This window comes from Tenrec ecaudatus, chromosome 2, assembly GCF_050624435.1.
Source record: "Tenrec ecaudatus isolate mTenEca1 chromosome 2, mTenEca1.hap1, whole genome shotgun sequence".
NCBI classification, from domain to species: domain Eukaryota; kingdom Metazoa; phylum Chordata; class Mammalia; order Afrosoricida; family Tenrecidae; genus Tenrec; species Tenrec ecaudatus.
In genome coordinates, this window is record NC_134531.1 from 90,659,114 (window position 1) to 91,235,829 (window position 576,716).

The window sequence follows — 576,716 nt, forward strand, 5'->3', positions numbered from 1 at the left end:
TGCATCTGATAAGAGCTTAACATCCAGAACATCCAAAGGACGATAAGTAAACTACAAAAATACAGACAACCCAACTGAACTAGACAAAGGGCCAGCATAGACATTTTAGAGCAGCATAGACATTTCTCCACAGAATATATTACAAGAAGGATATAAGAAAAGGCTCAACATCTGTAATTATAAAACCAAAACCAAACTCAAGCTCACTACCATAAAGTTGTTTTTTTTGACTGATATTGACCCGACAGATGAGAGCAGAAATGTCCCATTTTGAGATTCTAATATTGAGTATTTTTACTGGAGCAGAGATCCATCTTTCTCCTGTGGTGCATCTGATGGATTTGAACCACCAACTTGGGGTTAGCATTCCTAGACTTCACCCACCATGCCACCAACCTGCGAATCGAAACTAGGCTGAAATTGTACTTCATACTCACTAAAATGATTCTTTAAAAAATTAGGGAAAATAAAATGTGTGGGAGAGGATATGGATAAAATTGAACCATTGTATATAGCTTTAAACTAATGTAAACTTTGTGGAAAGCAGTTTGATGATTTCTCAAAAAGTTATACATAGAATTACCATAGAATCCCATTGCTAGATATATACCTAAATGACAGAGGGGATTCAAATAAATTCCTGTACCCCAATGTCTTTAGTAGCAATACCAGGCGTTTAAAGGTGAAAACAATGTATCTATTGACGGAGGATAAAATAATATTGTGTATACATAAAATATTTTCAGTCATAAAAAGTTTGTAGTTCTATATATGTTAGGACATGGGTGAACCTTGAAAATGATTTTACATTTGTACTCTACATATGTCACTGAACTGCACACGTAAAATGAGTAAATAAGGAATTATATGTGAGATATATTTCACTTGCTTGGGAAGCTAGAGGGGCACTGAGCTGCAAGGACGTGCTCAAGCACAAGAACAACTGTGCGGACTGTGCAGGACCAGGCAGTGTGTCCTTCTGCTGTGCCCACAGTCGCTATGAGTGGAAACCAACTTGACAGCACCTAACAACAACATATATTACCACAGTAAAAAATTAATTGGTCCCATCTGGACAGTAATTTATTACAGTACTATTTTCTAAAGAGAGAAGATCTTGGATGTGTAAAATGGGCGTCTAACTGCATGTGTACGTGTACAAAATCCTGGTGGAGGTGGATTGGTTTGGTTAACTTATTTAGGAAATGTTTTTCTTTCTTAAGCATCCATTGGCCTTCTTGTCACTAGATGGCAGAAACACATCCCACTTACGTGGAGACATGAGAGTTCATTTTGCATTTGGGAAGGGCATAAAAAAACTTCCCACAGACAATGTTTACAAGCTTCCTTTATTTTGACATTTCCTCTGAATACATTAATGTTTTTGGAAACTCCTTGTTAGTTCCCCTGCAGGGGTATGCTGTGAACTGATCCTTGCCTTACACAGAAAATGAATGGCTTGCATTATGTATTTTGGGTTATAATTTTAAAATTGAAATACTGTTTTATTTAAGTTGGGGAGACTGGTGAGGGCTGGGGTTAAACACTGAGAAAAATCAAGGAACTCTCTGTCACATCACTAAAGCACTGCCGTCTTCTGAGTGCCTCAGCCCCGAGAGACCTTCATTATAATTCAGCATCTTTAGAAGAGGAGGAATGACAGTGGAGGTGTCAAATGTAAATCCATTCCAAAATTTTCTGTGTGTATTCCTGTACTGCAGAGTGATTTTACTTTCTTTTCTTTTTTCAAATTACTTATTGTTTCAAGTTCTATTAGATTCTTACAGAATTAAATGACTGTTACTCTGTTTATTTAGCAAAAATAAATCTGATTGTGGAGAGGCTATACACAAACAATAAATAGTTCCTTTTTGTCTAAGCAATCACTGATCTTGAGCTGCTTTATACATAAGTAGTTTTTGACCTTCCTTAAAATGCCTTAGTAAAGATATCTTAATTCATAGGGAGTCATTTAGTATATTGAGGCAGAAATTACAGATTAAAGTATATGTCATATGCATATGTCCCCATGTATCTTTGAAAACATTTTAAAAATAACCTTATTTCTTAAAAATACATTTTTGTTGCTCTCGAAACAATTTGTACTTCAATAAGAATTATATCTGGTCCATGGAAATGACAGTTTTAACATTGTATTTGTTTGCTAGAAATGCAATTATGAAATGTATGTTCCACTGCAGTTGTGGCTGTGGGAATCGCAAAGCCATAGGAAGAAATGCTTGGTGGATTCATTTGCATAGCAATACCCAGAATGCTTTTCCAGCTCACTGCTATTTAATCTAAGTCAGCTGGTGTTAGAATCCTGGGAACAAACGGAATGATTTTGACATGCTTCTCCGTGCATGTACTGAGTACTTTTTACAGTCCAAATACACAATGAAAACTGAAAAGTTCTTCTACAGCCTGGGTTTGCCTTGAAGGGCTTGTTCAATTTCCTTTAAGCCCAATTTATGAAACAGTGCTTTGATTATTATTGGGATAAAATCTTAATTAATAAGTGAATCAGGAACTGGAGATTACTGAAGATGCATGTTAACTAAAAAGCTTGGAATCCAGAACACGAATGGGAGACGTGGAAGACTCTTGCTTGCCGTAAACAAATAAAAAGGCAAGAGGAAAGGGCCTCATTTAGGGAAGATCGACAGGTTTGGTAGTTTGCAATTGACGGTATCTCCTGCAGATCGGTTTTCAATAGTTGTTTTTCACAGTACTAATCAGAGGGGAGTTGGGTTGGGAAATAAAGGTGTTTGGAACCCCTGTCGAGGGAAAGTCCGTTGCATTTTCCTCCCCACTACCTGCTTGAAGACAGTCAGCGTCCGGCTAACGGCAGGCCTGTTGTTGGCACTGCGGGTATTCTTTTTTTAAGAGCCTGATATATAAAGATACATATGAGCATATTTACAGATTCAAAGACATATCTTGAGTTTTCTCTAAACAAAATCATGGAAGAGGGGAATAAAATTGTTCATGTGTTGATAGTTGTTGAATTTGAGGACATGAAGATTCATTTTACTTCTTTTGTCTACTCCAGTAGCTGTTGAAGACATTTCATAGCAAAATGGTTCAAGGAGAAATAAAACACTAAATCGCACGGTACCTGCAAGTTGATGATTACACCTTCTTGTCCCAGAATGTTTTGATGTGTATTCATCATGTACATCCAAAATAATATTGTTTTCTCAATCAGTAAGAAAATAGAAGCCATGCAAATTTCCCTTAATTGATGGCCTCCTGTAAAATGCTCCAGTGGCCCTGGTGGCATAGATGTTTACAGGTTAGGCTGCTAACCACAAGGTCAGCAGTTCGAAATGACCAGCCTCCCTCTGGAGAAAGTTAAGGCATTCTACTCTCCTAAAGAGTTAGAATCTCAGAAGCACACAGAGCCAGTTCTACCCTACCCTCGAGGGTTGCTATGAGCTTGTCTGTAACACTTGTTTCCTCCTAGAGCCTACTCAGAGATACTAAAAGAATTCAGAGCCTCATAAAAATTGTTGTGCACCTCACATCATCATCTTCTTTCTACTGTCTTTAACAATGGTCTCCAAAGATTTTCTATAAATCCTGTATACCTCTCTAATGCCACCAGGGAGTCTTTGGAATGAATGAGTGAATGAATGAACGAATGAATTGCGCTCACTCAAATGGGGAAAAAGCAGTAACAAATACTCATGCACCATTTTCTATAAATAACAGAGCCCACGCTGGTGTTTAGACTTCCTTGTAAGGAGTTCTGGTGTCACAGTGGCTCTGTAAGCATTGTCCTGCTAACTGCAAGCTCTTCCATTGGAGAAGATGAGGCTTCTACTCCCCCTAATATTTAGTCTCAAAACCCTATCAAGTGGTTCTCCTCTGTCCTATAGGATCACAATGAATTGGGATGGATTTAATAGAAGTTGGAGCGGGGGCTTTAGTGTGCCTCCCATTAATCAAATCTCTTGTACCCTGTAGGGCATATAATACAAAAAGGTAAATCTATAGCGAACTTGTTGAGTTTCCAAGTTGCCACTCTGCATATCTAATCTGGAGTCTGAGTGGCATCAGCAGGCAAGCCCCTAGGTCGACACTCCGGTCCCACCAGTGGCTTTGCAGAAGAAACAGATAGAAGTCTGCTCAGTGAAGATTACACTACTAGAAACTCTGTGGACATATTATTCTCTTTTCTATAGGGTTGTTTTGACCCAGAATCAACTCAATAGAAATTTGTTCATGTATGACTTAACTTGTCAGAATGAGAATGTCTTATACCTTGAATCATTGCTCTTTATAACTATATTTTTTTGAGATCTAGCTATGTTGATATGGGAAATTATAGTTTATTTTATAACTCTAAAAGTATCCCATCATATTCACATATTGAAACATATGTACCTGTCTTGCTTTTGGTAGAAATTAAATTGCACTACCAGGTAATGCTGTCTTAGAAAAACTGCTGAAGCAGTGCACATGCTAGTGAGTGTGTACACAGATTTCTATGCAGCATTTCTGGGTCGCAGAACAGACCCAGATAAATTGTTTCCAAAGTGTGTGTCATAAGCAGAGTGCTTCAATACCAACGGTGTGCCTGTGCAGAAAGAGAAGGCTTTCCATTCCCACACAGAGCTCATCTCAGGAAATCTCAAGGACAGCCTCAGCGTGTGCTGTAGGATTCATTGCGTCTGAATCAGACGTGTGTTCGAGGTTTGAGTTAGAGGTGATTTTCTACCAGAGTCAATAGTTGGTGTGTCAAAGTGGAAAACTTTTGCCAATCTGGTGTGATTTTTTGTGAACAAAAAATTTAGTGTATTTCCTCACTTAACTAAACTAATGAAATTGAGCATCATTTCATTTATTTGTGAACTGAACAATTTTCCTACTGTGTGAATTACTTGTTACACATGTTTAACATTTTCCTATTTAGTTTATCTTTATTACATAGATACTTAGGAGTTTTCATTTTCCAGCCCATTCAATTCTATCTGTTTTACTATAATATCCATAAGGATGCATTTAAAAGTATCTATTGAGCAGATTGTCAAATGGACAATGTTTAGTCTTCATTTTACTTGATTTTTAAAAATTTATCAGTTCCATATAAAAATATCCTTTCAAAATAAATCAATAAATAAATCCCCCCTTTTCCCTTGACATTATACATTTTTGATTTCTCTCTTTTCTATTTTTCTTTTAAATCACTGCCTACTTCTCTTGTGCTCTCCTTCACTACTGAGTCCTTTCACTATTCCATTTATTTCTCTTTTTTTAAAAAAAGAGAAAAATTAGTAGCTAATGTGCTACCAAGCTCCAGTTTGAACCCCTTTCTCCTTTTGTTCTCCACACTCTCTACCTGAGTAATTCCATCTCTCAAAAATATAAAATATGCTTGATTTACTTTTCTGTGTAACTCTGTAACCTCCCAATCCGTCTCCAACCTTTGGCCCCGTCCAGTTCCCACTGGATTTAATACTCATTTAACACTGCATGTTAATGATTACATGGTCAGCTCCCTGGGAGATTGCCCCTGATCTTTCATAGCCTATTTTATATACTCTTTTGGTAGCCCATGTTTTTCCCATGCCTTCTACGTATCTAGTCACTGGGAATATTTTTCTCTTGACTACTCCCATTAAAATTTAAAATTCTCATATTGATTCCATGTTTGTTTTGTTTGCACCTGTATCACTGAGTCAAATGCAGTGTCTGAAATTTAACATTGAGTCGGTTTTGACTCATTGAGACTCTAACAGTGTAGAATGACCCCCGCAGATTTTTGAGACTATAAATCTCTGCCAGTGTAGACAACCTCATTTTTCTCTCATGAAATATTCTTTAATGAAAGCAGAAAACAACAAAACAACAACAAAAAAACCACTGCTATTACTTGGTGTAAGTGTATAGAAATACCAGTTAACAAAAAATGGCACTTATGGCTTTACATTAATTAAGGTTCTTCACAGACATAAAATTATACATATATCCCAGGGTGTCAGAAATGTTCAAATGCTTGACTGCTAGCTGAAGGATGATGGTTTGGACCCAGAGCTCTGTACATTTTCTTAGTAAAGATCACAGCTTGAAACTCTAGAGCGCACTTGTATTCTATACACATGAGGTCAATAGGACTGGAAATTGACTCAATAACAACTAATATATGTGTGTTATGTGTATGTTTTAAGTAAGTATCTCATGTGATTGTGGAGACCCCAATTGCTTAGATTAATTTGGTGAATGGAAATTTGGAAAAATATGGTATTACAGCTCTTAGACAGAATTCCTTCTTCTCCAGGAAACCTGTTCCTGCTCTTAAAGTCCTCAAATGATTGCACGGGGATGACTCAGAGCATTGAAGTTGAACTCGTTTACTTCACGTCCAATGATCATAGGTGTTAATCACATCTACAAAATATCTTCCCAGCAGCCTCCCTACCAAAGCGCTTGGCGGCATAGCTAAAGAATATTAATACAGGAAATTGACCACCACAGGAAAAATAAAAATCAGAGACAAGATAAAGACCTAGACAGAGTTTAAAGTGCCCATGAAACATTTTCTAGAAAATGGGCAGTATGAATTTCTTGATCTGCGGATCTGAAACCCAGGAGGTACGCAGGGGCTGGCCTGACCACTCTAGACATCATTTGCGGTCTTGTAAATGAGATCTTGTGGGAAGAAAGAGCCCAGGGAAGCATTAGCCTCAGTAAAAGGGAAGTGAACAGATGCCCATTTTCTTGCTCAGGGATAAGTTCTAATTAACTTGTTTCCTCCTTACTGAGAAGTAGATTCAATACCACACAAGGTAACAAATTATTTAAAAAATACTAATTTTTATTATGCTTCAAGGAGCGTGTTCCATATTTATAAACTATCTTAATTTGAATTCAGAAAAAATGGAAGTTGTCAACAATAAATGGAACACACAAAAATTGCTATTAATAAAGTGAAATGGATAATGGCCATTTTGAATCAGAATATGAGTATGAATTTGATAATATTGAATATGGTTTACTATATATGCCAGGAATGACAAATTCAGAAGAATAGTGTCACATTCATTACTAAAATGAACCTTTTTCAGAACTATTTTGAAATTCAATGTTATCAGTGACAGGATAATATCGATACAATACATGGAAATTCAGTTAAAGCAACTATTCAAAATTATGCACCAACCACTAAAGGTAGCTATAAAGAAATTGAAGACTTCTACAAATATCTTCAGTGTAAAATTAATCAAACAAGCAATCAAGCTTCATTGGTAATTATGGGAGATTAAAATGCAACATTGGGAAGCACAGAGGAAAGAGCAATAGTGGGGTGGGGGAGGGGGAGGTTGCTGAGAGCAAAACAACTAGAGATCCAAAGAGAGAATTCTGCAAAAACAATAGCTTCTTCGTGCAAACACCTGTCTTCAATGGCCTGACTGATGCCTCCGCATGTGGAAAGGAGCTGCGGTGGATGAGTGGGTTACTCTCTGGGCTGCTAAGCACGGTCAAACCAGTAGCTGTTCCACGGGAGAAACACGAGATCGTTTTCTTCCATGAGGACTTGCCATCTCAGAAACCCACGGGGACAGTTCTACTCTGTCCTGTCGGTTTGCCATGAGTCCAGATGGAGCTGACGGGAGTGACTCATTTGTGTTTATACATATGGACTTCTTCAGATGAATCTCACCGAAATCAAATTGACCACGTCTGTGGGAAGAGCTTATGGAGAAGTTTAATATCAACAGCCGAAAGGAAGGCAGAGGTTGACTGTGAAACAGACCGCCACTGTTCATTTGGAAATGGAAGGTGAAATTGAACACAAGTAAAACAATCCCACGGGGAGCCAAAACACTATCTTGAATATATACACCTACATTTAGAAAAAAGTCTGAAGAACAGATTTGCTGCATTGACCCCAATGTGAGAAGACCCGATGAGCTGGGGGAGGACATCAACAACATTCCACCCGAAGAAAGCAAAGGCCATTAAAAAGACAGGAAAGAGGGGAAAAAAGATCAAAGATGTTAGAAGAGACTCTGACTTGTTCTTTTTCATAGAGTACCTAAAATTTATGGAAGAAATAATGAGGTAAAAGAGCTGAGAAAAGAAGGAAGGCAGCCTGAGAAGACAACATAAAGGAAATGTGCTAACCAAAAGAAAACCACAGAGCTCAAACATGCTCAGCCTATCTTAAGCTGAATGAACCGAAGAAAAATTCTAGTCTATAGTTTCAATATTCAAGAACTCTGTGGGCAAAATACTGACAGCGATTTTGGAAGCATCCAAAGATGTGTAATGAATACACAGAGTCACTGTTACCAAAAAGAATGATTCGACATTCAACCATTTCAGGTACCATTTTATTAAACCAATATGTCAATAAAGGAATAAGTCCAACCTGCAATGAAGGTATTACCCAAGACAAGCTCCTGGTATTGAGAGAATACCAATAAAAATGTTCTTAAAAACTGGTTAAGCACTGGAACAACTCATTTTCTTATCCCATGAAATTTTAATGCACCACCTGATCAACAAACTGGAAAAGATTTTTTAAAATAAGTAACAAACAAGAATATGGAAATTATCAAACAATATCATTAATATCACATGCAAGTAAAATTTTGCTGAAGATCATTCCACAATGCTTGAAGCAGTGCATCAACAAGGAGCTACCAGAAGTTCAGTCTGGATTCTGAAGAGGATATGGGACATGGGGTGTCATGACTGAACTCTGAGGGGTCTTAGCTGAAAGCAGAGAATACCAGAAATATGTTGCCTTCTGTTTGACTGATTATGCAAAAGCTTTAGGGCATGTGGATCATAACAAACTGTGGGTAATCTTGAGAAGGATGAGGATTCGAGAATGTGCCACTTTGCTCCTGCAGAACCTGTACATGGATCAAGAGGCAGTTAGAATGATCAAGGGACTAGTATATGGTTTAAAATCAGGAAATGTGCATCAGGGTTGTATCTTTTAAACAACTTATTTAGTTGATATCCTGAGTAAATAATTTGAGAAGGTGCACTACATTAAGAAGAACTCAGAATTAGGATTGGTGGAAAGCTTATTAATAACCTTTGATATGAAGATGAAACAAGCTTGTTGGCTGAAAGGGAAGGAGACTTAAGGCAGTCACTCATGAGTGTCAACGGTCTCAGTCCCAGGGTGGACGACAACTCAAGATAAAGAAGACTAAAGCCTCTACTAGGTGACATGATAAAATGGATTGGGGTTGTCAAGGATTTCACCTTGCTTGGATCCACAGCTAATGCTCCTGAAAGGAGCAGTCAAGAAATCAAAGACTATGTTCTATTAGCTAAGTTTGCTCTACATAGAATGCATTAAAGTGTTAAAGAGCAAAAATGTCACTTTGAGGACTCAGATGTGCCTGACAAAAGCGATGATATTTGCAATGACCTCACATGCATGTGACCGTTAGAAGTTGAATCTGGGACACCAGAGGGGAAAGTGATGCATTTGAATGATGGTGCTGGCCAGGAATATTCAAAGCACCATGGACTGCCAAAAGAACAAGCAGTCCTGTTTGGGAAGAATTATAGCCAGAATACTCCTTAGAAGGAAGGATGTTAAGGCCTAGTCTCACATGTTAGGACATGTTTTAAGGAGAGAAGAGTCCCTGAAAAGGAAATCATACTTGGTAAACTAGAAGAGCAGGGTAAAAGAAGAAGACCCGCGCCAGCGGATGTGACCGTGTAACAACTGTGAGGACGGCATGTAGGAGGCAGGGGTGTCAATCGACTGTACACAGGTGACCATGAGTCAGAATGGGCTAGAAGCCAGCTACTAACAACAAAAGAAAGATGACAACAACACCACGTATCATGAATTGTCTGTGGTCTGTACAACAGAATGTGTTGTGCGTGTCTTTGTGTGTTTATTAGTTTTCATCATTTAATTTAGTCTCATAGCCACTAAACAGCTTTCCACATCACTCAGAATAAAAGCTAATGTCTTCATTATGACGCAGAAGGCCCTCGACTTCCTCCCAGCACATCCTCCTTATCTTCTACCTTGCTGCTTGCTCCTTTGGTTCTGACCGCCCTAGCTCCCTCAGTGTTCTCTGCAGATGTCAAGTGCATTCCTGCCAATGGGCATCTGCATTTAAGGTTTCTCCTAGTGAGAGTGAAGTCACTTCACATATCTGAATAATCTGTTTCCTCGTCAAGTGTCCCCAAATCTAAATGGCGCTGACCTACCTATGTGAAACAGCATTTTATTTTTCAGAGTGCTATACCTGTGCAGTACTGTAATGCTATTATTATGGAGAATGTTTATATATTTGAACACTCTGTTCCGACATCTCTTCCCTATTCCTTCCTAACTATAATTAGGTTAATATCAGTAGGAATCTTGTTTAACTCATTCCTATACTCTTTGCCATTAAAACTACTACATATGTGCTTATCGAATGATCAAGGGCTTTTAAAAAGGCAGCAGAAGGTTCATAAGAGATATGACAGTGATTAAGTGTAGGGATTTTGAAGTCAATCTGTTTTGCGTGATTTCATTATGAGCTAGGAAATACATCACTTCCCATCATCTCTCTCTCCTTATATTTAAACCAAGTACAATGTCCCACCTGTTGTGAGGATTAAATAAGATATTGCATGGACAACCCTTATCCTAACTGCCAGTGTCTATGTCTAGTACATAATAAGAACTCAATAACTATTTAACCCTTATTATTATTAACAGCCACAAATCAATTCAATTTATAGATTCACCATTTATGTAGAAATATTTATTGAGTACCACTGCATACTAGACATTTTGTTACAGAGTGGGGATAAAATGATTAATATGTTACAGAACCTGCCATAAAACTCTTCCATGGGACCAGAGTCTAAAAAAATATATTAATAATTTAAGTGATTTTGAACTAACTTCCCATTTATTATTCAATGTCTAACAAATGAAATACATTTTGAAGAATAGCTGTTTTTCTTTCTTTTTACCATATAAAACTGGAAATAGTAATACGACCTCCACCAATGCTGAGCAAGTAAATATTTACTAAAACTAACTCTGGCAAAATTCTTCTTTCAGCTCATATGCTATTGATCTTCAGTTCAATGAAAAGAAACATAAAAATCGCCCAATAATTATGCTCCCACTTCAAAAGCTGTGCCTTACAAGTATAGGAAGCAGTCTGTGATAGATTTAAGATACTGCCTCTGTTTCATTTATCTTACTTTAAATGTTATCCATTTCCAAATGTTTTGTTTCCACTCAGGAGTTGAGGCAGCAATGAGTTAGGATGGCTTATGGCTGAGAATAATCTGAATAGAACTGCTCAAACCCAACTTGTGTCCCCTCGTCTCTCCCCACTTCTGGCCCAGAGATTCAGGTAAGCACACAGACCTCCAGGAGACAAAGTTTTCGTAGTATCGTTACGTTTTGTTTTCAGGAGAAAATTCCTTTTAAAACCCTGTGATATAGCTTCTCACTTGCTTATCATCCTGTGAGTTCCATTCATTTGTGTTCATCAGTATATCATCTAATGATAATTTCCTCATCCTGAAAAATAAATTATTTTTAAAAGGGATCTAAAAGGCCATCTTCAAACTATTTTTATTTGTTTTCCAGGAAATTAGCAATACATCTGGTCTTCTGAGTAGTTGCTATAATTTAGACAGCACTAAGCAGTTTCTTCTTCTCACCCTATTCTGGCAAACAAAAATATTTCTATCCAGTCCCAGTCCCAGTCTAAAACACATTTGAATAGAGTTTCTCTGGTTCCTGAAAGTTCTTTTTATCCCCAGAGTTTTACATTTAAAGAAAAATGATAATAAACAGCAATCTTTTGCTACTCTATCATTCTAAGTAGACACTAAGTGGACCGTAAGATATGATCCATCAGCCTGGAGTGGTGGGAGATTCTGTGCTAGTGTGTTGGGAGGGGGATAAAGTAAGAAAAGGAGACACACAGTGATTGGAGGCAATGATAATGTAATGATATATAATTATACTTGTATAATGCCATAAATACAAGTAAAATATTTGACTTTCTCTTAGAACCTTCCATAAAAATAATCTGTGAATAATCACATAAAATGTGGTTATAATTCTAAAATGTAGGGAAACAGGGTAGATTGAGCTGTTTTGTTTTTTTTTTACATCAGAAACCCTTTTTTATTTTTTTTCAAAAATTTTAGTTACCAATTCCTCTCAACTTTAAAATTCGTGATACAAATAAACATGTGGGGTGTTCTTAATAAGCATACGAATCAGTTGTTCTAAATAATATCTTACATGTTCAATACCTTTAGTCACAGATAGCCTTCTATCATTATACATTTTTTTGCACTGATAGGCTTCAATCTATCCTAAAAGATTTTTCAGGTAAAGCCTAATTATTATTATTTTTAAACAGAAGCTCAATATTGTTTTTAGAAAGCTAGGTATGCTGCCCATTTATGAAAGTATTACAGAACCCCCAGAAATGAGGTGGGGATTTTAACGCATTCCTGAAATGAAGCAAAGGAAGTTGACTCAGTGTTGAAAAGGAATATGACATTTACCTGGGCACACTGATTAAATGAGTGCTATGGATCCGGCATCATGGTAGATAAAAAGGCAATAAGCTTAGAACCTTGTGCAAAAAAGATCCCTTAATAATATTCGCTGACTCTAAGTGAGCCCAAGAAACTCGCGGGGGTGCCATGGGTTTCAAGTGGAGCTGTTATCTGCAAGGTCAGCAAGTAAAACCACCAGCTGCTCCTCAGAAGAAAGACGTAGCTCTGCAGGCTCAGAAATCCACAGAGGCAATTTTACTCCATTCCATAGGGTTGCTATGAGTTGGAATTGACTCAATGGCAGTGAGTTTTGCTTTATATTTAAGAGGGGCCAAGGAAAGTCCCCCAGAAGGGCTTCTCAGTTGTATTCTCAATGTGGTAGCAGGGTTGGGGAGAAAGAAAGGAGCCACACAGCAAGAGTGAATAGTGGATGTTTTAGAAAAAAATCATGAGGTTTAAGAAGTTATGAAAGGAGCCCTCGCAGTTAGGCGCCCGGCTGCTAAGCTTGGACCTTGACTACTGACACCCACTGCTGCTCCCTGGGTAAAAGACGGGGCAATCTGATTCCATAAAAGATGACATCCTCAGAAACTCTCTGGCACAGTTCCAGTGTGTTCTCCATAGCAGTTCCAGTGTGTTCTCCATAACCACTATCACTTGGGATCAGCCCAATAGCCCACACCAAGAAGAAACCCGGCAGTCTAGTAAGGCAAATCAGAAAGATGCTGAAGCATGAGTCATACGGCTAGAAAAATAGGAGGCTTTGAAAAACCCAGGGATTAGCTAGTCACTCTTCAACGTTCAATTGTATTGTCAAAAGAATTCTGCTATTCATTCCAAGTTCATAGCATTAATGCAGTCTATTCTGTTTCGCAGGTAAAACCTAGTGGTTGCTTTAGGAGCCATCGAGTTGGTTTTGACCCATGGGAACCCTCTACACGGCAGAAGGAAACACTGATCCCACACGAGTGTCCCATGTGAGAGCCCATTGTTGCAGCCATGCTGTCAGTCCATCTCCTTGCGGGCCTTCCTCTTTGTTTATGCACTGAGATGTATCAAGCCCTGACTCCTTCTCTGGGAACTAGTCTTTCCTGACGAGATGTCCGAAGTTCGTGAGAGAAGTCTTGCCATCCTTACCTCTGGGGAGAACTCCGGCCATCCTTCTTCCAAGACAGGTTTCTTCGTCCTTTTAGCACTTGATGGTACTTGCAGTATTCTTCACCAGAACCGCACTTCAAATGCATCAGTTCTTTAGGCTTCTTCATTCTATGCACAACTTCCACCTGCATCTGAAGCCAGTGGAAATACCTGGGTGCTCCCAGTAACACCGTGGCTGCTCAATACTCTGAAGACATCTGGTGCAGCAGATTAACCCAATGCAGTGCATCTTTGATCTCTTGACTGCTGCTTCCATGAGCTTTTTTTGTGGATTCAAGAAAGACAATCCTTGACAATTTTCACTTTTCATAATGCTCTTTATTGGTCCGTTTGTGAGGATTTTGTTCCCCCTTATATTGAGGTGTAATCCATACTGGAGACTACAATCCTTGATCTTTATATACAAGTGCTTCAATGCCTCCTTACTTTCACCAAGCAAGGGTGTCGCATTTGCATTGCGCAGGTTGTTAATAAGCCTTTCTCCAATCCTGATGCCGCCTGCTTCTTCATATAATCTACATTCTCTGGTGATTTGCTCAGAGTATGGTGAGATTTTTTAGACCATCTGTTTACACAACTGTTCTGTTTACACAACTGCCTCTTGGGCCATGTACAAGCTCCAAATGAGCACAATGGAGTGTTCTGGAATTCCCATTCTTCTCAAGGTGATCCACAGTTTATTATGTTCTGTGCAGTCGAATGCTTTTGAATAGTTAATAAAACACAAGTCAACATCTTTCTGATATTCTCTGCTCTGAGCCAAGATCCATCCGACAGCAGCAGTGACGTCCCTTGTTCCTGTTCCCTTCTGAAACTGCTGCCACCGAGGTTGTATGCTCTTAAGCAACATCTTACTTATGTGTGATATTAACGATCTCATTCTACCGCTTGAGCATTCTGTTGGATCATCTTTTTGTGGAATGGGCACAAAGATGGAGATTTCAGTCATTTGAATCTATACATCCGTCAACAAGACATCCAGCAGTCCATTGCCCAGGGAGCTGTCCTCTAAAACTCCTGGTATAGATGAATGGGGCTATCAGTGCTTCTTCAGCTTTCTGAAACATTTTCATGTGTATTCCATCAATTCCTGGACCCCTGTTTTGGCTAATGCATTCGGTGCAGCTTGAACTTCTTTCTTCAGCATCACTGATTCTTGCTCATATGCTACCTCCTGAAATGGACTGCTGAGTCATTTTTGGTCCAGTGATTCTTTGTATTGGTTCCATTTACTCTCGATTCTTCCTGCAACACTCAATATTTTGCTTATAGAGTCTTTCATAGTCATTGTAAAGCCAGATTGGGAGAAATGACAACGATAAAGTAGAATGGCAATGAAAAAGAAGACTTGGGGGAAGGTAGACTGGCACAGAGGCAGCAACAGTGGGCTCAAACATAACAGTTGTGAGAATGGTGCAGGTCAGGGCAATATTTCCTTCTGTTGTTCCCAGTCACTGTGAGTTGTGACCAACTAAAGTACAACTATCAACAACAGCAACATCTTACGATTTTTGTTGTTATTTTAGAAGTTTGAAGATTTGGGACCTTTTGGAAAAGGGCAGTTGGATTTGAGGTAGTATTTGGAAAGAACATTCCTAACTGATAGAATTTTTTTTTTAAAAAAAGATCTTTAATATGCCTCCCCCTGAAACCGGGAGTGTAGATCAGAGGCTACAGGCAGTAATGTGCAAAGGAATGATTGCTGCCTAAGAAGGCTTATTTGGGACAGAACGTCAGGACTTTATTTTCTATTCTTGGAATAATGTGTGTTCTTGGAGTAATTTGCATTGCATTTATTTTTATTCCTTAAGAAAATAAGATTTCTTTAAAAAGAATATCTATGAAACAAATGCTTGCTCGTCTGTTGTTTAATTTCATAGAATTCATAATCCTACAACATCGTGAATGAGATAATAATAAACGACCCATAAATGAATCAAATGGTAGCGCTTATGTTTGGTGTGCATATTATCTTACCGTAGGCCACTAAGCCAGACATTCAGATGGGCCCCTACCTTTGTGCCATTCTCTGTGGGCCATTGCTCTGTCAAGCAATGCTCACCGGACAGCTGGCTCTGCCATGAGCCATCTGGAGTCCCGTCTCCCCAGCGAGGCCGATTACAGGACAGTTTCAAGTCCTCAAGTTCACCTTTAGGGAATCTATATATCATTTCATCCGACATGCAGCTGTATGTTTTCAAGATGATGTTGACCGTAAAAAGCATTTGGGAATTCTAACAGCATCCTCTCAAGATAAATAACCATAGGAGAACTATTGAATAAAGAGAGTTAGTTGTACTTACCCCCAGGACTGAGAACGTCCCATGTGCCGGGCATTGTGCTGGATGTCTGATTAGTATCCCCGTCCCCTGTGGTGATTATCGCACTGACTGGAGTAGGTGTTTGTGATTTATGTAGTTTAAGCAACTTTCCTAGTCAGGGGACAGCTGTGTGACCATTTTTTTCCATTCAACTTTTGTTCATGAAGTACCTGCTGTACTTAGGACGAGGTTCCGGGAAAAAGCATTTTTCTGGAGCTCTACCTGGGTTCTTTCAATCAAAATGCATCAAAACCCGTCTCTTGGCCAGAGGATAGCTTCAGACCTGATTTCTCAGTAAGACATGCCTGTTTTAGTTTAGTTAGAGTGCCTTCATTTAATAAAAGGTTCAATCAAAATCGTCCCCACAGGGTTCTGCTGAGATAAATGTATGGAAGAGAAGTCGATTCTGAAGGATACGGCAACTTTGTGTGTGTGTGTGTGGGGGGAATATCAAACAAGATGATATTGACAGATGTTCTGGTGTGACACAAGATGATCAAGGGGATTTATTATGAAGAGTTTTAAGAAAACTGAAAAGTGCGTTGATAAGAAAACTGCCAAGAGAGTCGCGATGGGGAAATGTTATGATTACTGACTGCCTACATGGTCATGTCTTGAGGGTAAGTAGGGGCTGCCTGTGACCATTTCACTGGGAAAGCTCACACCATTCACACGGTATCCTCGAGTTTACCCATTCCGACTTCTTTTTGTTCCCAAAACTTGAAGAACATTTAAGGGGAAAGCAAATGGAGTCCCTTGAGGATGTAAAACTGATATTTTGATCCGATATAAATTGAAGAAGGCAAATTACTTCAGGGAAGCATTAGAGATATTGAAATATCATTTTAGGAAACATATAATCCTAGAAGGACTTGTAGAAAAATAATAGTTTCTCATTTTAGCATTTCTATTCAATAAAGGAAACCTGCTGTTTAGTAGTTACGCGTTTGGCTCTCATCTGTAAGGTTAGCAGTTCAAAACCATCAGGTGCGTGGTGGGAGAAAGATGCGACTTTCTATTACCATCAACAGCTACCGTGCAAAAAATCACACACGCACTTCCACCTTGTCCTTTAGGTCGCTATGAGGGGGCCTTGACTCGCAGTGAGTTTTGGTTGACTTTTTAGAAAGGTTTCTATGATCTTTTTCCCACAATACTTTTAATTTCTTGTTGTTAGTTGCCTTCAAGACAATCCTGACTCAGGAAACACTGCCCAGTCCTGCGCTGTTCTCAGAATTGTTCTTATGTTTGAGCAGCTTGATTCTTCCACTGTGTCAATCCATCTTTCTGAAGTCTTCCTTTGTCTCATTGTCCTGCTACTTTGCTATCGTGTTGCTGTCAGGTGTCCCAAATTCAGTTCCGATCCATAGTGACTCGGTGTACAATAGAATCTAACACTACCTGATACTGCACAGTAGTTCCTGTTTGAGTGTGTTGTAGCCACTGTGTCAATCCATTTGTAGAAAGTTTCCTCTCCTTTGCTGCCCCCACCAAGCATGCTGTCCTTCTCCTGAAACTGGTCTCTCATAACAACATGTCCAAAGTATATGAGAAAAATCTTGCCATCTTTGCCTCTAAGGAGTAATCTGACTGTAGTTATTTTAAGAGATTTATTCATTCTTTTGTCAGTACATGGTGCTTTAAATATTCTTCACCAGTATCATAATTCAAATGTATCTACTACCCATCAGTCTTCTTTTTCAATGTCCAAAGAGCACATGCTTAGATGATGATTGAAAATACTATGACTTGGGTCAGGCGCACACTAATCTTCAAATTAATATCCTTTACTCTTCATATTGGATTTCCTCTAACATTGTTTTATATACAAGATAAATCTATTTATATAATGTTTATACATGAATGCATTTCAGGTACCCTGGAAGGGATGGTTCCTTGCCTACTTCATGTCAGTGCCAACAGTGAAAAATTGAGAAACCAAGGTATGAAGACCTTACCAGTTGCCAGTGAGCTTGCAGGGATGGAAGGCCTAGCCACATGGCACCCCTGTGTCCCATAGCCTGGATGCGTGAGGCAGGAGGCTGAGTCTTCCTCCTCACTTAAGGCTGGACCTGAACGCCCGGGTCCTAGGAGAAAAAAAGGGGGTCTGAGAGGCAAACGTTACGTCTAGCTAAAAACAGGCACATTACCCATTGTCTGTCTCTCCGTGGCACCCCCGTCACTGCCTGACCAGTGACCCTAATGCCCCACACCTGCACAACATCAGAGGGAATATCCAGAGAAGCCCTTAGTCTCCCAGGCACTCCCACCCAGAGCTCTTGGCAGGGAGAACCCTGGGCACCAGAGGGGAGGCTGAGCACAGCACAAAATGAGCCTCCTTGCCCCAAAGAGAAGGGCATCTTTAGGGAAGTGGTTACACAGGGTTTGATGCTTTGTTAAAATTCCATTTACAACAACAACAAAAAATACACAGATAGTTGTGTCTCAATCTCACACCCCACTGTTTCTTTTTCTTTGTATACTTTTCTGCTCTCCTTAAGGTATGTGTATGTGCATGTGTGTGTGTGTGTGTGTGTGTGTGAGTGTAACTGTTGTTATTGGTATAATAGAAATGCTTCGGGTGCAGTACACTATCCTAGCTCCATCTCTCTAAACTCTTGCAACACATAACCAACAACTGATCAGAGAAATGGCAAACATTGTCTGTATTCTCTGTGCACTTGGCAGGGATTTTTCATATTGTACATTATTGGCTCTGCTGTGTGATAGCACAACAGAGCCTTTGTAATGCTCTCAGCAGAGCTATTTATACACTGCGGCTCTACTAAGTACCCTTTCCTCTGCTGGTGTTCTTCCACAGGCTCAAAGAGAAAGCGATTCACCCAAATAAAAGAAGTATGGATTGACATTGCCCAGAGCACAGGATGGTGCTGTGAAGGCAAAGCGAGCCTTTGTAGAGCTCACATTAAGGGCCATTATTTTCACGTGAATGGCAAAATGAAGGTTAGTCCAAAAGGAAGTAAAAATATATATATATTTCTCTCTAGCAGGCCATGGTCATTCGAATGTGGCCATGCACTCCTGCTTGACATGAGCTGTTTCAAGGACCCCGTGACCATCTCACTAGCCATGATTTTGGCTGTTTGCACCAAATCTTTAAAAGGATGAATGTGAACAGGCACCCTGTCCCCCGAGTTCTCCTTTTTGAGGTGGTGACTGAAAAATCAAGTGTGTTGTCTCTGGTCTCATCACCAAGAGGAGCCTCAAAACAAACAAATACAAAGATCTGGTGAGCTCACTCTGATCGACTTGGAAAGCCTTTAGAGCAGTTGTGCTCTGCGCGTGTGGAGTCACAACGAGTCTGAGCCAATTTAATGGAAATCACAACAGCAATCCTACTTCCCAGGAGCTGCCTAAAACCAACAAGAAGAAAAGTAGGAATGGTTGCTCCTTCCTCACTCAAGCCAATGAATGACAAAGAATGTAAAACTGATGGTTGGATTTCCTAGGATGATAGAGTTATAATTTTCCATTATGTCTCATATTTAGATTGGCAGCGGTACTTACACAATGGAAGCTTTACTTCCTCCTCCAAACTAACCTGACACATTTATGTTTTCATGAACGAATTTTAAATTCGTCATTATGCTTGCACTTTTAGAAGGATACTTTTTTTGAGATGCCATTCCAGAATTAGATGGACATGAATGTGTTCTCTGCTATCAAACCAACCAACAAGGGCTTGCCTGCTATCTGACATTTGCATTCATATTAAAAGGTCTGATATTTGGATTTACTCATATTCAGTCATGACATGCTCAACAGCACGACTTTAAAAATAGCATAAAATGAATAAAATAATAAGGGAAAGATACTCGCAGAATGTGAGACTCCAGTTAATGTCACACTAACCGGAGGATACAGGAAATGTCAATTTTCAGTGGTTAAGGCAGACCACAGATATGAGTGCAGTCCCAGGAAGGAGTGATTACGCTAAAGAGTGATGATCTTTTATTAGCTATTTGTTCACTGCTTGCTTAGCATATGAAAAAGCAGGCAGATTTAGGAAGAGGAGCATGAGGATCCTTTCTTGCATAATGAGGAAAATCTTAGGAGTGAAAAAAGGAGAAAAAAATGAAACAGCTCTTTGATTTTTTTTTTAAAAGGGCTGGTCATGTACTTTTTAAAAGAATAATATAATGTTTGGGAACAAGGCAAATATTTCATGGTGCATTTTCTCTTCAAAGCTGACTCTATATTTATTTTCTTTCCTTTTTTGAGCAATTTTGTTTCTGTTGTTCATTTAATTTTCTACAATAACAATCCCGTTATTAGCTGGCTGTTTTAATATATGTGTGAGAAGAAAGCGATTGTGAGCACAAAAGTAACTTAGACTTAATATCAAACAAAAAGCATGGTAAGTTATGCAAACACATTATTGCATTAGAGAGTAAATGAAGACATGAAAGCTTGATTTTAATCAAATCAGTATTAGCTATATGATTTCCATTAAATTATTTCATTGTTTAACCTCAGTTTATTTTTAATCCTTTTTCTAAGGCCTTGCTGAACTGTAAAAAGTACCCTACTTTTCAGATTGTATGGATGTAGCAAAATACTTGTGATAAAATTACATCAAGAGGAAGCAACCTCAACTTGAAATCGAGATGATTTAGTGAAGTAACTTCGCATTACGTTTCTACTTTGATTCCTTAAGAGACCCTAGGGTTTTCTTGAAAAATAGTGATATGCTATCCTTAAAAGTATGGCACAGCCTTTGAAAAGGGTCTTTTGATCTGCCAAATGCAGCACAGAGCGTTTGGTTCTCCTTGAGAGGCGGAAGGACATCTGAGAGGAGAAATCCAGGCACAGATATGTGGGGGAAAATGCCACAGCACGTCTTGTGGCATACGAGGTGCTTTAAATGTTTTGGGGGAAAATTACAAACATACCTTTTCTTTCAAATATGTGTGTGAAAGTTTGCGTAAAATAACCACGTCTCAAGATTGTAAAGATAAACAGCAAAAGCTCTGCCAAGCTCCACAAACATGAAAACGGGTGACCTCTGTTTGACACTATGTTTCTAAATGGATCTGATCATGGAATCTGTTAGTAACACAACATTCACTAATATCGTAGTGAAAAAAGCATTCATGTAAGACATTTTAGGCAGGTCAACTGAGAAGGAACAGGTCCCACATTTTACCAATAAACTAGCTTCTGAGGAGGCCTGCGGCGGCAGTGGTTACCTGCCGGCCTGCGATCTGCAGGACAGGCGAATGGAAGCCACAAGCAACTCCGGGGGGGAAAGCCTGGGCTCTCTCCTCCAGGAAATCGTTGCAGTCACCAAAGCCCACCGGGCGCCCCTGTGAGTCAACATTGACAGATGGCAGCACGTTTGGCTTGGTTTCAGTCATTAAGTAATACGTATCACTACTTCCATTCACATTCACCGTAAGACGTTGTGGGAGCTATTTCTGTTGCAAAGACTATGAAACTCTGATTCAGAGGTTTAGTTATCTGCTTTGGTTATAGATACTACATCACCAGAATTGAAACCCAAGTTCAATTTCAAAGTCCATTTGGGGGCAAATCTCTCCTCTCTCCATGATGTAATTGGTTCAGTTTAATAAGCAAGTCATCCAGGGGGCAATAGCTCTAGGATCTAGAACCTTGTGGGAAAACATTTGATGGCTTCAGATTGATCTAGATTGCGCCGTGGCACGTAGCAGTGCTGTCACCCCGAAGAACTGCAAGGTATTGAATCCATCTTATTAGAGCCATATATAGCAAATATCTGGAGCATCTAAGAGATACACATCTTGTCTGCCTCGTTTTTTAACGCCTTTTACACCATGGAAGAGCGTTTCACATTTTTTCTCGACTTGAGATCCTTTGAAGAAGTCAGCTGAAGTGTATTTTATTTTAACCACGTTGTTATTAGAATTTGAATCCTTGGGTACACTTCCACCAGTTCACTGAAACTTGGAATTAAAATATAATGATACTTTTCTGTGAAGTTTTAAATTCCCTTGACACTGGATACATCTTGACAATGTTAAAATGGGCACCAGTCGTGGATACAAAGTTCTACTTTATTGGCGATTTTCTTGTCCTCTAGTCTTTGGATTTTTCTTCAGGCTGCACATCTGATGTGGGTCTGCATGTGATCCAAAGCCACCTGTAAAGAAGAGTTATTTCTTTCCTGCACTGAGAACTAAAATGGAATTCTGATGGAGGCAGAGGTGTGAACGGGGAAATCCATAGAAGGGGAACAAGAATCGTCATATTGGGAGTGGTGAGCCAATTGTTCCCGAAACTTACGGGGCCTTTATGCCCTGCTGAGCTTTACAATATGCAAGTATTTACTTTCATGATCAAGGGATGTTGTGTATATTGGGTGGAATTATTGGTTTCAGATAACATTAAACTTGTGGTTGGCAGGATGGACCACATGGCTTTTTGTCATTTAACCATGGAAAGGTATAATAAAAAGTCAAGGGATATTTTTTCAAAGACAACAGGTATGTGCAGAAAAGGATATATTTTTGAACAAAATTGGTAACATTTCAATTCTTGATAAAATTAACATGTATGATATTGTTTTCATTAAGAATTTATATAACTTTGCTTCTTCAATCCACCTTTAAGAATTGTTTTAATCAATATATTTTTTTTTATTTACTTCACTCTCAGGCAAGAAATCCTTTGGACTGCTTTACTAATCTAGACTGAACTTTGACTAAAAATAAAATGCTTCAATGAAGACACTATTTAATGACAAGCAATTTATGACTATTAAGAATTTTGGAGGTAAATTTAGCAATATGCAACGAGACTTAAGTAATCATATTAATAGAAAAAGAAGATACAGTTGACATAGCTTATTTAAGAAACTTACTTGAGCTATTATTTTGATTTTGTGTTCATTATAATATTATATATCATGAAAAATTTTAAGGACCCCAAATATGGGTACGGTATAATAAGCTGTAGTATATCTATGAAGTGGAGTCTGAAGGGGCAATTTAACGTGTCTTCTCTGTCAAATGCTGTGTAGTGACATAGAGTGAGGCACTAAATATGAAAGGGCTTCAAAAAGTATGCTAAAATGTCTATTATTTTAATTCCCTTTTTAGAAGAATTTTTATAGCCCTTCATCAAAATGAAAGTACTGGCAGGAAAAAATGTTAAAAAAAGAGAAATTTATGTTGTAAGAGAAATTCAATATCAGTATTATAAACATATACAAGGGAAATGTTCATAAAATATTAACTCTTTATGCTGATTAAGGTTTAATGAATTTCTTGTAGTTTTCTCTTTGCACCTGTCTGCAATGGATTAATTAACTACTACAGACTGCTGTTGTAATCCGAGAAAATAAACGATACTCTCTTTAGATTGCAAACATAAAATAGCATCCACTTTAAAATGACTAGAGCCAGTTAATCCAAATTCTAATGAAGATTATGCAGGAATTTGACCCCAGCAGTACCTGTCTCTGTAGTTCTCACCACAGACAGAATGGCTCCCTTAAAAATAGGTACGACTTTAGCATAAGTGTTGTAGCCTTGGAAGAGGCTACAATGGAGAAATCAAATTTATTTGGAAAATGAAATAGGAATAAGTAAACAAGATGTAAGCTGACCGTGGAAATACTTCATTAGAAAAAAAAATTGCCACTAGATACTTATCTTGAGTTTTGATAAAGACTGTGATTGTTCACCTCAGAAAATCAACGGCTTTGGCCACTGTGCAGATGCTACATCAAACACCTCTTTTCAACACGTGCACCGTTGAGGATCTGCCGCCTGTTGTGCAAGTGATGCTACATGCTACAGTTTTTGAGAACAGTTTATATCTCTGCCTCAAAATAATAAAATCACCTCTTCGTATTGAGTTTTATTTCTTTTTAAAATTAAACAGAGTACCAAGTTCAAACTCTACTCCTTGCTTATTTTCTTGTTTTTATGTGGTGGCATTTTCACTTTGGATGCACCATGGCTGTACCAGAAGTATCAAAAAGCCACGTTTCTCTGGTGACTTTACCCTTGGACGTATCCACCAGCCAGTTGGGAAATGTTTCTTCTCCTTGCAGGACTGCATTCCAGATACGTCAGGCCAAACTTCTATCTTGGCATTCCGGTGTGCCAGGGAGGTGGGAGGAGCACGTATTTGAGTGAATATGTGGGTGTGCATCCTAAACTTCAAATTACAGCTCAGTGTCCTCTTTAATCTTGGGCTAATAAGTTGCATCAATTTTCAGGAGCTCTGAAGAATGCGCTATATATTGCATAGGTATGAAGCAACAAGTGACTTCTTCATTCATCAAAAGTTTGTTGAAAGCGTGGTTAGCCAGTAGAACACAAGAACCTGGGGAGCAGACAAAGATTAATTATACCTGTACTCATGCAGCAATGTTTGTGTTCCAAACAAATTATATTTGCTTGTGTTTAAACGATGCATAAATCTGATGCGTGCAGATGAACGTGTGTTCAGGATGAGTGAGCACACTTGTTTGAATGTCATATTTATCCCTGTATTTTGTCAGAAAATTAACTTCTTTGGAGTTTGTGCTTGAGCTGAGCATATGGTTGTTGATCTCTAGAGATGACAGCCTATCTGAGCAATAGCTCCTTATGGCTCCAGCTCTCCTCGGCTGGCAGATGCTTTGGGCTTTTCTACAATTAAGTGGAGATCATCACTGTTTTCTTTGAGCACTGCTGTGCCTTGTACTCTGAAGTGTTTTGTTAATCACTGTCTGCCTTCGACAGAAGCTGCCAAAGCTCTCATTAAGTTTGAATTTTGAGATGTCATGCTCGAATGATGGAATTTTATCCTTTTTCTGCATGAATGGAATTGGCTATGGAAAGGTGCCAGGAAAAAAAAAAAAAGAAAGCCACTAAAGTATATATGCTTTATCTTTTGAAGATGAAACAAAAGGCAATATATGTCCATGGGGGAGTGGACGACAGGGGGCAGCTATGGTCCTGTAATTCGTCACCACTGAAGCACGTGGTTTCCTAGGTGCCATAACGGTTAGCTGCTCCCCTTGATGAAAAGTAATGGCTAGTCTACTAGGGATACCAACATCCAGTCGTTTCCCTGTTCACAAAGGGAACTTTGATTCTTTTCCTTGATACTGACTTTCAGTCTGTCACAACAGCAAGCAAGTTGTTCAGTAGTGAAGCAACTTCGTAAATAAGAAATTCTGTAAATGGGGGTATAAGAAAATTTCTGCTAGTAAAGGGGGAAATATTACCACTTTTGTCCTTTAAAATAATTGCTTGAATTATATAGACACTGGCAACTAAATGCATTTGTTGACTATTTTTAATGATTTGCTGCAGGAAACTAAATGCTATGGGAAATATGGTTTGAAAAGACATTACCCATTTCTCTTGGTGAAGCTAATTGTTTCAGTTGAATGAGTGAAAGTAGAAAGTAAGCCTTGAAGAAAAAAAAACACGTTTTAGAGTAATTAGCTGTAATGCTTAATGGCACGAGTCATAAAGCACTTGGAAATTTATTAAAGTTATCTATAAAAGTCGTGTACTTACAAAGAACAATAGCTCTTACTTTTGTCCTCTTCACAAACATCGAAGTCAAAATTGGTTTTATTTTACTGGGCCTGTGACTTCACTTACTTTAGTCAGCAACATGACTAAAGGATATTCGGCTATGACATTTCAATATCATTCAAGCAAATCAAAACTTATTCTTAATCCTTTGCTTCAGGAAGAAGACTAGTCTGGCTGCTGTAGCCTGCAGCCTCCGCACTTCTGGGTGAACACAGCACCCACCGAATGAATCTGAAAATGCAAATATTTGAGGAAAACATTGATCAGGATTGTTGAGGCTTCATATTAGTGAACGTTGTTTATGACTTTAATGAGAAGTGAAATTGGTATTACTCCCTATACCTTCGGGAGCACAGTCTAGGAAAAATGTTGCCTAACAATGGAAGATGGGAGCCATCCCATAGGAGAGAGGAACTCGTGTAATCTACAACCAATTTAGGTGCGGATATATACTCCAGTTTTAATATTTCATTCTGTTAAGATGAGAGGATCACCCATGTGATGCAGTTGAACTCATGTAATGACATCTCACTTCCCTGCCTGGATTTGAAGCATTGCCTTGAGAAAGTAATAACCAGTCTTTATTGAAACAAAAAATACTTTCTTGTTTTTCTTTTAATAAGAATCACTTCATCCCATGTAGTTCTCTGTGTCCCAGAAGAGAGGAAATTGTGGGAATAGGAGCACCTTTTCATAATGTTTGTGAAAATCTGAAATGGCTCTATAGTATGAGCTTATCCAAAAGTATTGGGACTAGGGTTCTAGATCACACAAGCTCAAGTTTATTTGAGCAAAGCATACGTAAGCATGGATCTCTGATCGGTGATGGCTATAGGCATGTTCCTGCCCTTGGTTCAGTCTTGTCAGACAGTCTTCTAAAGAGAGGCAAACAGAAGTGTGGCTTCCGCAGTGATGTGCCCTCACCCAGAGAGGCCGGCTCAGCAGAGTAGCAGCCCAGCTCCCAACCCACGACACCAGCAGGGCTCATCCAAAATGTCATGCAGACCAGGTTTTGGAAAAAAGGTAAGATTTTCCTGTATGGCACATGATAACCATGTGGGTTTATCAGAAGTTTTAAGAAAATTGAAAATTGTATCAGTGAGAAGAGTGCAAGGAACCTTGCACTCATATTTTAAAAAAATTTAGCTTGTTTTAATTTGGATTTCAATGAGATAGATATCTCAATTTTCTATCACTGATACAATGACCTCTCACTGACATTTTGATTATACCCTGCAATTGTAACTATGTGTTGTCTTTCTGAAAGAAAATTTGGTGAACTATGCTTTGATACATATATGTTAGTAATAGATTCACTTGTATATTAAAAGAAAGATGGTAAAAATATACTTCCCCACCAAAGCTCTATTGTACTTTAGCCAATCCCCTATACTACCCTCTCCATTTTTGCTCCCCATGCCTGCATCTCCTTCATTACTATCCTGTAGGAAAGCAATTGTAAAGGAGCCCTGGTGGCCTATGGGCTGCAAATGGCTGCTGAAAACAAGGTCACTGGTTTCAATCCATGAGGCACTTCATGGGAGAAAGATGAGAGAATTTTCTCCCTTTAAGGTTAAATATTCTCAGAATCCCAAAGAGGTAGTTCTATTTTGTCTATAGGTTGCTGTGTGTCAGAATTGACTCAATGGCAAATGAGTGAGAAAACAATATAGTTCAAAGCAGTTCAATACTTTGTAGTGGCCAGATCAAATAAAGGAAGGTAGTATAGTGGTTATGTGTTGGGTCGCTAATCAAAAGTTCAAGTTCATCAGTCATTTCATTGGAGAAAGATAATGCTCTCAGCTCCCGTAACCCCAAGGTGAAATCGATTTTGTCTTACAATGTCACAATTGAGCTGGAATCTACTCAGTGAGAGTGGGTTTGATTTTAAAGTCAAATAATGAATCTCCCTTCTTTGGCTAGCAATCCATTGGGTCCTTATGAGGTATAAAGTAGATGGATCAGTTTAAGTATTGACCAAAGCACCTAGCACATAGTACATGCTCAGGAAAATATTAGTATTTTTTCATTTCATGTTACTAATAAATTAACAAGGAAATTATATAATCCTAATAAATTTATGAGTGACATACACTAAATGTTAGGATAGTAAAATATTATAAATATTTCAAGTTATTTTATGTAAGGGTTTGTGATATTAAACATGGAAAATATTTCCATAAAAAGATCTGTTTTTCTAACCTGATAACATTAACCCAAAACAAAGCCACAGGAATTGTTGGTGTACAAATTGAAATGTTTAAACCCGCTGATGAAGCACTAGAAGCACTCCCTGGTCTATGCCAGGAAATTGGGAAGACACTTGACCAGCTGACTGGGAGAGCTTCATATTTGTACCCATTACAAAGAAACACAATTCAACAGAATGCTCAAGCTATCGAATGATATCACTGATATCAGACGCAAGCAAAATGTTACTGAAGATCCTTGAACAATATTTGCAGCAATACCTTATCAGGGGGATGCAGAGGGCCAAACAGGATACGGAGCAGGAGATAGCATTGGTGAGGTCAGCTGATCTTTGCTGAAAGCGGAGTCTAGAACAAAGATGTTTGCCTGCGTTTTTTTGACCTTGGAAAGACATTCAACTGTGTGGATCATAACAAACTATGGATAGCCTACAGCAGAATGGGAGTTCCAGAACACTTAGCTGTGCTCATGAAGAACTTGTATGTATCAAAAGGCAGTCGTGCTACCAGAACAAGGGAACATTGTATGGTTTGAACTCAGGGAAGGTGTGTATCATGGTTGTATCCACTCACCATGCTTAATTCAATCTGTGTGCCGAGGATAAAGCCAGAGAAACAGTTTATATGAAGAAGGATGTGACATCAGGATGGAAGGAATTCTTATTAATAAAGTTGGATATGCAGAAGACACAACCCTGGCATGCAGAAAGTTAGGAGGGCCTGAAGAACATGTTGATGAAGCTCATGGCTTGCAGCTCATAGTCTGAATTGCGACTCAATGTAAAGAAGACCAGAATCCTCACAACTGGATAAATAGATAGCATTATAGTAAATGGAGAAAAGCTGTAAGCTGTTAAAGATTATGTCCTGATGGGATCCACAATCAAGGAACGTGGGAGCAGTAGTCAACAAATCAAAAGGTACATCGCATTGAGTAAATCTGCCTCACAAGACCTCTAGAGTAACGAAAAGCAAATATATCCTTTTGACAACGAAGATGTGTCTGACTGAAGCCATGTTATTTTCAATTACCTGGTATCCATGTGAAAGTGGGACATTTGATAAAGCAGATTAAAGTAGAATCGATGTGTTTGAATGATAGTTCTGGAGAAGACTATTGAAAGCACTGCTAAATGGACAAAGACATCTGTCTCGGAAGAAGTGTGGTCTGAGTGCTTCTTAGAGGCAAGGATGGCCAGACATCATCGTACATCCTTTGGGCATGGTGTCAGGAGAGACCAGTCCCTGGCTAACATACTGTGCTTGGTAAAGTGGAGGGGCAGCGAGAAAGAGGCAGGCCCTCGAGGTGCTGGATTCACACAGGGCCCAAGCAATGACTCAAGCACAAGAACAATGGCGAGGGCGGTGCGGGACAGGCAGGGTTTCCTCCGTCATGCACAGGGTTGCTGTGTGTTGGAGCTTTTCCATGGCACCTAACAGTAACTAAATAGGCATGAAGTGGTAAGAATAAATTATTTAAGGAAAAATGCCATAGAAACTCTTCTTTGGGGACATAAGTGCATCATTAAGTACAGAGTTATCTAGAGCCATTTCATCCTTGACGAATTACTAGGTAAACAATTTAATCCAAATTGGTTTTGGATTAAAACAATCAGCTATTGTCAGGTGAATTTCTATTCATGGCAACCCCATGTGTTTCTCAGGATTGTTACTGGTTGATTTGTGTTTTTGAGAAGCAGATCCTCAGGCCTTCTTTAAGAATAGACAATATATAATGTTGAGAGCATTTTAAACTTTTTTATTGTGAATTAGGTGGAAATTGGCATATCAAATCATCACAAATCATGTTTGCATTGAACAACTTCAACAATTGATTAAACCTTCCAATGACTTGCCCTTGCTATCCAGCATCTGTTTTCCCATTTCACTCTTGGAGGATCGTATCTTCCCATTTACCAAAGTTAGCACCTGTTTACCTTATAGCCCATTCATGCCCCTTCCTTCCTTCCTCCATCCTCAAGTAACCAGCAAATCGGGTTCATTTTCAGGATGAAAACTTTTTGTTTTAGGAATTGAGATAATTTACCCAAAGCAGGTCCTTTTAAATCAGATTGCTCTCTTTGTACTTATTTTAAAACAATATTCTATTATTGTGCCAATTGCCAACAATCTTTGAAATGTTAATAACTTTTAAGATATCTGGATTTATTTAAAGAAATAATAGTAAATAAAAAAAATTTAAGGAGTGATTGAGTTGGTTGCTAACCATAGCAACTCCATGCACAACCGAGGAGAACACTGTCTAGTTCTTCACCACTCTGAAAGCTGTTCATTGGGTTGAGTCGATTGTTTCAGCCACTGTGTCAGTCCATCGCACTGAGGACATTCCTCTTGTTCTCTCTCTCTCTACATTACCAAGAATGATGTCTTTTCCAGGGATGGAATATGTCCAAAGTATGTAAGACAAACTCTCATCATGCTTGCCTCTAAGGAACAATCTAGTTATACTTCTTCCAAGACAGATTCATTTGTCCTTTTGGCAGTCCACAGAGCCCTTATTATTTTTGGCTAGCACCACAATTCAGACGCACTGATTCTTCTTTGGTCTTCCCTATACAATGTCCGACTTGCATACATACACGAAACCATTGAAAAGACCTGGGCTTGGGTCAGTCATACCTTAGTCTTCAAATAACTTTCCTACATTAAAAAATTGTACTCATATTTGAATGCCATATTATCTTTTTGAGAATTTCAAAATAATCACCTTGAAGAAATATGTTTCTTATTTGAAGAAAGATCTTTGGGTTCAGTATCTCATAGACATACTAAGGACCTGGGGTCTGCTACAAATAGGACTTGATTCACACCTTTGAAAAGTGGGTGAAGGGAGACAACAGACAGTGTAAGATATGACAAAATATAAATAATTTGTAAATTATCAAGGGTTCATGAGGGAGAGGGAGCGGGGAGGGAAGGGCCAAAATGAGAAGCTGATACCAAGGGTTCAAGCAGAAAGCAAATGTTTTGAGAGTGATAATGGCAACAATTGGACAAATGTGCTTGACACAATGGATGTATGTATGGATTGTGATAAGAGTTGAACGAACCCCCAATAAAATGATTTTTTAAAAAGAAAGAAAATGTGTGAAAAGGATGATCGCAACATCTGTAAAAATGTGCTTGACACAATGGATTTATGGATTGTTATAGGAGCTGCAAAAGCCCCCAATAAAATTATTTTAAAAGACAAAAAGTAAAAAGGGACATTGCACTGCTAGTCTTAAGAGAAAAACCTTATTTTGTGTGTAGTCACTAATATTGATATCAAATTTCATATATTAATTTATGAATTAGTAATCAAAGCAATACATACTTAATCAATTGAAGCCTAATTATAAAGAAATTGTTACTATCAATGCATATTATTTGAGGATGCCCTAAGCTTTAGATAAGGACATTTTAGCAAAAATAAGTTGAATTTAAGTATTAATATTCTGGATAAAATTAAGTTCCACAAATTATAAAGCATTGAAATGACAAACTGTGTGCGGCTTTGCAGGTGCATCCTGCCCACCCGAACCATTTACTTTGTACTTTTGTCATAGATGTCAGAAGGTAGATCAGCCTGTTCTCTCTCGATAATACTTCCCAGAATTATAATTTTTTATAATCAAGGAAATTAGGTGTGCTTTCTGAAGATTGCTACACAAGTAGTTCCCTTCAAATGAAGCCCAAATTTTGAATCTTGATGAATATAAAGAGCAACTTGTAATTTATAAATGATTTATTTGTCCTTTATTTTAAAGACATGATATGTGTCTCTTTTTAAATATATGTGAGTCCAATGTCACATAGGGAGCAAGATGACTTTTATTCTTATATTAATTCCCTTTCAAAATATTTCAAAAGTCACCTATAAAACAACAAGTGTTAATGACATGTGTCCTGGAGGTCCCTTCTAAGAGCCATGTAGAAGTGAGCGCCCTTGCCTTCTGTAGTCAAACGGATGACCCAGAGATGGATAATAATGAACATATTAAAGGCAAAATAGTTGACCAGTTATTATCACTAACTATGCCTCCTCTAAACCACATTGCCTCTAAACACACACATAAAACAAATATCTCACCACCATTGCAAAGATTTTAACTCACGGTGACTCTATAGGACTCCAGAGAATGGCCTCTGGGTTTCTGAGATGAACACTTGATGTGAATCAAAACCTCATATTTTTCCCATGGAGCAAGTTGTGGTTTCAGACTTCTGTCCCTGTGGTTAGTACACCCCTTAATCCGCTATGCGAAAGTCATTGAAAATCACTTATGCATTACCCCTTTTTCTCTCTCCCCTCATACACCCGGTCCCGTAATTAGAATGATAGCGCCATTTCATTAAATATCTCATTTGAAGGTATATGCTTTCAAAGTAACATTTTGTACTGCATTGATTAAGTCACCTAAATTTTTTTTCTTTAACCATTATTTTATTTAAAAGCATTTAAAACTAAAACTCCAAAACTTAGGCACATGATATTCAATCTTCAAGCTTACACTTGAATAGAAATAAAACAAAAATATTCCATGTATGATATGAATATAGAAGCAATATACCTTTGCATATTAAGTTTAATACTACTTTGCTATCTGGAATTTTAAAATATGTCCTTAATTCACCAAATGCCTGAGAAAAATATATGATATGAAAAATGAGGTGAGAAGAGCTTGGTTGATAATCAGCATCAAACACTTGAGAAAAAGTTTCCCAAATTTCCTCATCCTTCCATTTAGTATTTAGGCCAGGAGGCTTGTGTTATAGAGTTCTTCTCATAAGTAGAGGAAGTATATTTGCTCAATGTTTAGTCTTTCCCAGAAGTTAGTGTAACAAAGACAGTATATGATGTGACAGAAATGTCTTCCTTTATTAGTGCTCTTGTGAAGCATCATCTAGAATTGATTTATTAGAAGCTGTGACAAAAGGGAAGTGGGCTCACGTGGGTGAGGAGAGGAATGCGGCAGAGACTGTATCACTTCACATGGAAGTTTAGATGACCAGAACCCTTGGCCTTCGCTCGTTCAACACACCAGCTGCTACCAAGTTGCTTCTCCTCACAGTGACCTCAGCGGCGTCATATATGTCAGAGAACATTAACTCTGTAGGCGTTTCAATGGCTCTTCTTATCAGAAGTAGATTATTAAGCCTCTAATTAAGCCTATAATTTGAGGTGTAGTTGGATGGACTTAAACCTCAAACTATTTGGTTGCACCACTTGGGGACTGCAGGATGACATATAAGGGTCAAAAAAAGAGCAATTGGTACAGTGAGTATACAGAAGAGAGTGTATCACTGTCCTCAATATTGGCTTGCTCCTGGCATAGAAGTACAGATCTATAACAGTGGTGGCACGCAAAGAATTTAACAATTGATTTGTTGTACTGACCATTTTCAGTATATAAAAGGACTAAAAGGTAGTTTACTGTTTTATACAGTTACTACTTAAATAATAATAAAAGAGGAACACAAAACAAGAAATTTTAAAACATTAATGAAAAACTATTAACTAAAACCTGACAAAAATGATAAACCTGCTAGTTAAGATATGTCCATGTTGTTTCTTTGTGATGTCCTCACTTGCATTGTTCTCCGATTTTAAGGGAGCCTCAGTGGCTCTGGGATTTATGCTGAACCACTTTCTCACTGCAGGAGTAGGGTGCCATTTCTTAGCATCAATTTAGGAATTTCTTTGGGTATCCCAAGATGGAAGCTCTTACAGGAGTAGAAATCCTCATCTTTCTCCCGAGAGCAGTTGGTGGTTTTGAACTGCTAATTTTAGCAGCCCAACTTGTAAACACTGCAACACCTGGACACCTGTAAGCATCGCCTTAGATGGGCTTAATCAGTGTGGAAGCATTGCTTCTTTCAGAGAGACTGAGAGATCCGATGAGGTCATCCCATTACAGTCATGTACCTCAAGATCAGCTAGGCAAGATGAACCTATGGACTAAGAATAAAATGACATCAGTGATTGGAGACAAACACCATATCATCAAAGGACCCAACAGTCACTAATTTACATGATGTCCCAGACACCTGTGTTGTTCTTGGACTTCCTCGTAGAAAGAGAAACATGGACACTATTTAGCTAGTTTAAGTCATTACTTTATTGTTGTCATTAGGGGTTCTTCAGACAATTTAGACTCAGCAATTCCACGTGATAGACAAGAAAACCACACGGAGATGATGCAGTCTACTTCTAGAACATTTTACAGTCTGGGAAATCAACCAGAACAGTTCCACTCTGTCCTATAGGGTCAACGTGACTCAGAATTCACTAGAACACCATAGGGTTGTCTGAGGTGTAATTTTTTGGTAGCAGATGAACTGGTATTCCTGCAATGGGTTGTTTCTAACTGTCAAACTTTTGGTTCACTCCTGAGCATTCACCATTAAGTCAACATGATCCCTTCCACTTAGTCTTTTCACTGCCGTGGAGTCAGTTCTGCTCATAGTGACCCCATGTAAAGTTTCTCAGCCTGACGATCTTATCAAGAGTAGCAAGCCTCACATCCCACCCTGGGAAGGGGCAGCCATCCTGTGAATTCCGTTTAATGTCTTGGCCTTTATTGTTCTTTCTTTTGTTCTTGTTAATTAGCAAATTGTCAGGAGTTTGAAAGGTGAGCTCCAGAGAAATATTGATGTAGTTCTAAGTGAAGAAAATTGTTCCTTCTACATAATCATCTTGTGCGTTTATTTAAAATGAATAAAGGAGAACTGGTTGTGCTATTGGGTAAATGTTGGATCACTAGCCACCTCGAAGGTTGGTGGTTCAAACCCACCATCTGTATGAGAGAACGTTGAGATGATCTGGTCCACTAAATATATGTAGTACTTGGACGCCCTGTGGTCTATGCATTAGGCTGTAAACCATAAGATAAGCAGTTTGAAATCACCAGTTGCTCAATGGAAGAAAGATGAGGCTTTCTACTCCTCTAAGGATTTGTATACAGTCTGGGAAACTCATGTGGGAAATCTCCTTTGTCCTGTAGGGTGACTTTGAGTGAGGCTTCACTGGATGGCAGTGAGTTTGGATTTAATGAAAACGAGTCAGAATCAGCTAGATATAAGTGTCTGAACTTTTAAAAATTCAAAATGTCCATTGATCTTATGACATAAGAATTTACTTCCTGATTTTATTTGTCATTTCACTGTTAACAGTTCCAACTCCAGTGCTCACCAAGAGAAACTTGAGGCTATCTGCCTTGTGGCGTGTGCTGTAGGGGACTGCTAGGCAGTGGTTCAAGTCTTTCCTATAGGGTTGCTAAGACTGAATTGACTCACTGGTAGTGAGTGTGGTTGAGGGAGATTCAACCTCTCACATTCAAATAGAAGATAGTAATATGTTATTGCAAGGGTTTATAATAAAAAATAAACATCAACAAAGTAGATTGACACAGTGGCTGCAACAATGCACTTAAACATAGCAACGGTTGTGAGGTTGACAGAGGATGGGGTAGCAGATAAGATTGCTCACTGTACATTGGAAGGGACTTGCCTGCACCTAACACGCTGAGCAATGGAAACTTTCCTTTCAGATCGCTAATTTCCAGTCTATTGTTGTGAATGTTAAAGTCTTCAAATATAATCTATGCTTCATGCTTTTAGATTTCAAGAATTTACCTCTATGTATTTTTCATAATTCAGTGAAATATTTTGTCCAGATAATAGTGGCTCATTTTAGATTGAACCAGAATATAAATACAAGTGTTGGTTGTTGGTTTGTTTTTCGGGTGAGTAGATGCCTAAAACCTCCTAAGGTTCTAGATGACCTGAATAGATTTTATGTCTTTATCCACTTTCATTGCTATGACTACAAAGTAAGTTGCAGGTACTTCACTTTTCTGACAATTTTGGCAGATGAAAACCATAGCCATTAAGTCTGTTTATTGATAATATAGTATTACTCTAAGCAATACTTCACTGATACCAAAATTATCCTCGAGGATAACACCTGAAAGGTAAAATTGAGACAATTATTTCTTGAGAGAGCTACTTACCCTTATTGCCACAAATAAAATTTTCATCAGGACATTATTTTATTATCTAGGGTTACATTTTAATAAAAAAACATTTAATATTTGGAACAGATATATAGCCTTGCTTTGACTTCTGTGAGCATCATTTTATATATCCCTTGAAAATAATATTTATATAATCATATTTAAAATGCAAAATCATCCTTGCAGCACAGTAACTTTTTTTTTATCATTTCAGTGCAGGCTCTCGCAGTTAAATACATGAATTGTGTCAAGCACATTTGTATATATGTTGCCATCATCCTTTTCAAAACATTTTCTTTCTACTTGTCCCCTTGGTATCCGCACCTCATTTTCTCCTCCCTCCCTCATGAACCCTTGGTGATTTATAAGTTATTATTCTTTTTCATATTTTACACCAACCACCGTCTCCCTTCCCCCACATTTCTGTTGTTTGTCCGCCTTAGCAGGGGTTCAGAGGGGGGAAGTTATATCTAGATCACTGTAATAGGTTCCCCATTTCTACCACCACTTTCCCCACTCTCATGGTATTGCTACTCCCATTGTTGTTCCTGAGGGTTTATCTGTCCTGGATTCCCTGTGGCCAGAGCTCTTAGCTACACTAGTGTACATGCTCTGGTCTAGTCAGATTTGTAAGATAGAATTGGAGTCATTATAGTGGGGGGCAGGAAGCATTAAAGAAGTAGAGGAATAGGACCAGTAACATAAACTCTTTATAGGTCATTCAAAGTTCAATCTTCTTTGGAAATGAATGTATACTATAACAGTCTGGCAACAATGGCCAGCCTTATTAACACAATATTTTAAAACTCAATTTATATAAAAAGAAATCATATCTTGGTTCTCTGTTCTCCATGGACTTATTACTTTTCATTTAATAGCGACAATATGATGGTTCTATTTCTCGAGCTTTGACTTCCTCATGAAGAAGTAAAAAAAAAACAACAAAAAACCCACTTATTGCAAAACATCCTCTTGAATCATTTAAAACTCATACAGGTGTTTATATGAGCAAAAATCCTATTTGAGATTCCCCACCTCTCCAAAAACATCCAGTTAAATAATGGAGAATGTCCAGACGCATTTTAAATTTACCACTTTCTCTTAAGGAGCTGAAGATATGACCCCTTTTAACAAATAAATTTCATCAAACTTTTAAAGGCTTTCTTAAGTGAGTTACTGCAAAGTGACTTCATCTTTATGAGTATTGTTACTTACACATCCCACACAAGCTTATATTGTTTTATGGATACAGTACTATTGAGAAAAACTGAAGTATACTGTCTGGAAACTTTAATATTAAGAAAAATGATCTTCTTAATAAACCAGCATATCAATTATTAAAATTAAGCTAACAAATAGAAGTTTATTTTTATGTTCAAGCTCTAGGATTTATTAAAACAATTTTAGTTTCATTGAGTTCTTGTAGATAAGGCTTACTTTCACTAATATTATTGTTAAGGTCGTTTTCTACAATATTTCTCCCTTCGAGTTATCCAGAAGAAAATAGCCTATACACCATTTTAAATAATATACAATGATTAATAATAGTATAAACAGAGAGAAAGAGGGAGAGAGAGAGAGAGAGGAACTTAAATTTCTATCAGATGTCATGGGTTAAAAAAAAAACATTGAGTTAAAGTTACTACTTGAGAGTATTTTTGCATCTAAATGTCATTCCTCTGCATATTATCTTATTTACCATACTTGCATGACCCTTATCTTAAATATTTCCTCTATGTATAACCCAGTATAACTTAAGTATATATTTTTAGCATGAAATTCTTAAGCAATTTGAATGCTCTTTGATTAATGCCATCACCCTTGAAATGTTTATTTATTAGGCATTCTGCTCTATACATTCTCATCAGGCATTTAAATTAACTTTGAATGTTTAACTACCCAAGATTTAGTGTTGATCTGTGTATGAATGTGTTACCATGTATAAATACGCAGATAGAATTTCCTGTGACATATAGTATTGCGTGGATAAGATCTGCATAGAAATCACATGCATAGAATATTGGTCCGATTTCAGAGATAGTTGAAGCAAGAAGATGTTAGCTCAGCATAATGAATATGTCTGCCAGCCATTTTTATAATGACTTGCTGCAGTTTTTATTGTCTGACAATCCGTATGCTGTGCTTTCTTGTTCGACATAATCAAAACTGATGCGACATAGCCCTGGAAATCTAGCGGGATCAAAGGAAGGCAGCATACTGCTGCTTCTGCCAATAGTTTGATTGCATATTCTGTTGAATTTTTTTTTCAGTTGATGAATGCATAAATATCATCATTTAATATACATTGTTAATGATGTAGAGACTTTTTTCAGATATAGAGCTGTGTAACCAATTCATAACTAAATTTTCCTTACCCAGATTAAATAAACCACCTGGGTTAGATGTATCTAACCCTTTAAAATGAAAATATTTGCGTATACTTAGAAATCCAGGAAATAACTTCTTTCAATTTGTTAATTTATTTCATGTGGGGTAATGGTTTAGCTTTTTTTTTAATTTGGTCATCATGGAAACTGTTTCAAAAATATATTATAGTTGATTAACAGCAAAATACATCAATATTATTCTTAAGATATATATTTAGTGTGAGTGAATTCTTTCAATTTGCACTTCCCTCTATGTTAAAAGATCCGTGCTTCCTTTAATAAGAATGTATTAATATAAGGTCTATAAAGTATGCTGGACAGGAGTCCTGTACAATGGAACTGCATGGTATGTATATTCACTTTGGTGATAAATGCTTCATTCTTTCTTTAGAGGATTATTAAAAGCGATCTCTGGAGGAATAAAATGGTGGAAGTCACATATTTAATAGCTCAGGTACAAAGACTCAGATTGTGCCAGTTGGCAAAAGTTAGCAGGAAGCTGTCACAATAAATGGCAGCAGCTGCTCATAGTTCTAAAGAGTATGTCCCAGTCAGAACTGAAAACTGATGGCATCTACATTAATACTACCTTAATGGCCCATCTGCTGCTCCATAGGGTCCCTAGCTGCTGTATGGAGTCATAGGCATTTGACAGGCAGTCTCTGTATGCCAGACGCACATTGTGCCAAATGTTTTAGGCTGCTTCATCTCGTTCTGATCTGTCAAATTCTCCCTACTCATTTATCAGGCAAGGAGTTATGAGGGTTTTCTTTTATACACATCATTGGCTTTCAGCATTGGGGCAGTTAGGAATTTGGAAAGCAAACTATTTTGATTATTATTTTTTTCTAATTGGTGACACAGACAAATAGCGTCCGTCTTCTGATACACTGCTGTAGTAGATAGGTTAGCAAAGATTGTGACAAGCAAGCTGAATGGAGAAATCAGTGCAAGGCATTTTCAAATGCAATGCTGCATAAATATGTCTGTGATTGTGCTAAAGGAAGTAGTATATGTTTCTAGAGACTCTCTGGTATAGAGCCTCACCAACTGGAGAATGTTATGAGAGATTTTGCCTTCAAGTTCCTGAGATACGTAAGCCCCTCTGCTATCAATTCAGTTCCAACGCACAGCAACGCTCGCTAGTGGTTCCAAAGCTGCAGTCTTTCTGGGAACGGGTAGCCTCATACTCCTCTCATTGACTGGTTGATCGGTTTGAACCCTGGACCTTGCATTCACAGTCCATCAAGGTTGTTGAGGTGGAAAGTGCTGATATCAGATTGGAACATTGTTAGAATACTTTGATAAAATTAGAATATTAACATTTAAGAATATCTCTTAAGCTTCTATTTTTAAAACATAAAAAGTACTACATAGTAGAATCTTAGTACATATAAAATGGGATATTGTTTTGCAGCATCTAACTAAATTACGGACATAAATGATATTGCTCAATATTGTGAATTGAGTATTTTTACGTATTTAATATTTTGAGTGGTGGGAGGATACAAGCTTTCACTAACTGAGTACATAACATAATAAATAGCTCATGAGATACTTGGCATTTTTAGATCAAATTTGGAAAACTTTTTTCTAAAGAACCTCTAAACCAAAAGCATTTCTGATTTAGGCACTGTGGTAGTTCCTTAATATTGTCTCAACTTGAGGATATTAAGAGTGAAGGGGTGGAGTCTAGCTTGTCAATCAGAAAACAGCCTGATTATGCCTCCTTGTGGGAATGGCCTTCTCATAGGGATTCTGGGAAGTTCCTCTCTCTGTGTTTCACCTTCCTGTTGACAAGCCACATGGAGCCACACTGATGGCAGTCAGAGCCCTAGCGATGCTCCCACTACACTGGATCGACAAGATGTGTCACCCCCTGGCCTCTCATCTTCCTGCATCTAGCATTAGTGTGAGTTGCTACATGAGTCTGAAGAGGACTTCATGGACTTAAGAGGAATTTATTAGACCCTAAGTATTGGACTTAGGTCTAATATTGGACTGTGAACTTGATCTGGACTGGGCGGGGATGTTTTCTTAATATAGAATTACTCTTTGATATGAAGCACTTTTCTATATATATATGAATATCTTTGGATTTATTTCTCTAGTCATCCCGGACTAATACAGGAGCTCAGACACAAAGTGGCTACCAAATACATGTATTTGAGAAGACCTATCCCCTCCCAATGAAGGCAATTACACAGAGAAACCTGACTTATTCACAAACCTTCTACCCTGCCCAGTACTCTGCATATTTACAAAGCACAGCCCATATTGGAAAGAGTTCTTAAGTCAATATAAGAGTTTCTATGATGCCCTAGTCTCCTATAGTCATTTAATAAGTAGTCCCCATCTAAACTTACCAGTTCATTGAGTCTTATATGTTGGCTTTAATAATTAATGATATATGAAAACAACAAAACTATTTACTGGATATAATAAGCCAGACAGGCAGGTGGAATATAGTTTCTTTACTCCATATGCTGAGTATTTCTCAGTCATATCTAAGAAGCTGAATAATGGTTTTAAAATGTGTTGCTGTTTTTTTAGAAACATAACTAACATGTCTTTAAGAATATATCATGTTTACGTGGTGGAGTTTACTCTGTGTGTATGCGTGTGTGTGTGCGTGCATGTGTGTGTGCAGGTACTCATATAGGAAAGAATCGGGAATCTCTTCGATCATTTAAATGACTGGCTCAGAAAAGCAGTTGAGTTCTAGCTTCTCTTACACAGCACATCAGAGTCCAAGAATTAGGTTGATATGTGGTTTCAGGTAAGCAGACATAGAAATTTGTAAAATTAGAAAGAAAAAAGAAAACAGAACACAGGTCTAATAGAAAATCTAATGAGAAAGCTATAAACATGTAGGGTATCAGTGTAAAATTGCCGACATTTTTATAGAAAGTCTTGTGAACTAAGAGGCAGAGGGAAATAAATTTTTAGTCCTTGTCAGAATGAACTATTTTACAGTTACATTAGGTTGCAATATGAAAATATGGTGTGGTTTTTTGGTTTGGTTCCTCAAAGCAATAACTAGCATGTAGCAAACGTTCAAAGCAATGGGAAATCATTAATAATATTTCCCTCTAGATTTTTTAGCTAATGTTCTGAGTAAACACACATTTTGTCAGAAAAATAAAAGCAAACCACAACAAAAACAGAAGGAAACATGTTCTATCAGAAAGTCCCATCTGATACTTTATGATCTAGGGTCTTTATAGACACCTATCACTTGTTCAACAGAATCTCTGGTGACATAGTGGTTATGCATCAGGCTACTAGCCACAATGGTGGTAGTTCAAAACCAGCAGCCATTCAACTGGAGAAATATGAGACTGTCTGGTCTCAGAGATTTACAGCCTCAAAAGCCAGAAAAGGTGTTCTACTCTTCCCAGAAGGCAACTTTGACTCAGAATTGACTTAATGTCTGTTGGTCTTGTACCATGCTACTCATCTATAGTCCGCTATCGCTTCCTGAACTCCCCTTGTGGATGTTTCCACATATAAAACCACATCATCTGTGAATAACAGTAGTTTCACCTTTTCCTTCACCAGGCAAATATCTTTGATGTATTTTCTTTGCCTTATGTTGTTAGCTAGGACTTCCATACGATGTTAAGTAAGAGTGGGGACAAAGGGCATCCCTTTTTTCAGTGGGATTCTTTCAGTGTTTTCTCTATTGAGTATCATGTTGGCTATTGGTTTTTCATATATAGCTTATATTATATTGAGGAATTTTCCTTCCATTCCTATCTTCTTGAGTGTCTTAAACAGGAATTGGTACTGAATGCTGTTAAATGCTTTTCCCACATCGATCAATATTATCACATGATTCTTACAGTTTTTCATGTCAATGTGGCGAATAATACTAATGATCTTTTGTATGTTGAATTATCCCTGCATCCCAGGTATGAATCTTACTTGGTCATAGTGAATTATTTGTTTTTATATATTTTTGTATTCTATTGGCCAGTACCGTGCTAATTATTTTTGCATCAATGTTCATTAGTGATATTGGTCATTTGTTCTCAATTCTTGTGGGATCCATACTCAGTTTTGGTATCAGAGTTATACTAACTTCATAGAAAGAGGTCAGGAGTTTGCCATCTTTATCTATGTTCTGGAATAGTTTGTGTAGGATTGGTCTCAGTTCTTCCTTGAATACTTGTTAGAATTCTATGAAGTCATCTGGCCTGGGGGATTTTTAAAAAGTAATCTCTTGATAACGTTATCTATACCTTCTGATTTTTGAAATCTATTTGGGTTAGTGTAGGGAGGGATTGTTTTCCCAAGAATTTGTCCATGTCTTCCAAGTCGTTGGATTCATTGGAGTACAGGACTTTGTAGTACTGTGTAATTATCTTTTTGATTTCATTAGGGACTATTGTAATGTCCCCCTGTTTCATCCCTTGTCCTTGTTGTTGAGATTTGTTCAATCCTTTCTTTGGTTAGCTTTGTCAGTGGCCAGTCGATTCTGTTTATCAATTCAAAGAATTAAACTTGTAGCTGCATTAATTTTTTTCCATAGATTTCTTGTTTTACCTCCCATGAATCTAATCCCTGATTTTAATATTTTTTTGTAGGATTGTCCTGTTCACTCTTCTCTAATAACTGTAAGTTTTGGGTCAGCATATCAATCATGAATCTCTCTTCCTTTTTCCTTTGTGTATGTTTTGCTATCAAACTTCTTCTGATAACGGCCTTTTCTGTGTCCCAAAGGTTTTGATACATCATATTCTTATTCTTGTTGGTCTTGAGAACTTGTTAATTTCATCTCTGATCTGGGTCAGGACACACTCAATTGTTTTCCCTTGTTTCCTTCATCTTCCTTTTGTTGGTTTTCAGCAGCAAAGAAGTCTGTATGATCTCTATGTTATTGAATTTACATAGATTCGACTTGTGTCCCAGAGTGTGGTCTATCTTCAAGTTTGTGCGATGTGGACTCGAAAAGAATGTGAATATTTTTCGCTATGGTGGAGAGTTCTGAAAATATCTATCAGGTCAAACTGTCTAATTGTAATGTTTCCATCTGTACCCTTCTTGTTAAGCTTCTTTCCCTGTGATCTATCTACCTCGGAGGGTGGTTAATTAAAGTCACCTACTAGAATTGTTGAGCCCGTGATTTCTTTTTCATCTTTTGGAACATTTGATTGATGAATTTCAGAGGTTGCCCTTTGGGCGAGCATATATTTTTCATGCTTACTGGCTCTTTGTGTACCATTCCGTTGAGTATTATATAGTGTTCATCCTGTTGTTGTTGTTTTAAATCATTTTATTGGGGGCTCATACAGCTCTTATCACAATACTTCCATCCATCCATTGTGTCAAGAACATTTATACACTTGTTGCCATCATCATTTTCAAAAGATTTTCTTTCTACTTGAACCCTTAGTATCAGCTCCTCATTTTCCTCTCCCTTCCCCACCCTCCCTCCTTCATGAACACTTGATAATTTATAATTATTATTTTTTCATGTCTTCTACTGACCACTGTCTCCCTTCAACCACTTTTTGGTTGTCTGTCCCCCTGGTAGGGGATTATATATAGATCATTATAATTTGTTTCCCCTTTCTCCCCCCACCTTTCCTTTCCCCTCCTGGTATTGCTACTCTCATTATTGGTTCTAAGGGGTCTATCTGTCCTGTAATCCTTGTGTTTCCAGCTTTCATCCATACCAGTGTATATCCTCTGGTATAGCTGGATTTGTAAGGTAGAACTGGGATAATACTAATGGGGGTGGAGTGAGGGTAGTAGCATTAAAGAACTAGAGGAAAGTTGAATGTTTCATAAGTGCTATCCTGTAACCTGGCTGGTTTGTCTCTTCCTTGTGGTCTTTCTTTAAAGGGATATCCAATCTTCAACAGATGGGCTTTGAGTCTCTATTCTTCACTCTCCCTCATTCACATTGATATAATTTGTTATTCTGGGTCTTTGATGCCTGATTCCTGATCCTATTGACACCTCCTGATCACACAAGCTGATGTGGTTCTTCCATGTGGACTTTGTTGCTTCCTAGAAAGATGGATGCTTGTTTGACTTCAAGCCTTTAAGACCCCAGGTGGTATATATTTTGATAGCTGGGGACAATCATCTTTCTTCATTACATTTGCTATGCACCCATTTTGTCTTCAGCGATCATGTCAGGAGGGTAAGCATCAGGGAATGCCAGGTTATTAGAACAAAGTGTTCTTACTTTGAGGGAGTGCTTGAATAGAGGTCCAAGGTCCATCTGCTACCTTGATTCTTGACATATATATATATTTCACTATCATTAAATATAAATATATTATGTATATTGATTCCTTTATTTAGACCTCAATAAATGTCCTTTGCTTCCTAGTTCTTGCTTCTGTTTCCTTTTATTTTCCTCTTGTCCCACTATCATGTTCAACCTTCATTTGGATTTCAGTAATGCCTCTCAGTTACATTGGCCTTGACAAGCCCCACTAGGCACCCTATGCTCTTTTCACTATCGATTTTAAATCACTTACTATTCCCTTGTCCTTGGGTTTGTGGACATCCCCTTCCTTTCTCCTGCCTCCCCCTGTCCCTTGTTCCCTCCCCCGGAACCATAGGTCCCATTGTTTTCTCCCCTGGATTGTTTATCTTGTCGATCTTCTCTAGATAGAAATGCAGAAACAATGAAAACACAAAAATAAGACAGAGCAAAGTAAAACAGCAAAGGAAAACAAAACAACAACAAAAAAACAAGGACAAAAAAGCCTATAAATAATTCCAGGTCTGTTTGTTGATCTTTAAGTATGCTTTCCAGCTGAGTCTGATGGGGTGCCATGCCCTGGTCCTAGAGTCTATTTTTGGTATTCTCCAGGGTTTTCAATAGTTTGCTTCCCTTGCTAATCTGTTTTATGCCCTTAGAGTTTCACCCCAGTGTTGTAGGGTCAAATAGTTTGCCCCTCCTTATCTCTTGGTATGGCTTACTCCTCGAGATCAATTTGTCTCAGATTAGATTACAACCCCTGCTTCATTTGAATTGCCATTTTCTTGGTATATTTTTCTCCAGCCTTTGATTCTCAGCCATCTTTGTTTGTAATCTTGAGATGTGTCTCCTGCAGACAGCAGAATGATGGACTGTATTTTCTAAACCAATATGCTAGCCTCTATCTTTTGATGCCTGAGTTCACTCCATTGATATTCATGCTTATTATTTCATCTCTGGACTCTCTGATGTCATCTTGTACATTTTGTATTGGGTGCTTTCTTACCTCCCTTTCTTATCAGTGTATTATGTATGTGTGTGTGTGTGTGTGTGTGTATTTCATTCTTGCCTTCTTTCCACCATTGGATCAGTGCTATCTTGGGGGTTGTTTTCTCTCTGTTGCCCTTTTGATTAATATGTTCTTTGCAGCAGTCTTTTATTTGTGCTCGGTGAGTATTGTTCTTCTGTCCATACTAGTTTTATAAGGTTTTTATGTAGGTATGGGTTTCTTTTAACATATTTTTTTAGTTTTTCTTTGTCTGGGAAGACTCTTCTCCATCTATCTTGATAGATAATTTGGCAGAAGAGAATATTCTTGCGTTTGTGTTATTTCCCTTCAATTTTTGCAATATGTTACTCCACTCTCTCCTCTTCCTCATAGTGTCCTCTGATAGGTATGCTCATATTTTTATTTGCATGCCTTTATAGGTGACTGCTTGTTTTTCCCTAGAGGAAATTATATAATTATCTCCTTTTCCTCAAAGTGGGATAGTTTAACTATTATATGCCTTGGTGACTTATTCTTGGTATTCAGTCTAGCTGGTGTTCTTACTGACTCCTGAATGGTTACCTGGTTTTCATTCATTAAGCTGTAGAACTATTCCTCTAAGAATTTCTTCACTATTTTTGCTAAGAATTCCCTCACTATTATATTTCCCTCACTATTTTGACTTCCTTGGTGTGTCTTATTCTGGTAGTCCAATTATTCTAATGTTGTTCCTCTTCATAACATAAGACATGGATCTCAGGTTATCACCAGCTTTTCTGAATATCTTATTTGACTGTCTTTCCCGTTTATTGAAATCGGCCTGGTTATCCTCCAAGTCAATGGTGCGATTCTCTGCCTCCTCAAAACTGTTGAGGATGTCTGTGAATTTGCTACTGGCTTTTCTTTATCTCTTCCCATAGGTCTTATATTCTCTTTGGTGTGTCGCGTTTATCTCCTCTTTAGTTTAATCCCTTTCCTGTATCTCTTCCCTCATATTCTGTGTGATGCCAATCAGCATTCTGAAAATTTCTTTCTGTGACAGATCAACATCTGCTTCTTCTATGCACATCGTTTGAGTCAGGACTTTTTATGGCACTGCCTTTTGTTTCTTCTGTGTTTTGTTGTTGTTGCTGAGGTTGTTGGGGTTGTTTGCTGCTTGTATGTTGTTTTAGAGGAGCCTGGCACAATTTTCCAGAGAGTTGAAGAGCACTGGGCTTTCTTTTGGGGAACCGCGTAAGAATGTTTCTTCAAACTGTCTGCAGCTAACTTCACTGGAAGGTCAGGCTACCAATTTATCCTACTTTGTTTTCACTCTTTCCCTAGTCAACCAGTATTCTGTCATTTGGAGGGAAAGTTGGATTATCCTCTCAGTTGATGCTGGTTGGATTGAACTAGATGATCTTAGAAGAAACTGTGGAGGCATGGCCCATGGCAGCTTGGAATGCCTCAGAGGTCGTGTGGGGGTGCTGGCTGCAATTGGAGTGGCTCAGAAGGTGGGTGGGTATGCCTGCTTTGGTGTAGAGCACATCGGGTGGCAGGCAGAATTGCCTTCCTTGGCAAGATTGTCATGGATTTCTCTCAGCAGTGTGCAGTTCTGGAGAGGGCTGGCCATGTTGCCCTTGGGCATATGAAGCATTGTAGCAGGCTGGAAGAAGTCCCCTCAGCCATGTATGGGAAGTGGGTCCCCCAGGTGAGCTGAACACAACAAAATGTGAGCAGGAGTTCCCCAGCTGCTTAGAGGGCCTTGGATGGTAGGCGGGAGATCTCCCAACCATTTGAAGGGGAGATCCTCCTTGGGGTGTGGTGGAAGGCAGGCAGGATTTCTTTCCAAGCTGTGTGTCAGACTCTAGAGGGCTGGTGGGAGATTCCCAAGCTGGGTGGATGGTAGGCAAATTTGCCCTAAGTAGAACGGTGTGGCATAAAGGCCAGAATTGATGTGTGAAAGGAAAGGGGAAAAAACAAACAAACAAACAAATAATAGAGCCCATCAAGACTATGGCGGGAAAGAGAGAAGAATGAGAAAAAAGTAAAGAAATAGCTGAACCTTGATAGCCTCACCATGGGACTGAAGTGGTTTAAAGTCCACCTTTACGAGAATCTACACGTGACCTCCTCCCTGGGGGACAGACAACAGAAAAGTGGGTGAAGAGAGATGTCAGACAGGGAAAGATATAACAAAATAATAATTTATAAATTTTCAAGGGTTCATGAGGGAGGGGGCATGGGGAGGGAGGTGAAAAAATGAGGACCTGATACCATGGGCTTAAGTGGAGAGCAAATATTTTGAGAATGATGAGGGTCATGAATGTACAAATGTGCTTTATACAATTGATGTATGTATGGATTGTGAAAAGAGTTATATGAGCCCCTAATAAAACAATTAGAAAATATGAAGTCCACCTAAAGGCAGAAGCATGCTGTGGTTGTGTTGAAGTAAAGCTCTTGGTTTGGCCAAAATAGCCTGTTGCTGGTTGAAACTGTGATGAGGCTAAGGCTATACCCATCCAGTCGCCACAGCGGTAAGCCAACAATTCTTCAATACCTAGTGGATCTCTATCAACTTACTTTTATGATGGTCTTTCTGTTACCTGGATAAGTGGCATTTCCCTGGATGAGTGGCTCTCCTTTGCTGATTTCTGTGGCGATCATCTGGTGTGTGTTATTTTGTCACCATCTTGTTGGAACTCCAACATTTTGTTTATTATAAGAGTGGCTTTCTAACAAATTTGGATAATGATCAGACTAGATGTGGCCCCTCAGTAAATCTAGGGAAAATCCAACTGTATCCTAGGCCAATTATAAATGGACCCATTTCTTGCATGTTACACAAGTAGTTGGTAAACAAACCAATTACTTGCCATATATTGACTTGACCAGTCATTTTGGGATGATTTCCACAAATATCCCCTATTCAATTTTTAACTGATTCTATAGTCATTTGGTCACATTGTAATTTATTCTTTATTGCAGAGATAATTCTGTGGGATTTTGTTGTTCTTTTTCCTTTCCTGAGTTCAATCAATATTTACATCCCATTCTTTCTAGCTTATTCTATTTTTGTATTTAGTTTGTTAATTTTGATACCAGGCTTTTAAAAGCTTTATCACATTTTAAAGGCTTAATTGAGTATATTTAATCATATTTGAAGTACTAATTTGCATACAAATTTCATCTACTTTATTTCTATCTTTTTTGTGTCATTGATATGACATATATTTAATGATTTTTTTAAAAATTAACAGTTTATTTCTTTTCCTTAAAACATTTTATTAGAGACTCATACAACTCTTATCACAATCCATACATACATCAATTGTATAAAGCACATCTGTACATTCTTTGCCCTTATCATTTTCAAAGCATTTCCTCTCCACTTAAGCCCTTTGCATCACGTCCTCTTTTTAGCCCCCTCTCTCTCCACTCCCCCTCCCTCATGAACCCTTGATAATTTATAAGTTATTATTTTGTCACATCTTTCCCTGTCCGGTGTCTCCCTTCACCCACTTTTCTTTTGCACCCACCCCCCCCCCCCAGGGAGGAAGTCACATGTAGAACCTTGTAATCGGTTCCCTCTTTCCAACCATTTCTATCTTTTTGATGAGATTTTGCTCAGCTGATATGCAGGAAATATTTTCCTTGACTGTTGTATAAGTTTGATATGAATATTTAAAATACATTCTGTTCAAGTTTTGGCACTAGACTGTTTCAATAGGAATCCTGGTGGCGTAGTGGTTTAGGATTTGGATCTGATGTGAATGGTCTGCAGTTTGAAAACATCAGCATATCTGTTAGAGAAAGACTGCTTTCTACTCTTTTTTTTTTTTTGAGAATTAATTAATTAATTAATTTATTTTAACAATTTATTGGGGCTCATACAATTCTTTTCACAGTTCATACATATACATACATCAATTGTATAAAGCACATCTGTACAGTCTTTGCCTTAATCATTTTTTTCTCTTTTCTTCTTTTACATTTTATTAGGGACTCATACAACTCTTACCACAATCCATACATATACATAAATCAATTGTATAAAGCACATCCATACAGTTACAGTCTCAGAAACCAACAGGAAAGCTACTATGAGTCAACATTACTCAATGGCATTTGGTTGGTTGGTCTGAGGCTCTTTTAGAAGATGACCTAAGAAGATGACCTAGCTTAGTGAAATAATAAATAGACTTTTCACACTTTCTATTTGCCCTGGCGGCGTCGTGGGTTATGTTTTGGGATGTTAACCACAAGATTGAAAGTTCCAACCCACTTATCACTCTGAGAAAAAAGATGACGTTTATTCTCTTATAAAGGTATACACTTTTGGAAACTCAGGGTGACAATTCTACCCTGTTCTAAAAGGCTGTTATGAGTGGGAATTGAAAAAAATGAAGCTATTGATCACGATAAAATTTTGTAATAGCAACAAATTCTTCATCACAAATATTTTTTTGGAACCACACAATAGATGACTATATGCATGGACTTCCCTAGATTGAATACATAGAAATCAAATTTGCTACATTTGTGGTAATATACTATGGAAAATCTGAAAATCAACAGATAAAACCAAATTGACTGGAAGAGATCTGTGTTTGTACACTTTGAAAAGAAGGTTACCCAGGTTAATACAGAAATTATAAATAATTCATTGATATTGCATGCAAAAGACATTTTACAGACTGAAGCTCATCCAACCTTAATTTCACCAGTGAATTTACAGGGAGCTACAAGAAATTGTACAACAAGACTTTCATTGTTGATGTCTGATGGATCTTGGCTGAAAGCAGAGTATAAAATAAAGATATGTACTTATGTTTTATTGACTATTAAAAGAATTCAGCTGTGTGGGCCGTAGCAAAACATGAATATCTTTGAGAAGAACATAAATACCAGAACTCTTCATAAGGCTCATGCATAACCTGTACAGGGATCAAGGTGGTTGCATCTGCATGGACTGATAATCAAGAGGGGAGTGTGTCAGGGTTGTATTACCTCAACATAATTGTTTAAACTATATAATGTGCATGTAATCAGGGAAGCTGGATTATATACAGCAGAAGCTACTATCAGTGTTGAAAGACTGCTTATTAACAACATGGGATATGCAGATGGCACTACCAGGCTTGCTGACAGTGGGGAGGACTTACTTCAAATGTTAATAAAGATCAAGGATTGGAGCCTTTAGTATGGATTACAACTCAGCATAAAGAAAATTACATTCATTGCAGGTTTTAATTTGTTCAGCCTCATAGATTCTTCTGATAAAACTTCACAACAAATAATACATTGTAGTTTTGCAATTCCTGCTGTAATTATTGAGGTAAAATCATACTATAAAATTCCTCACTATGTTTTCTTTTCTTAATGTTCATTTCTACATGATCAATCATCATGGGATGGTTTACTAATTAAAATAATATATAACAATAGCTTTAATAATACAAAAGATGATATATGGCATAGTTCAGTCAATACAGTTCATTAAAGTTTCCTATGATTTACCATACTCGTTTTTTTTAAAAATACCTGTTACTATCACAAGGGGGCAGTCTTCACACCAATCACAGTTGAATGTAAAAAGACTGATCAGCATCCAGATTAAGTCCCCATGGTGTATGTGTGTTTATGTGTGTGTGTGTATGTATACATACATACATATATATATACATATATATATGTGTATATATATATGTATGTATATATATTGCAGTAGTTGATGACTTTACAGTACATAATTTTACATTTACCCAGTGATTATAATTCATGAAGTGTCATTTTACCTTCAGTACTTCTGCTTTCAACACAGAAACTGCTTTTAACAGAGTATCTGCTTTCAATATAGTAGTTGCTCTCTACACAGTAGCTGCTCTCTACACGTGTGACTATTCTGCATAAGTAAATGATAGTGCCAAACCTGTCACATACACCTGTATTTGAACAGCATGTATGTGGTGGGTTTGGTGGGATGATGTCATCTATTTGGGTACTCATATGTGGGCGCACCTACATGTGGGTGGACCGTCTGGAGATGGATAGAGGAGCAGTGTCTCATTTCCCAAGACCATCTGAAATGTGTGTTTTCCGATGGTCTTAGGTGACCCCTGTGTGAGGGTCGTTCAACACCCCCCCAAGGGGTCGCAACCCCCAGGTTGAAAACCACTGCCTTAGAACCTGAATGCTGTATTAAATTCTCTTGAAAAACTTGTAGAGGTATGTAAATGTGGTGGTGATAGAATCTGGTGTCAATTTGAGGATTAAGAGTGTAGGGATGGAGTCTAACCTATTACTCAGGTTATAGCCAATGAGGCCTCTGTGTGGGCATAGCCATCTCCTGAGGATTCTGGGAACTCCTGTATTTCATCCTTGGAGGTGGGCGACATTCTTTCTTTTAACTCACTCCCTGTGAGACTCTCTACTGACTCCCTGAAAGACATCGCAGCTCACAATATACATGGAATCATGCTAGTGCCCTGTGCTGCAGGAAGCCACGTGGAGAGCCCTGCCTAAGATGAGATGCACACACCTCTGGATCAACAAGACTCTCTGTGAGAGCATGCATCTAGCAGGATCATGTCATAAAATCAATAGTTCTTAGATTGGGACTAGAATTAAATGTGAGTCCCCAAATCCGTTTCTATAGCTATGGTGTATGTGCATCTTTGGTTCATTTTAGAGAGATCACTGCCATTTTATGATACAGAGCATTACAAATCACCTCCCTGAGGCATAATGTACATCTTATTGATAGTGTCATTAATTTAATCAATGCAAATAATTTAAAATACTACTGAGAAAAGGAATTCATGCATATAGGTCAGTTTCAGACCACATTACATGCATTGCTGACTTGTACAGATTAAACTCTTAAGTGGCTGGACATTTTGACTAAAAAAAAACAAAAGCGAGGTTGGTGAGAGGGGAAACTTTTCATTGACACTCATTAACAAAGGCTGAATCATCTTCATTGAATTGCGCATGCATAAAAAAATCAAGAGTTCAATAGTTTTTATATGATCCACAAAATCAAATGCCTTAGCGCACATATGGACATTTTCCAGTTGACTTTTTCAGGCACTGATCTTCCAGATTTCTGAGCATCAATAGCGAGTGCTTCCTGTGTTTTATCAGCTTATTGGAACATGTCAGTTGGCATTTCTTCAATTCTTGGAGCCTTAGTGTTCACTAATATTGTCAGTGCAGCTTGGACTTCATCCATTCTTGATCATGTCCTGCCTCTTAAGATGGTTAAAGGTCCACCCGTTCTTTTGGATCCAGGACATCTTTATATTCCTTTCACTCTCTTTTGGTGCTTCTTGGCAGTCCAATATTTTATACTTGAGATCTTTGAATATTGTATTTTGAGGATTTGTTGAGCATGTAGATTGAATAAGTATCGTGGAATGATAGACGGTTGATGCATTTTAAACCATGCTGCCCTCCTACTGCCTCTTGATAAGTTCCTCATGAGCACAAGGAAGTATTACAGAATTCCCACTCTTTTCAAGATTATCCACAGTATATTATGGTCCACACAGTGGAATGACTTTGCATAGTCAATGAAACACAAGAAAATATCTTTCTGGTTTTCTCTACTTTGAGCCAAGGTCCATCTTACATCTTCTGAATCTGGCCTAAAATTCAGACAATTGTCTGTCAATGTACTGCTGCGTTGTTGGATGATCTTAAGCAAACATTTACTTGTATGTGATATCAATGATATTATTCGATAGTTTGAGCATTTTGTTGGGTTACCTTTCTTTGGAATAGGTACATATATGAATCTCTTCCAGTCAGTTGGCCAGGTAGCTATCTTCCCAACTTCCTGTTGTGAAGACAAGCGAGTGCTTCCAGTGCTTCTTCGGCTTTCTGAAACACTCCAGTGGGTACTCTGTCTATTCCTGGGAACATGTTTTTGGATCATGCACCCATTGCAGTTTAAATGTCTTCATTTAGCATCTTTGGTTCTTGCTCATATTCTACCTCCTGAAACTGCTGACTGTTCCCTCTAGTACAGTGACTCAGTGTGTTCTTTCCATCTTCTCTTGATGCTTCCTGGATCATTCAATATTTTACATATCGAAGTTTACAAAATTAGCATTTGAGGCTTGATCTTTTTCTAGTTTTTAAGTAAGTAAGATATGCTGCGAATGTTCATATCTTTTGATTTTCTAATTCTAGGTCTGTGCACACTTTGTTATAATTTTTGGATTTATCTTCATGAGCTGATTTTTGAAATATTCTACTCAGTTCTTTGACTTCTTCCTTCTTCCATTTGATTTAGCTGTTTAATGCTTAATAGCAAGTTTCAGAGTCTCATTTGACACCTACTTTTATCTTTTCTTTCCTGTCTTCTTAATGACCTTTAATTTTCCTTTCTTTGGGCACTCGTACAACTCATCACAATCCATACATACATCGATTGTGTCAAGCACATTTGTACAATTGTTGCTCTTATCATTCTCAAAACATTTGCTTTCTGCTTGAACCCTTGATATCAGCTCCTCATTTCCCCCCCTTCCTTGCTACCACCTCCGTCATGAACCCTTGATAATTTATAAATTATTATTATTTTGTCATATCTTACACTGTCCAATGTCTCGCTTCACCCAATATTCAGTTGTTCACCCCCAGAGAGGAGAGTGTATGTAGATCCTTGTAATCAGTTTCCCCTTTCTACTCCACCTTCCTTCCACCCTCTAGGTATCACCATTCTCACCACTGGTCCCGAAAGGGATCATCTGTCCTGTTCCCTGTGTTTCCAGTTCCTATATGTACCAATGTACATCCTCTGGTCTACCCAGATTTGTGAGGTAGAATTTGGATCATGAAAGTGGGGGGAGGAATCATTTAAGAGCTAGAGGAAAGTTGTATGTTTTATCATTGCTACCGTGAATTCTGACTGGCTTGTCTCCCCCCCACAACCCTTCTGTAAGGGGGTGTCCAGTTGCCCACAGATGGGCTTGGCTCTCCACTCTGCACTCACCCACATTTACAATGATATGATTTTTTGTTCTTTCATGCCTGATACCTGATCACTTTGACACCATGTGGTCACACAGGCTGGTGTGCTTCTTCCATGTGGGCTTTGTTGCTTCTGAACTAGATGGCCGATTGTTTACCTGCAAGCCTTCAAGACCCCAGATGCTAAACCTTTGGTAGCCAGGCACCATTACCTTTCTTCATCACATTTGTCTTCAACTATCATATTGGGAAGGTGTGCCCTCATGGAATGCCAATTTAATAGAACAAAGTGTTTTTGCATTGAGTAAGTACTTGTATATAGGTCCAATGAATGACTTTTGATTTTCTTCATGAGTAATGATTGATGTCTTCCCATACCTCATCAGTTCTTTTGCCATTAGTATTCAATGTGTCAAATCTGTTCTTGAGATATTCTCAGAATCAGATGGGATAGAGTTAAGGTCTATTTTGGCTCGTGTGGATTTGTTTTAATTTTCTTCAGCTTTATTCTGAATTTACATATGAGAAATTTATGGTCTGGTCCACAGTCGGCCCTTCGTCTGTTGATTTTGGGCTTGTCCATTGTGTCTTCCCACAGATGTAGTCAATTTGATTTCTGTATCTTCTATCTGGGGAAGCCCATGTATGTAGCAAACTTTTGTTGTTGTTGTTGGTAAAAGATATTTGCTAGGAACACATAGATGTTTTTGCAAAATTCTATCAGGGGATCTCCAGGTTCATTTCTATCACCTAGTCCATATTTCGCAACTACTGTTCCTTCCTCTTTGTTTGCAACTTTTGCATTCCAATCACCAATAATTATCAATGAGTCTTGATTGAATGTTTGATCAATTTCTAGTTGAAGCTCTTGGTGAAATTCTTTAATATCTTTATCATTATTTTTTGTGGTTGGTGCATAAAGTTGAATAATAGTTGTGCTGATTGGGTTTCCTTGGGGGCACATAGATATATTCCAATCACAGATACAATTGTACTTCAGGATTGTTTCAGTAAGTTCATTTCTGACAATGAATGCCATGCTATTCCTCTGGATTGTATTTCTGGCATAGTAAATCATAAATGATTTTCTAATACAACATGGACTATTACAGTCCAGTTCAGCTCATTAATGCCCAATCTACTGATTTTCTTGTTTTCCATATCTGACCACTTCAAACTTTCCTAAAGTCATACTTTGCACATTTCAAATTCCTATCATTAGAAGGTTTCTGTAGTTGTCTCACTTTCCTTGTGCCATGCCTCATCAGCAAGTGAAGATCCTGAAGCCTCCCCTACCACAGGAATTACCCTACTCACGTCTCCATGGTGGACTGCCTTCCAAGAAATCAGCTCCTCTGCAGTCATGTTTCAGTTACCCTCTGAACTGAGGTGCCCATCTGCTGGCAGTATCTCCAACAATATTCTCCTTCTTTTGTTTAGGCTTTTGGTGTTTAACCATTCTTCAAAACTATGCATAAGATTTTCTTCCTTCAAAGTGGGGAGCTGAGTCCTTCTTCATTGTCTGTTTTTAGTCTGCCAGTTGTTGTGTCAGTTGGTTTGTGTGTTGCTGTGATGCTGGATGCGATGTCACTGGTGTTGCAAGTCCCAGCAGAATTATCCAAAGTGAAGAGGTTTCATTGGAGCTTCCAGACAAAGAACAGACAATGAAACAGCACCAAGAGCATATTTCTAACTACTTTTACTTTCTCTTTGTTTCTAACGTTCACATTATAATTTCTAATAATTATTAATGTATCCTGATTGTATCTTGATCAATTTCAGATTGAAAAAGTTGTTAGAAGTCTTCAATTTCTTCATATCTAACTTTAGTGGTTGATGTGTAAATTTGAATAGTTATATTAACTGGTTTTCTTTATAGATATATAGATGTTGTCCTATGACTTACAGTATTGTACTTCACTGTAGGTCTTCACATGTTATTTTTGACAATGAAAATAGGTTTCTTCCTCTTAAATTTTCTGGTACAGTAAACCATATGATTGTCAAGCTCAACACTGTAATGGCCAAGGGCAGTCCACTTCAGCTCACTGTTGCGTAAGATATCAATCTCTATGTGTTCAATTTCATTTTCAAAGATCTTCAAGTTATCCTAGATACCAACTTTTTATGCTCCATATTTTGATCATTATTGGATGTGTGTGGCTGTTTCTTTTCACTTTAGCTATGCGACATCAGCAAATGAAGGTCCTGAAATCCTTATTTCATCCGTATAATTAAGGTTTACTTCAGTATGAGGAGGCAGTTTTTCCACAGTCATATTTTGAGTGCTTTCCAAACTAAAGGACTCATTTTCTTGCACTATATTTTCAGTTTTCAGTGCCTGATACTTCAGAAGTGGAGAGCTTAGTGCTTCTTCATAATATATTCTTTAGGCTGGAAGGCCTAGTGACCCTTGTTCACCACCAGTAAACCTGCTGGCCATAAAATATCATTGGCACAGCTTCCTGCATCATGGCAACATGTAAGCCACCACCATGCAACAAACAGACACACAACTGCTCAGAGAGATTTCTAAGATTGATTCATGTAGAAATTTTCAACAAGAAAATCTATTTTGAGAAAATATTAAAATGTATAAATTTTGGAAAAATAAAGAAAGTAGCAAGCTAAGAAAATACATTTGTTGAAATGGTATTGTTTTACATGTGAAATTTAAACTTTATATTTAAAGGCTCTTAAATGTGACTGCATTAAGTTTAACTGCAACAATAGGATCAGGCATGGGAACAATTCAGAAATTAACTCTTTACACGAGTAAAAACTCTTTCTCCTGAGGAGCATCTGGCAGTGTCTAGCTGCTAACCTTGAGGTCAAAACAGAAATAAGAAAAACATAGTGTAGTTAAAAACTTTCAAATGAAGATGAAATCAAGGCAATAGCAAAGAGTAAAGGACTGTTTTCAATTGAAGAAGATAAAAATAAATTTCAAGGTAACCAAAAAGAAAGTTAAACTGTCTCATCAAAATAAGTAAGTTAAACTGACTCATCAAAAAACAAAAGATGGAGACTCAATAGATATAAAATCTACCACAAAAGAAAGAGAAAGGAATTCTATTAACAAAAGAATTCAGTACATATAAATAATCTGATAAAAGAACGTATTAGCACCACACACACATAACCAGCACAAGAAAATGAAAACAACAGATTCCTATATATTGATAATCACTAAATTCAAATGACTCAAATACACACATAAAACGTTTGAGGTGACACAATGTACTAAACAGGAAAACAAAACAAAAACTATTTCCCCTAGATATTCTGTCTATAAGAGACATAATTTACACACAAAGATATAAATAAGCTAATGCTAAAAATGCTGAAAATACTCAGATATCAAGTAAACATTAATGAAAAAGACCAAGAGTGGTGATATTTATCCCTGACAAAATACATTTTAAAGCAAAATACACCACAAAATATAGGAAGGGTATTATATAATGATCAGAGGTTCAATCCACAAAAAAAGACATAACAAAAAAAGGCGAAATGATGATGGAATACAAACCTTGCTCTGGACCTCCGTCATCATTCTGAAAGCATGAAAATGTTGACAAAATTAGTGTACTTGTGCTCAAAGACCAACACCATTGAAGAGATGCGGAAGTTATCTGGATTATCTTGGAGTGTGGTCAGTGAATTTTAATGGCAGATTTGGGGATGAGAAGATTCGCTACAAAATCTGTGCCTCCAATTCTGACTGATGAGGAAAAAGAGCACCAAGTGGAAACATGCTGGGTTTTGAAAGAACAGCTCTTAAGCATTCAGACTTTTTCCCAAAGGTCATGACGAGCGAAGAGATGTAGTGCTAGTTAATCAAGCTGGTGGAAGACTCCATTGTCACCACACTCCTCCAAAATGTGTCAAGTAAAATCAAAGATCAAGACTATGCTCATTTGTTTTCTGATGTGAGGGGGATAGTCCATTTGGACTTCCTTCCACCATTTCATATTGTTAATCAAGCTTTCTAATGGAGGCTCTGGAAAGACTGCATAACAGTGTGCGACAAAAAAGCCCTGGTGGGTGGCAGATGGGAGGCTGGTTTTGCCACCATGACAATGCACCTGCTCACACAGCCACCACAGTGTGCCAGTTTTGGGTAAAAAGAAAGCATGCCTCTCTTGCTTCATGCACCTTACACACCTGACCTCATTCCATGCCAACATTTTTTTTTTTGTTTCGATGAAATGAAGAGGGACAAGAAAGGACATTGATTTGATGAAGTAAAAGAGGTGAAGAACAAAATGAGAGAGGTGTAGTCCGTCATCGAAACAGATGGATTTGAAAAATGTTTCCAACAATGGAATCACAGATTTGACAGATGTATTCGGTGTAATGGAGAGTAATTTGCAGGTGATATGGTTGTGTAAGATATAATAATTATTTATAAACTATCAAGGGAGCAGGGGGAAGGGGGGAGCGGGGAGGGAGAAGGAGGGGGAAAAAAGGAAACCAGCTGATTCCAGGAACCCAAGTGGAAGGTGAATTTTGAAAATGATGAGTGCAACGAATGTATAAGGGTGCTTTGCTCAATTGATGTATGTACAGATTGTGATAAGAGTTGTATGAGCCCCAATAAAAAGATTTATTAATTTAAAAAATAAAAGAATTAAATACATAGCTTTAAATACAAATTCCGTTTTTTGGTACCCACCCCTCATATTCAACCATTGGCAGGAATTAAAAAAAACATGAAACATACACATTTAAAGTCAATGAACATCAGCGAAAAGGAAAAATAGTTTCTCAATAATACCGAGTCTTCAAACACTACGGTAAAAGAGAAAATAAGAAGTAAAATATAAAAAATACAGAAGATCAAAATGTCATAAAACAAAAGCTAAATTCATGCCATTACATCAATTACAACACATAGCAATACTATAGGACAGAGGATAACTTCTCTTGTTAGTTTCTGAAAAATGAAACATTTGATGGGAGAAGAATGCGTCATCTTTCTCCAGTGGAATATCGGTGGTTTTGAACAGCTAGCCATTTGGTCAGCAGTTCAACTTGTAACCTACTATAGCACCAGGGCTCTTGAAATGCCACAGTACAGAATAGTTCAATGCTATCAGTGGCCCATAGACATCATAACCTTCACAAAGTGCTGTCTTTGTAGCTTCCACCCAATGGTGCCATTGGATCATACAAAAGAGTGATGGAGGATTTCACTTCACGGGTTTGTCAAATTTGCCATTATACTAGTAAGAAATGTCAAAACAACAGCAACAGATAACCCCAGACTACCAAAAAGAGCAACCAAAGAGTTTGTGCAACATCTCTGTGAATTGGTGACTGCAGTAGGGGAACCGAGGACACATCATTGAGATGATGAGATGGAGCAGAGGCCTGTAAGAGGTAGAACAGATCAAGCAAAGCTGAGTGACTTCAAGGAGGCTGGCTTATTGCACTCTGCCCTTTGGGGCTTTATCAGGGCTTCAGGAAGTTTGCAGCACAGCAGGAAGACAGAGTCAGAGAGCTGTGTGGCTGAGAGGCAGAGGAGCAAAGAGGGGCGTACCTGCCAGTATTACTAAAGAGAGGCACCACAGAAAAAAGAACTGTATTCTTATAAACATTTTTGATCTTGCCTCTGATTTCTGTGTGGTCATTGCATTGGATTTTCAAACCCAGCTGAAGAGCAGAGTGCTGTGGGAACAATGGTTGATGTCAAAATAGGACAAAAATGGAGGATGGAATCATGTCTCATAGGAATCATGTTTTGGTTCTATGTGGAGTTGGGTAGTTGGTAGTGAGAGAAGGTCAAAAATGGCTCATGCCATTTCCTCACATACACGTACAGAACACTCCATGCAAGAGGAAAAATGTGTACATTCTTTTACAATGCATGTTGATCATTCTTCAAAAGAGATCATATTTTAGACAATGAAGAAAGCTTCAATAACATTTAAAGCATCAAAATACTGTAAAGCATTTTTTCTCTGATCAGACTATATAATTAGAAATCAATAGGAGGAAAAGGAAGGACAAAAATATAAAATCCCTGGATATTCAATAAGACTTTGCTTAAAAATGATTAAGTAATAGAAGTCAAACACAGTGTTAAACATTCTAGACTTAAATGACAATGAAAACTTTACATACCCAAATTATTGGACAAGGGAAAAGTGATCATCAGATGACAGTGTATGGCAATAAACATAGAGAAGGTGACAGAATAAAAATATTAATGATAAGCCACACAGAAAGAGAGCAGATACAGAAGCCCATGGTAATCCAGAACATCCATTCTGCTCATGTGGAACCTGTGCATGTATCAAGAGCCAGTTCTACGACCAGAACAATGAAAGCCATGTATTTTCAAGCCAGAAGTGTGCAGCAGCGCTTTATCCTCCTGCCATACTTTTAAAACTGTATGTTGAGCAATTAATCATGGAAGCTGGATTATATGAAGAAGAATGCAGCATGGGAGCCTTATGAATAACCTGCAATACGCAGATAACACAACATTGCTCGCTGAGAGTGAGGCAGACTCGATGCAATTGAGGAAGATCAAGGATTGCAGCCCTTTGTATGATTAAAGCTCATGTAAAGAGAAAAACTCGTCATAACTATACTAATGGGCAACACCTTGATAAGTGAAGAAAACATTGGAGATGTCAAGGACTTCATCCTGCTTGGATTCACAATCAATGCTCATCGAAGCAACAATCAAGACGTCAAAGGACATATTGCATGGGTCAATCTGCTTCACAGGACCTTTTTAAAGTGCTAAAAGTTAAGGTGTTACTTTAAAGATTAAGGTGCGCCTGACACAAACCATGGTACTTTTCATTGCCTTTTTTGTATGTGAATGTTGGACATTGAATAAGAAAAACAGAAGAAAACTATTCATTTGAATTATGGTGTTGGTGAAAATATTCAAAGTACCATGGACGGCCAAAAGAACAAACCATGGCTTCGGAGAAATACAGCCAGCATGCCCCTTAGAGGCAAGGATGACTAGACTTCGTCTTTTGTGTTGTTCTGTTGTACATAGAATTGCTCTGAGTGAGAACTGACGTGATGGTACCAAACAACAACAAATGAAATGGAAAGGATCATAACAGAATACTATGAAACTATATGCTATAGCAATTAAAAAAAACTAGAGGGAATGGAAACATTTCTAGAAACATTCTACTCATCCAAACCAATTTAAATGAATTAGAAAACTAAGCTAATTTAAACAGAACAGACCCATAACAAATGAAGAGATTGTAGAGGTGATTAAAAAAACCAACAACAATACAAAAAGCAGTAACTTGGAAGGCTTCACTGGCAAGTTCTAGTCATCAGTCACAGAAGCGCTCACACCAAGAATATTATTTCTAAGCATATAAAAGGGAGAAAGACTTCCAAATTCATTCTACGAAGATGACAGCATCCTGATCCAAAAACAATGACACAACAACAAATCACAGATTAGTATCCCTCACGAATATAGAGAAAAATTCCAATAAAATTATAGTCAGTAGAATTCAACGGCATATCCCAAACAAAAGCACATACAACGCGTCAAGTCTAAGGGGCCTTCATTCCAGACGCAGAGGCTTTTCAAACATTGTTTTGGAGTGACAATTTTACTGGTTGGATAATTATTGATGGCTAGTGATTCCCCCCAAGGATTTCTACGTGGCAATCTATTGCTTTTTTTGCCTGCATAGTTTCTCATGAAAAAAATCACCATTTAATTTTTGTTATGACCCTTTGCAAGAGAGTAATCCGGGTTGTATAGTGGGTAATATGTTGAACTGCTAACTACAGGGTTATCAGTTTGAAATGACTGGCTACTCCTTGCAAGAAAGATGAGGCTTTTAACTCCTTCAAGGAATTACTCTTCCAGAAACCTACAGGAGCAGTTCCACCTTGTGATCTGTCCCCCGTGATCTGTCCTCTGTTATCTGTCTCCTCTGATCAGTCCTCTGTGATCTGTCCCTTGTGATCTGTCCTCTGTGATCTGTCTCATGTGATCTGTCCTCCATGATCTGTTCTCTGTGATCTGTCCTCTATTATCTGTCTTCTGTGATCTGTCCCCTGTGGTCTATCCCCTGTCATCTGTCCTCTGAGATCTGTCCCCTGTCATCTGTCCCTTGTGATTTGTCCTCTGTGATCTGACCCCTGTGATCTGTCCTCTGTGATCTTTCCCCTTAGGTCTGTCCCCTGTCATCTGTCCTCCGTGATCTGTCCCCTGTGGTCTGTCCCTGTGATATGTCCCCCATGACCTGTTCCCTGTGATCTGTCCTCCATTATCTGTCCTCTGTGATCTGACCCCTGTGGTCTGTCCTCTGTGGTCTGTCCCTTGTGATCTGTCCCTTGTGATTTGTCCTCTGTGATCTGACCCCTGTGGTCTGTCCTCTGTGATCTGTCCCCTGTGATCTGTGCTCCGTGATCCGTCCCCTGTGATCTGTCCTCCGTGATCCATTCTCTGTGATCCGTCCTCTGTGGTCTGTCCTTTGTAGTCTTTCCCCTGTGATCTGTCTCCGTGATATCCTCTTTGGTCTGTCCCCTGTGATCTGTCTCCGTGATCTGTTCTCTCTGGTCTGTCCTCTGTGGTCTGTCCCCTGTGGTCTGTTCCCTGTGATCTGTCCTCCGTGATCTGTCCTCTCTGGTCTGTCCCCTGTGATCTGTCCTCCATTATCTGTCCTCTGTGATCTGTCCCCTGTGGTCTGTCTCCTGTGATCTGTCCTCCGTGATCTGTCCCCTGTGGTCTGTCCTCCATGCTTTGCAGTTGCTCAGTGGTAGTGAGTTTGTTTTGTCAGGGATATGTGAACTTTTACGACTGCTCTCAAAAATTGCTTTGTCTTTAAATTCATGAAATTTACTAATTTCTCCATTAATTTGTATTTTAGGGAATTTATCGAGGCCCTTCAGTGAAATTTTCTTTCATTGAATATTTTAGGACTGATCCCTGCCTGCATTTCTTTAAATATACAGTATTCTCTGTTCTTGTTGTCTTGCTTCTCCCCGAATTCTCATTGTGCACTCCTTTCCATGATATCCCAAATAATACTTTGGGTTTATTAGTTTCCTTCACTCTTTATGTTTGGTTATTCCTCAAATTCAGTAGTTTCAGAGGCATTGTCTGCTAATTTTCTGATCCCTTTTCCATTGTTTCAATTCTACTTTTGTGTTCATGCATCGAGTTTTTATTTCTATAATGATATTACTGAGCGTCAAGATTTCTAGTGGCTGAACTATGCAGATCATCATTATAAAGTATGGATACTATTGTAGAGTAAGAATTTCAGAATATTAGTGCTCATTTATCAAAATATAAGCTAAACGTTTTTCAAGATTTCAAAAACTGTGCATAAACCAGGAGACAATCCTTTGATCAGAACAAGAGGAAACTACCTAGCTTAAAATCAAGGAAGATGTGCAACATGATTCTATTATTTTTCCATATTATTGGATTTGTATGCCAAGCAAATAATTACAGAAGTTGGGCTATCTGAAGAAAAATGAAACATTCAGGTTGCAGGAAGACTCATTAATAATCTACTATATGTAGATGACACATTTTTGCTTAATGAGAGCAAAAACAACTTGATGAATTTTGATAAAGATCAAAGACTACATTTCTCAGCATGGATTGCACCTTAACATAAACAAATACCCTTACAAATAGAATAATAAGCAAAATCATGAAAAATAGAGAATAGTGTGAAAATCTCAAGGATTCTATTTTACTTGGATTGACAGTCAACACTCAAGGAAGCAGAAGTTCAGAAGTCTAATAATGTACCACACTGGGAAAAAATAGTGCAAAAGACCTATTAAAAGGTTTAAAAAGCAAAGATGTCACTTTAAGGACAGTTGTGAGGATTGGTTCGTGTGAAAATATATATATATATATATATATATATATATATATATATATATATATATATATATATATATATATTTTACATTGAGACCTAATCCATGCTTAAGGCTGCAGACAATCATGGATCTTCATCAGCAAATGCTTCAAGTCCTCCTCAATTTTCAGCAAGTGCAATCTTGAGAGTTGGGGCAAATCCTTTGCCCAGGCACAGGTAGGTGTTTCAGTGAGGGAGAAAGAGTAGCGGGTTTGTACCCATTGTCAATGGGGGGCCCTATGCCTCTGAGTCTTTCTGCTCATGCTGAGTTACAACCTGGAAAACTCCATTCAGAGTCACTAAGAGTGGTAACAGACTTGATGGCAGTGGGTATTCCCAGGAGTGGAAGACAAGCCGAATCGTTGGGAAGGTGTAGGATTGCAGCAGTCTTCCATACTTGAGCTGCTAGCCCGAAAGGTTGTCATACAGGTGAGATAGAGTGAACTAGTTGGGCAGAGGGAGGTGGTGCCAGGGGCCCTCTGGGCTTGCTCAGACTCTCCAGAGGGCTTCCACGAGTGGAAGTGGATTGGGGGAAGGCAGTTGACTCGTAGGGGAAAGATGGTGGTGTGCAATGCTTTATAGTCTAGAGGATGACCCAGGAGCAGGAGCATGGCACACAGGTACAGATAGGGGGACAAGGGTGGAAGAGTTTGGTGTGGTAACCCTGAGTATATGGTGAAGCAGGGAACTTTTAGATTAGATGGGGGTGGGAGATCAATATTGTAGGGATGAGGAAGTGGGAATTGCTGTGCTAATGACTTTTTTCTCGTGGGGTTCAAGCATTCTCTGTGTGTGGAAAATGTGTGAAAAATCTAGGTATCTCCATACGATGCACTACTCCGGCCAACTGGACCCGTGTATCCCTTCTTTACCTTCCCTTTGTCCCTCTCCAGTGTGTTCTTCCTGATTGATCTGTCTCCTACCCACAGCCCTTTAATCCTGCACCTATTTTTTCAGTAATTCCTTGGATGTTTCTTCCCTGTACTGATTTCTCACTCATCTGCCACGCACCAGCCAGTGTTCCACCAAATGTGGAAAGTGACATCGGTGGAGGAGTACATTCTTCCAGCCATTTCCAGGTGTTTATTTTCAACCGTGTCTCGGAATGCACTGAAAGCTCCAGAACATTGGTTAACTGCCTCAGGTGTTAGCCCTTTGCTAGACCAAGGGACTCTTCAAAGCTCCTGCCTCCAAATTCTGAGCTGCTCTGTGTGCATGAATTCATTTGCTTCTTCTTTGTACTGTTGCTCAGATATGGTGTTTTCCCTGATGATAAGCCAACAGTTGTTCACATCTTTTATCTTCTGTCATTTTATCCACAGTTCTCTTCCTTTTTATGTGTTCATACCAATTATTCCTTTATTTTTATGAACAGGAAATAAACTATTGTGCAGGAAGTTCAGTGGATTAAATGAAAATGATATTTTTCTGAATAAGAATCTCTTTTAAATCTCCAAGCAATAACTATAATACACAGTTAATATTTATTGAGCATTTGCTTTATATCTGACACTGTATTCAACATTACACAAATTACATCATGTAGTTCTCATTGTAGATAACCGAGATTTAATCTGATGGCTTGCAAGTCTCTTCTGAGTCATAGCAACTTGGTGGGACAAAGCAGAGCAACCCTGTTCAGTATTAACGGTTATGAATCCTTTCAGGGCAGAGGTCCACCTCTTTCTCCTACAGAGCATTTTGATATCTCCATAAGAGTTAGCTTACTGATTCATATGGGAACTCTGATGGCACAAAGCATGAAGTTAAGCTGTTAAGTGGAAGGTCACCAGTTCAAACCACCCGCCACTCTGTGGAAGCAAGATGAGGTTCTCTGCATCTATGAAGCTGGAGTCTCTGAAATCCACAGGGCAGCTCTCCTCTGTTCTGTTGGGTCTCTATGGGTCAGAAGCAACTTGATGGCAGGGCACTTGTTCTTAAAATGTTATGTGGACGTCTTTCAAACTTACACATATTGCCTCATTGCGTTCTCATTGTAACCTAAAGCACAATGCAATCAATATTTCAGATAACTGAGATTGAGACCTACTGCTGTCGAGTCTATGCTGACTCACAGAGCAAAGTTTCTGAAGTGATGGATGATTTTACAGTTCTCACGGCCTTGTTTAAGGGATGCAGTTTCTCCATACCTCCCTGTTACAGTTTTCTGATCTTTCTCTTCAGCTCTCCTAGTAGATGTAAAATGAATCTAATTTATATTGTGATCAAAGGAATATCTTTTATAAGTAATTTTTTACATTTATTGAGGTGAATTTCAGATTTTCCCTTAAGTTTCCAGTACAATGACATATTTCCTATGTAAAATCATTCTTATAGTCTAGTCAAGTCCCATAGTCTTAAAATAAACCCAAAGTGGTTATGTTTAAAAACACTTATAAAATTCTACTAGATTTGATTTTGTATTATTTCTCACAATTTTGAGATCTAATCTCTCTCTCTCTCTCTCTCACACACACACACACACACACACACACTTTACTGTTGACTGTCTTCCTTGTAATGTCAATATACTCCTGGCCTCATAGAATGGTTTATATGTTTCTTCCCCCTTCCTTCTACTCCCACACACAATCCTTTGGAAGAGTAAAGTCAAATTGGAATTTTCTTAGACAATTGACTAATGAAACATTTTAGCATATGATTGTATTAGTGAGTGGATAAGATGTTTCTACACAGCTTCAGTTCAGTAATGGAACAAAGACTAAAGTCTTCTGGGCTGATAATTAATATCAAGTTAAATGGAAAAAAGACAAAAGATGTCAGGATTCCATTTTGCTTGTATCCACAGTCAATGCCCATGGAAACAGAAGCTATGAAATCAAATGACCTTGGACAAATTGCCAAAGACATTTTTAAAATATCAAGGAGCAAAGATATCCCTTTGAAGAAGAAGGTGTTATGAATCCAAGTAATGGTATTTTAATTACCTCATTTGCATGGGAAAACTCTACAGTGAAAGAGGAAGCTGAAAATAATGATACTTTTGTATTATGATGTTAGTGAAGAATGTCAAAAACACCAGGGACTACCCAGAGGATCAACACATCTTTCTCAGAAGTACCACCAGGGTACTCCTGAGAGGCCAGGGCGGTAAGGTGTCACCAGCTGCACTTTGTACGTGTCATCAGGAGGTGCCAGTCGCAGAGAAGAACACTGCCTTTGATGAAGCAGAGGTCAGCACCAAGGAGGAAGGCCCTCCAGGGGTCTGGAAGGATGCTGCAGACCCCGACACCATTTTATTAGGATGTACAAAGCAATGCTATGCATAGGAAACAGTTCATCGATACTCAAAAACAAGATACATAAAAATATTCTAGGATTTCTTAAATTGTATTTTCAAATTAATTGACATACCATTGGTTATATAAGTTTTTCTTTCTTGTATGAAGGATAACATAATATAATTTTCTTAACTTGTGATACTAGTTACATATTTCTTTTTCTTTTTCATAAACATTTCTAAAACTTCTTACTTTTATGGCTTTTCAAATATACATTTAAAATTTTTCAATTTCTCTAATATTAATTTGTCCTTCACTCCATTAACCTCTAATTTTACTTAATTATTTCATTTCTCTACATCTTATGTGCTTAATTTTCTTTTCTTTACCAAACATCTTAAACTTGATATGTAGGTAAGTAATTTTCAGCTGTTCTTCTTTGCTAACATATGCATTAAGCTTAATACTTTCTCACTAAATTGCCTACAGAAACTTGATATGTAATATATTTAAATTAATTTCAAATTTCTTTTGGAATTTGTTCAATTACAAATTCCATTATTTGTTAAATTTCAAATAGCAATTAATTCACTTTGATATCATATCTGTTTAATAGATTATTAAAAGTCTACTAATTGGTTTTTAAACATTTGTGTGTTTTGTGGCTGAACTTTTAACAATTGATTTATATTTTTAACTCAATTTTACTGGGTTAAATATCCAAATATGTGTCTATGAGTATATATTGAAAAATTAGAAATTTATTGAGATGAGTTTCCTGGTGAAGCATATGTTAAATACATAGCCACATCTTGTTTTACTGTGGTAGCTTGCACATTGATTCAATTATGGGAGCTGTATCACTGGTATTTTAAATACCACCAAAATCACCCAAGGTGAACAGGGTTCAGTGAAGCTTAATAAGGGAGTAGGAAGAAGGATTATGTTGTCCAATTCTGAGGGGTTAACCACAGAAAATTGTATAAACAACATCAAAATATTATCTGATATACTGCTACAAGGTGACTCCCTCAGGTTGGAAGGCTCTCAAAATGCAACTGGAAAAGGGCTACCTTATTAAAGTCGAGTCAACCATATCATGTGGACAGAGTAAAGCTTTTTCAAAATGAGAGGAATCAGCTGAAATCATCCATTAAAAATCAGAAAATAGAATGCGTGAAGTAAGAACCTAGGATAATTGAAATTCTCCCAAAATAAAATGAAGCACATAAAGATTGGTATTTCGGCACTAGTGAGCTGAAGAAGACTGATATTTGGTGCTTCAGAATCAGAAAAATCATACGACTTTCTAGGCCATGGATGACAAATTTAAGAGGAATTTTGCTTGCTCTATTTTTATCAAAAAGAACATTTCAAGATGCACTTTGATGTGCTATGCTATTTATGATAGGATCATATCTATATATATATATATATATATACCTATAAGGAAGTAGAGTTAATATAACTATTTTAAAATGTATACCCCAACTCCTAAAGGTAGTGATAAATACATTGAAAAATTCTACCACTTGCTTCAGTGAAAATTTGATTAAACATGGAATCAAGATATATTGATAATTATTGGCAATTGGAATGAAAAATTGGAAGCCTAGTGAAAGATATGGTAATTGGAAAATAAGGCCTTGGTGGCTGAAATTCAGTTGGAGATTTCATGGAAGAATTTTGAAAGACCAACAACTTCTTCATTACAAATATAATTCTTTTGAACAACATAAATGGCAACCATAAACACAAACCTTCCTAGACTGAATGCATAGGAATCAAATGGATTATATTTTAGGAAGCATAATTTCAGCAGCCAAAGTGAGTTCAGTAGCAGAAAGTCAAAATATGAGCTTTGGTATATCTCACCTGAATTTTGAGACAGTCTCAAGAACAGTTTTGACACATTGAACTCTAATGACAGAAGACCTGTTGAGCTATGAGATGACATCATAAACATCAAAGTCCAAGTGTATGCCAGAAGAAACATTTATATTAGTTTTCATTGTGGGTAGCTAAAGCAAAAGAGAAAAAATGATCAAGCAAAAATCCTTAATACAAAACACGAAGGGACATTGGAGAAGCCAAAGTAAAGTGCTGTAATGAAACATACAAGGTCCTGAAAAGCAAAGGAAATTATTAGCATATCTCAAGCTGAAAGGACTGAAGAAAACCCAAGTGTCAAGGAGCAATATTGAAAGACACATTGATGATATTATAGAATGATGCATAAAGAACAAGGAGAAAAGAGCGGAACAGAAGGAATAACTGTGAGAAAAAGAATTAGCCAACATCCAACCTGTATAAGAGGTAGCATATGAAGAAGAACCAATGGTATTGAAGAGGTAGTTCAAGTTGCACTGAACAAATTAGAGGAAAAAAGACCCAGGGAATTGTCAGAATATCAATTGAAAATACGTTTTCACACTGATGCAGCAATGGCAGCACCCCTAGTCTAACAGATGTGTACGACAGCTACCTACCGGTAGTCGACCAATTGGAAGTGGTTCATATTTGTATCCACTCAGAAGAGAGATGACCAACAGTAGACTATAGAAATTATAATGAATATCATATAAGTAAAATTGTGCTGACGATATTTCAAAAATTGTTTGAAGCAGTGCATTGACTGAGAGTAGTCAGAATTTCAAGTCTGATTCAAATGAGGACATAGAATAAGGGATATCATTGTTGATGCCAGATAGACCTTGACTAAAAGCAGGACACACAAAAATTGTCTACTTCTGGTTACGAGAATACAAAGGCATTTGTATTGAGAATACAAATGTACAGATCATAACAAAGTATGAAAGTTATTGTGAAGAATGGGAATTCCAGAACATGCGATTTGGCTAATGCACACCTGTACATAGACAATGAGGCAACCCTTCAAACAGAGCAAAGGATACTGTGTGGTTTAAAATCAGGAAAGGTGTGCATCAGGGATTTATGCTTTCAAAACAATCATGCAACCTGTAGGCTATGCAATAACTGGAGAACATAAGCTATACAAAGACAAATGAACAGCAGGATTGAGGAAGGCTCATTAACAACCTATTATCTGAATATTATACAACTCTACTTCCTGAATGCTAAGAAAATTTGAAGCACTTTCTGATCAAGAATACAGCTTTTGATATTGTGTTAGGCTGAGTTATCTACAGAAGCAAAACTAATGATGTATACATATAAATTTATATCAAGAAAGTGGTCAACACAGCTGTAGAGTAGGTAGGTCCAGTCCATTTAAACTCTGTCAGTCAGATATTAAGATGGAGGCTTATCCTGACTTGTGTATCTACAAGATCTGATGAAACAGGAGGCAGGAACACAAAGCAAACAACAGGCTGGTGGATACAGAGTTGAATCCATCTAAGCTTGGAAAACTACTGATGGTTCTTGGGTTCAGCCAGCAATGTGGTAAGGCACTGGCTCAAGTCCAAAGGAGCATAGGTCAATGAATCAGATGCAGAATCCAGTTTAAACATTAATGAGTTAGCATCTCAAAATCCCTGTAAATCTTCCTTCCAATCGCATCAATGCTATGATTCAATTGCAAGAGTAGCCATTCGCAACAATCTTCCTCAAACTACATGACTATTTATAGCAGATCTCGTCATGGAGTTGTTTCCATAATGGTGGAGCTATCAGCTACCAAAATACTAAAAATCTTTGCCCAGCAATTTGACATAAAATTTAACTATCACAAGTGTTGTCAAATTGGTACCTGTACACATCTCCTTAAACTTCTGAAAAAAATACTATAGTAATACTTGAACCTAGAATGATACAACCAATATATGTACATTTAAATGCACACTAGCATCATTTATATTTTATAAATGAAAACATATATATATATATTTGATAAATATATACAAAGGACATAATCATAACACTACAGTCATCACAATGGATCATAGCACTTATTTAGAACTTCCTTCGTTCATCACTCATTCTATATTCCTTTTTCCCTCAGTATGTACCCCTGCCAGTCATGCCTCTTTGCTTGGTTGGGGGTGGGGGAACCAAACATTCATTTTTCAAAAATTTGGGCAATTAGTATTCATGGCAGGACTGGGTTGTTGTAGTTTAACATATGTTAATTGTAGGACATAATAATATTAAGGTGGATCCGAAGGTATCATCTAGATTCCAGATATTGTCTTCTTTATCTTTATTATGTAATATGTAATCAAATTCCACATAGGTAATCAGGATCAATCACACTATTTAATACAGTAACTCCCTTCTTTGTTCATTGATCAAAAAGTATGAGAAGTCCAAAATGGCCAGGATACATTCTAAACTTCTAGGTCAATTAATTCAATGCTGAAATCCAGGTAGAACTATATATCCCTTTGAAACTATGACTTCTAGACCCAAAGAACATAAAGTTGCAGGTAAAGGAAATATAAATGTTGTCACCTAGCTGCGACGGTAATTGTGTTTTCAGAAGGCCATTCTATCATTCTATCAAATCAGAATACAGAACACGGTAAGACCAATGGATTCCAGGAACATGGATCCTTTGCCACACATCATTGGTGATGAGATGCATCCCTTGATCCAGATTGATGTTGTGCAAAATGCTATATTAGTGGATAAGACAATATGTAAGTTCATGACCAGTTTTAGCAGCAACATTGACTAGTAGCAAAGGCAGTTTTATATCTAAAATGACTAACCCACTTTGTTAGGCAGTGTTCTCTAGAATAACAAAACCAGGACACTTATGATTTATATATAAATATATGTTTATACTCTGAGAAGGCATATAACAGCTAATTATTCCACACAACCAACAGTACAGAGGGCTCAGTTCAACTCACTTTCAGGGAACAGTTAATATACTGAGAGTCCTTCAAGGTCCAAGGTCAAGGAAGTAGACAGCAGAGTCTTCCCTCAGGCAAGACAGGCCAAGTTTGCCTGAAGGTCACAGACAGTAAGGTGGATCAGTAACAGTCAGTATCATAGGAGCTTAGGAAAGCAGACCCAGATGGGATCTCGAACTCAAGAGGTGACAGGATCCACCAGCATGGCAAGCAGGTCTAGAATGATCCTCAAACACTAGGGCACGATCCATGAGTTGGCTTGACCCACAGGTTGTGTAGCACACAGTTGAGGCAAAGAACTATCTCAAGTAGCAGCAAGTTGGTCTGAACACCAGGGAGGTAGAGAGAAATGGTGGACCTTGGAAAGCCATTTATCTTGTTGGCGTCCAATCGTCCAATCAAGCTGTGACATGATCAAACTCCGCCTACATGTTCCTATTTGCCTAGTTGGCACAATAAACCTAACTATCACACACACTAATCACAAAATGCTGCCCTTTTCATTAAGGAAACTGTCATATGTAATAAACTTGACACCAGTTTTTTGGTTGATTTCTATTAGGAAAAGTTCCATAATATGAACTCAGCCTTGTTCATGTTTTCTTCCAGATTAGATACTCAGTAGTACAAATAGCCAAGTTAGTCTTGGTCATTGGAAAGGAATGTTCCTGAATCCCTGCACAATGTCCATTTCTGCCATCATGGCCACACTTTCAAAAGTCCTTTGGTTAATGACAGGAGTGAGTGAGGATGGAGAATGACTGGTTTCCTAGATAATTGATTATTAAAATCCTGTTTTGCAAAGGTCACACTTTGTTGATAATTCACATGACACGCAAATATCTTCATTCTTTTGGCCCATTGAAGATGGTCTATCTGCATACCTCCAGATCATTTTGCAACAATTTCCAGTAACGTTCCTTCCAAGTCCCTGATTATACAGCCAAACCACTGGCCATAGCCTATGAACCAATATATAGGTTCACACCTGACCATTTCTGCTTCCAAGTGAACCACTAGGTACACTGCTTAAAGTTCTGCCCATTGGAAGGATTTCCCTTCATCACTGACCTACAGGGAGGTCTCTGGAAGTCTGTAGTGATGATGCTGTTCGCTTCAAAAGTGGACCTGAAGATAGTGCAGAATCATCTGCAAAACATGCATGAAGGTTGTCTTTGATTTTTTATTCAGTCAACTGATCGTAAGGAATACCAATGAGGCCGTACAGTCCTGGTTGTGTGGTGTAGTGGTTACATGTTGGACTGCGATTTACATAGTCTGCCTTTGAAAATGACCAGCAACTCTTGAGGAAGAAAGATTGGACTGTCTATGTGACCGTAAATAGTTACAGTCTCAGAAACCCAAAGGGAGTCATTATGAGTCAGCACTGACTTAATAACGTGAGGATGAGGGCACAGATGCAGATTGGAAGGATATTGTTATGACAGAACTGGATCCTCAGACAATCTGTCCGCTTGTTTAAGCAGTTACTTGTGCCTTTATGTCCTGCTCTAGCCCAGGTCTCTATGTGCTACTTCCATTTAATGATGGAATGCTGTTGCACACATCCAGCTCTAGGCAACTGTGGCTCATAAAATACCCAGTTTATGATTGTATTGAGGCCCTTCTTTTCAAATTCATCACATTATATTGAGGAACCATAATTCAATTAGGACAGTTCTCAATATCAAACCTAGATAACATAAAATCGCAATCACAACAGGCTTCACCGACACAGAGGCACCTTTTAAAACTTTCCCCTTACTATTTTAGTAAAAGGTATGTCCTTGGGATCAATGCGTGTCTATAGGTCTGGTCTAATGAATTCACTCTCACATATTAATGTCTCTAATGTTCAGATTCTTTCTTCTATGGTATATCAAGGTAGGTCTGACACTTCAACTTGACTTATTATAAGTCATCCTGCAATCCCTGCTTCAGTGAATCAACCAAACTACTATATCCTCCCCTAAACTCTTGAGTGGAAACATTGAATGAAGAATTCACATTGAGTGGGTCCATATTAGCAAGTACAGAATTATCTAGCCTTTTCCTTTGCAGCATTCTCCCACACCCTTAAGATCATTACCACATAGATTATCCAGGTTTCTACCCGTGCATATTAGAAAATTTCATAGTTCTTTAAGATTAAAGTACCTCTTTCACCTTTGGGGACTTGTTGAGATGTGAGCCCAATTATAGATCTAGAAGACTACAAATTGAACATGACACTGAGGTAGGAAGAAGGATAGCCTGAAGGCTGCGCAGGTAGAGCATGTCTTACTATCTGCCCAGGGGCTCCTTAAGGAGGGACCATCTTTCCTAGTGATTAGTGCCAAGCACCTGAAAACCTGACCAGGGTTCACTCTGAGAAACATGCATTTATTCCTGGGGAAACTGACTTACTGAGAGGGAGTACTGAGAACTTTGGACACTCTAAGGGGTAGGGCTTTGTGTGAACTCCCCTAGGAGCAAATAAGGGCTTTATACTGTTTGAAGTAAGGGATGGTGCGTGTCTGTCTGTGTGGTGAGCATCTGTTTGGTGAGCGTCTTTATGGTGAGCTTGCAGAAAGCTACACAGGCTGCAGCCCTGTCTTGTAGCGTTCTCCAAACAGTTCATCATGCAAGGTGGTTTTGCAATCATGTCCTTGGTGACAATGTGTTCTGGTGATCAGTCCTGACACTATTTTTTGAATGGTGGGGGCATTCTGAGAGAGGCCATAGATGGGCCTTGTTGTGGGGCTCCATGGCCCTACAATTACTCAACCCTGTCCCATGTTAAATGCTTAAGAAAGCAGTTAGTAGTAGGTAAACTCTTTCTTTCAACTTCTGGTTCTTTATATTGAAAAGTAAATAATAATGGAATTTCAATAAAGCCACCTTATATCATCATTCCTAGGCTACAAACCTTTCCCTGAATAGATATCCTCACCATTCACTTGCAGAATGGCTGGTGGGTTTGAAGTGATGACCTTTAGGTCAGCAGTCAAGTACTTAACCAACAGTGCCACTAAAGCCCTGTGTGTGTGTGTGTGTGTGTGCGTGTGTGTTTGTGTGTGTGTAGCAGGCCGATGATATATAATATAGCTTACTGCAAATTCCCTATATAAAGCCTGATAAAATAGTGGACATTATTTCATTTATAACTGAAGTTAACTATAACTACTTCTTCCCATAGTAGCAGATAGATTTCAAAATGTTTGAGAGTCTATTAAAACAATTTTCTACTAGCAAAGTTTGATCAGTTGCCATTCATTAGGAAAGTGCAGAAGTTATATTCCAATATTTGACAATTTTTCAAATATTGTATTTATTCTTTATTTACTTGATTGAATGTACTTTTAAAATTGATTTTCAAAATATGAAATAATGAAGCAAAATAAGATTTTTAAGATTTTCTCTATCTTGATATATTTTTATATAAAAGATTATGAGCAAAAAGATGAATTCATAAAAACTTCCCATTCTTAATAGCATCCTGGCTGCATACCACTTCAATAACAGAAAAAGCATCTTTGCAATATTTGAAGTGTCATTCTTTATTCAGACCTAATGTCGATGCTTGCTCTTAGTACCAGGTAACTTTGCCATGCCATCACGTATGTTTCTCTTCAAATAAAAATGGATCCATGAGAATTTCAGGAAAAACACTGACAGCAACCCCTCTTAACACCCGCCTCTTGACAGTCTTTGTCTTTGTTTTTTTCTGTACTTGTGATTGGAAATACATTTAATTTTGAAATAAATCATTTTATCTCATCTGAAAAGTAAAATATATTGCTTCCTTCACATAAAATGGTTACTTAAAGTAGTTTCATATAAAATATCTTCATAAAGGAAGAATACTTTGATTAAAATTATTTAATCATTATTCCTTTTACAAATCTGAAATGGATAAATGGTAGATGGATATGTTAATTTCTCCACTGCCTTTTTTCACTCCTTTCTTTGTAACAGTAGAAAACATGTTTCCACAGAGTCAAGTTCATGGTTATGGCTCTTAGGGTTGTCAATGCTTGCTTTGTCAGATTCAGTTCACCAGGCCATTCTTTCAACACGTTTCTGGGTGGACTCAAAACTCCACTTTTTCTTTGGATGAGTGTCCACACGTGTGGACACTATCTATGGCGTAAGAAAAAGCAGACTCACTGCGATGGAATTAATTCTGACTCTTAGTGATGCTAAAGGAAAGTACAGAACTGTACTGGAGGATGTGCCAAGATCTAATCTTTATGGAAAAAGCCTGGCACAACTTTTTCTGAAGACTGGCTGGTGAGCTTGGATCACCTACCTTTCTGAAAAGCAGCCCAGTACTTTAACCACCCACCCCATCACCAGTGCCCCTTAGAATCCCTGAACTGTCTGTAGTAACAAATTAGCAATCCCTGAACTCCTATTACATTTAGTCAGAAATATCGCTTTCTGAATGATGCATTATTTAGTATATTTTTAAATAATAGGAGAATCCTTGGTGAGGTAGGGGTTATGATCAGGACTGCTAACCCCATGGTCAGCAGTCTAATGAATGAGCCTTTCTCTGAAAGAAAGATGAGGCTGTCTGCTCCCTGAAGATTTACAGCCTTGGAAACTCAAAGAGACAGTTCTTCTCTGTTGTGTGGGGTCACTGTGAATTGATACAATGGCAGTAAGTATTTTTTGGTTGTTTGTTGGCTTGTTTTAGTTCTTCAAATAATTAGTATATTTTCTCCAATTTTTATTTTATAGTACTTTGTTTTGATTGACCTGTATCTTAGATACTAAAATACTTTTATGTAAATTTAATTAAGTGAATTTTCAAACTCTCTTTTGTTACTTCAATTATTCATTGATTACTAGCAGTTTTTGTTATCTTATTTAAGTACGAAAGCTAATATTAAGTTTTAGGAAGGCTTAGAGCTAAATTCCATTAATAATTTTGCTTTTATATTTATTATAGCAGTCTTAGCCCTTCCCATATTGATGTAATGGTTCTATAAATCAGTTTAAAAACAAAGAGAAGAAAAAGGTTAATATATGAAGTGTGAATACTTAAAATAAATGTTTTGCGTTACCTGGATACCATAGTATAGACATTAAACAATCTAATAAAAAGCTAATTTGTTTCTTTATGAAAATTGATTTCCCTAATTCTAATACAGTTATTCCAGTGACAATACTTTCAAGAAAACAAGATACTTCTTTCTTTATTTTGAGAAATTACTAAACTATATGCATATACATTAAATGATACTATACATTACATAGGTAAAAGTTATTTGCATACAGAGATAAAATTTCCTCAAATATTCCTGTAGCTAGCATAAAGTGCTTAAACTTGAAAGAATTTAATTCTGAATAATTGTCTTTGTCATTATTTCTCAATCTGTGAGCAACATTTACTGCTCTACAAACAAAGGCTTGCAGGCTATGCGAGCGAATCATTGATTACAAATAACAAGATGGAAAAATGAGTGGAAGTAATTTATTTTACAGATAATTTTGAAGCAGTTTATTTTATCTTGAGATTTATTTTCTTTCAAATTGCTATATAATTCAGTAGATCTAGTAATTTATTACTTTTTATCAATAACAGCAAACACTTTTCAGTATTAACACTAAAGAAAAACTCCCTTATTGTATAAATAGACACCAGATTTTATTTCTAAATAGCTTTTTCTGTGCCATAGAGAAAACTATCAGGCATTACATTATTCTCTGACACTGAGAACTATAGGGTAAAAAATATTTCTATAATTTAAGAGGAAAACATTGCATGGTCCTTTAAAATATAAATCATATACATCCCGAGTTCTCAAATGATAGTTGTGAAATGGTATATTTCTTCACTGATTATTAGTTTTAAGACAATGGTTTTCTGTTAGAATCTAGCTTTTTCTCAGAAATCACAAATACCTGTCATTTTACTTTTCTTTTATATTATTGTTCATATTTGTATAATGAATCCAAATTTTATTTGAATAAGTGCAAAATCCAGCATTTTTTGATTCACTAATTCGTATAATAAACAAATGTCTACTAATTATACCTTGAAGAGTATGCTCTTAATTTACAGCCTTAGGGTAGCCGGAGAATAGTTCTCATTTCTACATTCCTGATTCCATGCAAGATTCTTCATTTAGTTCATGACTTCTCCATGTACTTCAGGGATATACAGAAAAGTCATAGAAACTAGGGGATGCTAAGGTACATCTGGACGCTTAGCTAATAATACTTCAGAATTGTTTCCACAATTAATTTTAGAAGAAAACGTCAGATATTGATTTCATTAAATTAGAAAAATAGTATTTGATGATCTCACATAAAATGTAAAAAGGATATAACTTGCAAAAGTCTTTGTAAATTGTGCTTTTGTGGAACTTTCAAAGAATTGTGTTTTCAAATGTATGGAAGTAGAAAGCAATCAAGCACACTGCAAGAGCAAAGTTGCTGACATTTACAATGCCTCTAGAGGGCAGTGTGAAATTATGTGAGGCTGTGCCTGAGACTTTTCTCATGCAAATCACTCAGTATTTCAAGAGGTGACTGTGAAGTTGGAAGAGAGTAGTGTTCTTTTTTGTAATCGTATTCATGGATGCAAATGGCTATGAAATTCAAGTCTTCTGAGTTGAATCAACAAGTGTTATGGGAGGGAATTTTAATTGAGCTTTTGACCTGCTATTTAAGGATAAAACTTAGTTGCTCCTCTGAAGCTCTGTGACTATTACTGACACATTCAACATACATGAAGCTTAGAATGTAAAACTAGAGGTTTCTGTTTTCTAATGAGAATTATTTTCACGTAGTCCACTATACGATTCACAGTTGTAATCCGCTCATGTTATTTTCACATATGTGGGTCAAAGTATGGATTAAATAAACATATATTACTAATGGAGTTAATGATCACTCTGAAAATGTATCAGAGGCAACTGAAAATTTTATATGATGAGGAAGTCTCTGGCTCTAATTTCTCAGCATTTTTCTGAAATGAAATGATGCTGGATGAACAAATAATAAATAAACACATGAAATAAATGAAAGGGGGAATGAAACCCTGAAGCCCGAGTCACTTAATGTCAGCTTTTTATTCTCCGCCTACAGGAACCACGTCGCCACCATGGAAACATAAGATATTCCTGAGGCCAGGGTGAATTATTTGGCTTGCTCAAGTAGAGAAGTATAATTTACAGTTTTTCATTTCAGTTCTTTTCTTTGTAGATGTATCTTTCCGAAGTTATAAAGTCAATCTGATTTTTCCTGAATAATCATGTCACACCCTGAGGTGATGAAAGAAGATTCGAAGCCTCAGCTGCTTCCCTGTATTCAAAACTGGTTGAAAGCATTAAGGTTTTATTCCTCTTGTTGTTGATATAAAAGGTAGCATCAGCATGACTGCTTTACTCCTTCTTTTGGCATTCTCTTTGGGAGTGTAGAATATATTTTCTTTTATAGAATAGCTTTCCAAACTGAATACAGAATCTAAGGGAGGCTTTTACCTACTCAATATTTTTTTTTCTTAAGGGAATATTAAATTTGAAGAAGTCATGCTTAATTTAAACTTAAGCACCTAAGGAAATGTAGATTTCTTTAAAAACATATCTTTAAGATAGCTTATATATCTTGTATTTCTTATTTGTCTGTACTTGTACAGTATTGTGAATTATTTATGGAATGTTCTAGTGTCTAGGAAAGAGGTACACAATATTATTCTTTCTTTAGAAATGGAAACAGATTTAGAGTCAATAGTGACTTTTAAAAGGTTACATATTTATCAGTGTTGACATAAGCAACAAAGTTTTCTGATTCTGGTCTAAAATATTGTACTACAAATAAACATGTTCTGTATCAGAAGGCAGATTTTTATTTGGAAATAAAGAGGAACTAAAGTCCACTTGAAGATAGATCTTTACTCTTGTTTTGAGCACCGTGCAGCCTTTCTGTGGGGCCCTTGTGCCGACCAGGGATTCAGTCTGCACAAGATCCCTGCTATCCCTGCTGTTGCGTTCAAAAACAAGTTTGAAGTGATGTTTTTTGCCTCAGAATCATCTTTAAAATAAGTATGCTGATGTTCTCATTTTAAAATATATTGGATGTGATTGATATATTCATACCAAGAAAGTTTTTTTAATTTTAAACATACAACAAAAACCTCTCACCATTTCTAAATAAATTAACAAATAAACTCTGTCAGTAGCCATCTCTGCTCACCACACTGCCTCCAGTCAACCCATACCCACAGCGCAGAACCGAGCCCCACTTCCTGTACATGCGGAGTTCCACGGTGTTCTCCTCTGCTGTCTGTGTCTATAGTTCTAGACAGATAAGCACATCACACTCATCTGATACTTTTTACTGCTCAGCTCGCTCTCTGAAGCTCCAGATCCTCATATGTCCAGTGGCATCTCTTCTGGGATGTCCCTTACACACAGAAAACTTATCTTTTTGAAAACTTCACTCATCAGCTACAGACACAAATTTGGTGTTCTTTCTGGGCTTTGGAATCACAATGAAGAGCCTCATAATTCACCAGGTTGCTCCACTCTCACCCACAGTTTCTGATTAATTCTGAAGCCCTGAGGCTCTTTAAATGCACACATGTTCTCTTCTTTCTTTACTGGCACCACGGTTATCTCCTGTCTCGGTGATTCTAGTGTTCAGGTCCTGGAATGAATGGTGTTCCTCCAATATATGTGTCAACTTGACTAGATAATGGTTCTCAGGGTTTTAACAGTTGTCCGTGGTGTCATCCAGCAATTATGTGAAGAATCCTCGTGATATGATCAAACGTGACCCGTGAATCAATTGTAAAGAGGTTAGGGTGGGTTGTACCACCTTTACCCAGGGCATGGCCTTGAGTCAAATGGAGGGAGATTTCTAGAGGTGTGACTTAATGTATACATGGAGAAAGAGAATGTAGGGGGGGGGGTCCTCAGTACCACCAGGAAAGGAGACCTAGGGATGAAGGGCACCCTTTGGAGTATGACCTCTGCACTGTGAATGTCTTGTACCAATGGGAATATTGATGCCAAGACAGATGGAGACATATGAGTCCACAGATGTTGAAAAGAGACAAAGACCTTCCTATAGAGCTGGAAGGGGGGGAGAGGGGCAGGGAGAGAGAGAGAGAGAGAGAGAGAGAGAGAGAGAGAGAGAGCGAGCACACCTTCCTTTAGAACTGACACTGAATTCCAGCATGCAGCCTCCTCAAATATGAGAGAACACATCCCTGGTTGTAAAAGCTCATTCACCTGGGGAAGTATGTAGAAACCCCCCCTAATGTTTGCCAATATAGAACCACCCTTCCTGTACCCTATGAGTATGAGCTAGGAGACCGAACAGGGACACTATTGGAGCTCTGAAATGCGTGGGCTCTGAGGTGACATTTCATAGATTAGAAAACCATATCCGCAGCCTCGTCAGTGCTTGGTATGAAAATATGGAGAAATTAATTTCAATTTCATGGGATTCTCATTTTCATATGTGTAAAACTGGAGAAGAGCAGTGACAATATTTTATGATGGATGCAGACATTTAACATTTTATTAAAACTATGTAACTATGTATATAACTTAAAGGACATCATAAGCATTCTAAGATTATCTGTTTTGCATGTTATAAAGAAATGATACAGATATTATTATTATTTAAAAAGTCATTTTGTTGGGGTTCTTACAGCTCTTATAACATTGCATACATCAATTATATCAAGCATATTTGTACATATGTGTCCATAGGTTGCCATCATCATTTTCTAAACATCTACTTTCTATTTGAACTCATGGTATCAGCACCCATCCCACTACATGTTATTACTTACTAAAAACAAATAAACAAATAAATGAGAAGTACATTGTGTATCTATAGAAAGTACATCTAACGGAGTCATTGATTATTTCAAAATCATCTTATACACTCATAAACATGACTCTATAAAAAATTTACACTCACTTTTTGACATCTTTGCCATGTTGCATATTTTGCTAATAAAAACAACGGAAGTACATTGATTTTATATTGCCTCAATATAGCCTTAAGATCCTTAAGTTTTATGTATATGCAGATATATGCATTAAAATGATATGTGCTAGCCTTTCTTTAATTCAAGTCTATATATCTCTGAACAAAATCCTCTCTATATAATTTCCATAGAGAAACTATTTTCCTCATGTCAATTTACTCGGGTACCTGAGAAAGTGTTGGGAGGTGGTCTGTAGCTATGAGTTGCTAAGGAACATCTTAATCCCTGATGGACCAGTTTAATGAGGTGAGGTGGAGAGGTAGAGCTAGAGGAAAGAAATGGAGTCAGAAGAGTATACATTTCTCACTCACATTGTCCTCCAATTGACAACTCAGTACTTTTGTGCTAACAAGCTCTTTGGGGAATATCAGTAACCACCTGGAAGGCCAAACCCATGGCTCATTCATTCTTTTTTATCTGTTGTCTAAATCAGATGAACAGCTGACAGACTAGGGATTTTCTGAAACTTCTTCATCTTTCTCTCAATGTAAAAACACAGGGTTTTCTTCTGAGGAGTTCTAGGAGATGCCTCTGGTAAACGCGGGCATTTTCCTTCATTTATTTAAAATGGGCTACAACCAGGGGAAAGGATGCTACCCAAAATGGTCAGGCAGCGGGCGTCGTTTGTTTCTGAAACATTTTCTTTGTCAGGCCAAACTCGAATTGAGGCCTGATAGGCATCTACGGCATCATGACACGAAATGGAAGACAAGGATGTGTTCCCTGGGGTCAATCAGTCTCTTCTACCAAGATGAGATCAAGGGCGGGCTCATAACCCTAGACCTCGGGATTGCAATTTATCTCTCCAGACCTTCTTCATTATTCCCCAGAAATGTCCCTGCTCATCTACCCTGACGCTGCATGAACCCAAACTTGAATACACGTAGGCACAGACTATTTTACAAGACACTCTAACCTTTAATCTTCAGAAATACCAGCACCTGGGCTTATTCTGGTGTCTGCTTTTCTAGGAATCAGTTCTAAGCTTCTTAGTTTTGTTTTATTTATTTCTTATGGATCACGATTATGATCAAGAACAGCTAGAGTTAAGCTGGTAAATTTATGGGAGAATCATATGCAAAAACACAGCATACTAGCTACTAAAATGGTCTCATGAAGAAGTCAAATCCCTTTGGCTGATGTGACTTTAATTTCTCCCCTTGATAACAACAAGATGAAAATTATTGATTTATGGAGTATTACACTAATTTCTGAACCAGATTATATATAATGGTATGTCTCAGGTTATATCCATCAAGAAAATAAAATGGATGATTTTTAATTCATCTCAGTATAACACGGAGGAGAGGAGATGGTACAGCTTGCTTTGGTGCGGTTTAAGACACAGGCTCCTGAAGAGGACAGTTCTGTGAGTCTATGCTGCCTGACAGGGTCGCTGTGCGTCCAAATCAACTTGATGACAGTGGGTTTATGGTATATTACATTGTATGTTTGTCAGGAATTTCATAATCATTAGATATCAGAATCCTTATATTTAAAGTTGGATAATATTCTTTTTGAGATATTTTCTTTAATACCCAAATTATATTATGTTTAGACTGAAACATTTAAATGGAAGGAAAATAACCCAAATATATTCTTCATATTTTTACATTGTTCATTAAGGGGCTTTGCTATCAGCTTATCTTATGATAACGTATTAAAAATAGATTTTTTTTCTCAAAGCACATTCTTTGGGACTTTGGTGAAACAAATGCTACACTTAAAAAGATGTTTCTTCTAGATGTATATGAGCCAGAGTTTGTTGGTTTGATAATTTTTCTCAGTAAATAATGTAGTGACAAATAATTGCATTATTAGAAAAATATTTAGGCTAATAGATTCTTAACACATAGGAATAGATCCAGACTTATACTGTGACATGAGAATTTTCACTGATAATTAAAAAAATCCTATCTGTAATCAAATAATATGAATGAACACAAAATGTGGTGGAAAATAAAAAGTAAAATGAAAGAAGTCTTCACATCATCCTATCATTTACAAATTAAATACAATGCTTTGGGCGCCTAACTATACAGTAGTTAATACTACTAATGAGGCAACTGGTTCATGAACATATACAATATTCCTAGGCCGAATATTGTGTTTCTTTACTACTATTAATGAGTCATCCATCTGAGATAATTCTGTAGAAATTATATCTTATATAATAGTTAAAATGAAAAACAATTCTGAATTTAGATCTATCATAAATGTACCATTCTGCTATATGTGAGACGTATGATTTTATGTGTACTTATGAATGTAGGCTGAATCTGTTTTTCTACAGTGAAATCACAAAGACAGCTCCTACTCATTTAGCTCATCACTCAGTAACGTGGAGATGCTGTATTTGAACTTTACATTTCTCATGCAGGAATTCCAAGAATTCTCCCACAGATTCCCTTTGGCATCTGAGTAAATTTCTAGCGTCCTTTAAATTTTTATGCCTGTTTTTCCTCCTTTCTTATGCTAGAGGCAATGTTTCACTACTTTCACAATATCTCCATTTCTTTATTCCCCAGCCCCCAGCCCCCACAACCCACTCCACAATGTTGAATTAGCACCTGACTTATAGACGCTGTTGGTTTCCCTCTGGACAATTGCTTTCTGGTCCCTTCTCTCTCTGTTTTTTGTTGTTGTTGTTTCAACAGCATTTTTGCACTTAATTTGTAATCCATAAAAAATTCCCTGTATTCTTAAGGAGTTAGTTAAAATGGTCAAATATATGATACTCTGTAAATGAAAATAAAGGTGTATATGTGCATATATATGTACAATTACATTAACGCTTCTATTCATATTTCAATGTTGCACAAGTCCATATAATAAAACAAAATAATATAAATTTAGACCTTTTAAATGTGTTTTGACTTAGAATTAAGTTTTAAAAAATAGTTCATTATATAAGAAGGTGGCATACATTAATTTATTGTGTTTTTTTTTCTTCAAATTTGTTCATCATATAGGTCAGGCAGTTTTTATTAGCTTTAATTCTTTGAAAGACTTTGTAGTATGATTATTTTTTGATGAACTTACAGGTTATGCACCAAAGAACAGACAGATTTATGTTCTGTTAAAAATATTCATTTACAATTCAGAACAAATTGTATGGTGAACATTATCAATCCAATAGCTTTATATTTATATGTAGTATGGCACAGTGGTTAAAGTACTAGGGTGCTAATCAAAAGTTTGGGGGCAGAAAGATGTGGCAGTCTTTCCATAAAGATGGTTGTTATGTGCTACCAAGCCAGTTTCAACTCCAGGGGAAATTTTGCACGAGGGAGAGAACAGTGCTTCCTCCTCAGCCATCTGGACACCGTTGTAATATTTGAGCCCATTGACACAGCAGTGCTAGGTCAATCCATCTCTTCACAGGCACAAACTTCGTTGCTGGCCCTCTATTTTCTAAGCATGATGTCCTTTTCCAGGGATAGGTCTATCCTGATAAAATATTCACATATGTGAGACAAAGTCTTGCAATCCTCTATTCTGAGGTGCATTCTGGACTTACTTCTTCAATACAGAGAACAATCTTAAAAACCATATGGGTCTGTTGTACTTTGTTACATGTGTCAGAATCAAATAAATCACAATGGTTTTGATTTGTATATTATCATAAGATAAAATGAAGCAAGGATGGTCTTTTAAGTATACTATAAATAAGGTGGTTTGAATTATGTAAATTTATTTGGCAGAGTTTATTCTGCCAGTTCTTTAATTATCGTGGTAATCATGGAGCATTGATCACAAACACCCTATTACTTTAGAAAGTTTCTGTCTGGTATTGAGTAGTCATCTTGACTTAATATCTCACCCTCATGTCAAGATGACGAGTGTAGAGAGTCACCATATCTGAAACCTCAGCCTCACAAAGTTAAATATAAAATGTTGGTAAAGTCAAAAGATTTTTATTCTATCAGGGGTAACTTCTTTAACTTCTTAAGAAAAATAATCCCAGACTAAATCTAGGGGTACATATGGTAGCCAACTAAAAAGGAGGGGGGGAAGAGATGGGTGGTGGGGGACTAGGGCACTCACCCACCCAAGGGGAAGGTATTGTTTGTGTCTCCACAGGGTAAGAGATACCAAACTTAAATCCAGTGTTCTAGGATGCGAACGTAGCATGTTGGCAAGGAGTGAGGAGCCAGTGAAGGGGGCCTGAGAGCTCTGCCTCCATACCAGCTATGTGGACAACTGCCCTCCCCCAGAAGAATTTACTTTAGAGGACTTCACTGAAGTTGAAGCTAGAGGAGAGGGGCATGTCTGATCAGAGCACACAGGAGCATGAATGGGGAGGAAGAAAGAGTGGAGCACAACCTGGCCCACCATGTCTGGAGGACAATATCCCTGCTTTGAACAGCCCATACACAGAGTGGACCATATGACTGATCCCACTATGAGACACGCCATCTCTCGCTGGCCCAGGAACCAAGGGGACAACACCGAACTGACCCCGTGATATCGAGGCAAAACACTAAAGGCACGTGGCAGAGCAGGGAAATGCTGAGGGAGTCCAAAGGACCGACTCTGGGGCCCGAGCGTGGCACCCCATCGGACTCAACATACCTAGAGTTCAAAAATCAGACCTTTATCTATTTACAGATTTTTCTTTCTTCAAGTTTTTTTTTCTCTTAATTAATTAATTTCTTTATGGATCATAGGTTTTCTTTTTTGTTGTCATCACTGTGTTCTCATTTGTCACCTCTTTTGCTATGCCTTGTTTTTTGGTGCATATTATTATCTCTACAGATCTATCTGCGTAAGATAGGTTGGATGAACAGTCTGGAAGAGAAAACAATGGGACCAATGGTTCTTGGGGGACATAGGAGTAGGGGAGGCGGGGATAAGGGGGTGGTGTTGACCAACCCAAGGACAGCAGAGCAACAGGTGATCCAAAATTAGTGGCAAGGAGGGTCTGTGAGACCTGGTAGGGATTCAGCAACGGCAATGTAACCAAGAGAAATTACTGAAACCTAAATGATGGCTGAGTATGATAGTGGGACAAGAGGAAAATAAAAGGAAATAGAGGAAAAATCTAGGAGACAAAGGGTATTTATAGAGATCTAAATACAGACATGTACATATGTAAATATATTTATATAGGATGGTGGGGAAATAAATCTGCATGCATATATTGATAGGTTTAGTACTAAGGCAGCAGGTGGACATTGGACCTCCACTCAAGTATTTAATCAATGCAAGAATAAGTTCTGTTAAACTAGCATTGTGATGCACGCCTTCGTGACATGATCACTGAAGACAAATGTGTGCATAAGCAAATGTGGTGAAGAAAGTTGATGGTGCCCAGCTATCAAAAGGTATTACTTCTGGGGTCTTAAAGGCTTGAAGATAAACAAGCAGCCACCTAGCTCAGAAACAACAAAGTCCACATGGAAGAAGCCCACCAGCTTGTGTGACCACAAGATATCCAAGGGATCAAGTATCAGGCCTCAAAGAACAAAAAAAACCCAAAAACATATTATTGTAAATGAGGTGAGTGCAGAGTGGAGACTCAAAGACCACCTGTAGGCAACTGGACACCCCATACTGAGGGATTGTGGGGAGGAGATGAGCCAGTCAGTGTGCAGGGTAGCAACAATGAAACATATAACTTTCCTCTAGGTCTTAAATGTTTCCTCTCCCCAATATCATGACCCCAATTCTACCTTATAAATCTGAGTAGACAGAGGATGTACATTGGTACAGATAGTAACTGGAAACACAGGGAATACAGGACAGACGAACCCTTCAGGACCAGTGGTGGGTGTTGCCATAGTGGGAGGGGGGAGGGAGGGCGAGGTGGAAAGGGGGAGCCAATTATAAGGATCTACATATAGCCTCTTCCCTGGGGGATGGACAACAGGAAAGTGGGTGATAGGAGACGTTGGATGGTATAAGATATGACAAAATAATAATAATTTATAAATTATGAAGGGTTCATGAGGGAGGGGGCAGAGAAGAAGGGGAAAAATGAGGAGCTGATATTAAGGGCTCAAGTAGAAAGCAAATGTTTTGAGAATGATGATAGCAACAAATGTACAAATGTGCTTGACACAATGGATGTATGTATGGATTGTGATAAGAATTGTACAAGTCCCAATAAAATGATTTTTTTAAGAAGAGAATAATCACCATGATTTATGAATTAGTCTTAATTTAAAATGATAAGATTAATATTAAGGTAATTATTGAACCTTTAAAGAGATAAATCTGATGAATATACATATTTATTGATAGGTAGAAACTCCAATGTTCAACATTTTACTATGAAAAATTATGTGAATTTGAGTGTTTCTTGTGTTTACATTGGATTAAATACATGTTTCTAAATGTAGCAACCTCTTTCCTCTTTCTCTTGGTTCATTTTCAACTGTCAAAAGTCACAGCTTTTCCAAATGCATTATAAATAACATAAAACAAATGTAAATGAACACAAAATAAGAAAGGCAAATTCCCAAGTTTTGTTGGGGGGGGTGGCACGTTGAAAGAAGGAGAGGGTTGTGTAAGAAATCACACATGCGTCTATCCACACTTAAATTTGGATTTTCTCATTCCAAGAATCATAAAATTGTAATAAATCTTACAAATTTTCTTTTAGTGTTAGAAGTTAAAAAAAAATAAAATTATGTATCCTACTTCATTTTGCTCTCCCCCTCCTAGATCTAGTAGATAATGGGAATCATCAAAGGCTTGTTATTTTCACATTGAAATGCATGTCAAAATAAATTAGCTGTATTCTATCCATTTAGCAGGAACCTCATCCCTCAAGAAGATGTTAACACTAATTCCAAAAAATACATAATAATAGAATTGTGATCACTGCACAGGATATTTTTAATCTGATACTTAGGAATGTTTGCACTTGAGTCATGTATAATTATAGAGTATATTTTAAAACATACACCATCCAAATATATGATTCATGAATTGTGAATATATTTGTTATACAAATGAAAAACAAGCTTCTTGTGTAAACATGAGTGAGATTGTAATGAAATATAATTTACTTTGTCAAATATTATTTATCCTAAATGTTAACATATTTATATCTATATTTCTGTTTTTCTTGAGTTAAAGGAGATTCTTATAGAAGTAAAAGAACAAAACATTAGGAGTATTACAATTTATTATTCCTATAATTTCTAATTCACGACATATCTGGTAGGTATACCAATTGAAATAGGCAAAATTTCTTTTTCATTTTTTTATTAATAAAACACAGCCTATATTTAATTTAAAAAATGCATTAAGTAGCCTTAGAGCTAAATGCTATTCTGGAAATTGAGGCTATGTTACAGTTCACGTTAATATTCAGGCTATAATTATTGATAATTTGCTATATTATCATCTGTGTTTTAAAACGCTTAAAGCACTTTTTAAGGTTTCTCTGAATGCCTAAAATCACTTGACACCTCAAGCAGTGAGTGCTATCTTTGTTTACTGTCACCTTCCGTGATCTCAAGATCCTCCTCTGGAATCACACGACATCTGAGGCACGGCTAGGGCAGCTTGAATAGTGTAATATGTGCGGGTTATTGACTATAGATTTCATTTATTTATTTATCTATTTATCTATTTATCTTCAATCGTTTTCTTAGGGGCTCATACAATTCTTATCACAATCCATACATACATTAATTGTGCAAAGCACATTTGTACATCCATTGCACTCATCGTTCTCAAAACATTTCTCTCCACGTAAACCCCTGGCATTAGCTCCTCTTCTTCCCCCTCCCTCCCCGCTCCCCCCTCCCTCAAAAACCCTTGATAATTTGTAAATTACTATTTTGTTATATCTTGCTCTGTCTGACGACTACCTTCACCCACTTCTCTGTTGTCCCAGGGAGGAGGTTATATGTAGATCCTTGTAAACAGTACCCCTTTCCAACCCACCCTTCCTCCACCCTCCCAGTATAGCCACTCACACCCCTGGTCCTGAAGGTATCATCCACCCTGGATTCCCTATGTTTCTAGGTGCTATCTGTACACATCCTCCGGTGCAGCCAGACTTGCAAGGGAGAATTCGGATCATGATAGTGGCGGAGATGAGAGGAAGAGGAAGCAATTATGAACTAGAAGAAAGTTGTATTTTTCATCTTTGCTACATCACACTCTGACTGGCTGGTCTCCTCCCAGAGACGCCTCTGCCAGGGATGTCCAGTGGCCGACAAATGGGCTTTGGGTCTCCACTCCGCACTCCCCACCTCATTCAGTATGGTAAAATTTTTTGTTCTGATAATGCCTGACATCTGATCCCTTTGACACCTCGTGATTGCACAGGCTGGTGTGCTTCTTCCATGTGGGCTTTGTTGCTTCTGAGCTAGATAGCCACCTGTTTACTTGCAAGCCTTTAAGAGCCCAGACGCTACGTCTTTTGATATCTGGGCACCATTTTAAATACATTTCAAGGTTCTCCTTTATATAGCCTCATCATGCATCTAATTTAACTCTCAAAGCATGGTAACCTCTAAATTCCAAGAACGGATGTTCCAAAGGACAAATCTCCAAGTAGGGTTAGCTGTGGGATGACAGCAAGCACATCATACCTGAAGAAAGCGAGAGGGCATTCAAAGGACGGGAAAGAAAACATCAATGTGGATGTCAAACTCTTGCTTTGTGTGTTTGATATGAACTTGTTTGTCACTAAGGACTCTAAGTCTATTTCAATTTTACAATGGGGTCTCCCCCACAAAAAAGGAAAAAAGGTCCACTGGGCATATCTTTTGTAGTTTGCATTTTTTTCCTGCTAGGTAAGCATCTAGCAACTTGCTCTGAGTTAGGGCATCCAGTGGTCTTCCCTGGGAAGTTACTCTCTGGTCACAGTAAATATTTTCATAAAAATACTTTTGCTTGAACCTCATTTATTATGGTGGCCAATTTAAGAGAACAGCATAGAGCTGTGAAATTTTGTTTCCTGCTCCGGAAAAGTGTCACAGAAACTGTTGTGAGGTTGAACACAACAGCAGGGACACTGCTGTGGAAAAATCTCAAGTCTAAGAGTGTTTTCTCTTTTCAAATAAGGTGAAATGTCAATTGATAAACCTTGTTCTAGACATCTATCAATTTCCAGAGTGCACAAAAATGTCAACCCGTGGTATACATTTGGAGTTGGTTCCACCAGAACAGACTGTTAATCAAGCTTTCTATTTAGAGGTTCTGATAATATTGCATAACAGTATGCAACAGAAAAGTCCTGATTTGTGGCAGACAGGGGACTGGCTTTACCACCATGACAATGTACCTGCTCACACAGCCATCTCAGTGAGCCAGTTTTTGGCAAATAAAACCCCAAAATACAACAGCATGCTTCTCTTTTCCCTCATACCTTACTCATCTGACCTCACGCCATATGACTCTTTTTGATTCTGTGAATGCACATGAAAGGACAGGGATTTGATGACATAGAATAAGTGAAGAGAAAAAAAACAAAAACAAATGAGGAAGGTGCTGTCAGCCATCCACAGAGATGGGTTTGAAACGTTGTCACTCCCAAAGCCCATCTGTAGGCAATTGGACACCTCCATACTGAATGGTAGTAGGGAGGAGATGAGTCAGTCAGGGTGCAGGGTAGCAAAGATTAAACATACAACTTTCCTCTAGTTCTTAAATGACTCCTCCCCCCACTATCATGATGACAATTTATTTTACAAATCTGGCTACACCAGAGGATATACATCGATACAGATAGGAACTGGAAACACAGGAAATCCAAGACAGATGATCCCTTCAGGACCAGTGGTGAGAGTAGCAATACCTGGAGGGTAGAGGGAAGGTGTGATAGAAAGGGGGAGCCGATCACAAGGATCTACATATAACCCCCTTCCTGGAGGATGGACAACAGAAAAGTGGGTGAAGGGAGATGTCGGACGGTATAAGATGACAAAATAATAAAAATTTATAAATTATCAAGGGTTCATGAGAGAGGGGGGAGTAAGGAAGGAGAGGTCAATGAGGAACTGATATTAAGGGCTAAAGTAGAAAGTAAATGTTTTGAGAATGATGATGGCAACAAATGTACAAATGTGCTTGACACATGGATGTATGTATGGATTGTGATAAGAGTTGTACGAACCCCAATAAAATGATTTAAAAAGTATTTCCAAGAATGGAATAGCAGATTTTAAAAATGTATTAAATGTAACGCAAAGTACTTTTAAGGTGATTAGGTGGCTATGTAAAAAAGATTAAATATACAGCTATGGGGGGGAAATATCCAGTCTTTTTTGGATATCCCTTCATACTTTTTTCTATACACACACACATATATTGCTATACACATACATGTACACACAACTATCTCTATATAGCTTATTTTAAGAAATGAAATCAATCACGGTATTTGTTGATTTAAACCTGGAAAGCCTTCCTTTTGTTTTTGTCTACCCATCCCCCCTCTCTCCCTGTTCCCGCCCCTGTCCTGTCCCTCTCCTTTCCCTGTTCCTCCCCCACCCCTCCCCTCTACCTGTTCTGTTCCCATCTTTGACCTCATAATCCTCATGGTTTTGTTACTGATGTATAAAGCACGTTGAATCTTCTTAGTTTTTCCTTATAACAATGATAATATTAAATACTTATCTTTGTAAGTTTGACCGAGTTCTCTAGTTTTGAAACTGGCTCTCAATCATAGAGTACCAAAAGAAAATGTGGGGAAAATGATGAAATAAAATATGTGAACCCTAAATTTCAAAGGGCAGCTCTGGTAGACAAGGTAAAGTGTTATAATGATGTGTGCAAAAGCCTGGAGTTAGACACATACACACACACACACACACACACACACACAGAGGACCCCACACTCAAAATATCTGAAGCTGATAGAACTGAAGTAAAATTCTGGCCTCAGGTTGCAATTTTGAAGGATTTTATGGATAAAATATTGAGTGATGTGGGAAGCATCAAAAGGCGATGGAAGGATCTAAAACATTGCAGGCGAATTAGAAAGTCAAAACTCACTGCCCTTGGGTCAATGCTAACTCTTACCAAACCTACAGGGCAAAATAGAACTGCCTCTGCCGGCTTCCCACCATGTAAGTGTTTCCTGTAGTAGAAAGTCCCTCATTCTCCTGCTGTGGATCTGACTGCTTCAAACTGCTGTCTTTGTAGCCAGCAGCCAAACTCATACCCATGGCGGTATCAGTGCTTCTCTGAATTATATGACAATATAATTATATGGCAATAAAATTTTAAAAGAGGAGATAGAAGGAATACAGTCACTATGCCAATGAGACTTGGTAGATATTCTAATATTTCAAGTGGAACTATATAATAAAGAACCCGTGATGTTGAAGGAAGAAATTCAAGCTGCACTGAAGGCAATAAAAAGCACATTGCTCCAGGAATAGACAGAATGGCAATAGAAATACTTGAATAAACTGATAACACCTTGGAAGTACTCACTGGTCTATGCCCAGAAATTTGGAAGTGCAATAACTGGGCTATGGCCTGGCAGGGATCTACCTCCATGCCCGCTCCAAAGACACATGACCTAACCAAACACACAGATTATCGAACAGCAGCACTATCACATGCAAATGTTTTGCTGAAGATCACTTAACAGTACTTGCAGCAGCACATCGACATCGAGCTGCAGGAATTGAAGGTGGATCCAGAAGACAACTTAGTATGAAGGATTTCATGATGTCAGAACGATCTTGGCTGCAAACTGAGAATTCCAGAAAGATGTTTTCTGGTATTTTAAAGACAATTTTAAGGCATTCAACTATGTAACTCAGCAAAATTATGGAAATCATTTCGAAGAATGGAAAGTCCAAAGCACTTCCTGTGCTCTTGCTGAACCAGTCCCTGGAACAAGAGGTGGCCATTCCAAGAGAGCACAGGAATGCTGCATGGAGAAAATCAGAGAAGATGCGTGTCGTGGATGGTGCTTTCACTATACTTGTTCAGAGCAGGAAGCTTGACCAAGAAATAGTATGATTGGAGAAGGGTTTATTGGCAATATATTATATCCAGATGACCCAAATTTGCTTGCTGAAAATGAGGAGGACTTGAACACTTGCTGATGGAGATCAAGAGCTGCTTCCTTTAGTATAAATCACAACTCAATGTAAAAGAACCAAAAATCCTCCAACCAGGACAGTGTCACGACACGCAGAGAAAATTTCTAAATTTTCAAAGATATCATTTTTTGGACCATGATCAAGTCAAGAAATCAGACGACATATTGCACTGGTCAATCTGATGAGTGACATCTCATCGAAGTGTTGAAGATCAGTGGTGTCACTCTGAGGAACTCATGAGCCGGCAATTGTTTCACAGGGACACAAAGACCACAAAGGCATGGGTACAATTCCAGTATGCTTATGGTAAATGAGATAGTTCAGGTTTATTGTGCCAACCTGGCTGATCAACCCATGTGAAATGAATGAAGGATGGAGAGCGAAATGGCTTTGTGAGCCTTGCTCTTCTACTTCTTGGGTCTCTTGCTCTCTGATTGTCAGACCAGAGTGTAGCTGCCTTAGCCAGTTACCTGATTCAAGGCAAGGCTCACTTCCTGCAAGACATTCTTTAGGAGAAACCACATTGACCTCTCATGAAGCAGCTCTGGGTGCTGGAGCAGCCATGTGGAGGCCCTTGCCAGAGCCGAAATGCTTACAAGCTCACTGATCCAGCTTTCCTCCTGAATTTGGCATTATTGTGTGTGCTTTGTGAAATTGTGGAGGACTTTCTAAATAGATGTCAGACATCTGAGCTAGAGTTGGACTTATGGAGATGGGCAGCACTGGGTTGGGATGCTTTCTTAATGTACACTTACCATTTATATAAAACCCTCTCTTATATACATATGAGTTTCTGGGGATTTGTTTCTCTAATGTACCCACTCTAGCACAGTCAAGAATATTGAAAGTGCAGAGGATTTAACAAATCTGTCTTGGAATGTGGATAGCCAGGATGTGCCTTAGAATCATGGACACTTAGACTTTATCCCATGTACTTCAGACATGTTATTGGGAGAGACCAGTCTCTGGAAAAGGGCACCATGCTTGGTAACCTGGAAGGTCAGTAAAAGATAGACCATCAATGAGTTATATTGACATAAAAGCTATAGAAATGGGTTTGAACACCACAATTGTGAGAACGGCATACAATTGATAATATTTTTCTTCTGTTGAACAGAGGGTCCCTGTGTTTTGGTTGGAACTGACTCATGCCACTTAACAACAACACTCTTGTAAGAATTCTGTACACAGACAACCCATTCTAACTTCTTTTAGAGATTTTCAACTCCAAGTTCCTGTGTCAACATCACCTTCAACAGAAGTGTAGGGAAGTACACTCAATAGAAGAGTGGAACTGATATTCTAGTACACACACACTAATAATGTACCACAAGGAGGGCTTCAAAGAGTTAATTTGTAAAAAATAGAATATACTATATTATCTCTTAATTCAATTTTACTTGAATCTTGAAGCACATATAGGTATATGTCTATGTAAATGTGCATACAGCACATTTTTAAAATGCACATAAAAGAAAATAAAATTACAGAGCCATTGCTTTATGTCTTTCTAGATTTTATGCTTTATAATTCCTAGATGTTAAAATTATATACAAACTTAAATTATCATTGTGAACAACCATGGTGTTGATGGTGATCATTACATAACTTGCCTTTACGCAATGCTAGTTCAGGATTTGTTCAGTTAATTTATTTTTTATCACAAAATGCTTTCCAATTCATTTAACTATCTACATCATAATACCAGCTATTTTAGGAAAAATTTTCACATGCGTTTATTACATCACAGAGTCTGCCTGTTCACTTTCAATGCTAATTCATGTAAGATGAAAATTACAAACGTCACATCTCTATTGTCTTATGGAATGATTAGTAGAAAATTTGGTAACAGATGGTGCCCAAGTTTTACTAAATAAATCCTCAAGTCTGTAAATGTTTGGTTAATTTTAAAACTGGCCCTAAAACAAAATATGAAGATTATATATGTGTGTGTTATTCTGCACAAAGTGCAAAATCAATGGCAGACTTAAGAACTGAAGGGACATAATTTTAAAGTAGTTATTGATACGCTAAAAGTCATTTGTACCTGCCATGGAAGATAGATTGTGACACTATTAATTTAACCAACAGAGAGGATATTGCCATGTAAACCAGCAGTAACATAGCTGCCATGTAAACCAGTAGTCTGTATAAATTTATGCATATAAAATACAGATAGCTATACAGTATTTTGACAAGTTGAAATCAGTTTTAATCAGTCAATTTCAAAGTTTGTCACCAGAAAGTTCACCTGAAGGAGATTGTATGTTTAACTCATGTAAAATGCAAAACAATGGCAGTAGATAACACAAAATGCAAAAATTCTTAGAAAAATAAAGTTGTTTACCATAGTTATTATGCACTCCCAAGACATAATGCAATATTTTAAACGCACATCTTGTGAAAGCATAATGTCACATGCTGAAAGATGCATTTGCTTCTATAATGCATGTAGCAATGGCACTGAAACTTAAGCTGCTTTTCTCTGCAATCATTCCACAGGAACGTAAAACTACATAGACGGATAAAAGTGTTGTACTGCTGAATTCTCACTTTTAGTTCAATTTGGCAGAGCCTTGAAAATCGATTGAAAAATGAACCTTTCTCAGTGTCAATACCCTTTATTTTCTCATCATTTAAAGACATTTTATCATAGCAAGGGGTGGGCCTCTTTTGAAGACAAGTAATGTGTCTTTCTATGGTGTACTCTAAGGTAAACATTCCTTTGATAGTATTACATCTTCTCTTTTCTCTCTGCCACCGAACCTATTCCGGCTCATAGTGACTCTATAGGATAGAGTAGAGGTGCCTCTGTGGGCGTGTGTCTGGACTGTAACTTCTTAAAAATCATTTTATTGGGAGCTCATACAACTCTTACCACAATCCATACATCCATCCATTGTATGTCAAACACATTTGTACATTTGTGGGCCTCATCATTCCCAAAACATTTGCTTTCTACTTGAGCCGTTGGTACCAGATCCTCATTTTTTCCCCTCCCTCCCCACTCTCTCCTTCCTCATGAACCCTTGATGATTTATAAATTATTATTATTTTGTCATATCTTACATTGTCCGATGTCGACTGTAAATCTTAATGGAAGTAGAAAGTCTCATCTTTCTCCTGGGGAGCAGCTGGTGGCTTTGAACTGCTGACAGTGGGGTTAGCATTACAAAGGGTAATACACATGTTGATATTCAATTTGAAAATTTATCATTAGTAAATCAATTAATAGATATTAAAGTCAGAAGAGTAAACATTGGATGTGTTAATGACAACAGACACCGTTATGGAGTTGATCATATTGGGTTAGGCCACATCACAGAGGATTTATAGACCTTGACATAGGAACCACTGAGAATCTTTGGCCAGGTCAGTTGACGCAATAAAGATCACGTTAACAGCACAAAACATTGACAAATTCTATGGCCCCCTAGCAAGAGTTGGTATGTTTGACTTCACTATTGAAGCCATTGGCTCATCACATCAACTCAAGGCCTTTGCATTTTTCAACTACGTGTATTTTACCAAGCAAGATATCTTTCTCCAGGGATTGGCCCTTCCTGGTAATTGGCCACACTAAGTAAGATGAAGTATCACAATGCTGTCTATAATCTGATTGAGCTTCTTAAAACACAAGATATTTGCTCTGCTCTCAGTCTAGCTCAGTGGTTCTCAACCTTCCTAATACTGGGACCCTTTAATACAGTTCTTCCTGTTGTGGTGACCCCTCCACCATAAAATCATTTTTGTTGTTTCTTCATAACTGTTATTTTGCTAGTGTTATGAATGGGGTGACCCCTGTGAAAAGGTCATGTGACCACCAAAGGGGTCACAACCCACAGGTTGAGAATCACTGGTCTAAATGTTGTAGGAGTCATCAAATCAGTTACAACTTAAAATGACTGTGAGTCTGTTCACAGCTACCTAATGTACCACAGAAGAAAACATTATCTGAACCTGCACCAACCTCAAAGTCATATGTTTGAAACTATTGTTGCAACCACAGTGTCCATTCATCTTGTTGAAGTTCCTTTTCTTTCTCACTGTTCTTCTGATCATCATGTCCTTTTCCAGGAACTGGTTTCTCCTAAAAATATGTTCTAAGGAGCATTCCAGCTGTACTTCTTTCAAGGCACATCTGTTTAATATTTTGGAAGTTCATGGTGCTTTCAATATTCGTTGTTAGCACCTTAATTCAAAAGCAATGATTCTGTGTTGGTGTTCCTTATGCAATATTTAGCTTTCACATGCATGTAAGATTATGGAAAATACCATGGCTTGGATCAGGTGCACCTTAGTCCTCAAAGTAACATCCTGGCTCTTCAACACTTTAAAAACACCTCATTCATCATTTTTACGCAATGCAATGCAGCACTTGATTTCTTGACTGCTGCTTCCATGAGCATTGATTGTGGATCCAAGCAAGATGAATTACTTCAATTTATTTTTGTATTTATCATGATTTGGATTTTCTTTACATTGGCTTGCTATCCAAATCAAAGACTGCAATCTTTGATCTTGATCAGCAAATACTTTAAGTCCTCCTCATTTTCAGTGTGCAAGGCTGCATCATCTGCAGAGTAAAGGTTATAAAAAAAACTTCCTCTAACCCCGATGCTGTATTCTTCCTTGTATATCAGATAATTTGCTCAGCATACAGACTGACTAAGTATGGTGAGAGAATACAACACTGACACACACCTTTCTAGATTTCAGTCGTGCAGTATTTCCTTTGACACTGTTGGTGGGTTCATGGATCCAACCCATACAAGTTCGGGATGAGGACAGAGGAGCAGACTCCTATTATCGCAGTGTTGTTCATAGCTGGCCATGATCTATACAGCTGGTTGCCTTTGCATACTCAAGAAACACAAATAAGCATAGTTTCTGGTGTTTGCTGTTAGTGAGAGCCCTTGTTTCTTAACAGCATACACCTGGATTAGGATAATCCAGGTAACATTTCTGGCAGCTTCTGATTGTTGTACTGCCACAACTTGGTTGAATAGTCTTCAACAACATTTTATTTGCATGCAATATTAATAATACTGTTCAGTGCGTTTTGTTTGGTCATTTTTCTTTGACACGAGGATCTCTTTCATTCCTTTGGCTGGGTAGATATCTTCCAGCTTTCTTGGCATAGGTGAGTGAGCCTCATCAGTGTGCTGCAACATTTCAATTGGTCTTTCATCAAATCCTAAAAGCTTGTTTTAAGCTAATGCCTTAAGTATAGTAAGTCCAACTGTACTTTTTCCTACAGCACCATGGGTTCTTGATCATCTGACTTCTTGAAATTATTTATTTTCTTCAATATGTATGAGACCAAGCGTCCCTGGGCTGCTAAAATTAACTAGCAGATAGCGATAGATAAAAAACAACTTTACTTTGAGCAGGGTAATGACAAAATAATAATTAACAGCTATATTGTCATCTAAATCCTGCTGTACTTCTTGAAATTATTGAATGTTCATGAAGTCTTTATTGTTATGTAACTCCATGTAGTCCTCTCATCTTATCCTCATGCTTGCTGCCTTGTTCAATATTTCACCACAGATTATTTCAGTCTTGCACTGCTTGGCTTTTTCCTTCAGTTTGTTGAGTGCCCTGACATTTCCTTATAATCTTTTCTTTGTCTCTAGGAGTTGTCCTTATATTTTTCTGTTCAACTAATTTATATAATAAATTATTTCATTTGCTTTAGCTACTCCATGGTCAAGAGCAAGTTTCAGAGTCTCTTCTAACATCCACTTTGATCTTTTCTTGCTCCTGCCTTTAAAATTATATATATATAAACTTATATATATATAATTTGCTTTCTTCATGTGTGAAAATCTTCATCCCACAGTCCTGAAGCCTTTTGACATTAGTGTTCAATGGTTCAAATATGTTCTTGGGATGTTCTCTAAATTCTGGTGGGATATATGCAAAGTCATATTTTAGTTCTCATGGCCTTATTTCAATTTTCTTGAACTTCAACTTGAACTTGCTGTTGTTATTAGGTGTCATCAACAACTCATAGCAGTCCTATGCACAACAGAACAAAATACCACCCAGTACTTCAAAATCCTCAAAGTTGTTTTTTGTTTCAGCCAATTGTTGCAGCCACTGTGTCAATCCATCGAGCGGAGGGCTTTTCTTTTTCCTGCTGCCCCTCCACTTTACCAAGAATGAAAGCATGTAAGACGTCTCACCCTCCTTGCCTCTGAGCCGCCTTCGGGATGTAAGTCAGATCTGTTTGTTATTTTGGCAGTCCAAGGTACTTTCATCATTCTTTGCCAACATCATATAATACAAATTCATTGGTTTTTCTTTGGACTTGTTTATTCAATATCAAACTTTCACATGCATAGAAGGCAAATTCAGAATACCAAGGCTTTGGTTCGGAACATGTTAATACTCAAGTATCATCCTTGATTAAAAAAAGGTCGTGTGCAGCAGATTTACTTAATGAAAAGTGTCCTTATTTGATTTCTTGGCTGCTGCTTTTATGAACATTGATTGTGGAGTCAGGGCATAAAAAATTCTTGACAACTTCAATCCTTTCCCCATTTTTCAAGATGCTGCCTACTGATCCATTTGTGAGGAATTTGGTTTTCTTTACATTGATTTGTAATCCATACGCAGAGATGAGATCTCTGATATTCATCAACAGGTGCTTCAAGTACTCCAAATTTTCTGCAAAAAAGGTTTTGTCATATATATGTGGCAAGTTTTCAATAAGCCTTCTTCTGATCCTGAAACATTCTTTCTTCATAGAATCGTTTCTCTGATTATTCATTCAAGTTGAATTTATAAAAGTGTAGTTGATGGTTTCTTCCACAAGCTGCCCCATTTCAGTTTTTGCTGCAAATATGGAGCATCTTCATTGTCTCTCATCACAGGTGTAGTCCGTTTGATTTCTCTGTATTCGATTTGGTAAAGGGTACAGATGTTGCTGTTTGTGTGTGGAAACAGGTATTTGCCATGTTGACATCATTGGCCTTGCAAAATTCTGTCATGTGATCTAATGTCCTGTCTATCACTAAGTCCATATTTCTCAACTACTTTTCCTTCCTCTTCGTTTCCAACTTTCACATTCCATTTACCAATAACCATCAACGCATCTTGATTGCCGGTTTGAGCACTTTTAAAAGAAGTCGGTAAAATTCTTCTATGTCTCCATCAGTAGTTTTAGTGCTTGGTCTATCTATTGAAATAATAGCTGTATTGAGTGAATTTCCTTCCCTGAGTGTAGATGTTCTCCTATCACAGTCAACACTGGACTCCAAGTTGCATTTCAATGTTCTTTTGATAACGAATGGATCTCATTACTTCTGAATTTGTAAGTGTTGGTATAATAATCCACACGATTGTCTTATTCAAAATGGCAAATTCATGTCCATTTCAGCTCACTGAGGCATAAATGTCAATCTTTATGTGTTCCAATTTATTTTTGATGATGGGATTTGTTTTGGGTTCATACAGTCCAAGTTACAGTTGTTAATGGAAATGCACAACTGCTTCTGCTTATTCTGAATTGTACCCCATCAGCAAAGGAGAGTTCTGAATATTTAACTCCATCCACATTGTTACTTTCAACCCTCCTTTGAGAAGAGAGTTCTGCCTCATTCATACTCTGAGTGCTTTCCAGCCAAAGGGGCCCATCTTCCAGCATTACATATGACAATAACCTACTTATATTTTGGGGATTTTCAGTACCTGTCGATGTCCTTCAGCTATTTATTAGATTTCAATGATTAATTTCTCCAAAGTGGACAGCCTTCTTCATAGTTTGTTTTTAGTATTGATGATCTGCTTAAACCTCTCCACAAACTGACAGATAAATAAGTGCTGGCCAGTCCATAGGGTAGAGTTAGCACATTTTCTAGCTCTTTCATTCAACTGTATCACTGATTTTCGGTCTTCTATGCACATTGTGAAGTTTTCAAATGCATATGATGGCATTAAAAGTCCCATAACTTGTTTCAGGTGCACTTTATTCCTTAAAGTCATGTCTTTGATTCTTAAAACTTTAAAGAGATATTTTATAACTTATTTCCTTAAGGCAATATTTTGTTTGACATCATGACTGTTACTTCTACGGGGATTGGTTTTGGATCCAAGTAAATTAAAATCCTAAACAACTTCAATCCTTTTCTCTTTATTATAAAGTTAGTTATCAGTCTAGTTGTGAGGATTTGTTTTTTAATAGTCATGTTTCACACTAACGGTTTGATTTTTATCAGTAAGTGTTTAAAGTCCTCTTTGCTTTCAGCAAGCAAAGTTATAGCAACTGCATATCCCTGGTTGTTTACAGTCTTGTTCATCTCTAGTGTTATGTTCTTTTCAAATTATTCCAGTTTCTCAAAGTATTCGCTCTGCATACAGATTGAATAAGTGTGATGAAAGGATATAACACTGAACACATCTTTCCTGATTTTAAATCTTGCAGTATCCTCTTGTTCTGTTTGCACCAATGTCTGTTAGTCTACACTGATGTTCCACAGGAGCACAATAAAGTGTAATGAAATTCCTAATTTTTCCAATGTTGCATATAATTTTTATGAAGCCCATAGTCATATGCCTCAGCAGAGTGAATAACTGGTAGACATCTTGGTGGTACTCTTTGTCAACAACCAAAATCTATTTGACAACTGCAACGTTCTGGTCTTCTTCTGAAATGGCTTCGATTTCTGGCAGTGTTTTGGTCTTGATGCGCCTCTGCAAGTGGTTTTTAATTATTATCTTTGGAAAATGGTTTCCCATTGGTGATATTAACAATGTGGTTTGACAATTTCCACATTCTGTTGGATCACCTTTCTTTGTAATTGGCACAAATACAGATCTCCTCTAGTCAGTTGGCTAGGTGGCTGTCTTCCAAGTGTGTTGGAATAGACTAGTAACTGTTGCGTTACTACTGTTGCATCTGTTTGTTGAAATATCTCAGTTGGTATCCCATCAGTTCCTGAAAATTGTTTTTCCCTGATGCCTTCAGTACAGCTTGAACTTCTTTGTCCAGTACCATTGGTTCTTGATCATATGCCACGTCCAGAAACGGAAGAGTATCAACAGATAATTTTTGGTACTGTGTCTTCCATCTTATTTTGTGCCCCCTTTCCTGTAGAATTCTTCAATAGTAACCTGACCCTTAACTTTTTTCTTTCAGCTTGAGAAATGGCAGGAGTATTTGTTTCGCCAGATATATTCACATTTCACTACAATGCTCTACTTTTTCTTTTATAGCCACCCTCTCAAATCTTGTGCTTGGCTCTATTGCTTCCTAATTTATTCTACTTCCTTTAAATACTCTACATTCGAAAGCAAGTTTGAGTCTTTCATAATATATAGTTCTTAACTCTGGAATGTATTTATTCACTATACTTTGTTGTAACTGTGTAACCATTGAAAATAATTTTCTATTTTTAAAAAGGCAAATGAATATGTGTGGAATTTAATTTTCTTCAGAAAAATGCCTGAGCAATCATCTATATACAGCATGTATATTAACCGCCTGTTGCCCCCCCACCCCGTCTTTGTTCAGGAACTCTAGTAATTGTGAATAGAGCTTCCATTTAAAGACATAACATTATTATATTGAGTGAAAGTAATCCATTATTTTTACACAAGTAATCATCTTTCTAGTATTCTCAGTTTTCAGTGAAGATCTATATGAGAACAGCAATGATATCCCACAGTCCTTCTAAATCTGGCTTGAATATTATTATAAATACATAATTTATAATTATATATAAAACATACAAATATATACATATATATAGTTCAATGTTTACCTGAAATTCAAATGTATTTGCTAAATCAAAGAAAGGTATTTTTTGCTATCTCCTTCAGTACAAAAATCATTGAAACCAATGCAATACAAAAACCTGAGCAAAGTTTTGCTGAATGTTTAATTATCTTAAACTTTTAGACACTTGATAAAAAAATATCAAAGAACTACTTATATCTGGAGTTAGGTGCAGATATCTGAGCTGAGGATATTTTCATGTAATTTATCCAAAAATTACTCAAATTTTACATATTCTAAAGAAAGCAATATTTTCTTTATTAAAATAGCCACATTCTTTAGTTTCATTGTTGATACTTCCATTTTTCAAGTAAACACAAAAAGAAACTAATAATTAATGTTGTATTTCCTAGTACTTTGTCCTATTGATCTATTATGTTTCCAAGCATAAGAAATAATTTTACTGAGTTATCTAAAAAATAAGTATGATAGAGAAGAAACATAAAATATCAAGAATTTCATTCAACTTAGATCAATAATCACCACCTATAGAGGGAACATTAAGAAACAAATGAAAGGGAGAAATCTACTCCAAATAATTTCTTTTTTTCTTTTCTTTTTAAAAATCACTTTATTGGGGGATTATACAACTCATCACAATCCATAGATCCATCCAGTATGTCAAGCACATTTATACATTTGTTGCCCTCGTCATTCTCAAAACATTTTCTTTCTACTTGAGCCCTTGGTAACAACTCCTCATGTCTTCCCCTCCTTCCTCACACCCCTCTCTCATGAACTGTTGATATTTTATAAATTATTATTATTTTGTCATTTCTTTCACTGTCCAACATCTCCCTTCACCCACTTTTCTGTTCTTGGTCCACCAGAGAGGGGGTTATATGTAGATCCTTGTGATCAGTTCCCCCTTTCTACCCCACCTTCCCTCCACCCTGTGGTATCACCACTCTCACCACTGGTTCTGAAGGGATCATCTTCCTGGATTCCCTGTTTCCAGTTCCTATCTCTACCAGTGTACATCCTCTGGTTTAGTCAGATTTGTAAGGTAGAATTGGGATCATGATGGTGGGGCGGGGGAGGTGGGGAAGAGACAGAATTAAAGAACTAGAAGAAATTTGCATGGTTCATCATTGCTACACTGCGCCTGACTAGTTCATCTCCTCCCTGAGACTCTTTTGTAAGGGATGTCCAGACACTTACAGATAGGCTTTGGGTCTCCACTCCACACTCCCCTTTATTCATAATGATATGATTTTTTGTTCTTGATGTTTGATACCTGAATGGACACGACAACTTGCGACCATACAGGCTGGCGTGCTTCTACCATGTGGGTTTTGTTGCTTCTCAGCTAGTTGGCCACTTGTTTATCTTCAAGCCTTTAAGGCCCCATATGCTACATCTTTTAGCTTTGATGACTGAGGTGTCTGACTTATGATGGTCTTCACCATTACTTCAAATGCATGTATAACTGGACCATAGAAAATGAATAATTTGGATTAGAGTGCTGGTGAGGAATTTTATGTGTGTGTGGGTGTGTAGTAAAGTCCAGAAGATTGAACACATTAGTGTTTTAAGAAATAGATATGTCATAAAGAAAGATAATTGCATTCTATAATGCTTCACCTTCCCTACACAACCACTGAAGACAAAGTGGGTGAATAAGCATATGTGGTGAAGAAAGTTGATGGTGCCAAGCTATCAAAAGTTATAGCATTTGGGGTCTTAAAAGCTTGAAGGTAAACAAATGGCTAACCAGCTGAGAAGCAATAAAGAACACGTGCAAGAACACACCAGCCTGTGTGATTACGAGGTGCTGAAGGGATCAGTTATCAGACATCAAAGAATAAAAAATCATATCATTGGGTGCACACTGCCATGATAGGATTGCTGAAGACAAATGGGTGCATAAACAAATGTGGCAAAGAAAACTGATGGTGCCCAGCTATCAAAAGAGATAGTGTCTTGGGTCTTAAAGGTTTCAAGGTAAACAAGGGGCCATCTAGCTCAGAAGCAACAAAGCCCACATGGAAGAAACACACCAGCCTGTGTGATCATGAGGTGTTGAAGGGATCAGGTATAAGGCATTATCAGAACAAAAAAAATTTACCATAATGAATGAGGTAGGAATTGCAGAGTGGAGACCTAAAGACCATTTGTCAGCCATTGGAGATTCCCTTGTAGGGGATCTAGGGGAGGAGAGGAGCCAGTCAAGGTGCGATGTAGCACTGATGAAAAATACAACTTTCCTCTAGTTCGTAAATGCTTCCTTCCCCCCCACACACACAATTGTCATGATACGAATTCTACCTTGTAAGTCTGGCTAGACAAGAGGATGCACACTGGTACAGATAGGAACTGGAAACACGGGGAATCCAGGGCAGATGATCCCTTCAGGACCAGTGGTGTGAGTGTCGATACTGTTTGGGTAGAGGGATAGTGGGTTGGAAAGAGGGAGCCGATTACAAGGATATACATGTGACCTCCTCCCTGGGGGACAGACAACAGAAAAGTGCATGAAGGGAGACTTTGGACAGGGAAAGATATGACAAAATAATAATTTTTAAATTATCAAGGGCTCATGAGGGAGGGAGGAGCGGGGATGACAGGAAAAAAAGAGGACCTGATGCCGGGGGCTTAAGTGGAGAGCACATGTTTTGAGACTGATGAGGGAGGTGAATGTACAGATGTGCTTTACACAATTGATGTATGTATGGATTGTGATAAGAGTTGTATGAGCCCCTAATAACACAATTAAAAAAAAAGAAGGAAAAAGACTAATTGCTAGAGGGAGATCTTGTCTAAGTCAGTGAAATGAGGGATTTCTCCAAGATACGATAGCCTCCACAATGATTTCCAACATACCAATTAACACATAAATAATGCAGGTTCAGGTAAGGTTTCATTCTGTTATATGTAGGTCAGGAGACCTGGTGGTGAAATGGATTGGTTATTCATTGGGCTGGTACCCAAGGTCAGTGGTAAACTCACAACCACCCACTCCTCTGCTGGAGAGAGATGAGCCCATGTGCTCTCTTAAAGACTCGCAACCTCAGAAACCCGGTGGAGCCGCTCTAGCGTATCCCACAGTGTCACTCAGTCACTCAGTCAGAACCAACTCAAAGCAGTGCCACCCACATGGTCACAGAAAGCTGTAACCGACTAATGGTAACCAACAAAAACGATGCCCGAAACACAGCAGCCTTATGTTAATAGCGTTGGCACATTACCATTAGCCATGCACTGTGAACACAGACATGAGCAGTTTGTAAAGATAGGTCCCTTTAGAGGGGAAAAGCAAAGACAACCACAGCATGTAATAATAAGAACGAGGCATTCTTCACTTATCTTTCTATGATTGTCTTTAGTTGACAAAATGAGGGACTAGAGTTTACCCATTACCAAGTGCATATATTATCATGAATGCTGTTAGAATATGTTAATGAGAAATGCTTTTAGATTCTCGAACATACTATGATTAATCAGCTTATCACACACTCACTTGTCTGCAGGCAATATTCCTTTTTTGTTATTTCAAGTAGTTACAGCATTCTGCAACTCTCTGACAGGTAAATAAACTTATGCACAGGAAAGAAGGAGGCATGATCTAATAGAAAGCAGTAAGGTGATAGTCAAAAATATTTCTCAAGCTACCGAATCTTTATTGTTTGAGATTATCTATTCATTGTCTTACAGCTTGATATTTATGGAATCACTCTGTTTCTGAATCACTCTAAAGCTATTATCTTGTACTTTTCTCTTGCGGAGGTAATAACTCTGCTGCATGCTCTAAAGAATAGATTGGGACCGAAGAGTAGAGACTACTGAACAGGAGTAGTTTTTAACAGTGTGTCATGGAAAGCACTGAAAAAATGGTTTGAAGGAACTCATCTGTTTGGAAATAAATTTTCAAGAAAAATATGCCACTCTGACGATTACCATTGACAGCCATTTGAAACGGTTATTCTGCTGTGCCAGTGGCATGTTTCTCCTTTAGTGGGTTGGGGATGCCTTAGGTGGTTATGTAGTTAGGGGACAAGCGTGTGTGTGTGTGTGTGTGTGTGTGTGTGTGTGTGTGTGTGCTTCTCAAGGCAGTCTCAGACACGTATGAGAAGAAGGTAGAAACATCACCTGACTCATAATTTGGGATTGGCTCTGTGCACATCTCATCAAAACACAAGAGCCCTATTCCTATGGGCTGCCTGGCACCTTTGTAACAGTCATTGTTTTCCTCTTATACGTCAATTTTTCCTTTAAAAATCCCTGGCATTATCTTCGTCCAGTCTTTATTTCCCAATGGTTTCCCATCGAACTGAGCTGAACTCTTGTTTTACACCATCTCTTCCATAAATCCTTGCCTTTTCAGTTGACAGAATAAGGGAGACTTGGATCATTTGACACTGAGAAGCAAGAGAGAGAGAAAGAGAGAGAGAGAGAGAGAGAGAGAGAGAGAGAGAGAGAGAGAGAGAGAGAGAGAGAGAGAGAGAGAGAGAGAAACTCTCATTGCGCCACATTACCACAGTGTCTGCCACAATAAAGTCACACAGGCTAACCATCAAGAAGATGGTGCAGGAGGGGCCCGCATTGATTGTACGGTTGTCGAGAGTTGGAGCCTACTTCACAGAACCCAAAGCGGCCATCTTTCATTCAGATGCCACCACAAATGAGTCTTTCTCTCCTGCGACATACAAGCAGTGGTCTGACTGGGAGAGATCTCACAATAACTTGTAAGCCAGTGAAACGTTTTCTCCCTTGAACAAGTGTTAATCCCTCAAACTAGATTTGCACTTGTCCCTTTTATATTTGGAAATATTTAAACTTTCAATTCAAATTTTTGGTCGAAAAATATTTTTAAATTTAAATGCAACATTTAAATTTAAATTACATTCTGAATTTCCTTGAGAAATTTTATAAAAAGAAAACTGCTTTTCTTTATTCTTGAAACTTTTACCTTTTTAAACTTTTGCTTTCATAGGAAAACTATTCTATAAAGTAATACCATTCATACATTTTCACAGAAAATGGAACTAAAACATTGAAGGTTAGTGACCATGAATGAATCCTATTAGTAGTCCTGATATCAAATTGTCATAGAAGAGCTCCTTAAATTCACTCTTGTTGCCTATCAAAGTAGTTAGGGTGCTCAGCTAATACATAATAATAACCACAGTGAGGAAAGTATTTACAGTGAAGAATTTTGGAGTTAAGCAAGATTACAACATATTCAGTTATCTTGAATTGTAGTAGCTAAGTTTAGAGCCAAGAGAAGAAAACAAAATCCATTACTAAGGAAAGAAACATCATTATAGGAATATTACTTGAAGCATATTAATCATTCAAAGTGAATGAATTAGATGACACAGATTACAAATATTTTCTAAATCTTTTATGTCAATGAACATTATTTTTTCATTATCCTCCAAATTAAAAGTGTAAACATTGAAAACAATGTGAAATTATCAAGGATTCATGAGGGAGAGAGAATGGGGGAGGGAGGAAAATGAGCTGATACCGAGGGCTCAAGTAGAAAGGAATGTTCGAAAAGGATGATGGCAACAGATGTACAAATGTGCTTGACACAATGGATGGATGTATGGATTGTGATAAGAGCTGTATGAGCCCCTAATAAAATAATCTACAAACAAAACAAAACAAAAATGGAAAGTAGAATCTAGCTCACCACCTTAGACTGGCTCTCTAGGATAGCAAAGCCAGTGATGTTCATGTATGTATACGTATAGATAATTTTTATATCAAGAAAATGGTTTATTTCAGGGGTCAGATGTTAAGCTGGAGACTTCAAGGTTAAATGAACCCAAGTTGAGCAGGAAGACTACAGGGTGGTGACTACAGAAGAGGATTAATCCAAGATCAGGAGGTTAGACTGGTGTCTGGAGAGGCTAATGGATCCAAGGACTTCAGGTCAGATGACAGGTTGCTGATGGTCCTGGGATCAACAGTCATTAGGGCAGGTCATTAACTCTAGTCCAGAGAACCGGACCAGGATAACACCGAAGCAGGGAAACAAGCCAGCATTCATATCCCCAAGGAACACTATGACCTGAGTCAGGGGGCTGCACTCCACCCTAAACTCCTGATCAGCTGCTCACAACTCTCTTTACGGAGTCATTTATATTGAGTAAAGTCATATCATGGAGGGTTACCAGGCCTTAACTGCAAACCCACTTAGAATCCTGTCCCAGCCAAGTGGACACAAAATCTCACTATCCAATCATTCATCAAACTTTGGTCTCTGGACATTTTGCTTCAGTATTGTTTCCTTTCAGTTAATTTTAGTCATTCAGTTTTTCATAACTAATGCATTTACTCCATCATTCATCAAATATCTTTTGTTATTTTTTGCCATTTTTTTGGTTTAATATTGCAGGGCTGCAGCAGCAGACAGCGACAAGAGCCTCCTCTCAGTGTCAGAGATGAACATTTTTCCTGGGCCCCATTAAACCCACCACCAATAGGTGACTGTGATGCCTGGAACACTCTGTAGGTTTCTGAAGCAGACGGCTATGCTTCCTTACATCAGTGGCCATTGAGTTTGAACTTCTGGCCTTTTGGTTAATAACTGAACCTTTAACTCACAGTGCCAGCAGGCACATTGAGCCCAATCATCAGTTTTGACCCACAGTGTTCCCATAGGACACTTGTTTGGCTTTATAACTTTGTGATCATCTTTCTACTACTGAGGAACTGCTGAACCCCATCATAGACTGAGTCATCCGATGGGTGGATGAGCTCGCCGTTTTACCTTCTCAATCAAACACACAGAAACATGGTGAATAAGGATAACAACTGCTCTCAGTTCATCATTTTGGAGAAATTCACTGAAAAATGAAATTTTTTACCATCTATTTCACCGAAACTGCGTATTTTAAGTAAATGAAGGGCTCCCTTTACATATTTGCAAATACATACACCACCACCCCACACAGCTTCAGTTATCACAGAATGAATACTTGAACTATATAATAAATTTCCATGTGAACATTTGGTTTTAGCATTTGTTTGTAGGAATAGTTAACTGAATTTCTAAAACCTCTCCCATTTTCATAATTAATTTATTTTTATTCATATTTTCTCTCCTGATTATCATTGGAAATAGATTTGATTTATTAACGTGTTTTGAGTCTCAGCTATTGTTTTGTGGCTCATCAGTACTGTTTATATGTTTTAGATGATAAACGTTGGCCCAGTGGTCGCAGTTTCTTACAGTGATCCCATGCCATTATTTTCTACTGACACTGCTAACTACAGTTTAAGTCCCTTCTGCGATTTTCAACTACAATTCATGTCCCAGTCTCTTTCTTGTTTTCTAACCTGAGTCTTTCCTTTTGAATTATTTTTTTTTCTTTAGAATTATTTCTGAAGGTTGGATGAGGACCAATCTCTAACAATGTCTTTTTTAAAAAAATTTTAATGTGTCACCTGCTGGTAGTGGAAGGCCTAAGCCCCACACAGTCAATAGAGTTAGCAAAGTCACTGCCCCAAGATCAAGTGAGATTAATTTGCTTTGGCAGCTAACATGCCCCAAGAGATTTGGGAGCCCAGCCAACCTGAACTTGGAAGCAGTGATGAAGCTGTCCACTGCTGCCCAAGACTTCCTTCGCTTTGATTCAAGTAAACAGGGTGGCATAGGATCAAGTGATACCCAACTAGATACCTTTTCGAGTCCTTGATTTCATCCACAAAGTAGTAATACCCAATCCAAGCTACAAGGCAAGACATAACATAGCATAAGACAAAGCATCTTTGATAGAAAATACTTTAAATAATTAGAAATAGTATGTGAATTATACAGTGATTTATCTGCAGCTGCAGGTGACAAAGTGCAACAAAACATACTGTTAAGTACATTTTTAACAGCTTTACTTGATTGCATTTCATGACCCAACCCTCTTATGTTTTTGTTGATGCATATTCAAAAGGAATACGCTGAGAGTTCAGCCATTTAGTCGGATATTTCCTGTTAAATATGTGTTTGTCCTCCTACCACCGGAGCCACCAGTGCACGCCCCACTGTAGATTTCCATGAAATCCCTCAGGATGAAGTATTTCAAGTATGGCCGCGATGTCGCTAATTAACTTCAGAGCACGTAAGGGCGGCTAGCAATGTCTCAGTGCAGGACCACGCCAGTGATGTTCTTCACACCTGTCTATATGTGCCATTCCCATAGGAAATTTAATCATTTTAGCAAATGACAGAATCCTCAGTTCCAGCCTTCAGGGTGTAGAGAGAAAAATGGACAAGTATGACCAATGTAAACAAGAGGCAGATATACAAATACTAACATACGTGTAATGTTCAAAGCACTTCATTGAACTTGCCATGTTGGATCCCAATAATATCTGCGTGCTACCCAAAACGTGATGTATCTCTTCTGTTTTTCAATTAAATTGAAGACATTGAAAACTTCATTATTGACTGTCTGATACTTTAAGGGCATTTACAAAATAATTTATTTATATTTTCAAACTTTTATGATAAATGGCTCTTCCATATATTATTCAAGTTACCATAGTTTTCTTGACATTTAGGTCTTCTTTCGAAGCCAAGGCAGGAAAAGGAAATAGCAACATTCTTTGTTCTAATTTCTCTCCCCATTTATTTCTGTCGTCCTGTTGCTTGGCAGCTGCAAACCTAGCTCTTACCTCTAGGCAAGCAGGCAAACAAGCGTCTCTTTTCTGAACTAATGACCATGTCGCCCCATGGATTAATTGGCAAGTCAATGGTCCAGCCTGTGTGTAGTTTACCCAGGAGACCTGGTACCTCACATCAGCAACTTCCTGAATTCAGTTTGGCCTTAAGTTTGGTCCCAATTTTAACTCTTTCTAGCACCATTGGTATCAAATTAATGTCCATATTGAATTGACTTTTATGGAATTGGGCCATGTTTCAAGAAGATAGCTGAAAATGAAAGACACAAATTGGTTAATTGTAAAAATAGGGACAACACCCTTTGAAATAAGATGTTTCTTTTAAAATAAACTTTTGTTTTGACAATCTATATGCAGAAAGAACCCTTTGATTATATTAGAACAAATCATTTTGTTCATGAACTTTGCTGGATTATTTTGTGGCAACATATATATGTATATATAAATGTTATATATAGTTTTATTAATTACTCTATTTATACTCTACTTATTTTCCCTTTGCAAGACTAAATAAATTAGAAGTTTGAGTTGTTATTCCATATAAACTTTCTGAGTGATCTTGGTGAATTGACTGAACTAGCTCTCTTTAAAGAGCCCTGATGATGCCAGAACGGACAATTCTGCTGCTGACTGGAAGTCTGTGCTTTCGAACTAGCCTCACAGTCCCACGGCAGGAATCCTGGTGATCTGCGCCCTTCAGTTTTACAGCCTAGGCAACCAGTGAGCAGTGCTTTTCTTTTATATTGGACTGCTATTAATCAGAATGCAAATCAATGGCACCTGAAAACAATAGCAACAAGCTTGTCTTGTGTGTAAAATAAACAATTTGCAGAAGAAAAGATGTTTTCAAATACTAAAATTTCATATATATTATAAAATCCAGGCAATGATCCTAAATCTATTTGTAGAGATAAAGGTAGCACTTCAAATAGTGCTAAGTAGTGTTTAATGTTAACAACTTAAAAGGGGAGAAAGCATTAAAGGTCTAGAGGAATGTTGTGTGTTTCTTCAGTGCTGTACTGCACCCTGGCTTACTCATTCCTTCCTTGTGACTCTTCTGTAAGGGGTGTCCAATTGTCTACAGATTGGCTTTGGGTCTCCACTCTGTCCACCCTTGTTTTGGAGGCCTGATACCCTATCCCGTCAACAACTCGTGATCACACAGGCTGGTGTGCTTCTTCCATGTGGGTTTTGTTGCTTTCCTGCCATACAGCCACTTGTTCAACGTCAAATCTTTGAGACCCCAGATGTTATATCTTCTAATAGTTGGGCACTGTGTTAGTCCGGGTCGACTAGAGAAACAAATTCATAGACACTCATGTGTACAAGAAAGAGTTTTACATAAAAGAGCAGTTGAATATTGAGAAAACATTCCAGCGCAGTCCAGATCAAGTCCTAAGTCTGATATTAGCACATAGGTCTGATACCAATCTATAAAGTCCTCTTCAGACTCACACAGCTCATGCAATGATGCAGAATGCTGGAAGATCACAGGCCAGTGGGTGGGAGGTATTGTGGATCCAGTAGTGGTGGAAGCATCTCATCTCAGTGCTGACAGGAGTCTCCATGTGGTTCCTCCAGTTCCAGAGATCTGGATCCATCAGGGTAAGTAAATGTAGTTTGTCAAGAGGAATGTCTTGCAGGGAGACAAGCAGAGAGGGTATCTGGCCTCCAATAACCTATTTATCTCCTTCGTGTCTCCAAATGATATCATCAAGCTGCGACTTGATTGACAGACCAGACTCCACCTCTTTGCAAGTTGACAGGAGATTATGTAACTGGCACAGGAACCATCAGCTTTCTTCACCACATTAACTTATGCACCCTTATTGTCCTCAGCGACCTGATCTGCAAGTGAGCATCACAGAATGCCAGGTTTTTAGAACAGTGTTCTTACATTGAGGGAGGACTTGAGTAGAGGCATGATGTTCATGTGCTACCTTCATACTAGTGTAGCTTTTGTGGTATAGTGGTGAGCACAGCCACCTTCCATCTTCTTCTAATGCTTTCTCAAACATTCAACATTTTCGCCATAGAATCCTTCAATAATACAACCGAAGCTTTTTTTTTTTTCCTTTCATTCTCTCAGCTTAAGATATACTGAGTGTGTTCTTCTTTGTTGGCATTCTAACTGCAGGTCTTTTTACATTTCATTATACTAATTCAATGTGTCCTCTTAAGCTGCCTTTTAGAATTTTCTAATCACCTCTTTGACCTCATCCTTTCTTCTGGTTACCTTAGCTACTCAACTATTAAGAGCAAGTTTCAGAGTGTCTTCTGGCATGCACTTTTGTATTTTCTTTTTCTTGTCTTTTTAGTGACACTTGCTTCCCTTATGAAAGATATTCTTGATGTCCTTCCACAGCTCCTCAGGCTTTCTGGTATCAATGTTCAATGCATTAAATCTGTTCTCAATGTGTTCTTGAAATTCAGATAGGATAAAATCAAGGTCATATTTGATTCTTATAGACTTGCTTCAATTTTCTTCAGCTTTAACCTGAACTTACATATGAGCAATTGATGGTTTCTTCCACAGTTAGATACTGGTCTGATTTTAACTGCTGATATTAAGTTTTGCCATTATCTTTCCCCACAGAAGTAGTCAATTTGATTTATGTGCAATCCATCTGGAGAAGTTTATATGTATAGTAACGTTTTTGTTATTAAAAAAGGGATTTTCTATGGACAAGTTGTTCATGAGTTCTATCAGTGTTTTACACCTTAATTTCTATCACCCAAATCACATTTTACAACTACTCTTTCTTCCTGCTTATTTCCCACATTTGCAGTCAAATGGCCCATACTTATCAATGCATCATTTTTTTATGTTGGATGAATTTCTCGCTGTATATTTGGTAGAATACTTTAATTTAAGCATCACTAGCTTTTGTTGGTGGTGCATAAATTTGAATAATAGTTGTATTGAGTTGATTTCCTTGAAGGTGGACAGATATAATTCCATCACCGATAGTTTTACACTTCAAGATTGGTTTTACAATGGCCTTCTTAACAATAATTGCAATGCCATTCTTTTTTATTGTGTCATTCCTGAAATTGTAAATCATATTATTTTTCCAAATCAAAATTATCAACCAGTCCATTTCACATCATTTGTGCCTTGATATCCATCTCTATGCGCTCTATTTCATTTTTGACAACCGGATTTTTCCCACATTATACTTCTAAGTTTCAGTCATTGGAGAGTGTTTCTCCTTACCTTGAGTCCTGCCCCATCAGCAAATGACAATCTCAAGGCTTCGTTCCCACAAGCTTTCCTCTGTTCACGTCATCAGGGATGAATCCACTCTGAGAAAGCAGCCCTTCCTCAGTACCATTTCCAGCGCCCTCTGATCATGGGGTCTGTCCTTCGGCACTTTCTCAGGCATTGTTGTGTTTCCATTTGTTAGGCCTTCAATATCTGATAATGCTTAAAATTTGTCCATAAAGTTTTCAGTGGCTACATCCTTTGAAGTGGACAACGATCCTTTCTTCATTACCTGGTCTTAGGCTAGAATCTCCATGGAAACCGTTCCATGTTAGTGAGCCTGCTGGATTTGAAATACCAGTGACATAGCTTCCAGTATCAGAATAGCACACAAGCTACCACAGTGGGACAAATTGATAGACAAATGGAGGACTATAAAATACTAAGTATTATAAGGTATATTATAAATGTTCATATTAACATTAATACATGTATTATTAAGATACATATTATTAAACATATTGGGATGCTAGAAATCCAAAATTTACAATGAAATTTGAATTGAATGCATACTCAAAAACACTATTGTTGAATTGCAGCCATTTATATTAATTCATTATCAGCACTGTTCCCTGAGATAAGGATAGCTCTTTCAAAACCTTCTCTGCTACTGGATACCTGTGATGTATGGTTTCACTCTAAGAGCCTCCAATGCAGTTGCTTCTGGTTCTGCCATCTACTTGTCCAACACCAACCTGGTTCTGATTGCTTATACATGGCCAAAGTTCCTTAGCATCCCCAGAAACAGTTCTTCCTACAGATTGTTTAAGAGTTAACCTAAAAGTGCTGTTCCACGATCATTCATTTATCAATAGACATGAGTTATTCCAAAATACATGCTTACTCTTGTTGACATAAATTCTTAACCCTGACCCCCAATGTCAGAAAGAAACAAGCACAAAAATATGAATACACACTTTACAAGGCAACGTCTTTGAGTTTGAGATGTAAGATATAAAGTCATACCAGTCTGAATTTAATCTCTTCGATGAAACAATGTATGAAATTTCTGTGAGTCCGTTTACCAAAGAGCCTCAGGATCTGGGGGTAGATGGTACCTGGTTTGGCAAGAGCCTCTGCCTGTCTGGTTCTGGCCTTTCAAAGACTGCTGTTCTGTGTACTGTGACACTGGGAGGGTGAGCAGGCTATAATCGTGTAGTTCAGCATCTCAGAAAATAAAAAACATATGGTTTAGACATTTTTGTAATAGGAGCTAGTCTTTATTTGTTGTCGAGTGTACAGATTGTCATTAAAACGAAGAGAAACCAAGCAATTCCAACTCATAGTCACCTGATAAAGGGTTTCTGAGACTGCACATTTTCCAAGAGAACAGAGAGGTCACCTTTTCCCACAGAGTGCCTGGATTAGCAGCTCTATGCCTAGTCCCTAGCACCGAGTGTGTGAAATACACTGGAAAACAGCAATATAATTTTTTAAACTTTACATATCTTTTTATTTACAGATCAGAATTTTACTAATAAATGTTATAGTTTAAAATGTTGAATTATTCTTTTATAATTTTGATCTCTAGTAAGAAAAAGTATTTCTGTATTTTTATCTGTATTAATCCTTTCAAGTATGTTTCTCAATAACAAGATCAGAAGTATATGGAGTGTTCATATATGAGCAAGTTTAATTGAGTTAGTGTTCTACTTTTTAATACTTTAAAATATAAATGATATACACATGTACAGATTATGTTTAATGAACTAGTACCACCCTGCTGAGGCTTAACTATCAGTACATGCCTGTGCTAGGCCAGGTTTCACTTCTAGTTTATTTCAATTAAGTGTCTGTAATGTAATTACATGACACCGGAAGGATCTGTTGATGTTGTGAATTTGATTTTTAATAAGGTTACTCTAAACTATAATGTGCCTTTATAACTTTTAAAATTCCTGTTAGTAATTATCTTTCCATCAACTGTACAGAAAACCTTATTTACACATTTACTGGGAAGGTATCCTTTAAGGTGGATGGCCATGGCCAACGTATTAGAATCACTTGTTGGTTTATTAACTGTAAACTTTCTCAAGACACTTGAATCTTTTAGGATAAAAATAATTTCAAAATATACATAGAAAATAACACTCATTTAGAAAGAATATTTTTTATTTCCCTGTTGTTAAATTTTCTTTTTCTTATATTTTTCTCCCACTTTGAACTCTACACCCATATTTTCTTTCCCTTAGAATATCTATCCTTGTGTGATGCTGTGGATGCTGGCATTTCTTAATCAAATTGCCAATGAGTCCTTGGTGTGGGAATAATTGAAGGGCAGGAATTCTACTATAAGGTGTTTAGCGAGTTTCCTTCTTCTAGTCACAAGGATCCAGGAAATATTCTTCATAACAGTGAAGAAAGAACTGTAGAACGTGACCCTACTAATAGGGTATGTTTATGAAGTAAGAAATTCACAGTAATGGTATTATATTGCTTATATTATTCATTATATTTTGAACTACATAATTAGTACTACCAGTATTTTATTAACTATCCTTAACTGGTATTTTTTTCTGGAAGATTTTCTCAGCAAAACCTAAGCAAAATAATTTATTCTGAATTTATTGTATGTTTTGTTCAATTTAGGTGTTTACAAATTCTGAATTATCATACAATTTAGGTCATTTTTGTAATATTTTTTATTAAAGTCTAACTAAATAACCAATGAATTGAACATGTGTTAAATAAGCAAAATAAATGAATGGGTGTAAATTTGCTTTTATATGACAACTAATTTATCCTTTTATACCAATGAATAGTTTTCATCTTAAGAGTCCTCATTATTCAGCTATGTTAGAAGTCTGAAAATGATAAGTTCTACTTATACACTTTTCGGATCAATTATCTTCATGTTTTATTTTCCCTAATATTAAAATAATTTCCAATAAACATAAACAATCTAACAAAAGATAAACATGTCATAAGATAACTCTAGCTGTGGTTTGTGTTGATTTCCATTGAGTTGATTCCAGTTTATGGCTATGTCATGTATGTGTGCTTCTGACCTTCTGGAAACATATTACCCAACCTGTCTTCGGAAGAGCCTCTGGGTGGGTTTGAACCAACAACTTGGGATCACTGCCAAGTGCATAACCATTTCTGCCACCTTTGTGTCCAAACAGGATCAAATCCCATTATGAATAATAGCAAATTAGGAGAAGAGTAGATAAAATTCATTCAACAGGAACTTTCCTTGATTTTGTTTTTTTCTATTTAAAAAAAGTTAATTTAAAGATATAAAATACATACTTAAAATAAAAATATTTTATGTTGATATTTTTATTAAAACAGAAAATGTTAGTAAGGCAAATTTTAATTTACTTGACATTTTATTTTTACTGTGGCTTCTTTAAATAAGAATACTGGACATTTTTTATTTTACTGTGGCTTCTTTCAGTTTGACAATTGCTGTTCACGTCTCAGAAATGCCCCCAAAGAAGACTCTTGGCTGCAGTCTGACATTGGAACTGTCTGTAGTCTTTATCTGGGCCCTCTGAGAATCAAAGCTGCCACATTATGTGAATTATAGTCAGTTATATGCTATGCAGTTCTATCCACCAGGGATCCAGCTGAGACAGGCTAGGTTGCTATACTTCTGAACATTAATAGCTGTCTTGACATGAGTTGTTCAGCTTTTCCCCTTATTTTAATTGATGAATGCTTATTGGACCTCTTGAGAACTACAAATGATGCAGGTTAGTTGGTCCAGAATAGTAGGCTGAGTCACTAAATTTCAGTTCTTTAGTTTTTATACTTGGATGTAAAAATAAGAGATCAGCAGTTAACATTAATTCCTTTTTTCTCAATCTATTATTTTTCACACATAGTAGTACCACGTTGATTTTATTTTTACATGAATCAGTGGCCTAATCATTGCTGGTATTTTTAAAACACACCATAATCATAGAATGATTTAATGTTTTAATCTATACTGGTCTAGAGGAGGGAGAAAAGAAATATTTTTATTAAAATAATCTTTGGAAAGCTCAAAACTGCAACAAAAATGTGAAGTGATAATAGCCAAGGTTTATAGCCCATAATGGAGATTACAAATATTTCATGTGGAAGAGAAATGTTTTTCTGAAAATGTTAATTTTTCATCAGTAATTTTATCTTTATCTGAATGTACTAGCTATTTGGTTACTTGGTGGCAATGAACTCATAATGGTCTCTTCTCCATAAGGGGAAGAAAGTGCTCACAGCACAAGCCAATTCCCTAAGAAGGGTCTGCAATAAGCTAATGCTGGTAGCAGGCACAGCCACAGCGGCTGATGGATGGAAGAACCAGCCTGTATACGTAGTGTCTGTGGAACACCATCTATCTTATCACAGCCATGAAGAAAAAATAATAAATATCCCTAATATCATATAAGGTAGTTTAAAAATTTCTAAATTACAAGGGTGTAGGACTCCTTTTCAAAATGTGAAGGGTTTTAAGAAAAAACTTACAAGGGATTTTCTACTTAAGAAAAATCTATAACCATTAATCTTGTAGCATCACAGTCTATCAATATAATGAGACACATTTGGATATCTATTGATAAAAAGGCACAAATATTTTATGGGAAGTTATAACCATCCATCCTATTTTTGTTTTGCTTTTCTCAGGGGAGAGTGTGAATGTAGACCCCCACTACTGTAAATCACAAAGTCTCAATTCCCACATTTAGGGGAAATCACAAGGTTGGCATATCTGGAGTCCAATGGTTGAGCCTCGGCCTGGGAAAACACCTTAGTGATCATGTTATCTCCCCTGCCAGGTAAGTAAAAGGTAAGTATTCCCATCCTTTAAGATCACCTTCTAGAAAATGAAATGGCCTACATTTAGAATGTTGTCTAGCAAGAGAAGATAAACATTCCTGGAACTGTCATGTTATACATTTGCCTTCACTCATACATTCATTTATTCACTTAATTAATAGTTATTGAGGACTGGAGGTGATAGCATATAATAAGGAGCAAGGGAGTGACTATGAGGAGGATATAATAGAGATCGAATAGTCAGAAAAGTAAATGTTTTAAACATTTAGGTAGAGAAATATAAAAAAAATCATGGAGATTTCAGAACATATTGCAGGGCTAATAGAGCTAGTCTAGAACCTAAAATATTTTTACTTTTGTCGATATCTGAAAGATTATAAATGTAATCAAGAAGAAAGTGAAGACTATTTTGAGCAGACTGAATATGAGGGAGGTATCAAAAATGCCATAATTTTCTTTTCTCCCCAAAAGCTATATATTTATACTTTTTAACAAAACAACCTTATCACCTTCAAATTACTCTCCATTACACTTAATCCATTTGTCAAATATGCAACTCAATTCCTGAAAACATTTTCAAATGCATCGGTTTGGAAGGATGACAGCCCCTCCTCATTTTTTTCTTCACCTTGCTGTCCTTTCATGCCCCTCTGCAGTCACGGAAACAAAAAGAAGTCACACGGAACAGGTCAGGTGCATGGGGCCAGAGAGGCATGCTGTTTTTGCCCCAAACTGGTCCTTTGAGATGGCTATATGAGCAGGTGTATTGTCGTGGTGGCAAAACCAGTCTCCTGTCTGGCACAAATCAGTCTTTTTTATTTCGAGCACTGTTATGCTATCCTATCAGAACCTCTAAATAGAAGGCTTGATTAACAATCTGACTTGGTGGAATGAAGCCCAAATGCACTGCCCCCCAACCCCCCCAAATTCACAACAAACAAACAAGTGAGCATCATCTTGATCTTTGATTTCACTGGATGAGCTTTTTGGGGGCAAGGTGAAGATGAGATCTTTCATTGGCTTGACTGATGTGTCCTTTCAGGGTCCTAAGAACAGCATTCTTAGCACCAGTAATGACCTTGGAAAACATTGTCTGGGTTGCTTCAGAGCTGTTCCTTCAACGCACAGCATGTTCCCGATCAACACTCTCTTTGCTGGTCTGTCAGAATCCAAGGCACACATTTCACATTCCCAAATCTTCCTTTAAAATTTGCTGAACTGAGCTCCACAATAGTCCAGAAAATATCCCCAGCTCTTCAACGGCCCATTGCTAGTCTTAGAGCATAAGTGTATGAATTTTGTCAACATTTTTGTCTGTTCAGGAAGTTGATGGACATTCAGAACAAGGTTTGTCATCAATCAACATTTCACATGTTTTGAAACAAGAAAAGTATTTGTACACTTTAGTTTTTCCCATAGCACTGTCCTTAAAACCTGTATTCAACATCACAACCGTTTCTGAAAAAATTTTCTTGAGCGGGAAACAAAATTTCAAGGCCGCACACCATTTTCTTAAATCGAGTGTCACAAAAATGAGGTTTGAGTGAAACTGCTTTTATGAAAAATTCACTGTGACCAGAGAGAACCTTCCCAGGGTACACCACTGGGTGCCCTAACTCAGAGCGAGTTGCCTGATGCTTGCCTAATGGAAAAAAAGAAAATGCTTATTATGAAAGCTTGAGGCAGTGGAGTTTTCTCTGGTTTCATTTTGGCAGGGGGACCCCTTCGTAGTATATGCAGACAATACGAACCAGAAGAGAAAATGGTGCTCTTAAGAAACTGACCCTAGAATAGCGTAGTGAAGTGTTTGAAAAGTATTTTAAAATGAAAATGCTTCATACGCATTCATTTAGCTGAAGGGGAAGAGAAAACAATCTAGAGTTGTTGAAGGTAGTAAGTGACAGGCATGTGCAGGCTAGCGCAGGAAGAATCTTGCAGGCCATGGCGAAGGTTTGGATTCTATACAAAAGGAGGAGGAGATCACTGAAGAGATTTAAGTAAGCAATTTGCATTATTGATTTATTTTTCATTATTAAATCTTTCTGTTTCTGTAGAGATGTTGAAGTGGAGCAGTGGCGAATGCTATCAGGGCAGCCAGGAGATCCTTACAGTTAAGCTGACATTAATACATGGAATTAGTGGTAAATGGAAATGTAGGAATTCATTCAAGGAAAAAATGAGCAGCAAATTAAAAGAATCAAGTTATGGTTAGTTAAGCATAGAGAAAGGCAGATATAAACTTTGCAATTCTTTTCGTATTAAATACATGCTTATTATTGATAGGACTATTTTTCTCTACTCTATACATTTGGAAATTCACATTACACCCTTTTTTGGTCAGGACCACACATTAGTAAAGAATTCATAGAAGTGCAAACAAAGCTGCCTTCAATTTCCTAGAAAGGAGATGGAGCATTTCTAGATTTCAGTAATTCGGGTACTTTCAAATGTTCAGATTTCTTCAGCCATTCATTGTTGAAAACCAAGTTAATTCTGAATTTATAGTTCCCACAATCATGTTGAATTTGCTCCTTTCAGTGACTGGAGCGTTCTGTCATAAACTTTGGCTGGATCATATCAATATGATCTCATGAATGATTTCTTTAATTGCCTCCCTTTTTTTATATCAGATGATTGTAAATGTCTAAGTGATACCTCAACTTTCTAGTTTTCAATATCTAAAAGATAGGGAAAATTGAGAAGTATGTGAGAATATTGCTGAGTAGGGAGCTGAAGCATCCTGTTGCCGGAAAGTGCTGTGGATCATGTCATTTAAGACAGGGCCCTCACTCATGAACGAATGGAAAGAAGTCAGATGAATTATTGACTATCTAAGCATAAATTGGCTGAATTTTTAGAAGAGCATTCAAATAGAGATATTGAGTAGAACACTCTTAAAGAATTTCTCTGATTCTGGTATATGATTTGGACTGTTATGAATTTTAAAATCATTAGGACAGGGAGGGAGAGTCATAGACAAAGAACCATATTATTTATTCAAACTAGGATACTCCTGAAAGTGAAGTAAATATTGTTAATCATCATGATGTAAAAATAGACAACTTAAAATGTTCCAGAAATACCAGGATGTTTAAGTATGCTCACACCTAGCAGCACCAAAAATATCAGTGAAGAACATTGATTTCTATTAACATTGTGATATGTAAATACTTATTAATCTTAATTCGCTCAGGTGGGAAAATAACATTATCTTAAACTGAAGTAAGAAAAAAAGCTCTTCCTTTTTGATCGGGAGGAAAACAAATCAATGCCTCAGAGTCCTGCTTGGATTTTTTTCTCCGAATCTTACAAAGCTTATATCTAATCATAACCAAAAATGAAACTTTAGAGAGTTTATTGACATACAACTATAATACACGTATCATACAATAGTTCAATTACCTTACAAATTGTTTTGTAATGATTACCACAATAGACTTTAGAATATTTTCTCCTTCTTTTTATTTTACTCATTGTTATTAGGTCCCCATTTTCCTCAAGCCTCCCTTGTCACACACCCAAGAAACTATTAATTCCACGACAGCCCCACCATACTCATATTTACCTATCCTAGGTTTCATATGAAGAAAATATATAATTGCTTCCTACGACATAACAATTTCCCATTAATAATGTCTTTGATTAGTCCCTCATACTAATTTATTTGTTTATTTATTCTTGATGTACGTGCAATGACACCGAATGCAGGAAGATGACTGGCCAGTGGGAGGAAAGTCTTCTGGACTCAGTGGAGTTGTAAGCATCTCAGCACTGGTGTGGGTCTCCATGTGGCTTCTACAGCTCAGGGAACTAGTGTAGTTCCATTAAAAAAAATCATTTTATTAGGGGCTCATACAGCTCACATCACACTCCATACATACATCAGTTGTGTAATGCACATTTGTACATTCATTACCCTCATCATTATCAAAATATTTGCTCTCCACTTAAGCCCCTGGCTTCAGCTCATCATTTTTCTCCTCCCTCTCTACTCCTCCCTCCCTCATGAACCCTTGATAATTTATAAATTATTTTTGTCATGTTTTGCACTGTCGAACTTCTCCCTTTACCCACTTTTCTGTTGTCCATCCCCCAGGGAGGAGGTTATATGTAGATCCTTGTAATCGGTTCATACTAATTTCTTTTTTTTAAATTGTGTACATTTCTTTTTTTAAATCATTTTATTAGGGGCTCATATAACTCGTATCACAATCCATACATGTATCAATTGTGTAAAGCACAATTGTACATTCATCGCTGTCTTCATTCTCAAAATATTTGCTCTCCACTTAAGCCCCTGGCATCAGCTCCTCATTTTTGCCCTCCCTCCCTGGTCCCCTCTCCCTCTTGAATCCTTTATAATTTATAAATTGTTATTTTGTCATATCTTGCCCTGTCCAATGTCTCTCTTCACTCACTTTTATGTTGTCCATCCACCAGGGAGGAGGTAACATGTAGATCCCTGTAATCAGTTCCCCCTTTCCAACCCACCCTTCCTCTACCCTCCCAGTATCGTCACTCACACCACTGGACCTGAAAGGATCATCCACCTTGGAATTCCTGTGCTTCCTGTTCTTATCTGTACTATTTCACATCCTCTAGTCTAGTCAGACTTGCAAGATAGAATTGGGATCATGATAGTGGGGGTGGGGGGTAGGAAGCATTTAGGAACTAGAGAAAAGTTGTATATTTCATTGTTGCTACATCGCACCCTGACTGGCTTGTCTCCTCCCCGAAATCCTTCTGTAAGGGGGTGTCCAGTGAGGATGGGGAAACAGATCTATGTGCATAGATTTATAGGTTTAGTGTTAAGGTAGCTGAAGGACATTGGGCCTCCACTCAAGTAGTCCATCAATGCAATAATACTTTCTTCTATTAAATTGGCATTCTATGATGCTCACCTTCCAGACACAACCGCTGAAGACAAAGCGGGTGAATAAGTAAATGTGTTGAAGAAAGCTGATGGTGCCAGCTATCAAAAGATATAGTGTCTGGGGTCTTAAAGACTTGAGGTAAACAATCTGCCATCTAGCTCAGAAGCAACAAAGCCCACATGGAAGAAGCACACCACCCTGTATGATCACGAGGTGTTGAAGGGATCCGTTATCAGGCATCAAAGAACAAAAAATCATATCATTATGTGCTCACCTCCATGATGCAATCACTGAAGACAAATGGCTGCATAAGCAAATGTGGCGAAGAAAGCTGATGGTTCCCAGCTATCAAAAGATGTAGCATCCGTGGTCTTAAAGGCTTGTAGGCAAAAAAGCGACCATCTAGCTCAGAAGAAACACACCAGTCTGTGTGATCACAAAGTGTCGAAAGGTTCAGGTATCAGGCAACATCAGAACAAAAAAATCTTATCATAGTGAATGAGTGGGGAGTGCGGAGTGGAGACCCAAACCCATTTGTAGGCCACTAATTTCTTAAAGCCCTGTTGGGAGAGGGATATTGGGCCAATGTAGGGTAACTCGGGATATTGGGCCAATGTAGGCTAACTCCGCATTGCAGTTCCTGAGTTATTCACTTGAACAGAATCAATCCTTTCATGACTGGACACTATTTTCAATATTGTCAGGGAAATTGACAATAATAATCACTGAGAATGTCAGACACTGGTTTGCCAGAATAATATATAGGTGAATGCATCAGGGCATTGAGGTAGCAAGACCATGTTTGTCTGCCTACCAGCAGTTCAACAACCTTGGCACAGCTGTCTCCAACATCCTCAGACACCAGGTATTTTCCATCTTAAGTCGTCAGGTTACAAGGGTGTCTGAGGTAGAGTCCAATTCACCCAGTGCCGTTTCCATATCGGATCTCCCTGAGGCAGCCTCTGCAGTATGCCATGTGCATTGAAACTCCAAGATTCAGTGGCTCAGTGTTCCATAGCGCCCAGCTTTGGGTCCCCAGGATGCACCGAGAAGCCACTGTCAAAGACATACCATGAAAGACAATCCCCCCAAACGTGTTCAGTTATTCTTTCACAAAACTTACCAACCGACATGCATTTGCATTCCCCAGACATGTTTGACCCCTTCTGCTCCTCTTCTGACTTGCTTTTCCCATAAGTGTTCCTCATCCCTTTGATAGGGCTGTCTACCTGTCTGAGGGGACCTCATCATAGATTAACATGGCAGCCCAGTAGAGATCATCCCCTAGTCCTCCCTTGACCATTTGATCCCAGCTGAAATGAGGCATACTTACCTAGACCGGGTAGTGGATGGTTCATTAGCATCAGTCAGGATGTCTAACAGGAGTCTGGCACCCTTGATCTGCAGACTGGATATCTGCCCTACAAGCCTGAGTTTGTGCTGGTGTTTCTGCTTGTTCGTATTTTTCTCTGTTTTAATTTGCTATTGTCACCGAGTTTCAGTTTTGTTTCCTTTTGCTTTATTTTGTTTTTGTCTTTTTTTTCTGAATGAGAAAAAAACTGTTTTGAGAGACCACATCATGGTTTATGGCCACATTGCGTCTATGGACCATTCTTGCCATCGTTGCTTGTTGCTGCTGTCAGTGATGAACTTGATAGATGTAACAGATACTGTATTTCTCCATTACTCATCATGAATAGAAAATGAAAGAGAAGACCTTATCCAGTTATATTTAAAATCATATAACCAGGGGGATTTATCAGGTGCTTTCACTGTGCCTCATGTCTAATGTACAAATTTCCTAGTATTTTCCATTAATAAAAAGAGCTATTCCCCAACCTATTCTGTGCTCCATAGATGTTCTGGGGTTCATGGAATCTCAGACCCCCTGTTTTTACTCATCCAAAGTACTTATGTTTGTGGAATATGGTAAGTTAAGAAAAAGCATATTTTTAAGTTATATGCCTTTGTGTGCTTTCAAAGTAACGAAATCATCATCGATATTTGGGCTTTAACTAATAACTAATAACCTATCAAGTTAATTCTTGATTCCATTTATAGTATATTGCTGTCGTCTGATGCTGTCTCAAAGCGAATTAATTGTTTCTTTGTGCAAACTTACACAACAGAATGAGACACGGCCCGATCCTGTGCCATCCTCACAACGTTCTGTTTGAGCCCATTGTTGGCGCCACTGAGTCAGTTTATCTCTCAGAGGCTTTCCTCTTTTTTCACTGACTTGTTTGTTTATAATCATTGTGTCATTTTCCAGGGAGTGGTCTTTCCTGATAACATGTCCCAAGTATCCAAGAGGCAATCTTGCCCTAAGTATCATTCTGATCATACTACCAGACAGAGTAGCTTGTTTGTCTGACAGTCCAAGTTACTTTCAATATTCTTAGTCAACATCATATTTCACCTGCATTAATTCCTTTTCACTCTTTCTTATACATTGTCTAACACTCACAAAACAAATAAAATGCCTGAAAATACCATGGTTTAGAGTCTACATAGTGAAATCTTTAATTTTGAAAGCATCACTAAACAAGTCTTGTATAAAATAGTTACTCAGTGTAACAAATTATTAGAATTCTGATCTGCTGTTTGCAATGGCATTGATTGTAGACAAAGTCAAAAAAAATCTTTGACAACTACTATAATTTTGTTAGATTCTGGTCGGAAATTTGGAGACTCATTTTTATTCTGAACTTGAGAAACACCACGGTCTACATTCTAAGGTTTCTCTTCTGGGGGTTCCCATCCTAAATAGTAGAGATTTTCTTTTTTCTAACATTTCTGTATGTGAGTACTAATATTTGAGTAATTCATGAATTGCAATGAACTTTATAAGTGTGAAATAGCCTACATAGTTTGAGGAGTCTGGAGCAGCAATCTGCAGACCTGTGGGCTATATACACAATCTGGTAAACTGATGGTTTGAAAATTGAAAAAAAAATAAGTAATGAGCTTTAGAGCTTGAAGATACTTAGATATTTATTTTACACTTCTTATTTTGCAAATGAGAAAAATCAGTGCCTAGAGAAGCAGTAGTATGCCCTATTCTTGGTACAAAGCCAAATGCAAGAACCAGAATTAAAACCATTAGTGAGGGAACATACATCGTATCCCCAATATATTATACAGTCATACAATGACTGGGGTATATGTTTTTGAATAAATACATTGTTTAATTAATATCATTAATTTATTATTTTCTAAAAACTTCCCCCCTATATTTCTACAAATTTTTTCAGTAAGCTTAACTATTCTGATTTTAAGAAAATATGTTTGTCAGTCAGGTTTCTCTTTCACAATGATGAAAATCAATAATTTGACAGAATTCTTATTTATTTACCAAGAAACAATAGCTTGCATTGATTTTATTTATACGTTTTAAACAGTTATATAGTAGCGATTTTATCTTGTTAAATACAAAAAACTTCATGATTTACATATAATGATCTATACAATCAGAATAATATTTTAACAGAGATACGAGTGGCCAAAATGATATAATTGAGCATGGCTAAACAACTCCTGGTATAATATAGTTGCATATTTTTGTTCGTTTGGCTGCATGCTTTGGTTTGAGGGCACATGTGTGTATGTGCTGAAGTGGACATCATTTGTGTGTAAGATGTGGTCTTTCATTTAAAATAAACACTTGTAATGATTAGATCATGATCCCTGGTGGCGCTATGGGTTATTGGGCTATAACACTGGGCTACCATCCCAAGTTCTTCAGTTCCAAACCAACCTACCTGATGCTCCAAATTCTCACAATCACGGTGATATCTGAGCCCGGTCAATAAATGTGCTGGCTATCATTCCTCAACTGAGGAATTGGAAATATAACAATGAGTTTATAGACATAAAAGAAAATTAATATATACTTCAATATTTAAAATAGAACAACTAATGGATTTGGGGCGAGTGGCACTAATCTTAATCTTTCCAATTTTCATTTAAGGGGCCATTTCATATATTTTTCAAATCCTAGCCACAGTAGAAATAAACTGTACATGTTAACAGATGGGTTAATTAACCCCTATTGGTCATAATTTCTGAAGCATATTGATTTAATAGTTGCAAAGTCAATAGTACTCAATCTATCATTTAAATCAAATCACTCTATATTTTTGCTCTTGATGTACTTGATGCTCAAATGTTTGAATCAAAAATGATTTTCAAAGTGGTTTGACAGTGGTCAGATTTCTTTTATAATCAGATGTCAACACAATTATGCACACATCACATTTACAGAGACCTTCTTCTCAAAGAGCCATTTCTATAGTACTGGTTAGGGGAAAAAAAGAAAATAGACAAGATGTGAATTTGTGTACAGGTTCTCAAAAATGTGAAAAAGCTGGAATGTAATTGTAGGCCTTATTATGAACTCCAAGGCTGGCAACATTTCAGCATAAAAAAATTACAGTTATGGGAATGAGGACCCCTTTTTTTTAATCTTGAAAGAGCTTGTGTATGGATATTATAAGGGATTTTCCTGAGCCTTATTCTTAAACAGATTACACTATTCAAAGTCTCAAAGAATCAAAATCGTGCTCAGCTGGGGCAGTCAATGTGCAGTCTAAACATGTGACAGATGCAGCTGAAACTTCAAAGATGCCATCACAAATGCCTGTGGAGATATTTAAGGAGCCAGATGCTACTGTTTCATGTCTTGCGCAGCTCGGAATGTGTCCTGTGATCACCTTCCAAAGAGGAGGCATGGTTCAATATGGCGAGGAACAGAGCACCACGGAATCCTTCTGTTGTGGTTGGTTGTGTCCATTGTATTGCTGGGGTGTGTGGGGCTGGGAGCGGTGATTCTGACATGAAGGTTATGTAGGTTATTTTATATTCCATACAAAAATATGAAGGCACAACTGGAAAACATGTATAGATACACAAAATATATTTTGTGCATTACATGGCTATAGAGAATGCATTCTGTAAATGCTCTCCCATCTAAAAAGCCGGAGTTGCAGGAGGCTATCGTCCTGGAAGCACTTTCTTCCTTTCAACTTGTCAATTTTAAAAACATTAAAAGAACAAACATATAGGTTAATTATGGTGAATGTTAAATTTTCATTGCTTTGGTATTAAAAATCAATTTTGGGGTAAACATATTATTAAGTACATGGCTCATTTTCATCATTAGTGCATTCTGGACAAAAACTTCAATACATTTTTGAGATACACAAAAGTGTCAGATAAATATAAAGGTGGTGAGATTTATCTAACAATCTAAAAGTACTTTGCGATTTATTTCATAAAAAGTGCTGTTACTTTTGCTTTTTTCTATTTCATAATAGATGATGTAAGCATCCTACTCCAGCATGTTCCAAACACGATTTCCTAAGTTATTATTCCAAATGGAATACAAGGGAAAATGAAGACAACTGTGATGTAATGTGTAATATAGCATATAAAACAAATGAGAAATTTGAATCACTATTAAGGGCGGATTATTTCACTTTTGCTTTGGAAAAATGATCCTGTCCAAGTTTATTTTGATTTGTCATTAAAGGTATGATTTACCCTAGCCCATGCTCTTCAAATTCAAACCTGTGGAGAGACTATTTTATTAATATTGGAAAGAAAATTTGTGGCATATTGCAAAAATACAAAGTCTTACACGTAATTATCTACATGAAAGGGATGGTTATAAGTGGGAAATAAATTGCAAAGGATATTTTTCTTTCTAATGTAAACATCTGGCAGTAATCCTTGCTTACACAATTAATGGGCATTTAATTGGCAATGATCAGTTTATTGCTGCAATATGAAGTGAATGTTTCCCCAGGAACAAACAGCTGTTGCACGAATTTCACAGTGATTTAGCAAACACCAGGTGATAGCTGTCTCTAGAGCGAAGCGCTCCTCGCTCAGCAAACAGCAATGCACTGGGAAACCAAATTCAACCCAACCCAGCAAACTAGATTAAAAGTAACAGAGCTGGAAGTGCTACTGTTATTAATACTTGATTGTTTCTACCATTAATATCTATCTTAGAATTAAACTTAATAAAATGACAGGATAATCACGTTAGATGTTATCTATTCCTCAACTATAAGGAAAGGATACATTTCTCCAGGAAGCAAATAGTAAATTGGTAAGGAACTTATCTACATAAAATAGGTATTTCATATTGTTTTAGAGATATAATGGTTGAGAAAATATTTTTTATTTTAATATTTCATCCTTTTAAATGTCATGAAATTTGATAGCCTTGAATCTAAATTTTTATTAGAAAGTTATTAAAGTCACTCAATGCTTACTGACAATTACATTTTGCTTTAACAGATTTTATTCAACTGATTATAATTAAATGTACCACTTTTTAATTTGCATTGCTTGTGAACTAATTTTTCATTAAGTTTTAAGTAAAAATTTTTCACTTTTCATTATGCAGTGTTATTACTAATTTGATAAAATGATAATAGCTATGTAAACTTTACTACTCAGCTTTTGGAATGTATTAAATTATATTTTAAATGTAGCATGCTGTAAAACACTGTTATTTCCTTAAGCTGAGTTTAATTTGTGAAGAACCTAGGTTTGTTATAGCAAAAAAAAAAAAAGATTCCTTTCTACACTCTCTTAGTATTAGAGGCACCAAACAATGAACTTAAATGAACAAAACATCCAGGGTCAATTTATAGAACATGGCTATTGTTTTTTCAGGTATCCACCCTAAAAGAATTAATATCCATCACAAAAACAATCAATTGCCTCCTCCCCTTGTGCTTTTCTCAGTAAAATTACCATTCCTGAGAAGACAAGGAAAACTGCCTAAGTAACAGGAAGAGTTTTACTTGCTCAAACCAGTAAATTGGCCATACTGCAGAAAATTTTAGGCACAAATATGACAATGCAGCTCTGGGATTCCTGTAAAATTCTCCATCTAATATTAAAATTATTGCTAAGTAGCATTGTTCTTTTCCCTTCAAGAAAACAAGAAACAGGACAACATGTTAAAGATAAGCTTTCAAATGCTTTTGTGACAAATTTTCTACCCTAGGAGTATTGACTTGCTGTAATCTAACAACTATGCACATGTTGATAGAGCATGTATAACATTTTGGAAATAAACCTTTATATTTATATGTTCTAAAATTATATAACTCCAAGGTATTATAAAAAGTTATAATATCATGCAGGGTTGGGAGATTTAAGATTGTCTTATGATACTGATTTTAAAGTACAATATGTATGTCATAGGCAATTTTAAATATGCAAACTTATCCATATATTTCAAAAAATGAAATCTGTAAATATAATATAAATGTGATGACAACTTATGTTCAAAGGTTTGGGTCAAATTTGAAGGCAAGACCTTATATAGAAGGAGATACATTTTCTGCATAAATAGACTTTTATATTGGACTGGAATAAACATAATATTTCACATAAGAGTTTAAAAATGTTTTTTGGCCAAAGGACAGTGCAATACTGAGGTATCCATTTCATTATTATATAATTTACAGATATATATTTTTTCCTAAATGTCCATTAAAAAGTTCCTATGGGAATGTGGTAAAAAAAACATACAGATTAAAATATACATAGTTCCTATATGATCTACTAAAGTAACAGGTTAATTTAACATAATAATACTCATACCATTAACCATCCCAAAATGCAGATGACTTTAGAACCTCTGAAGACTTCCTTTAATTGTATTTTCATTTTTCTGAATTAATGAGGCCAGGCCATAACATGTTTTAAGAAAATGAAATCCTTTGCTACAGAAATGCAAATACAGTGTCTTTGTGTCTGAGATACTATACAGAAGGGAGGACTGTCAGAATACTTTTATTGTAATATACAGAACATCACAATGAGGTGTACATAACTCATAATTCACAATAATTTATAAACCTATCACTAAATTAAATTGTAAGTACTTTGTATTCATATTATAAGTTGTTCATAAATTTACAGTGTTAATCCACCATATCAATGAAATGGCACAGTACACCTGATGTTAGAGGAAATAAACATTTATAGTAGTATTTTTTAATTCAACTTTTATAAATAATTGCTATGAGGGTAAAAAAATAAAATATTCCCTTCAAACTGATCATTTCTACCATTTGTCACTCTATTTGGCATAAATTTGTGGATTGGATGTTTCTGAGATGCTAGAAGCTAGTTGTATCAATGGCACATCAACTACCAGAGGGATTTCCCAAAGTGAGCAGGTTTCAATTAGAGTGTCCAAGTGAGAACAGACAAAGAAGGACTCAGTTGCCTACTTCAGAGGAAGTGGCCTATGAAAACCTTATGCACAGAGTGGAAACAATGTCCGGTATTGAAGGCCTAATAAGTGGAAGCACAGAGTAGGCAGAAACAGTGTCAGAGACAGGCCTCTTAGGTGTGAAGGCACTGGAAATGACTCTGAGGAGGATTTGTTTTCTCAAAGTAGTTATCTGTGGTGCCTTGAAAGGATTAAAGCCTGTGGTTGTATAGCCTTCAGGATTTATTTACTGAAGGGACACAATCAAGGTTGGAAGAAAGAGCTGCAAATATCTACTAGTAATCAGATTTCAAAATGTATGAAGTATGACTCTAGAAAAATGATTAAAAACTGAAATGGAATGCATAAAGATAAGTGAACTGAAATAGACTAAAATTGGCCATTTTGATTAGGAAAAGAATAGGGTTCACTATGATGGAAATGACAAAATAAGGAGGAATAACACTGCATTCATTGTCAAAAAGGACATTTGAAAATCAATTATAAAGTACAATCCTGTCTGTGATAAGTTTATACCTATGTGCCCTCAGGAAAATTCAGTCAAGACAAATATTATTCAAATTTCTATGCAAGCACAGGAACTATTAATGAAGAAATTGAAGAATTCAGCCAACATCTCCAGTTGGAAACTAATCAACTATAAAATAAAGATGTATTGATCATTTTTGGCTTTTGGAATGTAAAAGTTGGGAACAAAGAGGAAGGACTAGTAGTTGGAAAATACGGGATTGGTGGTAGAAACAAGGCTGGAGATTGAATGTTAGAATTTTGCAAGACCAAGGACCTGTGTATAGCAAATAACCTTTTTCAACAACACAAAACATGACAAACACATGGACTTCTCCAGATGGAAGAACACAGAAATCAAATTGACTACATCTGTTGGAAGAGATCATGGAGAAACTCAATAACAGCAGCTCGGAACAGCCTGTGGAACAGACCATCAATTGCTCCTATGTAAATTCATATTGAATCTGAAAAATTCAAGCAAGTTCAATCTAGCCCATATATGACCTTGAGTCTACCACACCTGAATTCCTGAATCTCCAGAACATCTCGAAAGTAGATTTGACACAGTGAACATTATTTACAGAAGACTTGATGAGTTGTTGTAGGACCTCAACAACATCATCCACGCAAAAGTAAAAAAGGTCACTTAAAAGATAGAAAAGAAAGAAGAAACCAAATTGGATGCCAGAAAAGACTCTGAAACTTGCCCTAAAGTAAGTCGCAAAGGTAAAAGGAAGAAAGGATGTAGTTCAAAGGGATAATTAGAAAATTTGGAAGGGCAGCTTGAGAATACAAAATAAAATATTATACTCCAATGGGCAAAGATGAAAAACATATAGGGTCTATTTTAAACTGAGAAAAAGGAAGGAAAGAAAATTTCAAAGCTCGAGTTGTAATGCTGAAAGATTCAATGGACAAAATATTGAATGATGCAGGAAGAAATGAAAGAAGATGGAAAGAATTTAGAGTTGTTGTACCAAATTAAAAAAAAAACAAAAACAAAGGTCAACATTCCACCAGTACAAGAGATAGCATATGAGCAGGTACTAATAGTATTGAAGGAATAAATCCAAGCTTTACTGAAGGGATTAACCAAAAACAAACTTCCAGGAATTGATGAAATCCCCATTGAATATATTGAATATTTCCACAAGCTGATGAAGCACTGGGCGTACTGACTTGTCTATGCCAGGATATTTGGAAGAGAGCTACGTGACTAACTAATGGGAAGAGATCTACATTTGTACCCATTGCAAACATAGGCAACTCTTAGTGAGGCAGTTTATTGTGCCAGCCTGGGCGATAAACACATGTGGGATTAATTGAAGGGCGGAGAGATAATGGCTCGTCAAGCCTCACCTTTCTTTTCTCTCATTCTTTGATCATTGGACCAGTGTGCGCTGCCTTGCTTGTTCTGTGCCTCAATTTGTAAGCTACACTACCTGTGGGACACCTAACCTGTGGACTGTGTCACTGTAATTTGAGGTTCCTTCAAGGCCTGCTTCGCCTCACAATTGGAATTTACATCTCTTGAGGTGGGGACTGACTATCAGTGACCTGAGTGTTGGTGAGCTGGCTGACTTGGTGACCTGCTTTGCTGTTTGCTGCCTGTACCGGGAGAGCCTGAATCTGTCTACAGAGGACTACCTGGCAGCCCTCAAGACTTGAAGGAATGCCAGTGTCTCACAACTCTCTCACGGGAGTGAGTTGCACTGAGTCATTTGTACCGCTTTATAATTTAACTCTTCATTTCTTGTATTATATATCTGTATATAATTTAACTGTTCATTTCTTGTTATCTATCTATCATCTATCTATCTATCTATCTATCTATCTATCTATCTATCTATCTATCTATCTATATAAATTGTTAGCAATCTGGTTTTGTCTCTCTAGAGAGCCCTGTCTAACACAATTAGTATGAACAGATTATATATCAGACAGTATTGCTTATATCACAGGCCAGTAAAATTTTACTAAAGATCATTCAACCAGTGTTGAGCAGTCTATTTACAGCGAGCTGCCAGAGGTTCAGGTTGAATTATGAAGTGCATGTGGAACAAGGGACATCATCCCTGATGTCAGATAAATGTAGGCTGAAAGCACAGGATATGAGAAAGATGTCTTCTTATGATTTATTGACAATGTCATTAGACTGTGTGGATCATAATAATCTATGGATAACTTGGATAAGTGTAGAAATTCCAGAACACTTTATTGTACCATGTAGAACTTGTACATGGATCACGAGGCAGTTGTAGGTACAGGACAAGAGAGTATGTCATGACTTAAATCCGAAAAAATGTGCATCAGTCTGAAGAAAAATCCATGTGTTTGAATGGGGTGCTGGAGAAGAGTATTCAATGTGCCATGGATTTCTAAAAGAACAAACAAATCTGAATTGGAAGAAGTATAGCCAGAAGTCTCCTTAGAGGCAAGAATGTGGAGACTTCTCTTTACCTATTTGGGACATATTTTCAGCAGAGAACAGTCCCTAGAGAAGGACATCATGCTCGGTAAAATGAAGGGGCAAAGAAATGAGGAAGGCCTTCCATACTATGACCTAGCAGTGTCTGAAACAATGCGACCAAGCACAGGGATGCTTGTGAGAATGGCCAGGATCCAGCAGTGCTTCATTTTATTGTGTATAGAGATGCCATGAGTTGAAACCAATTTGATGGCACTTAGCAGCCACAACATCTAAACTTTTCATCCTACTATAAAATTGAATATCATGGACATTCCAATAAATAATAATTGACTCTAAATTGTTTTCTTTCATGTTTCTTTGTACTTTCCTAATGAATAACTTAAGTAAAATTGATTTTTGTTCCCAACCAGTGTGGTATAATGAGTCATGCACTACATTTTGCTTTGGAAAATCAAATCTTACTATAGTATCTGGATTACTGGTTCCAAGTTGTTGCCAATATTAGGGAAAATAAAATAAACTGTTTTCATCTCTTGTATAAGTCTTATCATGGACTTTTCATTTTTATCTCTTGTATAATCACTAAAGAAAAAACATAAGATGTAATTTAACAAGATAACACAATTTAACACCCCAAGACAGCAATTTTCATAATTTTTGAAGTGTTGTTTATCTTCATAGAGAAGCTAAATATTTTTACCAAAATTTCATTTTGGCCTGGGTCTCAAGGATCATAGAACTCTTGTGTTTACTTTGACTCCTCAGAACCACACAGGACAAAGTAGACTTGCTCTCCCTGTATTTCCAGGCTTTAGCCCTGGTGGTGTACTGGTGACAAATTAGACTGCTAACTTCAAGGTACATAATTTGATACCACCACAGCTTAGAGTGCGAAAGACAGGTTTTACACTCTTATACAAGGGTTACCATCTCAGAGACCCACATGGGCAGTTATTTCTACCCTGATCTACAGGGTCACTGTAAGGGGGCATCCACTCAATGGCTGTGAGAATATTACTGGAGCAACCAAGTGTTTTCTTTAGCAGAGCCTCTGGTCCACTTGACATGCTGAGCTACCAACCCCCAAAAGCACAGCTATTGTGGCACCAGGCATCCTTTGATCAGCTCTATTACTCAGTTGCTCTTTTCTCATGGCATCACACCCTCTCTTGCTCATATTTATCTCCTTTCTCCATTTGCTTCTTTCTATCCTTTGCTTTCTCTTATAGATCAGTTTCTATGTTTTAAAAGGGTTAGGTGCTGGATGACTAACTAAAAATTAGAGATTCAAAAGTAAGGGCAGGTGCTCATTTCCTAAAGGACATAGCCATTAAGCTACTAACAACTAACACAAATAACTTTAGCAACTTAGAACACTGACTGCCAAAACTTCATTACAATCATGATTTCGAGGTAGAATGGAGGACCCATTTCATTAATTCTTGGGCTTCTTGCTGCATTTTCTTTAAACACTATAGCTATTACTATGAAAATATCTGTGGAAAGCTATGTCTGCTTTCTCTGTGAATGTTAATATTTACTTTTAATAGGTTGTGTTAGTCTGGGTAGATGAGAGAAACAAATTCATAGAAGCATATTATGTGGATAAGAAAGAGATTTATATACAAGAAACATTGAATATGGTAAAAACATCCCAGCCCAGTCCATAAGTCTGATATTATTAGGCCATATGTCCACATCAATCTGCAAAGTCCACTTCAGGCTCACGAAACATATGCAATGGCGCCACATGTAGGAAGATCACAGGCCAGTGGGTGAAAATTTTGTGGATCCAGTGGCAGCATTGCAAGCATCTCAGTGCTGGCAGGGGTTTCCACCTGATGTTCCAGCTTAGGGCATCAGCATAGTTCCATGTGTTTTGTTAGCTGCAATGTCTCCCAGGGAGAGTGAGCTGAGATGATAGATTAGATAGATAGATAGATAGATAGATAGATAGATAGATAGATAGATAGATAGATAAAGAATCTCAGGGAGGAACACAAGAGTTCTCAGAATCCTCAGAAGGCCATGCCTACACAGTCTTCACTGGCTCTGACCTGAATGACAGGTTAGACTCCACCCCTTCACTCTTAATCCTCTCATGGACAAAACTATTATATAACTACCACATACGTTATCCCAGATGAAAATAAAATGAAATTAAAGTAAACAAACCTTTGTTTATTCATAAACAAAAATGAGTATATCTAAGTACTATTTTAAAAATCTCTTTAGAACCTCATTCAGAAGTGAATTCTTCTTCATTTTTCCCCTCTATGGTCACTATCTTTTTCCTGTCTGCTCAGTTTTTCCACAGTGTAGGACATTGTTCTAACAGTATGCTTCTTGAAAAAAACACATTTTGCAGAGTATATATTTTGCAACTGTATTCATTAAATAAAAAATCAGGTTGACCGTTTGACAATTCATGTTACACTCATGAGATTACTATATTGAGTGGTTCTCGGAATTGGTGTGCATCAGCTCTCCAGAGGGCTTGTTAGAACATGGCCTTCATTCAGTAAGGGGGTGTCTGTCACAGAGTTTGCATTTATAATAAATTCTTGGTGGTGGTTGCTCTCACATTCATTCACACTCATGGTGACCCTGTATGTGTCAGAGCAGAACTTGATCCACAGGATTTTTAAGGTTGTTACCTTTCATAAGCAAATCACCAGATCTGTCTTCCAAAGCAACTCAGAGATTGGTTCTAACTGCGAACCTTTCAGCTAATAATGGAGTGTGTACGTTTTTATACCACTTCAAAACAACAGCAAAATCCCTATCACCAAATCAACTTCAGCTAATTATGAACCTGTAGGACATAGAACCCTTTCACGAGTTTCTGAGACTGTAAAACTGTGGGGAGTAAAAGCATCATTTTTCTCCCACAGAGCCCTTTGTGGGTTCGAACTGCTGAACACGCTTTTAGCAGCATAACGCATAACCCACAACACCACCAGGATTTCTTGTACCTCCTAGGAACTCCTTAAGAATTTTCTAGGATATGTGATTACCAGTATGCTGGTGCAGGAAAGAAACTTTGAAAGCCATATCTACATAAATTGAGCTAAAAGATGTTAAGCTTTATCCTTTTGAATCTCTATAACCCAGTGAATGTATAATATCCAGTTGAGATTGCTTTTAAAAAGGTTCCCAAAGATTTAATTATTTCATAAAGCATAGACAGCATGCCATTTGCATTTAGACTCATCTAGTCTGTGACTTCTGGCTTATGTTGATGAAAACCAAACAACCTGAAAAGTTACATATTTTACTAGATGTTGTTGATAAAATCCCCCAAATCTTCTTGCCATTGAGTCAATATCACCTCAATTCCCCTCTGGATTCAAGGCTATAAATCTTTACTGAAACATACAGCATCATCTTTCAACGAAGGAGCAGCTATTGGGTTCCCACTGTTGACCTTGTAGTTACCCAACTGTTCCAACAGGGATCGCAGGTAGATTTTAAGGACTGCAATTTTTTAAAAAACATTTTATTAGGGGCTCATACAACTCTTATCACAGTCCATACATATACATACATCAATTTTATAAAGCACATCTGTACATTCTTTGCCCTAATCATTTTCAAAGCATTTGCTCTCCACTTAAACCCTTTGCATCAGGTCCTCTTTTTTTCCCCTCCCTCCCCGCTCCCCCCTCCCTCATGAGCCCTTGATAATTTATAGATTGTTATTTTGTCATATCTTGCTCTATCCAGAGTCTCCCTTCACCCCCTTCTCTGCTGTCCATCCCTCAGGGAGGAGGTCACATGTAGATTCTTGTAATCGGTTCCCCCTTTCCAACACACTCACCCTCTACTCTCCCAGTATCGCCCCTCACACCCCTGGTCCTGAAGGTATCATCCACCCTGGATTCCCTGTGCCTCCAGCTCCTATATGCACCAGCGTACAACCTCTGCTCTATCCAGGCTTGCAAGGTAGAATTTGGATCATGGTAGTTTGGGGGGAGGAAGCATCCAGGATCTGGGGGAAAGCTGTATTCTTCATTGGTACTACATCGCACCCTGACTGACCCATCTCCTCTCCTAAACCCCTCTGTTAGGGGATCTCCAGTGGCCGGCAGATGGGCTTTGGGTCTCTACTCTTTTTATGAGCCAGATTTTCCAATGATCTTGCTATAGAAAATTATCTGTCTTTACTTTTTTTCTTTAAGAAAGCCAGGATTTCTAATATCTGATCCCTCATTTGTCTCCCTTTTAATTAGATTCTATATCACATCAATTCACCCACTGTCTTACCAATTACCTCCTTCCCATTCTGTTCCAATTCTAAATCAACCCAATTGTTACCTTTCCATAGCCTATTATTTGGCATGGGTTGGGAGAATCAAAATCACCACAAGTCCATGATCTATTGTCTCAGCTGGATCGTCATGGCTCTCTGGCTAGTCTCTCTCCGCTGCTGGTTCCTTTTCCCAGGTATTGTGCCCAGTTTGAATCTCCAATTATTTGAAACATCTCATAGGCAACTTTATAAAATCTCTAAACCCTGCTCATTGTTTTAAATCATAATTACAGAAATATAGATGTAGAGTAGAACCACCCTGTGCTACTAAACCCCATCCTACCTATCTCACCCTCTGCAATCAATAAACCATGACCCTCATTCAAAGGTATAGACAGGCGTCTATCACATTCAATTTATGTATTTTTTTACTGCTCAAGACGCCTGTTTCTTAATCTTCACCCTTTCACTTTCCATCTCGGCATTACATCTCCCACATCTTCAATGTGTCTTCAGAGACGACCCTCTCTCCTTTATCAAAGCCCCTTTTGAAAGACTGCTCACTGTTCTATTTAAACATCAAGAAATGTGCCCTGTTGTTGGGACAAGTGATAGAAAAATCTGCTTGCACAAATTTCATCTTTTGGAATTAAAAAACAAAAACTTCCATGGAAGTGATTCTAACTCATTTATATCCAGATTAGAGTTGCTCCTTAAAACAAACAAACACCTCCCCCCCCAAATACCTCATTGATGTCTAGTGGAGTCTAACTCACAGTGAACCTACAGAACAGAGAACTGCCCCTGTGGTTTTTGAAGACTATAAATCTTTAAGGGAGGAGAAACTCTCTACATTCTCCCATGAGGCAGTTGGAGGTTTTGAACTTCTGACCCTATGGGTAGCCGTCCAACACGTCAAGCAGTATTCCATCAGGGCTCTAAAATTCTCCTTTAAAACAGAATAAAGCAAACAAACCCAAATGCACTGCTTCTGACTCAGACACACAATGGGCGGCGTAGAACCGCCCCTTTGCGTTTCTGAGACAGGAGATCGACAAGAGCAGACAGCTGTATTTTTCTACCTTGGAACAACTTTTTGGTTTTGAATGGCTGATCTTGCAGTTGGCCACAATACATAACCACTAGACCACTGAAACTGGGTCTTAGAGCTCCCAAACCTACAAAGCATCTCTGGAGCAGGTGATACCAACTTTCTCCCGCTGTGTGGATGGTCATTTTGAAACAAGTGAACCCAAAGCGTAACCCACTTTCCTTTGAGTTTCTTCTCAGATTCAAGCCAAATTCACCGCCTCATGTCAATGAAGACCCACAGCGGCCCCATCTGGGTGTCTGAGACGGTCACAGTGAACGTGAGTGGAAAGCCCGGCCGCAGGCTTTCTCCCATGCAGCTGCTAGTGGATTTGATCTGCTGATTACGCAGATCACAGGTCAACGCATAACCAGTACACTACTAGAGTTCCTTTTATAGGTTACTGTCATTCATAACGATAAGAATTTCAGTCCATGGCCTCCAATTCTTTCTTAGAAATAGGTATTTTATTCGGATTACTTTTTCTACTCTACCGTTTCTTTAAATAGTGTTTGCTTCTGGTTTTGTGCATCTTAATCTCATCTGAACACACAAACTTTGTGATGACATCAAATATAATTTTCAGTATAAATCACATTTCCAATCACAAACCTATGTATCTAAGACCAACTAGAAATATTTTCTTCTAAGTACCAGTCACCTCAACCACAATGTTTTCTAAATTAAACAAATTGCCTTTCTTAAGCGATGCACTTCTTATCTGTGGAATTTTTTCCATGATAAAGCAAGATGATAAAGAACATAATATTCTACTTGAAGTCAGCATGTGCTAAAGTACCACCCTGCCACTCTGTGCCTGGGTATTATTTATGCCACTGAATCTCCCGCTTCTTCTCCATAAAGTGAGCATGATAATGTATGCCTTACAGCGGCACAGTGAGACACACATGATTCAATGTGATGTGAAATACTCCAATTAAAATACAAAGCCTAATATAAATGTAAGTGTAGCACTGATAATCTTATCAGTGCTGTAATCCATACAAAATAGTAAAATTAAATAAATCCAGTTTCCTATCATTCGTCTCCAAAATAGGACACATTTCTATATTTTAAAAATCTTATGTAAAATAATATTTTTTGTTGTTTTAAGTGTTTTTAGAAAGCCTGATTACTATTGGTTTTATTGACTAATACTTTATTACAGGGAAAATTTTTTTAATCATACTAACCTTTTAAGTATTTTTCCATTATTATTATTTTTTTGCAGGGGCCAAGAGTTTCCCTACACATATATTACTTAATCAATTCTTGTTAGTTACTTTGAATACTATCTTTTCTTTCAAAATATTTAATTTATTTATTCATTTATTTATTATAAATAAATCATTTTATTGTGAACTTGTACAACTCACATCACAATCCATACATCCATCCATTGTATCAAACACATTTGTACATATGTTGCCATCATCATTTTCAAAACATTTTCTTTCTACTTGAGCTCTTGCTATCAGCTCATATTTCCCCTCCCCACCCACCCTCCCTCATGAACCCTGGATTCTTTATGATTATTATTTTCATGTCTTGCACTGACCAATTATGAGATTGTTGATAAAAGTTTTCACCCACCTGAAACAACATATTTGATTAACTAAAAAAAACCAAAATAATAAAGACTTCCATGCAAATCTCTTTGAAATTTGTATTTCAAGAAAGGTCCTATTACACACCCCTCCTATATCAGAGTCTAACAAATTTGTTTATATAAATTGAAACTTTATATCATTTTTACTCCATAATTTCTTTGAGAGAAGCCCTACTAGGATAGTGGATAATGCACTGGGCTGCTAATCACAATGTCGGCAGTTTGAAACTCATCTGGTGAAAGATGAAATTTTTACTTCATAGACTTGAAAACCCACAGGGGATTTCTACTTAGCCCTAGAGAATTTTTAGATTTAATGCTAAGCTTTGAACAAAACCAAACTAAACTCACTCCCATCGTGCCAGTTCCCACTTGTGAAGACCTTATACAACTGCTTATAGAAGACCTTATGTAACAGGATACAACTGCTTCTGTGGGCTTCTGAGACTGTAAATCTTACGGGAGTAGAAAGCATCATCTTTCTCCCATGGAGTACGGGGTAGTGGTCAGCAATGAAAGGCCGACTAATTCAGACCCTTTCTTTAGAAGTGTTGAGTTTTGTTGTAAAAACATTTTCTTAATTTTACTGGAATTTTGAAATGTTTAAATTTAGGCAGGATATTTTAAAATCCTTCCAATTTCTGCGTTCCATAAACTTCATATACATTAAATAATTTTCAACAACTGTATCCATGTACTCACATTATATAGCTTTGTATATAACTGGATTAAAAATATTAGAAAGCTTTATTAAAGATGCAGCTAAACCTTATAGCTAAACATAAAGATTGCTAAACAAAAAACAAACAAAATTTAATTAGAAAGTTAAAATGATAGCTTAAAAAAGAGCTATCAGGAGAAATAGTTTATTAGTGTTGCTGAAACAGAAATATCACAAGTGAGTGGCTTTAACAGATAGGAATTAATTTTCAAACAGTTTAAGATGCTAGTAATAATTCAGTGTACCCACATTTAAATCAAACTCATTGCCATGAAGTTTCTTCCAATTCATAATGGCTTATAGGACAGGGTAGAACCATTCCTGTTGGTTTCTGAGGCTGTAACTCTTTATGAGAGTCGTGTGTAAATTATATAATTTGTTGTCAATTTGAAACTATTGAGAGTGAAGGATTGGAGTTTGGCCTGTCAATCAGTTTGCAGCTGGATGACCTGATTTGGAGGTACTACAGAGATAAAATAGCTCACTGGAGGCAAGATACACACTAGAGTCCTGGACCTGGAGGAGTCACATGGAGACCCATGCCAGTGCTGAGATGCTTACACCACCACTGGATCCACAAGACTTGCCACCCACTGGCCTATGATCTTCCTACATTTGTCAACATTGCACATGTTTCCTGAGTCTGAAGAGGTATTTATAGATTGCTATGGGCATATGGGCTAATATGCACTTAATCTGAACTGTGCCGGGATGTTTTCTCAATATTCAATTGGTCTTGTATATGAAGCTTTTTCTTATCTATGTATGAGTGTCTATGAATTTTGTTTCTCCAGTCTACCTGGACTATCGCAAGTAGAAACTCATATCTTTCTCCTTTGAAATAGATTTTGGTTTTGAACTGCTGACCTTGTGTTTAGTAGCTCCACATGTAACCATGCACACTAGGAGAGGACTTTTTTCCTGTTTGTAGGCTCAAGGGGAAGATTCTTGATCTTTTTGCAAGTTGTGTTCCTTGGTTCCTTGGAAATCCTCGTGTAGAATGGCAACTGTGCTTCTCCATCTGTTCATCCTTGTTGATGCAAAATCTACTATTTTATATCTCAAAGAATTTGGCTTAACACATATCCTATCCTGGTATGGCCTCATTAGCATAAAATAGAAAATCAGATTCCCAATGGAATTTCATCCATAAGTAAGGGGTCTACACAACACATGATTTGAGGATGAGGGAACACACTTAAGTTCACAACATGAAATTAATACAAGTGCATTATTAATTATAGTGAGGGGAAAGCCATCTGCAAATGTTTTTTATAAATAGTAAGTTATTGATAACTTACAATAGTAACAGTTATATCTCTTTCCAAATCCACCTCTACTTCTTCATGAAGTGTAACTACAGCCAAATGTCTTTTCCCTTCTTTTGTTTGTGCTTTTTCCTGAGATCTATCTATCTATCTATCTATCTATCTGTCTGTCTGTCTGTCTATCTATCTATCTATCTATCTATCTATCTATCTATCTATCTATCATCTATCTACCTCAACGTTACCTTGATCAACCCCAATATCTGTAACATTCTTCCAATCCATGTCTAGGGAAACTTCACTCATTTTTTCATTAGTTACATCTGTTTGTCCCCTATTTGCAAAACAGGAGAGGTTAGTAATGTTGTCTCTTTTTTGTTTACATATTTATCTTTATTTACTTCTAAATAAACTTTTATTGAAGCTTGTGTTTCTTTCTTTTAAATCTATTTTTCAAAGATCACCCATGCCATTTACCTGGTAAATAGTTTTCCAAATGGGTATAACACTAGGATTAACTCCAAATGATGCAGATTCCTGGGCTCAGTAGAGCTTCTGAAAAGGGAACCTGTGGAGCATTAATTGGAATTTTATCATCAATGAATTTTGAGATATCTACATTTAAGTCATTCATGAAAAATATATTAAATGATTGAGTTCCTTGTTTAAACTTTTGGAGTTTCCTATTTCAGAACATTTACTCGATTTAATTTTATTTTTCTTCTGATTTTTCGGTTGTGAGATTTTCATCAGAAAATTTTGGACTGTAGGTTGTCCATATCAGAAAAAAAATCAACTGGTTTTATTGGTCAATTGATCGATTCATATGAATTATGTTTTTTAAAAAGACTATTCAATGCACCACGGATTTAAGAGCAATGAAAATATCTGTCGTGGAAGAAGCATAGTCAGAAAGCGTCTTCGATGTGATCATGTTAGACATCATCTATTCGTCTCGGGTCTGCCAGACATGTTGTAAGTAGGGAACAGTCCCTGGAGAAGGATGGGTTATTTGGTAAAGAAGAAAGTTAGTGAAAGAGAAGAGCTTAACATAGATAAATCGGCACAGTTGCTTCATGGTACAATGTTAGGGGATATATCTTCCGATTTGACATGGAGTCTCTGTGACTAAGTAATGATTGGATAACAAAGACAAGAATATTTTTAACATCCTGGTAAATCCTGAAACGAATGATTGTCTTTGAGTATCTTTTTCAGTTATTAGGCAGAAATTTAACCTAATATTGTAGTTCTTAAGGGAAAATTGCACTGAAGTGCGCCTACACTTCCTGAAGTCGTGGCAAGCATTCCCCCTAGAAAGACTTCGCCAAGACAGAACATATACCTGTGAAAGGTCCTGCTTGGAAGCCACCCTGGTTCATGCTTTATAGCTGTATGGCTCTATCTGTTATTGAAAGTCGTTTCACAACTCTGATTCATAATTTTCTCATCTGTAAAATGAGGAGGTTGAACTAGTTGATCTCTAAGGTCCTTTTTATCCCTCAATTTCATGTTTCTTTGATTCTTGTATGGTCTAAGATTTTCTTTGTGTGATTTCTTTCTTGCCTTTACAATTATAATTGAAGTTTGATTATTCATATGCAGTTCCATTATGGCTAGATCATAAAGATTTTTATTATCATATGTGGAAGATTAAGATGTATGAGTAGTAGAAGATTCAAATCTGTATAAAATATAATGATATAAAATCATATAATCATTTGATTTTTCATGTTTATAATATCTTGGTCTTTTATTGGGAAATAATTTAAGAGCAATCTAAATATTTAGCATTTCCATTTTGAATGAGGAAGTTACAGCTGAATTAAAATATACGCATGTATTTAGCATACTTACAGATAAATTTATGATAAATCATTTTTGGAAGTACTGAGCCATAGAAAATGATCTAGTATATTATGATTTACTGTGCTATATTATATCATTTGATGGATTAAAGCATGCCATGTTTTGATATATAAAATTTTAAGACAATTACAGATGTAAAGCACAAAAATTCACACACACTATTAAGTAAAAATTCATTTTTTTTCATTCTTCAAATTAATTTTAGGCATATAAAAGGACTGCATGTTTTGGCATAGCTCAATGTCAAGGCATTAGCTCTGTGAGTACATAATATGCATAGTAGTTTAATAGTAGAACTATTAATATAGGTCTGATGACAAGTTATTAAAGGTACAAATTGAAGGCATTCTAGAAATTATTCACATTGTGCACATAGTTAAATTTCTTAATATGATTCTTCCACTCACGATTCTATCACTCCCATCCAATGATTGGGTGCAAGTATGCAAATGGGCATGTGCTACATTTACAGAGAGGATGGTCAGTTTCAGTTACCAGCTACCCTGGCTGTAAGGATGAGCCACCTTTGAGGGAGGAGCTCTGAGGGAGATGCCTGAAGACCAGAGTAAGAGGGGGAGCTTCGGGATCTTGGTCTGAACTGGTGGCGACCAGAAAGAACAGAGGAGTGACAAGACTGTGGGACTGTGCGACAGGGTAGGGACTGGCTTCCTGTCCCACAGAGGCAGAATCCAAGAGAGCGCGTGGCTCAAAGTCTGAGAACTGGAGAGACATTTGACAACTGGTTGGAGAGAGACCCAGTGATTACATTTTTACTGTTTACTGGGCTGGAGACAGCCTGTTAACTCCAGAATAAACCTCCTGAATTGTGAGTCTTGTCCACGACTCTGTGTGACCAGTACCATGAATTATTGAACTCCAGATCGAAGCAGAGTGCCATGTAAACAAAGATGGAGAGTGAAGACCTGTCTGGCCCCTGGCTATTGGAATAGGGAGCCAGAGGGGGTGAGGTATGCCTCCCTCCACACCTGTGCCAATCACTGCACATTATATTTTATGTCAGCTCTGATTCTTCAGAACTGTGTCAAACATGCCTTTAAACACATAACTTCCATTTTAAGAGAAATAATCATGCCCTTTGTTTGGAGTATGTCTCGTCCCTGACCAAACTTCCTTTCACTTGAGCTTCTTCCTACTCTTCCTACAACTGCTTGGCTGTTCCCAGAAGATTCCATCAGGAAGTTGATTACATTATGCTAGGTCACATCATGAGTGAGGTCGCAACTTCCAAATGGTTGTGAATTCTGAGGAGAGTTGCTATAACTAACTATAACAGGGACTCAGAGGTATCAATCCACAATGAAGACAATTTAAAAGTAGATAGAATAATGTCAAGACAAAACATTTTAACAGAGAAGTCAAATAGATTTTAACACAGACTAATTTATTTTAAATATTGGAAGAAAATATAAATAACAATGTGATTGCAAAAAATGACAAGCCTCATCAAAATAAAAAAGAAGAAAATCACAAAGATGAAGTATGCAGTAAAATAACAAATGAAAATATAGACAAAAAACCAAAAACTCACAAATAAAGTGAACTTAGCACAAAAATTTATGAAGGTTGAAGACACCAACAATGAATTAATGCACACACACAAACACACCACAGATTGACAGCAACAAATGTATGCCAATTGATGATACTGAATGGCAAAGGATTAAATGCACCAGTCGAGAGAGAGAGAGAGAGAGAGAGAGAGAGAGAGAGAGAGAGAGAGAGAGAAAGCAGAATAAATAAGAAAGCAGAACCCATCAACATGCTGCACAGATCAAAATGCCTTGCAGACACAATGACATATATAGAATAAAAATCAAAGGATGGGAAAAATATCAAGCTAATGGCAAAAAAAGCACCACCAGGAAACAATAGCGGCAATATTAGTCTCTGATAAAATAGACTTTAAGACAAAATGAACAAAGAGAGACAAAATACGATACTACATAATGGTGAAAGCCAGTGTTAAACAAGAAGACACAATGACACTACATATCTATGTCCCCAGTGAAATACTCTTAAAATACATTAATTAAATCCATAGAATTGTTAGACAATAGGAAACTTCTATACCCCACTCTCTAGGAAGCAGGAAGTAACTAGAAAGAAACTAAACAACGCTATTAATCAACTTGATTTCTTAAACATGTACAGAACACCTCAACCAGCAATAGACTACAGCATACATTATTTCACAGTGTGCACAGAACATTTTTCAGAATAAAGCAATGCTAACACAGCACATCTTAATAAAGCATTAAGTCGGAGAGCGCTCACGCCTGGTCCTCTAAACCTCATGTACGTGGTGGTAGTCAAAACAGCTGGACACTGGGACAGTGAGGGATACAAAGTAGAGCAGAAGAGATTGAGAATCAAGAAATAGATCCATCCATTTATAAACGGACTTTTGACTAATATTCAAAACACATTCAATGGGGAAAGGATTGTATCTCCAACAACTGGTGCTGACAAAATTGGTTTTCCAACTGCGGAAGAATGGATCAGGACTCATTCCTCACTCTATACACAAAAATAAACTCAAGATGGATTAAGACTTAAATGGAAACCTTAGAATTCAAACGGGGACACTCTTAGAAGTCCCAATACATGACAACCCATATTATAAAACGATGAAAACCCACACACAACATAGGACAGAATAGATGATTGGGAACTCATAAAAATAAGAAATTTATATACATCAAAGGAGTTCATCAAAGGACCAAGGAAAGATTCCATAGACTTGGGAAAAAATGTTAGCAATGACGTAACAGACATTTGATTAATCTCTAAAATCTATAGAAAAAATTAACACTACTGTAAGAAAAAGACAAATAATTAACTTTTAAAAATAGACAGAATATGTGAAAAGACAGTTTGCCAAAGAAAATATTCAGGTGGCCAATAAATATAAGAGAAGTTCAAGATCACTAGTCATGAGAGATACCAATCAAAAGAGCCATGACGTTCTACCTCACTCCCGAATTGATAGCAAGGTTCAAATAGACAGAAAACAACAAATTCTGGAGGAAGTGAAAAGATTTAAACTTTCATCAACTTCTGGTACAACCATCAAACACTGTAACCGCCATGGAATGAGGTATGATGCTTCCACAAACAATTGGGAATGGAGTTAGCATCTAAATCAGTTTATCGCTATATCACGAACAGATCTAGACACACGCATGTCCATTGGAACACTTTTCATATGTGTAAGCCTAGAATTGATAAATAAACTAACACAAACATGCAATGGAATACTTTGCATTATTAATGAGTAATTTAAATGATGAAAGTATCCATTGCATGGATGAATTTGGGGAACATTACATGGGGTGAGGTTAGTCAAATTCAGAAAGACAAGTATCAAATCACTGGTATTAAGAAAAATTTAAAAAAATTGCATATAAAAAGAAACTGATTTTGATAGTTTATAAGTTGTGGGACAGTTAGGGGAAGCAATCATTTAGAGGGTCAATAGAGAATGTTGTTATCACAGCAGCTTATATGAGAAATGCTAGCATTTTCCAGGATCTCCTAGAAAAAGGCAGCATGTCCTGTCACTGTCATATGAACAGGGAGTCTGCATACATCCCACTCCACCCCTACCCTTCCTAATATATGGCACAGGAACTAACCACTCAGCTGAGCTGAGTGCAGCGTAAGTTGAATTTCCTGTTTCATGGAATAAAAGCAAGGACAAAAGATGATATTTGATAAAAAGATTAAAGTTGAAAGATGACTTTTTCTCTCAAATAAAAAGAAACTAACACAGCATACCGTATAAGCTGGGGGTTTTCTACTTCCATACAGAGTTTTATTTAGTCTTTGAAACACGTAGGGGCAGTTTACCCTTCCTATAGGTAGCTAGGAGTCAGCATACACTTAATGGCAATGTGTTAGGTTAGGATATCCATCTATAATCTCGTAGGACTATTTTAATAATATGCTTTTATGCTAGTTTTATAAGGAATATTCTTCTTACAATGCCCACATAATCAATATCCAGTATATCCAGTGTTTTATTAACATGTGTTATTACATTTTTGCATTTTCAAAAATGTCATGCAATTCAATAGTTCAATCACATTAAGATGAATTGTACAATTGTTGCCAAAATCAGTTTGAAAACCTTTCTCTTTTCTTGTACTCATAGTCACTGGTGCCCTTTTCCCCCAAATCCCCTGCTCTAACCCCAAGGAGCCATTGGCCCAGTTTATGTCTCTAGAGATTTACTTTTCCTGAATTTCTCATCCAGAAAAAATATTTTAAAATAAAAACAATAACAATGTAGACATACAATCCTCAGTACAAAAGAAAGCAGAACATACGAAAACCTAGCAGACATTTCAACGGTTCAGGAGAGAGATCAAATGACAGAGTGTTAAGTTGGAAGCCTGCTGCATCTTGGAGCAATCCACTTTCCCGAAAGCAGATAAATCTTTGCTGGATTTTCACCATGTATATATTTGTTCAAACATGTAGGTTTTGTAAATAATCATTTATCGCAAGATATTGCTACTTCCAGTTGATCTCCAGGACTATACCCACCCATTGCCATTGAGTTAACTTTGATGGCTAATTCAAGAGAGCACTGGGATCACAAAGTTTTCAACAGTTGCTTTTTCCAAAGTTGTTAGGTTCTGTCAAGGGAAGAGTTACTCATGCAGCCTCGTGTGATGCACAAGAGAGAACTTCTTCCTAGGATATTTTGGAACATACTCTTTACCAAGCATTTAGCCTTTCTTCCCATGGCCCCAGAGTGGGCTTACGCTCCTAGCCATGTAGCTTGCAGTGGGCTTGATCTTTTGACCCTTAAGGGCTTTTCTATTCATTTTCTTTGATAACTTGCACAGATTCTTGACAGCCTTGAAAGGATTATTTTTATTTTCTTGAATGATTACAAAAGGATTGAAATTCCTTCTAACCTGTTAAGTGACCTGTTATAGCCACTTGGCATTACTGTGACTGTTTTTTTGTTTTGTTTTTTGTTTCATTTTGGGGGAGAGGGATCTCAAATCTGCTTCTTCACTAGAAAAACTCAGCTTTTAGCCATGGAGTAGTATTTTTTCCAACTCATAACTTTTTTTTGTAGTTGGCAGATCATTTTGACATGATCACTTTATTTTAATTTTTATAAACATTTTTATTAGGGACTCATACAACTCTTATCACAATCCAAACATACATCAATTGTGTAAAGCACATCTGTACATTTTTTTGAGATTAAAATTTACATTAAATTTAGATGTTCATTTACTTAAAATATTGTGGATTTTATAGAATAATATAATATATGCTATTGACCATTGAAATAAAGATAGCAAAAATAATTATGATTTTCAAAATATAATTAATCTATATAATATATTTGAATTTGACTTTCAAATAAAAAATATTTAGAATAATTAAAGGGAACTTATATAGAACTTGACAATTAGTGATACTATGAATATATTTAACGTAGAATAAAAGAATCCCAATCTACAAAATTCAAAGGTAGATTTATAGATAAGCGTATGTCTGTCCTCAAAGATATATAGATATACACATACACACATATTGCTTTTTTAAGTTACAACTTGTACTCTGATTAAAATAAAATTGAGAAATATATTTAAAGAAATGCCACAATTCAATCTGGGGAGAGACTAAATTCTATGTGCTTAAATCTAGCAATCCAAAATGAGAATGCAGCAAGGAAAGCTTATAAGAGGACACCAAAGAACTAAAGTTTACTATTTAATAAGTAGCTACAAACTTAAATGATGATTGGTTGCATTATCCGATTGGTTGTTACAAAGTTAGATCCGTGTAAGAAAGGATTTCTTGTGACCAGGGCCACACAAGGTGGGACTTGCTGTGATGGGGACTCGGTAGGAATTGGAATAATAGGACAGTACCTGTCGACTGAATGTGGACTTCCAGTTTCCTGAGCTTAGAATAAATACATTTCTGTTTGATAAAGCAGCTGACTGTGGTATTTATGTTAATGTAGCACTAAAAATAAGATAGCAAGTGTGCTAGATATTATGTCACTTAATGCATTTGTGCAATTAAGACACAGCCTAATGAAGTCTTCTGGGGAAGGTGGCATATTTTCTGAGAGTATGTGATGGAGGCAGATGCTCTAAGGTGGAGGGAGATATATGTGAACGCCCCAGCTGGGTACTGGTACCCATTAAACTGTCATGGATACCAAGACTGAATTGATCAAAACCAATCAGATGTAAAGAAACATGTTTGATCACATGAGTTGGTGTACTTTGCTGACAGTCTTAATGAATGATTTACTCCAGTCTTGACTTTGCTTATGGATGCAGAAATCTCAAGCAGAATGAAAATTTTTCATATCAAAGAATGCTCTTATCTCCTCAGAGCACTGAGTTGACAAGAATGAACAATTTAGTAATTATATATCCCAAATTGGGGGAGATAAAGACATGAGTAATCTGGCCTATAAACTTTCCTAAGTGTCTTTAGTCCCAAATAAGTAGAAAAAGGTAGGATCCCAAAGGAATAGTTTTCTCTTTTTATAAAGAGCTTAGGGAAAAAAAGGGTGTGTGTGATGTGATTGTTAATACAATTTCAATTGTTAGTCATCAAATATTTTTGTTTTGTTCACTTAGAAAAAAATCATATGTAAATTAGGCTGCTACATTTTTTCAATTGTCCACATGTAATTTGCATCCTGTTAGGTACATGTGTGATTTTATTATTGTCTTTGGAGAACATGTATGATTAAAGAGTTGTGTACACGTGCCAAGGTGATAAGGGGTGGACTGATTAGATACATATAAATTTTCTGTCAACTTGGTGATATCTGTGTGAAGGCTGGGGTGGAATCCAGTCTCTCAAGTAAGACACACTCTAATGATGAGTCCTTGTTGGTGTGGCATAGTGGATGAAGGGCCCTGTGTATAACTTCTCTCTGTGGAGTCTGATGACGCTGGGAGCTGTCAGCACTCAGCCATGTTCCTGCTGATCTTTGATCCAGGTGACTGTACCGACTTCTCTGTGATCCCCATGTCAGCTTCCTGCTTCATTGACCTGAGATACCATGTGTCCCGATGACTTCCAATTAACAGACGACCCATGAACATGACTTGGGCTGGGCTGGCCTGTTTCTTGATACAAATTTCTTTCTTGATATGAAGGTTTTTTCCCATATATATGGAAAATATATTTTCTGCATATATTATTTTCATATTCATATTCATTATATATTATTTCCATATTTCCCCATATATATTATTTCCATATTTCCCCATATATAATATATATATAATTATATATAATATTAATATATAATATATATATAATATATATATAATATATAATATATAATATAATATATATATAATATATATATAATATATATATAATATAATATATATATATATATATAATTTTAGTGCCACTAGTTTTGTTGGTATAGAAAAGCCAACCTAACACAACAAATGAAAAGAAAGATACATATTTGACATATCATAGATATTATTTATCTAAAATTACTAATAAGCACCAACTTAGCATAAAGTATATGTTAGGTTACCCAGTAAGACTGCAGTGAACAACAATGAAAAAAAATCATATGCTATCACAGTCTGTATATTAAAATAATGTGGAGATAGGCTCAAACAAAGAGAAATAAAATTAAAATAAGGACAAGGAGAAAGAGGATGCAAGAGAAGAAGTATGGTATTTCACTCATTCATAGAGAGATCACGGACACATTGACTGAAAAGGTGAGACATGAACAAATACTTGAAGGAGGAGGGGAAGAAATTTCGCACCAGAAGAGAGAATGAAAGCTCTTATCTACGGCATGCATAGCATGTGTGAGAAAGACCAAGGTGGGCAGAGATATTCAGCCAAAGAGAGTGCGAGGGGCATTAGAGGACATAAAACTGGTATCAAAATTTATATCAGAAGAGACTAAGCTTTTCTCTTAATCATAGAGTAGCTAAGGTAAATGAAAGAATAACGAAATGCCAGGAATTTATGGGATCCTGATTGAAATGTTTCAACAAGTTGATGAAACACAGGAAGGTCTCTCATTTATGCCAGGATATTCGGAACATAGGTATTTGGCCAACTGGTTGGAAGAGATCCATATTTGTATCAATTCCAAAGAAAGATGATCAAAGAGAATGCTCAAATATAGAAGAATATTATTGATATAACATACAGATAAAATTTGTCAGGAGATCATTCATCAGTGTTAACATCAATACATTGACAGAGAACTGCCAGAAATGTATGCTGCCTTCAAAAGAGGATGTGGAACAAGGGACATCATTTCTGACGTCAGCTGGATATTAGCTGAAAGCAGAGAATATCTCAAATGTGTTTATTTGTGCTTATTAACAAAGAAAAGGCCATTGACTATGTGGATCATCACCAACTATAATAACCTTGAGATGAATGAAAGGTTATGAACACTTAATTTTGTTTATGCACGACCTATATAGGTATCAGGAAGCAATTATGTGAATAAAGCAAGAGGACCCTGCATGGTTTAAAATAATGAAAATCAATAGTCAAGGTTGTATTCTACTATAGCTATTCAATCTCTATGCTGATCACATAACCACAGAAGCCGGATTACATTAAGAAGAATATGGTAACAGTTCAGGGAAAATGGAGATAAAAGATAATGGATCTTTTGCCATCAATCTTTCAGAGCTCCATAATAGATGGTATTGTGGAAGTTGAAAAAATAGATGGGTTGGGGCAAACATAAAGCATTTAGATAAAAGAAAGAGAAACTGTTATACACAGTAAAGTATTTGAAAGACCTTTGTAAGGTTTCCAAACTCTAAATCGAACCAACTGCCATCAAATGGATCTTAACTCATAGCGAGTGTCGCACAGAGTAAAGCTTCCCTCCACGGGGCTTCTGAGGCTAAATGTGGAGGTGAAGCATTCAAGAAGCAATGGGTGGAGAGGCAGCAAGAACGGATCATTGCGACTAAAATAAAGACCATTTGGGGAAGAAGGAAAGAGGCAAAAATCTGAAAGAAAATAGTATGCTCACAGCTGGTTATCCTTGAGATCTTGAAAGATTATATAAGAGTGGTTAGGGCCAAAGGTCAATGCATTAGGATTTGAAAGAAGAGAGTTAGGAAAAATATAGCACGATCTTACCGTGGGAATATTAGTGGCACAGTGGATTATGTGTTGGGCTGAAACCATAGGGCAGTGGTTTGAAGATGCGAGTCTGCTCTTGTAACTATTTTAAGATTCAGAACCCCATGGGGCAGTTCTACTGTGTTTTAGGGGCACTATGAGCCGGAGTAGACTCGATGACAGTAATATCATATTTAAATTTTTATATTACCTCACTAGGCTTAATAATAACCTCTCAAATATATCTATTTCCCAATATCCAGAGCTTGTGGACCTGCTATTTTACATTCTAGATGTGAGATTGGGAGTTCGTCATGGATTATCTGAACTATTTCTATAGGACCAAAATAATCATAGTGAAAGAGTCATGAGTAGCATGAGGTGGGCCAATAAACTAGAAATTAAAGTGATTTAATTGCTGACATGGAAGACTGAAAAGAGCTGAGTCATGGGATGTGGGCATCCTCTGACTCACTGCCACTGAGTCTGATCTGACTCAGGAGACAAAGTAGAACTCTCCGTTTGTGTTGCCAAGTCTTTTGAACTTGACACGGCAAGACAGTCTCATCTGTCTCCCAAGGATCACTAGTGCGTTGACCACTGGCCTTTCAGTTAGTGGCTCAATGCATACCTCCCGACAAAACCATGGGGTCTGGGAAACCTCTAGAAGGTAGAAACCCTAGTGGGTGCTTCTATGTGAGAAAGATAAGTTCGCCACACATTGGTTAGCCCAGCATAACCCATTTTGGACTGCTGACCTCTAGAGCCAGAAGATAGTAGTTTTGCCTTGTTCAGAGTCACTACATTTGTGGTCGTTTGTTACATCAGGAATTAGTAACTAATACGCTGCATTTGGTTATAGAAAAAAAATAGAGTAGTTAGATGATAAGATAAAGCACAGGAATCTCTTTTCATTTATTTACATGGTCAGGTTCCAAAGACTGGGTGCTTACAGGAAAATTGGTGCTACTTGAAAATAAAGAATGACCATATTGTGTCACAAAATGGCAGAGGGAGGAACCCTTGCATACCTGCTAAACTGCATCATTGCGTTCATTACATACCAGCCAAATTTCATTAATACAAACCTCTGAGAATCAAAGCCCAGTCGAGTTGATACATAACCTGAATCATCACACCCAGTGTTGCTGTGCTCACATTTTTGCTACTCTGCAGATGTGTTGTCAATGCAAGAACTAGTAGGCTAGTACATACATAACGTATAGTAACTAGTGTACAGATCACAAGGGGTCTCTAAGTGAGAAGTACATGTAACAAGATGGCCTGAAGTGGGGAGTACATATAAAAAGCCAGAGAGACCACACTAAACATGCTCTTAACTATGCATCTCGATCACTGCCATCAAGTCAACACTGACTCCCAGTGACCCCTGTGGGTTCCTGAGACTGTAATGTTTTATGGGAGTAGAAAGTCCAGGCTTTCTCCCCAAGGGCTGCTGCTGGCTTCAAACTGCTGACCAGGTGAGTCAGAGCCCAAAGGACAACCATTACACTACTAGGGCCCCTTGGGAGTTTGAAATTTATGTAATGAGTTGATTTAATTCTATGAATGAAGATTCAATTTTGCTATGATGCTTTGACTCAGTTTCTCTCATCCAAACTTAGCAAACACTAAAGAAGCTGCTTTGACAGAAGTATATTTAGATACTTTTATATTTGTAAACTTTTATTATTTCCTTTTTATTCTCCTTTGTAGTTATTTTAATCTATGTGTTTTTTTGCATTCTTAGCTGTTCTTCAGAGTATCATTCATGATAATAATATTTTTCTGTTCTATTATTTTTACAATGGTAATAAAACAGTTTCTAACATAATGGGGAATCTGTGGAATTATTCAAATTTTCAATATGAATAGAAAATAATTTGATTTTTAGTAGCTCTGGATCTTTAATAATTTTCAGCTAATTCTACAGCAACAAAATCAAGGAAATAGCATGGAAAAGGTCTCAAAAGTTTTTATTGTCTGTCAAAAATATATGATGAAGAGAATAGGCCTTTAATTTAAAAGTCAAGTGATTAATATGAAACAAATCAATAAACTATGATTATATATTAATAATTAATAATAATTTAAAACATTCTCACTGTTCTCCTACCCACTCATTAGTTCAAACTTTTTCCATTATTTTAGATTGAATTCAATAATTATAATTTTTAACTATTTTAGATGAAATATGATTTCAGTATTCTCCTCTAAAAATTAGTCATTCTATACTAACCCAAAACATACCTTCTTCCCAAGACTATTGATGTTAAATTTAGTAAATCACACAGTCTCTGCAACCTCTTATAAATAAATGTAAGTCAAACTTACTTAAAGAGATTGAAATTCATATGTCAAGGGATCAGGCTAACCGGGTTTATTGCTTGTTAGCAGTTGCATTTGGCATTGCATAAATTTACTTGAAGTAAATGCTGTCCTAGCGAAAAACTCCCAGACTCCGTTAAAGCAAAATTAAAGGGATCTGTTGAAAGCTTAAGAGACATTATAATGATGGATAACCATGGAAACCACACCAAGCAAAGCCAGGAGTCCAAGGAGTGGAAGATGCTTCCTGACACAGAGCAGACCTGGAAACCCATGGAGCACAGAAAGTCATGCAGAATCTGTGATGGTGAAAAGAAAGGCAGAATTTAGTAAAGTGGGGGAAAAGGGGACTCTTACGATTGATTACATTACAGCTGGTATTTGGGGGTTGGAGAACACAGAATCAATATGTAGACTGTAAGAGTGCCCTGAGGAGAGGTTGTTAGGTGATCACAGGACGACCACAAAAAACATGTTCTAAGACCCGATTATTAAAATACATCTAGGATGTTTTACACAACAGAGTTCCAATTGCCATTTGAGTTTAGACAAACGCACAGAGCCTTGCACTATGTAGTTTAAATTCTGAGAAAACCACTTCTTTAGTGATATAGTTAGTTCTGTTACAAGATTAATAGCCTGTCAGCAACAAGCAAAAGTTAAGATGGAATATGAGAACAGGACGTAAATCAGCCATTTTCCTTGGGCTGAGTGTCCTCAATTTGAGGGGCTCCACGATAACATAAAGCTAGTTCTACAGCATTATGTGATCCTATTTTTCTCATTTAGTAGGATTTTTTTTCTCTTTCTAAAAAATGCGGATTTCATAGTAGAAGCGACTGTGCTGATTCTGCCATCAGCACGTAGCTACCTCCATCTTCTCTCCTCATCTCAACTCTACTTTGTGGGGTTTTTTGGTTGGTTTGCTTGGCCTGGTATTTATCTGACTTTGTCTTGTATTTCAATTTAAATATGGGACTTAAACATTAGCTGTTTGTGGACTGATTATCGCTTCACTGATTGTAGTGTCGTTTGCCCTGGTGGCACATTCCCTATACACTGGAGGAGTTCACAAGCTTCTCTGTAAGAGAAAGATGAGGCGGTGGACTTCATAAAGACGTACTGCCTTGGAAACCTGGTGAAGCAGTCTACTCTGCTCTGAAGGGTCACTATAACTGCCAACGGTGGCGGTTCGATGCTAGTTCAAACCCACCAGACATGCCACAGTTTCTGCCTGCTTCCAGAAATATGCATTGCCTTGCAACCGCGATGGTTAACTTTTATGTGAAATTGATGGTACCTCTGTAGAAGCAGGGGTGGAATCCAACCTATGAAGTCCTAGCCTGGTGATGTCTCCTTAGGTATGTGGCATTTTTATAAGAAACACACTGAACACTTCTCACGCTCTTGCCTCTCTTCACTTCCCTGCTGGGGTAGCGTGTCTAGCTCTGAGCTTGGTAGCCCACGATTCATGCCGAACCCGGGAGCTGTGGCACTCTGCCATGCTCGCCACGTCGGATGCACGTGACTCCGCACTCACAGACCCGTGATAGTCCACTTTGCCTTCCAGCTTCAACTGAAGGCAGCTTAGTGAGTTTGAGACTCTCCAGCTAACTTCTAGCCCATCATCTAAAATTAAAGTGGGCTGGGATGATTGCTTGATATAATAAAGTTCTTTGTTCAACATATGTGTTTTCTCTCTCTCCCTCTCTCTCTCAAATTAGCCTCACACAGAAAAGTTATGGAACAGTTCTCTGTCCTATAGGATCACTGTGAGTTGGAATCAATTCAGTGGCGATAGGTTTGCACCTTAGAGTACATGGAGGGGATCATTTCATGCATCTTTTGATTGGATGAACCCACAAACCTGTGGCCTGGACTTGTAATAGAGCAGAAAATCCATTCTGGCCAAGTGAAGAATATAGTTCTATTCTTTTCCCTGAATGTTTCCCTATTTTTAGAAATCAATTGTCTGAATATTCAAATCATTATTATGGACATCTCCATTTGTAATCATCATGACACATTTCAGGGTAACATCACTTATAAAAAGAGAATTTTGAGAAATCTCTTTAAATGGAGAAAGAGTATAAATCCTAGTTACTTATTGTTACTTAAAAATACTCAGGTATGCTTTCTAAGGCATCATATTATGATCACTGCCCATGTTAACTCTGCATGGATTTCACATTTCTATGGTGTTCTTTAATTTGTCAGAATAAATGAAATTTATTCTTTGCATGTAAAGTTTATGTGAAAATCTATAATGATGCTACGTATGCTTACACTCAAATCTTATGTCACATAAAATAATGTAGCTGCATATTTAATAGTTATCAACTAATTTGGTCATTACTAGTGCTCTATCGTGTGCATACAGCTATGGGTTTCAAGACGTAGCTGAAGACATTCAGGCATGTGGAGAGGTGAAGTAACACAGCTATATTATACCTGGTTAGGTGTAGAGTAGATGCTGGAACTCATGAATTGTAATGCTGAATCACAATATCACAATGTTTCTGTAGTCTCTTAGTACTTTTCCTGATTTTTCCAGCATAAGGTTCATGCCTCTCTTTTGGATGATTTTTATTGATTATTTTCTTTTGACTTGTATCTAGTTTATGAAATTTCCTGTAGCATTACATTCACCTTTTGTCTTGGTTCTCAGGACTTTGTTTACTTTGGTACTAGGGACAGAGACTTCATAATCCCTTTATCCTATGGCAAGTAAGTTCCACTTGGGGACTATAGTCTTCTCGTGCACAAAATGAAAATTACCATGCTCATTTCACAAGACAAATGAGGGTATTACTGAATGAAATCTGTAAGATATTCAATAATTTTAAGACAAAATCATTGACAAGAAATTACATTGTCCTCACTCCTTTAATCTGTACTTTTAAATTATAAGAATCATGATTTGTGTAGAAAAATCCACAATTTTCTTATTGGTGAAAATCTTTAAAGATCAAATGGCCTGCAGTTGGTGGGCAATAAGTAGATGAATGGATTCCCTAGTTCTTTTCCCTGCGGCCACACGAAGGCCTGTTCCTCTCCTCACTGAACATCTGCATTGGCCATTTACGGACCAAATGTGTGGGGCTCACTACTCACTAGTGGAGACTGATGGCAAGTGCGCTAGTGCCAATGAGTGAGATTGTGTGTTTGTGTGTGTGTGTGTATGTGTGTGTATACATACATACATGCAAATTCCAATGTGTCGTGACACAAGCACTTATATAAGGGTTGCGGTGAGAATTGGCTGACTGGCAGTGAAGACATATCTGAGGGGCTTCCAAAGTGTCAGTGAAGTTTAAAGGAGTGAGTAGCTCTTGCTTTGCATACAGTCTATATTCCTGTCTTGGTTTTTCCCATTTAAAAATAAAAGCCACTCTCATCCCTCCTAGTCGCTTGATGCAATGTCTATTTCTTCTTTTTCAACAGTAATACTTAATGATAGCGTTTGAGTTTTATAGATAAAATTTCATTTTTAATCATCTAATTTGCTTTGTAAAACCCAATCAATATTTGCAAATAGCAGTGCAAATATCATTAAAGTAGAAATCTTAGCAACATGTGTGTTGTCTGGTATGCTGTTGGTCTCTTACACCACTCATGGAGTCAATAAATTTCAGATCTCAGTGATGTCTGTGTACAGCGTGGATCCAACTGTAAGAAGATATACTTCATTCTTTCTCTGTGGTTGCTTGCTGGGAGACTTCCTCTGACATGTACCTCATAATGGTTCCTGTTGATTGATCTAATTAGATACACATGGCTTTATGGGAGCTTTGTGAATCTGGAGATACCGTGTTTGCTTAATGTTCTATAAGCACAATTCAAAACCCTTTAGGCTTACCAGGATTGTTCCCATAATCCTTAATTGAGAAAAGTAAACTTGAGAATTTTGAAATCCTCGGCCTAAATTAAGCTGGAGGCCACAATATTTTCCCTTTAGAAACTGGTTTTTAAACACACAATCTTGCCTTTTCTTTGAAAGATAAATATAGTTCATCTTTTTCCCTTCAATATATGTAATATGTTAGAATTTAATAAAGCATATCATGCATACAGATACATTTTCAGTTTATTTATTTATTCAAATACAAATAGTCTGGCCTTATGGTCCTTGATTTTCAAATTTACAGGAAAACTATTTTGCAAATAGTCTATCCAAAATAAAATCACATCATAATATTGAATAGATAATTTCAGTGTTAAGCTAATAATACTTAAATCACTACATACTAAGTACATGGATAAATATAGCATGATTCTATTAATTTTAATTTTAACAGAATTTAGTTGAAGACTCTTGAATAGTACATATTTTTCTATGAATCTTAGTTTTGTAATTAACGCCATTATAACCCAATGCTTCAGATAAGGAATTATACATAAAGTCTATAGTTATCATTTTTCTCTGCAATTTCAGTTATTTTTACATTTTTCCTTTGCATTACTTAAGGAACAGTTCTGAGAGGGAAAAAAAGTTGCTCTGTATTTTACCCACTCTAGCATTTCAGCACTTTGAGTGTCATTTTTAATAAATCTAGAGTTGACTGGAAATCCCTGGACAAACCTAAAAGTTTAGATACCTATTTCCAATAATCTATTAATTTAGTTCTTGACTTTTAATGAAGAAGTGAAATCTTGTGGACCACAACCAGCATCGCAGGAGATCTGGCCAAAGTATTTCCTAAAACCCCTCCTCCCGCACCACATTCCTGGATGCTTGGCAGCATTCCAAGGGGCTCTGTGTGGAGTGGTTAACAGCTGGGCTGCCATCCCGAAGGCCACCAGTTCAAAACCACCAGCCACTCGGCAGGAGAGACAGGGCTTTCTACTCCCATAAAGAATTCCAGTCTCAGAAACTAAAAGGACACTTCTTCCCTGTCCTGGAGGTTTGCTATGGAGTCCTGGTGGTGCAGACATTAAGGGCTGGACTGTTGTTCTATTACGATCAGCGATTCAAGATCACTAGAAGCTTCATAGCAGAAAGCCTGGGCTTTTGATCCCTGTAATCTCTGAAGCCCACAGGGGTCACTAGGAATCAGCACCAGCTGAAAGGCACTGGGGAGACAGGGTCGCTAGGCGTTGGCCTCCAATTGGTGGCAGTGAGTGAGCAGCATTAAGGTAGAGTCATAAGGTGGCTGAATGGGAGCTAAAGAATTAAGGGGGGAGATAAACTGAGTGACTTAAAAAATGAGGGGTCTGACAGATAATAATCACAACATTCAAAATCCATAAGCAGCTTTCTTTACTAATAGTTACTAATCTTGATTCAAGAAAAGATTTTTCTAGTCAACTTTTGGAACCTGAATTGGCTCAATAAACTCCTGAAGGAGGATAAATGGGCTCATTTGAAGCCTGAGATCAATGTATGCTGATGGATTTAGTAGAACTTCTAGGCGTTATATCATCTCAAAAGGGAAGGGAAGTTTGATCAATGAAATGAAAGTTTAAAAGGACTTTATGGTTCAGAAAGGGTCAGCAATCAAACAAAATGAGAATACTTAAGTGATGTTCTCCATTTCACAAAGCATGCATTTAATTAAGAACTATCTCTTTTCCTGAAAACACCTTATGATTGATTCATATTTTTCTGTTTATAATGTCCGCAGACATTTTTGAGTGTTTACTGTTAGACACTTCATTAAGCCCTTTCTTAATTAATTCTCTTAAGAACCCATGAGGATGAGAACAACCTGTATCCTCATCTTACAGATGCACAAACTGAGGCCCAAAGAAGCGAAACCATGCCCGTGGCCTAGGGTTAAAGGTGGGATTCAAGCCTGGGCATTTTGATTGTACTCTGAATCTCTAAGCATTACTGTCTAATTGTGAAATGCTTCAGAAATTCCTGAATGTTAAACAATTGGGACACATTGTCTTATGAAGACTACACCAAACCACGCTAAAAACAGTCAGAAATTGACAGTCTCTGATTTCAAATGGAAAGCATCAACTGGTTCTATATTAGTCTTTATAGTCTTCTTCTTCTACCGACTCCAGCTTAAATATTTAGAATATTAAGACAACAAATTTGATATTTAAGAATTAGGGAATTCCTCCAATTAGCTTTCCATCTGTATTATCTAATTGAAACTGCTCTGTTCCTGCCACTCCGATAAACAAAACCTTCTTTACTAGTGAATTGTAATCATCGTTCTCTTAGATGTCTATAATTATTCTATGTGTATGTGCTCTCAGATAGACCGAGTGTCTTTTAAAATAAGTTGATGCTGCTTATTTTAATATTTAAGCAATGATTTTGATTTTGACTGACTATAATATTATACCTAAAGGTATATGGTAGAAAAAGAACTGAAATAACAGACAGGTAGTTCTGCTTTAAATCTAGGTTAGCAATCGTTGTCCAAAAAACATTGGTTAAGTTAACATGAAAATGTAGTCTGTCACTATTGTTAGTGAGTTTGCTTTCTTATGTGCATAATATGGGCTTGTAATGGAAGTAATGTCATATAGTATTTAACTCTGACATTTAGTGTTTGCCCTCATAGATGGTCTTCCTTTTACTTAAGTGCCATTACTTTTACGTAGTCCATTTTCATTGCATTTAGTCCCATTTTAGTAATAATGCTTGCATGATTTACCAGGCAAATGCAATCTTTGCCCTGAATGGCACAGTGCAAGAAAAAATGGAAGCTGTTAAGAGGCTGAATGGCAAAAAAGTATTATTGACCTATGCTGGCAGCCATGTGTTTCAATTATTTTCAAGAATCCATTTGTCAAATAAGTGAAGCGATGTGGGACGTCAAGTTCAAGCTGGGGTTAGTGCCTTTCTACATCTGATATGATGTATCTTCTGTAGCCATTTAATTGAATTACCCAATTTATTTTTCAAGCAACAATGCTCTACCAAGAGCCATGACATTAAACAATTAAATATGAGTTTAAAAGTCTGCATTTTGTGTAGTTCATCATTCCTCTGCAGCAGAAAGTGAGTCCAAGGGCCTGAGGATCTGGGATGCGAGTACAGTAAAAGCTCAAATCCCGGGGAAACGCCTTCACTGTCCCATATGGGAAAATTTAACATAGTAATTCTGCATAGAGCTGATGTATTTCGGAAGGGTGTTGTAAATATTTAGAATAGAGAGAGTTCACTCCATGATACCTTCAGAAACCATTTCCCATGTGGGACAGCGATCTAGGCTGTGATTGCTTTACCTAATGCATAATGAGTTTGATGTAGAATGCCTCTCGATTTTCTGGATTGCCTTTCATGAAAACAGAACAGTAATCCTAATGAACTGAAAAAAATGACCTACAAAATTATAAAGGAGAAAATGTAGTTAAGAGATGCTTGCATTTTTAAATCAAGACAATATTCTGGTCTATTATAATTTTAAAAGTTATTAAAACTTTTAATTAAAAATAATTACTCCATATTTTTATTGAGTGGGGATGGGCAAGAATCAGAGAGTAAGAGATATAAAGGGAGGTGGGAAATTCAATGGAACTGTGTTTGGGCTCTAGATAGAGGACTTATTGTGGAAAACTTTTCCAATTTTAATTTTTATTTATTGATCTATTAATTCTAAGCTAATTTTAACAGCATTTTATTTTTGAGGTTGTTTCCTTTTGTTGTGAGCATGAAGGTATGTGTTTGATCTAAGGAGAATAATTACTGAAACGTAGAGAACAGAAGCGACTTAAATTTTTTTCAATTAACATTCAACAATTAAATTTTAATATGGTCAGGGAATTGTTCAGATCCTTTTGTATGGGGATACTGCACCTTTAATTATCTGCCCTCTGGTGCCAAGTCTTTTCTTTGAGTGCTTCCATAAAAGCTTATTGCAGCTAGTTATTGAGCAAATTAGTACTTGAGTTTTGGTGAAAAATGTCTTTATTAGTCCTAAAACCGGAGTCACTGTGCATTCCCAGAAGGCGTGATTTTGTTTGATGAATAAATCTAGTAATTATCCTGCTGTTGGGGCTGCACCGCAAATGTCATAAGCAGATAAACAGAGGGAGTAAGCCTTCCGTAAATTCTCTAATTATCTATGTTGGACTATTTATCGCCTGCAGATGATTTATGAGCATATTGATATATCCTTAAGTATGTTCATTTGAGTTCACAGATGCAAATAATTAAGGCACTAGTCATTTACAAAGGAGGCTTCAGGTCAAGGTCATTTCATTATAAAACTCCAGCCTAGTTTATGTTATAAAGCAAGATATAGGTATGATCTATTTGACCAGAAGATTTCCTATGAAACATTTAATTCTGATTCCTTTTTTTATCCTTCTGTAGTATGCATTACTCTTGTCCACTATTTTCTTAAATACTATATTTTCATTTTTCTCCATTTAATCTCCATTTTATTTTCACTTCATTTTAAGATATATTATTTATCCTATTTTTATATATTTACACTCTTTGGGCAAAATAGTGACTAGGAAACACCAGAATAATTTAAATGATTTAAAATTTTTCAAGCTTGCTATCCCAAACCAGATTTTCTACATTTTTTTTCTCTTTTCGAATTCACCTAAGGAGGCTGATGTCTACCTTAAACAGATCATTGTATAAAAGATGTTTATTTGCTATATATACTTTGTAATAGAAATCTAAATATAAAAAGATTTCATAAAGAATATTGTATTCCTTTAGATATTAAAGCAAACAATCTAGTATTTGATAGGAGAAAGAAGTTACTCTGAAAACTTAGATGCTACCACTGAGTAGGTAATAATAGATTTCAAACACAATCCATTAACAAGAGCTCAAGAAAGTGAATAATCTTAAAAACATTATCTTGGCTCTTTTTGAAGTGTGAGGACTGGGAGAAAGTTTACCAATGAAAATGAATGTAGCACAATGCTAAATATTTGTACAAAAATAGGTAAGCAAAAGACATTTCTTACTTTGAATTAATAGAAGACACGGGGCTAAATAGATTCATTTTATATCAACAGAAGTCTAAGAAATAGATGGAATCACAGGAATGTAATCATCTACTTGATATTTTGATTTATGTTAAGAAGACTGTTCTGTTTGTGGCATATCCTTGTTCAGGAGAGATCTAAGTACTACCTCTTGAAGATGGATGCTCACAGTGTTCTCACAGGATTCATGTTTCTATTCCATCAACATGTTTCTCAAGATCTGAAAAAAAGCCAACTACCTGGAAATTTAAAAGTATTAAAAAGAGGGTACGGAGGGATAACTCTACTTCTCCAAAATGAAGGACAAGGGTCCAAACTCCTAGGATCAATCCACAATGCCCTGGGTCTGTCTCTTAATCTTGAATGCAATTTCTTAGACCCATTACCAGCAGATGAAAATCAGGAGCGCGGCTCAGGGCTGGATGTGTACCGTGTCACAAGCTGGAAGTGCTTCCCAGGAGATGGGAGTGGATAGACATGCTTCAAACTGATTACATATTGTCAGTGTGGCAGAATCTATTAAATGAAGGGGGAAATTCAGCTTAATGTAGTGATGGTGGATTATATGAAAATACCACCTTGAAGATATTTCTCGTTTTCAGCTCCCTTCCTTCTTGAAGCACAGCAAGACAAAGGCCCTTTACTTTCCTCCACCCCGAAGACACAGCCTACGTGTGATAGATGCTGGGGGAGTCAGTAGATCAGGCCTGATATAGTTTCTCTTCCATCATGCACTAAAATGATTAAGTAATGCAATGCCTATTAAAAGAAATATACCGTCAGCTTTTATTCCATCTTGACTGCGTATGGCAACCACTTACAGAAGTCATCTCATTACAAACTACTGAATTCCATCTTATCACACACAAAGTCTGCCATAAAAACGATAGCGTAGAGTTAAAACTTTCAAACATAATTACTTCTCATTTTTCTAGCAGTCAATAGCAAAAATTGACATTTTACGAGTTTTACATCTTTGAAGATTTCTTCTGGGAAAATATTTTTGCATACTTTCCCTGGAAGATGTGACTATTCTCTTTGACAATAGTTTGCTATTATAAGGAAATCCATATTTTTTCTGTAAATATAATCCAAATATATTTGCAAAGTGAAAATTTTCCTTCTAATGTTATGTCAGCATATGTAGGATTACAACTGCAGTTAATCTAGAAACAAGTGAAAATACATAAATATTTTTCACAAAAGTTAATTTATTAATCATGATCACTCACATAGAACAAAATTAGAAAGTAAGCTTTCTGATCCTGGTCAAATATTTTTTCTTAGAATTATGTACCTAATGTATTACCCTTAATTATTTTAATAAGTATACACTTTCAACTTAATCTTTCTCTTGACACTTCTTAAGAATTACAGAAACTACATATATATATTTTTTAATGTTACTGAGCGTTCCTATTCTTATGGCATTCGGATGTTTCTTGATTTCAGTTCCACAAATCTTTTAGGAATACGTTTAGCTTCACTATGGAAATTGAATGATATTTTTATTAAAATTTAAAATATGGACATTAAAGGCAATATTAAACCAAAAAGCATATAAAACGAACTGTCCTCTAGTCAATTCCATCTCACAGTCATCTTACAGGCACTTTCTGAGACTGTAAATCCTCACAGAAGCAAATGACCTCACCTCTCTTCTGTGGAGCAGCTGGTGGGTTTGAACCACTGACCTTTTGGTTAACAACTCAATACTTAACACACTGTGCTATAGCTTAAGGCCTTCCTAAGTCAACAATGAAGATGGATAAGTATGTGTTAAACACATTTTTGAATAAGTCAAACATAAACGTGCACATGATTCCCCACGGGTATTTTCTTTTATTCATTTCTATTTATTTTTCACTCATATTATGCCATAAGCAGAATGTTTGGGACACAGCTGTACAACATGGCTAATATTTTCAAGTATAAAAGGAAATTAAGCTGCTATTTAAAAACAATTACCAACTGAAACTGTTATTATCTATTTATCTATCTATCATCTATCTATCATGTATCATGGATGTGTAGGCATGTACCAGTGTGGTGTGTCCTGGCAAAGAGAAAAGCCCTCAAGGTGGGCGGAGTGGCTGCAACAACCAGCTAAAACAAAACAATCCTGGTGAGGATGAACCAGGAAGGACTGGACAATGGTTCCTTCTATTTTACATAAGGTCACTACAGATTGAAATTCACTCAATGGCACCAACAGCAGCGATATATATACTTATATATCTATATAGTTTTTGTTTTTAGACCTATCTTTTTCACCAGAGGTATTAGGTATGCAACGAGTATTTTTCTTCTTTAAGAAGATGTAAAAATAAACCGAAGGAAAAGTCAAGCCACTGCAGTGTGCCTATTATTCTGCTATAATTGTGATGCTTCAGCTCATTGACATTAGTCTAAGGAGTCGTGTAGTCTTGACTATGGAAATTAGCTGTGCAAGACCAGGGTTCCACTATGGGTATTTCAGCATCGATTGTCAAAAATCTGTGTATCCGAGTTCTTGTAGATGTCAAGGAAGACTAATGCTATCTCTTAGACTTCTCAGAAATTGTTTTGGTTTTTTCTTTTTCATAATTAGTTTTGTCTTGAAAACATTTTATAGAAATCATTTAATAGTCGCTATTACATAGCTTAAGAAAATTTAGAGGCCCCAAATATTGTACCATTATTCTTGTTATTGCTGGGGGAGCAGCTCGAGTAGCACATCTGTGGAGGACTTCCTCTCTCATGAAATTGTGGGTAGTTCAAGGTCACCGGACACCATCTGGGAAAGTGATGTTGCTAATCCAGTGAGGGTACAGCCTCGCAAACCCTATCAGCAATTCTACATTGTCCTGAGCAATCACTGAATCAGGGTCAACTCAATGGTAATGGATTTACTTTTGTTTTGTTGCCTAAACAAAAGCAATAAGCCAAAACCCCAAACCAACTCCTACCCACTGGCATTGAGTTGATTCAGATGAGTGAAGACATTCTATAGTTTTCCAAGACTGCAATTTGTGATGAGAGCAAACACATTGGTCATCCTTTATCCTGCCACTGACTGCTGATCTTGTGGTTTGCGGCCCAACCCGTGGCCAGAGCATCCTTGTGGAAATAAGAACAGTAAAAGATGAAAATACATACAAAATAAGGAACTACCATTTAAAGTGCATTACCAAACTCACCAAAACCCACTGACACATAGTTGATTTCAACTCACAGTGATTGTTTAGGGATTTTGAGGCTGTGAAAATGTTTACCAGACCAGGCAGCCTCATCATCTTGTTCTCCCATAATATCTGCAGGGTTTGAACTGCTGACCTTGAGGTTAGAAATCCAGTGCTTACTGGCAGCACCAGTAAAGTCCCTTTGCATTATTACTGTAGGTTATAAATGATCATTTCATGTCATAATGCAAACACAAGTCTGGAATACCTTTTATAAATGCTCGTACCTAAAATGAGCAGTGCATGGAGATACAGATAAATCGTGGTCTTTTGTGAGCATTCAATCACTATAAGCAGCTTATTTTTATTAGTAGTAAATTTACTTTCAAATTAAAATTTTAAAAATTATATGCTGGAGTTTAAATACAATATATTTCTTGACTGTTGCTGTGTATAACAAGGCATCAGGAGACTCCACCGAAGCTGTGATAGACTATTAACGGACCCACGCACAGGTGAGCGCAAAGGGAAAGATTTCATTCCCTTACTCCCGATCCAAGTGAACATTCTTCAAAAAAGTTAACTGGTTACAGTGATTGATTTTCCTTTTGCCACTCCATGGTTCTCATCAACATTTGAGCTCATTCCTTATTACTCAAGCAAATCTTAAAATTTATTAAAGAGGAAACAAACTTGATATGGAAGTAAATAGATGCTCAGGAAACTGACAAATTATAACACATTTTTCTTGTTCATTTTATCTGATAAAAAAGACAGAATTTAGATGTTTTACCTGGGGTGGGGAAACTTTTACTTTCTAACTAAGGCCATTTATATATTCATAACAACATTTATGGTCTTACAAAATTAGCAGCTTAAATATTAGCCTGCTATATTTGGTCTTGGTGATGTAATGGTTGCAAACTGGGATGCTATACATGAGATAGGCAGTTCAAAACCACCAGCCTCCCCCTGCAGAGAAAGGTAGCGCTTACTACCCCATAACGAGTTGCAGTTTTGGAAACTCACAGAGGCAGTTCTATCCTGTCCTTAGGGTGGCCATAGGTTGGCATCTGCTCAATGCCAGGGACTTTGACTTTGATATATTTGGTCAAACGCTTAATTAACTCACCACTATATGATCACTGAAACTGCTTCTCTTCATTTTGACTATTGATGCTAGCTGGTAATTATCGACTTTCTCTACCCCTGTTTATGTGCAAACAATTACTCTTACCATATATTGCCTCTTTCCCTGCCATTGCAAGAATTAGACATAACTTAGCTATGATAAGTGTGTATTATATATATTTTAAAATCATGAATTTGACATTTTATTAGGTACTATTTTTAAAAATTGCTAAGAGCAAAATCAGAATGCAATTCATGATAACATTGAAGACTGTCCTTTTTATTTATACTTTCTCTGCTGTTGTTATATTTTCTTATTAATGATTGAAGAATAATATAATATATTTTATTGCAAGTAAAATTTTGCTTAATTTCATACAACAATGGTTGAAGCAGTACACAGAAAAAGAACGACCAGAAGTTCAGGCCAGATTCAAAAGAGGACTTGAATCAAGGGACTTGAAAGATTGCTGATGTGAGACAGACCTTGTGTCAAAGCAGAGAACACCTGAAAGATTTTTACTTGCTTCATTGACTAAGCGAAGGCATGTGACTATGTGGACCATAAAACACTGTCAATAAACCTTAGACGAATGGTAATATCAGAATATTTATTATGCTTATGAGTAAATTGTACATGCATCACGAGGTCGTTATGTGAACAGAACAATGGAATACTGTATGGTGTAAAATCAGGAAAGGTGAGCAACAAGGCTGTGTCCTCTCACTACATTTGTTCAATCTGTATGCCGATCAAAGCAAAATGAAGTTAGATTATACAGAGAAAAATGTGGCATCAGGATTGGAGGAAGGCTTATTAACAACACGTGATATGCAGATGACACAACTTGCTTGCTGAAATTGAGGAGGGATTGAACTCTTGCTGATGAAGATCAAGGATTATAGCATTCATTATGATTGCAGCTCAATGTAAAGATCCAAATCCTCACAACTAGACCAGTAGGTAACATCATGATCAACTGAGACAAGGTGGACATTGTCAAGGATTTTGTCTTACTTGCATCCACAATCAAGGCTCATGGAAGCAGCAGTCAAGAGATTAAAAAAAATGTTGTATTAAGGAAATCTGCTGAAAAAGACCTTTTTAGAGTATTGAAGGGGAAAAGTGTTACTTGGAGGATTGAAGTGTGCCTAACCCAAGCCATGATATCCTCTCTTGCCTCGTGTGCACATCAGAGGTGGACAATGAATAAGGAAGGCCAACAAAGAATTGATGTATGTGAATTGTGGTCCAGGAGAAAATTACTGAAAACACTATGGACTGCTAACAGAGAAACCAGTGTATGTTGGAATTAGTAAGGCCAGAGAGTTACTTAGAAGAAAGGATGGCAAGACTTCATCTTACGTACTTTGGACATATATTGGTAGGAGGACCCGGTGCCTGAGGAAGGAGATCATGCTTGGTAAAGTGGAGGGCAGCGGGGGGAAAGCACAACAATGTGCAGGATGTCAACGGGCCCTTGTTGCAATAATGGGCTCGACATAGGGACAATTGTGAGGATGGCACAGCACCATGCAGTGTTTTGTTCAGTTGTATATAGAGCCACTATGGGTTCGAGTAGACAAAGAAAAATTATTTTTTAAAATTAGTTTACAAATTGTACTCATGATTACTTTTTTATATGCTTTGCCTTTTCTCTAGGTCTTTTTTTATCTCAGTATTTCAGTTTCCTCTGTATTTTTTCCCCACAAAAAATAGCAATTTTAAAGTTAAAAACTTAAGTGAAAGTAGAATAAAATGCTAATAGTTGTCAATTTTCCACAAACATATATGTTTATTTTGAAAAAGCTTCTGGTATTTATAACATTGAAGATTCACCCTCAAGAACCACTGTTTAGGATGAAAAGTCATTTAAGACTAGTATGTTAATTATCATAGAATGAAATGCACTATGAATTTTACTATGTGTTTGAGTCTTCTCGGCTCAGTGACTCTGGACTCCGTGGACTGGATACTGTCATTGCATATTGTATTTTCATCTCAACCACTGAAAGGAGAGCTGTTCATGACTATTTCTTCTCTCAGGACTCTTTCAGTAACCAAAGCCCACTGTCATGGGGTTGATTCTGGCTCTTTGAAACCCTGTGTATATCCTCTGAAACTGTACAGTGTTCCAGGAGCGGAAGCCTCATTGTTGTACCCTGAGCAGCTTGTGGATTTGACCACAGTCTTTGCAGTTCACAGTCCCATCATTGACCACACGCACCACTAGAAATCCTTTTCCTCCTGACCTAGATGGAGGAACACAAACAAAGCAAAACAAAACCAACCCATGAACTTAGGCTAGAAAATGTTGAAGGTTTATGCACAACTGATAAATTCAATGCTGAATCTGTGCGAAGTGTGTAGGTAAGTCAAAGGCATTCTATAAAATCATAGATACTCTTATAAATAAAAAATGTGAAACTATTATTTCTCTACATATCTTCTATCTATAGCTATATTCTTCTGAAATCATTGCCTCTAACTCATACCTGAAGAATTATGCACTCTCTAATTTACACCAGGTCGAAATAGATATTTTAGAATCCCGGAGGGACTCAAATTATGCTCCTTTATAAATGTTTCTAAATGCAATCAGAAGACCAAGATCAGAACTATAGGATGGATAGGACTGTAGGACGGAGATGATGTAATATTTCTCAACAAAATATTCATATTGCCATCCTGAAAGAATGAGCTGGCGTGTTACCATGATGTTAAAAAATTCCTCAGAGCAAATTTCTTAGCATTCTCACTAATGCATTTCCAATTTTTGAAAATATTCCACTTATTAAACCTTTATGGTTGTCATGTGTTCTTCAGAAAATCCATGGAAATGAAATCTTTGGAATACCAACACAGTCACCATGAACTTTGAAGCAGACCTCTCGGCTTTGAATGCAGCCTTCCTACCAAAACCCTCTGAAATCGCTATTCCGACTGCATCATTTTTCCTTGAAAGCATCATTGGGAGACTAAACCCAGAGAAATTACTGGGAGAATCTGTTTGCAGCCATTCACCAGTTTCAAAGATATGTTTAAACATTGTATTTGGACTAAATCTTGGGCATTTAGGAAAGAGAAAGCCAGTAGCAATACTTTTGGACTAACCCTCATGTGTAACTTCTCCTAATATTGTCTGATATATGGAACAATTTATAATGAATAAATAGAAAGTTATAAGAAAAGGACTAAAGAATTAAGAAAATTACATGGATATGATTTGTCCTATCTTGTTAGCAAGTAATTATTTTTCTTTGAAAATTAGTGAGCAATATTCAGTTTATTCAAGAAAGATTGTTGAATAGGTTACTATATTATACCATTAAATATGACTTAGGTTAAACTGTGTGGGTTATGTTTATCATATACATTTATCTATCATCTCCAATTAAAATGGATCTATAGGAGAAAATACATTTTTTGGTTTGCATAAAAACTATCCATGCCTAGGAAAACTTGCTAATGGTGCTTACTGGTGCCATTTGTTATATCAAGATTTCTCTGAATCAGTCCTAAAACAAACATGTTTGAGATGTAGCACAGAAAGTTAAGAGTGACAGTTAATATATAAAAATGAGGGAGTAAAATGAACCTGGTAAAACATTTACATTCGTGCTAGCTTTGTAAGCACTAACTGGCAAAGATGTTCCTGTGTCACTTTCTATTTTCCCTCCTATTGAATATTTCCCCTAAATGTTTATAATACTGAAAACAATATATGTCCATTTAGAAGACAAACACACACAATGTCACCATCATGTATAATCCTTAATAACCACTAAAAATTCTAGTGTATAGTTCTTTCTTTTCTTCTTCATATGTTACTTCACAGAATTTTTCAGGACAAATAGTAGCCAACTAGTGAATTTAACTAAATAGTGAGCATTTTAATAGAAGAACAGCATTTATCATACAAATGTAATTTTACATTTTTGAGTTTTTTTTACAGATTTTTGTTATTACCCATATGGGGCACACTTGGAATTGTTGCACATCAGTCTTTAATTTTGTTCATGTCCTCTTAAAAATAAAGAAGTTATAAATATTTATACCTCAATATAAGATAACCTAATGCAATATTTTAAAGATTTAAATTTAAATGTAATTGCATTCAGTGCTGCCCTTCTGTGTCAGTAGCCTAGAACGATCCCTGAGTGCTATTGGAACCATGCAGGGACTGCTTATCTGATATTATTTTGTACTGACTGAATATTTATCCATTATTTTGTACTGACTGAATATCTATCACCATGGAATCATTTTCTATGATAAAATACTGCTGCTTGCATTTGTCTCATTAAATTATCTTCAATCAGTAAAACCCTAGTAAAATTAATTTATTCAATATTCTTTTCTTTTTGATAACAAGTTTAATTCAGAGCACTGGAGAAATCGTTTTTTAATGAAGTAGGGGAAGAGGAAACGCTCGACCCTGGAGCGTGGACATAAGCAGTCCTTGTGCACAGTTGCGGAGCCGTGGGTTGATAGCTGAAACGTGGACACTCTGATCGCACCAGCATGCCCTCGCGAGAGAAATGTTTCCATCTGTAAAGATTTACAATGTTGGAAACCTTCGAGGCAGGTCTATTGCACCGTGATGATTCCGTATTAGTCTGACTCCACTGTAGGGCAATAGGTTATGATAGAGGGATGGATATAAAGTGACTCCATATTCTTGAGGTTTGGCTGGAAGAACATATATCCTGCTACAAAAAGCAAAATTCACAAGTGAGATCCATGGAGAGAAGAGATTTCATAGGACATAAAAATAAGCCCACAGCAATAACAGCAGCAACACTAAAACCTCTGCTCATGGTTTTTCTTCGTGAGAGTTGGCTCTCTTCTATTTAACTGAGAAAACTACTTAAGGAGATGAAAATATTACATGGTCACTGTTTATGATTTTAATTATTTAGTGTGAGGAAATAAAAAATGAGTGTGAAATCACAGAGCTCCAATGGTCTTCACTGTAATATTGATTAATATGCCTTTTAAAATATACACGATGCAATCATCCTTACATATACACCTTCATTTCCCCCAATATACCATTTTCCTGGTTCCTCATCTTTCCCTGACTCTTGAATTGCTTTCCATTCTTTAACTGTTCCCGTGTCTTTGGACCATCTTCCACATCTAAATGCTCAAGGAGCTGCAGTCAAGCAATCGACACCTGTCGCATTAGGTAAATTCAATCTACTCTCATCTAACTCTCTATTCTGCTCTGACTCTCTATATTGAACTCTCCAAAAGTTCCTTCAATTTTTTAAAACAAACACATGCTTTATAAAGTACCATTTCCTGGCCCTACCATGATATCCAAAGACTATTATTGAAAGCATTCTTTGCCTTAAGTAAAAAATGATAATTAAAGTTATATACTCAAGCTTTTTGACATTTCTTTCCCTTCCCCCAATAATATTTCAGCAGTACACTAAGGCTTATGCACCCCTTAAAAATGCTATCATGAAACAACCAAAAAAATTTAAAATGCCAAAAACTAGCTATCACATAGTTGACTTTGACACATGGCAACTCCATGTGTGACAGAGCAAAATTTTGCCCGTAGCGTTTATTATGACTGCTTTGTTTAGAAGTAGATTCCAATATTTTCCTTAAGGCACCTCGACATGAATTTTCAAGTACATTAGCCATTTGTTAATGTACATTCAAGTACATTAACCATTTGAACCAGCCAGGAATTCAATGAGGTTATTGTTATTAGGCAGCTCGAGTCAGTTCCAACCCATACAGTCTTTATGCACAACAGACTAAAAACTGGTCCTGGGCTGTCCTCATAATTGTTCTTATATTTGAGCTCATAGTTCAGTCACAATGTCACCATTTCCTCTTTTTAATCACTAATCTACTTCACCAAACATAATATTGGCAATGGTCTCTCCAGACACATTCCCCAAGTATGCAAGACAAAGTCACATCCTCCATGGGTCGAAGGAACACTCTGGCTTTACTTTTCCCAAGGCAGGAGAGTTTGCTTTTGCAGCAGCCCATGGTACATTCAATATTTCTCTCCAGCACCACAATGCAAATGCATCAGTCCCTCTTCAGTCTTCCTGACTCAGTGTCCAACTTTCACACGCATCTGAGGTGATTGAAAATACTATGACCTGGATTAGGCACACGTTAATTCTCAAAGTAACACCTTGGCTTTTCCATACTCTAAAGCGGTTTGTGCAGCAGATTTACTTAGTGCAGCTTAACTTTTGATCTCTTGACTGCTGCGTGAACGTTGATAGAGGATCCAAGTTAAGATCCTTGAGAACGTCAACCATTTCTTCATTTATCCGACTTTTCCTGTTGGTCCACTTGTGAGGAGTTTGCTCTAATTTACATTGAGTTGTAATCTATACTGAAGGCTGCAATCATTGAATGTGCCTCAGCATGTGCATCGAGTCCTCCGGACTTTTGTCAATCAGGGTTGTGTCATCTGCATACCTCCAATCCTGCTGCCACATTCTTCTTAAAATAATCCAGCTTCTCAGATGATTTTTCTCAATATACAGATTGAACATGTATGGCAGAGAGGATACAACCCTTTCACACACCTTTCCTGATTTTGACCCATGCTCTATTCCCTGTTCTCTTCCCACAACTGTCTCTTGAAATAATTCATGTTCTCAATTAGCAAAGCTTTCACATCAAATATTTCTTGATTGGTCTACTCTTCCAATACTCAGAATTCATGTATGTTTGGCTTTTGGTATATCATCATTAATTCCTACTTTTATTTTACTCCCTTTTAAATGTATTTTATCACATATCACATAATTTAATCAATCATAGTAATATGAATTTACAATCATCATCAAACAATTTCAGGAAAAAAATCTTCTCCTACTTAATGTTATGAGTTCCCATCATTCCCGAACTCCCCCTTCCCCTAGGTAATTATTGATACAGTTACTATCTCTCTTGATCATTCATTATAAGCATTTTATGTTTTTATGTCTTTCATCTGTAATTTATATGATCTGTATCAGAGATGTTTTCTAATGTGCTTCTTCTCTCAACGTATGTAGTCTTCTTTAATCTCTCATCTACTTACATTATGTCAGCTACCATCAGTTTGATAGGGATGACAGTTCTATGCTCTTGTATCTCTCTCTCTCTTAAGTGCAAGAGATCCATCTCCACAAAGACAGGCACATAAACTACATTTGGAAAAAAAAAAGTATTTTCCTAAAAAATGCAATCCTTAGCCTGCATTCTCTGTCTCAAAGCTAAAACTTTAGGATTATCTGATCTAGTTTGTCAAATTTTGCTAAATCTATCACATAGTTATCTTCTATATCTCTAGGAATATCCCCATGTCTTCTATTTTGTTCCCAATGCCCTAAACTTAATTAAATAGTTCTATGCAGAGATTATAGTACATATATTGATTATAGAGCATGGAATATTTGTGAAAAGGCCATATATATTAACTATTCCTAGGAACCCCAGTGGTGTAGAGGTTACATGCTGGGCTGTGAACCTTAAGTTCAGCAGTTCAAAGCTACCAGCCATTCTGCAGGATAAAGACTGGGTTTTCTACTCCAGTAAAGAGTTATAGCTTCATAAACTCACAGAGGTAGTTCTACTCTGCCCTAAAGGGTCCCTGGGAGTCAACTTTCATTCAATGGCAGTAAGTTAGAGGTACTATGTACTTAGAGGCTAGCCCTTTGGAAGAATAAACAAATAGGCCTTACTCAATTTGCCTAAAATCTATCGTCACTAATCTGGATTGCGGTAGTAGGTTACTCACTTCAATTACTGCTAGAAAAGTGGCTTCCGCTTAACTACATCCCTTCTTTCTATTTTTATGCTAACTAGTATCCCTTTTTAAGAATCAGTGCAAGTAATTATCTCACTCATTCAAGTTCTCCTTTGACGTCATATTGTTTCAGAAAAAAATAAGTTGGGACACCAAATTGGATTTAGGTTTTCATGGAACAAAACCCAGAAGAGTTAACAACTAAGGAAGGCGCACACACACAAACACACACACACACACACACACACACACACACACACACACACACACTGGCAGAGAATTGAAATATTTGACCTACCAAAATAAATAAATAGAGTACTCTGACCCAACAACATAAAACACATGGTCGACATAAACTATGCATGCAATTGTAAATTGATCACATTTTATTTCTGCTGCCTATTTATTCCATTCTTCTATTAAGTTCAATTTCTCTTAAGTGTATTATTTTATTAAATTCCAATTAAAAATAGTTCTTGTGGATGGTGTTGATAACTTGGAATGGCACTCTGACTCTATTTCTCCATCTTATTTAATTTTAACACGGTTCTCAAAACATATTTTGGACATTACTTATGGCAACCCCTAAAATCATGTATTTTGATCAATGGTATGAGGTTCATTTATCAACATGAGACTCTGCAATGCATTAGGATCTTCTGAGGAAAGGGGTGATGTTACTAAGAGAAGATAACTGGGCTGGAGCCCAGATTCAGTTAGTGTAATTTATTTTTACATCTTAACTTTTATATCTTAACAAAGTAACCATAGTTATATAAAAATACTGTAAATCATAATTGGTTTGAAATTCAACAAAGAGGACAGTGTAATTGGCCAGGATACATAGGCTATCCCCTGGTGAAAGCCATGGCCAGGATGAGAACATGAGAAAGGCTAGCCCTTCATAAGGAAAAAATGCCTGGGCTCCAGTGTAGGTTTGGTGTGTGAGCTGGTACATCGAGGAATTAACGATGATGTCAAGGTGTAAAAAAATCAGTTGTACTGCTAGTAGTATTAAAGATCATGATGAGAGGTTGAAAGTGTGGGGTTTGCTGAGGGAGGTGTAATGAAATTATTTCTGGGATAATTATGTCGCTATTGGATCCTGTGGAAAACCCAACACAGAATATTGGATAATCTAGTGAGTTAATGTAAAATGATAACTTTATTTAAAAAATAAATATATATTATGCTATAAAGTTCAGACATGTGCATATGAATAATTTTGGAAATAAATGAAAAAAATAATCGTGGGATGGTTATCACACAGGTCTCGTTTTTTAGATTGTATTTATATGATAAGCATCATCTATTTTAATTCTCTAATGGTTCCATAGGATAGATACTATTGCTATCCCAGTCCTACAAGAGAGAATCTGAGACTTAGAAAGGTTAAAATAATTGCTTGAAGGAGGCAAAGTAAGGATTTTGATACGAGGCTTTATTTCTCTTCCAATGTTTTAATTACTTACCTTTACATCAATTCTTTCTTAAGCTTTCCAGACAACTTTTCTATGTTTATTTAAAATTATTTTTAACTTCCTTCTTCAATAATGAACTTTACGTTGATTTGCATCTTGTTATTTTATTAAAGATATATCCCAACATGTTCAAAAGGGAACAGAAAGAGAATGTTTTCCTGTATTAGTGAGTTTCCCCAGTCACATGCTTTCACTTGAATCATTGTTTCTTCATAAATATAATTTAAACAAGTAATTGTTTTACACATTTTACCTCATCTTTGAGCACCCACATTAGGCTGCTTTAATGGATACTGCTCTCCAATCTCCTCTTTAAAAAAATCAACATTTATAATTGCATCTAATTTTTGTGGAGTGGCATTTAAAAAATATATCTACTTTTCTAAAATCACATTTTGATTTTGCAGTTAATCTTTATATTTGAGCTTATTCTCATCTCCCCAAATTTCTCTAAGACCAATTATATGGTGTGTGTGTGTGTGTGTGTGTGTGTGTGTGTGTGCGCGCGCGTGTGTGGTGTTAATAAGCTTAGATACTAGGGGGTGGGAGGAGTGAAAAGATTATGCCACAGATAATTAATAAAAATCAATTAGTTTGTTAATGAGTACTCTGCCAGTACCCAAGGTGGCCAAAACCAGCTGGGGGAGGAAATCAGGATCCCCGAATAGGACATTTTGAATGTCTGAGTCCTGCTGAGAATTCAAAAGGAAATAACTATGAGAAACACTGGTTGGCTTAAAACTGGCTAAATTTCCTCTTGAGATTGCAATTCCTTTAGCTAATAAATCTAGTAAAAAAGTGATTCACCTTTAGTATATGCCATAAAGCATTTTCTGAGACCTTAAGTACATTGCTCACTGCCCTGTATTAAAAACAAACCCACGGTTGTAAATGTCAATGACTAAGAATTTTAGTGTGCTTGCATCGTTCTTATGTTAGTAGAAGAGTTGCGACCACCCATTACCTCTCCTCTGACTTTTTACATTGTATTTATATAAATGGCAAAAGTCAAGCAAGAGCTGATGGGGAAATACAAAATCTGTCTTCCAATGATCCTTGTATGAAAAAGCGGAAAATTCCAATGATGGCAACTGACCTTTAATAGGAAGTTTCTACAAACCTGTTCTTTCCATTGCTAATTACACTTTGGATAGATTATCCCCTTCTATCCTATGAATTTATGAGTTATTTCTGAAGTGACAAGAGGCACTTTGCACATAAATAAAGTAAATCAATGAAGGGGAATATATTATGTCCTAAGGGGAATATATTATGAAATTTTCTTTCATAACATTTCATTGAGAATTATTAAAGGAAGTAAAACTTTTCAGTGAACTTGTAGTTTCATGTGCATGTGTGCACTGTAAAGTTGTGTCATTGTTGATAAATAGTTGCACAAATCTTGTCTAATTGTCATGAACCCCAAATGACTGCCCTAAGTTCTCCTTTTAGGTCCAAGGACGGAGGTCTAAGATGTTCGGCACATTTATTATGCTTCGTAAGGAAAGGTAAGTTAATAGTATGGAATGAAATATGTAAAAATTCCATTAAAATGTTTGCCTAATTATCCTCATGGAATATCAATTAGAGCCCTAGGGGTAAAAGACATTGGTTTTGCTCATTTAACTAGGTAGTCACCACAGACAACGCCTTTCTCTAATTACCTGTATGGATTCTGCACAGAGAAGTGCGGAAAGCTAGCTCACATGTTGGTAGCACATAAAATAGATTGAATATAGACAAAAAATCATTCTTTAAGCAATTTTAGATTATTTTAATCAAATGAATAAGTTAACGGTATGGGTTATGCTTTCTGTTCCAAACACAAAGTCGGGAATTCTAATCCACCTGCTGCTTCTACGGAGGAAGAGATGAGGCTGTCTGCTTCCATAAAGATTTACCACCTGGGGAATCCTGTAGAGCCTTCATCTTCTGCCTTAGACGGTTGCTATATATCAGAATTTTTTTTCAGTTTAAATAACTTATTTTTCCCAAAGTACATGTTGCTGCTCATCATTTATAATGTTATGTTTTGTTATAACATAACTTGCGCTTATGCATTACATTTGTACAATGAGCAAAAGTAGAATCTATACTCATTTAAGAAAATCAGATTATGGTTTCCTTTTTAGTTCACTCAGAAAATATTTCCTCTTTTTTCTCTGGCACATTTTTTATTTCCTGTGTGGCATCAGTAATAGTCTAAGTTCCATGACCTTACATTTCTTTTAATACATGAGACTTTTCAAATGTTCAGGCTTCTGGGTATATATAAAATATAATTATGCTTTCTTTAAAAATATATTGAGAAATGAAGAAAACGTCTTATAGTTGTTTTAGGAGTACAGAGATATTCAGACACAAAGACTTCGAGATGCGAATAAGTGAATTTTTAGAACATATTAAATTGTTATATTTCATTAACCATTGCCATTCCACAGAAAGATTAACAGCATTACTCATACACACTAACTAGTTTGGGAACTCTTTCATCCCAGTCCCAGAAGAGGCGTTATTTTCAGAGCATATCTCAGTTCTAGAAAGCAGCGTGAACTCTCAGTTGCAATTAGGTGCGGTCTGTGGGATGGAGAGGTTCCTTATGGAAGATCACTTTGAGGTTTGGAAAAAAAATCGCAACCCTTACTCAAATACATTATTTAAAAAAATCAACACTTTTTACATAGAGTTGTAATTTTTCGTTTCTAGAATTTTTGTTTAGGTAAAACAAATTTTGCAGGTATTGTTATGTCATACCCTTTCTCTTCTAAGATGAACAAACAAGCAAACCAAAAGCTGAAACCCCAGAAAGGAAGCGCTGCCATCAGGTTGAGTTTGACTTATTTCAATCTGATCCGAGAGACTGAACTGCTTGCTAGGGTTTCTGAGGCTGGAACTGTTTAAAGGAGCAGTCAGACTTGTCTTCCTCTGGGGAGTTGTTGGGGGGGGGGGGGTCTCCGTTTGCATGGCTCACCTTTGAGCTAGCAGAATTCATAACCACCAAGGCTATGGATTGAGGGCCTAAAATACGTGTTATGTTTACTAGACGGTATTGATTAAACAATGAGAGAATCTTATGGTTAGTGTTGAAGTTTAAATGTCAGCTATCACTGAACTCACAACGTCGAAGCCAGTCCTTTGAAAGACAGGCAATTGATGTGCTGCTTACAAAAAAAGTAGCGATTCTACATTAGATATTTCATTATTAATTAAAATATAGACTATTATGGAAGTCTGCGTTTTAACTAGGACTTATATTAGGTTTTGAAGACTCAAAGAAAACAAAATGACGTCTTGCTTCAAAGAATCATATTCTAGATGAAGAGATATATACATGTAAATAAGTAAAAATATAATTTTTGGTAAAGCTTAGAAATTGTGGTGAAAATGTATAAATGTTTTCTTGAAGGTAAGCATCATAAAGGAGATTTTTGTATGGGTTGATATAATAATATGAATATTTTAGTAGATAGAGAAGAAAGTACATCTTTGATAAAGCAAACAGTATAACGTAAGGGTGTGTGAAATTGTGGGGTTTTTTTTAAAATTTCTACAGTTCATGCTTTCTCATCAGGGACCCTAGTTGGAGAAACAACATCCCCGGGACTTATCCAATACACGCTGTAACTCACTTCAAGCCAGTCTTTTCAGAGACAGAGTGACTCCATCAGACAGAGTAGAACTGCCTCTTGCGAATGTCCAAGGCTCTAAACCTTTACAGAAGTTGGGGTGCTTTAACTCCGACCTTTCAGTTAGCAGCCCAGGGAGTATGGGTGTTGCCACCAGGGCGTCTTGTGTATCTATAGGAGTTTAAAAATTATCACTCATAAGATAATTATCCGTGGATCTCTGTTTTTAAATCATATTAATGTTTATGTGAATAATTTCGTGTTAAATTTAGAGTCTATAGCCAGAGGCAAACTAATAGAATAAATATTACATGGCATGTATTCTGATATCATGATGTTGTAAGAAGCTCACTCACTCACTGCCTCCTGTCAATTCTGATTCATAGAGACCATATAGGACAGGCTAGAAATGCTCTCATGGGTTTCTTAGGTTTTAACTCTTTACTAAACAGAATATTATAACTGAAAATACTGCCATAATAGCTTTAAGAGAAGACCAGCTGACTTTGGTCACAAAATGACCAGTCCGCAAGGTCCTAATGGGTATAGAATAATCTAGGGCCAGATTTTCGAAATTCAGTATTTTCAAATATTTGAATTAAAAATTTTTGATATTAAAATATTAAAAGCTTAGAATTTTCAGAAATATTATATAATATTGCTTGATCATTTCTACATTCTGTTGAGTCACTGTTTTTTTAGGGGGGGGGGAATTGAAAAAAATTTTTCTAGTTCATTAGCCAGGTAGCTTGTCTTCCAAATTTCCTGGCATGGGCTAGCGAGTGTTTCCAGTGGTTCAGCACCTTGGTGAAAGATTTCAAGTCATATTCTATCTGTACCTATAGCCTTGTTTTTCTGAGAAGGCCTTTGGTGCAGCTTAGACTTATTTTTCCAGTAACACTGGTTCTTATTTATGTAAGTTTTTGAAATGGTTGAACATCATCCAATTACTTTTGGTAATAGTGACTGTGTTTCTTCCACCTCCTTCTGAACTTTCCTGCATCATCAAAAGTTTGCTCCTGCCAAAACCTACTGCCACGGAGTTGACCTGGACTCATGGTAGCACCATATAAAATGTCTAAGTGTATCAATCTTTACCAGAGTGCAGAGCTTCAACTTCCTTCCACGGAGTGGCTTGTGGTTTTGAACCACAGCCTTGTGCTTACTCTACAGCACCACCAGGGGCACACGGAGTGCTTCATGGGTGTAATTGAGGCTTCAATTGTTTTTCACATCTTTCCCCTTGAGATATGCTTAGTGTGTTCTTCTCTTTTTGCTTTCTAGCTCCAGATCTTAGCAACTTCCATTGTAATTCTTGCATTAAATGGCAGCAGAGACCGCCATATGGGACAAGCCTCCACGGTCCATCTTTGTTTACTCTCTGGCACTACCAAAGGTAATGGTAGCAGCAATCAAAATACCAAAGGATGCATTGCTTGGGCAAATATGTTGCAAAAGAACCCTTCTGATTTTTAATAAGCAAATATCAGATTGAGGACTACAGTTCTCTGTAATCTCTCCATTTTCCTCTACATCCATGTTGAATTTGATAATTCACTGTAATGGAAAGATAGAACTCACAGAGCATACTCATGATTACAGGGGGTAACTAAGGACATTAACAGGTTACCGCAAGTCAGGATGAGTACACAGTGCAAAAGCAGTCATTGGTCCACAACAACACTGTTCCATTAACAGAAACACCAATGTAGATGTCAGAAAAGATGCTGAAACCCAGCTCTTTAATAGAGAGTGGGTGAAGGAAATGGAAGAAATGATAATGTCAAAGAGCTTAACAGAAAACATCAAAAGGTATCTTGACAAGACAGAATAGGGAATTAAGATATAGTTGATTAGTATGCTCCTCACCATCACCTAGCCAGAACGCTCTCTATGATGGGTTCTAATTCGGCACTCTATACCTATGTCAAGAATTCCATCTTGCTTGGACCCATGTTCCTGAAAAGAGATCAAATGCCACATTACTTTATATTAGGTAAATTTGCCACACGCTGGTTATGCATTGAGTTGCTAACCACAAGACGAGCCGTTCGAAATCCCCAGCCACTCCGTAGGAGAAGGCAAGGCTTTCTACTTCCCCAAAAGAGTCTCAGAATCCCACAGGCGCATGTCTGCCCTCAGTGTTCTACTTTGCACTCAGGAGCCGCCATGGGTTGGAATTGACTTGATGGCAACTTATGGTGACAAACTGCATGTCCATGCCGTGATCCTTTGACCACAATGCCCTTGACTGCCGTCACTCATTTTGTGAGGTCAGCTCAGTCCCTTCTCTGAGACCCTCCCAGAACTTCTGTACCTCTGAGCGTGACAGGATTTCACAAGGCCTTCTCTGCATTGGTTCTGACTGAGATGGCCCACGTTTTCCACGTCACTAAATTCTATTCCTCCCACCAGGGAAGGTGTCATTGTTAGGTCCCACTAGTGGAAAGGCACCACAACACAATGCTGCCAAATCTGCACCATCTTTGAAATTGCTAATTTATGCCTTTTGTTGAAGCCACTTTCTCAGTCATCTTGTTCTCTGACCATTTATTTGTCCAAGATGATGTCCTTCTCAGTATTAAAAGTTATCAAATATTTATTCATTTCTAAAGGGCTGATTCAAGTTCAGTTGTGAGCCAATAAGCTCATGAACATAACACATAAGGCATAATTCTAGAAGGCATGGTTCTCATTTAGTTATCCATAAATCACTCCTGACTTGTGCTCCAACCACATAAGGTAAGTTTGACACGGGAAAATAGTGTTTACTGAGTATCATGCTAAAATAAAAATAGTTGGACCAGAAATACTCCATGTTTCTTCTATGAAATAAGTTATGGAAAATTTAACATAATCAATCAGCACTTTCTTTTCCATTTTGTATTGGGATTTGGGTGAAAGTTTACCAACAGATTGGTTTTCCAGTCAACAAGTCATCCACACTTTGTTTAGAGACATTGGTTGCATTTCCCACAATGTAGCGTAACAGCACCGTCCACGTGCCCCACATTCTTCCCATTTTCAGATGTCTGTCTCCCTGTTCCTTCCTGGGTTCTGGTGTGTTCTCTTGGGCCGATGCAGCCCTTTGGATTTTGAGTGGTCGATTGGTAGAAGGGGTTTTCATTGATCTCACAGGCTTTCCTATAATTTAGCAGAATGCTGAGCTACTCGGCTGAGTTCAATTCCAGGCTTGAAGGATAACTAGGAACCCGTGAGGTTTCTCCCAGATCCCTGGAGCCATGAAACTGGGTCTGTTTTATGTTTGTAGGTTTGGTTCCGCATTTTCCTTCCACTGCATCCAGGGAGTCAGCAACAGTAGCCAGGAGCCCTCTAATGAGCCTTTTGTCAATTTTGCTGTTGTTTCTTGTTATAGTCCACCTTCTCATATCATTTGCTCAGCACACAGATTGAATAAGCATGGTGAGAGGTTCAAGTCAGACGTAGAACTTTATGTTAAACCATTCCGTATTCCCTGTGCTATTCACGTGCACAGCTGCCTCCTGATCCACATGAAAGACACATGGAAATTATATTATTTTTTAAATTCAGAGTTACTCAATTTAAAATCCAAATAAAGCCAAGCATAGCATATGAATACTTAATACTATCCTTGTGTGGTTGGTGTAAAACAAATGTGTGTGTGTCTGTCTGCTTGTGATTCAGGTCATCAATTAAGGTGGCCTCAAATTTGAGTTTCTGCTTTTATTTTTCTTATGTCTTTTATTCTTGCTATTTTTTAAAATGACAACTAAAGGATTATACAATTCTTTGTATTGATAAGAAGAGTAAATGAAGTGAAATATTAAGTTTTAAAACTTCAATCTTCAATATAGCTTAAGTCTTTATTTGTAAAGTGATATTATGATTAAATATGATCATAAAGTATAATGCTTTTGTGATAGACAATCTGAACAACTGTTTGTTAACTTGGAGACATATACTCTCAGTATTTGGGAAAACACAGAAACACTTCATCTGGGTGGCCTGTCATATGCTGTCCATTTGCTAACTTGATTGGGATGAATGAAATGCGAGTTTTTATAGACTTTGGCCTATGAGTCAAAGAGCCAACAGAAGCCCATGGGCCCTGTCCCCTGTGTCCAGTGCAAAACCGGCAGCAGGCTTGGCTGCGATTGATAACAAATGTCTCTAGTTACTGGCAAAGCTGAAGTCCAGCCTGGCCACCTCCATGAGGAGACAGAGCGGGAGTTAAAATGAAAGCAATGCACGGCAAAAGGAAAGGGAAAGAGTTTGCTATTTGCCAGTTCTTTGATCACAAAGATTCAAACGTATCTATCACCTCACATCTGGGAGAGTGTATTAAAAGGTTAATGAAGTTTTGTACCTTCTTGGACTTATAACTAAATTGTCAGGTCAGCAAATATGAAGAATTTTTGTACTGTAGAATATCCTAGGATATTCTCTAGGGAAAATCAAATGAGATGCCTTAAGAATTTATTTCAGAACATTCGGTATCTTAAAACTGTTCTGCACAATATTGAGGCTGTTTCAAAGGAGCTACGTGAAGCTGATTCTGTTCAAGAAGAAATTGGGAAGGCTCAAGAAAATCTCTTCTGTGAGAAATGAGAATACTATAGTATGATGATGTATAGACAACGTATAGACCTTGAATCAAATATTCACTGTTAATTTCAAGGAGACAACTGCTCCCCGTTGGTCTGTAGCACAGGCCGCCCATCTTAAGGCTGTGAGTACAATCGTGGCACTGCCATGAGTTAAATGAGCATCGCTTGAAGTATTATTTTTTTAAACAATTGAAAGGTTGAGGCAGTAATAAAAAGGTTGAATGGTAACGCCTCTAATTGAGCAGTAAGGCCTCTTTCCTATTAAGTCACTCTTTCATCTGTCTTTTTAATTATTTCATTATCATTTTGTACTGCAGTTCACAATGAAATGACCATTTGTGTTTAAGTGAAAGCTAATTATTAGGACTGAATTATTGTGCAGTTTATTGATCCCCATGGTGGATTAAGGGCTTTAAGTTCGTCTAGACAGAATAGTTAGCAAAATGACAAAAGGAAACATATAAGACCCTTGGGAAGAATCCCTGTGCTCCATAAGCGATTAATGCCTGCCAGGTAATGGAATTTAAGTTTATAGTAAATCCAGCAGAGCTCTGACATTTCAACTACCTTATAAACACATTAGTCTAATGAATTAAGATTTATGAATTGTGTTTAGGCACACGTAGGAAGAGTACTAAGTGCAAGATATTTTATGCAACTATTGATTGAATGAAAAATAGATATGTTTTCTCTGAATAAGATGACAAATTAAATGTGTTCCTTGTGTTTGTTTCTACTCATTTGCTCTTCTCTTGATAGATGCATATTCACAATTCCAAAAGAACTTTATGAGTGTGAAAAGCATGCAGTGATAAACAAAGGGCGAAATATGTGTGTGTGTGTGCGTGTGTGTGCGTGTGCGCGCGTGTGTTACGTAAACTGCCAAGTAAGAAGACAAATACCCATTCATCTCAATCCAATCCTGGGAAAATTTAAAAGCGATCTGCCATTATGGAGCTGAGCAAACTCCAGTCTGAGCTTACAGCCTGCTGCTCTTCTGCACTCATTTATAAAAGCATGTTCTCTGGTGAACTTGGAAGAGTTCTAACTAACTTATTTAGTTATGAGACTTTTTCTCTAAAATGATCTTTGCTTGAGATTTTATTGGCAACATGGGGAAGGTGGGCGTGTGATGTGTGACGTTTCTGAAGCTGTCTTCTCAGTGCCGTGCCATTGAGTGCACTGACTCACAGCAGCTTCGGCCAGTATCAGGCAGAAGTTAACCTCCCGCTGGGGGTTCCAAGACTATAACGTTTAGGGGAGTAGAAAATCTCACTCTGTAAATCAGCTCGTGTGTTTTGAACTGCTGACCTTGGAATAAGTGGTCCGATTGGCAAGGCACTACACCATGATGGTTCTCATTTGCTGGGAAGGGTTGTTATTTAGCTTAAAGTTCCAGCCCCTCTCTAGAGTCTTCATTTTCAGCTTCCTCACAAAAAAATCCTTGGAGTGTGCTAACCATGATTCTAAATTTAATAATTAAGTATGGCACATTGACTTATGTACATACAGTTAAAACCTGGTGCATTTTACGTATCTGTATTTCTTTGAATTCGAAGTACTTTTTACCTATGAAATTCTTGGGAGTATATCTTTGAAACAGTCTTCATAATGTCTTAAAAAATAAAGTGTTAAAGACCACTCGATAAAGAGGTACCTAGACAAGACAGTAAGAGGCACATTTCAAATGCTAAAGTATGTTTATACAAAACATATTGGAAGTGATCATTGGATACATTTGAATTAAATTGAAAGCATTCATATGCACAGGATATAATCTATTTAGCAAATTGCCAAAATTGTTTGCTTCCATGATATTTATGCATAATTTTATTGCTTGCATTTGACAGAGACAAAGTAGCTAGTTTAATAAGCTAGCATGAGTTTTTATAGCAATGGTTATGGACTTTTATGGTATTTAAACTAGATTAATCAGTGAAGTATGATAAAGTTGAAGGATTAAACAGACTGCATACACTAAAATCTAAAATACTAATGGGGAAATCTCGCACTAGGCAATATTTGTTATTATGAAACTATAATAAAAGGATAATTGGTGCAGTTCTCATTCTGGGAAAAAAGATGAGTTTGTTGAACTTCAGAAGTCAAATTAATGCCTAGGGAAATAGGCCACCCCTATTAGATCTAGACAGGGGTCCACCTACATGATAGTAGTTTCATTTTAAAAAATCTAAAATAAAACTTGTCTTACATTACACCATTAATTGGCTGCATTCAAAATTTTCTCCTGGAGAAAAGCATTTTCAACACTCCCCTAATATTTGCAAAACTGCATCTATTACAGTAGAAGTGCATCTTCAAATGCTCATGATTGTAATTTACTTGATTGGATAACTTTGTTTCCTTTATTTCTAAAAGACGCTTTTCAGTCTACTACTTTCATTCTTGTATGAATGAGCAACCTATATTTAAGAATGCCTGAAGTTTATGAATGCCTAGACTATTTTAGAAGTATTTAGGAGTGATTTATTATTTCAAATCACCCAATAAAAACAAAACAAACTCACTATCATCATGAGATTTCAACTCATAGTTACCCTGCAAGACAGGATAGAGACGCCCCTGTAGGTCTGAGACAGAATGAATCTCTTTATGAAGTAGAAAGCCTCTTCTTAATCCCACTGACTGCTTTCAAACGGCTGACTTTGTGGTTACCAATGCAACAAGAAACCACTATGCAACCGGGGGTCCTTTTTAAAGTCCATACTACTGGTCAGATCAATGAATAGTATAGAATAGTATTCAATAACATATTAAGTTAATAAGTACTTTTCTCAGAGGACCTTGACCATAATAGATATGTATAATGCAAAGCCAAATAGGCTATACTGTCTGTATTCAGGAGGCAATAGCGAGTCATCCCTAGCTACCTAACAAATTACTCTAGAAGTTAGTGGCTCTAACTTGATAAACAGAATATCTGAATATCCTTAGAGAAGCACCACTACTGGGACTTCTTTTAGCTTTGTTGAGTACATTAAATGCATTTCCATGTACGTAATTATGACTCCAAACAACCCTATGTTAGGTGTTTGAGGCTTTGTAAATTTTAATAGGTGCAGTTACCTATATCCTGTGGAGACGTTGGTGGGTTTGTACTATATACCTTGAAGTTAGTAGGTTGAAGACATTAATTCCTGATAATGCCTTAGATGGGTAATGTATTGGCCCTTTTTGAAAATGACAACTCTTCCCCCAAGAGTAATTAACACAGTTCAGAAACGGTATTTATCTAAAATGGAAGGCACCTAGCACCAACCCCAGCAGAAGCAGACATGTCAGTGCCTGCAGAGCTAATCGGGCTTGAGAACCCATTTGGAAAACTTATACCTTTCTGAAAGCATTCCTGGTACCACATGTTTTAGGCTGGTTTCTCTAAAGGAATCAAATCAATGGCACTACTGTCATTCTTGTGAAGGGCCGTTGAGTTGGTTCTTACCCACAGCGAACCTACACACACACACACACACACACACACACACACACACACACACAAATATAGCCCTGTCCTTTCCCAACCATCCTCACAATTGTTAAATTTGAGCCCATTGTCGAAGCAACTGTGTCAATCCATCTTGTCAAGGACCTTCCTCTTTTTTGCTGCCTCTCGACTTTACAAAGCATGATGTGTTCTGGAATTCCCCTTCTTCCCAAAGTTAACAATTGTTTGTAATGACCCACATAGTTGAATTATTTTGAATAGTCAATAAAATTCAAATAAACATCTTTTTGGTATTTGCTGTTTTGAGCCAAGATGCATCTGACATCAGCAAAAAGGATTGCTCCACATCCTCTCCTCAATTTGGCTTGAACCTCTGAAAGCTGCCTGTCAATGCACTACAGCAACCAATGTTGGTTGGATGATCTCCAGCAGTATTTTATTTTCATGTGAGATCATTGATGAAATCCATCAATTCTTTCAGTGTAGCTTGATCTTTATCCTTCAGCATCATTGCTTCTTGCTCAGATGCTTCCTCCTGAAATAATGGAATGTCAAGGAGCTCTTTTTGTACAGTGACTGTGTGTTCTTTCGCTCTACTTTTGTTGTTTCCTGTGTCATTCAAAATTTTGCCATGGATCCTTTAATATTTCAACTTGAGGCTTGGATTTTTTCTTTAGTTCCTTCAGTTTCAAATATGCTGAGTGCACATTTAATTATAATATTTAACATCTTTTCCAACTGCCCTTTGAAATGCTCAGTTCAAATCTTTACACCATTTTCTCTTCCAGTTGCTTTAGCTCTCTAGGATAAAGATCATAGAGTTCAGGATCAAGTTTCAGAGTGAGATAGTTAAAGTTTATTGTGCCAACCTGGCTGATAAACACATGTGGAGTTAATTGCCAGGCAGATGGATAAATGGCTCCGTGAGCCTCTCCTTTCGAGTTCTCGGGCCTCTTGCTTTGTGAGGGTCAGACCAGGGTACAGCTGTCGTAGCCAGTTCCCTTCTTTAGCTTTCAAGGCTCACTTCCTGCAAGATATCCCTGAGGAGAGGCTGCAAGGACCTACTCCACTGCAGCCCTGGGTTCCTACGCAAACATGTGGAGACCCCAGCCAATGCTGAGATGCTTACACATTCACTGATTTGGCTTTCCTCCTGCAGTTGGCATCACTGTGTGTGTTTTGTGAGATTGAGGAGGGCTTTGTGGACTGGTGTTGACATATGGGCTAATGTTGGACTTCTGGGCTTGAGCAGCACTGAATTGGGATGTTTTCTTGGTTTGCACTTACCCTTTATATAAAACTCTCTCTTATACATATGAGTGTCTGTGGATTTGTTTCTCTAATGTACTCAGACTAACACACATTCTCTTCAATTTTTTCTTTTCTTTCTTTCGTGTCTTCCCCCATTCCCACCCTCTCTCCATCCCACCCTCTGTAGTCTCCTGCTTCTCTCTTTCTCCTTTTTTCTGCTAAATTGAATATATATATATATATATATATATATATATATATATATAATTGTTAATCTTTTTATTTCCTTATTTATTTTCAACAATTTGTCAAATAGTCAGCATATCATGAAATTAGCATGTTTTCCCCTGAAACTATTTTGTTGTGAGTTAATACAGATATAATATCATTCCATGGTTTAATCACATCAAGCAGTATTGTACAATTGCTATCACAATCAGCTTCAGAACCTTCTATCCCTTCTTGGACTCTATGACATCATCTGCCCTTTATCTGCCCACGCTGCCCTGCACACTATACTCCAAGGAACCCTTCTTCTACTTGCTGTCTCTATAGGGTCATCAATCCAAAAAAAAATCCAGAAACACATAAGAATTTCAAGAAAGATACCTCCATGACAAAATACACCTGCGATAAATCCAAATATGACCCCCTGTATTAGTCTGGGTACTTTAGAGAAACGCATCCACAGAAACTCATGTACAAGAGAGCGTTTTATATAAAGGTTAATCTCAGTGCTACATCAGGGTAGGTCCATGTGGCTTCTCCTCGGGGATGTCTTGCAGGAAGTGAGCCTTGCCAGCTGAAGCAGGGAAGTGGTTAAGCAGTTGCACCCTGGTCCAACCATCAGAAAGCAAGAGTCCTGAGAACTAAAAAGGGGAGGCTCACTCAGCCATTTATCCCTCTGCCCTTCAAATAACCCCACGTGTTTATCAGCCAAGTTGGTATAATAAACTAACTACCTCATCCCCAAACCCACAAACATACACAGAAAATATTGAAAACCAGATTGGACACAGTGTACGTTGGAGAGGGATCAACTGACAAGATTTGAACCATTCAAGTTTGGTTTATCATTTGATCTCCTATAGCTATCTCTCCAATGCACTCTGTAACCAGTTTCTTCCCATCCATCTATTATGGTTTACATGGAAGTCACCTGAGACTTATTTTCTATGCAGATCTCACAGATATATCTTGGGCTTCCACTGTCATACAAACCTTCCGCAAATCAGAATCTTTCCTGACTTTTTAATGACCTGTTGCTTATTTTATGAATTATGTGCCTGATGTCATCCCACAGCTTATCAGGGCTTCTGGCTTTAGTGTTCAATACACTATATTTAGCCTTGAGATATTCTCAAAATTCAGGTAGAATACACTTGAAGTTGTATTTGGACTCTCATGAAGTTGTTTTAATTTCTTCAACCTCATAGTTTCATGTGAGCAATTGGTTTTGTGTCACACAGTTAGACCCTAGACTAGCTTTAGCTGTTGATATTTAGTTTCTCCATGGTTACTTCCCAATGATGTAGTCGATTTGATTACTGTGTATTTCACCTGAAAAGTATATATGTGTGTCACTTTTGTGTTTTTCAAATAAAATATTTGGTTCTAACAAGTTATTGGTTTTACAAAATTCTATCATGTTATCTCCAGTGTTGTTTCTATCACCAACACTGTATTTTCTACATACAGTTCCTTCTTCTTTTTTAATCTTTTGCATTCCAATCGCCAAAAATAATCACTGCATATTAATTGCATGTTTGATAGATGTCAGACTGGATTTGTTAGCTGAATTATTCAATTTAATCATCACTAACTCTTATAGTTGGTGCATAAATTTGAAGAATAATTGTATTGATTATGTTTCCTCCAAGTCAGATAGATATACTCTTGTCATGGACTGACTTGAACTTCAAAATAGATGTTAAAATGTGTTTTTTGACTATTAAATACTGTTCTTCTTAATTGTATCGTTCCCAACACAGTTAACCATATTATTTTCACATTCAAAATGGTCAGTAATAGTCCATTTCAGTTCAGTAATGATTAGCATATTAATCTTTATGTACTCCATTTACTTTTTGAAATCTTCCAAATTTCCTGAATCCATACTTTGTACATGACACACATGTGATTATTAGTAGACTTTGCAGCTGTTCCTTATTAGCTCGCATCGTGCCCCATAAGCAAGTGAAAGGGCCAAAGCCTCCACTCCTTTCGTGTCACCATAGTCGACACTACTTTGAGCGAACAGCTCCTGGTGAGTCAAAGTTAAAGTTCCTTCTGACCTGAGATGCCCATTCTTTTGCATGATCTGCAACAATGCCCTGTGTCCAGGCCTTCGGCACCCGACACTGTCTCTAAGCTGTGCATAAGGTTTTCAGAGGCTGCTTCCTCCCAGGTGTGGCATCATCTCCTTCTTCATCAGCTTTTCTTAGTCTGAACACTCTGCTCAACCCGTCAAAGTTGAGTGATCGGGCTGGCACTTGAAATATCAGTGACAAAGCTTCTAACATCACAGAAACATACGAGCCACCAGAATACCACAAACTGACAGGTTGTGGTGATGTTTACAGCTATATATAAAGGAAAAATGCATATCAAGAAAATGGCTCATACAATGGTAGAAGTGATTGAGTCCACTGTAGTTCAATTCTTTGGCTCAAATATTAAGCTATGAGTATTTCCTGATTCATGGAGATGCCCAGAACCATGAACCAGCACGTAAAACCAGAATGCCAGCAAGTGAATTAGGAGGCAGGAATACACAGGATGGTGAAGGCCTAATGGGATGAATCCCAGACTAGCAAGCCAAGGTCTTAGCCAGAGAGTCAAATGAATCCAAGGTGGACAGGGACGATGGCAGGCCACGGAGTGCTCCCAGAGTCAGCAGGTAGATACGCCTGATGCAGGATCTGACCAGCAAACTATATGAGCTCACTTCCTCACTGCCCCACTTTCAATTTATATGAGATTAAGCCACACCCCCGATGAGACTTTCTTTGAATTGTATCAAGGCTGTGACTTAATAACGGGGTACCTCTCCACACCTCCTACCATGCCTTTGACCGTTCTTAAAGATCCCTTCGTGGAGTTCATTCCATTATGTTGTATCACATCATGGGCGAATCCTGGCCCCAGGAAAGTTGGCACAAAACTGATCAAATTTGCCCTTGTATTTAAAGATGGTTTTCCTCAGAATTCTGGGTAAATTTCTTGGTCTGCCTTCCATACCACTGACTTAACTTGATGTAATTAAATCCGAATGGCCCTGCTTTCCATGTGAGTGTTTTTATATCATTCATATTCGACCTCCCTTTTTCCATCCTAATTCAGTTGCATTTCTCCTCAAGGGTCCTAGCTTTTGTTTTTAAAATTCATTCCTTTCTTGCATTATTTGAGAACTCTAAGCAACTACTTCTTAAAATAAATGTGTTGTTTGTGTTTGTGTGTGTAAATGCTGTTCTGAAATATAAAAAATTCCCAGGAAATTGAGTCATAATTTTCCATAATTTAAATGAGGATCATAGTTCATAGGTTTATTTTTATTTGTCTTGAACCAGAACTGTTTGCCCTCAGTGTAAGTGCCAAGTCTCCCTGTTCATGTCATCGTGTATCTGAATGGTGGATGTTTGATGTTCTTATACTTCAGCTTGAGACACCAACCTAAGCTTGAGTTGCCAAGTCATAGAATAGTTCTGAAAACAGCTTGGATCATCTGCTAATTCAAATCTAAAATTCTTATCCTCTGCTGTTCATGAACTATGAATGTAAAAGATTTTCTACTTCCTTGATTTTTACTACAATATTTCCCCTTGGCTTTTTCCAATTTGATAGTCAGAAATAGCATTTTATTCAAAACAGCTTAATTTAGGTACTTGAGGGAGAGAAGCCAATTCATGTCAGTGATAGAACTATTCGCTGTTTCAAATTTATAATTATACACACATGTAGCTGCTTACATAACAACACATGTGAAAGACAGAACCTGTGTAAAGTGGAAACCTGTCAGAGAAGCAAGGTCGAATCTTTGTACAACCAGAGAGGGGTCGAGTGACAGTTCAAACTGTATGAGTGTGAAATCAGATAAACAAGTCAACCCATGTGCTCTAGTCCTAAGTGGAATCAGGGTGTTTAGATATTATAATATTTAGATTGACTATCAAACACAACTAACAAAATTAAAAAATAATTCAAAAATAATGTTGACTTCCACACATACATATCAGAAACATTTTTGATGAAACACACACAAAAATGAGACATAGGAGAATATGTGAAAAATGCCATTAGTGAAAGAAGGGGGAAGACAAAGAGATAGATTCACTCTCCCCAAAGAAGGCTTATTCATTCTTTTCTAGCCACCATGTAATATTTATTAAAAATTACTGTACAATACATTGAAAAAGAAGTATGAAGATGTTAAAGAAGGCAATCCACATAATCAATATTCATGGAGTCAAATATAATTAAATTATAATTAATCTTCATAGCAATAAATGAAATGATTTAAATGATTTGGTTTATTTTCATTAAGGATATATTCATTATAAGAATAATAGTATCAAGGAATTATGGCCAGAAATAGTGAAAATATTTACACATAAACAACTTTTACAGATGGGGAATCTGAAGAGGAGAGAGATTGAATAACTTCCTAAACATTACACAATTTATAAAAGAGGTGTGAGGCAGAAATAGAATCTACAACTATTTGAATTCCAAGTCTTGTGCCGCAGAGAGTTAAGCAGCCATATGTAGTCATCCAACCATTTATAAAATATGTATATTTCAATGAAACAAAGCTATGAATTAAATAATATATTAATGAATGCATTGATGTATTAATACATATCTCTAAAATACCTAGTCTTTGCAAGCAAATTTGCATAAGAAATATTTTTTATAAATGGTTTCTTCCCTGATGTTGATTCCCATTGAATTTTCTTGCCTTTGGTGTGATGGATTGCATTCTCTTCCTGAACTAAACTTTAACTCCTCTAGTCCTAGTCTTTTGAACTGAGATCCCTAGAATACTTAATCATCTTGACCAAATTTCCTAGAATATCCTCATCCATTTAATTACAAACAAAACAAGCGTCACAGCTTTAATCCTCATTGGTTTTCTCAACGCTGATTTTTGGCAGGGTGTGACATGGACTTGTAAATTGCTCCCAGGCAATATACCTTCATATTGATTGATTTATATTGATTAAGTACAAGATCATCAAAGTGAGAATGCCAGATTTAAGTAAATAAGATTCAAATACAATTGTATTAGGCTGATTTTCAGTTTATTAATTTTCACTGCCAGTAAACCATTTTTCTATAGCATTGACTCTTTTATGAAAATCATCTGTGAATAAAGCAACTTCTTTACACTGGTAAGAGTCAATGATCATAAATCCTGATTTTTAAAATTAATTTATTTTTTAAAACTTAAGCCCAAATTTCCATTTATTTATTTACAATATTGTCTTTGGCATAGAAAGCAACAATTACACTTAGTTTGGTCTTATTCTGTATTCTCTCTCATTCTGTTGGGAGTTGGGGCAGGGGTGAGGGTGGGGATAGGTGTATGTTCTGACTTAACATATCACTTCTCTGAAAAATACAGTTTATTTCCACCATCGTTAATATTCTTTGATACGGAGTGGCATATTTTCCAAAATCTCAGCCCAATCAATCAACTAATAAAGTTGAAAGTTTTAAAAGGGAAAGTTACTGATGTGTTTTTATTTTTTTCTGCACCTGAAGCTGAAAGTTACTGCAAACATAAATGTATTTCCAAATCCTGTGATATACTGATGTTTGTTCTGATGCTAAAATTATAGTGTTGCCTTACATAATACAGTCCTCTTGCCGATGTAACTCAGTGTGTCCCCATCTGAACAAATCTCATATTGTTACAGGAAGTTGAAACGATTCCCATTCACAGCATCCCTGTGTATGACACCAAGAAAATGGTCCTCCTCTGAGCCACCCATACAGTCATTGTTGGACCCCTTCTAGCAGCCCCTGTGCCAACCGGAGGGTCTTCCTCCTGCGCTACCCATCTACTCTGCCAGCCTTAATGTCCTTTTCCAGAGACTGATGCTCCTATGATGTATTCAAAATTCAATCACCATCCTTACCTCTAAAGAACATTCCGGCTCTGCTTCTTTCAAGAAAGATTGTTTGCTCCTTTGGCAGTCCATGGTATTTTCAATATTCTTCTCCAGACCATACTTCAAATACATCCGTTTTTTTCTGACTTTCCTCATTTAACACAACCCTTTTTTTCCACCAACAGTTTATCAACAAGTAATTTGCATGTCATATAATTGAAAAGTTTAATCATTCAGTCATATCAATGACGCCCACATCAATTTTAGAGCACCCCTCCATGGTTCAATAGCCTTTAAGACGAGTTATGTAATCATAATCTGTTCTAGTTCTCCCTCCCCCCTCCAAGCTTCATTATTTATTCCAGAAATCCTTTCCCCTCCCAACTCACCCCTGCATTTTCAATATCCCATCATCCACTCCATCTGTGCTTCACTGCGGGAAAACACAACACAAAACAATAAGAAAAAAAATTGCGCTAAAGTGGTAAGCATGAAATCATCACAGAATACAGACATAATTACAAGTAATGCATAAGAAGGAAAAGACCCCCATCAACATTCAAAAAGCCAGGGAAGAAATTTCTGTCGTGGATCCAGTAAGAGAACAAATTCAGGTCACAGCTATAGGGAGGTCAATGGGCCAAGGAATCAAGGTAGATCCAGCACAATCAAGATTACAATGGTGTCTGCCCGATGTTAAGGATGTTTGAGACTCCTGCCTCTGGCTGCAGTGGATCTGTAGTTAGATACTTGGCAGATGAGTTTGGGATCCCACTAGGCCCATAACCCTACAAAATTCGAGTGTTCATAAATTTGCTCTGCTGCTTTTCTCCTCGATGTATGCAGATTTGTAATGGTCATCTTTGGATCACACAAGCTTGTATGCTACTTCTGTGGACTTAGTTGACTCCTCACTTAGATGTCTGCTTGTTTGAATACAAGCCTTTAAATCCCCAGACACAATGATGATTGATAGCCAGGCACCATCTGATTTCTTCCCCCTACTTTGCTGTACCAGCCTTATCTTCAGTGATTATTTCATGAAGGTGAGTATCAAGCAGAACCATGATTTAAGAACTGATTATTCTTAAGTTGGGGCTAGGGTTTAGTGTGATCCCAAAACCCATTCTTGGATCTATGCTTTTTTTTAATTTGCTATAACTTTGGGTGATAGTGCATTTGTCATATCATTCCATAGTTCAATCATGGCAAATATAATCATACATGTTTTACAAAACATGTTTTTCATTGCTGATATCATCTCCCTCTTATCTCCCCCACCCTTCTACACCCCCCCCGTCCCCCAAACCCTTGTTCTAGTTTCTTTCCCTGTAGGCTCACCAGCCCTGGCTTTTATCTACTGACTGATAAATAAACAATTGGCAAAGCTCCAAGTGGGTGAGCCCAATGCTGGCATACATCTGAGACACATCCTGATATAAATGAGCATACGCAGAATATAACAGAAGGACACATTGCTGATATAAGAATTGTCTTAATACAGCATACTGGGCATTGATGTACCAAGACCTTGCTTGTTCTCTAAGCAATAGTACACTCCCTTGGGACTGCTGTCTTCTTCTACCGCAGACACGGTTTGTTTTTCAGCCTCAGTCCTCAGGTTGTAAGTGTGTCACAGGCAGAGTACAGTCCACCCAGTGGAGTTCTCGTTTGGGGTCCCACTAAGGCAGCCACTGGAGCATGAACTGGACACTGAAGATCCAGGATTCAGTGTCCCAGTTTTCTGCCGTACCTGGCCTAGTTTCACATGATGCACCCAGTTACCCAGGGTCAACTCCACCCTCCTGTGAAAGAAGCTGCCCCGAAAGATCCTCCCTACCTCATGACCCCAAGGGCATCCTCAGTCTCATCTCCCCACATTGGGGGGTCAGCCCTCCTGCCTCTCCCCCCAACAGACATGCACCTATGTGCACCTGAACTTGCCCATTCCCTTTTCCCTTTCCCGTGCTGCTCCTGCCATCAGTAAACCTCATTCCTCTGACTGGGTGGCTTCCCTCTGTGGGGGGCCTCACCCCAGATCCACATGGCTACCACTCAGCAGACAGCATCCCTCCCTATGTCCAGACAATTTGATTCCAGCTGTCAGGAGATGCCCTCTGGCCAGGTGACCGACACTATACTCACTTGGAGCAGATGATGTGCGGTTCATTGGCGCCGGTCCGGCTCCTCACCAAGCTCTCTGTTCCCCAGAGACTGGATGGCCCGCAGGCTGGAGCTGGCGCCTGTTCTGCTGCTTGTTCCGACCAAAGCACTCTGCTCATGTCTTCCTGTTCCCTCCACACCTTGAGGTATTCCTTGGTTTCATCGCTGCTCTTCAGGGATGAGTGATATTCCATTGTTTGTTTATATCAGAATTTTTGAATCCACTCTTGCTGGGAATTGAGGCTGTTTCCAACTTCTTGCTATTGTGACCTGTGCTGCGGTGAAGGTGGGGAAGCAAATGTCTGTTGGTGATCCACTTCTTATTTCTTTTAGATATATGCCCAGTAATGGTATTGCTAGGTCATATAGTAGTTCAATTTTCATCTGTACCGCCTCCCATATTGCCTTACATATTTAGAAGTCTACCAGCAACAAATAAAAGTTCCTATCTCACTACACCCTGTCCAATATTTGTTTTCTCAGTTTTGGGTTTTTTGTTTTTTCTTTAAATTTGACTACAGTACTGAGCATTGGGTAGTGTCTCATTATTGTTGACTTGCATTTCCTGGATGGCTAAGACCTGAAGCATTTCCTCATGTGTTTATTAGCCATTCCAGTGTCTCAGTGCAACTCTTGATTGTCTTCAGCATCATTACAGTAAGCAATGTTGTGTCATTTGCATATTCAAAGTTGTTAATAAGTCTTCCCTTAAACCTGATGCCACATTCTTTTCCATTTAAATCAGTTCTCTATTTATTTTCTCAGCTTGCAGATTGAATAAGTATAGCGAAAGATACAATCTATATGCACATCTTTTTCATCTTTTTCAACTTTAACCTCTTCAGCATTCCCTTGTTTTGTTCACAAAACTGCCTTTTACTCCATGTAAAAGTTCCCCATGAGCACACTGACGGATTCTGGAATTCTCAGGTTTATCCATAGTTTCTTATGACTCACAAAGTTGAATGTTTTGGCATGGTACATAAAACACACGTAAACATCTTGCTGGTATTCTCTGCTTTGAACCAAGACTCATCTGACATCAACAATGACAGCCTGTATTTGATATTCTTTTCTGAATCCAGCTTGAATCTCAGGCATCTCCCAGTCAATGTACGGCTGCAACCAGTTTTGCACAATATGTTGCAAAATTTAACTTATATGTGATATCAATAATATCGTTCTATAATTTGAGCATTCTGTTGGTAACCTTTCTTTGGAATTGACACAGATATGGATCTTTTCCAGTAAGTTGATCAAATAGATGTGTTTTGCATTTCCTAGTATGGACGAATGAGTGCTTCCAGAGCTCCATTGGTTTGTTGAACAACTGAAATTGGTACTCAACAATTCCTGGAACCTTGTCTTGGGAAACGCCTTAGGTGCCCTTAGAACTTCTTCCTTCAATGTCATTTGTGCTTGCACATAAACTGCTTCACTAGAATTTCAACTAGTTCATTTTGGATTTTGTCATCTCCAGTTGTCCCTTTGAAATTTTCCATTCACCTCTGAGTTCATCCTTTCTTCATTTGCTTTAGCTTCTGTATGATTAAGAACAATTTCCAGAATCTCTTCTGACATCCACTTTAATATGTTCTTCTTCTCCTGGTCTTTTTAATGACCTCTGGACTTTTATCAGTCTTTATTTTGGGGCAACATAGAAAACTGGAACTCATGCATTACTCAGTTGTTAGATTATCTTTCCATTTTCCTCTTAACTGATTTTGTTCTAATACTTAGAACACTCAAACACATTAACTGTATGACAGTACAGTTAATGCTTTCTCATAGTAACTATACAGGTAACCAGAGACTGCCTGTAGACATTTAATGGGGGAGGTAATTTCATAATTTTCCCATTGTCTTTAAATGTTTCCTGCATCATTCAATATTGTGCCCATAGAACAATAGAACAATAGCTAGGTCTTTCATGTAATCAGTGTTTGATGTGTCAAATTCGTTTCTGAGAAGTTCTCAAAATCCGGGTGGGATATAAATAGTGTTGTATTTTGTCTCCCATAGACTCCTTTCCATTTTCTTCAACTGAACTTGTATCTGAACAATTGCTGGCTTGTTCTACGTTCACTCTCTGACCTTGTTTTGGCTGCTGAACTTCATTATCTCTTCTCACAATTAATTTGATCTGTTGTATAGTTATTTTCTATGTCATTGAAAAACAGTATTTGCAATGAAAAAATAATTGGTCTTGCAAAAGTTAATCATTCAATCTTCAGCTTTGTTTCTATTACCAAGGCCATATTTTCCAACTACTATTTCTTCCTCCTTCACATTCCAATTGCTAGTTATTATCAATGCATTTATATTGAAAATTTGATTTATTAAAGATGAGCCTTTATAAATAACATTATTAAATTTAGATGTATTTTCCCCTTTTTATTTCTCCTAAAGTATTTTTTCTGAGATTTTAGTGCTCAAATAATTCTAAAGACACCTAACGATATGTAGTATATTCATCTAGCTATTAACTAGATGAATAGGGTTGTCATAGTGAATGGAGGGAAAAAATATAACAATATCCATTTGGGCACATATTCAAGTCCATCTCAGACTTGCTTTCAGTGACGCTCTGTGCTGCAATAGTTGCTTCTTGATCCATCTTCCTAACCTGCTCGGTCCTTGCTCCCAAGAATTATACACTGTCATCGAGTTAATTCCAACTCATACAAGCCTGCAGGGCACAGCACTGTTCCTTTCAGTTTCTGAGACTTTAAATCTTGATGGGAGCAGAACGCCTCATCTGTTTCTCACAGAGCAACTAATGGGTTTGCACTTCAGGTCCTGTGGTTAGCAGCTCAAAGCCACTAGAAATCTTTTTAAGTGTTATGATCTCTGAGATTGTATTCCCAAAATTATTGTGTGTACTCCTCTTATGCAAGTCACCCAAATGTGACACATTTCACACCCCCGGCAGTCATGCCTTCTCTCCCAGGTGTTTTTGAAAGTATGCTATGGTATAAGGAGTGTCCCGTTGAGCAAAATTATATACAGCACATGATATTTGTGTAAAGCCAGAGTATTAATTTCATAGGGCTGTCATAACAAAGCATGCTAAACTGTATGCTTTTATAAAGGAAGAATTTTATTGTCTCATTTTAATAGGCTAGTAGCTTGAATTCAGGGTATCAGCAATTATATACTCTCTGCTGTATAGCAGTAGTCTCCTACAATATTTGTTTTTTCGTGTGTGGTTGATTGATTTCACTGTTTTCCAAGTCAATTCAACCACGAGAGGGCTACTGATTGCATCATTGTGCTTTAGCAATAAGTGATATTGCATTGTGTGTATGTACCCACATTGATCCATTCTTCTACTGCTAGGCATTTAGGTTGTTTCTTCTTGTTATTGTGAACAGAGATGCAGTGAATATTGATGGAAATATGTCTTGTTGCTATGGTCTTAACTTCTTTAGGGAATAAATGCAGCAGAGAGGGATTTTGGGCTCTCATGTAAATCCCTTTTCCAGTTGTTTCGAAATGCCAGTAGTGGAGTGGCTGAGCGGGCTCGGTGAAGGCAAGCGACGTCGTTTTCTGTAGGCTTTAGAAATTAGTCTGTTGTCATTATCAACGTATTTTCCCATTCTGTGGCTTCTGTTTTTACACTTTTGATATTTTTATTCACATGGATGCTATTTTTAGTAGTTGCACGTCCTCTATTTGTTCTCTACTGAGTGTGCTTCCTTTGTTACATAGGATTGTGTGTCTATGTACTGTACCAGGTGCCTTAAGTTTGTCGCGATTCTCTCACTGATGATCTTTATAGCTTTGGATTTAGTGTAGGTTTTTGGTCTATTTGGAGTTTGTTTTTTTTTTTGTACGTGGAGCAACACATGGGTCCTATTTCATTATTATGCAGATGGGATCCAATTTAGGCAGCATGACTCATCTTTGCAGGGTAAAGAGCAACCTGGTCAACTAAATGGAAGATATCCATATTTGTACCCCTTGCAAAGAAAGATGAGCTAACATGCTGAAATTATAGAACAGTATCATTAATATCACATTCAAGTAAAATATTGCTGAAGATAATTCAACAATGTTGGCAACAGCACATTGACAAGGAAGTGCCCAAGGTTCAGGCCAGATTCAGAAGAGGATGTGGAATAAAATATATCATTGGATGTTGACTGAAAGTAGAGAATATCAGATAAAAATCTAAGATAATGACTAAGGCATGAAGTGTATAATTCTCATTGAATAAAAAGACACGAGGCATATCATCAGAAATCCCACAGATCGTGTTACCATTTTTAACTTGTAGTTTTTAAAATAGTGGCTGTTTCAAAGTGACTCAAATCCAGATACTCTATCGATCAGCCAAGTAGCTTTCAAATGGAAAAATTAGATAGGAAAAGGAAACTCCTAAGTCATAAAATACAGAGACATATCACGCAGCTACTCTACTTAAAAGGGAATTCCAGGAGCAAGCGATATTTAACCTGACATAGAGCTGTTCACAAAACACGTGGTTTCGTTATTCAGATAAATGAGAATGTGATAGGAAGTTTCCGATCCACATACACTATTGTTGGTAGTCTCTAAGCTTAACTTAAAATCTGTTGAGGCTTAGGACCTTGCTTTTCTTCACATTTTCATCTCCTGCAAAGATTCTGACTACATTGCTTCCTGCTATGGATGAAGATAATTATATTTCAGTCTGAATTATACTTGAACTAAGCTGTTTATTGTTCTCTCTGCATTCATTACATTTTTGTGATATATTTAAATTTAAAGTTATGATCCAAATCCTCTTTGTTTTGTGGCTGCCCAATCATCAAAGGAAAAAGGCGGGGGTATTCAGTAGCTGCCCTCTTACGTTTTTTTCTTCTTCTAATCTCTCTACTTCGCTTCCTATCCTAGTGTGAAAGTAAATGAAATTGTCAACTCACGGAAACTTACTTCGAATACCCTCATATTCGTCCTTTTGATTATCTAATTAGATGCATAAGCTTTGTTCTGTTAAATATTTGCTTGTTCTTTAATTAAACATATATAAATATAGTTTACCTTGTGTCTATACTGTATAAAAGTTCATTCTTTGTATACAAAAATCTGAACTCCAATTTAGTAATATCATTTAAAATAATGGATTTATGGAGTTTAGTATAAATTATAAAGAAATAAATATCTCATTTGAGGGGCAGTAGACTAATTTTATTGATAAGGATATGCTCAGGCATTGCAAGAGCCAGTTAAAAAGCATAGGTAAATCCATCTTTTATGACGTTTTTTGTTGTTTTTTTCAGTTGAATGCTACTGTGTCAGTCTGGGTACTTTGGAGAAGCTAATTCACAGAAATCCATGTATAAGAGAGAGTTTTTTTTTTATAAAGGTTAAGTGAACATCAAGAAAACATCCTAACTCAGTGCTGCCCATGCCCACAAGTCTAACATTAACCCATATGTCCAACACCAATCCACAAAGTCCTCCTCCATCTCACAAAACACATGCAATGATGCTGACTGCAGGAGGAAAGCCAAATCTCTGAATGTGTAAGCATCTCAGCACTGGCAGGGGTCTCCACATGGGTCCTCCAACACCCAGGCCTGCATCCAGGTAGGTCCATGTGACTTCTCCTTGGGGATTTCTTGGAGGAAATGAGCCTTGTCAGCTGAAGCAGGGACCTGGCTAAGGTAGCTTTACTCTGGTCTGACCAACACAAAGCAAGAGACCAGAGAGCTAGAACGGTGAGGCTCACTGAGTCATTTTTCTCTCCGCCCTTGAATTAACCCCACCTGTGTTTATTGGCCAGATTGGCACAATAAACTAAACTAACTGAGCTACTGTGATGTGAAACAACTTGTTATGCATGTATTATGCATAATCTTAATAAAATACCCAATGCCATGTAGTTGATTTGGACATACAGTGAACCTCTATATTTCTGAGATTGTACGTTCTTACAGGCACAGATCGGTGCTTTCTTCTTCATAGAGCAGATTTGTTGAAAGTACCAACACTGGGATCACTGTTGTTGCTGGTGCAATCAATTGGTTCCAACCCATAACAACCCCATGCACAGCAGAATGAAGCACTGCTCGGTCCTGTGCCATCCTCACACTTGTTCACTTGTTCTTTTGCCAGAGTACATTGTTGCAGCCTCTGCATCAGTACATTTGTTGAGGGTCTTCCTATTTTTTGTTGTCCCTCTACTTTGCCAAGCGTGATGACTTTCTCCAGGAACTGGTCTCTCCTGACAAGACATCAAAAATATTTAAGAGGTTTTGCTCTCCTTGCCTCTTAGAAAGCTCAATAATTTTGGCACTCCAATGTACTTTCGATATTCTTCTCCAGAACCATGATTCAAATGCAGATTCTTCTTCTGTCTTCTTTAATCAATGTCCAACATTCAAATGCATATAAGGCAATTGAAAATGCCATGACTTGGGTCAGGTGCAGCCCCCTGATTTTAACACTCTTAATGAGGTCTTGTGCAACAGATATACGCAAGGAAATGCTTCATTTGATCTTTTATTGACTGCTGTTTCCATGAGCATTGGTTGTGGATAGAAGCAAGACAAAATTTTTGACACCTTCAACATTTTCTCCATTGATCACTATGTTACCACTTGGTTCAGTTGTGGAGATTTTGATCTTATTTCCATTGAGTTGTAATTAATATTTAAAGCTACAATTCTTGATCTTCTTTAGCAAGTGCCTCAAGTCCTCTTCACTGTCAACCAGCAAGCGTGTATCATCTGCATATCACAAGTTGTTCAAAAGCCATTCTCCAATCCAGATGAGACATTGTTCTTCATATAACTCATATTTTGTGATTAATTGCTCAGTATATACATTAAATAATTTTGGCGACAGGATACAACCCTGACATACATCTTTTCTGATTCTAAACCATGCAGTGTTCTCTTGTTGTGTTCCAAATGAGCACGACGAAGTGTTCTGGAATTCCGTTTATCTTAAGGGTTGGGGCTAACAGTCTGTAATTCCCTCCAAATGATCCATTGGGGACGTGCAAATAAAAAATATATATCATAACCAAACCTACTACCATGTAGTTGATTGCCATTCATAATGATCCTAGGCAGTCTTTCCAAGGCTGTACATTTTTATGGGAGTATGTAACCTCATCTTTCTCCCACAGAATGCCTGGTGGATTTCAAATGCTTACCTTGGGGTAAGCAGTTTAGTGTTTGACTGGCTTAGCGTGAGTGACATTAGGAGAGGGGGTAATTTAGTTTTTCTTTTACACTAATTTGCAGTGAGTCATTTCATAAGCAGCGGCAGAGAATTATGACCAGCAAGGAAGAAGAACCAAGCGTGAAGAGCCTCCCATAGGTAGAGGCTGAAGATGAGTTGCGCCGAGACCGACAGAATAAAGGAAGAGGATCCATCAGGGCCGGAGCAAGGAATCAGAGAGCAGCAGCCTCATGGGACACAGAAGAGGTTACACTGAGGACCTTCAGAGAAGAGGTTGGCTTGCTGAGTGGGATATGCTTTGGACATTTGTAAGTGCTCATGGGGCTTTGCAATACTTGCTCCCACAGGCTGTAAGCCAAGGGACCTCTTGTCTGAGAGTCCAAAGACTAGGGAAAGACGAACCCACTAGCATGATGGAAAAGAGGCGCTCTCGAGAAAGAAGGGGATCTGCAGTAAATAGCATGGGGACCTTATCTGACTTCCCTGAGCTCAGCCATCCCCCCACCTTCCATCTTTCTTTGCCTAGACGGACATCCCCCATTCCTCCCATGGCACGTTTCTTCTCTGCTGGGTTTGAAAAGCCATTGCAACGGTCACGCAGAACTCGCCGACAATGAAGTGACACATAATTCAAAATTAAAGGCAGATTCCCACGAGCCAGGAGCAGAGAACATGAAGGACACGGTCGCTGAAACCCTAGCGGACCTCGGAAGGACAGATTCTAGTTCTCTGTCGGAAGGGTGAAGGCCGCTGAGAGAAGATGCAGCTCAGATGGCGGCAGGGAGAGCCAGAGGAGCAGCGCCTCTATGGGATTCCTTCTCCTTTCTGGGCTCACATGAGGCTACTGCGAGACGAGTGAAAGGCAGGCCGGCTCCCGGCCCATGGTGCAAAGACCCAGGAACAAGGAGAGGCTGAGGGCTGGGGAGATACTTAGCTGCTGGCAGAGGAGACCAATGGCAGTAACTTTAGGGTTCGCTTATGCTGTTTTAAGGTCACCTATTAACTCCCCAAAGAAATCCCCTTCGATGTGAGTATTGTCTGTGTGATTTTGCAATGAATTATTGAAGGTGGCATGGATGTAGAGTAGTATGAGAGGAACAGATGGTGTCAGAACAGCTGAAGAAAGATGGGCCATCGAGGCTTGTAAGATCTCCGCCTCATCGCAATAGGGAAGTTGGAGGAAGTCAAATATGCTTCCCATTCCATGGATTTCCCAGCTATAATAAGAAACTTCACCCTATCACAGGTGTGGTAGTTATATAATCTGGTGTCAGTTTGGGATTTGAAAGGATTAAGAGTGAAGGGCTATAGTCTAGTCTATCGATTGGGTCATAGCCAAGGAGGACTCTGGGTGGCCATGGTCTTCTATGGGGGATTCTAGGAACTCTTGGATTTCCAACCTGGAGGCAAGAGACACACTTTCTCTCCACTCGCTCCCTGGGAAATTCTCTCTCTTTTGGCTCACATCCTGAGAGACACTCTACTGACAAGACACATGGCACTACGCTGATAGACCTCATGCCCTGGGAACTGTAGGAACCACAAGGACCTTGCAAGACCTGCCAGCACTGAGATGCTTCTGTCACCACTGGATCCACAAGACTTTGCACACACTGGCGTGTGATCTTCCTGCATTTGTCATCACTGCATGTGTTTCATGAATCTGAAGAAGACTTTATAGATTGGTATCAGACATATGGGCTAATATCAGATTTATGGCCTTAGACTAGACTGGGCTGGGATGTTTTCTTAATGCACAATTGCTCTTTATATAAAACTTTTTGTTATACCATATGCGTGTTTACAAATTTGTTTATCTAGTCAACCCTAACACAACGGGCCAGCTTTAGACTCATCTAGACATTGTCTTCCAGACATAAACAATTAACTCCCTCCTTTTTTAATTACACCTTCTACAATTACAATTTTACCATCATCATTAATCCTGTTATAATCACACCTGAGTAATATCATTTGATTAACCTATTTCTCCACCTTCCCTTCTGCAAGCATATGAGGAATGGAGGAAACAGTTCAGAGGGATCCTCCATGTGAGCCTCCCATTAAAGTTTGTGAGGTAGCCACTTCGTGCCTTTGGTGGTATGTGGTGATGGCAGGTTGGTTCCGACTCATAGCGACCCTATGTTCAAAAGAAGGAAACAATGTCGTTGTCCTTTGCTATTGTCACAATTGTTGTTGTGTTTGAGCTCAATGCAGCCACTGTGTCAATAAATCTCCTTAAAGGTCTTCCTCATGTTCACTGTATTTTTACTTTACCAAGCCAGATGCTCTTCTCCAGGGACTGGTCTCTCCTGACTATATGTCCAAAGTACCTGAGACAAAGTCTCACCATCCTTGCCTCTCAGCTGTTGGTTTTAAACTGCTGCCTTGAGATTAGCAGACTAGGCCAAAATCCATTCCACCACTTCAGGGACCTACTTATTGACTATATTTGCAGAAAATGGCAGGGCAGATGGCATCTCTGAACTCCACTGGCTTCTCTACCCCCAGGAGGCAGGAGTCAGGCCTTTTGAGTCCTTTTCACAGTTGTAATTCAATTAACATGATCTTTTTGAGACATCATTCCTATGTAATGTACTATAATTCTGAATTCTGTGCATGTGGCTATGATTGCATTTTGGACAGCATTCTCTATTAGACTAATAAGCAAGATTAGGATAAGAGGAAGACCTCATTTTGGTAGATGATGTGAACCATGTCCCACTCTTTCTTGGGGGCATCTAGGTTATTGTTTGGCGCCATTCAGTCAGTTTCAACTCATAGCAGCCAATGGACAGCGGAAGGAACGACCACCTGTCCCTGACCCAAGCTCAGGCTTGTTGCTATGCTTTAGCTGGTTGTGTTCAGGATCTCCCTCATTTTCCATGTCTCTCCACTTCAAAAACCAGAGGTCCTTTTCCAGGGACTGATGACTCCTAAAAACACGTCCAAAATTTGTCAGATGAGTCTCACCATCTAAGGAGCATTCTGGATATATTTTTTAAAAAGATAGACTTGTTTGGTGCTTTGGCAATACAAAGGACTTTCAGTATTGTTTGTAAGCACAATGGTTCATTTGAAGTGACTTTTCTTAGGTCTTCCTTATCCCAAGTATCCAACTTTCATGTGCATATGAGGCAAATGAAAAGAGCAGGGCTTGGGTCAGGTGCACAATATCCTTTCATTTAAAAACAACTCTTTAAAGTGATCTTGGGCAACATATTTGCCCAATGCAATATGTCCCTTGATTCCTTGACTACTGTTCCCATGAACATTGAATATGACTTCAAACAGGCTGAAGGTCTTGACAACTCCAAAGTTCTTTCCCTCCCCATTGTGAAGTTTTAGGTTTTCCTCACAGTGAGTTTTAATCCGTACTGAAGGCTACAATGCTTGCTCTACATCAGCAAGTGGCTGAAGTTCTCGTTTTCAGCAAGAAGTGTCATGTCACTTGCTCACTGCAGGTTGTTAGTAAGCTCTCCACCTGTCCTGATGCTGCATTCTACTTCATATAGTAAAGCCTCTCTGATGACTTTCTCAGTAGACTGATCGAATGCATAAGCTTGGTGAAATGATATAGCCTTTACTGGCCCCTTTATTTAATCTACGCGCCATTCCCTTGATCTCTCTGCACAATTGTCTCTTGATCCTGGTACCTGTTCCACATGAGAGCAATGAAGTATTATTGAATTCCCATTCTCCTCATAGTTTGTCATGATCCACAGAGTTGAATGGTTTCGCATAGCCAATAAAACATAAGTTGACATCTCTCTAATATTCTCTTTTCAGCTCAGCCAACATCTAGCTGACATTGGAAATGATATCCCTATTCCAAGTTCCCTTCTGTATCTGGCCTAAACTTCTTGAAGTTCCCTGTCAATGTACTGGTAAAATTGTCTTTGGATGATTTCCAGAAAAATGTTTACTTGCATGTGACATTAATAATATTGTTCTTAAATCTGAAGATTCTTGATTCACTTTCTTTAGAATGGGCACAGATATGGAATCTTTGCGTTCGTTGGCCAAGTAGCTGTATCCCTACTTTCTGGACGTAGAAAAATCAGTGCTCCCAGTGCTTCATTGGCTTGTGGAAATATTTCACTTGGCATTCCGTTATCATCTGGTTTCTTGTTTTGGACAACATTTTTCAGCTCAGCTTGGATTTTTTTCCTTCAATGACAGTTCTTGCTCATATGTTACATACTGAAGGGACTGTATGTCAACTCCTCCTTGGCACAAATATTCAAAGAGATGAAATTATTGTCATCACAATGTCTGTAAGTTCAGCAGAACCGGAATGGAATTTTTAAAAAGTGAACATAAATATACATTTTCTTGGGATACTTCCTGCATCACTCAACATTTTGCCCACAGAAGCTTTCTATATTGAAACTCAAGGCTTGAGCTTTTTCTTGGTTCTTTCAGTTGAAGATATACTGAGTGCACTTTTCATTAGTAGTTTTCTAACTCCAGGTCTTTGTATATTCACTATAATAGTTGGCTTTATCTTCTTGAACTGCCCTTTGAAGTTTTCTGTTGAGATATTTTACTTCACTTCAGTTCTTCCACTTTTCTTAGCAACTCAACCATTAAGAGCAAGTTTCAGAGTCTCTTCTAATCTCCACTTTGATGTTTTCTTTCTCTCCTGTCCCTCTAATGTCCTTTTTTTCCCTTATCAATGAAGGTCTTGATGTCCTCCAACAATTAATGTCATCTTGAGTCATATTGTTCAATGCAGCAAATCTGTTCTTCATATGTTCAGGAAATATAGGTGGAAGAGACTCAAGGTTGCATTTTGGCTCTTGTGTGGATTTATTTTACTTTTCTTTAGCTTCGCCCTGAATTTATATATGAGCAATTGGTGGTCTGTTCCACAATAAGTCCCTGACCTTACTTTGGCTGCTGATATTGAGCTTCTCCATCATCTCTTCCTACATATGTAATAAATTTGAATTCTATTATTATATTTGGACAGCAATCAATAATCTTTGCTCTTGCAAAATTTTATCATGCCATCTCCACCTCCACTTCTGTCACCAAGGCCTTGTTTTTCCAAGTACTGTTCATTTCCCTTTGTTTCCAACATTTGCATTCTAATCAACATTAATTATCAATGCATCTTGATTTCATATTTTATCAATTTCAGACTGAAACTGGTGAAAGTTTTCAATTTCTTCTTCACTACATTAATTGATTTGTGCATACATTTAAATTATAATTATCTTGACTGATTTTCCTTGAATGGGGATAGATATTAATTATGATAGATAGCATTGTACTTTAAGATACATTTGGAAATTCATTTATTATAAATGAAAGACCATTTTTCTTGAGGTTTTAATTTAGACATACTAAAGCATGAGATTTTCTCATTCAAAATGGCCAATTCCACTGCTCACTATTTACCATTTCACCTCACTAATTCCTGAGAAATTGAACTTTGGTTTCCCAGGTAATATCTTTACAACTACTTACTGGAGGCTTTTATTTAAGACACCATCCATTGCTTTTCTTGGTTAGGATGTATACACTGGTACAACCATAGAGTTCTTATGCAAATCACTTGGAAGCCACACCTCTACTTCCTGACTGATCTGTTGTTGAAGCAAGAGGACTAACTGTGACAATTGGACATATTTGACTTCTGGTTCTGGATCCTTCATTTGGCTAGCCTCTGACTGACCTTTGAATTTGGAATTGCATGACATCAGCCATCACTTGGTACATATCCTTAAAGTTTCATGAGTGTCTGTGAATTGCAGACCCTTGGGGCACGAGAGGCTAATGAAGGAGTGAGGGGAACATGAAGCAGAGTAGCGTCTTGGAAGAATTGGGCATTTGGAACATCTTAAAATACCGACTCCCTTACCATACTCTGAAACAGCATTTTGTATTTTTTCATCTAGGCTTTCAATATTTGTTGAAATGACAACATCTAACTCAGAGATAATTCTCATGGTGACAGGGATTATTAAGAAAATTAACAGGTTGCAATGCAAATGAGAAATGTTTAGCATAGTGTGTATCTCGACAGATTGAAGTGTTCTTTCAGGGCTACGACTAAACACCAAAGGTTATGCCACTCCACTCTCAGCCTCAACCCGAAGGCAAAAAGCTCAAATTCTGTGGATCAACCAATCTAGTTCCCCCAATTAAGTGTCCAGAGGCCCTCCATTCCACAATCCCACTTCCTTCCCCGAAGCCCTGTGCCTCTTCCCTGCGGGCAGGAAGGTCTACCATCCTGTTCTATGCTGGGGTCCCATTTCTGCGATTTCTATTCTGTCACAGCTATCACAGCGGGCTACTGGATCGAGTAGGGATGTTGGGATCCAGAAAACCTGCTCCACTTTTGGCTCTTACTGGTCGTGAGATAGCCACTCTTGTTTCTCCTAGGCCTCATTTTCTACCCCACAGCATGGCAACCGAATTAATCCTGTCAACAATGACTATCAGGCAAATTCTATCAGTGATTTCCCTCTCACACACTGGTGGGAACTACAGAGGCTTAGGCAAGAAAAGCCACATTAAGAATTCACTGCCTCTGCCCCTTGATCCTTCTCATCCCAATCTGATACCAACCCAATGGTGAGGTTCGAACAGTTTGCAGAGGTTTGGCAGAACCACTATCTAATTCTTTGTCAAGTTAAGTGAACCGGCTGTTACAACGGCCCTTGTAATCAGGGTTCCCTCTCAGGTGGGCAGCTGAGTGGTCACCCAATGTGGAAATCCTAAATTTATATTTCTTATCCTTTGTGAATGTTCACCTGCAAAATAGAGTATTCTAAGAACTTGCAGTAATGTTCATTTCATCCATAAGTATAAAAAATTAGAAAGAACTATGATTATAATATTTGTTTACTCATGCCTTAAAACTGGTCATATTTCTAATAAAATAAAATAAAATGGTTGTACTTCTAATGAAATACTACATTTTCTTTTTGTTAAATCATTGTATTAGTTGCTCATACAACTCTATCACAATACATACATACATCAATTGTGTAAAGCACATTTATACATTAATTTCCCTCTTCATTCTCAAAACATTTGCCTTCTACTTGAGCCCTTGATATCTGCTGCTCATTTTCTCCCTCCCTCCCCACTCCGCCCTACCTCATGAACCCTTTCATCATTCATAAATTATTATGATTTTGTCATATGTTATACTGTCTAACATTGTGCTTTTCATCGGTGCTACATTGCACCCTGACTGGATCGTGTCCTCCCTGAGACCCCTCTGCAAGGGGATCTCCAATGGCCTACAAATGGGTTTTGGGTCTTCACTCTGCACTCCCCCCCACCCATTCACTTTGATAAGATTTCCTGGTTTGATGATGCCTGATACCTGATCCCTTTGACACTTCATGATCGCACAGGCTGGTGTACTTCTTCCATGTGGGCTTTGTTGCTTCTGAGCTAGATGGCCGCTTGTTTACCTTGAAGCTTTCAAGACCCCAGATGCTATATCTTCTGATAGCCAGGCACCATCAATTTCTTCACCAAATTTTGCTTATTCACCCACTGCTTTGTCTTCAGCGGTTGTGTCAGGAAGTTGAGCATCATAGAATGCCAATTTAATAGAAGAAAGTATTCTTGCATTGAGGGAGTACTTGAGTGGAGGCTCAATGTCCTTCTGCCACCTTAATACTAAACCTATAAATATAGGGACACAGATATATTTCTCCATCCTCATATATAAATATATTTTCATGTGTACATGTCTCTATCTAGACCTCTATAAATGCCCTTTACCTCCCAGCTCTTTCCTCTATTTCCCTTGACTTTCCTCTTGTCCCACTATCAAGCTCAGTCCCCACCAGGATTTCAGCAATTCCTCTTTTCTACATTGCCCTTGATCATGCCCTACCAGGCCTCCCACACCCACCTCACCACCAATTTGCAACACTTGTTGTTCCCTTGTCCCTGGGTTTGTTAACACCACGTCCTTTCTCCCCACCTCTCCCCCTCCCATGTCCCCCCTGAACTGTCAGTCCCATTGTTCTCTCCTCCAGATTGTTCATCCAGCCTATCTTATTTACACAGACCTGCGGAGATAATATCATGCGCAAAAACAAGACAGAGCACAATCAAGCAACAATATACAACAAAACAAAACACAACAAGAAAGAAAAGCTTGTACTTAGTTTAAGGATCGTTTGTTGGCCTTTAGGAGTGTTTTCCAGGCCAGTTTGTTGGGGCACCACAGCCTGGTCCCAAAGTCCACCTATAGCATTTCCTGGCGACCTGGCCGTTCCATTCCCTTGCTGATCTGTTGGACCCCCTTAGTGTTTTGCCTCGGTGCGCAGGATCAGATCAGGTGCAATTCCCACAGTGTGTGTCTGGTGTTGTCCCTGTAGGGCTATGGGTCAGTGAGGGGCATCACGTGTCACAGTGGGGCTGGCCATGTGGTCCTCTCTGTGGACTGGCTGCTCTAATTGGGATACTTGTCCTTAAAGCATGGTGGGCCAGGATGTGACCCACTCTCTCCTCTTTCCCCTTCATCTGCTCCTGTGTGCTCGGATCAGATATGTCCCTCTCCTGGAGCTGCAGATTCAATGCTGTCTTTTGAAATAAATTCTTCTGGGGGGAGGAGCAGGTGTACACTTAGTATTTGGGATTGGGGCCAGCCCCCAAGACCTCTCCAATGGTTCCCTACTCTCTGCTGGAATGTGAAATACTACATTTCACTTCCTTTTGCTACTTCAGTAAACAAATAAATAACATTAAAGAGAAAAAGTGTCATAGAACCAGGGGTGGAATGCTGTTGTCTCAGCTAGGGTTTATCCTCCAACCCCCACAAGATATTCTGAGTGATTTATGCAATTCCTGAAAGTGTTCAAAGAGATAAAATTACTGTCATAAACATTTCTGTAAGTTCAGCAGAAGCAGAAAGGGTTTATTCAAAGATGAATATTATGATGATCAGAGAAACGACATCACCTGTTTGTAACACGTCAAACACAATGTCTATTGTCTTGTTGGCCTTCATGTAATGTAATGAAATCCTATTCGTGAAGGGAAATGGGAATTAAGGATAAATCTCACAACCAGTGATTCTCAGATAAAAAAGGAAAATATTGCAAGAGATGATACCCATCAAGAAGCAACATAGAAATATGTTAAATAACAGTTTAATTGTTTCTGATCTGGCATACTTAATACTTTTATTAATATTTAATATTCTCACAATTTTGTTTTGGGTCCCTCTTTTATTGTTTTTATCTATTAACAGTATAAAGTAATAAACTACCACAGGCTATATCAATTTTGTATACGTAAAACAATCATTGAGCCACAGAACTATGTGTTAAATTGTTTGAATCCCATCACTGCAGGAATCCTTCCTGTCTGAGCACTTTACTTCTTTGCGGGGCTTAATGATTTGTTGCAATGCTACATAAAACTCACACCCAATACTCACAATTATGGAGATTTAATATGGAAGTTAATTTTTTTAAAAAAAGCATCACTGCTATTTTGTCAATTCTAACTGGTGACAACCCAGCAGGGCAGGGTGGATCTGCCCTTGTGTGCTTCTGAGACTATAACTTTTTATGGGAGTAGAAAGTCTCATCTTTCCCCCATGTTGTGGGTGGTGATTTCAAACGACTAAGGCCGTGGTCGCAGTCCAAAGTGTAACCCACTACACCCCCAGAGCTCTCAGCAGCAGGTTAGCAAAATTCAGGATCAGTAAACAGTACGGAGATCGTCATTTGTCAACAGCGACACCTATTCTCTGAGAGTAGGAGCGTCTTTTTCTACTCCTTAGCCTCCCGCCAAATTGTGCCTTAGCCTGTGCCTTCATGGGCCATGAAGCCATCCACAGTCTCCGAGTTGATCCTCTGGTTTTGGCCTGTCTGCTGTGCTTTGGACCATACCCTCCATGCCACAGTCTCTGGGGCCTCTGGTCTTGGCCCCCACTGCCCAGGTAGAGATCTGGAATGTCCTCTTCTGCTAGTCCGGGGTTTTCTTTACATCGTGGTGATGCTTTTTATAGACAGACAAATGGCTTTGAGAGAGGGGTCGACTTGGGTATTATCCTTGGGTAAGTAAAGTATTGGAGCCTTCTGTCTTCTGCAGCTGAAAAAGTCAGATGGGGGTCCCACACTGCGAGGTTGAGTCAGAATTTTGGAATCATATGCTTAATATTGACTGTGACACAGAAAATCTACACTTAGTCATGGGGAACCACAGACACACATAGACACACACAGTCCATATTCTCCCTCTACTATCAAAATCAGTACAGCAAGTGATCTAAATTTTAGTTTAAACACTTTATTTAAAATATTTTTTGAGTTTAAATACTTTAATCTTTTCTGCACTACTTATTTAATATAATTACTGGACCTCAAAAAATACTTTCTTGAAAATGGATTCTCACTCCCAAACATGTCCTTTCCTTGTCCTGCAGTGTATTGAATGCAGTGCTAAATCAGGGAGAGAGATCAATTTCCTGATTATTTACTTGTCTCATCATTGTATCTGATATTTCTTAAATCAGAAGCTACTTTATATAGTGTACAATGACTCTTTCCCCATGTGAAACTCATGCACAAGTGTTTTAGGTCTATCAGAGCTAGCAGATTTATAATATACATTTCATTCCCTTTGCTTCCTTTATTTACAATCATATTTTGTTGCTTTTATTTTCCACCAAGTACATTGCTATTAATGGGACCTTATGTATGCAGAATAGAATTGTTTCATGTGGTCTTTTTGGTAAAGTGAAACGACTTGGTATGACTCTCCTGGTCATAGTCGTTTTAACTCTCATCAATAACTGACTGGAAGACTCAGCCTCACCGATTGGCCACACAAGACTGACAGACACGTCAGTGAGGTGGCTGAGTCACTGGCTTGCACAGCACTTTGTGAGACACAGCCGAGGAGCTGTACTAGTGCCAAGAGCCAGAGCAGTGTTATTCCCAGCCCATGAACAAGAAAAGCAGCTTTTGTTTATTTTCTGGAAGGAGACTGTATTGGACAGGGTTCTCTAGTAATTATATATAAATATATTTATAAAGATAGATATATAATTCAAGAAATGAACCGTTAAATTATATACAGATAGATAATACAAGAAATTAACAGTTAAATTATAAAGCAGTGAGACACTAGCAGTCCTTTAAGGCTTGAGAGCTGCCAGTTGCCAGTCCCCTTCTGTAGAGAGAGCTGGGCTATATATACCCAGGCAGCAAACAGCAAGGCAGGTCCCCAACTGTCATCAACTGTCGGTCCCCAGCTCCAGAGATGAACATTCCAATCGTGTGGGCTTGAAGGGACCTCGCCTTACAGTGACACAGTCCACGGGCTAGGCATCCCACAGCTAGTGTACCCCTTTAAACTGAGGCACAGAACAAGCAAGCCATTTATCCCTCTGCCCTTCAGTTAATCCTACTTGTGTTTATCGGCCAGGCTGGCACAATAAACTATAGAAGAGACCAACTTGTAGAGTAGGGTGTGTTTGGGCATTGGTCAATGAAAATAACTTTTGTAACATTTGCCATAGATGGCAGAGGCCAAGGGACTATGTGACTGAGATGTCTAGGACCAGAGATGGCCATGATTCCCACCAAGGCTGAGAAGAGATCCTGTAGGCAAATAACCACCCAAAGCACCTTGTAACTTGTTAGCTTCTTTTATTTTCTGAAAAGATATTTCAGTATTTTAATATATATTTAAGACCATTTTGGGGGCCTCTTGCAGCTTTTGTAATAATCCATACATCAATTGGATCAAGCATATTTGTGCAGATGTCGCCATCTTAGTTTTCTAGGCATTTAATTTCTATTTGAACCCTTGGTATCAGCTCCTCTCCTTTCCCTCTTTCCCCCCCCCTCCCATTCTTGGGAACCCTTGATATTTTCAGGAACCCTGCATAATCATAAGTACTGTTTATGAGTTCAGTGTGGCCATTGCAATGGATTATTAAGTCTAGCATGGAATAGAGTTTCATGGGAGCAATCGTTGGTATCATAAAAGGATAAATAAAGTTGAAGAATGGAGACACGCCTGACCCCTGGAATATAGGACACATCCTTGGCCGGCTGTGAAGTACAATTTTCATTCACCTTTTGATAGCCAGAGGAGACTAGATGTGGCTAATCAAGCCTGTGATTTTGTTGCTGTTATTGTTGAATTGTTCATTGGGTGCTAATATTGCTATCATACCATTCCAAAGTTATAAAACATTGAGCAATACTATACACCGTATTGCTACCACAATCAGTTTCAAAACACTGTCTTTCTTCTTGAACTCCTTGATATCAGCCCCCCTTTACCATCCTCCCTTGCCCACTGTACTTACCAGAAACCCTTATTCTCCTTGTTGTCTCTATAGGTCCATCAATCCTGAGCTGCATATACCAAATACTAGAAAAGCACATGCCTAAGATTGAAGGGGCTACCCACAACAACAAAGAAAATTACATCAGAGATAAAGTCCAATATGAGAAGAACACACACACCACACACACACACACACACACACACACACACACACACTTCTGAAAATCAGATCCATTTCAAAGTGTATCTGAGTGGGGATCATGTGTCATGTCAAGGTTTTAAGTCAGGTTTTATTATTTTGATCTGCTATAGTTATCTCTAAGAACAAGTATTTCTTACAACATGGCCTCGCTCAATGCAATGCTCACTCTCATGAAGGAAACCAGAATGAATGGTATAGCAAAATGTGGTGAATAAATTAGATGGTGCCTGGCTATCAGATAAAATAGGGTGTGGAGCCTTAAAGGCTTGTTTCTGAGCAAGCAGTCCTCTAGTGAGATGTCAACTAAGTCCACAATCAAGAAGCACACCAAGGTCCATGAACCAATGTTGTAAATGATGAAGCAGACTTCCAGCCCCGTCTTCCAAGGTTATTCTGGGTGAGTTTACACTACAGCTTTGGAGCTAATGGCCAAGTCCTTAACTCTTTGCAACACTATGAAACAACATGGGGGAATGACTTAGAAATAGCATTTATGAAAGAAATGGGGAATTCCTAGAAATCTTTACAATTATGTTAAAAGTTAATTTATTAGTCTCTTATATAAATCTAATTTCTTAATTTATCCTATTATTACCTATAGAGTATTTCAAAGAAAGGTTTTATAAGTATTTATTATGTTGTGTATGAGAGATTGAGTAGTTTCCTCCAAAAATATAGGTTGAGATCCAAACTTATATATTGATGCATCCCAATATCTCTTTAGTAGCAATCCTGATGCTCCTTAGAAGTAAGGTTAGCAAGACTTCATCTCATCCACGCTGTCAAGTCCACAGGAGGGACAAGTGTCTGGAGAAGGACATCATACTTGGTAAAGTTCAAGGTCATTGAAAAAGAGAAAGACACAGCGAGGTGGATTGACTCAGTGCCTCCTACATTGGCCCCAACAAGACAGCAATTGGGAGGATAGAACAGGGTTATATAGGTGTTCATTCTGTTGCACATAGGATCACCATGAATCCAAACCATTTGACAGCACCTAACAACATTTCAAAGACATCATTGCTGTAACTCCAGCAGGACTGTCAGGAAAGCATTGGGCTGGTTACATCCAGGGAGCCAGTTGGAAACTACCAGCAGAGGCTTCAAAGATGAGGCTTTCTACTCCTGTAACGATGTATAGCCTCAGAAACTCACAGGGGCAGTTCTGCTCGGTCGCACAGGCTCACCCTGAGTTGGAACAATCCAATGGTAGTGAAAGTTTTTTAATTGTATAGTTGCATTTCCGTTGGTGATAGTTTTCTTTGTCATGCTAATGAGGTCATATTAGTGTATAATGTGTTTTAAATCTACTCACTTCTGAGATATAAAATGGGCAGATTAAGCATCAAGAAGGAAGAGCAAACAAACAGTAAGATACCCACCAGACAGTGGCCAGCAAGAAAGCAAGGGATTCTGAGTCAACAAAGAAGCTAACAAAGATCATCCCTTAGGTAATGGCAGAGGGACAACCTTGTTCTAGAGCCAGGGTTGTGAATTTAGAATTCTAACCTATTTAACCATGAGAAAATAAAATCTCGTTCTTTAAAACCATCCATTTGTGTTACGTCCGCTATAGTAGTGCTAGGATACTAAGACAATTAATTTTTTAGTTTTAAAAAATCTAAAGCACACTGCTTTTTCTCTTATAACTATGCTAATAGTTAACACCATTAACAGTGAACATTCATTAGCAGTTAACACCAATTCAAGTCATACTTGCTCACTGCTCTCAAGTCAATTCTGACTCACAATGACACTGTAGGACAGGATAGACCTGTGCCTGTAGGTTTCCTAAACTGTAATTTTTATGGGAGTAGGAAGCCTCATACTTGATCCACAGAGCAGTTGATAGTTTCCAACTGCAGACCTTGCAGTTAGCAGCATGATGTGTAATGCTCGATGTGCCAGGGCTCCTTATTCAAAACAGTAGAGCATGTTAATTGAATGACAAAGTGGTTTGAATGGTATATAATAATAATTTTTGGTTTACAGATCTGCTTTCTGTCAAACTTTCATCTTGTTCTTTGATTTTAATCTTGATTGAATTATACTGTAAATTGCCTTAGAACAAAATATATAACTTGAAGCAGTGTGTTAGATTTATAATCCTCTCCTTCCAACACTATCTTTTAAACATTTTAAATTCGTGTCTTCTTTCTCTCTCTCTATCTCTGGTAAACATTGATTAGTGTTTACCAATGTGACTGACCAAAGTTAATGGTCTTGTATGAAATTAAAGTTAAATGGCATTGGTAAGATCTTTGGTTTTGTGGTTCAATTATCCCCCAAAAAACTAAGACTTACTAAGTGTCCAGAATATACTAGGTGTATCAAAGGGAAAGAGAAAAAAAGTTTCCTGTCTTCAAACATGATGGAGAGCTTTTGGCATGAGCCTTGACTGGTAGGGAAGCCTGGGGTTTTGCAAATTGAACAGACTAGTACAAATTAAATAATTTAAAGCTGAAGAAAATTAAAATTCCAGAATCCTTCACCATGCTCATTTCAAAACGTCTACATAGATCAAGTAGCAGTGTGGTCAACAGAGGGAGGGAATACTTTGGGGTTGAAAATCAAGAGCAATGTGTGTCAGGCTTGAAGCACTTCACTATATTTATTCAATCTGTATGCTGAGCAAATAATTTGAGAAACTGCATTGTCTGAACAAGAATGCGGTGTCAGGTTTGGTAGAAGGTGTATTATCAACCTGCATTATATAAATGACATGTTTGTGCTTGCTGAAAGTGAGGAAGATTTGAAGCCCTTGCTGCTGAAGATCAAGGATTGTAGCATCCAGTATGGATGACAATTCCACTTAAAGCAGACTACAATCCTCACAACTGGACTATTAAGCAACATCATGATAAAAAGGGAAAAGATGGAAGGTCTCATGGATTTTGTCTTGTTTTGAGCCACAATCAATTCTTCTGGAAGCAGATATCAAGGTATCAAACAATACATTACATTGGCTAAATCTACTTCACAAACCTCCTTAAAATATTGAAGATGAGAGACGTATGTTTGGAGACTAAGGTGCACCTGACCCAAGCCATGGTAATTGCTATCGTCTCATATGCATGTGAAAGTTGAAATTTGACAAAGGAATCTAGAAGAAGAATCAGTGCATTTGAATTATGGTGCTGAAAAAATATTGAAAGTGTAGTTCAATAGGCTGCCAGAAGAACAAACAGATCTGTCTCGGAAGTATAGTCCGAATGCTTCTGAGAGTCAAGGATAACGACACTTCATCTAGGTACTCAGGACAAGTAGTCAGGAGAGACCAGTCCCGGGAGAAGGATATCATATTTGGTAAAGTAGAGGACCAGGGGAAAAGAGGAAGATCCTCAATAAGATGGATCAACACAGTGGTTCCAACAATGGAGTCAAAGATTGTATCAATTGTGAGGATGACACAGGGCCAACCACGGCTTCCTTCGGCTTTACCTAGTTGGAACCAACTCATTGGCAGTCACCTAAAAACAGCTGTAATTTACTCTAAGTTGTTGCCATTGCTCAACTGGTTACAATCTTCCTTTATTCTCTACGTTCCTCATGTCTCCTCAATCATACAACGTATTTTATCCTCTGACAATGAGGCCCACATCATGATGAAGTCTCTTACAGTCATTACTAGTTATCTATATATCCTACCTCCATGTAGCAGGCATTCAAAAATTAAAAGCCAAATCAAGCCAACCTATTGTCATCAACATTATGCCAACTTACAGAAACCTTATAGGACGTACTGTCCTTGAGAGTATTATAAACTGTAAATCCTTACAGGAGACCACCTCATCTTTCTTCCATAGAACAGCTGCTGGCTTTGAATGTCTGATCCAGTGCTTAGGAATCGCACAGTCATATCACAGTGCCCAGGACTTTTTATGCAGATGTTCCAATACTAACATCAACTGCTATTCAGTTGATTCCAACGCATAGTCTATTCCTAGGCTGTATAGTTTTGTATGATTCAATAGTTTTATCTTTCTCCGCTTGAGTGACTTGTGGGTTCAACCTATAGCCTTCTAGTTAGTAGTCTCATTCATAACTGACAGGACCACTGGAGCTCCATCACCCTGCTTCCATGAGTCCATTTACATTATTATTGTACCCCTGTGGGGTTTCTGAGGGTTGTGAATATGAACTGTGTCAGACTACCCATCTTTTTCCATGGAGACACTAATGGGGCTGCACTACTGGTCACCCAAAAGCTTACCCCATAGTACGATTGTTGAAAAAAAATCATTTCTTGTAGAAGAGCAAACTCAAGGCAATTATTTCCTAGAGATAATTAAGAGAGGCCTTTAACTAGCATATCATTGGATAGAATTGAGGAGCCCTGCTGGAGTAGTGGTTATGAGTTGGGCTGCTATATGCAAGATTGGCATTTTAAAGCCTCTCCAGTCATTCTGAGGGGTTAAGGTGGGGTTTTCTGCTTCTGATAACAGTTACAGTCTTGGAAGCTCACAGGAGGAGTTCTACTCTGCTCTACAGGGTCGCTATGATTTGACATTGACTCCAAGAGAAGGTGAGAGTTATATTATTTTACTGATGGGTCACTCTGTCTTTTTATCTTTCATCTCTCTTTTAACCACATTTATTATTGTCAAACAACTACTCTCTAGCCAGACTAACACATATGGTTTCTCAATATAAACTATACTTTCTTCAGGTGATTAAATAGAACCAAACCTTTATATCACTATTTTCAATTCATATTCCTAGTAATTTTGTTAAAATGAATATTGATATTCTTATAGATAGATATTTCAATATGTCAATAAATTTAAAATAGAAAATCATTAGTCAAGGAATCTGAAAAAGAATTCTGGGTTTGAGAATACTATGCATGTATCTTAAAATGATTTTATATCATTGAATTTATACCATGCAATAAATAAAATTGTATCCTTTTTACATAAGAGGTTTAATTTAAAGAAAACACCCTAAACCAAATTTTACAGTGCATTAGAGGAAAACTGAGACAGAAAATATATGCAGATATTCTAAACACTTCCAATCTCTAGGGATAAATTTTCAGAAATAAAGATGGGAATGAATAATCTAGAATGCACAAATGGAATGATAATTTCTCCCTCATCTCTGTTGAGACTGAAGCATTGAAACCTTTGGGATTCTAGAACGAAAGAAAAACTTGTCAGTGATCACATTTTGAAGAGAATTGTTCCATGGAGGAGAGTCTCTGAGAAAATGACAACTTCCAATACCTTCAAGATAAGGAGTCATGGTAACCACTGTATTGCCACTTTGCCCTTTTGCCACTCATAGTCCAACATCAGTTTTTGAAACAAGGATATACTTAACTGCTTATCTAACCCTTTCATCTTTGCTGCTATTTTTACATTAAGTATTTACCAAAGTGTTACTTTTTTAGAAAGTACTTTCCTGCACTAGTCTCACAATTGTAGTTATGTTTAAATTCACCGTTGCAACCACTGTGCCAGTCCATATCATTGAAAGACCTCCTTTCTTTTGCTCACCCCTTACTTTACCATTCATGATGCCCTGATCTGGGAACGTGTCCCTCTTTCTAACCTCTCTACAGTCTGTGAAATGAGATCTCAGCATCCTCCCTTCTCCCGGGCACAATCTCCTGCGATACTTGTGCCAAGACAGGTTTGTTTGTTCATGGGGCTTTCCATGTTCTTTGGCAGCATCATTCTTTCAATGGAGTGTCCAGCTTCCACGTGCTTAGAAGGTTATCAGAAATGCCATGACTTGGGTCAAGCACTCCGTTGTGCCCAAAGGGACAGCTTTGCTTTTTTACTTTTAATAGATCTTTGCAGCAGACATGCGCAATGTAATACACGGTCAATTCCTCAATTGCCGAATAAATTAGTATTGATTGTGGATCCACGAAAAATGTTTTTGACAACTTTATAGCGGGTGCATGAATCCTATTATGATAACATACACATTTAGAGAACGGAGGAAATATGTATGTTCCAGATGATTTACCTTGGACTTGGTAAATGTTAAAATTTTGAGTCAGGTCTTGGTCCCTTAGAATTTGAAATTTTACTCAGATAAACCATGGCAATTCATGATTATTCCACTGAGATATATTTCTGAGTGTATATTCTTATATAGATGAATGGATATATATATATGAATGAAAATTTAGAATTTTCTTCAAATAACATCGATACCAAATGTACACTAGTCTTTCTAATCCTAGCCAGACCATATCAATATAAGAGTTTCAAATGATTTAAACTTAGGTCTATTGGAATACATTTAACTATGATAGATAGATGATAAATAGGTGATATAGATGGACAGATGAATGGACAGACACATATATAGATAGATATTTCATTTAAAGGCAAAATGACACTAAATGCTATGATAATTTTTTAATGTCATATGGGATTATTATGGTTGGAAAATCTTTACTTTAAACTTTAGGAATAGAGACTTCAATTCTTTTTCTCTGTGCATGCTATGAAACTTATTTCTAATTATTTTCTAAGCATCTTGCTGCTGGACTTTTGCAGAATATCCGTGGGCCTGTAACCAGGTACTATACATTGGTCTGATTCAATGCTCATCAGCGATTGTATTGCAGTTGTTTCAGGTATCATTTAACCACTTAAAAAACCAAACAACAGAGAGAAAATAAACGAAATCACTGCCTGTGTCTTTTTTATTGTGAACCTCATTGCATCTGAAATTTAATTACGTTACCATGTGGATTTGTAATTTGGATTAATAGTTTTATTGTACTCCTGTGATTAGTTTCTGTTTGTTCTCATTTCTCTATAGCTCCTTCCTGACCTTGAGGTGAAAAAACACAGAAGATGTATTCCTTCAATTTAATGCCACTTTGAGGTGTTTCTCCTGCATCATCAGATCAATGGAAAGTAAATAGCCTACAGTTCTTGTTCCACAGTGCCGTATTGATCTTTCTTCAGCTTTGCTTCCCTTTTTTCCTGCGCCTTGTGTCTTTCAACCCCTGGGATTGTAGTGATTGCCATAGATTGGACAAGCTAACAAGCGCATGATAAGGAACCGGGGCTTTCTTGCATGCTTGCAGACACATGCTTGGTATATAAAGCCTGCTTCTGCATGGAAAGAAAGGTGCCATGTTGTGTGTGGCACCAGACCTGAAGAGAAAGAACTAGGACGCCAAAGAGCATATCAACAGAAGATTTGGTGTGCACTACCCAAATCTTTGAAAATACTGCTAAAGTAGTAACGAACCCCTTGGATAAGTAAGAGGATAAGTAACATAGAAGAAGCTAGCGTGTCCTGTGAGCTCTGGCATGTAACTGGGACGTGGACAGCCTGGGGGTAAGTGTGTCTCCTCTCCTTATGTGTGCAGATGCTTTCTTTGTCCAGATGACTTGGCACTGTTCTCTTGCTGGATTCACTTATTTTAGCCCAAGGTATGATCTTAGAGTTTGTGAAGTGGTCATCATAAGTTGGCTTCCATATTTAACATGCATTTAAACCACACATTCTATTTATTTATTTATTTCACAGGCTATAACTAGGGTTGTATCTGTGTAACATTCTTAAGTATTTGTGGTTTTATGATAAGGGGAAAACATTTTGGGAAACATGTGAACGAATCTCTTTTTAATAATGTCTAGTATTTGAAGGAAACAGGAAAATTTTGCAAATGTTAGAAATAGACTGTTTTCTCTCTACCTGTCTTTAACATGTTCATTGTTGAAATAAAAAACATTCACATTTTATTTTCAGGCCCTTCAGTATCCACAGCTTTCTCTGGCATTATAAAATAGATGAATGAATAATTGATATTCGATCACAAACTACCATCTCTTTACCAATGGCTATTTTATGCTGTGAGGCTCAGAAGTTTTCTGACAGAGTTTAGGGATGATAGGCTTCCAGATTCTCGACTCTGAGTGCTTATTAGCCTTTGGTGCCACCGGCTCCAACCTCTGTAAACTAATGTGTGCATAAATAAGCAAGTTCCCCTTTCTTCATCTGCTATGCCCTCCTTCCCTAATTCAATTGGAGACTCTAAAGTCAGCTTATCTTTTAGGACTCCACGGATCAGAGAACATATACATGTCTGAAGACATCAACAAAGATTTTCCTTCATGGGAAATTTTTGTTATTTTGTTAAGGGTCAAGATGGACTTTAGCCATACAGTATACACACATATGTTCATATATAGAGTAGCTATTATATATATACACACACACACATACACACATATACATACCTCTATGCTACACATGAACTTTATGTGAAAAACATGCATGGACACAACTGCAATGCAGCATATCAGCATGTTCTGCTCATACAAGATAATTTTATAACACAAATCTTTACATATCTGAGTACAATATGGTGCAGATGTTCTAACTCAAGTTTATTGTTTGATCTCCTACACCTTTCTCAAATTTTATGGCATTTTGTACTTCTTGAAGTTAGATGATAGTTCTATGCTAAGCTATTTTGTAATCTTTAGGGTAACCTCGGTCCTGATTTGAATGCTTTTAATTTTCTATGATAGTGTACTAAAGATGCTCTACAGTGTGGGACCCACCTGCATTGTTAAGCCGATGATCAATTGTCAAGTTGTTCTGTGGTGGTTGTAGCTTTACTAAATCCTCTGGGATCTCATTTATTATTTGCAGATATTGATTTTAAAAAAAGAAAAAGCTAAGATGTGTGAATATCATCCTGACTTAGACCTAACCCAGAGATATTAACTCCTAATAGTCTGTATGTTGTATTTGTTAGAATGTAAAACTGTTTCACACCATGTGTTTGTATGTTAGACACATTATACATATGTTCACAATACATAGTCATCAGTAGCTATACAATATGGCTGAACATTGAATACCTGAATGATCTTGATATAGTTTTCATTTTTAATATTTTCTCATAATCTTTAAGTGAAAGAAACCATTTATTTATGTAATTAAAATATGCTGATACCTTTCCAATTTTGTCTGGAATGTTAATGCTTATTTGAGTGTTTGTCTGTGTCTTAGTGATTTCTCTTTATTTCTCTTAAAGAAATATTAGAGTTAATATAGTACACAGAGTTTCCACAAGTAACCTCAGATATGATTTAAAATCAAAGGTGCATTATAATTTCTGGGTAAGATTATTATCTGTAAGTATCTAAAATTCAAACAGCAGTCAGGGTAATCTAGGGCAGGTGCTCTCCTGACCAAAGAGATGGTGAAAGCCTGCTTTGATATGGATGTTCTCATATAACAGAAAAAATTACAAAAAGCACCCACTCTGAGTTGTTCTGGCTCAGAATGACCCTATAGGACAGAACAGAACACCCGTATGGTTTCTAACACTGTAAATATTTATGGGAAGAATGCGCCATGGCTTTCTTACATAAGCGACTTTTCCATTAGCAGCTAAAGGGTTCAACAATTGTGCCATCAGGGACTATATAAGTTACAAAGACTCACTTTCATGAATTCAGCAATGAACTTCCTAGTCCCTTATACTTATAATTAAGTTTATGTTATATTTATTTAATTACTACTTGAGTATCTCCCTTCGAATGGCTTTTAAAAAATGAAAATAGTATTTCCAGATAGCCAGCATTATTGGAAACAACAAAATTAATGTTTCATTTATTTAATTAAATTTACATTATTGTTTTCTTCACTCATAGAAATATAAAAGGGTAAAACATAATTTTAATATAAAATTGTGGTTTTAGGACCATCGAGTGGGGTCCAACCATGGCGACACTGTGCTCCGGAGAATGAATTGCCGCATGTTCCTGCACCATTCTCACAATTGTTCTCATGCCCGAGCTCTCAATATAACACTAACTCACTGGCATAGAATGCGAGAGGATTATGATGTTGATCATCCATTTATTAGGACAAATATCTATTTAGATTACCCATTAGGAATATTAATTTTTAACATGTGTGTTAATATGGCCAACGATCCATCGTGTCTTAAGGGACTAATCATAAGGTCAGTTGTTCAAACCACCTGCCATTCCTAGGAAAAAGGATAAGGTTTTCTGCTCCGATGAGGATTTCAAGCCCAGAGAACTCTATGGCACAACTATGTTGTGCTCCATAGGGTTACTGTGAGTCCCACTCAACTCACTGACAATGGATCTTACGTTTCCTAAGGTCCAACGAGCCCTGCTGACATTTTGGTTAAAGTGCTGAACTGCTGACAACGGTTTATGATCACTACTCACCAAATTGCCTGCTGAGGAAAGATGGAGCAATCTCTTCCCATCAGGATATATAGCATTGCCGTGGGGTGACTGCCATTCATAAGGAACCTACAGGACAGAGGAGCGCTGTCCCTTTGGGTTTCAGAGTCTGTGAATCTTTATGGAAGCAGAAACTCCATCACTTTTCCCTGAGGCATCTGCTGGGTTGTTCTACATTGAAATGGCACACTGGAGGTGGGTTAGGGTTGTAGAATATGGTCAGGGATTACTCTAACATGAAAATGTTATAGGACATGAGATAGTCTCTCCTCCGTGATCCATTTCAGCCCCAAATCCACCAGTGCTAGTAATCTGCTAGTATTGCACAGAATCCAGAAAAACTCAGAATACTTTAGCAAATTAAATTATTCATTCATTAATCAGGAATTTAATGCACCTAGTATTTGCCAGGGCAGCCCAAGTGGGCAGTGGTTAAGTGGTTGGCAGCTATCTGAACGGTTAACGGTTGGGTCTACCAGTCTGTGACCGTAAAGATTTACAGCTTTGGACAGTCCATGGGTAGTACTCTGTCAGACAGGGTGGCCACGATTAGAAATCATTGTTGCAGGCGGTTTGGTTCATGTGTTTTTAGTAAATGATACATGAACCAAATGCCTAAATTCCAAAGAAAAACATGGTTTATAACTGTAATTCGATATGCAGTAAAGGAATGAAAGAAATTTGTCAGACATTTCAAATATGATGGAAGAGACCAATTCGAAATAAAAAATGCAAACCATAAATTATTTTATTATAGAAGTACAGTCAACATGCCATATTACCAGTACAGTAAACTAAAATATGGAATTCAAATAAATTGTTTTCTAGGCTAATTTTAATTTTTAAAACATTGTTTTGCATCATATAAGTTATAAAGGGTTCCTATAGAATTTCTTAACTGTCAAAATTGTTTTTTTCAATATTTGTTCAGCATCAATTGTGTTATAAGGAGTTGAGATATAGAAGAAATAAAGCGCATGCCCACTTTGAGTGTTCTATGGTAAACCAATAAGCATTGTTACAAATGTTTCAATTCACGGATGAATGGGTTGATTCCAAACAAAACATGAGCAATCCTCTCCATGTGAGTGGATGATGGCTGCAGGCAAGTTATCTGAATCACAAACATGTTCTAGTCTTGTTACGATGAGAATACAAAAGGTGCATTTTGCTCAATAAACAAAATGATTTTGAAAGCGGAATAATACTAAAATTTTAACAAAACTCAAGTGAATTTCTTTCCATTTTCTGAAATTTGCAACCTATGCCTGATGTAAACACAGTCTTAGATAGATCAAAAGTTTTAAAAAAGTAATACAGTTATTAAAGATGAACTTTATAGAGAGAGAATTCAGTTGATTATGGTGATTATGATTTAGTACTCCAAAGGAGGAACCTTGATAGATTTTTCTGGAATGAAACAGGATGATGGGCAACAATTAGGAATAAGGTTCAAGGACGTTAAACTTGCCTTACTGAAACAAGGTCAGAAAACAATGTGTGAGGAGCGGTTCCCTGGCACCTGAACGCAGCTGCCTACAGCCCTGATCTTGCTCCTTTGGACTATTGTTGTTGTTCCACACACTTAAAGAATAGTAGAACTAAACATAGTGTGAGTCACTCGAGATGGAAACACTCTCTTCAGACACCCATTCACCCACATGAAGAACTTCTCATGAAGCAATAACTTTACATTTTATATTTTTGTTTGGTAGAGATTTCGATGAGTCTGACAATGCAAAGACATTCAACTGTGCAAACCATAAAACGATAGCGAGCCTTGAGAAGAATAGAAATTCCAGAATACTTCATTGTGCTCATGCAGAACTCTATATGAGTCAAGAGGCAGCTGTGCTGACAGAACAAGGGATGCTCACAGTTTAACAAGAGGAAAGATTTATATCAGCATTGTATCCTCTTACCATGATTATTCAATCCACAGACTGAGCAAATAATCAAGAAGCTCCATTTTATGAAGAACAATGAAGTAACAGGATTAGAGGAAGGTTTATTAAAAACCTGAGCTATGCAAATAACTCAACCTTGCTTGTTGAAAATGAGGAAGATTTGTTGATGAAGATCAAAGATGGCAGCCTCAGTATGGATTCAACTTAGTGTATAAAAACAAAAAACAAAAACCAAAATCCTCAAAACTAGAACAATAGGTAACATCATGAGAAGTAGAGCAAAGATCTAATTATCAACAATTTCATCTTGCTTGGATCCACAATTGATGCTCACGGTTAAAGCAGTCAAGAAATCAAACGATGCATTACTTTGGGTCAAACCACTGTAAAAGACCTAAATCTCTAAAAGTGTTGAAAAATAAGGGTACTACTTTGAGGACTAAAGTGAGCCTGACCCAAACCATGGCATTGTCAAGGATGTCATATACATGTGAAAGAGGGACATTGAATAACAAAGACCATAGAGGAACTGATGGACTTGAATCTGAGAGCTGGTGAAGAATGTCCAAGTGCTGTCCACTGTCAAAAGAAGCAATAAAGCTGTCTCAGAACAACCAGAGCCAGATGCTCCCTAGAAACAAAGACGGTGGGACTTGTTCGCATGTACTTCGAACATGTGGTCAGGAGAGACCAGTGCCTGGAAAAGGACATCGTGATTGGTGAAGTAGAGGGCCAGTGAAAGAGAGAAGAGTTTTAAGAAGATGAATTAGCTAGTACCATGAACCCAAACATAAGAACATTTATGAGGATGGTGCAATACAAGGTGGCATTCAGTTCTGGTGAGTCAGAACCCACCTGACAGCACCTGACAACAGCACCAACAACAACAGCATTAGGATATATCAATATTTTTACTTTACCTAACACCACGCACCATCATATACTTATTCTTTAATAGATCTGTTTAATGCATACTTTTATTTTATCTTTTTATTATAAATGAGGTGAAGGTCTACAGAACAAATCATCCGTTATAAATTTAACAATTTATATACATTTTGCCTTATTTCATTCATCACAATACTCTCACTATAACATCAGTCATTCCATCTTTTACACTTGTTCTTAGCCCAAAGGCCGAGAAGCGATGGATCATTCCATCTTTTACCCGTGTTTCCAGCCTCCATCCACTTTCTCTTTCTTTCCCAATCCTTCTGAACTTTGATCTTTGTCAACTGCTGTCTTCTGGATCTTAAGCGGCTGAGTACTTTAAGAGGGGCATACCTCCCTAGTGTTGCTGCTCCCTTTATAGGCTCGCATATCGTGTGGCTGAACATTGAGCCACAGAACTGAGATCTCTTCTAGATCCAAATGGAGACTTTATCCAACAATAAGCCCAGTTTTGTTCAATTTTTATGTTAATATTGAACTTTGTTTCACATTTTACTTTACTTTCACTCTCTACAGGACCACTTTGTAGTCCTTTCAGAACAAGTGGTAGTGGTAACCAGACACCATAATGTTTTTCTAGTCTCAAGGTCATACAGTGTATTGTTCCTATGGCTGATAAGTCTGGTGAACCAGGTTTGCCGATGCATTTTCAATTATATCACTCTATTTTCCACAGAGAAGAGGAAACAGGTAGTGGCATCTTACATCTCTATTCACTCAATGGCTTTTATGATCTCAGTCACTTCTCGCCAAAGGTTCGGTGCCATTGAGCCAGTCAGTATTAATAGCAACAAAATGAAACACTTCCTGATCTTGTGCAATCGTCAGAACTGCTATTTGCAATCCAATGTTGCAGACATTGTGTCGATCCTTCTCATTGAGGATCTTCTTATGCTTCATTAACCATCACTTTACTAAGCATGATTTCCTTTCGCAGGGACGGGATGTTCCTGTGAACACATCCAATGTTCCCAAGACAATGGCTTGCCATCCTACCTTGTATGGAACATTTTTAGAGACAGATGTATTTGTTTTTTCTGGCTGTCCATTGTACATTAAATATTCTTCACCAACACCATATATTTTAATGCATCAGTTCTTTCTCTGTCTAATTTTGTGTTCAATATTCATATGCTTCTGAGGCTATTGAAACTACGATGGCTTCTGTGAGGACCATCTTAGGCCTCCAGCATCTTAGCTTTTCAATACTTTCAAAAGGTTTTATGCAGCAGATTTTCCCAATATGATATATCTTCTGACTCCTTGAATTCTGCTTCCCTGAGCATTGATTATTGATCCAAGTAAGATGAAATCCTTGACGTCTTCTATCTTTTCTCCATTAATCATAATGATTTGGAAGCAGAATATTGTCTTTGCAGATTACATTATGCCAATTGACCTTGGTGTACCCTCAAGAGGAATGCCCTGAACCTCCACCCTGGTGAGCTATTTCTTACAGGTATTTGGGGTAATTTTCTTAACTTTAACCCACTGCAATATTTTTAGTTAAACTTCAATGGGAAATTTTGATTTATTACTAACACAATTTTCTAAGGATTAAGTCATGTTGAATTGATTGTAGTCCATTTTAAATAATTGGGAAAATGCCTGATAATTTGTGGGATTATTTATTATATTGTTAGCATTTATTATATTTTGCATTTATTATTTTGCATTATGTCCTGTAGTTTTCAAATGACTTTAGCTATTGAACAGAATATTAAATAGACAGCTATGGAAAGAGGAGGGAAAAGAAAAAAATCATGATGTTTAATTCGTCTTAATTCACCAAATACCTAGTAGTGAAATTAAATACATAACTCAGTGTATGATTTTCATAAGGATAGCTGCTTAAATGTCAAGAAGGAGCTGATGAAACATCTGCTGTAGAAATTTTAAGTAGGATAAATGAGTAAACTAAAAGCTGAAAAACTGAAGATGAAATATTTCTGACCTATAAATGCATAAAAGTTCATTTTGAAAGATATATTTGTAAGCAGAAACTGTGAATATATTTTTCTAAAATACTCCACATCCACCTTCTTTATTGAAATTACTCGTTGAGAAATTTTTTGGATTTGTAAGATAGAATTGAACGCTTGCGTTTGTATTTAAAGTGAACACTTTCTTTTCCTTGGTTATCTATATTTCCTCATTAGGAGTGGCATTCAGCTGACAATGACCATCAGCAATTTAAGTGACTTCTTTTGATTCATGAGAAGATCACAGTTTCTGTCCTAGTCTATATAACATTCCTTTCATTAAATTGGAAGCAAAATAGCTCCATCAATTATTCTAATTAAATACATCCTTACAATGAGTAAGGGGCTATCAAACCATTTTCCGTTTTTCTTCCTTCATAATATGTTGAGCATTTTTGGTGTTATTGTACATGTCATGCCAAAATACATCTAGAGAATATGAAATCATTTCAGATGTGCTATTATCTTCATTTAATTTGGAAAATGAATTCTGCTGTTCTTATGAACATCAACACAGGGGTGATATGTCCTTCTTAGAGCCCTAGGAAAGAGTCTATGCCATAAATTTATACCCAATATGAAGAGAGTCAGCCGAGAGATTTAAGGCAGCCTGTGAGGCATGCCCAAATTCAGTCATGCCCAGAGATAATACCACTCCTCTGAGCCAAATAAGGCATTATTCAATCAAGGCAGTTTATAGCAAGAGGTCATAGATAGGCTCATGAATGGGCAGGCAATGGACACACGGCTTCTTTGTCAATGTCCATGTATTCATGGAACACTTTTATTTACAAATGTAGTAGCTCACACATGCTATTGGCCCTTGCTCAGAAAAGATACTGATGCTGAGCATGGTCCTTCTTATTACTTTAATTGACCGACTCAGATGTCTGGTTACCCACAGTGCCTCACATGACTGAAATATGTTTGGTCTAGGCGTTTAGCCCCACTGCTTCTCTTGGCTTTCAGCCTGGGCTAGGTATTTTAATTTTTAAAAAATATTGAAATTATTCCCATTTTTTTGCAATGTAATTTTTCCCTCCATGAACTCAAACTATGAGAATACCAAAATACAAATGTAATTGAAACTCTCAAAACCCCACAATATCTAACTGGACTTTAAGTGTTTCTTAGCTATGCTTTTATTAAACTTTTCATGATAATAGCTTTTTATATCCCCTATTGACTGAGTCAAATAGCTTTCATGCTGTAATAATTAAAAGCACCAACTCCTCTTGGTTTGTGGTAACATTATCTTGAACCTGCTCACTTTCTGTTATCCTTTCCTCCATCTACTTGCTGTTAGGGAAGGCGAGCAAGTTCTGAGAAGAAATAGATTCTGCATAATCGTGGGTGGAAGACAATCTTCTTCCCTGTATTTTTCTAAATATCATTAGAAACAATTTTATATTTCCATGCGGCTGCAATAGTGAGGAGGTTTGTTGCTAAAGAATATCAAAAGAGTATGATGAACATTCTTTTATATTTAGGAGAAGCTCTGGTTTTCTAAAACACTGAAATACATGTATATCTTTTTCTGTACCAGTGTCAGAGCAAAACTTGTGCGGTAGTCACTTTTTACTTGCAATCCTTCTCTCCCTCTCTTTCTGAGAAAATATTACACAGGTAAAATATTCTGTAGAAATATATTCATAACAATTAGTCAGATTTTCTTCAACTCAGTGACAGTTTGTATTGAAATTCATGTGATAGCCAAAGAATCTATAGGCTTATCAACAAGCATACTCAAAAAGGAGTGAGCATTTGAGACCAGGTGTGGCTGAGCAATGACAGTGAGTAAAGGCATAAAATTAAGAGATGCGTTGCTACTGTGTCAGGGGGGACTCCGTGGCATCAGGGTAGTTCAGTATCTGCGCCATGTAGGCTGCGACGGCAAGGGGGTTGGCATGGGGCTGCTAACCTCAAAGCCAGTGACTCAGACTCACCAACTGTTCTGCGGGCCACAGCTGGGGCTGTCTGCTCCCATGGAGATTTACAGTTTCACAAGCTCTACGCAAGATTGCCAAGCATCAAAATACACTACCTGACACTGAGGGTGGCTCCGAGTTTGCGAGGCTGACTTCGATAAAGTATTTAATCTCTATGAACCTTAGTTTACTCAGGTATAAGCGGTGCATAATAATGTATACTTTACAGCATTATATAACAAAAAATTAAATCATATAAATATACAGTGCCTATGTGACAGTTGGTGGCAAATCTTCAATCGAGAACTCTACGTGGTATCTCTGTACACATTTGTTTATATCACCACGCTCTTCAAAGAACGAATCCAGTCAACCCTCTTTCCATGGATTTCCAAGTTATTAGTGATTTTTGATTTGCTTACATTTTCTTTCTCTTCTACAATTAAATAGTTAAAATCTTTTTTGTTTTATGCATTATATACTTTAATCTATGCATATGCATACATCAGGTAGAAGGTGCTTCGTATATGTGTGTGTGCAAATAAAACAGAAAGATACAGAGAGCGTGCATATTTCACTTACAGTTATCTATGCTGTCGTTATGTGCCTTTAAATCAATTGTCACTCATCGTAACCCTATGTATAAGGGAATTAAACACCACCTGGTCTAAACACCAACAGTTATCAATGTATCTTGACTGCAAGTTTGATCAATTTTAAACTGACCATGTTGGAAGAATTCCCCAGTTTCTGCATCACTAGGTTTCATGTTTGTTTCAAAATATTGGAGTTTGGTTGTATTGATTGCGTTTCCTTGAATGGGTAGAGCTATGATCCAATCACAAACAGCCTTGTACTTCCAACAGAAATGTCTGATTTGACAATAAATGCACCCCCATCCCCCTTGCTTTTATCATTCCCAGCATAGTAAACCATATGCTTTTCTGAATCAAAATAACAAACACGAGTCAATACAGCTTTTTAATACCTAGGGTATTTTCTTTATGCAGTCCATTTCTTATTTGATAGCTTCCAATGTTCGTATTTTGTAAATTCCACTTTTCTGTTATTAATTGATAATTGCAGAGGTTTCACCTCATTTTGAGTCGTGACCTGAAAGTCCCGAAGGCTTTGTGGCTGCGGGGTTTCCGCCCTTGGCCGTTAGGGTGCGCTCTGCCTGGAGAAAGCAACGCTTCCGCGGTCACATTCTCAGTGCTTCCAGCTTTGAAGCGCTCATCTTCCAGCACTGTCTCTGACAGAATTTTGTTTCTGTTAATTAGGTTTCCAATAACTTGCAGTGTATTGATGCTATCAATAGAGAGCTCAAATGGCTGATTCCCCTGAAGGGGATCACCAATGCCTTCCAGGCAGTCTCCTTAGTCCATCAGTCTGTCTGTTTCTCGGGATGACCTCACTGCTATTAAAAAAATGTATGACTTAGTTTTTGGCATCACAGCAATGTATAAGCCCATGTATTACAACTAACCGATAGACCCGTGTGAAAATATCCATACATAGGATGATATATATGTATACATACATATACATATATATTCTGCATAATATACAATTCAATTGTTCAATCATATGAAGAATAATTTTATTATCAGCTCCCCATGACCTCCCATTATCACATACCATACCCTCAAGAAACCAGTAATCTAGTTACTGTCTCTATAGATTTATTTATCCTAGATTTCACATACAGAAACACACACATACAAATTCACAATAATAACAGAGTATAAAGTAAAACAGAGAAACCTCACTCAAAAAGAAAGTATAAAATATTAAAAACTAGTATGAATTTTGTGTGGGTCAAAGGGAAATAAACGAATGAGGAGCTTGACCCACCGCTAACTGTACCAATGGCCATTCCAAGGCCCGCTGTGCCCCTTCCCATCGCCTGCTGCATCGTGACCACAGTTCCCTGGCTGAACCCAAGGAGGGCATCACTCAGATTAGGAAAGAAATCATGTCATGAACAGAGTAGGATCATGGTGGGCCAAGCCTTTCTTTGTTATAATTATAGCTCTTTAATTACAAATAATTGTACAAATAATAGTCATGACCTTATCAATCATGTGGTGATAAGTCTTATCAGAGGCTGATTTTTACATCATTTTATTGGGGAAATCATACAGCTCTTATTACAATGCACACATACATCCATTGTGTCAAACACATTTGTACATATGCTGCCATTGTCATTCTCAAAACATTTTCTTTATACTTGAGCCCTTGGTATCAGCTCTTCATTTTCCCCCTCCTATCCCCACCTTCTCTTCCCTCCCTTCCCTTGATAAGTTATAAATTATTATATTTTCTTATCCTACACTGACCAATGTCCCTTTTCACCCACTTTTTTTTGTCTATCCCTCAGAGAGGGGGTTATATATAGATCATTGTGATCGATTCCCCCATTCTCCCCCACCCCCTTCCCCTTACTCTCCTGGTATCACTACTATCATTATTGGTTCTGAGGGGTTTATCTGTCTGGATTCTCTGTGTTTCCAGCTCTGATCTGTACCTGTGTACATGCTCTGGTCTAGCCAAATTTTTAAGGTAGAATTGTGATCGTGAGTGTGAGGGGGAGGAAGCATTAAAGAACTAGAGGAAAGTTGTTTGTTTCATCGATGCAATACTGCACCCTGACTGGCTCGTCTCTTCCTTGTGATTTTTATTCAAGGGGATGTCCAATTGCCTAGAGATGAGCTTTGGGTCTTCACTCCTCTGTCCCCTTCATTCACATTGATATGTTTTTTTGTTCCGGGTCTTTGTTGTCTGATACCTCATCCCATCGACAACTCATGATCACACAGACTGATGTACTCTTCCATGTGCACTTTGTTGTTTCTCAGCTAGATGGCTGCTTCTTTGTCTTCAAGTCTTTAAGGCCCCACACACTATGTCTTTTGATAGCCGGCACCATCAGCTTTTTTCACCACATTTACTTATGCACCTGCTTTGTCTTCAGTGATTGTGTCAGGAAGGTGAGCATCACAGAATTCCAGGTTATTAGAACAAAGTGTTCTTGCATTGAGTGGCTACTTGAGTAGGGGCCAAATGTCCATCTGCTACCTTGATACTTACCATATAAATATATGCACATAGATCAATTTCACTAAAATTATCTATAAATATATTTACATACATACATGCTTGTACTTAGACCTCTATAAGTGCCCATTTTCCATCTAGCTCTTTCCTCTTATTTTCCTCTTGTCCCACTATCATGTTCGGCCTTCGTTTGGCTTTCAGTAATTCCTTTCGTTACATTACCCTTGATCAAGCCCTACCAGGCATCCTATGCCCTCTTCCGTCCTAGCAATTGGTTTTAGATCACTTGTTGTTCCCGTGTCCCTTGGTTTGTTAACACCCACTTCCTTTCCCTGCCTCCCCTCTCCCATACGCTCCTCCCCCGTTCCTGGAACCATCGGTCCAGTTTTTTGCTCTACTTGATTGTTTATCCTCCCTATCTTATCCAGATAGATATGAAGAGACAATAATAAACACAAAAAACAAGGCAGAGCAAAACCAACCAACAAGAGAAAACTTAAACAGCCACACACCCACACACCCACACAACAATGACAAAGAAAAGCCTATTAATAGTTCCTGGTCTGTTTCTTGACCTTTAGGTGCTTTCCAGTCAAATCTGACCTGGCGCCATGCCCTGGCCCCAAAGTCTATGTTTGGTATCCCTGGGGACTTCATTGCTTTACTCCCCTTGCTGCTTTGTTGCACAAACTTAGCATTTTGCCCCAGTGTGGTGGGGTCAGATCGGGCATAATTCCCACGCTGTGCCTCCAGTGCTGTCTTTGGAAGTGATGTGGGTCAGTGAGGGGTGTCTTGTCTTGTGGTGGGGCTGGCCCTATGGTCCTCTCTGTGCATTGGGTGCTCTGAGCAGGAATATTGTCCTTGGGGCTTGGTGGGCCCGGATGTGCTCCACTTTCTCTCCTTCCCTCTTCGTTTGCTCCTGTGTGCTCTGATCAGATGCTCCCCTCTCCCTGAGCTGTAGCTTCATTGCTGTCCTCTTTAGTGCATTATGGGAAAGGAAGGGGTCCACAGACCTATCTATTGGTTCCCTGGTTCATGCCATGGGGTAATGCCTTTCTTATCCACTGAATATTTTAGGTGAAAGTTTCAATTAACTTTTCCTTTTAAAAACTGTCTGTGACATTTATTGCTATCGCTATACTATGTCAATACTTTCCTCATTTTCACTCTGAGTTCCCATTTCCATTCTTCTGGTTCCTTTTGCCAACCTTGGTTTCTCATTATTCCTCTTGGGTGGGTATTTCTCTTTGGTCTCTTACAGTTCATCATTCAATGGCGATGCTTCTCCAGGGTACTGGTGGCTCTTGCTCAGGGGAGTGACTGTAGTGTCACAGTCCAAGGTTGTCTTAGGCAATGATATCAGATGTTTCTCCTGTCAGTCAGACTGGAAACTGGAGTCAGGATTCTTTACTAATTTGATTTCCCCCCTACGTTTTCCATCCCTCTAACCAAGAAATTCTGTTGTGTCTCTGGTCAAGGCAGTTGATAGTGAGTTCCAGGCACAATTTATGGCTTCATGTCTCAGGCTAGAGGCAGCTGTGGTTATTATGGGCTGTAATTCTTAGAATTAATTGCCTACTTGAGTCTTCAGTTTTCCTCTATCCATATGGTAAACGAACACTAGACATCCACTTGCAAACGTTAAGTATCCACACACCCCTAACCAAGCAATGATGCATAATATTTCCTTTTGGAGCGACATTCTGCAAAGTGATCTAGAAATCCTAGGAGGCAAGTTTTGATTTTTCATGTTGCTTAATACTATATATTTTTCCGACACTTTTTCTGTTTGATACAAAATATTTACTCTTGGTTATCAATAATTGAACAGGAAGATTCTGCTTTATGTGTAATTATTTATTTCCTTCAGTGTTCCAATAGCATAATGTTATTTAAACATTTTAAAACAGTTGTGTATTATAATTTATGCAGATAATGGAATCAAATGATCTATGAAGTTGGAAACACCAGAGTCAATTCACATGCATTTATATATTTCTCATCCTTTGCTTGGTATGTGTTATATTCTAAAAATAGAATTTTAAGTAATAAAATATTTTGATTCATATAATCATTCTTTAATATTACCTTTGGTACCATTCTATTTTATGTTTGGTGCCTTAAGTTGGTTACCAAAACCTGGTGTTTAATGCTATTAACCCTTACATCCATAGCATAATATCTATGAACATTATCTGAATTTTAAATAAAAAGTAGTTATTTATCAAGTCACGATGCTCTGTGTCAGGAATTGGATAAAGATTCTACATTTTTCTTTTAGCTTGTGATGCTCAACATCAACAAAGACTAAAATGCCTTCATTGCAGAAAATAACTACAATTCAGTAAGAACAGTTCCTACCTTTTACTATTCTGATATCTTCATACCTGACAAAATATTTTTCAATGCCCTTATATTGATTTTTTTTTTGGATTCCTCACAACTGTTTCTGTACGCTTGTCCTACTGTGGAGTCTGGGCATTGTTGTGATGCTGGAAGTTAGATCTCCAGTATTTCAAGTGCCAACAGGGTCCTCCAAAGAACACAGGATTCAGCCAAGCTTCCAGACAAAGAACAGACCACAAAGAAGGAATATGCTGCCTGTTTCTGAGGATTTAGTTGCTTAAAACCTAGTTTTAGCTGCATAGCACTGAAACATTGTCAGATACTGACAGCCTAATGAGTAGAAACAGAATGATATCAGATGTGGTGCCAGATGAGACCCTCGGGTCAGAATGGCACTGGGAAAAAAGACTGAGGAAGAGCTACATTCTCAAAGTAACTCTGCCATTATGATGACAATGGAGTAAAGCTTGTAGGAGGTAAACCTTCAAGACCTTCATTTGCTGATTGGGTATCACCCAAAAGGAGAAAAAGCAGCTGGGGAAATTGACTAGTAATCAGAACTCAGGACATATGGAAAATTGGAAGTAGTCAGAAATGAAATGGAGCACAGAAAGATCAATATCCAACATGAGCTGAAATAGACTTGTTTGGGCTATTCTGAATGCTTTGGTTTACTATTCAGGGAGCTACACAATCAAGAGGAATGGTTGTCCTAGTCTGGATAGACTAGAGAAACAAATTCATAGACACTCATATGTATGTAAGAAAGAGGTTTATATACAATAGCAATTTAATATTGAGAAAATGTCCTAGCCCAGTCCAGATCATGTCCGTAAGTCAAATATTAGCCATATGTCTGATACCAATCTATAAAGTCCTCTTTAGACTCATGAAATATATGCAATGACACTTAATGCAGGAAGATCACAGGCCAATGAATGCAAAATCATTTGGATCCAGTGGTAGTTGAAGCATCTCAGCAATGGCAGGGTTCTCCACGTGGCTCCTCTAGTTCCCCGGGCATGGAGTGTACCAGTGTAGTGACATATGTCTTGTCAGTAGAGCATCTCTCAGGAAGTGAACAAAGAGAGAAGTGTGTCTCCCTCCTCCAAGGAGGAAATGCAGGATTTCCCAGAATTCTCAGGAGGTCATACTCACACAAAAACCTCACTGACTATGATCTGATTGACAGTCTAGGCTCCACCCCTTCACTCTTAATCCTCTCAAGTCCCAAATTGACACAAGATTATGTAACTACCACAGGGGCCTTGCATTCATCATCTAAATTTCACCCTCAAAAAGGACACTTCAAGGAGACGGTTGACACAGTGGCTGCAACAATAGGTTGCAAGTATAGAAACAATGGTGAGGATGGCACAGGACCAAGCAGTGTGTCACTCTGTTGTAACTAAGGTTGCTCTGGTTTAGAACCGGCTCAATGGCACCTAACCCCAACAACGTCTTGCAGTGTGACGATGTCTGTGGATGTCAGTGATAATGCTGTGTCCACATCCAAGGAAGTGCAGTCAAGAAACCCTGAAGCTAGTGATGTCCAAGTGGAAGAACTCTACCAACATTTTCCATCTGAATTGTTCACACATGCAATCTAGTGCATTGATAACTGCTGGTGATTGGAATGCAAACCTTAGAAACAGAGAAGAACAGTTGGTCGGAAATATGGTCCTGGTGGTAGAAACAAAGCTGGAGATTGTATGACAGAATTTTGCAACTTACTAGTAGCAAATACCTTTTTTTTCAATAACTAAGTGGACTTTTCCAGATGGAATACATAGAAATCCAATTCATTACATCATAGGCAGAGAGGATGGAGAAGCCTTGATATCAGCAGCTAACACCAGGCCAGTGGCAACTCTGGAACAGACCATCAATTACACATGTCAGTTCAGGTTGAAGCTAAAGAAAATGAAACAAGTCCATAAGAGTCAAAATATAACCATGAATAAATCCTACCTTAATTTTGAGAACATTTAAAGAAAATGTTTGCTACATTGAACACTAAAAACAGAAGAGCAGACGAGCTACCTAGAACACTGGTTTAAAGAAAGCATTAAGTCATTAAAAACACAGAAGAGTGAAAAAAGATGAAACTGGATGTCAGAACACAGCCCAAAACTTTCCCTTAATCATAGAGCAGTTAAAGCCAGTGGAATAAATTATATCACAAGTCAAGCAGAGGTAAAATATTTAAAATAAAATAGATTAAATTTGCAAAGAAAGAAAGAAAAAGGTAGGATAACTTCAAGGAGGCAGGAGATTTTAAAGTTTTATGAAACTAGAATCAGATATATATATATATATATATATATATATATATATATATATATATGAATGATTGGACTTGGGAGGTTTTGTTGATGGAAAGTGTTCTTCTCTGGACATACAGGTAAATTATGATATCTTTCTTTCATTGAACCAAAATTATAAGAAGGAAAGCATATGCTCCTGACTATGTTGAATCTGTTCCTGTAGTCACTGCCGAGTGGATTCTGACACATAGCAAACCTATGGGAGAGTTGCCTTGCTCCATAGAATTTCTAAAACAGTTGATTTTAGGGGAGAATACAGCTTTATCTTCCTCCGACAGAATGGTTGATAGGTTTGAACCAACAATCTTGTGGTTGGAAGTCAGTCCATTACATAATTCAATACACAATCATAACTTCATAAATACCTGTAAAACTATCCAGAGGACAGAGGTGTTTAAGTGAAAGATTATAAAAACCATATATGAATGAAAAATCAGCCTCATGGCTCTATTTGTTTATTTGCATTTTTTTGTATTCACTTGCTATGATCATGTAGTAAAGAAGCAATGGCGAAGCTTTTGAGAAGCGCAAAGCTCCAGGGACGGATGGAATGACAACTGACGTGTCCTAACACACCGATTCAGCACTAGAATCGCTCACTCATCTGTGCTAACCAAGTTGGAGGACAGCTACCTGACCAACTGATTTAAAGCTCAATCTAAATGAGTGTGCCTATTCCAAAGAAAAGTTAGCCCACAAATGTGGAAACTGCTAAATCATAGCATTAAAATCATCTGTAAGTAAAATTGTGCTGAGGAAAATTCAACAATAGCTGCATCAATATATCGATAGGGAGCAGACAGAAATTCAGGCCAGATTCAAAATAGAACATGGCATAAAAGATTTCATTCCTGATGTCAGATGGATCTTGGATGGAAGCAGTAAATACTAGAACATTATTTACTTTTATTTTAATAGTTAAAGACTTTAAATTATATAGAGCATAACAAACGTGATAACTTGAAAAGTATTTGAGAATTTAAGACTATTTATCGCTTGCGTACCTGAATATGGTCAGCTGTTCTAAGAATTATTCCTAGTTTAAAATCAGGAAAGGTGTTTATCATATTATATCCTCCCAAATACTCTTCAATCGGTGTGTCTCAGAAACAATCTGAAGATTGTTTATATTAAAAAGAACACAGCCACAGAATTTTTAACAAACAAATACTTGTGTGCAGATATACAACCTTGTTTGTTGAGAGTGAGAAAGACGTGGATACTTGAAAATGAAGATCGAAGATGGTTATAATTCAATATAAAGAAAATCAAAATCCTTACTTATGGATCAATCCATAACATCTTGGGTGGAAAAATATTAAAATTGTCAAGGATTTTGTTTGATTACACCCACAATCAATGTTTGTGGGATCAGTAGTTAAACAACAACAAACATACTGCATTGATGCAATCTACTGCATAAGGCCTCTTGAAAATGTTGAAGAGCCATGATGTCACTTTAATGATTAAAACCATGGTATTTAAATCACGTTGCACGCGTGCCAAAGCTGGAAAATGGATAAGGAAAGCAGAGGAAGAATGGATGCATTTGAATTATGGAGTTGTCAAACAATGTTGAAAGCATTGTAGCCCACTACAGCCCAAACGCTCCTTAGGAGCCAGCCTGAGGGGAGCTTGCCCTGCATCATAAGTACTTTACATCCTCTTCACTCGCAGCGAGCCAGGCGATGCCATCTTTACGCTCTCAGTCTGTTAGTCTTCCTCAAACCCTGCAGTCCACGTATTCAGATTGTTTGCTCAGCATACATATTGATTGATTAAATATGGTGAAAGCATACAATCCTGATGCACAACTTTTCTGAATAGAAACAATGAAGTGTCCCTTTATTCTGTTTTAAATAACTCTCTTTATCTGTGCACACCATCTATGTGAGTACAATAAAGGATTATCGACCTCCTATTCTTCACCATAATTATTTATGATCTGTGCAGTTGAATGCCTCTGCATAGGCAATAAAACACAGGTAGACATTTTTCTGGTATTATCAATAATGATATCCCTTGTTTCATGTCCTTTTTTGAGTTAAATTGTGTTTCTGACAGTTACCTTTGGTTATGCTACCACAGAAGTTTTGAACAATTTGATAATTTCCACATTTGACATAATCATGCATTTGATAATTTCCTGTTGCTATTGGATCACTTTTCACTGGTATGGGACTAAATAAGGATCTCTTATAGTCAGTTCATCAAGTAATTCTCTTTAAATATTCTTGGCACAAAGTACTAGTGTTTCCAGTGTTGCATCTATCGGTTAAAACATCTCAATTGATATTCCTTGATTTCTTGGAGCCTTATTTGTCAATTCCTTCTATGCAGCTTAGACTTCATCTTAAAGCATCATTAGATCTTAACTTGATTACCTCCTGGATTGTTTAAATATTGGTTTGTCTATTTTCGTACAGTGATAGGAATATTCTTTCCAGCTTCACTTTATGCTTCCTGCCTTTTTCAGTCTTTCGCTCATAGGAGCCTTCAGTATTATAACTCAAGGTGGAAATTGTTTCTTTAGTTATTTGAACTTAAGAAATACTGAGTTTTTGACTCTTTTTTGACTTTATAACTTCAGGTATTTAGATAATTCATTACAATATGTGTGAATATGTGAGCAATAGTGTATGTAAGGCTAGCTCATGGTTGGTATCCTTAAATTTATTGATAGCAGAGCCTCTTAGTCCTAGCATTTTGAGACTACTTACATTTATTCTATTTTTCAGTGTTGTGATCATTGTAATTTTCCAGTAGTATTTTTTAGCAAATTAAGGTTGCATTTCTAAATCTTCAAAACTGCTTCCTTTTTTATATTAAGTAATATATTATTTGTGTAATGATAACAAGATCCCCAAACAAGCTTTGGTGTTTATGATGTGTTCATAATTTAAATGCTCTTTCATTTTTTATTTTATTTAGTTGGAAAGCCCAGCAGTTGAAAGTATGAAACATACAAAGAACCATGTAAAATGCCTAGCGTGTGACTAGATTAATAACTATTAGCTGATTTTATAACAATATTCTTATATAATTTTTAGAAATAAATGCTAGTTTCATATAAAGTAACTTATAGAGCAATATGTAATAAATTACCATCACTTAATTTATTTGGTATGTGTGTTTATGTGTGTGTATGTGGTTGAAATGTGTTATATGTTATATGAATATTTGGAGTTCTAGATAACAGAAAAGATGTAGTAAGGATTACTGTAGCTTGTATCTGAAATTATGTGTTCCCCTTACTTTTTGTGTTTTTAGTTTTAATATTTTAACTTAATTTATGAAAGTTAATGTCTTGAGTGTTACTTCTCTAGATATAGCATAACCATATCTTTATAAATAACTATCCTTTTTTAGGTAATCTTGAAGATGTGATTTTAGGTTTAAAACATGTTGAAAATATTAGAATCTAGCTGTTAGTAAAACTATTTGAAGCAAAAAAGTTAAAATCCGTGCAAACATTTTAAAAGCAAAAGAAAAAAAAAGCAAAAGAAAAACACATAGTTCTGTAATTTAGTTACTTATAAGTACAGTTTGGATTCTGATTTAGTTGGGAGGATATCAAATCAGTTCATCAAATCCTTTGTGTTTCATCTAATAGCTATTTTGTGTCAGTTATTCAGGTCTCTCCCAGTAATAGGTCTCAAAGACACAATACAGAAAAAATGCTGAGTCTGTAAAGTCCCTGCCTAAGCCCCAAAGTGTGCTCCAAGTGAGTGTAGACCCTTGACATGAGAAGATTATCTGGGAGCATAATAAAACGAGCTATAGCCAGGGCATTTGCAAGTGCTGGACTGACACACTCAATCTCCCGAGACCCCTAGGCAACGGGAGCGTCTCAGATAACAATCATTTTGGGTTACAGTTTTCTCTAGTACCAAAGAATATTGTTTGTAAAAATTGCAGTGTTAACAGGTAAATTTGTTTAAATCATCGTGTTCAATATATATGTGAATAATTTAAATTATGATATATTTTCTAGTGTCATATAACTAAACTTTATCTTACCTGTGGAGCTTTATATCTGTGAACCCTAAACTTTAAGAATGGATAATCTCAATAATGGAAATTTAAAATTCCTTCTTAGCAGCAAATGAATACCTACATACACTTCTAATATAAGCTGTAGGCCAGAAACTGAATCTTTTCCCACTTAAACATTAGAGCAGAGGCCTCTAGAAAAAACCATTAAAATGATTGAAATGTATGATGCTGTAATACCCCGTATTAAGTTGCTGCTGATTCTTCTAGTAGTAAACAGTTAAAAAATAAGATATGTAGCTTTTGAAGGGACAAGAGCTATATCTAGCCGCTGGAGCACTATTGAGAAAATATCTTTTCAGTGCAGCACAGTAGATGTTTTCATATATTCAAATAGGTGTTTCTCCTATTTTTTTCTGGAAAGAAAACCAGGGTGACCACTGCCCAGTGACCAGAGGAGGGAACGTGACTTGAGAAGATGAGCCTGGAGGGAGAGGACCTATGGACAATGGTGAAGAGACTGACTCATACTCTGCAAGTGAAGGGATTGCCTTCCCCTGGAATTATGGGCCTCTTCGGATGTTGGAGGCAACACATCCCTCACTTGGGTGTTCTGCTTCGACCTATTTCTCAAGTGACATGAAAAGCCTCCAGTTTTGAGTGGGGCCCAGAACAAGAAAAGGCTCTTCAACAGGTTTCTGAGACTGTCACTCTTTCTGAGAGTAGAGTGTTCCTGCTTCCTCTCTCAGAGTGGCTGGCGGTTTTGAACTGCAGATCTTGCTGTTACTAATTCAGTGCATAACCCTGTGCCACCAGAGCTCCTGAGAATGAGAAATAAACTTATCTTATAAAATGTCATTGACATTTGGAGCTAGTTTTGATCATTAACTTATCTTGATGAACATATCTGAAAAACTTTAAGGATGACATGTAACATTGTATAGTAATATAATAATATTAGGGATTTATTAAAATAATGTTTCAGAATTAAAATATGGTTGTTTTATATCATTGACTCAGATAATATTTCAAATGATTATCCTCAGCCACGTTTTATAATATTTTGGATTCATTTTTCTCTCAGTATATTTTTATTACCTTGCTCTCATTACATTTTCATTAAGTACAATTCTCGCATTAATATAGTTCTTTCCAAACCAAAAGAACCACTTCTTAGAAGCTATTACTGCATAGTTTTGCTAAAACACACCCATGAAACGAGTTCTGGGATTGAGACTGTTACCTTAGTGTTTTCTTTTCAGTGACGAAGGTCTCCCCGGGGCTTCACTATTCCGATTTTGACACTAAACCCAGTTATTGAACATCATAGAAAATTCTCAACAAGACCATTATCTCACATATAAAACTATACAGTCTTCTTACTTGAATATAAACATGCATGCTTGTTAGTGTTTTCTTTCTAAATAGCTTAATTTAATACTCACTTCCTTCATACCTCTTAATTGCATTTTAATATTAAATCTACATGAAGAGAATCAAAAAAATCATACTAAAATGTGATGCCTGTTTGCGTGGAGTTTCTTAGGGACATCATAGAAATCATGAAGCTTAGTTACAGGGTAGAGAGTCAAACCCTAAGAAATTGAAACTTGTACAAATTGGATGAGGGAATAACGGGCCTCGACACTTTTGTATCCTCAAGGATTTTTAATATAGAACACAGAACTGGGATGTGGAATATTTCTGATTTTTTACAGACTTATATACTCTACATAAAATCAGTAATTTATTTTTTTTCTTTCTGACTAGAAAAACTATAAAAAGTGTTTATTATCCCACAGCATAATCATCAAACTCAAAGCAGGATGAACAAGTTCAGATTTGTTGCAATAGTTTTATTTTTCTTAAAAAGAAATCAAAAATGAGTATGAATATTCAGTGGAGTCCACCTTTTTCTTCCTCTTTTCAAATTTGCAAAGCTGCCCAGATGAGTGAGGGCTGTGGGGAGAAGCTGACAGCGGCAGGAGTATAGAAGCCCTTCTCAGTGAAGAGGCTTGAGAGACTCAATAGAAGATCGGTAGGCTAGGGGAGGTGCAGGTCCGAATGGTGTGGCTGAGGATGTCCAGATAAAGGCTTTTTAGCTGAGTTGCTGGCATCTCTGGAGTCAGGTAGCTAGTCAAGAAGAACATGAAGGTAGCAAGATCAGTATGTGAGTTAAACTATGCCAAATGTTACAAATAGTTCACCCAAATAAACAAAAATACATGTGTTAAACTTAAGGGACATTATGTGGACAAGGAATAATATGCAATCTCCAACGTAGTTTGATTGTACTGCCCTTTAGCACATGTGAGATAGGAAACCGGAGTAAAAGGAACATACAGGCACTTACCCATCATTTCAATAACTATCCATCGAGTGTCTATGAATGTCGTTTGGAAAAATAGGAATTTTGCCTCTATGTGTTCTGCCTAGCTTAATTATTTCAGCACTGTCTAGCAGCTCTGATAGCTATAGTTGGGTCAACTTGGCAGGCCCAGGATCCTCAATGGCTTGGCAGTTAAGACCTAGTAATCCTCCATGATGTGACCTAACACAGTGTGATTAATCTATAAAGAGCTCTGCAGTGATCAGCTAATCACACGTGAGGGGACTAGGATGGGGCCCAACCTCCTTAAGCAGGTCACAGCCCTGATGCATTTGAAAGAAAGTTTCTGAGGGGGTGTGCCCTGCTTCTTGAATGAGTGAACACGGAACAAGCTTGCTTACTTTATCTGGGTCTGGATCTTTCATCTGGCACACGGGCCTCTGGTTCTTTTCACTTGAATCAACAGCTCACTGAACCTGGGCACCATAACTGTCCTGCCATCTGACCGTGGATTCTTCTGTTCTTCTGGTCACTTAACTGGATGGTCTTGGATTTATCTTTGTTTCCAGTAGCCAACCAATGATCTTCAGGCTTATTTTATATGCATCAGCCCTTGAAATTACTCATGTCAGGAGAAACTTGCATCTTAGAATCTAACCCACTGACGTGATATGTGGCTGGACTCAGACAAGTCCACTTCCGCAATGACGTGAGCCATCTTCTTCTCAACCTACGTAAGCATCACTGGTTTTGCTTCTTCAGAGAACCCAGCCTAAGACATCAGCTGTGAGACCTTCTTATTGATTCAACGTGCAATCACTTCCATGGACCAGAGAAGGCGCGCTGCTCCGCCTGTACCTACTCCACGAGTGGTAAGATGTTTGAGCCCGTGGTTGCAACCACAGTGGTCAAAATGTTTATCATCTTTGCTGTTCAGCATTTGAGGGTGTCTTGTGCAGCACATTTCCATAATTCACCATCTGACTTCTTGATACTGCTTCCATGAGCATTGATTATTGATCCCAGCAAGTTTAAATCCTTGAAAACTTCTATATTTTCTACGTCATCATTGTTACTTATTAGTCTGATTCAGAGAATCTTGGTTTCCTTTACAGTAATTTGTAAACCATACTGATGCCTGCAGTTTTTGATGTTCATCAGCAAATGGTTCAAGTCTTCCTAGCTTCCAGCTAGCAAAGTCATGCCATCTACATATTGAAGGATTCTGATAAGTCTTCCTCCAATCCTAATGGCATTTCTTCTTCATAGGATGCCACATCATCACAAAGTTCAACTTATCAAATTATTTGTTCAGCCTACAGATTTAATAATTATGGTAAATCTGGACTTGAGGCACATCTTTCCTGATTTTAAACCGTGCAAAATTCACATATTGTGTTCAAATGATTGCCTCTTGGTCATGTGTAGGGGCCACATAAGTATTATTATTATTAAGAGTTTTGGAATTCCCATTTTTCTCAAGATTGTCCACAGTGTGTCATAATACGCCGCATTGGAGCCTTTGTACAGTCAAGGAAACACACATACATATTTTTCTGGTGTTCTCTGCTTTCAACCAAGATTCAGCTGACATCAGCAATAATATCCTTTTGGAATTCTCCTCTTCTGAATTTCTAGCAGATTCACGGTGATATTACAATGTGAAACGACTATTTTCAATTCACTCAATTTGAGGTAAATAAGGATGTTCTTCCGTTTTGGGCTTTCTGACTCTGAATCTTTGTACATTTCATTTTTTTGCTCTGCTTTATCTTATTGAGCAGATATTTCAAGGTCTCTGCTCAGCTCTTTGGGTTTATCATTTCTTATCGCACTCATTCAGTATTTACTATGCTCAAGAGCAAGTTTCTGAGTCTCTTCTGACATCCACTTTGAGTGTTTCTTCTTTCTTTTTTAATGATGTGATGTTTTCATCGTGTATGATGTTCAGAAAGATGTCATTCCATAGCCCCTCAGGTCTTCGGGCATAATTGTGCAATACATTAAATCTATTTTTGAGATGTTCTCTAAAGTCCAATGGGATAGAGTCAAGGTTGCATTTTGGCTTTTATAGACACTTCTTTTAATTTTTCTAAGGTTCAATTAGTTAAATGTTCTTTTCTCAGCCTCCTTTTCCAGTAAATTAGAATTGCAGAAGTCAAAGGACTCTAGTTATAGAACAGTTAAATTCTCAGCTACAAAGAAAAGATCAATTGTTGGCATCCACCCGGCATCTCTAATGGGAAGACAACTGGAATCTGATTTCATAAGTGTGGCCATCTATGAGACCGTCTATGGTGTAATACTACACTGTCTCAGGGGTCACTATGAGTTGGAATCTCCTCGGTGCCACTTAAGAATAAAAACACAGAAGTAACTTTTATTTTTTTAGAATAATATGAACAATAAATAAGTACATTACTGACTACATAATTCTTAGCATTTGCTGCTAAGATTTATATTTTTAACTTTTAATAATAATAAATTATCTGGAAGGAAGGAAAACAGGAATATCAGCTACAGCCCCTGAGCTAAGGTGCATTATTTTATAGATACTAGAGATTTTCGGGATATTAACACTGATTCGGTCTCTGTTTTGAATTTGATTGCTGGGAATCTAAAAAAATTCATTGGACTTTACTTAATAAAATAAATAATCAAACATCAGCATGTTTTCCTTGCTCTACATTCCTCAGTCTATTAATTTCATTTTTTTAAGTTATAGCATTTCCCTAAACTTCTTCCTTTCTAGATACTTCTTCTAATTCTTTATGAGAAATAAAGTAATGTAGGTTTTGTGTGATATACCTGATTTACTATAGGATGTAGTGAGACTTGCACTTGACCTTTAGAGTCTGATATTGGTTGACAATCAAGCTATGGTATTTATAGAGTGGTGGAACTGTGAAAGTATGTGGACAAGGAGAGTTCTAATGATTTGGGGGGAAATATTCTGACATCAATATTTAAGGAGTAAGAACAGAGGATTAAACATGGAAGGCCATTTAAAGTATGAGCAGTAGTGGACACTGTGATTGTAGCAGAATTCTATAGATATAAGGAGTGGTAAAAATGAAGGTTATTTTTCAGGTAAAATTGGTAAAACTTGGAAAACTGATTGAACAGTGGAATCAAGAATGCTAAGGCTGTCAAGTATGAGGCAGAATTCTTTTCACCAGTAATACATAATTATTTACAGGATATTTTGCAGTTTTTTGAAGCAATGGTCAAATAGGCTTAACTATAGAGAAAAACAACTCTGATTCTTAATTGTGTACTTTGATTAATTGTGGAGATATACAAAAATTTGTATGAAAACATGTTTCTTATCTATGTGAAAATAGACACATATAAAATGGGGGGAAATCTGAAAAGTGGGGAAGAAGGCCCATCCATATCCAATAGTCAGCGTTTTTCAAACATAACAGATGAAAGACTTTATTTTTATTTCCGCATTAAAGAGGAATGATGGCACCGGCATACAAGTTATGCTGCACTGGGTTTGTAGTTGCTCCATGAACTGCTCTGAACTTTCGAAGCTGGCGATGATGGGGATCCAGATGGGTAGTAGATTCTCAGGACCTATATCCAACCTGATCCTCCATCGGTTCTTTGTGTTAGGCTCCTCAATGTAAGGTTCCCTCTGAAGAAATAATTGAGACTAAAAGAATTAGGAACCCTAGTTGGATACTATTTGTAATTCTTGAATATAGTTATGTTGACGTTAACTTTATAGTACTCTACTTCCAATTCCTAGCATGGTTCGGTTATTTGGCTTTCTTCATAAAATCCGGAATTAAAGACCTTCGTTAGTCATAAAGGTGAATAGTATGCTAGCTAATGGCAGTTGCCTTCTCACTTTCAGTGCCGACGGCATAATGCTGCACTGCGAAGGTCCCATCAGCACACTGAATCCTCCCAGCCGCCATTCCGCTGACTTACAGCTCCCGCTCTAGGCCAGGTCTCCAAGCCCAGGGCCTTTTTATAGACAAGCTCATTCTAGGGGCATCTAAGGCACAGTTTTATTTTCTTAGGTCCCAGACCAATATATCTCGAAGCACATAATTACTTCATTAAGGTTTTGGCAGACATTGCCAGGGGAAAGTTCAGAAAAAGGAGACAGTTTTCTTTGACATTGAGTTTGGCATTCTGAGAAATATTTGGATATGATAGTTGTTTTCTTAGAGAAATATGTAGATTGTAGGAACTCCTAGAACAATTTACAGGTGCATTTCTATGTTCTGTACTGAATAGATAAATGATTCTGATATAATAACTCAAGAGAACTAGTAGCCCCCATTAGGTAGCAGTTGTTGGGCAACAATTTAAAGCAAAGAACTGTTCCTGTGGAGTCACTTTGGACTCATGAAAACCCCTTGTATCACAGAGTAGAATTACTTCCTGGGGGGTTTCAGGATAAGATTTTAGTGTCATATGTTTTTAATATCATAATTATTTCTTTATGGAAGGAGATTGCCAAGATATCCTGCTCTTCCACAACACTATTGAGTGGATTCAACCCTCTAACTTGTAGGCTTATGGTTTAGAGAAAGCAGTTTACAGCACCAAAGTTGTTAGGTGCTGTTGAATCAGCTCTGTTTTACAGTAATCTAATGTATACCAGACACCACCATTCCTACCCTGTCCATCTTACAATGGTCATGTTTCAGCCCATTGTAGCCACTCTTCCAATCTACACCATCGAGTGTGTAATTGGATAACCTAGACTTAGTGACCTCTCACAAAATAATAATTTATAATTCCTCATTGTTTCTGTGCATCATAAGCCAGGCATATTTCAAGAGAGTTGCCAATTCACATCCATACTTAGAATAAATCAATTGCTGTACTAGACAGTTATATGGATTTTAGGTTTCCCAGTGTATACAAAAGTTATATGTACACAACAGTCTACTAAGAGTGTGTGTCAGCCCAGATTCTCTAATGAAGAAAAACCAATAACACTTACTATGTGTAGAAAAGGAGAAATTTATACAAGAAACATTAGCCAACACAGTTGTAGAAGTGGGGAAGCCCAGTTATTAAGTCAGGTGTTATATTGGAGGCTTTTCCTGATTCATGTGGTGATGTGGGGCTGAAAAGTTGGAAAATCAGGAAGTTAGAAGGTCAGACACTCAGAGGCCAGTGGAGACAGAGACAGATCTGAATAACACATGTTATGGCAGGCCTTGAATAGTTCCCAGATGGGCAAGCGATATCGCTGGCCACTGACACACGTCCAAATAGATGAGGCATGGGATTTGAGCCAGGATGAAGAGAAGGAGCTAGTTTTCTTCTATTTATAAATACAAATAGACCACACCCCCAAGAGACTCCATCAGACAGTGAGCTATACTGTGTAGGGGAGGCCTTAGTTCACACGACTGAGGATTCTGACCGAATGAAGTTGATGCAGCACCTGACTATCACTGTGCACATTAACATTATGGAAAGTTGAGTATTAAGAGAATTATCGAAATGGAAAGAAATATGAAGTGAGCACATTCTTCAGAAAAAATCTGCCAATCAACTTACTCAAATCAAACTTCAATTATTAAAATGAACAACAACAAAACCACAGTATCTGTGGAGATGTCATTTCTTTCCTAATACTTAATATTTCAGTTGTTATATTTTAAAATTGGACTGTAGAATAATCTAGAAGTATGATCCTCATACCTCTATTGTTTAATATTTTCAACTGAAACTCTGACTGAGTCTGTTCCTTCGAGCATGCACCACAGGCTCTCCAGGTGACCTGGTCTTCTGCACATGGTCAATGGGGCCCAAAGACATGCGTCCTGAGACAGGGGGACACTGAGGAAATGAACCAGGCAGGAGGCATGCCACTCTAATCTTACCACTCAAATTAAGTTCTTTGGCCCTAAGAGTTGGAAAACTTTAGACAGAAGAAGCAATCTTGTCCCTCACAGCAATCTGAAACTTATTTAGAACACATTAATATATTTTACCCACTAATGAAATCACCATTATCCGAATAATAGTTTTATTTTCATTTACAATTGTGCATGGCTCAAGGGCTACAATTTGCCGACCGCTGGTCCAGGCACTTGCAGAGGCCCATCTGATTTTAAGAAGGCACTGGAAGCTTATCTCTGAATGGAGACAAGTTATTTGTCACATTCAAGAGAAAACATGCAAACCAGTGGGTATATTAGCACATCCATCTTTATCCAGCACAATCAGATACATGAAAGAAGCAGAGAATTATGAAAAATGATGAACACACATTGTGTTCATTCTGAGGTGCCAATCAAACCTTTCCTTCCACTGATTCTGAAGCAAATGACAAATCTATTCAGAAGTCAAGGATCAGACCATCAACTGATGGTGCGTTCAACTAGAATGTAAAATGTAGTTCAGACTTTAGATCAATAGAGTTTTTCCATTTAATTAAATTTACCCACTAGTGCTTAGAGTGGAAACAACTACGCCGGTGTGGTTTTCCTCACTCGCAATAGAGGAATAGAATAGATATAGAAATGAAAACATGAGAAACCAAACAAACAGCACGAGAACAGTGTATCTCTGACCAAGGTGATATTTCCTTTATTCTAGGAAGCATCATCTCTTCCATCTGAGCACACTTGCGGTGCTGCCAGGTGCCAAAGCCTGTGCAGCAGATTCCGGACGGAGCTGCTACCCACGTGCAGCTTCAGAGGCTTCGCCTCCATGGCGCCCAGGGGATGGGGGCAGATAGACGCTTTGCTCCTCGAGACCCAACTAGTCTACCTTGAGTCATTCCATGTTGTAGCACATCGTTACCTGACCAGAAAGAAAGCAATTCTCTGGGAGAAATAGAATCACTTCTCATCATGAAATAGTCAACCCAAATATGAGCACAATTTTGAGTTCTAATGATTCCATACCACATGCTTTGTGTTTTGTGTTACTGTGTGTGTGTGTGGTTGGCAGTGGTGGGGTTCAAGAACCATGCATATTAATGCTTGTCTGCTTTTCCCTGGCTCGCCTCACGGCCCAGCGTGGCTTTGGGAAGCTCAGACTGAGGTTTCCAAAGCTCAGAGAACTGCGCTTGGGCACGAAGCACATGTAAATCCCCTGCCACCGTGAACACTCTTCACAGAAGGTTGAATTTAGTCTGTGCTGGAGACTGGGAGCTCATCTCTGTAAATAATTTTATTATGCCCCTTTATAAACATTTTGGTAGCACAAAATTCCTGGTTTAACTCAATAACATATTACACTTTCCCTGCCCCACGAATTAGATTGATGACGGTGGCATGTGAGATTGATAATGCACAGGTCTGTGTTATGACAGCCATTGTTTCAGTGCCACGCTGAGGAGGAATACTTCCTTAAATGTATCATTGTATAAAATATTGACCTAGAGAAGTTCATTATTCAAGCTGGAGAGACAGTCACTACTTAACAGTAATAAACGGTTTCTGTGTTACGTTGAGAATACTTCGGGAAATATGAGAGTTGTCAACGCTCTTGAAAAGCCCGTCTTTATAGCACACATGACACTAAAGCTATAGCTGTATTTTCTGCTAATAAAAGCAAAGGATATCACAGCACACTGACAAGAAACTCAGAAAAATTAATCCCTGGTTGAGGAGCCGGAAAGACACAGGCCAATGGCCTTGGGAATCTTTCCTCTTTTGAGATCTTTTTGTTCTTGTAACAAGACCAAACGCAAGGCCGTATTAGTGTAAAAAGTAAAATAAACCCGAGACTCTAAACTGAACACGGTTTATGGAAAATATCCTGAAGTGTCTCTCGACAAAAGTCACGTGAGATGACAGAAAAATAAAAGATGCTGAATACCAGTCAGAATATTTTGGAAAAGAATGACAAAAAGGGATACACACAAGGGCAAATAAACAAATGGCAGTTTGAACCAGGATGACATTTCCCCCTTATTTGTTTCAAAAAGGAAAACTCCCTGCTCCTTATTAACTGCCATTTCTGCTACTCTCCAGTTCGAGCATTGCCAGTGAAGCTTTCTGTTGACTTCATGAAATGCGGCTAACATCACTTTACAATAAAATACTGCACTTTGTGTGCCTTCATGGAATTGTTATTTTTGCATTTTCTGAAATGTCTGGAATCTAAACAAGCATAATTCAAGAAAACACAGGAATCATTAGCATATAGGAAAATGCTAGTCATCCTGAAGTGATGTATCCCATGAATTATTAAAGAAAGGGCCTTTGTTTTCATTTTAGTGACTGATTTTATCTTACTATATTCTATTGTTTTTAAAAATTTAGAACTCGATGAAGACTATATGTGGTAATGCTTAGTTATTTAGAATGCCAACATTTGAAGAATACTGTAGATAACATATCATTTCATTTTGCATTAAAAATAATTTTGTTGGGGGCTCATGCAACTCTTATCACATTCTGTACATACATCCATTGTGTCAAGCACATTGGTACATTTATTGCCATCATCATTCTCAAAACATTAAATTTCTACTTGAGCCCTTGGTATCAGCTCCTTATTTTTACCCTCCCACTTTGCTCCCCGCGTCGATGAGTCCTTGATAATATATAAATTATTATTATTTTGCCATGTCTTACACTGTCTGACATCTCCCTTCACCCACTTTTCTGTTGTCCATCCACATAGAGGGGGTTATATGTAGATTCTTGTGATAGGTTACCCATTTCTACCCTACCTTTTCTCCACCCTTCCGGTATCCCCACTCTCACTATTGGTCCTGAAGGGTTAATCTGTCTTGGATTCCCTGAGTTACCAGTTTCTATCTTTACCAGTGTACATCCTCTGGTCTAGCTGGATTTGCCTCTACTCAAGTACTCTCTCAATGCAAGAACACTGTTTTATTAAACTGGAATTCCATGATGCACATCTTCCTGATATGATCCCTGAAGACAAAGGAGGTGTAAAGCAAATGTGGTGAAGAAAGCTGATGGTGTCTGACTATCAAAAGATATTGCATCTGCGGTCTTAAGGGCTTGAAGATTAAAAAAAGTGGCCATCTATCTGAGAAGCAAAAAAGCCCACACGGAAGAAGCACACCAGCCTGTGTGATCATGAGGTGTCGATGGGATCAGGTATCAGGCATCAAAAAACAAAGACTCATAGCATTGTGAATGATGGGGAGTGTGGAGTGTGGACCCAAATCCCCTCTGTAGGAAACTGGACATCCCCTTAAAGAAGGGTCATGGGGAGGAGGTGAGCCAGTCAGAGTGCAGTGTAGCAATGATGTAACATACAAATTTCCTTTAGTTCTTTAATGCTTCCTTCCCCCACCCCATTATCATGACACAAATTCTACCTTACAAATCCAGCTAGACCATTTTGCATTTTTAATAATCTACTTTGTTTAAGGTGACAATTTATATAGAATATTAGATTTGACATAACAATTGTTATATAACTTTTCCCATGACACTGGCTACATTTATCATCCTGTGTCAATATTGTCTTTATTTCCACTTTGGGGCTCTGTTTCCATTAAACTAGCTTCTCTGTTCCCTTTAGCTGCTCATCTTTGTTTTAGGGAAAACTTTGATATTGTTCTCATATATTTGGTCAATTTAAGACTCCCACTATTAATGGCTGGTATTCCTTATTTTATATGTGACTCTATTATTTGGGTTAAAAGGTGATCAGGTATAACTGTAGTCTCCAATTTAGAGGGCATTGGAGTGTCATAGTTTCTGGAGTTCCTCTTGTCTGTAGTGGTGCGATACCTCTGGAATATAATAGGCGTTTCATTTTGTACATGCTTCGTTCATTGTAACTTTGCCTTCTGCTGGATCCTGGTGAGAACTGTCACCATTAGTCACAGCTAGACCCCTGTTAGTTCTGCTGGAATCAGCCTGTGGTTCTCTTGAACTGTTCATTTTATGAACTATTTATTATCTTCTTCAATTTTTTATTTCCAGTCCTTCTCATTTGCTTCAGATTGAAGAGATCAACAGGTACATCTTACGCAGGTGTTTCCCGACTTTTGAGACCTCAGACATTACTCTGTAAATGAGTATATAAAATGTAATCTTTACGAATGATGCTATGGCAATGGAAAAAGCTGTCCTATGAGATTATGGCCTCCTGACTTCCAACCTAGTAACCAAATGCCGTGGTGGTGAGTTATGTCTTGGTAGTACCCATCCCTGGGCTCCTCATGAGGCATATTTGCAGTGCTCATAAGCATATATATACACATATATCTATAGGTGGGATAAGTGCATACCCATATGCCTTCGTATATGCATAGATGCATACAGGTCTACCTATACACAAACAGAGATACATTTTGTTGGCCATTAGTACTATTGTCCAAAGGTTATATCTTATTAGAGTTACCTAAATTCTTCCTTATTCTTGGTTCCTTTTTAGTGTCTTTAATTACCATGGAGAAGTTGTGTAGTTTACCTATATTGGGTCCTGCTTTTCCCATCAGCAAAAATAACAAGTGTCTAATATCTGGAAGGTGAAGGATTTGGCAGTGCTGTGTTCCATTGTGCATAGGGTCACTTTGAGTTAGCACCCAACAGCCCCTGTTGATGTGGTTCAGTGCCTTTGAGTTGGTTCTGACTCAGAGCAACTCCATGTTGAACAGAATAAAGCACTGCCTGGCCTTTTGCCGTCCTCTGGGTGGTTCCTACGTTTGAGCCCATCAATGCAGCCACTCTGTCAATCCACCTAATGGAAGGCTCTCCTCGTCTGTGCTGCCCCTCTGCTTTACCAATCATGACATCCTTGAACAGAGCCTGGTCTCCCCTGAGAATATGTGAGACAACATCTTGCCATCTTTGCCTCCAGGGAGCTTTTTTTCCTGTATTTTTTCTAAGACAGATTAGTTTGTTCTTTTGGCAGTCCACGATCCTTTCAGTATTCTTAACCGGCACCATCATTCAGTGCATGTGTCCTCAGATCTTCCTTCCTGAACTTTCACAGGCATATGAGAACATCTCGGGTCAGGCATAGCTTCGTTCTGCTTTTCAACATTTTAAAGAGGTCCTGTGCAGTAAATTTATCAGAATGAGTGCATCCTTTGATATCTTGATTGCTGCTTCCTTGAGCATTGTCCATGATCCAACTTTAATCTTTGACAACTTCAATCTTTTCATCTATTCACAACTAATAATATTCAAGAAATGGCCCCTCACCAATTTCTTCTTCTTGGGTAACCATTCTTGGGTTTTTCTAAAAGTGAGACCATGTAAATATCTGTCCTTTTGTGATTGATTTATTCACTTAGCATTGATCCATCACCACCCATTGTTAGTTTTTAGAGTTTCATCATATGCCTTTGCTTGAAGGTTTCATACTGTATATCTTTTGATTTATTAATGAATAGTTAAGTTATTTCCAATTTGTGTTATTATAAATAGTGTTTCAATGATCATGAGGATGCATCTATTTCTGTCACTGTTCTTTTCTCTCTAGGATATATTCCTGTGAGTGGAATTGTTGAATCTTAAGAGATTTCTATTCCCTTGTGCTAACAAAACTGCCCCGTCTTGGAAATGTCACTGTTATTTTGGTTAGGAGGCTTTTCGTTTTTTATTTACCTCATCAATCTAATCTTTTCTTTTTGGGTACATTAAAAAATTCCATCCCTTTTTGTGTTAGTTTAGGCAGAGTTTCAAATTTATTGGAACTTCCTTTTTATATTATTCCATGATCCCTCTTTCTCCAATATGTTCTTCTGTAATGTCATCCATCTAATTTTATATTTTAGTTATTTTCCTTTAGAGTTAGCCAGTGGCTTGCCTATTTTATCGATTATGGTGGTATACTCAGTATTGAGTACAGTGAGTCTCATTCATGTGCAAATTCTCTGTGATTATATTCATATCTGTGCTTGATGGATTGAAAGGAAGAGGAGGGTGAAAACGCCTTGTCCTTGATGCTCAGTGACAGTCTGTGGTTGACCCGCCATTCCGTTGTCCGCTGGTTTTATTTTGAAGGTCCCTACAAGCTATATTCAATCTGTTTATTCAACTCTTTGTTGGTTAATCTGGGATTTGACTTTTTATGTTCATTTTCCTCAGTTTCTCTAGTATTTTTTGTCTCTATTTTTTCTTCTAGTTTTCAGTGTCTGCATCTAAGCTGTTGCACTCACTGCAGAGGAGTGGGTTCCCGAAAGCTGCCATGTTGACCAGCAGTATCCCAATCTTCATTTAAATAAAAACTAAACCTGATTATATTTAACCAGGTCCTTATTACCATAAAACTAAGTATTCTGAAGTAGCTTGTTCATTTATCTAAAAATTACTATGGAAAAATAATTTTGAATGCTTTCAAGTTCCAGATTATGCTTGCTAAATATTATAGATACTTAAAAGAATGTTTACTTTTTCATTATATCACATAATTACTTATCATTGCCACTATCATAAACAGAGTAATATCATGTTAGTAGATTACTTAGTTTTTCAAAAGTCTCCACGAGAATGTCATCATAGAGAAGATTCACATAGACATTCATAAAGCAGTGCCTACATGCATATGTAGCACACAGATGGAGAAAGCATGCAAGAAGGATGGAAGAAAATATATGGAAAGGGAGAAACAAATAATATCATGTACTGAGAGACATACATTAAGGAAGATAAATGAGAATATTAACTTAACCCTCTAACAATGATTTTATTCTGTTTCTTAACTTTAACATATTAGTGATATTAATACATATTATCTGTGTACCTAATGTCTTTGAAATGTATGCTTAATTAACTCATGGTTTGTGCTTGGGCTCGGTAATCTTGAATGTTTATTTTAAAACCTTGGCTCAGCAGTTCTAAAGAATTTTCAATAGTACATTTTGTTTGACTAAGTAAACTTTCCCAAGAACTTATTAAGCATGGAGAAAGGTAGAGTAGACATTCCTTTCTCAAAATTCCTTCTTTAAAAGTTGATTAAGTATTTGGATGTCAAAACTTCTTATGAATTTTATGCTAAATAATTTTTCATGCTAAATCATTTACAGTGAAATTCAGCCAAAGGACTTTTTGAGGTATAAGTTTAACTGAGTTCTCAAAAATGCATGCAAGCAGAATTACGATCAGCAGCCTGAAGGAAAGATCTGCAGTAGTAACCTATCATGTGGTCACCTACATAGGGACTTATCAAAGTATGGTCTAGCTGTTGAGTCTAGCATCAAAGGATCGTTAATCTGTGAAATCTAGTACCCTTCTTAATCACCTCATTCTCCTACAATCTGTACAACGTATATATAAAACATGCTTTATAGATTGATATATTTTCTTTCATGTACTGTTGCAATATAAAATAGTTAAAATAAGTACTAAATGTTATTTGTTTTATATTAATCAACTATTACCGGTTGATAACAATTATAAAACATAAGTCAACTGAACAGACTCATTGGAATTCACTATAGTTGGCCTGTGGTGATTTCCAACACTGAAGGCAACGTGCTGGGATTAAACATGGGCAATTTTTTTTGAAGTGATAAAGATATTTAGGGTTTAAAATTTTGTAGTAAAGACTGCCGACAGGCCGAGGGAGCTGTGTTACCTCTTTTATCTACTCCTCATCTCTGTCGTTAGGTTTCCTCTTCCACAAATTCAGGAAAAAACTGAGGAAGCATGAATTCTGTCATTTCTAGAGAACAGTAAGCAGCGGGGTTCTGAAATAACAATTTTGGGGTATGGCATCTCATGCTTCAGCCCTTTGAAAGGCTGAAATGATAAACATTAGTAGAGACACATATGCCACCCCTATAACCAACATTCCCAGATTGGTTTGGAAACGAATATGACTGTTTGCTAATTTGGACAATTGACTAATTTGTACTGGAATTGCCAGCTATAAAAACAAAGCATTTGTGTCAGTGGACAGAGGGTCTTGTGCCAAAAGTTGAGAAGCAACCAAAAAAATTAATACTAAAAATATACTTTGTGGACATAAAATTCAGAAATGATTTTTACTGCACTTTTTAGCTCAAAGTGTGATTTCCGAACAAAATTAGCTCTAGAGTATCCTGAGAGAGATATCATACATTGTGTTAAGTATCAATTTTGATATACGATTTTTCTTTTGTCAGGAAGAGTTAAGTCATTTACATATTTACAAAAAAACAAACACAATTATATGAGAAGATATAGAGAAGAATAGAAAAATGTGCATAGATGTATTTTTAGGAACTCCAAAATAAAATTGCAAATAAGCTTTCCATTTGAAGAGAATCTATCGAATAGACAAAGCCATGCTGTGAATACTGTTGCTGTACCAGGAAGCTTTTTATCAAACTTTTGTAGGAAACTGTGTATAGGTTTGCCTGCTGAATAGAATTCCTATTTCGTGTTGAGCGAGGAGCTGTATCTCCATGGTGAGGGGCACACAGATAGACTGAGCTCCTCCAACACGCGTCTTTTGTTGACCATTGTCCAGTAGTCTTCATTTGGAGTGTCCCCTGTATTCTTATCTCAAGATACTTTCACAACTTCTCTCAATGTAGGATATATTTTATATTGATTACAATTTAGGTTGACTGCTTCCTGATGGGATATAAAAGGCATGCTAATCTCATGAATTACCTATTTTTATATTACAATGCAGGTTTAGTTATTTTATGAAAGGTTTCCCCTGCTTCCTTTCTATTATGGGGAGGTTAATCAACAAAAATTAAGGACTTCTTAGCTTTGCATATTTTCCAGTTCCCTTACTTTTTGTGTGTTTAACCTAGGTTTTATACAACACTTACTCATTGGATAACATTTACTTTTTTATCTTTAGCAACATAATTTTTTTAATGGTTCTTAGTCTTAAATTATTTAGATATACATGAATTCCTTCACAGAAGAGGGAGATCTGTATGTAAGCAGCTGTTTAGATATTTAAAAATTCATTTACAGTCTTTCTAAAAGTCAACCATAAGATCATTAAAATTCACCAAGTCATAGTCCAAAGGTCATGAGATATATGCTAATAAATGATATTTTTGGAGTATGTACATTAAAAAATCCAATGCTTTTATAGCTTAAATTATGACCAAAGTACTTGCATAAAGGAATGTAAGGCCAGTCAGGAAAATAAAAAGTAGGAGAAAAAGACATGATAAGAATAACTACTTTTGTAATTAATGAAAAGCAATAATCTGGTTTCACTCTCAATTTCTACCTCTTTCAGCATGACATTATATTCATCAACTCTGCTTTATTTTCCGCATCTACCACTTCTAAGTTCACACATTGATTTTCCATTGACTCTCTATTATTCTCACTGGCATGCAAGATTGTGTAGACAGGGACTTTGTTACTCTTTTTCACACTGCTTAGAACACTTAGAGCACAACTTGAAGAGTCTGCATATTTTAAGGCGCGGTCGCTCAGTCTTGGAGCTATTGTCATTTTGCATTGGATACTTATTTGTTGTGAAGACTATTCTATGAATATAGAATCCTCAGCAGGACCCTGTCCTCCATCCTCCCTTCCCCACCTGTAACAAATAAAAATGTCATCGGACATTGCCAGATATTCCTGGGAAAGTAGAGGATGGTGTCAAAGTCACATATAATTAAAATTCACCACCTTAATGAGAAAATGAATACATTATCTAGCTAGTCAGTAATAGCATGAATGTAGGCCTACCCTTCTCTTAGTAGAAACATACAAAAAGAGGACCAAATGAACTCACTTAAACTACTTAGTCAAATTTAAGGGTAGCTGATTCACTTTGGTAGGAGTTAGAGATGACGTGGAGTAGGGAGACAGTTAACTGATCCAAACCACCACTGCACCCTGAGGATCGCGTTGGATGGAAAACCCAACAAAACAATCACACACCAGAATTCTAAAATCCCTGGAGTGACAGGGCCCTTCATTTGTCTGGGGTGATTTACAAAATAATTAGCTGTGAATATATCATTCTGCTTTAACTCTGTATCTATATGGAATCTATATCTACATTAATCTGAGTCATTGCTTGCCTTTCATTTCACATCCTTCAAGGCAGTGTTTTCTTACCAAGTAGGCTGAGAGGCAAACAAAATCCCAAACAAATTCCACTATTGATGGTTTTTAAAGAACGGTTAATGTAAACATATAATTATGTCTCACTTATTTACTATCACCTTTTTGATATTTTGCTTTGCCTCTAATGCAGAAGTACCAATGATTTTGCACATTTTTATTATCGATGTAAATAGTGCAGCAATGAATGTCAAGGTTCCTGATGGCTACCTATACACCCTGTGTGCAAGCAGAAAGGATGTTCATACTGGGTGATTTTCACCACAGAAAAGGGGGAAGTGTATGTGATTGCCTAAAGCTGCAAAGATGTCATGCAGTGAAGACAGGAGGCTGGGGTGGGTCCAGGGGGAGCAAGGATGCTGTCTTGCAGGTACCTGGGAGCCCTGGTGCCTAAGGGTTACATGTTGAGCTGTATTCAGAAAGGTGCGAAGTTCCCAACCAGCACCCACATTGAATATATATGATATGAAGATGCGGCCCTGGCACACACCTTTCCTGATTTTACACCAGTCAATATTCCTTTGTTCTGTTTGCACAGTTGTCCCTTGATCGATGCATAAGCACAATGTGGTTTTCTGGTTCTGCATAAGCACAATGTGGTTTTCTGCAATCCCTATGCTTCTTAAGACTATCAATAGTTTGTTATGATCCATGAAGTCAAATGCCTTGGCAAAGTTAATGAAACACCAGTAAAGAACTTTCTGGTATTCTGTTTTCAGACAAATCCACGTGACCTCAGCAATGCTATCCCTTATTTCCCGTCCTTTTCTGAATCTGGCCTGAATATCTGGCAGCTTCCTCTCAATGTATTGCTGCAGCCATTTTTGGGTAACGCCCTCCCAGTTTGTTGTAATCATATGAAATCAGTGAAGGCTCTTTTCTTTCCTGGCACTCAACTTGTAAGGAATATCTTCACCTGGAGATTCTGTTCCTTAGGGACCTGAGAACAGCCCAGCAACTTTTCTGGTTGACACAGACGTAAGTGAAAATTTAGCAAAAATATATTTGCATGGGCTATAAGTTAATTGTTCCAACCTTGAACATTCTGCTGGGTCATGCCTTTGCGATGGATACAAATATGGATCTCTTCCAGGTAATTGACCAAGTAGCTGTATTCGAAATGCCATTTCCTGGCATACACGCGAGCTTCATCAGCTCGTGGGACATTTCAATTAGTGGTCCGTCAATTCTGGGAGCCTTGTTTCAGGTTAATGCCTTCAGCGCAACTTGGATTTCTCGCTTCAAGACCCTTGGTTGTTGGTCAGATGCTACGTCTTGAAATCGTCGAATGTTGACTATTTCTCCCTTGTGCAGTGATGCTGTGTATTATTTCCATCTTCTTTTATGCTTGCTGCATCCTTCAATATTGTGTTCATAGATTCTTTCAATGTTATAACTTCATGCTTGAATTTCTTTTCTCTATTTCTTTCCGTTTTAGATAGAAAACTTTAGTTTCTTCATTATTATTTTTCCAAATACTGATATTTTCTACATATTATTGATTGTTCATAATATATGTACTAGAATAAAATTATACTACCAGATATGCCATTTGACTGGGACATGGGGTGGACCCTTTATGCTTTATAACCCTTAATGAGAAAACTGCCTGTGGTGTTTGGTGACTTCTAATACTTCCTACGGAGTCCCGAGCAAGGCAGCTTGTTAAAATCAAATGGGTTCAGCTAACCCAATTTTCCTAATTTCCCTCTTATAAGACCCTGATTCTCTAGTTCTTTTTGCTGGACCACACTTACATTATCCTACTTATATGTCTTAAAAGATATTTTTCACAGATTCAACATCTCAGCAATTGAATTTATTTGATAGCTTTATGCTCACTTCTTCAAAAATGACTTTTAATTTATAGTATTTTAAATTTTAATCATTTTAAATAATTGTGGGGTTTTAAATCCTTTTTTGAATTCTATGACAAGTAGTTGTCAGATATTATACTAGATTTTTGTTTCAGTGTCTTCAACTAATGAAAATTTTGAATTTAATGAACATTATGCAAAACTAATAAGTATACTACATGCTATAGACATTTTGTTAAATCTACCAAGTGAAATTTTCATTGCGATAATCAGATATTCTGAAAATTAGTCTTGTTATTTGAGAGGGATGTTAAATTAATAGATCAGAGCAAGTAATCCTTAGGAATATGTAAAATTCAGCAAGGCATTTGACGTTAAGTTGATCATGATAGATTTTGTGAATAAGAGACAAAAAATTAGTGTGAACCAAGGGCAATTAGGTAAATTAGTCATTGGCTGAAGCATGGAAACCAAAGGGTTCTAATAAGTGGATTTTTGTCCAGTTACGAGATTCCCTTCATTCTGTCCTTGGCATTGACTGAGGGCTCGGGTGAAAATATGGAGTTCATTACCATCCAATGAATGGTGACATAAAGCTGGACCAAGTAGGGACTATATTAAATTATGAGAAACAATTTTTAAATGTTCGCTCGGGTAGAAGAATGGATAATGAATAGCTTCTATGCAAAATAATGTTATCATTACAAGAGATATATTATTCTCAAACTTTCTACAATGAAGTTAGAATACAAGTCAGGTATTATTTCAGATACTTTACATAATTCTAGAATCATAATTTTAATATTTCTACAGTTTGGGTTATTTTTGCCTCTCAACAGGGATTTTTTACTCTCCAATAGTATATTTTTTCCAGTTGATTCCTGGGAATTAATGTATGTAGGACACTTACACATGACAGAAAATTTGAGGGCAAGAAAATTCTCAGATCACTAATATTTCTATGAGAGCAAATGCTTTGAAAATGATTAGGGCAGAGAATGTACAGATGTGCTTTATATAATTGATGTATATATATGTATGTATTGTGATAAGAGTGGTATAAGCCCCTAATAAAATGTTTAAAAATAAATACATAAATAAATATTAATGGACTTAAACAAAAAATAATGTTGGCATTTTGAACCAAAAGGCTCCACCCAAAAAGATCAGCTGATTTTCCATTGATTTTTGCAGTCTCAGAGGCAGTTTTTTCTCTATCCTTTGAGGTCATTATGAATCAAAACTATCTCAAAGACCAGCTTTCCTTCAATCAGAATGTAGCCATTTTTAAGAATCCAGGAAAACTAAATTGAAAATAAATTACATTTAAGAAAAATCGGAAAACTTAATATAATCAAGCTTTAGTTAAGCACTATTTTGTAGTCCATAAATAATTTTAAAATATTTAAGTGATATGCTGAAATTAATTTAACAAATGTTTACTATATTTGGAAGTTCCCAGGTCATTTTTTTCAAAGAAATGTCACATCTCTCATCTTGTCTAATAAATATTGTGTTTATTTTTCTTTACCTAAAGTGTTCTTATAAGAGATATGCAATAAGAACAGTGTTTTAAGGACACATTAATGGAAGTTTTAGTTGCTAGAGCAAAAGCTTCACTGACCTGAATAATGGTTTAATTATTTAAGTTTCTGGGGGGAAATTTTAATATTGTATAATAACACAGAGAGTCACATTTCTTCCTTTGGAAATAACAAAGGTTTTTATTATTAGTTTAAAAATCTCACTCATTGAATAGACTGGCTTCCAAATGAAAGGAAGATTGAATTTACCTAATCACATGGTCTTGAAAAAATGCTGATGTCCAGGCATAGTTCCTAAGATCATTATGATTCTTGGCCAGTGGAAACTTCATGGGAATTTGTGTCACATAAACCTCCTGCCTTCTTTGTATTTAATCTAATATGTGCCATATTTCCTTTGTTCCTTACCCTAGATTTTGTGAATATTTTTTTACAAGTTCACTTGTTTTTTTTAAAGAAATTTAATGTCTTATGTGATGGTTATAGTGAACATTTACAAATTGTAATTAAAATTTTACTTAGTAAGTGTGTTAAGTTGGCTTCTCTACAAAAGCAAAAGTAGTGACACTTGGAGGTAGCTGAATTTAGAAAGAGATGTATATTGAAACCTGGCTTAAAGACTTAGAGAATTAGATAAAACCCGTCTAATTAAAGTCAGGGTTTTCTTAACTTGGGTATCTGTAGAAGCTGATGAAGAGGAAGCATAATGATGAAGCGAGGTGGCACATACTGTTGGATGACGTGGTAAATGATTCTGACATTGGCCAAATGAGTCCACCATCCGTAGGCCACTGGCAAACCGGGGACCAGCAGGTGACAAACCAGAGATTGATGAACCAGAAGCAGGATTCATTCCAGCAGAAGACAGAAGGCCAAAGAGCACTCAGCTCTGCTTAGGACCTCTTTCTATACAAAAGACAGCATCCCTGGACTGTGACCTGACTTATAGGTTGACGCCACTCCAACCTTCAGTCGAGAGTGTCTGGTTGACATGGACTCTAGGCATCACAAAAAGTTAAAATTTTAATGGCTAATGTGTTTTTAAGTCTAGCAGCTTACCTACCTGCTTAATTAGATCAATATTTTTACTTTAATGCCATTTCAAATTGCTCCACCATTAAAGTATTTCTCCTTGATTTGAAATGGGCATCGGTTGGTGTATTGCAGACTATTATGGAAATGTAGCATTTATAGAATGGGGAACCCACATGAAATGACTTAATATATCCCAGACTTTTAAAATTTAAAATTTAATTTTTAAAATTGTCTGCAAAGCTGGAAAGAAGACAGAATGACTGATAGTAAGTTTGGGGTGTTTTTTTCTTTTTCTTTTTTAAGAGGAAACAGTTTTGTCTAAAGAAAATATGTCTGATTTTTGCAGAGTGTGAAAGACAATAGAGTCAAGCTTCAGGGGGGTGGTACATTGTAGAAGCTTGGCAGGGAAGTGAACTTGACTTGCTTTGGTCTAGAAACGAGAAACCACAAATTGTCTGGAAACATTTACAATAGTAAATCAATTTTGATTTAATCTTAAGTTGGAAAAAGGCTAGTGGTGAATCTTTCACCTCAAAATGTAGAAAGGGATAATATTTTTAACTAAAGTAACAATGAGATAGAGTATTGCATTTTTAGATGTTTCTTTTGTCTAACATTCTCTCTGAAATTAAATTAACTTTGACTTTGCATTGGTTCAGAAACTTTCTAGTCAAGTCTTGCATTTAAAAGCTTTAATATACCCTTTGGGGCTGTGGACCTGCTAAAACATTTGACAAAAATGTAGGGTTTTTTTTTCTACAAAAGAAAAAATTAAAGACTGTATATTGGACTTATTATTTAAAAATCCTCCATATCTTGATTTTTGAGTGCACCAGACTAAATCAAGATTCCTACAGTTCTTTAAGGTGACAGCTTCATGAATTACGAACAGATCCCCAAATCATTAAGAATAGAAATTAGGCACTAAATACATTAAATGTTCTTATAAATTCTTTATGTGGAAATATTGTAGGAATTTTTAAGAGTATTCTCTGCATATAAGTAAGCACTCTTTTCATTTATTCTAAATGATTAAACTTATGGGTTTAGATATCATAATTGTCCGAAGAAAGCTTCTATTCACAAATTGAGCAAATTCATAAAGATTATGGGTGCAGGAGCTAATAAGGGAAGTGTGGTTGTGTAATGGTTATACACTGGACTGCTCACCACAAGGTCGGCAGTTCAAAACCACCAGCCTCTTCTCAGGAGAAAGGCGAGGTATTCTCCTCCTTTAAGGAGCTACAGTCTCTGACATCCACAAGGCAAGTCCGCCCTGACCTACAGGGTAAATATAAATCAGAATCACTGGTGGCAGGGAGGATGGTTTGGCCTTTGAGAGGACCTAATGCCTTTTGAGGTATAGGTTGACAGTAAAATCCCTTGCTAAGATTTGAGGAGCCAGTTTTGCATCTTTATCCATGAAAGTTTTAGTGTCCATATTCCCATCTGCCCGTTCATATAAAACCAGAGGGCTAGGTTTTGTATTTTAGAATGCAGCTGCTATTGATGTTCCTTATAATATAAACAAATACCTCAGAGCATCTCCCAGCCTTGAACTGGAGATGTTCAGACTTTGGTCTTGCAAATTATTTTCAATCATGTGTCTTAATGTTGTTGTCAATCCCAATGTTCGACCTCTGGCCTTCTAGGGAACTCCTACAAACCATTTGATCCCGGATGATGTTTTCATTTTGCACCTTAAGTCGTAAGAAACAAACCAACCTGGTGCCCCGAAGTCATTGCACTTTGAAGGGTGATGCCCCCAAACCACAAGTCCAAGGTGCTCTGCGGAATGGACTCCACAGAAGACTCGGTCTGTTAATGAACAGACTCCAAAACAATGTAAATCAGACACCTCCTTTGGTGACAGAGCGGATCAATGATCAGGTCTCCAAGGCAATGTTGTGCTCTGTCTGATGACCGCTCACCATTCACCGCAGGTCCCTAATTAGGATCAGTTTCTTCTTTGGGACTTGGGAGAGGGCCCAAATAGTTCTGCAGTATAGCATTGTCCCACGGTCACTTGATTTACTAGACACTTCTACCGTGCAGTGCATTGAATTTAAATGAAAATTCATGACCAGAGAAGAGGAAGATATACCTCTCCTGCGAAGGCAGCGTCACTTCTGCTGGGGGTTAGTGTAGGGAAGGGTAGTCTGCCCTGGGGAGAAACACGTACACTTGCATGGATCTCCATTGGCAGAATCCACTCTATAGTACATTGCTAATCATGCATTTTGATTGACTTTCTTTTCACCGTTGGCGATTCAGGCCTTGCGCTATGGGGTACCTGGATTTGAGGTTTTGTATAGGAGCTGAAGATGAGGCAGAGTCGAAGAGGTGAGGATGACTCATCTTTTGTGCACATGCTTTGGACTTCTTCAGGGCAGACTAATTCCTGGGAAAGGGCATCGTGCTTGGTAAAGGGTCAGCAAGAAAAGAGGACTTTCAATGAGAAAGAAACCGTGACGATGGCGCGGGATGGCACAGTGGTTTCTCCTGTGGCACGCGGGATTACTATGACGCTAACCTGATCGAGTGGTGGTTACCACAGAAAGTTTTAAAACATAAATCTGTGGAATTCTACGGGCAAATGACATTTTCACTATTGCCTTACATTATACCGGAGAAATATCTATTTGTCTCCTTATTTTGGAGAAGGAACTGAATTCCCATGTTACTGTCCTGACCATGGTTTGATTTAGCTAAATGCTGAGGATAGCAGGCCATAGGCATGACTTCTGACTCCTAAATTACCTCATGCTTTTGATACTGAGTATTCCATCCTTTCCATTATTATCCCCTAATGACGAAGAAGCTGAATATAGAAATTAATTTATTGAAATATTCAAACAAAAGAAAATCCTTTAATATATGAGCAGGCCTATTGTACATACAGTTGAATAGTATTTCAAAAGAAATTGGCTTACTGTTTAAAATGTTGATAAGAGCCTGATAATATTTTCATCTCATTAATACAGCACAATTCATTCAAAAAATGTATTGCATAATGTTATGTCCAAGGGGAGGGTAGAGAACAAATCATTGATTTGGGGTTTTTTTGAAAATACATATTGAGGCTCAGGTTGTTAGATTTGTTTAAATGTATTACCCAGCAACAAATGGAATAAAAAATCAAGAGGTTCTGTAGATAGCAAGGAGAAATTAGGGCATTCCCAGAGTGTCATAGATGCTCCTTTTGCACCCTGGACTAGCCCTCTTTATCTCAGAATAATCTATTCTATCTGAACAAAGTTTGCGGGTCACCTTACACCATGAAGAACAGAATCCCTCTTATGAAACATCTCTATTTTCCATATAACTTATTAGAGAGAATAAGCAATACTTTCAGGAAGCCGTGGATTCTCTGAGGCCAGCTGAGAGAGCCAACACATGCACCTCCACGGAGGTTTCTAGCGCATTGAAACTCTGACTTTGTGCTAGCAGTTCAAAACGAAGTTTAGAATAGAAACTTTCATTTCAGCATATAGTTTATAGCCCAAAAAACCCAACCCGCTGCCATTGAATTAACTTTTACTGTCTCAGACAGATTAGAACGGTTCATAAAGGCTTCTGAAATTATACATCTTCATGGGATTTGGCTGCCTCATCCTTCTCAGCTGAGCACCTGGCGGGCTTGAACCACAGACCTTTGTGTTAGCCGTGTAATGAGTGCCCCTGTGTCATCAGGGATCCCTGCGTGTTGCATAAAACCACACGTGCAGGGATATGGCACCGTATTAGCCTTTCATTTTGCTTCACAGACACTGTGCTTATAAGCATTGATGGTGTGGTAACCATCCTACTGGTAGCATTTTCCCCTAATAGTCTATGCTTCCCAGTGGTGTGGTACTGGGCTGCTAACCGCAAGGTCAGCAGTTCAAACCAAGAAACGCTGAACAGGAGAAAAACGATGCTTTCTACTCCCACAGAGAGTTTTGGTCTTGGGAAACCACCGAGGCAACTGTGCTACTGTGGGGGACAGTAGACTTCATGGCAGTGTGTTATTTATTTATTTACTTATCTATATTTCTGATTCAATAGGCTACAGTATAATGTAAATGTAACTTTTGTATGCACTGAAAGACCAAACACTAGTATAACTTGTTTTTTTTTCAATCTGTGACGGTCTGGGACTAAACCTGTCATAGCATGACGGAATGCCTATATGCAGAGTAACATCAAACTGTTAAACTTTGCAGATGTGTTCTTTCCTTTTAGAACACATCATCAAATTCTTTCTATGTGTTTCACTTACTATTTATAGGCCCTCCCAGCCTGGTATGCACTTCCATTATTGATAGGCATATGTCACTTTTCAGAAAAATTAGAGTACCAGTAACATGTAGCTATTAAAAATAATTTTCAAAATGCTTCTGGAAAATGGTGGCTTGAAAAATTAATAAATACATTCTAAATTATATTATTTTTTCTATTAGTTATCATTTTTCCAACAGGTATAGGGTATCTCAAAAGGTTCCCCATAAGCACATCCTCTTTTTCCTTTTCCCAATGAAAGTAGAGTGTCACACATATGAGGGGGTTTTGCATAAATTAAGGTGTGTAATGAAGCCTTAATAATATTTTCTTTAGACACTCATAATCATATCTAAGCAATGCCCACAAGAATCCAAATGGACATTTTCCTAATGAGTATTTTCATCCTATGTGGTAGTGACATTTCTTCCTGTGGCTTTGCTAAGCACGATTCTGTAACTACTACCAGGGAATTGAATGGGACCGTGCAAGTCAGGTCTGTGATGCCTAATAGACGAGATTGACCAGTTTTAGTTGCCACGATCCCGGCTATGGGAATCAGCCATCTCAGAAGCAAGAATAGAGAGAGAAATCCCAGGCATCACCAAGGAAGAAGACCTGTCAGTGAAGCATTTCCTAGATCTCTCTTTGAAGTAGCAGGGTCTGAGACCAGACACCAGACTGTAATTAGGAGACCAAGAGGCAGAGAAAAGGAGCTAAACCAAGACCGCAGGCTGATGCAAGGGCACCATGAAATGGAATAGAAAATGGGACCGGAGGGAGAGCAGTGGGCGGGCTTCCTGGCCCGAGAAGGAGGAGAACAAGGTATCACTTGCAAGAGGTCAAGGTTGAGAGTGATTTGGCTGCTGGCTGAATAGCGACTTTGCTGTGGCCCAGTGGCTGCATTCTTCACGTTTTCTAATCATGGCTGTGATAATCTTTGGACTTCTGTAAGAAACTCCCATCATTGTCTTTTCTGTGACTTTCATGTTTTCTGTGACTTTCATGTGGCCACTGGAGTGGATCATTGGACCCAGTGGAAAGGCGGACTGCTGTGTGAGGAAAAGTCGGTGAACAAATAGTCTCAGGCAAGACAGGGGCTTGTCTGAGCTCGGCCGGTGGCATTGGTCTAGAGCTGGCTGGCCTTAGATTATCCCCGGCCCTAGTGTTGCCCAAGATAAGATAATGCGGTCAGTGGCACGATCCTATCTATCCCCACACAAGAAGTCCACCCTAGACAATTTTATTGTTCAAATTAATACACCAAATAATTAAGCTAGTGATGGAGCAATTGCAGAATTTTGCCAATGTCTTCAGATAAAAACTGATTTCATGCCATTAAGACCCATTAATAATTATTGGCTATTGGAATGAAAAGGTGTGAATAATGGAAGATTGAGCTGTAGTTAGAAACTATGACTTTCTTGCTAGAAACAAAACTGGTGATATAGCGTGATAGAATTTTCATGACCAATGAAGTCTTTATCACAAATACATTTTTTACAACACAAAAGATGAATATACATTTGGATTTCTCCAAAGGGAAACACAAAAATCCAATTGACTACATTTGTAGAAAGATGCAGTGGAGAAGCTCAAGTATCAGCAGATGAAATGAGGCCAGAAACTGATTGTGGAATACACCTTCCAATGTTCATGTCTAAGTTCAGGTTGAAGCTGAAGAAAATATAAACAAATCCATGATGTCCAGAACACAATCTTGAGGCAATCCCACTTGCATTTCTAGAACATCCCAGGCTCAGATCGGATACTCTGAACACTTGTTGCAGTAGCCGTGAGGAGCAAGAGGGGGGCAGCAGGAGCATTAGGTGCCCAGATAGAAACAGTCACTGTAGAGATAAGGAAGAATCAAGTTCAAGCTGGATATCAGAAGTGACTCTGACACTTTTCCTTCAACACAGGTAAGAGAAACTTACCATAGTGAATGAAGGGGAAAGTGCAGAGTGTAGACCCAAAGCTCACTTGTCGACCACTGGAGATCCCCTCACAGAGGGGTCGAAGGGAGGAGATGAGTCAGTCAGGGTGCGATGTAGCACCGATGAAGAATACAGCTTTCCCCCTAATCCTGGATGCTTCCTCCACCCCACACCCCCACCCCCAACTATCATGATCCGAATTCTACCTTGCAAGTCTGGATAGAGCAGAGGTTGAACACTGGTGCATATAGGAGCTGGAGGCACAGGGAATCCAGGGTGGATGATCCCTTCAGAACCAGGGTTGTGAGGGGTGATACTGGGAGAGTAGAGGGTGAGTGGGTTGGAAAGGGGGAACCGATTATAAGAATCTACATGTGACCTCCTCCCTGGGGGACGGACAACAGAGAAGGGGGTGAAGGGAGATGCCCGATAGGACAAGATATGACAAAATAATAATCTATAAATTATCAACGGCTCATGAGGGAGGGAGGAGCAGGGAGTGAGGGGCAAAAAAGAGGACCTGATGCAAAGGGTTTAAGTGGAGAGCAAATGCTTTGAAAATGATGAGGGCAAAGAATGTACAGATGTGCTTTATACAATTGATGTATGTATATGTATGGATTGTGATAAGAGTTGTATGAGCCCCTAATAAAATGTTTTCTTTAAAAAAAGAAGCTAAAAGACATGGAAGAAATTATTAACTCAATGAACTGAACAAAACATTTCAAAGGTCAGTTGGAGAAGACAAAATAAAGTGTTAAATGAAATGTGCAGAAACCTCAGTTTAGAACACCAAGGGACGAACACACTCAACATAACTTAAACTGAAAGAACTCAAGGAAAAATTCAAGGCTAGAGTCGCAATATGGATAGATTCAATGGGTCGAAGGCTGAATGATACAGGAAGCATCAAAAATGAAGAAAAGAATATACAGGTAAACCTTACCACAAAGAACAAGTGAACCCTCAATCTTTTTAAGAGGTATTTTATGATTAAAGTTTAATGGTATTGATGGAAGATGTCCAACCTTCCCTGAAGAGATTAGTCAAAAATAAACTCCAGGAATTGATAGAACACCCATTGAAATGTTTCAACCAGCTGATGAAACTTGTTAAAACTGGAAAAACTCTTTCATTTACTCTAAGAAATTAGGAAGACCGCTACCTGGTCAACTGCCTGAACAGCTTTGTATTTTTTCCTATTACAAAGCAAGGGGACTCCGCAGACTGCACTAATTATAGAACAATATCATTAACTGAAAAAAAATAGAAAATTAAAGTACAATGTGGCAAAATGTGTAATTTTTTGGTAAAAATTTGAGGACACTTGCAGTTGTATCAATAAATTAGTGAACACTTGCAGAATACAGTATGAAAGTGATCATAAATGTCACCTTATTGGTTTTAAATGTGTTCCATATTTACTCATGAAAGTATCTTCATTTTATGCTTGCAGTGGAGCGCAAGATAGATAATACAATTCTTTGTTTTTGAAAGCTATCTCTAAATGCAGCTTTACGCTGTTCAGAAATGTTCGTGTCACTGTAGATGAAATTATTTTGTGTGCTTTATGAGTTCATTTAGCACCTGTGGTAGAAATCCATTTAGCTTGTAATTTGCAGCGTACAACTTCAAAACGATACCACCTTACTTTTATGCTTTAAAATGTTATTACTAAATTTCTCTGTGCCCAAACACTTTGAAGTCTCAATGAATTTAACATGGCAGTCAGATTTGACCCTCTATGGCTACCCTCCTGCCACAAGGCACCCTCCTGCTACAAGGCAGGGTTCAGGCCGCGTTGCTCCATTCCGGACCTCCTTACCTACCCTGACACCTACCGCTCCTCCCAGGACAATCTGTTCCCAGTCACGGTTCAACAGCGCATTGCATGGCCACACAGAACTCACAGATCCGACTCACAATGACAGTGTTATATTAGCAAAAGTAATAGGTTATGACACTCAGGAGCAGGACACAGGAAGGATACAGTCACTGGTAGACAGTACCATATTTCTTTCTGGAGGAATCAAGCCTCTGCTGGTCAGCCCCTCAGCCTCATGGTCCCCAGACTTCTGCCTCCTTGGCACAGCGACCCCGCCTGCCTACTTCTCTGCTTCAGTGCTGCCTCTTTTGCTCTGTCCCAGAATCCCTGTGGCCCAGTCTGAATGGTTTCTGGTCTGGGACTCTGCCACCTGAGACGGAGGTCTGGGCTGTAATCTGATGGCCTTTGGTTTCCTCTGTGCTCCTGCTTCAAAGATGGCTCATCCTTATCGCCAGGGGGAGAGATGGTGGAAAATAAAACCGAGACTCTCTTAATATTCCGCATGCCCTGTTTGCATAGCTGCAGCCAACCATTTGCTGGGCATTAAGGAGACATGGCTAGCAATTGCACCCCTCCATGAATATCTTTTTCATGTCACTCAGTAGAAGAGGTGGAAATGGGAATAAAGATCAGGAAGTGGACCGTGTACCTGGAGGTTGTGGTGTGATTACGCATTATTTCATATTGCATTTATATTAGTTATTTAAATTATAAAAAATACTGAAAATATGATCATGGATTTTTTTTTAATTTGCATTATAGCTATGATGGCTAAGTTCTGTTCAGCTTGTCCTGGCCAGAATTCCCAGTGGTTTGGTAATTAGGTCCTGTAACAACCCATTGTGAGGTTCATCAGTTCCACAATTGAGTCCACTGTGAGCAGCCACGTGATTGTGTGAAAGAGTAAGGTGGAGTGCAATTCAGTGTATGTTTCCTCGGAGGGGGTGGCCCAAGAATGGCTTCTTCACTTAAAACTTTAAAATTCTTTTCTTAAATGATACTGGCATCGCACATACCAATTGGACAAAAATAATTTCAGACACTGATGCGACTCTAAATTAAAGTCTATTGACTTTAAAATGTACAGCCTGAGTCATAACAACTGGTACTTCTTCCTTGTAGTAGCTGAGCCAGGCGCCTCTGCACATAGGGAAATAATTCTGTCCTGGGTTGTGTCCCATTTTTTTCACCAGAACTTTAAGTATTTTTTTAAAATAATTTCTTGGCTAAGTAATGAAATAAGTTGAAAAATCTTGTCTTCCAACTTTCATATGGCAAGTTCTTGTGAACAAAGCCAACTCTCGATAATTATGCATCTATGTTGCATAATTTTATCTTTGTTATGATGTGACAAGTAGTGGTTACGAGTTGTAAGGGAGAGATCTAAATGGAAGTTCTTTGGAGCACGTAGCAGTGAAAACCCAGGCTGTGAGTGTAAGGAAAGATGAAGAGAGGAGAGCTCTTTCACAGTACAGCGTCTTCTTGGCAAATACATCTGAAAGTACTTATGTTAAAACACAATTGCTTGTGTCAAGAAGATTCAGATATCATTAAGGGCCAGTTAACCTTATCCCAAGTGAAAAATAACAATATAACAACAATAAAACTTTTTCTTGGTGTCGGTTTTTCGGCCTGTTCCCTGAGGCGATTTGGGGCGCTGATTCAGAAATCTGATTGGACAGACTGCATCAACCCTGCTTACTGAGGCACACCTGTTCTATTATGTAAGCTATACCAATTAATTAATTGTTCATCCTAGTTTTAAATTTCAAAATAATTCAGATGCACAAATTACAGGATGAGACCAAAAGATAAGAAATAGATGAAAAAGAATTGGTACTTGGGCATTCCCAAGGGAAAGCGTCTGTGGACACATGGTTGCTACTGGACCACTCCTTGAGCTGCCATCCTAAGGCCAGTGGTGTGAATCCACCTGTCATGCTGAAGCCTCTGGGGAATGAAAAGGTTTGGAAACTCAAAGGGGCCGTTCTTCTCTGTCCTATAGAGTCACTGTGAGTTTGGATCAATGCGATTTTCATGGGGTTTTCTTTTTCACATGAAAGCTCAGCAGTAGATAGACGGCCATTTGGATACTGCAAAGCCAGAAGGTCATGAGAAGCGTGAGAGGGAAAAGGAAAGTGGAAAGACACCGAGACGGGTGCTACGAGGGCAATGTAGAATGAAAAAACTTACAACGTCATAGAAGCTTTCATAAATATTTTGAAGATCCAATTTTTTCCTATTCACATTTTGCAGTAATCACATCACCATATTTTAATGTATAGAAGCCAATGAATAATTCAAATTAAATTAAAGTTTTTCAGAAGTGAAGTTAACTCCAAGCTTCTTCATAAGAAAAAGTCTAACCTTTGAAGAGTTTCTGTGACAGGTGAAGAAGTTGCATCACCTTCTAACAAGATGAAAACATTTTATAGTTTAATTATAATGAAGAACCTTGATCTCTGGCAGATCCACTTGGAGATGCAGAACAACTGAATGTGTATTCATTGTACCAAACTCCCTACCGCCAGTTGGTGAGGACTAATTTTGACTCTGTAGGACAGAGTGGAGCTTCCCTGCAGGTTCCTGGGCTTGTAAGACTTTATTGGAATAGAGCATTGCATCTTTCTAGCGCAGCCGAGCTGAGCGCTCCCAGAGCTGACCGTGTGGCCAACCCAGAAGGCTCTCAGGGCCTTATTTGCTCTTATTTATGGTTACTTTTTAAGATAACAAATGAGAACTGCCTGCTATTCAATTCTTAATAAAGGTGAAGTGATATTTGGGGAAAACTCCAAGTACATGTAAGTTGCACTGTTCAAATATGTCGTTGGAGCAGAGGACACATTGTGAAGTATAGCTTGACCTAAATTTTGAGTTAAATACAAATTACTTTAAATAAAGCCAGTGCCAGCACGCACTTCCTCTACCTCAGGCTAGCTGACAGTACATTAATGTATCCTGATGTTTGTGGGCAAACAGATTGCAGAGCAGTGCATGGCATGTGTCTGTATCCTAGGGCTGATAGGGAAAATCAGTGCCATTTTTGAATCTGTACATCAAATATACTCTAACACAAGTAACACAAGTCTAATGTTTGAGGCACCAAAATATGTTTACAGTGTATAGAATATATTGAATACAGTGTATTCAATATTTGCTAACATTTAATTTGTTACTAAAGCTGAATTCCTAAATAAGAGAATAAAGGGGGTTTATATTTAAATATATAATTATATATTTGAGAGCAAGTTTTAAACATTTTGAAATATAAAAGTTTTAGATTGACAATATTTTGAGTTTTACATATATATTGAACTAACTATAATGCTAAGGTATTGTACCTTTTTCATATATGTCTATATTCTGATTTCTATTATCAAATATTAGTTTTACTTCATATAAATGAAATCATATAGGATATAGTGTTTAATAAACAATATAATGCTTTAAGATTTACTCTGTGGATTTCATGAATCAGTAGTTTAACTGTTTTTTTTTCTTTTTATTGCTGAATATAAGTCCATGGCATAAAAACACATGGTGGTATATCCTACACTTTATCTTTCCTCATGTTGAGAAACATTAATAAAATTGTCACAAACACTTGCATACAAGTATTGCTGGTCACATATTTTGTTTTTACTATATAAATTCCAAGTGTGGTATTTCAGGGTCAGTTTAGTGTAAGTTTAGCTGTAACAAAAAGTGCCAGTTTAGAAGAGCAATTGTAATTTTAGATTTCCATGGGAAATTTATGAAAATCCTGCTTGTTCCATCTCAACCACGGTTTGGAATCACTAGTCTGTAAAATTTAGTTTAGTATGTATGTAGTTATATTGTGACTTTAAATTAAATCAGTCCATCTAAATAAAATTGCATTTTGCATAGTAGTCTTTCAGTCTTTTTTTGTATAGTAGTGAGTTTATTGAATGAAGATACTTTGGCCCATAGCTACTCTAAAAGGCCTGATTTAAATCTTTTTTTAATTTTTTAGGTTTACGTACCACTCTGTGCTCCATCATTGTGAACATCCATATGCAGTTGAAAATAATTTGTACCCTAATAATAATTGTATTGACTTGCAATCAATTACCTTCAGTATTGTCGTGGTTAGATTTTATTTCATCTTGATGGCACCTTTGTGGAGGGAAAGGTAGCGTCCAAGCACTCAGTCAGATCATACTCTGGTGATGTCTCCTTGGGGGTGTGGGCTCTTCATAGGAAACACTGCTGAGGATGGAAATCTTTCTCACTCCTTACCTTCGTTCTCCATTGAGTCCTGGGTCTCATGTCTGAAGCCAGAGGCCCATTGCCGTGTGCTGCGCCTGAGGCTGAGAGCTGTCAGCACCCCGCCATGGGCCTGTGGACCATGGCTTCACGGGACTGCACACCCCCCCCCGCGTGAAGTCTCCCAGCCCCCACTTTGCTTCCCTGCCTCAGTGGAAAGGTGAGAGTATCCAGCTGGCAATGGACGCAGGGACTTGGATTGGGCTGCGCTGGAGGGTCTTTTGCTATGAAATGTTTTCTTCATACAAAGTTCTTTCTTCTACATACATGGCTGTCATTGGTTTTTGTTTCCCCAGAAAACACAACCTACCGTGCTTTTATATCGATTTCTGCATGCTTTCTGATATAAGTGGTAGCTGCTTGCCACCATAGCGATTTCTTTACCATTTCCTTCTGTATTCCTCAGTTTTGACCCATGTTGTTTGAGGCACTGTTATTGCATGGACGCACATTTATTATGTCTGCCGAGTCTGGGTAAGCTGACCCTTTAACATAATAAAATCGGACTCTTGATCTGTCTCAAAACCTCTTGCATTGAAGTTTATTTTGTCTGATATGAACAAAGCTACCCCAGGTTTTTTATGCTTGATGATCCAATGACAGAAATCTTTTATTATATTACTTATAATCTTCCCTTTATTTTTTCAGGTCTTTGCATATTTTAACACTATATTTTGCCTTCTTGAGTGTGAAATCTTCTGTCTGGCTGGACTTCATCATTTTCCCATTTGCTTTAGATACTCTACATTAATAAGCAAGCTTCAGAGTGTCTTCTGACATACACTGTGCTCTTTCCTTTCTTGTGAGTTTTTCATGACCTTTTACTTTCTTCATGTCTGATGTTCTCGCTTCTCTCCCACAGCTTTTTCAAACTTCTGTAATCACTGGTCAAGGTGTCAAATCTGTCCTCCAGATGTCTTGTAATTCCAGTTGGCATATACTCAAGGTTCTTGTGTACTTTTAAACTTTTACTTCAACTTTATCTTGGACTTGTGCATGAGCAAACGTTTCACAGTTAGTCCCTTATCTTGCTTTGACTGGTGATATAATGCCTCCCTGTTGTTCCTTCTCCCAGATGTCATTTGATTCTTTTATATTTCTTCTGGAAAATTCCACACATATAACTGATATCCAAATCATTGGAAAATATATATTTCCAATTAAGAATTAATTTTAACATTTTCTGTGGTTTGGGGTTTTTTGTTGTTCACATTAAGATTTTTCTCAGATGTGTTATGTCTGAGAGACACCCTCGAGAATTTGTGCTATAAGTTTTTCCAGTTTCAGTATATGAAGCCCGGGACTGATGATCCTAGAGGGACAGAAAGTAGACTAAGGGTTCCTGGGGGAGGCAGAGATGCAGTGGTGGAGGAAGTGGGGGTGTAAAGGGGGCTGGTGTCAAGGAGTCCAGGAAGGAAAAGAATGTTCCGACACAGGTGGTGGGAGCAGTTGCATCAGACTCCGTGATGTGATTGCACTGTGGAATGGTATGCTCTCTATTGACTTCCAGCTAATAAAACTATATGAATAAAAATAAAAACAAACTTTTGGGAAAAGGCATGACTCACCAAAAACAACAACAACAAAACCTAATTGGTCCTGCAAAACTTTTCCTTTTACTCTCTAATGTCTATCACTAGGGCCGTACTTTTTAGCTACAGATCCTTGCCTTTGGTTTTCAGCTTTCCCATCCTAACCACCATCCTGCCCGATCTATTTCAGACTGAAGAAGTTGGTAGAGTTCTTCAGTTTTCTTATTGGGAGCCTCTGTGGTTGGTGGGTGAATATGAATAATACTTATAGTAGCTGGTCTTGCTTGCAGATATGTATTATCCTATGATAAACAACATTGTACTTCAGAGTAAATCTTGAAATTTTTGTTTTACTATTCTTCAATTTGTTATTCCCAGCATACTGGACCATGTGACTGTTTAATTCAAAGCAGGCACTACCAATCCGTTTCTTCTAATGAATGCCTATGATGTTGATATTTCCGTGTTGCATTTCATTTTAATTACTCCCAATTTTCCGACATGCCTAGTTCCTTCATCCCATATTCTGATTGTGAATGGTGCTGGCAACTATTTGTTCTAATTTTGAGACATGCTCCATCAGCAAATGAAGATCCCAGAAGGTTGATTCAACTTTAAGGGATCAGCTCTTCCCCAGGCATACCAGGAGTGCATCCCAAATGGGAAGGCTCATCTCTGGGACCATGTCTGACAGTGCTCCACGGTCATCCATAGGTTTTCAGGACGCAATCCCGTAGAAGTGTGCAGCCAATTCCTTCTTCCTACTCTGTTTCAATTGGGAAGTTTGGCTAAAATCTTCCCATCATGAGTAATCTTGCTGGCATTTTAGATTCTGATGGAATAGCAACAGCATCATAGCAATTTGCACACCACCAAATAAGACAAACTGAAAAAAGAGTGGTGAATTTAGATAATACAGATATATAGATACAACGATATGTTTTACTAGAAAAATTAACTTTAATGGGAGATTAAAAAGGATTATATTTATTGTGATAGGTAGGTTTATTGTGCCAATCTGGCCAGTGAACACATGGGATTAATTGAAAGGCAAAAAGCTAAATGGCTCACTAAATCTCACCTTTCTTGCTTCTTGCTCGTTGATAATCAGACCAGTGTGTGGCTGCCTTAGTTGGTTTTCTGCCTCAACTTGCAAGCTACACTACCTGTGGGACATCTAACCCATAGACTTTGTCGCTGTAGTTTAAGGTCCTATCAAAGACTCTAGATTCATTGGTACAGCATCTGCATTCAAGAGGTTGGTAAATGAAACCAACAAAGATTCAGTCATCCTCTACCTCAATAAAATTTCTAGGGGTGCAGCGGTGTAGGGCATGCCAAGACATTCTAAGGTGAAGAATAAGCTATTGCATCTGCCCCACTCCCAACAATTAACAGGAGGCACAACGCCTAATGGGCCTCTTCAGATTTGGGAGGCAACATATCCCTCACTTGGATGTTTTACTTCGGCCTATTTATCAAGTGACATAAAAGGCCGCCAATTTTGAGTGGGTCCCAGAACAAGAAAAAGCTCTGTAACAAGTTCAAGCTGCTTTGCCACTGGGACCTATGATCCAGCTGAGCCAATGGTGCTAGAGGTGTCAGTTGTAGATAGAGATGCAGTGTGGATTCTTTGGCAGACCCCTATTGGTGAATCAGCGTAGACCATTGGGATTTTGGAGTTAAGTCCTGCCTTCCTCTGCAAACAATTACCCCCTCTTTGAAAAACGGCTGTTGGCCTGTTACTGGGCCTTGGTGGAGACAGAATGCCTCACCATGGGCCACCAAGTCACCATGGACCTGAGATGCCCATCATGAACTGGGTATTGCCTGTCCCACAAAGTGATAAAGTTGGACGTGTGCAGCAACACTCCATTGTTAAATGGAAGTGGTATATACGAGATTGGGCCAAAGCAGGACCTGAAGGTTCATGTAAGCTGCATGAAGATGTGACCCAAATGCCCACAGTCTCCACTCCTGTCACAGTACCTTCCTTCTCCCAGTCTGCACCTATGGCCTCCTGGGGAGTTCCTTATGATAATTTAACTGAAGAACAAAAAAGTCATGCTTGGGTTACAGATGACTCTGCATGATATGCAGGTGCCACTCGTAAGTGAACAGCAGCAGCAGCAGCAGCAGCAGCACTATAGCCCCTATCTAGGGTCTCCCTAAAGGGAAAACCTTCCAATGGGCATATCTTTCAGTAGTGTACCTGGCCATTCAAGAAAGCAATGGTCAGATGTGAGACTGTATACTGATTCGTGGGCTAATGACTTGCCTGAACGTGGGATAATGGCTTGCCTGAACGGTCAGGAAATTGGAAGGACCATGATCACTACAGGGTTACTTCTGAAGAGATACACACACTGTGGAGACTGGTCCTCCTCATTCCTCTGCCACTCCTGTTATCGCCCAATGGGCACATGAACAAAGTAGACATGGCGGCAGGGATGGAGGTTATGCATGGGTACAGCAACAAGGACTTCCACTCACAAGGCTGACTTGGCCACTGCCACTGCTCAGTGCCCCAACTACCAGCAGCAGAAACCAACATTAAGTCCAAGATATTGGACCATTCATCGGGTAGATCAACTGACAACCTGGTGGCAGTTGAACCACTTCCATCATGGAGGGGGCAGTTTTGTTCTTACTGGAATAGACACCTACTCTGGATATGGATTTGTGTTCCCTGCACGCAATGCTTCTGCCAAGACTACTATTCGTGGACTTACAGAATGCCTCATCCACCAGCATGGAATTCCACTTAGCATTGCTTCAGATCAAGGGAGTCACTTCACAGCAAATACAGTGTGGAAATGGGTCCATGCCCATGGAGTCCACTGGTCATATCCTGTTCCTCACCATCCTGAAGCTGCTGGCTTGATGGAACAATAGAATGGCCTCCTAAAGACAGAATTATGGCACCAACCAGGTGGAAACATATTGTGGGGCTGGGGAAATGTTCTCAGGAAGCTGTATATGCTCTAACCCAGCAGCCAATATATGTTGCTGTGTCTCCAATAACCAGAATTCATTGGTCCAGGAACCAATGGGTTGAAGTGGGCACAGCACCACACACTATTACTCTTAGTGATCCACTTGCAGCATTTTTGCTTCCTGTCCCAGCAACCCTGTGCTCCTCAGGCCTGGAGGTCCTGGTCCTGAAGAAAGGAACTCTCCCACCGAGAAACACAGCACAGATTCCACTGAACTGGCAGCTGAGAATGCCCCCTGGCCACGTTGGGCTTCTCATGCCTTTGGATCAACAGGTCAGGAAGGGTGTCATTGTACTGAAATGTGTGATTGATCCTGATTACCAAGGAGAAATTGGACTAATGCTACATAGTAGAGGTAAAGAAGAATGTGTCTGGAATCCAGGAGATCCCATAGGCTGGCTCTCAGTGCTCCCGTGCCCTGTGTTTAAAGTAAATGGTAAGTTACAGCACTCAATCCTGACAGGATATCTAATGACCCAGAGATCCCTCAGGCATGAAGGTCTAGGTCACTCCACGGGGCAAACGTAATACAGAATGGGGAGTAGAAGAAGGTATTTCTACCTATCAGTTATGACCACATGATCACTTGCAAAAGTGAGGTTTGTGATTGCCAGCTTACTTTCTTTATATGTGCTTATTGAATATATTCTCTTTATTCATGTATGTTGTATCAGATACAACTGGACTCAGTGTGGTTTCATTTATATGTATGACAGATGTTTGAAGTTAAGTATAAGTGTGATTTCATTAATGTCTGGAAATTATATATGACTAAAGAATTGTATACAGGTGCCAAGTTGGCAAAGGGTGCATTGTACTAGGTAGGTTTTTGGTCTACCTGGCAAACCTGGCCATTGAACACGTGGGCATAATTGAAGGGCAGAAAGAAAAATGGCTCAGTGAGTCCCACCTTTCTTGCCTCTTGCTCTTTGATGATTAGGCCAGTGTGTGGCTACTTTATCTGGTTCTCTGCCTCAACTTGCAAGCTATACTAAATGCGGGACACCTAACCCATGGACTGTGTCGCTGTCATCTGAGGTTCCTTCAAGACCTGCTTTGCCACACTGATAGTAAGTACATCACTTAAACTGGGGGCTGTAGGACCCTGTCATATGGCTGACTGTTAGTAACCTGCCTTGCTGTTTGCTGCCTGTAGCCAGATTGCCTGAATTGCTCTACAGAGGAATCAGCTGTCTGCTTCCTTGACTTGTACCTGGCCGTCCTCAAGATTTGAAGGATTGCCAGTATATTAGCTATCTCATAGAAGTGAGTTGCACTGAGCCATTTGTACTGCTCTGTAGACTAATTAGCTATTTGTTTTGTATGTTGTCTATCTATCTATCTATCTATCTATCTATCTATCTATCTAATCACAAGTGTCCTGGTTTTGTATCTCTAGAGAACCCTGTGTAACATATTTAACTTCTGAGAAGTTCAAAATTAAAAAATAATATTTCTAGTCAAGAATTAAGAACATAATTTGCAACACACTGGCAGTGGACTACACACTGAGCTACTAACCTCCAAGGCGGTGGTTTGACCCCAACAGCCAGTCTGCGGTAGAAAGGTAAGCCTATCTACGCTTATAAATACGTAAAGTCTTGGAAACCCACAGGGGAAGTTCCACCCTGTCATACAGTGCTGTTCTGATTCGTAACAGACTCGATGGCAATTAGTAAGTTTGCCCAAGAATTTCAATATAAGTAGAGGTTTGACATAAAGCAGAAAAATGCAAAAGGTGTGTCAAGGGAACCAATGATTAACTCAAAGAGAATGCAAAAGGGACATGAGTGACTAGGGTAGGCTATTAGTATTTTCCGTGTTTTAATCAAGTCACTCTTTGTTTTCAATAATAAAATTAAAATTACCCTTCTGTCTCAGGAAAAAAATGCAATTTACTATTATTAGGCAAATGTACTGGTTGGTAGTTCAAACCCATCAGTGCCTCTGAAGGAGAATGATATGGCTGTTTACTCCCATAGAAAACCACAGCCGCAGAAAGTTTAGATGAGGTTACTATGCATAGGAATTGTCTTCATAGTCCTGAGTTTCTTGGGTAACATCAAAAACCAGCTTGTTTTGCTCTTTGAACTTCTAGCTTCCGTCTCTTCAAAATCTTTAGTAATGAGAAAGTAGCAGTATCTTACCAACTCAATGTCTAATTCTAGATGCTATGGACAAGTCGCTGGTCATGAAAAACCCTAGCATGGAATACCCAACCTGGATTCTAAGACTGAGAACATATTTTCAAATGACTGTTCCTTCCTCTTTATTTCCACTTTCTTCATACCAATCCCCATTAATTAATGTATCTTCATTTTTTATTCCATTTCTGACTGAAGATTATAAAATTCTTCTATTTCTTCATCGCAGGTTTTAGAGGTTGCTGCATATTTTTGGATAATATTTGTATTGAGTGGATTTTCTTGTATAATGATAGATATCACCTTATCACAGAGAACACTGTACTTCAAGGAGACCTAAAAACATCCTTTATGATGATAGATGTGAACCCGTTCCTCTTAAATCTGTCATTCCTTGCATAGCACACTATATGACTGCCTTATTCAAAATAACCAATATCAATCCATTTCATCTAATTAACACCTAGGGTATCAATCTCTATAAAATCTGTTTAGTTTTTGACAACTTTAAATGGTCTTAGATTCATTATTTGTACATTCAAAATTAAAAGAAACAACTGCAAGCATCTATTAATAATTGATTGTGACTTTGAAGGTAAAAATGGTTTTAATCCATCCAAGGCATTATTGTCCACCTTGTTCTTTGAGAAGGCAGCTCTGCCTCAGTCGTATTTTGAGTGCCTTTGGACCTAAGGGACTCATTTTTCTGAAACTATCCCATGACAATGTTCTTCTGTAATTCATGAGCTTTTCTGGACCTGACAGGTCCAGTGGCTAATTGCTTAGAAGTGGGAATCCTATTCCTTCTTCATAGTCTCTTCTTAGTCTGAAAGTTCTGCTGAAGCCTATTCACTTTGGGTAACATGCTGGTATTTGAAATACCACTGATAAAATTTCTGGCAGCACAGCAATACACAGGCTCCTACAATTATACAAACTGTCTGACATGGAAGTATACAAATAGGGTACCATAAATGCATGAAAGAGATGCTATAAATTTGCTGAATTCAGTGTACCATCTATTACTAATTTCAAAGACAAGACCATACCATAAACTAAAGCCACTAAGTGAAGTGATTCCTGATCATAATGACCATTGGGTTTCTGAGATTATTGGGTTTCTGAGATTGTTATGACCATTGGGTTTCTGAGATTGTTATGACCATTGGGTTTCTGAGATTGTTATGGACTTCTTTCTGCAATATCATTGGCTCTTGAACACAATGCTATCTATTGAAATGGTTATATATTGATTTTTTTTAAGTTGGGAAAATGGCTCTTGAGTAATCCTTCCATCTTATGCTGATGCAACCTTTGTTCTTTAATATTTAACTCATAAAACAAAACAACAACAAAAACAATGCACCAAGTAGCTTCTGACTCTTAGTAGTCTTAAACAGGGTTTCTGAGACCTTAAATCTACACCTGAGCAGTCAGCTTCATCTTTCTCTCATGGGTGTGAACTGCCCACCTTGCGTCTAGTAGTCCAATATCGGCACTATTGCAGTGCTATGACTTCTAGAACCATTCATAATGAAATTTGAAGTTTGCTTCCCACTCATCTCTTTCCACAGTTAGAGTCAATTTGATTCCTGTATATTCCAGTCAGTGAGGTCTGAGTATTAAGTCCCGCTTTAAGTAGTTTCATAAAGGTATTTACCATATATAATTCATTGGTCTTGTGAAATTCTCACATGTAATCCCTGATGGCCTTTCTGTCACCGGGGTTATATTTTCCAGTTACTGAGCTTTATCTTTGTTTACAACTTTCATATTTCAGTAACAATTAGCAATGCATCTTCATTGCACATTTGATCAATTTTAAGTTGTAGAAGTTGTTGAATATCTTCAATTTACTCATCTTCTGCTTGAGTGGCTGGTGGGTAAATTTGATTAATAGTTATAGGAGTTAGTCTTCCTTGTGGTTACATGATGTTATCTGATCATTAACACCATTTTACTTTAGGCTAAATCCTGCGATGTGTCTTTAGATGATGAATGCAACATTATTATTATTCCATTTGTCATTACCAGCATAGTAGATCCTATTGTATAATTCAAAATGGTCAACCAGTCCACTTGAGCTCACTAATGTCTATGATATTACTCTCTGAGAGTTTACTCTTATTTTTTATGACTTTCCTACTAATTTACTACTTTTCCTATATGTGCAACTAATTTTTTCTATTTTGAGTAATGCTACATCAGCATAGGAAACATTCAAAGTTTTGCTCCATCCATATCATTAAATTAATCTACTGTGAAAAGGCAGTTCTTCCCTGTCACATTTTGAGGAGCTCAAAATATGGAACTTCCACCCTGAGTGGTTCAACTTCGAGATTCTATCAGACAATGTTCCAGGACCATTCAGAATATCTTCATTTGCTAGATTTTTAGAAATTCTCTCCCTGCTCATTTGTCTTAGTCTGCCTCAGTCTGATGTTCCAATTAATTGTACCAATTATGATGGTCTTTGGAAATCTGATGGCAGAGCTCCCAGCATCCCAACAACAGGAAAATCATCAGTGTATGACAAACTGACAGATGAGTGTAGTAGTGGGACTAAGGGTATCATTGCTGATGACCGGCAAAGCTTAGCTGAAGCAGAGATTAGCCTAAAGTTGTTTATCTGTATTTTATTGACTAAGCAAAGTTATCCAACTATATGAATCATTAAAAAAATAAGGATAACATTGAGAAGAATAGAAATTTCACAATTTTAAATAATTGATTGTGTTTATGCAGAATCTGAAGGTAGATCAAGACGTAGTTGTTCCAAGAGAACATGGGAACCTGGCATGCTTTAAAATCTGGCACGTTGTGTGTAAGGGTTGTATCATTCACATAGTAATTCAGTACATGTGCTGAGCAAATCATCCTGAAAATGTGCTATGTGGAGAGAAATGGAACAGCATGATTAGAGGAAGTTTCAATAGCAACCTACCATATAAAGACATAACCTAGCTTTTTAATTGTGAAGGGGACTTGAAACACTTACTGGGGATAATCAAAGACTATAGTGTTCAATATGGGTTACCCTTCTCTATAAGTACAACCAACATTCTCAGAGCTAAAGCAGTAAGCAACACCAAAGTAAAATGAGAAAGGACTGAAGCTGTCTAGAATTTTTCTTTGCTCCATGCAAGCCCATGAAAGAAACACTCAAGATATAAAGAACATATCACATGGGAAAATCTGTTGGGTTGGGGTGGGTGGGGGACAAATAAACACTTTAAATTGTTTTTTTTAAAGATACCTCTTGGAGAACATAACTGCACCCATCCCAAGCAATAGTATTTTCAACTCCTTTTTCTGACCACAAGTGTATAATGAATACGGATGACCAAAGATATAGTGCATTTGGATTATGGTTTTGGTTAGTTATTCTGCCTATGCTATGCACTGCCAGAGAATAAGCAAATTATTTTGGAAAAGGTACCACTGGAATGGAAAGAGGAAGGTGAATGAAGTGGGGGTGGTGAAACTTCATATCATGGAGTTTACACCTGTTCACAGGAGGGACCAGTCCTGTGAGACATACCTCCCTGATGGGAAGCAGGAGACCAGTCAAAATGAGGAAGGCCCTCATAAAATGGATTCACAGAGCAGCTGCGGCCAAGAACTCAAGCGTAGCACAGTGATGAGGCTGTGCAAACTCAGAAGTGGACTGCTGAGCACACCATTGCAGGGGTTGAAAATAACTGAAGGACACATGGCAATATGTGTTTGGTTTTGTTTTATTAGAAATGCACTTAAAGGTCTATCCAATCAATCATATGTAGTATCAAAAAATGTGCTATCTGCAGGATGTGAAGTAAAATAGTGTTACTCCAACATCATTAAAAATAACTTTATTCATCAAAAGTATCAAAAATGTGAAGTTACTGCTCCTTGACATATCCTCCATCTAGCTCGACAATATTCTGAAGGTTTTGTTTTCATGTCTCTAGCCCATTACCAAAGGAATTGTGCTCTGTAATTTTTTTCAAGTCACAACAATTTGGTATCCTGAAGGGGTGCAAGGTTCCTTTGATATGTTCTTTGGGTTTTTGAACATAAAGAAGTCCAAAGAGACAAGATCAAGGCTATTGAGGGGATAGGATACCGCTTCCCACTGAAATTGTCTTAGGACAACTCTGGCTGCTGTCTAAGGACAAGCAGGTACATTGTTGTGAGGGAAAAGAACCCACAACATAAGTTTCCTTGGGTTTTTCTCAGTAATACAGCTTTAATTGTTTTAAACTTCACAATAATTCCATGATCCTGTGTCCTTCCAAAAAAACCTATCAAGATTATCCCCTAGGAATTAAAAACAGTCACTGCTATCATGAAGTTTGCTGTCTCTGCCTTGAATTCATCTGTGGTTTCCACTTTACCTTCCTTAAAATGGAGTGCCGTCTGAAAACCCTTCATTGCAGGTGGAACAGCAGTCCTGAACACTTGTTGCTGAAACTCGGTGCTTTGGAACTCTGTCCACTTTGAGTTTTGTTTGATATCGGCCCGGTGGCAGATACATAATTTCATGTAATTAAGTGCAGGGGTGGGGTTGACCATGTCCATCATGTCAGCCACATGATGCTTCCTGTGCACGTGGACTTCCCATGAGGCTTCTGGGAACTTCTGCTATCCCTCTGCCTTCACCTGCCTGGTGAGCAGCCATGCGTGGAGAGCTGGAGGGGCCACCTGGAGACCCACACTGGTGCTGAGAGGCTTCCACCATCACTGGATCCATGAGATGTTGCACTGGCCTGTGATCTGCCAGAATTCTGCAACATTACATGTGCTGCACGAGTCTGGAGACATAGATGTCCTAGTATTGGATTTACAGGCTAATATCAGATTTATGAACTTGATCTGCACTTGCCTGGGATTTTTTCTTAATATACAATTACTCTTTGATATGAAGCTCTGTCTTATACATGTATGTATATGAAGTGGCTTCACTAGTCAACCCAGCCTAACACAACCCTGACCTAAAAATAACCATTAATCCATGGCACAAAAAAGTATCCTTTACAAAGAAAGGAAACATCCTGATGAAAATATAAAAAGTTTCTTACTGAGACAACTTATTTTCATCTATCCACTGAATGTAGCATGCTGAAACATATCTTGTTTGGAATTAACCTTTGTTCCTATGACCTAGAATCCTACTAGTGATACTTTTTTCTTACTTAGTCTGAATGGTAAAACTATGTGGATATATATATATATATGAAAATGTTGTTATAATTGTGCTTTGTCAGTGCTTCCAACCTCCAGTGATCTTGTATGATAGACTAGAGTTGTTGCCTAGTTTGCAAGGCTGAGCATTTTTATGGAAGGAGAAAGCTAGGACTTTTTCCCATTGTACTACTGGTGAGTTCAGCTCACCCGTCTTTGCAGTAGCAACTAGGTAACTCCACAAGAGAAAGTTGTAGCAACCTGCTTCCTTACAGATTTCATCTCTGAAAATGTTATAGGGAAGTTCTTCTTTGTCCTAGACGGTCACTAAGGATAACTTGATGCCACTGGGTTTATGTGGACTTTTTAGCTTATCTAGATTGATTAATTTCATAATTACAACCTAAGAGATGGATACCTTGTCCTTACCATTTGTAACTAAGGAAATAGAAACTTTGAGAGATTAGCCCTCTAAAGCCACAGGTTTCTAATTGGAACATCAAAGATTTGAACACAGATTTTAGCCTCCAATTTGGTTACAACTATGGCACTCAGCTGTTTGACTACGCGTCACCGGAGTCATTGTCGACTTAGGAAAAGGGATTTCAGGGGATAATGTAGATGGGAAGTTTAATAAGTTAGGTAGAAAGAGTTACTGTTATTTTCTTAGAACAGTAGAAGATTAGAAAATTGCTGTGATAGAGCCCGAGAGTGTTGAGATAAATCTATCAAAATAAGTTTTCTTTCTGGTTGAACAATCAGCATACACACTTGTCCAAAACACACCCCTTTTGTAATTCTTGTGAAACATTGATCCTGTGTGAGAAAGTAGAACCGCCCCACAGAGTTGTCTAGGCTCTCCTCCTTACTAGAGAACATCACTAGGCTTTGACCTTCACAGTTTCACTGGTGGGCCTGAAGCTTCAACTTTTCCATTAACAGCTGGGTGTTTAACCATTGTGCTACCAATGTGAAGCTCAAGCCTTCTAACTATGACAATATGACTTTATCTCGGAGATACTTTGTCACCCAATAATATCCCCAAATCTCACTGGAGGTCACAAGTCAGGATAACAATTCAACTGATAGCAAAAGATGTACTATTTGTGCCATTCGTGTTAATAATGTTGGGAGATAGCCGATATGCACACAGTCCTTTGGGGAGCTGGGGCCTCATCCTTTATTAAGGAATATAATCTTCTAGATGGACTTTCCTTGGTCACTTTGGACTTCCCAGTAGAGATCAAAACCAACAGGACAGAGTGTGGTGGGAGCACTGAGGGCCTAGAGGACAAATGCACAAGAATTTTCCAAAGAGGATGCACAAATTACACCTCTGGGAAGGGGGGTTTGTACAGTTGGGACGTCACTTCCCCCACTAACAGCCATGCTTTCGTATAGTGTCTGTCAGCAGGAATGTTGCCCTCGACACGCTGGAGTGAGGAAAAATAGCTGCTCTTCGTATTGTATTGTGCTGATAACCTATGAACGACACGAAGACGCAACTCAGAATCCCCATGCAATGAGCTACATCTGTTCATGACAACTCAAAACAGCTTTCGATTTAATTTTTACCAATATCTGGCATGTTAGCCATTTAAAAATTATTTTAGACATTTCATAATATCTCTCTCAAACTCGATTAGAATTACTTCTGAACAGAATCAAGCTCTGTCGAATCATGTGTTCAGAGAGGTCTACTTAAGCTTCCATCAATGAGCAATTGGCTAAAAGGAATAGCATGCAAATAGTTCCTTCCATGATTTACAGCTTACCCATTAGTTTCTCAACAGGGTAAGCTGAACTCCTATGTGCCCAGCTAGCTTGGAGTCACTTGCCTTGGGCTAGCAATTAACCATTTGCCAAGGCCTGAATATTTAATATGAATGAAACATGCTGTAAGATTGATGAAGACCATAATAAATAAGTATGATTTTAATAGAAAAAAACAATAACTTTACTTTCATACACCTGCTGATCCACCTGTACTGCCTTCTGCGTAGTCGAAGACAATTTTCTAATTATGTCTTTGAAATGTAATGCATTCTATAAATGAGGTTTGAACAGCAGGAGCCAAGGGAAATGAAGATTAGAAATCTATAAGGCACTTTGTTTCCCTTGTTTCATGGTTAATCAAGAAATCGGCTTGGTTTTCTTTAAGAATTTATATCAGCTACAAGAATATTTGGGTGAATATATTATGATATGCTAAGGCTACTTTACATCCATCCGTAGCACTCGAATCTAAATATGACCATGAACAAAGACGAAGGAGAGTCAGAGTCGACTACACAGCCACACTAGGAAAGAGTACAGTAAGAGAAGCTGCTAGTCACCAGTTAGGCGTTTGCCTCATTTTGCACAGTAATGCTATAGTGCGTTCGAGTTTTAGCCAGAAGTGTCTGCACCAGAAATCCGCAGGAAGTTCTGGAAGTAAACCAAATTATTTTTATAATGAAATACACAATTTATTTTCTGATTGTTCGTCTAAAGGAATGAAAGGTATAGGGTGAATCGTTCCTAATAGAGTTCTGCATTTTAGAATTAAAATAAAATGTTACTTCTCTTTGCAAAGAGCAGCTAACGTATTTCAGACTTGGCCAAGATGGGAAACTCCGGTCTCCTTCCTCCCTGTCACCTGGATGTATTTACCTCCACGTTTTACTTCAGATGAAATACTATATTTCCCTATACAATAACGAAGATGGCTCTTCAGTTCTTCCAACAAAGAACATTTCCAAAATCAAACCTACAGGCTTTGAGGGGCTATTCCCTTGTTTACATGAGTAGATAATATAGACAAGAGTCTAAGAGAAACTCTCCCAAGGAGGTACTGAGAGCCAGCAGCAGGATGGACAGAGGTGAAAATAAGGGGCAGAAATTCATCTACATCCCCAGCAGGTAATGGCCATTTATATATTCATCTGTTTTCAGTTCTCAACTTGATAAGAGTGTGTCCATTTCATGGTGCCGTGCAGAGAAAATGAAGTGTGTAAGGTCATTCAATAAAGATTAAATTAAAAACATCTTCCTATTACACCCTCAGGGTCCATTAGCCTTGATGAGTGTACAAATACGTTCTTTGTTATATGTGCTCCATCCTGAAAGAGATTGTGTGCTTCGCTCATTACAAATGTGCACCTGAAAAGATTGAACATTAGCCCCTCTTTTTAACTGACCTGTGGCCACCGCTGGGTTCATTACTGCAGAACCTCTTTCCACTGGCTGAGTCTGCCCTATTGTTTGCCTTGGCCAGGGTCAAGTCAAGGGCACTCAGCCTAGATTGGACTCATTTGTCACAGGGTCTAGCAACAAAGCTGATTTTAGCAGCGACGGGGTGAATTTCATGGGGCTGAAACACAACCTTTGACACCCAGCGCCCAGGGCTGCTCTGAGTCGCACAGATGGCCTGCCGCCCTTAGGCATCCAGGAACAAAGAATTGCTGAATTATAACAAAAATAAAGTTTCCACAGTCAGCATATATTTTAAGTGTTTAAATTATTTGCAGGGATTTTTGACAGTCTAAAATTGCATCTTGAGCACTTGTGATAATCTCTGTGCTTTTTAGACTATGAAGGAAAAAAACAATTCAGTTGGGGGCTTATTGCTTAACTGGTGTAACGGTGTAAAGTGTAGCAATTTAGTGTGGAGCGCAGGTTTTCCATGGTCAGCAGGAGCCGGCATGAACAATGGGTCGTGCTGAGGTAGCATGTGGAAAATGACTTTAATACACTCTATAGAATGGCTTATTGCCTTGGTCAATAGGCTGCACTGAAGATGGTGTATTCAGCCACTTGGGAAGGTTAAGCCTGTCAGGGACACCGTGACTGATACGCAGGGGCTGCTTATGAGGGTCCCTAATGGAAAAACCTGACAAGCAAAGTTATAAAGGTTACACTTGACACATACTTCAGCATTATGCCTTATATTAATCCATTTTTTAAAGGCAGGGCACTTTATATTTGTTGGAAATTGATGCCACAATAGTATTAACACTCCAGAGGAAACATTTAAACTTTGCAGTAAAGTAAGGGCCATTGTAGGATGGGATCACTGCCTGGGTAAGGACGCTTGTCTAAGACACTGGCGACATAGTTCTCTTCTTCAGAATAAACAATATCCAGGACATAATGATATATTATTAGTAGTATCCAGGTACCTTAATTCAAAAGCACCTTCATCTTTTTTTCCACAAAATGATGTATTTTTAAGTGAAGAGAACGGTGATTGTAGGCAGAGGATTCATGTCCCTCTCTCACTGGAAGCGTGCAGAATCAAATTCTACATTGATATGAAAGTTTGATACCATTATAATATAAATGACTGCCCTCAAGTTCTCCAGGTAATTTCCCCAGGATTATATTCCACAATTATGTTATTATGAATATCAGATATCATAAATGCATCAGTTATTCGCTAATTACCCCCAAATGATATTCACAGCACAGGAATATAGGTGAGCACTTCATTTCAATCTTATAAAAGGTGGTAAGCAGATGACAACTGAAATATTGATAGCAGAGTTAGGACAATCTGGAAGTCCTAAGGGGCTTTGCGGGCAAGACATTGACTATTCGATGATTCCCTCAAATGCCAAACAGAAATCAACCAGTTTGGTAAGGAGGAGACTTACTTTTGTCTGATAATATTCAGGACCATGATATATTTTATTAAAAAGCATAAAAGTAACCCATGATGATTATGCCATGTGATAGAATATGAAGAACAGCATATACCTAGAATTTTTATAGCTTCTATGTTTTACTTCCCTTTACTAATTTGATGAGAATAAAAAGCAATGTTCTCCTTTTCAAGTTTCAGAAGAATTGCATACTTGGGAAATTATTAGAATGAAAATACTAGACAGCGAGGGCTTTTACATTTTTCTTATATAGTTACCAATAAAATCTAGAAATTTTTGTGAAATTCTTGTATTTTCAACTGAGAGAAAATTACAACTGACTGTTAGTTTCCTAGACATTTTTGACGGTTAAACATTGAATAGTGAGAAAATTATAGTAAAATTACAACTCAATGAAATGGAAATTTCAAATACTTAAAGTTTACTACACATTGTTCTTGGTTAACCTATCTGTATAAACACAGTGAGTAATGGCCAGTGAAGCACAGTGTGTCTTGCTTCATTTTTAAAGCCATATTAAATATATTTGTGGAATTCCATGCTTACTTCTAATAAAAATTTCCTTGATGTACATACATAAATACATATATCCTATTCATGTTACCTATGTGTATATTACAATGTATTTTTAATTAGATATATTTAAGGTTGAAATTTGATTTTCATTTAACTAATTTTATAGATGGCTGAATTATACCCCATTTTTAAAAGTTGTTTTGAAAGATTGATTTTTAAAAATATTATTTTAGTTATTAATGAACACATGCTCAATTCTCTTTATCTCTCTTATTTTCTCATTACTGAAGACTATCTGTTTTGGGGTTTCACAATGTTCTCTATGTAAAGTTTAAATAACTTTTCAAATGATATCAGTTTACTTTATATAGTCTTTTATAATTTATTACTCTAGAAATACATAAATGTTACAAAAACTAATGATTTTGAAATATTACTTATATAGGTGCTCTATAAGTACATTTTGTATATATATATCTGATGGTGCTATACATTTTTATTATAAACTTAATGAATTGCATATTTAAAGTCATGCTTCTGTTCATGATATATATTAGATACCTACATTTACAGATCATTTCTTTATTCATATTTATTTGCTCAGCCTCAATATAAATATACATGTCCTGACAATGTCAAAGATTTATGTATGGAAAGAAATAGAGAGCTTCTGTGAAATAGGAAAAGATTAGTTTTACAAAAATTTTGAAGTCAAAGTGTATCATTATGAAGACCTTTGGAATGGAGGATAAGGTAGCCTATAGAGCGAACTATATCTATCCTTGAGCACCATTGCATGGATAACGAGCAAAAAGTAGCTTTAGCTAGATTTCATGGAATTATCTCCTAGATACAATATTCACCCTAAAGACAAAAAAGGCATGCAAACACGTTGTTAGGTATTAACGAAGATTCACATGTATAAAGTGAATTTCTCATCCTTCAGATTATTATAGTCAGTGTAGTTGAACTAACAGGGCACTATTGCTCAGTAGGTAGTTTTTATTCACATTTGTGTACACATGAACTAATTTCAAAAAATTTGGTAACATTCTTCCAAAGTGTCAGACATTTTGAGAATATGCAGAAAACTGTTCAAGCCATTCAAACCTTTGAATAATAATTGTGAAGTGAAATCATATGCGTACAAGTTTTAATTGAAATAATTGGTATTTAATGACAAGTATTTTGTGATATTTACTTTATTTAATGATATTTAAGGTGTGACTAAACAAAATATTGCATTAATTTCAGAGATATATAAGACCATTTTGTTAGTTTAATAATTATGAGGACTAATTTCCTTTTTATAAAAACCATTTTTCCACAGTAGAAATATTGGTTATTAAAATAATAGAGCATTAATAAATATGTTTTCATGGTCTGTAGTTACTTTACATATGGTTTGAAAACTAAACGGAAGTTGTAGGCTTTTTGTTCACAAGGTGAAATGAGACGGTTCCGCAAGTATACTTGTCAGTGAACAAAATAGGTAAGATTAAAGAAAATCAATTTGGCATTAGCCAGCTGTTTTAAACAGCTGCCACAAACTGAGTGGATAAGGAAATCAAAATCACTTCCTCAGACCTCAGGGTCATTATGTAAAAACTTTTGAGACTCACAGGGAGAATAAGCTTGTTAATCTTACAATACTTTTCCTTTCTTACTGATTATCATAAAATTTTATTCCCAGAAGTTTTCATGAGCACTGAATTTTCTTAAGGATGATTTTTGGTAAATCAGGATTATGTTATCAAGGCTTCACAAAGTCTCAACTGGAATTAGTTTCTAGTAGACTCAATCCCATCTTCCCTGACTCAGCACTGCATTCTTGATAGCTTTACAATAATAGCCTGCAGGCAGCTTTTCCAGTCAACGTTTGCTCCATTTTTAGATTATAATTTTGAGAGAGAGAGAGAAGCAAATTAGTGACTATGAAAATATGTTGTTAATAATTACGAGTGTTAGTTTTAGGCAATCTCAAGGTTAGCTTACTTTGCACGTGTATATGAAAGAGTACTCTTTGGATCAGTAATGACTCACTCTTCTAAGGTCTTGTCATTATATGTACATAGTGCATAGTGTGTGTGTATATATATATATATATGGATATATATACACATATATATATCTTACTTGTGATTTTATAAATAAAATTGTGCATTTTCCTAGTTTCTCACTTGTGCGTAAAACAGAACTAAAGGTTGTAATGTTGAGGTAAAATGTACTGTTCTCCAATCACCAGAAAACAAATTATAGAAGAGAACTTTCCTCAAAACTTGAATATGTAGAGTAATTAATTCTGCATAAGCACAATGAGAAATAAGATATACCTTTAATTTTTATTTATAAGCCATTCGGAGAAAGAAAGACTATCTATGTATTAACCTTGGTAAGTTGAGACTTTTTTTTCCTGAGATGATGTGGCACTATCTTTGGAGATATTCAAGAGTAGCCCTGAAGTCATTAATACTGATAGTTCAGAATAAAATAAAATGTTCACTGAAAGTTACGGCTCTCCATTGTGCCTAGACACAGTAAGACACTGTTAGAAAGCAGCTCCAGCTGTCTGCGGAGACGCTGGCATTCTGATGACACAGGGATTGGTTGCGGAAGAGGAAATGACAATGACTGCTTAGAGTAATCTACAACATTTTGAAAGCAAATTTAAAATCTATTTTTATATCTTGTTTATGATTGAGTCAGGTCATAACCTCTTGGAAATTGCATGATATATGAGATTTTTGCCTGGAAACCTTTTTGATCTTCTGTTGACTTGGTGTTACGACCTTGCCTCAGAACACAAAGCATTTGTGTTCACTGATGGAGAGGTCACTGAGCTCACAGCACAGTTTGGGTGTTTATTTTACCAGTTCAATACGAAGGTGAAAGGTAACACTCCTGAGAATGACCGTAATCGCTTTATTGCCTTTTTGTTATTAAGACCTCTCAAGATAATTGTTTTCAGAATTATTATATGATTTTTTAGAACTTCCGGTCTAAACCAATTTATACGTCTCATGATTCCATTTTTGCTCTTTCACATTGTGTTAATTTTCATTCTGTCCATTGTATTGGAGACCTCACACAAAGTGTATTTAAAGGTAATCATTCAAGCAGACACCTTCCACATATTTTTTTTCTCCTTAACATAACAATATCTGGCATGTGTCTATTACTCAAGGGACTGTCTGAAGATTTTCAATGCTGAAATACACTATTAGTTATATGAACCTACAGGATGTGATATGTAAAAGTATATTTAGCACAAAAGTGCTCTGAGAAACATACTCCAATCAGCTATATTAATGCTACATGTCTCATTTATTGAATGGCTTAGATAAACTTCAAAAAAATTAAATAACTACACTTTTCTAGAAAGTACCATTTATATTTAAAATATCTAAATGTCTAATATGTAAAACAGTAATTTTACCTACAGCCATTAATGGTCTAGTTGACATTAAACAGTTGTTAATTTTTCCCCCTAAATGTCACCCTTTAAGTGCTAATTTATGATCACTTAACTTGTATGTAATTCATCAGGTCTAGTGAAAGCTTTATAAGCATTGGAATTTATAATGATCTCCTTTGGAAAACTATTTCAGCTTGTCCTAGAATTTCAAAAGTAAAAGCAAACAAGCAAACTTGGAGATGTATTAAGAAGTTTGAAAGAAAAGGAAAAATGAATTTCTATTCAGTTAGCCTGTTTTCATTATTAGTCATTTTATCTTGAAGGTTTTTATTTATATATGATAGTAAATCATTATTCATACATGATTATACTTAAAACAGAATCATGTAATGCTTGAACTAACAAATTGCTCAACAGTTTTATCTTAAATATGTTTCTAATATATTCCAAAATGAAAATACAGAATTTTATTTTTTAGTATTGGTTTTATTTAGGTGTAAGTTACATAAAATAAAAATGCACACATCTTAAGTGTGCCTTCAGTCAAGGTGTGTGGCGTGGTATAAATAGTTAATGGGCTCATCTGCTAACAGAAAGATCAAAACTTTGAGTTTTCTCATAGGAACTTGGAGAGTAAGGCCTGGCTATCTTCTTTTGAAAAAGTAGTCTATAAATCTCATGGGACATAGTTTGATTCTGTCACAGTTAAGATTGACAACTGATTAGCTGATGCATCAATGCAGCTCCCACCACAATCAGAACGTTGAACACTTACTCTCAGTTATCCTTGTTACTTTATATAGTCAATCTCCCCAGTCCTTGAAATCAATCACACAATCATCGATCTACTTCTTTTTCTTTTTTTTTAAATCATTTTATTGGGAGCTCGTACACTTCTTATCACAACCCATACATACATGCATTGTGTCAAGCACATATGTACATTTGTTGCCATCATCATTCTCAAAGATTTGCCTTCCTCTTGAGCCCTTAATATTGGGTGCTCATTTTCCCCCTTCCTTACCACTCCCCCTCCCTCATGAACCCTTCATCATTCATAAATTATTATTATTTTGTCATATGTTACACTGTCTGATGTCTTCCCCTGCCCTCTTCTCTGCTGTCCATTCCCCAGGGAGGCGGCTATACGTAGATTCTTGTAGTCGGTTCCCCCTTTCTAACCCACATTCCCTCCACCCTTTAGGCATCTCCACTCTCACCACTGGTCCTGAAAGAGCCATCTGTCCTGGATTCCCTGTGTTTCCAGTTGCTCTCTGTACCAATGTGCATCATCTTGTCTAGCCAGATTTGTAAGGTAGAACTGGGATCATGATAGTGGGGGGAGAAAGCATTTAAGAACTAGAAGAACATTCTATGTTTCAACGTTGCTGCCCTGCACCCTGACTGGCTCATCTCCTCCCCACAACCCTTCAGTAAAAGGGGGTGTCCAGTTGCCTACCGATGGACTTTGAGTCTCCACTCTGCACTCACCCACATTTACAATGATATGATTTTTTTGTTCTTTCATGCTTGATACGTGATCCCTTCAACAGCTCGTGATCACACAGGTTCGTGTGCTTCTTCCATGTGGACTTTGATGTTTCTCAGCTAGATGACCTCTTGTTTATCTTCAAGCCTTTAAGACCCCAGATGCTATATCTTTTGATAGGCAGGAACCATTCTCAAATGTGGTGAAGAAAGCTGATGGTGGCCGGCTATCAAAAGATATAGCATCTGGGGTCTTACATGCTTGAAAATAAACAAGCGACCATCTAGCTGAGAAGCATCAAAACCCAAAAGGAAGAAGCACACCAGCCTGGCTGACCATGAAGTGTAGAAGGGACCAGTTATCAGACATCAAAAAACTAAAAATCATATCAGTGAGTGCCCACCTTCCTGATATGATCACTGAAGATCTACTTTCTATACTGGTTTTAGAATTTTAAGTAACAGTAACCAAGCAGTTACTATTATTTCATTATCTGGTTTTATTGTTCAGCATGATGTATGTAAGCTACATCAATGTTATTTCATGTCTCTACCAATATTTTTTTTCTTTTCTTTTGGAATGGTGTTGCAATATGTGTGTTTGAAAAAATATATACATGAATAAGTTGATCGAAATTTAGTTTGATTTCTTTTTTTAAGTTATTATGAATAATATTCCTAAGAGATTGAGTATATATACACACATATATATATATATCTTGACATAAATCTTCCTATATTAAACTATATTATATATAAACATATGCTTATATGTGTATGTAAAATATATATAGATATATGCTTATAAATGTATACTTCATATCTATGCTATGTCACAAATATTAGAGAATTTTCTAATTGTTGTCATTACTATCAATTCCTTATATAATACTACTGTGATTAGAGACTATATTTTGTAATTCCATTTTTTAATATTTCTTGTCATTTTTTATTTTTGTGGTACAGCATGTTTTCATCTTATGAATGTTTTAGTGATGCTTACAAATATGTATATTCTATTTTTTAATCTAGTGCTTTACAAATTATTTTTTTCTTTACAAAATTCAAATATTCTTTATTCCTTCCATTCTTGCTCATTTGTATAACCAACTATTGAAAAAGGGAGTGTTGAATTATATTGGAGACAATATATTTGGCATTTTGTCTATTGAAAAAATTTGTTATATTTGCTTCACATATATTTAAATATTTTCTGTACATAAACACTTAAAACTTTAATATATTCTTAAGTAATTGATTGTTTTATTATTATGAGAAACAGTAAGATCTAGTAACATTCTCTATAGCAATATCTAGTAATATGGTATTCCTTATATTGGGATCAATGTTGCCAGTTATTGACCATAGCTATCTCATCTCTATGTTTTATTTGCATGTCATGTATCTTACCATATGTTGACTCTAACCTTCCCATAGATTTAGAATTAAGTTGTGTTTCTTAAAGATAACATGTGGTTCACAGTTGCCTTTTGTCTAGCCTCACAATCTCCACATTTCATTAGATAATGTAAATAATTTATGCTTTGGGCTGCTAACTGCAAGGACAGCAGTTTGAACCACCAGTCACTCCACGGGAGTCAGATGAGCTTTCTACTTCCAGAGAGGGTTACTCTTGTTCAATAGGATCACTGGGGGCTGGAGCCAACGCACTGAGTGTGACAATTCCTAAAATAATGTCCTGAGGACAGACTGGGTGGCACAGTGAGGTGCTGATTTTAGCGTCAATAATTTTAACCCAATAACTGCCTGGGGAGAGAAAGATGAGGCTTTCTGCTCCAATAAATATTAATTACAAATATTTAGAAACACTACCATATTTAGAAAACCAACCCGCAAGCTCACTATGATTCATAACTAGCTCAGCGACAGTGGGTTTGTTATATTTATTAATATAAATAATAGCTTGAAGTTAAGCCTGTTACCTAGCTATTTGTATCCCAATAATTCTCTACACACTTAGTTCAATTTTTAACTTTGATATTTTATCTTTCTCTGTTTTCAGCATGGTGGTTTTTAGTTTTGCTTCTTATATCCTTTTTTGTGGCTGTTGATAAGTTTTTTTCCACTTTAAAACTCCCTGCCATTGAATTGCTCCTGACTCATGTTGAATTCCAATTCATATTGACTTCATGGAAAAAGACAACTCTACTCAATACTGTACCATTCTCACAGTTGCTATGGTTTCCCCAAACTAAGGCCCGTGGGATACATGTGGCCAGCCGAGCACATTTATCTGTCCCCCCCCCCAATATGGCTGTTTTTGCCCCATTTGTTTTTTTAATTCAAAATAAGATACGTGCAGTGTGCATAGGTATTTGTTCATAGTTGTTTTTTTAAACTGTAGTCTGGCCCTCCAGTGGGTCTGAGGGACAGTGAACTTGCTCCTGTTTAAAAAGTTTGAGGACTCCTGATCTATGCTAATTCATTTGTATGAGAGTTTTCATCGATCATCTACTTGACTAAGCTTGATCTATTCTCCAGTGAGATCTCCTACCAATACAGCCAAAGTCAGTGAGATGAAGTCTTCCCATCCTCACATGGAGCAATGTTCTGGCTGTACTTCTTCCAAGACAGAGTCTTGGATTCTTCTGACAGCCCAGCGTATTTTCAAAAGTCCCACCAGCTCCATGATTCAGATGTACTGATCCCTCTTGGCTTTCCCTTTGTCATCTCGAGGCTTGCCCCTGCAGAAGGGGCGATTGAACATACCAGGTATGTTTAACACCTTTTTAAAGAGGGCTTTTGTTTGTAGTAAGAGGCACAGCATTTTAGTGATGGAATCAGCCTACCATTCAGTTCTTCTGGTCTCCACATGAAGGGAATTAGTCACACATTCCGTCTCTTCCTCCTCGTTTTATTTCATATGCCCTTAATTACAAAATAAGACATCCATTATGGTCCTGGAACTTTTTATATCATCCAGAAAATGTGCCCTAGGATTGGCTTCATTTACAAAACAATGTGACAAGTGCTTGTAAATTTAATCTGAGTCTAGCAGAGTAGCATCAATATTTATAGAATTCCTTGAATATACCTCTTAGATTCCAGGCCCACTACATCAAAAACAAAACAAAACAAAATCCACTTCTTAGCAGTTGTGTAAAGGACACTAACAGAATAGCAAATAGATGGACTCCGCATTGAGTAAGGCATTCTTCTTTAAAAGTCTATTTTTTGGTGTGAATTGACCTTTCAGGTTTTCTCTAAAACAGTCTGGAAAAGTCATCCCACTGTGGCAACTTTGAACTTATTATGACTTACAAGACATAACAAGTTGATATATTATTATATAATGAAAACCAAAAAGAAAACTAAAGGTTTCATTTTTATTTATTCTAATCTTATTGTGTAGACATGCCTCAAATTTAGTTAAGCCAACTTTTCACTGATTTAGCAAAGTTAATGAGTTTATTTTTTAAAACTAATAGCTATATGTATAAGGACATATATTGTATGAAGTCTGAATATTTTAAACAGGAATGAGCATATTTTCTAGAAAAATAAAGTAAAAGTGGATTTTAAAAGGTATTTTGTGTTTATCTCAATAATTCATAATTTATGATAATTTCTTCCAGCTCTGATGAAGCTACTTTGGGGCAGCAACATCCAGATGGGTTATCAGAGGGATATGAAACACTATGAGACAGCTGTCGTTAACTTTAAAGTTTATGGCTAATACGCTGAAATCAATCTGTGAGACCTGGCTATTGTCAGGCACATTGAAATGAAGTAAGAAATGAAATAAAGCAAAATTCAGCTAAGGTAGGGTTAACTTGAAATCACTTACGTATAGAAAGATAAAGAAAAAATTTAAATACACACAGCAAAAATATGTGACCAAATTGGTATTTTATCAAGCAGAAAAATTGAATTGTTATAACACAAACCCAACAGTTAAGAGGAAACAAAATAATATTGCTAAAATCAGTGTTTGAGAGGCTAACCAGAATCATGGATGTATATGTAGTACTAGTCAAGTGAATAAAATATAGGCGTGAAAGAGACAAAGAAATTAGAATTCAGAGGAAATAATAATTTCACTTGCTTTTAAAAATTCAGATGAAAAGTTTTGAAATAAAAAGCATAATGAAGTTATTTTGATACGAAAGTAGAAAAATCTGATGGTGAATACATCCCGCAATTTGAAATCTTAATTCTGACCTGCTTTTGAATCCCGTCTCTGCCATATACGCAAGCTGTGTGAACGATTTGTAAAACTATTTACTGCATTGTGATTTAGGATTATGCATAAATCATTTAGTGCACTCAAATAAGAATTTACCTAACACATTAGAAAAGTTAATCACTATTGTGTGGTTATTTTGGTAGTTATATCAATATTATCAGAACACCAAAGCCATAAAAAGGGAGGAAGCATAATAAATAAAAATTACAGCCTGGTGGCATTTTGGAAAACAAATGCCAGGAAATCAAATACAGTATTTTTTCAAAAGAATAATGGACCTGCTGTTCCTGACAGGCTGGTAGGCAAAGTAATTTCAAAATCTTCCTGAAGTATTTAAACAATAGAAAACATCTAAATACTTTTGAAAAATACAATAACCTGATCAACGGTGCTGTAAGATAACAGAGTTCAATGCTTAAAGGGAACGAGATAATTGTGCTGGTGGAGCCAACATCCCTTCTCAGTCATCACAAAACCGCGGACCACAGAAGGAAAACGTGCTGGATTCTGGATCATTGCCACCCTCTTTACTGCTCCACTCAAGCAAGCCCAGAGCTGCTGCCACTCTGGCGATCCGTCTGGGTGAGGATCGTCCTCCTTTTTGCTCATCCTCTGCCGAGCACGCCATCCCTCCTCAGGGACTGATTCTTCCCGAGAAATAAAAGGTTCCTGGGATAAAGCCTCACTATCCTCATGTCTCAGGAACATTGGCGTCTACTTCTTCCAGCGCATGTCTGTTCGTCTTTCTGCCAGCCCACAGTATATTCTTATGTTGCACCAATACCTTACTTCAAATGCATCAGTTCTTCAGCCGTCCTTTATTTAAAATGTTCTAACCAAGGTGTACATGTCAATAAGGTGATTCTAAGGACCAGGATAGAATCCAGTGTACCTTCGTCACCACAGAGACATCTTGGCTTTGCAACTCTTCAAGACTGCTGCAGCAGTAGATGTGACCAAGAAATGGTATTTTCTTTCCTAATGACTGCTTCCATGGATGGCGATTGTAATTCAAGAAAATGAAATCCTCGACACACTCAAATTGTTCTTTATGTATCATGATGTTGCTTATTCATCCAGTCTTGAGGAACTTTATTGTAGTATTTTTTTTAAACTGAACTGTTACCCATATCGAAATCTGTATTCTTTGAACTTCATTAATAAGTGCTTCACGTTTTCTTCTTTTTCCATCATTAAGGTTCTATTATCTGAATACCACAGGATTTTACTTGGTTATGGTTTGACATTTTGAAGTTTTTGCTTAATTTCACAGATATAAGTTCAAAGTTAATAAATACTTATCACAAATATGAAGGTCTGCACCATGGGCCTAACCATGTGTTTTCAACCTCCGCATGATTGCCATTTGTAATCAGCTATGTCTTTGCAGTGGGACTGTTCTGTGGATCATGGGAAGATTACCAACATCCTGATTCCCTACACATGTGATGCCAATCACGTCAAACTCCTTCCTCAAACTATGTCTAGATCTCCACAATGGATGTCACCATTGTTGCAAATCTCTGGCTAACATGGGCACATACAACAGAGAAGCAATTTCTAATGAAGTTTGAACAATCGTATTCAAAATCTTGGTGAACTCCATCTCGGTGCCTGAAGCGTGCTTCATGGAACACAGATGTTTATATTATAAAAATACTAAGTAATGACATGGGTGTGTGTTCTGTCTGGCTTTCTATACAATTAGTGGTGGCAAACTTGGTTGTCTTCATATGAGGTCAAAATAAATTAATTTGATAAAGACAAAATGTCAGGCATGTATAACCAAAACCCACTCCCAGTGAGTGATTTCTGGCTTCAAGCTCATCCAGGGTCCCTGAGGCTGCAACTCGTTACAGGAACAGAAAGCCTTAGCTTCCTCCCACAGAGGCGAATGGCAGGCAGTAAATCAAAAATAAGAAAATAAATAATTTCAAACACCTAGGAATTACTGAAGTTTTTTTTCCTGTATATTTTCAATTTTATTGTGAATTAGGTAATAACTTAGGCATCAGATGTGTTAGTCTGGGTACTTTACAGAAAAAAATCCACAGAAACTCATGTATAAGAGAGAGTTTTATATAAAAGTTAAGTTCACATAAAGAAAACATCTCAACCCAGTGCTGCCGAAGCCCGCGAGTCCAACATTAACCCATATGTCCAATACCAATCCACAAAATCCTCCTCCATCTCACAAAACAGATGCAATGATGCCGACTGCAGGAGGAAAGCCGAGTCAGTGAGCGTGTAAGCATTTCAGCTCTTGCAAGGCTGCTCCAGCACGCAGGGCTGCATCGGGATAGGTCCATGTGGCTTCTCCTCGGGGATGTCTCACAGCAAGTGAGCCTTGCCAGCTAAAGCAGGGAACTGCTAAGGCAGCTGCACCCTGATTCGACCATCAGAAACAAGAGACCGGAGAACTAGAAAGACGAGGCTCACTGAGCCATTTATGCCTCTGCCTTTCAATTAACCCCACATGTATTTATCGGCCAGGTTGGCACAATAAACTAACTAGCTCAGCAGATCATCAGTTTTATATTCAACAGTTTATATACATTTTTCTTCATTGCAGTCATCTCAATGAAAGACCATTCATTCCACCGTCTTCCTGTGCATCCCATATCTACTCCTTGTCTCCTAGTTCTTGTGAATTTTGCACTTTGTACCACTGTCTGTGGTTCTCTTGAAATCTGAGCAACAGGGAGAAGTACCCTGGCCAGTACGCAGGGTACCTTTTTTTTTTTTTCCTCGATTTTTAGATTTGTTCCATGTTTTCTCTAACTTTAGCCACTACTGTTTCATGTGTTCTGTCAGAGTTGTTCGTAGTGGTCTCTTTGCACTATTAAGCGCCCTGGTCCCAAGGTTGTGGAGACTGATATTCCCACAGTCAATTAGCCCGTTGTACTAATTGTTTCCATGTGTCTTCAAATTTCATCATTGGATAGGGAGGGATCTTTAGTTGCAATTTAATAGCTGCTCACAAGCTATTAAGATATAAAATTAGGATAGAGAATATTGTTTTGTAGGTTATATAATGCCGATTGACCTAGGTGCCCCATAAGATTATGGTGCATTCTTAGTCAGTCAATCCCTCCAAGTTTCTGGTCATGTTTAAATAGTTTTCTTTATAACTTTGTCTATTGTAATATCCACACATCATTGAATATATTTGCAGCAAATATAAATACTCAGCGAGTACGTGTGTTAAAGGGCTCGCCCTGACTTTACACAGTGCAGTAGCTCCTTGGACAAGCATGACAGTCTGTGCATGTACTGGTTGCACGTGCGCACAACTGACTCTTCTGGGAGGCTGATTTTCCTCAATGGGAAGATAATCTGTGTGAGAGACAATCCATGGGAAACTATCGATATCCTTTAGATATTTACAAGTCATAAATAACAGGCTTGCTTTTAATAACCAAGAAGCATGCAACAATACCCTTATGGCTCCAGCAAGATGAATATGCCTTCTTAACTAGCTGTTTCTTCGTTAAGAGATGGAGAAGGGGGGAAAAAATCATTCTAAATGAGGAAAAAGAAAGTACTAAGTTTGTTTCAATTTGTATTCATGGAGATACGAGAAGACAAGTAAACATTTTAATCTATGAATTTCCAATTACAGGTTTGACTATGAGTTATATTAGCAATTTTTACTCTAAATCATAAACTCAGCTAGTAATTTAATATTATCTGGGGTGGGAACCCAGGAAGACTTATCTTCAGATTTTCACATTATTCCATCACGCATGACATTTATAACATTTCATTAAACATGAACTTAAAATGTCAATGAAGCAAACTAATAAGAGGCAGAAAATACAGTTAATTTAGAATAATTAGATTTAGAAAAACATTGAAATTATCAGAAATAAAATGTAAATGAATATATATCTAAATTTTTAAAAATAAACATATTACACATTTTGAGAAACAATATAATTAAAAATGTAGTATATTTGAAGAAATTTAACTAGACAAAAATACTTCTGGGGTTTAAGTTCATAAATATTTGGGTTTATTTTTTTAAAATCTTTGAGCATATGTCTGCCATCAGGGATTGATTGCAGACAATTTCTCTCAGCTGAACCATTCTCTTAGACCATTGTGGTAACTTGAAAAATGAGAAGTCCCAAACAACAAAACAGTGGCTACCAGATGAATAGTTTAGCCAGTGAAACTCAAAGGAAAAAGTCAACTCAAAACATTATGGCAACAATGTTTTGGATTCCAAAGGGGTAACCTTCATAGATTAATCTAAAAGCACAAGGTTATTATGGGGGGGCGTTATTTGGAAAAATTTTTAAGAACATTTAAAACTCTACTAGAACAACACCATGACTTCGGTCAGTCACAACTTAGACCTCAGAGGAACATCCTTTTTTTCGACACTTTCTTCCCTCCCCCTCACCCCCACCCCCGCCAAGTGTCAAGAGTTTTCAGCACTATATTAACACCTGCTTTCAAGTACGTAATCCATCACGCCTAGCTGAACACGAGTGACCACAGTATTCATGCTGCTACCTGGTTTTAGAAAAATGAAGGTTTGTTTATTTTTACAGACTACAAATTCTAATGGCAGTGTCGAAGTGTGGCACAGTGTGGCTCCTCACTTCCCGTCTATTCCCCAGTTCCTGGTGCTCCTCGAGTCCAGAGTGACTAATTCCCACATCCCAGAGAACTTCCCATTGCAGCAAGAACTGCCACGACTCACTTTCTGTGAGCACTCGAAACCTGCCCTCCAGAGTTCGCTATTGTCTTCCCTGATGCTGCCTCCACGTACACACGTTTTTCCTATGTACAATGCTTTAGGTTCGGTTGACTCTGTTTACAGTGGAGAGCTGTTGCTTCCAGTGGAGGATTAATGGCAAGCGTTTCCCATTAAAATAAGCCAGCCTGCCGTGCTATGCCCAGGTCTTTGACACCTTCACTGTGGATCCTAAGCTGAATTCCGAGTCCAGAACAAGCATCGTCCTCAGGTAGTTTCTCAGTGTATGTATGAAAATACCCTTCAGGATTGCTATTGAACTTGAGGTTAACACAGCATAGGGCTGTAGACCGACTCTAAGTTCTATGCCATTTCTGGGAGGGACTGAGCATAGCGGGCTGTTAGAAGTGTGTGTCCATCCACTCATTCTGTACTAGACTTGGCTCTGAGGATAGCAATCTGGGCTAGGTTTGAGGTTCTAAAAGTGAGACTTTTATACAAATTAAATGACCCCTGGTCTCAGAGAGCTCATGTTCTACTACAGAAGACACACCTGGGAGCAGCTGATCATAACTAGAGTATCATCAATTCAAAGTTTATTGGGGGAGCAAAGAGGAAGGGCCTGAGAGGTATTGGGTGTAATGGAATGGTGGTCAGCAAAGGCTTCCTGGAGGCGGTGGTACAAGCTCTGAGTTTTAAAGGAGGACTGGGGAAGAACTTTACTGGTCAGAGTGGCATTCTAGAGGGGCCACAAACAGCAGTCTCCGTGGGCAAGGACTACATGAGCTGATTGCCACTTATTGGATTCAGTAGGCCCCTGGCCCTGTGCTATGGCAGGATGGCCTTGAAGAAGATACATGCAGGACCAAGAGGCCGATCAGTAATGCTGCTGCTGATGGTGCCGTTGAGATGCGATGGCCTAAAGCCTGATAGTTTAAAAAGGCACAGAGAGGAAATGGCTAGAGTCAGCCAGTGTTTATAATTACCATCAGCCTTTGATGACTGACCGGACAGGTGGCGGGAGAAAGGAAGAGGACGTCCCAGGGCTGGTTTTCGGCTTGGTGGCAACACTTACTGAAACGGAGACTGTAGGAAGCAGAGTCGTTCTCCAGAGTGGTGGCTCCCATTGCTGCCACGAGGTGTTTGAGGTGCCCGTGGGGGCAGAGATGGCTCACTGGGTGAAGTCCAGACTTCTATGGGAGAGATTCGGATTTGATTCCTCACAAATACACCTCACGGGCAGCCAGCGCCTGGCTGTCAGTGGAAGCTGGCGTGTTGCCCGGATGTGGAACAGATTTCAGCACAGCCTCCAGAGAACCTGAGACTAAGAAGAAAGGACTGCCAATCTACTTCAGAAAATCAACCGAGGAGAATGAGATGGATTGCAAAGCTCTCAGATGCCATCGTGCATGGGATCGCCATGAGTCTAGGACCAACTAAATGACCCCTGACAACCACACGGTTCCCATCCACGGGGACTGACCCAAGGGCAGTCAGAGGTGAGGACACATACTTGCCTGTATTCTGCATGGGCTCTCTATGATCAATGGTCATCTTTATTGCTTGTACTCACCTGGTTCTCTCCCTGGCTCTTTGTTTCTTTCTTTTTTAAATTCGTGTTTGTTTTTTTGCTACCCATGTTTTATTTCTGACAATCTTAAAGATTAATTCAGTTGTAAGCAGGCAGTCCCTGATAGGTAATTATCTGCCATTCAGCATCAAGACTGAATCATTAATTTTGTTATCATGACACATTGCTTAGTGCAGGTCTTGGAAACACCCTTTCTCATCTTTGGGTAGTCGGTGGAATTTATCCAGCTGATGTCCCACAGAGGGAGGTAAAGTTGCAGTAATCTACTTGCGTCATCCCTGATGCCAGGTGGTGACATGGGTGAAATTTTCTTTTTAAAAAAAATTTGCCTGTTAAACTTCCAGAATTACACACACCTGGTTCACTAATAAAATACTAGTGTAATAAATCAAGGAGAAGCGCCAACAGGTTTTACAGATATAACAGGATTTACAAGACCAGGCAGGGACTCCTGACTCCCCCCACAGGGCAAGTGCCGGGGTGGGGGAGGGCAGAAGCTCTCTCCCTGGGTATTGGTATTGTTCTGTCTTCTATCACCCCTGTACCCTCCTTTTCTTTGCAAAGCATGTAGTATTTTCATCATTCAACCTCAATCTTTCAAAACTTTAAAGATTTCTTGTGCAGCGAGTTTACCCACTGCCTTGCATCCTTTAATCTTGTGGCAGACGCTTCCATGAGTATCATTTGTGGATCCAAGCAAGATAAAATCCCTGACAACTCCAATTGTCATGGTATTACCTTTGGTCTACTTGCAAGCATTTTGGTTTTCTTTACATGGAATGTTAATTCAAGTATAGTCCTTCATCAGCAAGTGCTTCAAGTCCTCCTCACTTTCTCTAAGCAGGGTTGTGTCATCTGCATATTGCAGGTTGTTAAGGAGCCTTCCTCCAATTCTGTTGCTGCATTCGTCTTCATATAATCCAGCTCTTCTGGTTATTTGCAGATTGAATTCGTGTGGTGGGAGGATACAACCCTGACACACACCTTTCCTAATTTTATCAAAGGAGAACCAGTCCCAGGAGAATGATATCAGCTTAGTAAAATATAAGGAGGGCTACAAAATAAAAAGAGGAAGACCCTCAATGAGATGGACCTGCACAGTGGCTGCAACAAGGGGCCCTGACACAGGAACAGTCGCGAGGCTGGCACAGGACTCAATGGCATTTCACTCTACTGTACCTAGGCTGCTCTGAGTTGGAACCGATTGGGCAGCACCTAACAGTAACTGTTAGGTTTCTGGAATGGGTAACACCTCGGTTCTTTGCTTCACATGCTGAAAGAATTCACGTTGAAGCATGTTTCGTGGTCCAAGGGAGTTTTTATGAAGGAACTGAAAATGTCAGGAGTTACAGTCTCCAAGGGTACAAGCTACTTCTGGGAAGCATGCCAAGCATATGGAAGCTGCTCTGGTGTTCTCAAGGGGCAAGAACAAGCACGTGGAATAGAGCACCTACAGGTACAGGACTCGGCGACAGGAGAGGGGGGTCGTGTCCCAGGAGGCCAGAAACCCAAGAACCCAAGAGGCTCAGAACACATGGGTCCAGAGACTACAAGCATATGGGACAAGAGGCGGTGGGCCCCAAATAGGCCCAGAACAGCACATGTGTTCCCGCACAGGGGAGGGAGACCTTCACCTTCCACCTGCCTCTGACCACGAGCAAGGTAAGAGAGCAAGCCCTTCCCACAGGCAGGGTATTTCAAAGCTCTGGTGGGGAATTGTGGTTCGTGGTATCGGTTGACCCCACTGGCTGAGTCAGACCCACCTGTGTGATGTACCTAAGGTGGAGCATACACTGTAGGTTTCAGCTGTGCTAAGGGGTCCTAGTCTGTGCATGCTTAGTTTGGGGGCTTACCATAGATGTCCCCTGGTTTTCTGATTTCTTTCCAACCTCCTCCATGGGGGCCTTGGTAGGAATGGAAACGACAACCCTGCTGTCCCTATGCTAGCTACGTAGCGTAACAAGGAGAAACAGGCAAGAGGAGTTTGGCAGAAGGCATGGAGAAATGTTTTATAAGCACCATCACCACAATACACCTGCTCATTCTTGAAAGAAAACAAGGCTTGTGCTATGAGAAACTCTCTGGGATAGTTCGCTCCATTCACTCTACATACCTGACATTGATTTCTGCAAACTATGTTTTGTTTTCCAAACCCAAGGAACACTAAAAAGAACATGATTTCAGTCCCTCAAAAATGTCCAATTTGCCATTTGATGTGGCGTGAATCACAATGCAGCATTGTGAGTGTGGATCCAGGTGAAATGAAATCCTTTGTAATGTCAATCTTTTCTCTATTTACTGGTCCAGTTGTGGTGGGTTTTTTTCCCTTTAAATGGATTTGGAGTCATTGCTGAGAGATTCAGAATTGAATCTTCATCAATATCTGCTTCGAGTCCTCTTAATTTTCAGCAAGGAAGCTTGGTGAATTTCCAGATTGTTAATGAATATCTGTGTATCTAGATTGCTAATGAGTCATTCTCAAAGCATTAAGTATGTTATGTTTTGTATAGTCCAATTTTTTCAATACTTTTTCAGTATACAGATTAAATAAGTATGGTAAAAGCATACATATCTGATGCTCACATTTCTTGATAATAACCATGTAGTGTTTGTTGTCTTATTTCTTTCATATAGGCTCTATCAGAATAAAATTTGCTGTTCAGGAATTCCCATTTTTCTAAGTTATTCACTCTTTATTATGATTGACACAGTTGAACTTCTTTGCACAGTCAATAAAATACAAGTAAACACCTTGTGTAATGACAACCGAAAATATATTCATTTGAATTGAGGTACTTGATAAGAATCTTTAAAGAACTGTGAACTGCCTAAAGAACAAACAACTCTGTCTTGGAAAAACAACAGCCAGAATGTTCTTCTGAGGCACCATAATGAGTCTTTATCTCATGACCTTTGGACATGTCAGGAGAGACCAGTCACTGAATACATCATGCTTGGAACAGAAGAGGGGCAACAAAGTTGAGGAAATCCCTCAACACAGTGTGGGACACCGTGGCTGTAGCCATGAGCTCACACTTGTGAGGCTGAATCAAGAGTAAAGACCAGTGTTTGTTCTAATATATGTCGGGCTTGATATGAGTAGAACTCACTGCATGCCACCTAACCTCAACAGCAACAATGTGGGTAACTTTGAAAAATGAGAATTCCAGAATTGTGTTCTTCATAAATTATGTTTGGTAAAATCAAGGGTCAGCAAAATAGAGCAAGCCCTTCAACGACAAGGATAAATATAGGGATTTCAGCTAGGAGCTCACATATAATAACAATTATGATCATGTTATAAGACTAGGCAGTGGTTTCCTGCAGATATAGAGAGATGATAGATAGATAGATGGATAGATAGATAGATAGATAGACACTAAGTACAAGAAATATTGCTACAATATTATAATAAGTTTTCTTAAAATTTACCACATATGGTGTTATTATTTCTCAACATATACTCTATTTCTATATAGTACTGAAAGTGGTGTTTCTATCTATCTAGCCTATCTAGCATATGAGAAAATTTTTCCAGAACAAAGACTTTTCATTGTGAAAAACTTTTCTGAACAACATGGAGGGCGGGTATACAAGTGTTCTTTAGAAAAAAGGAATTCAGAACAATTATGACCTCTACATCTATGGGAAGCAGCCATGGGAAAGGTCAGTATCTTCAGCCAAAACAAAGTTAGGGGTCAGCTGTGGAAGACACCACACATCGCTCATTTTCTGATTCATGCTGGTTGAAGAAAATTAAAACAAATCTATTAGAGACAAAATATGAATTTGAGTATATTCATTCTGAATTGGGTGATCAGCTCAAAAACATATATGATATGGCAATATGTCATTTAAAAGATAGTAAAAAAGAAAAACAAAGCAACAAACCAAATTGGATGTCAGAAGAAATTCTGAAACTAGCCCTTGAACCAAAGATTTCCACACCAAAGGGCACAAATTTTGGAAATTTCCAAGATAGGGGAATGGGAAAAGAAACAATAAAATAGAAGAGTAATAGTTATTCCCTTGGAAAACTGAGCATGGAAGTCCATAAGAATGATAAAAGGAAAAAGGGTGGTGGGGAGTATGAGGGAGGGATTTGGATTTATGAGTGGTACGAACTGTTGAAAATAAAGTACCCCTATCTCTCTCACACACACACACACACACCACAAATCCTCAAACATAAAGACAAATGATGAAAAGGTTTGAGGAGAAACTTTCAAAGAGCAATGCAAAGAAAGGATAAAATGTTGTAATGGATTATAAGATCAAAATGAAGAACCTGCTCAGTAAAACTCAAGCTCAAAGAACTAAAGGAAAAATTCAGTCCTCAAGATGAAATTTTGTAGGATTTCCTATGTAAAACTTTGAATGTACGGAAAGCAGCAAACAATGCTGGAAGCACACAGTGTCATCCTATCGAGATACTGGGTCCACCTCCAGCTATTTCACGAGGTAGCATGTGATCCGGAACTGATGGTCCTGAAGAAAGAAATCCATTCTGCACTGAATTTACTAGGGGAAAGTAATGCTCCAGGAATTGACTGAATACCAATGGAAATTTTTCAAATAACAGATTTGTAATGCTGAGAGTCCTGACTTCTCCATTTCAAGAAATTTTGAAACCAGCAACCTGGCAATCCAACAGAAAAAATGTCCATATTTGTGCTCATTCAAAAGAAAGATAAGCCAACAGCATCTGGGAGGGAACTATTGAATAATATCATTAACATCAAAAGCAAGTAAATTGTCACTTCAGATCATTTTTTTAAGTTATAGCAGTACATGGACAAGGAACTTCTAGAGATTCAAATCAAATTTAGAAGATGACATAGAACCAGGGATAGTATTACTGACATCAGAGGGATATTGATCGATATTGAATTTCAGAGGTTTTTTTTTTTTTATGTTGTCAGTACCTGCTCTTGGTAACCCTATGTACAACTGAATGAAACACTGCTGAGTCTCGTGCCATCCTCACAATTGCTCTTATATTGGTTATTGTAGCCTACATGTCAGTCACTCTTGTGTAGGGCCTTCTTTTTGTTCCCCACTGTCTCTCTACTTCCTTCTCCAGGAACGGGTTTCTCTTGATAGACGGCCCAAATTGCACAAGACAAGCCTTTCTTTCGTTGCCCCCAAGGAGCATTCGGGCTGAACTTGCTCCAAGACAGATTTGTTTGTTTTTTTTGGCAGTCCAGAGTTATATCAAGATTCTTGTCCAGTACCATAATACATATAATTCAGCTTCTCTGATTATTTGCTCAGCATACAGAAGAATATCAAAGAAGTTTTTTAACAACTCATAATATGGATAAACCTAGTGGCCACTAAACCCACTAAGTAATTCACAAAATCATTCCATTTGCAATTGAAGTCAAAGGAATTTAATAAATAGGCAAACAATTAACCAAGGAGGTGAAAGATCTGCACACAGAAAACAACGCATGACTGAAAGAAAGTACTTAAAACCTAAACACATTTGGAAGAGGTCCTATTTTCATGGATTGAAAATTTAAATATTATTAAGATGGAAACCTATCCAAATGATCTACAGATTCAATCTAACCTATCTTAAAATGTCAACAATCTTATTAAAGAGGAATAGTTAGTCAGGTAAGCTATGTGGAATATCAAGTGGCCCCAAGCAGCCAAATATTATTGAAAGAAAATAAAGTTGTAGAAATTGTACTTAAATGCTTCCTAATTTCAAAATATGTTACTGAGCTACTATAATATATATATGTATATATAGTATAACTATAAATAGATAGTATACAACATTTACATATATTGTAATGCTAATTTAAATGTAGGAATGCAACATTCAGATTAAAACTCTCTGCTCTTTAATTTTGGGAACTTTATCACAGTCTCTTGACTATTAAAAGTACCACGGACTGCCAAAAGAGCAAACAAATCTGTCTTGCAAAATGTACAGCCAGAATGCTCCTTAGAAACAACGATGGGGCCATTTAATCTTATATACTTTGGACATGCTGTCAGGAGAGACGAGTCCCTGGAGAAAGACATCCTGTTTAGTAAAGTAGAGGGGCAGGGAAATGAGGAAGGTTCTCCACCAGATGACTTGTCACAAGGGCTACAACAAGGGACTCAAACATGGGAACAATTGTAAGGATGGTGCAGGAGTGGGCCATGTTTTGTTTTGTGGTGCGTGGTATTGCGAAATGTCAGATCCAACTCAATGGCATCTAAGGAAACCACATAATGGATTCTGGTTAGAGATAACATTATGGCCCAATTATAATGATTATTTAAATAACATGGTTTCATCCACATACTACTAAACACATGGTTTCTTTTTCATTGCTGTTAGTGTTTTCAGCTTTTGATCTTATCAATAATTTCTGATGTTTTAGCTACAATATTGTAACAGTATTTTTGAACCTCTGTCAATAGTATTTTTGATAGTGATCTAGTAATTAAGAAAAAGGAGAAAATTAAAAGTAGCTTCCACTTTGATGTACTGTAGTTAATGTAATTTAACGTGGCAAGAATTTACAAAATAATTTTGTTGTTAATACTGTTACATTTAAGCAATTTGTAACTCCGTGTATCATATATTATTCAATGATTAATAGTTTCCACTTTTTTTGCTTGTAATCATTTGAGTCAGGGGACATGTTCATGGCAATTAGAAAAACAATAGGATATCGTTGGTGGTAATGTCATATGGTGAATTCTGCGTGGAGCATCGTTTGCAGTGTAACGTTAAATCAGCACTGCTGTTGCTGACAGGGGCCATCCAGACTGCTGTGGCCCTGTGTGACCCAAAGAACAGAATCCTGCTGGCATTTGTGTCACGCTCTGGGTTGCTGACATGCTGGGGCCCATTATTGTAACCGCCTCTTTGTCAATCGGTCTCCTTGAGCGTTCTCCATGTGGGCACTGCACATACAAAGCATGAGGTCCTTTATCAGGGATTTGTCTCTCCTGATGAAACGTCCAAAGTGCATGAGATGAAGCCTTGCCCTCTTGACCTCTTAGGAGCACCTGGCTACATGTACGCTATTTTCAATATTCTTCATCCATTCCATAAATCATAGGCTCCCATTCTTTTTAAATCTTCCTTATTCAATGTCTAACTTTCATATGCATATGAGGCAAAGGAGAGTATCAGGGTTTGGGTCCGGTGCACCTAGTTTTCAAAGTAACACCCCTGTTTGCAACATGCCTTCTCTTTTCTTGACGGCTGCTTGCACAAGCATTGATTGTGATCTTCACAAGGCAAATCCTTGACAGTTTCATCTTTTCCTCCATATGTCAGGATGTTACCTGTCGTTCCAGTAGTGAGGATTATGGTTGTTTTTTTTTTACGTTGTGTTGTAGTGTTATGTAGTATAATGTAAATAATAGTCTACTGAAGGCTACAATCCTTGATCTCATTAACAAGTGTTTCAACTCTTCACATTCAGCAAGTAAGGCTGTGTCATCTGCATACCACAGGCTGTAATTAAGCCCTTCTTCAATTCTGATGCTACAGTCTTCTTCACCTAAACCGACTTCTCTAATTATTTGGTAAGCATATAGATTGAACAAATGGTGAGATGACATAATCCTGGATGACTGATAATATATTTTAAATCATGTAATATTCCTTGGTTCTACAATCACAAATGCTTCTTGATTGATGCACAGATTCCACATTGGTATTACCAAATGTTATGGAATTCCCATTCTTCTTAAGTTTAGTATGAACCACATGGTAGACTCCCGTTGCATAGTCAATCAGCAGAAGCAAACAATTTGTTGTGGTATTCTCTACTTTAAGTTATGATTCGTCTTACAAAAGCAATGCTTTCTCTGGTTATACACCTTTTTCTGAATTTGGTCTGAAACCCTGGCAGCTTCCTGTCAAGTTACTGCTGCAGTGATTGTTGGTTGATCTTCACAAAATTTAACTTGCATTTAATTGCATTGTATAAATTAATAGTTCCTATTGTACCTCTCTGAACTCTAATACCCATTGCAATGTCTACACAGAGCTCAACCCAGGTCTTGAATTAAGAGCCCTGAGGCACCCCACTCCAATAAACCTCAGCCCAAAGGCAATGAGCTCCATGTCTGTGGGGCAGCTAGCTCAAATTCCTGAATTAAGTGCTCAAAAGCACCCCACTCTGCTAGCTAGCCTCCTTCAGAAAAGCATAATTTGTCCCATGGACTGGGGAGCTGACCACTTTGTTCAAGGCTCTGGACTCTGGTTCTGCTGCTGTTGCTCCTCTGGTTTTCAGTGCTCTTCCAGATCCAGGAGGTTTACAGCACAGGTTCTCAGCTCCAGACTACATGTTCCACCCCTGGCTCTTGCTGGTAATAAGATCCCTTCTCCTGTTTCTCACAGGTTTCATTCTCACATACAGTAGGATGGCAGTCCAGAGAATGCTGTTCAAAGTTACTCACAGATAAATCTTATTACTATCTTTCTTCCACCTTCTTACCAGATTCATGCAGGGAATGGTCATTTGGAATAAATTAAAGAGTTTGGTTAGAAGGGCAACATTATGTAATTAGCTACCATGCTGGTCAAATCCCCCGCCCCCAAATAATCGAGTTGTTGTTCCTTTCATCTGAAGGATTAACCTCCCTTTTCAATCTATTGTTTTTCTTATTTTGCACACTCCCATAAGCATCTGTAAGCCATTCACTTCATGCCTTTATCATCCTCCATTTTAGATACCCGAATTCTAAATTGCCTGTCCCAAACAACCCAGTAATGAGGATAGAATGATGAGTCTTCATTTCTGCCAGGACATCTGCAGGCACAAACGCAATTCAGTCTCCAGGAGGCCAATCATCCAAACTGCAGCAGTGTGCACCAGCTCACAGTGTCAACCAACTTTTCCTCATTAGTTCATTTCTCCTCTTCTCTGCCCGAGCCATCCACACACTCCATACTCTTTAAACCAATTGGCTCCTAAGGGCCCCTAAGTCCGGGTCGACTAGAGAAACAAGTTCATAGACACTCATATGTATACAAGAAAGAGCTTTATATAAAAGAGAAATTGGGGAAACACCCCAGCCCAGTCCAGATCGGGTCCACAAGTCCAATAAGCCCATTTGTCTAATACCCATCCATAATTCCTCTTCAGACTCACAAACACATGCGATGATGCTGAATACAGGAAAATCACCAGCCAGTGAGAGGAAAGTCTTGTGGATCCAGTGGCAGTAGAAGCATCTCAGGATTGGCGTGGGGTTCCATATGGTTCTCCAGTTCAGGACTCTGGCTAAATCATGAAGATGGAGAATGGATACTTGTTTGACCTCTGCCTCCTAGTAGTTTTTCTTCATTAGCTAGGCAGAGGTTAGATATGTCCATGCCGTTTACTGGGGTGTTTCCTGGAAAGAATATGGGAAGTTAAAGTTTTGATTATTTAGTTTGGTTTTTATCTTTGGCTATTTGCCATGGTGAACATGAATGTGATTAGTGTATATTTTGAGCTCAGGGAGTAAAGTCACCCCTTGAATTTCTCAGAGACTATGCTGCTTAGTGAAAATGGATGACAGAGATCAAAATAGCTGATAGAAAGCCTGGCCCTGGCTTGATCCAGTCAGAGGCTTAAGGCCATATTTTGTATCAATGGAATAGTTTAGATAAGATAAATAAGGATTGAATTGGACTGTTTTAAGAACTGAGCTTAGGATATGGCTCTACTAGGTTTATACTGTTATCTTTTGACTATTGTTATTGATATAATGATTGATAGAAATGGTTATTGGGAAGCATAGAGAGTTTACAAGCTCACTGTTTCAGCCACCAATTTGAATCTTTAAATGGGTGTAGTGCACATCTTCAAAGAAGAAGCTGAAAAGCTAAGCCCCACCCAGTTTCTTGAGTGCTCAGGACATTTGAAGGTAAAGATACTTGCCTAGGGGACTGTTGACAGATCGAAGAAAAAAGGGAACCCTATGTATTTTTGAATGTTGAACTAGGGGTTTGTGTTGGAAGCTGCACAAATTTGGAGCCAGGGAAGGCTCTCTCCACTCTAGGACTGAACTGTTAAAGGGCGCCTGTGGGCAGGGGGAAATGCTTCTAGATCCACTTGTTGAGTGGAAGTGAGAGAAATGTAGCACTACAGAGAGAGGTTGAGTGTGACCACTGAAGCCTATGGACCTGGTTTACAGGAATTAGAGAAAATGAGAGTGGGTTGACTGGTCTGAGGTTCATGACCTAGGACAAGGAGCCCGAGGTTGTTGAGGATCTGTGATGGGGCACATGGTTCGAAAGGCAAAGCAGCCAATGGACATGCTGGTGAGGCTAAGTGAGGCAGCCCACAGAACCTGACCAGATGAAGAAAATATTTTTGTGCCTGTGAACTGATGCTTATTGCTACTGACTTTATGGAAGGCCTGTTCTTATTTGCTTTGCTTAGGGATTCAGACTTACAAGGTTCCAACTGGAATGAAGATTTTTCACATCAAAGAACTTGACTGTCTCCATAGAGCACGATGTTGGTATAAGGGGTCAGTACAGAAATTGGATATCCCAAATGGGGAAGATAAAGGGATGAAGTGGCTGGCTTACAAAGTTTCACAGATGGGGAAATATATGTATGCAATTATAGGATTATGGTGCAAGGGTTCACTGAACTGCAATTTTTGGGCATCAAATATTGTTATTTAGTTCACTTATAAAATATTATGTTTAAATGAGGGAGGGCCATATTGAATTATATGCATTTTAGTTTTATCCTGTTAGGTACAGATATGGTTTTATCATTGTTTTTTTTAAAAATTAAATATGCCTAAATCATTCTGTAAAAGTGTCAAGATGGCAAGGGGTGTTCTATGGCAGTTACATAATCTACTGTCATCTGTAGCAAAGTGGTGGAGTCAGCCCTGTCAAATCAAGTCATAGTCAATGAGGCCTCTGTGTGGGCATGGCCTTCTTCTGAGGATTCTGGGAACTCCTGTCTCCCTCCCAGGAGGTGGGACACACACACTCTCCCTGTGAAACATTTGTGGTAACAAGTCACATGAATTACAGTACAGCTGGAGGAACCATGTGGAGACCCATCCCAGCCTGAGATGCTTCTACCACCACTAGATCCACAAGACTTTCCTCCCACTGGCCTGAGATCTACCAGCATTCGACACCATTGCATGTGTTGCTTGAGTCTGAAGAAGAATGTATAGGCTGGTGTCAGACATATGAGCTAATATTGGACTTATGAAGTTGACTGGACTGAGCTGGACTGTTTTCTCAATATCCAATTTCTCTTCTATAGAAAGCTCTTTTTTATAAACATATGAGTGTCGATGAATTTGTTTCTCTCAACACAGCAATCTATGTTCAGAGACTCAATAGTCACACAGCTTTTTAGACTTCAGTTGAGCCAGCCTTCCCTCGTTTCTTTCATCTTTAGTCCCTGTGGACCAAATCAAGTACCAATGAAATGTGTCCAAATAAGCCTGCTATTTCAATGTTTTGTTTTTATCTCACTTCCACGCAAGCTAATCTAGGTCGCTGCCATTATGAGCACATCAAACTCATCAGCTCCCTTTCAATTCCAGTCATGGAAGGGTGCTTTATTGGGTGGGCACACACTCTTCTGCTGACGAATCCAAAGACAAACTGGTTGCTCAAATTTTCTATAGCCAAAGTCTTTTTCTATGGAGGTTTCCCTTCCAATGAAACTCTCCTTTTCTCTTAGCAGTTCCGGGTGGGGTCACGCTGATTTCCTAAGCTCCTTACTCAGCCTAGGCTTCCAAAATGCCATTTCTTCTCACAAAAAAAACCTTAACACCTTTTTTAGCAGATCTATTGAAACACAGGTTGGAGGTGATTTTAGAAGCTCTTGTAATCATTGTTAGTGTCTTGTAATGACGGCCTGTTCATTTTAGCCAGTCGGGCTTTTTCCCCAGGGCTCTCTAGAAGCTGATGTTGTCTCAGCAGTTGCAATGTATCATTCCTTACTCCAGTGATGAGTAGCTCTAATCAAAACAGCCCGACTAGTAATTAAACACTTTACTTCCCATGTCTTTTAGTTCTTTCTCTTAAAAAAACAAACAAAAACATACTTCTCTGAGTATGGAGCTACTACAATGAATCCCACTTCTGGCACCAATTTTATTGTTTTAATTAATATTATCTACTTGATCTGTAAGTTATTTCCATTGCAATGGCTACATAGAACTCAGACCAAATGTTTAATCAAATGAGTTATTAAGGAAGTTTACAAGTTGTAATGCCAGTAAGAAATGCTCAAGGTTGTGTTATTTATCAGGACAAGTTGCAAAGTTATTTCATGTCTACTAATAAATGCCCAAAAGGCCATTTCACTCAGCAGGAAGTGTCAACCTGAACTAACTGCCCATAGACAATCACTTCCCTAAGTCTCAGCACAGGGCACTCATCCCCTATTCCCTGAGTCAGCAGGTCCGACTTTCCTCTTTAAGTGTCCAGAAGAAATCATTCCACAATTCAGCCTCTTACACAAATGCACAGCGCTGTATTTGCTCCTGGGGTTGGATGTTGGTCAGTCTGTTTCATGCTCTGTCTACTTGTCAAGCTGGTGCTCTTCTGATAGTACAGTCACCTTCTGGATTCAGGAGAGTCCGCTAATGCCCTTGCCCAATGGGCAGATACACAAAGTGGCAATTATGGCAAGGATGGAGGCCATGTGTGGGCTCAGCACCATGGACTCCCACTCAGCAGGTCTGACTGGGCTGCTACCACTGTACTGTGCCCCATCTTCCAGAGCAGAGACCAACATTGATTCCACAATATGGGACCAACCCTTGGGGAATCACATAGCACCCTCGTGCAGGTAATTTTGCAGGACCAATTCCTTTGTGGAAAGGGTAGTGTTTTATTCTATCTGGAATAGACATTCTTGATACGGATTTGCTTTCCCTACAAACAACCCTTCTGCCAAAGCTACCATTCATAAACTTACAAAATGTCTCACTAAATTACATGGTATCTGGCACAATGTCACCTCATATCCCTGGGGTTCACTTTATAGTAAATGAAGGGCAGCAGTGGGCCCGTACTCACTGAAACTGCTGGTCTTACCATGTCCTCCATCATCCTGAAATAGCTGGCTTCTTAGAACAATGACATTACCTTCAAAAGATACAACAGCTTTGGAACAAAACTTTGCACGGTTGAGGCAATGTTATCCAGAAGGCAGTATACTCTCTAAACAAATGGCAAATAGATGCTAGATATTGATATTTCTTCAGTAGCCAGATTCACTGCTCCAGAAACCAACAGGTTGAATGGGAAGTGGCACCTCTCACTAATGACTGACCCACACACTATCTTTTGCTTTGTTTCCCTGCTACCCTCTGACCTTCAGTCTGGAGGTCTTGATTTCAAAGGGGGCAATTCACTCAACTAGAGACATCACACTGATTCCATTGAACTTAAAGCTAAGAGTGCCTCCTTGCCATTTTGAACTTCTTGTGCCTCCAGATCACCGGGCAAAAAAGGGTATTACTGTATTGAGTGGTGTCCTTCATCCTGATTATCAAGGGGATATGGGGTAGTATTATATAAGGTAGATAAAGGACATTCCTTAAGACATCTCTTACTACTCCCATGTGCTGTGACTAAAGTCAATGATAAAGTATAGTATCCTGATTCTGACATAATTTCTAAAAGCCTAGACTCTTCAGGAACAAAGGTTGGGGTCACCTCACCAGGCAAAAAACTATGACTAGCCGAGCTCCTCACTGAGGGACAAAGGAAACCAGGCCTGTAATTGTTATGAGTAATTCATACTTGTAGGTATGCACCATTTTTTTCACTTATGAAATAGAAGATGAAAAAGGGATTAGTGTGCTTTGGGTTGTAGACATATTTGTTTTACCATGTTAGGCAAAAATATGATATTCTTTTATTAAAACATTTTATTAGGGACTCATACAACTCTTATCACAATCCATACATACATACATCAATTGTGTAAAGCACATCTGTACATTCTTTGCCCTCATCATTTTCAAAGCATTTTCTCTCCACTTAAGCCCTTTGCATCAGTTCCTCTTTTTCCCCCTCCCTCCCTGCTCTGCCCTCCCTCATGAGCCCTTGATAATTTATAAATTATTATTTTGTCATATCTTGCCCTCTCCGACGTCTCCCTTCACCCCCTTTTCTGTTATCTGTCCCCCAGGGAGGAGGTCACATGTAGATCTTTGTAATTGGTTCCCTCTTTCCAACCCACTCTCCCTCTACCCTCCCAGTATCTCCATTCACATCACTGGTCATGAAGGTATCATCCACACTGATTCCCTGTGCCTCCAGCTCCTATCTGCACCAGTTGTCTTTGGTGATTGCGTAAAGTTGAAGAATTATGTACAACTGTCAAGTTGACAAGGGGTAATCTGTGAATTGTTAGGGATTATATCATCTAGATACTTCTAGTTAATGGGGTTAGGGGTGAAGTCCAATGACACCTTCTTTGGGTGTGTCCTTTTGTACATGAAAGAGACCAAAGAGTAAAATCCTCATTTTCTGTTCACTTTATGCTGGAACTAGATCGCCATGTTGTTCCTCGATCTCCTATTGTGTTGCATACCAATCCCAGAGGTTGTCAGCAGATTATTAACATTAAATTAATTCAGCTGAATTCAGGTTCACTTGCTTCTCTGCATCTGCCAGTCTGTGCCCCCTGGTATGTCATCTTGCTTCCTGTTTGTCAGCTTTCCTGAGTCAGGAGAGGCCTGACTTGAACCTGTCTGAAGTTACCTACTATGTAAACCATTTCAGTCTCTTTCTACCTACAAACACACATACAAGTGTCAAAGTGTTGCTTGTCTAGAAAAGCCAGCCTGACACATCCAACCCACTACCATGGTGGGTGCTGACTCGGAGGAGATTATGACGTACAGGGATTGCAGAGGCTGCAGTAAGGTTCTTCAGCGTACGTTCAGGCTGTGAATCTTCCCTAAGGCAGATACCACATTTTTCTCAACTGGGTTTTAACTCTGAGCATTTCTGTTAGTAGCAACGTGTTTTGGACCAGCGCACCACCAGGAGTCCTAATAATAATGACACGATAATTTATTAAAGAGCTAAATATAATGGAAGAAAAGGCAGCAACATTTTTTCTGAATCCGTTCTCAAATTTTGTGAATATCAAGATACTTGTTATAAAATAGTTTCTAATACAACATATTTGGTGTGAGGCCAATACTGTAAAGATTTCTAGATGAGACGGTTACTATCAATCTATGAAACATATATAAGGGTAGAAAGATTTTATAAATGACAAAATGCATACAAGTAAGAGAATCTGGTGATACTGTGGCTAAGGTAGATGCTGAATGAAACATTCAAACCTACCTGTAACTCTGTGGAAAGGAGGTCTGCCAATCTGGGTGAATAAAAAATACAAGCTAGGAAGTTCCTTGGGGCAGTGTTGGTTTGTCCTATGGAGAGTGTCTAGGAGTTGGATAACACTTAATGGCCCACATAAAAAAAAACATATAACTATAGGCATCCTTTATATCTGTCCAGTCTTTTACCATGCCTACAACTGGTTTATGACTATGTATATGTATGCTTGTGTGTTTGTGTGTATTATATATAGATATGTTGAACTAGACTGTAGTTACACATATATATTAGCATGTGTATTAGTCACACATTGTTTCAGTAACAGAAACACCCAAAGCTGGTGCTGTAAATAAAGGCAATTCATCTTTTCATGGTCCAGGAGGTGAAAAGTATGAACCCTTGGCATGGCTCCAAGCCCTTGGCTTTCCTCCATGGTGACTTTCCCCCTTCGAGTGACTCTGTGCCATTTTATAACTCAGAAATGGTTAGGATTAGAACCCACCCTGCAAGGGCATGGTGTCCTTAACACAGCAAAAGAAAAAAACTATTTCTAAATATAATCACTTCAAGGTGGTACATAGCCCAGGAATTAAACATAATTTCCTTGTGCTCATGAGAACATTGGGGTTGCGGGTGGAGGGTGGGTGAGGTGAACAATTCAATCTATGAAATGTATATATGCATGTACAAATACACATTTTTGAAAATCATCACATTTAATGACTTACCAGTGTGTGGATTCCATTTTCCTTTACTTTGGAAACATATTATATTTCTGAGACCCTCTCAAGTCCATAAAGTAGGCTTTTACCTCTAAATGTGACAGAGAAGAGAATAATATTGATGAGTTAGGATTGAACATTATGGCTTATCATTTATGAAGAAGTCTCATGCATTGCTTTTAAAATTATTTCATCTTGCCAACTATTATCTAACTAACTGTGAAACAACCTTTAGCGGAAAAGAAGTCCTATAATGAATGTGAATCCTAAATTAACAATAGGATACAGTAATGATTTTACTAACTAATTTAAAATTCTTATGTGTCTTTATTTCTTCAAATGAGAATAAAGTCAAGTGAACAATAGGAAAGTAATCAACACTTGGAAAAGTACTTCTGGCAGTTCTATTTAGCATCATAATGATTCAGTCCTCTTAAGAATGATCACTTTCCTGAAAGCTCATTCATATGTGTAACAGGTAGCTGTGTAATTTCTAAGAGAACTCTCTGCTTGATCTCTGGGTGTTCATATCCACTGCAATGGCTACAAAGAACTCACAGTCAAAATTCATGACTAAAAGGTTTATTAAAAAGTTATCACATTGTAGTGGCAGTGAGAAAGGCTCAAGGTTGAGTTGTTTATCATGGAATGTGTGGTCGTTGCCCGATTTTATGCTAACTTGAAGACATTCAGGAGTGTGGGGATGGAGTGTAGCCTGTCAATGAGGTCACAGCGTGATGGCCTCACTTGGAGGTGAAAACAGTAACTCTAGCTCTCTGGAAGCTGCCTCCCTCTGTCTTCACCTCCCTGCTGGCTCACCCTGATTGCTGCCACAGCCCTGCAAGGCTACCACAGCCCTGCAAGGCTACCACCGCCACTGGATTCACACAAATTTGCTCTCACCAACTCGTGATATTCTTTCATTCTACATCATTGATTGTGGACTGAACAGGGACTTATGGACAAGTATCAGATGTATGAACTTGAGCTCCAGTGGGCTAAGATGTCCTCTTGATATAAAGCTCTTTCATACACATTTATGAATGTCGCTGGATTTGTTTCTGTAGTCAACCGGGCCTAACACAGCATGTTAATAAAGTTCTTGGAGATCTGTGTGTTTGTCTGAGTTGACTAGAGAAACAAATTCATAGACACGTGGATGTGTATAAGAAAGAGCTTTATATACAAGAGCAGTATTATATTGAGAAAACATGCCAGCCCAGTCCAGATGAGGTCCATAAATCTGACATTAGCACATATGGCCGATACGAATCTATAAAAAACCCCTTTAGACTCACAAAACACATGCAATGATGCTGAATGCAGGAAGGTCACATTGGGTAGAAGGTCTGGTGAATCCAGGGGTATCTAAGCATCTCAGCACTGGCAGGGGTCTTCGCATGGCTCCCCAGGCTCAAGAACTTTAGCGTAGTTCCATGTGTCTTGTCAACAGGAATGTCTCTAGGGAGTGAGTGTCCTGCCTCCAGCAAGCTAGTTATCTCCTTAGCAGCTCCAAATGAGGTCATCAAGCTGTGACCTGATTGATAGACTAAACTCCACCCCTTCACTCTGAAGTCTCAAATGGACAACAGATTACGCAACTACCACAGTCTGCTAACTAGTGACTAAAGGGGCCCACGACTCCACTATAAGCATCAGCCTGAAGACATCAGCTCAAACTCCTTGGGTCAGCAAACCTAACACCCTGAACTAAAAGCCCAGAAGCACCCCACTCAGCAAGCCAGCCTCCTGCACAAAAGCAGTTAGCTTTCCTTGCTCCATGGGTTGGGAAGTCTATCACTCTGTTATATGCTCTGGCTCCTGGTTGTGATAAGGTTCCTTTAATGTTACAGCTGCCTTCTGGATCCAAGAGGTTCGCTGCACAGGAATTAGGTTCCAAGAAATGCTACACTCCTGGCTCTTGCTGTTAGTGAGATCCCTTCTCCTACGTCTTAGAGAGCTTATTTTATACAGAGCAAAATGGCATTCTAGGAATCCTGTTCACAATTAGTCACAAGTGAATCTTTTTTTTTTAAACATTTTATTAGGAGTTCATACAAACAGTATCTTGCCTACCTTCTTACCCCTCTTATATAGGAAGAGGTCTTTTGTTGAGAGTTAAAGACTTTGGCTATATGACCTCTATTAAATAATTCACTGCCCCCATAGTACCATCTTACTATATGAGAAGCACTCACTATTTGTTTCTTACATGATGAAATAGCTAAGAAAAAGACTTTGGTATCTGTATCCAGTGAATTTATCAGGCTTATATGCCAACAATACTTAAGTTATAAGAAATTGTGGTACCTTGCCTATTTGTGCCATATAGTTGTCATATTGTTGTTGTCAGATGTCACTGAGTCAGTTCTCACCCACAGACACTGTATGTACAATGGAGTGAAATACCCCCCAGTGCGTCGGCACCCCCACAACCATTTCTATATTTGAATCCGTCATTGAATGGACCATGTCACTCTGTCTCATCTAGAGTCGGTCTCTGTTCTGCTCTACAAAGCATGTTAATTTTTTCCAGGCACTGGTCTCCTCTGATAACATATCCAAAATCTGATAGACAAAGTTTTACCATCTTTGCTTCTAAGGACGATTCTGGTTGTACTTTTTCTACAACAATTCTTTTTGTTCTTTTGATTCATTCTTGAGACATTCAGTATTCTCCAGCATCATAATTGAAATGCATCACTTCTTCTTTGACCTTTGTGAATCTGCCAGGTATATGATATTTACAAGGAAATACAAAACAATACACATAAACATGGAGAAAAAACATTAATCTAGTCATAAATATCTTTCTGATTACCAGGGTTTTGGAATATCAGACTTGTCCTGAAATGTAGAACATGGTGCCAGCTAATATATTCCCTCTGGGAGTACTTACTTTTTCTTTTCAAATTCACAACACAAAAAGTGTGATGTGCAAATTACTAAAAGGAAAATACATCCCATGGAGGAAATTTAAGAATAAGGATCCACAAAGATTGAAATATTTTATATTTATAGTTTGAATTACCAGTCTTTTAGTTAGCAGAGGACCACTTAGCCACTATGACAAAAGACACTCTTACTAAAAATAGATAGATGATAGATATTATCAATAAATATATTTTTAAAATTCTATCAAATTTGGAAAATAAGAGTATTTAGTAATAGATATGCATAACAACCAGAAATAACATCCACTTTATGTAACTTCTTTGTATAGGAGGATATGTCAATATTCTCTTTGAAATGTGTGCTTTGGAAAGATTTATAATAGTGTTTACTGCTGATCACTTACATCCATCTATCTATACATGTGTGATTGTTTTTAAAGTTTAGAACACCAAAATATATAAGTTCTTTGAATATCAGAAATAAAAGCACAATATGCCCTCCTTAGCTAACATCGTAAGGGGAGCAATTTGGGGTTCATGAAAGTGATGACTGGCATAGTAGAGTGGATCTATATTAGCTTTAAATATATCCCTTGTTAATGACAGAACTAAATTCAGCTACATTCTTGGAGCTTTGGTTTCTTCATGTAAAAAATGGTATCATTCTTAATTAGGGTGTGAGGTAGTATCGATGAAGAACACAGCTTTCCCCCAGATCCTGGATGCTTCCTCCCCCCAACTACCATGATCCGAATTCTACCTTGCAGGACTGGATAGGGCAGAGGCTGTACACTGGTATATATGAGGGTTGGAGGTACAGGGAATCCAGGGTGGATGATACCTTCAGGACCAAGGGTGTGAGGGACGATGCTGGGAGAGTGGAGGGTGAGTGGGTTGGAAAGGGGGAACTGATTACAAGGATCCACATGTGACCTCTTCCCTGGGAGGGGACAGCAGAGAAGGGGGGAAGGGAGACTCCGGATAGGGCAAGATTTGACAAAATAACGATGTATAAATTACCAAGGGCATATGAGGGAGGGGGGAATGAGGAGGGAGGGGGGAAAAAAAGAGGACCTGATGCAACGGGCTTAAGTGGAGAGCAAATGCCTTGAGAATGATTGGGGCAGGGAATGTATGGATGTGCTTTATACAATTGATGTATGTATATGTATGGATTGTGGTTGTTTAAGTCCCTAATAAAATGTAAAAGAAGAAAAGAGAAAAAAATGATTAGGGCAAAGACTGTACAGATGTGCTTTATACAATTGATATATGTATATGTATGAACTGTGAAAAGAATTGTATCAGCCCCAATAAATTGTTAAAAAATGGTATCATTCAACAATAACTCCTAATTTGCTATTGGTTGTATTTCTAGAAGTGTTGGAAGTATTATAAATCAGAAAGTGCACTCTTCATTTTCATGGATAGGTTCACATAGTTGAGAGGAAAAATTGAAAATATCTTGAGACCACGTGTTCCTAATCATGGTCAAGAGAGAGGAACTGCCTTCCTTTAAGTGGATAAACTGATCAAAGTGAACTGAGTGGAATAGGAGGGACAGCGACATGCAGGAGTTAAGAGGAGCAAAAATAAATCTATAAAATGGAACAACTTTTTTGATTTAAACATTTAAAATGTGGCCCATGTCCATTCTTTAAAAAATTGATCTCTGTTTTTATCTAAAGCAGACATCTGTAGCAACTCCATGGGGTATGAGAATTGTGATCAGAAACACAGCATATGGTGCCAAGAGATGCTTCTGAAGAAACACAGCTAAGTTTAGATCTAACTAAAATTTCCAGGTTTCACTTTAAAACTAAATGTAAGAAACATACTGCCATAGTTTAACATTACATGGAGCTAATATATGATGTTCTCATTTCTAACTGACCTCAAAAACAGAGTATAGGATAATGAATATTTTCTAGAACTATTATCTTTTCAATCAACATGCTTTGTTTGCATGTTGACAGATATATAAAAATCGGATTGACAATAAGACAAAACACATATAAATATTATGTACATGAGTGATTTAAAATGAATATATAGATATAGAACTCATAATAAAACAGATTAGTAGACTAAAATTATACTCATTGCTATGGAATGACTTCTTTGCCTCAAAAACAAAAGTCCAAGCCCCAGCCACATGTTCCAGGCAATGTGATATTATTTTGGGGGAAATATATTTAATTAAGATCATATCATTAATAGAATACCCATTTTAAAAAATGGTTTATAATATACATGTGTATCAGACAATATTACTTATTTATGTCAAATAGAAATTAGCAAATGATCAGGTCTTATACCTAATTCAACTCACTCACTTTTGTTCTTATAAATAAAGTTCTAATGGCACACACACACACACACACACACCCCCCACCTCATTAGGTTAAATCCTAATCTGTTTATGTCAAGTACCTTTATAAAAAGACACAGGGAGAAACAGAGGAGCCACAGATAACTTTGAATTTACTATGTTACATGCCAAATTATTCCTACAGGAATTGGTAGGGGTGGGGGGGCGTGCAGAAAACAAGCAAAGATTATCTTCCAGAATCCTTGGTAGAGAACATGAGCCTACCAGTGCCCAGAAAGAGCCCTTTCTATTGTATTGTCACCGAGTTTCTAGTACCGCTGTAGGAACATACACTTCTATGCCAAAGCAAGTCTGATAAAATTTGTATAGTTGATTAATTAGTTCTTCCAGATTATGTCTCCTCTTGTAGACTAATGTGATGAAAATCATACATTCATATTTATGTAAATGATCTATATCAGTACTGTAATATTTGTCATTTCTATTATCCTGAGATGATTTTCATAAAAATATACAAATGGAGTAAGAAAATATATATCTCTAGTCAAAAATTGTAGTGAAAATAATGGGAAAATCCATTAACTTGATATCATGCTGTCATGATATCACAATCAATGTGATGCTTGTTTTCAAGACTATGTTGGCACAATAGGATGTCAGTGCTACTTCTCAGATTTGATAAGATGTCTAGGGGTTCTCTTATACATAAAATATGTGCACCTTCAAACTCAGTCCTCTGCTATTATTTCTGACCTCTCCTGGCGTGCATGCTATTTTCCCATTCTGCTTCTCATAGCACATCTGCATGTTGTGCTGGTTGTTATGTTCCTGTGAATCAGCTCAATGCCACTTCACGCTCATTTTGTGTGTTGGGGGGGTGGTGGTGAGGGCAGCCCTTGCATCGATCCATCTTCTTAAGTATCTTCCTCTTTGTTGCCACCAAATTTCTCAAGCTGTTGTTCTTTTTCAAGGACTAGTAATCTGGTGGCATCCCCCAAGCAGGTGAAAATAATTCAAGTTATACTTGCTTCTAAGGAACATTCCAGTTATACTTCTTTCAAGTTTTGTTGTTATTGTTCTTCAGGCAGTCTGTGGCACTTTCAACATGCTTCTCCAACACCAACATTGAAATTCTTCAACTCTTTTCTAGTCTTTTTGATTCCGTGTCCAGCATTCACGTGTATATGAAGCAATTGAAAATGTCATGAGCTGGGTTTGCACACTTCAGTCCTACAAGTGACAATTTTGCTGTTTAATATTTTAAAGAGGTTTTTGCTGCAGATTTGTCTAATAAAATAGATCATTTACTTTGTTGACTGCTAATTTCAAGAATATTGCTTATGGATCTAACTAAAATGAAATCTGTGGTAACTTCAATTTTCCCTAATAACATGGTTTTATCTACTGGTGCAAAGTTGCAGATTTTGTTTTGTTTTGTTTTACAATGCATTATAATCCACACTGAAGGTTGTAGTCTTTGATCCTTATCTGTGATTACTCCAAGTCTTCTTGATTCTCAGAAAGCAAGCTTGTGTCATATGCATGTCATGGGTTATTAATGATCTTAATCCAACCCTTTTGCCATGTTCTACTTTATTTTGTTCAGCATACAAATTAAAAATATAACTTGAAAGGATACACCTGGGATTTTCTGATAATAAGCCTTCCAAGAACTTCCAGTTGTGTTAAGGATGGCTTCTTGGTCTAAGTGTATTTTCTACATAAGTGTTCTGAATGTCCGTTCTTTGCAATGTTATCTATAGTTTGTTATGACCCACAAGTCTAGTGACTCTACATAGTCAGTAAAGTACAAGTGTATTCATCTTTCTCACATTCTGTGCTTTCAGCCAAGATCTTTCTGACATTACATAATATCCCTGGTTCAATGTCCTCTCCTGAATCCAGCTTTAATTTCTGGTTTCTCGTTGTTGATGTATTTCTGGGACCACTTTTGAATTACCTTCAATAAAAGTTTACTTGTATTAGATATCAATAATATTGTTCGATAATTTCTACTTTGTGTTGAGTTATCTTTCTTTGGAATGAGCATAAATGTTATTTCTGACAGTCTGTTGGTCGGGTTGGTCTTTTCTTTCTTTCTTGTCTTTTCAAGGAATTTTTGCTCTTTTCATATATAATGTTCTTGAGTCATTTGGGCTTTGGTAGTCAGTACTCAATATAGCCAATCTGTTATTAAGATTTTTTCTACATTCAGGTGGGATATACTTCAAGATCATATATTAGTTCTTATGTTCAACACAAATCTTATTGACATTTTATTCCATTCAGAAAGTTGATAGATATCTAGAACGAGGTTTAGATGACAAAATATGTCATCAATCAATTAATATTCTTCTGTTTCAATTTGAATTTGTATATGAGCAATTGATGGTTTATCCATAGTTGTCCCGTGGTCATGTTTTGGTTGATAATATTGAGCTTCTCAATGGTCTATTTTCACAAATGTAGTCCATTTGGTTCATGTGTGTTCCATGAGGTGAGGTCAAAGTGTATATTCATTGTTTATATGAGGGAATATCCCCCAAAACCAGAATGTTTTTCAAAGCAAAATATTAAAATTTTTTTTACAAAACAGCCTTATCACCTTTGAAGTACCCTCCATTACACTTAATATATTCATCAAATCTGATTCCACTCGTGGAAAGATTTTTCAAACTCATCTGTCTCGATAGCTGACAGCAGCTCCCTCATTTTTCTTCATCTCTTCTATGTTGTCAAATCACTGTCCTTTCATTTTTTCCTCTTTGTTCCTGGAAGTCACACAGAGTGAGGTCAGGTGAGTAAGGTGTGGGGAAAGAGAGGCATGCTGAGTTTTTTTGGGTTTGTTTGTTTTTTGCCGAAAATTGGTGCACTGAGATAGCTGCACAAGCAGATGCTTTGTTATGGTGTAAATCTGCCATCTGCCATAAATCAGGACTCTTTTTTTGTACACTGTTATAGTCTTTTCAGAACCTCTGAAGAGAAAGCTTGATTCATAGTCTGACTTAGTGGAAAGAACTCCAAATTCACTATCCCCCTCATATCATGAAAACAAATTAGCCTCATCTTGATCTTTGATATCACTTGAACTATTTTTGGGTGAAGTGATGAGGGTACCTTCCACTGGCTTAATTGATGTTTGCTTTCAGGATCTAAGAAGAGTACCATGTCTCCTCATCAGTAATAACTTGGGAGAAAAGTCTGGGTTGCTTTGGAGCAGTCATTTCTTTTTTTTTAATCATTTTATTATGGACTCATACAACTCTTTTCACAATCCATACATACATCAATTGTGTAAAGCACATCTGTACATTCATTGCCCTCATCATTCTCAAACATTTGCTCTTCACTTAAACCCCTGGCATCAGGTCCTCATTTTTCCCCTCCTTCCCCACATCCCCTCCCTCATGAGCACTTGATAATTTATAAATTATAATTTTGTCATATCTTGCCATGTCCAATATCTCCCTTTACCCACTTTTCTGATGTCCATCCCCCAGGGAGGAGGTCACATGTAGATCCTTGTAATCTGGCCCCTCTTTCCAACCTACTCTCTCTCTATCCTCCCAGTATAGCCACTCACACCACTGGTCCTGAGGGATCATCCACTCTGGATTCCCTGTGTTTCCAGTTCCGTTCTGTACCAGTGTACATCCTCTGGTCTAGTCAGACTTGCAAGATAAAATTCAGATCATGATAGTGGGGGGTGGGGTGGGGATAGGAATGGGGAAGGCAGCATTTAGGAACTAGGGGAAAGTTGTATTTTTCATCTTTGCTATATCGCACCCTGTCTGGCTCATCTCCTCCCTGAGACCCCTCTGCATGGGGATCTCCAGTGGCTGACAAATGGGCTTTGGGTTTCCACTCTGCACCCCTCCCCCAATTCACTATGGTAAGATTTTTTTTTTGTTCGGTTGATGCCTTATACCTTTTGATAGCCAGGAACCATCAGCTTTCTTCACCACATTTGCTTATGCACCCATTTGTCTTCAGTGATCATATCGTGGAGGTGTGCTCCCAATGATATGATTTTTGTTCTTTGATGTCTGATAACTGATCACTTCGGCATCTCATGATACACAGGCTGGTGTGTTCTTCCATGAGGGCTTTTTCACTTCTGAGCTAGATGGCCACTTGTTTACCCTCAAGCTTTTAAGACCCCAGACACTATATCTTTTGATAGTCAGGCACCATCAGCATTCTTCACCACATTTGCTTATTCACCCACTTTGTCTTCAGCAGTTGTGTTGGGAAGGTGAGCATCATAGAATGCCAATTTAATAGAAGAGAGTATTCTTGCATTGAGGGAGTGTTGTCCTTCTGCTACCTTAATACTAAACATACAAATATATGCACATAGATCTATTTCCCCATCCTCATATATAAATGTACATGTCTTTATCTAAACCTCTATAAATGCCCCTTTTCTCCCAGCTCTTTCCTCTCTTTCCCTTGAATTTCCTCCTGTCCCACTATCATGCTTAGTCTTCACCTGGGTTTCAGCATTTCCTCTTGGTTACATCACCCTTGATCATGCCCTACCAGGCCTCCCACACCCACCTCACCACCGATTTGGATCCCTTGTTGTTCCCTTGTCCCTGGGTTTGTTAACACCACTGCCTTTCAATACGCAGCATTTTCCACTCGGCCTTCTTTTTGGTGAGTCAGAACCTGATGCATACATTTCCTAGTGACCCTTCTCATGCCCAAATCTTCAATTAAAATGTGTTGAACTGAACTCCAAGATATTCAGATAATTCCCCTATCTCTTCAATGGTCCATTGTCTGTCTTTAAACACAAATGCATGACTTTTGTTGATGAATACATCTGTTCGGGAAGTTGATGGATGTCTAGAATGAGGTTGGTCATTGATCGACATTTCACCCTTTTTGAAATGAGAAAACCATTGATACACTTGAGTTTTTCCCATAGCACGGTCTTGTAAGCTGTGTCCAACATCACAATAGTCTCTGCCACATTTGTCCAGAGCAGGAAACAAAATGCCACAGCCACATGCTGTTCTCTTAAATCAACCATCACAGCAAAGGAGAATCGAGCAAGCCTGTTTTTATGAAAAAAGTCAATGCGACCAGAGACACCACTGCCCCTACTAACTTGAGCAACTTGGTAGATGCTTGCCTGTAGGGAAATATGGGTACTATGAAAGCTCTATCAGGCAGAACATTTTTCAGGTTTTTGAGGTATCTCCATGGTATTGTTTAAAATAAGCATACACAGTCAAGAAGTTGCTGATCTTGCAAGATCTTTCATGTAAAACCTGCAGCATTTCAGCATCAGTGTCATATTTTCGTGACAACTGACTGTTCCTCCTTCTTTCTAACTTCCACATGTCACACACCCGGAGTTATTGCAGACTTAATCATTTTCACAGTGAAGCTGGGAGATTCTACAATTCCTTCATTATTACTATTGGTGGTTGCTGTATAAATTTCAATATTGTGGATGTAGATATTATGCTATCATAAAAATCATTTGACTTCAAGATTTATCTTGACATTTTCCTTTTGATGCTGAGTGTGATGCCTTTGCTCTTGACATTGTCACCCACAGAATAGTAAGCCACGGCTGTCCTGCTGAAAATGGACCTTTCAGCTCAATAATGCCCAGGATACTCCTCTTATATATTCTATTTCATCTTTTACTATTTGCAGTGGTCCTACATTTATACTTTATACATTCCATGTTCAGATTAGCTATCGATGCAGCGGCTGTTTCTTCTCCATTTCAATCCTGCCCTAGCAGCAAAAGCAGGTCGCTAAAGCCTTTCTCCATCCAGGCCCCCAAAGCCAACGACTTTGAGGGGCAGTGTTTCCCAGCTGTCTATCAGATGATATTCCAAAATTCACTCGATGATTTTCAGGAGTGGACAGCCTCTTCTCTCCTCGGAGTCTCTAAATGTCATTGAATCTGCATTTTGTGTGACCCTGGTGGGTTTTTAAATAGCAACATCACAGCAAAATAAAAGCCACCATAAAAATAATGTTGCTTTAGTCATATCATTTCAAGAGATTTTCATATGCCACCATTACACCCAAATATGCACATCTCTAAAGGGCATATGGCTGTATGTAAGTCGTAGCTGTGAACTTAGCGTTGGCAGCTCTGTGGAATAAGTTTCAGATGCTAAAGACCAGGTTCAAAACGAATAGCACTCCCCCAGGGAAAGGCTTACAGTCTCGGAAACCTTGTATAGGGTTGATAATCAACTGCATGGCAAGTAGTATTATGGCGGCTTGGGTGGAGTTGAGAGATTATTCCTGAAAATATTTCACTGAAATGAAATGAAAACACTTGTCTCACCTGTCCCCTCTTTCTGGTTAGGCATCAAGAGCATAACCAGAGAGCCCGAATGGTGCCGTTAAACCCTTTGCACTTAGAGGAGGGGTGGATCATTTCACTTCTGGACCCCACAATCCACTTCATGGAACACATTGAGTCATTCTCCTCTGCAAAGCTTTCCCACCTCAGAAACCAAAGGAGCAGGTCTCTGGGTGCTGTGACAACAGAGGAGACTGCTTCACTGTCATAAATCTGTGTGCTCACCAGCGTCTTAAAGCCTGGATTCATGTCACCAGTTCTTAGAGAGGTTTGGGTTTTGTCCTGTCCTTACAGGGCAGAGGAGCTCTTCCTCTTCCAGGATCTGAAGGCGTGTCTCTCCCTAACTCCTTGGTCATCTCCACAGGTCAAAGCAGCCACCTTCTTCCAGCTTTGCATCTTGTCCACTTTTATATCTCAGAAGGATGCTCAAGACACCCACTTCGGGAGAACTGTTCATTTACATAACAAAGAAGCCTATTTCCAAATGGGACTATGGACTAGCATTTTGGGATTTATAAAATGTCGTTTAGGGGAATCCTATCTAATCCATAATAAAGACTAAGGTTCTGTTTTGTATAATGGTTTCCAAATACAGGGCTTCTACTCAGGATTTCTGCACATGGCCTCCTCCCTCTCCAGCCAGCACCAGGACATCAGATCGTAGTCCCCACTTCAGTGCTGCCCATATGTCCAGTGTCTAATTTACTATTCTGCTACCAGCAGAAGACGCTGTCTTTTACAAGGGTCTAATATGATTAGATGGGATCCATATTGGTATCTCCCAATTTTAGGGCCAACTCCCTAGTATGCCTCAGAATCAGCTTGAAGGCAGTTGAGTGCTTCTCTCCCATCTGCCCACCACTCCCTCCTTTACCAGGAAAAATCAATTGTAATAAGAAGAACGAGAGAAAAATTTGTCAGTTTTAAATAAAACTGAAATTGGAGATAAGGACTCTATTAAATGTATCTTAGCCATATATTGTCAAGTTGATTGTTAAATATTCATTCAATTATTTTTCCCTTAATAGACCATTCCATACGCCCTTATTTTTATAAAATATGCAATTTGCAAATATGACTTTATTCAAGTAACTTAGTGAAAAATAGTCTTTTGCTTATATAGATTTTAAAAATACACTTATTTTCAATTTCATTTTTATTCTATTTGAAATGTTTACATTTTTGTTTTGTGAATTGTCTATATAGCTAAATTATAAAACATTCCTGTAAATTGAATATATAAAATTAGATTTTTTAAAAGTTTACTCTGAATATCCTTAGGAAGTATGTTTGCATCCAGAGAAAGTTTTCCTTTTTTGAAATCAGCCTATTTATTTAAAGTAGAGGCGTAATTTCCCACTGCTATACTACGAAGGAGATAGACACTTAGCTGTAAATTCCTTCGTACATTAAAATTTTTATTACAGAAATATAGGTGAAGAACAAAGAAATGCACATTGAAAAAAAAAATAGACATGATCCCCTACTCAGAAGTGAGCACTTCCACATGTTGGTGATTATTTGACTAAACTTTTTATGGAACCATAGACTGCTCAGTCCTCTAGTTGCCTGGGTTGTGCTTCGTCTTAGAATAGACACACAATAAATGAAATAAACTAAAGGAAGCTTCCCCTCACATGCCTTACTATTGTCTATACAGTATGGCCTGTATTCTATCTCTCTAAGGTATTTATTTTCTATTGCCTATCTTCTATAAGATTCATCATTTCCATTTGAGTTCTTTAGAACCACACACCTCTTATATACAATTTCTGCCCTCAGCTCACATGTTACACTGCCAAACAGAATATGAAAAAATACCAGGAGATATTTCATGCTCCTGCCACATCCTGGAGATTTCTGAATTCGGTGAGCATCTGTTTTCTGTGTCTGCTAAAAAGCAAGAAATTCAACTTAGAATCATGACAGGGGAGAGAATATTGGTCTTCCTATATTTATAGGAAAATAACTAACATCCTTTAATGTGGAATTTTCATTTAAAGGTGATTTTAATTAAAATGTAGATAGCATTTTCTTCTGTAAGAAAAGCATTCAAACAAAACTGTTAATTTTCTCATTTGTAATTACATAGAAATAATTACACACATATATCACATATCATCGATATGACCAAAAAGTTAGTGGGAAACCTTCCATAATCTTTTAATTCCATATGTATGTAAATGATGCTGAATTATTTTATTACATTATGTGTCAGCATGAAAAGGAGAGGACAAGTCTTACTTACTAGGAATGCCGAAGGACTATGCATATTTTATGAAGTCAAATTCCAATAACAGCCAAGTCTAGTAGTAATCAAATCTGCTGAAAAAAATCATATCAGAGGTAATTCTATGATCACCTAGAGAAATTTATACTCATTGTCTTCCCAAATAACATGCTTATATAAAGAAAGATGGCCAAATAAGTATACATTTTATATAAGAGTTTATCATTTTCTCTACTTAGTTGAACTCCACTAGAGTCTTTTTGTCCTCTTATGTTGCCGAAGGAAAATGTGACTATTACTGTAAGTTCTTTTTTCTATTAATGAAAATTGCGATACAAAAGAGGTAAAGTACCTCTACTGCTGCCCATGAACAGTCGTACCTCAGCACCTCGCTACGTGAAAGCTTATTTTACTATCACTTAAGGAACTTATTACCCTTTTATGAGGCTCACATGCTGCGTTACAAATATAGCACTCGAGTAACATTATGGAAGCGACATTACTCTTGCCAGAGGCATTTTTTAAAGCATGGAAAAACTGGTTTGAAAATAACTCTCTTAGTGTTCCTAGTCTTTTGTACTATGCTAATATTTTTCCATATTTTTCTTGAGTTCTTAGTTTTATTTTCATTTATCCACCATCTGGAAGTTATTAAAATGTGAGAACGCTTGTATGATTCTGATTTAATTGAGATAAGCAAGGAATTTGGATCCTCTGTAATAAAGCAGGAAGGATGAGACCCACTTCTATATAGGAGCCAGTGGCAGTTGAATATTAATGTTAGTTTAACACTGACATCATTGTGATTCTAATATCAGGGACAGGCTATTTTAGGTCTCAATCTCCAGCTAACGGGAAGCAGTTACATTACAATCACAGCGCCCAGAGAGGCATGTGACCAAATCTCAGGAAGTCGGCTTGAGTTGTTTGCTTTTAGCACAAACTAAAACATAAAAATCTGTGAGCAATTTACTTCACAAAGAAGGACCAAAGTCAAGGTAAGTGTTCCTTTCTTTTTTAATACCATTATAATCTTCACTTAGTTCATGGTTCATTGTTTGTAAAAGGTAAGCATGTACTAGAATTAGAGGAACTTCTAGGGAATTACACAGATTTCTGATTAAAGATGCCTTACTGGCGTGAGCCGTTTTTTCCTAATGCCATGGTAAAATAGGAAGCAAAGCCATCCCATGCATAGCACAGGAGAGCTTCACCCACTTGCTTCAAACTGACATCAAGCCAATTTTGAGGCAGAGTGGGCCTTCACGACAGGGTAGAGCTCCCCCTGTGGGCGCCTGCAGCTAATTTCTCCAGCAGTAGTTGCTGATTTGGAAATGCTGGTCTTGCTGTTGGTAGTCCAGTGGGTAGGTCATCTCAGTTTATACCATGTGTCTCATTGCATCTATGTTTTAGGAAAGGATGTGTATTGCTAACGTTTGCAATGTCATCAATGAGGTATCACATAGGAAGAATATGCTGCAAAGAAAGACATTTATGAAATGTGAGGTCATGTATTTTAAGGAAGTAAAACAACTTATAGGGTTTAGACAGTGATGTCGTAAATACGGTAAAGTGGGACAGTAAGTGTTTTCTTGCCCTAAAAATACATAGTTCGATTAAAATTCTGGAAATGCTACAGTGACTGTTTAGCGATGTGAAACAACAGTTTCAAAAAGTAAATAAATGTGAGTTATTTTTAAAACTCACCAACTATTGATTCTATGAAATAGCTATTGGACTGCCACCTTCATAAAAATGAAGGGACATTTTTACTTTGCGAGAACTTCCGAGAGCTACCTGTTCAACTTCATTTATTTATTTATGTTTGGCTGGTCCTGATTTGAACCAGGATGTATGCCAGGGCAGCTGGGGCAAGATGATACTACTGGGATATGAAAAATTCATAGCTCAAAATATCAGAAAATGAATAACAAATGTTTATACTATTTTGTATGCTACATGGCAACTAATTTTCAAATTCTTCGTATTTTTTGTCTCATAGTTGATAGGGAATTTATTTCAAACCTAGGAATTTCTAGAAGTAGTGAATATACTAAAAATGGGGTCATTCTAACTTAATATTCAGTTGTTGGTGTTGACATCTTAAAAATAAACTATAATTTAACAGGTAAACATGAATACATCAAATACATTTGTCACAATTTTCAAATTTCTAGATGAACAAATGAAGCACCTGGATATTTGTTAAATATTCCCAAGTTAGGATATACTAACACCATTTGATATTAATTGGATTTGAGGTCATATTTTAAGGCGTTGGAGACAATTGACTTTATAAACTTTATTAATAGATTATGATACCTTTACAGCTAAATCATTAGCAATAAAAATCAATGTTTCACTTTAACAAAAGTCCTGAAATACAGTTGGGATTACATGAACTCAGCATTTTTCTTTCATGAAGTATTTCTGCTCATAGCATTTAAGCCTTAAGTTTTAATCTTACTTCATGAGAGGAATAATATATATGTCAAATTAAAAAATAATTATTCATTCCTAATTTTATAAAAAAGAAGAAAGAAAACTGTTTTCTTCTGGCCACCTACTAGAATCCTGAAACTTATGTATTAGCTCAATTTTTAGCGGTATATCACTGCAATCAAATATGTTCTATAATGATGTTCATGCACAATTATTGATAAAGTCAAAGGTCTCTGTACACCCTCCAAAATGGACGAATTTTAAAACTTGGAACAAACAAATATAGAAAACTACAAATGCTGGTTAGGATGAGGCAGGATTGGAACTCATACAAGGCTGACTGGCTTGTAAACATGTACAATTAATAGGGGAAAGCAAGTTGGTGCCAAAACAACTACCAGTAGAAATACCAGAGGACCCAGAAATATCTCTATTGGTTATCTGCCTCCAAATATGGAAAAGAGACAACACAAACAGATATATGTTCTCCCATGTTTATTGTGGCCGAATTCACAATAGCAAGAAGCTTAAACGTGTTCAAAAACTCATCAGGCGAACATATAAAGACACTCTGGCACATACACACATCCCTAGAAAGCAGGGATGAAACCATAAAGCATCTCCTGACATGTACGGATGTGCAAAACCTTATGCTGATCAATACAGTCAATGATAAAGGACAAATCTTGTATGTGACCATTGTTATAAGATTATGACCAAGAACCCATGAGCATCTGTCCTCAGGTCCTATAATCTTCTAATCCAGCCCCTTAAACAGTGAGGTGATGTGCCTGCCTGATATGAATGATCTATATATTATCTCCCTAGTTCTGCCTTTCAAAACTCAGACAAAGGAATCCTTACTTCAGCTGGGGACAGCGTATCGTGTTGAGGGCAGATGGAGAAGACTCGCCAGTGTTTTCCTGTCAGAGAGAATCAGTAGACCCCACCCTACAAGGGCGCTCAGTAAACCTTGATGGAAATTCAAGTCCAGAGGAAGGAGGGTGCACGTCTGCTTCAAGAAGGTAGTTATACCTCTGTTGGTAGGTAAACCAGGTGGGGCAACCTGTTATTGGACGGGTTGGCAGCGGAGTGGGGGATTAGGGGTTGGGGGTGCACAAAATCCCTTAGCATTACTTGTATAGACTATAAACTCGATGACAGTGAATTTGTTTTTATTTTAAGGAGAGAGTACACCTTAGATTGTGTTCATAATTGGGCAATTTTTAACTAGTTTCTATCCACCCTTCTATCACCTAGTCTGTATGCTAATCCAGGACTTTAAGGCTCTGTCCTTTCTAGGTGTGCAACATTTCAGGCCATTCCAGAGGTTCCAGTTTGGAGACCTCACACATCCGATTGAATTTCATCTGAAAATCACCTGTAACAATTTAAGGAGCTGAAATATTTCTATGGAGTCAAGTCTGAAATGCCCTAATTTGAGAGGAAACAGATGACTGTCAGTGCAAGGTTTGGAGGTCAACGGGCTTTGTTTCAGAGCTCTTGTTTGGGTTGCCCATCAATGGCAACTCTGGACCACCACATATTTGCTGTTTTCACTCAGCCTGCATCATTCTGGCTAGCCTTAATCTAGCAGGTGCGAGCCTGCCTTTGTGACTGAGCTTTATTGAAACATTTTCTCTCGGATCCCACTGCTGCCACCAAAAAAAGAAAATTCCCAATCTCCCACCCTCAGTTTTTTAAAATCATTTTATTAGGGGTTCATACAACTCTTTTCACAATCCATGTATATATCAATTGTGTAAAGCATATCTGTACATTCATTGCCCTCATCATTCTCAAAGCATTTGCTCTCCACTTAAGCCCCTGGCATCAGGTCCTCATTTTTTCCCTCCCTCCTGACACCCTCCTCCCTCATGAACTCTAGATAGCTTATACATTATTGTTTTGTCATACCTTTCCCTGTCCAACATCTCCCTTCACCCACTTTTCTGTTGTCCTGGGAATAAATAGTGTCCAGTTACTTGAGCTTTTGCTCTGTATAGATCAAATCCATGTATTTTGATCTAAACCTCCATCTTATACATGTATAAATCCCCTTTCTAAGTAATATTTGAAGTTCTATAACATTGGCTAAATTAATGGAACTATGAATAGAATTACCATATGACTGATGGGTATGTTTATAATTTCCCCAAATAAAAGGATAATGGTGTTTCTAAAGCAGACTAGGAACATAGATACACGAATGGAGTTGGGGTTCATTCTGAATTGCCGCCTTCAGCTCAGAACAATTAATTTTCCAAACACGACCCTCATATCTTCCATGTCTCATGAAGACAGCACTGAAGATATGAGTTGTGTGCCAAAGTGTGGTGAAGAAATCAGATGGTGCCCGCCCATCCGAAAGGATCGCATTTGGTGTTATAAAGGCTTGTCTTATATGTTAGGCTGTTAGGACCAAAGAAACAAAGCCAGTGGCATGCATATGTATCTAAGGTATAGCTTTATTTCAAGAATTATTTTTTAATCAATTTATTTGGGGCTCGTACAACTCTTATCACAATCCACTATGTCAAAAATGTTTTTACATATGTTGCCTTCATCGTTTTCAAAGCGTTTTCTTTCTACTTGAGCCCTTGATATTAGCTCCTCATTTTCGCGTTCTCCCACCTCCCTCCCTCATGAACTCTGGATAATTTATAAAAAAAATTGCATGTCTTGCACTGTCTGATGTCTCCCTGTATCCACTTCTGTGTTGTCCATCCCCCTGTGACGGAGCTATAGGTAGGTCATGGTGATCAGTTTCCCATTTCTTCCCCCTCCACCTTCCCCTTCCCCTCCTCGTACCTCTACACTAAATATTGGTCCCAAGGAGTTTCTCTGACCTGTATTCCCTGTGTTTCCAGGTCTTATCTGTAGCCATTTATATTCTCTAGTTTAGCCAGCTTTGTAAGGTAGAATTAGGGTAATGATAGTGGGGTGGGGGGAGCATTAAATAACCAGATGAAAGCTGTATGTTTTATTGGTGCTCTACTGCACCCTGACTGGCCCATCTTCTCCCCACCACCTGTTCTAAGGGGATCTCCAATTACTTACAGATTGACAAATTAAAACAACTATGAGATACCACTTAAACCCTCAAAGATAGCCCAATTAAAAAAATCAGAAAGTAACAAATGTTGGAGGGACTGTTGAAAGATAGAAACTCTTGTCCACTGCTGGTGGACCTGTGGGTATGTATAGCCACTATGGGAATCAATCTGACGATATCTAAAACAAATGGATTGAGCTGCCATACAACCCATCAATACCCCTACTGGGCATGTACCCAGAGAGGCAAGAAACAAGCCATAGCCAGACATCTGTGCCCCAATGTTCATTGCAGCATAGTTCACAATTACAAGTTGAAACAACCCAAATTTTCATCAACAGAAAAAATGAATTAAAAAAACTGTGGTACATATGTACAATGGAGTACTATGCATCCCTAAAAAGCAATGATGAACACATGAAGCACATTGCCACATGGGGAGAACTGGAGAAATTTATAGTACGTAAAGTAAGGCAAGCACAAAAGGACAAGTACAACATGAGACCACTAGGTCAGCTCAAAAAATCCAAAAAGGGCATAAGGAAGAAGCTAATATATACAAATATTCCTGGGGTGAGGTCCAGGTAATATGGCAGGAGCCAGACTAAACCTAGGGATACATATGGTAGCCAACTAAAAAGCAGGTGAAAAATGGGTAGCTGGGGGAAACAGGGCATTAACCCACCCAAGGGGAGGATGTTGTTTATATCTCCACAAGGAAAGAGGGACCTGGTGCTCCAAGACAAGAACCCAACACACTGGCAGGAAGCAGGGAACCGATAAAGAGACCTGAGGGGCCGGCTCTATTACCAACTAAGTGGACAGCCCCCGCTCACCCCAGAAGAGTTCATTTCAGAGGACAACACTGAAGCTGCATCTCCAGGGGAGGAATGTGTCTGATCTGAGTTCTCAGGAACATATGGGCGGGGGGTGGGGGGGAGGGGGGAAGAAAAGAGTGAAGCACATATTGGCCCACCAAGTCCTAAGGACAATATTTCTGCTAAAGAAGTATTTTTTATATCAAGTAAACATCCTTGCAAGCCCAGCTTTAGTCTTTAATTCCAATACTACTCCACAAGTCCCTCTTCAGTCTCATTGAAAGGTGGACATGCGGGAAAATCACAGGGCAATGGGTGAAAAGTCTTGTGGAGCTAATGACAGTAGATCATCATAGGAGTCTGCCAGGTCCCAGAGTGGCTGGCGGCAGGCAGGTGAAGTCAGAGAGAGAAGGGGTGGTGCATGGAGCCCTCCTTACAAGAAGGTCATGCGCCTAAGGAGTAACTACCAGGCTGTGTCCTGATTGACAGGGAAGAGCCCACCCCTACACTCTGATAGATCTTCAAGTTGACATGAAATGATGTGACTACCACATCTTAAAATAAGCAAGCATGTGAGTAACGTGACAGCTAAGTCCACACAGAAGAAGCAGACAAGCCTGTATGATCAAAGGCTTATAAATAATAAAATCCAAGACCAGTTGAAGGAATAGTATTAGAGTTTGGATTCTGAGCATCCAGTTTGCAGAAGGATCTAACAGAGCAAGTCCAAATCCATTTCCAGGGTCCCCACATGGATTAAGCCTCCATTGAAGACCCCCTGCCCAGTGATGTGAATAGTCTTGCCAGAATACATTGGACAGTGGACTCATACACATGGAGTTAGGTTAAATGAAACACATTATCAGGTGTCCTCCTTTTTGACCCATTTGAAATTTGTTCTGCTTTGTTGTTATCTTTTTTTGTTATTGTTTTTATTTTTGTATTTGTCTGTTTTTCTTTTATAAAATAGAGACTAGGTAAATGTATTGAGACAGTAGCTGGATTTATAGTTTCTTGGAATTATGAGAGAGGAGATTGGGGAATAAGGGGTAGCTAATAATAATAAATACAAGAAAATAGGAAATTCTCTAAAATTGATTTTAGTTATGATTATACAACTTTTTGAATATGTTTAAACTCTTTAAGTGTGTTATTTGTTTATTATTTCAATAAAATTGTTCATTTTTTAATTAGAAAATGAATTCCCTCTGACATTTGATGCCTTTCTGTGGGTTGCACTTTCTAGTTGAGTTCTATAGATAATTGGTTTGCAAATGTTAGTATCTAGGAAGATGACATGGGAAATATATTTTAAAAAGAAGTTTGGGGCAAAAAAAAATCATAGGAGTCTACAGTAAAACCTAAATTCACCATTTCCATGCTTTCCTAACAAATAGTTGGTTCTAAATGGAATGACTCATCCAAATATCTAATTCATAGAGATTATCTTGCATGAGGGGGGTATCCCAGTTATTTCTAACTACCCATTACTGCATTTCAAAGAACATAATTTGGGGAAACAAAAGACAATATAGGAAATGTTTTATTGATGGAAGGAATGAATAGAAATGTAACTTTCTAAGGAGGAAATTGTTCAGGAATACTAGTAACTAGGTGGAACCATACTTATGGAACCCTCTGATTAAGGACAAGGAATTGAACATTGTTCAGGGACTGTCCAATACAAAAGGTGGCTAACACTAGTTCCGTCCTCCCTAAGTAGATGCAAGCTGGTAATCCAAAATTTAAAAGGAAACAATTCAAGCTGCTGAAAAATAATTTGGCATAATTATGACTTTTAACCAAAAATGAAAATAATATGAAGCAAAACGTGCACTTGACCAGGTGGTTTAAGGCATTTCCCCATGCTCCCACCTAATAGCACCTGCAAAAAGAGAACAAAGGTTTTGTTTTAATTCTGAGAATATTTTAATTAAGTTTGGTAGATAAATTGTAGACTATGCTAAGAAAATAACATAACATTGTGACAAGGTGGGGGTTAGAGATCTGATGACACGCCATGTAGACACAATATACATTATTCTGAAGTTGTCATTGGTGTTCAATGCCACTCACAGCAAGCTTGTATGAAACAGAATGGAGCATTCTCTCAGCCACCCCATGCAACTACTTTTATGTTTGAGCTCAGTGGGACAGCAGTGGTGTCACTCCATATCAATTAATGGCAAGTCAGCTTTTTCTGAAGATAATTTTAAAAGATTTTCAGCATTTTATCAATAAAGAACTGCCAGATAGTTTATTAAGATTCAGAAGAGGATGCAGATGTCAAATGGATCCTGGTTGAATGTCAAGAATATATGAAAGATGTTTGCATTTGTTTTATTGGCTTTGCAATGGCATTTGACTGTTTGGGTCATAAAAATGTATGGATAACAAGATGAAAATTGGAATTCAAGAGAACTTAATTTGCACATTTTGAACCTGGACATAGACCAAGAAGCAGTAGTTCAATCAGGACAAGATTTAGAATCAGGGAAACTTGCATCAGGATGGAATTCTTTCATCATACTTACCCAATCTTCACATTGAGAAATAATCCAAGAAGCTGGTCTATAGGAAGGAGAATGTGACATCAGGATTGGAGGAAGGCTTATGAAAAACCAGTGAAATGCAGATGGAACACCGTTGCTTGCTGAAAGCCAGGCGAAACTACAGCATTTGCTGATGAAATTCAAAGCCTACGGGCTTCGGTATAGATTACAACTCAATAAACAGAGGTCAAACGTTATGCAATTTTTATTAAGGCATCGATTTCTCACTTGCAAGTTGAAGTTGAAGCTGATTGAAATGAAAACAAACCCAGAGAGTCACAGTACAACTTTGAGTCTATCTGACAGAATTTAGAGATTATATAAAGACCATATTTGATTTATTGAACATTAATAATCCAAGATATGAGCCATGAGATGACATAAATGACAACATATATAAAGAGAGAAAATGTCATTAAAAAAGATAGTACCTCACGTGAAGATCCAAATGGATATGAGAAGAGACATGGAAATTTGCCCTTGAGCAAAGAGTTCATAAGATGGAGGAAATAGGAAGTTAAAAAGACTGAACAGAAGATATTAAAGTGCAGCTTGAAAAGACAAAGTATTTTAAAGAATGTACAAATACCTAAAGTTAGAAAACAGAAAGTGAACAATATTCTTGACATTTCTCAACTTAAGAAGGTGGCCTTGCATTGATAGATACAAGCGCGGAGAAAAAGATATTCCACATAGTCCCTTCATATACAAAATAAACCATTGTATCACATATCTTATGAAGTCTTTGTGTTCATTAAAAAAGATAATGTATATAAAACTTTTTAGCTAGCACAGGGTGAAAACTATTTCCATCGTGTTTTTACTACAGGAAAAGTAACTTGAAGTAATTTTGTTATAGAGCCAGAATTCATCCTACATCTAACGGATTTCAAAGGCCAACCTCAGGACAATACATGATTAATTTCTGAGTGCATTCAACAGAAAATAATGTCTTGGGGAGTTAAGGCTTTGGAGAATCCATTTCAAATTAAAGTTTCAACTCAAAAACAAACCGACTGCTATCGAGTAAGTGCTGATTCACCATGTTCCATTGTGGGTTTCTGAGCCTGTAACTGTTTAGGAGGGTAGAAAGCCTGGCCTTTCTCCGAGAAGCGACTGGTGGTTTTGAACTGTCAAACATTAAGGTAGCAGTCAGATGCGGATGTATTATAACCTTTTTACTTAAGGGGTTGGCTTCAGATTCTGAAATACAAATGATAATTTGGAGAATTAAGGAAGCAGGTAGTAGCATTTTAAAGGAAATCTACTGACATGAGTAGAGGTACTGTGTTAGAAAATGGCAAATATCAATTAATCTATATGTTTTATTATTTCCTTTTTTAATTTAACATCAAATATTTCTCCAGAGACTAATAAATATGTTCACTTATGTTATGCCTGTGTTAAATTATCGTTCTGCCTAGAATTTTGTGGTAAATCTCTTTTTTAACAATTGAAAAATATCAATGCAGCTGATTATGAAAAATATACACATACATGTACATCATCATATAGACATATATGAATATGTGTGTGAATATACATTATGTATTATATTTATATCTTCATTTGGTGAAGCAAACATTCTAATGTCTTTTCACACTTAAAATTATACATGTAAATTGATTTTTGGGAGATATTAAATGAAAAAGAAGGAAAAGCATTCATGCCAGTTAAGAATATTTTCGTTTCAAGAGTAAATAACTATGCTTATTTTACCTTAAGAACAATACACAAAGGGAAATCAATAGACTCATAACTGTGAATTCTGTATCTCAAAAAGGTTCAATTCATGTCAGGTGCAAGATGTATCCTAGTAGCCCCAAACTCGAATCCAGTCAATTCAGAATAAATGATACAAGCAGGTCTCAGGTTACAAATGAGCTGTGTTCCTAACTGATTAAGATTTTACATGGAACTTGTGCCTTGTACAATGGAGTTGGAACAAGTGAAAAGCTTCTGATCTAGCCTTCAGAAAAGCTTGAAAAAATGGAAGAAAAGACTCAAATCCTTTGCAGTGATTAAAAGCAGTTAAGTGAGATTTGTTGCTAGTAGAAGTTGACTCAGGGGATTGGCAAATTTATATAATATTAAGGAGCAAGTAGAAATTGTCAATGCCATTCCTAAAATGGCATAGTCGTTGAGCTCCTAACTGCAAGCTCAGCACTTGGAAATGATGAGCCACTTCACAGGAGGCAGACAATACTTCCTACTCCATTAATGAGTTACACTCTCAGAAACCTCCAGGACAGTGTTCACTGTCTTAAAGCATCACTATTGACTTGAAGGCAGTGAGTTTGAGCTGAATGAGCTGAATGAGGATTTGTCTATAAATCAGAGGATTGAAATCCAGAGATGACCTATAATAACCAAAATACCTATGTATTTAAATATTTTAATATTTAAAATTAAATTTACAAGATCATTTTCTTATAAACTCTATAAAATAGAAAATAACAATGTAAAACAGCTTCCCTAATCCAAAATAGAGAAATTAAATAGATTCAATGATAAGTGAAGCAAAGTTTTTAAATTGTCCAAGGCTAATTTATAATCCGAACCTAACAAAATTCATATTGGCTAAAGGGCCCAGCAATACCAAATCTAAACAGATAAACCTGTGAAAGGAATCTTACAGCAGGCAAAATGATATTGGTCTGCTACTGGAACCTATTTATAAAATAAATCTCTTCTGATTCCCATGATCTTCCTGATTTTCTCCAAATAAAAATGTGAAATTTTCTCCCATAAAAATAAAATTGAAACAAAAGTGTTAGAAGGCAAAATTACAATTTTTTTAAAAAGAGATAAATGCATATTCATCCTATTAGATTGCATCCCAATTCTGTCAACTGTCCCGTCATTTAGTCAGTGGTGACTCATAGTGACCCTATCGGATAGGGTAGATCTGTCCCTGGTTGCTTCTGAGACGAACTCTTTAGGGAAGTAAAAAGCTGCATCTTTCTTCCAGGGTGGTTTCCAACTGCTAACCTTGAGGACTGCAGCCCAGTGGGTAAGCATACTGTATACTTTATTTAATAAAGCAATAAAAAGCCAGAAGCATCTTTTGGCAGCCATAAAAACATCAAATTAGTATATGTTTATTAAAAAGGCAATTTACAGTCAGATATTTAGAACTATGAATTAAAAAGAACATTCCAAAACAAAGAAATCTTTCCTCTCATATTAGTATCTGAGACTTTTGCTAGACTCTCGGATAGTGACCTGAGAGCAAGGAGTAACTCAGCACTGAGTCTGCGTTCTTCAATCCAGGACCTCTGCCTGTTGAGTACATCACTTCACGTGTTCATTCATTCACATACCGAATGTAGGTTTGCCTTATGATCTAACAAATATTCTTATTACTGTCATGAAATAAATGGTTTCCATGAAAATATATGTCAGTTTTACTGCACCAGGATTCTTTATGTGGCAGCTGTCCATTTTCTGAACAATATATGTGTGGGGGGAGGTGGGGGACTGTGTTAAGTCCTAGCCAAAAGGAAGGGTGTGATTGACACCGTGCCCTTATTCAAGTCAGATGCTTATGTAAGTGATACACTGACCCAGGCCACACGCTTGCTTGAATTATACCTTTATATTTATAAGAAATAAATGCAGAGAGAGGAGTGCCAAGAGGAGAAGGGATTTCTACTCCCAGGGTAGAAGAGCCTGTAGCAGAACTTGTCCTTTGGACCAGGGGTCTTTGAACGGAGAACTTCTTAAACTGAGGGGAATATTAATGGTAAGAAATATGGAGCTAAAAATATATGGAGCTATGTCAGGAACACAGACCCCACTGGGGGGGTGGGGGTGGGGGTGGGGCGGAGAGAAGATGAGTGTCCTGAATTTCCCCTGAAATTGATGACCTGGCTCAGATGCCAAGCCTCCTAATCTATGCAAAAAATAATTTATTTGCTAAAGTGAAGCAATTTTGGTATTTGAATAAGAAAAACCCTAGAAAACTAAGAAAATTACCTTTAACTTATTAACATTGTGTTGACTCCAAGGGTATAATGCCATATTGGGATAAAGGATTTTCCAGTGTTTATGTAAAATAATTTAACTTTTCTAATAAAGCAACCATTTGCATTTAGTACCCAAATCCAAACTTCCTGCCAGCAGTGGCATTTATGTTGGGTGTTAATACTAGTCATTTCTCTTCCTCGTGGCCTTGGGAAGGAAGCGGCCACTGCCACCTCGATTGAGACAGTCTAGCTCTCTGCTTTGTCACCACATGCTCATTTTGCGGTGGCTTTGCTATACCTGTCTCAAGGGTGCCACAGTCTGGAAAAGCAATAGTATGTGCTACACCAAATGTGGAAACTATCAAACTAGATTACATGGAAGGGAAAATTTTCTTAGATAATTAAACAGGTACTGTTTGCAGCGGTATATTGACAGGGAACTGCCAAAAATTCAAACTGGATTCAGAAGAGGATGTAGATCAAGGAATATCATGGTTTCATTGCTAACTTTAGGACATCCTGTTTAAAAGTAGAGATACCGGAAAGATATTTACTCATGTTTTCTTGACTATAAAAAGACATTTGGTTATGGAGACCATAGTACACGATGGATAATTAACAAGGACTTTGAATTCCACAATACTTATTTATGCTCATAGCGAATCTGTGCATAGACCAAGAAGTTTTTTTTTTCACACAAAACGAGATACCGAATGAATTAAAATTAGGAAATGTGTTTGTCAAGTTTATATCTTTACCATATTTATTCGCTCGATATGCTAAGAAAAGGATACAAGAAGATGGGCTGCCTGAAAACAAAGTGCCATCCGAATTAGAGGGAGACTCATTAACAACCTGGGATTGCAGTTCAACAAAAAGAAGATGAAAATCCTCACAAGTGGACCCACGCTCAGCATGATAAAAAGCATATATGAAAACGGAAGTTGTCAAGTCTCTCATTGTACTTATGGAACGCATGCAAGCAGCAGACATGGAATCAAATGGCGTATTGCACTCGGTACATGGACTGCTTCAGATCTATGTACATGGTTATGGAACACAGAGAGAACCTTGAGGGAAAAGTGGGTTTTGTTGTGTTTTTTTTTCAAGCCATGATATTCTCTGTTGCCTCACACATTTGTGAAAACGTGGCAGTGAGCAAGGAAGACCACAGAATACTTTGTGCATCTGGATGAAGGACCTGCAGGAAGGACAGTCAGAATGCTCCCGACGTTTGTGAAAACGTGGCAGTGAGCAAGGAAGACCACAGAATATTTTGTGCTTCTGGATGAAGGACCTGCAGGAAGGACGGTCAGAATGCTCCCGAGAAGGGACATCAGGAGGCTTCAGCAGGGACTTTGCACATGTTATCAGGAGAGACTAGTCCTCGGAAAAGGATGTCAGGCTTGGTAAAGCAGGTCAGTGAAAAAGGAAAGACTCTCACCAAGACAGACTAACACATGGGCTCCACCAACGGGTTCCAACACAACAGGTGTGAGGATGGCACAGAGCCAGGCAGTGTTTCTTTCTGTTTTGCAGTCACTGTCACAGAGCAAATTGAAGACCCCTAACAATAACAACAAAAGAGCAAATCTTTCATGGGAAAATATTTATTCTGTTAGGTTGTCAAATGTGTTGCCAAAGTTTATGCAAAATATTTTCTTATTTTCCATTGGACTTCCTATAGATGTTTTCTTTCTGACTTTATTGTTAATTTATAATTTTATTGCCATTTAATAGGCTACCACTTATATAATTTCTACATTACCAAGAATAATGGATTTGATATCTTTCAAAGCAGAAAAGAAAAGAAAAGGAGATATTCTTGTCTTTGATCTATTGCCACTGTGATAGTTTTACAGTAGTAGGATACAACAAATGCATATAGAATACTGTTAACCTGCTTTAACTTTGTACTAAAAGTTATGACAACTATTTTTGTTTGTCAATAGGAAAATTTTAACAACAATCTGATAGAACTATGCTTTTGAATGATAAAAATCAAGAAGAATACATTAGTAATGAGTTGCCATAGAGTTGATTCTGACTCATTGAACCCCCAAATGTGTTCGTGTAAAAATGTGCTCTATTGGTTTTTCAGTGTCTAATATTTCCAGAAAAATAATACCAAGTCTTTATTTTGAAGAACTTCTGGTTGGACTTAAAGAGGCCTGGTGGCACTGAGGAATAAGCATTGCACCACGAATGGCAAAGTTGGCTAGTCACAATTCGCCAGCCATGTCACAGGAGAAAGATGAGATGTCCTGCTCCAACGAAGTCTTAAAATCGTAGACAACCTATACAGGGTCACGACTGTTCCAAATGGACTCTAATTCAATGGGTTTCATGTGGATTTTCATGGACTGGATTTCCAAACTTTCTTTTAGCAGTAGTGGTAGGCCAGCTTGTCTAGTGGTAAACTCCAGAGGAATAAATCTAGTGACATTTATCTATACACAAGAAAGAACTTTATACCAAGAAGCAACTTAATATCAAGAAGGTACTCTAACCCATCTATAGGGGCAATGCAAGCAAGGCTCTCTTTAGATTCCTATATAGCTGATACTATATTATAAGAGATGAAGCTGGAAGTATTTCACGCATGATATTGTGAGATCACAGGTTGGTGAGCGCAGGGTCTAGGCCAAGAGAAAAAGAGCAGGACAATGCCAGTTCTCAAGGTCACCTGGCCCACATGGGGCCATCTTGGTGGAAGACACAGAGTCCCAGTGAAGTCCCAGGATGAGGAAAGTGAAGTAGCAATGAAAGAAGCAGTTCTCAATTTCCCTTACTCTTACACAAAAGGTCACACAAGGAAATATCATCAAGCTACCACTTGATTGACAGGGTTTGACTCCATCCCTAGTCAGCAGTGTCTAGCTGACATACAATTATCCAACTACTGAAGCAGTCAATCATGTTATTACTTCCAACACCAAGGAAATCCTAAAGAATGTCACAGCCCTATATTTATTGACAGATAAAAGCCCTCCAGCCACAATAAGGGAAAAAAATAACTCCCAAAAATATAGCTAATCGATATAATTAAAGTTCAGGAGTGTATTCATAAATATACATAAATATAAAAGGGGCCATAATTCTGCATACTATACCATTTAATTAGATGATCATAAGAATTGATTGTGGTAGCGAATGTACAACACTGTTGATATGATTGACAATGGAATGGTATGATAGCCTAATAAAATGGCTGGGGGAAAATAAGAGCAGATAGAGAGAATGAATAGGATGTCCTGCTTCTATCATCACAATTATCCTTCAACAAGCTAAATTTTATCTAAAATTACTGAAGTATTTATTTTATTGTGCAAATCTGGCTAATAAACAGATGTGGGGTTAATTGAAGGGTGGCGGGATAAATGGCTCTGTGAGCCTCACCTTTCTAGTTCTTGGGTCTCTTGCTTTCTGATGGTGGGACCAGGGTGCAGCTGCATAGCCAGTTCTCTGCTTCAGCTGGCAAGGCTCACTTCCTGCAAGACATCCCTGAGGAGAAGCCCCATGGACCTACCCTCATGCAGTCCTGGGTGCTGGAGCAACTGTGTGGAGACCCCTGCCAGCGCTGAGATGCTTACACATTCACTGATTCAGCTTTCCTCCTGCAGTCGGCATCATTGTGTGTGTTTTGTGAGATGGAGGAGGACTTTATGGATCAGTGTCGGACATACTGGCTAATGTTGGACTTGTGGGCTTGGGCAGTGCTAAGTTGGGATGTTTTCTTGATGTTCACTTAACCTTTATATAAAACTCTCTCTAATACATGAGTTTCTGTGAATTTGTTTCTTTAAAGTACCCAGACTAACACAACCATATTCTTATTCAGGGTTCTTTCCAATTACAACTATTTTGTTTTCATTTGATTTTGGTGAAATCAGAGAAACCTTTAGAAATAGTAGTTGTAAACTCACAAGGTTGCCAGTTTTACAATAAGGTTTTGACTTGAAATATTTTAAATCACAAAAATCAAATACTTGTTCATAGACATTTATTACAGATGCTCCAAGTTATGTACAAATCATATTGTGATTAATATCAATCATATAAAATAACATCTTTAAATAAAGCAAGTAGCTTCCTAGAAAATTATACATTTTGTATATATACCCTAAATATGTATGTGTGCATGCATATAGATAATCATTGCATCATACATTTCAATAATATATATTAAGAACAGAGCACAGCTCACTAAAAGCATGTTCTGGAAATCTTTACAGATCCGCAGTTGAAAAGCTCTATAGTATGGCAAGTTTGCTTTCCTCTCTTGGAGCTGTAGTATCATAGTTATAAACTCATAAAATAAAAACGAAACCGGTTGGTGAAAGGTCATGTACAATACACATATATTTTCTGAGTGAATACCTTATAGCAGTCTGGTTATATTTAATGTCGTTTCTAAAATTAATTCATTATTCAATATAAAAAATCCTGGAAATTACTAATAAGGGGCACTCAGTCCTATGGCAGAAGACATTAAGGGATATTTGCCATCAGAGATTACCTTGCAGAACTATAAATCACATGTCATTTAGTGATGTATCTATAACTACTTAGTTGGCATAACAAAATCGGATCATGGTTACATGATTTATGAGGTACAGAGGAAGAGAACGCCTCAAGGGGAATATTCAGGGAGACAAAAATATTGGAACATAGATAGAGTGTTTTATTTTTATAAATATCAATTCAGAACTACATGAGAAGGGGGGAAACGAGTGAGTAATTTAAGTGCAATTTTATGGGGTTTAATAAAAAAGATAAAAATTAGAATAATTCTATCAAGATTATAAAAAAGTATGAAAATGCTGCAGTACTCTAACACAGAATGAAAGTCCCATTTCTGTGTAAGAAATAAATCTATGATCAAACAGAATAGAGCAGCATAATTAATAGATAAATTATGAGCTTATAGTTTTTATATTCAGACTCTATAATTTACTAGTTTTCATCACTGTAAAATTTGCTTTTCTGCATATCAATTTACTTATATGTAAGAGTAGATTTACTTGGAAATCAATTAGATCAACCTTGTGAATTCTGTATTTTCCTCTTAAAATAGCTGAATTTTTCAACAAGTTTCTTTTAAAAGGTAAGAATACAAGCATCTGGGTAATATAAAAAAGGCATACGCTTAGTCATGCTGCAATACGTGAAAGTTCCTAGTGGAATCCAGACTTTAGTGTTCAATGTACTCTTCTATTCCTGATTGATTCCATTTTGATACAGTGCCATCGAGGCAATAAACCCTTTTTCTAATATGTCTTTTGCTAAAATATAAGCCTCAATATTGGTAGTATGCCAAGGTATAAGTTGAATGTGGACAAGTCAAGGGTTTTCTCAGAGGTCTAGGTGATCATTTCTGATCTCTGCTAAGTTCTGTTGGCCACGTTGGAATTCTGGTGGCCTAATGGGTTATGGGTTGGGTTGCTAATCACAATGTCAGCAGTTAGATACCAGCAGTCACCCCTCAGAAGAAAGGTGAAGCTTTCTACTCCCATAAAACTGTAGTCTTGGAAAACTATGGGAGCAGTTCTACTCTATCCTACAGGGTCACTATGAGTTGGAATTGACTTGAAGGAAGTGAGTTATGTCATATATAATATTTAAAGCATGTTGATGTTTTCAAGCATTTAATTATTGCACCATTTTATCCTTTTTTATAAGATGATGTAATTATTATTCTCAATACTGATGATAGAGTTTAAATGCAACATGGATTTTGGCTTCAATATTCTCTCAAAAAGGTAAAAATGTCTAAAATGCATATGTACATGAATCCATGTGTGCATTAATTACTCAAAATATTTTTTTAAAAACTCACTGCCATCAAGTAAATAGTAATGCCTAGTGACGCCTGGCAGGTTTCTGAGACTGGAATGGTTTACCTGAGGAGAAAACCAAGTGTTTTACCAGAGGAGCTGCTAATGGTTTCGAAGGTTTGACCATGAGAATTGCAGCCCATTGCATGGCCACACCCCCTGCAGCTCTCGTACTTGAAACAATATATTCATAAATTTCGTACAGAGGCATATCCATGATATACTCAACTCCACATATGCCTACTTGACACACGCACACACACACACACACACACACACACACACACACACACAAACTTGTATATATTTGCTTCTTTCCATTCCCTTAGAAAGTTTGCCTAGGACTTCAGAACAGAATGGAATTCAGGCTGCAGCAGCATCCTTCAGTCCTCTGGTTACCAGAAAGAACACATTATGGTCGGAGGAAGCAAAGAGGGAGGCTTTAATTTCAAGCAATCTTTTCAAATAGTTGACTGCAGCGTGAAATTATCTTTACCCTTCCATGCAAACTTATCTACATCTTCCCCCCTTTCTTTCCAGTATATCTGAATAAGAATGTCTGATATTACAGCCCTGGCACAGCTCCTTCCAACATAATTGCTTTCATTCCTCTGGAAGCCCATGGAATATTTAATATTGTTTGTCAACATGGTAAGTCAAATGCATCGATTTTTCTTCCATTTTGCTTAGACATTGTCCATTGTCATACACATATGAGATCATTGAAAATACCATAAGTTGGGACAGGCATGCCTTTGTGTTAAAAGTGACATATGTAGTCTTTTACACTTTATTTTCTTAACTGTGTTATTGACATATAATTTACAGATCATACAATTCAATGGTTATACTATATTAAAAAGTATTGGGCAATCATCAAGACAATTCATTTTAGAACATTTCAATCATTTTTTAATTCAAAGTTATTAGCTCCCTATCCTTCCCTCCCCCCATTTCTTCTGTCACAACCCTAAGCAACTATAATTATTGCTTCTATAGATGTACCTCTATTGGATTTAATAAGAAAAAAAACATATAAAAACAACCACAAAATAAAATAGAGAAAAATTTGGCAGTGAATTTTTTCAGTGGAATACATTTCATTTCTTACTGCTTTTTCCATGAAGATTGGTTCTTCAACCAATTAAATAAAACTCGTGATATTCTTAATACTTTTTATCAATTAGTTTGAATTTTAGGATTTTGTTTACTTTAAACTGAGATGCAATTCATACCAAGGACTGCATTCAAGTATTTTCTTCTTGCCATTTTAGTGTCATCTGTGTATCGCAGGTTGTTAATAAGTGTACTCCAATCCTGATGCATCATTTATATATATATGCTTATATGTGTGTGTGCATATATGTGTGTATGTATATATATCAGCTTCTCAGATTATGTAAGAAATAATATCTGCAAAAATTTAGCTTAAAAAAGTCTAGTTATAAAAATCACTATGTAAGAAAAATAGAGCATCAGGCAGCAGAGATTACATAAGAAAATTTTATTAAAATTCCAAAGACATGCTAAATATATTTTAACAAAATTAACATGTAATACATTGATGCATCTAATTAACTTTCCCATACATGATATGTAAATATGGAAAATTGTTTTAAGCCCATGTTCTCACCAGATATGAAATATTAATATTTTCCATTTTTCCTGGAACTATTGAAATGATAGCATGCTTATAATTTCATTTTATGTATATTATCTGCCACCTAGGTCTGTTGCAAGAATTTTATTGGATTTTTATCAATATTTATAACCTTTCTTAAAAAAAGTGTTCAGGGTTAAATTAATCAAGCCCTTATGATTTTGTTTGTAAGTATGTGTGTGCTCTTAGACAGCCTTTTGTCTTAGTCTGGGTTCTGTAAAGAATCGAAAGCTCTGACATTTACAGGTTTGTAATTTTATATCAAGCAAATGCCTCGCACTGACGTGGAAGCAGACATGTCCCAGTGTGGGCAGTTCCAAGGCCGTGGGTCAGATGTTGGTGGAGGTTTCATGACTCCAGCAGCTTCCAGGACGGAATGATCAAATTGCAACAGGAAGACGGCAGGCTCATTTTTGCAGAGCTCACTTCTGAGCTCGGCAGGTTCACCTTGTGGTGGGTGAATCCAAGATCAGCAGGTCAGAATGCAGGACAGGTAGGCAACACAGCAAGACATGACACTGGCTCAAAGAATTGTAAGTTGTTAAGTCAGAACAGGAGCCAGGCCCAGCACAACTCCGAGCAAGCTTTTTCACAGTCTTCACCTCTATTAGAAGCAGAGCATAGCCTAAGGAAATTTCCTTTCAATTATTAATTGAGGACTGTGGCCACAGCAAAGATGGTGCATTCCACAAAAAATTGTCAAACACTCAATTGACTGTGAGTACATTTTGTTTGGTCAGGGCAGAGATGTTAAGGGGTTAAATATCAAACCATTGAGAGCAATGAGCAGCAGAGTGACTCCAAGCCTCAGTTGATCAGTCATCTCTTCCAACCCACTGCCACGGGGTGTATTACAGCCCTATGACTTTTCAGGACAGCATAGACTTACACTGTTTCATTCCCGAGGCTTTAAATTGTTAAAAGAGTAGACAAACTCCAAACCATATAGTTATAAATTAATGTGTAGCCCACTATACTCCCAGAGTTATTGAAACATTTTATATATGTCTCTCTCTCTCTCTCTCTCTCTCTCTCTCTCTCTCTCTCTCTCTATATATATATATATATATATATATATATATATATATATATATATATATATATTATAAAGTATACCTCTTAATATTGTGGCAGTGTTTCAAGAATTGATTATAAAATACACCAGGGACAGTTATGTAATATGGGTTATAATATTGAGTATCCTGTGATATCAAGATATGAGCATAGATTTTCTATATATGTTGTCATGTTGTCAGTTTTCCTAAGAGTATACTTTCACCAATTGACTGACAGCTTGGTGGACTGTGATGACTTTGCCTGTGGATATGATTCTAAGGCTATTTAACTGGCATTTCAAATACCATCAGGGTCAATCAAGGTGAAGAGGTTTCAGTGGAGCTTCCAGAGTAAGAACAAAGCGGGAAGAAATAACAGGCTGTTCATTTCTCAGGAATTAGCCATTGGAAACCTAATGAAGAGCAGAACATTGTCAGATACTGAAAACTGCATGGATAACAGAAGAAATTTGTCAGATATAGTTCCGGAACAGGAGCGCCTCAGGTGGAAGGTTTGCAGAAAATGACTGAGGAAGAGCTACCTTCTCAACGTACAGTGAACCAAATGACATAGAGCAGTGGTTCTCAGCCTTCTGAATGCCGCGATCCTTTCATACAGTTCCTCATGGTGTGGTGACCTTCCAACCATAAAATTATTTTTGTTGAAACTGCATAACTGTACTTTTGCTACTGTTATGAATGGGGTGACCCCTGTGAAAGGGTCATGCGATCCCCCCAAGGGGCCGCGACCCCCAGGTTGAGAACCACTGACCTAGCTGGACAACCGTCTTCAGGAATAAGGCTTTGGGGCATTCATTTGCTGATGGGCACAAGAAAGGTCTGCAAATCTCTGTTGAGCATTGCAGCATGCAATGCAGGAAGGATGTAGCTATAAAATAGGAACACAGACCTGTGTCAGACAAGAGGGCATAACGGGGATTGGACAACAACATCTGAACAATGAAGAGCAAACGGGTAGACTCCTATGACTCAACCCTTTCCTGGATGCGGTGTCACAAGTGAAAATGCAACGCTTTCCATGATTTAAGGAAATGGACCCCAAAAAAATCTAGATAGTTTAAAGTCTCGTGGAAAGCACCTGGAAAGGAAAGCATTACAAAGAGCAATCTTCAAGTCTCAGAAATCGCTAAAGGTCCCGTTTTACCCTTCATCTTATACTAATCAGTACGCTCTTGGGAGGAATTAACCAAGATTGGGGTGCAAGCAGCATCCTAAGATTTGATGAGACAAAATTCAAATAATATTGGGAAATTTTTTTCCTGCCCCCACTGCTGCTCCCATATTACTGGGCATTGGTAGATCAGGCATAAAATGTTTGCCTCCATCTAGGAGAAAAAGTAACTCCACAAAAGATGGAAAGACAGGACTGAATACACTAAACTGCTTCTCAGAAATTTTCTTACTTATCTCACCCAATGCTTAAGAATATTTACAGTAATGGAGCCAACTATCAGCAAGGTAGAACATGTAAACTCAAGAGTCCAACAAAGAGTAATCGCTAACAAAAACAAACAAGGTTCCTCAGTCACAAACAAAAAAGAGAGAAATAAAATTAAAGTAACTGAAATTGATCTAGAAAAACAGACACATTGCACAGCCAGCAGACCCACACCCATGTTATCAATTTGATTCCAGCTCACAGTGATCCTATAGAAGGAAATGACAATTAAAAATTATTTTAATGTATTCATTTATATCCCAAAAGAGGAATGATTAAACATGGAAACCGAGCATATGGAAGGTGTGCTAGGCTGGAGTTTTTTAAAGCAGCAAAACCAGAGACACGTGTGGATGGATATAGGGTAAGATTTAGATCAGGCACACAGTTTAGAGGCAAGTAGGTCCAGATTTGTTTGTTCTGCTGGCAGGCCAGCCACAGTATTTAAATATCCCTCAACAGTGCCATAATTCCGATGCATTGGTTCTTCTCTGGTCTCTTTTATTCAATATCAAACTCCCATATGCATATAAGGGAATTACATTAATGTTTATTATCATGCGTGCTTGGTGTCAAATACTCGTCTCAGATATTCTTAAACTTAAAGGTATTTTCTTGACAAATGCTTTCAAAATTCACACGCTCATTTTGATTTTATGTTTCCTCTCAGCATTAGCTAAGGAGTTTATTGTCCTTCAATTTCCATTGTTTACAAATCAGTTGATCTCAAAGTGGTGTCTGTGATGTTTACTTTTTCTTTTTCTGTTTTCAATATTTTATCTTCCTCTATGATTTTTATCAGTTTGACTATTTCGTACATGCCAACACGGGTAAGTCAAAAGGTATTGCTACAGAACAAAGAGTCCTTTGTTAAATTAAAATATCACTATATAAAGATATATCTCCCCAGCTAGTCTTAATCTCGGCACACATGTTTCTGAAGTTATGTTTCTATTTGAACTTTTCCATAATAACAGCATTGGGGAGGCGGGCGCAGGGCTGGGCACGAGAGGTGGCAGACGTGGCAACCAACTAAAGGGCACCAAACAACTATTTCCCAATAACTCTTCCATTTACACCGTGCCAAATGGCGGGTTTGGTGTTTCAAACATGTGCATTTTCCAAACAAAAGAATTATGATGTCCTAAAAATAATGTGAAACTGGGTCATAAATAAGGAAGACCAACGAAGAATTGGCATTTGAATGATCATCGTGGGCAGGGATACTGAAAGTATCATGGCCGGCTTTCCAGCAGAACAAACCAAGCTTCCTTGGAGAAAGTACAAGCAGAATATTCCTTAGAAGCACGGTTGGTGAAACCTTGTCTCATGTACCTTCACATGTTATCAGGAGAGACACCCATGCCCTGAAAACAGCCATCATGCTTGGGAAAGGAGAGGGAGCCAAACTAGGAGAAGGAAGGAGACTGTGGGTGAGATGCATGGACACATGATTCAAACGTAACAGTTGTAATGCTGCTGCTTGCCCAGGCAGCACTTCATTCTGTTATGGTAGACTTGCTGTAAAATGAGAAACTTTGTAGCACCTAATACACAACCAACACATGCACACACACACACGGGTGTAATTTAAAAATTAGCTTCACATTACAGTGCAAAATCATAATGCATACATCTAAATAGCATAGAAATGCATAATATATGTACATATATGTGTTACTGCTGTAGTGAGCTGTCCAGTCAATTTTATTTTAAAGCCAATCCTTAGAATAGAGCACAACTGCCTCATGGAGTTTTCTAGTCTGTGATTTTGGTGGAGCAAACTGAGAGGGATGGTCTTGGGTGGAGGGACTGGCTGTTCAAACAACCCTCCAGGAATGAGTAGCCAAGGTCTTGCTTAGAAATACAGGTCTCATATGTATGGATTGTAATAAGAATTGCATGAGTCCCCAATAAAATGAGTGAAAAAACACAGGTCTGGAAGAGCTGTACTGTCAGATACGGGTCACTGTAATTGTGGCTATACTGGATTGAATTTCCTACATGGTCAATTCACCTCCCTCTTGACCCGACCTGAAATTTTTCTAGAGCCAAGTATTTCCTGCTGATTTCCATGCAAAAAAAATTTTGCCTGACTTTTAAAATATTCTCCGTGGTCTTTTTTTTCTCCTTACTCACTGTTTATATCTTTATCTTTGAATTATTGTCATTTTATTAGTATTGCTTTATTTTATTTGTTTTTATTTTTTCTGCTGGGTTTTCCAGTTTGTGAAGCACCGATGGAGTAGATTCATACAGGTGTGAACCCATGTAAGGATATAGAGGAGGTAGGGGTGGAGGTGGGAGATAGGGAGGTGAGGCGGGATAGGGGAACAAGGCATGTGGGAATGAGAAGGCAGCACTAGAGCTGACGGTGATTATACAGCTTCTTTTAGGAGTGATTTAACAATGAGGAAAGTGTTATAAAATTGTATTAATGATTGCACAACTGTTTCTGATATGACTGATCTATCGAATTGCTTTATATGTGCAGTAAGTGCCAATAAAACTGTTAGAAAATATGCTGGAAGGGGCCTCATCTCTTCCTATAGATTTATAAATGTATGTATATATACCAAAATGATATAGTATATATATCTATAAAATGAATGTACAGTATACATACATATGCCATATATTTTCCATGTGTGTATACATTCACACACATATACACATGCATATATAATCTGTATATATACATTATATATAGTGCACATGATTTCTACTTCTATGTTTTTAATTTTTTGAATGTGTAAATTAATGATTCTCACAAACATTTCCAATACTATTCAAAGAGATTTTTCTATTCCTCTTCCTTCTTTTTGTAACTCAAGTTAAGTGTGCAACTCCAATTTTTTTTTCTTTTGAAAATTAGCTCAAAGCTGCTCCTCGGTGGAGGTTAAGAATATCCCAAATGTCAAGCTTTTCCAAAATGCTATCCCACTCCGTTCTGTCTGTTCTCAGTCACCACTTCTCCCCGCAATATTCTCCGGAATGTCCCAGTACCCTGAAATTCTAAATTCACCAGGAAGATTCTTCTTTTTCACTCCAAATTGTTCTGTAAACTCACCAGGTTGAGGGAGTTGGTAAATAGGTTCAAACTATAGGGGACTGGCTCCAATCCCAAGAACTGGAAGACAGCTGGAGGCAAGCCACACGCGCTCTCTAGAGCAAGAGAACCTTCGCATAGTTCCTTGAAGTGTTGAGATGGCTAGCTGAGTCCTGGGTGTGTTTTTGTTTCGTGACGGCAGGGCAGTGCCTGGTGTCTTACCCACACTCATCACCGCTCTAAGCATGCTTAGTTACAAAAGGAGGGTAAGGGAGTATAAAGATGGTATCTTAGTCAGAATTGGGGCTTGGAGGGAGGTGTGGTTTTGTTATGATGTCACACCTTTATGTACATGACACACTGATCAGTTTCTGGGATTATGAGGCAGGCCAAGTCTGCTCCTCACGAATTCTATGACCCAGACCATTATTTCACTCAATGAAGCAGGAATCTGGTGGTGTGATTTTTAAGGAAACAGTTTAAAACCAGACCTTAGTCCTTATTTAACACACAAAGAAAAGATCACCGCTCATATGCAGACCATGCCACCAAGGAGACGAAAGGCAGTCCTGCGTCCCATCATCAAGTAAAGTGAGGCTGAAAATATAGCCCTCCTGAAGCCTGCCTCATTAGCATAGCAAATAACTCATGCCAAAAATGGGAACATAACTATAGTTATAAAACCAAAAATATTCACTGCCATGAAGTCACTGCTGCTGCCCACACAGATCGCCCTGTGTGTTTCCTAGACGGTACGTGTTTATGAGAGTAGAACCCCCAGGCTTTCCCCCTCGGAATTGCTGGTGGTTTCCAGCTGCTGACACGCGGACTAGAGCCCCATGCTCAGCCATGCCCCCAACAGAGCTCCCCACTACAGAGGGTCGAATTCATAATGCATCACGAAATGAAGTCCTTTGCTTAGAAAAATCATGCCGACACATTAACTACCACCATGTCCTCGTGATTGCTAATGTATGGAGGTATATGTTTATCTCCACTCTATCACTCTAGTCTTTGAATTAGGTAATTTCTATGTATTGGTTTTTAAGTTTAATGATTTATTTATTTTTAATTGAACAATATCCTTTTAATGTAAAATTATACAGACATATTTTTCTCTTTCTATAATGATTCTTGGTTTAGAATGTTTATTAAAAGCAATAATTTTATTTTAATGAATTAGAAAATAGCATATATCAAATTATACATACTATGTTAGGTTGTGTTTTTACAGAAACAAAAGCAGTGACTCACATATATAAGAAATAACTATGTTAAGAAATATTTTTATTTTTATAAATCATTTTCTTAAGTGATCTTATAGCTCTTGTAATAACCCATACATCCATTGTGTCATGCACGTTTGTACATATGTTGCCATCATCCTTTTCAAAACATTTTCTTTCTACTTGAACCCTTGACATCAGCTGCTGATATTTTTCTCCCTCCCCAACATTCCCACTTCATGAGCCCTTGATAAAGAATTATTATTTTCATATCCTACACTCAATCACTGTTTCATCGGTGCTCTACTGCACCCTGGCTGACTCAACCCTTCCTTGTGACCCTTCCTTGAGGGATGTCCAATTGTCTACAGATGGGCTTTAGGTCAGCACTCTTCCTCTCCTCGTTCACATCTATGTAATTGCTTGTTTTGGGTCTTCTGAGGCCTGAAACCCGATCCTGTTGACACCTCCTGATCACACCGGCTGGTGTGCTTCTTCCATGGGGGCTCTGTGGCTTCCACGCTAGATGACTAATTGTTTATCTTCAAACCCTTGAGACCTCAGACGATACATCTTTTAATAGCTGGCACCATCAGCTTTCTTCACAACATTAGTTTATGCATTCATTTTACTTGTTTTTTTTATTAAAAGATCACTTTATAGGGGGCGCTTACAACTCTTATAATAATCCATACATCAATTGTATCAAGCCTATTTATACATATGTTGCCATAATTTTTTATAGACATTTACTTTCTATTGAGTCCTTGATATCAGCTCTTTTTTCCCTCCCTCCCGACCCACCCTTGAGACCCCGGATCAATTATAAATTATTATTATTTTCATGTCTTACATTGACTGCTATCTCCCTTCCACCATGGTTTCTGTTATTTGTCCCCTGGAGGGGGGTGGTTGTTATGTGTCTACTTTTGTGATCAGTTCCTCCTTCCTCCCCGTCTCTCCCCACCTTCTTCCTACCTTCCTGGTATCACTATTCCAATTCCTGTTCCTGGATTCCAAGAATCATGAGCTCTTACCTTTTACCTGTACCTGTGCACATGACTAAGTCAGAGGCAGCACTGGGTTCATGATGGTGAGGGTGAGGAAGCCTCGAGGGATTAGAGGAATATTGTGTTTCATCAGTGCTTTACTACACCCTTGTTGACTCATCCCTTCCCTTGACTCCTGTGGGTGGATGTCCCACTGGCTACAGTTGTGCTTTAGATCTCTGCTCTGAGCCCCCTCATTCTCAACAATATGGTTTTTTGTTTGTTTGGTATGGGTTTTATGATTCCTGTAATCAGGTCTTGACAACACGTCATGATCGCACAGGCTGGTGTGCTTCTTCCATGTGGGCTTGTGGCTTTTCTGCTAGGTTGCCATTTGTTTAACTTTAAAACCCCAGACACCTTATCTTTTGATAGCCAGGCACTACCTGCTTTCTTCACCACATTTACTTATGCACCCATTTTGTCTTCAGCGATATGCCAGGAGGGTGAGCATCACAGAATGCCAGTTTGTTAGAACAAAGTGTCCTTGTAATGAGGGAGGGTATGAGCAGAGACCCAAAGTCCATCGACTACCTCAATCTATTGAGATATGAATATATGTACATAGACCAATGCCTCTATTTTTATGAATTAATGCATTTACACAGGTGCACACCTATGCTTATACCTCTATTCATAGCTTTGCTTCCTGTTTTCCTCTGTTCTCTTTTACCTTACTCCTGCCCTCCCACCACACTCACCCTTCTTCTGCGTGCTAGTATTTCCTCTCAGATAGACTTCTGTTGCTCCAACACCCCAATGGTCTCCCGCTGTTGGTTATAATTCCTTAGTTGTTCCCCTCTCTATGGCATTGTTGTGCACACAGTTCCCTGCCCTCTCCTCTTTTTCCCCACAAGTCTCTCTGGGACTGTTGCTTCCATTGCTTTCTCCTCAGACTCATTTCCCCTATCTATCTTATATAAGTAGGTAAACCAACAGTAACATTGACCAAACAAAAAGAAAGGCAAATATTTGGGAGGGGAGGGGTGAAGAGAGAGAGAGAATAAAACATACATAATTCCAGGTCTGTCCGGTGACCTTTCTGACTACCTCCCCACTGTGCCTGAGGGAATTCCAGGAGCTACCCAGCCCACCCTGAAGTCTATTTGGGGGCTCTCTTGTGGTTTTGTGGCTTGGCTTTGCTCCTGTTTCTGATCTGTTATGTTTACTTCTTGGTTCCCCCCGCTGGAGGGGGTTCAGACTGGACTGACTCCCTGCCGTGTGTCCCAGTATTGTTCTCAGTCACAGAATGTTCCAATAAAGGGCCAACATGTCTTGAGCTGTTGTAGGTCCTACGGACCTCTCTGTGCCTTAGCAGCTCCATATGTCCCCAATTTGATTTTAATTATACTGTCAGGAAGGAGCGTATCACAGAATGCCAGTTATTAGAACAAAGTTTCCTTACATTGAGGGAGTACTTGAGTGGAGGCTCAATGTCTGTCTGCTACCTTAACACTTAACATATCAATATGTGTACATAGACCTATATCCATATCATTATATATAACTATATTTACATATGTTTACATGCCTGAATTTATACCTCTAAGAATACCCTTTGCCTCCTAATTCTTTCCTCTATTTCCTTTTATTTTCCTTTGTCTCACTATCATATTTAACCTTCTTTCAGCTCTGAGTATTCTTCTCAGATTGCTGTCAACAGCATGTCCAAAAAGTAAACTCCCTGCCATGCAGTTGATTTAGCTTCATAGTAGTTAGAAATCCAAGCCAAGACCAATGACACCATCAGAGGTCCTGTTACACCCAAGTAGAGCCTTCAAAATCTTTTCAACTTTTTATCTTTTTAATTTGTGAATTCTCATATGGTTCTCCTCTAAAATGCTTTCCATTGTTCTGCTGACTTTTAAAATCATATTAATATATTTTCCATGTGTCTGGACATTTATATTACTCCATATCTAGTTTGCTTCTGAGTCTAAACGATTTCCCACTCACATCTCAAAACATATGCACTTAAGATACAGCCTACACTAATGTTGTCTCATTAATGGAGCAGAGATAATCCATTCCCAAATGAGATTATAACTAAAGACATAGAGCTTAGGGTTTACAGCACAGGTTTGGTGTGTGTGTGTGGGGGGGGGGGCAAGATGCAGTCCTAACCTACCGAGCTCATTATCTCAGTATTTCTCTGGCTCTCTCACTTCTAAATGCTATCTGTTGAATTTCCAGCAGCTCTGACACATACCTTTAATTGAGATCAATATCACCTGAGATCAGATGAATGTTCTTAGCTAGTGAGGACATTTACTCTTTGCTCTACTTTTTAATTTGTAATTTTCTAATCAGGTTTAAATTTTTAATTTGCTTAAAGATTGAAATATAAACTCATAGTGTTAATTCTTTACACATGTTGTCCTATTATTCAGCTCCAAAAATAGAAATTCTCATTGCTTTAATTTCTAAAAATTTACAAATTAACTGTGATATTAAATAGGAAGTATTATTTTGTTATAAGGATAGGTATAATTTAAATTTCAATTATCATAGTAAGTCTAGCTATCATCAACACTGAAAATGTCTCTTAAATCTACTCTCTTTATATATATATAATATTTGGTATTATCTTTTAGATGAAAGATCACATCACAAATTAATTTCCCTTTTAACAATAGTTTTATAAATTGTTCTTAATTATTGCCTACATTTAAGAAATATAGCAGCATTCTTATTATTCTGATTCTGTATGTTTCATTTCCATTATCTAGTTTCCCTTCCCTAGCGTATCTTCTCATTTTGACTTTTACGTAGATATTCATCATCTTGTCTCATATAGTTGTATAAATATACATGAATGTATACTAAACCAATCTCTTATTTGGATGATGGGTGAGTTGAAAGAACAGCTGGGTTTGCAGTTAAATTGTCCTGCGGGCCAGAGGCTGAAAGGCTCCTCTAGTTTCTCTCAGCCCACTCAGTTTGGCCTCTTGAGAATTTGAATTTTGTTTTACATTTTTCTCCTATTTGATCTGGAAATATATGTTGTGTTTCTTGTTTAAAAGGTACATAGTTATAACTTGGCAACAAATGTTTGTATGAGAATTTTCTATTGATTAATTGTCTATACTGCATATTAGAATTCTATAGGATAAATAAGATAATATTGGCAATCATTTATGGAAACATATAACTGCCAGCAAAATCTGACATTTAATTGGTAATCAATATGTAGTAATCAATGGTAAGTCATAAGCAAATATATTTGTATGTGTACTACTTGAGTTGCTATAAAATGAGTGTAGTCATATTACGTTCGCTTATGTAAACAAATTCAATAAAATCGACAAAATACACTAAGTGGCGTGAATTCTGCTATAGAGAGTCACTTTAAATGCCGTTGTCATTGGGTACCAGATGCTTGTTTCGCACTCAGAGGAACCTATGAAAAAGAGAACGCCACCTGCCTAGTCTTGCCATTCTTGCAAGCATTGCCATGTTTGAGGCCATTGCAGCTGATGTGGTTTCAATCCGTAGTCTTAAGGTTCTTCCTCTTTCATCTCTGAGCCTCTAGCAAGTGTGTGAGATGGGTTCTCTCGGGAAGCAAAATCAGGATGTGTATGTATATAGAAAGGAATCCGTATCAGCAAATGGCCCACACAGCTGATGAAGTTGGTAAGGCTAGTCATGTTCAATCCCTGGATCAGGTTTAACTTGAAGACTTCTCCTAATTTCTGTAGCTTCAGGGGATGATGAACAGGGAACAAGAAGGCCACAGGTCGCTGTATGCTGAGTTGCATAAACTTGAAATCCATGGAAAGAATCCGAGACTGGCAGTCCTCTGATGCCCCGGAGTGATCAGACAATTCAGTGATGTCGACTAACCAGATGAAGGATCCAGAGCTACAGGTAGAAGTGAGCCAGCTTCCACAACTGTCGTTTACACCGCACAGTTCACATCCTAAATTGTGCAAATTTGTGACTAGAGTCATTGTTTGACAGCTTTACAGAAGAAGCCATTATGAAATTGACCCCATTGTTCTACCGTGTCAAGGGAGAACCCTGGCCCACCCACAGTGACATAAAACCTACCACAACAAGGAAAATGGCCTTTACAGGGGCCTGGTTCTAACTAATACCATGTTCAAAATGCCTGAGATGATGTCATGTCATTCTTGCTTTTCAGCTCTTTTAAGTCATTGTTATAGTTAATTTGTTTGTTCTTCCGGAAGCTCATAGTACATTGTATATACTTCAGCCAAATCATATTTCAAAGTCATAAATTATTCTCAGGTCTTCCTTACTCCTTGTCCATCGATAGGGTACATTGATTGGATTCCACAGCTTGCACCATGAGCACTCTAATATTCTAATTGAAATATTTTCTCTTGAATATTTCAAATAGTATGTGGGGGGCGGGGAGGGTTCTGGGAGGTGGAGGGCTGTTGGAGATTTGCCCACTCTTGAGTGTCATTTGATTAATTTGACTTCTGATTCTTTGGATTTTTATTGTGGACCCTATTAAAACCAAATTTTTGACAACTTTAATCTTTTCTCCATTTATCAGATATGATGGTATCAGTTGGTTCACTTGTAAAAATGCTTGTTTTCTTTACTTTGAGTTGTAAGCCAGTCATACTAAAGGCTACCGTGTTTATGTTAATTAGTGGGTAGTTAGTCTGGGTTGACTAGAGCAACAAGTTCATAGACACTCCTATGTGTTTAATAGAGCTTTATATACAAGAGCAATTTAATATTATGAAAGCATCCCAGTCCAGTCCAGATCAAGTCCATAAATCCAATATCAGCCTATATGTCCAATACCAATCTATCAATTCCTCTCCAGACTCACACAACACATGCAATGATGCCGAATGCAGAAAAAACATAGGCCAGTGGGTGGAAAGTCTTGTGGATCCAGTGGTGATAGAAGCATTGCAAGGTTGGTGTGGGTCTCCACACGGCGGCTCCTCCAGTTCCAGGGCTCTGGTTCTATCAGCGCAGCTCCAAGTGCTCCACTGCCAGTGAGCTATTAATCTCCTTAGTGCCTCCAAATGAGGTCATCAAGCTGCGACCTGATTGACAGGCTAGACTCCACCCTTTTCTCAAATTGACAGAGCATGTGACTGCCACAGTGGGATCTCTAGTTTTTTTACTGACCTATCTTAAGTTGTTATGGAGTCTTACTCCATTCCAGATGCTATGTTCTTCTTTTGATAGATCAGCTAATCAGATTATTTGCTCAACATACAAATTGAATAAGTACGATAAAAAATACAACTCTGACACAACTTTTTTATTTGAATCCTTTTCATATTTTCTTGTTCTATTTTAAGAATTGCCTCTTTGTTTATGTAAGGATTTCTCATGAGCACAATTAAGTGATCTGGAATTCTCATCATATGTTATGTTATTCGTAGTCTGTTATGATCCACATAGTCAAAATGATTTTGAATAATCAATTGAAAAGTAAATAAACATATATTTAGAATTTTCTGTGTTCAACAAAGATCTATTTGACATCAGCAATGATATTGCTAGCTCTATTTCATCTTATGAATCTTGCTTGAATTTCTGACAGCTCCTTGTTGATGTACTATTGTAACCACAGCAATATTCTACCTGTGTGGTATTAAAATTGATATTATAAGAGAATTTGTGCATGCTGTCAGGACACCTTGCTTTGGAGCACATACAAATGTTGGTCTCTTCTACTCTGTTTGCAGTTGGATGCTATCTCTCACATGACATGGCATACGTGAGGGAGCACCTCCAACAGTGCTCGGGGTGTCAGCGGGTATTGTGCCTTCTCATGGAGTCCTGTTTCCATCCAAGTTTTCAGACCAGTTTTGTCTTCTTCCATCAATGCTATGGATTCTTGAGAAAACTATGGAGGCCATATCTGACCTCTTCTCACTACACGAACTAGAAGAAAAATCTAACTTCACCCAAACTCAAGGCCTATTGCCGTAAGGCAGAGATCAGAAATCTCTTAATCATTAATCTTCATTTACCTATTTGGACATGTCCTCCCAGAACACTCAACTCCTGGGATTGATAATGTATTGCAATGACTACCCAGAATTCATAAACAATTCTCCAAACTATAGGGGTTTAATAGGGAATTAAAAGGTTACTGCAATCCAGAATGAGAAAACGTTAATTTTCTTGTCTTTTGTCTACCACATTGCTGAACTTCAGCTGGAAGATACACCTCTTAACTGTGATGTCTGTTGACCTCTGCCCTTGTGTTCCAGAAGCCTGTCCATTGCTCTCACTCACGGGGTCATGGTCTCTGCATTTCTCTTCTGCTGCCTCATGGTTTCCTTGCCGCAGACTCGCAGCTCAGTACAGCATGCCCTCTTCCATCTGGACCGCTTCCGATTTTAATTTCAAGGGGGGGTCTGCCTGTTGCTCTCTTTCTAGATCAATTCAATTCAAATCAACACACTGCCATCGAGTCGATTCTGACTCAGTGACTGTACAGCATAGAGTAGAACTGCCCCTTTGAGTTTCCAAGATTTTAAAACTTTCTGCAAGTAGACAGCCTTATTTATCTCTCTCAGAGTGTCTGGTGGGTTCAAGGTTGGTGGTTTCAAAGCTGGTGAGTCCAAACCCCTGAGTTTGCAATTAGCATCTCTATAGGTAGCCTACTATTCCACCAGGACTCTGTTTATTCTAATAGCCAGGAAAGTGGTAAGCAAAACCGAACATGCTATATTTAAATGTGCTATTTGTGTGGGCCCACAAAATCATGCCATGCAGTGGGATGTAGCTAGAGAAATATGGAAAAAGAATCATATTCAGAAAGTTCACTCCACCCCATCGATCACAGTCTTTCTCCTTAACTGGTCGAGCATGGACTGATTCTCTTTGGTACAGTGATTCTGTCTTTTTTATTTCCCATCTCATTTGAATGCTTCCTGTAATAATCTTAAAATCCGTTCAAGCACTCATCTGTCAGTTGAGTGGCTAATGTATGTCTGTGCTGCTAGAAGTTTTGCCCTGGCTATTATCCCCATGGCAGACAGGGTTGCCTGGACCTTTCCGACTCTGACTTGATAGAACGGAGAGGCAGAAGCAAAAGTCTTCTGAAAAAAAATTAGCCACTGAAAACTTTATTAATAGGAAGATGATTTACCTGACGTACTGCTAGAAAAGGAGTCTTCCTCTTGGAAAGCGCTCAGCAGACGAATTAGAGAGAGATGCTGATGCTAGTGTGTGGCAGGTGCCGCTATCTGCGATTCCACATGCCAGACACCCTGTCTACAATGAAAGGAAACACTGCCTGGCACAGCCCCATTCTCACAGGGGTTCCTATGTTCAAGCTCATTGTTGCAGCACGGCGTCGGTCCCTCATATCAAGGGCTGTTCCATTTCCCTGCCACTCACGATGTCCTTTTCCATGAACTTGTTCTCCTGAGAACATGTCCAAAGCACGTGAAACAATGTCACACCATTTTAGCCTCTAAGAAGCATTCTGGCTGAACTTCTTCCAAGACAGATTAGATTTGTATGGCCTTTTGGCAGTCAATGACACTATTATGATAATATTTTTTCCAGCATTATAATTAAAGTGCATCAATTCTCCTTTGGTCTTCCTTTTTCAATGGCCAACATTCACTTACACATGAGGCAATTGAAAATATCAAGGCTTGGGTCAGGTGCGCCTTAGTCCTCAAAGCAATATCCTTTCTTTCAAAGACTTTAACAAGGTCTTGTGCAGCAGATTTAAGAAGTGGAATAGGTCTTTCATCTCTTGACTGCTGCTACCATGAACAGTGACTGTGGATTCAAGCTGCAATTTTCTTCCTTTTTAAAAATCATTTCTGGGGGCTCATACAACTCTTATACTAATCAATACATCCATCCATTGTGTCAAGCACATTTGTACATTTGTTGTCATCATCATTCTCAAAACATTTTCTTTCTACTTGAACCCTTGGTAGCTCCTCAGTTTTTTTCCCTCCATCCCCGCTCCCCTCCCTCATGAACCCTTGATAATTGATAAATTATTATTATTTTCTCATGTCTTACACTGTCTGACATCTCCCTTCACCCATTTTTCTGTTGTCTATCCCCCAGGGATGGGGTTATATGTAGAACCGTGTGATCAGTTCCCCTGTGATCATCTCTACTCTCATTATTGGTCCTGAGGGGTTCATCTGTCCTGGATTCGCTGTATTTCCAGTTCTTCTCTGTACCAGTGTACATCCTCCGGTCTAGCCAGATTTGTAAGGTAGAATTGGGAACATGAAAGTTGGGGGGTGGGAGGGAGATAAGGGAGAGGAAGCATGTTGGAACCAGAGTAAAGTAATATGTTTCAACATTGCTACACTGCACCCTGATTGGCTCATCTCCTCCCCAAGACCCTTCTGTAAGGGGATGTCCAGTTTCCTACAGATGGGCTTTGGGTGTCCACTCTGCATTCACCCTCATTCACAATGATATGGGCTTTTTTTTGGGGGGGGGGTTTAGCCTGGTACCTGATTCCATGTACACCTAATGATCACACAGGCTAGAATGCTTCAAGACATACTTTTTGACTACGTCTATCTTTTCTACATTTACCATGCAGTTATCTATTGGTTCGGTTGTGTGGAGGTTTGTTTTATTTACATTTAGCTTGTAATCTATACTGAAGACTGCAATCATTGATCTTCATCGGCAAATATTTAAGTCTCCTCACTTTCAGTGAGCAAGGTTGTGTCATCTGCCTATTACAGGTTGGCAATAAACTTTCTATCAGGCCTGATGCTGCATTCATTTTCATGTAAGCCAGTTTCTCTCATTATTTGCTCACAATGCAGAGAAATCAAAGAACGATGCAGATTGAATAAATATGCTGAGAGAACACAGCCCTGACATGTACTTTTCCTGATTTATACCATGCAATGTTCTCGTTTTAATCAATCTACAGATACTGCATGGGCACAATGTGAGTTCTGGAATTCCCAGACTTCTCAAGGATACCATAGTTTGTTATGATCCACATAAACAAATGCCTTGGCATAGACAAGGAACCACAAGTAAGCATCTCTCTGGGATTCTCAGCTTTGAGCCAAGATCCCTCTGCCATCAGCATTGATATCCATTGTTCCATCGTTTCTTTGAATCAGCCATGAACTTCTGACAATGCTTTGTCAATATATGCTGAAACCATTATTGTATTGTCATCAGCAAAATGTACTTGAATCTGATAGTGATGATGTTCTTCTATAATTTGCATGTTCTGTTATGTCAGCTTTCTTTGGAATGGGTAAAATTTTGGATCTCTTCCAGTTGATCTTAATGCCATTAAAGGAGTAATACTTTGCTGACTTTTAAAATTGAACCTTTAAAGAAAGTATATATCACACTTCAGAAATATATTGTCATAATTATGGGGAAAATCTTACATACTACTATTAAAAAGTAAGAAATATTTTTGATATGGTAAATAGATGAATCAACAGTTTGCTCTTGTAATTATATTATTACAAATATAAAATTTATACCCTCAAAACTTTAAAACCTAGTGTTACCACCTTAATGTAAATAAATCTCTTCATGTGATTCTTCTGGTCATGAGTTAGAAGATTCTATGGTTAGCGTGGTCTTTTAGTCACAGGACTCGGTTTCTTTATGCCTTTAAATAACTTTTTCATAAGTAGAAATCAAATGTTTTATCTTAGATGGACACTCTCAAGCTTTTAAGACTTCAGATGTTACTCACTTACATCAGATATATTGTATTTGTGAATTCCCTTCCTTAGGACAATAGGCAAAGTTGTCCCCCCAAGACTATGGTCCCCAATTTTTAAACCCAGTAAACTAATTTTGCAAATTGTTCGAATATTGCTAGGGAGATTCTGTAATGGTCCCCCCTTTGGGGTTTGTTTTGTATGTGGATATTCAATACCAAAAATGTGAATAATCATATGCTAACAGGTACTCCAATATGTTTATTTATTTACTCACATATGGCTTCCTATACACATATATGCATCCTATCTCTCTGTGTTAATTTGTTCTACTGTGGAGGCTTCAGGGTTTCATTTATTATAGAAGCCAGTCACGGTTATGTCAAATGTCAACAGGATCACCCAAAGTGCACAGGTGTCGGCAGAGCTTCCAGACTGAGGACAGACCGTGAAGGAAGAGTACGCTGTCCACTTCTGAGCAATTCGTCTGTGAAGACCTAATGAGGAGCAGCAGAACATGGTCAGACACCATGATAGGAGATAAGCCCCTCAGTGGGAGGTGCTGTCAGATGACTAAAGAGGAGCTGCCTTCTCAAAGCACAATCACCTAGAGTCACATGGCTGAGTTAAACCTACAGAAGTACAAGTTTTGAGACCATCGTTTGCGGATGGCCATGACTCAAAATGGGAAGAAAGAGTTGCAAACATGGGTCAATAATTGGAAATTGGAATGTATGATGACTCTAGGAAAATTGGAAGTCATCAAAAAGGACATGAAATGTATAGGCATTGTAGGTATTAGTGAGGTGAAACGAACTGGTATTAGCCAACTTGAATGATGAAATCACGAGGTTTCCTATGCCAGGAATGGTAAATTCAAGAGGAATGCACTTGCATTCTTCATCCAAAGGCTATCTCAGAATTTGCCTTTCAATACAAAGCTTTCTGATATAGGGTTGCATCAATCCACAGACATGGTAATTGAGTCAATGAAACTATTATTGCAATGTATGCACCAACCACTGAAGTTAGAGATGAAGAAATTTTAAAAATCTACCAGTGCCTTCAGTTTGAAATTTATCATTCAATCAAGATGCATTGATAATTATTTGCAATTAAAACAGACAAGTTGGAGGGGGAGAAAATGGGAAGCACCAGAATGTGGAAAATACAGCCTTGGTGACAGAAATGAGCATAGGGATCTTGTCAGAGCATTGTGCAAAACGAATGCCTTCTTCATGAAATCACTGCTTTCCACAGCACAGGTAGAAACCAAACAGACTACATCTGTGGGAAGAGATGATGCAGAAGTTTCATATCAGCCAGTAAAACCAGGGCAGGGGCCAACTGTGGAACAGACTACCAATTGCTCCAGATGAAGCTGCAGAAAAAAAAAATCAAAGTCCATGAGAGCCAAATATGAACTTGCCTGCATCACACCTGAAATTTGAGAACCTCCACAATCAGATTTGCTGCATTAACACAAATGACAGAAGATATGATGAGCTTTGAAGGACATTAAAACTTCCAAACATGAAGAAAGCAAAGGGTCATTCAAAAGGTACAAAAGAAAAAAAAAGATCAAAGTTGATTTCCAAAAAGACTCTGAAACTTGCTTTTAATTGTAGAGAAGCTAAGACAAATAGAAGAAATGATTAATTCAAAGAGCTGACTCTTTAAAAGAGCACCTCAAGATGTATTTCTAATTAAATGTTCAGTTAGAACCAAAAAGAAAGAACAAACTCAGTTTATGTTAAACTGAATGAATGCAAGAAAAAAATTCAATTCTCAACTTGTGATCTTAAAAGTGTCTGTGAGTAAAATATTGAGTGATGGTAGAAGCATGAAAAGAAGAGGGAAAGGATGCACAGTCACTGCACCAAGATGAACTAGTTGGCATTCAACTCTGTCAAGGTGTTGCATGTGAGTAAGAACTCATGGTACTGAAGGAAGAACTTCAAGCTGCACTGAACACATTAACCAAAACAAGATTCCAGGCACTGATGGAATTAAAATGCTTCAAAGAGCTAATAGAGCACTGGAAGTTCTCGCTCGTCTTATATTGGGATACTTGGGAATGCCTACTAGGCCTACTGATGGGAACAAATCCATATTTCCAACCATTGAAAAAAAAATTCAACCCAACACAATCTTCAAACTGTTGAATGATATCATTGGTATCACATGCAAGTAAAATTTTGCTGAAGATTATACACACAGATTGTAGCAATATATTGACATGAAGCTGCCAGAGGTTCAGGCTAGATTCAGAAGAGTACACGGAGCAAAGTATATCATCACTAGCGTCAGTTGGATCTTGGCTCAATGAAAACAATACTAGAAAGGTGTTTAATTGTGCTTAATTATGCCATCGCATTCAACTGTGTGGATCATAACAAACTATGGATAGCTTCGAAAAGAATGTGAATTCCAGAATTCTTGTGCATGCGTAGAGAGAAGATGTACAAAGAGAACAAGGGACTACTGCATGATTTAAAATCAGAAACGATGTGTTTTAGGAGGGTCCTTTCCTCTCTCAATACTTATTCAATCTACCTATGAAGTAAATAATCAGATAAGGTGAATTATATGAAGAGGAATGAGTCATCAGGACTGGAAGAAACCTTATTAACAACCTATGATATGCCGGTGACCTATTCATGTTTCCTGAGAGTCAGGAGGACATGAAACACTTGCTGATGAAGATCAAGCATTGAAGTCTTCAATAAGAATATTGAAAGAACTACGGGCTCACAAATGAACCAACAAGTCTGTCTTGAAAGAAGTACAGCCAGAATACCCCTTAGAGGCCAGGATGGGGAGACTTCGTCTCACACACCTTGGACATATAGTTGGTTGTGTTTACTGTTACAATATTATGTATTTTATAGTATTTGCCAAATTTAGCACTTTTTCTTTTTTACATTTACCTTTAATTTTATTTACTTATATTATTGAGGCTGTAACCACTAAGCATACACCAATTCAATAGTGCCTTCGTGTACAGTAAAAATAAATTAATTACTTGAATTGTATAACTATTTTCAACCCTTTTTGATTGTTCCTCATTCATTTGCATGAACTCACTGCCCTCTGAGTTGAATGCTTCATCTTTGACGTTGCTGTTGTCAATTTGATTTCCTCTAGATAGATCTTGATGAGTACAATGTTCAAAACAGACATTTTTAAATAGTTAAGCTGCTTGATTTTCAATGAAGCTTCACGGAATAATTCAGGGCTAAGTTTTAAAGATTATTTTATGACAATATTTTCAGGGGTTCATCCCGTTCACATGGTTGTAAAAATCCTAGAATCCAAAATAATTCAAAATTCTAGCCTACATGTAACCCCTTTTCGTCAGGATTATTTCACAGAATCCTAGGGGAAACTCCCTAGCCTTGGTATCCAAGTCTTGTCTGACGGTAAAAACGCTAGTTCACGGGGATGACTAGCCATGGTCTCCTCATACTTCTAGTTTTTCTTCCTCTGTTTCTCCAGATGAAGAGCACAATTGCTGAGTCTTGCATAGCTATTTGCAAGCATTTAAGATTTCAGATACCATGCAACAAACAAGGAGGTAGAACACACTCACTAAGCATACAAATTCATATCATTTTTGCATGTAATTCTTAGTATTTATTTAAATCCCTTAAGCAATTCTGACATTCCCCAAATTTGAAATTCTTTCCCATCACCAAAGGAAATGTCTGCTATCTTTAAAGTGATGTTTCTGTTGTTCCCATTCTTTCTAAGATAATTTATCAAACAATTTTCTTTCTGTGTGACAGAAAATGACAACTGGGTTTTATGGTCCAGAATTCTCAGTGGTTTGGCAGATGAGGCTTAATAATTGCACAGGATGTGACCTAGAGTAATATAATCTATTCCATGAGGGCATCTGCTGGGACAGCAAGTAATTGGGAAGAAGATTAAAGTGTAGGGAAACACTGTTACTCGGCTCACAGCCCGGGTGCAACGGAAAGGAGGTTTACTCACCAGAGCGTGCTTCTTTCTATATACATTGTCTTACTCATTGCTGGGTCTGGATCTTGCATCTGACTCATGGACTTCCACTTCTGTGAACTTGAGCGAACAGCCTGCCATATTGTTTGCTGCCCTGATGTCTTCAGTGGGCTGTAATCTAATGTGGCAACTTTGGATTCATTCTCTTCTGCAACCACCTCTGCCGGCCACCTCCCTGCCATTTGGAGGTTCATCAGTCCCCAAATCTCTGTGCATCAGAAGTCTCTAGTTTAACATAAGGCATAAGGATTTTTGGCACCTGCCAGACTCGGACTTCATTTTTTCTACAACTGTGTGAGCAAATTCCTTCATCTACATTTCTTTCTATAGATATATAAATTAGTGTCACTCTTTTTGCATTTTTAGGGAACCTAACTGCACACATTCGCCAACATTTATCTTCTTGTGACTGACTTATTTTGTTCTGCATACTGTCCTCAAGGTTTATAAATGTTAAAATGTATTTGGAGATTTCTCATTATTCTTTATAATTATATTGTATTCTATTGTATATAGGTACAATTTGTTTATCTACTCATCCATTAATATGTACTTATTTCCATTTTTATTATTATTAATAATTATGGGCAGTAAGGCCTAAGGCAGTTGTTCTCAAACTTCCTAAGGCCAAGACCTTTAATACCGTTCCTCATGTTGTGGAGACCCTCCCAGCCATCAAATTATTTTTGTTTCTACTTCATAACTGTAATTTTTCTACTGTTATAAATCAGGTGACCCCTGTGAAAGGATAATTTTACTCCCAAAGGTGTTGTGACCCACAGATTGAGAACCACTGGCCTAAAGAATCCCAATACCTCAGCAAGGAAGGTTTCAGCTATCCCCTGGGCCTGACAAGTAAGGCCCCAGGATTCCTGGCCCCAGCAAGGTAGGTCCTGACCATTCCATTGCTTGGTAAGAAAGGCCCAGGTTATCACCAATACCTGGCAAAAAATGTTCTGACCATCCCAGGGACCAAGCATTTCTACACCCTGGAAAAAAAGAGTCTCACATGACAAAATAGATGCCTGGGGCTGCCTAAAAATAAGTCACTTATATGCATCAGAAACCTCTGGTGATTTCCATCTGACCATAATAGAGGGATGTGAATAGTCAGTCTAGTCACCAGAAAGAGAGCATTGTAAAGACAGTATTAGTAGATTAAAATGTAACATCAGGTTTGGTCCCCTTGTGACACATCTAAACCTTCTAGCAGTGAAAAGGAAGAGAAGAAGATGGGGAAACACAAGTGGAGGAAGTCTCCAGTGAATGCCCCTGAAACAGACCCCGGGGAGTGACTACTGTGGAGACCATACAAAAAACCACTGGGCAGGACTAGGACCAGGTTGAAATCTAGCACCTTATCATTTGACCTCCCTTTGCTCCATATTAAAATTGTTCTCATTTTTCATATTTTCAGTTTCCTTTCCAAACTGGGGTTTTCCCTATTTTGTTATCATTGTTAAGTTTTTTGACTTTTACTTTTGTATGCTTTTTGGTACATGAATTCTAAGATATGTGAATCTGTAGAGGCAGGAACTGGATTAATGGTTCCTTGGGGGTATGGTAGAAGAGGTTAGGGGAAAAAGGATAGTTAATAATAGGAGTACAAGAAATTAAAGTTTCTAAAATTGATTGGGGTAATGATTATATAACACCTCTGGATATTATTGAACCATTCAGCTGTATGATATTTGGATGGTGTCCCAAAAAAACTGTCTATATAAAAAACAGGACCCACATACTGGGGAAAATCTTTAGTAATGATAATCATGCATGAGGGAATAATCTATAAAATCTGTGGAAAACTGCCATTCAGGTTCAATAAAGGAAAGTAAACAATTATATTAACATGTGGGGGAAATCATGAATAGATAGTTCATCATATATGATATCTGAATGGCTAGCAAATATATGAAAAAATGTCCATGATGATTAGCCATCCGGGAGATGTAAATTACAAACACAATAAAATATCTACTTACATTAACATGGGCAGCCTAATTTAAAAACAGAAAACAAGAAGTGCTGGAAAGAGTGTGAAGACATTGGAACTGTCATGCAATGCTAGTGGCTCTGCATGTATGTACAAGCACTGTGGAGAGCAATATAGTGATTCATCAAACAAATGAGAATATAAATTCCACACTATCCAACCATGCCTCTACTGGGCATATTTCCTGTAGAAGTAAGAACCTTAACACGACAGACAGATGTACATCTATGTTCATTGTAGCACTGCTCACAAGAGAAAGAAGTTGTAAATGTAGCAAATGTCCATCAGTAGGAGAATGGATAAAAGAACCTGGGTTCAAAAATATAATAGAACACTATGCATGGCTAAAAATCAGTAATGAAACCATGAAACACATTGTGGCATGGATGGACATGGAAAACATTATATTGAGTGAAGTTTGTCAAAATGACAATTATTGTACGAGAACACTGCTATAAGGATATATATCAAGACAAAGATATGCATGCCAAATGAATAGACTTTGATGTTCCCAAGTAAGAGAGGTCAAAAGCAGGGAGATGAAGTGATAGACTGGGAGGTTAACTACTACTGACTTGGGTGAAAGGGACGATGGAGCTCCTGAAGAGGAAGAATAGAAATCGTGGAGAGAAGGGATAAAATATAGAGGAATGGATAGATAAGTGATTTGAACTGTTGAATGAAGAGTTGATGCTCTGAAATGTAAACTCCTTCAACTAATCCCCATGCAAAAAACCTCAAAAATAATTCTACAATTAAAAAATTGTACATATATCTATCCACATCATTCCTCTTACATCTCTAAAACGTCTGCCTAGTACTGGGGCTGCTGGATCATATGGTATTCCTGTCTCTGATTGGAAGTGTCCGTGATTTTTACAGTGTAATACTCCAACCTTTCTCAAGTTGTTGCTTGTCTGTTGAACACATTTCAGCAACTTCAGAGAATAACTTTAATTAAATATTCCCACTTGTAGATTTAATTTATAATTTTTGTTTTTTCTTTTCTGTTGGTAAAGAATTGCATTCTGCTATCAATGCCCCCTAATGCACAAAACTCAAGTGCTGAAATTTGTCAACAATCTCCCCCCTCATACACACACCCCATCTATTTGAATAATAGCAGTTTCCTTTTTAATTCCATGCATGTGGTAAACTATCTTTATTGATTATAAAATGTTATATCAACGTTTCATTCTTGTGATAATCCATTTTGTCATTGTTGCAATTATTTAGTGATGAGAAAAAATAGATTTTTTAAAACATATCTTTTTGGTTTTTATTGGGCGCTAATTGAGTGAGTTGCTGTTGTTGTTCTCCCCCCTCCCTACCCCCATAATTGGACCTGTTATAACTCAAATAGCTGTGTGTTAAAATGTATCATAAAATTCCTATGGCAGGAATCAGGCTAAGAAAGTTACTTCGCTACAAAAAAGATCCATTTCCTGATGGAAAGGAAAGCAGTTAGAAACAGTGGAGCAATTTGCCAAAGAAGAAAATTTAAATCCTCAATCTACAATGGATTAGAAAATCAAACTAATGTAGGAGAGCCAGATCAATTAAAAAAATCTAAAAGCACAAAAATATATAGCTGGCCTTGTGACATGGCATCTAGACTTGTCAGAGGAGCAGCCACAGAGCCAGGAGCTAAAGCACAGGACACAGAGACAGATTTTCTATACAATGGAATACATTAAAGTGAATACTTCTGTGCAAGATAAGGGCTTGCCGAATGGGGTGCGTCTGGTCACTTAATTGAGGAAGTAGAACTTACTGACTCATGGAGGTGAACTGAGTGCCTTCCTTTTAGGGTTTGCTGGAGTGGGGTGCCTCTGGGAATTTAATTCTGGACTTGGACTTGCTAAACCCATGGAACTGGAGCGGAACGCCTTTGGGTTGAGGCACACAGCAGAGTTGTATGCCCCTTGGGCGTTTATTAGCAGAACTGAAACTTTGTGAGATGTACTGGTAAACAACTACCCTAAGCATTTCTCACTGGGACTTTGTTAACATCCTTAATAAACCCTTTAATCATGAATTTTGCCTGTGAGTCATAACCATTGCAATAGATATTGGAAAGTAGAAACATAAAATCATAAACACTAATAAAGTCAGTGTACCCTCCAATTTACCAATCTCTGCTAATAGTGTGTTCAAAATACTTGTGATGTCATCGTATTTGCCTGTAAAGAGCAATCTGGCTATGCGGAATGGCACTTTCAATATCATTCACCAGGATCATGATTCAAATCCATCTATTCTTCCTTATTCAGTGTCAAGCTTTCATATGCATATAAGACCATTGAAAATATGATGGTTTGAGTCAGTCTCACTTTAGTCCTCAAAGTTACATCATTGCTTTTCAACACCTTAACGAGGTCTTGTAAAGCACATTCACACAATGCAATGCATAATTTTATCTCTCCATTTTAGGAGAGCGCTGCGAGTGAGCATTCATTGCATATCTTAGCATGACTAAATCCTTGACCACTTCAACACTTTGTCCATTTATCATGATTGTTCCTACTGGCCCAGGTGTGAGGATTTCGGATTTCTTTCCATTGAGCTGTAACCCATACTGAAATGGCAGTCCTTGATCTTCATCAGCAACTGCTTCAAGTCCTCCTCGCTTGCAGCAGAAAATATTGTGTTATCTGCATTTCACAGGTTAATAAGACTTCCTCAAATCCTGATGCTGCATTTTTCTTCATATTATCCAGTCTCTCTGATGATTTTCATGGCATTGGATCAGGACGGTGAGAGGATACAACTCTGACGCACACCTTATCTGATTTTAAGCCATGAGATGTTTGCTTGTTCTGTTTGCACAACTGTCTCTTGATCCATGTGCAAATTCCACATGAGCACACTGCAGTGTTCTGAGATTGCTGTCTTCCTAAAAGTGATCCAGAATATGCTATGATTCCCACCGCCGAGGGCTTTTGCCCAGTCAATAAAACACAAGTAAATGTCTTTCTGCTTTCTCTGCTTTGAATCAAGTTCCATCTGACATCAGAAAGGGTATCCTTTGTTCCACATCCCTTTCTGAATCTGGCCTGAATTGATGTACTGCTGCAACCATTGTTGGGTCATCTTCAGCAAAAATTTACTTGCATGTGATACCATTGATATTGTTATGGTTCTGATATTTTATGGTAAGTTGATCATTCTGTTGCCTCACTTTTCTTTGCTTCTTGTTCCAGTGCTTCATCAACACCAAGAATGCATCGTTGAATATGTGTTTAAGGTTTTGTATTCATATTATGATTCAGCATATGGTGGATCTTGGTTTATGTATACTAAAAGGAATGTGCTTGATTCCACAGAAGAATTTTATGTCACTAAATTGAACCCTGATACTTGGAAGTTGTTTAAAATATTTTGTGTTCTTAATTTCTATGTATTTTGCTAATTATTGAGAGAAATGTTAAAATCTTCAAATACAATGGTGAATTTTTACATTTATTTTTCTATTGGCTAGTTGATAAAATGTGGTTAAACTATAGGTATATTTTAAATACTTATCTAATAGATAGTCAACTGTGATCCCTTTTCTTTCAGTCCAGAGACACTGAACTGAATTGATGGAGTGGTTGGTGGAGTCTGTAGTCTTAAGAGTTTTAAAATACGATCAGATGAAGAGAAGACCAGGGAGAAGGAACCATGAGTTTTCTGTCGATTTGTCAGACCCTAGTGGCCTGTGTGTTGCTATGATGCTGTACACTGTGACCCTGGTATTTCAAATACCAGCAGGGTCACACGGAAGGGAAGAGTTTGTGAGAGCTGTCAGACTGGGAACAAAATACAAAGAAGGTAGAAGGAACTAGTTGCCTACTTCAAAGGAAGTAGCCGAGGAAAACCTTATTCTGCACAACCTGGAACCCTGTCAGAGACTACGGGGCGATGGATGGAAGAGAATGTTGTCTGACAGTGCCCACGGAAGGCTCCTCCTGTCTCCATGCATGCAGAACGTGCCTGGTGAGGAGCTGCTTTCTCAGAATAGAATCCCATATGCTGACATAAATGGAATGAAGCCTTTGGGAGTGGAGCCTTCAGATTCTTCATTTGTTGATGATATAGGACTCAAGGTGAGAAGAAACAGCTGAAAATCCTAATAAAAACCAGAACTTGGAGCATTCGAAATATAAGTCTAGGAAAATTGAGGTCAGGGGAAATAAAATGGAATGCATAAAGACTGATATCCTAGGTCTTAGAGAGCTGAGATAGACCGGTGTTCACCATTTGGAATTATGAATTCCTATGGTCTACGACGCCAGATGCGACGCAATAAAGAGAAATGTCGTTGCATTCAGTTACACAGAGGACTTTTCAAGATCTTGAGACCAGATGAACTAGCGGGTGCCCAGCGTCCACCACCAACTGCTGTGAAAAGGGTCACATTAGAAACACCAGGATAAAGTGGGGGAAATGTAGGAAATAACTGAAAGTCATGAAAGACACCAGGCTTTCTGACTGCATAGAGATTGGCGAGACCCCACAAATTATGGCCTTAGTCACTCTTCAGATCTAGAAGTGCGCTCATCTGGATATTAGAATAATCAACCACTTAAGATCAAAAGGTCAGCATTTACCCAGGGACAAAGGACAGATGAACAGGACAAGAGAATGAATGGAAAAATGAAACAACATATGTATGGAGAGGAAGTGGGATTCGTGATGGTGTATTGAAGATATTGCAGTGGATGAGATGAAATAAAATGTGCATGAATTGTTTAATATAATACTAATTATTTCCTCTGTAATCCTGCACCTAAATCTCAATGCAAATTTAAAAGTAAGGATAAAGTCATCTTCAGATTAAGAATATCAAAAGTACCTCCCCTAAGAAGAGTATCAGAGATGACTTAATTATGAATTATGATCTGTATTATGAATCTGATCTCTAAAATTCTCATAGGGTATGCCCAACCTTGACTAACACAACTCAGTTTAGCCCCAAATCCATGTCCCTCGAGCCAGCCCATTGTTTCATTGGCCTAATACAAATCAGCCTTTTGCTAAAATCTGCCTTAGAATTACATTAAAAAATTAATCTGTGGTCACATATCCATAATATTTAGAAATACTACACTCACAATAAAATTTTGGATTCAGGAAATAAATAATTATGGGGAAGATGATTTTCTCTGTGTCAATATAACTTTCAGTGTGTCCATGCATGTGAACATGTACACATATACATGAAAGTAGCAAATGCTGGCGTAAAAGATGGTTTTGATGCAGTAGTCAAATGCAATGTAACTAAAAGTTAGATGAAGGGAATAAAAATATAATTAATTACTTCAATGTTTGCTTGCTCACTGAGCTGAAAATTGTATTGGTGTTTCTGATGTCTAATCAGAATGGTCATTCAGACTAAAAGTACTGTGCAGGGTTCTCAGAATACTATGTATTCTCCATTTGTGCTATTTTTAGAAGAAGACGAAGAATATAACCAAAGTAGAAGGGGAACACGAGTGAAAGCAAATTAAATTTGATAACCTGTAGCTGGGAGATACACTGTGGGCCCACGTTGGGATCGAACTTCGTCCTGGTGGTGTGCCAAGGTATCTGGAGAAGGCAGTGGAAACTGTTAGCAGCAGTGGCCATGGCCTTGTCCTCATTTTATTTGATTAAGAGAATCACCAGGACTTTGGGTGTGAATAAAGGGATCAATCAAAGTGATGAAGCTCCACTTGCCTTTTGCAAGATATAGATAGCAACATTTGCATGTACGTTTTCCATCTGCAAAAGTACTGCTTACTCTTTATGTTTTATTGCATAATACATTATAATTTATAATTTAGTTTATTTTTTATATAAAGCCAGATGCTCTTCTGTATCATCGTTCGACTTGGCGTGTTTAAATATCTCAATTGCCATTGATTATGTGATGGTGTTAAAACAATTATAGCAAACAGTTCTTGTCATAAAAAATTTATGTTACCTTTTTCCTTTTAAAAATACTGATCCCAATAAACTAGCACTATAATCTATGAGATAAGGATTAAATATTTAGTATTCATTCTTATTGTTCCATGAACACTTCTGCCTTTCTCAAAACAGGTCAGTTGTTTCATAAGCAACGTCTTTAAACAAGCAGCCCTCCTAGCAGTCCGCGAGAAGGGCATTCTCCAGGCATTGCTCTTGGTTCCTTGGTGGGACGGTCACTTAATGGTCGAATTAGAGCTCACTCAACCACATCTGTGGTAACAACAGTTACCAGGCTGCAGTTAGTCCTCTTGTTCAGATTTACAGAGCTTGCAGGTGGAGTTCATTACTGTGAATCACCCAGCATGCTCCCTTGGCAGAAGATTAAGAAAACAGTCTAAATTAGAGATGGCTGTACTGAGAAACTTATTCTTCCTTCAAAATCTAAGGACCCCCTACGCTGAGCCACATACATTTTATCTGTCGCAGGCTTCTATCCAGGGAGGTCTCGGTAACTATTTGCTGCTTTATTTGTACAATGCCTAAAATATTTATGAATCTGAAACCTTAGAAATTATAGATTTTCAAAAAAAAAGTTACAGATTTTCAGCTAATACATTCCACAGCTGCATGTCCTTGGTTTACAAATTTATAACTGGGGATTTACTACCAGTAAGCCCTAGCTTTTGAACAATTGGGCACATTTCCCCAACTTAGTGTTGGCCAATCGGTGTTACTTTCACTTTTCAATCTGGATGACTGAAGTGCTGGCACAGCCTCTGGGGAAGGAGGGCGAGGGGAAGAAGGGACAGACATGCCATCAGTCACCAACAGCCCCTCTGGCTGACTAAGTAGAAGGTGTTAATAAGAACCCAGGGGAGCCTCTCCACTTCCCTTGAGCGGAAGATAGTGACATGATTCAAGGCCTGAAGGGCTTGGGGCCCTTTGAGGAGAGGGGGAGGGAAGTGGACATGGAAAATGGAAGCTAATAAAAGGATAGCTTATGTAGTTTGAAAGATCTCACTTAATGCTTCAAAGATATGCAGGGATTGTTTTTAAGATTGAAAGAATAAAACATAGAGATAGCCCCAGTATTATAAAATAAAACAAAAGAAGAACCTTCATCTCAAACTTTAAGTTCACTGGAGTTTTGTTATCATCATAATGTAGCATTCTTCTGCTTTTGAGCAGACTTTTAGGACGAATTAAGTAAGGCAACTGATGGTCTGAAAACCTTGTGAAAATGAGTCACAATTTTTTAGAGTTGTAAAGCTTGTGTTTATTTATAAAGTACAGAAAGAACCAATATATGTGATTGATGTTGTTGATTGTGATGAGTATTAAACTAAAATATAACTCAGATTGTGATTATTTCCATGTAATTAGTTTGTATCGTTTTCCTGTCTCAGAGGATAATTTTTAAAGTAGTGTTTCAAGTTTTAAAAAATATATAGAGCTTGATATTTTATTTATATTTAACAGAAAATTTGCACATCATAGATGTTTAGCAAAATTAGTTTTACAAAACAAACACACCATGTAATCATCAGAAACAGCACTATCAGAACCTTTAAAAGCCCTCTCTGCTTCCTCTAGTGAGGACCATCTCCTGACCACCAACAGCCTTGTTATTGCTTAAGTTTTGCACATCATATAAGAATAAAGCAATGAATTTTTTCTTATTGTTTACATAACATAGTTATAAGTATTGTTATATTAAATGAAAGATTAATCATTATTATTTTTGAACAGTGTCTCAATAAATAGATATACCTAATTTATCTGTCCATTGCAAAATGGATGATTATTGATTCCTTTCCAAATAGAGGAGATCAGTAGAGTGTTAGTAATAATATTCTAGTGGAGATCTGCATGGTATTAGTAATAACATTCTAGTGTGTGTTTTCAGTGTAAATCTAGGAGTAGAGAGTTTGGATCCTAGACTGCGCATATGCTCCACATTAATAGATATATCAACTAATTTAGTCTCAATGTTCTAAATCAGCAGTTCTCAACCTGGGGGTCACAATCCCTTCAGGGGTCAAACAAACCTCTCACAGGGGTCGCCGGATTCATAACAGTAGCAAAATTACAGTTATGAAGTAGCAACGAAAATAATGTTATGGTTGGGGGATCACCACAACATGAGGAACTGTATGAAAGGGTCACAGCATTAGTAACCACTGTTCTAAGTCCTCACCAGCATTTCTATTTTCTTTCACTTTAATTTTAGAAACTCTAATGAATGTATAGTAGGTTTTATTGAGGTTTTCATCTGCATTTTTACCTAGTAATTTATGAAACGGATTAGTTTTTCATATCTGTATTTACCATTTGGCTACCCTCTGTGTGAAGTGTCTGTTCTATTACCCATCTTAAAATAGAAATTTCTATATTTTATGAATAAGAGTCTTTTTCATGCTCTCAGTATAAGCACTTCTTGAGTTGAGATATTTAGAGCATATCTCCATTCTGCTGCTTTCTTTTCATGCTCATTAATGTCATATTTTTATTGAACAAAAATATACTTTCATATAATCCATATTGATTTTATTTTTCTTTGGGTCAATGTAGTTCGGTTATTAACACTAGAGGAAATAATCTCCAGTTCTTGCATTTCTTTTTAGTTTCTTGACTAAATATAGAAAATATAGTTGGAAATAGAAAGTGATCAAAATAATAATATCAAAAAATCTATACATGAAGTTGAGTGACCAAAGTTACTCAACTATTTAAATTCTTGATAGTCTCCAGCTCACATGAAATGGGGCTGCTTGCGACACAGTCGAATGCTGCATTTCATTAAATCAGAGCTATCAGTACCTCTCTCACACCGTAGTCTGCGAGTTTGCTTCCTTGTGGCGACCTGCATGCATCTGTGATGCTAGACGCTTTGAAATCATTGCCTCCAATGCCATGATGAACTGGTCTCAGTGACGCTTCCAGAATAAGAATGCACTAGGAAAAAGGAGAAGGAAATTGACTTCTGAAAATAATCCACTGAAAGCTTTATGAATAACAGCACAGTGTTGTTAGATGCAGCACCAGAAGAAGAGACACTATGCTTAGAGGCTCTCAAGATCTAATCTAGGAAGAGCAGCCTCTGCAAACTAAAGCCAACTTTAACGAAATGCAGTGAATCAAAGGTTTCAGCCCCTTCATTTGCTGTGGTGGTACAACTGAAAATTAAACGAAACATCCATAAAAATCAGAACATTGGAATGTCTGAAATATGAATCTAGGAAAATTTGAAGTTGATGAAATTGAAGTTGATGAAATTGATATCCTAGGCAGTGGTAAGCTGAAGTGAACTGGTGTTGGCCATTTTGAATCGGTCATTCATATGGTGTAGTCAGCTGGGAACGAAAAAGTGATGTCACAGTTACCATCAAAATAAACTTTCCAAAGCTTACCATGACAATATCTAGATATATAATATTTATATGGTTATAAGGAATATCCATCATCACAACTATTAGTATTCAAATTACACACCAATCACTAAAGCTAATGATGATGAAATTTAATAATTCTATGAACTTCAGTCTGAAATTGATCAAGCACTCACCAGATTAATTGATCACTAATGGTTGTTGGAAGGTGCAAAGTCACAAAAAGAGAGAGAAAGGATCAGTAGTTGGAACATCTGAAAAGGATAAGAGAAATGAAGCCAGGGGTATAAATATTGAATTTTGCAAGGCCAATAACTATTTGCATGCAAACACCTTTTCAACAACGTAAATGATGTTTAAGTACACAAACAAGGACCTCACAAGATGGAATACACAGATGTGGAAAGCGATGACGCAGAAGCTCAATAGAAGCAGCCAAAGCAGGTCACACCACTGACTGTGGGAGATCCCATCAGTTCCTCATGTCAAATGTCAGGTTGAAACAGAAGAAAACTAAAACAAGTGCATGAGAGTCAACAGAGGACCTCCATTATATCCCATCTGAATTTCTAAACCACTTCGAGAGCAGATTAGACTCACTGAACACAGGAAAAAAAAGAGAAGAACAGAGAGGATTTCAGAAGACCCTCTGAAACCTTGAAATCTTTAAGTATGATTAAAGAAAATGCAAGAGCTGCAGGAAAAGAGCTGAGGATAAAATTTCAAAGGCAGCGCCGAGCGACATCTTAACACATTGTAAAGAAAAGGTAAGTCCCTGGTGTTGGACAGCCAAACAGGAAAACCACATGTACTGTCACTCAAATTAAAATGTCACTCAAATTGAAATGACTGAAGAAACAAGTCAAGTCTTGCTTTGTCATGTTAAACGATTCTATGCACAAAATATTGAAGGACACAAGAAGCATCCAAAGATGAATGGAATGCCAATTGCCACGGTACGAGGAAGAAATGGCCAATGTGCTACCATTTCAAGAAGGACCATATGATCAAGAGCCAATGTTACTGAAGGTTACAATTCAAGCGTCACTGAAGGCATCGGTGGAAGACAAGCTTCCCAACATTACAGAACATCAGTTCAGTGTTGCAATGAATTTATCCAATCCTGGGAACCACTCTCTCACTAGTCGATGATAAGAAATATGGTCAAGTGATTATAAAAGATACTTAGTTGTGTCCATTTCAAAGCAAAGTCACCCAACAGAATGCCTAAGTTATTAAAAATATCCATCATATGTAATTAAAGGCTTGAAGGTTAAAAAGTGGCCATCTAGCTCAGAAGTAACAAAGGCCACATGAAAGATGCAAACTAGCTTGTGATTAAGAGGTGTCAAAGGGATCAGGTATCAGGCATCAGCAAAACAAAAAAAACATATCGTGAATAAGGGGAGTGCAGAATGGAGACCCAAAGCCCATCTATAGGCAATTGGACAACCCTTTGCAGAAGGCTCTCGGGGAGGAGATGAGCCAGTAATGGGGGAAGTGTAACAATGATGAAACATACAACTTTCCTCTAGTTCCTGAATGCTTCCTCCTCCTCCCCCCACCCCTACCCCCTATCGTGATCCCAATTCAACTTTACAAATCTGGCTAGACCAGAGGGTGTACACTGGTACAGATAAGAACTGGAAACACAAGGAATCCAGGGTGGATGATCCCTTCAAGACCAGTGCTGAGAGTGGGGGTACCCGGAGGGTGGGGGAGGGTGGGGTGGAAAGGGGGAGCCAATTACAAGGATCTACATATAACTTCCTCCCTGGGGGACGGACAACAGGAGTGGGTGAGGGAAGATGTCAGACAGGGAAATATATGACAAAATAATAATTTATAAATTATCAAGGGTTCAAGAGGGAGTGGAAGCAGGGAGGGAGGGGGAAATGAGCTGATGCCAAGGCCTTAGGTGGAAGCAAATGTTTTGAGAATGATGAGGGCAATGAATGTACAAATATGCTTTACACAATTGATGTATGTATGGATTGTGATAAGAGTTGTTTGTGCCCCTAATAAAAGGATTTTTAAAAAAGTCATGCACTCTGAAAAAAAAAAAGCCAACTTTGCTAAAGACAAACCCACAGTGGTGGCAACAGTTCATGCACAGGGAGTTCCCAGAAATCCCAGCTGGATTCTGAAAAGAACTTGAAATGAGGGATAATATTGCCAATTTTATCCCTCTTGGATGCAAGCAGAAAATAAACATATATGTGTGTGTTATTGACTCTGCAAATTGTTTGAGTTGTGGATCATGACACATTGTGAGAACGTTGCAAAGAATGGAAATTCCAGGACACATGATTGTGCACATGCAGGACCTCCCTTACAGTCAAGAAAGGTGAGCAGCAGTAGCATTGCACGCTTCAACCTCGCTGATTCAATCTGTGGAATTGACGCTGGTGGCCCTGTCAGGTGGGCATGGCACAGCCAACTGTAAAAATAGTAGTTCAAACTCATCCACTGCTCTGCCAGAGGAAAATGAGGCTAGCAGCTCAGGTTGAGATCAAATGCTTCGGAAACCCTACCTCGGGGTGCTATGAAAAAGAATTATTTTTCACTGAGTGAGCATTCAATCTGTATACGTAGGGGAGTGGGGATTCGTGAAAGTGAACCACATGAAAAAGAAAGCAGCCCTGGTTTTGGAGGAAGGTTTATTAACAACCGGTCACTGTGTTTGCTAAAACTAAAGACTTAAAACACTGATGGAGATCAAAGACTACAGCATTCTGTATGGATTACAACTCATTTTAAACAACAGAATTATCTTTGTAATGGGACCAATGTTCAGCAGTAAATTTAAGCAGGATTCTTAGAAGGAACTGAACATCAAGATAAATGGAGAAAAACTTGACCTTGTCAAAGATTTTACTTTGATCCATAATGAGTGATTAAGGAAGCAGCAATCTAATGAACAGATCTATTGTATTAGACAAATTTGTTGAGCGAGATTACTTGGAGACTAGCATGTGCCTGGCCTGAGTCATGGTATTTTCAATCACCTTGCATGTATTGTGAAAGCTGGACACTGAATAAGGAAGAGCTGGGCAGAATGGAAACACTGGACTTATGCTGCTGGGGAAGAATGCCGAAAGTATAAGGGACAGCCAGGAGAGTGAATGAACCTGCCTCAGAGTCAGTACAGGATGGAGAGGCTTCATCCCATATACTTTGAACATGTTATTAGGAGAGACAAGTTTCTGGAAAAAAAAAAACATTATGCTCCAAGGGCTCATGTAGAAAGCAGGTGTTTTGAGAACAATTATGGCAACATATGTACAAATGTGCTTGACACAATTGATGCACGTAGGGATTGTGATAAGAGTTGTATGAGCCCCAAATAAAATGATAAAAATTAAAATAAAATAAAATTTACAAAGCACCTGTAAACCAAGAATTCTATAGCCATAGTCCATCAAGATTTAGACAAAATCAAATTATACCTAGATGATCAAAAGAGAAGCTGTAGCTAATGCACCTATTCTACAAGAAATGCTAAAGATGGAGAAGAAAGGACACCAAACAAAGAAATACAGCAATAAAAACTGGTGAACGTGACTATGTGGGTAAATACAAAGGACAGTGTTGTGTTCTTGGTTTGTAACTTTCCTTTTTTCTATAAGACTTATAACATAAATGCATAAAGCAATCATTATTAAAGAAGAAGAAGAAGAAGAAGAAGAAGAAGAAGAAGAAGAAGAAGAAGAAGAAGAAGAAGAAGAAGAAGAAGAAGAAGAAGAAGAAGAAGAAGAAGAAAGATCTCAAGGAGCTGGATTGAAATACTGGCTGCAACAATAAACCCAAACCTGACCTGACAAGACTTGCTACCCCGGAAGTGTTTGCTTCTATTGTACATAGGGTCGTTATTGAGTGGGAGCTGATTGGAGAGTGCCGAACAAAAGGAACCACCCCATAAGAGAACATAAGCAGCTAAATTGAATCTATGAAGTGGACAATAGAAATGTTATAAATACGAAATAAAGAAACATGAACATTTACAATCATATTTATCCCTTATTTTGTTTTTGAATGAGTTTGTCTATATTGATAAGATACCTGTTTTCTCCTCCTTCTTATTCCCTTACTCGTGCAACACAAGATCTATGAACATTAGTAGTGTTTAAATTACAGGGTAGCGAGGATATGAGTAAAACTCGGCAAAGGACACTGGTTTGACTTCTGAGAAAAAGTTTACACTGTTTTCGGTAGTACTCAGTCAGATGTTTTATGGTAGGTGGATGAAGAACTGCATCATTGCCTTTGGATGATAAGTTCTGTCTTATGGTGATATTTATGGGCTCCAAGGTGACAAGAAATGTGCTATGATAGATAATTGAAGGTATCGGGTTAGCTAGGATATGGCATTTGGTTGTTTTCTCAGCACTGATCTACATACTGTGGTTGACAGGTGTCATCAAGCTGGTTCTGACCCATAGCAACCCTATGTAAAATGCACAAGAGAATGAAGCACTGCAGGGTGCTGTGCAGCCTTCCAAGTGTTCATCTGAGCCCATCATTGAAGCCTCGTGTCGAAGATAGCATTCGAGGGTCTTCCTCTGATTTCATTTCCCCTTCACTTTTACTGAGGATGATGTCCTCCAGGGACTGTCCTCTCCTGACAGTGTATCCGAAGTATGCAAGATGAAGTCTTGCCTTCCTTGCCCCTAAGGAGCACTCTAATCTTACTTTTTCCAAGGCAGATTTGTTGGTCCTTTTCACAGCCTGTAGTACTTTTTTCAATATTCTTTTTCAGAACCACAATTCAAATCCATTGTTGCTTCTTTGGTCTTCCTTATTCAATGTCCAAATTTCACATGCATGTGAGACAGTGGGAATGACTGTGAGTGATTTGGGTCAGAAATATCTTAGTCATCAAAGGAACATCTCTGCTTTTCAGTATTCTAAAAAGCCTTGTAAGGCAGGTTTACCTAACACAATGTATCTTTTCATCTCTCGAGTGCTACTTCCATGAAAATTGAATATGGCTTCAAGCAAGACAAAAACCTTCACCACTGTGTTTTCTCATGTTACCGATTGGTCCAGTTGTGAGGATTTTGCTCTTTACTTGAGTCCTGTTTTACTCTACATGTTACTTACCAGATATTTGCATCTCATTAACATTTAAATAAATTGCCCTTAAGAAAGCTGATCATGTGTCCTAATGTGTCTTCTCTTCATCCAGTCATTTGAAGACTTTGGAGATAAAACATAGGTATTCTGGAGAAGAAAGGTTCTATTTTGAGACTTTAACCTAGATATCTCACCAGTATTACACTTGCCGACCAAATTGGGGGTCAAAAGTACTGGAATTTCTAGACTTCATGACCTAAATATTTCAGATACAAGTCAAGCAGAGTTTCTAGTCTGTCATTTGACTTATGGATTTACCACCAGCCCCCCTACAATCAAGTGAACCTTCATTCATTCAAAATAAAGAACTCTCTACTCTCAAATCTCCCCCTCTCTGCTGCTTCTGCTGCTTCTTCCAACCCTGCTTCTCCTCCTCCTCCTCCTCCTCCTCCTCCTCCTTCTGCTTCTGCTTCTGCTTCTTCTCTCACTACACACACACACACACACTCACACACACACACACACACACATAATTGATTCTATTTCCTTAAAGAACCTTGACTAATGCAACACATATGAAACAACACCATCACTAGTTAGCAGCTATGCATAGGTATCTTTCTTATAACCCTCATGATGGTGAGCCTATTTTCTGATTTGGAGAGCCTAAGTCCTAAGCCTTTGGACTAGCTCTGAAGAAACACATCACAGTGAGCATTTGACATACTCAGCTTCTGCTGGGGCAGAGGAAAGGAGAAGTTCATTTGGTAGAGAAACATTTAAATGGAAAGAAGAGCAAAGATGCTGGATGGGTAACAAGAAAAACATCATATGTTGCCTCCAGCTTTAAAGCCATCTGTAGTGTATCAAACCAAGGCATTCACATGAATGCTTAACATTAAAGTAAGGAGAAATTACTCACGTGAGTGTCTTATAGGTCTTTTTTCTTTGATAAGTTTTAAAATAACCAAGTTTACTTCGTATCTACTTCTCTCTAAATTTAAAAATTGTACCTTTATAGGGCTCCATAGTCTTTTGAATTCTGAAATCCTTAAAATATTATTTATTGATATTTCCTGCTTTTGGAAATTTCTACAGCCTTTTACAACTTTCCAAAAGTGCAGGTGGCCAAATCATTTCTTTTAGAAGTATGCAGATTGCTACTCCTCCGAGCCTGTTCACTCAATGAGACTAAATTCATATCATGCGAGATGAGGATGATATTGAGTCAGAAAAATCACTGAAGGACCAAGAGACCAAAATAAACATGTTTTCAACTTCTCTGACATCTGGTACTCAACATAAAATGACAATATTGAAAAATTTCTAAAAGATTCTTGTTTCAAAAGTTTGATTCAAATAATTATATATTAGTATCTACCAGTATTATTGATTCAGTGATATAGAGATCATTCACTGATGTATTCAATTTGACAAAGATGTTCCTAAAATAATACTTTTTATACTACATGTTAGGCATGATGACTAATTTAAATTTAGTTTTTGTTCATAACAAGAGAACTCCAGTCCCCGCATCCTCAATAGGGACACATAGGAGCACTTTCTGTGGCTGTGAGCTAAGGCATTTTATATTCTCCAGTTCTATCATTTTTCTACAGAATTATATTACATTTGAAACTGCTAGCTGAGAAAATAAGTAACTCCTCTTTACCCTTATAATTATAAATAAACTTATTTTTTAAAGCAAGGACACTTTTCTTCAACATGTAGGTTAAAAGATATCTCAACTAGAATAAGTATATCATGTTCTCCTCTACATTTTCAAATTATTAGTAGTACTTTGATTTGTCATATATTCTTAAACCTTAATTTTATAAATATTTATGGGATACTGTATACATGAGGCACTCCCTAGATTATAAGGAGAAAAATAGCATTACTAAGCTTATATCTCAGTAAGAAGAGATAGAGAAGAAAATAATAAGCATCCATCTAAAATGAGCTAATGGTAACGGCATGCAAACGGATTCTGTGGCTTGGACCAACAGTTTATCTTGGGTGATCAGTAAGGTGTGAGATGAGACTACAATTGGAATGACACGATTCAGCAGCTTTTCACAACTTAGTTAAAACAGCCTGGTATGAAGCATGAAACCCTAAACAAAGACAAGAGAGAGAAGAGAAGGGAGCTGGGGATTATAGTAAGCTATTGGAAGATTGGTAACTATTTTAAATTGTTGGATACAAAATCTATCATCTGATATATAAACTCCCACCTAATTCACAAATAAATAAAAAGATAGAGAGAGAGAGTACCATATAGAGTCTTTTAAGTTATATTAAGAATTTGTAAACTATTGAAAAGTTTTCAGCAGAGAGTGGAGAAATTCTTGTGTGGCTATAAAAGCTGCGAGAAGACGAATGCAGCAAACAGAGAAGATGGTGGGGTTCATCTTGTAGTATGGAAACAAGAGAGCGAAGCTTGCCCTGATGAGTCCTGAAAGCAGCATCTATAAGAACTGGCTGTGGGGACAAACAAAACAGTCTATATATTGAAAGCTAAATAAGCAAATAAAAGATAAAAAACTGCAGATAAAATATAACAACAAATATGCCTCAAATGATTCAATTCTTTTTCTAATTTATATTATTTACATCTTATATTACAATGTGAATGAGCACTGTATTTGTTTTGCAGTATTTTGAGATATATTACCAAAAATTTATATTCAAATTGTCTGATGCCTGGTGAATAACAAATCAATATTCTTGAAAAAATCAAGGTAGTCCTTCCTTAGAATCAGAAGACAGAAATAAATTCAAGAATACAGAAAAATACAATGTGATTGTAGTTTCTATGTAGTTATCCAATGATAATATGTTCTCTTTGTCAAATAGTAGAGATAAAAGAAATGAAAATTACTTATCTATCATTAATATCTATATAAAATTCAAGTTAACAATTTGTAATCAACTGTCTTCCAAAGTCAATTTCTTGGAATGCCAGTCCCATAAGGTGGTACTCAAGAAATAATCTACTTCTAAATATTTAATGAGAAGCAGTACATATTTAAATTGACAATGACACACACATGCAAATATACATTTTAATTATTTGTAGTAAAATTGTCACATCACATATACATATGTATATACATAATTATGACATACTGTGACAATATTAATATTTAAAATGTAAAATGTCTTTGTAAAAAAGTGAGACGATATAATGCCCAAAGCAGATTTTTATCTATCAATATAGCATACAATACCAAATCATACTACTCCTAAGAATGATAGCGCTCAGAGGAAATAATATTACAAGTATTTTTAAATTATTTAATATAATGGAAGAATTATCTTTTTAAAATTTATGTTACATAAGGAGTTAATTAACCTACTAAGGGGTGGAAAATTAAGATTACTGTGGATTCTTGTTCAGGACTACTAGACCTGTTGATTTCAAATACCTAGGAATCATACTTCATGGAAATGAAGATTAAATGGCAGTTTCACTATAAGTACATAGGAATTATAAATGTGTTACGTTGACATCTAAAATACAATGTTGAGAATGAACTGCACAGTATTATAAAACTCTCTATAATAGGAGAATGTATCTTTTACCAGGTAGAAAAGCATTTACTCTTGAAAATGAGTTCACTCACAGAATGTATGACAAGTATCCATTAAGAGCTGCTGCTATAATTTGTAAACATTTCAATATTCTCTAAGTTTGTTTCTCATTTTTCAAAAGATCTTTACCCTAAAAATATTAAAGTGGATTTCATATATTTGTAAGTCTTTGGCAGGAGAAGTACAAACAAGATTCACTCTCCACAATAGATTTTCTTATTCGGATATTCTCAAAAATTGTGGAGACTTTTTTGAACTTAAATATTTTAATAACAGCCAAGTGAATTTGATTATGTACCATAGATATGGACAATTTTCAAATTAAACTATGAATTAGAAATGTTAAAATTATTTCTTTTTAAAATTTTTATCATTTTATTAGGGCCTCATACAACTCTTATCACACTCCATACATACATCAATTGTGTAAAGCACATTTGTACATTAATTGCCCTCATAATTCTCAAAACATTTGCTCTCCACTAAGCCCCTAGCTAAAGGTTCTCATTTCGTCCCCTCCCTCCCCACTCCCCACTCCCTCATAAACCCTAGATAATTTATAAATTTTATTTTGTCTTATCTTGCCCTGTCCGACGTCTCCCTTCACCCACTTTGCTGTTGTCTGTCCCCCAGGGAGGAGGTCACATGTAGATCCTTATAATCGGTTCCCCCTTTCCAACCCACCCTCCCTTACCCTCCCAGTATCGCCTCTCACACTACTGGTCCTGAAGTGAGCATCCTCCCTGGATTCCCTGTTTCCAGTTTCTATCTGTACCAGCGCATGTCCTCTGGTCTAGCCAGATTTGCAAGGTAGAATTGGGATCATGATAGTGGGGGGGGGGGGGAGGAAAGCATTTAGGAACTAGAGGAAAGTTGTATGTTTCATCCTTGCTACATCGCACCCTGACTGGCTTGTCTCCTCCTGGAGGTCCTTCTGTAAGGGCATCCAGTGTCCTACACATGGGCTTTGGGTCTCCACTCCGCACTCCACCCCTCATTCACTATGGTAAGATATTTTGTTCTGCTGATGCCTGATACCTGATCCCTTCCACACCTCATGATCACACAGGCTGGTGTGCTTCTTCCATGTGGGCTTTGTTGCTTCTGAGCTAGATGGCCGCTTATTTACTTTAAGCCTTTAAGACCCCAGACACTCTATCTTTTGATAGCTGGACATCATCAGCTTTCTTTAGCAAATTTGCTTATGCACCCATTTGTCTTCAGGATCGTATCAGGGAGGTGAGCACACAATGATATGATTTAGTGATCCAAATCGGTGGTGAGAGGGTGTGGGAGGCCTGCTGGGGCATGATCAAGGGTAATGTAATGAAGAAGAATCGCTGAAACCCAGGTGGGGACTGAGCATGGTAGTGGGACAGAAGGAAAGTCAAAGGAAATAGAGGAAAGAGCTGGGAGGTAAAGGGAATTTATAGAGGTCTAGATAAAGACATATACATATGCAAATATATTTATATATGAGAATGGGGAAATAGATCTATGTGCATATATTTATAGGTTTAGTATTAAGGTAGCAGAAGGACATTTGGCCTCCACTCAAGTACTCCCTCAATGCAAGAATACTTTCTTCTATTAAACTATGATGCTTACCTTCCAGACACAACCCAACTATCAAAAGATGTAGCATCTGGGGTCTTAAAGGCTTGAAGATAAACAAGCGGCCATTTAGCTCAGAAGCAACAAAGTCCACATGGAAGAAGCACATCAGCCTGTGTAATCACGAGGTGCCGAAGGGATCAGTTATCAGGCATTGAAGATCAAAAATTATTTCTTAAGTCATTTATACATAACAACAAACTTGTTGTTAACATTGATAACACATTTATAAATGTAAATCAACTCTATTTTACAAAGCCAAAAATTAGTGCAGAGAGAAGCATTGCTTTAGAGTTTTGCGGTTTCTTTAATGTCTTACTTAATAGAATACAGCTGGAGTCTCTTATCTGGTTGTATAATCAATGTGGTATGACATATTTCTTTTATTGAATTATTTGAATAAAACGCATTTTCACAAAGAGATGTAACCCCAAATGGAAGTATGTCACAGAGTGCCCATATGTTCTTGGGGTTTCAAAAGTGTTTTGTCACCATACATGAAAAAACAAAACAAAAAACACAAACTGCTGCTCTAGCAAGATAAAAATTAAAGGGGTAAGGACATCATGGTGATGCTGAAGGCTTTACACCTATGCATTTTGGCTTGACGTTTCAAGGTAAGTATTGGTGGATATCGGACCTATTTTCCTGCATTTTTACCCTTTTATTACTCTCAAGGAAAATCTCAATTGTTTCTAAAGGAAAATATGGTTTTCAATGTGGGAAATGAGGTCTAAAATGATTATTTAATTAAAACAAGATCCCCCCACTTAAAATCACTGCGCTATGACCTGTTTTCCATGTCCATCGAGGGTATTCTGGAGCCCTGCGTAGTTTAGTGACTAGGAGCTGGGCTGCTAGCCGTAGGACCAGCAGGGCAGTGGCACAGCTGTTCCTTGGGAGAAAGAGCAGGGTATCTACCCCATGAAAAGTTACAGTATCCGAAACCCATGGAGGCAGATCTGCACCTCCTTACAGACTCACTGTGAGTCACAATCAACTCAATGGCAGTGAGTTTGAGTTTTTCGTGGGCTTCTGGGAAAGTAGCCAGCTCTAAATAAAGCAAAGTCCATTTATGTGATCATCATTTTGAAATGAGATCACCTATTGTTTTCTGATTTAATGAATGAATTTGGTACCAGGTATGTTGGGAATAGAGATATTGCACTGTCTTGTTTCTGAGACATTTGGTTTAGAAACTATTTGTTATCTTCTAGAAGTCAGTTTCAATTTCCTTGATTTGAAATGAATAACTGGTCTATTGCTTTCACATGGAGCAGGTGAGTAACATCTATCTGGTTGTCTGGTAAAATAGGGACAGCATATGATTGGATAAGTATTCTCTGAATTTTAGAATGTGATGTAGCAAAGTATTTCATACACTCACAGAACAACCTGACAATTATTATTAAATTAGTATTATTATTTAACAGTGAAATTAAGACTCACAGATACCAGGTGTTTTTCTCAAAATCCTAAACTGATTAGTGGCAGATGTTGCTCTTCCTCCCACAGCTAACTGACTTCAATGCCCAGCTATTTTTTCTAGGTAAACCTTTAAACATCTTTCAGAACAAATGACTTGTCAGTTTTAAGAACAGGATGGTATGTCGGGCCACCACTGGTCTGTCCAGTTAGCAGACTATGATGGTTTGTGTGTTGCAGTGATACTGGAAGTTTTTCAGATGGTACAACTTTGCTTGCAGAATGGTGGATTTGCTGAGGATGACTTGAAACACTTCAATATAGATTAGAGCTTAAAGTAAAGGAAACCCAAATGCTCACAATTGGACCAACAGGAACCATCATGATAACTGGAGAAAAGATAGAATTGCCAAGGGTGTCATCTTGCCTGGATCCAAAATCAATGCAATCAAATGACATATTGCACTGGGTAAATCTGCTGCATAAGACAGCTTTAAAAAGATAAAAAACAAAAATGTTTCTTTAAGCACTAAGGTGCACCAGACCCAAGCCATGGTATTTTCAGTTGCCTCGGATCCATGTTAAAGTTAAACCCTGAATAAGGAGGACGGAAGAAGAAACAATGCATTTCAATTTCGGTGCTGGCAAAGAGCACCGAAAGTATCAGTGATTGCCAAAAGAACAAACTAAATATATCTTGGAAGAAGTACAGCCAGATGCTCCTTAAAGATATTATGGTGACACTTTATATCAAGTTCAACCTACAGTTATCATGAATGGTCAGTCCCTGGAAAGGATTTCATTCTTGATAAAATAATGGGGCAGTGAAGAAGAGGAGGGAACTTAACAAGATGGATTAGTACAGTGGCTGAATCAATGGACTACGCATAAGAATACTTATGAAGATGAAGTTGGACTAGGCAGTATTTCATTCTGTTATACGTAGGGTTGTTATGAGCTGTAACTCACTCTTAGGTGCCTGACACCAGAAAGGCATGAGGGAGGCTTGGTCATAGTAAAGCGAGGTCTATCATATATATGTATCTCCTAATTACCTTCCATCCTGCTTAAGCTTCAGAAGAATGTAATCTTATGTACAAATCTTGCTTAAACTATTCAGAAACATCACACATCAATAACAAGGCTGATCATAACTTCAGAATTACGGTTTGCTATGCTATTTGGGGTATCTTCATTATATAACATGAAAAAACTCAAATGCGCATACATGGGTGTCAGTGACAGATTTGGCTGACTAATTGAGACATAATTTTCACACATGGAGAAAGACTTTCATTCCTTTGAATCAAACAGACGTCCCACTACTGAAATCTGACGAAAATAAAAAGTTGCTAGTTTTCCAGTAGAAGTCCTGCTGGCATAGTAGGTTGATAGTCTGGCTACGAAAATGAAGGACTGGGGGTTCTAACCAACCAACATCTCCACAGGGGAAGCATGAGATCATCTGCTTCGGTAAAGATTTATAGCCTCAGAATCCCCGCGGAGCAGTTCTTCCCTGTCCTATAGGGTCACCGTGTGTTACTATCATCTGAATGACAGTGGTTTTATTTGTTAGATGTAGTTTCAGTTCGCCAAGAATTGGGGGTAGTGGTGATTTACTTGAGTAACTAGTGTTGCACATTTAATTGCATGCCCGTATGTGCACTACCATTCTCCCATGCCCTCCTACACACACTGAAGACATCACAGATTCTTTTAACCGTATTACAACAAAATCCAAAAGGTCACTCTATGTATTCAAGGAATAACTGACAACTTCTTCTCTGGTGTACACATCCCCGTAGAAAGAATCATCTCATAGAGTCTTTGAGGTACTGCAGAAGGCCTGGGGAACATATACAGTGTGGGTACCCAGCTTTTTAATTGGGGGTAGGTATGTAATGATCCCTGCGTAAGTTCAAGTTGCCCACCAGAACTTATAAATATTGTCAGCTATTTCTGTACTTCTCTTCCTCTTTCTAATTTCTGTTTTATAAAGCATCACTTCAATGGGAGTTTGGAGCACTGGAATTGAAAAGTAAGAGTGGGGGTACTTTGTTTTCACAGTACTTAAATTTGCAATAGCATAAAAGTCCTCATGTGTTGGACAAAAGTATCTAACACAAGTGAATAAAGATTTGGGAATGTAAATATGTGGTTAAGAAAGTTGGAAGACAATTGGTGATGAAGTAATTGAAAGCTCCACTGCTCAGGAAAAAAGGCAGTGGGCGTACCTCTCGGCCACTCTGTAGGAGAGAGTTGTAGCAGGCTGTTTATGCACACATTTGCAGCCTGGGAAAGCCTTTGGGCAGTTTAACTGTCTACAGGGTGATGTGTATCAAAATCTAGTAGTGAGCAATGGGTTTAAGATCACTGGGTTTAAGATCATTTCTTAGAATATGATGGAAAGTTTGTCTTAAGACTGCTTGATAAAATTAGTATATGAAATAATTTTTAAATGATAAAAATATTTTATCTCTGGAGATTTTCTACCTTGTTAGCATGAATATACTCAAATATACATATATACTTAACTTAGGATGGAAAGGTGAAAGAAGGTTTATTGTTCTCAGGAGATTTATTAGAGAGTATGTATGTAATACAACATGTATATTTACTGTAAACATCAGATAAAAAGAAGAGGGGGAGAAAAAGAAACAATTTAACTTTTTTTAATTTTAAGAGGTATATATATGCCTTAGAACTTGATTCCATGCCCTGTATATACTCGTGTATAAGCCAAGTTTTTCAGCACATTTTTAAAGTATTTTTTGTGGTAAAATTAAGTGCCTTCACTAATATTCAGTTCAGCTTATACTCAAGTACATATGGTATGTTAAATACAACAACCCACCTTCAGTTATGTATGAATATATTTTAATAACAATAGTATATGAAAATAATGGGTTTGCTCCTTGTTATCATGTGGAATTTTAATTAAAGGGATTTTTTGTTACAAACCTTGGAATATGCTGTCCCAACTACATAAATTCTTAAGGAACAAATGCCCATCGTATAATGGTTTATTGTAGTCATGATAATTTTGCACAGATATTTAAAGAAATGAACCAGGATGACATTTCTTCAATTTGAGCCTACTTTGAAGTTTTAAATTTAAATATGATTGCTCATTATATTAATGCTATTTTTAAAAAAATTATAAGTGCTATGGATAGCTAAAACTATTGATGTATGACTCAGAAATATTATGCAGGATCCAAACCTCCGAAGTACTCTATTGATTTAGTCAAAAGGCTCCCAAGCACACAAGTTCCTTTTTTATTACAAAATGTTTAAAAGCTTTTCCTGAGATTGTGACTTTCAGCTGAATCCATATTTAATATTGCAGCTCCAGAAATGACGGTTAAACCTCATTGTACACCACTATTTAGATAATAAAATATTAAATCATTTCTTAATATATGAAACGTTTTCTGATGAAAATTTAATGCAACAAGATAGTACTTTACACTGTTTTATTATCAATATAACAAATGGCAAACAACTAATTCAGACATAATGTAAGCAGGCTCAAGCTGTCTACATGCTTAGTAGGGTTTTTAGAACAGAAAGCCTATAGGCAGGATACATATAGAACATAGTTTTATTCTGCCAACACACAGCAATATTGTATAATATTTTAGACTATCTAAATTTACAGTTCTTTCCTCTGTGGTATTATTATTATTCATGTGAGGCCCTTTTTCTAAGTAGAATATAATATGTATATTAATTACTGCTGTCAGTCTCATTGCCATCTTGTTCATATCTTCTCATAACCAATCTGTAGGAAAGAGTAGACCTGACCCATATGCTATGAATATTTATGGAAACAGATTGCCACTTTGTTCTCGCATGAGGGACTGATAGTTTAAGCCCCACACTTGCAGCTAGAACTCAAGTACATCAGGTATTTTAGCCATTTCCTAATATCTTTATAAGCCACTACTTAATAATTGATATTTTAAAGGAAGGAATGCAATGTTATGCATAGTCTTGATTTTTCATTTTACCTAGAGGAATGTTGACAGGATTGCCTTGTAAGGAAGGAGCCCTGGAGCTATACCACAGACAGCTGCTGGCAAGATCAGCACTGCAGAACCCACAGTTGCTCCGCAGGAGAACGAGGTTTTCTATTCTCTTAAAGAGTAATAATCTTAGAAATCCACAAAGAAAGGTTTGTTTTGTCCTGTAGGACTGCTATATGTCAGAATCAACTTGAAGGCAGTGAATGTGGCTTTTTGTTTGGGTGTGTGGCTAGTGCCTAATAAATATTTGCTGCAAGAATATGAGGCAAAGAGCTACTATGGTAGCCGAAACAGAATTGACTCAGAATTCTAGAATTTCCATTTACTTATTGTGAATGTTTGTGCATTGACTGTAGTTAACACACACAGCTATTAATAAAAAATTGAAAGCTTAAGTCACTCACAGGCATCTTGAAAGGAAGGTCTGACAATGTACACAAAAAAAAATCAGCCACTGAAAATCTTGTGAAACAGAATTCTACTCTGACATACAGTAAGGTCACTAGGAGTTGAAAATGACTCCACACAACTCTGTTTTATTCTTATCATTGTTGTTTTATGTTTGATTAATTTACTAAAACACTTCGATGTCAATTTTCTCATATATCAGGTGAGGCATGTATTTAAACATTTTTAGGGGCTCATACAACTCTTATCACAATCCATACATATACATACATCAATTGTATAAAGCACATCTGTACATTCTTTGCCCTAATCATTTTCAAAACATTTGCTCTCCACTTAAGCCCTTTGCATCAAGTCCTCTTTTTCCCCTCCCTCTCCGCTCCCCCCTCCCTCATGAGCCCTTGATAATTTATAGATTATTATTTTGTCACATCTTGCCCTATCCGGCGTCTCCCTTCACCCCTTTCTCTGTTGTCCGTCCCCCAGGGAGGAGGTCACATGTAGATCCCCTCACAGAGGGGTCTAGGGGAGGAGATGAGTCAGTCAGGGTGTGATGTAGCACTGATGAAGAATACAGCTTTCCCCCAAATCCTGGATGCTTCCTGCCCCCCCCCCCCCCCCGCGCAACTACCATGATCTGAATTCTACCTTGCAAGTCTGGATAGGGCAGAGGTTGTACACTGGTGCATATAGGAGCCAGAGGCGCAGGGAGTCCAGGGTGGATGATACCTTCAGAAACAGGGGGTGAGGGGTGATACTGGGAGAGTCGAGAGTTAGTGGTTTGGAAAGGTGAAACTGATTACAAGTGAGGCAATTTTTTTTTGAGAATGTTATATGCGAAAAATTGTGCCTAAAAATGTCTCACAGTATTTTTTCTAATATGGTAAATTAATCTGTTTCAACCCCTTTTCCTTCCTAAGACTCTTTATGATGAAAGTACAGAATCTAGAATCTACTCTGCTCTTGAAACAAGAGAAAAAGAAAACAAAATATAGAGGAACCATAAATAAATTTTCACCAAGAAATAAGTGTTTTCATCCTTAATTACTTAATGGAAAACATACTGATCAATAGGAAGGCAATTTAAAAAAGGAAAAAATGCAAAAAACGAAGTAAACCATAAACATTCTCTCCTCTTCAATGCTTCATTTGGCTACTGGTTTCTTGTGCCTGATGACGGGCCTGTCGTTGAGATGCTGGAAGTACTATAAGTACCAGCTTGCAATGAATAGTGAACACGTTTCAACAGAGCTTTCAAACGCAGAACAGACTAGGAAGAAAAAGTAGGTTGTCCTATTCTGAGGAATTACCCACTGAAAAGCTTATGAATACCAAGAGATGATCATTGGACGTAGTGCATGAAAATTAACTGCTCACATTGGCTGTAACTCAAAATATGACTACGAAAGATCTGTCTCCTCAAAGTAGAGTCAACCTTAAGAACTTGGATGGAAAAAGCAAGTATGACCTCCATTTTGGAATTAGGCACAATTCAAAATAAGAACAAGTAGCTACAAAAATCCAGTAGTAATTGTGGTTATGAATGTACAAAATATGAACTACAAAAACTAGAAGATAGTAAAAATGAAATGGAGCACACAAAGGTCAATATGCTAACCATTAGCGAGATTGAATGGACTGGTATTAACCACTTGAAGTACACTATCACAGTGTTTACAACTCCTAGATGGCAAACTAAGGAGGAACGGCTTCCCAGTCATCATCAGAAGAACCACTTTAAGGTCTAGCTGTAAGTATAGTGATGTCCTTCATAGAATTGTGTCTATACACCGACAAAGAAGACCCATTACAACTATGGTTCACATGTACACAAATTCAAGTGATCAAGAAATTAAAGGATTCTATCAACTTCATTCTGAAAGTGTTGAAATATGAAATAGTAATGGATTGATAATTAATTCTGTTTGGAATGCAAATGTTGGAAAGGGGGAAGGACGGGTAGTTGGAAAATATGGCATTGAGGATAGAAACAAAGCTAGAGAATGAAAGATAGAATGTGGTAGGCCCAATCACTTCTTCATTTCAAATACCTTTTTTAAAGAACGTAAAGAGTGACAATATATACATGTGAGTCTCATTAGATCAAATTTAGAGGACTCAAATTGACTACATCTGTGTGAAGCGATGATGAAGACAATACCATTAGCCAAAACAAGACCAGGGGCTGAGTTTCATCTGCATATACATAAGTTCAGGATGAAGTTCAAAAATTAAAAAAAGTTTATGAAAGCCAACATATGATTATCAATATGTTTTCCATGGATTTAGAGACAGATTCAAAAAATGATGTGACATGTTGAACACTAATGACCTAAGATGAGAACAATTAAAAGATGACATCAACATAAGATAGACAAAAGGTCTTTAAAATGAAGGGAAAGAAAAATGACTAAGATGGATGTCAGCAGATAGTAAAACTTGCTCTTGAGTGTAGAGTAGTAAATAGTTGAACAGAAAATCATGAAAAGGCAGTTTTTGAAGACACGCGAAACCTTGTAGTGAAATATGCAAACATCTGGAATAAATTCCAAGCTGAGAGACCTGAAGAAAAATTCATGACTCAAGTTGTAATATTGCAGAATTCTATGGGTATAAAATTCAACAATGAAGGATGCCTCAAATGAAGATGGAAGGAATCTACAGAATCATTATACCCAAAACAAATTGTCAGCATTCAGCCATGTCAGGAGGAAACTTAGGATAAACAACCTATTGAAGAAAGAATCTCAAGAAGAAATTGGCAAAAATAAATGAAACGAGGCTAGAGAATACGCAATGAAATGTTCCAACAAAGCAATCCAGTGCTAGAAGAATTCACGTCTATACTAAGAAAATTTGGGACCGGTACCTTGCCAGGTGATTCGAAGGACTCCATATTGTGGCTAGTCCAAAGAAAGTTTACCCAACAGAATGCAGAAATAATATCATTAGTGTCAAACACATGTAAAATTGCCCTGAAGATTATTCAAAAGTAGTTGCAGTAGTTCTACAGGTACTTGGAAGAAATTCAAACCAGATTTGGATGAGGAATTAGAAAGACAGAGACCATTACTGACATGAGCAAAGAAGTGCAGAAAGATATTTTCCAGTGTTTAGTCGGCTATCCAAAGACACTTGACTAAGTGAATCATAAAAAACTATGGACAACACTGGGAAGACTGAGAATTCTAGAAAACTTAATTGTGCTCATGCTAAATTTTTACATACACCAAAAGGCAATCATTTGAACAGAACTAATGGTTATTAGATAATTTGGAAACATATATCCAGGTTGTAAACTTCCACCAGAGTGATACAATCTATATGCTGAGAGAAACAGTTTAGAAGGTGGATTATATGAAGAACAAAAGGATATCCGAATTAGAGAAAGACTCGTGAACACCAGCAGTATGCAAAAGAATCAAATTTTCTTATTGAAATCTGAAGCACTCACTTCAGATATAATCAAGTATCAAAGCCTTCCGGATGTTTTACCCTCCATGGAAAGCAAACAAAAGTTCTTCACAGCTCAACCAAGAACCAGCGCCACTTAAAAATAAAAACGAGATGTGCTTTATACAATTGTTATATGTACATGTGTGGATTGTGATAAGAGTTGTGTGAACCCCTAATAAAAGGTTTTAAAAAAAAGAGAGATTGACATTATACTGCCTTTGGCAAATCTTGCTCCACAAAAGTCTTATTGAAAGTGTTGAAGAAAGATGTTCCTTTGAGGAATAAGGCGAGCTTGATCTAAGCCATGATATTTTCATTTGCATCATATGTATGGTAACGCTGGACTTGAAAGAATTGATTTTATGTGTTTGAATTATGAGAATGAAGAAAAATAGCAAAAGTACTGTGAACTGCCAGAACTAACCAACATTTCTTTGGGGAAATATAGCCAGAATATGCCTTAAAAATAGATGTGGAGGCTATGGACATAATCATAGGGGGACTAGTCCTTGGAAATCTGCAGATCAAAGCTTGTTAATAAGCCTTTCTCTAATGCTGATGACACATTCTTCTTCATATGATCCAGCTCTTCTAATTATTTGCTCAGTCTACAGATTGAACAAGTGTAGTGTGAGGACACACACATTTCTTGATTTTAAATAATGCAATATTATCCTATTCTGTTAGAACAACTGCCTCTTGATCGATGTACAAGTGCCAAATGAGCACAATGAAGCGCTCTAGAATTCCCAGTTCTCAAGGTTTATTTTGGTCCACACAGTCAACTGAATGCCTTGGTATGGCCAATGAAACATAAGTACTCAATTTTGTGGTATCACTGCATTGAACCAAGATTCATCTGATGTCAGCAATGATATTCTTTGTTACCTGTCCTCCCCTGCATCCAGTCTGAATTTCTAACAGTCCCCTGTTAATATCCTACTTCAGCCATTGTTGGATGATATTAAGCAAAAATTTACTTATGTACAATATCAATGATAAAAGAGTAGTTCTATAGTTTGACCATTATGCTGGGTCTTTGGAATGGGTATAAAAATAGATCTCTTCTAGACAATTGGCAAAGTGGCTATCTTCCAAATTTCCTGACCAGTGAGTGCTTTTTCCGCTTGCTGAAACATTTGCATGCATATTCCATCATTTCCTTGAGGTCTGTGTTTGCCTAATGCTTTCAGTGCTGTTTGAACTTCTTTCAGCACCATTGGTTCATGCTCCCTCCTGAAATGGTAGCATGTGAACTAGTTCCTTTTTGTATAGTGACTGTATTCCTTCACTCTTCTCTTGAAGCATCTTGCATCCATCAACACCATTCCTCTTGATTGTATCCTTGAATAGTAATTCATATGATCTTTTGATTCAGTTTCAGCTTACTAATGCCTAGGATGTCACTTGTCCTGCATTGTTTCATTTTGTATGTCTTCTAATTTTCTAAAATTCACACTTGTCACATTCCAAATTCTGATCAGTGGAAGATTTTTGCAGCTGTTTCTCCTGACATTGCGTTGTGGCCCCTCAGTAAATGTAGATCCTGGCGGCTTTACTCCCACAGGCTTTCCCCGACTCATGCCACCATGGACGACTCCACTCCAGGAAATCAGCTCCTCAACAGCCACATTTGGAGTGCACTCAGACCCTTTTGCTCCATCCCCCAGCAGTGTCTCTGTCAAGATTTCATTTCCTTTGTTGAGACTTTCAGTGTGTTCGACAATGCTTCAAAGCTGTGCATCTGTTTTTCAGCAACTTTGTCCTCTAAATTGTAGGGCTGCGTGCTTCATTGTCTGTTCTTAGTCTGGACGCTCTGTTCAGTTTGGGTGACCCCGCTGACATTTGAAGTACCAATGACACAGCTTCCGCATCAGAGCAACACTCAAGCCACCACAGGTAAAGTGGTGGGAGTAAAGCAGAAAGTCATTGCCAAGAGGCAGACTCTCAACAAGATGACTGACTCGGTGGCTTTTACAGTGGCACAAGCATAGCAATAGCTATGAAGGTGGCTCGGTACTGCGCAAGGTTTCCTTCTGTTGCTCATAGGGTTGCATTGAGACGGAGCTGATTCTATAGTGCTCAACAGCAACAGTAATCCTTCCATTTATGAATTACATGCTTTCAAGGAAAATATTGTATTTTAGACATCTTGGTAAATGACTATTAGGACAATAGCACTCTGGTATGTCTCAATGAGTGAGAGGACAAGCACTCTCTTAGTCTGGCAATTGCATTTCACCAAGTAATGACTGGCTATCCATTCATTCAACTTAAGACAGCACACCCCTTTCCAAACATACACATCTTCACTCTAAACTAGTACTCAGCTTTATATTATTCATTCTTAAATAAATAGTAGTTTCCTAGGTTTTTGCACAAATGACTGCAACCTGGATGGCTTAAGAAGATGAAAATTGATTTTTCTCACATTACTAAATGCCAGAAGTTGGAAATCGTCACAAGGGAAAAATCCCAGCGCCTTCAAAGGCTTAAGGGCAAAATTCTTCTCTGCCTCTTAAGGGCCATATGGTGTCAATGTCTAATCTCTACCTGCATTTTCACATAGCTTTCTCCTCTTCTTTACTTCTCTTTCTTTCTTTTTTTAAATCTTTTTATTAGGGGCTCAAACAACTCTTAATCACAATCCATGCATATATCCACTGTGTCAAATACATTTGTTCATTTGTTGCCTTCATCATTCTCAAAACATTTGCTTTCTACTTGAGCCCTTGGTATCAGCTCCTCATTTTCCCTTCCCTCCCTGCCCCCTCGCTCTTGATAATTTGTAAATTACCATTATTCTGTCATATCTTACACTGTCCGCCATTTCCCTTCAACCACTTTTCTGTTGGCTGTCCCCCAGGGAGGAGGTTACATGTAGATCCTTATAATTGGTTCCCCGTTTCTACCCCACCTTCCCTCCACACTCCTGGTATCACCACTCTCACCAGTGGTCCTGGATTCCCTGTGTTTCCAGTTCCTATCTGTACCAGTGTACATCTGCTGGTCTAGCCAGATTTCTAAGGTAGAATTGGGATCATGATAGTGGCGGGAACTAGAGGAAAGTTGTATGTTTCATTTTTGCTGCCCTGCACCCTGACTGACTCAAATCCTTCCCATGACCCTTTCATAAGAGGATATCTAGTTGACTACAGAAGGGCCTTGGGTCCCAACTCCACATTCACTCTCATTCACAATGATATGAATTTTTGTTTTTTGATGCATGACATCCCTTCAACACCTTTTCAACTCTATCTATGCTTTAATCTTATCAAGACATTTGTCGCTGGATTTGGAGTACATCTGTACAAGAAAGAGGGGCCATGGTGGTATAGTGCTTAAACTTTAGCCTGATATTCATAACCTCTGCAGTTTGAAACCACCAGCTGCACTTTAGAGAAAGATGGGGCTTTCTCCTACAAGTAACAATTACAGTCTTAGAAACTCACAGAGAAAATGCTAGCCTGACCTAAATGCTCACGAGGAGTGAATGCAGACTCCATGGCAGTGCTTTTGGTTTGGTTTGCATCATGAATACTTTCTTATCTTAGGACCTATAATTAAATGATATCTGCAAATATCCTTTGCCAAATTTGTTTTCATTTGTGTATTTACAGTGAACATATCATTTTGGAGCCACTACTATAAGAATTGGTGGACAACAGGCATATAAAATATTTGTAGAAAGTAATATAAATTATGAGAAAAGACCAAAACAAACAAATAATTTTTCGAATACTTATATAATGGTTTTATTTAAGTAATTCACCTACAAACAACAACTAAAATCTACACAAAATATACATAAACAATTCCTTGAAGACTCTGAAAATACAATTAAAAATACAGATAAATGGGATGAGAGACTCTTAGAAAAAGGAAAAAAACAACCTTGTGATATTAATGTTTGTGCAGCATTAGTATAAAATTCAGTTTAACTGATAGAAGTTTGATTAAATGCATGTGAAATCCTTATGAAATTTCATTCTTGTTGTCCTGAGCAGTGAGCAGGTGGGGTTTTATAGTTTAGAATATGTGACAATGAGAAGGAATCCAGGAAATAATAGAATCAATGTATATTTAAGCTCTTCCTTTGCCTAACTCAAATTATGCTGTGTAGGTAGGGGAAAGTGTAAATGGCTTAATAAGAACACGCACGCACACACACACACACACACACACACACCTACCTAAACCATACAACCAACAGGATTTCACACAGTACAGAGCAATGTTTCCTTGTTACATATAAGGTGATTATGAGTCAGACTATGTGAATGGATATATTTGATTATGTGAGTTATCACACGCACACACACACACACACACACAACTATTACAGAGAGAAAAAAGGGATCCTGGAGAGTAGGCTGGGGAAGGAGGGGGTAAAGAGTGGAACTGATATCAAGGAGTTCAAGAAAATAGAAAATGTTTTGAAAATGATTGTGGTAGCAATTGTACAATACTGCTTGATGTGATTGAAACATGGATTGTCATAAATGCAAGCGCTCCCAATAAAATGATTAATTTTTTAAAAAATGTATAATTCTGAGCTTGAACAATAGCTGGAGGATATAATAAAGAAAAATTGAAACTTAAACCCCAGAGGAAAAGCAAACAGGCAGAGGCTGTCTAAGAAAGTCTTAGTCCAATGATGAAGAATACTAAACTGTGGCACGATGGGATGAAGTTGATGGTGAATGCCAGGTACCCACGATAGACCCCATCATCACTTTATAGGGTCAGTCACTGTTGTACTCTTTGGTGGTTCCTCATGTGCCAGTTACTTCCCGCTAGTTAGTCTCAGGTGGTGAAATGGCAGAACAAAGGACAAATTGCTTTTTACATGATTATTCTCCACTTGGCAATAATACTCCTTCTACCTTATTTTCCTCCCCCCTTTATTTTGCTCTCAAATTAATCTTTAATTTCATATTTTTAATTGGTTCATTTCACATTTTTAGTTTCAGCAGCAACCACAAATCTTCCAAGACCCTAAAATATGAAAAATAGGTTTAATTTATATTTTAAAGTTATTATTATATTATAATGTATAGCTTTAAAGCTGAACAATGTTCTATAAGTACCCGATTTCAGTTGTAATATTTTTTCCATAGAAGTACCCGATTTCAGTTGTAATATTAGCAGATTCTTTGGGGAAAATACTGAGTGATGCAGAAACCAGTAAAAGAAGTTGAAAAGAATGTACAGAATCTCTTATACAAATATAACTGATGAATCTTCAACCTTTTAAAGAAGTAGACTACAGTCTAGAACCAATGGTACTTGATTAAGAAATTCAAGTCGCACTGAAGGCATTAGCCAGAAACAAGTATCCAGGAATTGATGGACCATGCATTGAAATGTTCCAATAATCCAATGAAGTACTAGAAGCAATCACTCTTCTATGCCAAGAAATTTGGAAGACTGGTACCTACCTAGTCAAGCAACTGGAAGAGATGAATTTGTATACCCATTCCAAAGAATGGTGACCACACCAGATGCAAAATTATCAAACAGTATCACAGATGTCACGAAAAATTCTACTAACATCATTGAACAACAGTTGCAGCAGCACATGGACAAGGAGCAGTACATGGATAAGGACATAAATTCAAGACAGATTCAGAAGAGGGCATAGAACAAGGAATATCATTGCTGATATCAGGTGGATATTGATTAAAAGCAGAAAGATACTTACTCATACTTTATTGACTACGCAAAGGCATTTAACTATATGGATCAAAAAACTATCCATGGAATGACAGGCAACCTTGCTAACACAACATAGGGCAGCAGTCCTAAATCTGGGGATCATGACCCCTTTCAAGGGGGTCACCTAAGACCACTGGAAAACACATATTTCCAATGGTTTTAGGAACCCAGACCTCACTCCTCTATCCATCTCCAGGCAGGTCTGCCCACATATAGATATGCCTACATATGAGTAGCAGGTGTGAAGACTGTTACCCATGCTACACCATGCTTCAAGACAAAATTTCATGTATTTGTCATTAGAAATATTTCACATATATAATTACATATTGTTTTATGATTAATAGTTATGCTTTAATGATGTTCCATTTGTAACAACAAAATACATCCTGCATATCCGATGTTTACATTATGATTCCTAACAGTATCCAAATTACAATTTTGAAGTAGCAATGAAAATAATTTTATAGTTGGGATCACCACCACATGAAGAACTCTATGAAAGGGCCGTGGCATTTGGAAGGTTGAGAACCACTGGCCTAGGGATAATGAAAGGCCCCGTGCATCCGGGTTGGATTCTTTTGGCATACTTGTTCAATGTGAATGATGAGCAAATGATGTGAGAAAAATTGATTATATGAAGAAGATAGCATTGGGATCAAACTAAGGATTATTGACAGCCTGTGATAATGCTGATAACACAGCTTTGCTGAAAGTGAAGAGGGCTTGAAGCACTTGCTGATGAAGATGAGAATTACAGCTTTCAGTATTAATTGCAATTCAATCTAAATAAAATCACAATTCTCCCAACTGGACTAATAGATAATATGGTGATAAATGGAAAGCTGAAGTGGTCAAGGATTTCATCTTGTTCATATCCATGATCAATGCTTATGGAGGCAACAGTCTTGACATATAAGGGCATTGAATTAGAAAAATCTGCTCCACAAGATCTTTTAAAGATACATTTGATGTATTTGAAGTATGCATTTTGTTGGGCTTCTAGTAGAACAAATAAATCTGTCGTGGAAGAAGTACAGCAGAAGTAAGGATGGAGGGGTTTCCTCTCATGGGTTTTGGACATTTTAACAGGTAAATCGTCCATGAAATCATTATTGGTAAAGTAGAAGGGCAGAAAAAAGAGGGAGGCCTTAAATGAGATTGATTGATGCTGTGGCCACCAGTGTGAGCTTTAGCATCATCTTCATAACGATAATCGGGTGTTGTTCACAGGGTTGCTATGGGTCAGAACTGATTGGAAAATGCTTAACAACAACAAGCGCTATGTCATGTCTTCTGAAAGTGTAGACACAAAAGCAAATCAAAGAAAGTTTCCTTTCTAAGGTGCTTTTGGTATTTCTTTGGTGGTGTTCATTGTTAACTTATTTGGCTGCTAGCCAAACGAATGGGGTTTTGAGTTGATCTAGGAGGGCCGCCGTGGACAGGCACAGAGTTCTACGATGGGGCACAGAACCATTGCAAAAGCTGTGGGGCACGGTTCTACCAAGACAGACATTAGGTCACCAGGACTTTTCATTGATTAGATGGCAAGTTGCATTCACTCTTAATTTCATAAAATCATGCCACATTTTAGTTTTCTTCATAATTGGACTAAAGGCATTCTTAGACAGCTTTTGTCTGTTTTCTTTTCCTCTGGGGTTGAAATTATTAATAATATACTAAGTTCTAAGACTCAAAGGACAGTACTTCTAACCAATTAATTCTGTTACTCCCTGTGATGAGAATGTGCATGTCTAGTCAATACACTGAATCAGAACCTGCATTTGAACAAGATACCCAGGTGATTTGTATTGATCCAAATGATTTCTCTGTTTAAAATGTACGGTTTCAGTCAGTATATCTGAAATGTAAGTTCATCTGGTGAACTGAAATAAACTGGTTTCAAGTCACATCAGAGTAGTTTCCTGGTCAGTGGAAGCGAACAGTGCTCAACAGATGATAACGTGGTTCATTGGAACCTGAGAATTTCATGCTGGGATCCTTTCATGACTTTGCACCTCTTTAGATGTATCTTTTGTTGTTGGTCTACTAAATCTGCTATTGCAGGTATGTCATTTCCTTTTCACTTTGTGATTCATTCCAGATGCTAGCAAGACCCAAGTGATCTTAATGCTGCGAGTCCGGTGTTCTATTTTCTCATAGCAAGTGTGCATTTACCAGGCACAGGCGGCTAAGGATGAAGTCTGGAAGCTGGAGGCAGACTGTGCCTGAACTGATCAGGGTAGAGAAACTGAGCTGCCCATAGGACACAATTGGCCTGAGGATTGAGATTTATTATCAATCACACAATTTGGCATCAGAGAGATTGACTGCTAAGAGAAGGTGCTGTAGTTTAATAATTGTACTTATTCCGACTGTGGTGACTGGCTAAAGCCTCTAATCAACTAACTGTGAATAACGTCTATGAGTTCTGTGCTGCCATTGCAAGGCCTTAGTGACTCCCACGGAAAAGCCGAAGGTAAGCCAGAGGGCGTCAGAGATGGGCACCTCTGTGTTGTTTCGCCGTGATGAAATTAGTAAACTATGACGTAAGAGAGAATACGTATTCAGAAGATCATCCTCATTTCTAATGCTGAGGGTTGGAGGATCCCAAGATCACCCTTATTTCTGATCCCAATTAGAAAGTCAAATGACAAAACCTAATGTTTGATAATTTGATTAAAAATTTAAAAACACCCAGAACTTCTGAAAGCTGGTATAATTCATTACAGGGAAGTATAGTTTTGAAGTCATTTTCAAGATTCCCAAATGGATCCTGAGCCCTTGAAATAACCATTCAGAGTCATCATTGGTTCAAAATCAAAGGTAATTTTGCCCACATGAGATATATATGGCAATGCCACAAGATACTTTTTTCACATACTTATCCAAACTAATGTTGAGCAAATAATCCAAGAGATATTACTATATGAGGAAAATGCAATATCAGTATTGAAGGAAGACTTATTAACGATTTAATATATGCAGATGAGACAACCCTCCTTGATGGGACTGAGGACAACTTGAATACTTACTTACACAACTCAAAGATTACACTATAACATAAAGAAAACCACAATTTTTGCAATCGGACCAATAAGCAGCCACAGGATATGCCGAGAAAACGCTGAGGTTGCCAAAGGGCTTATTTTATTTGGATCAACTATCAACACTCACGGAGACAGCAGTCAAGATGTAATGCCGTGAGAACATGTTGTGTAAAGGGCGACTTCAAAGAAGGACACACCGAACATGCTCCTGTGATAACTGAGATTGCACACCACCAATAGTAATATTTCAACCACTTTTTAGTCATGTGTTTTAAAAAGCTAGTAGAAGAAAAGTAGATGCATTTCAAATGTAAGTGAAGGAAGAATACTCAATAAACTTCCACAAGAACAAATTTGTCTTTAAAGGAGGACAGGTGGGATGTTCCGTCGGTGTGAGAAGGATGAAGACTTCATCCTTCTTAATTGGACGTGGCATCGGAAAGGAGTAATACTTGGAGAAAGGCATCTTGTCTGGAAAGGGAGTGGGTCCAACTAAAAAGAGGAAAACTTCTAGTGGGATGAATTGACAAATGGTTGCAGCAATGATCTTAACGTAGCAAGGATTATGAAGATAGTACTAGATGAGGAATTGTTTCATTCTCTTATACAGAGAGTGCTATCTTCTAGAGTCCACTTGATGACATAACAACTGACTGTAGTATTAAACTTAATCCAACTGTTTAATTATGCTCTTTTCGAGACAAATATATCACATAAAGCTCTGTGAGTTTTGTTATATTTTATTAGGACAGTGCTGCTCTATAGTTCAATTTTCATTACTTACTCCACACAATAAATACAGAAACATACATAGACATCACAATTTATGAAGAACTGGATTTCTCTCTATTTAAGATCTTGGTCTCTGGTTTCCTGGATATTGTGGATTGCTCTTCAAAGGGAGCTCAGAAATTTAAAAAACACTAAACCTTAGAGCTTAAGAATATATTTACTAAACAAAATTACGACACAGTAGTCGTTCATATAGCATAAGAGTTCATCACAAATTTCACCAAAAGGTTTACAACTAGATATTAAAAGCCAAGATATAATAAAAACCCCACATTATTACCTGCTTGGATGATATTTTTCTATGTATTTACCTATGCTAAATATTCAAATCTGACATGTATTTCACAGTTAAAGTGTATCTCAGGTTGGTTAAAATAATTTTCAAGAGTTAAACAGACACATGTAGGTAGTATGCACTACATAGAACAGCAGAGCTGTAGAAGACATAATGAAGCAGTTCATAAATCTTTGTAAGATACATCAACCAAAAAATAAATACATTTTTTGTGAAATTAGCCTGAATTATAAAGACCATTCACTTTAGTATTTGTGCATAAAAGTTTTATGAAATATTTATTGTTATTATTGGATATATACTAATGATATCTACTTATTAGCTCTAATTTATGAAATTTTGTGTGTGGTCAGTTTAGTGAATGTGGTAGTGGATGATTTTATGTCAACACGACACCCCTGGCTAGGCAGAGTCAAACCTGTCAATCAAGTGGTGGCTTAATGATACCTCCTTGGTAATGTGGCTTCTGTATAAGAGTGGGGGACTCTAGGAACTGCTTCGCTCATTGTAATTTTGCCTTCCTACTTTCTGGTGCTCTGCTGTTGATTTTGAGATTTTTTGGTGATTCTTCCATATTTCCACAGACGTTGGATCTTTAAGACTGGCCTGTGATCTTCCTCCTTCATGCTTCACCCTTCTGCGTCACCGGTGTGAGGCGACAGGAGTCTGAAAAGGGACTTATTACCTAGCATTGGACTTAAGGAGTTGAATTGGACTGGGCTAGGATACCTTCTTGATATATGATTACTACTTGATATAAAGCTCTTTTTCTACACAAACAAATGTCACTAAATTTGTTTCTCTGGACAATCAGCTGACAAAGGGAGGGGAACAAACAAAAACAAAAGCCGATCCTCTTGTGATGTGGCATGGGAAATAGTTCCTCAAACTCTTTGGACTTCCTTTTCTGTATTCCAGTGGACAAGATTCTCTCCAGCTGGGAACCCAGGCAACCCTCCCTCCCCTATAGCAATTATTTGCTACGTGCTTTGTATTCAAAGTTGGCTCTTTTAGTGTCCCAAGTGGTCGGTTCACAACATTCAATTATGTAAAATATGGTATTTCAAAGATACGATGTTCTGTTTCCAGAGCTTGATAGAATCTGATCCTATAACTGAGGCTTCATTAACTGTTTCTCTAGTCTCTGAATTTGGGATCTCCCAGAACGAAGCAAAGAAATAAAGACAGAAAGAACTACGTGAAGTGAAAACCTTTGAGAGAATGAAGAGCTCAGGGCATGTGTGCAGCAAAAGCTGACTCAACAAGATCATTTTCATACACTGAATCGTTTTGCTTTGGGTTTTGGATTTTCTTTCCGTAGCTCTCTTTCTGCCCTTTTCAAAATTCTGGTTCTCCAGTTTTTTCCATTATTCAGTGTGCTAAACACTAGCTATCTAACAAATGCCTAAGTTACTAAAGTTACCCTAATCAATGTCTGTTATTGGCAAAAAAGGATCCGGACCATACATTTATAAATATCAACATAATACAGTATATAAACTTTTAAAATACTCCAGTTGTATAAATAGGGGTAAGTCTTAAATATCTTTTCACAATAAGGCTTAAATGTTTCCATAGGGTTGTTTATGTTTCTTGTTCCCTCATCTATTATGGTTATGTTTCCTTATGTGTTGTTCTAAAGCATCCATCTCAGAATCACGAAGAGGCAGGGTAGTGTCTTATTTAAAGACCAGTCTCACATCCTATAGTAAGTTTACGACATCCATATTTTTTAAAGTACCTAGATGTTTTACAAGGTTTGAGATTCACTGTATTATATATGGATTTACTAGTATTATTTCAAATTGAGTTTTCTTTTAATTTATTATATTCTAGGGTCAGATATGAACTCAACAAGAAAACGTCTGTCTGAGAGTCATTTTTGTGTTCTCAATTACGTTAGACTCCCATTTAAGTTGGATGACAAGGAATAGACTTATATAAAGGAAATGAGAACTAAATAAGGAATAGGACAAATCATGGAAGCGAACTATTAATGGCCTGAATCATGGCCTTAATAACTGAGTCTCAGGGAGAAGGTTGACCAGCTGTTTTCTGTCCTCATTACAGCTGGTCATAGTAAATGCAAATGGAAAGTTCGCGGAAGAAATGTTAGAAGTTGGGGATAGGATTGAAAGAGGAAATAGCTTCCCCAAGCATCTTTAAATGTCGGAAAGACTGCTAAGGAGGAATGATTGAGAAACAATTCGGAATGAAGGAAAATGAATTCGTCTAAGTTGTTTAATTAGTTTAGGCTGTTCTTTTAGTTTTCATCAAGATCTGGGAATCAAGGATTTGGGATCTAAGAACAACTCACAATATCTCAGGAGCGAAAGAACCTACTTTATGGAATATATTTGCCATTAAATTGTTACTAAATTTTAAAGAAGTTGATCACTTGCTTCCCAAAGGTGTTCTGAAAGTGAAAACAGCAGATATCTCTAATTCTAATGGAGCAGTTGGCACCATGATAATTAAAGCCGTATCAATATTTCCATTGCAAACTGGTTTTTTGTTTTGTTTTTATGGACTGAAACTCAGCTGTAAAATTCAATGGGGGTTGAAAGTTGGCATAAAGCGCTGAGCCACTCAATAGGAGAGGGGGCAAAGACAGAGGTGATCTTAAAAAATTCATTTACTTAAGTGTCAAAACACAAAATATAGCCATTAAGATCTGTTGAGGAAGTAATAAATAATAGATTCTCTCAAATTAGTATGCACAACAAATCCCTAATGCCTCAGCCATGGTGAAAGAGAGCATCTAAGTTATACAGACTGAAAACTGACAGACAGACGAGAACTTAAATGGAAGAAGGGGTGTTTAATTCTGTGAGTGCTGTTTTTCAGCGAATATTTAGATGTTACTAAAAACATAGTTAGTGTTCTTAAATATTTATTTGGCCAAGAAATTTAGATGATGCGAAGGAAGCACCAGCACAGTGGGATTAGTTAAGAAGGACGTTAGATCACATTCTCCCCTCAGGCTCCTGTGATAGATAACTTTAATCTAAATTCTCTCATTTCTAAGAATGTTAGCACTTTTGAAAACGTGATACTCTGTATGTTTGTTAATAGTGATATAATGATTCACTATGATATGAAAGTCTTTATTATATACATGCTCCATTGTTGCCCCTGAACCCCTGAAAGGTGTTCCTACTAATTTATGTAGCAACAGAATAAGACATGTTACTCCCACTATGCACCACATACAAATCATGGGGCTCACTTGCAGAATTATAATAATTAAAGCTGAATTACCTTTTTTAAAATTTTATATTTACTTTTCAGTATACTTACCTTTTAAGTATATTTGCCTTTGTAATTTTGTCATATTAATTTACATTATTTCACAATTGTTATTACATTTACTTTAGCAATCCCTAAATTTTTCAAAATTCACTTCTTTTTAAGAGACTTCTCATTTTAATGGACCGGATGGTGGGCTCTGCGCTTTGATGGTAACCACACGCTGGGCAGTTTAAACTCATGGGGGAACCTTTGGGCTGTTCTTCCCATGCAGAAATTCAGAGATGCTTCATTTGGTCCTAGAGGATCACTGTGGGTTGGAATAGATTCAATGGAAATGACTTTTTAGTTTGTTGTGAGTCCGGTTTTGTTTGCTCATTTAAAATTAATCATTTGCTCATTTTAAATTAATAACTTTTCATGATCAAAACTATAAAACAAGTGGAAAGATTCTGGATTGAAAAACCTATGTAAGATAACATCAAAGAATGTACAACGTAAGTTGTAAAGCAGACATACAAGGATACTTACCAAGCTGGAAAAAAAAATAGCAGAGGAGGCAGCTCGGTCAGGCCAAAAATAGGGATAAAATTAAGGTGATTATTAATTGTTGTATTTCATACTTCATAGAACCAAAGGACAAACTACCCCCACGGCCACTGAACTGATGCTGTCTTGTAGGAACACTGTGAGGCAGAGTAGAGCTGCCCCACAGGGTTTTCTGATTCTAAGCCTTTACTAGAGCACACCGACTCATCCTCCTCATGCAGAACAGCTAGTGGGTTTGAATCACCAACCTTGTGTTTAGCAGCCCAAAGCCTAATGGGAATGTCACAAGGAAAATGTGATATTTAAATTAATTTATATGTGCAATATCACAAAAATACTTTCTACATTTTATAGTAATGATTTTTGTGTTACTGTACACTGAAACAATACAAATGGGAAAATGCATTCTAACACATCTTAAAAATAATGGTAAATATAAAAGTCACATAAAAACGTGAGAATAACACTATCTGCCTCTGGATAATGACAGGAGTCCAGATTCTTCCTACATTCTCCACTGGATTAAGGCACGGTGCCCCCTCTTCTCTTGAGTGGTGTCAAAAGAAGATTGGTGGCACGTTAAGTCCATCGCTCGGGGACTGAAGGATGTCTATTAACAAACTGACACACAGATAACAAAAACCTGCGTGTTGTAAAAGGGCTGAGGCACTTGCTGATGAAGATTACAGCCTTCAGCATGCATTACAACTCAATGTAAAGAATACTAAAATCCTCACAACCGGACCTTAAGTAACATCATGATCAATGCATAAAATATTGAAATGGTTATAGATTCTGTCTTGCTTGGACTCACAAATCAATGCTCATGGCAGCAACATTCAAGAAATCCAGGACCCTTCTCTGATCATAGTGGAGGGGCTTGAATAGCCTTGCTTTGAGGCAGGGAGTGAATCCATTGTAAAGTTGATCATGGCAGATGTGGCTAAGTTAAAATGTGTTATGTCATCATTTGATCTCCCCTTTGACTCATTTTAAAATTGCTTCAGTTAAAACAAAAGTAAAGGGTAAATGCATGCGGATTAATTCTCTGGTGAATCCTCTCTGATCATGGATCAGGAATGAGAATAGCGTGGCTCACATAGAGGATGCATTGGAAAGTGGATTACTACAGATGCAGTTTCCTTAATATCACCTGGTCATTTATCTCCCTTAGAGTCCATTTTTTAATTTGGTCTAGCTTTTAATATTTGTTGGCTTCTTATTTATTGAGGCTTTTAAAATCTGTTATGCTTTGCTATTGTTGGGAGTCTTCTTTTTTAAAATGGTTCTCTGTATGTAAAATGCAGGATAGGTAAATCTACATAAAGACTACTGGGTTATTGGTGCTTTGGAGGTAGAGCAGGGGAGTTGGGGGAGGGGGGAAATCGTGAATTGAAGAAGATGTGCACAGGAATGAAGAAACTGTTCTAAAACTGATTGTTGTGGTGATTGTACCACTCTTCTTGATGGGATTGAACTCTTCAATTCTATGATATTCAAATTATATGCTAATAAACCTTTTTTAAAAGAGAGACAGAGAGATCAAAGGACATATTGCATTGGGTAAATCTGCTGCTTGAGACCTCTCTGAAGTGTCCTAAAGCAAGGATATTAGAGGACTACAGGTTTTCCTGTCCCCAGCCATGGCATTTTCAATCACCTCATATCAGTGGTTGGATTCAAATGACTTAACATTCAGTTTGTTATCATAATGACTGTTTTAAGTATAAAATAAATGATATATGAAAAGTAGTTTATTATTTCAAACATGTAATACTTAAATGAGAATAGAACAGGTACACAAAACTAGATTATGTTATAATAAAGAGCTTTCAAATATTAATGAAAAAATATTAAACAACACCTGATAGAAACAATAATTTTTAAATTTAAGATAGCTCCATATTGATTTGATTAAGTGCTCACGTTCAATATGCTTAGTGAATATCATAGGTTGTATGATTTATTCTTAACCATCCCTTCCCTTTAGGAGTCATATCCCATTGCTTTAGTGGTAGGTGACTTAAAGAGTAGTCACTGTGTTGGGTAAATTAGGAACAGGCGACTTCTCTTCCCTGACAATATTATGTTCATCGATGAAAAACTCCTTTCCTCTTTTGCTGAACCTACAGCAATTGTTCTGGCACTATGGTTAGCTCGTCTTTTGAAAGCCCCTTTCCACTCCTGCTGAACGTAGGGCAATTCCTCTGATCGTATGTTTAGCTCTTTGAACATGTTCAGGATTTGCATACTTCATTCATAACATCTCCTGGGAATCTGAGGTGCAGCACAAAACTGAAACAAACAACAGCATGTCACTCTCTGGTTGTGTGGAACTTTTCCTGTTTATATTATATGTGCAGGGAATTCATCACTGGGGTTTAAACAAACAAAAGGGAATAAACAAAAGGGAATAACAATAGGGAATAAAATACTGTATTTCATCAAAAGTATAATGAGTTTTATGAAATGAAATATTGCAAACATATTTCCATCTAATTTTTTATACCTATAGACAGAATGAAAATTTCTATGGGTTCTTAGAATACGCTGCTGAGCCAATAAACTTTTAAACAAGAGTAGGAATGTAAACTTGTTATTTCTACAGTTGTCAGCTGCCTGGCCATGCGGCTTAGAGAGAACCCTGATCACAAGTGTCATTTTACTATCGATTCACCAAACTCAACAGAAACTCAGATACTGGTTCTGCCAAACCAGCTGAACTGGCTACTGACTCATATTCATGTGGAATATTGAATAAGGAAGTCAAGAAAAATAGGTACATTTGAATCCTGGTGCTGGAGAAGAACACAGAACATACCATGAACTGCCAAAAGAACAAACAAATCAGTCTTGGAAAAAGTAGATCCACAATGCTCCTTGGAGCCAAGGATGGCAAGACTTCCTGTCATGCACTTTGGGGATGTTATCAGAAGAGCCTAGTCCCTGGGGAAAGACACTGTGCTTAGAAAAGCTGTGGGGCAGTCAAGGAGAGGAAGTCCTTCCCCAAAAATGGCTTGTCACTGTCGCTGCGTTGCTGAGCCAAACATAAGAACGATTATGAGGTGTCACAGGTCCAGAGCATGTTTCATTTTGTTGCGCATGAAGTCACTGTGAATTGGAACTGACTGGATGGGACCTAACAACAACAGAGCAATTGTAAATAAAACAGTTTCACATCCTACTCAATTTCCCCTGTGTTGATTCTGTTGCTAAATAGAGCAGCCTATTTTAGGGGGGCGGGGGGTTGTTGTCTGTATGCATTGTTTTTTTCTGAGTTAGCTGCTCCCCAGTAGCCCATACAAGATATATAAACAAAAGTAAAATGCAGGGAATCCATCATTGTGCTTGTCCTTTCATCCTAAAATTCCTAACTGATCAGCCTTCTTTCTCTCCCTTTTTTGATTGTATCTAAACTAACAAAGATTTTACTTGTACTCTAATTCTCAATGTGTAATACTTTTCTAAGGTGATTGATTTGGGTTCTTAAAACATCAAGAAAGAAATGCCTGTTTTTGTCATGTATGAAAGCTTTGCTTTTTTGACCTTCTCTGAGAAAAGACCAGTTATTTTTGATGAGACTTTCCTTATATTGAAAATGGGTGTGGTAGATATATAATCATTTGTCAATTTGAGGATTAAGAGTGTAGGGGTAGAGTCTAGTTTGTCAATCAGATCATAGCCAATGAGACCTCTGTGTGGGCATGGCCTTCTCCTGAGAATTCTGGGAAATCCCGTACTTCCTCCTTGGAGGTGGGAGACTCTGCTCATACCCTGGGAGACAAAGGAGCTGACAAGACACATGCACCCACCCTAATTCAGAGACCAGTACTGAGATGTTTCCAATGACACTAGATACAGTCTTTCTACCCATTGGCCCATGATCTTCTACATTCAGTGACATTGTATGTGTTTTGTGAGTCTGAAGAGGACTTTATAGATTAGTATCAGACATATGGGCTAATATCAGACTTATGGACTTGATCTGGACTGGGTTGGGATATTTTCTCAATATTCAATCACTCTTGTATATAAATCTATTTCTTATATACATATGTGAGTCAATGGATTTGTCTCTCTAGTCTAACCAGACTAACACAATGGGTATCATTCTGCGGCTTAAAATTAACTTCACTTAAGCTATGACTTACCAGACTTCCACATAGAGCTATCCCTGGAATATTCCATAGGAAATTATTAATTTTTATAATAATGTTAATGAAATCAAGATACAAGGAGGCTTCAACAAGTTTGTCGAAAATGGGATTTTGATAATGGAATTTTTTCCACTGAAAAATGAAGCCACCTTAAATTTTAAGACACCTCTAATTTCAAAACTGGAAAAAATAGCTCAAAATAAAAGGAGATATATTGGCATTGACTTATATAATACAACTGTCCAAACTACATTTAGATTCAGAGCCTATCATGTTCAAGAGACTCAGTGTCATAGCTACGTAGAGATAACCATAAATGTATCACATATACTTGATTCTGTCTCCTTCAGGACCACGAATAGTGGCATTCTGGTTTAGCTTCCTGCTGAGAAGTTCAATTTCCACTCCAGATATACTGAATCAGAATATACATTTCAACAAGCTACCCAGGTACATATAACAGTCCCCTGGAGATCACATTAAAATGTAGAATCAGACAGAGCATATCTGAGATGGATATGAAAATTCTCAGCAGGAGATCTGACCAAATGATCCTGTTCAAAGCTTGTTTTGTTCTATGTTGCTTCTACTCTCAAGTAAGCCTTTCCAATTAGTAAAAAAAAAACAAAAACCAAAAACTGTCCATCTAAAGCTGCAGAATAATAAATAATTATCTTAACAACTTTCATTATCAATTGTTTCAGGTGGATCCAGTGGTCCTCTTTTAGCCTGATTGCCCTTAAAAGGATTGTGCTTATGAAGCTTAACTTATCCCTATGTGCTGGGTGATACAGTATACTCATTTGACAGTTCTAGACATAAAATAGGATAGGAGTAATATTTATTCTTAAAAGAAGCAGATTTTTTGTGTGTGTATGTAAGCAGCAAGAGAGTCACATCATTCAAGAGCTGAAAAACTGTCAGCCATAGTCTAGACTGTGGCAGTTACATAATCTCATGTCAACTTGAAGGTTAGGGGTGGAATCTAGCCTGTCAAACAGGATACAGCCTGATGGTATCTTCTCCTCATAAGGAGAGTCCTGCATACTTCCCCCTCTCTCTCTGACTTCATGTTCATGCAGGCAAGCCTTGCTGAGACCTTCATGAGCCCTGTGATGTGGCCTCTGCCATTGGATCCACACAACACTGCACCCACTGGCTGGTGATCTTACTACACACTGCATCATTTCATATGGCCACATGGATCTGAAGAGGGATTTGTGGACTAATAACAGACTTATGGACTTGATCTGTTCTAGGCTGGAATGTTTTACAGATACATATAAAACTGTTTCTTAAACAAAATGAAAATCACTTGGTCCATTTCTCTAGTCAACCTGACCTAACTCATAATGGAAATTTGAAAGTGGACTACTAGAGAAACAAATTATGAAGATAGACAGAGGGACGTTTGTTTGACCTCTGCCTTATGATAGTTTTGCTTTAGCTATCCTGAGATCAGATAAAGTCACACTGTTTACTCAATTGTGTTCTGGAAAACAAAGGTTTTGGGAAATGGAGATTTTGATTCCTAGAAGTTGTCTTTGGTTAACTTTGTCTGAAATGGTGAAAATGAATGTGATTAATGTGTTTATTGAGCACAGGGGACAAAATGGCACCTTGAATTTTATCTCTGAGACCATGCTGCTTAGACAAAATGGCTGATAGAAGGCCTGAACCTGACTTGATGAACTCAGAGGCCTCAGGCCATATTGTGTATGAATGGAACAGTTTAGAACAGGATTTAATTCGACTGTTTTAAGAATTGTGCTTAGGATCTGGGTGAATTAGGTTTACACCAATTTCTTCAAGCCTTTGTTATTTATATAATGTGCTTTACAAATGATTAGTGGAAAATAAGAAAATAGAGATTTTGTTAACCCACTGCCTTCAGGAATTAAATTAGATCTTTAAATGATTATAGTTGTTAGTCTTCAAAGAAGGCACTGAAAAGATAAGCCCCACCCAGTGCCTTGAGTGCCCTGGACATTGAATTTGAAAAGATTTGCTGAGAGAGTTATTGACAGACTGAAGCAAAAGGAGCTATCTGACCCTCTTGAATGTTGAACTGGAGGTTTGTGTCTAAAGCGCAAAAGGTTTTGGAGCCATGAATGTATTCTTCTCTCCAGGACTGAAAGTTAAAGGCAGCCTGCATGCAGCCAGTGACTCATTAAGTGACCACCTGGATCCATTTATTCAGTGGAAGTGGGAGAAATGCATCAATATATAGACAGGTTGAATTTGGCCACTGGCATCCATGGACCTAGTTCACTGGTACTAGAGGAAAAAACAATAGTGGGTTGGCTAATCTGAAGTTTAAAGAGCTGTGCAGAACCTAAGTCTATGGCATGACCTAGCCAAAGGTGGGTAGGGTTGTTTAGAATTTGTGACAGGGCCCTGATATAAAGGTGAGGTGTCCAGTGGACACCTTGGCGAGCAAGGTGGCCCATGTTGAAATTACCAGAAACTGACCAGATGAAAATAAGATTGTGAGTCTGTGAATTAATACATATTGCAGCTGACTGTATGGATGGCCTGTCTTAATTTAGCTTTATGGATGCAGACTTACAAGGTTCCAACTGAAATGAAAATTATTCACATCAAAAAACATGCTTGTCTCCTCAGAGCACTGGTTTGATACTCGTGGGCAGTATAGAAATTGGATACCTAAATTGGGGAGAATAAAGGCATGAAATGACACATTCAGGGGTGGGGGGAAATTTTGATAGGATTATGGTGTAGATGTTCACATAACTGCAATCATTATGTACAGAATACTTTTGTTTTGTTCACTTGTAGAGTATTATGTTTAAATGTGGTTGGCACATTTTTAATTGTATGCATTTAGTTTTATCCTCTTAGGCACAAATATGACTTTACTATTGTCTTTGTTTTTAAAATTGTGTATGGCTAGAGTTATGTAAAAGTGTCAAGTTGACAAGGGTGGTCTGTGGTCCTTACATAATTTCATGTCAACTTAAAATGTAGGAGTAGAATCTAGCCTGTCAATCAGGACACAGCATTCTTGTGGGTGTTACCTACTCGTAAGAAGGGTTCTGGGTCTCTCTCTCTCTCTCTCTCTCTCTCTCTCTCTCTCTCTCTCTCTCTCTCTTTCTCTCTCTCTCACTCTCCCTGTCTTAATCTTCATGCTGGCAAGCCATACTGAGACTTGCTTGAGCCCTGTGATATGGCCACTGCCATTGGCTCCACACAACACTGCACCCACAGACTTGTGACCTTCCTCCACCCTGCATCATTGCTTGTGGCTATGTGAGGCTAAAGAGGGACTTATACACTAGTGTTTGGCTTATGGATCTGGACTGTGCTGGGATGTTTTATTGATGCATATCTTGATATAAAGCTATTTTTACACATATAAGTGTATTGCTTATTGCTTATTGTCCCTCTAATCAACCCAACCTAAAACATAGACCCAGCAAAAAATTCTTTAGAAATGAAGAAATAAATCCAGACTTAGAAATTTAAAAACAGAGTAGGAGGCTTTGTTACTACAGATCTACATCGAAAGAATAGCTGTGTTAGTCCGGGAAGACCAGAGAAACAAATTCATAACACTCATATATAACTGCATATAAATACGAGTATAAGCTGACCCGCATATCATCCAAGGCACCTAATTTTACCACAAAAACTGCATTAAAAATGTGCTGAAAAACTTTGTTTTTTCATAAGTATATATTGTATAAGAGAGAGTATAAGGGAGAGTTTTAGAATAAGGGTAATTGTACATCAAGAAAGCATCCAAACCCAGTCCAGTCCAAGCCCTTAAGTCCAATATCAGTCCATATGTCTGACGCAAATCTATAGAGTCCCATTCAGACTCATGGAGCACATGGAATGACGCCTAATGCAGGATGATCACAGGCCAGTGGGTAGAAAGTCTTTGGATCCAGTGGTGGTGTAAGCATCGCAGTGCTGGCAGGGGTCTCCATGTGGCTTCTCCAGCTGAGGACACTAGTGTAGTTCCGTGTGTCTTGTCAGAAGAGTCTCTTCCAGGGAGTGAGCTGAGAGACAAGTGTCTCCTGCCTCCAAGGCAGAATTACAACATTTCCCAGAATTCTCAAGAGAAGGCCATGTCCACACAGAGGCCTCATTGGCTATGATCTTATTGACAGGCTATACTCCACCACTATACTCTTAATTCTCAAATTGACAAATGATTACATAACTTCCACAATAGCTAAGGGAAATTATCATACCAAAAGATTCTGATAAGAGCATAAATTATGGAATATGAGGAAGTAAAAGAGAAAATATAATGATACTAAGTACAGCCATGCACAATATGAACAACTGATTATTGACAAAGTAACAAAAGCAATTCAATTAGGAGAGATAGTGTTAACAATAAATGATGCTAGAATAATTGGATAGTCATAGGCAATGCAAAACAAACCAAAAAGAATTGATATGTAAATGTAAAAAATTTGAAGCATAAAACCCATAGAAGATAATCTTGTAGAAATCTGCAGGCCATACGAATTGACAAAGATCTCTTTGACGGGACATCAAAATAACATATCAATTCATCAAATTAATAACCTTTGCTCTTGGAGATAGTATGTCATGTCATGGAAAGATAAACTGCAGACTGAGGAGAAAGTATTTGCAAACCACGTAACTGACAAACTATATATCTTATATTAATAATCTTTTAAAAACTTTCAGAAAACAACAGCAAAAAATTAAATATGAATTGGTAAAAGGGGAAATTAGTTCTTTCCTTGCCAAAGAGTTTAAAATCAGTGTCCATTATGTAAATACAGATGAAGACTAGGATGAGGTTGTAGTGAGCACCTCTAGAACAGGTCAAGTAAAGAGATAAATACATAGAGGCTATCATTGTAAATGGTGGTGAGCGATAGTAAATTTATCAATAGCATATGAATCACTAATGGCTTATGGATGGAAATATAATTACAGACAAAGCATATAGGAGGGTCTTAAAAATGAAACTTACAATTAGCATGTGGTCCAGATAATTGCATTGTTGAGAAGTTATCCTAGGAAAATTAAACTATGTTTCTTCACAAAAAGCTGTACTTGATTAATCAGAGCAACTATGTTTTAATAGCTCAAACTTGAAGCAATAAAATATTTGTCCGTAGGTTAAGGAAGAAGAAACTGTGCACTTTCACACCATGAAATCCTATTTAATAGTAAAATGAATTAAAGTATTGATACATGCAACAGTATGGAGAAATCTCTTGGCATTATGTTGAAAGAAGTCAATCTCAGAAATTTACATATTCTAATATTACATTGATTTAATAATCTCAAAATTACACTATGATAGATAAAACAAACTTGCGGCCGCTAGAAGTTAGGATTACTTGGGGCTAAAGAGATGATATGATTATAATGATGTACCTATAAAGGTATGTCAGGAGAAATAACTTTGTGACTATGGAAAAAATAGATATTAAGTGGTAGTTATATAAAGTTACATATGTGCTAAAATAACATTAATAATAAACATTGGACCAGTATTGCAGTTCTGTTTGGATACTGTAGTTAATTATGCAAAATGTAACATTGCAGGAAACTGGGTGGAGGATATAATGGATCTCTATATTATCTTTTCAACTTCATAGATATATATTATTATTTCAAAGTCTTTTTTAATAAAATATGTTGGGGTTATTTCTATATATCTATAAAATAGTCATTAGTCAGGTGGAAATAAAAATAAATGCATTCTAGGACAAAACCAAACTCACTGTCATTAAGTCCAGGGCTACTCAGAGCGACCCTACAGGACAGGGTAGAACTGCCCCTGTGGGTTTCCAAGTCTGCATCTCTACTGGAGTAGAACTTCCCATCTTTCTCCCGCAGAGTGGCTGGTAGTTTAGAACTGCTGACCTTGCACTTAGTATCCATCCCAATGTGTAACCGCTATGCCAACAGGGGTTCTCTGAGATAAAACCAAATTAGTTATTTGTTGACTTTTATCTATATTCAATCACAGCAGAAATTTCACTTGCTAAACTAAAATCATAATTTTCTTATTTAATAGGAAAGAATCTAATTATACTAGCAACAAATATTTTCATCATTTTGTAGTTATTATTGTTTTAGATGATAAGCATTTCTATACAAAACTAAATTTGAGACACCACTGCCTGGATATCTGTAATGTACTTTGTTCCTCTGATTAAGACCAGCATGACCTTTTCAAATTACAATTCAACATGTTTGATATTTCTGCTTACCATTTTTCACTATGAATGAAGAAGATGTCAGTCACTAAATAATTGCTTCATTTAGCCTCCATGAAATATACCATGAATTAATTTAATACCTGTTTTGAGAAGCAAACGCTATGTATCTGCTTCGACGGATAAGAGAAAAGGAGGAGGTTTAAAATATTTTTTAATTGTTTTCTTAAATTCATCAAGTAGGATTTTTCAATCAAGATTCATAATTTTAGAATAAAATTGTGCCAACTCCTTATACAATATTCAGAAAGCATTTCTATATATGGTAACATATACATAGATATATTGAAGTATCAATGTTTTTTTAAAAATAGAAAATATTTTCATCACAGAAACATAGTTTGAGTAAGCCATCCTGTTATGGCCACACTCTAATCAGTCAAAATTAAAATTATATTACCAGTTAGTTTATGTGTGTTCCTAACCACTTACTTAATAGATAAGAATTTAGGTAAAGAAACTTAAACAAAATTTGGTCAATATGATTTGATAAAATTTCAGAACTTTTCAGGAGAAGGTTCTGTTCAATCATTACTAGTCAAGCTCCTGCAAGTATAGCTTCAGTTCCTCTTTTGTCATTCAAGGTACTATTTCTGAGTACTGAATTCTTATATTGTCAGTACCCATGATTGAATGTTGTTAAATTCTCTTCCAAGTGGGCTATTTTTCTTTTCATTCTAGCTCTGGGAGTAAGGTATCAAAAATGGGTATCAATTAAGGTTTATTGACTATTCATAAAAGCTTAAAATAACCAGCTGGATCCTGTAAACTGCACAGTGGGTGTTCAACTATATTTACCATCAACTATGTAAACACTATGCTTATTTCGTTTCAGGTTAATGAGCACAACATTATCCAAAAATTGCACAACTTCATTGTTTCAAGCCAAAGTTCAAAGACACCGATAACCAAAACAACAGCGTCCTTGCTATTGGATATTTCAAAATCAATAGCTTTGTTTGCATACCCATACATGTGAACATATTCTACATTTTTCAGCAATCTAAATTAGAGAATCTTCTCATCTATGGGAATCATCTTAGGTGAGTATGGAAGAATCCTTTCTTTTTAAATTATACATGTGCATACATAAGGGGCTTTGGAATATACATACATATAAGAAAGCACTTTGTTAGAGTATAACATTCAAAACAGTTAAGTCATGATTTCTGTAAATATAAAATGAACATATGTCAAAATATTATTTAACTGAGAATTTAACTCACAGAGATTTGTATTCTCTATTGTTTTATGTTCATCTTTATTGCCACAAACAAGGCATCTGTAGTATCCGTCTTGTACAAGTTAAGTTCTATGCCATAGGTCAAAGACACTTATAGTGAGCTGCAGAAAGCACTCTAGACGAAGCAGACATTCCATTGAACAGATAACCAGTAGCTTCTTTTGCTCTTTTCTAAGACGGACAATATTCCTGACAATTTTGTCTATTTTCATTAATTGCTTATATTCCAAGTCCTCCAAATTATGTCTTTCTCCTTGCATGCAATTAATAAAGATTTATTTACTTAAGGAAATATTTAATTGGCACACAAAGAACCTCAATAAATTAATTTATGTACTTCCAAACATGCAAGCAAAAATATTTCAACATTTAATTTAGAATGTACATTCATTTTTTAAAATGAAAACATGTTACACATAACATGTCTTAATGATACAAATATTGTAAAATATGACACACGTGTATAGAGAGAGCGGAGCTCAGGTGGCACAGTGAGTTGGGCTCACAACTGCAATCAGCAGTAGGAAACCACTGGCTGCTTCACTGGGCAAACGACTCTGTAAGGAGTTACAGTCTCAGAAACGCACAGAACAGTGCTACCCTCTTCTTTTGTGGTAGTTACATAATCTCATGTCAACTTGAATGTGTTTAGAGTGAACGGAGTGAAATTTAGCCTATCAATCACGTTGCAGCTTGATTGGGGGACAACTGAGATAAATGGCCCACTGAAGGCCGGCCCCTTCTCTCTCTCTGTTTTAGCCTCCTGTTGATACACCATGCAGATTATTCCCGGAGGCCTGCTATGTTTCCACCACTATTAGATAAACAAGATTTCTCCATTATTGTGTGTGGCTCTGTGAGTCTGAAGAGAGATTGATGAACTAGCACTGGATTTAGGCACTAGTATGAGACGTATGGATTTGACTGAACTGGGCTGGATGTTTGTTTGACATGTTGTTTGACATCTTGATATAAAGCTCTCTCTTGCACATACATGAGAATCTTTGGATGTTTTTCTCTATTCAACCTGGCCTAAAACATTTATAAAGTTATTATGAGTCAACAGAGCCGAATTCTCTTTGGCCCTTCACCTTCTGATCGAGCTGGAATTTGTGCCTGCTTCCTCATCTCCTGTTGCCTGCCAATCTAAGAGGCCTTCAATGGAGTATCAAGGACTTTCACTGGGATGACTTCGAATTCATTTACATCCGCATCCATCAGTTTGTGCCCCCTCTCCTCTGCTTCCTCATCCCACTTTCTGTTTGTCAGTTTCCACACCTATATGTGTCAGGAGAAGCCTGATTCGAACCGAACTGAACTCACTATCTTCTATGATTGTTTGAGCCATTTCTGGCTATAAACAAAGCAGGTGTATAGAGGGAAAGCCCAGAGGCAATGCATTGATGAAATATCAATAGACATGTTTTAATAGGCTGATGAATCACTGGAAGCACTTACTTATCTATGCGAGGAAATGTAGAAGACAGCTACTTGGCCCACTGACTGAAGAGATCCATATTTGTACTTATACCCAAAATAAAGGCAATTCAACAGAATGTAAAACTTATGTAGTAATATCATTGATATGATATGTGAGTAAAATATTGCTGAATATCATCCAAGAGTTGCAACAGCACATGGACCGGCACTTTCCAGAGATTCCAGCTGGCTTCAGAAGATTATATGGAACAAAGGCTACAATTGCTGCTGAAGGCAGACAATGCCAGAATGATATTTGCTTATGCTTTATTGACTGTGGTAGTTACATAATTTCATGCCAACTGAAAGATATATAAAAATGTAGGTTGGTATTCAAACTGTCAGTCAGGTCACAGCCTGATGGTGCCCCCTTGTGGGCATGGCCTTCTCATAAGGAGGGTCCTGGGAACCTCCCTTCCTCTGCCTTCACCTGCCTGCTGGTGGGCAACTCTAAGACCTGCCAGAGCCCTGCGATGCTATTGGATTCACAGGACTTTGCCCCCACTGGCCTGTAATATTCCTGCATTCTACATCATTGCATGTGGCTGCGTGAGTTTGAAGAGGACTTATGGACTATTATCCGACTTAAGGATGTTAGTTGCACTGGGCTGTGATGTGTTCTCGATATCTTATTGCTTCTGTATATAAAGCTCTTTCTTATACATGTAGAAGAATCTCCAGATTTGATTCTCTAGCCTAATATATTGACTGTGCCAGGGCATTCCGTTGTCAGGATCACAACAAACTATAGCTAACTCTAAGAAGAATGAGAATTTAGTCAATAGGTGAAGTGCTGGCGCAAAGTGAGGCTCTAGGTTCTGAACCTTCCTAACACCATAACCCTTTAATACAGTTCCTCATGTTGTGGGGACACCCCCTCAACCATAAAATTATTTTCGTTGCTACTTCCTAAGTGTGATTTTGCTACTGTTGTGAATTGGGCGACCCCTGTGAAAGGGTCAAACGACCCAAAGGGGTCAGGACCCACATGTTGAGAACTCCTACTCTAGGTGATTGTGTGTTTGATATTTTTCTAAAACTATGTCAGAATGAGAGGTATGGGGAAGCTGGTTGTTTGGTACTTCTTACAATAGACAAACTAGTAAGAGAAAGGAACTCAAAAGCTACTTGAGCCAGGAAAGAAAGTCTTATTTCTTCTAGTATTAGAACTCTTGACGAAAAAGGAAACCTAGTATTATCACATCAGTAACTGAATTACAATGACCGTTTAATACTCAAACAGGAAAGATACCCAGGCCCCCTGGCTTAGTGGTTATGAATTGGGTTTAAATCCTCATGACCCACAGATAGAAAGCACCAATGGTTCCACAGGAGTAACCCCTAGTTTGCACTCCCATGAAGAATGACAGTCTCAGAACCCCACAGGGGCAGTGCTGCCCTGTCCTTTATGGCTGCTATGAGTCAGCATTGACTCGATGGGGGTCATTGAGTGAATATGAAAGGTATTTGATATTAAAATGAGTGCATTGATAGGAAAGAAATGGGACCCTGAAACTTGTGATGGGGACATATGGGTCAGTAATACAACAAACTCACTTCAATGGAGTTAACGAGGACTCAGAATGACCCTGCAGATTTCCAAGTCTGCGTCTGTTTACAGGAGAAGAAAGCCCAGCCTTTCTCCGGCAGAGCTGCTAGTGGTTTCAAGTGGCCAGCCTTGTGGATCACAGTCCCGTGCACAACCACTAGACTACACAAAAGATGAGACATTTAGCCTACCCTTCCATTCACAGTGAAACCTTCATGTTTCCCCAGAAATGGAGATGAGGTTCACTACACATGCTGAGAAGTCAGTTACCTGTACATTGAGCATTGCCTGAGGCAGCCACCTACATGTTAATGCTTCAGACTCCCAGGAAACAGCCTCCCCAAACATTGTTGCCTCTAGACCAGCGGTTTCCAACCTGTGCCTTGCGACTCATTTGGGGGTCAAACGGCTCTTTCACAGGGGTAGCCCAGTAGCAAAATTACAGTTAAGAAGTAGCAACAAAAATAATTTTATGGTTGGGGTCACCACAACATGAGAAACTGTATTAAGGTTTCGCAGCATTAGGAAGGTTGAGAACCACTGCGCTAGACCTATATTTTTAGGTTCCGTCTTTCGGGCTCCAACAGATAGTGACCATATTCACAACAAAATGAAACACTTTATGCAAAATGAAGCACTGTATGTACTGAAACATCCTTAAAGTTGTTCCAATGTCTGAGCCCATTGGCGTAGCCTTTGTGTCAATCAACCTCATTGAGGGAATTCCTCTTTTTCACCATCCTTCCACTTTACCAAACATGATGTCCTTGTATAGGTCTCTCCTAGTAATATATCCAAATTATGAAGATGACATCTTGACATTTGGCCTCTAAGGAGCAATCTGGCCTTACATTTTCCAACACATATAGCTTTGTCTTTCAGCAATCCAACATCACAATTCAATGCATCAAGTCTTCCTTTTTCTTTTTTTTATTAAATCATTTTATTGGGGGTTTGTATAACTCTTATCACAATGCATACATCAATTGAATCAGGCTGTTTGTACATACGTTGCCTTCATTCTTTTCTAGACATTTGCTTTCTATGGAGCCCTTGGGATCAGCTCTTTCCCAACCCCCACCTTCCCTCCACCCACATAACCCCCTGATAGATTGTACATTATTATTATTTTCATCTCTCACCCCAACCGCTGTCTCCCTTCCCTCGTGCTTTCTGTTGTATGGTTATGTGTTCGTCATTGTAATCAGTTCCCCCTTTCTCTCTTCCCAATCTTGTTCCTGGATTATGTGTGTCATGAGCTCCCATCCTTTTCTATACATGTGTACATGTTCTGGTCTAGTCTGAATTGAGAGGCAGCATTGGGGTCATGGTAGTGGGGGGTGAGGAGACCTCAAGGAACCAGAGAAATATAGGGTGGTTCATCGATGCTCTACTGTAGCCTAGTGACTCATCCCTTTCCTGTGGCCCCTCTGGGGGGAGATTGCTCCACTCTCTACAGATGGACTTTGGATCTCTGCTCCCGCATCCCCTCGTTCTCAACAATATGTTTTTGCTTGTTATGGGTCTGCTGATGCCTATTACCCGGTCCCTGTGACTTCTCCTGATCACACCGGCAGTGTGCTTCTTCCGCGTGGAACTGCTGCTTCACTGCTGAATGGTGGCTTGTGTAATAACTTCAAGCCCTTAAAATCTCAGATGCTAAATCTTTTAATAGTTGGGCAGCATCTGCTTTCTTCACCACAATTTCTTAAGCACCTGTTTTGTCTTCAGTGATTGTTTTTGTAGAGTGAACGTCCCAGACTGCCAATTAGTTAGATCAAAGTGTTCTCATATTGAGGGAGGGTATGAGCAGAGGTCCAAAGTCCATCCCCCACCTCATTGTATTGCCATATGAGTTAGTTAATGTTTATTGTGCCAATCTGACCAATAAACACATGGGGGTTAATTGAAGGGTGGAGGGATAAATTGCTCCATGAGCCTCACCTTTCTAGTTGTCAGGTCTCTTGCTTTGTGATGGTTGGACCAGGGTGAAGCTGCCTTAGTCAGTTCCCTGCTTCAACTGGCAAGGCTCACTTCCTGCAAGACATCCCAAAAGAGAAGCCACATGACCCTACCCTGATGCAGCCCTGGGTGCTGGAGCAGCCGTGTGGAGACCCCTGCCAGTACTAAGATGCTTACACATTCACTGATTCAGGCTTTTATCCTGCAATGGGCATCATTGAGTCTGTTTTGCGGGATGGAGGAAGACTTTGTAGATTGGTGTCAGACACATGGGCTAATGTTGGACTTGTGAGCTTGGGAAGCACTGGGTTGGGATGTTTTCTTGATGTGCACTTACCCTTTATATAAAACTCTCTCTTATACATATGAGTTTCTGTGGATTTGTTTCTCTAATTTGACCCAGACTAACACACCATATAAATATATGTGCACGGACCAACATAGTGGTATACATATGGTCTTCCTTTTTCAATGTCCAACTTTCACAGGAATATGGAGAATACTATGCTTTAGGTTAGATGGAACTTAATCCTCAAAGAAACATCCTTGCTTTTCAATATTCTAATGAGGTCTTGTGCAAAAGATTTACCTAAGGCAACCTATCTTTGCTCTCCTGACTGCTGCTTCCATGAGCATTGATTGTGTATCCAATTAAAACAAAATCCTTGACAACTTCAAACTTTTCTCCATTTATCATGATATTACTGATTGACCCAGTTGTGAGAACTTTCATCCTCTTTATGTTGAGTTGTAATCCACACTGAAAGTTTCAATCCTTCAAGCACTTGCTGATAAAGATCAAAGATTGTAGCCCTCAGTATGGATTGGGAATTACAGTAAAGAAAACCAAAATCCTCACAACTGGACAAATAGGCCATACAAAGTTAAAAGGAGAAAAGATTGCATTGCTAATGCTTTTTTAAGTAAAGGTGCTGCACACAGCCTCTTTAGAGCATGGAAAAGTAGAAGTGTTACTTTGAGAAGTAAGGTGTCTGTGACCAAAGCCAGTCTTTTTAATTGCTTCCTACGCATGTGATAGTTCAACATTGAAGAAGGAAGACTGAAGAAGAATTAATGCATCTCCATGGTGGTGCTGGAGAAGATTAATGAAAATCCCACTGACTGCTAACAGGACAGTCTTAGAATGAGTTTGATCAGAGTGCCCCTTAGAGGCAAGGATGGCGAGAATTTGTCTTACATACCTTGGACACGTTATGAGGAGTGACCAGCCTCTGGAGAAGGACATCATGTTTGGTGAAGTAGAGGGGCATCTAAAAGGAGGAAGGCCCTCCAGAAGACGGAGTAACACATGGTTGTAAGGATGGGTTCCGGCATGGGAACATTGGTGAGAATGGCATAGGGTAGAACAATGTGTCGTGCTTTGGATCAGAAGCTTGCTATGGGTCAGAACCAACTGGATGCCACTTAACAACAACACCTTCCCTCATGGAAATGGTAGGCTTTTGTTCTTACTGGAGTAGACTCTCTGGATATGGATTTGCTTCCCCTGTATATAATGTTCCTGCCCAAACTACCATTGTTTTTCAGAAAATTATATGTACTCAAACGAGCAGCAAATATATGATTCTGTTTTTCCACTAGCCAAGATTCATGGGTCCAGGAACCAAGGGGTCGAAATGAGATGGAAATGCTCACCGTTACTCCCAATGACCTACTCATCACCTTTTCGCTTCCTGTTCCTGTAACCCTAAACTCTTTGGCTTTGTAGGTTTTATTCAAAAGGAGAGACAACACCCTCTCCCCCCACCCCCCGAGACACTGAATTCCACTGAATAATTCCAGAGTTCATTTTTGGACTCTTCATGACTTTGGATCAACATGCAAAGAAGCATATTATTATATTCAATGGAGTTATCGATCCTAATTGCTAAGGAGAAATTTGATTAGTGTTGTCTAACATCTTAATGAAAACTATTTGGAATCCAGAAGAATCCTTAGATCCTCTCAATACTATTATGTCCTGTGATTAAAGTCAATGATAATGTCTAGTATCCCAATTCTGAAATAATTACTAATAAACCCAGATTTTCATGGATGATAATTTGTTTCATCCCACCAAGAAAATAACTATGCCCAACCAAGTCACTCACTTAGGGCAAAGGAAAAACACACTGGGAAGGTCTAAATAAGAGTTCAGGCCACGTGACCATCTGGAGAAAAGAGGACTGCAATTGTTATAAGTGATCCTATTCGTAAGTCATTCACTCACTCACTGCCAAGAAGTCAATGTTGACTCACACCAACTCCTTATGGGTTTCTGAGACTCACTCTGTAGGGGAGTAGAAAGCACAGGCTTTCTCTTGTGGAGCTGTTGGTGGTTTTGAAATTCCAGCCATGTGTATTGGAGCCCAATGTGAAACCACTACAACCCCAGGGCTCCATTATTTTGCACCAAATATTTTTTGTTTGCTTTTAAAATATATGATGAAAATGGGGTTAGTGCTTTTAGTAATATGTGTGTGAGTTTTATTATGCTAGGTGCAAATATTGTTTTATTATTGTCTTTGTTTGGGGAGTCCAACCAAATCCAAACTCTTTGCTGTGTTAGTCTGGGTAAACTAGAGAAACAAATTCATAGGCACATATATGTGTATAAGAAAGAACTTTATATAAAAGAGCAATTATATATTAAGAAACCATCCCAGCTCAGTTCAGATCAAGTCTGTAAGTCCAATATTAACCCATATGTCTGATACCAGTCTATAAATTCCTCTTCAGACTCACGCAGCATAAGCATGACATGGGATGCATGAAGATCATCAACCAGTATGTGGAAAGTCATGTGGATCCAGTGCTGGTGGAAGCATCTAAGCACTGGCATGGGTATTTATGTGGCTCCTCCAACACCAGGGCTCTGGCTCCATCAGCGTAGCTCCACATGGCTTGTCAACAGTGTATCTGGCCTCCAGTGATTAATTTCTTTCCTCTGTGCCTCCAAAAGAAATCAAACTGTGACTTGATTGACAAACTGGATACCACCCCTTTGCAAGTTGACAGGAGATTATCTAACTGCCACAACTGCCAAAGAGTTCATGCTGACTCATGGCAACTTTATAGGACATGTGAGTTTCTGAGACTGTAACTCTATAGGGGGGTAGAAAGCCCCTTGTTTCTCCCATGGAGCAGCTGATGTTTTCAAACTACTGACCTTGAGGATCGCAGTCCAATATGTGACCATTGCATCACCACAGCTCCTGCGTTGGATGATTATGTATGATTTAAAAGTTGTGTACAGGTGTGACGTTAAACAGGGGTAGTCTGTGAGGATTAGGGATTATGTCAACTTGACATATCTGGGTAAGGCTATAGAGCCCAACCTATTGATTGGGTTTCAGCATAAGGTCATATCCTTATAGGTGTGGCCTTTTTATAAGACTGAGCAGACCCAAATTCTCTTTGACTTGTTCCCTTTTATTGGAGTTGGATCTTGTGTCTGGTTCATTGTTCTCCTCTTGTGTAGCCTGTCAATCTCAGGTGCCATCAGTGGACTACTGATGGTGAATTCATCCGGCTAAATTTGAATTCATTTACTTGAATACACCAGCTTGTTAATCACATATAGATACATTTTAGCATCATCTAGACAATATGGCTATCGCCTGTATTGTGTTTACCAAAAAATAGATATCATGGCACAGTCAAGTTGAAATATTAAAATTTAATTATCACAATACAAAATAAACATTTGATATCAAAAAACTATGAAAATGTCAAGCAAGAAAATGTGCAAGTGTATGTGATTTCAGTGATTATATGTATGTAAGTTTGCAAAGTTTGTTTTGAAAATTAATCTGCCTGAATAAAAAGTAGCTAAAGACAATGCATCCTGATAAGTCATTTTCATTTGATACATATTGTGGTTTTCAGTATATTTACATGTTGATATAAATCATTGCCTAAACCTATCTATGTAAATAAGGGACAGACCTTGCATTTTGAAGAGAATAACCCCAAAAGGATTTTACATGTTTGAAATAAGTTTTCTCAAAGAGAAATATAGCGTCCTCTATTAAAATGTTCCAAGCAAAACATGCTCTACTGAGTGTCTTAGATATTATATTGTTAATCTGGAGATTTAAGTAAAATTAATCCAGATCAATTAAACAATTAAGAGCTGCTAAATGAAAATTTATAGGTACAATTTGTCAAAAGTACATCTTTTGTTAAAACAGGCAAATAAGCACTTGAATACAGATTATTTCTCTTAATATAACGGAAGTAGGAGCATTCTCATGACACCAGTTGATGCCATGTATCTCTTATTTATGAAATATTGAGAACAATTGTAACAGTTTTGCCATGAGGAGCACTTAGTATTTGCAATAAAATATCAAACAGCCTTGTGAAGAGACAAAAGAAAAGGCATAAAAGAAATCTTTTACACATTGATTTTTATGAAAGCATTTTCCTTTCCAGTATAAGTCAATAGATGCATAAAAAAATAGAATACTACATTCAGAGTATGAACAGGGAGTTTATGTGAATTGAAAGGTGTGGTATATCAATACTCTTTGGGATGTTTTAGGAGCTTATATATTAAATGTGTATATATAAAAACTTTGAATTGATTAATTTCTTGCAAGAATGTATGCATCCTACTTATTTGGATCATAATAATTTGAATTTTGAATTACTAGTGTAGAAAGTTGGAATATGAAAAATTCATTAAATATTTTATTCAGACTACTTATAGAATTTGGCTATTGCTATAAACATTTTATAATATTTGAAATTTAGATATTTTAAAACATCCTAAAGCTATTGCATTATACCTGCATGATCAAAGTATCATGAGAATATATTATGTGAATCTCACTAAGTCAAGCATCTATAACCTCATTTAATTTTTAAATATAAAAATAATTTTAACATATTTTATTAATAGATGACATTGTATTATTTCAAATGTGTTTATAGTACTCTGAAGACATTTACCTACAATTTTGAGAAATTAGGGGTGGCATTGTATAAGTGTATATAAGTGGCTATATAGAACTAATACATCATTAAATATTACATTATTATTATTAAATATTCACTATAAAGTTTATTTACTTGCTAACACTACTAGTATTTTCTAAGAGCAAAACAATTATCTGAGGTTTTCTATTCTCATAAATTTACAATCTCAGAATCCCACAAGAGCCATTCTAGGATGACTTATAATATCTATATAAATTAGAAATGACTCAAAAGCAGTATATTTGAGTTGTTTTAAGAGTTTTTCAACAATATGATTTTACTGCGTACAAGTTGAGGCAAAGGTTCATTGAGGCAATGAGAACATAGTAAGCATTGATATGTGCCCCGGCTAATTTACCTAGATTTAATTTGTGAGGACTATCCACATCTATTCAGTAAATCAAACTATCACCGAAGTGGTTGTCATACTTTTTCATTCTGTTTATATTGTTGAAGGTTAAAATTGGTCATCATTTCTCTAGCAGTTATCAGTTCTACTGAGTGTCTTTATATTCCTCCCAAGCAGGTCAAAAGTCGTCTTTGGGAATTCTGTTTATGTGGACACTTTCCCTTGACTCTGCCAGGTGTTAGGTTCCATCGAGTCGGTTCTGCACAGCGGCCAGTGCACCGCAGACTGACACCCGCGCAGCCCCGCGCCCTCAGCACAGATGTCCCAGGCCTGAGCAGTGCTTGCCGCTGCTGCTTCCCGCCATCTCCCAAGGGCTGCTCCTCCTTCACTGCCCCTCCGCTAAAAACATCATGATGTCCTCCTCTTGGGGGTGGTCTCTCCCGACAATATGGTGAAAGTATGTAAGGGGAAGTCTCACTATCCTGGATAATTTTTGGAAATTTCGCGAAGAGTTGAAAGAGGGGGCTCTTCACGCTCCTAAAGAGTTACAGTCTCAGAAACTCACAGGGGTCCGTTGACCTGGTCCCCTGGGTCGCTATGAGTCCACATTTCCCCAGCGGCCAGTGAGTAGCAGCGTAGATTTTCCTTCATGATATATTCTGCAACAGGACAATGTAGGGAAGCTTCAATGGAATATCTTTTTCCTGCCACAATTTAAAAGACCATCAAACCTGTTTTACGTAATTCCGGATGTCTGGTGGCAAGCATGAGGCCAAATAAATGGTAGAATTCAGTGAGTTGAATAAATACATAAATAAATTAGATTAATTTAATATAAGAGATGCCCCTGTAGAAGCCTAGCACCTATTTTAACAGATAATTTTCTTAAATATATAAAATTCTAAGTAAGTTATTTTACGAATGAATACCAGTAGCTAGAAATGATTATTAAAGGAAGACTGAAGTACTTGAATCAATAAACAACCCCAATAGTAGTAGCAGTCAAGAAATAAAAGGATGCATTGCACTGGGAAAATTGCTGCAAAAGACCATTCAAAGGCAATAACGTCATTTGAGGACTGAGATACCTCGGGAAAAAGTCAGGGTGCTTTTAATCGCCTCCTATAGAATTTGAAAGATGGATAATGATCAAAGACAGCTAAAAAATAATCAATGCCTTTTGAATTATGTTCTGGTGAAGAATGTGGAAAATATCATGGACCAGAAGAATAAACAACACATCTCCATTGGAGGAAGCACGGGCAGATTGTTCCTGAGAAACAAGCATGGCAAGACTTTGCCTGAAGTGCTTAGAAGATGTCAGGAGGGACCAGGCCCTGTTTGAAAAAAAATGAAAATCCTGCTTGGCATAGTAGAGGGTCAGCGAAAAGGAGGATCATCACGGAGACAGACTGACACAAGGCTGCAACAATGGGAGAGGATGGTTCAGGACCGGGCAGCATTTTATCCTAATGTGCATAAGGCCCCTCTCAGCGGAAATCAACTGTGTGGAACTTAGTAGCAGCAACCACCGCTGAAATTATTGAAATCTCTAATCTTTAGAGAAGGGAAAAAAAACACTAACACGATAAGTGACTGTATATTTTATATATTATTAAAATATTAATAATATTCGAGGGAACCCTGGGGAGGTAGTGTTTATGTGTTGGGCTGTATGCTGCAAGGTCAGGAGTTATAAGCTACCAGAGCTCTATGGGAGGACGGGCTTTCTACTCTGGAAGCAGAAGCTGGAAAGTACACCGAGACTGCTCAATTCTGTCTCATAAGTCACTATGACTTGGCATCAACTTGAAGGCAGTGAATTTTAGATAAACCTTTTTTTTTAAGAAAGGAATATTTTAAACATATTTTAAAATATAATTTATGTGAAAAATTTCAGTGTTTAATATTTTTATGTAACCCAATGTGTGATAATTAAGATTTTCCTAATTCTTTTGTTTTTTGAGTAAAAAACTAACTTTCAAAAGTTATTAAAATTAGTTTTTGTTGTTGTTAGGTACCTAGATTCATTTAATGGATTTTTATATCATGACTGAATATTCTATCTTGAACAATTGTAAAGAATCACTAATAAAAACAGCCAAGATAATTTATTAAAAATTATCACACCCCAACAATTAAAAAAAATAATGAGATGTCAAAAAAGGAACTGAATCAGAATGACATATCAGAGAAATAGTTATTTATGCTTTCAAAAATATTGTATAATATAAAGCAAATGAAAGAACTGAAAAAAAACCACTGCTTTCTTTTCATAAAATGTAGAAAACTAGGCAAAAAGAGGAAAAATATATTGATATGAAAAAATATGAGCTAACAGTGAAAGCTTTTAAGAATATAGCATCTGGGGACTTAAAGGTTTAAAAGCAAACAAGCGGCCATCTAGCCCAGAAGCAACAAAGCCCACACGGAAGCAGCACACCAACATGGGTGATCTTGAAATCCAGGTCTCAAACAACAAAGGAAGGGGTGGGGTGGGGGAAGGGGGTGGATCACATCACCATGAATGAGGGGAGTGCTTGATCCCAATTCTACCTTACGGGGACCTGGTTATACCAGAGGATGTACAGCGGTGCAGTAGGGATCTGGAGGCACAGGGAATCTAGGACTGACGAACCCCTCAACACCAGCGGTGGGAGTGGCGACACCAAGAGGGAAGAGAGTGTAGAAAGGGAGAACTGATCTTGGAGATCTATGTGTAACCTCCTCTCTGGGAGATGGGCAATGGGAAGGTGGGTGAGGGGAGACGCCGGCAGTGTAAGATAAGATAATAATTATTTATAAACTATTAAGGGACCAGGGGGAAGAGGGGAGCGGGGAGTGAGAGGGAGGGGGGAAAAAAGGGAAACCGAGCTGATTTCAGGAACCCAAGTGGACGGTGAACTTTGAGAATGATGAGTGCAACGAATGTATAAGGGTGCTTTACTCAATTGATGTATGTATGGATTGTGATAAGAGTTGTATGAGCCCCAATAAAAAGATTTATTAATTAAAAAATAAATTGAACATATTTTTGAAATTAGATTGTTACAAAGTAGTTACATACTTACTTTATGTTTTAATGAAAGAACAATTATTGGATGCTTTGAGTTTTTTCATAAATACTGAAAGATTTTGGTTGTTGTTTTGGTTTTATTAAATGAGTTTTTACTTTTCTAGGCATTATAGAGTAAGCAAAGGAGCCCTGCTGGCAGAAGGGGTTAAACATTGGGCTGCTAATCAGAGGGCCAGCAGTTCAAAACTACCTGTGGCTCTGTGAGAGAAAGATGAGGCTTTCTATGCCTTTAACGAGTTACAATCTTGGAAGCCCACAGGGGCAGCTTTACTTTGCTTTATAGGTTAACTAGGAGTGAGAATGCACTCGGTGGTAGTGGAAACGGTTTATATTAGACACATTTTGCTATGCTCAGTGGTTCCCACTCAGAATCCAATCTTGGAGAGAGACATGAGGCTATCTGGCATAAATTGACATGTGTTTCATTGCAATGGGTTTGTTGTATATTTGGTCATTGAATTGGGTTCTAGTTTTCATTTTTCAAACCTGGAAAGCAAGTTAAGAGTTATAGACTAAGTTAAATTTGAGGTATATTCTACTATCCTAAGTTAATTGTTCCATATTTACATTTAAAACCTAAACAGAATAGTTAACATGCACAAATGACCTGGAAAATAAAACTGTCTTATTCTTCTAACAAAGTGATACCTCTTGGTTTAATTTATGAGAATAAGAATTATTTTAATAAAAATAATTTAAATATCTATCAAGATACATGGGAAATATAAATTTGAAATCAAAATAAAATAAATATTGGAAAATACACATTCATTAAATAACTACTAATTATCCACTTAAATTAATCACTGTGTACCTGCCCACATAATGCATTGGGTAAATATTCACTTGCAAACCGAAAGATTGGAGGTTCAAATCTGCACACAGGCTCTGAGGGAGAAAGATATTATAATCTTATCCTGTGACTCCACCCCTTCCTCAAGTTGACAATAGATTATGTAACTGCTACAGTCACTTTGAGTTGGAATCAACTCGATAAAACCCACCAGCAATATACGGTGTTCTAACTTAACTATCAGTAGCAAAGGAAGGTACACTGACAGAATTGGACCTAGGAGTTAGATGAGGGGACTTAGAGATGGTCTTCCCCAGTGCATCTCACAAGTTGAACAGTTGTATCTTAAGGGCGCATGTGATTTATCCAAAGTCACACGTTATTAGAGCAAATCTCTGACTTAAATTATGTCTCTATTCTTCTCATCTTTGTCTTCTGACCTCTTCAACACATTGCATTTCTTTCCACAAATTATTTATTTGCTACATATTGTCTTCAAGCATAGGAATTGAAATATCAGAACATTCCATGCGAAATTTATTAACTTGTGTTTAAGGATTCTATCTTTTAATGTAGGGTTCTTTCAAGATAAGATTCATCAAAGAAGAAACTGCACAAGAATATATTTTTGTGACTGAAAATTTTGAGGTATGAATTCCAACATTTAAGTAAATGATACCTTATCTTAAATTGTATTGTATTATAATTTTTAAAAATTGTAATCATTTTATTGGGAGCTCTTAAACAGATATCATAACATTCCATAGTTCAATCACATCAAGCAGTGTATATAATTACTACCACAATTAGCTTCCAAACATTTTCTTTCTTCTTGAGCCCCTTGATACCAGCTCCCCTTTATTCCCTGCCCCCAAACCCTCCCCCCAAGATATGCTTATTTATTATTTTTACTTGTAACAGTTTTTTTTTCACATCTTAACACAATCCAGTATATCCACTCACATACAGTTCTGATGTTCAATCCCATCGAGTGGGGTTATTCAGTAGCCATGCTATTTGATTCCTCTGCTGCCCTTCGTGCCCATCTTCCCAGACCCTCAGGGAACCATTGCTCCTGTTACTGCTTCTGAAGGGTTATCTATTTTGGCTTTCATGTACTGATGAATATAATATGTCTAACATGATTAATGAGATAAAACAAATAAAAACCATAAATAGTAAGGGGAGGAAAGATTAAAGAGCTAGAGGATAGTAATGTGGTTCATCTGTGCTATACTGCATGGTAGATTTATAATCCCTTCCATGTGGCCCTTCTGAGAGGGTCTGTCCAATAATCTTACAGGTGGGTTTTAGGTCTCCACTACCACGCCACTTATCATCAGTGTGGTTGCTTGGGTTTGAGCTTTGAAACCTCTTCCCTTCAACACCTCATGATTATACAGGCTGGTGTGCTGCTTCCATGTGAGCTTTGTTGCTTCCCCCATAGATGGCTGCTTGTTTAGCAATAAGCCTTCAAGACCCCTGATGCTATATCTTTTAATAGCTTGGCACCCTCAGCTTTGTCACCACATTTGCTTATACATCCAATTTGCCTTGAGAGATCATGTCAGGAAAGTGAGTATCATACAGTGCCACATTATTAAAACAAACCATTCATATACTGAGGTAAGATTTAAGTGAGGCACAAAGTCCATCTATTTCCATTTTGCATTTGTGTATAAATACATATATAGACAAGTACCCATATATTTATATATACACATATATTTTTAAATAAATGATATCTCGTATATACTTAGTGAACTTTTCAGTCAAAGCTGTTTGTCTTTTGGTGAGAAGAATTAAAATGTAATTATTGCTTTCCTTAATATTGAATATTACTATATCACTACCTTAATTTATATAAAAATTTATAAAGACAAAAAATAAAGAAATAGAGTTAGTGTATGTAAAACTTAGCCTCCAGGCTGCTTGACACATATATAAATTTTAAAAACACTAGAATTGAAATGGTGATGATTATATTGATTATAATTATTATTGTTATTATCCATGGTCTATAATTATTTCAATATGTTTTCACAGATAATTTAATATTTTAACCATTTAATTACATTTAACAAGCTATATTATACTTGAACAATCAATTCAAGGATGCAGAAGAACATGAGTATGGGATATGTTAAATATGCCTACATTCACAATCTTATTTTAACAAACATGAAATTTTGTCATATGTATTTTATAAGTTTTAATAAATAAGGGTGAGTGTCATAATTTTATGTTATATATTCATTTTGCCTCTCACTTACCTTATAAATAATAACATTCATAATTTGCGTTACTCTTTGAAAGCATACTTTGTAAAAATTATTATTATACTTATTTGTTCATAGAAAAGTGGGTTTTTTACAGGTGTTTACATAAATTATCTCAATGTGTAACTTACCTTTTAAGATTAAACATATTTTTCATGAAATGTATCCACTTCTAGCGATTTAGAGAAGACAAATCAACGTACTATAATGAAATGTGCTAAGACCTGTAGTTAGAAAACCAAAGGAGAACACACTCGACATTTTCAAGAATGTAAGAAAAACATATGAAACTTGAGCTTTAATATTAAAAGAGTCTATGGTGGCATTCTGCTATAACTCAAAAGATTTTCCGTGGCTGTGCCTTTAGAAGTAAATAGCCTATTCCTTCTTCCTAATCTGTTCTTAGACTAGAAATTCTGCTGAAACTTGTTCACTGTGAGTGACTACAACAATGGCATAAATCTAGGTGCATATATTTGTAGGTTTAGTATTAAGGTAGCAGAAGGACATTGGGCCTCCACTCAAGTACTCCCTCAATGCAAGAATACATTGTTCTATTAAATTGGCATTCTATGATGTTCACCTTCCCAACACAATTGCTTAAGACTAGGCAGGTGAATAAGCAAATGTGTTGAAGAAAGCTGATGGTGCTTGGCTATCAAAAGATATAGCATCTGGGGTCTTAAAGGCTTGAAGGTAAACAAGCAGCCATCTAGCTCAGAAGCAACAAAGCCCACATGGAAGAAGCACACCAGACTGTGGGATCATGAGGCATTGAAAGGATCAGGTATCAGGCATCATCAGAACAAAAAATAATATCATTTTGAATGAGCGGGGTAGTTCAGAGTGGAGACCCAAAGCCCATTTGTAGGCCACTGGACATCCTCTTATGAAAGGAGACAGCCAGTCAGGGTACGATGTAGCAACAATGAAAAGTACAACTTTCCTCTAGTTCCTAAATGCTTTCTCTCCCCCAACCCACCCACTATCATGATCCCAAATCTACCTCGCAAGTCTCGCTAGACCAGAGGATATACACTGGTACAGATAGGAACTGGTAACACAGGGAATCCAGAATGGACTATCCCTTCAGGACTAGTGGTATGAGTGGTAATACTGGGAAGGTAGAGGGAGGGTGGATTGGAAAGGGGGAACCAAATACAAGGACCTACATATAACCTCCTACCTGGGGACAGACAATGGAAGAGTGAGTGCAGGGAGAAATTGGACAGTGCAATATATAACAAAATAATAATTTATAAATTATCAAGGGTCCATGATGGAGGGGGATTTAGGGAGGGAGAGGAAAATGAGGAGCTGATGCCAGGGGCTTTGGTGTAGAGTAAATATTTTGAGAATGATGAGGGCATTGAATGTACAAATGTGCTCTACACAATTGATGTATGTATGGATTATGATAAGAGTTGTATAAACCCTAATAAAATGATTTAAAATGTCATGGAGGCTATATCTGATCTTCTCTAGCATCAGTAGGGAGAAAAAGAATATTACTCCAAGCAAACCTAGGGTCAACTGCTACAAGTCAGAGATCAGACATGCCTTCGTCCTCCAACCTCCTTGACCCAACCTATCATCAACCATGCAAATGTGCAAAGAATCTAGAATTAGAAAATCAAAAATAATAACATACTCAGCATGTCTTAAACTGAAAGAACTAAAGAAAATGTAATCCTCAAGTTTCAATATTGAAAGATTCTATGGGCAAATTATTGAATGATGCAGAAAGTATCAAGAAGAGGATAGAAATAATATAGAATCATTGTATCAAAAAGAACTAGTAGGCACTCTACCTTGTCAAGGAGTAGTATGTTATCAAGGGCCAATGGTACTGAAGGAAGAAGTTCATGGTACACTGAAAGCATTAGCCAAAAATAAACCTCCCTGAATTGATGGATTATCAATGGAATTTTGCAAAAAGCTGATGAAGTCCTGGAAGCATGCACTCATCTGTGGCAGGACATTTAAAAAAAACAACTATTTGGCCAAATGAGGGGAAGAGGCCCACATTTCTACTCATTCCAAAGAAAGATGACCCAACAGAAAGCTCAGATTATAGAACAATATAATTGGTATCACATGTAACTATAATGTTACTGAAGATCATTCAACAAGTGCAGTAGTGCATTAACAAGGAGTTTCAGGAGTTCCAGGCCAATTTCAGAGGAAAATTTTTTTAAAAAAGGAATATCATTGCTGATGTCAGATAAATCTTGGTAGAAATCAAGAATACCAGAAAGATATTTACTTATGCTATATTTCTTTGGTAAGGTAGCCAACTGTGCAGATCATAACAAGCTGTGGATAGCCATAAGAATGGAAATACTCACAGGTGCATGGATCGAAAGGTAGTTGTGCAAACAGAAAAAGGAATATTGCATATTTTAAAATAAGGAAAAGTGTGTGTGAGGTTTGCATCCTCTCACAATGCTTATTTAATCAGTAGGCTGAGCAAATCATCAACCTGGGTTACATTTTAAAAATAATTTGGAAGCAGGATTAGAGAAAGTTTATTAACAATCAGAGATATCCAGATGGTCTACACTTGCTAGATGAAAATGAGAGGGACTTACACTACTTGCTAATGAAGACCAAGGATTGCAGACTTCACTATGACCTTAACTCAATTCAAAGAAAACCAAAATCCTCACAAGTGGACCGAAAGGTAACATAATGATGAGCAGAGAAAGATTGAAGTTGTCGATTATTTTGTCTTGCTTGGATTCACCATCACTGCTCAGTGAAGCAGCAATCAAGATATCAAAAAGGACGCACTGCATTGGTTTAATCTATAGCACAAGATCTTTTTAAACTGTTAAGAATCAAAGGTGTTTCTAAGGTGTGCCTGACCCAATTCATGGTATTTTTAATGCCGTTGTATGTATCTGAATAAAGAAGAACAAAGAAAAATCAGTGCATTTGTAACACTTGCTGTTTTTACAAAGAATACTGGAAGTACAATTGAGACTGGTGAAGGAACAAACAAATCTGTCTTGGAAAAAGTACAGACAGAATATTGCTGAGAGGAAAGGTTGGTGAGACATTGTCTCATATACTTTGGACAGGTTATCAAGAGAGACCAGTCCCTGGAATAGGATATTATGCTTGGTAAAGTGGAAGGATGTTGAAAAATAGGAACGCTCTCAATGAAATGGATGGACACAGTGGCTGTAACAGTTCTGCCTCTTAACCTGCTTGAATCTATGATCAATGCTCATGGAAGCAGCAGCCATATGAAATGAAGTATAGCATTGAGTAAATTGGTACATGATACCTACACAAGACTGTTCCTTTGAGGGCTAAGGTGCACCTGGTCCAAGACACCATGCTTTCAATCATCTCATTACCATTGATTAAAAAGGAGGGAAGAAGAATCAATGCACTCAAGTTATGGTGCTGGCAAGGAATACTGAAAGCACCATGAGCAGCCTAAAGAAAGAGTCGATCTGTCTTAGAAGAAGTGTAGCCAGAATGTTTCTTTCAGGGGAGGGTGTTAAGAGTTGGTCTCACATACTTTGGACAGAATGCCAGGATGGAACATTTCCTGCAAAAGGGTATGAGGAATAGTAGAATGGGAGGACAGTAAACAAGATGAAGGCCTTTGACAAGATGGATTGATAGCATGGCTATAACAAGGGGTTCAAGCATAAGAACCATTGTGTGCTTGGTGCGGGACCAGCCAGTTTTGTTCCATTATACATAGGATCACTATGAGTCAGAAATGACTTGATAGAATCTATCAACAACAACAACAACATGTAAAATGGGTGTTAATAACACTAGTAGAGGGGATTGGTCCGCTTTATTTTTTACTTTCCTCACTATAAGAATGATCTATCTTGGCATGAAGAGAGAAATAGCAGGATCATTGGATGTGGAACACAATTGAGATCGCTGTCTGAAATGGCAGAGGTGAAGTTCACGGGCACACTAGAGACACCAGAGGCACCAGAAGCTGAGGCAAAGAAGAAGCTGAGACAGAAGACACAAGCAGCACCAAGACTTTAGGGCTGTGACCCAAAGCATCAGGTTGGTTTTCCGGCCAATAGTGGCAGAGGCCAAAGACTATGTGACTGATAGGTTTAAGACTAGAGAGAAACTTGGCTTCTGGTTGTGCAGAGGTGTTGCTATGGACCAATGATGGTATCCTTACTGTTCATTAATCCTGTGTTAACTTGTTCACTCCCTTCATCATCCTGGTTAATTGTAATGACTGAGTTCTGTGTGGTCCTTGCAATAAATTATTGAAATGAAGATAGAATGGAGTGGCATGGGAGAAAGGCCAGTGTCAGAATAGGTTAAAGAAGTGGAGAGTTAAGGCATATTTGACCCCTATTTCATGGCAATGACTCAGGAAAGAAGAGACTATACAGGTGAGGCTCACCAAGCCATTTGTGTCCCTGCCCTTCAATTACTCCCACATGTGTTTATCCGCCAGGTTGGCACAATAAACTTAACTACCTCAATCCACCCCTTGGCATGGCTTAAATCCTTCTAAAGGGCACCCTGAGGAGGCTGAGAACATTATGGTGTCTTGAGTGTGGGGTACTGGAGAAACAATCATAAGATGGAGAGTAGATGTTTGTTTGACCTCTCCCTCGTAGTGGTTTTCTTCATTGTCTAGCCAGAAGTTAGATAAAGCCACACTGTTTACTCGGTTGTTTTCTGGGGAAAATATGGGAAGTATGAAAATAGAAAATGTGTAATGCCCACTTGCTTTCAGCCATTAAAACTTTATCTTTACATGGGTTTAGACCATGCCTGCAAAGAAAGCTTTGAAAAGATATGCCCCAACTGGTGCTTTGGAGAGCTGAGGAACCAATGGTCTTTTTCAGAGGCTGGAACAAATCTGAAACCATGAAGAAAACTTTTCTCTGGGACTGAACGTTAAAGGGAGCCTGTGGGCAGGCTGAGATGCTTGCTAGGTGACCACCTCGATCTACTTGTTGAGTGGAAGTGGGAGAAATTCAGCAATAAAGAGGCGGGTTGAGTTTGGCCACTGACACCTGTGGACTTGGTTTATAGGGGAAAAAAAAAGACAAGAGTGGGTTGACTGGTCTAAAGTTCATGACCTAGCACAAGGAGGCTAGGTTTGTTGAGTATTGGTGAGAGCCCATGGTCTAAAGGCAAGGTGACCAATGGGCACCCTGGGGAGGCTAAGTAAGGCAGCCCACATTGAGTGATCATGACCTGACCAGATGAAGAGATTTTTGAGCCTGTAAACTGGTGTAAACTGGCCTGTCCAGATTTGACTTTGCTTATGAATGCGGACTTCACAAGGTTCCCAATGGAATGAAGATTCTTCATGTCGAAATATATGATTGTCTCCTCAGAGCACTGGGTTGATGTGAGTGGGCAGTATAGAATATGGATACCCAAAATTGGGGAATAAAGGCATGGAGTTGTTGGCTTACAAAGTTCATAGGTGGGGGGGTGTATTCATAGGATTATAGTACTAAGGTGTAGGTGTCACTTAACTGGAATTGTTAGGTGAAAGCATTCAGTACAGGTGCCAAGTTGGGAAGGATGGAGAGAGTTAAGGTTTATTGTGCCAACCTGACTAATAAACACATGTGGGATTAATTGAAGGGCAGATCGATAAATAGCCCAGTGAGTCTCACCTTTCTAGTTCTCTTGCTTTTCGATGGTCAGACCAGGATGCAGCTGTGTTAGCCTGTTCCCTGTTTCATCTGGCAAGGCTCACTTCCTGCAAGAAATCCCAAAGGAGAAGCTGCATGGACCTACCCTGATGCATTCCTCGGTGTTGAAGCAGCAGTGTGGAGACCCCTGCCAGCACTGAGATACTTACATGCTCACTGATTTGGCATTCTTCTTGCATTCAGCATCATTGCATTTCTTTGGTGAGATTGAGGAGGACTTTGTAGATTGGTGTCAGACCTATGGGCTAATGTTGGACCTATGGGCTTGGTCAGCACTGGGTTGGGATGATTTCTTAATGTACATTTACCCTTTATATAGAACTATTATACTTATGAGTTTCTGTGGATTTGTTTCCCTAGTTTACCCAAACTAACACCGGTGCCATTGAGGCAATTCCAACCCATAGTGGCTCTATGCACAACAACGAGAATAAAACACTGCTTGATGTTGCCCATCCCTCACAAATGTCCCTATGCCTGAGCCCATTGTTTCAGTCAGAGGTCAGTGTGGCAACCTCTTTTTCTTTGCCTCTCTGCTTCACCAAGGATGATGTCCTTTTCCACGGACTGGTCTCTCCTGACAATATGTCCAAGTATGTAAGATGACATCTTTCTACTCTTGCTTCTAAGGGGCATTGTGACCATACTTCTAAGACAGTTTTGATTGTCATTTTAGCAGTCTATGGCACCTTGCATGTTCTTCACCAGCACCACAATTCTAAAATATCTGTTTTTTTTTCAATCTTCCTTAATCCATGTGCAACGTTCTCATGCGTATGTTACTGTTATTATTAGGGGACCTTGAGTAAAGTCCTACCCATAGTGACCATAGTATGCACAACAGAACAAAACACTGTCGGGTCCTATGTCATTCTCCTAAAACCTTATGCATACCTTCTAGACATGCATCTGAGGCCGTTGGAAATACCGTGGCTGTGTCAGGCACACATTTACCCTCAAAGTAATGTCCTTTCTTTCCAATACCTAAAGAGGTCTGATGCAGCACAATAACCAATGCACCGTGCTTTTGATCCCTTGACTGCTGCGGATCCAACAAGATCAAATCCTGGACAGCATTCTTCTTTAGTGAGAGTTGAAATCCATACTGATAGATGCATTTCTGGATCCGCATCAGCAACTGCTTCCATTTCTCCTCACTTTCAGCAACCCAGGTTCTGTCATCTGCATATCACCGGTTTTTAATAAGCCTTCTAGCAATCCTGATGCAGCATTCTTCTTCATATGATCAAGCTTCCTAGATAATGTGCTCAGCCTACCTAGTGAATGAGCATGGTGAGAGGATACAACCATGAAGTACACCTTTTGTAATCTTAAACCGTGCCCTAGATCTGCTTGCACAACTGTCCCTTGATACAGCTACAAGTTCTGCATGAGTGCGATTAAGTCTTCTGGAATTCCTATTCTTCTCAAGGAGATCTATAATTTGTTCTGATCCACATGGTCAAATACCTTGGCATAGGAAATAGAATATAAGTAAAATATTTCTGGTATTCTCTGCTTCTGGCCAATATCCATCTGACATCAACTAGGATATCTCTTGATCCAAGTCCTTTTCTGAAGCTGACGTGAAGTTCTGGCTGCTCTTTGTCAGTGTCCAGCTGCAATTTTTTTTCCCGATGATCTTCAACAAAATTTTACTTACATTTGGTATCAATGATATTGTTCTATGATGAGCATTTTGTTGGCTCATCTTTATTTCAAATCGGTATAAATATAGATTTCTTCTGGTTAGTTGGCCAATTATTCCAAATTTGTTAGCATCAATCAGTGAGTGCATCCAGTATTTCATCAGCTGGTGGAAATATCTCAATTGGTAGTTAATAAATTCCTGCAGCCTTGTTTCTGGCTGATGATTTCAAAGCTGCCTGGACTTCTTCCTCAGTACCATTGGTTCTTGCTCCTATGCAGTCCCCTGAAATTGTGGAATATCAATTAGTTCTTTTTGGTACAGTGACTTTCTGCATTATTCAATATTTTACCCATAGAATCTTTCAATATTACAACTCAAGGCTTGGGTGTTCATTTATTTTTTCAAATTCTTTCAATTTAAGGTATACTAAATGTGTTCTTCATTTTTGTTTTCCTAACTCTAGGTCTTGCACATTTCATTATGATATTTTATTTTTCTTTCTTAACCTGCCCTTTGACATTTTCTATTCAGCACTTTGACTTAATCATTTCTTCTATCTGCCTTAGCTACTCTAGGATAAAGAACAAGTTCACTGTTCTTTGAGGCATATAGTATCCTTCATAGGCCACACCTGAAGGACTCAGTGCAGAAACCTCACGAAGTGGGGTTTAGTTCAAGCTCATCTTTATTCCTTTAACAAAGGCTCAGACTCCCAAATGTGAGAAGAAGCAGATTACTGCTAGCCCAAGGGCATCGAACTGCCTGGGATTGGACTTTGGTTCAAATAGTTTGCCTTGATGGTGCTCAATGAATGGTTACCTGGAACTCTCATAGTCTTACTATTTCAATGCCCTCCTTGTTTCTTTATAACCTGTGTTGATAAGGTAGTTATAGCTCTGCTGTTGTGATTATTACTGAAAGTTTTCCTGTCACTTACACCCATGAGTGGTTACATTTTGAGCTTCTGACTACAAGATCAGTAATTAGAAAGTACAAGCTAGCTCCTCAGGAGAAAGATGAGGTATTCTACTGTAGAGACTTACAGTCTTGGAAATTCATAGGGGCTGTTCTAGCTTGTCCCATAGGGTAGTTTTGAGTCAATATTGATTCAATGGCAGTAGAAATGATGCCCTGTCACCAAACCAATTATTTGCATAAATAATATCCACTCATTTAAGACTTTAATCTTAGAAAGTCACAATTCATTCGCTTTGGTTTGAATCTAACCTATTCTCGTATAATTTTCTATTTTCAACAATGTTGTAAATTCTATAGCATTGACTAAATTAATGACACTATCAGTATAATATGGATATCATTGCTGATGCCATATGGAACTTGGCTAAAAGCAGAAAATATCAGTTAAATGTTTGCTTGTGTTTCATTGACCATGCCAAAGAGATTAAACTCCCAATAACTTTGGGAAGAATGGGAATCCCAGAACACTTCATTGTGTTCATTCAGAACTGTACATGGATCATGAGGCAGTTGTGAGAACAGTACAGGAGAACATTGACTTGTTTAAAATCAAGAAAGTTATGCATCAAGGTTGTACAATCTCAGTATATTTGTTCAAGCTATCTGCTGAGAATATCATCACAGAAACTGGATTATATGAAGAAGAAAGTGGCGTGAGGATAGAATGAAAACTTGCAATAACCTGCAATATGCAGATGACACAATCTTGCTTGCTGAATGTAAGAAGGGATTAAAGCACTTTGTGATGAACTTAGCCTTCAGTGTGGATTACAACTCAAAGTAAAGAAGACCCAGATTCTCACAAATGGACCATAATAAAATAAGAGAAACTGTTGAAGTTGTCCCGGATTTTGTCTTACTTGGATCCACAATTAATGCTCATGGAAGCAGCAGTCACGAACTCTGAAAGCACATTGCATTAGGTAAATCTGCTGCAGAAGACCTCTTTAGAGTATCGAAGAACAATGATGCTACTGATGTTATTGATGACAAGGTGCATCTGGTCCAAGTCATGGCAGTCTCCATTGCATCATCTGGATGTGAAAGTCGGGCACTGAATAAGGAAGAGCATAGAAGAATTGAAGCATTTGAATTGTGGCACTGGAGAAAAATATTGAAAGTACTATGGACTGCTAAACACATAAACCAATCAGTATTAACAGAAGTGAGGGCAGAGGGCTCCTTAGAGACAAGGAGGGCAAGACTTCGTTTCACATACTTTGGACGTATTTTCTGGAGAGACCAGTTCTTGGAGAAGGACATCATGGTTGGTACAGTGGACGTGCAGTGGAAAAGCGGCCCCCTCACGGATGACTGTCACCGTGGCTTCAGCCATGGACTCAGGCCTTTGTAACAATTGTGCTCCTGGCACAGGGCTGTGCAGTGTTTTGTTCTGTTGTGTTACGTGTTGCTGCTCTGATGGCATCTAACAACAACAACTATAACAACATCCATAGAATTACTTAATGGAGATTATTTATAAACATATAAAAACTGTTCCTTTTTCTTTAGTGCAGAGGATATACACATGGATTAAACCACTATTGAATTCCCCCTGACCATAGACCAAGGATGTGAATGACCTTGCTCTCACACAGAATACATTAGAAAATGGAATATTACAGATGTGGCTCAGTTAAAATTTAACACCGTATCATTTGCTATCTCTTTTGATCCATTTAAAATTTGTTCTAGTTTTAATAATTTCTGCTTTGTTTTTGGCTGAGGGTTTTAACTGTTTCACCTCTTTATTGTTGTCATGTTTAAATTACTTTTAAAGATTATTTTCTGTATATGAAATCTAGGAAGAGTAAATCTATAGAGATAGTGACTGGATTAGTGATTCCTTTGGAGTCTGGCAGGGCAAGTTGTAGGGAAATGGAAAACTAATGATGAGTACCGAAACAAAGAAAATGTTCTAAAATGGATGGGTGATGGTTATACAAATCTTCTTTTGTAATTGAAGTATTGAATTTTATGACATACAAATTATATCAGTAAAATTCTTAATTAATAAACACATATTTTTTGGTCTTGCGTTTGGCCTTCTTTTTTTTTAAACATTTTATTAGGGGTTCACACAACTATTATCACAATCCATACATATACATACATCAATTGTATAAAGCACGTATGCACAAGCCCTGCCCCAATCATTCTCAAAGCATTTGCTCTCCACTTAAGCCCTTTGCATCAGGTCCTCTTTTTTTTTCCCCCCTCCCTCCCCTCTACCCCTTCCCTCATGTGTCCTTGGTAATTTATACATCGTTAAGATCTTTGGATCTTTATAAATACCCTTTGTCACCTAGTTCTTTCCTCTGTTTCCTTTTACTTTCCTCTTGTCCCACTATCATGCTCAGCCTTCATTTGGGTTGCAGTAATTTTTCTCCGTTACCTTGCCCTTGATGAATCCCTACCAGGCCACTCACACCCTCCTTGCTCCCCTGTCCCTGGGTTGGTCAGCACTACCTCCTTGCCCCCTCCTCCCCCTCTCCCGTTCCCCCCCACCCTGGAACCATTGGTCCCATTGTTTTCTCCTCCAGAATATTCATCCAGTCTATCTTATCTAGATAGATCTGTAGAGATAATAATATGCACCAAAAATCAAGTCATTGCAAGATAAGCAATGAGTGAGAACACAGCTATGACAGTAATAAGGGAAATCAATTACCCATGGAAGAATAAATTAATTAAAAGAAAAAAATTTAAAAAGAAAGAAAAACCTGTAAATAGAACAAGGTCTGATTTTTTATCTCTAGGTGTTTCCTTCAGTTAGGTCCAATGGGGTACCATGCTCTGGCCCCAGAGTCTGTCCTTTGTACTCGCTACCACGGTTGCTGTGTCACAGGCTTTTTGTGGTTTGTCTCGGTGTCACAGGGTCAGTCTTGGCCAGTCCTGACCCCGAGTCTACAGTGTTGTCCCCTTTAGGGCCCTGGGCTAACAAGGGACGATGTGTCTCCTAGTGGGATCAGCCATATTGTCCACTCCGTCCATTGGCTGTTCAGAGCAGGGATATCGTCCTCCGGCCTTGATGGGCCAGGATGTGCTCCACTCTGCAGCTGTTTCTTCTCACCTTGAGTTGTGCTCCATCCATAAATCCAGAGACCCAGGGTGCCAAAGACTTCACCCCCACAGCCTACTCCATTCATGCTTCCCCGCACTGTGAGAAAGCAACTCCCCCACCATCGCGTTTCAAATGCCTTCGGAACTAACAGACCCATCCCCTCGCATGGTCTCAAAACTTGTTCTGCTTCCGTTCATTATCTGACAATGACAAGGTCAGGCCTTCAGGAGCTGATGCTTCGATGCTTTTCACAGACTCTTCAGTGGCTGCTTCCTCGGAGGAGGGCAGCGGATTCTTCCCTCATAGTCTGTTCTTAGTCTGGAAGTTCCATGGAAATCTATACCTTTTGGTGGCTCTGCTGCCTTTTAAAATACCAGTAACATAGTTTCCAGTACCCAGTATCACAGCAATACACAAGTTACCAGAGTACAAAAAAGTGACAGCGAAGTCATGGATGAGACATAACTGGGTTTGTTATGTTCAGTGTTCTCATACACAGCACACCGTGATGCTGAATCTCACAGAAGATTATACTTAGGGACAGTATAACAAGCTAAAATTATAACAGCAAGGTTATGAATGGTAAAACAAATGGCACTAGCTAGGTTTTAAGAATTTTATGGGGTTGGACATTTTGAATAATTCTTTAGATTCAGGGGCATAAAGACTTTCCCTAATATTAAACATAGTTGTTACATTTCAAGGAAACAATAGAACCAATTAATATTTACTTCCTCTAGATACTTCAATAGGTCACCTTAGTTAGGGTATTATAAAACTGATATTTAAATTAGATAATAGTTATCAGGATGAAGTGAATAGCCACTACATCATTTATTGGTATTTACAATGCTAGACCTAACAACAATATGAAAAAAAGAACATGTTTCTTTATTAATTGAGATAAATGGGTTTGGCTTACTAACTTTGGGCTCTGTGATCTCTTTGTTCCCTGATATTGTGGTCTTGGAAAAAATAATAATTTACTTACTTTCATTGGAAATCTATTTGTAAGGATGGGAAGAGTGTGAGTTTAAATGGCTTAACCATTGCTCCTGACAATTTCACGCTACCATGAAGACTCTCCCCACCATCATTTTCATTCCAAGCAGTGATAGAGATTCCTTTGGAATGGATTTGCATAAACTACGGCATGAGTTATATTTGTAATTCATGTCAATTTATATAATACTCATTTAGTTTAAACTTTTAAATAGGAAACATGAAAACAAATGCAAAATACATTTTTCAATCTGTGAATAAGGAAAATTAGGTACTTCAAAATACCAATTACTTAGAAAGTAATAAATTTTTAAGCCATGATATACTGTAAAGTGGTACAATGATTAAAAATTTTCCTTAAATTATAAGCTCATTCTAGGAAGGGAAAAGAATAATTACAAATCATTAAACTCAACATTATTATAAATTATCTTCATTATTGTTTCCTTGTCAGGTCCTATGTTTAAAAATAGTCTTGATATTGAATTGTATTGATTAAGCTATTTTTGTAATGATTTCTAGTAGTTATGGTAAGTGTATATAATTGCCAATAAAATATTTTGAGAGATATAAACTGTATTATGAGAATAAAGTGATATAATCCATTTCAAAATTAATATTTTCTTTGAATCAAAGGTGTCCTGGTGATTCTGTAGGTTAGGCATTGGGCTTCCACCAGGCTGGAAATTAGAACTCAACTCTCAATCCCAGAGAGAAAGAAGAGGTGGCTTGCTCCCATAAGACTCTGCAGTTTCCAAAACCCTGTGCAGGGTGGCACTGAGTCAGAAACAATCAACCAGCAGGGGATCTCATTTTATTCTACATAATCCCCTGAGGTTCATTAAATATATTTTTAAAATCTTTCTAAGCTCTGTCACTATTTATAGTCTGCAATCGTAGATGCCAGTCAGTGTTGTTATAAAGAACACTTTATTCTCATTTCTTTCCTCATCTGACCCCCTTCTCTAAGAAAAGCATACACTCTTGTCTCCTGACAATTTTTTTTATCAAAGAAGCAGAATTGTGTTTGTTCAATTTCAGTTAACATCAAATTTCTAACTTATGTACTTTGGTGTTTTTAATGCTTTTAAATTCAAATTAACAATTTTCCAATGTGCACGCCAAATAGAGAGTGAAGCATAGGCGTGGAATGGAAGTATGAACGATTTTTCATCCTTGGCCCAACGGCTTATCTTTCGGAACATGTTGGGTCCCTGGTGTGGTACAAAAACACTTGATTCCACTCTTGCTTCAAAGAGAAATACCTCTGTATAAATGGTCCATGTAGCAATTCCATCATTTACAACTGAGGGCCCACTTTAATCCAGAGTAATACGCCCAAGAGACTCATGGTTTCCACCCAAAAAAATCACAATAGGCTTATGAGCCAGTTTCAAGCACCAGAGGGAACAACTTCTTCACAGAGAAAAGACTTAAAATGAATCTGTACTTTCTACAAAGAACAAGTCTCCTTAAACTGAACAAATAAGTTGATTGTGTTCAAAGTATAGTTTCTCCAAGAAAAAAAAAAGAAGAAAACTAACTCATCTCTTTTCATTCATCTTTATCCTGAATTCTATACACCTTGATATACACCTGTGTTATGAGAAGTTTTTAGTAATTAAAACAGTAAAAATGTTTTGAGGGGAAAAGTTATGTCAGGCTTTGTGCTCCCATGCAGATGTATGGCCTCAGAAACCCACAAGGAGAATTCTACTCTGTCCTCCAGGGTGGCTAGGAGCTGGAATCACCTTCGTCGTTGTGTGTTTGGTTTGAGCTTCATGTTCAGACTTAGAGAAATATTAAGACTGATTATTTAATGTATTGTACAATCTATATATTTCTTTCTCTGAAGTTGATGTATGCTTTACAACCAATAATACCATGATCTAGATCTATATCTGTAGAATCAATTCCAACTCATGGCAAATCTATGTGTTTTAGAGTAGAGCTCTATAGGGTTTTCATGACTATCGTCTTTTATTAAAGAGTCTTGGTTTTGCAGTTATGGTTTAGCCCACTAACCACAAGGTTTGTGGTTCAAACCATCTACCACTCCCTGGGAGAAAGAAGAAGCTGTCGACTTCCACAAAGATTGAGCATCTCAGACAACGTATGGAACACACCTATTCTGTTTTCTAAGATCACTGTGAGTCAGAGTCAGTATGATAGCTGAGCGATGTTTTGTAAAATCCTTCAGAAGGAGATTGCTCGCACTTTCTTCCAAGCAACATTTGAGTGGGTTCAAACTGTCAACTTTGAGTTCATAGCCAGTATTTTACCATTGATGCCCTACAGGGAATCTTTTGCGTTTAGCCATCATGATAACAACGTCTGTAAGCATGATAGCCTAAGCATGGGAGAAGTTATGCAGGCCTACTATCTTATATTTAGCAAACTTTATTCATTTTAAATCTGATATTGTAGAACAATAATTTGTGGCAATACTTTTAATCATTAGAACAATTGTGAAATTCATTTGAATCTGATTACCTAACTGAAAAATATTAAAGTAAATATAGAGCTAAGGGAATAGGATATATTTTTAATTTTTTGACAAAAAGTTTATCAATGGGTCTTGAAAGCCATCTATTTTCTATACAATAATTAAAATAAGCATTCTAATTATTTTCAATATTTTCAGAAATTTGTTTGAGTTTACTTTGAAAAAATACATATTTAGTTTTCTCCTTCTTACAGGAAGGTACTTTTTCTGTGATCATTATTTTATAATGTACAAATACTTTAACATATATTCTAACATATGAGTATATCTCTTTTTAAAGCAGTTAGCTGTGAAAAATTGTGAAATAAACTAGATTAACTAAATTACATTAAATTAAATATTTTAAAAATAATGAGACTTATGAAGGCATACACAAGGTCATGTCAAAAGTTTTCCTAGAAAATCAGAAAACTTTAATAAAAAAGAACATATAAAACTTTACACTATTATTCCTCACCTATCCCCATTTACATCCTACTGAAGTCAGTGTATCCAACTCTCTAATCTCTTCCCGCCTACGCCTGTCTGTCACTTGGTGAGACTGAAAGCTTGTTTGTTTCTGCGATGCTGGTATTACTAGTATTTCAAATATCAGCGGAGACACCAGAGACGCACAGTTTTCAGAGGAGCTTCCAGAGTAAAAAGAGACTAGGAAAAAGGAACACGTTGATGACTTCTGAGTGTGTGGAGAGCTTGTGAGGAGCAGCAGAACACGGCCAGCTACAGCGCCAGAAGGCGAGTCTCAAGTCAGAAGGCACACAGAATATGCCCGAGGAAGCGCTGCCTTGTCAAACTGCAGCCAACCGTAATGAGGTGAAGGGAGTAATGAGAAGACACAGCTAAAAAGCATCTATTAATAATCAGAATACTGAATGTACAACATATGAATCCAGTGAAATGAGAAATCATCAAAATAAAATAAAATACATAAAGTTATCCTAGGCATTTGGTATGGTAAAATGGTCTGATATTGGCGATTTGGAATCAGAAGATCATATGGTCTACTGTGGTGGAAATGACAAATTGAAGAGGAATGAAATCATATTCCTATTCAAAAAGTACATTTCTAGATATAAGTGAGTGTGTTGATCTGAATAAACTAGGAAAACAAATTCACAGAAACTCATATATGTATAAGAGTTTTTTTAATAAAGGGTAAGTGTACATTAAGAAAGCATCCTAACCCTGTTCAGTCCAAGCCCATAAGTCCCACACCAATCTAACAAAACACATGCCATGATGCCGACTGCAGGAGGAAAGCTAATCAGTGAGCATGTAAGCATCTCAGCGCTGGCAGGGGTCCCCATGTGGCTGCTCCAGCACCCAGGGCTGCATCCGGGTAGGTTCATGAGGCTTCTCCTCAGGAATGTCTTGCAGGAAGTGAGTGTTGCCAGCTGATGCAGGGAACTGGCTAAGGCAGCTGTATCCTGGTCTGACCATCAGAGAGCAAGAGACTCAAGAAACAAACAAACAACAACAAAAAGTTGAGGCTCTCTGAGCCTTTTATTTCTCCACCCTTCAATTAATCCCACATGTGTTTATATACCTTAACCATCTCAAAGTGGCTACTTCCCCACCAAAAAAAAATTGTCCAAACAAACAGAAAAATGCTCCACTAGGTGGAGATTTCAAAGGACAGTTTCCCCACCAGGCAACGTCCACTGAGCAACTCACTCTGAGTTAGTGCAACCAGTGGCGTTGCCCGGAAATGTTCTGTCTGGTCATGATTAATGTTTTCAGAGAAGTAGTTTCACTGAAACCTCATTTTTTTTAATGGCTGATTTAAGAGAACAGCATCTGGCTGTGAAATTTAATGCCTGCTTGGAGGAAAATGTTGTAAAAACTGTTATGATATTGAACATAGCTTACAATGACAGCACTATGGGAAAAACTCAAGTGTATGAGTGGTTTTCTTGTTTCAAAAAAGGTGACATGTCCATGGATGACAAACCTTGTTCTGGAAGTTCATCACCTTCCTTAACTGAAGAAAATGTCATCTCAGAGTGCATTTGGTGTTTGTTCCACCAGGTCAGACTGTTAATCAAAGTTTCTATTTAGAAGTTCTGAAAAAAATAGCATAAGAGTGTGAGACCCAAAAAAGCCTGATTTGTGGCAGACGAGGGGTTGATTTTGTCACCATGACAATGCACTTGCTCATGTAGCCATCTCAGTGCACCAGTTTTTGGCAAAAACAGCATCCCTTTCTTGCCCCCCACATCTTACTCACCTGACCGCCCTCCGTGTGACTTCTTTTTGTTTCTGTGAATACAGACAGACACGAAAGGGCAGCAATTTTATGACATAGAAGCACTAAAGAATACAAAAGGAGGAAGATGCTGCCCGTCATCCAAACAGATGCATTTGAAAAATGTTTCCAAGAATGGAATCACAGATTTGACAAATGTATTAAGTGTAATGGAGGGTACTTTGAAGTTAAGTGTAATGGAGGCTACTTTGAAGGTGTTGAGATTGTTTTGTAAATAAATAAATTCATATCTTTGAAAAAAGAAATTCAGTTTGTGTGTGTGTGTATCCCCTCATATCCTGAAGTACCATGCTGCCTGTGATAGAATGATATCTCTAAGCCTACAAATCCAGTTAAGACAACAATTAATAAAATTTATGGATCAACCACCAAAACCAGTGATGAAGTTTACACAGTGGCAACTTGACACAGATGAACTGAACATAGGGAGTCAAGCATGATAACAGTTGTGAGAACAGTGCAGGGCAATGCAGTGTTATACACTATATGTGGAGTATTCCTGCGTTGGAACCAACTAGCCACTACCTAACAACCACAGCCTCTCCCTGAAGAACTCTGTGCCCGTCCATTCTGCTCTTTCATTCATGAGAAACTCAGATTGTATTCCTTTTACATTCCTTCTTTGAGTTTTAGGAACAAAAAGAAATATGAAATGGCATAATCAGAACCAGAGAGTGTATGGGGTAAATTTAACCAATGAATTTCTCATAGGTTTGCCCTTTGGTACACTTCAAAAATGAGAAGATATCTTTTTCTCACCTATATTGCTTTCCATTTTCTTAAAAAATTATTCCTAATAAACCCTTATGGTCATGATGTGTTCTGAAGCATATCAAGACTGCATTTCTGGAATTCTAGCTCACATTTCTCATAGCGTTTTCGTTGGTCTCTCTTTCATGAGTTCAGCCAGCCCACCAGATACCACTGGAGAGAGACCACTGTTTTGATTAAATCTGTTTTAAAAGGCGCCCTATGGATATTAGGACAAGTATATTGCTGAGATAGTTTGTGTGCAGCTATCCACTGATGAGAGACATGGCTAGGCATGTCTTATTTGATATAAACCCATGTACACTCATATCTGTATAATTGTATTTAAAATACACCGCATTTAAAATGTATTTTAAAAATCACTCAATCAGATAATTTTTACATTTTTGTGTTTTAATTCATTGGATTTGTGAATCGATTGAGTAATTATATAGTGAGTTAGGTGTGTGAAAACTGAAAAACATAACTAGTTACCATATTTCTTAATATTGAAAAGGTTGGAAATGTAGTTAGTGCATCTGTTTATGGTAGATTGATACAACAGAGAGTGGCTGATGATACTGCCAAATAATAAACAAGGTGACACAAAGGCATGACCTCTAAAATCTATAGAAACTAAAACAGAAAGAAAAGACGAATAACCCCGCTGAAAAGTGAACAAAGGACACAAACAGACAGGTCACCAAAGATGGCATCCAAATGGCCATAAACCCATAATGGCCCTTGGTTACCAGCCAATGGGAAGAAACACATCAATAAAACATGTTTTAATTTGGAACCCTTAGCCGTTGCTGGGGGGGACAGTAAACATTTACAACCACTGTGGAAAGTGACGTACCTCTGCCTTAAACCACTGGGAATAAAAACCCCGTGCGCCCCAGAAATTCCCTACTGTGTCCAAACCCTGATATAGTAGAAACATAGCATGAACAGACATGTGCACACCCATGTTCATCATCACACTGTTCACAATAGCAAGGAGATGTCAAAAACCTAAATGCCCCTCAGTAGAAGAATGGATAAAGAGACTCCGGCACATACACAGAATGGAATTCTACACAGAACTAGAACACAAGGAAACGATGCAGCACTTCATGGTATGCGTGCACGGAGAACATTATACTGAGTGAAATCACTCCCTTACTATTACAGGGGAAACAAAACAAGACATGATCAAGATTTTCATATCAAAGTGAATAGACAGACTTTGGAGAGTGCCAAGCAGGAGAGGTCCAGGGAGAGCTGATGATACAAGATGATGGACTGGCTTGGTGATGGGGGTTAACTCGGATGAGAAGGAAGATTTTCCTTCATAATAGGTAGAAAAGAAATCAAAGAGCCAGTAAAAGACAAATTCCTGAGGGATTTGAATACAAATTTGATTATTTGAAATATAAACCCCTAACTAAATTGTAATAAAATTTGTTATAAGATTAATATCTCTTTATATATGTAATGTCATAAAAATTGACAACCATTAAAATATTATTAAAAGTATACTGAAAATGACTTGTGGTTGCTATATTTGTAATTTGAAGATATATATGCTTTGATCTCTCAAAATTGAATATACCTAGTTTTATTTTTTTAGTCATTTTATTGAGGGCTCATACAATTCTTATCACAGTCCATACATCCATCTACTGTGTCAAGCACATTTTTACATTTGCTGCCATCATCGTTCTCAAAACATTTACTTTTTACTTGAGCCCTTTGTATCAGCTCCTCATTTTTCTCCTCCCTTGCCACTGCCCCCTCTCTTATGAACCTTTGATAATTGATAAATTGTTATTATTTTGTCAGACAGTATAAGATATACCTAGTTTTATTAATAAAATAAAGGTAATAATGAAAATACATAATGCAGATCAACTAAGGGAACTTTTATAATCAATTTGTCCCCTCATGTACATTCTACCTCAGCTTGTTTTAAAGAAAACCAAGTGCATTATTTGGCTAATGAATAATTGAGTGTTTAACTTTAGGCAGAAAAAAGAGATGTCAGAATCTGTTCATGTACAGAAAGAGCTCCCTCTCTGCATGTAGATATCCCGTGCACAAATGGTAGCATTTAGATGACCAGTGTCTCTTCCTTTTTCTTTATATATTTTTTATTCCTTAAATAATGGTTCAATTTTACTGTGGAATCTACGATGTCTCACATTGAAAGTCATTCACAAAAGACGTCTGTGCCCATTGTATCCCTGGTATTTCAACTGGCAGCAGTGATCTGATATGATAGCAGGGCCTTCTTTGCGACCTTTGATGTGCTGTCAGAAGACAAGTTAAATACTAGCCTTCCTACATCAGGTTTTAATTTAATATCATGGAAATGAATTGCATACTCAGTACCAGGACAGATAGTGTCTGTCTATTAACAATCTTATGAAGTGGTTGGAGGCAGGAAAAGGAATTATAATTTGTCAGCTTCATTATGGGGCTGGTAATTTCCCTCATTCATGAAAAGTGGTTAGGAGATGTCTGATTGGAATTCAGTCATACATTGCCTTGACAACAGGTTCTCCTGGTGCTTATAGGAATATTTAAAAGCCTGATAGTTTTTAAAACTATCTGAAATAAACTTCTGAGATTAACAAGGACTGTATGTAATTTTAACAATACTTAATTCATAAATATCTAATATTAGGTGTGCATATATAAATGCTTATGTTTTTAAATGATGCCATGGTACTTTTTTTTTTAAGTAAAAAACACTGGAAATGGCACCTCGAAATTGATTTATCCTGAACAGCGGTGAAAAACTCTGTTTTAGGAAAAATCAAGAGCATATGTCCCAGAACTCAACTCTAATTTGCAACAAATTGCTTCAGTCAAATTACTGATATCAGTATTGTTCATCCTAATGGTTGGTTACAGGTGACCCCTGTTTTAAGAAGCCAGACCATCAGCAGAGCACCGGTTTCCTTTCTCAATGAAGACTGTCTGACCACCAGAGGGAGTTCCTTGCCAACTGTTTACTTACATTCCACAACGATTAAGGCCTGGAGTCTCAAAACAATAAAAATCCAAATACTTTCCAATATGCTTCGTTTCTTCAGTGTTCTTAGATTGAGAAATGTGATAACAGCCTATTTAAACTTAGGCTTCCATGAATTTCCAGGATAAAATATAATTCTTATTATAAAATTTTCAGGCTAAAGAACCAATCATTTTTTGGAGGGGAAATGATGTTTTTGAAAGCGGTTTCCAAATTCGCATCTGCAAATCGATAGCTACAACTTTGTGCACAGAACCCACATTGACACGCTGCGGTTCGCCTTGATAGAATACACTGCTACTGTAGGCCAACTGCATTAACTTGCATGAGTAGGAGGAATAACTTTGTCTATAGAATTAGTGTACAAATTATGGTGAATTTGGTAGTACTGAATGACATAGTGTAGTATATGGGGTATGACTTTCAAACGATAAAATTAAATTAATATTTTTAAAAAGGGTCGAGAGTGGCAATACTCCAATTAGTAGAATTAAAATTCCAACTCCTTGAAATTAAAGTAAAATTATTTTTCCAATGACAGATATGAAAGATAGCTAATATATCAACCTGTACATTAGAAAAGAAATACAATTTGAATTCAAATTATATGCAATTAAGGAGCATCCTGGAAAACATTTATCTACATAATTTTGAAAGAGCATTAGGAAAACCGGAAATTGACCTAGTTATGACATATTGTTCTGGGCTTTTCTTTTATTTCGGGTAAAAGGGCAGCATCAATTTGTTCATTGTGAATGATTACCCCAAAATGATCAGCTCAAAGTGTGATTTCTGTTGTGACTTTTCTGAGACTGTCACATGGTAACATCCAGAAGTTACGCCCAAAACTGCCCTCCTCAAGAATTGAGTCCACTTCGAAGCCCAAGGGAATTTACACACAGCTACTCTGTTAGGCTGTATGCATATTACTGATATGCTGAGAAGTAGTCAATGCATTAACTTTGAAGAACCACATCTTGCATGAGAGCCTAGCGTCCTTTTATGGGACTTAGGAGACGGAAATCCCGTAATTCTTTCAATTGTTTCTACCCATCCCCATGGTTTTTAGGATTTTAGTATTTTAAGCCAGTTTTGACACATTTTATTGCATGAGATTTTGCTTTTTGAAGAGCTGTTCTCTTTCACAGTAAGTTGAACTCTCAGGAGGTCAGGCTTCTTCGGTGACCACGCAGCACTGCAGCTCCCCGAAAGAATATGCCCCCGCCCCTGTGGCTGTATGCATCTGCTCAAAAACAAAACAGATAAATTGCAAAAAATACACAAATATGCCAAAGGTTAGACAGAAATATATGTGAAATACATATCTTTTGTCTCTGTAAAGATGAACTTATGATACAATTTTCCTTTAATCCTCAAACTAACATCAAGATGACACTAACCCAGAAAAGTGGAGAATTACCTCTTTTTCCCCCTCTCTAAATGGTTACAGGATACCCGGTGCTATATTCTGTAACACGGGAAGATGGGAAATGTGGCTGTCCTTTCTCGCTCCTTTCTCTTCTTTTTCCTTGCCTCCTTTCTTTTTCTTCCTTTTATTATTCATGTAATAGTATATGGCCCATTCCTGAGGAATTCGTCATATGTTGATTTCAATCATTTTCTTTTCTCTGCTATTTCTCATTCATTGGTACAGTGACCATTCTCTCTCTAATCCTCTCTCTCTCTCTCTCTCTCTCTCTCTCTCTCTCTCTCTCTCTCTCTCTCTCTAATCCTCTCTCTCTCTCTCTCTCTCTCACACACACACACACACACACACACACACACACACACACACTCAAACAATACATTAAGCTTACTTGGGTTAGTATTAGTGCAATCTTCATGGGTCATTTTGAAAATATGCCGAGGACCAAAACTCATTGAAAACAGCTGGATGTTTTGGTCTCCACAATGTGAGAGATATAGATGTTTGAAAGCATGCTTACTCATGTGTGTGTGTTTCTGTGTGTGTGTTTCTGTGTGTGTGTGTTATCTTTCTGCTGCAGTGTTGATGAGGAGATTAAACCTGGATCATCATCCATTGGCATTATCAAAGTGTTCTCAATTTCGCTGCATAGGCTTATAGTATAGTTGACAGATCTTTCAAACCATCAAAATATCTATGATAGGATGTGAATTCAAGAATCATACCAACCACCTGGAAGAGAAATAAGGAGTTCCAAGGCCTGCATTTCACACCGGCCTCGGAAAGCCACGGGAACTCAGAACTCCGTGTTCAGAGTGCCCTTTGCTAACTTTCCCCAAATCACTCCTGACTCTCAAGTTTTCAACTTCTTAGTGCAGGGTCCTATTTTATATTCATAGCAAGGAGTGTCTTTTCATGATAGTACAAGGAGTAAAACAGAGAATGAGACTAACATAATACAGTGCTACACATTTTATGTGAGCGTTTCAGGATGATTCTATTCTGTTATTTCTAGAAATGTCTTGCTTTTTCTTACTTAACTGATAACTTAGAATTATCATTGCTACCATAGATACCTCTATTATTTTGTTCATGAAATTCCACTTCAATTGCACAAAGCACTTTTAATATGAGCATAATACACACCGAGATCCCTATTCAGAAGGAATCCACCATGGAGTAGGGCACAACTTTCCAACAGTGTGCTTTCGGTGCAAGTCAGGACAGATGAATCCGTTTCTTGGTCATGCTTTGCATAATTACCAAGAAAACTTTTTTTCAAAGAAAGAAGGGGAAACATGGTTTTAAATACGCCAACATATCTGCATGCTGCCACTGGACTGAGAGTCTCATTTAATACTGCCGAAAGCTCGCTTTAATCGCTAGTGGATGCTCAGCAGGATGAACAAGGCTGGGATTAGAGATAATGATACTGTTGGAACCATGGGGAGGCAGGGGAGGGGCGATGGGCCTCCCTTGGCTTTAAAAAGCATATCGGGAAAAACTTATATTCAGAAGAACATGATGCTAGATGGTGATACACCTGATAATCCAAATATTATTCTTACTTTTAAGTTTATCTGCAACAGCTATTCCAACATTAAATATCACATTGAAATACTATGATTATTGTAGAAGTTGGAGATCACATAGTGGTTTCTAATATTGCCCCCTTTGTTCCTCCATTCCATTGTCGTTCTATTTCAGTCCTTGTCATCTTAGTGAAGACAGTGAATATCAATATTCTTAACGGCGTCCCAAATGATTAGCCTGCCTCCAGTGCCTTTTTAAACTAATCAAAACTAGTGTAGGGATGCCAGATTGATCTTCTTAATGGACCCTTAGGATTGTGCTGTTTTCTTATTCTGAAACTTGAGAGACTCTCACTTCATATTCATGAGAAAACAAATTTCATTGAGTGGTAGTCGAGGCCTCTTCCTGGAGGATCTCCATCCTTACCTTTTCTTTCTTAAAATGAACCTTGTTCCCAAGTGAAATGTTCCTCACGCTGCTGTGCCTTTTTAGGCTCTTCAACCACAAAGTATCTGCCTCAGACAGAGCTTACACTTTCCACTTGGAAATCCAGCCACCGCTTACAATCCACATCCATTATCAATTTGACAGAAAATATTTGCACATGTCTATTGTGAAGGAATACCTTACTCCACACCTCTCAATGGGAGTTAATGGGTGCAACACCTATGCTAAAATTATCCTTACATCCACAGATGTGGGAGAGACTAGCACATGCACTTTCCTCCCCCAAGTCAAATGCACTGCCATTGAGTCCGCGCCAAACTCTAAACAAACCCGTGGTCTGGGGTCCATCCCGACCGGTAACCACATGTGTTATGAGCAGAGCTTTGCACTGGAGAGTTTTCGGATTTTATGAAGTAGGTCGTCAAATCATTTTTAAGTCATCGGACTTTTTGTGAACAGTCCAGAGTTAATTAGCCCATCACCTAACCACCCATGTTACCACTCAGGAGCTCCCGTGATAACGTATACCATATCCAACCCAATTTTATCTTCCATAACTGCTCATTTGCTACATAATCGTCTAACAAATATTTGTTATTGTCGAATTAAATTAGTTAATGTTTGAACCCAGATGTTGCTTATATAAACATGCCTATTAACAAAAACAAATTCACTTGTTAGGATGTATAGATGTTTGCATTAAGAACATTAATTGATATTTACTGAGCTGTTATTTATGGCCTTTTGTTTCTCTCTCCAGTGTCAAAGGGTGAAGATTGCACAGAATTTCCAGCAGGCAGAAAACTGAGATTTGCCAGTATGCACCCCCTGCTCCTCTGAGTACATGTTACCTTGGCACAGTTGCTTCCTTAGGCCAAAGTCCAATGCACTGCCAGGAACGCCACTTCTTAAGCGGTTTCTCTTCTTCGCCTCAGCAAATGGCACCATTACCATTGGTGCTCCTGTCTAGAGTGGCACTGAGGCACCTGTTACTAACCCCCAGGGAGGGCACTATATCTTGTGAAATCACTTCATTGCGATTATAAAGACTCCCTTTAGAAAAAACAATTTTTTCCCCAATTTGAGAGTGTTTTCTGTTTCCTGATGGGAAGCTGCCTGAAACATCAACTGATGTCCACGTATTTTTGGCACTAATAGATTATCTACAAAATGACAATCATCACAAGCTATGAGGATCAACATTTGTCGGTCATTCTGCGATGGCCTGTAGGTTCTGTGATACTGGAAGGCATGTCACTGGTGTCTCAGCCACCTGCAGGTTCACCTAGAGTGAACAGGTTTCAGCAAAGAAGAAATAACAAGCTGGTCCTCTTCGGAGAATTAGCCACTGAAGACCTGAAGGATAGCATTGAAACATTGTCAGATCTGGAAACCTCATGAGGACCAGCATAACCTTCCCCTGAGAGAGTGCCACAAGATTGTTCCCCAGGGTAGAAGATACCCAAAGAGGATTAAGGAAAACTCCTTCTCAATGTATAGTTTAACCATAGACACATGGGTGGAGTTAAACCTTCATTTGCTGATGGAGAATGACTCAAGTTGAGCTGCAAACACATATTAACAATCAGAACTTAGAATATACAGGTCTGAATTTAGGAAAATTGGAAGTTGTCAGAAATGAAATGGTGCACATAAAGATCTATATTCTAGGTCATAATGAGCTCAATTGGATTGGTATTGGTCATTTTGAATCAGAAAACCATATGGTTTGCTCTACAGGCATGTCAAATTGAAGAGGAATAGTGTCATATTAATTATGTTCAGCAAAAAATTGTCAAAAAACAACATCAAAATTTATCTTTCAGGATCATGCTGTCTGTGATAGGATAATATCTATCTACATACAAGGAAATCCAGACAATACAACTATTATTCAAATTTATACATCAACCACTAAAGTTAGTGATGAAGAAATTGAGGTATTCTATTAATGTCTTCAGTCTGAAGTTTATTAAATAGACAAAGAAGATGTATTGTTTTAGGTGATTGGATTGTAAAAGCAGTAAATGAAGAAAGAACAATAGCTGTAAAAAATGCCTTGATGATGAAAATGAAGCTGCAGAATTTTGCAAGACCAATGACTTTTCATCGCAAATATAGTTTTTTTCAACAACACAAAAGCCAACTATACACATGTATTTCTCCAGATGGAATATACAGAAATAAAATTGACTATGTCTATGGGAAGACACGATTGAGAAGCTCAATATTGGCTGCAAAAACCAGGTCAGGGGACAATTATGGAATAGACTCCCAATGATTCATAAGTTAGTTCATGTTGAAGCTGAAGAAAATAAAATAAGTCTATGAGAACCAAAAATATAACCTCAAATATATCCCACCTGGATTTCAAGACCATCTCAAAAACAAATTTGCCATATTGAACACTTATGACAGAAGACCCGACAAGCCGTGTGATGACTTCAAGAACATCATTCATGAAAAAGCAAAAGGTTATTAAAATGACAGAAAAGAAAGAAAATATCAAAGTAGATTCAGAAGACACTCTTCATTGCAGAGAATCGGAAGCCAGTGGAAAAAGTGTTGAAGAAAATGTGCTGAACAAAAACCTCAAAAGGAAGCTCGAGAAAAGAAAGTGAACTAATCTAAAGTTAGCAAAATAAAAAGGAAGAGTATGCTCAGCATAGCTTAAGCTGCAAAAACAGAAGGAAGAAGTCAAGCCTGTGTTGCAATACTGAAAGATTATATGGGTAAACTATTGAATGATGCAGGAAGTATCAAATCAAGATGGAAGGAGTAAACAGAGCCACTGTACCAAAAAGAGCTAGTGGACATTCAGCCATTTCAATAGGTAGCAAATGATCAAAAAACAATAATACTGCAGGAAGAAGTCCAAACTACACTGAAGGCATTAGCCAAAGCAAGTCTCCAGGAATTTACATCTATAGACTTTCTATCAAGAATGCAGCTCATACAGTTGTAGAAGTAAGTCCAGTTCAGTTAAGCTGAATGGGTCAAATGTTAAGTTGAAGATTTTACCAGACATTCATACCCCTGAGCCTGACACACCAGGAAGTAGAAAAGTGAAGCAGCAAGTAAAACCATGCCTGGTGGATACAGAGGTGGATGGACCCCTTTTCCTTGTCAGATAGCAGGTCACATACCAGGCTCTGATGTGTCCCAGGGCCAGCAGGCATTATGGCAGGCTGTTGGCTCAAGTCCAAAGGATTATGAGCCAGATGCCGAACCCAGACCAACAATAAGCAGAGAAACTCTCCGTATCATCCACACCCCCCGAGGAAACATCAAGAGAGTGGCGACCTGCATAGGGGTTTGCACTCCCCACGAGTCTTCCCACAACTGCTTGGCTGCTCTCAGCAGATCCCATCATGGAAACGATTACATTATGTTAGCTCACACCATGGGAGAGGCCTCAACAGAATTCTGGCCAAGCCAAGTCGAGCTAACCCTCATTTTATGAGAATGATACACCTTGATATTTCCTTCATCAATTTTCTTTGCAATAGGCATGAATATGGATGTCTGCCAGTCTGTTAGCCACCTCATCAGCTCTCAAAAATCGTGGTTCGGGTAAGGGAGTGTTTCCACTATTTCCCCCAATTGTTCCTGGAACTTTATCTGTTACCTTTTTGATCAAAGCAGTATGGACTTCTTCCGTCAATACCACAGGTTCATAATCATATATATTTTCTGAAATAGTTAAATATTGACTTATTCTTTGTGATATAGTGCCTGTGTGTTCCTTCCATCTTCTTTCTATGCTTCCTGCATCAGTCAATATTTTTGCCCACAGAATCCTTGAATATTGCAATCCAAGGTTTGAATTTTTTTCAGCTCCTTGAGAAATGTAACCACAGAAAAAGAAAAGGGGATTATAAATGAAACCACCCACCCACACTAAGCACAACAGCATCGCTGTGATGAGAGTAACCCTGCTTGCCTTCATCAAATTCATGCAAATAAGGATTCAGTGCGGATGTGTCATGCATTTGCAGGGTTAATGAAATCTCTCTTTTTGTTGCTTTCTACTCCTGCATAGTATGACTAGCTGTTGATTAACATTACAAATTCCATTAGCTGCTCCTAGCGCTAGTAGAGCCATGTGGATGGTAGCTTCTGTGTCAGTAGTTTAAATTTAATTGTGAATGAAAAAAGCAGGCAGTGTAATATGAAGATAAGTGTGAAAAGGGGTGGTCAGTGTATAGCCACTGATTTCAAGAGATTCTCTCTCAAGATAACATTAATAGAACCAAAATTTAATATCTGAATGATCTCAATAGTTTCTTTGTTTCTCCACTGCATATATAGACTACTTTACACATAAACTCAACAAATGTAATAGTTTTCTAGTTCTATTTAAGTGGGCATCTCCCCTCTTCAATTTGCAAATATTCAGTTTAATCTAGGTAAGGCATCCCCATTTGTTAGAATATTTTATGTCAAAGTACTCATATTATTTACTATTTTAATGCTAAAATTGCCAAAATGAAAGTGAGCAATATAGTCAATTAAGAATCAGATGGAGTCCTAGACAAAAAATATAGCATGAGGTTTTACTTTATATATATGTGTGTGTACTACACATATATACTATATGTAGGTACATATTTTATACATATAATATATATCCAATACATTATATAAATAAATATATACATAGAGTGCATCAAACTATTTATTTATGTTTATATGTATGTTGACAGATAAGTAAAAGAGAATGTGCGCTATAGTCTATTCAGTCATGAGCACAAATAAGCTTCCATAAAGTTGTAATAGAATATATCGGTTATTTAATTTTTAAGGATTGTAATTTTTTTACTTTGGAAAAACATATGGATAGAAGACTTCATTTGTGATTTTTCCTAAGGAACAGCTTAATTTTTGGATTTTATAAAATTTTTGAGAGAATCCTAAACCAAAGGGAAACCTAATTCTCACTTAAGCAAGCATACTGTTTTCCCTATTCTTTCTTCTTTACTTATTATACTGTCTTTTTCCTACAAATTTTCCATCACATAGTCTGTCATTTTTCACTATTCAAAGATGCTCTTTTCTTCAAAACTTCAAAGTGAATTATCCAGAAAGTATTTTACAATGCAAATCATGAATTCAGGATTATGATTTTAGATAGGTTAGATAAAATTGTCGTCAAAAGTATCATTGTGAAGCTAGAAACAAAGGGAATAAATGAGGTAATCTAGAAAGGGAATAGTGTCAGAAAAAAAATAAATTATGAGACCATCAAGCATGAGATCAAATATGGGAGATCAAATAAAGAAGTAGGCATAACTGAGGCAAAGCAGAAATGTAGTTAAAAGTAACTAGCAGTGAGTTTTGTACAGAAATCCCTAAATAATGGATACTTTTTAACTTGGTCTGTATTCTCATGTAATATCAGGTAAACTTCCTACCTTCAGATTTTGACAAATGTGGACACTAATTAGAGCAAGCGTGCTTGACTCAAGAAGGGGATATTTATCATTATTATTGTTATTAACTTTGCAAGTGAAAGTCAGGCATCATTCTGAGCTGACTTTCCACTACAGACTCAACGTCTTAGCAAATCGATTCTAAAAGTCACCTTTGTGTAACTTAAGGATAATTTGCCTGAGACAAAAACTATAAAGAGAAAATCAGAACTGAAAGGTTTAGAGACTTATTTATGACAGTATTATATAAGAAAATACCAGAAATATAGGATTACCTCTGCATTTATTATTAAAGTGAAAATGTTTACTTTTAGATTATTTGAATTGGTTTCCTGTTCGTTTTAGATCATTTGAAACGTAGCCTAACCCAGGACTAATTAAGAAAATTCAAGAGGGAGAAAGTTTGATTATGTCCCTAATATGCCTCAAAAAATTAAATGTGTCAAGATATTGGAGGATATTGCAAATAATCATTTCATTTGTAGCTGAGTATTCCCTTTAACTGATATATACTTTTAATCTAGATGTATATAATCAATTGTAAAATGTTTTGCCTACCTATGGTGAATATTTCAGTGATAAAAATAATCCACGATAATTGCGAAACATTTAATATAATTGAGTAGTGTATATTTAAAGCTTTAATTCGGTTGAAGTAAACAACAATAAACATTGAAAGTCATTAAAACACATGGACATGACATGCATTGGAATGGCCTTCCCAGTATATGGGGGGTTTTCTTGATAGTTTGGTTTCTTGATAATTTTTTAATTATAGAAAATAAAATAATATTTTATTTCACTCCCAATTAAAACATGATGAAAGAAAGAGTTAAAACTCATTTTTTATTTGCTCACCTGATTGGTATACTGTGTAATAACTATTTAGCCCACACTCACTAAAATTTGTAATGGTATTTTCAATCTCCTCATATGTATGTGAATCTTGGACATTTAATGAGGAAGACCGAAGGAGAATTTTGCTGATGAAGAACATAGAAAGTGCCATAGATTGCAAAAAGAATAAACAAACCTGTCTTGGATGTCCAGTCAGAATGTTCCTTAGAAACACAATTGGGTAGACTTCCTCTCATGTTTTCAGGACAGACCAGTCCTGGAGAAGGACAGCCTGATTGTCAACGTACAAGGACAGTGAAAAAGAGGAAGACCCTCAGCAAGATGAACCGACACACTGATTTCAACTATGGACTCAATTATGAGGATGCCGAAGAAGGGACAGTGTTTCCTTCTGTTGGTCTGCTCTGAGATGAAAGTGACTCAGGACACCCAACAGCAGCAATACTGCAACTTACAACACACACACACTTTTCTCCAGGTCTCCAACTTGTGTGCTCATTAAATTTTCAAGTATTTAATGATATTACCTTGTCAGATGCAGTATGCAGGAATCAAGGACTGACTCATCAGCAGCATCCACAATGAAGCCAGGGACTGACTGTGGAATAGATTATTAATTGCTGACATGCTGAAGTTGAAGAAAAATTAAACAACTCTACCGAAAACAAAATAGCCTTGAGGAAATTCCTCCCAAATTTCAAGGACATCTCAAGAGCAGATTGAACCCTAACGGCAGCAGGCATGCAAGGCTGTGAGATGCTATCAGGAGCATTGTACATAAGGAAAGCAAAAGCTTGTTAAGAAGACAAGAAAGAAAGAACAGAAGAAAGGACAACATGACCAAAGTGGATATCAGAAGAGACTCTGAAATTCACTCTTGAATGTGTAGTATCTAAGGGCAATAGAAAGAATGATGACTGAAACAGGCTGAACAGAAAATTTCAAAGGGCAGCTGGAACAGACAAATTATGGTAATGCGATAATGAAATGTGCAAAAACCTGGAGTTGGAAAGTCTAAAGGAAAGAATACACTCAGCAAACCCAAACTGACAAAACAAATGGAAAGAGCCAAGTATTGAGTTGTAATTATGGAGGATGCTCTGGGTAAACTACCGAAGGGTTCAGGAAGTATCGATAGAAGACTGAAGGAATATATAATGTCACTGGACCAAAAGGAACATGCAGCCATTACAAGACATAGCATATAATCAAGGACTGATGACTTTAAAGAGGGAATCTAAGCTGCATTGGGGGCACTTAAGAAGATCAAGGCTCCGGGGATGGACAGGAGACCAGTTGAATGTTTCAATAAGCCAATAAATCACTAGAACCACTCAGTCTCTGTGCCAAGACACTTGGGCAACTGCTGCTTGGCCAACTATATCTGCTACCATTCCAAAGAAAGGTGACCCAGAACACAAATTATAAACAATATCATTAATATCATGTGTGAGTAAAATTTTGCCCGTGATAATTCAGTAATCGTTGCATCAGTACATCAACTGGGAGTTGCCAGATATTCAAGCCAGATCCAGAAGAGAACTTTGCAGAACAGATATTATTACTGGTGTCAAATGAAACTTGGCTGGGAGCAAAGACGATCAGAGACGTGTTTGTGTAAGTTTCATGATGATGTAAAAGCATCCGACTGTGTGTATCTTAACATACTGGGGATGGAATTGAGAACAATTGAATTTTTGGAAAATGCCATTGTGCTCATGTGTTCATCTTGTTTGTGGCTCAAAAGGGGATCATTTGAACAGAACAAGGCATAAAATAAGGAAAGGGTTGTGTCAGGTTTGTTTCCTTTCACCATACTTATTCAGTTTGTATGTTGAGCAAATAATCATAACAGTTGGAATACATGAAGAAAAGGTAAAATCACCATGAGGAGACAACTCATTAGCAATCTTCAATACGAAGAGCTCAAAACCTTGCTTGCTGAAAGCAAAAGACTTGAAACATTTGCTGACGAAGATGAAGGACTTGAAACAAAACTCTCACGACTGACACAATAGGAAACAGCTGGGAGTTGTCGAGGATTATATGTGTTTGGATTCATCATCAATGCCTCTGGAGGCAGCAGTCAAGAAATCAGGCACACTGCTCCCGAAGACCTCTTGAAATGGCAGCATGCCATTCTAATGCCGGCCATGCCTCTGATCCAAGCCAGGGAGTGTTCCAATCACTTCACATGCCTGTGAAAAGTGGATCTTGATCAGGGAAGACAAGCAGAATTGATGCATTTAAATACTGCTCTTGGTGAAGAAGATTGAAATTACCACCTACTTCCAGAACAAACAAATCTGTCTTTGAAGTAGTACAGTCAGAATTTTACTTGGAAGTCGGATGGCAAAACATCATCTCTTGTACCTTGTACATGTTATCAGAAGAGACTAGTCACTGGAAAAGGATAGCAGGCTTTTAAAGTCCAGGGTCAGTGGAGAAGAGGAAGACTCTCAAGATATATCGACAAAGTGGCTGAAGCCAGGCTCCAGCATATCAACAAAAGAGGCTAGCTCATGACGGGGCAGTGTTTCATTCTGTTGACTGTAGGGTTGCTATGGGTCAGAACTGACTGCAGGGCACCCAGCAAGACTGTGCCAGGTGTCAGGAATAGTCCATATTTTTGTTTGTTTGTTTTCTAAGTCAGTGGATGGTTAACAACATGTAGACTAAAATTGTGCGGGTTTGAGTTTTTATTTATTCACAGTATATTTCAGTGTTTATTTAACGGTTTACTTTGAAAAGCAATGATTTCTATGAAAAAATAAGTTATGTGAGACAAAAATTTTCCTTTAGATTAAGAAAAAATAGTGCCTTCAATTAGAATGTTTTTTGGTGTGTGATGATTTCAAATACAAATTAAAGTACATGGGAATAACATTGACCAGCAACTGAACTACATTTTTTCCCTAGGTATCGGTTAATAGGCCTAACCGGGCAGGAATCATTGAGTGATTATAAGGTCATATTTTGTGTTTTTCAAAAATATTCTAGAATGCTTAATCTCCCAAATCATATTACAACCTTGGTCTATACAGAGGTACAGAAGCTAGAAGTCATTTCCAACAAAATGGATACCTCGTGCAATGTACCTTTAAACACTTTACAAAGGTTCAAGTTCAATCTTGCATTAGAATATGTAAAGAATGAAAGCTGAAAGCAGCCAGGGATTGCAGACTTCAGTGAAATATAAAAACACGCTTTAAAAATTTTAAACATCAGTAGTGCAAGTAAGCACATTAGGAGAAATTTGAAGTAGATCTTGAACTAGCCAATCAACTACAAATGCAAAGCTTTAAAAATAATTTGCACAAAACATTTCAATAAATATTTAAAACCTGTTATATTCCATTTTGCTATTCCTTTCATTGTTGCTATTATTCTTATTATTTGCATTACAACTTCAAACATTTAAATCTATAATTTTAATACTCAGGTTGCAGATTTAGGATAGTAGGAGAGAGGCTTATGTGCTCTGAAATGCACAGGAAAAATATATGACCATATGTTTAATTTATTCTTTATATTAATATACAAATCTTGTATTAATATAAATAGGATTGATTCTATTTCCCCTGATATTGTTAGGTCTAAAATAATAATATATTCAGAGGCTATTTATTGGATTTTAGCTATTTGTCTAAATCCACCCAAAATGTATTTGAAATAGTGCAAGTGAATATATCAGAAGTCCCGAAAGTTTCATAAGTTCTCTTAACACTCATTCTCTTTTTTCTCTTCCCCTCTCATCTATCAATTTTTTTCACTCATGCCCCTATCTATATTCTTCACCTTTTCTTTGATTATTTCCTTGTCTTTCTATCCTATTGAAAAGCCTACTCCCATTGAGTCCTTTCCAATTCATAGAGACCCAGTTTCAGGTTTCTGTGATTAAATCCTTATGAGAGCAGACAGAATAATTTTCTCCTACTGAATGACAGGTTGGCTTGAACTTCTGACATTACAATTAGAAGCCCAAGATTTTCCCTGCTCTGCCACTAGGTCTCCTTACATTTGTCCTACAATTCTATCCCATAGCACCCCGGACCTCGATGTAATCTGTCTGAGAACGAGCATTGAGAAGCGATGCAGTCAAATTCTGGATAAGTTTTTCTCATAAGAAATAATTGAAAACAGATTAATCCATTCTCAACCATCAAGTTTTACCCTAACCTTGCAGTTTTTATATAAAACATTGCACATAATTTCAAAATAAATAAGTTAAGATTTAGATAATATAATTTAAACAAGAAACACAACATGAAAAATGTTTTTAACAACTACATTATGGCCCACACCTTGAGACTGATGGATCTGGATCTGAAGATGGATGTGGAGAGGAGGGACGGAGAGAAGGTCCTTGTTTAGAAGGGGGATCCCCTTCCATCAAATCAACTGGTGGCTGCTTTTCGGGTGTTTTTCCCCTTCGTTGCCTTTTTGCACTAGGACCTGGCTGGCTTTCTCTAAAAAAAAAATCTGTAATATGATCTGCTGTTGGCGTTTCCTTGTTTTCTAAGAGGGTTTACTAAATTGTCATCAACAATATCAATTACACAGTTAACCAGTTCCTTATCATGATGATTCTTTAAAAAAAAAAAAAAAAAAACTCTGTTTTAGGACCCATGCTTTTTATCTAAAAACAGTATAAAAATCCACAGAAACTAAGAAAATTATCGCAAAACACATGGAACAGAGCTACAAAAGGTTTAAACAAAGCATCCTAACAATGCCAGCTAACACCACGTGACCAAAACATGAACTGCTTTTGTTTACCAAAAATCACAGGTGTCGGGATTGGATTCCCATGTTTTGTTCCAGTCCTGGTGCAAAATGTTCTCCACATTTCGCGTCAAAATCCGATGATGTTGATGCGGTCGAGTGCCGGGGTTCTACTGTACATTTGCTCTACATAGATATTTAAGCAGTATCCTTCTGCTTCTAAAACAGCTCCACAATCACAGTTAAACTATTTGAACTACTTAATCACATATTTAATTTTTAATAACATACTGAAAGGTGTTGGCTTCTCTATTATGAAGAATGAATGCATATTTTAATTCTGTTTTTGGCAATTGTGAAAATAGAATCCTAACAAGTAGAAATCAGTCATCGAGGTTGGTGTGGTTCCTGGTGACTTGTGAAATTTTCAGAGTTCTGATTCCAAAGTGTAATTAAAATATATAACACTAACTTCAACATTTTATCTAAGTAGACACTGAATTCTTTTATATTCCAAATTTGTTTTTATTTTCTCTTTTTTTTCTACTACAGCTTATGATGGAATATCTGAGAATATTATATTCAAAAGGTAATATGAGGGTAAGAGAGTATTGCTTCTTAGGTTCCAGTGCATCTTTGCAAACAAACCTATTTAAACTTCTCTCCACAGTCAGTGAATGGCTAAGGGCTAGTCTTTATCAGGAAAACACATTAGGTATCAAGAAATTCAACTGTGACATCTTCTCATCTTCTCATCTTCCTTTTGACTCTTTTTAACTTTGTTCCAGTTTTTAGTATTTTCTGTTTTCCTTTTTATGGAGTTGCAGCAGGGGGTGGAAAGGGGTTTCAGACCAGGTACAATTCCCCCACTGTGCTCAGGTGAGGTCGTGACACTGTGGGTCAGTTAGGAGAAGTCGCATCTTGTAGTGGAACTGCACCTTGGCTGTTCCAAGCAGGAGTGTCCTCCGTGATCCTTGGCGGGACAGTGTGCCGTTCACTCTCTCACTCTCTTTCCCGCTTAGTTTGCTCCTGTGGGTTCTGGGAACACCTGACACTCTCCCCAGGCTGTATCTTCGGTGCTGTCCTCTGAAATGCAAACTTCTGGGGTGGGGTCGATGTAGCTGGGATTGGGGCCTACCCCACAGACCTCTCTGTTCCCTGTTTCATGCCTATATGTTGCCTTCAAGGCTTGGCATACCAGGTTGAGGTCTGGTCCCTCTCTCTCTTTCCTGTGAAGACATAAAGTAGTCCCCTACCCAGGGGTTAGTGCCCTGTTCCCCGACTATCCATGGCCTCTGTTTTTCTTTCCCCCTCCTTTTTAGTTTTTTGCCATATGCACTCCTATGTTAAGTGTGACCCCTGCCAGAGTGCCTGGCCGTCACACTGAAAACTTGTGAATTTACTGGCTTTTCCTTTATTCCTCTTGTGCTATTTAAGCTTACCTCAGTAGACTTACTTTGTACTTGTCCTTTTGTACTTGGATTACTTAGCTTAGCATAATTTCCTCCAATTGTCCCCATGTGACCATGTGCTTCATGCATTCATCACTGTTTTTTTAGGGATGTGTAGTATTCCATTGTGTGGCTGCATGAGAGTTTTTTAATCCATTCATCTATTGATGGAAATTTAAGCTGTTTCCAACTCTTTGCAATTGTCAACTGCGCCCCAGTGAATATTGGATCGCAGATGTCGTGCCGTGGTCTGTTTCTTACCTCTTCTGGGTATATGCCCAGTGAGGAGGCTGCTGCATTTCCACGTGTTTTAGGTATAGCCAAATTTATTTCCATAACGGCTGCACATGCTTACAGGACCCCTAGCACGGGATCTAAATTCCTATCTCAACATACCCCCTCCAACACTTGTTGCTTTCTGATTTTTTTAGTGGGCCATCTTTGAGAGTGTTTCGTGGTGCCGCATAGTTGTTTAATTTGCATTTCCCTTATAGCTAATGATTGGGAACATTTTCTCATGTTTACTGGCCAATTGGATTTGCCTACCTACTCCATCGGTTTTTGGGGTTTTTTTTTCTTACTGCAGGCTAACAGAGTATTGTATATTACAGTAATAAGTCCTTTGTCTGGTGTGTCATCGCTAAAAATGTTTTCCCAGTCTTTGGACTCTCTTATTACCCCCTTCACAAATTCCTCTGATGTACACAAGTGTTTAATCTTGAATTATCCACTTGCCAATTTGGGCTTTCTCTGTGTTTCTTACCTTCCCCTGTTCCTTATAGTCTATGTAGTCCCTGTGCCAAAGGTCTTAGGTTTGCCCCTATTTCCTCATTGATGACCCTAATAGTCTGGGGTCTTACCTCAAAGTCTGTGATCCACCTTGAGTTTATTCTTGTGCATGGAGTCAGATAAAGGTCTTACTTCATTTTTCTGCAAGTAAATATCCATTTTGTCCAGCACCACTTGGTGAAGAGGGCATCTGCTTCCCATTTGATTTATGTAAGCCCTTATCAAAGATCATTTGTCTGTATGCTAATTTCATTTCTGGGTGTTCAGTTCATTTCCATTGGTCTGAATATCTGTGATTATACTAATGCCATGCTGTTTTGACCACTGTGGCTGTATAGTAGATGTGGAAGCAGCAATTGTTAACCTGTGGGTCACAACCATTTCACAGAGGTCGCCTAAGACCCTTGGAAAACACATATATCTGATGATCTTAGGAACTGAAACACCACTCCTCTATCTGTCTCCAAGCACGTCCGTTCACAGGCAGATACCCCCACATGCAAGTACCAGGCCTAAAGACTGTTACCCATGCTACACCATGCTTCAAGACAAAGTTTCATTTATTTGTAATTAGAAATAAATAGTTCACAATACATGATTACATATTGTTTTGGTGATTAATCACTATGTTTAATTATGTTCAATTTGTAACAATGGAAATATTTCCTCCATATCAGTTTTTTTACATAACGAATCATAACAGTAGCATAATTACACTGTTGAAGTAGCTATGGCTATTGTTGGAGGTCACCATAACATGAGGAACTATATTAAAGGGTCACAGCATAGGAAGGTTGAGAACCACTGTGCTAAAGTCATGTGAAGCAAGCCCTCCAGCAGTGTCCTTCTTCTTGGGGTGCTAATTCTTGGCTTAGTCCCTCTATATATGAAGTTGGTAGTCATTTTCTTCCATTATTTGAAGAACAGTGTTGGTACTTGTATTGGGATAGTGTTAAACTTATATAGTGCTTAGGACGGGATTGACATCTATACTATATTAAGTCTTCCAATCCATGAGCATGGGACATTCTTCTATTTGTGGTGGTCACAGTCAGATTTTTCTAACAGTGTTTTGTAGTTTTCTTCATACATATCGTTTGGTTTTTAATTTAGGCATATCCCTAGATATTTCAATTTGTGCTTTGCTATTGTGAAGGGTACTACCTTTTCATCTCCTCTTTTTTGAACTAATCCAATATATATAGCAGTCCAATAGACTTCTGTGTGTTGATATGTGTTCTGCTACTCTGCCATATTCTTGTATTGCTTCCAACACTCCTCTTGTGGAGTTTTTGAGGGTTCCATATCTAAAATCAGATCATCTGCAAATAATGATAGTTTCACCTCTTTTTCTAGATAAGTACCTTTGGGGTCTTTCCTTTTCCTAGGACCTCCAGTGCACTGTTAAATAAAAGTGGGGACAAGAGGCATCTTTGTCTGGTCCCCTTTTTTCAGTGGGATTGTTTTCATCTTCTCTCCATTGACTATTCATCTTTCCTCCATTGGGTGTTGGTTTTTCATTTATAGCTTGTATTATATTGAGGAATTTTCATCCCATTCCTATCTTTCTGAGTGTCTTAAACAAGAATGGGTATTGGATGTTGTCTAATTATTTTTCTGTATCTAATGGTATCATGTGGTTCTTATCTTTTTTATGTCAATGTGGCGAATAATGCTGATGACTTTCAGATATTGAACCATCCCTGCATACCTGGAATGAATCCCACTTGATCATGGTGAATTATTCCTTTTATATACTTTTGTATTCTGTTGGACAGTATTTTTGTTTAGGATTTTTGCATCAATGTTCATTAGAGATATTGGTATGCAGTTCTCAATTCTTGTGGGATCCTTGCCAACTAGGTATCAGTGTTATACTAGCTCCACAGAAAGGGTTGAGGAATTTGCTGTCTTTTTCTATGCACTGGAAGAGTTTGTGTAGTATTGAATGCTTGGTAGAATTCTCATGTGAAGCCATCTGTACCGGGGTATTTTTGTTGGTAATCCCTTGATAACCCTATCTATGTCTTCTATTGCTGTGGGTCTGTTGAGGTTTTTGACATCCATCTGAACTCATCTAGGCAGGAACTGTTTTTCCATTTATCCATGTCTTCCAACTTGTTGAATTCACTGGCGTACAGACCTTCGTAATGTTGTGTAATTAGCCTTTTAATTCCATTAGCATTTGTTGTAATGCCCCTTGTTTAAGCCCTAATCCTGGCCATTGAAAATTGCTACCTCATGTCTTTGGTTAAGCTTGCCAATGGACTATCAATTCTGTTAATCCTTTCAAAGAACCAGTTTTTAGCTGCATTGATTTTTTTAACAGTTTTCTTCTTTTCCCTCTCCTTATCTCAGTCCTGATTTTTATTATTTCTTTCCTTTTCTTATTAGTAATATTGTCCCACTGACTCTGCTCTGACTGCTAGAGGTTTTGTGCCAACATATCAATTGTAAGACTCTTCCTTTTCCATGTGTGCATTGATTGCTATCAAACTTCCTCTGATAACTACTTAGGCTGTGTCCCAAAAGTTTTGGGTCATTGGACTCTCATTCTCATAGGTTTCTGAAAACTTCCTATTTTCATCTCTGTTCTGGACCAGTACCCATCCATTTTTCAATAGAGAGTTATTCATCCTCCAATTGTTTGCCTTTGTTTTCTTAATCATCCTTTTGTTGATTTCCAGGCTTATTGGATAGTGGTGCAAGAGGGAAGTCTGAGTGATCTCTATGTGCTTGAATTTACAGAGGCTCAACTTGTGCCCCAGTGTGTGGTCTGTCTTCAAGTATGTGCTTGTAGGCTTAAGAAGAATGTGATTTTTCTTTTGAATTTGGGTGGAGAGCTCTGAAAATGCCTATCAAGTCAAGTCAACTAATGGTAGAATTTAGTTTTGTAGCTTCCTTCCTTACCTCTATTTCCTGTGATCTCTGTTTCTCAGAGATCAGTATATTAAAGTCACTGTCTATGATTGTTGGGCCTGTAATTTCTTTTTTCATCTTTTGGAGCATTTTGTTGACGAATGTCACAGGTTTCCCTTTGGGAGCGTATATCTTTATTATGCTCTTGGTCTGCTGTTCCCTTAAGCATTATATAGTGCCTCTCCTTATTTCCTGTTATGACTTTCACTTTGAGATCAATTTGGTCAGAAACTCAGACAGCAACCCTGGCTGTTTTTTAATTGCCATTTGCTTGTGATGTTTTTCTGAAGCCTTTGATCCTCAACCTATTGTATGTAAGCTTGGGTTGTGTCTCATAAGCATTAGACCAATGGGTTGTGTTTTCTAAGTCAATATTCCAGTCTCTACTGTCTTGATGAATTCAGTCAATTCAGTCCATTGATATTCAGAGTTATTACATCCATCTATGGAGTTTGTGATGTCATCTTATACCTTTGTGTTCAGTGTTTTCCTACCTACCTTTATATCATTATGTTGTGCATATGTGTGGACTTCATTCTTGCCTTTTTTTCATAGTTGAGTCAATGCTATCTTGGGGGCTCTTTTGAATGCAAACTTCAGGGTGGACTTGCTCTATGGGGAGGTCTCTTATTTGATCTTGGTGAGTGTTGTTCTTCTGCCCATATTGGGTCAGTAAGAATTTTTTGTAGAGCTCGGTTTCTTTTAATGTATTGAGCTTTTTCTTATCTAGGAAGACTCTTCTCCATCTATCTTGAAAGATAATTTGTCTGGGTAGAGAATGCTTGGGTTTGTATTGTTTTCTTTCATCTTTTGGAATATATTACTCCACTCTCACCTCTTCTTCATGGTGTCTGTTGATAGGTCTGGGAATATTCTTATTTGGGTAACTTTATAGGTGACTGACTTTTTTTCCCTAGCTGTCCTTATGATTTTCCTATAGCTTAATTATTATATGGTTTGGCAAATTCTTCTTGGGATTTAGTCTAGCTGGTGTCCTTCAAGCCTCCTGAATGGTTGACTGCTTTTCATTCATTAAGCTGTGGCTGTATTCCTCTAAGAATTCCCTCATTATTTTTTTCCATTGACTTCTTCATTGTGTTTCATTCTGGTAGTCCAATTATTCTAATGTTGTTCCTCTTCATAGCATTAGGCATGGTTCTCAGGTTTTCTTCAGCTTCTCTGATTATCTTGTTTGATTGTCTTTCCCATTTCCTGAAGTTTGCCTGGGTATCCTTTAGGCCACGGGTATGGCTCTTTCATGAATCTAGTCTGTGGTGAAGTTTGTGAATTTGTTATTTGCTTTCGGTACCTTGTCTCTTAACTCTTGTATTTCCCTTTGGTGCATGACCTTTAACTCCTTTATTCTTTCATCCTTTTTCTGTGTTGCTTCCCTCATATCTTATATAACTCCAAGTAGCATTCTTCAGATTTCTTTCTGTGGCAGATCAGTGTCTTCTTCTATGAACATTGTTATATTTAGGACTTCCTGCAACCCTGCCTTTTGTATTCCCTGATTTTTTCATTGAGGTTTTTGAAGCAGTGAGTTGTCTGTGTGTTGTTTTTGAGGAGCACGAGGGAGCGGTGTCAGGCTATGGCTTTGTCTCTGAAGTTTCTGACTCACTAGCCTATTCTGTTTTTGGAGGGTAGGTTGGATGGTCCTCTCAGGATATGTTGGCAAATTAGTGTCTAATAATCTGTTGTAACTCACACTCGCAGGGAGAGAGTTCAGAAGAAGGGGAAAAGTAATCGCTGTTGCTGTTGCTCTGTTCCTGGCCTGGAGAAGGGATGCAAAGCCTAGGAATGCAGGAGCAGGGAGGGTTGCAAATAAGAGACTTCCAGTATGAGCCCTTGTGGCTTGTTCTCAGAGACTCTGGCATTTTCTGATTCATGTGCCATGAACTTAAATAAAAGTCCTGTGAGAATCTGAAGTGTATGTACATGTAAATGTTGGCATATTTCTGAATACAATTTATAGAGAACCAAAGAGGATCACATTCAATAATAATTGTTAAATTGATTTTTATTATGATGAGAAAGGTTTGAAGGATCTTTTCCAGTGTGTATTATATTTATAATAATTAATGAATGAATGAGCATTCTTTAATTAAATGAAGTACTTGTATATGTATATGTGTGCTTCTATATTCAGAAGCAATAAGTGGTGAGATTTTAATTTCAAAGAAATTAAACAAAGAAACTAAGAAATTCAAGTCCATTCAATTAAAAATCCTAATCTGATAATTTTATTGATAGTAAAATTAATGAACTAATTCAAATTCAATAATGTGTTACTTTTTTATCATCTCCAGTAACTCATGAATCTCATATAAACATACCAAATATTTATGCAGTATTGCTTTTTCAGAGGTATGATCACACTGTGTATCAATAAAAATAAAATATTGTGATAAGTGATATTTTGCTTGTTGAATGGTGTGATATTATGTGGCTAATGCTCATCAGGGAGACAAATAGATACCTTGAGTGTGAGTATCCTGAAGTCTTACAACAAAGGTGAGATTCCAAGAATGTTCAAAATGAGGAGAGCAGAGAACATGTATAAATGTGACATATCCATGGATGACTGCACGTTTGGTTTCCTGGAGTTCACCAAGTAAACCTACCAGGGTATTAGCCAATAGGAGGTTGAAGTAAAAGTAAATAAGTGAAATAACAAAGCTGTATATACAAACATTGCAATGCTTTATGTGGTATGCTTCTGTGGGAAGATTGACTGATTTACAGGGTGAGGAGGCACAATTCTGCAGTCAAAACCATCAGATTGACTGCAGCATTACCAGAGTTCTTCCTGAGCCTCAATTTTCCCATTTTTTATGTTACTAAAGCTCAAAAACACAAGCTCAGTTCCTATCATGTACCATCTACTGAATTGGGTTTGTTGTTGTTGTTGTGTGCCATGAAGTTGTTTCCGAACCACAGAAACCTTATGCAAAACAGAACATCCCCATCATGCACCATCCTCACAATTGCTCCTATACTTGAGCTCATTGTTTCAGCTCTTTGCCAGTCTATCACATTGAGGGCCACCTTTATTGTGCTGTTCCTCTACTTTACCAAGCATGCTGCCAGTCTCCAAGGACTGGTCCCTCCTGATCCCATGGCACAAGTATGCCAGCTGAAGTATAGCCACACTTACCTCTCAGGAGCACGCTGGCCATTCTTCTTCCAACACAGATTCATATGTCCTTTGGAAGTCCATGACTTTCAGTATTCTTCAATAGCATCACAACTCAAATGTATCAACTCTTCTTCAGTCTCTTTATGCCATGCTCAACCTTCGCATGAAGGAACTGAAAATACCATGTCTTGAGACAGGTGCGCCTTAGTCCTCAAAGTAATATCCTTGCTTTGCAATACCCTACAGAGGTCATGTGCAGATTAACCCAATGAAACATCTGTTTCAATCTTGTGAATGCTGGTTGTATAGGGAAGGGATAGAAGCAAACAAGAAATCTATAAGTTCATTGTGACTTTTGGTAACCCTAAGTATTTAAGAGTTGAACTTTGTTTAGTTTAATAGTATTCTCAATGGCTAATACTTTGGAATTTGTCAAGCCTTTTGAACTTAAACCATCATTCTTGTGGCTAGCAGTTCATTTAGTTGAACATTTACATCATCCACAGATGCCTGTATAAAGGCATAAGAAAGCAAAAATGTATCACATTGCTGTAAGTTTAATTCCTCTAATGGGAAAGAACTGGGTTTCCCAGTAGCTAAAATGGTACTTGGAATCACGGTTCTCTCTAGAGTGGGCAGCGAGGCAGCCATCTAATATGGAAATCACAAATTTACCTTCAATATCCTTTTGAACAATCACCTGAACAAGAGCACATTCTAAGCACCTGTTATAATGTCCACTCCACCCATAGGTTAAAAACAAATGAGACAGAACAATGCTTGTAATATTTGAAAAAGCACAAACACAAAAGTAGTTTATTATTTCATACAGTTAATATTTTTTAAAAAGATCACTAAAACAGGTACACAAAAGAAGATTATGTTATAAGAAAGAGTTTTAAAATATTAATGAAAAATATTAAATAATATCTGACCCAAACCTCCCATGTTATTCAGTTATATATTTTTGTTTCAAATTCATAAATTTTTTGAAAGTTTTTCCTGAGGAAATGTGACCAATCCATGAGTACAGGGTATTCCCCACCCGGAAAAACCCGAGGGAAGCTAGAACACAGAGAACCAATAGAAATGTGCCTATATGAAAAAGGTTGATGAACTCAATTACTTCAGGAATGTTTAAAAATATAATATTTGTAGAACATCATGGATTTGTCAAGCTTCCTCAGGAAAAACTTTTAGAAAACCTCATAATGAGTTGGGGGGAAATATTAATGGCGTGTGAACATTTTAAAGCAAGGTTTGGCAATTTCAAGCAGGAATACATAGCAATATTTCAATTTTTTGGAGTGAGATTACTGGAATTTTTTTCTATGTCAAATTATCTTCATCATTTCTTTTTTTCCCTCTTCTCTTACAGATATCATAACATTTCACAGATTTCTTTGATTATGATCCCACTGATTGTGGTGTAATACCACTTGATGTAATTGAACTGTGGGATCCTAAAACCACTGGAATATTGACAAAGTACTAGTTCTATGGAAAGTAAATAAAAGACAATTGCTCATATTTAATAATACTTTAATTACCATTTAATTATTGTGTTAGACAGGGTTCTCTAGAGAAACAAAAACAGAATGCTAACAATATTATATATATTTATACAGATAGTTAAATGTATAACATAAGAAATAAGCAGTTAATTAAATTATAAAGCAGTACAAATGGCTCAGTCTAACTCACTCCCGTGAGACAGTGATGAGACACTGGCAGCCGGGTAGTCCTCTGTAGAGCAATTCAGGCTATCTGGGCACAGGCAGCAAACAGCGGCAGGTGACCAACAATCAGCCAGATGACAGGTTTGACATCCCCAGCTCAAGATATGTAAATTCCAATGGTGTGGCAAAGCAGTTCTTGAAGGAACCTCAAATTACAGCAACACAGTCCACAGCAACACAGTCCACAGTCCAACAGGTAATGTAGCTTGCAGATTGAGACACAGAAGAAGCAAGGCAGCCACACACTGGTCTCATGATCAAAGAGCAGGAGAGCAGACAGGCGAGGCTCACCAAGCTATTTTTCTCTCCACCCTTCAATTAATCCCCCAAGTGTTTATAGGTCAGGTTAGCATAATTAACTACCTCAATTGCCAAATTCAGATTAATGATTACTGAAATTCATGGAAAACGTTCTTTAAATTACTCAGAATTATGCAATTTCTGAAAGTCTTCAAAGAGCTAAAAACATTGTCAGAACAATTACTGTAAGTTCAGAAGAAGCAGAAAGGGGTTTTTCATAGATAAACATATGTCAGAGAAGAGAACATACCTGTGTGTTAGGCAGGGTTCTCTAGAGAAATAAAACCAGGACACCTATGACTATATATACATGTAGATAGATAGATAGATAGATAGATAGATAGATAGATAGATAGATAGATAGATAGAGATACAGATATAGATAGATATATACAGCATGAGAGACTATAACAGCTAATTAGTCCACACAGCGGTACACAGGGCTCAGTTCAACTCACTTCTGTGGATCCATCTGTTTTCTTTTCAAGCCAAATAGGTGAATTAAATGGGAATGTGGTAGGAATCACCATCCTTTTTTCTTTCAAGTCTTTGATGGTGGCACTGATCTATGCAATTCCTCCAGGAATGCGGTACTGTTTTTAGTTTACTACTTTTCTAGGCAATGGCAGTTCTAATGGACTTTCCTACTATAATAGCCCTTATTCCACATTTCAGGGATGCAATATGGGAGTTCTTCTAGTTACTAAGTAATTTTATTCCAATGATGCATTCTGGAACTGGGGAAATAACCACAGGACGGGTCAGGGGCTCACTGGATGCACGGTAAGGTGTACCTGAGGTAAAACTCCATTGAAAACTTGACCTCCATATGCACCCACTCTGATAGGTGGGCCTTCAAAACAGTTTGGGTCTCCTGGAATTAGTGTCAGTTGAGAGCCAGTGTCCACTAATCCTGGAAAAGTTTGATTATTTCTTTGTGAAATAACTTAGAGCCAGTGTCCAGTAAACCCTTAAAAGGGTTTGATCATCTCCTTGTGAAATAACAGTGTGAAAGGCCATTGGTCCCTTTGGGGAAGGCTAGAAGAAAGGCTAAGAGTATAAACTTTCGGGGATGTAGAGGGTCCTTCTTCAAAGGGACCTGGCCTTCCCCTCACTCAAGGGGTTATGAGTCTGTGAATTGGCTCACGTCTGGAAATTGAGTGAATGGTCATGACTGTCTATTCTGCTGTTCACCTTGTCTAGCATTCTTCCACCTGTATAGATAACACAAATATTTAATAAGTTTCCCATGTATTTCACTCCTAGGGACACTGTGGCTAAGTAGCCAATGCCATAATTCCACATGAGACAGGTTGCTTTGATTACTATGGAAAACTTTCTGTCCATTAAGATAACCATGTCCATGCTATCTCTGGTGATTCGGTGCTGACACCTCCCCTCTACCACCATGGGATCCAATCAGCCCCATTGTAGGCAAATGTTGGAGTTTGCTTAGGGCAGTTCTCACTGTTAATCCTGGTGTATATAAAATAGCAATCAATGGTGTCTTCATGGATGCTGTGGCCCACTTCACAAACTTGTCCTTATGGTTGTAGTGAACGGTATGTTCTCAGGGCATTCCCTTTTGGGTCTACGGGACTTTTCTGATAGATCCATTCCAACATACCAGTTTCCCTAAGCTTTTGGATGCCTTCTTCGGCAGTGTACCAAGGTAGGTCAGGTACCTAATGTTGGTCTAACCGAGACCATCTGACAGCCCATGCTTCAGTGAAACCAACCAAACAAGCCATTAGACCCTCTCTTAACCTTTCTTTCTGAGACATTGAAGGAAGAATCTGTGCTTAGTGGCCCCATATCAAGAAACTCAGACTGGTCTAATGTTCCATTCCTTGCACCAGTATCCCACACACTCTTTAACCATTCCCAGGGATATTCCCTAGGCTTCTGCTTGTACGTATTAAAAAACTTGAGCATATCTTTATGAGTATAGTGCACTTCATCCTGAGTCATCATCTGAACCTCACCTTTAGGAACCTTCTGAGACTTGATTCTAGTTACAGGTTTAAAGGAAATAATGGGTGGGGTGGTGTTTCATGGGAGCTCTTTGCAATATCTTGTAACGCACATCCTCCAGGCAATGCTACAGAGGCAGCCCCACCTGGCATTTCAGCTTGAACAGCTTGGTGAATCTGCTCAAGTTTGAGTTGTTGTACTAATAGTGGATTGATCTCCTCACGTAGGAGGTATAGATCTATTGACTGGGGTGGCTCAATCTTCTCTAGGGACTCAACACCCTCCTCTTGTAGATCACCAGTCCATATGTTCCCATCCCATGTTTCAGGGTCCCTATTCTTTCTCCGTAATGCCCTTACTTTAATATCAGAAACTGTTCTAGGCCTGCAATTCAACTGATGCTATAATTCAGCTACTCCTCTGATGAGACTGGAAACTCTGGATTTGATTTTTGGCAATATCAGCTCTATTCCTAGAGGAGAGAACACTCCCCTTTGTAATACATGTAGAAGTTTGGGGGGTCTGTTATTTGGCGCCTGAAATGTACTTCTGAGGTTCTGAGATTATTCCTTTCCTTGATCATATTTTCCATTGTAAGGAGGACAAGCCAACCAGCTTCCCAATACTTCTCATCCTGAAAAAACTGCTGGAAAATATCAAACACACGATCACCCAGAGCTGCTCCTCTCACCAGCACTTCATCTATTGGTGGTGATCCTGTGGATATTAGCTTTGGATTAACACCACTCTTTCTCGCAAGAGTGTCAGACTGATCCACGTCTTTCAGGTTAGAGACAGCATTATCAGTGCTGTTCAGCCTAATCAGGCTGGACAGCCAATTTGAAAAGCCCACATTTATCATCTTGTTTCTCTAGAACCTCTCCTGGTACCAATCTTGTTAGACAGGGTTCTCTAGAGTATTGGGCCTCAACCTACGGGTCACAAACCCTTTGGGGTCGAACGCCAACCTGTGGGTCATGACCCCTGCAGAGGTCAAATGACCCTTTCACAGGGACCACATAAGACCATTGGAAAACACATATTTGAGGAACTGTGAGGAACTTTATTAAGGGTTTGCAGCACTAGGAAGATTGATAACCACTGCTCTAGAGAAACAAAACCAGGACCCTTATGATTATATATATAGATAATATAGATATAGAGATAGATAGAGATAGATATAGATATACACAGCACAAAGGAATATAACAGCTAACTAGTCCACACAGCGGTACACAAGGCTCAGTTCAACTCACTTCCGTGAAACAGTTAATATACTATAAGTCCTTCAGCTCATGAGGGCTGCTCGGTCCAAGGTCAAGGAAGCAAACAGCTGAGTCTTCCACAGATCAATTCAGGCAATCTGGCCAGAGACAGCAAGCAGCAGTGTGGGTCACCAACAGTCAGATAGATGAAAGGATCCAACAGTCCCAAGATCAAGCAATGTATACACCTGCAGTGTGGTGAAGCAGATCTCAAAGGAAGCTCTGGCAACATGATCCACGAGTTGGGTATCCCACATCTAGGGTAGCTCCCAAGCTGAGGCAGAGAATTAGCTAAGGCAGCCACACATGTCTGTTCACCAGAGAGCAAGAGAGAGAGGTGGGGCTCGCTGAGCCATTTATCTCTTTGTTCTCCAATCAAACTGGGACTTATTAATCCCACATGTTCTTATTGGCCAGATTGGCACAATAAAGTAGAGGGTCAACAAAAAGAGAAGACCCTCAGCAAGATGAATTAGAATTGTTGCAACGATGGGTTAAAACAAACAAGAATTGTAAGGATGGTGCAGGACTGCACAGCGTTTTGTGCTGTTGTCTGTCGGGTGGGTATGGTTTGAAACCAACTCCACGGTACCCGACAACAGCATAAGAGAAAGAATAACAGTAAGGAAGTAACATATTTTACAGTCTCTAGTGGCCTGAGATCAAAAGGACAGCATTAAACTAAGGAAAACGTTCAAAAGTGTTGAAAGGAGAAGGAGGAATGTGAATAGGGAACACAGGGAGGAAGTGGGATAAATGATGTTATATTTCATGGTTGCAAACAATGACACAAAGCAAAACGTGTGTGAATTATTGAGCAGAAAACTATTTTGCTCTGTAAACTTTCACCAAATTCACAAGTTAAAATTAAAGAAAAAAAAAAGAAACAAACCTTTGATTATTCTATCCTTTCCTCCTTCATAACATATAAGTGCTATTTGAAAAAAACATGAAAAAATGAAATATTTTCCAGTGTTTTTTCTGAAATATTTTCATCATATTCTTCACATCCAGGATGCTCAACAGATAAAAAACATTGTTGAAAATAGTATACTTCCTATTGTTTTTCTACATCAGCCATTAAGTGCCTGTCACTTAGTAGAAACTGAACACAAATTATTGAATAAATAAATGAATACCTGGTAATTTTTAATGCATAAATAATTTTCATATATTAAAATAATTATTATTAAAGTTCATAGTATTTAAATTTTATTAGGGAAATAAATTATGGCTAATAATTATTCTAATAACAAATTTATTATCTTCTGTTTATCATTAATATTATAGAGTTACTAGAAAGCAGGTTATTATTTTTGCAGTAGCTATAGTTAAACCATATATTCTTTTTCCTATCACTGCAGCAAGACAGTGAAGAAGTTTCATTTGGACTTCCATCAAACAATGGTCATTTTTATTGTATTCATGTGCTTTGAACAAATACACAAAACCTATGCACTAAGAAGCTAATATTCAGATAAGCTTCAGGCTGCAGTCCAAGAGTACACAAATCCTCTTCCTATTTCTTAAGGTAACTTTTGTAGAAGAACTACCTATGGGTTTATGTTTTATAGTAAATGAACAACTTTTTCAATATGATAGAAATATATCTAAAATAACCAAGGAAATATTTAACTATAGACAATTGGTATAATTTTGAAAATATTAAGAAATTTAACAAAGCACAATAGATAAATTTTACTTTTGAGGATAAGAATTTATTTTGATGCCATATTTTTATAGCCTATTTATGTGGATTCTCAAATATGTCAGTTTGTCATACTCTGGTGGCTTGCATGCTGTGATGCTAGAAGATATATCACTCATATTTCATAAGCCAGAAGGATCACCCAAGGTGAGCAGGTTTTATCAAAGGTCCCAGACTAAGAAAAACCAGTAAGCAGGAATAGGTTGTTCACTTCTGAAGAGCTAGCTACTGAAAGCCTTATGACTAGCAGCAAAACAGTGTCAGCTTGTGAAAATCTCATAAATAGCAGCAGACCATTGTCAGAGACAGTGCCTGAAGATGGGCTCTCAGGTTGGAAGGCACTCAAAATATGACTGAGGATGAGCTGCCTTATCAATATAGAGAACACACTAATGACCTAGATGGGGTAAAGATTTTAGGAACTTCATTTGTTGGTAAAGCATAACTCAAAATGAGAATCAAAAGCTATAATCACCTCTGAGTATTTGGGATGTGGAATATCCATATATGAATCTAGGAAAATTGGAAGTTGCAAAAATGAAATGGAAAGCATAAATATTGATGAGCTGAAATGGTAAACAGGTTTCAGATAAGCATAAAGGAAAAGAACAAATTACTAAGAAAGAATAGGTTCCATCTGTGGATTCATCACTGAAAATTATATGAATAACTGGGGAACATTGTCATATATAATGCATATAAATGAGTCTCTCAAGGTGAAAGGTCCTTATAATAAAACTGGGGGAAAGCAGCATCTTCAAACAAGAGTTGACCTTAAAGACAAACATGTAGTACTGCTTTCAGGAACTTCATTTGCTGATGGAGTACAACCCAAAATGAAAAGAAGAAGCTGCAGACATCCATTAATAATTGGAAATTGGGAGGTATAAAGTATGAAGCTAGGAAAATTAAAAGTTGTTAAAAATTAAATTGAATGCATAATGATAGATATTCTTGGAATGAGTGAGCTGAAACGGAGTGTTATTAGGCATTCTGAAACAGATAAACATATGGTTTATTTGTTAGTCTGGGTTGACTAGAAAAATAAATTCATAGTTACTCATATATATGAAAGAAAGACCTTTAAAAAAATGAGCAATTGTATATTGAGAAAACATCCCATCCCAGTCCAGGTCAAGTCCATAAATCCAATGTTACCCCGTTTGTCTGTTACCAGTCTATAACTTCCTTTTCAGACTCACACATCACATGCAATGACACCAAGTGCAGGAAGAAGGCTCACAGGTCAGTGAGTGGGAAGTTTGTGGATCCAGTGGCAGTGGAAGCATCTCAGGGCTGTCAGGCGTCTCCACGTGGCTCCTCCAGCTCCAGCTGCACTTTAGCATAACTCCGTGTGTCTTGTCAGCAGGCAGGTGAACAGAGAGAGTGTATGTATATGGCCTCCAGTCAACTATTTATCTCTCTGGTACCTCTAAATGAGGTCATCAAGCTGCAACCTGGTTGACAGGCTAGATTCCACCCCTTTGTAAATTGACACTAGATTATGTAACTACCACAGTTTACAATGACAAATTCAAAAGGAATAGTCACATTGATCTTTAAAAGAGCATTACAAGGTGTGTTGAAGGGCAATGCTTTCTGTGAAATAAATGTAGATAAGCTCTGAAAAGTACCCTTTTACCAGAGCAATCAATACTTCTGAATTTAGTGATACATTTCAACTGAGAAGAATGTATAATATAAACATCAAGATGTTTGTGTATCCATGAGAAAACATATATATTGATCCTTACTAACAATATCATACACACAATATGTATCTCTATCTTTATCTGTCTATATATGTGTAACCAGTTATGTATAATTAGTTACACATAATTAATCAAGATAATAGTAAACTTCCAAAAATATTTAATTTATGTGGAATTACAGAGAATAGCTTAATATAAGCAAGATACTTGCTACAGATTCGTCTGTAGTTTTGCTCTAGCAGATTTAGGATGCTTTTATTGATTACTAGTTTGATAGCTGTTTCTAAAACAAATGCATTAGAAATTTTCACCTTTTTTAAAAAAAACACATTGATAATTCTGAGTTGTGCTTGAGATTTTTCATTTAAATCCATGGCATAAATGTGCTATAACTTTCCATTTTTCACTATCCTTCCCTTTCCTTTTCTTTTTTGCTTGGGGGGGGCTATGACACAATTAGATGAGGTGTATACTTCTCTCATTTATATATTCAAAAATTGTTAAGTAATATTAGAAAAACATATTTCTTATATATTTAGCAGGATATGGAATTTGAGAATTCTCAATTGTTTCAAATAGTTAAACTGCTTGGTTGCTAACAGGTTGCCATTACAAGTTCATCCAGACACACCCCAGTAAAAATACTAGCAATCTAATTTTCAGAAAATCAGTCACTGAAAATCCTTTGAAGCACACTTATACTCTGATACACATGGGTTCATCATGAGGAAGTATCAGTTGAACAATAAGTAAAAAATTATCTGGGAATTGTGGATGGACTTTTAATTTTCACTTATTTCACAATTTTAATATCAACCATGGTTTGAATTATTGTTGGTAGGTGGCATAGAATCAGTATTGATTCATAACCACCATCTGTCCAACAGAACCGTGACTATTTGCCTGTTAATTCACCCTCCTATGGTGTCCTGTGTGTTGTGATGGTGGAAGTTTATTGATGGTATTTCAAATCCCAACAGAGTCATTCAAAATGAACAGGTTGTAGAGGAGTTTCCAGACTAAGAACAGACTACTAAGAAGGAATTGGCAGCCCACTTTGAGGGAAGGAGCAACTGAAAAGCTCATGCATATCATGGGAACATGATTAGAGGTGAAGGTCCAATGAATGAAAACAGAACATTGCCACCGGTAGTGCCAGAGGGTGGGGTCCTTGGGTCAGAAGTACTGGAAATGTGTCTGAGGAGGAGCTGCATTCTCAAAGTAGAGTGTACCATACTGATGTGACTGAAATAAAGCCTGTGGGAGTGGGACTTTCAGAATCTTTATTTGCTAAAAATGTGAAAATGTACTAATAATCAGAACTTGGAATATATGATGTATGAAACTAGGAAAACTGGAAGTCATCAAAATTAAATGGAATGCATAAAGATTAAAATTCTAGATGTTAGTGAGCTGAAATGGATGAGTGTTGACTATTTAAAACTAGAAAATCATAAAATTACCGGGAATCATATAGTATGCTGGGGATAATATAATCAAAAGGAATGTTGTATTCATTTTCAAAAAGACATTTCAAGAAGTACAATGCTGTCTGAGATAAGATTACATATACCATATATATTCCTATATAAGCCGAGTTTTTCAGCACAGTTTTTATGTTGAAAAGGCCACCTGGCTCATACTTGAGTGAGGGTCCCACTTACCTGTTTCCTGTGCAGTACGGGTGTTCTTTGCTCAGCTGCGGGTGCCTACAGCCTCTGTGGGTGGTCTGATGACTGCTGATACCATCGCTCTTCTTTTCTCCTGCACACCCGCAGCTTCTGTGTTGTTCCTGCCCAACTGGGCAACGACCTGCCTGCTTCTGTGTACTGGTCCCTGGCACGCACCGCATCCTTGTCAGATGAATGTCCGATGTAGCCGCTCTTCTTCTCCCGCTCTTTTCCAGGGCTGTAACCAATGATGGAGCCTTTACAGTCTTACCAGTGCTTGGCCACTCCCCCATGCTCCGCCCAAGCATTGCTGAATACAAGGACTGGTATATCTCTGGTCTTGGATATAGAGTACGTTTATTTACAGTACTTAGTTTGCTATATTTTAATTTTATTTTCTTATTATTCCCCTAACTGGACCCAGTTTTGATTATGCTTGAATAGAGCAGCCTGTGTTAGGGCTTATAATATATGCTCTGTGTGGTCCATGCACTGTGTAACTGCATTTGTTGCGTTAACACTTCCCATTCATATGTGGTAACGCAGTGCATATAAAGCACAGGTGTATGTTATGAGCCCTAGCACAGACTGCTCTATGCAAACAGTCTTGGCTTCACATTCTGGTATCACCAGCCTGCGGTAGACCTCAAACTATACAAGCTGTGTTGGTACGTGCAGCAAGGAAGTATATGTAGTACAGCAGCAGCACATGCGGTGACACAGCATGTAGAGTTACTGTTGATACCACATTCTTTATTGACCCTCTTCCACTTACAGAGCTAGTTTATTGTTTTTCTTTGATGTAAATATATAAAAACATTTAACCTACTGATGCTTCAATTAATGTAATTTTTTTATATCTTTTTATTTTGAAATTTACCAGTAGATGCTTCGCTGGTTGGCATCTACTTGAATCAAGAAGTTTTCCAAGGTTTTGTGGTAAAATGAGGTGGCTTGGCTTATATTCAGGTTGACTGATACTCAAGTATATACAATATCCACATTCAACATATTCCAATCAATAAAACTATTTTTAAAATTTTTGCATCAATCACAAAATCCAGTAACAAAGAAACTGGGGAATTCTATCAATGTTTTCAGTCATACATTGATCAACATGCAATTAAGATGCATTGGTAATTATTAGTGATTAGAATGAAAAAGTTGGAAACAACGAGGAAGGAACAGTAGTTGGAAAACATGATCTTAATGATAGAAATGAAGCTGGAGATCGCATGATAGAATTTGGCAAGATGAATTACTTGTTCATAGCGAATACCGTTTTTTCAACAACACAAATAAAATATATACACATGAACACCTCTGGATGGAATATTCAGAAATCAAGCTGAGTACATTTATGGGAAGAGAATATGGATAAACTTAATATTGGAAGCTAAAACTATGATTGGTTAACAGACCATCAATTGCTAACATATATAGGTTTAGGTTGAAGTTGAAAAATCAAAACAATTCCATGAGAGCCCAAATATGACCTTAGGTCTATTCAGCCTGAATTTCTAGAATATCTCAAGAATAGTTTTGCTGCACTGAACACTAATGACAGAAGACCTCAAAAGCTGTGCAGGGTCCTCGAGAACATCATTCATGAAGAAAGCAAAAGGTCTTTAAAAAATCAGAAAGAAATGATCAAAGTGTATGTCAGAAGAGATTGAAATTTGCTCCTAATTGTAAAATTGCTAAGGCAAAGGGAAGAAATGATGAAATCAAAGAGTTGAACAGAAATTTTCAAATGGCAGACCAAGGAGGCACAGTAAAATATTATAATGAAATGTGCAAAGACCTAGAGTTAGCAAACCAAAAAGAACCCAGCATATCTTAAATGGAAAGAACTGTAGAAAATTTTAAGACTTGAGACAATATTAAAAGATGGGTAAAATATTGAATGATGCAGGAATGATTAAAAAAAGGTGGAGAATTGATGTGCCAAAGAGAACTAGTCAAAATTCCACCATTTCAGGAGGTAGTATTGAGCAAAAGTCAATGGTTTTGAAGGAAGAAGCGCAAGCTTCCACTGAAAGCATTAGCCAAAAACAAGGCTCCAGGAATTGGTGGAATACAAATTTAAATATTTTAACAAGCTGATGAAGAACTGAAAGTATTCACTGGTCTATGCCAGGAAATTTGAATGGCAGCTTCTTGACTAACTGATTCAAAGAAATCAATACATGTGCCCATTCCAAAAAAAAAAAGGGTAACCAAAAAGAATGTTCATATTACAGAACAAAATCATTGATAGGACATGCATGTGAAATTTTTTGAAGACTATCCAACAGGTTGCTGCAATACATCAATAGGTGCTGCTATAGGTTCAGGGTGGATTTGCACGATGGCATGGAGCAAGGGATGTGATTACTGGTGCTAGATCAATGTTGACTGAATCAGAAAGAGAAGATTTTTACTTCTGTCTTATTGACTATACGAAGGACTTTGATGGTGAGGGCCGTAACAAACCATGGAAGTCCAGAACTCTTCATTATGCTCCCGTGGGTCTTGGACAGGGATCAAGAGGAAGTTGTACAAACAGAATGAGGAATACTGTATAGATTAAAGTAAAAAAAATGGGTGACATAGTTGTATACACTCACCATGCTTATTTAATCTCTATACAGAGAAATAATTGGAGAATCTCTATTATCTGACGAGGAATAAGACAACAAACTAGGGAAGGCTTATTAACAATCTGAATATAGAGATGACACAAACTTGCTTGCTGAAATTGAGACGAGGCACTTGCTGATGAAATCAAGGATTGTCGCTTTCAATATGGACTATGACTCTATGTAAAGAAGACCACAATCCTGACAACTGCACCAACAGCTAACATCATGATAAATGGAGAAAAAAGGTGAAGTCATCATGGAATTCATCTTGCTTGGATCGACAATCAATGCTCATGGAAGCAGCAGTCAAGATATTCAAAGACAAGTATTATTGGGTTAAATCTGCTGCACAAAACCCCTCGAGAGTTTTGAAAAGCAAGGATGTTACTTTTAGGATTAAGGTGTGCCCCACCCAAGCCAATGGTATTTCAGTTGTCTCATATGTATGTGAAAGTTGGACACTGAACCAGGAAGACAGAAGAAGACTTGCTGCATTCGAATTACGTTAATGTAGAGTATTGAAAATATCATGAACTGCTCAAAGCACAAGCAAAGTAAGGCTAGAGTACGCCTTAGAGGGAAGGATGCCAAGTCTGTGGCTTACATTATTTTGGGCATGTTATCTGGAGAGACAGTTCCTGGAGAAGGACATCATTATTTGTAAAGTAGAGGGTCAGCAAATTAACAAGGCCCTCAAGCAGGTGGATTGGTACAACTGCTGCAAAAACGGTCACAAGCATGTGAACAATTGTGAGGATGGCGCCAGATAAAGCAGGGCTTCCTTCTAATATGCATAGAGTCACACTGGTTCAGAACGCAGTCAACGTCAGCTAACAACTAGAACATATGCCAGAACAACACACTTGCTCTCCCATACTATCTTCACAACTGTTTGTAATATGGATGTGGTTGATATTTTCACATACTGTTTCTACATTGATAAAGATTTTGAATTTAACTTTATGATTGCTGGTATTTTGACAGTGTTGTTACCTTTGAGCGCATTGTTGTAACCATTTTCACTCCATATGACTGAAGAGATTTCCCCTTTTATGGTTAGGTATAATCATAGAATAATTAGCTTGTCACTCTATATTACAAAGCATGATGTGCTCTTCCTGGAACTGATCTTTCCTGATTAAATCTAAAACCAAGCTCATGACTACTGTGTCAGTCTCACTCACAGAGGTGAAGTAACCCCATCTTTGCTTCTAAGAAGCATTCTATTACTTCTTTCAAGATTGACTTGTTTGTTTTCCTTGTAGTTCATGATGCTTTCAATAATTTTTGTTTACAATATAATTTAAATACAACAATGAATAAAGTCTTCCCTATTCACCGTCCATGACTATGCTGGTTAATTGTGTAATATTTTTTTCAAAATTTGAAATATAAAGCTAATTTTTATAATTACTTGAATTATTGATGCAGTTTTTCTTACCTGAAATAAAGAAAACATGCAACCTATGTCAAAATGTCTTTAAGGTGCATTTCTAGAAGCTAGAACAAATCTAATTTCATATTTACTAGTTATAAAATTGTTTCAGTGACCACATAGGCTGATCTTCGAGAGATTTTGAAAAAAATAGTATAGACATTTAGCCATTTCTCAACTAAAACTCTAATTAAGCAAGAAAGAGAAAGTTGAATAATAGGAAAATGAACGGTCTATAAGTACAAATCAATGGATAATAAATGAAGTGAATATATCATTTCACTGGATATTTTGAATTTGAGATGATTAGTTTAATCTCACCATTTCCTCTGTGTCCTCTTTAGTTGTTTTCCATCAGAGATGGAACTTTTACATGAGTAAAAGTTATGAACATTTCAAAAAAGTTATTACACAAAGTTTGGTGGAAAAGAAACTCTGAATACATTTATATTAAATGAATATTGTCCTTATTAGCGTAACAGCTATTGAAACTTTTCAATGTAGGAAGCCTTTTGTTGTTAATGATAAGTAGCTCTTTCTCTGGTCTGTTATAACATTTTAGCATTACCTCCTCAGAAATGGAAACGAGATTATCTATGAAGACAAGCACATTATTTCTCATAATTATTAGTCATTTTAACAGGAAACATCAGTGTGGCATTTTTATTAAATTGTACCCTAGGATGCACGGTTTTTAATAAATATTTAAAAGAACCCTGACTTTAATATAGTCCATGTGTTCTAACATCTTCCAAATTCTTGTACACTATAGAATGTCGGATTATATCTTATTTCACACTTTTTTCTAAATCAGCCAGATGCTACCAACTCAGAACCTCTATATAGGGTTTCTGAGACTGAAATCTTTACTACAGTAGACCAATCATTTTCCCTCAAGGAATGAACATTGGGTTTGAAATGCTGACCTTGAAGCTCGCAGCCCAGCACCTAACCCACAGTGTCACCAGGACTCCTTATTAATATCTCTGAATTGTTTGGTATCATTGTGGCATTTTAATTATACACTATAACATCAGCAGTCATGATAGTAGAAATGTTAATAAATTAGTTCTTTTTTTTACCAGAAAACACATAAATTTATCTATGTTCTGGTTCATTTGTCCTCTCACAATATTTCAATTAAATATTCAAAGTCAAACAAAGTAAAATGCCTCACGTGATGCTCAAAGATTCAGAGCTGTTTGGCAAATGTTCAGGATAGGGAAGAAAATGCAAAACAAATTAACCTACAAAACAAATAGACCTACAAAGCATCCTCTTCTGAGTTAAACCAATGACTATATACAACTTTAAGGGTACTTAATATAATGACTTGTCATTGAAATAAACGAGTCCCTCAGTTACCTGAACTTCTCAGCCAAAGCTCATACATTTTGATGAACAATAAAGAGGACGACTGCACAAAAGATTCCCAGAGTTGTCCTACTGATTTCACACCACTGCTGTACGAAATTGAAGCAAGTTGGCAAGTTAACTCTGCCGCCTCACTATAATTTAAAGAGGTGAGTGCTGGCCTTTAAAATTACTCCCTTGATATAGAAAGGGAATATAAGATTATCTTATCTTGTCCTTTTGAGCAGACTGAAAGCAGTCATATGTAGTCCTACAGAAGAAGAGAACAGGGTGAAGGGAATAAAGATTAGATCAATGGTTCTCAACCTTCCTACTGATGTGACCCTTTAACACAGGTCATCATGTTGTGGTGACGCCCCCAACCATAAAATTGTTTTCATTGCTATTTCATAACTGCAATTTTGCTACTGTTTTGAACCCGGTGACCCCTGTGAAAGGATCGTTAGACCCCCAAAGGGGTCGTGTCCCACAGGTTGAGAACCACTAGATTAGATGATTATGGTGTATGTGCATCTGTGCTAAGTGAGGTTGGTGATAGTTCAAATTATGGTAGTTTAGAGTTTCCACAATATCATACTTGCAATCTTTTAAGAGTTTTCCAAATATCAATATATATGGATTTAATCTCTTAATAAGTGGATGACCACCAAAGGAAACTAACAAAAAGCAAACATCAACTGCTACAAACCACAAAAAAGTCAATGCTATTGAATCACATGTGCGTATTAAAGCTGGACACTGAATAAGGGAAACAGAAGGAAAAATTATCCGTTTGAATTGTTGTGTTGGAAAGTACAATGAAGTGCCAAATGAACAAAAACATCTGTCTTGGAATAAGTGCAATCAGAATGTATCCTAGAGACAAGGATGCAAGATTTCTTCTTACATACTTTGGACATGTCATCAGGAGAGATAAGTCCCTGGAGTAGAACATCATGTTTGGTGAAGCAGAGGGCAGTGAAAAAGGAACGTCACAAGATGAACTGACACGGTGACTGTAACAATGGACTCAAACATAAGAACAATTGTGGGGATGGTACACAGCCAGACAGTGTTTTCTTCTGTTCTACATGAGGGCTCTATGATTTGGAATCAACAAGAACTATGAGTCTAATCCAATAAATATAATAGTATCATAAAAATTGTATTTGATTCTGTGAAGGTAATTTGATGTTGCACAGCTTCTGCTGCTTCAGTGAACTCTTGGTCAGTCTTGGTTAAATATTGTTAATTAAGGCAATGTCTATCGTTTTGATGTACTATCTCCAATATTAAGATCATATGAGGGAGCTTCAGAATGTTTGTGAAATAAAAATTGAAATATTATGAAATTTATTCATGAACATTTTAAACCTCCTTTATATTCTATATTGGACTGATAACCTTTGTTTTATAAAACTTGCTTGGAAAATACTGGATATACACAAGTTTTTGTGATGACCACATTCTAAATATTATTTTCTGATTTAAATTATCAATTAATATTTAGAGAGTCTTTAGCTGCTTATAATTTGGAGCATTTCTAATTGTAGTATTTGGGGGCAATAAAAAGTAACTTAAGAGTTAATTCCATCACACTCATTCATGTCTGCTACTTACTAAGTCTGTGAAAGGGCAACTTATTCACCTTTCTGAGTGCTGTTTCTTTCTTTATAATGAAACAGGAGTATTTGATTCACAGTGGGATTGCTACAGTTATAGGAAGCAATGTCACAAAGAAAATGGTAGATAAATTATGCTGCTAATTTTACTTTTTCAATGAAGACATGGAGAGATATATGTCTTCTGGTAGTCAATAAACAATTCTGATAAAATATGTAAGGACATTTTAACAGATAGTCTGATTCCAAGTAAGATTTATGGGAGGTATTCAGCCTGATGTATCTCACATCAGAATCTAGGTAGAGATTCCTGATAGTGTTAGGATAATATTTCCTCTCTGTACTGTCATTCCTAAAACCGTGTCAAGTAATTTTTCAGAGTGAGTGACTCATTCTTAAAAACTCCTGTTAAATGTAATTGATTTCTCAAAGTTTTCCTTGACCTCTGCTGTCCTTTGAATTCTCTGAGGGACAAAAAGTATTATATTCATGTTGCTCATACAAGTTGTGATTGTTTTATCTTGTGACTCCTCTCTTTTGACTGTGAAACCTGTGACAGTCAAAAACTGTGTTCTATTTAACCTTACATTAATGACAGTTTACATTTGTCACTCATAATAGGTAACTGTTTTTCTATTTTTCTAGAAAACCTTTGTTTTGTCAAAATAATCTTCATTGTACCTAGAATAAACATACCATCTTCTACTGATAATTAGATTAAGTGGCTCTTATCAGCTCAGTGAAAATGGCTAAAATTTAAATTAACTAAATACAATTATCAATTTAGAGAGCAACACAGAAATATATAGATCCTAAAATTGTTCTTCTACCCAAGGTCTTATAAAGAAAATATCTACTAAATCATTTGTCAACTTAACCCTTTTGCCACCAAATTATTTTCTGCTTTGAATTTTTTGTTGAGACCCCTAATTGTGGAATCTGTGATAAAATTATTGAAGATATTTTTGTGGCATGGTTTTGATACAATAATGTGGTATTCGTATGTCTCATACACACTCTGAAAGTCAGTTGGGTAGAAAGTGACTGTTTCTTGAGATTCAGCAAGGGGGCATGGTAACTAAAACTTGAAAAGAAACTTCTAAAAGTCACCTGAATTATTTATTTGTTCTGCAAAAATATATTGAATACTTCCTATTCTTGGGTGCAGTTCTAAACACTGGAATTGGATTGTGAGTAAATAGATATCACTTAGAAAACAAAAATTGCATTAAAAATACTAGGTAGCTTACATTGGCCCAATCTGCCTCTCTGAACAAGGCTTTAAAAATTAGTACCAGGCCTATTTAAGGGCAATATTAACAGAAGATTGTTATGCCCCAGGTGGTTGATTAGTAAGACTCTTAACCATAAATTAACAAGAATGCTTTGAAAAGGAGCTGAAGGAAGATAAATGCAAGAACAATTTGTTCTATTAAACTGGCATTCCATGATGCTCACCTTCCTGACAGGATCGCTTCACAGAAAGCGGGTGCACAAGCAAATGTGACGAACAAAGCTTATGGTGCTTGGCTATCAAAAGATATAGCGTCTGGATCCTTAAAGGCTTGAACATAAACAAGCAGCCATCTAGCTGAAAAACAACAAAGGCCACATAGAAGAAGTACACCAGCCTATGTGATCACGAGGGTTCGATAGGACCAGGTATCGTGCATCAAAGAACAAAAAATCATATTATTGTGAATGAGGGGGAGTGTGGAGTGGAGATCCAAAGCCCGTCTACAGGCAACTGAACATCCCTTACAGAAAGGTCATGGGAAGGAGGCAAGCCAGTCAGGGTGCAATATAGCAACGATGAAACATATAACTATTTCCTCTAGCTCTTTAATACTTCCTCCCCCCACACTCCCACTATCATGATCATAATTCTACCTTACATATGTGTTTTGTCATTGAGGTTACCTTCTTGAACTTCTGCCTATGCCAGAGGATGTGCAGTGGTACAGAGAAGAACTGGAAACACAGGGAATCCAGAACAGGTAACCACTCAGGACCCATAAAGACAGTAGCAATACCAGGAGGATAAGGGGATGGTGGGGTAGAAAGGGGGAGCCTATCACAATGATCTACATGTAAACCCCTCCCTGGGGGACGAACAACAGAAAAGTGGGTGAAGGGAGACGTTGGACAGTATAAGATATGACAAAATAATAATAATTTATAAATTATCAAGGGTTCATGAGTAAGAGGGGAGTGTGGAAACACAGTAAAAAATGAGGAGCTGATACAAAGGGCTTAAGTGGAGAGCAAATATTTTGAGAATGATGATGGCAACAAATGTAAAAATGTGCTTGACACAGTGGATGGATGTATGGATTGTGCTAAGAGTTGTACAAGCCCCCAATAAAATGATTTAAAAACAAACAAACAAACCAAAAAACCCCAACAAAACATAGAACCTGGAATGGGTGTTGGGCTCACACTAAATCCTAACTGCAATTTAAAACCAATCGGGATTTACATCCTGGACCTGTTCATTACTCACTCTCAGGAAGGGAACGCACAAGATATCTGTGCTAGAGCAAGATGTGGTGAAGAAATGAGATGATGCCAGTAATGACCAGATAAAATTGTGTCTGGGATCTTCACGGCTCGTCTCCACACAAGCAGGCATCTAAGTGAGATGTCAACTAGGTCCACGTGGAAGAAGCACTCCATCATCAGTCACAGAAGGATTGTAGATCATATCATCTGAAGTTGAAAGGGGAAATAGTAGTAGAGCCTAAATTGTGAGATTCCAGTCTGCATAAGGCTGTGGATGACAGTCAGAGCGCAAGATACGTTGTAGGAACTATAATAGAAAATAAGCCTCCAATGAGTTCCCTCTACCGCTAATAGTGGGATAGGAGGAGTGGTTACTAAACAGAGTGCATTGGAGAGACGAGTATAGATGATCAAAGGAACAAACCTGACTCGAACTGTTAAAACCTTCTCTATTGATACCTCTCTCTGATGCTGGGCCATATCGGGTTTTCAACATTTTGTATATTTTGAATTTTGTTTGTTCATAGTGGAGTTTATGTCATATGCGTTATGTCATTGAGGTTACCCTCTTGAACTTGTGCTATATGTTTTTCTGCGTTTCAGTATATTAAACCCAGAATTGATGAACATATAGGGACAGCAAGTAGAACAAAGATTTCAGGCGTGGGGGTGGGGGTGATACAGTGAATGGAAGCAGGGTAAAAGGAGCTGATGTCAAGGAGTCCAAGAAGGAAAAGTATGTTTGGAACTGATTGTAGTATCAATTGTACGATACTGCTTGATGTGATTGAACTAGGGAATGATATATGTATTAAATCCCAATAAAAATACTAGGTATTGATTGTGAAATAAGGAAAAAATATAATAAAGTGGGGGAGGAGACCACAACTCATCTGTGAGTTTGTCATTATGTGATTTGCTTAAAGCTGTACCACCTGTATTCCAAACACCAACAGGGTCACCCAAGGTGGACAATTTTCAGCAGAACTTCAAGATTAAGATAGAGTACAAGGAATAAAAGAGCAGTTCGTTTCTCAGTGAAGAGCCACTGAAAACCTTAGGAATCGTGCTGGAATAACACCTGCTTTTGTGCTGGAAGATAAGTCTTTCCAATTGGAAAGCACTCACAGTCTGCCTAGGGATGAGCTGCTATTTCACAGTAGAGTCAACCTTAGAGAGCGCTGTCAGGGCCTTCACTTGCTGATGGGGCATCGCAGACAATAAGACGAAATAGTTACAAAGATCCATTAATAATTGTAACATAGATATAGAAAGTATGAATCTAATAAAATTGAAAACCATCAAAAATGAAAAAAGAAACCCTTAAAGATCTATATCCTAGGCACAGGGAGCAGCACTGGTCTGGTACTGGCCATTTTCAATCAGACAATCATTTGGTTTACTGTTCAAAAAATGACAAATGCAAGAATGATGCTGCATTCATCTTCCCAAGGAGAATTTCAAAGTGTGTAATGAAGCACTATGTGGTCAGTGATACAGTCATACCTGTACACCTATGTTTAAGACCAGCTAATAGACAATACTTCAAGTTTTCAACAATTGCAAAAGCCAAAGATGAAGAAATTGAGGAATTAAAGTGATTTCAATTATGAGATTGATAAAACTGAAATCAAGATGCATCAACATTACTGGTGTGAGTTGGAAACAAAAAGGAGGTCTGATAGTTGGAAAATAAGAACCTGATGATACAAAGTATATTGTCGAATAATTACATAGTAGACTTTAACAAGCAAAATGACTTAATGACTTCTTAATTACAAATAACTTTTTTTCAACAAAATTAATAATTACTTTTCTCATGGACCTAGCCAGATGGAACACAAACAATCAGCATGACTCCACAAGGGCATACCCTCCGAAAAGGATTTTTTCCCCTAAGCTCCCTATTTAAATTGTTTTTAGCAGAACAACCTTTACACCTTCAAAGTACTCTTCTTTGCACTTAATACATTGGTCAAATCTGTGATTCCATTCTTGAAAACATTTTTCAAACTTGTTTGTTTGGATGGCTGACTGCACCTCCCTCATTTTTTCTTCACCTCTTCTAAGTCATCAAATCACTGTCCTTTCATGTCCCTCTTCATTCGTAGAAACAAAAAGAAGTCAAACAGAGCGAAGTCAGGTGAGCAAGGTGTGTAGGGCAAGAGAGGCATGCTGTGTTTAGCCCCAACCTGTCACACTGAGATGGCTGCATAACCAGGTGCATTGTCACCGTGGCAAAAACAATCTCCAATCTGCCACAGATCAGGCCTTTTTTGTTAGACACTGTTACACAATCTTTCCCGAACTTCTAACTAGAAAGCTTGATTAACAGTCTGACCTGGTGGAATGAATTCCAAAAGCACAATCCTTATTACATAAAAACTAAACAAAAACATTGAAAAAACAAATGAACATCATCTAGATCTTTGATTTCACTTGACACATTATTTTGGGGGGAGGTGACCATAGCATCTTCCACTGATTTGATTGATGTTTGCTTTGGGGGTCAGGAGAAGAGCACCATGTCTCCTTACCAGTAATTACCTAGCAAAAAAAAAAAGTCTGGGTTGCTCCAGAGCTATTCTTTCAAAACACGGTATGTTTCGACCCAATGCTCTTTGAACTGGTCAGTCAGAACCAGAGGCACAAATTTCACAGTGCTCCTTCTCATATCTTCCATTAAATTCGCTGAAGCAAGCTCCAAGATAGTCCAGATAACTTCCCCGTGTCTTCAATGATCTGTTGTCTGTCTTCGAGCACAAGTGAATATTGTTTTTAACATTTTCATACAACTGGAGTTCCAGAATTTGGTTTGTCATCAGTGAACATTTCACCTTTTTAGAAACAAGAAACTACTCTTACACTTGAGTTTTTCCCATACTACTGTCCTTATAATCTGTGTTTAACCTCACAACAGTTTCTGTTTTTTCCTGAGCAGGAAACAAAATTTTGTAGCCATATACTGTTATCTTAAATCAGCCATCATGAAAATGAGGTTCAAGTGAAAATGCTTTTATGAAAAAATTCATTGTGACCCAGAAGAACCTTCCTAGGTGACACCACTGGGTGCACTAACTGAGAACAAATTGCTTAATACTTGCCTAGTGGGGAAAATGCATACTATAAAAGTTTTGATCTGCAAAGTGCAATTCCAGTTTTGGAAGACGGTAGCCCCTTATGTGTAGGACGAGATGATGGAGACGCTAATAACTTCAGGTCAAAGCAAGGCAAGGACCATGGTGACACAATGATTACTCATGTCAGTCTGACTTGAAGCCAAAGAAAAATTTTAACCTTGATTATATACCACTTGAACTTAAAGACCATATCAAGAACAAACTTAGTGCATTAAGCACCAAAAGTCATACATTGTGGGGGAACATGAAAAATACCATGCATTCATAAAGCAAAAGGGTCACTTGAAAGAATGAAAACACCAACAAAATAGAGGTTAGAAAATACCCTAGAACTTGTTTCTTCTTGAAGAGTAGCTAAAGGAAATCTAAGAAATGATGAAGTAAAAGACTTAACAGAAAATTTCAAAGGACAACTCAAAAAGACAAAGAAAAATATTGGAATAAAATGTGGAACAACCTGGTCTCAGTATACGAAGGGGAATGATACACTCAGTATATCTCCAGCTGAAAGAACTGAAGACTAATTCCAGTCCTTGAGTAGCAATATTAAACCCTCCTAAGGGTAAAATATTGAATGATGCAGGAACTTCAGAAGAATGCAGGAAGAATACACATGATCTTTGTAACAGAAAGAATATCAATGTTGAACCATGTCAAGAAATAGCATATAATAAAGAACTTAGGATAGTTAAGCCATGGAATTTTCAATAATCAATTGCCAATTTTTATTAGGGACTGTCCATATTAAAAGGTGACATTGAATAAAGAAGACCAAAGAAGAATTGATACCTTAGAATTTTGGTGCTGGTGGAGAATACTGAAAGTACCATAGACCGGTGAAGGGACATACAGATCTGTCTTGAAAGAAGTACGGCCAGAGTGCTCCTCAGAGACAAGGGTAGTGAGATTTTGTCTCATGTGCATTGGCTATGTTGTCAGAAGAAACCAGTCTCTATAGAAGGACATCATGCTTCGGCAAGGGGCAATGCCGAAAAAGGAAAGCCCTCAGAGAGATGGATGGACACCGTGGCTGCTACAATGTTCTCAAGCATAGGAACAGCTGTGAGGATGGTGCAAGACTTGATAGTGTTTCGTTCCATTGTGTACAGAGTCCCTATGGGTCGGAACTGACTCGATAGCACCTAAGGAAAACAACCACAGTGACTACCCAACCGGACATCATGATGTCCTCCAGGGACTGATGTCTCCTGATTACATGACCAAAGAATAGTCTCAACAACCTCATTTTCAGAAACTTCTGGATGTACTTCTAAGACAGATTTGTTTATTCTTCTGGAAGCTAATGGTAAAATGTAATATTTTTATCAGCACTATAATTCAGAAAGTTTTTTCCAGTCTTCTTAAATAATTGTTCAGATTTCCCATGCATATTAAGCAATTAAAAATACCAGATTTGGGGTCAGACACTTTATACCTCAAAGTGAAATCTTCCTTCTTCAATACTATAAAGAGATCTTTTGTAGCAGCTCTGAAAAGTTAAACACGAGTTTTTAGTGTTTTAATTAGGTTATTTAGGATATTCAGTAATGAATTTAGTATTACAGTCAGAGAATTCAGTAGCGGCACCACAGAAGATGATCGTAAGCATGGTCTGAAGGTAGTCATGTGAAGATTTAGGGAAGAAATTTCCAAGGAAAAACACAGAAATTGTGATTACTATTAGTTGGCAAAGAGTTTTGGTATATTATTAATAGGAAAATAAAGCCTGTGTAGATGGCCATGGAAATAAGACACAGAGGAAGGCTTAGAAGTAGAAAGGAGTACTTGTGAAAGAAGATTATTTAAAATCAAACATTTCAGAGGAATAATAAAGTGGTAGCTATAGGCTAGGTAAAGAATTGAAAATGGTTGTATTAGGATTAGACTGGAGAAGTTAAGAGTATTTGGGATTCAGAATTTTTTTTTCTTGATAACCAGTATGTACTATTGTATAAAAAATAAGGAGGAAGCATTCAGGATCTGGGGTAAAGCTATGTTTCCTCCCCTCAACTACCATGATCCGAATTCTACCTTGCAGGGCTGGATAGGGCAGAGGCTGTACACTGGTACATATGAGGGCTGGAGGCACAGGGAATCCAGGGTGGATGATACCTTCAGGACCAAGGGTGTGAGGGGCGATGCTGGTAGAGTGGAGGGTGAGTGGGTTGGAAAGGGGGAACTGATTACAATTATCCACATGTGACCTCCTCCCTGGGAGAGGGACTGCAGAGAAGGGGGGGAAGGGAGACTCCGGACAGGACAAGATATGACAAAATAACAATGTATAAATTACCAAGGGCTCATGAGGGAAGGGGGAGCGGGGAGGGAGGGAAAAAAAGAGTATCTGTAAAGGGCTTAAGTGGAGAGCAAATGCTTTGAAAATGATTGAGGAGGGAATGTATGGATGTGCTTTATACAATTGATGTATGTATATGTATGGATTGTGATAAGAGTTGTATGAGCCCCTAATAAAATGTTTTTTAAAAACCCCATAAAATTAAAAAAAGATATCTCCGATTGGATTTGTAAAGATATCATTCCCAACATATCTAAAAATAAATTTATGAATTTTGTCTTCAAAAAAATAAGGTGTGAAATAAATAATTAGTAATATAACTCTCAGGTTTTTAGCTCAAGTAAGTAACTAGATGGAGAAAAGTGCAGCTTCTTAAGAAAAGTTTGCAGAATAGCAACAGAATTGGGAAAAATGTCCTGTTTGAGTCTTCTTATTTTTTAAACTGCCTTTTTGAAACTGTAAGATGTATTAATTTTTGTTATTTTCATTAACTGTATTTTATGCAACAATTGTTTCTATAATGTTTATAGTATAATATTTTTAATATTATAAAGAACTTTAATTCTTCTCTTTATAACTTTAAAGATATTTCAAAATTCTATGTTGCTTTGTACTGTTTCTAATTTAAAAAATTTTCTATTATGTTATATATTTTACTTTGTTGTTTACTATAATATTTTCTCATTGCCACTTTACTGAAACATGTGGTTTTATTTTTATAATTCAATTACTTGAATATATTAAAATGAGTTGTATAATCATCATCACAATCAATTGTTGAACATTTTGTTCATTTTTGTATTCCTTCTCATCAGCTTCCCATTCCCCCTAAACTCCCCTGCCAAAACCCTAAGAAACTGTTCATCGAGTGACAGCCTCTATGGATTTAACTGCCCTGGGCATCAGAAACAGAAAATCAGTCAAAAATCCCTCAACCACAATAACAAAAAAAGCACATAAAACCTCAAACCAAAACACAAGTAGATAATAATAACAACTAGAACAAGTTAAAAAATAAAAAGGGTCAAAAATGATACAATTTTAAAATCAGCAATGATATCCCTTATCCCACTTTCTTTTCTGAATCTGGCCTGCATTGAAAGCAGTTCCCTATCAAAGTATTGTTGAAAGCATTATTAAATGATCTTCAGAAAAAGTTAGATGTTGTATAAATGACATTCTATAATTTGCTTATTCTGTTGGATTACCTTTCTGTGGAATGAGTACAAATATGTATATAGTTCAGTCCATTGGTCATGTACCAGTGTTCCAATTTCTTGGTATAGATAAGCAAGTGTCTCCAGTACTTCCTTAGCTTGTGGACGCATTTCAAATGGCTATTCCATAAATTCCTATAGCTTTGTCTTTCGCTAATGTGTTCAGTCCCACTTGAACTTTTTCCTTTAGGGTCATTGGTTCTTGCTCATATGAAATGGATTGATGTTGACTAGCTCTTTATGGTACAATGATTCTGTGTTAAGTCTTAAGATTTTCTCAAATTTTAGGTGGGATATACTAAAGGTTATATTTTGGCTCTCATGAGGATCCCTGGTGGAGCAATGGATAAAAGTTGGGCTCTGCTCCAAAAGTTCAGTAGTTCAAAACTACCTGCCATTCCATAGAAAAAAGACAGGGCTTTCTACTCCCATAAAGAGTTACAGTGTCGGAACCCACAAGGGCAATTCTACCCCGTACTGTGAGTTGGCCTTGACTCCCTGGCAGTGAATCTGGGTATGCACACTTGTTGCAATCTTCTTCAGCTTCAGCCTGATCTTACACATGATTGATCAGTTGTGCCCTAGCCTGGTTTTAGCTATTGCTATTGAGAGTCTCCAAACTCTCTTTCCTCATATGTATTCAATTTGATTCCTGCGTATTCCACCTGGAGAAGCCCACCTCTGGTATCTCCTCTCATGATGTTATTTGCAATGAAGTCATTGTTCTTGGAAACTTCTGTCATTTGATCTCCAGCTTTGTTTCTATCACCAAGCTCATCTTTTCCAACCATGAATCCTTCTCTTTGGGTCTCCCTTTTACATTCAAATCACCAATAATTATCATTATATCTTGATTGCATGTTTGATCAATTTTGGCCTGAAGATGTTGGTAGACGTCATCAATTTTTCATCACTAGCTTTAGTGGCAGTTGCAGAAATTGAATAGTAGTTGTATTGACAGGATTTCCTTGGGAATAGTTATTATCCTATTACAGATAAAATACTTTAAGATAGATCTTGAAATATCCCATTCACCATGAATACAAACAAGCCGATTCCTCTTGCAATTCAAGACACAGTTAGCCATATGATTGAGAGTCTGAAAAGCTTTACTTCCATAGGCCGTCCTCTATCCATCGCATTGTGGTTGACTCCGCTTTGAAGACAGCTCTTCCTCAGTCATATTTTGCACGTCTTCCAACTTGAGGATATTTTTCTGGTACTGTCCCTGTCAATCTTCTACTTGTATTCATTAATTTTTCAGTATGTGACAACGTTTTCATTCTGTCCATACAGTTTTCTGTGACTAATTGCTCTCAAGTAACCAGCCTATTCCTGTTTTTGTAGTCTGTTCTTAGTCTGAAAGCTTGCTGAAACCTGTTCACTTTGTGTAACTGCTGGTATTTGGAATGCCATTGATATAGGTTGGGAATTACAGCAATACACACGCCATCACACTATGGTAAACTGGCAGATGTAGTGCCTTACTTGACCCAAGGAGAGCAGACCATGAGGATTCACATAATGATAAAGAATTCTCTCTTCCACTAGCTAAAAAATCCAGCAATCTCCTATTAGGATTGGCCCACCACAGACCCCTACGAGGACCTTTGTCTGTCTCCTATGGACATGCCATTCCTCAGCAGTTCATTATGTCGGCCCCTTGGGGAAAAGGGCTAGACTTAAGGCTAACTTGCAGATGACTAACACCAATGGGGAGACAATCCCTAAAGGGAGTCAATTTAAACTTGTAGAGCTGTGTTGTCCTGAAATTGAATTACACTAACTTCCCTCCTCCAGAAACTCTTCAGGTGCAATCTATTTGGTATTGAAAGCTTGTGACACAGCCCAGCCTGGGGTCACTTTGAGCTCATCTCCCACCACTGGGTGTTTTTTACTTGATAGACATGAGTTACCCATGATTAATGCCTCTCTAAATTCTAAGCTTTGTGTTATCGATGCAGTGGACTCTGGGTTATTCCTGCCTGTGCTGGGGCCTGGAATTCCTCGATGCAGACAGTAAGCTGAGACCATCATTGGGCTTACCTTGTGTGCCTATTCTCAGAGATAGTTGTCCTGTAGCCTCTATTAAAAGTCTAAAACTATAATTTCATATATTTTATCCAATATTTTCATTGTTTCATATAAGAGAGAAAAGCCGTCAGATTTTTCATATGACTGGTAAAAATAGTTGAATATTACAAATTTAAGTCTTAATTTAAAAACTTACTTAATATTTATATGAAAATATAGTTTAGAATTATTTTAAATAGCAATAAAAAGAAAAAATGATGTGATCATATAAAAATACTTCCAAGTGATTTTTATTTAATAGTGGAAGGACAGGCAAAAGTCACCATTCCACTTGAGATTTTAAGATAACATTTTTCCAGCTAATTATTTATACTGGAGTGGATAAAATAGCAAATTATATATAAACATGCCTCCAGGCTGCCTAGCCTATGAACATTGTATGAAAGCATTACACTGGGTCAGCTGCTCTTCAGCATTGTTGAGTAACTGCCTAAAGGGTTAACTGCTCTTTAATTGGCTCCTTCATTGAGCTATGACTTTTGTTTGTTTCCTTGTTTGTCTGTTGTCATTAGAAGTTTAGAAAAGCAGTCTCAAGGCTTCCCCAAGAGAAAGTAAATGTATTAATCAATATATTTGTACTAACATTTTGAAGTAGTTTTATTTAAACATATAGTTGCAGTTCTATAGATACATTTTCAGTATATGCTCTTCAATATCTGTTAGTACTGTTCACTACAAGGAACACTACTTTGGGGACATGATTGGAAAAATTTTATGAAACTGTTTGATAAAAATAACTATATTCCAAGAAATGTCTGTCATATATAGTCTTCTAATGTTCCACAAAGGCAGAAGATGACCTGCTTTGGCACATAAATGCAATGTGTAAAATGTTTGAGAAATATGAAACAGTTAAATATTAGTAAATTTAGTGACATATGAGAAAGTTTGTAGTAGCTATTAGTCCCTATATTTTCCAAATGTCAAAGAACATTGTAATTACACAAACCCAATCAACTTTAACGTCCCTACTGTAGCTCAAGGCGAACACTCTAATTTATCTTATCTGGGCTATTCAAACCAACTTGGAGGGAAAAACTATTATAATTCCATAATGTTTTTAGAAATTAGATATCATGTATAGTATTCACAAATACATGTAAATTTGGTTTTACTGTAATGGCACATGAATTAAAACTGCATTATAATGAAATTGCTGCTTAATATTCCATTAATATCAAATGAATCCATTATGACCAGCAATGAACACTTAGTGAATTAATAATAATGAACCATTTAAACTGTTACCTAATTGTTTTATTTCATATATATATATGCACTATATTAATAGGTAGGTTAATAGAGAATGCTGATAAATGATTCATTTTCTTCCACAATATCGAATACACTACTCTGTCAGTTTGCTTTACACTCCGCCTTGTCTAGTGCTGTGATGCTAGAAGCTTGGACTCCAATATTTCAAATGACCGCGGAGTCACTGATGGCAGACTGGTTTCAGTGGGATATCCAGATTAAGACACACTAGAAATAAGGACCAGGTGATCTACTGCTAGAAAGTGGCCAGTGAATACCTTATGAATGACAGTGAAATATTATTTTATATAATGTCAAAATTTTTCAGATATGGTGATGAAATATAAATCTCATAGGTTTGAAATATTATTTTATATAATGTCAAAATTTTTCAGATATGGTGATGAAATATAAATCTCATAGGTTTAAAGTCACTTGAAATATGAATGCGGGGGGGGGGGGCGAGCTGCTTCTTCACATTAGAAAACCAAACTCCCTGCTACTGAGTGTCTTTCTACTTAGGGTAACCGTGTGGGATAAAGAAGAACTGCCCCTGTGGGTTTCTAGAACTGTCATTTTTATGGGAGTAGAAGTCTTATGTTTTCCTCCACAGGAAAATGGTGGTTTCAAACTTCTAACATTGGGGCTAACAGCCAAAACAGTAATACAGTATGCCAGCAGGTCTTCTTCCAAGTAGAATCAACCTTAAAGACACTGATGGATTAAAGCTTTCTGGATCATCATTTGCTAATGTGGATGACACAAATGAGAATAAACAGTTACAAATAACCACGAATAAACAGAACATAGAATGTACAAAAGATAAATTAAAGAAAATTGGAAGTCCTCAAATCCAACATAGAATACATAATGATTGCTCTCCGATGGATGTTAACTTTGATGTAATGGATGACCATGACCGTAGTCCTCAAGAAGAGTAATCACGGAGCAGATGAAGGGTAAACATTTGGGGGTGTTGACTAGTAATGTAAACTGTTTAATATAAAGTTTATTATCAAAAGGTAACCCTATTCCTAATTTATAATACAAAAGAAATTCAAAAAAAGATTGATATCCTTGGCATCAGTCACCTGAAATGAAGGTGTTGGCTAATTGCAATAGGAAAATTATAAGGTCTACCGGGCCAACAATGACAAATTATAGAGGAATGCCATCACTTTCATTTCCAAAAATAAATAGAAATGCAAGATCCATCCTGAAGTACTACACTGTCAGGGATAGAAAAATATCCATACATCTACAAGAAAGACCAGCTAACATGGAATCTATTCAAATTTACACACGTATCATGAATCTCAGTGATAAGGAAGTGGGATGTAATTTTATCAAGTTATGCAGTTTGAAATTGATCAAATATTTAATCTGGATGCAGTGATGATTACCAATTATCAAAATATTGAAGTTGGTAACAAAAAGGATCAGTTGTTGGAGAATACAGTCTTGTTGACAGAAATGATGATGGAAATGGGCAATAGAACTTATGAGATCAATGAATCATTCACTACTAATACCTTTTTTCAATAACATAAAGGGCAGCTCTAAAAGTTTACATATTTGGATTAAATTGACATGAATCACACTGACTAAATCTGTGGGGGGAAAGGACTCAAGAAGCTCAATATTCTCAGGAAGAACCAGGCAGAGTGCTGAGTGTAGAACAGACCATCAATTTCACATGAGCAAGTTATTATTAAACTCCACCGGCTCCCATTGGTGACAAGTTGATTGCCACTCATAAGAGAACTACAGAATTCAGTAGAACTGCTTGATAATGTTTTGGACTGTAAATATTTATGAGCATACACTGACCCATCTTTCCCACGAATGGGTGATGAGTTTGAACTTCTGACTACTCCAGCCCATAAATAACTGTCCAATGACTAGATCTCCTTACTTTAAGTAAAGCTGAAGACAAAAAGTTCAAAGTCTAGTAAGGACAAACTAATACTGTGAGCATCTCCAATCTGAATTTAGAGGTTATCTCAAAAATAGTTTTGACACAAAGAACACTAATGACCTAAGACAATAGAATTTGTGGAATGACATTAGTCATATCATACGTGAAAAAAGCAAAAGATCATTAAAAAACAGGGGAACATGACAAAATAATGTCAGAATGGACCCTGACACTGAATATTGAATTTTCAGTAGCAAATAATAATAGAATCAATAATGTAGTGAAAGTGTGGACTGGAATGTTCAAGGGTGACATAAAGCCCAAGTCAATTTTCACAGTGAATGTGCATAGGCATAGAGTTAGAAAAGCAAGAGGGAAGAACATAAAGCCTTCAGGATATTCATTTGATCATTTGATGATAAGAGATGATACAAAATAGAACAAATAACTACAGAAACCCATTTATAATTGGAATGTGAACTCTACAAAAGAACTAGGAAAATGGGAAGTCACCAAATATTAAATATAGCTCATAAAGATCAGTATTCTACTCATCAGGGAATTGAAATGGACTGTAGTTGACCATTTTGAATCAGTCAGTCACATGGTTTACTAAGCTACAAATGATAAATTCAAAAGGAATGGCCTCATAGTTATCATCAAAAACATTTCAAAATCTAGCTTGAAGCATAATGCTGTCTGTGATAAGATAACATCAATACTCATACCAGAAAAGCCAGTTGATACAAATATTACTCAAATCGGGGCATCAATCACTAATGTCAGTGACGGAGGAATATAATTCTACAAACTTCCTCACTCAGAAATTGATCAGTTACTATTGATTAGAAAATAGTAGTTGATAACAAAGAGAGAGATTCAGTAGTTGGAAAATATGACGTTGATTATAGGAATCAAAAAGGAGATCACATGAGAACATTTTGCAAGACTAATGACTTCCTTGATGTAAATACCTTTTTTTAACAACTTAAACATGACTAAAAGGATTCTGGTCCAACATGGCCAGATAGCCCGAGGCTCTGTGAAAGCTTCAAACAAAGCTTCTGAACCAGTACAGGAGACTTAAGAACCTGAGTTCTAGACTTCCCTGGAAAAACAAACCTCTACCAGTTTTTGTTAGGTGCCTGCACATTGGTTCTGACTCAAAGAAAACCTAAGTACACCACCCATTCTTATGACATCCCCACAGTTGTCCTTATGTTTGAGCTCACTGCTATGTCAATCCATCTTGTGGGGGGTTCTCCTCTTTTTCACTGGCCCTCTATTTTACCAAGCATGATGTCCTTTTCCTGGGACCAATTTCTTAGGATATGTCCATACGACGTCTCACCATCTGAAATGACGTCTCACCACCCTTCCTTCTTAGGAACATTCTGGCTGTACTTCTTCCAAGACAGATCTGTTTGTTCTTTTGACAGGTCATGGTACTCTCAGCCTTTTTCACCAGTCCCATGGTTCAAATGCATCAATTCTTCTTCAGCACCCCTGACTCAATTTCCAACTTTCACATGCATAAGAGGCCATTGAAAACAGCATGGCTTGGTTCAGGGCTACCTTGATCCTCAAAGAAGCATCCTTGCTTTTCAACAGCTACATCATCTACCACTTTACGCATCAGTATTTAAGAGGGAGGAATCACTACAAATAGCTCCCCTCAAAAGCTCCCGCTGCACTCCAGATGTTTTTTGAAAGAGAAAGAGTGAGGTGAGAAATCACCTTCACGTGTCCTAACTAACACACCATGGAGGACACAAGCATTGACCTCACAATACGCTTGTGGGGATGAGTGCAAGCTGAGGAGGGACAAATGTGAATGAACTTGCACAGGAAAAATCATAGGTTCCCACGCCCTGGAGTTGAGAAGATCAAGCTCTCTCATTTCATTTTGGGTAGATAAGAAAGATTCAAACCAACTGGAGGCTGGCTTTCCATGCCCATCTGGGACGTGCTGGAGTGAACTGTGATGGCACTTCGTTGGACCACCAAGGGGATGAGCCAGCCCAGGAGCAGTGCCTCTGTCTAGGAACACTTATCACTGGAGGGTCGAAACCTCATCTCCCCATGGACCCAGGTTAGAAACAAACACCACCTGCCTATCGGCCGGCTCATCGCCAGAGGAGGGTTGGTTAAAAGAGACTCCGGGCCTGCCTCTCAAACACAGAATCAGTCTTGATTAGTTTCTCCACTCATGCTCTGTGTCTGTTGTATTTATTACTCTCCTGCACGCTCTGAAAACGTATGCACTGACTTCAAAACCAGGATGTTGACAGGGGCAGCATTTAAATATTCCCTGCTGTCAGCCACTGCTCAAGCCACCCTGGACTCTCCTGGATATACAGGAGGTGCACAGGGATTGCACTTCAGCTAGAGACAGATATGGAAGTGCCACCAGGTTTCTGATGCAGCATCCAATCTCTGTGTACATGCAAAAACAAGAGAAAATGGATCAATTGATGCAGTGGGATACAGAGGAGGTCTCAGAAGAGGAGAAATGTTTCGGGTTTCCTCCAAGGGAGCTTAGGAGAATGATTTTCAACTGCTTTAGAAAAATAGAGGAAATTTTAACAGAAACACAGGGGAAATATTAACAGAAATACACAGGGAAAAACAAAAGAGAATATTCAATACCTCAGGAAAGCACTATCAGACCAATCTAACAAAATCATAAAACACTAGGAATAATTTAACAATTCAAAATAGAAATTTAAGTGGAAACAATAAGATATTAGAAATGGAAAGCATTTTCCAGGAATAAAATAGAACTGAAACAATAGAAACGCAAATCAGTGATACTGAATAAAAATATCTAAAAAGATAAATACAAGAAGATTGAACAATAAAAGAGACTAAAATATCAGAATAAAGTGTAAGAACTCTATAGGATACGATGAAAAGAAATAATTTACATTTAACAAACATCCCAGAACAGAAACAAGAAAAAATAACCACAATTAAAATACTTGAAAAGTATTAAAAGAGAACTCTCCCAACTTTTGACTGAGTAGAAAATAACTAAGAATACAAGAGAATTCCAAACTGAACTGATTCCAAAGGAAAATAATCACATATCATAGTAAAACTCTAATGCATCAAAGCAAAGGAAAGATCGTGAGAGCAATGTGGAGTAAATAATCACCTATAAAAATTAAACAATTTGGGGCGCGTGGCGCTGCGCCGCCGCCGCCAGGGTCGATCGGGTCTGCGCCTGCGCGGGTGCTGGCTCGCTGACTCGCTCGCTCGCCGGCCGACCTGCGGGCGGGCGGCAACCGGGCGTGGGGCCGGGATGCCCGTGGCCATGGGCCACCCAGTTACCAAAACTGACTCCAGGAGAGAGAACCTAAGAGTTCAGTAACAATGGAAGAAACTGGGAAAGTTACCAAAAAGCTACCACTCCCCCAAACACCAGCTCCAGATGATGTTACGGGTTAGGAGAATCCTTCATGAAGAACGACCTTAAGAAATATGATGGATTCAGAAGCTCATGAAAAGAGGCCCCCGATCCTAACATCTTCGAAACAAGACCTGGCGCCTCACATCGCCAACGTGGGCCAGGTGAAGCACTACCTGTGTGGCTGCTGTGCAGCCTTCAACAACATCGTCGTCACGTTTCCCCTCCTGAAGGTCCTTTTCCGGCAGCAGCTGTACGGAATCAAAACCCGGGATGCGATTCTTCAGCTGAGGAGGGATGGATCCCGAAACTTGTACCGTGGCATCCTCCCGCCGCTGCTGCAGAAGACGACCACCCTGGCCCTTATGTTCGGTCTGTATGAGGATCTGTCCTGCCTTCTCCGGAAGCACGTCAGCGCCCCCGAGTTTGCCACCCGCAGCCTGGCTGCCGTCCTGGCAGGGACAACAGAAGTGATTTTCACTCCCTTGGAAAGAGTTCAGACACTGCTGCAAGACCACAAGCATCATGACAAATTCACAAACACTTACCAGGCTCTCAGGGCCCTGAAGTGCCATGACATCAGAGAGTACTACCGCGGCCTGGCGCCCATTCTCCTCCGGAATGGATCCAGCAACGCCCTGTTTTTTGGCCTCCGGGGCCCGTTAAGGAGCACCTGCCTACGGCCACTTCGCACAGCGCTCATCTGGTCAACGACTTCATCTGCGGAGGCCTGCTGGGCGCCATGCTGGGGTTCTTGTTTTTCCCAATTAATGTCGTAAAAACCCGCATGCAGTCCCAGATTGGTGGGGAATTCCAGTCTTTTCCCAGGGTTTTCAAAACAATCTGGCTAGAACGGGACAGGAAATTGACCAACCTTTTCCGGGGTGCCCACCTGAATTACCATCGGTCCCTCATCTCCTGGGGCATAATCAACGCGACTTACGAGTTCTTGTTAAAGGTCATATGAAGGAAAGCGGAGTACAGTGGCGTTTGTCAGCTGACGAGCGCCAAGGAGAATACAGTGGGGCCTGGTTCCCGATTGGCCAAATAACTTGTCAGAAATTCAGGACCCTTGAATTGTGGGAAAAGTGGTTTTCCTTAAGCACCAATAATGGCAGAATAAAAGGTTTCAGTGGGAAATTCAAAGGTTCTTTATTCCCTGTCATTTTACCTGAGAGCTTTAGACAATGGCCCAATTAATGGCTGTCTGTCTGATAACCTTTGACAGGGAATATAATAGCCAAATTGGTTTGTTTGTTTTTTCTTTTCCAAGACAGACAGCCTCTGTATGACAGTGTCAGCGCCCGTGACAGCCAGAGATGGCTTTGGAGCCTGCTGGCTTATCTTGTTGCTGCCCCTTCCCTCCCCAGGAAGGACAAAGAGCAGTCCCAGGAGGTTGAACCGGCTGTGGTCCGACTGGGGCAGGAGGAAGGAGAAAACGCTTAGGCGTTTGGTGGCGGATTGCTTGTATTGGCTCTGGAGCTAAGCACACCTTGAGATTGTCATTATGGAAACTTTGTATCGAGGCCCTGGTCAGGCCGGATTTTCGTTCCCCGGTTTGCTTTCTAGGTCTGGAGGTCTTTTACAATTCTGGTGTGACCTTAAACCTTTCCAAATACCCTTAGGCTGATTTCACGGATTTCATTGCCAAGCTGTGGGGGAGACCTTGGGGTCTGGTGGTTTCATCCTGTTCCATATTAACTGCATGCAGATCAGACTACTGACCTGCCGCCTATGGGTTTGTTTTGGGGGTTTTGTTTTCATTGACAATTTAGGCTTTACATTTTGTAACTAATTTGTTCTCCAAGTTTTCTATTCTCTCAATTTTCCTTTAAAGAGCAGAAACTCACTCCTGTAGCAATTTCCCCCAGAACTCAGCCGGATTTGGTGTCCTGGTCTCCACAGGTTACAAGAAGGACCCCCAAACCACTCAGAGTGGCACCCACCAGTGTTTGCTTCCACTTAGAAGTAGAAATTGCTATTAGGATTTTGATATTTTGCAAACTCAGTTCTACAATTGTGTTATTAAAATAATGTTTGGGATCCTAAAATTGATAACCAGACACATGAAGAGTTATTTTAAACTTTGAGGATTTATAATAACCAGGTAGTTCAGTGGTTCTTTACCTGATGTAGACACAAACCTGTTTGTCAAAGGAATCAGATTCAGGTTTTTTCATATTTTTTTTTAGGGTTTTTTTTTTTCAGGTAAAATAATACAGCACAGTGACTCATGGACTGACTAACTAGCAAACACATGAGCAGCCTACAGAAAAGGTTCATCTTTTTTTTTTTTAAACCAACCCATCTCTGTAAATATATAAAGACTGTTCTCTGGTATCTTGACATGGTATATAGAGTAGACGGATTTCTGATTTCAGAGTTTTCATCTTTCTGGGTAACTGCATGTTAATATGCACACCTCCAACAAAATAAAATCAGGGCCTCAACCGGTAGTTTGCTTGTAAGTTTCTGGGCAGATGGTCCAAAACAGTGATTTACCTCGAAACGCAGTATGGCTGAATAAAGTGAAATCCTTCACAGAACCAAGCATTGGCCTGTCAGTCAACAAGCTAAATGGCTTTTACCGCAGCCTTGGCTGATTACTTAGAAACCCAGGTGCAAACTTAAAGGATTTCTGCAAATGTGTTTGACACCAAATAAACGCTAATAGCATCCTTTGGCATAGTTTCTGAGATGTTCACACTGAGTAGCAGTGTGAGTGTCCTCCTAGGGCGCCGGGTGGTCTAGCCTGGGCGAGCAAGCTAGCGGGCCTGGGACGGATGCCCTCAGCCTTGCCTTTCCTCCTACACTCCATGCAGGTGACAAGATCTACGTTCTAAAGCACTTCCGTGAAATACAAGTGAAGTGAGACATCGAGGAGTGCTTTAGTCTTCCGGTGTCAAATGTGGCATTGGACACAATTACTAATAAATATTTCTACTGGTTTTAACTTAAAATATTTTTTGATTTTGTCTCTTTTTATAGCTTTTGAAGACCAAACTGCAAATACATTGCCAATGATGATGTGTGTTGGTTGTCCTGTCGACTTAAATTTGACAAATGCTTGAACAGAATTTGTGGTGACTGTATTTTCTGAATTTTGAAGTAAGTTATAATGTGTTATTAATGAGGAACTGACTCTAACCACCATTGTTACCTTCAGGATGAATTGTTGAGAAGACAAATAATGATTGACTAACTTTACCTGATAAGCACCGCTGGCTCGCACTCTGGGGGCACTCTGGGTGTTGCCTCCTGCCCATCAGTCTCGAGATGCTACTAGAACCATGTTTAGAGCCTGTATTTACCACACCAGAGAGGGGCTATGCAGCCCCCGGACTGCCCCAGAGTAAACAACCTTTCCATGGTGGCACATGCGAGTGGGCACGGGGGGTGATATTTGGGCCGCAGTAATCCTGTGTATTCTATGGTTAGTTAGATAATCCCATGCTCTATATTGCGGACCGTGCAATAAAATGAACAGTCTGTATCTTGCCCTCTGGAAACCTGAGCAATGTCCAATCTCAGGTATCTCGCTATGCGAACACGCCAGGGCAGTAGCAGCGGGGTTGGGTGTGTGGGCAGAAGTATGAAACGAACCAGAAGGCTCATTGACGTGCGTCAGTCGTGGTGAGCTGACTCTGCCTTCCTGTCGATGAGGTCCTGCGTGGGCAAGTAATGAAGGCTGGAGGGGGTTACACTTGAGTGGGGGAGGGGGTAAGCAGCCAGGCTTGGTTTGTTCCTTAGTGAAACATTGGTCTCGGGTGCAAACCAATGTATTGCAGACACTTGACCAGACATCCTCCCACGTAGACGAGTTTGGGACTTGCGTCTGTCCTGGGGCATCACAGACACGTGCTTGCCAAAGTGGCTTTCCGGGTGTGCGAGGGCCTCCACCTGTTTGCATCATTAAAAGTGGTTCCGCACCCAAAGCTATTTTTGTTTTATACTTTGAATTTTGTGACTTATGTGAGTTTAAATGGAATCTGTTAATGTTTCAGAGTTAATATGCTTTTTTGGTTATTCTGTCTGGAATAAGGTTGTTTTGGTTTGTTTTATTTTTTAAAAAATGAAAACAAAATTAAACAATTTGATTAAGATGATTTTCTTCAGACGTCATTGCAGAAAAGAACTGCTAACCAAGAATATTATATTTAACAAAATCATCCCTCATATTAGAGGGAGAAGTAAAATCATTTTCAGAAAAGGAAACACTAAGTTAATTTTTAAAAACAAGACGAACTTTACAAAAATACTGAAAGGGATTCTTTGGACAGAGAATCAACAACAGACAGAAACATATTTATTGGCATAAATTTCAAATGGTATATAATTGAATAGTAAATTATCTTTACAATATGTATGAAATCATCACCACAATCAATTTAGAATATTTTCTGTTTTTTTTTACTCCTTGTAATTATCTCTTAATTTACCCTCTTCCTCCCTTGCAATACCCCAATAAATTAATAGAGTTACTGTGTGTGTGTGTGTGTGTGTATTCTGGATTTCACATACAGAAAAACATACAATAACAAAATAAAAGAAAAAGGTTCCAATTAAAAAGAAAGTAGAAAATATTAAAAACTAGAAAAAATTTAAAATAGGTCAAAAAGGTGATGAAATGACAGAGTGCTAAATGTTAACCTAACTACATCTGTAATAATCCACTTCCCACTGCAGTCTGTCTGACAGCAAGGCGATTCACATGATTCACGTATGGTCAGAAGGTATTCAGTAGAGACTTAATGCATGTGGTGACCCAGCAAATCGACTTTAGGACTGGTCCTGTCATCCACTGTCTTTTGAAACCCAGGTGCTCAGAATGGAAGGCCTAATACCGTTCCCTCCTCTGATCTTACATCCTTGTATCACACATGTTTGTGTGCTTCTTCCATATGGATTGTGCTGATATCTCACTTAGACAGCTGAGTGTTTTAAGCTACACTTCACCATAGTTTGCTTCTTTAGCATATCAGCATTCACTGATCTCTTTATCAGGACAGTATGGAGTCAGGCCATAGAATAATAACAAATTGTTCATAGATCAGTGCTACAATTACATGGGAGCCCCAGATCCATTTAATCACCTATAGTTTACATATGTCCCTGGTTCACTTCGGAGACATCATTTTCATTTATCTGAGAAGCATTACAAATAATCCCCTTGGGTATATAATTCTATTGACGGTATCATTATTTTAACTAATAGCATAGAATTTAAAGCGCTGTGGAGAAAATGAAAGTATATGTGTGTAAGATAGCTATTTAGACCAAAATACATGGATTGTTGATTTGTGTAGATGGAAGCTTAAGTAGCTAGATCCTATCTCTACAAGGAGGCTTGAAGACAGAACATGATATTCAATAATACTGTTTCACGTAGGCACAACTATGCCTGTTGGATTAAGGCATGCAGGGAAAATAATCAAAGAGAGTATGAAAATACCAAATACATGATAACTTGAGTTGCCATTTTTCAGACTCTCAAACAAGACGTCTGAATCAAACTCTAACGCCTTCCAATTCCATCACCTGGAGATAATAGGATGGTGCAGGTCCATTCAGTGTTTCATGCTGTTGTATATATGGTCACTTTGGGTCAGAACTGACTCGATGCCTTCTAACAACAACAACAACAGCAAAAACAACATCATTCCATTTTGTGAATGTAGCAGACTCTCTGCGTTCCTCTGCTGATGAATATTTGTGCTGTGCCAGCTCCTTGTTATTATGAATTATAATGAACATGACAGTTTACTGTTCATGCCGTTCAACTTGGTGGTACCATTCCAGGAAAGATATCACGGGGTCATATAGAATTTCTATTCCCAATTATTTTAGGTAGTGACATATCACTCTCTTCAAAAGTTGCATCAATTTACAAGACCACAAACAGTAGAAAATAGTTCCAATCGCTCCAAACCCTCCCCAGCATCCCTTATTCTAGGTTTTTCTTAACAGGACAATCATTGTGGGTATAATATGATATTTCATCATTTTGATTTGTATATCCCAAATGGCTGGTGATAATAAGCATTTTTTCATGTGTTTGTTAGCCATTTGAGTGTCATTTTTTGGTAAGCAATGTCTTTATGTATTTTGTCCACTTATAATTGTATTGTTTAGTTTTTCCTTATTGAGCTGTGGCAGAATTTTACAGATTTTAGTGATTAGGCCTAATTCTCTAATCCAACATGAATTTTATGGATGGAGTGAGATATTGGTTTTGTTTCATTCTTTGGTGGATACATTCTGAGGCTATCCCTTTCATATTTAATGTTTGCTGAACTTTTGTCAAGGTGAGGTGTTTGTAGGCTGATACATTTATTTCTGAGTTTTCTATTATGTTCTCTTGGTTTACACATTTATCACTCTACCAGTAATAGACTTTTTTGACTATTGTGGAATAGATGTTGAGGTCACTTTGTTCTTAGTTTTAAGAAATTCTTTGTTTATCCTAAGTCTCTTCCCTCTCTGTATGAAGATTGTAAAAACGTTTCTATTTCTTTAAAGAATGAAATGGGATTTGGATAGAAATTGCTTTAACTTGCTTTACGTAGTTAGGCATTTTCATAATATTAAGTATACCTTTCCAGGAACATTGGATATTATTCCATTTGTGTCTGTCTCTCTGGATGTCTTGTAAGAGTGTTCTTCCGTTTCCTTTGCACAGATCTTTTGTTCCTTGGTTACATTTATTCTTAAATATTTCATCATTTGCGTGCCTAGTGTAAATGGTATTATTACTTGATGACTTTTTGAAATTCTCATTGCTGTGTATAGAAATTTGATTGATTTGTTTAATTTGCCTCTTGATACTTTACCAAATCCCTCAATTGGTTCCAAAAATATTTTTTGCAGTCTTTGGTTAGCTATACTTTAATATGGCCCTTCCACCCTAATCCCTTATGTGAGATATTATAATTCTTGATTTCATATATCTGTGATTATAATCCAATATTGGAAGGCATTGTCTACTAATGAACAGGAGTAGGATGAGATGAAGATTTGATTTTAGTAGAGGGTGGGAATCAATTCTGTGTCACAAATCATATTTTATGCAAATAGCACGGGTTCTGCTTCTCCTTTTCATAATTTTATTCCCTTGATTTTTTTTTCGTTTTCTAATGTTTCGAGCTAAAACTTCTAGCACAATGTTGAATAAGTGCAATGATTAAAGCATCTTTGTCTGGTTGCCATTCTCATGTTATTTTTTCCCCATTGAGCAAGATTTTGGCCATTGGTTTATCATATAAAACTTTATGTGGAGATAATTTCCTTCCATTCCTATTTAGTTGAATATTCATATAGGAAATTGCTGTTGGATATTAAGTACCTTCCTTTCATCTACTGATATGATCATGTGGTTCTTATTCTTGACTTTGCTTATGTGGTGGATTACATTGATTTTTTTAAAGATATTGAACTGTACTTATAACCCTGGTATGAACCCCGCTTGGTCATGACAAATTTTTTTTATGTGGTGTTGAATTTTATTGTCCAGAATTTTGCTGAAAATGTTATGCATCTAGGTTGGGGGTTTCTGTCCCTGTCTATGTCCTGGAATAGTTTGTGTTGAACTGGGAACTGCTCCTCACTGCTAATCTGGTCGCATTTGCTTGTGAAGCTTCTGACTCTGAGCCTTTCTTTGTTGAAAGATTCTTGCTAGCTATCTCTATTCTTTCTCCTTTTGTCATGGCTTTTTCTGGTTTTCTATATGCATCTGTGTTTTAATTGGGGAGATTATGTATTTCTAGGTCTTTGTCCATTTCTTTTGGATAATCAGCTTTGTTGGAGTACAGTCTGTGGAAGAGTGTGTTACTATCTTTTTCTTTCATTTTTTATCACTAATTCTAGATATTTACAACTTCTGTTTCATTTTTGTCAATGTTGTTAATCCTTTCAAAAAACAATTTATTGTCTTGTTATTTTTTCCATAGTTTGACTGTTTTCTAGTTTATTTTTGCTTTTATCTTTATTATTTCTTTTCTTCTGTTTTTGGATGGTTTTCATTGTTGTACTTGTTCTAGTTGTTAGAGAGGTTGTGTTTAGTTGTTGGAGATGTGCTAAGGTGCTGACTTTGGATTTCTTTTCTATATTCTTGTATAGGTTGATGGCTACGAATACTCCTGATAACAGTTTTTGCTGTCTCCAAAAACTTTTGTTATGTTGTATCATCATTCTCATTTTTCTCAAGGCATTTCTTAATTTCATCCTTTATTTGATCCATTGCCCAGTCAGTTTTAAATAGGATGCTGTTCATTCTTCATCTAATTGTCTTTATGATTCTATTCTTTTGAGTATTGATTTCCAATTTTATATTGTGTGATCTGAGAAAATGTATTGCAGGATTTCAGTGTCTGGGAATCTGTTAAGGCTGGTTTTGTAGTCTAACATGACCAATTCTAGAGTAGGTACCATGTGTGCTGCAGAAAAAGCGTATGTGTTCTTGTTAGGTGGAGTGTTCTTTATATGTCGAGGTTGAACTGGTTGGTCATATGTTTAGCTTTTCTGTTCCTTTCTGAGGTTCTTTCCTCCTGATCTCTTTTAGATAGTGATGTGTTGAAGTCTGCTAAGCTACTGAAAACACCCACTCAGCGAAGGTGACTCATAATCAAATTATCACAAAAGGTTAGGTGTGTTAAATAAATTATAAAGAGAGTCCAAGGGAACATCTGTGTCTTGAGTCCAGAAAATTAAAATATAGGAGATGAAGGGACACTCTTTGGGGTGTTGGCCTCAGATAAAGAATGTTTTCTAGAATTTAGAAAATTATTTTGATTGGGGATATTTCAAAGCAACAACAAAGGAATGATTTTTTTGGCATCATGATTCACATACTCATCAGTTCTTCAAAAGTGCTTAAATAAAAAACTATCTATTTGGTGAGTTTATTGTAGAAAATGTACAACTTTGTTCTCACTTTCATAGATTAACTATTCTATTATTATTTTAAATTGATAATATATCCATATGAAACTAAATATTACTTGCTGTGCATTATTATATTTTATTGGTGTTATAGTTACTAAATTTTAAGAAGTAATTCTCTGGTTGACAGTGTGCAATCATATGGTAGAACCTGATGATATACTCAGTTTTGGGGGTGTTTTCTATGACTTGGAATTTTCGTGCAAGTCTTCCCGCAGTCATGACAGATATTTTATTCTATTCTCTTCCGGGTTGTTGAGTGGGACAGAGGAGTATTTCAAGTAACGATCTGAGGATCATGAAGGGTAATACTTTTGCTTCTATGATTAAGAATAGGCAATAGTTAAGATGATATTCACCTTTGAGGATTATTTTTTCCTTACGCATTAAAATAATTATCTGGAGAATTTCAGATAGACCACAGTAAAATAAAATAAAAATAATAATTATGTGCTGTTCCCTGGGGAGGGATTAATCCCATTCCCATCCACACACATAGACTTCCCCGATCTCTCTCTTCCACCTAACCTAAAAGGAAGGATCCTTTAAGAACCTTTCATCAAAGGGGTGGCTGCCCAATTCCAGAGAAATCTAGCTCAGAGCGTTTTATCATGGAAGATTTAAGAAAGTTTGGCGCCATCTGTGCCTCGATTTTCCTTTCTTCTGATTTTTTTTTCTTTTTCTTTTTGAGCTGAGGTGCCAGCCAAGCCAGCCTGTGCCTCTGTTTTCTGCCAAAAAAGATAAAAGGAGAAAAAATGAGAAATACCAAGAATACTAAAATAAGATTTCTCCCCAGTGTTTTGGTTGCAAGCACTGCACTTTTCTACTTAGCTTTCTATAAGAATTGTGTTTATCATCCTTTACAATAGAAAGCCCACATGAAAACTCGTGGTCTATTAGCAGAAAACAGAGGCCCTGGAAAGCTCCTGAGCGGCACCATCCTACAGTGGGGAAGCTGGGCAAGAACCCAAGTTTGTCCGTGCCTACGAACAACACTGTCTGCTAAAATTACAGTTTTCCCTTTCCACAAACCGCAAAGTTGTGAAACTTTACTAACTTTAAGAAAAGAACAGTTGGCCATACAAAAGCTACACTTCCAAATCCATCTAGCAACTCACTTATACTTGCAAATGAACCACTTGGAAAGAGGCTTAAAATGCATTTGTTCCAATTATTCTGCTAAGGTAACATGCAGAAAGTAATCGTTTTCTATGTATACTGTGAATAAGAGACTCCAAATGTCGGTTTCAAAGAAAGTATTTGACCAATCGTTGGTAAATAGGAGTGCATAAAAGGAACTGTAAAGAAATGATTTCACAAAGGAAGTGTCTTTTGTTTTTGTTTTTGTCTCTTTTTTTGGCCTATATTCTCAGGATGATACAGGAAAGTAAAAGAACTGAAACATATTTTCTAACTCATAAATTCTCTGTTTCCATAGTGTTTCTATAACTAAGTTTGATAAAATATTATGTGACTCATCAGGTAAAAATATATCAATGGAAGAAAGATACCGACGATTATAGGTTGTTACTCAATTAGAAATTAAAACAGAGGGTTTAAGCCTGAACCAGTTACAAAATATTAATTTTATTATCCAGACAACACTGGCTATTTGAATAGGTAATTTAATATAAAAAGTTGCCAACAAGTCAAAAGTAGAAAACTACTGAGCAGGGGAAAAAGAGAACTCTGGGCATCTGGCTGAAGCAGAGGCCAATGGGAAACTATGCGTTGCAGGCTAAAAAAGGACACGAGAAAAGAACTAAAGCCTATCAATAAGATCCCTTCCTTCCAATTCTAAATTCAGACCCATTCGAAGGGAACACAGCTTCCACAAGAAATAATAGCGTGCCAGTGGTGAAGCTACTTTCCAGAGAACATGAGTGGAATCTTCTATGTAGAATCAGTGTCCTGTTACAGGACAGTGTTGGTGGACTGGAGCAGAAAGCAGCTATAGTTGGGGACGAGATAGATTCAGTCTGACTAAATGTCTTTATATAGGTAACTGGTCTCCTTTGATGAATCATAATAATCAAGGCTCATATTTAGAGCTGAGTGTGCTTTATAGGAGTTGAAGTCTTATATTTCTCCATTGGAGTAACTGGTGGTTTTGAACCACTGACCTTGCTGTGAGTAGACTAGACCATAACCCACTTGTATATTTTGTGTTGTTGAAAAAGTTATCTGTGATGAAAAAGCCATTGGTCTTACAAAATTCTTTTATTATTATTTTTAGAAGATCATTTTATTGTTGGCTCTTACAGCTCTTATAACAATCCGTAAATCAGTTGTATCAAGCATATTTGTACATATGTTGCCATCATTATTTTCTTATCAGCTTCTCCCCCACCATCCTCGTGACCCCTTGACAAATTATAAATTATTATTATTTTAATATCTTACACTGATTTCTGTCTCCCTTACCCCACAATTTCTGTTGTTCATCTCCCTGGGGGTGAGGAGTGGAGGTGGTTATGTGTAGCTACCCCCTTCTTCCCCTCCTATCACCTCACTTTCCACCTACCATCCTGGTATCGCTTCTCCCATTCCTGTTTCTGTATTCCGTGTGTCATGGACTCTTATCTCTCCCTCTCTTTTTAAATCATTTTATTGGGGGCTCATACAGCTCATCATAATCTATATATCCATCAAGTACATTTTGTCATATGTTGCCATCATCATTTTCAAAACATTTCCTTTCTACTTTAGCCCTTGGTATCAGCTCATTTTTTCCCTCCCTCCCCTCCTTTCCCTTCCTCATGAACCTTTAAACATTTGTAAATTATTATTATTTTTTTCATGTCTTACACTGACTGATGTCTCCCTTCACCCACTTTTCTATAGTCCAGTCCCCTGGGAGGGGGCTATATGTAGATCATTATGATAAATTCCCACCCCCTCCCCCTACCTTCCCCTTCCCCTCCTGTTATTGCTACTCTCAATGTTGGTCCTGAGGAGTTTATCTGTCCTGAATTATCTGTGTTTCCAGCTCTTATCTGTACCTGTGTACATACTCTGGTATAGTCAAAATTGTAAGATAGAATTGAAATCATGATAATGGGGAGAGGAAACTTTAAAGAACTATAGGAAAGTTGTATGTTTCATTGGTGCTATTCTGCACCCTCACTGGCTTGTCTCTTCCTTGTGACCCTTCTGTAAGAGGATGTCTAATTGTTCACAGATGGACTTTGTGTCTCCACTTTGCTCTCCCCCTCATTGACATTGATATGATTTTTGGTTGGGTCTTTGATGCCTGATATGTAATCCTGTTGACACCTTGTGATTGCACAGGCTGGTGTGCTTCCTCCATGTGGGATTTATTGCTTCTCAACTAGATGGTAACTTGTTTATGTCAAGCCTTTAAGGTTCCAGATGCTACAATTTTTTGATAGTCAGGCACCATCAGCTTTCTACATCACATTTGCTTATGTACCCATTTTGTCTTCAGCAATCGTTTTGGGAAGGTGAGCATTATGGAATGCTGGGTTATTAGGACAAAATGTTCTTGCATTGAGGGAGGACTAGAATAGAAGCTCAATGTCCTTCTGATACCTTAATACTTAACATATCTACATAGCTATATTTCACTATCATTATATATTAATATATTTGCATTTGTACATGCCTGTATTTAGACCTCTATGGATGTCCTTTGCCTCCTAGTTCTGTCCTTTATTTCTATTTACTTTACTCTTGTTCCCCTATCATGTTCAGCCTTCATTCAGGTTTTAGTAATTGCTCTTGGCTACATTGCCCTTGATAAAGCCCAACCAGACATCCTATATCCTATTCACATTGATTTTAGATAACTGATTTCTCCCTTGTCCCTGGGTTGGTTGACACCCATTTTTCTTCCCCCACCCCCATCCCATGTCCCCTGGAGCCATCAGTCCTGTTGTTTTCTCTTTGGGATTATTTATTCCTCTTATTGAGATAGACCTGCAGAGACAATAATAAGCACAAAAACAAGACAGAGCAAAACAAAGCAATCAAAGAAAACAAAACAACAACAAAAAGTAAAACCTATAAATATCTCCAGGTCTGTTTGTTGACCTTCAGGAGTGTTTTCTGGTTGAGTCTGATGGGGTGCCACGCCTGGTCCCAAAGTCTGTTTTTGGTGTTCCCTGGGGACGTCATTGCTTTTCTCCCCTTGCTACTCTGTTGCATGCCCTTAGAGTTTTTCCCTAGTGTGGTGGGGTGTGATCGGGCACAATTCCCACACGGTGCCTCCATTGTAGTCCTTCATAGCTATATGGGTCAATGTGGGATGTCTTGTCTCATGTTGGGGCCTTCCCTATGTTCCTCTCTGTGCATTGGCTGCTCTTAGCAGGAATATTGTCCTCAGGGCTTGGTGGGCCAGGATATGTTTCACGCTCTCTCCTTCCCTCTTCCTTTGCTCCTATATGCTCTGATCAGATGTGCCCCTCTCCCTGAGCTGTAGCTTCAGTGCTGTCCTCTGAAGTGAATTTTTCTGGGAGGAGGGAGCGGTGGTGTCCAAGTAGTTGGGATTGGAGCAGACCCCACAGACCTCTCTATTGGTTCCCTGCTTCATGCCAATATGTTGCATTCATGTCTTGGCGTACTGGGTTGAAGTCTGGTCTCCCCTCCCTCTCCTGTGAAGATATAAACAACACCCTCCCCAGGGATCGGTTAGTGCCCTCTTCTCCAGCTACCCTGGCCTTTTTTTCCTTCATCTTAGTCCACTGCCACAGATATCCCTGCATTGGGTCTGGCCCCTGCCATAGTACCTGGATCTCACCCCAGGAATGGGTCTTCCAAAATTCTAGCAAGCCATCTCCAGATGCATTTCTATCTCCCCACATATTTCCCCCTATGATTCCTTCCTCTTTGTTTCAAACTTTGACATTCCAATAGCCATTAACTAAGATAATGTGTGTTGCAAAGCACAGTTAACAAAGAGGGAATCTGGTGTTGTAGTGGTTACATGTTCTAGGCTGAGACCCAATTGGCCAGCACTTCAAAATCGTCAGCTGCTCAGCAGGAGAAAAAGTCAGCTTTCCACTCCAGTAAACAGTTACAGTCCAGGACACCCATAGAATGGTCACTATGAGTCAGCACTAGCTCCATAGCCCTGAATTTGAGATTGCTATAAAATGCTACATGTTTTATTAGAATAGACAATTCTCTACAAAAAACATAGAATCTATTTGTTAACCTGTTTATGTCTACTATGTCAAATAAGCAACTTTTAGTACAAGAAAATAATGTATTTAATAGACCATCTATTAAGTAAACCCTATCAGCAAAAGGCTCTGCATGATATTATAAGACAGAACTATATAATTCCCTAATTTAATAACTTGTATTTTATTAGTGAAGAAAATTGAATGGGTTTTAGTCAGTATTATATACATTTCAGATCTTAACACATAGTCTAAGGATATAAATCCTGATGTTAATGCTTATTTAATAAAAAAGATGCCAATAATATTGCCAGGCATTATTTGTTTTACAGTCCTCAAATTTACATTCATTAAGGGTATTATTGTGAAGCAGACACAGCAATATTTGTTGGTGAACACCTCCTCTCCCACATTTTAGGCTGCAGAGTAAAGAAACACACTTTTGGCATGGAAGATATTCATAAAAGTACACTACTCTCAAAACCATCTATTTGTAGTTCAAGTTTTATTGTGTCTTCTTGGTTGGCATCACTATTGAATCTCATATTCTGAGAAACTAAATATCAAACTTCAAAATATTTCTATAAGTCTGTGTGTTTTCTTAATTAGCATTCTCAACCTGATCACTAGTTTTTGCAATGCCTATACAGAACTCACAGGTAAAATTCAAGATAAAGGGGCTTACTGAGGAAGGTAGCAGGTTGTAAGACAGCGAGAAATGCTCAGGATAAGGTCGTTTATCACCACATGTTGCAAAGTTCTTTCAGGTTGGGTAATAGATGCCCAAAGTGCATATCACTCTGCTGTAAGCCTCAACACAAAGACATTGAATGTGTATTCTGTGGGTCAGCAAAGTTCCCTGAATTAAGTGCCCAAACACACCACACTTCACAAGTCAATCTCTTGCCCAAACACACCGAGCTTCATTGTTTTGGGAATCCACCCCTCTGCTCCATGCTCTGCCTCCCGAGTCTCTAGCTGATCCTCTGATGCGACAGCTATCTTCTGGACCCAGGAAGTTCACACCATAGAGTTCTGCAGTGCAGAGAATGCATTCAACTCCTGGCTCTTGCCTGTAAAAAGATTCATTTCTCCTGCTTCTCAGAGGGCTCCTTGTATATACAGGAGGATGGCATTCCAGGGAATCTCATTCACAGTTACTATCAGAAGAATACTCTCAGAATCTTCTTCCACCTTTTTACCAGACTTATGAAGAAAACAGAGGTCATTTGGTGGGAGTTAGAGACTTGGGCTGGGAAAATGACATTAAAGAATTCACTTCACCTGCACCTGCATATTAGTACAGAATCTGTAGACTTTTAAGCTAAAAATAATTTTATTTCACCTGTCTACAAGAGAAATCCCTCAAAATTGACTCCCTGTCTTTGAACTGATGTTGACTCTTTGAGGTCCTTTAGATTCAGTAGAACCACTAATAGGGCTTCTAAGGCTGAACCCTTTATAATTTGACTGCCACGGCTTCCTCCTGCAGAGCGCCTGAGGGATTTGAACTGCCAATTAATGACATCAGGACTATTAAGGGCAGTAAGTACAGGTGATTCATCCCACCCTAATCCTCTTATAATTGATTGATTATCATTACCTTGTAGGTCAGGTCATGGGGACTGTTAGGTATTTATTGCCAAACCACCAAGAATCCTGTGGCTAAGCAGACATAAAACATGACCTATCACAATATTTTTTCATGAATAATCACAGTATTGAAAATCTAGTCCCAATTTTAGGCAGTTTTTGTAAAAATATCAAAATTTTAAAAAGGTGTTACTACTTGGATAAAGTTAAAGAGAATGCAGGTAAGGATTTTCCAATAGGCTTATGCACTTTCAGAAATTTTTAGAGAAACATTTGGATTTTTTTTATGAGAAAGTCTTTGTTGTTGTTTGTGTTTGACAGGGTTCTCTGGAGAAACGAAACTAAGACAAATAATTTTATAAATATTTATATAGATAGATAGGTAACATAAGAAATACACAATTAATCTATAAAACAGTACAAATGGCTCAGTGTAATTCACTTCCATGAGACAGCTAGTACACTGGCCATCCTTCAAGTCTTGAGGGCTGCCTGGTAGTCCTCTGTAGAACAATTCAGGTTATCCGGCCACAGGCAGCAAACAGCAAGGTCGGTCACCTACAGTCAGCCAGGTGACAGCACCTGACAGTCCCCAGCTCAAGCGATGTATACTCCAGTAGCTTGGCGAAGCATGTCTTGAAGGAACCTCAAACTACAGCTACACAATCCACGGGTTAGGTGTCCCCCAGGTAGTGTAGCTTGCAAATGGAGGCACAGAACCAGCAAGGCAGCTGTGCACTGGTCTGATGATCAAAGACCAAGCAAGCGAAAGGTGAGACTTGCGGAGCCATTTATCTCTCCGCCCTTCAACTAATCTCACATGTGTTCATTGGCCAGGTTGGCACAACAAACCTACCTATCACATTGTTGGTGATGTTGGTGCCTGAATCAGTGTCAATCCATAGCAACCCTGTGCACGTTGGAACAGAACCCTGCCAGGTCCCGCGCCTTTCTCACAACCGTTCTTAGCCTAAGACCAATGAAGCAGCCAGGTGTCAACCTATCCCATTAAGGGCCTTCCTCTCTTTCTGCTCCCTCTTCATTTTACAATTAAAACTGTAGGATACAGCAAACCCTGTGGGGAATCCATCCCCTAATAAACACCTGTGATATGTGCTAGTGACCAATGTTTCTTCTAATAAAGTATCTATGCTAAAAACAGATATTTTCAAACACCTAGACTGAGTTTTATAGAAAGCGCTCATGCAAATAAACATCACAAGCTTACTTTCATTATTATGAAAGACTATGGGAAGACCTACTAATGGTAGGGTATTACCTTCCGATAACCACACTATTTATACTTATCCAGAAAGGCAAAGAACCAAAGTGTTCCATTAAACTGTCAATCAGAACTTACGAAGAAGCACACATTGTATCAGCACGTTTGAATGTTGGAAGGCATGAAAATTATAGGATTGTGAGAATGCTAGTCATTTTATTTTTGCTCTAAAAATGAAAAGTATTCAAACCGTTATCTTTTTTTCTGAAATTCGGAATATAGTAAGCTTCCACAAGCTCTTTATTTTTGTACTTTTGCATTATATCTCTTGAAATATATAGCTTGACTTTTTATCTTTCAATAGCACTTTACAGCTTATAAAGGATATCTGTTTGGTTTCTACATTTGAAATGATATTTTCTGCAAACATCTTTTTAAAAAAGGAAATTTATTAATACTTCTCAAAATAATATATTGCCGTTCAGAAATGCTAGTCCATTGAACAGCTTCTACAATATTGGGTCACTAAAAATTGGAGTGAACATTATCAGTAAGTTTATATTATTGATAAGACATTTTTGAATGTTTTAGTGCATATTTGTTGACTTTACACCAGGAAAATCTAGAATATCATAATGATTACTGTTAACTACAAACTTATGGAAAAGCAGGTGACTCTAGCAATAGGGTTTATGTGTAAAATAAGGCATTTCTATTCTTTACTATTTATTGTTTTACGAAGGGAATATATGCTAATGCACATCATTTTCATATATGAATTAAACATAAGGTGAAGTAGCAAGTATTATTATAGGATTTAAAGAACATACCAAAACCAAACTCCCTACCATCAAATTAATGGTGACTCACGATGACCACCTGTGGGTTTCCAAGATTGTAACTGTTTATGGGAGTAGAAATCCCAGTCTTTCTCACGAAGAGCTGGTGGTGCTTTCAAGCTGCGACCGATGCCGATCACAGCCCGAAGTTGGCAAATACACCTACCTACCTCTTCAAATATCAACACCAGTGATTTCATTGGAAGATCTTAAAGATGGGAAATCAAACATTTTAATTACATTCATTTTCAGTTAACGTGAAAGTTACATATAAAAATGACTTCGCATTGAGTATGAGGAAAGAGAAAGAACAGTTCAGGTCCAAATGATCCAGAGGAGAAAGGGTACAGAAAGTGCAGAGCAAAATTGCTAGCCTGTATAGCAGCACTGTTTTCTCAGACAGGGAGTCAATTTCCCCTACCTTGTCTCCTACCAGTACATCTTTGAGAGGAGAATCTGTTATAGACAAAGTAGGATGTAGATATGCACATAAACTTTCATAGGAAAGATGGAGACCATCTAATAAAAGAGGGAAGAGAAAATTAGAGGAATGCTTAAAGCTAATGTCTTGTGACATTGACATCTTCTAGAATAAGTGGTTAGCGGAAATCTTTGCAGTGTCTTGGGTGTATTTAGGAGATGAGTATGCATATGTGCAAGGATGGAGAAAAATGAAGCAGTGAGTCTGGTTTTGAGTTTTTGGTTTAAATGGAAATATAAAGTCCAAAGATCCCATTGGGATCAAATGGATCTAAGCAGAGCCCTTTATGGATCATCACATTAAACCTCACCTTTACTCAAACCCAGTGTGTTGTTGTTTTGTCTTCCTAACTCCTAATTCTCATGATTTACCTAACCCATGGCTTTCTTGTGTTCCAGTTAGTCTGACTCATAGTGACTTTTTAAAGCAAGGAATAATTGCCCTGTAGGATTTTTATAAGCATATAAATCTAAATTTCTACATCAGATAGCCAGGTCTTTTCTCCTGTGGAGCCACTAAGTCATAAAAAATGCATTACCTTGGAGTCATTTAAGACTCATTGCAACCATGTATAGGGTTTTAAAGGCTCTCTGTCTTAATGATAACAGATGGTCTCATCTTTCACTCTCTCAGAATGGTTGGTAGGTTTGAATCACTGCCTTTTCACTTAGGAATCCAAAGCTTAATTGAGCGCCAAATGTTTGGTTAACAGCCCAGTGCTTAACCATTATGCTTTCAAGGTTTTCGCTAGCTGTAATGAACTCATTCTCACCAATATATTTGGACATAAGTGTCTTACCATACCAATTACTAAAAACACAAAGAGGTAGCAGGCTTATTCTGACTCATAATGGCACTATGGAACACACTGGAACTGCTCTGTATGGCTTTGATGCTATAAATCTTTCTAGAAGGAGACTGCTTCATCTTAATGCTGTGTAACAACTGGTACATTAGAACCTCTGATGTTTCCGTTATCAGACCAAGCTTTAACCCATGATGCCACCAGGACTTCTCCTCACTTAATAGGACTCATAATACCCTCATTTTTATCAGAACTTGAAGCCATAATAAAACATTTGTCTGACTGAAGAAATGAATGGATGAATGAATAACATTTGCTCACAATTATCACAGTAGGTTGGTTCTTACTAATTTTCAACATATTTCAGTCTGCTTCAAATGTATGAGTTTGCATGCTTGATATTTTACAATGAAATTCCTGGATTGTTCAAACATTTAATATTGTCAGATTCTTGCTGAAAGATGGGAGCGTCACACCTATGCAGAGAGCCTAGGGAGTAAGTCCTGATTATATACTCCTTTAAAACAAAAATCAAGCTATTGAAAACCACATGGAACACATGAACTTGTCATGAATCTAAGAATCAACTCTACAGCAACCAGTGACTTAACACTCCAAATGTTACATCATGAAATCTTGGATTTCTGTTGTCATCTCTCCTATGAAACTAATCGGGAAATGTTGGTTTTAGTTCAGTTGCCTATATTCTACTAATCTTTTGTTTTCAGTTATTTGTTTGCTCATTAAAATGCCCTAAAATGATGTGGATAAAAACTATTGATAGAATTTACTATAAAAATTTCATCTTAGAAAATTAGGATTGAGGAGTGTTGCACACGGGCATTTAAAAGGTTGATTGAAAAGTCTTTTACTGCATTTTATGAAGACTTCACTTAAAAACTTGCATAAATTCTCTTTCTTCTTCAGAATAAGTCAGAATACCAGACCCCTTCTGGACACAGAGTATATTAGTTTCTGATACCATGCTACTAATAAAATTTAAGACCTTTTTTTGGTAACTGACCTAGTCATCTTTAGATGTTCCACATGAATCCACTATATTGCTCAGGGTAATTTATCTGTCTTTTTTCCTGTGAGAAAAGTTGTATTGGCATAGTTCATTTCATCAAAGATTTTAAAATAATTTTAATTAAAATTTTAAAAATTCAGGGGTAATACATTTATCAAAATCATTGTACATGTACATTTATAGATGCATATACACATATTCACAAAATGTGAAACCAAGGTTTCATAAAAAGGATTTATTCTTATAAGGGCAAGGCCTCTGATGTTTTCTAATCTATTTTTTCATTTTTTAATTAACATATAGTCCACATATCACACAATGCAATCATTTAATCCTATTAAGATGTGTTGGACAATCATCATCACAATCAATGTTAGAACATTTTCTTCTTTCTTATAGTTATCATTGTTGTCTCCCTATTTCCACTAAATCTCTCCTGCCATGTCTCTAGGTAATTATTAATCCAGTTACTCTTCAATAGATTTATCTAGTCTGGATTGCATAGAAGACATCTGGTAGTGTCGTAGTTATATGACAGACTGCTAACCACAAGGTCAGATGTTCAAAACTACCTGATGCTTCTCAGGAGAAAGCCTTACAGACTCAAAAATACATAGGATCACTTCTACCCTGTCTTACAGGATCGCTACAAGTTACCATTGATTCAATGACAGTGGATTTTTATTTTTTTACTTTCACATACAGAGAAAAATAAACAAACCCCCCAAAAATAACACTAACAATGTCAAAATTAAACTGAGGAAAACCTCAATAGATAAGAAAGTAGACATTCTAAACCCTTTAATAGAAGTGAATTGGTTACAATGTCAATGAGAAATGCCCCTGGATCCAGTAGATAGCTAAAGATTAGAGGTAGTCGCAGGATAAACAGGATTGAAGTATGGAACAGAGCGATGGATCCCCAACCATAAAGGCAGTCAATGTGAGTGTTTTGCGCCGGCGGTTGGGTTAATTGGAGAAAAAGGAGTGGGCACAGCTGGAGAAGCTGAGTTTGCTGACCCGGTGAAATCGAGCTAAGTGCCTTTCGGGGGAGGCTACCAGAGTGAGGTGCCTCTGGGCACTTATTCAGAGAGCTGTCCTCACAGAGTCTAGTAGATTGAGTTGAATGCCTTCTCAGTGAGATTACTTTGGAGTGTACGCCCTTTGGGTATTTATTAGCAATCTTGAAGGAACTATCTAACATGTCCTGATAGACAACTAAGCCCTGAGCATTTTCATTGGCACTGCAAATAGTTAACTTCCTTAATAAACCTGTTAATCATAAACTTTGCCTATGTATTTTTCTGTGCAGTCATTGCAGTGGATACTAGAGCACAAAGATTAAGCAGGGAACATTAATTAAAACAGCACACCATGAAGCTAATGATGGGAGTAAGTAACAGTAAAAGATGACCATCCTTTCCTTCAAACAGAAAATAAACAACCTAAGCAACCTCAAAACATGTCACTTACCATGATTCAAGTTTGGGGATTGAGCTGACCTGTTAAACTAAAAAGAAAAAAAAAGATATATAACAATATATAAAGGAATACTTGACTATTTCACTTAAAGAGATTATCCCTCTTCTCAATTTTAATTTTCAAAATTCTATCTTCTCACATTTTAGGAAAGGTGCTATGGAAGTTACATAATCTTCTGTCAACATGAGTGAGGTGGAGTGTAGTCTTTCAATCAAATCACAGCTTGATGACCTCATTTGGAGGCGTAATGAGATAAATAGCTCACTGGTGGCCAGATCCAGAGAGCTGGAGGAGGAATGTGGAAACCCATGAGAGCATTGAGAGGCTTCACTGCCACTGGATCCGCAAGACCATCTACCCACAGGCCTGTGTTCATCTTGCATTCGGCATCATTGAATGTGCTGCGTGAGTCTAAAGAGGAATTTACGGACTAGTATCAGGCTTATGGACTTGATCTGGACTGGGCTGGAATATTTTCTCAATATACAATTTCTCTTTTATAGAAAGCTCTTTCTTATACACAGATAGGTGTGTTTGAATTTGTTTCTCTAGCCAGCCCAGACTAACAATAGGTGCAGTGGAGAATACCAATCAATAATTCTAAAACAACCTAACAAATCTAAATACATGAAAATAATTTGTCAACACCTTTTCTGTGCTGTCAGCTGTACAGTCCAATGAGAAGGAACACATGATGAAGAAGCACTCTCTTAGTTGTCGTAGAATAATACCCTTGCTGCATAAGGAGTAGCAAAAGCTCTCGGCAGAATTTCACCAACCAATTAATTGTGATATGAAATAAGTTATTTGAAATTATTTTGGTACCCAGATCTCATGTCACTAAAATCTTTATTGTAGAGTTTTGGGCCACTGCAGTTTCTCCACTACTGATATCCCAGTTTTTTTATCCTGCAGTGATATGCATCTTGCTGTAAGGCTGTAAGTTAGTTCACAGGTATTTCAAACCACAGGAAGATCAACCAATCCGTGGAGATGAAGGCTTAGATATATACTTCTAAAAATGACCCAATCTTTGATGAGACTTGGGAATGATTGCTTTGGAGGTGTCATTAGGGGAACTAATCACTGGTGGGATTTTGGTAAAGGAGAGAATGAGCTAACTGAAGAACTGGGGAGACACTCACGGGCACCAATTCCGCCAATGGTCACAGACCCATGAGCAGAAGGACAGCACACTCCGGGCAACATTTTGTTCTCTTATCTATGGGATTATTAAGAGTCAGAGGCAATTTAGGGCCAGCTCATATCAAAAACAAAAGATGTTGTATTCATAATATTTTAAAAATATATTTGAGGTGATATTCATTAAGCACAAGGAAAAAATGTAATAAGGGGTTGTGTGATGAATTCTGCTACAGTTTTAACTTTTCACTAAGCCTGTGTTTCCTCATTTTGTTGTAGTGAAACCTGAACAAAGCTGAGAAAAGTGCATGTTATAAATTCTCAGTACACACTGGTTTTGTTTTTAATCATTTTATTGGGCACTATTACATTTCTTATACATTCGATACATCAATTGCATCAAGCATGGTTGTACATATGTTGCCATCATTATGTTCTAAACATTTACATTCTATTTGAGCCCTTGGTATCAGCTCCTTTTTTAATGCCCCCTTCAGCTCTCCCTCCCTCATGACCCCTTGATAAATTATAAATTGTTATTGTTTTTATATCCTACCCCGACTGCTGTATCCATTCACCCACATTTCTGTTGTTCATCTCCCTGGAGTGGGTGTGCATGCATCAATCATTGTGATTGGTTACAACTTTACTGCCCCTATCTTCTCCCTCTCCTCCTGGAATCACTACTTCCATTTCTGTTCCTGAGGGGTTTATCTGACCTCAATTCCATGTATGTCATGAGCTCTTATCTGTACCAGTGTACATGCTCTGGGTTAGCCAGAACTGAAAGGCAGAACTGGGGTCATGATAGTGGGCAGTGAGGAAACCTCAAAGAAGTAGAGGAATATTGTGTGTTTCATCAATGCGATACTGCACCCTGGTTGACTCTTCCCTTCCCTGTAACCCTTTTATGAGGGGATGTCCCATTGTCTACAGATAGGTTTGGGGGCTCTCCTCCAACCCCCCTCATTCTCAACAATATTTTTTGTTGTTTTTGTTTTGAGTCTTCTGATGCCTGTTACCTGATTCTGTTGACACCTCGTATTCGCACAGGCTGGTGTGCTTCTTCCATGTGGGCTTGTTGCTTCTCTGCTAGATGGCCACTTGTTGAACTTTTTAACGTTTTAAAACAATTAAAACTTGTTTAAGTCTTTAAGATCACTGGTGTTATATATCTTTTGATAGCCAGGTGCCATTAGCTTTCTTCATCACATTTGTTTTTGCACCCATTTGTCTTCAAGCAATCTCGTCAGGAGGGTGAGCTACATAGAATGCCAGGTTGCTAGAACAAAGTGTTCTTGTGTTGAGGGAGGACTTAAGCAGAGGCCCCAAGTCCATCACTCTTCCTCCATGTATTGCCATATAAAGTTATGTACATCGGCCTCTATTTTTATGAATTAATATATTTACATAAGTGCACATCTATGTTTATACCTCTATCCATAGCTTTGCTGCCTAGATCTTTCCTGTTTCCCTTTACCTTCCTCCTGCCTCACCATCACGTTCACCCTTCTTCTGCCACTTAGTAATTTGTCTCAGATAGATTGCTGTTGCTCCAACACTGCCCAGATATCTGCATCCTCCTAGTTGTTGCTTTAATTCCCTGCTTGCTCCTCTCTCTGTGGCATTGTTTGCTCACCACTCCCTTACCCTGCCACCTCCCTCCTCCCACCAGTCCCATTGATTTCTCCTCCGGCTTGCTCCCCATGCTCATCTTATATATATAGGCAAAGCATCAATAACAGAGACAAAGCAAAAGACTGAAAAAAAAAAGTTTGAGGGTTTACCGTCCTTTTCTATGCTCTGGACCAATTTGTGGAGGTTCCGTGTCAGCTCTTCCTTGAATGCTTGGTAGAATTCTCCTGTGATTCCATCTGTTCCCAGAGTTTTTTTGTGTGGGGATCCATTGTGGTTTCCCAGGTTTCATCCCTTATTCTGGCTATTGATGTTTGTTCCTTCCTTTCCTTCGTTAGGTTTGCCAGTGGTCTGTCAATTTTACTGATCCTTTCAAAGAATCAGCTTTTTACTGCATTGATTTTTTTTTGAGTTGTTCTCTCATTTTCTCAAGACTTTGCTCTGATTTTTGTTATTTCTTTTCTTTTGCTATTGGAGGTGCTGTGCTGTTAACCTTGTACTAGTTGCTGGAGGCTTTATGATAGCGTATCAGTGATAAGTCGCTCTTTCTCTTTCATATGTGTGCTAATCATTATAATCATCAAGCTTCCTCTGATAACAGCTTTTGCTGTATCCCATATGTTTTGGTACATTGTGTTCTCATTCTAGATACATTGTACATTGTATTTGATACATTGTATTCTCATTCAGTTTCTAGAAACTTCCTATTTTCCTTCTTAATCTGGGCCAGTTCCCATTCATGTTGCTGAAGACCATTATTAATTCTCCAATTGTTTGCCCTTGTTTTCGGGACATCCTTTTGTTAAACTCCAGCTTTATGGTGTACTGATCTGAGAAGTATGGCTGAGTGATGTCTATCGGTTTGGATTTACACAGACTCAACTCGTCCCCCATTTTCAAAAATGAGTCATGTGGTCTTGAAAAGAATGTGATTTTGTTGTTTTTGTTTCATTTAGATGGAGAGCTCTATAAATATCGATTGGGTCCAGGAGCCTAATTGTAGTGGGAGTCTCTATAGCTTCCTTTGCTGAACTTCTTTCCCAATTATCTATCTTACTCTGATAGCAGTTTATTAAAGTCACCTCAACTATGATCGTTGAGTCTGTGATTTCTTTTTTCGTATTTTGAATAGTTTGACAAATTTTGTGCGTCTCTCCTTAGGCATCCTTCCTGGGTCCTGGTCTATGATCCTTTGAGCATTATATGGTGCCCGTCCTTATCTCTTGTTATGGTTTGCACCTTGAGGTAATTTTGCCAGAGATTAGGATTGCAAGTCCTGCTTTTAGTATCTTCTTCTTTCCACCAGCCTTTTAGTCGGAGTCTATTTCTGTCCGCCGCTTAACATGTGTCTCTTGCTGGCAAAAGATTGGTGGGCTACCTTTTCTGAGCCAGTCTGCTCACCTTTGTCTTTGAATAGGTGAGTTCAGGTTGTTGACATTCAGAGTAATTACCACCATCTGTGGATTCATTGCTGTCATCTCATTCCTTTTGTGCTGGGGTTTTTCCTATCCACGTTCATGTCAATGTATTGTGCTTATATGGGAAGTTTCATTCTGGCCTTCTTTTCCCTCTGAGCCCTTGTTATCTTGGTGTGTTTGTTAATTATTTTTGGTGAGTTGACTTCAGGTTGGAGTTGCGCTATATGACAGTCTCCTGCTTGTGCTTGGTGCACGTTGGTCTTCTGGCCACAATGAGACGGCAAGGTTTTTCATTAGGGTTGGGTGTTTTATCTCATATTCTTTGAGCTTTTCCTTGACCAGGAAGACGTTTTCCCCATCGTCTATCTTAGTAGATAATTTGCCAGGGTGCTGGATTCTCGGTTGGCATTTTTTTCTTAGAGCTTCCGGAAGGCGCTACTCCACTCTCCCCTCGTTTGTGGTATCTGCAGATAGGTCTGGGCGTATCCTTACTTGAACACTATTGTTTGTGACCGCCTTTTTCTCTTGCTGTCCTTAAATTATTCTCCTTTTTCTCACAGTTGGATAATTAACTGTTATTTGTCATACTGAGTTCTGCCTGCGGTTTAGTCTATCTGGGGTCCTCTCTACTTCCTGTGTGAATGTCTGATTCTCATTTATTAAAGTGGGGACGTTTTTTCCCAGAAATTCCCTCACTAATCTCGGTGTAGAATTCGTCTCTGTGTCTTGTTCTGGCAGTACAGTTATTTGAATACTGTCGCTCTTCATAGCATCTGTCACTGTTTTCAGATTTTCTTCTCCCTTTTTCATTATCTTATATGACTGTCTTTCCCATTTGTTGAAGTCTGTCATATGATTCTTAGCCTCTTCTGTTCTTTTGGTGAACTCCATTATTTTGTGTTTTGCTTCTGTTACCTCATCCATTAGTTCTTATATTTCCCTTTGATACATGAACTTCATCTCCTCCATTGTGGACTTCATCTTCTCGATCGTTGCATCCTTAGTCTGCATTGCTTCCTTCAGCTCCTGTATTACTCAAAGCAGCATTCAGAAAATTTCTTTTTGTTGCAGATCAATGTGTTTCCTCTCTGAGCATTGTTTGGTTTAGGATTTCTGCTGTTGTGTTTTGTTTTTCTTGTTTTCTTATTGAGGGTGTTGAGGCATATTGCTGTGAGTGGTTGCAGAGACTCTCTGTGGCCTATCATGTTGGTGGGGTGGGCTGCCGTGTAGGTGAAGTGCTGTGGCAACTCAGTGGCCAGAAGAGTTGGGGGTCCATTGGAGGGTGTGTTGAGGTCGGCAACTGTGGGCAACCCAGCCAGTGGGCTGGGTTGGAGATGGCCTGGTCTGGACTGTCTGGTCACAAGTTACAGTCTTTAAAGGCTCTCTGTGGAACCAAAAACTAGAGCCAGTTTTTGGCATGGGTTGTAGCTTTCAACCCCTGGCTCTTCCTCTTTTTTATGTCAAAATCCTAGACTCTCCTTTGGGGATTAAAGTTCTGCCCATATTGTTCTGTTAATTTTATGCTAATAAATAGAACCAGGTTTCTGGCTGCTTACATTCAAAGTTCCACAAAGGAACACTGCCTGGAATTGTAAGCATTTTAAAAATACATTATTTTTTTCTGTTTGTAATGGGATTGTGGAGCGCCCTGGTATTGGGGCTGTGATGTGTGTCCCCCAAGGAAGGGGAACCAGATTAGCTGAGTGGTTTTAGGGCTGACTGAGTCTGAATTCTTCCCCGGCTGCACTCCTGTGTCACTTTTGGCTCTCCTGCACAGCTATGTCATGGGTAAATATCCCAGGGGATCCCCAATTGCTGAAAATTAGTGATTAATGATCTATTGCTACTCACAATGGCAGGTGAGGAGCTGAGAAGAGGGGGAAAGAGGATGGTAAATGTAGTCACTCCATCCCTGCTGGAGAAGGAGGGAGTATGCAAACTCTGGGAATGTTGGAGTGGGTTCGATAGCAGAGAGGGGAATTCTGGTGTGAGGTCTTATGGCTAGTGCTCAGGACGCTATCTGCTACCCTGGGATTAAGAGGAACTTTCAACAGCAGCCTGAAGAAATTACTGCATGCTGCAAGTTTCAGATATTTGGTGTGGGAAGGGGTGGTGAGGGATTAGCAGAACCTGCAGGCAGATGTGGTGAACTTAGAGTATTGCAGGCTATTCCTGAACTGTTCCATGGGTGAAAACCACAGGGGGAGGTCTGAATCAGACCCTAGTACACTAATTCTATTTTTAGGACCCAGCTTCCCATTATTGGTCTCCTTACCTTTTAGTTTTCTGAAACAACAACAGGGATGTGACTTTTCTGAAACCACTCTTGACCTTAACAAAGGGATCACCAACCAGTGACCCAGAGCTCCACCCCCTCCACCAAGCCCATGGCCATAGAGCCTGAGACAAGGGTAGGATGCAGGTGTGCAGTGCCAGGAGCCAGACAGAGGTTGCCAGCGGAACCAGCAGAATACCCTCTCTTTCCCCACACAGCTCAGCGCCGGCTCAGTACACACTATTTTTAAATTCATTGTCAAGTGAATTTCAACTCATAATGATCCCATGCAGCACGATATTATTGCTGTTGTTAGGTGGTGTCAACTCTATTCCGTCTATATTGACCCTATGCACAACAGAATGAAACCTTGCACATCCTGAGCCTGCCATCCTTGCGATTGTTTCTATGCCCGAGACCATTGTTGCAGCCCCTGTGTCATTCCATCTCGTTGAGGGCCTGCCTCTTTTGGCTCCCTCTCCTGCTTACCAAACAGGATGTTCTTCCTCAGGGACTGGTCTCTCCTGATAATATATCCAAAATATGTAAGATGAAGTCTTGCCTATGTTTCTTCTAAGGCTAACTCTCGCCCTACTTCGAGGACATATCAGTTTGTCTTTTTAGCAGTCCGTGGAACTTTCCATATTCTCTGCTAGTACCATAATTCAAATGCAGCAATTCTTTGTTGGTCCCCTTATTCATTATCCACCTTTGAAATGCATGCGAGTTCATGGAAAACACCATGGCTTTGAAAAGGTATAACCTAGTCTTCAAAGTAACGTTTTTAAAATTTTTTTTCAGTCCTATAAAGATTGAAAGTATGCAGACTTAAATAAGGCAACGCATCATTGAATCTCTGGACTGCTGCCTCTATGAGAATCAATTGTGGATCCAAGCAAGCCAAGTTCTTCAGCAACTTGAAACATCTCTTCATCTATTATGATGTTAAGTATTGGTCAAGTTGTGAGGACTTTGTTTTCTTTACATTAAGTTGTAACCAACACTGAAGGCTAAAATCCTTGATCTTTGTCAGCAAATGCTTCAAGTCCCTCCATTACCATCCAGCAGTATGGACCTGCAGAGAGTGATGGCCTGAACAAAAGGAGTGGCCAGTGGACTGATGATCCAAAGGCAAATTCTGATTCCAAAGTACAGCTTTATATATAATGAGGCAAGGGTGCATAGCATTCCTAGTGTAACGATGGCATTGTGATAAAATGCTCTAAGCACAAACAGTTCCTTGGGACTGATCTTAACAAATGTAGCTGTGTTCTCAGTGTACTCAGGGCATCGAGAAATGTGGGAAAACATAGGACCATCGTCCCAGTGATCTGGGTTACACAGTGTCCCCAGGACCCAGTACTCCCAGTACTGGGAGTCACCAGTAAAACTCAGTGACTCTCTATATCTCTCATTTTCAGCCAGCAAAGTTGTATCATCAGCATATAGAAGGTTTTTAATAAGTCTTCCTACAGTCCTGGTGCCATATGGTTCTTCAAATAACCCAGCTTCTCTCATGATTTTCTCAGGTTATAGATTGAACAAGTCTGGTGAGGGGATATAACTGCGAAGCACACCTTACCTGATTGTAACCTTGGAGCGTTGCCTTGTTCTGTTTGCACAACTTTGTCTTGACGCAGGTAAAAATTCCTCATGAGAACGATGACATGTTCTGGAATCCCCACTCTTCTCAAGGTTATCCACAGTTTACAATGGTCTACACAGTTAAAGGCCATTGCATCATCATCAAAACACAAGGAAAAATTTTTTCTGGAATGCTCTGCTGTCAGCCAAGATCCAACTGACATCAGCAATGAAATCCCTCATTCCACATCCTCTTCTGAATTTTGCCTGAACTTCCAGCAGGTCACTATCAATGTATTGCTGTCATTGTTGCTGGATGATCTTCAGAAAAATTTTACCTGTGTGTTATCAATGATTTTCTTCTGTAGTTTGACCATTCTGTTTGCTCACCATTCTTTTGAATGGTCGCAAATGTGGCTCTATTTCAGTCAGTTGGCCAAGTAGCTATCTTTAAGATTTCCTGACATAGATAAGAGAGCCCTTCCAGTGCTTCACCAGCTTTTTGAAACATTTCAATTGCTAGTCCATCAATTGCTGGAGCCCTCTTTTACGGTAAACCTTTCAATGCAGCTCTGCTGACATTCAGTCCCATTAGTAGCTCTTGCTCATGTGCTACCTCTTAAATGGTAGCTTGCCATCGCGTTCTTTTTGGTACAGTGATTCAGTGCATCCCTTTCATCTTGCCTTAATGCTTCCTGTGGCATTCGGTCTTTTACTCATAGGCTCTTTCAAGATTGCAACTTGAGGCTTGAATTTATTCTTGATTTCTTTCAGTGTAAGATATGCTGAGCATGTTGCTTCCTTTTGGTTTTCTAACAGTAGGTCATGGCATATTTCATTATAATGTTTGTATTTTTCTTCTAGAGCTGCCCTTTGAAATTTTCTATCCAGCTCTTTGACTACATTCTTTCTTCTGTTTGTTTTAGCTAATCTCCAGAAAATATGAGAAAGTCTGTGGGTCTATTCTGACATCTACTTTGATTTTTTTCCCTCTCTTTCTTGTCTTTTTCCTTTCTTCGTGAGTGATGGTCTCGATGCCTTCCCACAGGTTATCAGGCTTTCTGTCATTAATCTTCAATGCATTTCATCTATTCTTGAGATGGTCTCAACGTTCATATTGGGGGAGCCTCAAGGTCATATTTCGGCTTTCATGTATTTGTCTATATTTTCTTCAGTTTTACCTGACTCACATCACCATGGTGGACTCCACTTTAAGAAATTAGCGCCTCCTCCGTCACAATTTGAGTGTCTTTGGGTCTGAGGGGCCTGTCCTCCAGCACTCTCCCTGAGAGTGCTCTGCTTCAATTCATTAGTCCTTCAGTATCTGACACTGTTTCCAAGCTACGCATTTGGGTTTCAGGAGCTCATTTCTTTCGAGAGGGGAGTTTATTCGTTGTTGGTTCTTAGTAACAGAATCTAACTAGGTTTGGGGGATTTTCTAGGCTATATTCTGTCTGGGAGCAGATGGTCAGGTCTTTCACCAGTATAGTCCCTAGCTGTGTTATAGCCTCAGTAAGGTTTGCAACCTTATAAGTATTCTGTTTTACATGTAATTTTGTCAGTGACCTTTAGATATTTGAGCTGGTAACTATACAAATATCCTTTGCATATAAAATTCTTAATGTTTTATTCCAGTTTATTCTTAAGAATATCGAGGTTTGTCTCTGTTTTATTTTGTCATTGTTAGTAACCCTTTTGATTCTCTGTTTTTTTTTTGGGGGGGCGTGGTTTGGATATAAAACCCAGGAAGGGCAAATCTACAGAGACAACAATTAAAATAAGTGTTCCTGAGGGGCAGGGTGAGGAAGGTGGAGGGCAAGGCGGAACTGATATCAAAGAGTTCAAGAAGAAAGAAAATGTTCTGCATGTGACGTTGGCAGTGTTGTCCAATGCTGCTTGTTATCATTGAACTGAGGAACAGTGGGCTGTCTGGTTTAGTTCCCAATAAAATGGTTTGGAGTAAAACACTAATGAATGACGAAAGCAAATAATGCATAAATAGGCAAAAGTAAACTAATGTAAATTCCAGAAACTAGTACATTTTACTAAACTCATGCAGAGACTGTATCCTTTATATTTGCCTGTGCCGATAGGTACCATAAAGCGGGTTCTGAGTCACAGAGACCCTGTGTACCTCACAAGGAAGCATGCCTGATCCTTTGACACCCTTGCAAGTGTCATTGTGGAGCCAATTGCTAAAGCTACTGTGTCAGTCTGTCTCCTTGACCAAATGAAACAAGCTCACTGTCACAGAGCAACTACTGACTCCAAGGGACTTCTAGGACAGGGGGAAACTGCTCCTGCTTCAGACTGCAAGGCTTCCTGGGAGTAGAAAACCCAGTCTTGATCTGGAAAAGTAGCTGCTGGTTTTCCCCGCTGACTTTGCAGTTAGCATCGCAATGAGTAACCACGAGGACTCCTGTCTCCTTGACAGTCTTCCTCTTTTCCACCGATCCTCTGTTTTCTCATGATGCTTTGCTCTTGGGGCTGGTCTCTCTCGAAGACATGCTCAGTGTACATGAGACAAGGTCATGCTATCTGGCTTCCAAAGGACATTCTGGCTGTATTTCTTTGTTCTGCTGACAGTGCCTGGTATGTTCGACCTTCCTCACCAATACCATAATTCAAATGCATCTTTCTTCTTCAGTCATCCTTATTCAGCATCCAACTTTCCCAAGCATGTGAATGAGGTAACATTATCGGTGACCTTTTATATATTTGAGCTGGTAACTATATACATTTCCTTTGAATATAGAATTCTTAATGGCTTGGATCAGTTCCATATTGTTCTTCAACAATTTCAAGAGTTCAGGTGCTTCTCCCATGAACATTGATTGCAGCTCTTAGCAAAATGAAATCCTTGACAACTCCAATCTTTTCCCTATTTATTATGCGATTGTATATTTGTTGGGCTATCAGGATTTGGGATTTTTATGAGTAAATTCAAATAGTCCTTATACTAACAGAACAATATACATTAATGAATACATGTGTTTTTATTTAAGGATATATTATATATATCATAGGGTACAATTATTTCTTTAGCAATTTATTATTACATTTTAAAGTATTTGGAGTCCTTTCAACTGTTATTTCCGTAAAGAAAATTTATGTTGTACTCACAAACCCACACATAGAGTTTGTTTTGAATGATTAATTTTAACTGTTTTCTGCACAACTACATTTCAAAAAACATATTCCACGTACAAAAAGTATTTGATTTCCTATGAAAAACTTATTTTTCTTACATAAGAAAAGGCTTTTGCATTGTTTTGTTAGGTATCATGCATCCATTCTGATTCACAGCATTATATTTAAAACAAAATAAAGCCCTGCCCAAAGCAGAGCCGTCTTCCCAGGCACTCCGATGGCTGGGCCCGTGGTCAGAACATCTCATGGAAGGCCCTCCTCCTTTTCTTCCACTCTCCACCCCTCATATTGGTGTTTTCTAGGGGTTTGTCTTTCTTGCTAAAGTGTCCAATATTCATGAGCTGAAGGCTTGCTATTTTCAATTCTGAGGAGCATTCTGGCTAACTGCTTTCCAAGACAGATTTTTCTTTCTCCTGTCAGTTTAATATACTTCACTAACGCCGTGATGCAAATGCGTCAGCTCTCCTTCCGTTGCCTTTGTCTGTTGCCCCATTTTCACACACTTACGAGGCGAGGGAAACAATGATGGCTTGAGTCGGGCATACCTGATTCTTCAAAACGACATAAGATTCGCCAGAAGTGATGCATTCTTTGATATCATATGACTGGAGAAAAGTACTAGGAGTTATTTGATTATTTCGGGATCAAGAGTTTTTCAAAATTGATTTCTGAGGCTTTAACAACAACAACAATACTTTATTCAGTCAATTATTAAACAGCTATTTTTCCCTATAAGATCTTCTGAGAGATCGGGTTTTTTTTAATTGTATAATTTTCTTAGGGGTTCCTACAACTCTTATCACAATTCATACATACATCAATGGTGTAAAGCACATTTGTACATCCATTGCCCTCATCATTCTCAAAACATTTTCTCTCCACCTAAGCCCTTGGCCTCAGCTCCTCATTTGTTCCCCTCCCTCCCTGCTCCACACCCCCTCATGAACCGTGATACCTCCCCCTTTTTCACTATCATGATCCCAATTCTATCTTACAAGTCTCGCTAGACCAGAGGATGTACACTAGTACAGATAGGAACTGGAAGCACAGGGAATCCAGGGCAGATGATCCCTTCAGGACCAGTGGTATGAGTGGCGATACTGGGAAGGAGGAGGGAGGGTAGGTTGGAAAGTGGGAACTGATTACAAGGATATACATGTGACCTCCTCCCTGGTGCATGGACACCAGGAAAGTGGGTGAAGGGAGACATCGGATAGGGTGTGATCTGTTTTTTTAACATGCTTTATAGTATGCATTTTCATTAAATGCAGATGTACATTAACTTGTAATCTATATAATCACAAAATATATCTTATTTAAAGAAAACATAAAAATATAAAGTAGTAGAGTAAGTCATAAGTACATGTCAGAACACAAGTTCAAGCCAAGAAAGGCATAAATTTAATTTCCTTGCTAAACCTTCAGAATTCCATACAGGAAATGATTGTTTTAATATGTAGTTCAGCCTAATGGGATAAACACTTAAAAGAAAGGTCTTCCGATTTAAAAAATATATATATATATGGTTACAATTCCCGAAGGAAAAGAAAATTGAACTCTAGAAAATTCGAGGTATGCAGATGATCATCAATCTAATTTTTAAATACAATCATCTGAACTCAGTTTATCTAATTGATTTAACTTCTTATCTATAATCTGTATAACATTTTTATTCCTACTAAGGCACAAATATGCTATTTAAAAAATTACTCAATTGAGCTTGTGTCTCAGAATGGCTTGTCAAGAACTGAGAGCATCATTTTCCACGGGATTTCTTTCTGTGGTGCTTTATTTGGCAGGCGTTGCTGTCCAATAAAAATCCTCTCACTTGTGCTACATATGTTTTCCTTAATTGTGATTTGCATTTAGCCCGGATCTGGGACTTTTGTGTGTGAAATATTACTCTCGTCACAGCATATTTGTCCTTGTGCATTGCACTGTGATTCAGCATCAGAGCTTAACATGTTGTTGATGAGTCTCCAATCTCATCGAGACATGTTGTTTTTCAGACTTCAAAAACCACACTGAAGATTGGGATATTGATTCTGGATGGTGAAGGTCTTGTCCAGAATTTTTTCCCGTTCCAAAGGGAATCCTTATATTTTTCTTAGAGGTAAGTGAATGGATTCTGTAAACAGGGTCGTGTACAGAAAAGGCATAAATGTTTCAGTATGACATAGCAATGAATCCTCTGACTGCAA

At 37.8% G+C, this 576,716-nt stretch overlaps 1 non-coding gene and 1 pseudogene across 1 annotated transcript; one reads left to right on the forward strand and one right to left on the reverse strand.

Moving 5' to 3' along the window:
* Nucleotides 1-120,602: 120,602 nt before the first annotated feature.
* LOC142441820 (U1 spliceosomal RNA) lies at nucleotides 120,603-120,765 on the reverse strand. Its single transcript, XR_012783143.1, has one exon. It is a non-coding gene; the product is annotated as a U1 spliceosomal RNA (small nuclear RNA).
* Nucleotides 120,766-541,585: 420,820 nt separating this feature from the next.
* On the forward strand, nucleotides 541,586-543,167 carry LOC142440895 (mitochondrial nicotinamide adenine dinucleotide transporter SLC25A51-like; annotated as a pseudogene).
* The last annotated feature ends 33,549 nt before the right edge of the window (nucleotides 543,168-576,716 follow it).